This window comes from Syngnathoides biaculeatus, chromosome 12 (genome assembly GCF_019802595.1).
Source record: "Syngnathoides biaculeatus isolate LvHL_M chromosome 12, ASM1980259v1, whole genome shotgun sequence".
NCBI classification, from domain to species: Eukaryota; Metazoa; Chordata; class Actinopteri; order Syngnathiformes; family Syngnathidae; genus Syngnathoides; species Syngnathoides biaculeatus.
Window position 1 is genome coordinate 26,993,139 of NC_084651.1, and position 500,965 is coordinate 27,494,103.

Consider the following 500,965-nt stretch of genomic DNA (forward strand, 5'->3'; position numbering starts at 1 on the left):
TGCCTTGGAACACGTTGGGAACCCTTTGGAAGAGCTGGATGAGTGGCAAAGGGAAGTCTGGATATCCCTACTAAAGTTACTGATTCCACGACCCGACCTGGAAAAGTGGTACAAGATTGATGGATGGATGGATAATACTTTTCTGAAATGCTCGACAGTTCAGTTCAGTTTCAAAGGTATTTAAAAAAAATGAAGCGTGTTTTCTTTTGCCCTTCATGTTTTCTTTAAAGTGTACAATTCTTACAAATTCTTCCTAGGTAATCAAACATGAGAACAACTGTGTGTTTTCTGATTTAAAAGTTGGGCTGTGAATTTAAAAGTAAGAGCAAATAAATAAAGTATCACATGTTCAAATAAAGTCAGAATAATTATTTAAAAAAAATACATTGACAAAATACCCAAAATACTTCATGTTTTAATCATATGGGTAGAAGCAAAATTACAAAGAATGCATTATTCATAGGTAGAAGGATTTTCCAGAATGTCTTGGCACAGAGATTCTAAGTGAGGAAACACCATCTCGGGGAGCCGTCAGCACCAAGACCCGATCACAGATCGCAGCCACAGGACACTGACACAGACCTTAAGTGTGGTGAAGGGCATCATCCAAGGAAACACTGAATGATAATAAAATCATCTAAAACATTCACAAAACACATATTTCTAGTTCAATGATTATTAGATGATTGAAAACACACATAACAGACCTAAAACTATAAAATACCACAGAAATAAAATACAATAAAAAAACAATAAAACAATGAAAAATAAAATGTTAAAAGGAAATAAATTTTTATTTAAATGTTAGTTGAAAAGTATTTAAATATTCATTGATAGCTAAATTAAAAACTTGGGTTTTGAGACTATTCTTAAAAATATAATGTTCTTCGGAGCCCTGAGGTTGTCCAGCAGGCTGTTCCACAGATGAGGACACTGAAACTGCAAAAATGCCTGGGTGAGTGTCCTGACTTTTGGAATAACTTAAAGGCCTGCACCAGATGACCTCAGGATGCAACAGGTTTCATAGTTTAAAAGCAGTTAAGAAGGCCATAGCGCTTTAAGACACTAAAAAACAACAAACATTAAAATCGATCCTAAAACACATGGAGAGCCAATGCATTGTTTTTAAATTGGTGGAATGTGATTTTGTGGGTTTTATGAGATAGACTCTCCGAGTATATAAAAATAAAAAAATACTTCTTGTTTTTAAATTGTGAGACCTGCATCTATAATAACTGAAAAAAAACTTTTTGAATGACGTTATGGAAATATAACTATTATAGAATATATAATTTTATATATATATATATATATATATATATATATATATATATATATATGGTGGTGGGGAGGGTCATGTGTGTCAATATGAACGCTCCATAATGTAAGGGAATGAATTAATTTAAACTTACGTACATTTCAATTCCACCTTAAATTGGCATTACTGTGATATTAGTCCCTTGCACAAAATTCTGCATGCAGTCTCTGTTTCTAAATGCCCTTTAAATTTATTTTTTTGACATAAAATTTGCATGTTGTGATTAGAAAGAGTTGTAGCATTGTGTTTTTAGCTGCCATATATACATGCCATATATACAGTAAATTAGTATTAATGGCGGTTAAAGACGTTTCTCTCTACATGTGCAGTCTTGCCATTGTTTTTTGTTTTCATGATCTTGATTTTATCATGGTCTCAGCTTGGCTTGGTAATGGTGTTATCTCGGTCTTGTCTTGTCTGGGTCTTGGTCCTGACTCGGTCTCAGCTCCCCAAAAACTTTGTCGTTTTGGTCTCCCTGAGGTCTGGTCTAGCACAATTTTTGGCCTCGGATAGTTTGATCTTGAGTGCAACACTATAAATTGGTGCCAATAAAGTATGAATACAAATGACTTGACTGTATTTGACTGTACTACTAATCGAAGAGTGATGCCAAACTCCAAGAAACCATCATGTATATGCTGGCAGTGCCTACATTCAAGCTGGATATTTTTGCTCTGGTATTTGTACTTGGCAACCTTTTACATACCCATAAAGTCGATGCACACCATTTCCTATTCCTGTGAAAGCGTTTATTACCAACATTTATGGTATATGCAAATCTAACTTGCAACAAATAACATTTTTGTCACAATTTAAACCATGAAATGAACTGACCCATGCAATTTTCTAAGCTATTTATGCATTTGAATTTTTTTTGTAATTCACACAAATGCATCATTGTCAATTTAAACATGATAAATAATAATACAACTGTCTAACAAACCATCCATGCATCCATCCACCACCCTGGAATGGTCGCCAGCCAATTGTAGGATTTTCCTGTCAGGTTGGGGGAATAAATGGGCTGCAGCAAAAATATAAAAAAAAAAACTGTAAAAAAAAAGTTGCTGAAAAGTTACTATCAATTGTTGATTTATTGATAGAATCGTTACAGATGTCAGCATTTGTATTCAAACCAAAGCGAGAACACTTGCACAGTGTGGCCTGTGAGGTGAGCTGTTATTCATTCTCTTGAAATGAAACCCGAAGATGGAATGCAATGTCACCCAAATGAATGTCATCTCATGAATGTAACCCAACTCCCACGAGGGAGCCACACTGCTTTCATTCTCCTACCTGGGGAAAGAGACTCAGGGTTTGCCGTGTTTGCCCTGCTTCCTTGTTAGTGTTAGACAGGCCATATTTGGCACATAATCACCCACTTTCAGGGACTATTACTGAAGGACAAACAAGATATTGAATGACACCAGACACAAGAGTTTCAATAATATAGTACCCTGAAAACTATTTATCGGAGTGTTAATATGAAAGGTATTTCCTCACTTGTAAGATATCACATTATCAGTCTATATGCTGATGACATTTTTCTTTATGTACGGGAACCCAGTCGTTCTCTTCACGTCATCTTCAGCCTTCTTCAAACATTTTCACAAATATGGAACTTCTCTATGAAGTGGAAAAAAAATCAACAATACTCCCAATAACAATACTCCCAATAACAATAAAACTCACGGACTTCTGCAAATCAAATCTGAGACTACCCTAATCCTTTAGTAAATAACTATTTAGGGATCAATATCTCACCAAATCTCACAGACCTAACCAATATAAACTATGCACCACTTCTGGAAAAAAAATATTAGCTGACTTAAGATGCTGGAATAACTTGCATTTTTGTTACTTGGAAGAAAATCTGCAAAAAAAAAAAAAAAAAAAGAAAATCTGACCTCAAATAAATTATTTTTTTGTCATTGATTCGATTTAAAACCGCAATTAAATGGTTTCAAACCTTAGCTGTAATAATTTTAAAAAATGGGGAAAAAAGAAGTTTAGTTTAGTTTATCCATTCTTTAGAAAAGTAAACAGGAGCTCCAGTGGTGCAATTGGTTTGTGTGCGGTACTTACAAGATGCTGAGGTTGTGAGTTCAAGTCTCAAAGCAGTATTTTCAAGATGGTCCCTATCAGTCTGGCAGCTTCATGTATGTTCTACCTGGTACTGTTTATGTTTGTGTGTTTTTCGGTGACCTCGCGACTCAAGTGCGCAAGAAATGACAAGCTCAGTGATTCCCAAACAGCGTACCAGGGTACATTAGTGTGCCGTGGGAAGTTATCCAATTTTATGTAATTTCTAAAAGAAACAACTATTTCCAAGTAATAATGTATCTTTATTCATCGATTTATGCCAGTGAGCCACAATGACAGACAGAACAAAAAATCATCTTCTATTAAATGGCAGGAAGTACTTAGAGTAATCAATCTATCCATTTTTGGTGACATTTTGTTGGTGTGCTGTGGGATTTTTCAATTGTAAAATATCTGCCTTGGCTCTATAAAGGTTGGAAATCACTGGACTAGCTAACAATCACGGTTGTCTCTCGACTTTTTTTCGACAACTCTCACCAATTTGTTGTTGTTTGAGTTACTTGTCGCCGCTCGCTACAAAGCTTTGTGTCAATGGCTGCACAGAGGCTCGCAAGCCGGTACACAAGTTCAACTGAGAAAGAGACACCGACTGGTGCGTCCATCAATTCATCTTGTGAATCTATGCTCCCTTGCCAAAAAAATTGATGAACTTCACCTTCTGATCAAGACTTTGGATGTTCTGCCGCCCTATGCGTCACGGAGACTTGGCTCTGTTAACACGTCCCTGACGGTGCCGTTAAGCTACCCAGCTTTCATCTGTATCGAGCGGACCGCATTGCGGAGCTAGCACAGAAATCGAAAGGCAGTATATCAATGCTTGTATATCAATGAGAAATGGTGCAGGGCCATAACACAGCTCAGAACACACAGCAGCCTGCTTTTGGAGTTGTTGTTCTTGAACTGTAAGCCGCTTTACTCGCCGTGTGAATTCCCCTCTTTCATTCTCATAGGTGTTTACATGCAAGGTAGCATGAAGGCATCACCGGTAATGCTCGTCGAGCAGGCAAACAAGATTGAGAAAAAAACACCCAAATTCACCACTCATTATCATGGAAGATTTTAACACTGCTAAACTTAACCACAAACACCCTGAATATAAACAGCATGTAAAATGTAAAAAAAAAAAAGTAACACTTTAGACCACTGTTATACTTCCATTTAAAACGCATATTGTGCAATTCCCTGCACTCCCCAAAAGGCTCCTCTGATCACTGCTTACGCTACTTAATACCTACATACAGGCAAGCACTTAAGTGCGCGAAGCATTCGGTAAAATCAATTAAAAAGTGGACCAACGAGGCAAAACTTGAACTTCAAAGCTTCTTTGACTGCACAGACTGGAGTGTCATTTTTTCAAAATTCAGCAAGTAGCCAAGATGAATTCACTGGTATTGTTACCACGTATGTCAATTTCTGTGAGGAGGTGTGTGTACCAACAAAAACATTTTGCATGTTCAATAACAACAAGGGCAACACGGTGTTTTGCATCTGGTAAAGCGTTGGCTCAAAGTTCTGAGGACCCAGGTTCAATCCCGGCCCTGCCTGTATGGAGTTTGCATGTTCTCCCCATTCCTACGTGGGTTTTCTCCGAGCACTCCGGTTTCCTCCCACATCCTAAAAACATGCAACATTAATTGGACACTCTAAAGTGTCCCGTGGTGTGATTTTGAGCATGCACAGTATGTGCCTTGCGATTGGCTGGCAACCAGTTCAGGGTGTACCCCGCCTCCTGCCCGTTGACAGCTAGGATAGGCTCCAGCACTCTCCGCGACCCATGTGAGGATAAGCGGCAAAGAAAATGGATGAATAGATGGAATAACAACTAGCCATGGTTTACTGCCAGACTTAGGCAACTCTGCCAGGCTAAAGAGGTCGCATATTCCAGTGGGGATAGGCCCTCTACACTCGCACTAGAAATGAAATTAACATTGCAAAGAGGGACCATGCAGTTAAACTGGAAAAACATTTTGGTGCTCAAATCAGTCTGGCACGGATTACAATCGCTCACTAAATACAAGTGACATTCCCCCCAAGTAGAAAACAAGAGCGGGCTAACCGATGACCTGAATAGCTTTTACTACAGATTTGAAAAGGACACTTTCACACCACGCTCCCACCAAGCCGCACTACAAGCCGCAGCACCGGGGCCAGACCTTGTGTTCCTATACTGCCTCAAAGTCTGTGCAGACCAACTTGCTCCTGTCTTCACAAAGATCTTCAACAGAGCTCTAGAATTGTGTGAAGTACCAACCTCCTTCAAACGCTCCACCATCATATCGGTCCCCAAAAAAGCAGCAGTCTCAGGTCCTTAATGACTACAGCCCTGTTACCTTGACATCTGTAGTCATGAAGTCCTTTGAATGCCTTGTGCTGGACCACCTCAAGAGCTTCACAGGTTCCCAGCTGGACCCACTGCAGTTTGCCTATCGAGCTAACAGGTCTGTGGATGACGAACAACATCTCTTTCCTCAAAAAAGCCCAGCAAAGGATGTACTTCTTGCAGCTTCTGAGAAAGCTGCTGAAACAGTTCTACACACCGGTCATCCAATCAGTGCTGTGTCCCTCCATCACAGTCTGGTTTGGGGCTACCACAAAAAAGGACAAACTACGACTGCAACGGACAATCAAAACTGCTGAATGGATTATCGGCACCACCCTTTCCACTCTTGAAGATTTTCACACCATTCAAACTATTTCCACAGCAAGCAGGATCCTTCAGATCCTCCACTTTCTGGCCACCAAGTCTTCCAGCTCCTTCTGTCTGGTAATCAATGCAAGTCAAATCAAGCAGGCATTCAAACAGTTTTTCGCTCTGGCAATTAAGTCATTAAATTCTTCATCAACAGTCTCTGATGGTGTAGTGGTACACACGCCTGCCTTTGGTGCGGGCAGCGTGGGATCGATTCCTGCTTAGTGAAGGTGTCGATATCTGCCCTGCGACTGATTGGCAACCAGTTCAGGGTGCAGTCCTCCTTTCGCCCGATGCTAGCTGGGATAGGCTGCAGCTTTCTCGCAACCCTCGTGAGGATAAGCGGCTTGGATAATGACATGACATGACAATTCTTCATTAGTGAACCAACTATTTTCCGCCTTGTGCCGTTGTTAGGACACACCCTCATATCCTACTGGTTCCAATCAGTATTAGTATTATATTCTGAAGAGTACTGCATGATTTGTCACTAGAAAGTGCTCCTTTTGAACAATTGTCATTGTTCTGTTGTATAATGGGAACCGCGAACGGGTAAGGACACTCTGTACAAGCTTAACATAATATGGGGGATTGACACCCTCTTAACTGTTCTAAATGAAGAAGACTCTTTATCTTTCACATTGGTGACTCTGATAAGGAATAGTTCATGTTAACTGAATGTCTCTTGTTCTTTGTTCTTGTTAGTTTGTTTGTCCTTTATTCTGAATATCGTACCAGGGCGGCACCGACTGCCAGAGACAAATACCTTGTGTGTTGTTACACACTTGGCAAATAAAGCTGATTCTGATTCTGAGGAGGGAGGGCTTAATGTTCCCAATTTTAAACAATTATTTGGTGAAAGAATTACATTATCTTATCAAACGTTTGTATCTCACTAAGCAGTGTGATCTTTGGGGAGAATTGGAGGAAATAGACTGCAATAACATTGAACTATTAAAAAACTACCACTTATTTCTATTTGCCTGAAGCGCCATAATTGTATTAAGAATCCAATAATTGCATCTATCTTAACAGCTTGGTGGCAAAGAAACTACAGGATCTCAATTGGCTCCCAGTACGTAATCACCAATCTGCCATAAACTAGATTTTGAAATAGTAATAACACCCTTTTATTTTGGCAACTGGAAACAACAACAAACAATGGAGCACCTTTGGGCAAAATCTTTTTCTGACACCATCAGCAAGAAGAAAATTTGGCTTGTAGGTTTTTTATTACAAAAAGAAAGGAAAGGGTGGCATGGTGAAGCAGCTGGAGAACATTGGCCTCACACTTCGGAAGACCAGGGTTCACATCCCGGCCCCGCCTGTGTGGAGTTTGCATGTTCTCCCCGTGCCTGTGTGGGTTTTCTCCGGACACTCTGGTTTCCTCCCACATCTTAAAAACATGCATTCATTGGACTCTCTAAATTGCCCCTAGGTGTGATTGTGAGTGCAACTGTTGTCTGTCTCCATGTGCCCTGTGATTGGTTGGCAACCAGTTCAGGGTGTACCCTGCCTCCTGGCCGATGACACCTGGGATTGGCTCCAGCACTCCCGCGCCCCTCGTGAGGATAAGCGGCTTAGAAAATGGATGGATGAATGGAAAGGAAGTCATTGTAAAGAAGAATAGGTAAGTCTTATGAGTTGTCAACCCTTAGTCAAGATCAGACTAAAAGTCCTTTCATTCAATTAAAGTTAGAGAGACAGAGAAAGACATAATAAGACAGTGTCTATGTCCAGCTGTACTGTATATGCATGGAGCCAAGAGGAACAACATCACATGCGGAACAGCCCGAAAAAAAGCATTCAACAGCAGCAGCTCGTCCAGAATGCTGCATCTCGGGTTGTGACCAGATCAAAGCATTCACAACATATAACCCCAATTCTAAAGTCCTTACTCCTGGTCTATAAATCACTAAATGGTTTAGGTCCTGAATACATGAAAGGAATAAAGAAAGAATATAAACCTGGTAGGACTCTGAGATCTTCAGTATGGAGTGCCGAACCCCCTGATACAAGCAGTTCGGTCCATGTACAACCGCTGTCACAGTTTGGTCCACATTGCCAGCAATAAGTCAGACTCAATTCTGGTGAGAGTTGGACTCCGCCAAGGCTGCCCTTCTTCACCGATTTTGTTCATAACTTTGATAGTGCAGCCAAGGTGTAGAGTGTGTCCCGTTTGGTGGCCTCAGCATTGCATCTCTGCTCTTTGCAGATGATGTGGTTCTGTTGGCTTCATCAAGCCGTGAACTCCAACTCTCACTGGAGGGGTTCACAGCTGAGTGTTAAGCGGCTGGGATGAGAATCAGCACCTCCATATCTGAGACCATGGTCCTCAGTCGGAAAAGGGTGGCATGCCCCCTCTGGGACGGGGATGAGACCCTGCCCCAAGTGAAAGAGTTCAAGTATCTTGGGGTCTTGTTCACGAGTGAGGGAAGAAGAGAGCGGTGCAGTGTCTGCAGTGATGCATACTTTGTATGGGTCCATTGTGATAAAGAGGGAGCTAAGTTGAAAGGCCAAACTCTCAATTTACCAGTTGATCTACGTTCCTATCTTCACCTATGGGCACGAGCTTTGGATCGTGACCAAAAGAACAAGATCCCGGACACAACCGGCTGAAATGAGTTTCCTCCACAGGGCTCTCCCTAAGAGATAGGGTGAGAAGCTCGGTCATCTGGGAGGACCTCAATGTTGCGTCGCTGCTCGTCCACATTGAGAGGAGCCAGATGAGGTGGCTGGGGCATCTGATTCGGATGCCTCGCAAACGTCTCCCTGGTGAGGCATGAACCACCGGAAAGAGACCCTGAGATGACCCAGGACACGCTGGACAGACTATGTCTCTCGGTTGACTTGGGAACACCTCAGGATCCCTCTGGAACAGCAGGAAGAAGTGGCTGGGGAAAGGGAAGTCTGGGTATCCCTGCTGAAGCCACCCCCCCCCGACCCAACCTGGAAAAAGTGGCACAAAATGGATGGATGGATGGATGGATGGATGGATACATGGAAAAAAACAATACCAACACTTCAGAGTGCTCTTAAACAGCCAGTTTGTCCGGCAAATAATAAAGCTGCTCCCACAAAGTAAAATAAATCTTTCAAGAAATTATAAATTAACGCATGGGTTTTCTCCAGGTAATCAGGTTTCCTCCCACATCCCAAAAACATGCAACATTAATTGGACACTCTAAATTGCCTCTGGGTGTGATTGTCAGTGCAACTGTTGTCTCTCTCCATGTGCCCTGCAATTGGCTGGCAACCAGTTCAGTTTAGGGTGTACCCTGCCTGCTGCCCGTTGACAGCTGGGATAGGCTCCAGCGCTCAGGTGACCCTTGTGAGGATAAGAAAATGGATGGATGGACAAATCTACTTCTCATACAGTATACACCATGAAGTACATTTTACTCAGTACACTGCAAAAAATGGGCTTTTCTCCATCGAATATTTGTGCGCGATGCGCCCAAAATACCCTAGATATTTTCATGCTCTATGGTAATGCATACCAATTTCGATTACTCAAAAACTATCTCATATTTTGGACTTTAGGATTCCACTTTCCCCTCGAATGTGTACTTGGCAATTCAAGATTTATCGACGTTCCTAATATATCACACAATCCTTACTTGTTGTGTTAACTATTACAAAGAAAACCCATTAAACTGGAAAAACAAAGAAGCCATTATCTCATTATAGAATATTTTGAGTTGGTAAAAATAGCAAATTGAAAAAAACAATTACATATTTTGATAGACAATGGTTAGCTTTTCTTAACATGATAAATCTAGACTCTCCATTTCTTTGCTTTGCTAGGGTGCCTTCGGAATCTACCAAAAATATATTCCTTAGCATGGAAATAGACTTTTGACTTTTGGATTCTTTGTTGTGAAGGTTGTCGTTGTTGTAAGTATATGGCTTTTATCATTCTTCTTCTTATTATTATTATCTCATTTTAAATTGTATTTTCCCCGATACTTTAGATCAGTTTGCATCGTGGGACAACACATGTATGGAGTGGGTATTTTTTTTCTCTTGTCCCTGTGTTTGCTATTCCATCTTCTGTGGGGGTGGGTAGTCGGTGCCGGGGGTGGGTGGGGGGTGGGGGTGGGGGTCCTGGGGGTGGTGTTGTGAGTCAGGAAGTGGTGGCCTTCTTCATTCGTGGTTACGCTTCACCTGCAGGAGCCATTTCTCTTAAGTACTCACTTAACACACACCCACACTTTTTTCTGTACATGTTTTTTCACTTTTAAAATCTGGGCACATCACAATGTCAAAGCGATCCTGAGGGGTTGTGGGGCCTGTGGGTATCGGGCCGGGTTCCAGCACATTTGTGCTGTTTACTGGTCTGAGTGCCCTACCCCTCTACTCTCCCTGCCCCCCTGGATTTTAAATGGAATACACATTAATCCTTTTTTTATTTCTTAATGCATCACCTACATCCATCTCTGGGGGGTTGTGGGGTTCGGTTGTTAGGCAGTACTGCCTGGCAGCTCTGTCATCCACCTTCTCGGGTCTCTGGCCCTCCAGATTTTAAATGCACCACACAATTTGTGGTAATGGTTGTTTGGCTACCCTCTCGTGGCCCTTGGCTGCTCCCTAGGTTCCCGCCCTCATCATTCTCTTCTCAGGTGCACCTATCTGGCCCCCTTTTCCAACAAATAAGGGACTTTCTCCCGTTCTTGGGCCCTGCGGGTTGGGGTGTGGGGTCCTGTTCTCCTAGGGGTTGGGTGGGGGAAGTAGCGGGCATGTGGAGTGGTGATGGAGGGGGATGGCATCCCTGCGTCCACTGCCTGGTGGCCAGTTGTCAGGGCACCTTGAGGATTAGGATTAGGCTCTCGTTCTACCGATTTAAAATTCACTTAGCCAGTTGATGTTGATATAGAATGATTTAGTTTTCTCATTTTGTTTAACGATGATGCTTTGTTTTGCTGATTTTTGTCTCTCTCACCCCTCTAGAAGTTCTGTTCTGTTCAACTGATTGACTCTGATCCTCAATAAAACTAAAATTAATATATGAAGAAAGCACAAAGTAAGTTAAAAAACTCCACTGTGACAGTAAAAGTGTTCTGGGAAGGGAATACAGATTTTCCATTCTGGTTGATCTAACAGCCAAACAGCACACACACACACGAATCCACACGTGCACACACACACGTCCACAAACACACAAACAAAACAAAAAGACTGAAACACAAGCAAGCACGAAAACTAACAATGTGATGTGCATGTTTTCAGTTGTACTTCAGTGGAATTAGTCACACAACAACACTTGCAGATTTTTGAACTTGGTGTGTACACAAGGTACACATTATAAGCTGCCCGTCTATTGAGCAAAAAATGTAAGACTTTCAAGTGCAATTTATATTTCTTTGGGCTTGTCCAGTTAGGGGTCGCCACAGCTTATTGTGAAAATATGGTAAATTATGGGAAAAAAAAAACATTGATAGCAAAATCCGCAAATATGCTGTGTCTCGGAAAGTGGACCACGATTGGTTAAGGGCATACTGTATATATATAAAGTGGATTGAATTGATTCGATTCTTGCAAACAACCTTGATGCATTTTTATTACTACAGTATAGTGTAGGCCAGACAAATTAAAGGTGGCATGGCCCCCTAAATAGACTTCAGATGCCGCAGATCTAAGTTTTATTTGCAAGCACCCAAACCAGCTTTACAACAAAAACAAACAAATGAAACTCATATGAAAAAGAAGTAAGAAAAGAAAGACAGAAAAATAAATGGATGTCCGTGTCTACGCTCACTGATTTTGATCTTCATTTTTGATAATCCTGTTAAGTCATATGAATAGGAGTCCAACTTCCAAAGTAATTTGGAGTTTCCATCTGGCTCACTGTGGTTTTGAGCTTCATACAAGCTTTGTCTCACATGGGAGCAATGGACTTTCCATGCTACAGATCCCAAAGCAAAGCTTAATCTTTAAAAGTAGTCCTGTAGTTGTAGTAGTAGTTGTTGTAGTACTTGAAGTAGTCTCAGTCTTGATTTCAAAACACAAATACACTTTAGTTAATTTGAAATAATAAATCAAACCATCTATCCATTTATTTTCTGCTTATTGTCACCATGGTCACATCACACATCTGCTGAAGCCTGTTATCTCATCCATCCATCCATCCATCCATCCATCCATCCATCCATCCATCCATTTTCTGAGCACCTTATCCTCACAAAGTTCATGGGAGTGCTGCAGCCAATCCCAGCTGGCACAGCCAGGGGCAATTTATACTCTCCAATTAACGTATGTTTTTGGGGATGTGGCAGGAAACCAGAGTGGCCGAAAAAAAAACCCACGCAGGAAAGGGGAAAAGATATAAACTCCACACAGGATATATATAGTATGACATAAAGACATTGGGGTAACAGTCACTGTCATGGCCCTGCCGTTCCAGCCCTGGCTGGGCGTGTCCCAGCTGACCAACGATGATAAGGAGGGGCACACCTGCGCCTCATCTCTGATGAGTAACCCTGGTACTTATAGGACGCCGGGGACAACTGGTCTTTGCCACATCGTCGCCTCGCATGCCTCGTTCCCGCACTTCCCAAGTCCTGACTCCAACCTCCTGTGTACTGACCAACGCCGGTCTCCCGACCCACCCTTTAAGCCTGTCGCTACTGATCCTGCTGCTTGTGTGGACTGACTCCCCGGTGACTGACTCTGGAACAAATAAAGAGTTTCTCCTTACTGCTTGCCTGTCACCCGAATCGTGCATTTGTGTCCGCCCTTGAGTCTCGTTCATGACAGTCACACAGCAATAAGGGCGACTTAGTTAACTGCCAATGATGGAACATTTTTAATTTATTTATTTTTTGACATGTGGCACAGTGGGTCACCTGGTAAAGCATTGGCCTCACAGTTGTGATGACCTGGGTTCGATCCTGGCCCCGCCTGTGTGGAGTTTGCATGTTCTCCCCGTGTCTGCGTGGTTTTTCTCTGGGCACTCCAGTTTCCTCCCACATCCCAAAAACATGCAACATTAATTGGACACTCTAAAGTGTCCCGTGGTGTGATTTTGAGTATGCACAGTATGTGCTTTGCGATTGGCTGGCAACCAGTTCAGGGTGTACCCCGCCTCCTGCCCGTTGACAGCTGGGATAGGCTCAAGCACTCTCCGCGACCCTTGAGAGGATAAGCGGCAAAGAAAATGGATGAATGGATGGATGAATGGATTTATTTTTTGACAATTGTGAAATTAATGCAAAGTCCGATGGTATATTGTGCAGTTGGAGTGCCAAAACACTAACTGTGAACAAGATGAGGAAAGCAAATCATTATGCATCTGGAATGCATCAGCAACCCGCGGCTCTGGACCCGGAGGATCTTTCATCCTTATGTTGTGCATCTGCGTGGCTTGGAAAACTAAATTTTAAGGTTCCGATTGAAGTGTACGTTATTTGTCACAAAAGCATGTGTCATGTCTTCTTTCTTCAAACCTCATGCAATTTCGGTAATCACCATTCGCCTTCTTCAGAGACGTTTGACAGCACATTTAACGGGTCAGGATGCAGATTTGACAGATGACATGTGCGGAAAACTCAGCGACCCCAAAACTGTACAATATCTGACCAAAGTATTTTATTTGTTTTTGTTCATTTATTTAATTATAGTTGTAAATTCCAAGATTATTGTGATCTGGAAATGTTAAAATTATATATATGTAATTACCAGATCTTACAATATTTTGCAATTCACGTCAAGGCTTCCAGCTACAAAAGCCTAAAGGATGAGTGCTTGATGCTAGATTAATAATTTAAAGTGCCACTGTCATGAAATGCATGATTTTTAGTATGTTATTAATGAAAAAACGACAGCCGACATGGACCCATGCGTTTTTTCACCACAAAACATGATTTTGACATTTACAACTTTTTGTAACTCCAGGCATGAAAATCCTCTTGAGGGATTTGTTTTAGAGAAGAAGCAGGAAGGGATGTAGATGGCAGAACTTCCCTCAAGTGGACTCGTTAGTTTCTATTAGTTTAACCTCTGGAAAGGTAGCTCGCTGTTCCTTGGTGTTAGCCAAAATGCCGGCTCGTTGCATTGCTGGACATTGCGTGAACACTTGGGAGGATGGATTTCCCCTTCATAAGTTTGCAAGAGAACCAGTTCTTCATGAAAAATGGATTGCACGGGGGCAAAGCACAGAACTTCGTGGGTTCCAAATGACAGCTAGGTGTGTATACACCTACTAAAAAAAAAAACAATAGTTGGACGTAATCCATAAATCAGGGTTGCTAAATGTGTCGATGTGCACATCGGAAGGCTTCCATGCAGCAGCCGCTGAACGACAGCCTCCGCAGGCCTTGTGGATCGCTACCGGCCTTGTCAACAAGGCCGAGCCGGCCGCGGCCTTGCTGACAAGGCCAAGCCTGCCGTCGGCCGGGGTGGTTTGTTGCCGCGGTGGCTCATGTCCGCAGCGGAAGTGGCCGTTTATCACCGCTGTGCGGAGGTTGATAGAGCGTTGAGGTGGTTTGGCCCGTGATCTGCATGTCATCTAAATATGGCTCAAACAATAGATTAATATTGCTCCGGACACGACACTCGGTTGTGAAATGTTTTCTACGAAAAGGGCTTCCGTGTCTGAAGGGGTATGTCCTACAGTAGGGGCCACAACGTATTTTCAATGGTGAATGTCCGGGGTGACCACTTGGATGTGGAATGAGACTTCCGCAACTTTGCACATGGATGACGCGCTCTTCGCTCATATTTATTTTTTTTTACATTGAATAATCGTATATGTATTTTTCATTTTAACATCTATTTTAGAATGTTTATATGGATGACACTAGACCTTTAAAGGGCTACTGTCATGAAATGGATGATTTTTAGTATGTTATTAATGAAAAAACGTCAGCCAATATGGGCCCATGCGTTTTTTCACCACAAAACCTAATTTTCACGTATACAACTTTTTGTAACTCCCGCCATGAAAATCCTCTCAAGGGATTTGTTTTTGAGAAGAAGCAAGAAGTGACGTAAAGGACAGCGGTGCCCCCAAATGGACTCCTTTGTTTCAATTAGTTTTACCTCCGGGAAGGTAGCTCGTTGTTCCTTGTGTTAGCCAAAATGCCGGCTCATTGCATTGCCAAACATTGCTTGAACACTCGGGAGAATGGATTTACCCTTCATAAGTTTGCAAGAGACCCGATTCATTGTGAAATATTTATTACACGGGTGCAGAGGACGAGAGCTTGTGGGTTCCGAATAACAAGTAGGTGTATGTAAAGCCACTAAAAACAAAAAAAAAATAGTTTGGGGCGGACCACGTAATCGGTCTCTCATAACGTAACAAAAGATGCGCGTACGAATATATGTCGATGTGCGCGTCGGACGGGATCGGGCTGCTGTGCGGACGGCGGCAAATCTGAAGAACCCAGCCAAAAATGCCTCACTCAGCCGCATGCGCACAGTAAAGCGCCCCGGCTCAACGGTGTTCATCGCGTACTGCGGCGGCTATGGACAACCCCCTAAAAGCAGCACAACTCAGAGCCATTATATGCCACCACGGCGCCCAAAATCAGCCACACCGGCTGAGGTGCTGCATTCGGTGGTCACGGTTTCTGCGAAGGCTGCGCGTCGGGCTTTGCGGACGGGGGCAGCTCTGAAGAACCCAGCCGAGAATGCCTCACTCAGCTCCGATTGCGCAGTAAAGCGCCACGGCTCGACTGTGTCGTTCATCGCGTACTGCGGCGTCTATGAACAACCCCCTAAAGCAGCACCACTCGGCTCCGTCATAAGCCACACCGGCTGGCTACGATGAGCTTTGATGGCTCATCTCCGCCGCGGAAGTGGATCAGACGGGGATGCGGTTTGGCAAACGAAACAATAGTGTAATATTGCCCCGAGGGCTCGAAAATATAGGGTAACATTGCCCCGGTAACTTCACTTAGTTGTGTGGTGTTCTCCTTTTCAAAAAGAGCTTCCGTGTCAGAAGGGGCGTGTTTGTCTCCCATAGTTAGGTTGCACCGTCTGTTTTCATTGACGATTGTCTGGGTGACATCACGGACGGAGGATGCAGCCAATACGGCGACCACTTAGATATTGAAGAATGACACGTCTGCAACTTTGCGCATGGATGACGCCCTCTCCGCTCACATACATTTTTTCGTATAGACATTGAAGTGAATAATGTTATATGTATTTTTCATTACAATATCTATTTTAGAATGTTTATAGGGATGACACTTGGGCTTTCAGTTCAGCTTTTTAATTCATTTGAACGAAACCTTCAACTCTGTAAAAAAAAAAAAAGTTATTTTCTGAACCATGGACAACTACATGGTTTTCATAGGCAAGACACTTTAGAAGTATAAAGATATAATATATATACAGTGGCTTGTGAAAGTATTCGGCCCCCTTGAGCTTTTCAAACCTTCCCACATTTCAGCCTTCAAACATAGAGATATAAAATTGAAATGTTTTGTCAATAGTCAACAGCAAGTGGGATACAATTGTGAAGTGTAATGAAATTTATTGGATATTTTATACTTTTTTTTACAAATAAAAACCTGAAAAGTGGGGCGTGCAATATTATTTGGCCCCCTTGCATGAATACTTTATAGCGCCATCTTTTGCTGCAATTACAGCTGCAAGTCGCTTGGGGTATGTCTGTATCAGTTTTGCACATGTAGAGACTGAAATACTTGCCCATTCTTCCTTGCAAAACAACTTGAGCTCAGTAAGGTTGAATGAGAGCGTTTGTGAGCAGCAATCTTCAGCTTTGCCCACAGATTCTCGATTGGATTCAGGTCTGGACTTTGACTTGGCCATTCTACCACCTGGATCCATTTATTTGTGAACCATTCCATTGTAGATTTGCCTTTCTGTTTTGGACCGTTGTCCTGTTGGAAGATAAATCTCCGTCCCAGTCTCAGGTCTTTTGCAGACTCTGGCTCCATTCATCTTCCCATCAATTTTAACCATCTTTCCTGTGCCTGCTGAAGAAAACCATGAGGCTGCCACCACCATGTGTGACAGTGGGGATGGTGTGTTCAGGGTGATGAGCTGTGTTGCTGTTACACCAAACATATCGTTTTGCATTGTGGCCAAAACGTTCGATTTTGGTTTCATCTGACCAGAGCACCTTCTTCCACATGTTTGGTGTGTCTCCCAGGTAGGTTGTGGCAAGCTTTAAACGAGACTTTTTATGGATATCTTGGAGAAATCTCTTTCTTCTTGCCACTATTCCATAAAGGCCAGATTTGTGCAGTGTACGACTGATTGTTGTCCTATGGACATACTCTCCCACCTCAGCTGTAGATCACTGCAGTTCATCCAGAGTGATCATGTGCCTCTTGGCTGCATCTCTGATCAGTGTTCTCCTTGTTCGAGGTGAAGGTTTAGAGGGACAGCCAGGTTTTAGTAGCAGTGGTCTGATACTCCTTCCATTTCAATATGATTGCTTGCACACTGCTCCTTGAGATATTTAAAGGTTGGGAAATCATTTTGTATCCAAATCCGGCTTTAAACTTCTCCACAACAATATATTTGACCTGCCTCATGTTTTCCTCTGTCTTAATGATGCTCTCTGCACTTTAAACAGAACCCCGAGACTATCACAGAGCAGGTGCATTTATACGGACACTTGATTACACAGAGCTGGATTCTATTTATCATTATCAGGCAACATTGGGTCATTCAGAGATCCTCACTGAACTTCTGGACTGAGTTTGCTGCACTGAAAGTAAAGGGGCGGAATAATATTGCTTTAAGGTTTGAAATAGCTGACAATCTTTATTCATTTTTTCCCCATATTTCTTCTCATTGGTTTTATATGGTTCTGAGTCTAGAGTGCTCCAGTTATTACACAGAATTTTAAAAGACGGCTGAGCCTTGCAAGTGCATCACTTTAAACATTAGCACGTTCTCATTACATTGTCAGGAATGGCAAGGTGGGTTTCAGTCTGCACCAGGTCAGAACTGCAGTTGCATGGAGGCAGACAACAGTCGCACTTATCAGACCTAGGGGCAATTTAGTCAGTCCAATGATTGCATGTTAAGAAGATGTGTGAGGAAACTGGAGTAAATCCACGCAGGCACAGGGAGAACATGCAAACTCCACACAGGCAGAGCCAGGATTGAACCCTGGACCTCAGAACTGTGAGGCCAATGCTTAACAGCTACACCACCGTGCCACCATTTAAATTATGTCCTATTATTTAATTATGCATTACATCTGTTGTGTCTATGCATGTCCATGTCTATGTTTATAATCTATAGTAGACTTTGACAGCAACATTTTTTAAGTCCTCTAAAATTAAAGTTGAGTTGAGTTTTGCCCTGTTCCTCTGTGTAAATTTATTGTGACCATTCTGTACAACTATCTTGGCATATCCATTTTCGGAGGCTTTTCCGATTAAGGGTTGGAGGAAGCTAGAGCCGATTCCAGATGACTGTGGGTGAAAGGCAGACTGTATCCCGTTTTACTCTCTAGTCAATTACTGGGCACAGTAATTCAGTATCTACAGTACAGGTACTTCTAAATCTTATTGCAGTTTGTGGAGTAAGTATGTGAGTGAAAGATTTCCCATCATTTCATTATTTTTTTCCTTCCTGTGTGATTTGTTTATGAGTGTCAGGATGATGGACAGTTGCCCCACCGTTCCAAAGCAGTGTTTTGTTTCAAAGCCCCTGTCAGTATGCCAGCCTCTTATGTGGGCATCCCTTTGAAGTCCATACAGTATCTGGTGTACTGGGTATCAAAACAGTACTTGGTAAATATAGAGACCCTGCAACATAATCACATCCTGAGTCAGGGATTTTATAATTATAAGTACATGTAAATGATATTATAAGTAAATGTTTTAGATATTTACATCTGACTTTTCACCAAGCAACAACTAAAAGTGGGGAGGAAGGGCTTGTGTTGTGTAGATGATTTGAAACCACTTTTAAAATATGATCTTAATGTATCACAAAGGACCAGAAGATAACACAAGACACTCCCTGATATAGACAAATGTTTTGGGATATCTGGGTCACGCCTACAGGAAGTATGAGCACAAGGGCTGTTCAACACCCCCAAAATATCAAAATTTGTTTCAAAATCAGTCCACCTACAATAAATATTATGATCCATAGCTAGATAAAAATCACTATCAGAAACTCATTCAAATTAATTGACCTTTTGATTGGGTCAAAATAAGCCACCTGTGATCCTTGTGAGGGTAAGCGGCGTGGAAAAATATTAACCCACTTTCTCCAGGCCTGTGATGAAGTCCCTGGAGTTGTGGTTTTGTATAATGTGCTAGTACATTTCGTGTAGGCCCCTGCCACACGCATAAGCCACAGTCTTAGAAACATTTGCAATTTAGTTGTGCATTGTAAACAGTCCATCTCATCGAGAACTGGGTTGCTAAGGGCTTTATTAGGTCTTGATTTATGGATACACCTGTCCTGTCGTCCATTGGCACTACCTTCCTACAATAACAAGCCCTTGTGCTAACCTTGATTTGAATGTAAACAGTGCAATGTTGGGGTCAATACTGTCGTGTGTTTTAGTGCCACCTCACATCCTCTGCAGTCACTTTTCTCCTTTGACAATGTTGACAAAATACCGAATGAGGATGTATGACTTTCAGCAAAAAATATGACAAAGACCTGATCTTGAAAACACAAGTGAGAGTGCCTATGTTGTACTCTGGTTTCCTCCCACATTTCAAAAGCATGCATATTAGGTGAATTGAAGACTCTAAATAGTCCATAGTGTGAACAGTTGTTTGTTTATATGTGGCCTGCGATTGGCTGGTGACCACTTCAGGGTGTACCCCGCCTCTTGCCCAGAGTGAGCTGGAATAGGCTCCAACCCAAGTGAGGATGAGGGGTGGAGAAAAGGGATGGATGGATGTTGCATGAATCATGGAAGATCCATCAACTAAAATGTGTTTTGGAAAAAACAAACCCATTTCCTGAGATAGAAAAGATCCTAAAATCATTTTTGAAGATTATTATCTGAGTCATTTCAATTTTTTTTTAGCCACTGAGTGACCACATTAATCATTGTATTTGTTTCATTTCAGATTTTTTATCCTTTTTACCAGTTTACCAGATTCTTTGTGTCTTCACTCGATCTCTACTGTATCCTCATTTGCACATAGTGCAGCAGTGCTTAATGCAGCTTTTGCTATTTTCAGTTATGTACACTCACTGTCACAGTGAAAAGGTTATAACCTTTGGTTTTTAATTTAAAAAAAAGTTTTCTTTTGATCTTCTTTGCCTCATTTTCTTGACGGTGTATCGACACCTTTATTTGCGACGCTCTTCCTCATTCAAGTCTGTACATGGACAGTAAGTATTATAGGATACTCTATTGCATGAGAAGCCAAGGGGAACAATAAAAAATATAAAGATTTAACCTTCTGTATGCCATGGTTTCAAAAAGTCAAAAAGTTTCATGAACTTTCCACCAGCTGTTTTTTGTGGGGGTTATCTGTCCAAGCAAAGTGACACGACCCTCCCACATTCCATTGTTGATGTGAACAGTCAGTGAGCCCAACAACTTTTCCCCTTGTCAAAAAAGTCTCGGTGGAGGTCTCATTTACAAAATGTGCGTACAGAGAAAGCCTACTATATTAGCCATACTTCCAAAACAATATCACATTTACAAGAGCAGCACCAATCAGTCATTGATCAATTCAGAGCAACGTTAATATTAATGAAATAATGCTTGCAACCAGCTTTAAGTCATGTCTACAACTGGTAAATAAATATAGACTTCCTACTGTGGCAGATAACATTGCTAAATACCTTGGCTAGCGTCAGCTCATTTTGGATTTGACGTGACTTCACAGTGGGTCTTGACAATATCTTATAGTGTTTTGCACTTCCAGGCATAGATTATAGTGTGTGTGTGTGTGTGTGTGAGCTACGGGGCCTCCCCCCTAGATTATAGATTATATAGATTATAGTAAAAGATCAAAGTGAAATCAAGAGGGAAATGTGTTGAGTGAAATGCCGTTAAATTTGCCATTATTATTGTTGTGTCACAGATGTTTTTACGTTGTATGTACAAATACAAGTTGTTCTGTGGCTTATAGTGTTCGATACACTAGTTACAAAAAAAAACAACATTACATTTTAAATGTTTGGTTCGAATCCTGCAAATAAAATATTTACATTATTTGCTTTCGGGAGAGTTTTTGGAAAGGACAAGACACTCAAGGTAGGAAGAATAATCATGAGCAAAAGGCATGCGGGAGGATCCAAATTCAGGACTCTGAGGAATTGACATGGTTTTTGAGGTGGTTAAATTCTAGGCCTCGGTCATAAGTAGTTCAAAAGGCGGAAGCACAAAAACAAGTGGAAGAAAGCAAGGTCCAAAAAATTGAAAATGAGGTGGGATAACTACAAGGCAAAAGCAAGTCTACACTAGACTTGGCTGTGGTGGCACAGGAACACTGGGACGTGTATTAACGAAGCAAAGACTCACTGGAACCTTAGAAACTCATGCTAGATTCACACAACGAACTGGCAAACTAAGACATGACACACAAGACTTAAATACATGGCACAATTATCCTCAATGAGGCACAGGTGATGACCTGCTGCAAGGAACAGCCGCGCACACAGCAGTGGCACGAGGCAGGCAGAGGGGCCCCAGAGAATGGCACAGAACCCCACCCTGGTCAGTCCGTAACCTTCCTGGCAGATGCTGTTGGTTGAGCAACGCCGAGCCATGACTGAGAGGCAGAGGCTGATGCTGGTCGAGCAACATCAAGGCAAGGGCGAGAGGTGGCCACTGCTGCTTGTCGAGCATCACCGTGGCATGGGGGAGAGGTGGTGGCTGATCCTGGTTGAGCGCCACCGAGGCATTGAGGAGAGGTGGCAGCTGCTGCTGGTCCAGCACTGCTGAGTTATGGGCAAAAGGTGGTGGCTGCTGCTGGTCGTGCACCGCCAAGGCATAGGCGACGGGCTGCGTCTGGTGGTTCTGGTTGACCACCACCGAGGCATGGGCGAGGGGCGGCGCCTGGTGCTGCTGGTTGACCACCACCGAGGCATGGGCGAGCGGCGGCGCCTGGTGCTGCTGGTTGACCACCACCGAGGCATGGGCGAGGGGCGGCGCCTGGTGCTGCTGGTTGACCACCACCGAGGCATGGGCGAGGTGCGGCGCCTGGTGCTGCTGGTTGACCACCACCGAGGCATGGGCGAGGGGCGGCACCTGGTGTTGCTGGTTGACCACCACCGAGGCTTGGGCATGAGGCGGTGGCTGCTGCTGGTCGAGCACCACTGAGGCATGTGGGAGAGGTGGCAGCTGCTGGCTGAGCACCACCAAGCGTGGGTTTAGAGGCAGAGGTGGTGGGTGGTCGAGCACCACTGAGGCATGGGTGAGGGGTGCGTTTGGTGCTGGTGGTCGACCACCACCCAGGCTTGGGCACGAGGCGGTGGCTGCTGCTTGTCGAGCACAGCTGAGGCATGGGTCAGAGGCAGCGGCTGCTGCTTGTCGAGCACCGCCGAACCATTTGCAGTCATTTGTGAACTTCAGGAGTTTGACAGCCAGGTGCACTGGGGTGCAGTCATGAGTGTAGAGCGAGAAGAGCAGCAGGGAGAGGTGCCCTGGTGCTGATGATCCGTGTGTATGAGGTGGTATCCCCAAGGCTCATCTGTTGTGTCCTGCCCATTACGGAGTTGTAGATGTAATGGCAGATGGCAGGCAAGATGTTGAGCTGGAGGAGTTTGAGGATGATGGTGTTGAATGTAGACCACAAACAGGTTCCTCGCATAGGTTTCTACGCTGTTGAGGTGTTCACCGATGAAGTGCAGACCCATGTTGACTGCACCATCTGCAGTGTAGTCGGACCAGCTGGGCACCTGTGACGCTCTTGAGGTGATCCAGCACGAGGCGTTCAAACTTTATGGCCACAGATGTCAGGGCAACAGACCAGTGGACATCTAGACCTGAGATTGCATGTTTTTTGGGGTCAGGGATGATGATGGAGTGTTTGAAGCAGGATGGTACTTTACACACTTCTCGACACCTGCGTAATAATTTCAAGGAATTTACTAGTTCCAGAAAAAAAATCTCAAAATTGTCCTCTCTCTCTCTCTCTCTCTCTCTCTCTCTCTCTCTCTGCTCTCCCATTGGCTATTGCCGTAGCATCTTCCTGGCATCCCATTGACTAGGAGGGACGTTGCTCTTTACCCATGATGGTTTTTGATTCCCTTGGACACTCTACTGACATTGGAAAAGTACAACTTTTTTGGTGTTTTTTTAGCAAGTTTATTCATCTTTCTTCAGCATGGACCCCAAGAAAATTTACTGAAATTAAGTTATGTGCATGCGTACTTTCGTACATAAATATTCTCTTGGCTGTCAAAGTTTGCATCCTCCTCCATCTTCCGTGATCCCTTTTACTAGTCACTCACCGTTCTCTTCGCATAGTTGCCCAACGCCAAAGGTAAATGAACAGATTTTTTTTAAATTATTCTTTACATTATGTACTTTGAATGCTTATTTTTGGCAGTGTATGTGGAGGTTGGGGAAGGCGTTGGTGGTTTGGAATGGATTAGGCTATTTACATGTAAAATGCGCTTCTACTTGGAAAAAAATTCACATTACTTCCAAACGATTTTGTAAGTAGAGGTACCAGTGTATTTCCCTTTTTGCATTGCTACTACTTCTTCTTCTTTTTTAAATCATGATTAGTTTTATTTTCTTTCTTTAGTTATATCCCTTTGTGTGTTTCTCTCTAGATCTGTGGCAGACATTAAATATTGTATAATATAGAGATCCAATTGTTCTTGGCAATAAAGAGGACTGCTGTTAGTAATTTACCTGGATTAACTTTCTTTAAACACAAGTCTGAAAAATAGTTCTTGTGATATGATCTGACCTAACTTTTAACAGTCGTATCAAATCAATCACAAAAATTGCCTTTTACCATCTGAAGAACATATCCAGAGGGAAGGCTTCTTCAGTGAAAAAAATAAGTATTTGAACACCCTGCTCTATTGCAAGTTTTCCCACTTAGAAATCATGGAGGGGTCTGACATTTTCATCGTGGGTGCATGTCCACTGTGAGAGAGATAATCTAGAAAGAAAAATCCAGAAATCACAATGTATGATATTTTAAAGATTTATTTGTGTGATACAGCTGCAAATAAGTATATGAACACCTGAGAAAACCAATGTGAATATTTGGTACAGTAGCCTTTGTTTGCAATTATAGAGGTCAAACGTTTCCTGTAGTTGTTCACCAGGTTTGCACACACTGCAGGAGGGATTTTGGTTTCCGGGCTGTCACTGAGAAACACGGAGTTTCAGCTCCCTCCAAAGATTTTCTATTGGGTTTAGGTCTGGAGACTGGCTAGGCCATGCCAGAACCTTGACACGCTTCTTACGGAGCCAATCCTTGGCTTTCCTGGCTGTATGCTTCAGGTAATTGTCATGTTGAAAGACCCAGCCACAGCCAATCGTCAATGCTCTGACTGAGAGAAAGAGCTTGTTCCCCAAAATCTCACAATACATGGCCGCGGTCATCCTCTCATTAATACACCGCAGTTGTCCTGTCCCATGTCCAGAAAAACACCCTCAAAGCATGATGCTACTACCCCCATGCTTCACAGTAGGGATGGTGTTTTTGGGATGGAACTCATCATTCGTCTTCCTCCAAACATGGTTAGTGGAATTATGACCAAAAAGTTGGTCACATCTGACCACAAAATTTTCACTCATGACTCCTCTGTATCATCCAAATGGTCATTGGCAAACTTAAGACAGCCCCTGACATGTGCTGGTTTAAGCAGGGGAACCTTCCGTGCCATGCATGATTTCAAACCATGGGGTCTTAGTGTATTACCAACAGCCACCTTGGAAATGGTGGTCCCAGCTCTTTCCCGGTCATTGACCAAGTCCTGTCGTGTAGTCCTGGGCTGTTTCCTCACCTTTCTAAGGATCAGTGAGACCCCACGAGGTGATATCTTGCATGGAGACCGTCATATTTAGCTTCTTCTGTTTTCTAATAACTGCTCCAACAGTGGACCTTTTTTTCACCAAGTTGCTTGTCAATTTCTCCATAGCCCTTTCCAGCCGTGTGCAGTTGTACAATTTTGTCTCTGGTGTCTTTGACACCTCTTTGGTCCTGGCCATGTTACAAGTTTGAGTCTTACTGATTGTATGGGGTGGACAGGTGTCATTATGCAGCTAACGACCTCACACAGGTGCATCTGATTCAGGATTATACATAGAGTGGAGGTGGACTTTTAAAGGTGGACTAACAGGTCTTTGAGGGTCAGAATTCTAGCTGATAGACAGGAGTTCAAATACAGCTGCTGTTAAGCCTCTTCTAAAAACAGCGCACTGGATGATTCCATGTTAGCAATTTATAGACCCATCTCAGATCTCCTGTTCATAGCCAAGAACTTGGGAACGTTATTTTTAATCAATTCAGCAATTTCTTGAATTTAAATTATCTTTTTGACAAATTTCAATCAGGTTTCCGAACCCATCACAGTACAGAATCTGCTCTTATCAATGATATTGAATACTGACTCAGGAAAGGTGTCAATTTTGGTCTTGTTGGATCTCAGCGTGGCTTTTGATATGGTAGATCACAATATACTGCTAAACAGGTTGGAACGTGGGTAGTACTAAATGGAATGGTCCTTAAATGGTTTAGGTCCTACCTGGAGGAAAGGAGCCACTTTGTGACCAATGAAGGTGCTCAGTCTCAGCAAATGGTAATGACCAATAGGGTCCCTCATGGGTCAGTTCCTGGACCTCTCCTGTTCAGCCTGTATATGCTACCCTTGGGTCCAATTCTTCAGAACTTTAATTTTGACTATATATTATTATTATATTTAGCAGTGTCTCCAGATAACTACAGTTTAATGGAGGTGTTGTGCCACTGTCTAAATCAGATAAATAACTGGATGAGCAAAAAATTTCTTCAACTAAATCACAACAAAACTGAGACATTTGTTTTTGGCAATAAAGAAAAGAGAATTGCTGTTAATAAACACCTGGACTCTCTATCTTTAAAAACCAAAGACCAAGTCCAAAACCTTAGTGTTCTGATTCTGACCTGACTTTCAACAATCATATCAAGTCAATCACAAAAACCACCTTCTACCACCTGAAAAGAGAATAAAGTCTTGTGTGTTTGAAGTAGACCAGGAAAAGCTCATCCGTGCTTTTATCTCAAGTAGACTTGACTACTGTAATGGTCTTTTGACTGGACTCCCCAAAAAGAGTATTAAACAGCTGCAGCTCATTCAGAATTCTGCAGCTTGCATTCTGACCAAAACAAAGCGTTCAGAGCATATAACTCCAATCCTTGCACTGGCTTCCAGTCATTTTGAGAATATATTTTAAAGTTCTGGTCTATAAATTACTAAATGATTTAGGTCCTGAATACATGAAAGAAATGCTTACGGATTACAAACCCAGTAGAGCTCTGAGATCGACTGACTCAGGTCAAATAGTGGAGTGCAGAGACCAAATCCAACATGGTGAAGCAGCATTTAGCTATTATGCTGCACACAAATGGAATAAGTTGCCAATAGAGGTGAGTTCAGCCCCAAGTGTGAATGTTTTTTAAAACTCTTTTTTCTCATGCTTTTTAGAATAGATCCATTTCATATTACTTGCACTGTATGCAGTTTTGATTGTCTTTTTTAAAATATTTTGTTTGTCATTTTTATTGTTTTATCGCATATTAAATGTTTTATCTCTTTGTTTTAAAATGCCTTTAATCATGTAAAGTACATTGAGTTACCTTGTGTATGAAATGCGCTATACAAATAAATTTCCTTTGCTTTGCTTTACTTTTTTGCAGCTATATCACACAAATAAATCTTTAAAAAATCATACATTGTGATTTCTGGATTTTTCTTTTTAGATTATCTCTCTCACAGTGGACATGCGCCTACGATGAAAATTTCAGACCCCTCCATGATTTCTAAGTGGGAGAACTTGCAATATTGCAGGGTATTCAAATACTTATTTTCTTCACTCTAAAACTTACCACAGTCACACCTCTGACTGCACCTCCTCCATTGACCATCCATCAACAGGATGTCAGCCAAATCTTCAAACAACAAAAGATCAATTTTCATCGTAGGTGCATGTCCACCGTGAGAGAGATAATCTGAAAAGAAAAATCCAGAAAACACGATGTATGATTTTTAAAAATGATTTATTTGTGTAATACAGCTGCAAATAAGTATTTGAACACCTATATATCTACTAGAATTCTAACCCTCAAAGACCTGGTAGTCCGCCTTTAAAAGTCCACCTGTGTTGGGTCGTTAGCTGCATAAAGACACCTGTCCACCCATACAATCAATAAGACTCAAACTTGTAACATGGCCGAGACCAAAGAGCTGTCCACAGAAACCAGAGGCAAAATTGTACAACTCCGCACGGCTGGAAAGGGCTACAGAGAAATTGTCAAGCAGTTTGGTGAAAAAAGGTCCTCTTTTGGAGCAATCATTAGAACATGGAAGAAGCTAAAGATGACGGTCAATCTCAATTGGAGTGGAGCCCCATGCAAGATATCACCTCGTGGGGTCTCAATGATCCTTAGAAAGGTGAAGAATCAGCTCAGGACAACACAGCAGGACTTGGTCAATGACCTGAAAAGAGCTGGGACCACTGTTTCCAAGGTGACTGTTGGTAATTCAATAAGACGTCATGGTTTGAAATTATGCATGCCACGGAAGGTTCTCCTGTCAAGGCCCACCTTCAGTTTGCCAATGACCATTTGGATGATACAGAGGAGTCATGGGAGAAGGTTTTGTGGTCAGACGAGACCAAAATTGAACTTTTTGGTCATAATTCCACTAACCGTGTTTGGAGGAAGAGAAATGATGAGTTCCATCCCAAAAACACCATCCCTACTGTGAAGCATGGGGGTGGTAGCATCATGCTTTGGGGTGGTTTTCTGCACATGGGACAGGACGACTGCACTGTATTGAGGAGAGGTTGACCTCAGCCATGTATTGTGAGATTTTGGGGAACAATCTCTTTCCCTCAGTCGAAGCATTTAAGGTGGGTTTTGGCTGTGGTCTTTTAACATGACAATGACTGAAGCATACTGCCAGGAAAACCAAGGAGTGGCTCCGTAAGAACCATTTCAAGGTTCTGGGGTGGCGTCTCCAGACCTAAACCTGCTTATCCTTACTAGGGTTGCAGGAGTGGTGGAGCGTATCCCAGGTGTCAACGGACAGGAGCCAGGGTACACCCTGAACTGGTTGCTAGTCAATCGCAGGGGTACATAGAGACAAACAACTGCACTAACAATCACACCGAGGGGCAATTTAGAGTGTCCAATTAATGTTGCATGTTTTTGGGATGTAGGGGGAAACCGGAGTGCTCGGAGAAAACCCACGCAGGAACGGGAAGAACATGCAAACTCCACACAGGCGGGTCCGGGATGGAACCCTGGACCTCAGAACTGTGAGGCCAACAATTTACAGTTCATCCACTGTGCCGCCAACATTCTTTATATTGCTGAAATGTTGACTTTGATTGATTATGATGCCCACTTTTAATTATTCTCCTGTTACAGTACTTATGTGTCCTCCACTGCAACATTTTGTGCTCAGGACAGTCACCCATGCCCCGAACCCAACAGTAAAGTCTTTCGTGAATCCCACTTAAATATTTGAACTAGCTGACAATCTTTATTCATTTTTCCCCCATATTTCCTCTCATTGATTTTATGTGGTTCTGAGTCTAGACTGCTCCAGTGATTACACAGAATTTTAAAAGAAGACTGAGCCTTGCAAGCACATCGCTTTAAACATTAGCACATCCTAATTACATTGTCAGGGATGGAAAGGTGGGTTTGAGTCTGCACCAGGTCAGAACTGCAGTTGACTTGTTTTGGTCTCAAGAGAGGCACGGAAAGCAATAGAAAGAAGGCAGAAACCCACAGGAAGAAGAGAAAAGAGAACATTTGTTTCTTGTGTTTTAGGTCAACCTCAGAGACTGTTTTTTTCATTTTCAATTTAATGACTTCCTCACGCCTCCTGGCTGACATAATATGGTTTTTGCAAAGGTCGGTAAGGGTAGGTTATTCATAACGGGAGCTGTTGTGAAGGATTGCAAGATGACAAAAGCATGCAGTGCAAGACACACACATACAAAAACATTCACACACACACACACGCACACAAACACACACACACACACACACACACAAACAAATATTCCTTTCTCTAGCTCTCTTGAGAACAGTGAGACAAATTAGTCATCTGTATAGATTCGGCAAACCACTGTGGTTGTGATGAATGCATACAACATCTGTGACCACTGAGCTCCCTTCTTAGTAGCACGCAAGCATTTCAAATCGTGTGTCTGCTGGAGTCATTTGACTGAGAGGAAGGAGACAAATTCGGCCAAATCAAGTTAAATGTCATGAAGAATGACAGGTTGAGCTTACAGTTATACATGACACCAGGAAGCTATTCATATAAATTCATCCATCCATTCATTTTCTTTGCCGCTTATCCCCACGAGGGCTGCGGGGAGTGCTGGAGCCCTTTCCAGCTGTCAACGGCAGGAGGCAGGGTACACCCTGTACTGGTTGCCAGCCAATCGCAGGGCACATAGAGACAAACAGCCACACTCGCAATCACACCTAGGGGCGATTTAGAGTGTCCAAATAATGTTGCATGTTTTTGGGATGTGGGAGGAAACTAGAGTACCCGGACAAAACCCACACAGGCACAGGTAGAACATGCAATCTCCACACAGGCGGGGCCGGGATTGAACCCGGGTCCTCAGAACTTTGAGGCCAACGCTTTACCAGCTCACCCACCGTGCTGCCCTCATATGAATTGGTTTTCTTAAATTGTAGTTTGTCTTCGTTCACCGCTTTTTTTTTTGGACACTGACTAGGAAAACGCGAAAGCAGAAAGTTTCGTTTTTCTATTTGCATGATGCACTCTCTCTCTCACAAACACACACACACACACACACACCACACACACACACACACGCACGCACGCACACCCACACACACAAACACACACATGCTTTAAAGTCTTTGCCAGGATGACAATACAGAGTAGGGATGCGCCATTTTTCACGCACCCACTCAGTTTGCCTCCTGCTCATTCGAAATCCATCCGGATGACCGAGCTTCTCACCTGTCTCAAAGGGAGAGCCTTGAAACCCTCCAGAGGAAACACATTGCAGCAGCTTGAAAACATGATCTTTTTCTTTCAGTCACAACTCCCAGTTTATGATCAGATTGACTGATAAATTGAGAGCTTTCACTTTTAGTTCAGCTCCTTCTTAAACACAACAGATGAATACAGAGTTCGCATCACTCATAACCTTGCACCGATCACCTCTCGCTCTATTCACTCACTTGTGAACAAAATCCAAAGATAGTTAAACTCGTCCACTTCAGGCAGGATCTCTTCGTCGACTCTTAGAGGGCACTCCCTTCTCTTTTGACTGAGAATTATGGGCTCAGATTTGGAGGATTTGCTCTTATTTTACGATGCAATGACTGTCAGAGTATGTGCAAATAGAAAAAGAAGGAATGAAACTGGATGAGATTTTCTTATTTAAGCGAGAAAGGTTTGGTCTCAAAAATGTGTTGTGAAGCCACAATAGAAAGTGAAACGTGGATAAAATGGAAGCTGGATAACCTCAAGCGTCACATTCCACACAAGTCATTTGAAAGCAATTTCAATTATACACAAATGTAAATTGGGAATGCCAAAGAGAAAAGGAACGGGCTAACACTGGTAAACAAAGCACCAATTGTTCAGGGACTGAAGAGACCGAATAGTGGGGTTTGGTACAGCATACTACCGAAGAAACCCCCCAGAGGACTGTCCGAGGAAAAAGCTTGAATGCCTTCTCCAAGTTCACAACAAACATGTAGACTGGTTGGGCGAACTCCCATGCACCTCGAGGATCCAAGTGTGTAGAGCTGGTCCACTGTTCCATGGCCAGGATGAAAAATTGCTCCTCATGAATCTGAGATTCGACTACCTGTCGGACCATCTGTTCCAGCATCACTGAATAGACCTTAACATGGAGGCTGAGGAGTGTGATCCCCCTATAGTTGGAACACATTCTCTGGTCACCATTCTTGAAAAAAACTACCAGCTGCCTCAGAAGCCTCAGAAGCAAAAAATGGCCTGACCTGTTTTCTCACAATACATACATTTACTACTACTACTACTACTACTACTACTACTACTACTACTACTACTACTACTACTTCTACTACTGCCACTACTACTACTTTTTGGTTACAGAACTTAAAACCTTAAACCTAATCCTTTACCTGTGGTCATCTATAGAGTTTTAAGAGACATCTTAAACAAGCAACAGCAACGTTTGTACAGAGCACTTGTGTTAGGAAGAAGTGAAGGTTCAGAATTAAGCACTATTGTGAGGATTGGACAACACACCAAAATCTCTTACAGATATCTGCTGTTTGGACAGGGGCAATTTTTCTAATGGTTAGGGTTAGGGTTACCAAAGGCTCGATTACATGGGAGACCATTTATGCCCAGGGCTGATTTCTCAGATTTATCCTCATCTGGAAGGAATAGCAGTATCGGTTGATCGGGAAAATGGAGGAATTCTTCCAGACAGATTTGAACCTATGGCTGTAAATGATGTTGAATATTTGGATGGTTCTTCGGGTGGAATGATGTCGGAGTCTGACCACTCGGAGGCCTACGCGCGGAATGTAAGTGCGTAAATAAAGGCCCCCGGAGCTCCGGAAGCCCCGGATGGTTCTTTGGACGGGAATGACGCGGAGTCTGACGAGCGAGCTCCAGTGGCCGGCCGCGAGCCGAGCTTCAGCGGCGGAGGCCGTTAGCCGAGCTTCGGCGTCTGGTAGAGGCTGCAAGCCAAGCTTTACCCGAGCTTTGGAACACTTACATCCCACGCGTAGGCCTCCGAGTAGTCAGACTCCGGCTACATTCTGCCCGAAGAACCATCCGAATATTCAACATTATTTACAGCCACAGGTTCAAATCTGTCAGGAAGAATTCCTCCTAATTTCCCGATCAACCGATACTGCTATTTCTTCATCGGATGAGGATAAATCCGAGAAATCACCGCTGGGCATAAATGGTGTCCCACGTAATCGAGCCTTTGGTGCGGCACATTACACGTCACATCTGCACACTTAAGTCATGTGACTTGCGAAAATGGCGGCGCCCCTGAAAATTAGTAATTGTCGATAAAAATCTTCTCAAAACACTATACTATACAATAAATGAGAGGATTTAACATCACATTGTCAAAATAGGGTACATATTACATGACCTATTGATACACTAATCAAGCAAACCACTGGATTTCCCCTTAAAAAAAAAAACAGCAATAGTGTTTTCTGCATTTCAAGTATTTCGCGGTTTAGGTTGTTCACCATCACTTTTCCCCTCCATTTATTTTGGACACGCTTGCGGATAAATGATCTGTCCAAATGTTTGTCTGGTCCCGTAGTAATAAAATGCAAATACAGATTGTCATCCACTGAATATGTGTAAAACAAATAAAGCAATTACTGGATATGTTCCAGAGATCACTCTAGGCACCCAACGCATCCTAAACAAAGTTGAAGTGAATTGCTTTCATGAGAGTAAGTCCAATGAATCAATGAATGCCATTATAGTCTTCATCCAAAACTGTACAATGAAATTGAAGAGCCTCTCCTGCATAAGTGCAGACATAATCATTATCACTATTAGGATACAATGACTGCCCACCACTTTAAGAAATTGTCTTTTCAATAATCATGATTCCTTGATGCCAAAAAAAAAAGAAATAATACATACTTCAATCCAACCAAGATGGGTTGATTCGCGCTACATGACCAATTCCATCTTCAGGAATTAGATGGAACATTAAAACCTCTTTCTCACTCTCTTACCTGTGATATCATTTTAGATCCATCCATCCATCCATCCATTTTCTTAGTCGCTTATCCTCAGAAGGGTTGCGGGAGTGCAGGAGCCTATCTCAGCTATCAACGGGCAGGTCCCAGGGTACACCCTGAACTGGTTGCCAGCCAATCACCGGCCTGCACTCACAATTACAGGTGTAATTTAGAGTGTCCAATTAATGCATGTTTTTGGGATGTGGCCCAGCACTTCTGTGACCCTTTCGAGGGTAAGCGGCTAAGAAAATGGATGGATGGATGTTTGTAAAGTTTAAGGAGTTTTGTCGTATTGGAAGTTTGGTGCGAACAAGCCATGTAGCCCTTCATTCGATCAGTGCTCATGAAGTAGCCCTCAGCCTCAAAAAGGTTGGTGACCCCTGTCTTAGACATTCAAAATCTTACCAGCTTGCATTTTCTAATAGTGTTGGGAACAGGACCTATTTTAAGTGGACCCTGTATGTTGCAGTGCTGAGGGTCCACTGGATTATAGACGTCTGCTGCTACCACTACTATATTTTGTATTAGAGACAATTGATGGATGGATGTATGAAAGCTTGATGGGCAAGTGTCAGTCACCATGCGCTGCATATACCACAGGAAGCACTCCCCCAGGCTCCTATCATGTATGGTGGCCACAATGCTCACTCACAAATAGCTGATTATTTTTACAGGGTATGTGGTTTGTGCATGATTCCCTTCTGTCAGGGTATGATGGACATTACAGATTGACAATTCAGCCCGAGAAACTAACTGGTGGGAAAAAGAGATCAGAAGAGGCCAAGAAACATGAACCACTGTGACTGAATCTTAAATTATGCTGTAAGTTTTACTGGACATATTGTATGTATATTTTTTTGTATTTCCTTTCAGATGCTTTTACACTTACTGTCTGTAGTTCTGTCAAGATATAATGAATTGGTTGACTTCTTATATCAGACTGTTTTTTTTCCATGTCATTTCTTATATGATAAAAATTTTGGTTAAAAATACCACATTGATAGAGAAAATTAAAAAAATATATATAGTGGCGGTCACGGCGGCACGGTGACGCAACAGGTTAGAGCGTTGGCCTCACAGTTCTGGGGATTTGAACCCCGGCCCCGCCTGTGTGGAGTTTGCATGTTCTCCCTGTGCCTGAGTGGGTTTTCTCCGGACACTCCACTTTCCTCCCATATCTCAAAGACATGCATTAATAGGACACACTAAATTGCTCGTACGTGTGATTGAGAATGTGACCGTTATCTATCTCTTATGCGCCCTGCGATTGGCTGGCAACCAGTTCAGTCTGTATATCACTTCCTGGCTCCAGCATTCACCCAACCCCCGTGAGGATAAGCGGCTCGGAAAATGAATGAATGAATATATTGGTCACTACTTGAAATGGCCAGAAATGACTGCCATGTTAATTTCAAAGTTGAAGAGGTTTAGTATATTCTCTGTAGTATTCAGGATAGCAGAAGAACAATTGTTAATCGGCCAGGTGTTAATAAAGAAAGTGAGGAATCCAACCACCAAATTAGTCTTCATTGAAAGCGGAAAAAGATATAATTTAATGATGTTTTGAGAAGATGTTTATCGGCAATTACAAATTTTCATGGGTGCTGCCATTTTGGCGAGTCACATGACCTACTTGTCTGGATGTGATGTATTCTGTGCGTAAACCAAGAAATCATGGCTGATTTGTAATGTAATCACATGCAGTACCACTATTGGACATGTGAAAATGCCCTACTGTATCACAAAATTTTGCCATAATTCAGCATAAGCATAAACATTAAAGGACCCAGTGGCTAGTGAAGTGTGGTCACCCTGAGCCGTATGACATATGTACAGGTACAGGTATTTAATTAAGACCAACACTTTTAGAGTACAATAAGTCTCTGAATTCTGTTAAACAAAATTTTTATGATGTTGCTAACCAATGATGACAAAAGTACTTTTTTTCATTAATGCGACTTCTTGAGCTTTCATACATCATGCAGGTTTTGAGACTTCCATCCGTTCATTGTGAGTGTAATTCAATTTGATTTGCCATCATGATGGTATGATGGTGAACAGCTCTTCCCGACAAAGGCATGTCTTTTATTCGTTTGATTATCTTGTCTTTATGCGAAGATGGCAAAATGTTGATTGGCAACGTCGAGTACGAATGCTTTGGCATACCTACCCATCTGTGAATTTAAACACATAGCAGAACCCTCCCTCTCCACAAAGGCTGCCCCTTCTTGTTGAAAACTTTGGTATTCCTCATATTTTTTTCTTTGAGAGACCATTTTCAAAGTTTCCATAATTATTGTTCCGACACCATCAGCGTTCAACCGTTCTGCACCTGTGGTTAGTTAGCTTGTCAGACTCCGCGTCATTCCCGTCCAAAAATCCATCCACATATTCACCATTATTTACAAACCAAGGTTCAAATCTGAGTGGACGTATTCCTCCGTCTTCCCAATCAACAGATACTGCTATTTCGTCATCAAATGAGGATAAATCCGATGTATCAATGCTTTGCGTGATGTTTTTGTTTGCGCACAGGAGACATCGCTTTCTGTTTTATAAGTCATGTGACTCGCCAAAATGGTGTATCCGATTAAGGCTTTTCATTGTTCAGCGGAGTATTCCTTTAAGCAAAGTCTGCACTGCACTATCTGTAAGTTTCATGGACAATTTCTGCCTTTTTTGGGAGCATAAAAACCTTTACAAAGCAGATGATTTCTGTCTAAATAGACAAGGGGTTACGTTATTGGCTGCCAAAATTTTCTACTGTGTGATTCATTCACCACCCTGTAAAGAAAATGTTTACAAAAATCAAGGACAAAAGGATCTAGTTGTTCCCAATCAATTGGGGGAACAAGAGATAAGGCGACACAAGGTGCACACAGATTCATTTGCATCATTCAAACAATCAGATGAGCAAGTGACAAATGAAATGTGCCAACACTTTAAATCCCCCACACCTCTTCCTGCCCCATTGGAGCCATTCACACCTCAGAATTTCACCTCTATGACTATGACATCCAAACAATCTGCAGTAGATGTTGGCTCCCCCTCTCTCACCCTGAATGCAATGTTGGTTCTGATGGATAGGATGAAGACTATTGTCAACAATGGAGTCCACCCGATACCACGCCAAGATCTTCCTCCCATTCCCTCTCGCCTGAAACCACCGTCCATTAAAATGCGGAAGGCCCCGCCTCCACCCATGAAGACACATATCTGTAAATCTGTCTGATATTTACCGTGTCTTTTCCAGAATAACTCAGACCCCTGTGGAGATCAGGCATTTTTCATCCCTGTAATTACAACAAACAGAAAGTTGGTCAAAGAGTTATGGCACAAAAAAAGAAGAACTTCCAACTTAGTGAGGATAAAATGTGAGTCTATTAAACCATTGTCTACAACTATCTCTGCGAGACTACGTCTTTTTAATATCAGGTCACTGGGTAACAAATCAATGTTGATTAATGACATCATTACAACCTATGATCTAGACTTTTTGTGATTAAATGAAACGTGGTTAACAGAAAGTAGCTGCAAATTTTAATTTTATGAACAAGTGTCAAACAGGGTGGTGGTATTGGTGGTATTTTCAAATTATTATTTCAATGAAAAGAAATGATACTGGATGATTTAACGTTTTTGAATATCTGTGTTTTTTAGTTAAAGGTGACCCAAAGGTTATCGTTTTAATAATCTATAGATCTCCAAGATACAATGGAAAATTTATGGAGGATTTTTAAAAACTGCTGTCAGTTATTTGTACTGAGTACAGCTATTTAGCCATAGCAGGGGACTTTAACGTTCATGTTGACAATAACATGGACAAAACATCCCAAAAACGTTCTGCAATACTAGACACATTTGACCTCTCTCAACATATTAAGAGTCCAACTCACACTCAAGGTCATATCTTAAACATCATCGCTAAGGATGTTGAAATTATATCGATTCACATTAAAGATATGGCTATTTTGTCCATTTTTGTGTATTTTATGAATTACAGATTCTTCCAAAAGTTCAGAAAACCTGTCTCTTTTAGGAAAAAGGTAAATAAATGAGAGTACTGCCTCTAAGTTTATGAAGACTGTGGATGTGCCACAAATTGTGAATGCTGAGACATTTGATGAACTTTGGGGTATTTTCACCTCGTAAATCATATATGCCATGAATGCCGTCGCTCCCGTTAAAATTAAGACCATCCTGAGGCAACCTAGAACACTGTGGAGGAGCAAAATGATAGTCAAGCGCTCTAAATCAGAGTGTGGGAAAGCAGAACGCAAGTGGGGAAAAACTAAACTCCAAATTGACTATGACCTCTACAGATAGTGTTTTAGTAATTTTAACCAAGAGTTAGTTAGGGCTAGACAGCAACACCTTTCTGAAATCATCAGTAAGAACCTGTGTAATATTGCCCCGCGCATTTTCAACGGCGGAAGTGACGATGACGTCCAGGACAGAGGACGCGACCAATATGGCGACCACTTGGATGTCGAGGGACACACAGTTGCGCACCTTTGCGCATGGATGACGCACGATCAGCTCACATTTATTTTTTCGGATAGAAATTGAAGTGAATACTGTTATATGTATTTTTCATTACAATATCTATTTTAGAATGTTTACAGGGATGACAGTCCCACTTTAAAAACCAAAGACCAAGTCCAAAACCTTGCTGTTCTAAATGATTCCGACCTGACTATATATCACATCAAATCAATCACAAAAACTGCCTGACGGTATGATCTGAAGAACATATCCAGAGTGAAGGCTTGTATGCGTCAAGCAGACCAGGAAAAGCTCATCCATGCTTTTATCTCAAGTAGACTTGACTACATTAATGGCCTTCTGACTGGACTTCCCCAAAAGAGTATTAAACAGCTGAAGCTCGTTCAGAATGGTGCAGCTCGCATTCTGACCAGAACAAAGTGGTCAGAGCATATAACTCCAAACCTTGCACTGGCTTCCAGTCATCTTGAGAATATATTTTAAAGTTCTGCTACTGGTCTATAAATCACTAAATGATTTTGGTCCTGAATACATGAAAAAAATTCTTATGGAATACAAACCCAGCTGACCTCTGAGATCGACCGACTCAGGTCAAATAGTAGAGTGCATAGTACAAAGCAAACATGGTGAAGCAGCATTTAGCTATTATGCTGCACACAAATGGAATAAATTGCCAACAGAGGTGAGGTAAGCCCCAAGTGTGAATGTTTATAAATCCAGGTTGAAAACATCTTTTTTTTCATGCTTTTTAGAGTATTTCCACTTTTAACTGGACAAGCCAAAAGAAATTCATATAATCATATTACTTGCACTGTATGTGGTTTTAATTGTCTTTTTTAAATATATTTTGTTGTTATTTTTGTTTTTATCCCATTTTAAATGTTGTATCTGTTTTCAAATGGTTTTAATCATGTAAAGCACATTGAGTTACCTCGTATATGAAATGCGCTATACAAATATTTGCTTTGCTTTCCTTGAACATGAATAAAAATGCATGCAATTTGCATATTATATTCAGCCTATATTTAATTCAATGCACTACAAAGACAAGATATTTAATGTTCAAACTGCTAAACTTTTTTTGAGCAAATCATTAACTTGGAATTTTATGGCTGCAACACATTCCCAAAAATCTGGGACAGGTGGGAAAAAGACTGAGAAAGTGGGAACAGGTGGGTGCCATGATTGGGGAAAAAAAAAGCTTCCTTGAATTGCTCAGTCATTCACAAGCAAAGATGCGGCGAGGTTCATCACTTTGTGAATAAGTGTCTGAGAAAATAGTTGAAAAGTTTAAGGGCAATGTTCCTCAGGTTACAATTACAAGTGTTACCCTCCTCAGACCCAGGCGAATCTGAATTAGCACAAGCGATCCACAGGTGGTTAGTATCTGTGAACAATGAGAAACGGACACATTAGCTTGGTTGTCTTGCTCAACCAGTAGCGTTTTTTTTAACTGCGCATTATCAAAAATATTCATGTATACTGTACATCATATCACCAAAACAATATAACACAGTCCAATTACTTTTAATAATTTAGTACTTTTAGTTCAGATGGGTAAAAAATACATGAATCATTTAACTCAAAATCATCCCAAAATAGTCTTGAGCAAAACAAAAATACAATGAACTTCCAAATAATAACACTTATGTAGATGTATGTGTGTATGTATGTGTTAGTGTGTGTGACTCATTACACAAAAAACATGTACATTTGTTTATTTTTTTTTAACCCCCCACAATTGGCCGGAATGGAATCATCTGTTTGTTCACAGCACGTCAGAATGTTGCCGTATATATATATTTTTAATCTCGCGCCATGAAAAATCTGCTGAAAGTGACATATTATGCAGGCAACATCCGCTGCAGAATTGAGTGTATTTACCTCTTGTACAGGCGTGAAATTAGCTGTTTTTCTGCATTTCTACCAAAATGCAGGCTCATTGTGTTGCTGGATTTTTCTCGAATACTCGGGAGGATGGATTCACTCTTCACACGTTTCCAAAAGATCCGATTCGTTGTGAAAAATGGATTGCATAGGTGCAAAGGACAAGAGGTTTGTGGGTTCCAAATGACAGGTGTGTATAGAGCTAGTAAATAAAAAATAGGTGAGGGGACTAATTTGTCTCACAGTTTATAGCGTAGCTCTAGATTAATTTCGATAACATTCATGATATTTACTTCGCCCGGCATGGGTCCTTCTGAGTATGCTACATACACAAGACTTGTGAAAGATACATTAATTGGTAAAATGATGTGTTAAAAAGACATAATCATGTACAAGTCCACCAAACCATACATCACATACAAACAGTTCACTTTTCAAGCACAGTTAGGAAACTCATTTTATAAATCCCCAGATCTGTCTTGTGCTCGGCCCACTTTGAGGAGTCACGCTTTGACTCACATCCTGCTTTGAAGGCAAGTTTGGGAGTTGCGGTCCATTGCTCAAGGGTTCTGCCCGACACAGCTGTACCGACTATCTTCCCTCAACCTGAACATGGACAGCGTGCATCTTGTATGAAAGACGCCCCATCAAGAAAAAGGCCTGGGTCTAAGGCTATCGAGAAGTGAGAGTAACTTGTCAAATACCTGTAATAAGTTGTCATCACATGGTTTACATTCAGACAATAGTTCAAAACCTCCATTTTGTTAATCTTAAGGTTTTAGCTAAAGCACTGGGCAGTGACTCTGTGACCACAGCTGCCACTAAAGCAGAGGCTTCATTCCCTGATCGAGGTGTACAGTGGAGAAAAGAAGTATTTGAACACCCTGCTATATTGCAAGTTCTCCCACTTAGAAATCATGGAGGGGTCTGAAATTTTCATTGTAGGTGCATGTGCACTGTGAGAGAGATAATCTAAAAATAAAAATGCAGAAATCACAATGTATGATTTTTTTTAAACGATTTATTTGTGTGCTACAGCTACAAATAAGTATTTGAACGCCTGAGAAAACCAATGTTAATATTTGGTACAGTAGCCTTTGTTTGAATTACAGAGGTCAAATGTTTCCTGTAGTTGTTCACCAGGTGTGCACACACTATAGGAGGGATTTTGATCCACTCCTCCACACAGATCTTCTCTTCATCAGAAAGGTTTCTGGACTGTCTCTGAAAAGCATCGAGTTTCAGCTCCCTCCAAAGATTTTCTATTGGGTTTAGGTCTGGAAACTGGGTAGGCCATGCCAAAACCTTGACATGCTTCTTACTCTCCACTCTTTGGTTTTCCTGGCTGTGTGCTTCGAGTCATTGTCATGTTGAAACACCTAGCCACGACCAATCTTAAATCCTCTGCCTGAGGGAAAGATGTTGTTCCCCAAAATCTCTCAATACATGGCCACGGTCATCCTCTCCTTAATACAGTGCAGTCGTCCTGTGTCATGTGCAGAAAAACACCCCCAAGGCATGATGGTACCACCCCCATGCTTTACAGTGGGCATGGTGTTATTGGGATGGAACACATCATTTTCTTCCTCCAAACACGGTGAGTGGAATTATGACCAAAAAGTTCCATTCCTCTGTATCATCCAAATGGTCATTGGCAAACTGAAGGCGGGCCTTGACATGAGAACCTTCCGTGCCATGCATGATTTCAAACCATGACGTGTTATTGTATTACCAACAGTCACATTGGAAACAGTGGTCCCAGCTCTTTTCAGGTCATTGACCAAGTCCTGTCTTGTGTCCTGGGCTGATTCCGCACCTTTCTAAGGATCATTGAGACCCCATATCTTATCTTGTTTGGGGCTCCACTCCGATTGAGGTTGACCGTCATGTTTAGCTTCTTCCATTTTCTAATGATTGTTCCAACAGTGGACCTTTTTTTCACCAAGCTGCTTGGCAATTTCTCTGTAGTCCTTTCCAGCCGTGTGGAGTTGTACAATTTTGTCTGTGGTGTCTTTAGACACCTTTTTGGTCTTGGCCATGTTACAAGTTTGAGTCTTACTGATTGTATGGGGTGGACAGGTGTCTTTATGGAGCTAACAACCTCACACAGGTACATCTGATTCAGGATAATACATGGAGTGGAGGTGGACTTTTAAAGGCGGACTAACAGGTCTTTGAGGGTCAGAATTCTATCTGATAGACACGTGTTGAAATACTTATTTGCAGCTGTATCACACAAATAAATCGTTAAAAAATTATACATTATGATTTCTGGATTTTTCTTTTTAGATTATCTCTCTCACAGTGGACATGCACCTATGATGAAAATTTCAGACCCCTCCATGATTTCTAAGTGGGAGAACTTGCAATACAGCAGGGTGTTCAAATACTTATTTTCTTCACTGTAAGTAGCTCAGAAGATGGATAGATGGGTATTTTTAAATTGATAATTTCTCTCAAGTGCTCTTTAGTGAGGCAATTAGAAGAGTTTTTCTACTTCTCAGAAATCATAAACTCAATAAGGACTACTGTAATGGGTCTGCATTTACCTCATCCATTTTAATCTACTGAGCAGTTTGTAGAGGTCTTAAATACAAGTTTGGATGCAGAGTGAATGCTGCTTAAGGTATTGATATCATCAGAATATTCCCAGCATAATCACAAGTACTGAGGAAATCAAATGTTTGTTCACTGCATAGGAAAAAAAAAAAACAAGATTTTATTGTCTCTCAGTGTGTTATGGGCAGTTCACAGAGTCTTTTCTGGTACGAAGTTATCAGCTTGTAGACTATTGATATCATGACAATTTACAGGCTACTTTTTTGTGACCGTAAAGTAGCAGTCGCACTCACATGCATGGACAATAAGATGATTATTTTGCATGGTCATTTCAAGGACAGTATCAAAGGCATTGTTTTCCTTTAAGATTGTATCCTTCTTTGCTCCATTATTTCCCATGTCCATGGCTATTTTTATGTCTAGTGTGGAAGTGTGGGTCTTTTTTTTTTGTTCTGTTGTTTCAGGTTTCTGAAACCCGAAATAATGTTACTGTCCGAGGTTCAAACCTAAACAAAATTAAAGCGTGTGATCGTCCAAAGGAATATTTTACTCAACCATTTGATTAGATTTTGTCAGAACCATTGCATTCTTTGAGTTTGCAGTATTTGTTCCCTGGTCCCTACCCAAAATTAGACAGTAATACAATATTGAATTTTGATGTAAATGTATTACTGTAAGTGCAAGTGCATTTATCAAATATCACAGTTGCTGTTTTGTATGACAAAAGAAACATCTGTCATGTGCAAGGGTGGACCACGGCCAAGAAGGGCCGAGCCAAACCCACGTCGCAGTCGCAACTGATCCACTACCGAGCTGCGCCCACATTGCGGTACCCACAGACTCGCTGTTGATCCAGGCTCATGTCACGGTGGCGACAGATTTCCTGGTGGACCACGCTCATGCCGCAGTAGCAACTGACCCGCTGCCACTCCACATCCATGTTGCAGTGGCCACCCCACATTCCTGTCTTGATGGTGACCTGTCCATGGCCGCCCCATGTTACTGGCTTGACGGCGACTGGTCAACAGTCATCTCACATCCCTGTCTCAGTGACAACCCATCCACGGCCGCTGGCAAATATACAACCGGCTCCCGCTCCTGTCTCAATTGTGATGGGCCCGCAGCCACCTCACGCTCCTGTCTCGACGGTGTCAGGCCCACAGCTGCGTCACGCTCCTGTCTCAACCGAGACCAAGCTGCTGCCAATCCACATCCACGCCTCGACGGAAACTGAGCTGCTGCCGATCCATGTCTATGCCTCAACGGCGACTGGTCCGCAACCGCCTCACGCCCCTGTCTCAACGGCGGCTGCCTTCTCCTGCTTTGATGGCGACTGGTCCGCGGCTGAACACGCTTCAAGGGCGATTCCCAGCTGTCTGACGGCTACGCCACGGCGGCAACCAATCCTCGGCTGCCTCCTGACCAAGCCTTGGCTGTGAACAATCGGTCACCGCTTCACGACCAAGCTTCAGCGGTGACCGATCCCCGACCACCTCACGAAAAAGCCTCGGCGGCGAACAATCAACGGCTGCATCACAACCATGCTTCGGCGGAGACCGATCCCCGGCCGCCTCATGACAACTTCCTGGGAGGTCTTTGTCCAGAATCGTTGCCTGCTTCCGTCTGGTTCCTGCTTCGCCTTTGGGTTCCTGCTCGAGGACACCCACAGGAATCCCCGCGTAGGGACCCTTGTGCTTGCCGTCCTGGCCGACCTCCTGACCTGCTCGGCCGGATGTCCCGCTTTGGGTGGCCTGGATGGGCAGCAGACTGACTGGGGTTGGGGAGTTTGGTGCCCTCCCCTGCATTCCCTTCCACCCTCCCCTGGAAAACAACGCCACCCGCGAATGACAACAATGCTGCGGCCAAACCGCCTCCCTGTCTGAACCACCTCCGCGGCGGAGATGAGCCACCGTGCCCGGCCCTGCGATGAGCCACCCTGGCCGCGCCGCGTCCGCCGATCACGGCTTCAGTCTGGGTGGCACATCGACACATTTAGCACCCCTGACTTACAGATTACGTCCCCCCCCCCAACTATTATGTTTTTAATAGCTGTATACACATCTACCTGTCATTTGGAGCCCACAAAGCTCTCGTCTTTTGCACCTGTGAAATCCATTTTTCACAACGAACCGGGTCTTTTGGAAAAGTATGGAGAGTGAATCCCTCCTCCCGAGTGTTCGAGCAATATCCGGCAATACAACGAGGCAGCATTTGGGCTAACACAAAGGAATAACGAGCTACCTTCCAGCAGGTAAAACTAGTATAAACAGACGAGACCGCATGAGTGCGCTACTGCCCTGTACGTCACTTCCTCCTTCTTCTTGAAAACAAATCCCTCGAGAGGATGTTCATGACGGGTGTTATGACAAGCCATATACGTCAAAATCATGTTCTGTCATGAAAAATGAATGGGTCCATACCGGCTGCCGTATTTTTATTAATAACATACTAAAAATCATGCATTTCATAACAGTGGACCTTTAATGGCCAGTTCTGAAGTAGACTTCTGAATCGTAATGCACATCAAATTGATTGCAATAGAAATGTAACTATCCAAAAAAGTCAATTAACATATTTTTTATTCCCTTCTAGAATAGCATCTGAAACCACGACAGCTTGTTTGCATAAAAAATGACCAAATTTCAAATCAAACAGAAATTTTGTTTTGCTTATATTAAAACGTATTTGAATGTCACTAAGAAAATATCATTTAAAATAAAGACCCTTGGTTAATGCCACTCCTGCACACAAATGAACCAAGTTGCCCCAGGCCAAAAAATGCTGACCAGAAACTCCTGATTTATGAGATGAAGGAGCACCTGAATATACAGAATAAGTGGATGGCTACAGTGAGAGGCTTTCAGAGTATCCACTCGCATGGTCGTAATCATTTGCCACGAACATTAATTTAACACGTCCCTGTAGAGCCTCGGGAACTTATCAGCCATGCTTCTGGGAGGTCCACTCTGGTACCCTGTTTCAATGTTCATTTTCTTTGCCTTTATTGAGGGAAGACCACAAACAACACTTGCAAGTTATAGTATATTTAAGGCATGAATCGAATCAATGGAATATCTGCCTTAAAATAAAAATGAAAAATATACTGAAATGTAGAAATTCTTCATCAAAAGTTTGTCTACACATTTAGGATGGAATAGGACCTCTGACAAAATGAAACACCTATACTACAAGAATTTATTGTTATTCTTTTGCATGGCAAAGTAATTGATTGGTTGATTGATTTGAAAACACTTAACTGATCCCCATGAATATTAATATTTATGAATCAAGATTTCCAGAGAAATTAGGTCTGGCTCAGAGCACTCATAATGCTTCAGTAATAGAAACAATGATGCATCAGATAATAATCTTGTGACTAGGTTACATACAGGGTTGGCAAACATTTAGGCTTAATTTAGAATGACTGAATGCATGAATTAATTAATTAATTGATAAATTACGGATCATCTGTAATATTCCACAGGGGCTATTTTACTGTAAATTAATAACTCTAAGTTGGAAAGAGTATATGATTTTTTTTTTTTTTACAGTTTAATCACAAAGAGTTTGTTAAGCTGAACAAAATTTGAGCTCGTGAAAGGCAGTTTGTTTATATGTGCCCTGAAATTGGCTGGCAACCAGTTGACGGTGTACCCCACCCTCTTCCAGAATCAGCTGAGATGGATTGGCTCCGACTCTAGTGACGATAAGCGGTGTGGAAGATAAAAGTATAAACTTACACCTCAATTCCACTCAATTTATATACCCACAGTGCTCATCATGTAAGATGACGTTATGAGCTGTCTCCATCGTGAAACGTTTAATAAGAGCTTAGTGGTTTGCCTTTGCCTCATTGCGCTACGTTACCACCGGCAAAATGAATATAGTTCAGTTATAACCTCTATTACTCATGATGCCAAAGTAGTTTATTAGGGTTGAATTCTCCTCTTGACTCATTTTCTATAAATAACACCAGTATCCTGTTCTCAATAATTATTTCTGGAAAGGGAGGAGAGGATGTCCAGATAACTCAAAGAATACATTTCAAGGAAGCAGAAAGATGGAGCAGTAGCTCCTGAATCAAGGTACTGATGAATTTTTTCCTATCACATTGTTGGCTCACAGTCAGAAGGCGTTGTGTTAAAATGCTACCACTTGTTGTGCTGTTTAGTAACAAATTTTTTTGGTTATTTCTGGCGTCTGTGGCTTCTTTATTTTCATTACTTTCATTACATGAATTAATTAAATTTCATTAATTAATTAAATAATTAATTAGTTTCATTTATGGCGGAACTGTAGCTGACTGGTTAGGTGTCTGCCTCACAGTTCTGAGTACCGGCGTTCAAATCCCAGCTCCGCCTGTGTGGAGTTTGCATGCTCACCCTGTGATGGTGTGTTTTTTTTCTGGGTACTCCGGTTTCCTCCCACATCCCAAACGTATGCATTAATTGGAGACACTTAATTGCCCGTCGGTATGATTGTGAGTGCGAATGGTTGTTGTCTCTATGTTCCTTGCAATTGGGTCACCCCCACTTCAGTATGTACCCAGCCTCCTGCCTGAAGATAGCCTGGATAAGCTACAGCTTTCCTGCAACTCTTGTGAGGATAAGTGGCTTAGATAATGGATGGATGGAATTTAATTTATTTAAGTAAATTTTTTTAACGTGTTCCCGTTCAGTTGCGTGCCCATTCGGGATCTTACATGTGTGTGCCTTTTTTGCTGGAACAGTTTTGCTGTGCAACAACGTCTTCTCCTTATTTTAATTTTTCCAATCATTCTGTTGATTGAAAAGGGACAAGACGGACAGACGGACAGGACGGACTTTGGGGCCGGCAGTGTGAACTATGGCAGATCAATAGTTCTACAGTCTTGATAATTGCCCACAAGTAACGTTACAAAAGTCATTGTGTTCTTATTTGTGGATGGGGAGAGATCTGGTGCGGACATGCAACAACCAACCAAGATGAGAGAGGAAAGAAAAGGGCAAGGCAAGACAGAATGTGGGAAATGAGCAAGGCTGATGAGGATGCTTTTATAGTGTCTCAAAACATATCAGAACCTATGAGTTGATATCTTAAATGTCTTCTCTTCTTCAAAGTCTTCAAAGCACATTTTGCTTATATTATTCATTTTTTTGTGCTGAATTTAAATCTGAATTCCATTAAGAAGAAAAGTTTGTTTTCTTCGATTATCGGCAAAAATTGATCGCACATTGTTGAATTCGCCGGAAATAGCCGAGCACACAGCGGAAAATCACGAAAAGGGATGTGACAAGACATAAATTTGGCTGCTGCTCAATTCCCATGTGAGAAGGATGATGAATTTCATGGTAATTCGAGCGATGAAAAGTAGATCAAAAGTCTGGGCACCCCTGCCATAGGTCATTGCCATTTTTTGAGATTGAGCACTTGTAATGGTTACAAAGTAACACCTTTCCTCAAGGTAGGACCTGAACCATTTAAGGACTGGTCCATTTAGTTCTACCCACGTTTCCAACCTTGTCAGCAGTGTATTGTCGTCTACCAGATGAAGAGCTGCACTGAGATCCAACAAGACCAAATTTGACTCCTTTCCCAAGTTAGTATTCAATCTTCAATCATTTAGCACTTTGATAAGAGAAGATTGCATTCTGTGCTGAGTTTGGAAACCTGATTGAAATTTGTCAAAAGTACATTTAAACTCAAGACAATGCTGATGTTATAAAAACTATTCCTCAACAATCTTGGCTATGAAGGGGTGATTCGAGATGAGCCTATAGCTCGCTAACATGGAGTCTTCCAGTTCACTCTGTTTTTTAGAAGAGGCTTAGCAGCAACTACTTTATGAGCTTTAGGAAAATTTAATTTCTGAAGAATACAAGAATTCAGAAAAAAAGTTCAGGGAAGCAAACACAGGTTGAACAGGAGGGGTCCAAGAACTGACTCCTGAGGGACTCCATATGTCATAACCCCCCCCCCCCTTCCCCCCACTCCCAACCCCAGTCTGGTGGCCATCCAGGCCACGAAATGCGAGGCATCGAGGTGGACAGGTCAGGAGGACGACCCGGACGCCAAGCTCCATGATCACCACGGGGTAATTCGGGTGGACGACCGCGGTGAGGAACCAAACGGCGAAGCAGGAACCAGACAAAGCCAAGCAACTGCTCCGAACGAGGACCACTCACGCTGTGGTTGCGAGACAACCAGGGCTTGGTCGCCACCGAGGCTTGGTCAGGAGGCGACGCTGGGTCTTTCCTGCTGGGTCCTGTTTTGGCCAGATCATTCTGTCACGACCCATCGGAAGGGAGGTAGGACCCAAATGCAGGAGGACACGGAAGATGCAAGGTAGTTCGGGCAAAAACGTTTATTATTAGAAACTCGGGGATCGGGCAGGCAGTCAGGTGCACAAGCAGTAATTGGGACGTTGGAGAGCGGGCAGGCAGGCGTCGAGAGAGCAGGTGAGTGGGCAGGCAGGAGTCCTTACACGGGAGATTGATCAAGGAAGGCAGAAGTGTCAAAGGAGTCAGGCTTACGGGTTCAGTCGGAGAACAGGCGGAGGTCGGCACACACGGGTTGGCGATCAGGGATACAGGAGTACTCGAATGGGGCATGAAGCTCAACGATCTGGCGGAGGACCAGTCGTCATCAGGGTCCTATATATACGTGGGATAATCAGTCCGCATGAAGTGCAGTTGTGTGCCTCCCAATTAGTCCGACCGCGCGGGCACCCGCACACCCCGGGCTGGAGCAGCAGGATCATGACATTAACATTCATGAGATTGAACACTTCCAATGGTTACGGAATAACCCTTTTCCTCCAGCCTTTTTTTTTTTTTTTTTTTTTTTTTCCCAGCAGAGGCTTAATTGCAGCTTCAAGAGCTTTAGGAAACTTTCCTCAATGAAGCAGGCAACTGATTATTTGCTGCAAATCATCAAGCAGAGACTATGCAATAGCTTTGAAAAAGTCATGTCATTGAGTCAATATAGCTTGCTGATGGTTTCCGCAGCAGAACAGTTTCCTTTACAGTTTTTTGGTCAACTGTTTCAAATTTTGGCAGTAATACCGATTTTCCTGGGTGGATGTAATACAGTATAATTTTATCATTTTGCTGATTCATGCTAATATTTTACCTAATGGACTGTATTTTTTCACAAAAAAGGACAAATTAATTGCATTTATCTGCTGTTTGGAGTCCTGGAGCTATCTGATTGGCGAGGTTGGGGGAGGCGCACAAAAGTGTGAGTTTGCTTGAGTTCTTGGTGATGAGTTCAGAAAGTCTTTCTGTCCAGCATGAACTAACACTTGGTTAAGAATACATAGACTTCGTCTTGTCGAGGTTATAGTCAATTTGGAGTTTAGTTTTTCACCTCTTATGTTCTGCTTTCCTGCACTTTGATTTTAAGATCTCTACCATTATTGTGCTCCTCCATGGTGTTCTATTTCACCTCAAAATTGTATTAGTTTTGACAGGAGTGACATGCGTTACATTTTAGATTTTACAGGTAAAATTATTCAAAAGTTCAACTGTATCGACACTCACAGTTTGTGGCAAAGCATTGGTCTCCATAAACATAGTGGCAGTACTCTCATTATAAGTATTTAAACACCCCGTTATATTGCAAGTTCTCCCACTTAGAAATCATGGGGGTCTGAAATTTTCATCGTAGGTGCATGTCCACTGTGAGAGATAATCTAAAAAGGAAAATCCAGAAATCACAATATATTGTGTTTTTAAACAATTTATTTGTGTGATACAGCTGCAAATGAGTATTTGAATACTTGTCTATCAGCTAGAATTCTGACCCTCAAAGACCTGTAAGTCTGCCTTTAAAAGTCCACCTACACTCCATGTATTATCCTGAATCAGATGCACCTGTGTGAGGTCGTTAGCTGCATAAAGATGCCTGTCCGCCCCATACAGTAAGACTCAAACTTGTAACATGGCCGGGACCAAAGAGCTGTCCAAATACACCAGAGACAAAATTGTACAACTCCACATGGCTCAAAGGGCTACAGAAAAATTTGCCAAGCATCTTGGTGAAAACACAACCTTGGGGCTGCAGGTGTGCACGTAGATAATCTTATGTCATCCTCTGACTCGATGCTCACCTGCTATGTCCTCCCCATCAGGAAGCTTTAAATCCACTGGAATCCAGGGGAGATGCTGAACTGGTGAAGTTCGGAGCAGAGGAGTTTGAGGATCATGGTGTTGAACACAGAGATGAAGTCCACGAACAGGATGCTCGCATATGTCTCCGTGCTGTCAACGTGTTTTAGGATGAACTGCAGTTGCATGTTGACTGCATCAGCCACAGACCTGTTTGCTCGGTAGGCAAAACTACAAAGGGTCCAGCAGGGGACCTGTGACGCTTTTGAGATGGTTCAGCATGGGACGTTCAAAGGACTTTATGATCACAGATGTCAAGGCAACAGGCCTGCAGTCATTTAGACCTGAGATTCCATGTTTCCCAGGGACTGGACTGATGGTGGAGTGTTTGAAACAGGATGCTACTTCACACAGATGCAGACATCTATTGATAATCTGTGTGAAGATTGGAATGAGCTGCTCCACACAGACTTTTAGGCAGGATTTCGAGAGAAGGTGTGGTCCTGCTGCTTTGTTGATCTTTTGTTGTTTGAAGATTTGGCTGACATCCTGTTGATGGACGGTCAATGGAGGAGGTGCAGTCAGAGGTGTGACTGTGGTAAGTTTTAGAGTGAAGAAAATAAGTATTTGAATACCCTGCTATATTGCAAGTTCTCCCGCTTAGAAATCATGGAGGGGTCTGAAATTTTCATCATAGGTGCATGTCCACCATGAGAGAGATAATCTAAAAAGAAAAATCCAGAAAACACGATGTATAATTTTTAAAAATGATTTATTTGTGTGATACAGCTGCAAATAAGTATTTGAACACCTATCTATCTACTAGAATTCTAACCCTCAAAGACCTGGTAGTCCGCCTTTAAAAGTCCACCTGTGTTGGGTCGTTAGCTGCATAAAGACACCTGTCCACCCATACAATCAATAAGACTCAAACTTGTAACATGGCCGAGACCAAAGAGCTGTCCACAGAAACCAGAGGCAAAATTGTACAACTCCGCACGGCTGGAAAGGGCTACAGAGAAATTTCTAAGCAACTTGGTGAAAAAAGGTCCACTTTTGGAGCAATCATTAGAAAATGGAAGAAGCTAATCATGACGGCCAATCTCAGTCGGAGTGGACCTCCGTACAAGATATCATCTCTTGGAGTCTAAGTGATCCTTAGAAAGGTGAAGAATCAGCCCAGGACACAAGGCAGGACTTGGTCAATGACCTGAAAAGAGCTGGGACCACCGTTTCCAAGGTGACTGTTGGTAATACACTAAGACGTCATGGTTTGAAATCATCCATGGCATGGAAGGCGCTGCTGAACCAGCACATGTCAAGGCCCGTCTTAAAGGTCAAGTGTCGTCAAATGGATGATTTTTGGTATATGATTAATGAAAAACCCACAGCCAATATGGTCCCATGTGTTTTTTCACCACAAAACATGATTTTGACGTATACAGCTTTTTGTAACTCCCGCCATGGAAATCCTCTCGAGGGATTTGTTTTCAAGAAGAAGCAGGAAGTGACGTACAGGACGGAGACGCCCCCTGTGGACTCGTTTGTTTCTATTAGTTTTACCTCCGGGAAGGTAGCTCGTTGTTCCTTCGTGTTCTCCAAAATGTCGGTTCATTGCACTGCTGGACATTGCTTGAACACTCAGGAGAATGGAATTACCCTTCATAAGTTTGAAAGAGACCCTGTTTGTTGTGAAAAATGGATTGCACTTGTGCAGAGGACAAGAGCTTCGTGGGTTCCAAATAATATAGGTGTTTATACAGCTCCAAAAAAAAAAAATAGTTTGGGGCGGACCACGTAATCGGTCTCTCTCATAACGTAGCAAAAGATCTTCGTATGAAATGTGTTAAAATGCGCATACAGCTACTAAAAAAAATAATAGTGTGGGGCGGACCACGTAATCGGTCTCTCTCATAACGTAACAAAAGATCCGTGTATGAAATGTGTCGATGTGTGCGTCACCCAGCCAACAATGTCTCTATAGTGTTCACTGAGTACTGCGGCGACTTTGAACATACCCCTTAAAGCAACTTAGCTAGGCTCCACCTCCTCCTTATATGCCACCACGGGCGCCGAAACTCAGCCACACCGGCTGAGGCGCCGCGTTTGCCGAACACAGCTTCTGCGAAGGCTGCGTGTCGGGCTTTGCGACGGGGGCGGCTCTGAAGAACCCAGCTGAAAGGTCAACATCTCAAAGCCACTTTGTGCCAGATGGTATTTGCCAACACACCAGTATCTTGTTTTTTTAAGTCATGACCCACAGCTTGTGATTATAGGTGAGGGTAGGAATGTAAATTAACTGGTAAATTGAGAGTTCAACCTTTCGACTTAGCTCTTTCTTTATTACAATGGACAGATACAAAGTCCACATCACTGCAGACACTGCACTGAGCTGCCTGTCAATCTTGCTTTCCATTCTTCCCGCACTTGTGAACAAGACCCCAAGATATTTGAACTCCATCTGGGACAGGATCTCATCTCTGACCTGGAGAGGGCACTCCACCCTTTTCTGACTGAGGGCAATGGTCTCAGGTTTGTACGTGCTGATTCTCATCCCAAGCGCTTCAAACTCAGCTGCGAACTGCTCCAATGGGAGTTGGAGATCACGGCTTGATGAACCTAACAGAACCTCATAATGTGCAAAAAGTAGATATGCAATACTGAGGCCGCCAAACTGAACCCCCTCTATACTTCAGCTGTGCCTAGAAATTTGGTCCATAAGAATAATGAACATAATCTGTGAATATGGGGAGCCTTGGCGAAGTCCAACTCTCACCAGAAATTAGTCCAAATTACAATGCAGACCAAACTCTGATACAAGTCGTACAGGGATGAAAGACACAAATCAGTGGTTTCTGTACCCCATACTCACAAAGGACCCACCACAGGACTCCCCGAGAGACATCATTGAACACCTTCTACAAGACCACCAAACACATGTAGACTGGTTGGGTGAACTCCCATCCACCCACAAGGATCCTGACATACAGTAGGTTTTGAGTGTTGGGTTCTGACTTGAAGTAACCCTGCCTTCTTGAAACAGCCAATCCAGTTACGCTTTCTTAGTATGTGACGTCACGTGATACTGAGGGGTTATTTAGAGTGTCCAATTAATGTTGCATGTTTTTGTGATGTGGGAGGAAATTGGAGTGCCTGGAGGAAACCCACGCAGGCACAGGGAGAACATGCAAACTCCTCACGTATTGAACCCGGGTCCTAAGAATTGTGAGGCCAACGCTTTCCAGCTGAGCCACCATGATGCCCGGTAAATGACCCTATTTTTAAATGACAGTATGTACGATGCTTACTTTCGGCAAGGGGTGGGGTTTGGCTTGGAAAGGATTACGCTATTTACATGTAAATTGTGCTTCTACTTACAAAAATTCACATTACGAAACGACTTCAGGAACGGATTAATTTCATAAGGAGAGCCACCACTGTGGATGAGATGCTGCTGTGAAGTTTTGCTGCAATATAAATTCCTCAGACTCCATTTAAAGTCTTTTTTTCTCTTATTCGTACATCATGGCCGGCCTCACCACTGTTTTATAAACTTTGCCCTTCATCCTAGTGGAGACTCTTCTGTCACATAGAACATCAGACACCTTCCGCCAACTGTTCCACCCCGCTTGGACCCGTTTCTTACCTTCCTTACCACATAGGTGCTCCATTGCTCTGTATTGTTGACCCCAATTATTTGAAGTCGTCCACCTTCTCTATATCTTCTCCCTGGAGCTTCACTCTTCCTCCTACACCCCTCATATTCATGCAGATATATTCTGTTTGACTTCAGTTCATCTTCATTCCTCTCCTTTCCAGTGCGTGCCTCCATCTTTCATTGCAGACCACAATATCATCTGCGGACATCATAGTCCAACGGGATTCAAGTCTAACCTCATCTGTCAGCCGATCCATTACGACCCCAAACAAGAAGGGGGGCGGCGCGGATCCCTGATGCAGTCCCACCTCCACCTTAAATGCTTGTGACAAACTTACGACACATCTCACTGCTGTTCTGCTGACATCATACAAGTCCTGTATTATTCTAACATATTTCTCTGCCACACTAGACCAGACCAGACTTGCGCATGCAGTATCACAATTCCTCTCTTGGTACTCCGTCATAGGCTTTGTCTAGGTCTACAAAGGCACAATGTAGCTCCTTCTGACCTCTGTACTTTTCCACGAACATCCTCAAGGCAAATAATCCATCTGTGGTACTCTTTCTAGGCATGAAATCATACTGTTGCTCGCAGATACTTACCTCTGTCCTGAGTCGAGCCTCCACTGCTCTTTCCCATAACTTCATTATGTGGCTCATCATCTTTATTCCTCTATAGTTTCCACAGTTCTGAACATCGCCTTTGTTCTTAAAAATGGGGATTAGCACACTTTTCCTCCATTCTTCTGGTATCTTCTCTCCCTCTTGTATTCTATTGAATAAGTTGGTCAAAAACTCCACAGCCACCTCTCCAAATTGCTTCCATACCTCCACTGGTATGTTATCAGGACCAACTGTCTTTCCATTTTTCATTCTGTTCAGTGCCTTTCTTGGTCATTCATGCTTGCCTCTTCGACTCTACCTTCTCTCCCATTTTCTTCATTAATTAATTTCTCAAAGTACTCTTTCCATCTACTTACCACACAACTGGCACCAGTCAAGATATTTCCATCGCTATCCTTAATCACCTTTACTTGCTGCACATCTCTCTCCCTCTGTCTGGCCACCCTGTAGAGATCCTTTTCTCCTTCTTTTGTATCCAACCTGGTGAACATTTCATCATATGGCTCTTGTTTAGCCTTCGCCATCTCTACCGCTGCCCTACGTTGCATCTCAATGTACTCCTTTTGCCTTTCCTCAGTACTCTCCTTGTCCCACTTCTTCGCTAATCTCTTGGATAATTTCCTGTATTTTGGGGTTCCATCACCAAGTCTCCTTCTCCCCTTTCCTACTAGAAGGCACCCCAAGTACTCTCCTGCCTGCCTCTTCGAGTACCTTAGCAGTAGTATTCCGGTATTCTGGGAGCTCTTCCTGTCCCTCTTGAGCCTGTCCCATCTCTTTCCGAAAGGCCACACAGCATTCTTCCTTTCTCAACTTCCACCACCTGATTCTTTGCTCTACCTTTGTCTTCTTAATCTTCCTACCCGGTACCAGTGTCATCCGACACACCACCATCCTATGCTGTCGAGCTACACTCTCCCCCATCACTACCTTAAAATAAGTAACCTCCTTCAGATTATATCGTCTTCACAAAATATAATCCACCTTCGTACATTTACCTCTGCTCTTTAGGTCACACTCTGTTCCTGTCTCTTCTGGAAATAAGTGTTGACCACTGCCAATTCCATCCTTTTTGCAAAAAACCACCATCTGACCCTCAAAGCTCCTTTGCTGAATGCCATACTTGCCCATCACTTCTTCATCGCCCCTGTTTGTAACATTGAAATCTGCACCAGTCACAACTCTCTCTCTCTCTCTCTCTGTCTGGGATGCTCAGGACTATTTCGTTTAGTTCCTTCCAGAATTTCTCTTTCAACCTGAGGTCAGATCCTACCTTTGGCATAGCCACTAATCACATTATACACAATCCCCCTCAATTTTAAATGTCAGCCTCATCTCTCGATTTAATATTATTTCACCTCCAAGACATTCTTAGCCAGCTCTTCCTTTAAAATACACCATTTCTCTTCCCATCTACTCCATGGTAAAATAATCAAAACCCTGCTCCAGGGGTTCTATTCTTACTCCTTTTCCACTTGCTCTCTTGGATGCACAATATATAAACCTTTCTCCTAATCATCATGTCAACTAATTCCTGAGCTTTTCCTGTCATAGTCCCAACATTCAAAGTCTCTGCACACAGCTGTAGGGTCTGTGCATGCCTCTTCTTCTTTTCCCGACTCAGACGCTTTCCTCCTCTTTTTTGTCTTCGACCTACATTATCTGAATTTGTACTTAGGCCTTGCAGATTAACAGTGCTGGGGGCGTGCGTAGGTAGCTCGGGCCACGACCTATTCGTTATGGAATTCATTTGATGAACGCTCATATATGTTTACCACAGTTTTACGCTGGATGCCCAACCCTCTGCATTTATCCGGGGTTGGGACCGGCCTACAGGAAGCACAGGAATTGTGCGCCCCTTTGGGCTGCAGATAGTCAAAACAAGATATCAAATAAACAAAGTCAGCACATAAAATACACAATTCACATACTACCTAATCTATGTTAAAGTTAAAGTCAGATAAAAGCAATCAAATAAACACAGTCAGCACATAAGGTACACAAATCACATACTACTGTGAAAATATAAAGGATATGGCGATGGAAGGGAGTCAAACCACAATGGCCCTCACTCTAGTAGTTGAAGGTTGACTCCACATTTAATGTTTGGTCCTTATTGTAAACTCTACGTAGGTAATATTATTAGCGCGCTAGGCTAACTTGGGCCGAGCAGCTTCAACACGAATGATACGACATCAATTTGGATACTCAAATGTACCAAGAAAATTTCCCATCAGTCCTGATGGCCTTTGTCGTACAAGTTATGAAGTTACTCCCGTTCGATGTTTCTTCAACAGCACGGTTTGATCACAAACGCGTCTCCTTGTTAGCCAGCTAAGCTAAGATGGTATGGCCCTATAAGTACATTTAAGTTGACCTTTCTACTTGCCCAACTTCCTTCTAAGTACTTATGGTCCTTGTTGTAAACGAAATGTAGGTTTTGCCGGTTGTTTAAGTACTAGCATTTAATGATTACCTCCTCAGTAAGTATTTGATGACATATGTTGCTTGATGTTATTGAGCTAGGCTAGGCTATGCTAGGCCGCGCAGCTTCAATGCGAACAAATACGGCTCCAATTTGGGTACTAAGTACTAGATAGTGACTACACAGATTGTTTAAGTCCACTGAAGTCATCACCAGGGGCGTCCCACGTTGAGTATTCACAACATTCGGTCCAAATTCAGCGGGATTTATTTACTGTACGGTCTTGCAGGTCGGAGCCTCCTCGATTTGTTGTCACCAGTTCGGCAACCGGAAGCCAACCCCGTGATCACTTTGAAATAACAATGTGAATTTTATAACATAACATTTTCAATGGAAATCAATCAATTCAAATCCTGGTGGCACATATTTACTTCCATAGGGTACACTCTGAAGTGGTTGCCAGCCAATCGCACGGCACATAGAGACAGACAACAGCCGCACTCGCAATCACACCTTGGGGCAATTTAGAGTGTCCAACTAATGTTGCATGTTTTTGTGATGTGGGAGGAAACCGGAGTGCCCGGAGGAAACCCACGGAAGCACAGGGAGAACTTGCAAACTCCACACAGGGGGCGCTGGGATTGAACCCGGATCCTACGAACTGTGAGGCCAACACTTTCCAGCTGCCCACCATGCCACCTGGTATACATAATTTTTAAATCATTCTTTACATTATGTGCTACGCTTATTTTTAGTGAGGGGTGGGGTTGGACTTAGAAAGAATTACACTATTTACATGGAAAATGTGCTTCTACTTACGAAACGACTTCAGGAACGGATTAATTTCATAAGTAGAGGTACCACTGTCAATGAGATTTTGCCGTTAAGTTTTGCTGCAATATAAACTCCTCAGACTCTATTTAAAATCTTTTTTGTTGTTGTTTTTGATACAGAGTTTCACTCAACTGCTCTTTGAGCCATCACCTTATCGGGTTTGTGCATCCCAATGATCCTCGGCTCTAACTTTGGGGCTTTGTGCACTGGCAAGATCACCTTTTACAAACAAGTCCTAGGTGAGGGACTAGACAAAGCACAGCTCAAAAAGTGGCACCCATGGGGCCTAGCCAACGTGGGTCCCCTTTACCACGGGCTCACCATGTACACCGGTGTAGCGTGAGGTGGGTGGTGGCCAAAGGCAGGGACTTTGGCAGTCCGATCACCAATTACAGAAGCTACCGTAGCTCTAGTGACATGGAAAGTCACACACAAAAACAGTTTTGAAGTTTTTTTCATGTTAGTGTTTAGACCCTTTATAGTTACTATAGTGTCCCTTCACATTCTTTAATAGGTTCATTGTGTTCAGAGAAGTAACATAGAATGCATGTCCTGTTGTTTTCATACTGTAATTGTTGTTGTTTTCTGATGGAAATTTTTGTCTGAGAAAATGCCTGTGCACTTGCCTGGTGAAGCGTATCTTTACTTCCCGTCACTTTTCTATGATGGCACTGTAGAGGTGTAAGCAGACCAAAATGCCTCCCTCCAAACTTGTCCCACTTATGAAAATGATAAAAGAACCACAGCACTTTAGTTGGACATAAGCATCATGTCCCTTGCAACACTCCTGAATGCCAGATTTAAGGTTATCGGATTTTTCAGCAAAACAAAAGTGACTTACCTCTTGAGTGGGATAGTATAGACAGCAATGACTGACCTTTATCATGAACTCACATCACAATACAAAATACAGGGATCTCTCACAACCATTTATCTCCTGGTGCAACACAACAATGTGTCATGGGTCAACAAACAAGCCTCAATGAATAATACATAAACCTTGAGGCTTGTGCAACATCCTGGGAAACACAAGTGAAACAAAACGTTTTGAATACTGCTTTGTTTAGAAAGGCTCTGGGCTCAATGAGCTATTTTTGGCAAAAACAATCCAGACTCATGAAACTAAACACTTAAGGCAATTTTTATTTAAAACAAATCCCCATCCACCTATAACATTATTCTCATTCAAAAGACGTTACTACAGATGATATTTTAGGAGAAGTCAAAGTCAGATCTGCAAATAATCCATGGCTGGATGGTTTAATTAGGTAAACCACAAGGTGAGTGAGCTCATTGGATGTGGAGGTTTATTTTAGGAGCTAAATGAGAAGTGCTGCTTCAGCACCAGGTTTTCCTGACTGGGCTTTCCAACCACTCTTGTTTGGTCATGCCCGCTGGCTACAGAATATAAGTGTAGCAGACTGATTTAGATTTTGGGTTTGGCCTACACTGAACCTGGGCCTTGAACCAGCAGCGCTAGGATGATCAACATCCAGTCACATGCAGTCAGTAAGCAATCAGGTCAGCTGTTGAAACAGACTAGACGGCAGGGTTGGTGTGCAAATACCTTTTATTTATTGTGTATTAATCTATTTGTTAGCAAGTGGGTCATTTTAGAGTAGAATTATTATAGACAGAAATATTGCGAAATAACTAAATAAATAAATAAATATGCCGGTATTGTGGTGCAGCTGGAAAGCATTGGCCTCACAGTTGTCCTGAGCACAGAATCTTGCGGTGGAGGATACAGAAATACTGTTACAGGAGAAGAATCAAATTTGGGCATTATAATCAATAAAAGTCAAAATTTCAGCAATATAAAGAATGTCGGTGGCACTGTGGGTCAGCTGTAAAGGTTTGGCCTCACAATTCTGAGGATCCAGGTTCAATCTCAGCCCTCCCTGTGTAGAGTTTGCATGTTCTCCCCGTGCCTGTGTGGTTTCCCTCCGGGCACGCTGGTTTCCTCCCAGACCACAAAATCATGCAAGATTAATTAGACACTCTAAATTGCCCATAGGTGTGATCGTGAGTGTAACTGTTTTCTGTCTCCATGTGCCCTGGCAACCAGTGTTGGTAGTACCCTGCCTTCTGCCCATTGATAGCTTGGATAGGCTCCAGCGCTCCCGTGACCCTGATGAGGATACACGGCTAAAAAAATGGATGGATAGATGGATGAATAAATATTTGAAGAGAACTCCTATGATATGTAGATTTTCTCTCTTTCTTTTCATCCTGTTAGGCTTTTAGATCAAACAGAAAGGAAAATGTGTATGCCCTTTGTCCTCAAATAGTTTTACTGTATCACAGTGGACCCTTTCAGATGTCAATGTGGTTTCTTTGTATTCTGATGGATGCTGATTAAGAATGACAGCACGGTGAAAAACAGCATAGCACATGTGCCTCACAGTTCTGAGGACCTGGGTCCAAATCTGGCCATGGCTGTGTGAAGTATGCATGTTCTCCTCATTCCTACGTGGGTTTTTGCCAGGGACTTCAGTCTCCTCCCACACCCCCTAAAACATACATGGTAAGTTCATTAAAGACTCTCAATTGCCTGTGGGTGTGAATGAAAGTGCAAACAGTTATTTGATTATACATAAAATGAATAAATTAATTGAGAATTGTTCATTTGAACAGAACAAAAGATTTTAAGAAGATATTGAAAGGGAGTGACAAAGAAAAGAAAAAAAATGAGAGCATGAATAGTTAACTTATAGGCAAAGACGAAAACAAGAGCACTAGCACAAGCTGTACACAAGATGAGGAAAGTAAAGCATTGTATACCTAGTACTATGACATCAGATTTGAGTGTTCTTTGGGTCGGTGGTGCGACAAGTGTGAGAGTAGGATAGGACCAGGTAAGATAGGACATGGATAGGAGAGGATGCATGCAAGACAAGGGTCGTGAACCCGGCTGTACATGGCTATGTAAATTATCTGTAGGATCAAAAAGTAAGTGGGGGGATAGGTGGGGCAGTTGTAGAGCGTTTGCCTCACAGTTCTGAGGACCGGGTTAAAATCCCGGCCCCGCCTGTGTGGAGTTTGGATGTTCTCCCCTTGTTTGCGTAGGTTTTTATAGGGCACTCCAGTTTCCTCCCACATCCCAAAAACATGCATTAATTGGAGACTCTAAATTGCCCCTTAGTGTGATTGTGAGTGCGACTGTTGTCTCCATCCATGTGTCCTGTGATTGCCTGGCAACCGGCTAAGGGTGTACCATGCCTCCTGCCCAATGACAGCTGGGGTTGGCTCCAGCACTACCGTGGCCCACGTGAGGATAACCTGCTCAGTAAATGAAAATAATAAAAAATAAGATGATGCACTTTTTGCCTTTGGCCTTTTGCAACACTTTCTTACAGGGCAGGATGTGTGACAAGAAGAGATGCTGTTTTGCTGCCATTTAGCTTGAAAAGAGGAAATCACCACTATCAATTACATTTTTGCAATTTGGATCTTCTATACTGGTACTGTGCTTCTAAAAGTCTGATATTTTTGGTATTTAGATCTTCATAGATTGAATGTCTAACATGGACTTTTGAATCAGAATTCTTATTTATTTTCAGAAACAATATTTTCAGAAACACACAAGAAAATTGTCTCCAGTAGTTGGAGAAGCTCTTGTATGGCAATAGACAGCAATTTTGAGAATAAATTAAACCAAAAACACAGTCAGCCTTTGCAGAAGCCGTGACCGCCGAGCACGGCCCCTCAGCCCGTGTGGCTGATTTTCGGCGCCGTCTTGGCATATAATGGAGCCGAGCTGTGCTGCTTTTACGGGGATGTTCATAGCTGCCGCAGTACGCGATGAACACGGTCGAGCTGGGGGGGCATTACTGCGCGCACGCGGCTGAGTGAAACTTTCTCGTCTGGGTTCTTCAGATTCGCCGCCGTCCGACGCGCACATCGACGTATTTCATACGCGGATCTTTTTTTACGTTATGTGAGACTGATTACGTCCTCCGCCCCAAACTATTATTTTTTTAGTAGTTGTATACACACCTACTTTTTATTTGGAACCCACAAAGCTCTCGTCCTCTGTACCCGTGCAATCCATTTTTCACAACGAACCGGGTCTCTTTCAAACTTATGAAGGGTAAATCCATTCCCCCGAGTCTTCAAGCAATGTCCAGCAATGCAATGAGTCCACATTTTGGCTAACACGAAGGAACAACGAGCTACCTTCCCGAAGGTAAAACTAATGGAAACAAACGACTCCACTTGGGGGCGCCCATGTCCTTTACGTCACTTCCTGCTTCTTCTTGAAAACAAATCCCTCGAGGGGATTTTCATGGCGGGAGTTACAAAAAGCTGTACACGTCAAAATTATGTTTTGTGGTGAAAAAACGTATGGGCACATATTGGCTGACGTTTTTTCATTAATAACATTCTAAAAATCATCCATTTCATGACAGGAGCCCTTTAAATTAAATATAATTTAATATATATATTTATATTAAATGAATATATAAATTTAGACAATATATAAATCAAAGAATCTACAGAATCAACAAAAATTGATATATCTGCTTTTGCGTCTGAACTCTTTATATACTGAATACCCCGCGACTCTTGTGGGGATAAGCGACTAAGAAAATGGATGGATAGATATGCACAGCCGAACCATGGTCAAGATGCGGTTGCTGCTCCTGCTACTGGTCAAGCACTGCAGAGGCACGGACGATTGGTTGTGGTTGTTGGTGCTTGCTGAAAACCGACAAAGGTGATTAACACTAAGTTTTACGAGTGCTTCCTCAAGCATCTTGATAGGAAATTAGATTATGGTCTGTAATTCGCATCTAGATAAAGCTTATCTTTAAAAAAAACTGATTTAAGCATTTTCTGTCTTTCATTCATTGTGGTAGATAGAACAAATTAATTGAGGACATAGAAGATTACAATGTAGAGGTCTAAATCAATATAATCAGGGAAAAAAAAAAACAACCTGTCCAATAATGCATTTGGTCATTTTTAATTTCTTTTGAAGGTCCCGGTGCTAAAGGAAATTGATAGCTGGAAAATAGCATAATGGAAGTTAATTGGCTGAGAGCTTCTCGACTTATTTCTTACATCTTGTCTTTTTGAAGAGGGATTTTCTGCAATGATAGTGAGTAAAACAAATTTACGGAGTAGACTGGACATAAGGAATTCTCTACTGGGACATCGATTTTTAAAGAACAGCAGAAAGTCAGCTTTTGTCTCTGGCCCAATTTCATTGCTTTCCAATGCTTCATCTGGATCCGTAGTCTCAATAACTGGTATTGTGTGTATTTTGTAGAAAAAGAACAGTTTTTTTTTTTTTATACTAGCCCTGGGTCTTTGGTTTTGTAGAGACATGCGGCAGAAATTCTGTTTTGTTTTCAAAATAAACACATCAATCAACCTTTGCCATCTTCGTACTTTTCCTATTTTAGAGTACTGGTGGTCTTAGGCTTAGCTGGCAGTGACATTCACTCCATTGTCTATCTTTGAGCTGTTGTTGGATGTGGCTGATTTCAAAAGCTAACTGCAAATTCAGAAAAATCTTCCGATACTATTTAAAGCTATTCAACGTACTCAACAAGGCTTCAGATAAAATCAAAATAATTTCTTAATATTTTTGCTCACTGATATCACAAGAGCTGAAGGCTGTCAGTTACTAAGTTCATTCTTTTGTCCCTCTTAAATTTGACTGCGTTTTGTCCATGTTTCTTAGTTTTCCTCATAATCATCAGACCTTCTGCACATTTTTGGATCACGCCTGTTGCCTACTGTTTTTGTGCTTTCACTTGTTTTGGACTGCCTTTTCGTGTTTGACCTCCTTCTGGAATAAAACCACACTTAAAGGAAGACTTTGTCGAAAGTAATAAGAATGAGAGCACACATTAAAAGTTAGTAGATGAGGGTTCAGTGTTTCTTTTAATGCCAGAGTTATCTGCAGATTTCACCAAAAAACATCTCTAAATTAGAAAAGTATTATCGCAATTCCTCTCTCGCTCAGACATTCCAATGAGCCCGGCTGGAAAACTAACAGTCAATCAGCGTTTGCCATGCCTGCAGTGCTTCCTGTTCTGACCCCCCATTGCTTTGATACATTTCACCGAGCAGAGAACGTTCACTATCTGGCATTTTGTGGCCGATTTTTGTGAAAAAATAATTACAAACAAACAAAACAAAAGTAGCATGATGTACAATGTTCAAGCCTGGGCACTTGAGCCAGAATAGACACAGCTGCCAGTTGACTTGTTGGAGATGGGGCGTGGCACTAATGACGAACAATAATCCTATTATATGGACCGCGGAGATTTGTTGGTTTAGATGTAGAGAATATACAGCCGGCGTGGCCTGACTTTTTTTTTTTTTTTTTTACCCCAAGCAGCAAGCCTCTCTCAAGCAACCGGCAGCGGCGGTGGGGCTGGGGGGTTGGGGTGGTGGGGGCTTGCACAAATTGCCGTAAATAGTAACCGGGAAGTGTTGTGTTCTGAGAGCCAGCAAAGCGAGTATCAAAGAGAGTTGATGAGCCGTGTTATTACTATACCGAGCATTGAGCAAACTAAATAAAAATAACAATGTACAATGTTCAAGCATTTGAGCCAGAACACACACAGGCAGAATTCGACGTGTTGGGAGGGACGTGGCGCTGACGACGAACAATACGAGTCCCATGAAATGGACCGTGGAGATTAGATGCTTTTCTGAGGACTTGTTTTAGATGTAGAGAATATATTGCAGGTTGGCAGACTTTTTTTTTTTTAACACCAAGTTGTACTTTTCAAGCAGCAAAGCTTCTCGCGATCCACCGGCGGTGGGGGTGGGGGGTGGTCTGTTGCACGCGCGGATCGCCATAAATAGTAACAGGGAAGTGTTACACGTATATATCCATCCATCCATTTTCTTAGCTGGACGATGGTTGAAGGTGTGCTGGAACCTATCCCAGCTGTCAATCGGCAGGAGGCAGGTTACACACATGCAGGCACAGGGAGAACACGTTGCTTTACCGTACCAGAACAAGAGGCTGAAACTGAAATGGCTCAAAACCAGTAATGATTAAATGCGTGCAAATTTCCTCGCTGATGAATGAGCCTCAACTGTGACAGCCACAGCTTTATCCTATACAAAATATATGCAATAATAATACTACTTCACATTGGAGGGTTTATTGTACATATAAATTCTGAGGAGAGTCTTCCTTTTAGATCATGCCCTTGCCTTAATAAATTCCAAAGTAAAACCTGAAGGTTTCCATAGCCCTTTCCAGCTGTGTGGAGTTGTACAATTTTGTCTCTTGTGTCTTTGGACAGCTCTTTGCTCTTGGCCTTGTTACAAGTATGCGTCTTACTGATTGTATGGCATGGACAGGTGTCTCTATGCAGCTAATGACCTCACTGGTCTGATTCAGGATAATACATGGAGTGGAGGTGGACTTTTAAAGGCGGAGTAACGGGTCTTTGAGGGTCAAATTCATACATCGTGATTTCTGGATTTTTCTTTTTAGATTATTTCTTTCACAGTGGACATGCACCTACGATGAAAATTTCAGACCCCTCCATTATTTCTAAGTGGGGGAACTTGCAATATAGCAGGGTCTTCAAACATTTATTGTCACGACCCATCGGTGCGGGGGAGGACCCAAATCCAGGACTCCGGAGGCGCAAAGGCATTTCAGGAAAAGTGTTTATTCATTCCAAGGTTCAGGATCAGGTCGCTGTCGAAGCAGGAGCGTGGGGTGGCTGTGGGCTGGTCACAGTCTAGACAGGAATGAGAGACTTATGGATACCTGTCGCCACTGGTGCCGGAACGAAGGGGACCATGATGTCGCTGGACAAGAACATAAGGCACCCCACAAGCCGTTTCCGCCTGCTGGACAGGAACATGAGACGGCGGACGCGCCATCACCGCCGCCTGAACAGGAGCGTGGGATTTGGAGAGTGGCTCCTGAAAAACCGCAGGCCACAGAACGCTGCATTGTTGCTCTTTCCGTGTTTGACTTGGCACACCTGAACTGGGCACATGCCTATGAATGAGTGTCGACGGGTTCAGACGGAATCCGACTGACTCAGAGTCAGGGTTTCTGGAGGAGAACTGGCAGAAACTGGGAGGCATGAATAGATCATTCTTGGGAACAGCATGGAGCGACAGGAATGATTTACTGGTGGAAAATAGATTGTCTCGTCTAAATCTGAATTCACTTCAGTTCATCCTCTGAACTTAAGCCCTCTGTTATTCGTTTCTGAATTTTGTCTTTTGGGAAAACACACATTGGAGGCGCTCTGGCAGGGTTATCTTCGATCGTTAATTCCGTCCTTTTACTTCGATGCTCACACGGAAGTCTGTCGCCACCACGACATGGGTGTGACACAGCAGCAGATCTGTTGCCACCAGCGACATGAGCTAAGTTCGGAAACGGGTCGATGGATACTGTTAGTGGCTAGTTGAGTAAATTGAATGAAACATTCATGTTCTGGGGTGATCTACAAGCTGATTACCTGTGCTGATTGCCACACCTGTGTTGATTTGCCATACTTACCTGGGTGATCACACAGAGAGGAGGTTAGGTGGAGCAGAGCAGAGAAGCAGAGTAAGTCTAAATGTTTGACAATGTTTGACATTTTTTTTGGTCCATTTATATGCATATAAGCATGACATTGATGTGAAATGGTTTTTTTTTTTGTTATTCAAATGCAGTTTGGGCCAGGCGCTTGTGGCCTTCATTATGTCATTTGAAGAGTTTGCACCCTTGGTAGGCGGAGCAAGGTTGGCTCATTCTCTTGATATTTGTGGCGTGAGCATGGGTCAGCAGCACATCTGTTGTAACCGTGACGATTTTCTTCACTGTATAAATATATCATAGTATATGAAGAGTTCAGACACAAAGTAGATATCTTTGATATATATATATATATATATATATATATATATATATATATATATATATATATATATATATATATATATATACATACCCGCCTGTGTGGAGTTTGCATGTTTTCCCCGTGCCTGCTCTTGTTTCCTCCCACATCCCAAAAACATGCAACATTAATTGCACACTCTCAATTGCCCCAAGGTGTGATTGTGGGTGCGGCTGTTTATCCCGATGTGCAACCAGTTCAGGGTGTACACTGCCTCCTGCCCATTGATAGCTGGGATAGGCTCTGGCACTCTCCACGACCCTCGTGAGGATAAGCAGCAAAGAAAATGGATGGATGGATATATAAATCTACAGAAACAAACATGGATGTATCTGCTTTTGGGTCTGAACTCATACATATACAGTGAAAAACACCCTGCTATATTGCATGTTCTCCCACTTAGAAATAATGGAGTGGTCTGAAATTTTCATCGTAGGTGCATGTCCACTGTGAGAGGGGCAATCTAAAAGAAAAATCCAGAAATCACAATGTATGATTTTTTTTAACGATTTATTTGTGTGCTGCAGCTAAAAATAAGTATTTGAACACCTGAAAAAACCAATGTTAATATTTTGTTTGACATTTCAGAGGTCAAACATTTCCTGTAGTTGTTCACCAGGTTTGCACACACTGCAGGAGGGATTTTGGCCCACTCCTGCACACAGACCTTCTCGAGATCAGACTGGTTTCTGGGCTGTCGCTGAGAAACACGGAGTTTCAGCTCCCTCCAAGGATTTTCTTTTGAGTTTAGGTCTGGAGACTGGCTAGGGCATGCCAGGATCTTGATATGCTTCTTACGGAACTACTCCCAAGTTTTCATGGCTGCGTGCTTCGGGTCATTGTCATGTTGAAAGACCCAACCACGACCCATCGTCAATGCTCTGACTGAGGGAAAGAGATTGTTGCCCAAAATCTCACAATACAACGATACATTTGCTGCGTTCATACTCTCCTCTCCTTAATACAGCGTCGTCATGTCCTGTGTGTGTGTGTGTGTGTGTGTGTGTGTGTATATATATATTTGACGGTGAGGAGAGTCCCTTCGAGTCCGGATGTGTTCAGGAGTTGTGCTATTGACTGGTGATACACAAACAGACTTGCATACAACACTCGCTCTCTGCTAAGAATAAACGTTTGCAACTGATACATAGCATGCTGAGATTCAATGTAAGATTATTGCTTTTATAGAAAGAAATTGCAGCTCAACCACTACATATTCACACACTTTTGAAAACTGCTGCCTCCATGAACTTTCCCACAGTTACAGTTGCAGGTGCTGCCCTGGTACAACATTCATGTTAAGTACTAAGAGGAACAAACTGACAAGAACAAAGAACAATAGACATTCAATGAATAGGAACTATTCCATCCATCCATTTTCTTCGCCACTTATCCTCATGAGGGTCACAGGGAGTGCTGGAACCTATCCCAGCTGTCAACGGGCAGGAGGCGGGGTACACCCTGAACTGGTTGCCAGCCAATTGCAGGGCACATCGAGACATACAACCGCACTCACAATAATACCTAGGGGCAATTTTGAGTGTCCAATTAATGTTGCACGTCTTTGGAATGTGGGAGGAAATCGGAGTGCCCGGAGGAAACCCACCCAGGCACGAAGAGAACATGCAAACTCCACACAGGCGGAAACCTGGAACCTCAGAACTGTGAGGCCAGTGCTTTACAAGCTGAGCCACCGTGCCTCCGAACTATTCCTTCATTGTGAAAATACTAATATTGTTCCGGCATAAAAAGGATACATAGACAAAGCGATCCACCTACAAATCCAGTGACATGTGCACCACAGCCAAGGTAAAAAAACTAAGGCAAAAAAAAACATTGGATGACAAAACACTAATGATGCTAATGTGGCAGGTGCAACCCTAAGTCTGGTCTGTGTGTGTGTGAGTTTATTTTTAAAAAGGAACACTTAGAAACATGAAGCTCAGCATGGGATGGTAAAATGACAAACAAAGAAGGTATTAAAAATTGATAATCCCCAAGCCTACTTTTACCTCTCTTTAGAATGATCAAAAATTTCACTATGTGACCAAAAAAAAAATATGTGAACAATGAACAGTCCCGACTTCCAGCCTGGATTTGTTTGAACAATTTTCATTGGTCAGATCTAATTAACCTATGGTCTTTCAGCCATTGGAGTAACTTTTTCAGAATCACATCACTGATGCTGACTCAGAGGATGTGCTGGTGGTGTTAAATATACCCCTTGGCCCCTGTTCCACCATAATTTTCAGGTTTTTCATGAATTTTTAAATTACAATTCATTCACTTTGTCTGAACAGGAACCCTAAATTCTGATACCTGATCTTCTGCAAAGAAAGTGAAGTGAAAATCAAATGTGAAGATTGAAGAACTGAAAAATGTTATAGATTTTTCAGGAGGCATTTGTGTACATACATGATCTGGGATTTAGTTTCAAGTAGTAGAACATTTCAAGATTTTCTTTCAATGTAATTTTTCCATAGCTAATTAGATAATTAGATGCCTATTCTGTACGCGTTTTGATAAGTTGAGTGATGCTAATACATGAGCAATGTATACTTTTTCATTAAAATTGACAATGGTGTGTGTATTTCCTTGTCTGAGTTGGTGTCTAGGCTGTCATATTATGTGCAGCTTGAGATGAACATGCAGTGTATCCATCCAACTATCCATTTTCCTAGCTGCTTATCCTCATCTGGATCATGGAAGTGCTATAGCCTATCCCAGCTAACGTTAGAGAGGAGGCTGGGTACACCCTGAAGTGGTAGCCAGGCCATCGTACGGCACATGTAAACAAACAACCATTCGCACTCACCTTCACATCTATGGCAATTTAGAGTCTTTAATCAACCTACCACATATTCTTTATGGACATGGGTGGAAAAGGAGTACTCAGAAAAATCCACACAGGTACAGGGAGAACATGCAAACGGTACTGTATATGGCTGCATGGTGACTGACTCATCACATCTGCCTTAGTTCTGTTTTCTATAAGTAGAAGATACCGCTGCAAGCACCAATATGGTGACCACACTCAACCATAGCATTTAGTATGAACAATACTTATATTTCTAATGAAAGACAATTTGAGGGAAATATACATTCCATGAATTTTATTGGACCATTTAGACAATTTTTTTTATCTGTGTATTTCAGTAGAGAACATGAGTTTCTTCCGACATTCTAAAAACATGTATGGTCAGTTACTTGAAGATTAAATTGTGCATTTGTCTGAATGGTTATTTGTTTTTATGTCCCTGTGATTGGCGACTAGTTTAGGGTGCCTCTCGCCCAGTGATAGCTGGGATAGGCTCCAAAACACCTGTGACTTGAGTGAGAATAATTGGTACAGAAAATGAATAAATAAATACATATTATATTAATTAATAAATAAATTAGATAACACAATGTATTATGTTACTGTTACATTCATGGTCAAAGTAGGAATTTATTCTAAAAGTTTTTGTTGGTTTGCATTTAGAAGGTGCTGGTGTTCCTGTCCAGTTAACCACTGATTCACATTGAATGTATCTCAATCCTCACCTTTTCCATCTGGGGAAATTACAAATTTTGGTTCAGATTTACTTTTCTTGCTATCATGAACTTGTGACACCGCATCAGGTTTGCTTGTATCCCAGGCGAAAGGACAATACAAACAACATCGCGTGAAGAAGAGGGCCTACCTAGTTTGCCTGGCAAGTATTTTGGCGGATTTAAGGTATTTGAGGTTTTTGTGATTGGTAAACACCACGAATGGAACCTGAGCCCCCTCCAACCAGTGTCTCCATTCCGTCAGCACTGTTTTGACTGCTTAAAGCTCATGGTCTCCAATGTCATAATTATGTTCCACAGCGGTCAGTTTCTTTGATAGAAATGCGCAGGGGTGTAACCTTTCGTCTTTGGGACTCCTCTGTGAGAGGACCGCCCCTATGTCAGAATCTGATGCATCAACTTCAACAATGAATTGCCGGTCAGGATCGGGCAAGATGAGGATAGGGGCGAAGGACGATCCGGGCGGAGTCTGCCGACGTGGAACGTAGGGTGCACCCTCATGGACCTGGGCAGTCTGAGTGATACGGCGACCGGGTTAATGATTTTGGTGATTGGGAATGGACCAACGAACCTGGGAGCAAGTTTGCGGGATTGCATCCGCAGCGGGAGATCCTTGGTGGAGAGCCACACTCGCTGCCCCACCCTGAGTTCTGGTGCGGCTCTCCTCTTGCGGTCCGCTGCGGACTTGTAGATGTTGCCCATGTGCAGCAGCGTCCTCCGGGCTGCCTCCCAGGTCCGTTTGCAGCGCCATACCACTGCCAGGGCCGACGTCACCACGGAGTCTGTGGCCAAGGAGGGAAACAGAGTGGGAGGATAGCCGTGCACAACGTAGAGTGGAGCCATACCTGTTGAGGCGGAGGGTAGGGAGTTGTGGGCGTACTCAACCCATTTTGAGGTGCTGGCTCCTCGTGCTCTGGTTCCGAGAAGCTAAGCATCAAAGTCCTGTCTCTAATTCCTGATTTACCCTCTGTGTTTGGCTGTTAGACTCCGGATGATGGCTAGATTAGCCGAAGCGCCGATGAGGGTGCAGAATTCCTTCCAGAAGCGGGCGCTGAATTGCGGACCTCAGTCCGAAACGATGTCCCGGGGGAACCCGTGGTAGCGGACGACCTCGTCCAACACCAGTTGGGCTGTCTGCTTGTCCGACGGGATCTTCGGAAGTGGCACGAAGTGAACCACCTTGGAGAATCGGTCCACCACAGACAGCACAACTGTGGTTCCCTGAGAGGGCGGTAGGCCGGTGACAAAGTCCAATGTGATGTGTGACCACGGGCGGAAAGGGATGGACAGAGGCCGCAACTCACCCATTGGTCATAAACGGGACGTCTTATTGGCCGCACAGGCATTGACGAATTCCTTCACGTCTTTGCTGAGGTTAGGCCACCAGAATCTCTGTTGGACCACAGAATGAGTTTTTGCCATACCCGGGTGGCAGACCGTCTTGTTCGAATGGGCCCAGTTGACGACATCTCCCCGAAGTGATGGAACGAAGAACAGGCGATCAGACGGACAATCTGCAGGCAGTGGCGTCTCTCCCAGGGCCTCCTTCACCCATGACTCGACCGCCCAGGTGAAGCCGGACACAAAACCACACATTTTATTGAGCTTCACACATAGGGTGGGGGAGAGCAGGTTTCACAAGACAAGTAAAGTTGTTTTGCAGAGACAGTTAATCTTCTCAAGGCCGGGTGTCCTCTGATTAGACACAGTTCTTCCTGTTACAAAAACCCACAAGAATGCAGCTATCATAAATTTCCAGTCACTTTGAGCTCTTGAACTTCCCATAGACAAACAGTACACACACGCATCTTTGCACAGTAACAGAGTTATTAAAAGAGATTTATGACACATGAGGTGATACATTTCACAGGCCTCTGTGAAATGTGTAAGCTTATCTTACATTTCCCCCCTGTTGTGGATTTTTGGAACATCAATTGAGCTCAGTCCTATAACAGGTTTTAGAGCACAACATCATAATAATGCACAACATAGGTACCCAGTCAGGGGGAGGCGAAAACCCTCTTAATAGGGAAAAATTCCTCCCCTGCCCTCCGCTTGGAGCGACAGCCTCATGGCCTGGCTGAGAAGGGAATCAAATAAAAAATGGCAGAGAACACAGTAAACCTAAATAAAGAGGGAAAGAAAGCGGAGGACAGAGGTTACTAGCACATGTCCTCACCGGTGGGGTTTGGTTCTCAGTACCGCACCCGTAGACAGTAGGAAATCAGTCAGTATTTATACCGGGTCGTCACCATAGTCCGGGTCAGGGAAAAGATCAGGAAAGTGCACATCATCCTTCTGCTGCAGCTGATGATACTGAACCTGGACCACGCCTATCACCGCTCGTTCCACACCCCGACGAACCAGTGGTACGACGCACATACAGAAACAGCAGAACGTGATCAGTATGACAAGTATTGGGAGCAGAGCTTTGAGCAACACAGAGGTAGATTGATGTGGAGGGCGTGGGCTCGGCCTCCATGGTGTGTGGTTGACACTGGCATATGCGCACACACATAGCAGTTAGTCATGTTCTTCTCATGTGCTGTGAAGTTACTGTACCTCCACCATGAGTTCTGTTGGAACATGTGAGTTGGGTCGTCAGGTTCGTGGAGAGCCCTCCTCTCCAGGGCCGTCAGGGCCATGGTAGTCTCGTCATGCGATGCTTCGGGGGCTTCCCCACTAAACCAGATCAGTGTCCCTACACTGATCAGGAGGACGGTTGCTACAGCTGCAACTGTAACTCTCACACTGGAACCCATAGTAGCTCCTTTAAGTGACAGGATGGACCTTTTTGGTGTGGGACTGGTGAATCCACGTGTCTCTCTCCGCGATTTTGACAGCTGTGGGTGTGATCAGGAGCACTGTGAATGGGCCTTCCCACCTCGGGCTGGACCAGCACTTCCTCTTGATGACCTTTATCAGCACCTGGTCTCCTGGAGTCAGCGATTCCTGTGTGGAAGAGAGAGAAGGACCTGGCAGATCATTTGCTCTTTTCACATTGTCATTTTGGAAAAGTCTAAGCAGCCACTCTGTCATGGGGTCAAGTTCCCCTTTTTCCTCCTGTACTCCTGACGCTTCCCATAATGGAAGATAAAAAGGTCTTCCTTTTACTGCTTCAAAAGGTGTGATGCCTGTTACTGTTGGAACTATTCTCATGTATGTTTTGACTAAGGGCAAACACTCTGGCCATGGTTTCCCTGTTTCTTCCATGGTCTTTTTGAGTCCAAGTTTGATAGTGCCATTACTTCTCTCCACTAGTCCTGCACTCTGTGGATGATAAGCACAGTGATGTCTTAGGCTGATCCCTAGATGTTGGGCCATTTCTCCAATAATTTGGTTAACAAAATGTGGCCCATTGTCACTCCAAATAACTCTTGGAATACCGTGATCTGGGATGATGTTTTTACATATAGCTTTTGCTACTGTCAGTGCATCTGGCTTTTTTGCTGGGAAGATTTCTACCCATTTTGAGAATGAGTCCACTATTACTAAGCAGTATTTGTGTGGACCGGATCTGTTCAGTTCTATGAAATCCATGTGGATGATTTCAAATGGGTAAGACCCTTGTGGGCACTTCCCTCTTGTAGGTCTGACATTTCCCTGAGCATTGTGTTTGCAGCATGTGAGGCACGATCTGCAAAAATTTTTAAAATAGGTAATGAGGCCTTTGGTACAGTAGAAGTTATTTTCTACTATCCCCACCATCCCCCCTGTTGAGACATGGCTTGGCCCATGACTCAATTTAGCCACTGCTTGAAAAAGACTCCGAGGGAGGCAGGGTTTGTCCAAAACTCTGTAAATGCCCAGGCCGTCCATTTTTGCTCCTGCTGCAGTCCACTGTTGCTTTTCATTTGGCGGGGCATTGTCCTGCATGTCCTTCAGAACTTGGAGAGGGATGATGTCTTGCTTCTGCGAAGGATGTGTCGTTCGTTCACACTTATCTTCATCTGTGCTGTCTGCTTCTTCTTGAACATGGGTGTGGCTGGTTCCCATCGCTGCTTGTTTTGCTGCTTGGTCAGCTTTAGCATTCCCTTGGGAGACTGGATCTGTGGCTTTCATGTGGGCTTTGCACTTACAGACAGCAATTCTCCTTGGGAGTAGAACTGCTTGGAGTAGGGCTTTGAGCAGGTAAGCATGCTGGACTGGTTTTCCACTTGATGTTTGCATGCCTCTCCTGGCCCATCGTGCAGCAAAGACGTGGCGCGTTGAATAGGCATATTGGCTGTCCGTATATATTGTGACCTCTTGACCTTGGAAGAGTTTGCATGCTTCTGTGAGTGCCACGATTTCTGCTGCCTGCGCTGACCAGTTGCCAGGGAGCTTTCCCGCTTTGAGTATTGCCTCTTCTGTTACCACTGCATAGCCTGTATTGTTCTTTCCATCAGGTGTCCTGGATGAGGACCCATCAACATAGACGACGTGACCTACTCCCAATGGAGTGTCTCTGAGATCTGGGCGTGGCTTGCAGCAGACTTCAGTTCTGTCTGTGCGGGTCTCCATCTTCTGGAGTTGGCAACAGGGTTGCAGGGTTGAGAGTGTTGCATCGCTGTATGGTCAGATGTGGTTGTGAGAGTAATGTAGCAGTAATGCTGAGGTGTCTAGCTGGTGACAGAAATGACATCTTGGACTGAGTGAGCAGGATGTCCACCGCGTGGCTGACTTTCAAAGTGAGTGGATGAAACAGGACTATTTCCGCTGAAGCTTGTACTGCCATTGCTGCTACACAAACTGCTTGAACACATGGTTGCAGTGCAGAAGCGACGGGGTCTAGTCTCTTGGAATAGAATCCCACAGGGCGTGCTTTCCCACCATGATCTTGTAGCAGCACGGAGGTCATGAATCCTTCTCTGCAGTCTGCGGTTTGGATAAATGGTTTGTCATAGTTTGGGAGGGCTAACACCCCGGAACTGGTGATGTGCTGTTTGAGTTCACTGAAAGCTTCTTCTGCTTGTGGTGTCCACGTTATTGGAGCTTTGAGTTCCATCTCGTGAGCATAGATGAGGTCCTGAAGTGGTTGAGTCATTGATGCATAGTTTGGAATCCAACTTCGACAGTAATTGGTCAAACCGAGGAACATCATCATTTGTCTCTTTGTGGTTGGTTTTGGAGCCTTTTGAACTGTTCTTCGTCTGTCATCTGTGAGTCTCTTGCCATGTTTAGAAAGTCTGTGTCCCAGGAATGTGACTTCCTTGAGACAGAATTGGAATTTTGGGAGCGATGCTTTGTTTCCAGTAGTTGCTAAATGTTTGAACAATGCCAGTGATTGCTGCTGGTTCTCTTCCGCTGTGGGGCTAGCAATGAGGATGTCATCCACATAGATAAGGATTTGAGTAGTTGGTGCGTGTGGATGCAAATTGACACATCTGGTGATTTCGGTGGAGAAGATCGTGGGGCTGTCGCAAAATCCTTGTGGCAACCTGGTGTAAGTGTACTTCACCCCATCGAAAGTGAAGCCAAACCAGCCTCTAGCAGATGGATGCAGTGGGATTGAGAAGAATGCATTGCTGAGGTCAATAACTGTGAAGAACTCTTGATTTGGCTTTAGTTCCTTTAACAGGCTGTGTGGATCTGGCACACAAGGAGCCCTTGACTTGACAGCCGCATTCACTTGTCTTAGATCTTGGACCAGTCTCCATGATTTTGAGTCAGCCTTTTTCACAGGGAATATTGGTGTGTTGCACTCTGCTGTCGTCTTCAATCAAGATCCCTGCTGTCAACATATTCTGAATGACTGGTCTGATTCCTTCTTTAGCATCTGGTTTCAATGGATATTGTCTCACCCGTGGTCTGTAGGTCGTTTTTGGTTCTATCTTTGCTGGTATGGCAGTTGTCATCAAGCCAACATCAGTTTTGGATGAGGCCCACAATTGGGATGGCACTCCTGGGAAGTCCGTTGCGGCATAATTAGCCATCACTGCCTCCTGTCATGCATTGAGATGTTTGGTTGGAGTGGCTGTGGTTTGCCAGTAGAGCTTTCTTAGTCTCACTTCTCCCATGGGATAAGTCGTGCAAGTGAAATACCCTCCTCCATGATCCTTCCAATTCTGAAGGCCTGGGTATTGGAACGTGAGGGCCAGTCCCGCCATGCTTTTCCAGCTCATTCCTGGACTCCGAGATAGGGAGACATGGTACAACTTTGTGGGATTCAGGCTTTCGGCTTTTGGAGGAATTGAGACTACTGCCCATGCTTGTCCTTCATCCGTGGCTACTATGTGATTTATGATGATCTTGGTGGGTCCAAGTTGGTTGAACCTCTTGACCCAATCTGCACTTGTTTTTTTTCTCTTGAAATACTTGAGAGTAACATGGAGTGGCCATTTCACTTGTGGAATTCCCAGTTTTGACGTGAGCATCTGTGTTGCAGTTCTTTCTGGGTCACGGACAACAGAGGTTGGACCAACGTTGTCAAGGTCCAGTGAATAAAATTCATCCGGTGGTCCGTTTCCTTGGCTGACACAGGCGTCCATCTGTTCCATAGTTTTGATTGGTTTAATCCCATCTTCCGTGGCAATCCGGTTTATTCTCAGTGCTGTCAGTAGGTCTCTGCCCATTAGATTCACAGGGCAGGTGTTGCTCATAACAAACTTGGTTTCAATTTGTTGGCCATCTTCATCCTCTACCAACACCGGGTGAGACCATAGTTCGCGTTGTGCTAGGCCTCCAGCTCCTATCACTATGATTTGTCTTCTGGAAGCTTTTACTCCCTTAACTGGATCTATCAGGACTGAATGGTCTGCTCCAGTGTCACATAAAAATTTTATTGGTCTTTTAAATGGCCCAACTTTGAGCCACCGAAATGGTTTGGGTCTTAAGCGGTCTTCCAGATTTAAGATGGAGAGGTCAAAAACTTGGATCCCTCTTTCTGGCAGTTGAAACACTTCTTGGGACTCCTGCATTCTCTAGTCAGGTGTCCTGGTTTCCCACAGTTGTAGCACTTCAGGCTTGGTCCCCCTTTTTGTTGACCTTGACCTCTTCTTTGACCTCTCCCTTCTCCTCCTCTTTGCATAGCGTACACCTCAGAGGACTCGTGTGTCTCAGTAGACGTCGCCATTCCTCTTATGGCTGCAGTCAGCGCTGCCATGGCTGTTGTGCTGTCCATTCCCTTCTTTCTTCTATGGTTCTCCTCTGCATGACTGGCCCAGTCCATCAATTGGTTGGTGTTCAAAGTTCTGTGAGTCACACAGTGTTTTTGGATGAACCTGCTGATGTGTGGTTGGAAACCGTCCATAAGGCATTGTCTGAGCTGGCTGTGGTAGGGACCATTGTCGTTAGCATCTTCAGGCAGCCCACTGTTGGTTTTGAATATTCCTTCCAGTTTGATCTTGAAATCATGGACTGATTCTTCTGGTTTCTGGCGGCACTGTCTGATTTTGCTGTAATCTGGTGGCTTCTGGTAAGCTGTCATTACTCGCTCCAGTACTTCATTCATCCTGGTAGTCAGGAGGGGGTCATCTGGGCATAGGATTGGTCCATTGTTTCCTCCACGGGGGTTAAAATTTCCTCTCCCTCTTCCCCAACGATGTTTCAGCGCTGTCTTGAATGCTGTCTCCACTTCAGTCTCATTAAGGTGAAAAGAGCTTTTTAGTTCTCTGAAATTAGAACACCAAGAAACTGGGTCTGTCTCTGGATCCCCCAGGCCTGTACAGGCTTCAGAACATTCAGTTGCTGTCCATGGCTTTGGCACTAGGATGGTGGGTTCGTTATCTCCATCCATCCCATAATGAGGATTGGCAACAGCATATAGTGGGTACATCTCTGCAGCTCCACTTGTAGTTCCACTTGGCCCCGCTGGGTGGCGTTGTGTCCTTGCTGGGGTCTGCTCCTGCCAATCAAATAAGCTGGGGTAGATCTTCACTTTTCGGCAAGAATGCAGGGGCTGCAGGATCTGTTGCTTCTCTCCAATCTTCTTTTTCCTCTTCAGCCCCGCCTTCTGCTGGGCTCTGGCCCACTGCTCGGGTGGTTTCACTTCCTCTTGCGCTTGCAGCTTCCTGGTGTGCGTTTCCTGTTGCTGATCTTCTCTGTGGCGCGGTTGTTTCTTCATCTGGCTTGATGCCAAGGGTGGCAATCAACCCCCCTGTTTGTCTTTCTCGTCTCTCTTTTTTTCTCTGTTCTTTTTTTTATATCGCTCTGCCTTTTAACACACTGGTCTTCCCAAATGTTCAACTTACTTAATTCCATCTCAACTTTCCCTGTCTCCTTTCCCTTTCTCACCTTCTCTTCCCATCGACTTTTCATGCATGCTTTTAACCTCTTAATTTCCTCCGGATCTTTAAGATCGGGTCGGAAATCATATTTATTAACCAATTTTCTCAAATACTCACAACTACCCGGATGATGTCTCTGCATAAATTTCACATCAGGAGGTTCAGCCACCTCTTTTGTCTCTGCTTGTCCCATTTTTTGTCCTTTGTTGCTCCTACGGCGAGATTTATTTTAGAAAATTCTGAATTTTGACGGGTGTGGTTGGGGCTCACGAACCTCCTCCTCCTCTGCTCACTTGTGCAGCGTCCTGCAGCATTTACGCCATTTTAGTTTCACCTAGAAACTTCGCGTATGCAGAAACCTATTCTGCTTGGTCTCACCTAGAGACTTACACGTATTTTACTCTTTACAGAAACCTATTCTGTCTGTGTCTCACCTAGAGACAAGTTTTAAAAGGCAGGAAGTATCGGAGCGGTCCTCACACACCACTTTTAGTCTCCTATTTTAACGTAATTTTACTACTTGTTAAATCTGGGTTTATTTCCGCTCTATTTTATTTTTAGATGTTAAGTTATACCATATAACCATCCTATGAGACCAAATAAGTTTTATCCTACCTCAGTGCCGTGGCCCTGGTCTGTTGGGACCCGTCACCCGACAGTCCGGTCCGGCGCTGGATCAGCGATGCGACCGATCCTTCAATGGAGGACACTGGTACCAGATTCTTGGTCTCGTTGATCCCGCGTCGTTCCAGGCGTCAAGCTGTTGGGTTCCCGGGTTTCGGCACCAGAGAAATGTTAGGTCCAAAGCACGGACTTCTCGCTCAATGTGGACCCAGAGGCTCCGGCACCAGGATAAAATGATGAGACAGAGGCAGAGTTGTTTTTTACCAAACTGCAGTTTGGGGAAAGCTCGGGGGAAGAAGAACATATCCTCCACGCCCACCCGTAAGACTCTCTCCGAGCTTTTCCAAAACCACACATTTTATTGAGCTTCACACATAGGGTGGGGAGAGCAGGTTTCACAAGACAAGTAAAGTTGTTTTGCAGAGACAGTTAATCTTCTCAAGGCCGGGTGTCCTCTGATTAGACACAGTTCTTCCTGTTACAAAAACCCACAAGAATGCAGCTATCATAAATTTGCAGTCACTTTGAGCTCTTAAGCTTACAAGAATGCAGCTATCATAAATTTGCAGTCACTTTGAGCTCTTAAACTTCCCATAGACAAACAGTACACACGCACAGTAACAGAGTTATTAAAAGAGATTTATGACACATGAGGTGATACATTTCACAGGCCTCTGTGAAATGTGTAAACTTATCTTACAGACAATATATACGGAACGTAATTACTGAGACGCAGGTGAGCGCATCTGCCCATTGGAGCAGGTGTGCGCCGGGTCGAGGACAGACACACCCATGACAGTGAGTTGTTTTGTCTATCAAAACAAAACAACAAATCGTTGAGAATTATGAAAAGGGCATGCGTGCATGTGGTTTCATGATGGTGCCTCATGGGATTATAAGAGGACTGAAGTGGAAGTTCAATCTAAATTTGAGGAAATTGTTTTCCTGGGAAAGGCTGAGGAGGACATCGAGTTGGTTCAGGAGCCCCTTGAGGACCTTCCGATGGAGGAGCTAAAGGATGCAGGAGCAGTTTGTGGTTTAGAGAAGGAGGCAGCTACAATTCTGTCAGCCCAAATAAAAGAAGTGTTGACAAAATTCCATGACATTTCCAAATGTATTCAAAAGAATCATCCAGAAAATGTGTTATCTAGTCGGGCTATCGCTCACTTTCATGACGTTTCCCTTGCACATTTCCGCAAGATTATTAAAAGCCGTCAAAGGCAAACATCCTGAGATTGGTATTTCACAAAACATTGAAAGTTAATGTTGTCCATCCATCCATCCATCCATTTTCTTTGCCGCTTATCCTCACGAGGGTCGCGGGGAGTGCTGGAGCCCATCCCAACTGTCACCGGGCAGGAGGCAGGGGACACCCTGAACTGGTTGCCAGCCAATCGCAGGGCACATGGAGACAAACAGCCGCACTCACAATCAGACCAAGGGGCAATTTAGAGTGTCTAATTAATTTTGAATGTTTTTGGGATGTGGGAGGAAACCGGAGTGTCCAGAGAAAACCCCATGCAATCACGCGGAAAACATGTAAACTCCACACAGGTGAGGCCGGGAATGAACCCGGGTCCTCTGAACTGTGAGGCCAATGCTTTACCAGCTCCGCCACTGTGCCGCTAATGTTAATTTTTTGTTTTGAATTCATAATGTGTGTAATTTATTAATTCTAGTGGAATTAAGTTATGTGTGGTCATCCTCCTACATCCCCCACGATGCCTCATTACGCACCCTTCTCTTCGCATCATTGCTCATTGCCATCCATCCATCCATCCATTTTCTTTGCCGCTTATCCTCGCCCAGGCTGGCTCATACATACTGTCTGGGAGTCTGTTGTTCGTTAGAAGTGATCCATATATCATCTAAATATGGCTCAAAACAATAGGGTAAGATTGCCCTGGACACTTCACTCGATTCTGAGATGTTCTCTTCTTCGAAAACAGCTTCCATGTCTGAAGGGACATGACCCATAGTAGGAGTGACAAAATGTTTTCAATGGCGAATGTCTGGGGTGATGTCACGGACAGTAGCTACAGCCAATACGGCGACCACTTGGATGTCGAATGACATTTCCACAACTTTGTACGTGGATGACACGATCTTTATTTTTTCATATGGACATTGAAGTGAATAATGTTAAATGTGTTTTTTATTTCAATATCTATTTTAGAATGTTTATAAGGATGACACTTGACCTTTAAGTAGAGGTACCACCGTATATCATCATCACAAGCAAAAACCGTTTCATTGCAATAAATTTATCTTTTTTCACTTGCGATATATTGTATATCTCAATATCTTACTTTCTGCTTGCAAATCAAGAATTTTGTTTGATAGTCTTCTTTTTTGTTTGCGATTTTAACAGTTTGGTGTAATTCTTTTTGGTTCAAATCTGATTCGATACTCTTTGAACGTATTCTTCCTAATCAATATAACTTTACAATGAGATTGAATTTTGATTCAGGTGCTTTTTCAAAGCAAGCTGAATCAGTTGGGCCTTTCTTCTGGGCAAAATGCTGTGCAAAGTAACCAGTGCGGCAATAAGCTCATACTGCGCTCCTCAAAATGAGTATCCATTTCTCGTTGCACAGCAACGATCTCTTCAACTCGAGCTTTTCATCTATGTTATGTCACTTTGAGGTTGCCCAATCATTTCTTCAACTGTAAATCCACAAAATTTTTCTTGTTAACTGTGTGTCTGATCTTGCTTGGATCTGGGCTGATAACTGGTGCAGCCTTGGTGCCTGTGGTTGGAGAATCACAGATGTTCCACAATGTAGACAATGCATTTTTTGTGCAGCATTTTTAGGCAGTTGGAAGCACAGTTCACGTGTCTCTGCGGTGAACAAGTCAGTATCTTCTGCTTTTAGAAAGCTGACAGGTCAAAATGTGACAATAGTTTAATTACTACATACACAATTAAAAGGAAAATGTGCGTTGCCTGCACAACAGAAATCATATGTAGAGTGTGTCCTCATGAGGGCTCTGCAAGCCATATGCAATCATCAAAAGAGCCAGGTGTGACTCGCTCGCCATGAGTTGTAAATGAGGTTCCAATCAACCCCCCCAAAAAAAAAATCACAGCATTGTTTCTTTATTTTTGTATCTCATTTTTATGATTGATGATAAAGAAAATATTTATTTCTGACAAAATAACTACTTTCTTACTTTCACCGCACATAGAATAAGAAGAACATCCCTCAATTGGATGGAAAAGAAGAGGAACCTTTCTCAATTGCTCATAGAAGAAGAAGAATCTACCTCAATTGCACATTAGAAGAAGATGAAGCTACTTCTAGTGTGTATGGAAGAAGACAAAGCTACTTTTTGGTGCCTTCATAGCATAAAGCAGCGCGGCATGCACAATACATTTATAGATCTGATATACAGTGACGAAAATAAGTATTTGAACACCCTGCTATATTGCAAGTTCTCCCACTTAGAAAACATGGAGAGGTCTGAAATTTTCATCGTATGTGCATCTCACAAGTCTGGCTTGACCTTGTCGAAAAGGCCATTGGCGATTCACAAGGTCATCTTGGCCTTGTTGACAAGGCACGTGACGATCCAAAAGACCTGCGAAGGCAGTCCTTCAGCGGCTGCTGCATGGAAGCCTTCCGATGTGCACATCGACAAATTTAGCACCCTTACTTCCGGACTAGGCCCCCCCCTCCCAAGTATTGGTTTTTTTTAGTAGCTGTATACACACCTACCTGTCATTTGGAATCCACAAAGCTCTCATCCTTTGCACTTGTGTAATCCATTTTTCACGACGAACTGGATCTTTTGGAAAAGTATGAAAATCGAATCCTTCCTCCCAAGAGTTTGAGCAATATCCACCAATACAACAAGCTGGCATTTTGGCTAACACGAAGGAACAACGAGCTACCTTCCAGCAGGTAAAACTGATATAAATAGACGAGACCGCTTGAGTGCGCTACTGCCCTGTACGTCACTTCCTGCTTCTTTTCAAAAACAAATCCCTCAAGAGGACTTACATGGCGGGAGTTACAAAAAGCCATATACGTCAAAATCATATTTTGTGGTGAAAAAATGGCTGGGTTCATACCGACTGCTATTTTTCATTAATAACATACTAAAAATCATGCATTTCATGACAGTGGACCTTTAAAAACAGAAGAATAACGCATTTTGTGGAGGTCAATCAGTATACTGTATAGGTAGCAGGTAAAGAACAAAAATGTGGAAATTGAGGATACACAAAGAGAGATGTTTGAGATTTTGAACCTCTCATCTTTTGTCTGAAGTATGAAATTTTGTAGTTCTCACCATTTGTCTCTTGCCTAAACTACACATTGCCACGTTAATAATGCTCCACTTTCCACAGTAAAACCTCAAAATGCATGCTTCTAATTTGTCATCCCGAGTCTGGCACTAACCTGACCAACCACCGAGTACATCTGGTACATCACTGGGGGTGGGCAGTGGTTAGAAGAGAAGGGAGTGGGAAATGTGTGATTACTGGGAGGAGGATGAGACCTAAGGCTTTTAATAAGCACTTGTGTATCTGTTTGCATGTGGTAGTACTTTGCGTGAGGTCAACATGTTTGATGAGTCATCCTTAGCCAAGGCAGATGGAAGTAACAGAATCCATCAGTCTTGTAGAATTCAATGACAAACAGGAAGTGTAATAACCCTAGTCCAGTCACCCATTTGACATTACTCCTAAAGCAAAGCAAATCTAATTTATTTACATAGCATATTTTGTAAACAAGGTAACTCATTGTGCTTTACATGATTATAAGCATCTAAAACAATGCAAAAAAACAACAACTTATAAACATTAAAAACAGAGAGAAAAAAGTACAATTAAAGCAGCATACAGTGGACCCAAATGCATGACTCCAGAACAAGATGCAGTTCAAGAAGAGGGTTTCCTGGCAGGCAAAGGTCGATACACAGGCAGGCAGTCCGGAAGCAACTGTATCCAAATTGTGAAGCAATAGGCTAGGTCAAAAACAAAAGGATCAGATTACTATGAGTCAAAAATGTGGAACAAGGAATGTGGGAATGTGACAATGAGTTACGATGAACCAGCAATGAACAACACCAAGTATGTATGGCATAATTAACACAGATGAGGAACAGGTGGGGAGGCTGGTGCCAGGAGCAGGTGCATGTGGGGTAGCGGGAATGACCCAGCTCATGACAGCACCACCCCCGAAAACCTACCCCAGGATGGTCCTGGAGTCTCAGGATGCATAGTGTAGAAGTCCGTAATGAGTGTGGGGTTGACAATAAATCTAGATTCAGTCCAAGACCGCTCCTCAATCCACTAGATAGTGCACTCCCATCCTCCTACGGCGCGAGGACAGCAGCTGCTTCACCAAGAAGACCAGACCCCTGTCCACAAACGGGGGTCGGGATGGGGGGCCCTAGAAGGTAGAACCAATGAGGGCAGGATTTTGCAAGCTGATGTGAAAAGCGGGGTGGACTCACATCGACCTCGGGAGCTTCAGCTTCATGGTGACCGGGTTGATGACTTTAGTGATGGGGAAGAGCCTGACAAATCTGGGAGCAAGCTTCTGGGACTCCAACCGAAGTGGAAGATGCTTGGTCCAGAGCCAAACTCGCTGACCCATTCTGTAGTTCGACGCCAGGGTCTGCTAATGGTCCACTGCAGTCTTTTAGGAGCAACAACATCTGCCAGGCTTGCTCCCAGGAAACAATATTGGTTGAAAAACGTACACGACATGAAATGGAGACAGACCCATGGATGCAGAGAGGAGTGAATTGTGCGAGAACTTGACCAAAATCAGCTTTTGACTCGAGGAGTGTGGTTCCTGTGAGGCGAGCCAATGGAACCCAGTCTCCAGGTTCTGATCCACTCTCTCTGCTTGTTCATTGGTCTACTGATGGAACCTAGACAATAAACTGGTGGTGGCACATATCAGAGAACAATCCTCCTTCAAAAAATATGAAACAAATTGGAATCCATGACATTTAAAAATTTGACTATTCATTGGCTCTGCAGTTTGATTTGCATTGGGAAATTTCGGTAGCACAATGAAATGTGCCATCTTAGAGAACTGGTCTACAACAGTGACAATTTTGGGCTGGTAGTCCAGTGACAAAGTACAAAGAAAGAGGATGAAGAAATGTCCGACCATGGTTGTCATGGTATGAACAGGGGTCGCAACGTCTCTGGTGGATGTTAGTGAGAGGACTTGTTATCCGCACACACCAAACAAGCGCTAATATAGTGACTTAAGTCTTTTATCATGTTGGGCCACCAAAAATGCTGTTCCACTACTGACTGCTTCTTGGTTATGCCCGGGTGACAGTATCCACCCAAAGAATAACCCTCCCCCTGAAGGATGGGACCACGTAAACCCTGCCCGCCGGGCACGCTTTGGGGTGACAGGTATTCTTCAAAGCGTACTTGCCCAATGTTTGAATTTCCCAAACAACAAACAACTAACCCTAGTATGGCACTATGCAGCGATGGTACTGCAGTTTCTCTTGAATTTTTGACATAAGTTATCGAATCCTAGGAATCTTTGAACGTACTTCCATGTTTTATGAGTAAGCCAATTGGCAACTGCCTTTATTTTACTGGGGGTCCATATGGATCTCTGTCTCAGGTAGCACAAAACCAAGAAAGGAGACGGAAGTGTGGTGGAATTCAAACATTTCAGCCTTTACATAAAGCCCACTCTGCAGCAGCCGCTGAAACATGGAACAGATATGGACTACATGGGTCTCTTTATCAGGCAAAAAAATCAAAATATCATCCAAATACACAAAATGTACACATTAACCATGTCATCGTTTACAAAAAACTGCCATTGGAAGCTAAGGCAGTGTGATGACGTTTGACCTCAAAAATTCTTCAACGCATATGACTGATGAGGAGTGCATTTAGTAAGTTAGTGTCGGCCCCAGTCATTGAACATAGTAATACAAACACTTATATTCTTGCAACCATAATGTTTCATGGGGATGAGGATGGGCAGGATCTTTTTCATTTAAATTCAAACTCTCCAGCAGCTTTGAGATAACAGTTCCCAATGACATGAGCAAACTGGTCGCAGTAGAAGCACTCTCCCTCCCTCCCTCCCTCACCCAACGATGACGTTCCTCAGGAGAGAGGCGGAACCTTCCATTGGTCCATCTGGGTGGCATTGGCAAGTAGGTTGTGGCTGATGACTGGTGTCTTGCCCTTGTTCGGTTGATCCTTGAATCTCATTTTCCTGTCACGTGCTGAGGTGTCCCACCATTGCTCTCGGTCCAAATAAAGTAAATTTAGAGCTTTGCTTTTCGACTTAGCTCCCTCTTTACCACAATGGACTGATACAAAGTCCGCATCACTGCAGACGCTGCACCTATCTGTCTGTCGATCTCCTGCTCCATTCTTTCCTCACTCGTGAACAAGACCCCAAGATAGTCAAGCTCCTCCACTTGGGGCAGGATCTCATCCCTGACACTGAGAAATCCATATGAAGTACGGGTAAACCGTACGAGTTGACAGGTATTCACATATAAACACTCACTATAAAAGTACAAAACCACTGAATAAAATAATCCAACCATCTTCTGTGCAGCTTATCCCCACAAGGGTCGTGTACATACTGGAGGATATCCAGCTATCCTCAGGTGAGACCCTCGGTACACCCTGAATTGGTTGGCAATATATCACAAGGCAAATACATTATAAACAAGCAACCATTCACACACACACATACGGGCAATCCAAATTTCCTGCAACAAAGTTCCCAAAACAAAAACAAATCTATGAACTGGATATCTGGCTGGAATTAGATCAACTCTGCTGATTTTTCCTTTTTTGTCTGCAGCATAATAAATACAAAATATAACCCTCCAAAAGAACATTATGCTTGTTCAGCCATTAACATTCAAAATCCAAAGAGAGCAAACACATCCATCCATATCTGAGCCACTTATCCTCCCAAGGATATGGCCGGTCAATTAATCGCCTCTTATGGGCGCGGTCCATAAGAACTACAACCAGCGAGGCCAAATGATTTATCGTGGAACTCCGCCACTCCAAGTGATCCTTGAAACGGAAGTAGAAGTCAACAAATTCTTGATCCCTGTGCGTTCGAAGTTTAGCTTTTGTCAGGTCTGCGTTCGCTGGTTCAGTGACTGGCCAGTTCGTTCTGTGACGAGTTTGGAACATGGGATCGAACCCAAATGTAGGACTTTGAGGCAGTGACATGATGTCGAGACTAGCTTTATTCCAGGCAGAAATCATACACAGGTAAGCAGTCCAATAGGGGCAAAGGCACAATGTCCAAAAACATTAAAACGAGGTCAGATAAAAACAAGACTTGACTTATACTTGGCTATAGTTACACAGGTGGGCGGTGGAAATGAGGAAAACAGACTACAAGAAGCTCATATACTCACGCGGATTAATGCAGTCTCAAAGAAAGAAATGACAATTAGCAATACAACACAGAAGACTTAAATCCATGCCATCACTAGAGACAGAGTAGTGTGGCAGTGTTGATGGATGGGCAGTTTAGCCCAGAATTGACGGATTGCTCCAGATTAATGCTATATTTGCTGGGAGCCCAAACAATGGCATTTGACTTGGTAAATCTCCAAGACATGGAAAAGAACATTGCGCATGAAGTTCAAATTGTAATAAAGACGTAACGCAAAGCATGTATGCATGTTGTGAAAATCTGTGTCCTTTGACATAGTAAAACAAAAAACATACCCAATTAGTCAAGTCCCTACAGATATGCAAAATGCTCATATTCTTGTACTCGGGATAAACGTTTCAATGTACACTCAGCCGCACATAAACAGACATTCCATCCATCCATCCATCCATCCATTCATCCATCCATCCATCCATCCTCCATCCATCCATCCATCCATCCATCCATCCATTTTCTTAGCCGCTTATTCTGGAATGCTGGAGCCAATCCCAGCTGTCATCGGGCGGGAGGCAGGGTACACCCTGAACTGATTGCAAGCCAATAGTAGGGCATATGGAGACAGATAACAGTCGCACTGACAATCACACCTAGGAGCAATTTAGAGTGTCCAATTAATGTTTTTGGGATGTGGGAAGAAACTGAAGTGCCCAGCGAAAACCCACGCAGGCACGGCAACAACATGCAAACTTCACACAGGCAGGGCCGGGATTCAACCCTGGATTTCAGAACGCTTTACAGCTGTGCCACCATGCCGCCAGACATTACACTACTGTAAACCCCCCCCCCAAAAAAAAAAAAAAAAAAACACAGCTTCACACACAGACAATTATAACATTAAAACCACAAAAAACAGAAAAGACACAAAACCCATAAACACACAAACACACAGCACTCCAGTACTAACTCCATAACAATGCTTTTTAAAATTAAAAAAGTAATTCAATATCTGTTTGGTGTTGAATTTAAGACTATACAAGTTACAGTTATGTTTGAATGCACACTGATAACTATTCCAATCTAATTTCATCTTGAACCCTCTCGAGAGTGTCGTGGGCCTATCAGCAAAACACTTGATGACGGAAGGAAGCCCACTTGATAACCCCTAGGGTGCCATTACTTATTTGAACATCCCACAGAGCCTCATCGGAGCCAAAATATGCATAAATAGAGGGATATTAACATCTAGTCCTACATAATACATCTGATAATCTGGGGAACCAATGACTTCTGTGAAAGGGCATCTGACAACAAGGGAAAGACCTTGTAACAGCCTGGAAAGAAAGCTGGTAGGAGGGAATAAACCTCAACAGGGCCGCCTCGGGCTAGCTACCCATGGCGGTGGGGCCCAGGAGAATTGCTCTATGGGTTCCACCCAACATTGGTACAGAAAACACCCCCTGAGCCTGCGAGAGCGGGGGCGGAAGATGGCTCATCGGCAGACAACATGGTAACTAACACAAGAACGGAAAAGACTACGAGAAGGAGTGTAACCTGGACCCAAGACACCACTACAACCAACCGCAGGGAGGAAGATCCAGGGGCATAGGCCATTGATCAAATGGCCAAAGGCTTGCAACAAGGCTTTGCGGAAGAAGGTCAACATGGCTCTCTGTAGCATTTTGGAAGGGATCAGAGGCACCAGTACAAAGAAGCTGGAAAGGATGGGTGACCTCACTTATACGTATGAAGCGGAACAATTTGGAGTTGTGGAAGGCAAACAGACTGCCTCAAAAGTCCAGAAGGCAGAAAGAGATAGATCGCCTGATCAAGGAGAGGAGGCAGCTGAAGAAGTTGTTGAGAGGCTGGCACCACTGATGAGTAGGAGGAAAGAGCATGCAAGATCACGCTTCTATAAAGATCCCTTCAGATTTGCAAAGAGTCTCTTTGCAAAGGAGAAAAACGAAATTCTCTTTGTGACGAAAGCCATCCTGGAAGAACACCTGAAAAATTCCTGCGCAGATGACAGCTGTCACGAAGAAGTTATGCTCCCACTGGATATGCCACCAATCGATTCACCAGAACACGAGCTGGACGTCAGTCCACCCAGGTGGGTGAGGTAATCCATATTCTGCGGAGAGCAAGGACTGCATCAGCTCATGGTCCCAATGGAGTTCCATACAGGGTCTACAAAGACACACCAGATGTCCTGCAATTCCTCTGGATGCTGATGAGGGTCGTATGGCTGAAGAGGGAGTTACCCACTGCCTGGTGTAGATCTGGAGGAATTTTTATCCCAAAGAAGAAGGACACTTCCGAGATCGTGGAGTTCTGACAGATCAGCCTCCTAAATCTCGAAGGGACATTTTTTTTAGCGTGCTTGCTCATAGGCTAGTAGAATACTTGCAAGGTAACAACCTGATTGACCCGTCAATCCAGAAAGCAGGAATACCTGGCTTCCCGGCGGATGCATAGAACACACTAGCTTCATCTGGCATCAGATCCAAGTCGCCAAAAATGAGGGAAAGGATCTTCTTGTGGTGTTCCTGGACCTAGCAAGCGCCTTTGGCTCAGTCCCTCATAATCTTCTGTGGACAGTGCTTGACTATTTCAAGGTCCCAGCGGTGCTTACAACCTTGGTTAGAGCCTACTTCAAGGATATCCAGCTCTGTGTTTCAACAGCATGGTACACCACTGGTTGGGAGCACCTGGAAGTGGGAATCATGGCTGGGTGTACCATCTCCCCCTGCTATTCACCCTGACCATGGAGGTCATCCTCTGAGCCTCTCGCTGGGAGGTTGGTGGGCAGTGAATAAAACCTGGCGTGAGGCTGCCTCCAGTCAGAGCCTACATGGATGACCTCACCACACTTACCACAACTCAGGCCTGCACTGCATGGTTGTTAAAAAAGCTCAAGGAAAACATCGAGCTGGCTCACGTGAAGATCAAGCCTAGTAAATCCAGAAACATCTCCTTTGTCAAGGGTAAACTGTCAAATCACTGCTTTCATATTGGTGAGGAACCAATTCCAACTGTCTCCGAGAAGCCTGTGAAGAGCTGAGGCCAGTGGTACGATGCCTCTCTTACGGACATAGAGCAAGTAGAGCAGCTCAGAAAGGATCTGGGCTGTGGCCAGGAAAGAATTGACAGAACTCTGCTTCCTGGGAAGTTGAAGCTCTGGTGCTTTCAGTATGGGTTACTTCCTTGACTCCTTTGGCCACTCACGGTCTATGACATCCCACTCTCAAAGGTAGAAAAGCTGGAGAGACTGATCAACTCATTTATGAGGAAGTGGCTTGGCCTTCCCAGGTGCCTCAGCAGCATTGGGCTCCACAGTAAAGGGATGCTGCACCTGCCCATGTGCAGCCTAGCAGAGAAGTACAAATGCGCCAAAGTAAGACTGGAAATGATGCTACTGGATTCCACTGATCTGATGGTAGCCCAGACTGCCCCCATCATAGCCACTGGGAGGAAGTGGACACCCGTGGCTGCAACTAAGCAGGCAAAGCCAGCGCTCAGACACAAGGACGTCATTGGCCGAGTGCAGGAGGGGAGGAGTGGCCTTGGTCTCGTGGCCAGGAGACTAGTATGCATTAAAGCCAATACTGCGGAGCGGCGCAAGCTGGTGGTACAGGAGGTAGATCGAGAAGAGGAAGCCCAAAGGTGCGCCTAAGCTGTGTCGCAGGCCAAGCAAGGGCAGTGGTTGGCCTAGGAAGGAGTGCAGGCAAGGAAGATCACCTGGAAAGAGCTTTGGAAGATGGAGGCATTCAGGACAAGCTTTACCATATGATGTCTTCCCTTGTCCCATGAACGTAAATGAGTGGTATGCCAAAGATCCCTATTGCTTGTTATGCCCAAGTCCTGCAACACTGAAGCACATCCTGGTTGGTTGCAACACCAGCCTTACTCAAGGCCCTTCTACCTGGTAGCACAACCAAGTGCTGAAGTGTCTCACTGGTGTTCTGGAGGACGAGGGGTTTTTGGATAAAGGTGAACGCGCTCCCACCCTTGTCAGCCAACTGGCAACCAACGCCGTCTGTTCAGGAGGGGAGATTCAAACCCGCCACACCAAAAATGCACCAGATAGCGGACAGCTGGCCAGTGCACAAGACTGGAAACTGCTGGCAGACCTGGACAAGAAGCTCTGCTTTCCAGTTGAGATTGCAACTACTACCCTACGACCACATCTAGTGATTTGGTCTACCTCTCTCGAGCTCGTCTACATCATTGAGCTCACAGTGCCCTGTAAGGAGGCAGTCGGGGAGGCGTATGAGCGGAAGCGGCTGAGGTATGCAGGACTTGTGGCTGAAGTGCAACAGCAAGGCTGGAGGGCAAAAGTACACCTGGTGGAAGTTGGCTGCAGAGGGTTTATAGCCTCCTCAAAAACCAGGCAACCCAGATAGATGGGAGTCTGAGGGAAGGCCTATCAGCAGGCAGTCAGAGATCTCTCCAAGGCAGTGGAAAAGGCCAGCCGGTGGCTGTGGATAAAGAGGAAAGACCGCAATTGGGCCTTTAGGAGAATTGATGGCACCTAGGGGGTGAACCTGGGATGCTGGGATTCACTGCTGAACCCTCTCGAGAGTTTCTTGGGCCTATCAGCGAAACACTTGATGGCGGAAGGAAGTCCAACAAAATACATCTTTATGGCACGGTTGTTCAGCTGTTAAGTGTTGGCCTCAGTGTTCTGAGTTGCAGGGTTCGATCCCGGCCCTGCCTGTATGGAGTTTGCATGTCCTCCCCGTGCCTGCGTTGGTTTTCTCCCGGCACTCCGGTTTCTTCCCACATCCAAAAACATGCAACATTAATTGGACACTCAAAATTGCTCCTCGGTGTGATTTTGAGTGTGGTTGTTTGTCTTTATGTGCCCTGCGATTGGCTGGCAACCAGTTCAGGGTTTTACCTCCCTCTTACCTGTTGACAGCGACCCTTCTGAGGATAAGTGGATAGGAAAATGGATGAATGAATAATTTTATCTTGTCTGAACATTCAATTGGTCCATTTCTAAGATTTTGAGCACCTGCCTTTTCTCCTTTTTTCCCTGAATGAAATCTGTTTCTGTGATGAAATAGCTTTTCTTGTCCATGTCTCAGGAACAGCGCACTTTCACCAAACACCTGGCCAAAATTCCAGTATTCTATTCTCAAACACCACACACAGACATAAACATATACATTACATCAGCAGACTGCAAAAACACCCACACAAAGTGTGCCAAGTGGAACACACCTCGCGGCGCTTACAACCTTGGTTAGAGCCTACTTCAAGGAATGCCAAGTGGAACACACCTCGCGGCACTGACAACCTTGGTTAGACCCGACTTCAAGGATATCCAGCTCTGTGTTTCAACAGCATGGTACACCACTGACTTGACTTGTCAGTCAGATACCAGTGTCAAATACCTTTAAATCTTTTGTTGTCATTCAATTGCTGTAAATCAATTCCTACCTTTTTAATTTATTAAACCTGCTATATAAAGACCTTAGCTTTAATCATGCAAGTATTGAAAAAAAACATTATTTGAAAAAAAAAAACTGTTAACTCTGTGAGTGCAAACAAATCGCAGATCTGAACTCAGAGTTGTGAATTGTGTATTTTCACAAAACCAAAAATGTCACCCCTCACAGTAAGTAAACATTTTGCTTTTCCCAATTGTATCACTTTATTTATATCAGTGGAATTAACTACGGGCTTAACCAGACCTTACTATTACTACTGCTAATAATATCTATCCATCTGTTTTCTGAGCGGCTTATCCTTACAAGGGTCGCAGGAGTGCTGGAGCCTATCCCAGCTGTTATTGGGCAGGAGGCAGGGTACATCGTGAACTGGTTGCAAGCCAATTGCAGGGCACATACAAACAAAAAAAAAAAAAAACATTCGCATGCACAATCACATCCATTTAAAGTCTCCAATTAATGCATGTTTTGGGGATGTAGGAGGAAACTGAAGTGCCCGAGGTAAAGCAATGCAGGATTTGAATCCTGGTCCTCAGAACTGTGGGACCAACACAAGACAGCTGTTCCACCATGCTGCCATGCCAATAATAATAAACCATTATTTAAAATTTTAATCGTGATGCAGCCCAAAGCGAGCAGAAGCCAGTGCAATCTCTATGCCGGTCCTAAACCCAGACAAATGCAAGGGTTGTGTCTCAGGAAAGGCATCGGTCTTAAACTTGACAAACAACTATGAGCGTTCACCTAAAGAATCCCAAACTGGATCAGTCGTGGCCCGGGTTAACAACGTCCGCCCCCAGTAGTGTTAATCTGCAGGAGATCAGTGGAAAATCAGCCACTGTGGGTCAAAGAGAAGGAAGAGGAGGAAAGTGGATTCTTCGGCAGAAGAAGAAGAAGAGGAATGCACAGAGCCTTCAACAGCGTGTTGGTACTTTAAATGCTGGGACTATGACAAGAAAAGCTCAGGAGTTGGTTGATATGATTAGGAGAAAGGTTAATATATTGTGCATCCAAGAGATCAGGGGGAATGGTAGTAAGGCTAGAGGTTTAAGAGCAGGGTTTTAATTATTCTGCAACGGAGTAGATAAGAAGAGAAATTGAGTAGGGATTATTTTAAAGGAAGAGCTGGCTAAGAATGTCTCAGAGATGAAAAGATAATCAGATGAGTGATGAGGCTGAAACTCAAAATTGAGGGTGTTATGTATAATGGGATTAGCAACTATGACCCACAGGTGAAATGTGACCAAGAGTTGAAAGAGAAATTCTGGAAGGAACTTGATGAAGTAGTTCTGAGCATTCCAGACAGAGAAAGAGTTGTGATTGGTGCAGATTGTAATGGACATGTTGGTGAAGGAAACAGGGGGGATGAAGAAGTGATGGCTAAGTGCAGCTTCCAGGAAAGGAACTTTGAGGGACAGATGGTGGTGGGCTTTGCAAAAAGGATTAAAATGACTGTAGGGATCACTTATTTCCAGAAAACAGAGTCGATGAAGTGAACTGTAAGTGTGGCGTCCAGGAAATGATGGTGGATTTTGCAAAAAGAATGGAAGTGAGAGTCTTCTTCTTCTTTTCCTTTCGGCTTGTCCCGTTAGGGGTGGCCACAGTGTGTCATCTTTTTCCATCGTAGCCTATCTCCTGCATCTTCTTCTCTAACCCCTTCCCTCACCACATCCATAAACCTTCACTTTGGTCTTCCTCTCGCTCTTTTGCCTGGCAGCTCCATCCTCAGCACCCTTCTACCAAAATACCCACTCTCTCACCTCTGAACATGTCCAAACCATCGAAGTCTGCTCTCTCGAACCTTGTCTCCAAAACATCCAACTTTGACTGTCCCTCCAATGAGCTCATTTCTAATACTATCCAACCTGCTCACTCCGAGCAAGAACCTCAACATCTTCATTTTTGCTACCTCCAGTTCTGCTTCCTGTTGTTTCTTCAACTGCCACCGTCTCTAATCCGTACATCATGGCCGGCCTCACCACTGTTTTGTAAACTTTGCCCTTCATCCTAGCAGAGACTCTTCTGTCACATAACACACCAGACACGTTCCGAGAGCTGTTCCAACCTGCTTGGACCCGTTTCCTCACTTCCTTACCACGCTCACCATTGCTCTGGATTGTTGATCCTAAATATTTGAAGTCCTCCACCCTCGCTATCTCTTCTCCCTGTAGCCTCACTCTTCCCCCTCCACCTTTCTTTCCACATATTCTGTTTTACTTCGGCTAACCTTCATTCCTCTCCTTTCCAGTGCATGTCTCCATCTTTCTAATTGTTCCTCTGCATGCTCCCTGCTTTCACTGCATATCACAATATCATCTGCGAACATCATGGTCCAAGGGGATTCCAGTCTTACCTCATCTGTCAGCCTATCCATTACCACTGCAAACAGGATTGGGATCAGAGCTGATCCCTGATGCAGTCCCACCTCCACCATAAATTCTTCTGTCACACCAAAGGGACACCTCACCATTGTTCTGCTGCCATTATACATGTCCTGTACTATTTTAACATACTTCTCTGCCACACCAGACTTAGGCATGCAGTACCACAGTTCTTCTCTTGGTACTCTGTCATAGGCTTTCTCTAGATCCACAAAGACACAATGTAGCTCCTTCTGACCTTCTCTGCACTTTTCCACTAGCATCCTCAAGGGATGAAACCATACTGTTCCTCGCAGATACTTACTTTTGTCCCGAGTCTAGCCTCCACTACTCTTTACCATAACTTAATTGTGTGGCTCATCAACTTTATTCCTCTATAATTCCAACAGCTCTGAACATCGCATTTGTTCTTAAAAATGGGAACTGGAACACTTTCCCTCCATTCTTCAGGCATCTTTTCGCTCGCTAGTATTCTGTTGAATAAGTTGGTCAAAAAATCCACAGCCATCATTCCAAATTGCTTCCATACCTCCACTGGTATGTCATCAGGACCAACTGCCTTTCCATTTTTCATCCTTTGTAGTGCCTTTCTGACTTCCCCCTAACTCATCATTGCCACTTCCTGGTCCTTCACACTTGCTTCTTCAACTCTTCCTTCTCTCTCATTTTCTTCATTTATCAACTTCTCAAAGTATTCTTTCCATCTATTTAGCACACTACTGGCACCAGTCAACACATTTCCATCTCTATCCTTAATCACCTTTACCTGCTGCACATCCTTCCCATCTCTATCCCTCTGCCTGGCCAACCTGTAGAGATCCTTTTCTCCTTCTTTCGTGTCCAACCTGGTGTACATGTCTTCATATGCCTCTTGTTTAGCCTTTGCCACCTCTACGTTTTCCCTACGTCGCATCTCGATGTACTCCTTTCGCCTCTCCTCAGTCCTCTCATTGTCCCACTTCTTCTCCGCTAATCTCTTTCCTTGAATGACTCCCTGTATTTTGAGGTTCCACCACCAAGTCTCCTTCTCCCCTTTCCAACCAGAAGACACACCAAGTACTCTTCTGCCTGTCTCTCTGATTACCTTGGTTGTCGTATTCCAGTCTTCCGGGAGCTTCTGCTGTCCATCGAGAGCCTGTCTCACCTCTTTCCGAAAGGCCGCAAAACATTCTTCCTTTCTCAGCTTCCACCACATGGTTCTCTGCTCTACCTTTGTCTTCGTAATCTTCCTACACACCACCATCCTATGCTGTTGAGCTACAGTCTCCCCTACCACTACCTTACAGTCAGTAACTTCCTCCAGATTACATCTTCTGAACAAGATATAATATACCTGCATGCTTCAACCTCCGCTCTTGTAAGTTACTATATGTTCCTCCCTCTTTTGGAAATAAGTGTTCACTGCAGCCATCTCCATCCTTTTTGCAAAGTCCACCACCATCTGTCCCTCAAAGTTCCTTTCCTGGATGCCGTACTTACCCGTCACTTCTTCATCGCCCCTGTTTCCTTTACCAATATGTCCATTACAATCTGCACTCATCACAACTCTCTCGCTGTCTGGGATGCTCAGAACTACTTCATCTAGTTCCTTCCAGAATTTCTCTTTCAACTGTAGGTCACATCCTACCTGTGGGGCATAGCCGCTAACCACATTATACATCACACTCTCAATGTCAAATTTTAGTGTCATACCTCGATCTGATACTCTTTTCACCTCCAAGACATTCTTAGCCAGCTATTCCTTTAAAATAACCCCTACACCATTTCTCTTCCCATCTACTCCGTGGTAGAATTATTTAAACCCTGCTCCTAAACCTCTGGCCTTACTACCTTTCCACCTGCTCTCTTGGATGCACAGTATATCAACCTTTCTCCTTATCATCATGTCAAACAACTCCTGAGCTTTTCCTGTCATAGTCCCAACATTCAAAGTCCCTACACTCAGTTGTAGGCTCTGTGCATTCCTCTTTTTCTTCTGACGATGGATCCGGTTTCCTCCTCTTCTTTCTCTTCAACCCACAGTAGGTGAATTTCCACCGACACCCTCCAGGTTAGCGGCGCCGGGGGTGGGCGTTGTTAACCTGGACCACGACCAATCCGGTATAGGATTCTTTGGATGAACGCTCAGATTTGTTTGGCACAGTTTTTATGCTGGATCCCCTTCCTGATGCAACCGTCTCCATTTATCCGGATTTGGGACCGGCCTACAGATTGCACTGGCTTGGTTCCATGTAGGGCTGCATTGAAGATGAGGTGAAATAAAACAGAATATATGTGCATGAATGTTAAGGGCAGAGGAGGAGTAAAGCTGCAGGGAGAAGAGATAGCAATGGTAGATGTCTTCAAATACTTGGGGTCAACAATAGAGAGCAATGGAGAGAGTGGTAAAGAAGTGAAGAAACGGGTCCAAGCGGGGTGGAACAGTTGGCGGAAGGTGTCTGGTGTTCTATACGACAGAAGAGTCTCCGCTAGGATGAAGGGCAAAGTTGATAAAACAGTGGTGATGCCGGCCATGATGTACTGATTAAAGATGGTGGCACTGAAGAAACAACAGGAAGCAGAACTGGAGGTAGCAGAAATGAAGATGCTGAGGTTCTTGGTTGGAGTGAACAGGTTGGATAGGATTAGAAACGAGCTCATTTGAGGGACAGCCAAAGTTGGATGTTTTGGAGACACGTTTAGAGAAAGCAGACTTAGATGGTTTGGACATGTTCAGAGACGAGAGAGTGAGTATATTGATAGAAGGGTGCTGAGGATGGAGCTGCCAGGCAAAAGAGCTAGAGGAAGATCAAAGAAAAGGTTGATGGATGTTGTGAGGGAGGACATGAGGAAAGTGGGTGTTCGAGAAGAATATGGACGAGATAAGCTTGGATGGAAAAATGTGATACGCTGTGGCAACCCCTAACGGTACAAGCCGAAAGCAAAAGAAGAAGTCTTTTCTGTTCACTTGACAAAGTTTGTCAGAAACAGAATCAGAATCTTTATTGGCCAAGTGTGTAAAAACACACAAGGAATATTTCTTCAGCAGTCGGTGCTGTCCTGGTATGACATTCAGAACAGAGAACAACAAAGCAACAAGAACGAAGAAAAGGAGACATTTCTGTTGATTGGAACTATTCCTTATAAGAGTCGCAGAAGATTTAAAATCTTCATTTAGAACAGGTGAGCGATAAGTCCCACATTGTGTTAATCTTGAACAGAGTGCCTGGTAGCCAGGATGTGGAGGGTCCAAAAGGATCCTGTCTGCTCTGGACCTAATTCCCGTTGCTTGCAAGTCCTCAATAGTGGGTAGAGTGGTGCCGACAATCCATTTAGCGGTTTTGATTGTCTGTTGCAGTCGGAGTTTTTCCTTTTTTTGTGGAGGCCCTAAACCAGACAGTGATGGAGATATACTATTTATTGGATGACCACTGTCGCGAACTGTCTCACCAGCTCTTGTGACAGGCTGTTCTTCCTCAGAAGCCACAGAGGTATATCCTTTGCTGGGCTTTTTTTTTTTTTTTTTTTAGGATGGAGTTGATGTGCGTCTCCAGCTTCAGGTCTCTGAGACTGTAATTCCCAAGAACCTGTAGACCAGGGGCAGCTGTGGTGAAGGATGCCTCCTGAAGTCCACAATCATCTCTACAGTCTTTAGAGTGTTCAACGCCAGGTTGTGTTGATCACAATAAAGCTTCAGTCTCTTCCTGTCGATACACAGACTTGTCGCCGTCTTTGATGAGGCCGATTACTGTGGTGTCATCTGCGAACTTCAGAAGTTTAATCGTCGGATGCCACGAGGTGCAGTTGTTCGTGTAGAATGAGAAGAGCAGATGGGAGAGGACACAATTTTGGGGTACCCCGGTGCTGGTAATACGCATAGATGAGGTGGTATCCCCCAGCCTCACCTGCAATGTCCTGCGCATCAGGAAGTTGTAGATCCACCGGGAGATGCCAGGTTAGACACTGAGCTGGAGAGGTTTGGAGGAGAGGAGTCCAGGGATGATGGTGTTAAACACAGAGCTGTCATCCACGAACAGGAATCTCGCAGAAGTACCCTCGCTGTCAAGATGTTCAAGGTAGAAATGCAAACCCATGTTGACGGCATCATCCACTGACCTGTTAGCTCGATAGGCACACAACAGTGAGTCCAGCTGGGGACCTGTGACACTCTTGAGGTGGTCCAACACAAGGCGTTCAAAGGACTTCATGACCACAGATGTCAAGGCAACAGGCTTGTAGTCATTAAGACCTGAGACTGCTGCTTTTTTGGGGACCGGTACAATGGTAGAACGTTTGAATCAGGTTGGTACTTCACACAGTTGTTGAAGATCTTTGTGAAGACAGGAGCAAGTTGGTCTGCGCAGACTTTGAGGGAGGATGGGGCCACAAGGTCTGGGCCCGGCACTTTGTTGATCTTTTGTTGTTTGAAGATCTAACGTCCCTTTCATGGATGTTAAACGGTGGAGTGGAGGTGGATGTGTCTATTTCGAATCAACAGTAAAAGCTATTTAGATCGTCGGCTAGCCCCCTCTTGTTTTCTACCGGTGGGGAACGTCGCTCGTAATTAGTGAGCGATTGTAATCCGTGCCAAATTAATTTGGATTAATTAGTGGCCAGATGTTTTTCCAGTTTAACTGCATAGTCCCTCTTTGCAATGTTAATTTCTTTAGTCAGCTGGTTTCTAGTGTGATTGTAGAGGGCTCGGTCCCCACTACGCAATCTCTTTAGCCTGACGGAGTTGCCTACGTCTGGCTGAAAACCACGGCTTGTTGTTATTGAACGTGCAAAAAGTTTTTGTTGGTACACACACCTTACAGAAACTGACATACGTGGTTATAATATCCATGAATTCATCGAGGCTGCGCGCCGAATTTTCATAGACACTCCAGTCTGTGCAGTCAAAGCAGCTTTGAAGTTCTAATCTTGCATCGTTGGTCCACTTTTTAACTGATTTTACTAAAGGCTTTGCACATTTAAGTGCTTGCCTTAAGGTAGGTATTAAGTTCAGCAAGCAGTGATCAGAGGAGCCAATGGGTGCGCGGGGATTGCACAACACGCGTTTCGTTGGACATCTCACGTGCTGCTTATATTTAGGGAGTTCGAAGTTAAGTTTAGCTGTGTTAAAATCTCCAAGGATAATGAGCGGTGAATCTGGGTGTTTTTTCTCTTGTGGGTTGTCAGTCTACATTTGGACAAATTACAGTTTCAGCAGTTTTATCTTAGTGACCATTGTGAGTATATATCCTTTCTTTTTTTTCACATGACAGACTTTCTACCTTGATACAGAAAAAGGTGACAAATAATTAATCAGACAAGCATTAAAAAGTAATGAATACTTTTTCTATCACAGCTGTTATAAGAGCAAATATAAGATAAAACTTGAAATTATTCAGTGATTGCAAGAAATGTTTGTTCAATTTTTAAGATCATTTTCAGAGTTCATAATCCAATTGAAAAGTGAGCTGCCTACATTGAGCCACACTGTGATTACCATGGTCTGCAGTCATTCAGTCGTCATTATGCCAAGTGATTTTGGACCGCCAAGCTGCTGTCATAAGCTTTTGCAGGCACAGGGTATCCTAAGATGTGGCTGTCACTGGAAGAACATCCTACGATCTGCCTAAAATTACAGTGCAAGAAAAAAAAAATATTTATTAGCTATTTATACTGCAAATCCTTCAGGACCATAGTGGAAGCTGACAATGAGAAATTACGTAAGGCACACTTTAATATGGGTGACTGCTCAATATTGCCATTTATACATTTGGCAGAGGAGCTTTTCAAAAGGCAGTGTTATTTGACAGTCCAGCTAATAAATAAATAGGTCTTTTTAAAGATATTTCCATTGTGTTATCAGAGGAAGAAATCTATGCTGCCCATTTATGAGATTGGATTCCTATTGTAATTTCTCTCATACTGTATGACAATAAAACGTACTCAAAACGTGTGTAGGTTCATCCTACACACGTTTTCCCCCCACCCCCTGCCCCCGCCGCCACCACACACATGCACACACACACACACACACACCACACACACACACACACACACACACACACACACACACACACAGAAACATAAATAGACGAAGCTCATGTGAGGTAACAGAGTTGTGCAAACATAGTACAGTCTAAATGACCACTATTTATTTAGTAGTTGGTAAAACAGCGGCACAGTGGAGCAACTGGTTAGAGCATCGTTCTCACAATTCTGAGGACCGGATTTCAAATCTCGGCCCCGCCTGTGTGGAGTTTGCATGTTCTCCCCCTGCCTACATGGGTTTTCTCTGAGCAGTCCGGTTTCCTCCCTCATCCCAAAAACATGCATTAATTGGAGACTCTACATTGCCCTTAGGTGTGACTGTAAGCGTGACTGTTGTTTGTCTGTATGTGCCATGCGATTGGGGGGTTTCTCCTCATCTTATCCTTGTCACTGGTTTGTACTCTCTCAAGTATCCAGAGTCCTGACACAACAGAATATTTAGCAGTTCTTTCTCATAACTATTATGAGTCCTTTATGAACCAGTCCATGGTTTAATATTGTCTTGTGCTTGCATCTAAAAGTCAGTTAGGATACTAGTACAATCTTTAAATAGCATTTTTGGGGGTTCAGTTTGTCAAAGAGTGATTAATAAATTACCTTCCTTTAATGGCAAATTATAGTGTTCTCATTCACACAAATGTATCACTTTTTGCAGTAACAAAGTAGTTATATCAACAATTGTTATGAAACATTTGGTAAGGTTAGGTAGGTAGGTTTGGTAAGGTCTACAATACGGCTGCAAATCAAAATCTAATATAAAAATGATTACTATCAATCATTCAAAATTAAATTAATCCCAATTTTTGAGAATTATAGTAATCATTATTAATAAAAAATAATTTGAAACACTATTTTTGACCTACATATTTGAGCAAAGATAAAATTATATGAGTGGCACAGAACTCTATAAAGATCCACCTATAGGGTTAGGGTTTTCTATGAGGTGGAGCCTGTTGCAGCTAACTTTGAGCGAGAGGTGGGGTAAACACTTGCTATTGGCTGGTAACTAGTTCATGGTGTACCCTGTCTCTTGCCCAATGACAACTGGGATTGAGTCCAGCACTCCTGCGACGCTCATAAGGATAAGGATAAGCGGCTCAGAAAATGGATGGATGGGTGACTGGAGGAAACACTACACAGGGCGCATGTCCATCGCAGGGTAGACACAGGAAAAAAAATCACACTCCTGGGCAATTTACAGGGCTCAAGTGAGCTAACATCCACATGAAAGCCAAAGTACCCAGGTAAACCCGTGCAAACAAGGGGAGAAGATGCAGTGAGATTTTCTCATTATTAGTGTATCAATGTGTATGTGAATGAATGGCTGAATGTGAGGCTTTGTAAAGTGCTGTGGGCACTGTGATAGTGTAGATAAAGTATTATAGTCCAGTTACCATTTTACCATTTACCACAACCACATTGCAGAAGTGCTAACGACTAGCCTGCTGCTTTACCAGAACATAAACATTGGACTCATTTGTGTATAGAGGGGTGCCAAATTCATTTATGTCACAGGCCATGTTGTAGTTACGATTTCCCTAAGAGGGCTGTTATGACTGTGAGACCATAGAAATTGTTAATCATTTCATATTATTGTATAGACACAACAAATACTGTAGATGAATAAGTAAATCTGAAATCAGAAGTCAAAGATCCAGTTACTGTAACAAAAAATGGTGACTGGTAACAAAAAAAAAAGCCTTTTGCAATAGTTTAACATTATTTATTTCAGATGACAACTTAAAATTTTGGTACAGATTTAACCAAGGAACCCCGGAGTTCATGCACATGATTTACTTCCGAGGGCCACATAAAACGATATGTCAGGCCGGATTTTGCCCCTGGCCCTTGAGTTTGACACTCGTGTATATAGCCAAAGGGTTGGTAACTTTACAAGCTTATAGCCTACAAGCCCTCTTAACACCTCACTTGGAAATAACACAAGAAACTGATTCCTCAAAACACTGCACACAATCAATCTATTTAGAAAGTTTTGGTTATACCATACTCTACTTTTCAATATAGATATATATATCTATATATATGCATATATAGATATATAGATATATATTTCAATATTGCTCCTTACTCTTCCCGGATGTTGTGAGAAAAATTACAAAATGAAATGTGGTGAATGTGGACGAGATGTGTAACAGGTTGTTGAATCCCACAAGATTTAGTCTCTGAAGTCTTGTTAGGGCATTAGAATGCTGAAATTGCAATTTCGCAATCATGACATGTATGCCATAACTCGTATTAGCTGCAGCAAATAATGGGTGAATGTAAACAAACAGTAGCAGTTTTGTAATAGTTTTTGGATTGGCGAGTAACTTCAGATTTGTTGTAATTTGATTCAGAAGGTACCCAAAAGTAGGCGCAGGCACTGAATACTGAATAGGAAGTGATGGAACTAGCGCTTTGAATAAGTGTAAGGAGGTGCCAGATTTTTTTTTTTAAGTTTGGTGGAAAATTAATTAAATGACTGGACTACCAGGGAGGAGTTGTGCCATAAGGTGGTGGACAATTTAGCTACTTTGCCATGGAAGAGGTTAGTGACAAAGGTGACATTGGCTTGTTCGGACGGATAACTGTAGGGTTGAAGATTGAAAACGGGTAAGCAATGAAATAGAAACTGGCTACATGCACCTGGGTCCAAAGAGTAGTACAAGAAAAAACAAGAGCAAAAATTAGAAGGCAATTTGGAGAAAAAAATCAAACAACTCACACAGGGATATGTAACGAATCTGACAGGCCTACATGGGAATCTACTTTATTATGATGAAAAACAAGTAGATTGCATATCGTCGAAAAAAAAAAAGGAGTTCCTGCTCGAACAGCTGAAATACACTAATTTCGATCGCAATAATAAATCAGCAAAAAAAACCTTCAACGTAACAAAGACAAGTAAAAAACACTAATTACATCTGTCCAAGATTAAAATGGCAAATTTATTCACTCGCTGGGGCATCTGATTTGGACACCTCCAAGATGCCTCCCTGGTGAGATGTTCCGAGCACATACCACCGGAAAGAGATCCCAGGGACAATCCAGGACACACTGGAGAGACTATGTCTCTTGGCTCGCCTGGGAATGCCTCGGGATCCCTCTGGAACAGCTGGATGAAGTGACTGGGTAAAGGGAAGTCTGGGCATCCTTCCTAAAGCTTCTGCCCCTACCTACCCGGAATATAGATATATTACCTTCAATTCATCCCATAATAAGATGAATAAAGACAACATTTAAACTTGTTTCAATCATCTAAACAGCCCTCAATTAACTTCACAAAGTAAAGTTTTTAGATGCCCATAAACACTTGCAGTTACAAAAGGTTTTAAAGGATATGCCAACAAGTAGAGAGCTTCAGTCAATGATGGGATTTACTCTCAGTTCTCTCAACACTTCTGGTGTGTACTACAACCCCTATTTTTCAGAATGGCAATAGAGATAAATCATAAAGCTCTATAAATATAGAAGCCATCAGAATCCAGCCATCCATCCATTCATTTTCTTTGCCGCTTGTCATCACAAGAGTCGCGGGAGCACTGGAGACAATCCCAGCTGTCATCAGGCTGGAGGCAAGGTACACCATGAACTGGTTGCCAGCCGATCGCATGGCACATAGAGACAGACAACAGTCTCACTCACAATCATACCTAGGGGTATTTTAGAGTCTTCAATGAGTGCATGTTTTTGGGATGTGGGAGTAAACTGGAGTGCATGGAAAAAAACTTACAAAGGTACAGGTACATGCAAACTCTATACAGGCGGGGCTGGGATTTAAACCCCGGTCTTCAGAACTGTGGGGCCGACACTCTACAGCTTCTCCACTGTGCTGCTAGGGGCAATTTAGAGTGTCCAATTAATGTTTCATGTTTTTGGAATGTGAGAGGAGACCAGAGTGCCCGGAGAAAACCCACGCAGGCACGGGAAGAACATACAAACTCCACATGGGATTGAACCCAGGTCCTCAGAAACTGCGAGCCCAACACGCCGCCAAGACATCAGAATACAGCCCCAACAAAAATAAATACTGAAACGATAAACTGAAACCACACCATGAAATTATGGGATAGAGTAGTGGAGGCTAGACTCGGGACAGAAGTAAGTATCTGCGAGCAACAGTATGGTTTCATGCCTAGAAAGTGTACCACAGATGCATTAGTTACCTTGAGGATGCTAGTGGTAAAGTAAAGAGAAGGTCAGAAGGAGCTACATTGTGTCTTTGTCGATTTCGAGAAAGTCTATGACAGAGTACCAAGAGAGCAACTGTGGTACTGCATGCTTAAATCTGGTGTGGTGGAGAAATATGTTGGAATAGTACAGGACATGTTTGATGGCAGCAGAACAGTGGTGAGGTGTGCCGTAGGTGTGACAGAAGAATCTAAGGTGGAGGTGGGACTGCATCAGGGATCCGTGCTGGGCCCCTTCCTGTTTGCGGTAGTAATGGATAGGCTGACAGATGAGGTTAGACTGGAATCCTCTTGGACCATGATGTTCGCAGATGATATCGTGATATGCAGTGAAAGCAGGGACCAGGTGGAGGAACAATTAGATAGATGGAAGCATGCACTAGAAAGTAGAGGAACAAGATTAGCTGAAGTAAAACAGAATATATGTGCGTGAATGAGAGGGGTGGCGGGGGAATAGTGAGGCTCCAGGGAGAAGAGATAGCGAGGGTGGACGACTTCAAATACTTAGGGTCAACAATCCAGAGCAATGGTAAGTGTGGTAAGGAGGTGAAGAAACGGGTCCAAGCAGGTTGGAACAGCTGGCGGAAGGTGTCTGGTGTGTTAAGTGACAGAAGAGTTGCTGCTAGGATGAAGGGTAAAGTTTATTAAACAGTGGTGAGGCCAGCCATTATGTACGGATTAGAGCCACTGAAGAGATAACAGGAAGCAGAACTGAAGATGGCAGAAATGAAGATGTTGAGGTTCTCTCTAGGAGTGGGCAGGATGGAAAGGATTAGAAATGAGCTCATCAGACGGACAGCCAAAGTTGGATGTTTTGAAGACAAGGTGAGAGTGAGCCGACTTCGATGGTTTGGTCATGTCCAGAGGCAAGAGAGTGAGTATATTGGTGGAAGGGTTATGAGGATGGAGCTGCCAGGCAAAAGAGCGAGAGGAAGACCAAAGAGAAGGTTGATGGATGTTGTGAGGGAAGACATGAGGGCAGTTGGGGCTAGAGAGGAAGATGCAGGAGATAGGCTAAGATAGAAAAAGATGACAATCTGTGGCGACCCCTTCACAGGACAAGCCGAAAGGAAAAGAAGAAGACTGAAACCAGAGAATGACAGCCTCTCATCCAGCTAAGTACCAACAACTTTCAACTGTTAATAAAGGTATCAAAATCATATTTCAGGCTTTAGCCAACAGAAAAGAAAAACATTCTCCATCATTAATGCAAACTGAACAAACCGGTTTCCTTAACATGGAGCGCCACACCAACAATGTCAGGCAACTGATAAACCTCAAACTACTGTCTTGTAACAAGATCCCAAAAAAGCTTTTGACAGTTCTTTTCCTTTTGCTCCACTTCGGAAATTTGACTTCAATGACTCATACAGTGAAGAAAATAAGTATTTGAACACCCTCCTATATTGCAAGTTCTCCCACTTAGAAATCATCGAGAGGTCTAAAATTTTCATTGTAGGTGCATGTCCACTGTGGAAGAGTTAATCTAAAAAGAAAAATCCAGAAATCACAATGTATGATTTTTTAACAATTTATTTGTGTGATACAGCTGCACAATCAGCTAGAATTCTGACCCTCAAAGACCTGTTAGTCCACCTTTAAAAGTCCACCTCCACTCCATGTATTATCCTGAATCAGATGCACCTGTGTGAGGTCGTTAGCAGCATAAAGACAACTGTCCACCCCATACAATCACTAAGACTCAAACTTATACCATGGCCAAGACCAAAGAGCTGTCCAAAGACAACATGGCTGGAAAGGGCTACGGAGAAATTGCCAACCAACTTGGTGAAAAAAGGTCCACTATTGGAGCAATCATTAGAAAATGGAAGAGCTAAACATGACGGTCAATCTCAATTGGAGCAGAGCCCCATGCAAGATATTACCTCGTGGAGTCTCAATGATCCTTAGAAAGGTAGAAAGGAATCAGCAAAGGACTACGCGACAGGACTTGGTCAATGACCTGATAAGAGCTGGGACCACCGTTTCCAAGGTGACTGTTGGTAATACACTAAGACGTAATGGTTTGAAATCATGCATGGCTCTTTGGTCGACCAGTCCAGGGTGTAGTCCGCCTTTCGGCCAAAGCTAGCTGGGATAGGCTCCAGCTTTCCCAACCCAGGATGGATGGATTGATATATTTAAGGTTATATATATGAGGTTCGATGTACACATCTGCACAGAAACAGACAGATATTACATCCATCCATCCAAGAAAGCCAGACTCACCATTGGCCCACCAATATATGACTCAGGATCCACTTTATCTCTTGAAATAGGCTGATTGCAGCAAAACAATTAATATGGTGCATAAAATATTTCATGATATTTAAAAATATTGATATTATTTTGTTCATTTATTTATTTAACAAAACCATATCAAAGACAGACACCTGCAATCTATTTTAAATTGTAACTTCAGCCAATGCAGTTCTGGCTGGATTTTGACACAAATTTAGTTAAACTATAACTGAATTCAGTGGGAAATACTGTAATGTCAACTTCCAGTTATAATTATTGAAAACGGATTCCAAATTAAACACTAACAATTTACACACGACTCTATTCGACTGATCTATCTGGGCGATTTGGTTGTTGTTCTGGTTCAATGAGAGTAGTACAGTCAGCAGACCAGTGGTACAGCAGTTGCTGGTTTTGAGTCCCCTAAAAATACCCCTCGGCAAGTGCGCACATCAAAGGAGGCTACAGCATTGCCACAAATCCCGCCCTGGCTTTTAAGCTAAAGCCAGCCACGAAGGAGGAGTGTGCAGCGTGTGCAAAATGGGCCGCGGTATCTAAGAGGGAGGGAGAAGTGAAGGGAGAGAGAAACGGTGGCTAACGTTTCAGTAAGGCGCACTGGCGGCAGACCTGCAGCACACACTGCGACCACTTCGGAGAGAGGAGCAACCAATTTACGGGACAAGAGTGGAATTGAGATGACAACCTGTCCATCTCGATGCATCAATATCATCAGGAACATTTTAGACTGATGGGATGTTCCAAAATGCATTTATTTCCAAGTCTACTCAAGTTGCTCACGTCTCAGTAAGAACATTTATTTCAAACACGTTGAAAACTTGCGACAAAGCCCAATTTTGCAAGCTGCCAAGATTTTCCAACTAGTTTTCTTCTTCCAGATGAGTTTAGTGATTTTAAAGTGGATAAAAAGATAATTTGAGGTCTAAAATGGAGATAGAGCAGAAATGGACAGAGGCTAGAAAAATGAGCCAAAAGCTACAGAAGAACCCTTCTAAAAAGCTGATGTGGGACAACTGGAGAGATTTTTCTTCTGTTACACTTTGCATTGCATTAGGTCTGCTAAGTGTTGGAGTAGTTTTTGTACGAATGACAGCCTTGCAGTCAAGGATAGTAAGTCTTGAGCAGCAACACTTATCTCCCTGGATGATGTCCCTGGAGCAGTTGGAACCCGTTATTTTGGACAGACTGGACCAAATACTGGAGAAGGTTTGTGTTTCGTTTACATTGTTTCACTACGTAATGGTTAATCCGATCACAAATACTGGTCATGATGTTCTTTCCAGGCCAATGCCAAGGTAGAAATGTGTATGTTAAAATTTGTTCTCCCATTTCACTATCAAATGCAATTTTCTTTATGACCACAAATGTATTTCATAACCTAACATAATTTACGAGATGTACATTTACATTTTACATTGTATGCATTTCAAAGATTTGGAATTTGGTTCACAGGTGAGAGTCACTAATTTGCTATACTCACAAAAGGAAATTGGAAATTAGAATAAACTGTCAGTTCATGGCAAATAAAAACAAATATTTGGGTGGCAACTATTTAGCCTAACTTCATATAGCCTTTTATATATTATTTGTTCGTAATACAGTTTAGCATTCAATAAAATATCATGATTAATTTGTTTGTGGTCTAATTATTGGAGGATAAGATGCTTATTAATATAAGCTCCAGCACTCCTGCGACGCCCATGAGGATAAGCAGATAAGAAAATGGATGGATGGAAGGGTGGAAGTCTTTTTTAACTCATGACTGTTATATTAATTCATATAAAGCAGAAAGGGGATTTTTACTCTAGTAAAATACTGTATTTATTAAATACACATTATATGTTCCCTCATTGATTGATAACTGAGAAAAATGAAAGGATATTTACTATTTTTAATAGAATGAGGAAGGAGAACAATCAATCTTAAACCCAATTCATGTGACTTTCCGAATGAATGGATTGTCTGATTTGTAAATAGGAGTATCGTAATGCTGTCAAACATAGAAACTACAATTGTGAATCTGCCTGGGTTTAGTACAAAGTACTCTTCCCAGCCTTTCGTATATGTTGCTCCTACAAACACCCGCTGTGTCACCCTTTCATTGACAACTTGCGCAGCTAAACTAACAAGCTTTTCCCAAGTGATTGAAGTCTTCTAAAGGCCTGTTTTGTCTACCTGTTGTTTTCTTTTTTAGGGGGGGGGCAACCCTTTCTCATCCCCCACTTCACTGCAATACTTTCTCAGAACCAGGCATTTGCTTTTACTAGGCGCACAAAGAACCCACTGCCGACTCACATGTAGAGAGGTTCACAGGCTGTTGTAATAATACAAAAACACATGGATAATAAATGAAAATATAATTAAAAATTAGAATTTTCAAATATGTTCATTGGTTAAGCACATAAAAGGCCCAAAAGATTTTTCTCACGACTCAACAATATACTTAGACTGTAAAAGAAAACTACATTGCATGTGTTTATTTCTTTTATTCCTAATGAACCCAATTTGATGGCTGACAGAAGAATACAAATTTGATTGGTGATGTTATATCTCTTTTTGTAGTTTTCTTTTAATTTTTCAACACTAAATTGAAAATATACCTTCAATTTTGTTTTGTTAAATTTGTCTTGCTGAAATATATCCATTACTAACCTACTCCATCCATTTCCATTCCTAAAGTGCAATAGAAGGTTGATAGATAAGTATTCCTTTTGGTCTGTTTTCAGTCTCTTGATTTTATCGTCAATAAGATTTTTCCATTTCAATAAACTTGATTTTATTAGTGTAATTTTTCCTCATTTCAGCTATTTCCTAAGTGCTGTACTTGAGAGAACCAGTCACATTCTGTGTTGTATATATTAGATACAATGAAAATACTGTTTTTTTTTTCTTGGTGTCACGACCCATTGGAATGGAGGTAGGACCCAAATGCAGGACTCGTGAGATGCAAGGTAATTCGGGGAAAAACGTTTATTATTAGAAGGTCGGGGATTGGGCAGGCAGTTAGGTGCAGCAGCGGTAGTTGGGATGTCGGGCGTAGAGAGCAGGTTAGCGGGCAGGCAGGAGTCGGTATGCGCATGAGGCGCAGGTGTGTGCCTCCCAATTAGCGTGGCCACGCGGGCACCCGCACAGCCTGGGCTGGAGCAGCAGGATCATGATAGTACCCCCCCTCTAAGGCACGGCTCCCAGACGTGCCTAAACGAAGGAAACACAGAGACAATAATTAACACATACAGGGGCGGATGGAAGGGGGTCCGGAGAAGGGCGAAACCCCAGTCTGGTGGCCATCCAGGCCACCAAACCCGAGGCATCCGGGTGGACAGGTCAGGAGGATGACCCAGACGCCAAGCACCATAATCCCCACGGGGCGATTCGGGTGGACGACCGCCGTGAGAAACCAAACGGCGAAGCAGGAACCAGACCAAGGATGATGGAGAGAAGGACCAGATCCATGACCGCAACAACCATCCCGAAGTCTCTCCAGCTCCGGGGTGGCTCAACAGAACTCCCCAGCTACTGTTGCCGTCGAGACAGGGTCGTGGGACGGCCGCGGACCGGTCGCCGCTGGTACTCCTGGACAGGAACGTGTGAAGGCGGTGGCGCCATCGCCACCTCTTCCTGGACACCAACGTGAGAAGGCGGCGGCATTGCCACCTCCTCCTGGACAACAACATGAGAAGGCGGCGGCATCACCACCTCCTCCTGGACAGCAACGTGAGACGGCGGCGGCATCGCCACCTCCTCCTGAACAGCAACGTGAGTAGGCGGCGGCGGCGTCCTCACCACCTCCTCCTGAACGGGAACATGAGAAGGTGGTGGCGGTCTCCACTGCCACGTGAGCTCTGCTCGGCAGCGGATCAGTGGCCACCGCCGCATGAGTATAAGTCAGTAACGAGTCCGTCGAAACTGCAACGTGGGCGTGGCGAGGTGGCGGATCCGTTGCCACTGCCACGTGAGCAAGAGTCAATGACAAGTCCGTTGCAGTCGCGACGTCAGCGTAGCTCGGCTGGTTCTCTAATCCTTGCTGGACCTGGGCCGTGAGAGCCGCCAATTTGGTGCTCTGCCGCTCTATCTCCGCCCGCATTTCGCAGCAGAACACCTCGTGATTTGGCGGCCCTCCTCCCTCTGGGCTGGAAGCTTCACCCACCAGCTGCGGATCTGCCGGTTTCACTGTTGCTGGCGAGGAGTGAGAGAACGAGGACGGCGTCTTTGTTGCCGCGCAGCGGGAGGCACAAGGGAGCCCCTGGCCTGGGTGTCTCCTCTGGCCGCCACGCGGAGGTCCCGGGTAGATGGCCAACCGGCTCCCACAAACGTGTTGGTATACTCGGACCTACCGGGCGAAGACGGTCGGGTGCTGGAAACACGGGGAGGTGAAGCGAAGTGACTGGGATGAAAGATCGGGCGAAGAGATTCATAATCGAAATAATCTGAGTCGTACTCAGGCAGCTGGTCATATAAATCAAGGTACTCCTCATAGACGAAAAAATCAGAGTCCGAAAGAATATGATGTGGTGGACGGGTCGTGGTCGGGACGTATTCATAGCTCGCCGGCGGAGGATATGACACGGAAGCGGAGGACGTCATGGAGCCTACCCGGATCGGACAGGCTTGGTCCTCCGGTAGTCGCTCAACCTTGCGTCAGTCCAGGTGACGCCGGGTCTTTCCTGCTGGATCCTGTTTTGGCCAGATCGTTCTGTCACGACCCATCGGAACAGAGGTAGGACCCAAATGCAGGATTCGGGAGATGCAAGGTAGTTCAGGGAAAAACGTTTATTATTAGAAGGTCGGGATCGGGCAGGCAGTCAGGTGCAGCAGCGGTAGTTGGGACGTTGGGGGTAGAGAGCAGGTCAGTGGCAGGCAGGAGTTGGTACACGGGAGAATGAGCAAAGCAGGCAGGAGTATCAAGGGAGTCAGGCTTACGGGGTCGGTCGGTTGGAGAACAGGCGAAGGTCGGTACACACGGGTTGACAATCAGGGATACTAGAGTGCCGGAACGGGACATGAACCTCAACGATCTGGCGGAGAACCAGTTGTCATCGGGGTCCTATATATACACAGGGGATAATGAGCCCGCATGAGGCGCAGGTCTGGGCCACGCAGGCACCCGCACAGCCCGGGCTGGAGTGACAGGATCATGACACTTGGATTGAAATGTCACAATTTGAAAATGTTATAATTTAAAAGCTTTGGAGATGTGTTTGTGCCGTTGACCATGGATCGGCCCCCACAGTAATGATCTCCTTCATCTGCAGCATCACGTGCCCAAGGCAATGCAGTGGACCTTTTTGTTTATCTCTGTGCGTATACATATACATAGTTATTAATGGAGCACAACCAGATGTCACCTTTTAAAAAGAGACTTCGCTGTTACATTCCCGCAAACAAGCGAGGTTCTGTCTTTTGAAAACATTTGCAAATGGTGTGTTTGCCACACAGCTCAGAGGTGTCCATTTTTCTCCAAAGGATCTCAATCAATTTTTAAAATCAGTTAACAACATAATATTTAAATATAAGAACGAAGTATGTCATGAATAACAAGGACTGAATGCTCAGGGGGATTTTTTTTGCAAGTCTGTTTCATCTAATCTTACATAATTACTTGTAATTAAGTAAATATTGCCAAGTTATGACTCTTACACTTTAGTTATTAAGGAGGCCCCGTCGCTCAGTGGTTAGAGCACTAGTTTGGTAAACCAGGGGTTGTGGGTTCATATCCCACTGGGGCCTCCACTCCCTGAGAAGGGTTGCGTCAGGAAGGGCATCCGGCGTAAAAATTGTACCAAACATATATGTGCGTTCATCTGAGATGACACGCTGTGGCGACCCCGAAAGGGACAAGCCGAAAGAAACGTACGAAACGTACGTACTTCAGTTATTAAGCCTGTACTCCCCCAAATTAATGACTATTAGTTGTACATAGTAATTATAATTCATATTAAGATACTGTAACAAAAAGTTGGAAAGGTGAATGTTTGGGCGAGAGGACAGGATTTGGACCAATGTTCACCCTCTATTGCCAGATTAAGTTTGTTAGATTCTGTTTTGCTAGACTTTGCACTCTTTCCATAGCCTTGTGCAACCTCGGGAAAAATTGTAAAAGTGAAAACCCAAAATATATACACTATGTTACACAACTCTTGTTTATCACTGTATCATTTATTGTTGCCTCTGATTTGTATTAGAAGGTACAGTGATGATGACCATGTTATCGTAAAGGTTGGATCCATTAATATATATTGAATATTTGGGTGACTTAGTTTCTTTTAGTTTTTGGTATCTTTACCTATTTTTAAAAACTTAGAGGCCCCATCCCATACTTGGTGAGGGATAAAAAAAAATCAATGTCCGAACTGATTGTCTCTCACGCCAAACTACGTCTGTTATAGTACTAAAACTGACCTGATAGGCAACATAGGATCACAGGGCATCCAAACTGCTAAAAAAAATGCATACATCTTAAAAATTGTTCATTTAAATGAGTCTTTTGTGAAAGAAACGTTACTGATTTAGTGAGCTCCCACTGACATTAACCCATTCATGGGTAGGGTGGCAATTTTTTGCCTTATTGAGATAAAGGTCTCCGAACAGGCCACAATCAAGGAAATAACACTTCTTTTTTATTTATGGTTAAGTCATGTGATAACTTTACTAATTTATAATCTTGTCCCAAAAATTTAACTGCTAACTTTGACCGATAAGTTATCCTCTCTTGACACCAAATTATGGCTTCAGATTAAAACACTTAAATATTTTGATATTCTGTAGGATATAATGCGTGAAAATCATGATGTCCCAAAAATGGGAGGCTGCCCACGAATAGGTTAACTTGGTGTATACTAATATCACACAAAAATAGAACAACTTGATAACCAGTTTATTAGCAGCAGGTACAAAATAACTCAAAACAGTTCTTGGTTTTGTTTCATATCGGCCTTTTTCATGCAATGGGTATGAGCCTTGGTATGGAAATAAATATTCTAATGTAATCTAGTTATTTGCATTTATGTTGACCCACCGCTTACATCCTTTTAGCTTGTCTCAATTTTTCCATTAGGATATATTTTATTGTTTCACTAATCTGAACTACCTTACTGTGGTTCAAAGGACTGCAAGATGATGTTCGGAGTGGCAGGGGGCATGTCATAGGTGACATCTCGTTTCATCTACACATCGTGAAACCTCCTCTGCATAGCATAATCTTATTGGGATACGCTCCAGCGCTCCCGTGACCCTCGTGAGGATAAGTGGCTCAGAAAATGGATGGATGGATGGATGGATGGATGGAGACTCTTAATTTCCCCTAGGTGTGAACTTGAGTGGGACTATATGTGCCTTGTAATTGGCTGGCATCCAGTTCAGGGTGTACCTTTCCTCCTGCCAGATGATAGCTGGGATTGGCACTCCCGCGACCCTTGTGAGGATAAGCGGCTCAGAAAATGGTTAGATGAATCAAGTTAAAACACACTTCAAAATGCCCCTGCCACCATTGGTTACATCTTTGTGCGCACACTTCTTCATTAGTTTTCAGTACTTCATTGTTGGTTTTGGGTATATTCTTCTTCAGGTCAGCGGATGTAAAAGTACATTTTTTTGCGGGGGCATCACAATGTTCTGCTTCAAATCGATTGTCTATCCTCGTTGGCTAGCCCTAATCCATGATGAAAAATTTGGCATTGGGAAAATCCCTATGATGACAAAATGTCAAGTATAGTATGCTTGCTTTTTTTTGATATCTTCTGTGGTGTGTGACACATCATCAAGAATCCTGTTGTATTGCGACATACATTAGCCCCTTGATAATGTCTAAAAGTATTGCATCTTGCAATAACACATCAACTCCCTTGTTTTCCATTTTCAACATTTATTTGCATGCATTATCGTGAAGAGAAAGATTGGAGATATCTGTGGAACAACAAAACTAACTGGCTTTTTAAAGCTAATATGTCATTCACAGTAACCGTGAACTGTGTATATGTAATTCCATCAGAAAGCAAGTAAACTTTGACCTATAACCCCATCATTTTTGTCATTAGGCATTTACCTGCTGACTGGAAGTTTAAAACAAACATGGAAGAGCTTTGTGCATAGAGTCCATTCTTAACTCATCTAGTAACTATATTGCAGTTGCAAACTCTTCTATTTTTTTTTTAGTGAATGTGACTTGAGGGTAGTAACATTATACATGTACAAACCAGTTCACTTTGGCTATGGTTCCATTTGACATCACGTTCACAGAGTCCCTGGCTAAACTCAGAGTTGACCACATACCAAGATAGATAGATATAAAGTTTAACATTTATAATTGTAAGTCCTGTTTCCTGAACAGGTTGTTTAGGGGAAAAAAACACTCCTCACACACCACACTATAGTCAGTCACTAAAATTTTCCATGAACTGAGCCTTTGGTGACTTTGATTGTAAGTTGCTCATGTTTCATGAGCTGTTTGTTTCTTTTCAAATTTTGAAACAATAGATGCAGTGAAGAAAATAAGTAGTTGAACACCTTGCTATATTGCAAGTTCTCCCACTTAGAAATCATGGAGGGCTCTGAAATCTTCGTCGTAGGTGCATGTCCACTGTGAGAGAGATAATCTAAAAAGAAAAATCCAGAAATCACAATGCGTGCTTTTTTAACGATTTATTTCTGTGAAGCAGCTGCAAATAAGTATTTGAACACTTGAGAAAACCAATGTTAATATTTTGTTTGACATTTCAGAGGTCACACGTTTCCTGTATTTGTTCACCAGGTTTGCACACACTGCAGGAGGGATTTTGGCCCACTACTCCACACAGACCTTCTCGAGATCAGACAGGTTTCTGGGTTGTCGCTGAGAAACACAGAGTTTCAGCTCCCTCCAAAGATTTTCTTTTGGGTCTAGGTCTGGAGACTGGGTAGGCCACGCCAGAAAGAGGTTGTTCCCCAAAATCTCACAATTCATGGCCGCAGCCATCCTGTCCTTAATACAGTGCAGTCTTCTTGTCCCATGTGCAGAAAAACACCCCAAAGTATGATGCTACCACCCCCATGCTTCAAAGTAGGAATGATGTTGTTGGGATGGACCTCATCATTTGTCCTCCTCCAAACACGGGTACTGGAATTATAACCAAAAGTTCCATTTTGATCTCATCTGACCACAAAACTTTCTCCCATGACTCCTCTGTATCATCCAAATGGTCATTGGCAAACTTAAGATGGGCCTTGAGATGTGCTGGTTTAAGCAGATTTCAAATTATGACGTCTTAGTGTATTACCAACAGTCACCTTGGAAACGGTGGTCCCAGCTCTTTTCAGGTCATTGACCAAGTCCTGGGCTGATTCCTTTCTACCTTTCTAAGATCATTGAGACACCACGAGGTAATATCTTGCATGGGCTCCTCGCCGAGTGAGATTGTCTGTCATGTTTAAGCTTCTTCCATTTTCTAATGATTGATTCCTCCAACAGTGGACCTTATTTCACCAAGCTGCTTGGCATTTTATCTATAGCCCTTTACAGCCATGTGGAGTTGTACAATTTTGTCTCTGGTGTCTTTGGACAGCTCTTTGGTTTTGGCCATGTTACAAGTTTAAGTCTTACTGATTGTATGGGGTGGACAGATGTCTTTATGCCGCTAATGACCTCACACAGGTGCATTTGATTTAGGATAATACTTGGAGTGGAGGTGGCCCTTTAAAGGCGGACTAACAGGTCTTTGAGGGTCAGAATTCTAGCTGAGAGATAGGTGTTGAAATACTTATTTGCAGCTGTATCACTCAAATAAATCGTTAAAAAATCATACATTGTGATTTCTGGATTTTTATTTTTTAGATTATCTTTTTCACATTGGACATGCACCTACGATGAAAATTTCAGACCCCTCCATTTTTTCTGAGTGGGAGAACTTGCAATATAACAGGGTGTTCAAATACTCATTTTCTTAATTGGAAATGAGAAAAACATGATTAAATATGTTCAGGACATTTTTTTTTTCATTTTGTAAAGAGTAATGTAAAATATTTCCCCCAAACCAAAGCCTTTATGATGAATTAGTCTAGCAACTTGGAGACCTAAAAATTTTAATGTAGTAATTTTTTTTGTTTGTCTCGTAGAACTCGAGGTCACATCATTCACAGAATCTTGAAAAACTGCATTCGTGATTGCAAACTTGATCTTATCCAGACTTTTCCAAAAAAATATAATATAATTGAAAAGTTTTATTACAGTATTTCCATAATTCCATTCAAAAAGTAAACATTTCATAATTATAGATCCATCCATCCCTTTTCTTCGCCGCTTATCCTCACTAGGGTTGTGGGAGTGCTGGAGCCAATGCCAGCTGTTATCAGGCAGGGGGCACAGTACATCCTGAATTGGTTGCCAGGCAATTGCAGGGAACATGGAGACAGACAGCAGTTGCGCTAATGATCACAGCTCAGGGGAATTTAGAGTGTCCAATTCATGTTGCATGATGGAGTGCCCGGAGAAAACCCACACAGGCACGGCGAGAACATGCAAACTCCACACAGGTGGGGCCGGGCTTGAACTCAGAACTGCATGGCCAACGTTTTACAACTGTTCCACCGTGCAGCATTATAGATTCTTGGCCCACAATTTAAACAATTTATAGTATTTATTTGTTTATTTTTACATAATTTGGGTTTCCACCTCATAAAACGCATCTGCTTCTTCTTCAAAAGCTACAATACTGTGAGGAAATTCACAAAGAAACCATTTGCTCTTTGTCTTTGTAGAAAAAAAAAAACAAAAATTAAGGCTGCATTTAACAATCAAAATATGTTACTTTGAAAAAGATGTTACTCCTCAATAATTGGTTGTGAATCACTTTACTGCCTCGATGCATCACAGCATTGTGGCAATCAGTCTGTGGTATTGCACGTTTGCTACAGAAGCCCAGATTTCATTGATCTTTCTCATTTTCCTCTTAATAATACCTCATAATTTGTCAATGGGATTTAGGTCCTAAGAGTTGGCTGGCCAATAAAGCTCTGTGATAGCATGGTCATCAAAACAGTTTTTTTTTTTTTGCTTCTGGAGGTATGGGCAGGGTCTAGGTCCTGGTAGAAAATGAAATCTGAAACTCCATCAAAATCATCTGCTGTAGGAATCATGAAGTCCTCTAAAACATTCAGGTAGACTTTTGCAGTGAACTTTGATTAAAAAAAAAACATTTACCAATGCCTGCCCTGGACATTGAACCCCAAATCATAACGAACTGTGTATATTCAACAGTGGACCTCAAGCAACTTGGGTTCTGTTCTTCACCATTCTTAGTCCAAACCCTTGGAGCTTGATTCCTAAATAAAAAGGTACATTTTACTTTCATCAGAAAAGAAAACTTTGGACCACTGAACAACAGTGGAGTCCTTCAAGTTTGAGTAACTTTATTGTCAGGTGTTATACAAACATGACATACAACAAACCTGAAATAGCACTCCTCTCAGATATGCAGTGCTATAATAGACTAAAGAGTTAAAAAGAAACCAATCAATAGAAATAATGTGACCTGTCTGAAATATGTACTTTCTGCCTTATGCTATAGATCAGTGGTTCTTAACCTTGTTGGAGCTGCTGAACCCCACCAGTTTCAAATGCGCATTCAGCGAACCCTACGTCAGTGTAAAATAAAATGTGATTTTTTTTTTTTCAAATTCAAGATATATAGTTTTTCTACAGGCGCTCAAAATGAACTATGCAGAACAAAACCAATATAGTGAACGAACTCACAGCAAATTAGAAACCTGCCAATCAGGTATCTAAATACATCCCACGAAAGATTATTGGCTCTGAAGAAGTCATCCACAAGCTTCTTCACATTGGCTGCATTAGTTGTTTTTGTAAGAGGCTTATAAAATAAAAACTCAATTTATCATGTCTTTCACAATCTTCTTCTTTTCCTTTCGGCTTGTCCCGTTAGGGGTCACCACACCGTGTCATCTTTTTCCATCTAAGCCTATCTCTTGCATCTTCTTTTCTAACACCCACTGTCCTCATGTCCTCCCTCACAATATCCATCAACCTTTTCTTTGGTCTTCCTCTCACTCTTTTGCCTGGGAGCTCCATCCTCAGCACCCTTCTACCAATATACTTACTCTCTCGCCTCTGCACATGTCCAAACCATCGAAGTCTGCTCTCTCTAACCTTGTCTCCAAAACATCCAGTTTTCGCTGTCCCTCTATTGAGCTAATTTCTAATCATATCCAACCTGCTCACTCTGAGCGAAAACCTCAACATCTTCATTTCTGCTACCTCCAGTTCTGCTTCCAGTTGTTTCTTCAGTGCCACCGTCTCTAATCCGAACATCATGGCCAGCCTCACCACTGTTTTATAAACTTTGCCTTCATCCTTGCGGAGACTCTCTGTCACATAACATAATAACATTTACATAATTGAACATCCCTCCATCATTTTTTCATAATATACAGAGGTGGCAGAGGCTAAAGAAGAAAAATATGACATGTAAACCAGGTTGGATACAAAACAAGGAGAAAAGGATCTCTACAGGTTGGTCAGACAGAGGGATAAAGATGGGAAGGATGTGCAGCAAGTAAAGGTGATTAAGGATACCAGATACCTTCTGCCAGCTGTGCCAACCTGCTTGGACCACTTTCTTCACTTCTTGACCACACTCACTATTGCTCTGGAGTCTTGACCCCAAATATTTGAAGTAGTCCATCCTTGCTATCTCTTCTCCCTGTAGCCTCACTCTTCCCTCTCTACCCCTCTCATTCATGCACATATGATATGTTTTAGTTCGGCTAATCTTCATTCCTCTCCTTTCCAGTGCATGTCTCCATCTTTCTAATCATTCCTCTGCCTGCTCCCTGCTTTCACTGCATATCACAATATTATCTGCGAACATCATCGTCCAAGGGGATTCCAGTTTAACCTCATCCGTCAGCCTATCCATTACCACTGCAAACAGGAAGGGGCTCAGAGCTGATCCTGTATATGTTGTCATATATCTCTTGTTAAGCCTTTGCCACCTTTACCTTTGCCCTACGTCGCATCTCAATGTATTCCTTCCACCTCTCCTCAGTCATCTCCATGTCCCACTTCTTCTTCGATAATCTCTTTCCTTGGATGACTTCCTGTATTTTGGGGTTCCACCACGAAGTCTCCTTCTCCCCTTTCCTATCAGGAGCCACCCAAAGTACTCTCCTGCCTCTCTGAGTACTTTGGCAGTATTATTCCAGTCTTCCGGGAGCTCTTCCTGTCCATCTCGAGCCTGTCTCACCTCTTTCTGAAAGGCCACACGACATTATTCCTTCCTCACCTTCCACCACTTGATTCTCTGCTCTACCTTTGTCTTCTTAATATTCCTCCCTGCTCCCAGAGTCATCCTACACACAACCATCCTATGCTGTTGAGCTACATTCTCTTCCACCATAACCTTACAATTAGTAACCTCCTTCAGATTACATCGTCTGCACAAAATATAATCTACCTGCGTGCTCCTAACTCTGTCTTGTAGGTGACTCGATGTTCCCGTCTCTTCTGGAAATAAATGCTCAGCAATTCCATTCTTTCTGCGAAGTCCACCACCAATATGACCTTCAAAGTTCCTTTGCTGAATACCGTACTTACCCATCACTTCTTCATCGCCCCTGTTTCCTTCGCCAACATGTCCATTGAAATATGAAACAATCACAACTCTCTCTCTCTCTGTGATACTCAGGACTACTTTGTCTAGTTCCTTCCAAAATTTCTCTTTCAACTCGAGGTCACATCCTACCTGTGGGGCATAGCCGGTAATCAAATTATACACAATACCCTCAATTTCAAATTTCAGACTCATCCCTCAATCTGATACCTTTAAAATGACCCCTACTCAATTTTTCTTCCCATCTACTCCATCGTAAAAATAATTTAAACCCTGCTCCTAAACTTCTTACCTTACTACCTTTCCACCTGGTCTCTTGGATGCACAATTTATCACCCTTTCTCCTAATCATCATGTCAACTAACTCCCTAGCTTTTCCAGTCATAGTCCCAAGATTCAAAGTCCTCACACACAGTTGCAGGGACTGTGCATGCCTCTTCTTCTTCTACCGACTAAGTCGCTCTCCTCCTCTTTTTTGTCTTTGACCTACATTACCTGAATTTCTCCCTATGCCTTGCAGATTAACAGTGTCGGGGGCGGGGGGTAGTTAGCCCGGGCCACGACCTATCCGTTGTGGAAGTCATTCGATGAACGCTCATATTTGTTTGGCACAGTTTTACACCGGATGCCCTTCCTGTGCCCTTCTGCATTTATCCGGGCTTTGGACCGGCCTACAGCACGCATGGGAATTGTGAACCCCTTCGGGCTGCAGATGGACAAAAACAAGCAATCAAATATACAAAGTCAGCACATAAGATATACAATTCACACACTACCTCGTCTATGTTAAAGTTAAAGTCAGATAAAAGCAATCAAATAAACACAGTCACATAAGCCACATAAGGTACACAAATCACATACAACCTCTGTGAAAATATAAGGGATATGACAATTCAAAAGATATGTGGATGTTAGGGATTAGGTAAGGTTTTTCGCGTGCTAGGCTAGGCTAACTTGGGCTGAGCAGCTTCAACGTGAATGATACGGCTCATATTTGGGAACTAACATAAGACTTGTTAAATTTCCTATAAATCCTCACATCCCTCGTTGTACCTGTTGTTTAAATTGTACATGTTATGAAGTTACACACGTTCGATGTTTCGTCAACACAACGGTTTGATCGCAAACGCTACTCGTTTTTAGCCAGCTAAGCTAAGGTGGTGTGGGCCTATAAGCAAGTTTAAATTGGTATAATTAAGTAATACTTAACCTTTACCAAATATTTGATTACATACGTTACTTGAGCTCGGCTACGCTGCGCAGCTTCAACGCAAATGAATACGGCTCCAATTTGGGTACTAAGATTATACAGATGATGATTTTAGTCCATTGAAGTCGTCACCAAGGGCATCCCACGTCGAGTACTCACAACATTCGATCCAAATTCAGGAGGATTTAGTTATTGAACGGTCGTGCAGGTTGGAGCTTCGTGGATTTGTTGTCACCAGTTCAGGAACCGGAAGCCAATTTATCATGTCTTTCACATACCGCAAAAGAACAGAAAGCCTGCTTAGATTAGTAATGTCTGTGGTCTCGTCGAGTTGAAGGCTGAATTTTTTCCAGGCCTGAAATCAGATCTGCGACTACTTGAGGCAAGATGTCATTACTCATGTCCTCTATTCTGTCGCTAATGGTGTCATTTGAAAGAGGAATTTGGGATAATCTACCTTCGGCCACTGTTCCGAGTATCAGACTCGCCATCTTTAACCCAGCTGGTTTTACAAGTGTTTCACCAATGGTGTGTGGCTTGCCCTGCTTTGAAATCAGGTACACAACGTCATATGATGCTGTGAGGATTGGTTTGTTAATTATTTGTTATTGGTTTGTTACAAATCCAAGAGCAGGTAGAGTGGCCTTATCATTGAATCTGGCTCTCTTCACCTTGAATTCAGAAAGCGTTGTGTTCTTATATTCCCCATCTCCATGCAGCTTTTCAAAGTGTTCCTTTAGTTTTGCCCGTGCAACTTGGCATTGCAAATAATGCAGATAGGACGCTGACTCCCATCACGTTTCGTGATACATGAGAATCCATATTGTACATATTCGTCCGACCACTTTCTTTTTTTGGTCGACATAGTATGGATTAAAATATGAAGAAAGTAATTACACGATACTACGATGGCATTCACACATTGGATCACTCCTGAGTGCACTAAATTCCTCACAGCACTGATTGGCCAAGCAATGTCACGTGATCATCTGCAGCCAGTGATGACATCACGTATAGAGATGAGTCGGTGTGTCTCGATCTCCATGGCAGAGGCTCCACCGAACCCCTGAGACCAACTCACCGAACCCCTATGGTTCGATCGAACCCAGGTTCGGAACCACTGCTATAGACAATATAACCAATATGGTCAATCTGGAAAATTTAACAACTGCAATTCCTATATTCAGTCTACAAAGAAGTGTGGTATTGACATTATGAGCATTAATGTACATTGTTGCATATTATGGACAGTGTATAATTGACATTTATCAACAGTGTGGCAGACTAATCAGTTGGGTAATGTACAAACTGCTGGCAAGGCGAATACTGTGCTTAAAGTGCGGTTTGTGCATGTGCTGAATTTCTGGTCTCAAGTCAATGTTGGCGGGTGCCAGGGAGGGATAATGATAATGGAGGCAAAACAAAGAGGGACTTGAGCATCCTAACTGCCTGTGGATGAAACTGTCTATGAGCCTGCTAGTTTTGGTCCGAAGGCTCCGCAGCCTCCTCCCTGATGGCAGCAATTTGAAGAAGCAGTGGGATGGGTGAGTTGGGTCACCTGTGATGCCGGTGGCCTTGCGGGTGAGGCAGGTATGATAAATGTCCAGAAGTGAGGGGAGAGAGACACCGAAGATCTTCTCAGCTGCTCTCACAGTGGTGTTCCTGGATCTTGCAGCAGGAAATAGTGGACTTGCCATAATACATGATGATGCTGCTCCACAGGATGCTCTGGAGCATCCCTCTGTAAAAGAAGCTCATGATGGGGTATATTTTCAAGTTCAGCGGTAGTAAGCAAAGCAAAGCAAATTTATTTGTATCGTGCATTTCATAAACGAGGTAACTCAATGTGCTTTACATGATTAAAGGCATTTGAAAACAAAGATATATAACATTTAAAATGGGATAAAAATAAAAATTACAAAATATCTTAAATAAGACAGTTAAAACCCCACACAGTGCAACTAATATGATCAAAAAGTAGATATATTCTAAAAGCATGAGAAAAAAGAAGAGTTTTTAACCTGGATTTATAAACATTTACACTTGGGGCTGACCTCACCTCTGTTGGCAACTTATTCAATTTCTGTGCATGGATTGAGGACCTAAATCATTTAGTGATTTATAGACCAGTAGCAGAACTTTAAAATCTATTCTAAAACTGACTGGAAGCCAGTGCAAGAACTTCGGGATTGGATTTTTATGCTCTGACCGCTTTGTTTTGGTCAGAACGCGAGCTGCAGCCTTCTGAATGAGCTGCAGCTGTTTAATACTCTTTTTTGCGGGAGTCCAGTCAGGAGACCATTACAGTAGTCAAGTTTACTTGAGATAAAAGCATGGACTAGCTTTTCCTGGTCTGCTTGACACATACAAAACTTCACTCTAGATATGTTCTTCCGATGGTAGAAGGCAGTTTTTGTGATTTATTTGATATGATTATTTAAAGTCAGGTTGAAATCAATCAGAACACCAAGGTTTCGGACTTGGTCTTTGGTTTTTAAAGCTAAAGAGTCCAGGTGTTTACTAACAGCAATTCTCTTTTCTTTATTGACGAAAACAATTGTCTCAGTTTTGTTGTGATTTAGTTGAAGAATATTTTGGCTCATCCAATTATTTATCTGATTTAGACAGTGGCACAATACCTCAATTGAACTGTAGTCATCTGGAGACACTGCTAAATATAACTGTGTGTCATCTCCATAGCATTGGTAGTCAAAATTAAAGTTTTAAAGAGTTTGACCCAAGGGTAGCATATACAGGCTGAACCAGAGAGGTCCAAGAAATGACCCTTGAGGGACCCCATAGGTCATTGCCATTCATGGGGACCGAGCACTTCCAATGGTCACAAAGTAGGTCCTTTCCTCCAGGTGGGACCTATACCATTTAAGGTCCATTCCATTTAGTCCTACCCATGTTTCCAACCTGTTTAGCAGTATATTTTGATCTACCATATCAAAAGCAGAGTAGTAGAGCAGTATGTTGAGCCTTTTTAGCCCATGCTATGGTGTTAGTGGAACAGGACAAAGTCTTCGGAGATGTGTACACCCAGGAATTCGGCTCTGCTCACATGCACTACTGAAGCAACCATCGATGGTTAGTGGGGGATCCACAATGATCTCCTTGGTCTTCTACAGGTTCAGGTACACATTGTTGATGGGGGCCACCACAGTCCTGTCATCTGCAAACTTGATGATGAGGTTGGAGTTGGATGTTAGTGCGCATTGTGGGTCAGCAGAGATGCCAGCTGCTCACTGCTGAGATGGTTGAGTTCATACAGTGCCTCACTCCTGTTGTTAATTCAGCTGGGAGAGATGTAAATGGATGCCAGCAGAACAGCAGTAATTTCCCTCGCCAGGTGGAAGGTCCGCGACTTTCCATTCATCAATTCCATCAGCAAACAGTGCTTACAAACCACTGCAGCGTTGCGGCACCAGGCATCGCCGGTATAAACAAACTCCCGCGCTTCGAGTCTTTCCTCTTTCGCCCTGTCTGCCTGGTAGTAGCTGGCCTAGCTGAACGGCATGGCCCAGGACACTATTGTTGAGCCATGTTTCCATGAAAGCAGACACAGCACGCACTCACACTTTTTGTTGAAGTGGAGAGTAAACGTATTTACAGTAGTCTATTTTTTTGTCCAGCGAGCGTATGTTGGTCAGGGTGATGGAAGGGAGAGCTGGCCAGTGCGGTCTATCTGCTGACCTAGCTCGGACACCTTGAGGATGTCACTGGATGAGAATTTCAGAGGGGCTGGTTTCGTTTTTGCTGGCTCTGAGAACCTGCTTGATGCCATCATACATCCCTTTGATTTTGCCAGTGTCAGATGCAGTCTGGTCCCACTCATCATTGGCATACCACCGTGCAATCTGCTGGACTTTGCTGGGGCCTTCCTGTAGGGTCAGCAGGTTCTGTTTACTTGGGCTACTTTTATTGGCAGACATTGCAGCCCTCTTTGCTTTGACTGCATGTCTTATTGCCACAGCATAAGTTTCAAACCAGTCTGCTGATTTGTTTACTTGCTTTCTGAACATCAAAATTGCTGAGGTGTACACGACGTCCCTCAGGTATTCCATCATTCCTGGGCTTTGTTGCTCTGAGCGTCTGGGGCATTAGCACTGATGAGAGTGACTGGTCTGGTTGCAGTGTGGTTGCTGTAGGTACAGGATTCTCTCTGTTCCCTCTGTCGATGGGATGATGGATCCTAGCAGTTTCTGACTGCAAAGCCAACACCCTGGTCTTGACTGGTGACTTGCCCTGCCATAAGAAAGTGAAGTCCTTTTCTCTCACAGAGCCTGATTCAGGAAGTCTGGTTTCTTGGAGGGAAACAATATCCATCTGCAGTCTGCTTAGCTCCCAGTTGATGACAGCTGCTTTGCAGGTGTCACTCATGTCTTGGAGATTGTTTGAGAAACCTGATGTCATTGTTAAAATGTCCCATGTGCCTAGTTTTGGGTTAGAAAATGTCTTTGCTTTTCTCTTCTGTTAGTCTTCTTGTTGCTTGGTACATAGATGACAATCCGCTTTTAGATTTCCACCTTAAACCCCATGCACCCAGTTAGGTTAATGGACCATGGAAAGGCAGCACCTTACTGGCAGGCAGTAGCTACCCAATGAGGTGCAATGACCTTTCCTACTGTCGGAAGCAACCCCTGCCATCCAACTCTACACCAATCGAGAAGAGGACATAATTGGCAGATTCCTGCTTCCCCTATTTTGGTTAATGCTGTACAGCAAACCTGGAATGTCTTCGACAGTGTGGAAGTGCCTGGGTCGATCTGTATGGAAAACAGACTTTTACCCACGCAGAAGGTCTCCGCCCCCACCAATGTTCCCTCTAATTCTTTACTTGTCCGAGCAAACACACTAAGGCCGTGAGTGCTCCTTTTGACCACCGTAAGCAACAGCACCGTATGCACTGTGGTCAATCAGTGCCATCCATTGAAGTTACATGGCTCATTAAAAGGTTCAGATTACATTCCGATCAGCACATTTTAAAGAACAATTTTGTGATTTTGCCAACGTACACTATAAATGTCTACAAATAAAAAAATACATTACAATACAAAATTGTTAAAATTCCACCTTGGCACAGCCTGATCAAGGATGAAAGCTTTGACAATACAGTGCACAAAAAGCTAATACTATTTTTTAAGTATAGGAGACAACATAACATTAACCTTAAAATGGTTTGGGAGAATCATTCATCTTTCAACATGCATTGCTAAAGATATTCTGCATCTGCAAAAAATAATTCAGTTTCACACCAAGAAAAACAGACAGGGATATCGTTGTGGATTAAAAAATATCAATTAAACAGAGCTGTAAGCGACGTTTCAAATTTATAGTTCATAGGTTTGTTTTGGCTGGCAATGTGTTTTTTTGTTTGTTGACATTTTCATTGTGAGGTTGCAACAACACAAATAAAACTGTTCTTAAAAATGTTCTAATGGAAATGTAAATGCTGCAATCTGAATTTTTTAATGAGCCATGTTACTTTAATGAATGACACTAATCTGACCACATTGCATACCTCTGATATTTTTCTCATAGTGGTCAAAGGGCGCGCTCACGGGCTTAGTGTGTTGGCTCAGACGTATAGAAAAATTAGAGGCAATGTTGACGTCAGCCTATCATCCATCTCGTCACTTGATTCAGGTGTGGGAGATATGTCAATTGGACTCACATAAAGGCATGTTCTAGTAAGGTGGCCTCCCATTTACGGTCTCCCTTTTGATTTCTCTTACTCCCCCCTCCGCTCCCCCCGGTAGATCAGGAGAGACTGGCTGCTTGAAAAGTAGATCTTGGGGTAAAAAAGTCTGGGCACCCTTGCTCAATATCACCATAACAAAAACACCATGTCTTCATGACTCTACTGCTATCCTGGCTTAAACATGGCCCCTATAACATTTATAAACAACCAAAAAGCGCTCTCTGCATGCATTGAAAAAGACCGTCACCCACTACAATGAGATGCCTGTATGTATGAATATACGACAATTCTGTTTTACATAAACCTCACAAATATAAATACTTAGTGTATGTGTGCCTCCTTAGCAGTAAACATGACACCTGTGATAATAAAAAAAACGTATTGCAAAGGGTACACTCAAGCAAAAGGGCTCCAAATTCATACCTCTGCACTTCAAAAGCAGCTACATATATGCACACATAAAAAAACAACACAAAAACCTGTACATAGACATGCACAGACACAATTACACAATAGTAGTCACTACTTTTAACACACTGACTGTGGATCTTGAAAGTAACCAGGCATGCTGACAGTTGAGGTTATTATAAAGCTTTAAAACACAGCAAGGACAAGAAAAAAAAAGAGCTAACATGATCATATAATTGCTATCCAGCCACTTATCCTCATGAGGGTTGCGGGATTGCTGAACCCAATCTCAGTTGTCATCGGCAGGAGGCGGAGTACACCCTGGATTGGTTGCCAGCCAATCACAAGGCACTTTGAGACAGACAACATTCACACTCACAATCACACCTAGGGGCAATTTCTCCAATGAATGCTTGTTTTTGGGATGTGGAAGGAAACTAGAGTGCCTAGAGAAAAGAAAACCCATGCAGGCACAGGAAGAACTTGGAAACTCCATTCAGTCAGAGCCAGGATTTGAACCCGGTTCCTCAGAACTTTAAGGCCAATGTTCATAAAATTGCCATTATGATGAATACTCTCGATGCTGAGGAAGTTGAACAATTACATAAAGTTCTGACAATGGTAAACTGAGTAGCCTGAATTGCTTAAAATAAAAAATATGGAGGAAGTGAGACAATGTAAACAATATTAAATTTGATGAACATTAGAAAAAAAGGTTTGAGAATTGTGTTTTTATGGGAAGAATAATGAAAATATAATCAATTAATCAGGTTTTTCATATGTTTTTTTAATAGAATGAGAAAATCTTGCTCTGAATGTTGAATTTTGCGGTTTCATTGTCAGCTTTATACCGAGTAGAATGTTGAGCTACAGTACAGGTCTGTATTGATGTACTGGTAGCTTAATTTCCACATCTAATTTTATGTTATCAATCTGTTATCATCTTTTATACAGATAAAATTAGCAAAACACAAGTATTATCCCTCCTATCTAAGAATAACAACTGAAGCTTTTTAGGAGACCTTATGTGCCTCTTCTTATCTACTCTTAAAATCCAGTTCCAATGTTTTGGGCAAATTGTGTAAAATATAAATTAAATGCAGAACAAAGCAAAGCAAATCATTTTCAAACTATATTCAATTGAATACATGACAAAGAATATACTTAATGATTAAACTGATTTTTTTGGGGGGGGTATTCCCTCTCATTTTGAATTTGATGCTTGCAACATGTAAAAAAAAAAACAGGGACAGGGGCAACAAAAACTGGGAAAGTTAAGAAATGCTAAAAAAAAAATCCAAACTAACTTTCCACAGGTGAACAGATTAATTGGAAACAGGTGAGTGTCATGGTTGGGTGTAAAAAGATCAAGTGATTATATAACTCAACAGATTAAGAATGATTCTCAACATTCAGGGAATTTAGGTACCATGTTTAATAAAGTTTGGTGCATAATAACATCCAAAAATTCTGAGAATCTGAAAACATTTCTGCACGTAAGCAGCAAGAATGAAAACCAATATTGGATGCGTTGGCGCATTGGAACATTTGATCCCTCAGAGAGCACACCTTTATAAACAGGCATAATTGTGTAAAGGATATTGCCACATGAGCGCAGGAATATTTCTAGAAAACCAGTGTCAGTTCACATACTTCATAGCTACAGCTACAAATGAAAGTTAAAAGTACTATCCAAAGCGAAATCCATATACTTGTATCAACAACGCCCAGAAACTCTGGTGTCTTCTCAGGGCACAAGCTCATCTGACAAAGACTGATGGAAAATGAAAAAGTGTTCTGTGGTCTGATGAGTCTACATTTGAAATTGTTTCTCAAATTCATGGACATCATGTCCTCCAGGTCAAAGATGAGAAGGACCATCTTTTTTTTTTCAATTGCTGTGACGTTCAAAAGCTGGTATCTATGATGATATAGGGGTGATCTAGTGTCCATGGCATGGGTAACTGGCACATCTGTGAAGGCATCATTAATGCTGAAAGGTGCACATAGTTTTGCAGTCTTTTCCAGGGACGTCCCTGCTTATTTCAATGAAACAATCCCAAACCATATTCTGCACATACAGTGAAGAAAAGAATTATTTGAACACCCTGCTGTATTGCAAATTCTCCCACTGAGAAATCATAGAGGGGTCTGAAAATTTCATTGTAGGTGCATGTCCACTGTGAGAGAGATAATCTAAAAAAAAGAAATCCAGAAATCACAATGTATGTTTTTAACGATTTATTTGTGTGATACAGCTGCAAAGTATTTGAACACCTGAGGAAAACAATGTTAATATTTGGTACAGTAGTCTTTGTTTGCAATTACAGAGGTCAAAAATTTCCTGTAGTTGTTCACCAGGTTTGCATACACTGGAGGAGGAATTTTGGCCCACTCCTCCACACAGACCTTCTCGAGATAAGACAGGTTTCTATCTAATCTAGAAAGAAAAATCCAGAAATCACAATGCATGATTTTTTCAACGATTTATTTGTGTGAAGCAGCTGAAAATAAGTATTTGAACACCTGAGAAAACCAATGTTAATATTTTGTTTGACATTTCAGAGGTCACACGTTTCCTGTATTTGTTCACCAGATTTGCACACACTGCAGGGGGGATTTTGGCCCACTCCTCCACACAGATCTTCTCTAGATCAGATAGGTTTCTGGGCTGTCGCTGAGAAACATGGAGTTTCAGCTCCCTCCAAAGATTTTCTATTGGGTTTTGGTATGAAGACTGGCTAGGCCACACCATAACCTTGATATGCTTCTTACGGAGCCACTCCTTGGTTTTCCTGGTTGTGTGCTTCACGTCATTGTCATGTTGAAAGACCCAGCCAAGACCCATCTTCAATGCTCTGACTGAAGGAAAGAGGTTGTTCCCCAAAATCTCACACTACATGGCTGCGCTCATCCTCTCCTTTATAGAGTGCAGTTGTCCAGTCTCATGAGCAGAAAAAACACCCCCAAAGCATGATGCTACCACCCCATGGTTCACAATTGGAATGGTGTTCTTGTGATGGAATTCATCATTCATCTTCCTCCAAACATAGTTAGTGGAATTATGACCAAAAAGTTCCATTTTGGTCTCATCTGACCACAAAACCTTCTCCCATGAGTCCTCTGTATCATCCAAATGGTCATTGGCAAACTTAAGACGGGCCTTGACATGTGCTGGTTTAAGCAGGGGAACCTTGCATGCCATGCATGATTTCAAACCATGACGTCTTAGTGTATTACCAACACTCACCTTGGAAAAGGTGGTCCCAGCTCTTTTCAGGTCATTAACAAAGTCCTGTCGTGTTGTCCTGGGCTGATTCCTCACCTTTCTAAGGATCATTGAGACCCCATGAGCTGGTATCTTGCATGGGACTCCACTCCGATTGAGATTGACCATCATGTTTGGCTTCTTCCATTTTCTAATGATTGCTCCAACAGGGGACCTTTTTTTCACCAAACTGCTTGGCAATTTCTCCGTAGCCCTTTCCAGCCGTGTGGAGTTGTAAAATTTTGTCTCTGGTGTCTTTGGACAGCTCTTTGGTTTTGGCCATGTTACAAGTTCGAGTCTTACTGCTTGTAAGGGGTGGACAGGTGTCTTTATGCAGCTAACGACCTCACAAAGGTGGATCTGATTCAGGATAATACATGGAGTGGAGGTGGACTTTTAAAGGCGGACTAATAGGTCTTTGAAGGTCAGAATTCTAGCTGATGGACAGGTGTTCAATTACTTATTTGTAGCTGTATCACACAACTAAATCGTTAAAAAAATCATAGATTGTGATTTCTGGATTTTTCTTAGATTATTTAGATTTAGATTAGATTATCTCTCTCACAGTGGACATCCTCCTACGATGAAAATTTCAGACCCCTCAGTGATTTCTTGGTGGGAGAACGTGCAAAATAGCACAGGTGTTCAAATACTTATTTTCTTCACTGTATTAAAACAGTGTGGCTTTGTTGTACAAGAGTGCAAGTACGACTGTAAACAGATCTGCCTACAGTCAAAATCTTTCTGTAATTGAAAATGTGTGTATCATGAAGCACAAAATATGACAACAAAGACTCCAGACTGTTGAGCAACTGAAGTTGTTTATAAAGCAAGAATGGGAAATAATTCCACTTACAGCGATTCAACAATTATTCTTCAGAGTTCCCAAATGCTCATTGACTGTTGTAAAAAAACAAATGTGGTAATAGCAGTAAATATGGATTTGTCCGAACTTTTTGAGCATCAAATTCAAAATCAGTGAACATTTGCAAATAACCATTGGAGATTATAGGTCATCGGTTGAAAAAGATTTGCAGATCACTAGACTCTATTTTTATCAACATTTTACAGAACATCCCGACTTCAATGAAATTATAGTTTGTACATCCAATAGAATTCAATGGTGCCTGGCATGTTCGGCACAATGAGGTAGTACATGGAAGTGTCATGATCCTGCCGCTCCAGCACGAGCTGTGCGGGTGTCCGCGCAGGTGCTCTGATTGGAAGGTGCACACCTGCGCCTCATGCAGACTGATGATGCTGTGGATTTATATGACCGCGATGACAACTGGCCGGGCCAGTTCGCATGATCTTCATGTCCCATTCGTGTGCTCCGGTATCCCTAATTGAACCTGTGTGTACCGACCTTCGTCCGTTCTCCGACTAACCTTGTAAGCCTGACTCCTTTGATACTTCTGCCTGCGTTGATTGTTCTCCCGTGTACCGACTCCTGCTGCACCGGACTGCCTGCTCGATCCCCTACCTCTGCATATAATAAACGTGTCTCTTCTTGAACTACCTTGCGTCTTCCGAGTTCCTGCATTTGGGTCCTACTCTCGTTTCTGATGGGACGTGACAGGAAGGTGCACAACTATAAATTCCAAAATGCCTGTATGGCGTTGTGTAAAGTCAGTTTTTCAAATTTGCGTTGCTCTTGAATTTTTGAATCATATCAAGGAGAAATTTCCGATTCTTCTAGAGTTTTTGGGCTGTAAAAAAACAACAACTTTTATTTAAACAAATCCTCATTGAGTTTTTAATATTCAACACAGTCCTCCAAATACACTGTAGTTTCTTCCTGTTACATACTTTGATCTGTTTTTTTTAACATCTGCAAACTACTTTAACATTCCATTACCTTCAACATTTGAACCCACACATTAAGTTTTCATCTGTTTGTATGTGAGTTAAACGCATTATCGGCCTTGAGTGAAGTAATCTTGCTTCATCTAGCGGCCAAGTATATTTTAGTTTTGGTCAGACAGGAATATTTCAAATTCTGAAGCTCTTGGATCTTTTTTCCTTTAATAATATTTTGACCAGACTATCATGTCACAGACTGAGATAACAGACAGTGATGCACTGTCACAGACAGTGCCCAGAAAACTACAAGGCATTTGTGACATACAGTTTGTGCACAAAAATAATACAAATTTTAGGTTTAAAGGTCATTATCCCAGGGTGGCACACTGGACTACCGGTTGGCATAGTTGCCTTACAGTTCTGAGAAGTTGTATTCAAATTTGGGCTCACCTGCGTGGTCTTTGTATGTTTTCCCCATGTCTACATGGGTTTTCTCCAAGGGGTCTGGTTTCTTCTACGTTCCAAAAATATGCATGATAGATTAATTGAAGACTCTAAATTGCCCATACGTGTGAATAATTGTCTATACTTGCCTTGTAATTGGCTGGTGACCAGTTTAGCATGTACCGTGCCTTTTTGCTCAGAATCAAAATGTGACTGAATTCATTCTTTTTCCAAATGCAGAAGCTTGCAGCGCAATTACCAAAGATGCGAGAAGTGAGGGAGGCACCTTCCAGCTGCTTGTGTCCACCAGGTATGTTTCCCATTCTTTGGCGTGGTCTGAAGAAACTGTAACAGTGTAAATCAAAGTTGGATGCAACGGGGGTATTGGAGGGTATCGGAGTTGACATCGGGTGGTCTTGGAGGCTATCGGAGTTGACATCGGGTGGTCCCTGATATCGACATTTAAACGCTCACCTAAGTCTGGAGGTTATATAGGCCGTCCAAAGCAAGAAGCTTGGCTGAACAGATCAGAAGGTCACAAGGAAGACCAACCAAAGAACACAATATTCCTGAAATTGTGATTATACAAATGCAAATGGTTATGCAAGAAATCATGCAGACTCAGGGGATAAAAGGTTTTGCAGCAATTACCTTCTAGATCTCACAAATTTGCTATTTTACCTCCCAGTCCTCCTTGAGATCCAATCATTTTGCTGTATTAATAAACAAGGATCTGGTACAGGCCACACATACAGCAATAATCTTTTTGAGAATACATGTCTGAACAAATTACAGAAACGTGTTGACTAAATGCACTCTGCTTGACAATTGTTTCCAATTTGTATCTAATATGTTACACAACAGAATTACAGAAACTGAGAAATAACCTCTGTTTTAAAATAGCAGTTTTCACCCAGATGTAAGCCATTCAGTAATTAGATACAAAAGGTATTTTTAAATCTGTGTCGTGAATGACATTTTACAGAAAGCTTCAGTCAGTTTCCACTACTGTGTATTGAAAAACTGTGCATGTTTGTGCTCATGTATGAGTCCCGCAACAGGATGGGAACAGCAGCATTTAGTCATCCTAACACATTAGTGCAAATTCTTGTAAATAGGTTGTGAGTGTTTCAACATGATGCGAAGTGGCTGTGGGTCAGCCTGTGAACTCCCATTAATTTAGTGATCAGTTTGTAGCTTCAGAAAAGATTGACCAATAGCTCCAGGTGTGGCAGACTTTCAACGCCAAGACTCCAAGATGGTCTCACACTTTTATGTCTGCTTGTGACTTTTGGTGCCTTCCCAGATATACAATAACAACTGTGGGGGTTGTTGTGTCTCAAAAGGTTTAATAGGGCTATCTATCTATCTACATGCACACATAGTCACTGATGATATTGTGGTACACACGCCTGATTGTGGTGCGGGCAGCGTGGGATCGATTCCCGCTCATTGATCGTGTCGATATCTGCCCTGCAGATGACTGGTGACCAGTTCAGGGTGCAGTCTGTCCCTTTCACCCGAAGCTAATTCGGATAGGCTACAGCTCTCCTGTGACGCTTGTGAGGATAAGCTTCTTGGATAATATATATATATATATATATATGTATATATATATATATATATATATTTCATCAATAGTATGGCATCGTTGGGTCTGTCTATACCTTAAGTCCACCATTTAGAGTTAAAGAGAGTTTGTTAAGTAAAAATAATTACTAATTATTCATAGTGGTTTGCAAACTATAAATTAGTCACAACTATGACTGTCAAATAATTTTTAAAAAGTGAAAAGTGAAGTGCTTTGCAATAAGTCATCCTAAAGTACCTTGATTGAAAAAATAAACTAAAAGACTAAATATACTAAACAGTTCTTATGTGATACAATGAACTGTAGGAAGTGCTACCCACCTGGCCCCTGTCAGTCTTTGCCAAGCACACACTCTGTTCACATGGATGCCATACTTTTGATTCTTGGCATTGCCTGGTGACTGAGAGGGCAGAACTGCGGTGCCTTGATGGAGACAGGATCCTCAATGAATAAATTGAGTGTAAAGGGAAGAAGTAGTCCCAGTGACAGATGATCAAAACTTGTAACATCATCTAGGACTATAAATATAGTTGCATGAAAAAACACACCAGTTGTGGGTACAATACCACACATTCAATATTCCTCAAGACATATTGTAATACATATTGATGTGGTATTTTACTTGGGAGAAAAATACTCATTTGGATCATCACCAAACTTAAATTTCCTAATTTTGTCTACAAGATGAGTATATTTTTCACAGACAAATTGAGGACAAGTGGAAATCGAAACCGGTGGCACGGTGGTGCAGCTGTAGAGCGTTATCCCCACAGTTCAAATCCCGGCCTTCCCATGTGTGGCATTTGCTAGTCCTCCCCATGCTTGTGCGGATTTCTCCGGGCACTCCAGTTTCCTCCCACGTCCCCAAAACAGGCATTATTTGGAGACTAAATTGCCCCAAGGTGTGATTATGAGTGCGACTGTTGTTTGTCTCCATGGGCCCTGAAATTGGATGGCAACCAGTTCAGGATGTAGCCTACCTCCTGCCCTTGATAGTCAAATGTTTACCATAACCATAAAACACAACTATGGGCAACATATAGTACATGACGCTTTAAAAGGATGCATAGGACTTACCAAGCCCATTGCTTAGAGCTGAGTGGGCCTCATACTGATATCAACAGTATGAGTGTGCTGTCTATGTCGGTCTCCAAATGGTTTTGGGTGGCAGTGATTGCATTGTCTTTATTCAGCTGTCAGTTCCCATCTTTTTTAACCAGCTAGCTGTACAGACAGAAAAATTACCGGTAGATAGATTTGACTTTTGTTTGACATTAGGACAGATTATTGTCGGACAAGATTGATCACAATGATCATATGACTGGATTACTAAAACTGTGCTGTGTATTTGTCACCCCACACTGGCATTCCAGCTATTGGCGCCATAATGTCAGTCCCTGACTATAATATAGTATATAAATTAGATGGTATCCCATCTGGCCATCTATCCATTTTCTGCACCACTTCTCTCGATGAGGGTTGAGGGAAGCTGGAATGAATATGAATATTAATACGTATACTGTATATTTGCTGGAGACCAAGTAGTGTAGTGGTTAATTTGACTGTACATTCGGTAGTTCGTCATCAGTTTAAGCACAATGTGTGAATGTGAGTGTCAATAATTGAGCAGTCCTTGGTGTGATCTTCTTTTCGTCAACTGTCAAGTGGGAGAGACTCCAGCTACCCTCAACCCTCAGTATAAGTCATATAGGTAATTTATGGTAGTATGAAGTGGGGGCTAAAGAACAATATGAACTACATTCAACATGCTATTATTATTATTATTATTATTATTTTATGCTAAGAGAGGTAAGCAATAGTAAATGAATATATTAAATATTATAAACCTGGATAGACCCTTCCATAAGTCTGTAGGTTAAAATCCACCAGGTAGTCATTTTCCTTATTTAATGATTTGTGCCTCAAATATACCATATTTATCCATCCATCCATCCATCCATCCATCCATCCATCCATCCATCCATCCTCTTCACCACTTATCCTCATGAGGGTCGCGGGAGTGCTGGAGCCCCTCCCAGCTGTCAACGGGCAGGACGCAGGGTATACCCTGAACTCTTTGCCAGCAAATCTCAGGGCACATAGAGACAGAAAACAGTCGCGCTCACAATCACACCTAGGGGCAATTTAGAGTTTCCAACGAATACATGTTTTTTGGATGTGCCAGGATATCGGAGTGCCCAAAGTAAAGCCATGCAGGCAAGGGGAGGACATGCAGTCCTCAGAAGTGCGAGGCCAAAGCTCTACGGATGCTCCCCCGTGCCCCCATAGGATATTTATATTTAAAGTGCCACTGACACCTAAAACAGGAAAATTAGTATGTTGTTAACAAAAAAAAAAAAACACACCCAAAAAAAAGTAAACAAAAAAAAAAAAACAGCCGGAAAGGACTCATCCATTTGTTCACAGCATGTCAGAATGTTGCCGTATAAGGATTTTTTTCATCTCCCGCCACGAAAAACCTCTCGAGGGCATCGGGTTGAAGAAGATGAAGCTGGAAGTTACGTATTTTGCAGGCACCTACAGCAGCGAAGTCAAGTGTCTTTACCTCTTGTACCGGTGGGAAATTACCTGTTTTATCTGCGTTTTAGCCAAAATGCTGGCTCATTGTGTTGCTGGATTTTGCTCGAACACTCAGGAGGAGGGATTTACTCGTTTCTAAAAGACCCGATTCATTGTGAAAGATGGATTGCACATGTGCAAAGGATAAGAGCTTTGTGGGTTCCAAATGACAGGTAGGTGTGTATAGAGCTATTTAAAAAAAATGCATGCAGTCATACCTGGGGGCAGGGAGGAGAAAAGGAGCTTTCTCCTCACCAGCCACCAGTTGTGTGGGTACCGCTGACATATTTACTTCGCCAGGCACGGGTCCTCCTGACTACGCTACATACACAAGACTTTTAAAAGGGTTAGGAAATCGAACAAGTATGGGCCACTCATTTTGGACATTTAATCGGGTTCCTCGTCTGTCTTTCAGAGAGTCTGTTTTTAGTGAGAAGTGATCCACATATTGTCTCAATATGGCTCAAAATGATACAGTAAAATGGCCCAGGTCGCTTCACTCGCTTCTGAGAAATTGCTCTTGTTCATCTGCCATACCATTTGGCACAGTGTGTTATCTATGGTGACTGCCCAAGTGTGAAATCTGCAAATGAGGTCACAGACAATATGGCTGCCACTGGGATATCGAGTCAAACTTTCGCAAATTTGCGCTTTAATAAAATGCTCCCAGCTCACTTTTTCCGACTCGTATTATCAGCAAAGTGATTAATATTATATGTAGGTTTGATTACAATACCTATTTTAAAATGTATATTTTAGTGTCAGTGGCACTTTAAATATATGAACATATACAGTACATATTAGATCAATTGTCTATGGTTTCACTGTAGATTTACAGCAGGTGTTCGTTTTATTCACCGTGTGATGCTATTTTTATCCACATTCAGAAGAACCCTGAGGAAATCTGATTCTATGTTGTATGTTTGTCTGCAATGAAGAAATGTGCTTGTGTCAGCCATTGCCCTGTATTATTGTGAGTGCTGGTGGTCAATAGGCAAGAATGAGGGGTAGGAACTAATTGTAATTTTATTCCTGACGAACAGGAAGTTGACTTCCAAAGTTTACCTGAGGGATGTTCAGAGATGTCGGAAAGAGAAAATAAAGACCAAAAATGCATGGTATCTGATTTTTCATCCTACATTTCCTCCTGTCTGGGCAGGATGGCATAGTGCAGATTAGGTTACCTATACTCACGTTCCATTCACAGTCACATAAACCAACATAATCATGTTGTATATATACATATGATATATATTAGTATTACGAGCCAGGAGGATTATGTAATGCATTGTTTACTGCCGTTGCAATACGTAGCAGAAATCCTCTTGATATTAACTCATTCATTACAGCTCCATATAGTTCCACCAAATAAAATACATATCCATCCATTATTTCTATTTAATATCAAAAATGGAAACTGTCTGAACTTTAGAGGACATCAGCTCTCGCTCCTCAAAGTTAACATTATCTGCAAAACTCATCTTGTGAGGGAATAATTAATAAATAAATTAACATTAATAAATGTTCTAAGTCTCACTTACACCGTGAGTTATGTAGATGTTTCATGCACATCAAATGATAAACATTTTTATACCTATCGCTGTATTTCTTTGCCAGATACATGCTGATCATCTTTAAATGAAAGGTGAGAGAAGTTTATTTATTGATGAAGAAATGCAGATTGGAAAGTACATTTTAATTCATGCAATGCTAATAAAGATTACAGCAGTTGTTTTTTCCAAATAGTAGTCAGAATACGTATACTGTATTCTAAAACAATCACATCCACACCCTAGTATGAATGTTAAATTACAATGAAAACTGGATGTAATGTATTTAAAAAGACACTTTGATAATATATTGATTATTGGTTTAATAATAGGCTCGCATCACCGATGGTGTAGTAATACACAAGCCTGGCTTTGATGAAGAGGATAAATAGTATAAAATGAATGTTGAGTAAAATTGATTAGTTGATCCCTGGTTGTCTCATTTCATGACGCAACTCCCAGTTTAGGGCATTGCAAGATTTTCACAATTAATTAATTTTTTGACATGCACAGACAGCCCTCATGAAATACAAACAACATTGCCGCATTTGATTCCATTATCCCTTCACCATTTTAGTTACTGTTAAATCCTCTCACTCCCATCAAGTTACTGTAAAAAGGGTTTTGGAAACAACAAAAAAAAAATGATTGGACTAACTCAACATTATTAATTATGGATGAAGATTTTAAATTTTGATCCAAATTTTAGAAAAATACCTCCTGGATCGGTCACATTACCATAGTAGAGATGTACGTCCCAATAATCCACAGGTGTCAAACTTAAGGCCCAGGGGCATGATCCAGCCCGCCACATGATTTAATGTGGCCTGCGAAAGTAAATCATGCGTGTTAACTTCTGTGATTCTTGTTCAAATCTGTACAGAAATTTTTAACTGTCATATGATAAATGACACACATTGAGATACAGAAAGCATTTTTTTTTATCTCACCAAACATCAATAATAGTTGAAAACATAATTATACTTGATTTCTGACATCAAAACTAGTTCATAAATTTGATTTGTAAATATGATGAGGCAGAATTTTCTTTTATATATTTTCACTCATATTGGCACTCACAGGGAAACCCGAACTAGAATGTGGTTTGTGATGAAAAAAAGAGTTTGACACGCCTGCAAGGAGCTAAATTGTGTGGCGCGTCACGCCCCTGGTAGGATCACCCTCGGCAAAGAGATTCTTGCCACCCGTACAATGGGGTTTACCCAGAAGACAAAAGCGCAAAAAATTCCCTCTAACACCATAACAATCATGGAGATTCGGGTGAAGACTGGGGCCAAGCTGTCAACCAGTCACCTGGTAGTGAGTTGACTCTGATGGTGGGGGAAGATATTGGTCTAACCTGGCAGGCCCAAATGTATTGCGAAGGTGTGCTGGTAATATCTGGCGGAGTCCTCTTTCAGAAGGAGTTTAAAGAATTTTGCTCATATATGGGAGGACTTGAGTCAGAGTGATGTATGTTTCATGCTCCCATTGCTGAGATGGCCGGCAGGAGCTGTGGCTGTTAGGTGGTCATTGCCTGTCATGGGGCCAATCTTCTGACCCGATATTAGACACCAATGGTATAAGGTATGCTGTCAAGGTGAAGAAGGGCCTTTTGTGCATGTGGAGCTCCCAGTGGATCTGTCAGGTACTGGAATTGAGTACTGCTGAAACAAATACTCAGGCGTGGAAGAAGTTTGTTGAGGCCATGTAGAAAGACTTGAGGATGGCTTAAAAATAATTGTGGACCACCATCCGTAGTCTCAGAAGGGGGAAGCACTCCCACATCAACACAGTGTATAGTGAGAATGTGTTGAAGATGGATATAAGGCGAAGCCCTCAATTTACCCGTTGAGCTATGTTCCTTCTCAATTTATCTGTTGAGCTATGTTCCTTTCCTCACCTGTGGTCACGAGCTCTGGGCCATGACTGAAAGACCAAGATCCCGGACACAAGCAGCCAAAATGAGTTTCCTCCATAGGGTGTCCGTCCTTTCCCTTAGGGATAGGGTGAGAAGCGCAGTCATCTGGGAGGGGCTCAGATTAGAGCCGCTGCTCCTCCGCATTGAGAGGAGCCACATGTGGTGGCTCAGGCATCTCATTGGGAGGCCTCCTGGGCACCTGCCTATCTGGTGAGGTGTTCTAGGCACACCCCACTGGGAAGAGGTCCCGAGGAAGACCCAGGACAAGCTGGAGAGACTGTCTCCAGGATGGCCTTGGAATACCTCAGGATCCCCCCGAAACAGCTGGACAAAGTGGCTGGGAGAAGAAACTCTGGGGGTCCCTGCGAAAGCTTCTGCCACTACCACCCAACCTCGGATAAAGGGATGGGTTGATGGATTTCAGCAAGAATCATGAAAGTTGTTGCAAATGATTTGCTTTTTCGGGCCACATACATTTCTGTGGCGGGCCACATTTGCCACCTGGGCCTGGAGATTGACAGCTTTTATATAGGATAAGAAATCTGGAAATCCAGGAGGGTCTCAAAGTTAATGCATCCTGGATATATCCCTGGTGACGTCTTTCAGACATGTAGAAATGGAGGAAAGTCCGAGTACACTTTGGATTGACTAGATCAGCTGTCCTGAGAACGTCTTGGGATCTTCCGGTAGAGTTGGATGAATTGACTTGGGAGGTTGAAGTTAGGGCTTCTCTGTGTAAGTTGTTACCCCAGTGACCTGACCCTTGATAAGATGATGAAGATGGATGGATCCACAAATATTCAGGAATAATGACATAGTTGTAGGAATAGTTGAAGCTAAAACTGAACAGCAATGACAGACTTCTATACAAGAGGCTTCCTCTAACCTATGCAGCTGACACAGGGCCAGGGTTCCCAGGGTCATCGTGTTGGTTATTTAAGGGGTCCACCAAGTTCACCTTGCCATGTGTGCTGACAGGAAGAGAGAACAGCAGATCCCCTTTCTTTACTCATGATAGGTTTACAGTGCAGCTGCCAGTGTGTGGCCGTAATTGGAGGAATGCGGCAGCCAAAGATGGGGAGAAGCGACAGGACAGTTATGAGTTACGGAGACAAAGAAGGTCATTGAAGAACTAAAAATGATAAAGAAAATTTAAGCCTGACTTCCATCAATGAATACACTACACTATATAATACAACGCAGATTTAATTGCATCAAAATTTGTGTAGGGTTTTCGAATATTTAAAAATAATTGGAGAAAAATTGATAAATTCATCCGTACTGTACCCTGTTTTGGTTTTACTCTGCTGGAAGTGGCAATTATAATGGGCAGACACTTTGCTTGTCAATGATCGGTTGACAGAAAATGGAGTTTTTTAGAGTCAGAAATTGAAATCTTCAAGTTTCCAAAAATCTCCAAACATGAGCCCAATCTGTTGTGACCTAAAATTTGTTCAAATTAGCAAACCGAGTTTCCATTGAAATTAATTGTACAGTACTTGGAAACAACTCCCCCCCCCCACACAAACGATTAGCATGATGAAACACGCATTACTGTCCTTACAAAAATTTAACAATCTTAACTGTGATACATCTCCAAGCAGATGTTAATCACTGTAAAATTGATTCATCCATACATTTTCTTCGCCGCTTATCCCAACTAGGGTCGCAGGGAGTGCTGGAGCCTATCCCAGCTGTCAATGGGCAGGAGGCAGGGTACACTCTGAACTGGTTGCCAGCCAATCGCAGGGCACATAGAGACAAACAGCTGCACTCACAATCACACCTAGGGGCAATTTAGAGTGCCCAATTAATGTTGCATGTTTTTGGAATATGGGATGAAACCGGAGTGCCCGGAGGAAACCCACGCAGGCACGGGGAGAACATGCAATCTCCACACAGGCGGATCCAGGATTGAACCTGGGATCTCAGAACTGTGAGGCCAACGCTTTACCAACTGAGCCACCGTGCCACACTGTATTTTTTATGTGGTTAAAAAAAATACCAAAAAAAAAAACCAAGAAAACATCTTTTAAAACACTCCAAACTTTAGTCTAGTTGGAATAAACCTCACAGATGCTCATTCCACACTTTTTTTTTTTTGCTGTTGTTCATTAAGTCACATAAGTATAAAATTAACTCAACCACTAATGGTAAATCTTAACACACATACAACTTGAGCTTGACTTGCTGCTGGCTAACTCGCGAACCGTAGCCAATGTTACTACCTCTTCATTCACTGGTCTTTAAGATGTAAAGTTATTGTTGTTTTCGGCAAAGTGTACTTTTGCTGGTATTTTCAGGTTTTTGGTCATTTTTGGCACAGTGAAATAGGTTGAGGATCACTAAAAGTATATGTGCTGTAAATACTGTAATAATCAGCAATATTGGGCACTTTTAAAGTGGATGTATGGATGGAGGGACAAAAATCAGTTTCTTTGATCACACTTTTATGAGGAATTCAGAATTTAATCCAAAATCTGATCAGGACATGTTTCACATGTAGACTGGACGATGTTCGAGGAGGTGAATTGCAGTAGATTGATGAGGAAAATACACCATCTGTTTTCTTCATAAAAAAAATTTGTTGTGAGTGTTCCGTCACCCAGTCTCTTGCTTACACTATTGGAGCACTCTTAAACATGGCACACCATTAAATTAGTTTTAATCTTGTTTGGAGTGTGTTCACAGCCAACTTAATTTCCTTTTTCACACAGTTATGGGCACTGTCTCAAATAAAAATGTGAGGAAAAGCTAATTAAGAGTTAAGACACACAAAGTTTGTCTTACAAAGAGCACAAATCTGAATCAGAAATTAGTCATGCAAATATTTGTCCTCTGTCTCACTCATCTGATGGGTGGATGTTTAGACAACTATAATTCAGAATAAAAACAAAGTTTTTGAGCTGACCAGAAGCATTTTTGCTGTACCTAAAAAGCATAATTGTGAATCCTTTAAGGTAAAATTAAACAAAATTGAATCTGATATTCCTTAGTCCACACCACTTACCATAGTCCAATTAGTGACCTTATGAGCTAAAGCGTTCCAAATGGAGACCAGCTGTCTTCGCTCACTGGGCTGCAGCCCTGCAAACTTTCAAACTTAGTGACAGAACCATTCTGTTTTGTTGGGTTTTAAAAAGGACCACAGCAGGTCGCTGTCATGGGCATGGGGCTGGATCCAAATGCAGGACGCTGATGTTTAGGGTGGTTTTATTCCAGGCAGAGGTCATACACAGATAAGCAGTCCGAAAAAGGCAGAGGTCCAAAAACACGTGGCAACAGGGAAGGTCCAAAAACATGAAAACAAGGTTGGATTACTACTAGGCAAAAAACAAGACTTGACTTAGCTCTGGTGGCTCAGGAACGCTGGCCGTGACAATGAGGCTAATACATAAGAGCATTGTATACTCACACAGACGACTACAGTCTCAAACACAACGAACCGGCAAATGAGAGTGACAAACTCAAGGCTTATATGCCTGGCCTAATTAGTGTCTATACAGTGCAGGTGTAGGGGTGCTACCGGAGGCTTGGCCATGCCCCTGACAGTCACAAAGGATGAGTAGAATGGAGAGAAACTGTAATTTCTTGAGTATAATGTGTCCTGTAGTATAATTCCCGCCCCCAAAGTTGACCTAAAAAACCCTATTACCAATGTACAATGTGTACCACCAATTTGCTGCTACCCAAATGCTCAGAATATCAGGAATGAGTTGTATTTGTATTTTGTTAGGTTTTTACTTGTATTGTTTTTTTAAAAAAAACTGTCCGTACAACAATCCTTAATAATAATCATTGTGCATGTGTTCATATAGCAGTAATATAATCTCGGGACAGGCCACAGGACATGCTTGTCCTGGTCCCTGTAATTGACTCCTCTGTACAGGGCACTTAACCACGCGTCCTGAAGTCACGTCACCCCACTGTTGCTAACCTCAGACAAACATTAGACAAAATGGCGTCGCAGGAAGAAAAGTCGAGAGCGAAATTGTCCGATTTACCATCTGATTTTTCACTCGAATCCTTACCGAATAGTGAAATATCATTGAAGAGCAGACAGCAGGGCTTCATGTATTTCAGCGAGGGGTATTTCAATGGTATTTCCATGTATATCGACGGAGAAACCATTGATATTAGCGGGAGATCTTTCCGGAGTCAGAGGAAGACCGAGAAGCCACATAATATAATATACTATAACCCAAAGACGAATTCGTCATTGACAGTTTCCTATTTTCGTGTTACCTATCACACTTGTGTGCAGAATCTGTATGTGTATCTGTATAGCCGTTTGTGAACCGCCGTATGAAGGAAAAGAAGAAGGCGAGGCTTGATTTACGAGTTGTTTCTCTCGTTTTCTTTGTGTAACGTCACGCGCTCCCCTCAATAATTACTTTTGAATTAGTGCCGAACCTACGTAAGTCCCGACCGAGTACGACAATCACTACTTTAGTGTCCTCAAACATCCTTCCTTCAGTCTTGGTGTCTCGGTGCACGTCAAAGGCTTTTAGGACTCGCTAGTCCGGTTTAGCTTAGCTCGCTAGCCGCACGTTTGTGCAGTCAGGTCCTCGCAAAGTATCGCTCAACACAGATCAAGTGTGTCAATCATTCATACGTAGCTATGTTATGGAAGCGAAGAACTGCTAATTCATTTATATGAGACGTATTGAAAATCAAAAATAGGGCTTACCTTCGTGCAAACATATATGTTCCGGTTGATTTTAGATGGATTCAGTTGATCATGCGGTCTTCCACAAAGTTTGATCCATCGAAGACATTTTTCGTACTCGGTCTTCGGTTTTGGAAAGGGTACAAATTGAACTCCACCAACGAGCCTATCAGGATACCTGTCGTCACTATTACAAAGTCCGTGACTACACCTCTTAACCATATCTATTGTTAAGGATCCCTAAGACGTGATAAAACGCAAACAAAAGCTATACTAGACCATGCGACTTTGTCTGAGGTAATGGCGGACGCCAAATATGGTTTAGGCAGATTTCTGGCCTCTGACTGGTCAGCGACGCGGCTTACGCAATTTCTACGGAGGGGTCAATTGTCAGAACAGAATCCCTCAACCAAGCAAAATAAATGCCCAATGATGGCACAAAATTTTATTAATACTGTTGATAACACATTTTACAGTCTTAAAAATATAAACTGTTTAACTTCAATATTTTTAGCATTAAATAGCATAAAACGGTTGTGCATAGTGCAGTTTATCTACTACATTACACATCACTGGCCAAGACTTCAAAAGAAACATCTGATTCATCTCGAATCGGAAAAAGATCCATAGAAGCTACCTTTGGTGGATCGCTGTGAAGCAGCAACTTTTCTGTCACATAACACACCAGACACCTTTGCCAGCTGTTCCAATCTTCTTGGACCCGTTTCTTCACTTGCTTACCGCACTCAACATTGCTCTGGATTGCTGGCCCAAGTATTTGAAGTCATCCACCCTCACTATCTCTTCTCCTTGTAGCCTCACTCTTCCCCTCCACCCCTCTCATTCATGCACTTATATTCTGTTTTTCTTCAGCTAATCTTCATTCGTCTCCTTTCCAATGCATGCCTCCATCTTTCTAATTGTTCCTCCACCTGCTCCCTGCCTTCACTGGATATCACAATATCATCTGCAAACATCATGATCCAATGAGACTCCAGTCTCACCTCATCTGTTAGCCTATCCATTACCATAGCGAACAGGAAGGTGCTCAGACCCGTATCCCTGATGGAATCCCACCTTCACCTTAAATTCTTCTGTTACGCCTACAACACACCTCACCACTGTTCTGCTGGCCTCATACATATGCTGTACTATTCCAACATATTTCTCTGCCACACCAGACTTCCGCATGCAGTACCACTCTTCTGTTTCTCTAGATTCACAAAGACACAATGTAGCGCTTTATGACCTCTGTACTTTTCAGTTAGCGTTCTCAAGGCAAATAATGCATCTGTGGTACTCTTTCTAGCTATGAAATCATACTGTTGCTCGCAAATACTGACTTCTGTCCCAAGTCTACCCTCTACTACTCTTTCCCATAACTTAATTGTTGTGTGGCTCATCACCTTTATTCCTCTATAGTTGCCATAGCTCTGAAAGTAACCTTTGTTCTTAAAAATGGGAACTAGCACAGTTTTCCTCCATTTGTCAGGCATCTTTTCGCCAACTAATATCCTATTGAATAAGTTGGTCAAAAACTCCACAGCCGACTCTCCAAATTGCTTCCATACCTCCACCGGTATGTTATCAGGACCAACTGCCTTTCCATTTTTCATACTTTGTAGTGCCTTTCAAACTTCCCCCTTGTTAATCTTTCCACTTCCTGGTCCTTCGCACGTGTCCCTTCTACTTTTCCTTCTCTATTATTTTCTTCATTCATCAACTTCTCTAAGTATTCTTTACATCTATTCAGCACACTAGTCAACAGATTTCTATGTCTATCCGTAATCACCCTTACCTGCTGCACAACCTTCCCATTTACATCCCTCTGTCTGGCCAACCTGTAGAGATCCTTTTCTCCTTCTTTTGTTTCCAACCTGGTGTATATGTCGTCATATGCCTCTTGTTTAGCCTTCGCTCCCTCTACCTTTGGCCTACGTCGCATTTCAATACATTCCTTTCATCTCTCCTCAGTCCTCTCACTTCTTCTTTGCTAATCTCTTACCTACTATCACTTCCTGTATTTTGGGGTTCCACTACCAGGTCTCCTTCTCCCCTTCCCTCCCAGAAGACACACCAAGTACTCTCCTGCCTTTTTCTCTGATCACCTTGTCTGTAGTAGTCCAGTCTTCCAGGAGCTCCTCCTGTCCATTGAGAGCCTGACTCACCCCTTTCCTGAAGGCCGCACAACATTCTTCCTTTCTCATCTTCCACCACCTGGTTCTCTGCTCTACCTTCGTCTTTTTAATTTTCCTACCAACCACCAGAGTCGTCGTAAACACCACCATCCTGTGTTGTCGAGCTAAACTTTCCCTACCCCTACTTTACAGTCAGTAACCTCTTTCAGATTACATCGTCTGCACAGAATATAATCCACCTGCGTGCTTCTCCCGCCGCTCTTGTAGGTCACTATATGTTCCTACCTCTTCTGGAAAAAAGTGTTCACTCCTGCCATTTCCATCCTTTTTGCAAAGTCCACCACCATCTGTCCCTCAAAGTTCCTTCCCTGAATGCCATACCTACCCATCACTTCTTCATCCCCCCTGTTTCCTTCACCATCATGTCCATTACAATCTACACCAATCACAACTCTTTCTCTGTCTAGAATGCTCAGAACTACTTTGTCTAGTTCCTCCCAAAATTTCTCTTTCAACTCTCGGTCACATCCTACCTTTGGGGTTTAGCCGCGGATCACATTATACATAACACCCTCAATTTCACATTTCAGCCTCATCACTCTATCTGATACTCCTTTCACCTCCAAGACATTCTTAGCCAGCTCTTCCTTTAAAATGACCACTACTCAATTTTTCTTCCCATCTACTCCATGGTAAAAATTATTTAAACCCTGCTCCTAAACTTCTTGCCTTACTACCTTTCCACCTGGTCTCTTAGATGCACAATTTATCACCCTTTCTCCTAATCATCATGTCAACCAACTCCTGAACTTTTCCTGTCATAGTCTCAACATTCAAAGTCCCTACATTCAGTTGTAGGCTCTGTGCCTTCCTCTTCTTCTTCTGCTGAATAAGATGCTTTCCTCCTCTACTTTGTCTCTGACCCACAGTAGCTGAATTTCCACTGACACCCTGCAGTGCTGGGGGTGGGCATTTCTAACCCAGGCCATGATTTGTTTAATGAACGCTCATATGTTTTTGGGACAGTTTTACGATGAATGCTCTTCCTGACGCAATTCTCTGCATTTATCCAGGCTCTGGACCAGCCTACACATTGCACTGGCTTGTAACACCCCCCCCCCCCCCCACAGGGCTGCAGATAGTCAAATAAAGACAATCAATTAACAAACTCAACACACGAGGTACACAATTCACATACTCCCTACGCTAAGTTAAAGTGAAGGTCCAAACACATATGAAGATAGAAGAAAAAGAGAGATAAAAGAGATTCAAACCACAATGTCCCTGCAGTGTATCACACAGCAAGAGTGAAGAAAGATGAAGTTGAGGTTTGTGTCCACTTGTCCAGCATCCTCTAAGTCCTCACAGTCCTCATTGAGGTCTTCCTTGTTGTAGTCCAATGTAGGCATGCTCCACACAGGGAGGGCTGGGAATTAACCCGGGTCATCAGAACTGTGAGGTCAACACTTTCTAGCTGCTCCACCATGCCACCCAAGATATTAAATTAAAAATTTAATTTAAAAAAAATGTAAAATTATTTTCACCCCTGCTAATTTCCATTTTTTTTTGCATATCAATTACACCCAAAGGTATCAAAATCCATCCATTCATCCATCCATTTTCTTGGCCGCTTATCCTCACAAGTGTCTCAGGGAGTACTGGAAACTATCCCAGATGTAAACGGGCAGGGTACACCCTGAACTGGTTGCCAAACAATTGCAGAGCACATAGAGACAAACAGCCGCACTCACAATCACAAATAGGGGCAATTTAGAGTGTCCAATTAATGTTGCATGTGTTTGAGATGTGGGAGGAAACAGAGAGCAAGTGTTGTGTTCACGTGATTGCGGCCCATGGCACAATGCAAGAAAAAAAAATGTGAAGTTGAATGAGCACAAGGCATAGTCCCAAAAGTGGGGACGGATACACAAAGATTCATGTCGGGGGATAAACGCTGACCCTCAAAGCCTAAAAAACAAAGCTGTTAAAAATGTAAAATAGTCCCACAAAATAAAAATAAAGACAAAAGTAAGAGATAAATATGTAAGTCGAGGAAGAATAGCAGTAAGAGTTCATCATTCGGACTCAGGTTTTTTTTTTATGTTTCAATTAGACAACGAATAGTATGATGTACAAACAATGAAACAATCCAATTCACTTGTAACAAATACATTTAAATACGAGAAAGTAAATAAAATTAAAATTAAAAACTATAAAGACAAAAATTCTTGTTGCTCAATTTAAATTAGTTCAGATGGATAAGTAAATTGTCTGATTATTAATAAATTTGAGACTTTAGTCATCGACTTCAATTAAGAATAATTTTTTTTACTTACGGTTGAGCATCCATTCTATAACAGCAAAATAACAGAACTCCTCGTCCTGATAGAGTTTTGGTTTTTTTTCCCCACACGTGAATTAAAGAAGACAGGATGTGGCGATATATTAACCTCCACGAAACTGGGCTGACCTGATGTGGAGCAGACCTCGAATCCCGAAAAGGGGTGCTCAAGCCGGGGAAGTCACGGGAAGGCTTTAAAAAGAAATTAGACACCTTCAGAAGACTGACAGGTAAATTTATTTTGTCGGGAAAAAGAATTGTTTATGGTAAAGAGGCAAGGTGATGGCGATTGGTGGAAAAATATAAAATGGGGAAAAAAAAAAAAAAAAAAAAAAAAAAAAAAAATCACAATCACTATAACATTTGGGTTATTTCTACGACATTATCAGCAAAGTATAAAGGATTGGGGGAAAATGTGAGTAAATATTGTCACGACCCATCGGAACGAAGGTAGGACCCAAATGCAGAATTCGGCAGATGCAAGGTAGTTCGGGGAAAAACGTTTATTATTAAATGGTCGAGGATCGGCAGGCAGTCAGGTGCAGCAGCGGTATTTGGGACGTCGGGCGTAGAGAGCAGGTGAGCGAGCAGGCAGGAGTCGGTACACGGGAGATCGATCAAGGAAGGCAGAAGCGTCAAAGGATTCAGGCTTACGGGGTTGGTCGGAGAACAGGCGAAGGTCGGTACACACGGATTGTCAATCAGGGATACGAGAGTGCTGGAACACGACATGAAGCTCAACGATCTGGCGGAGCACCAGTTGTCATTGGGGTCCTATATATACACGGGATAATCAGCCTGCATGAGGCGCAGGTGTGTGCCTCCCAATTAGCCCTAGCGCGCGGGCACCCGCACAGCCCGGGCTCGAGCGGCAGGATGATTACAAATATAAATAATAGACTGTTCAGAATATTTAAATGAGGGCCCTCTACAGTCAGCGACTTGCAGTCTTCACTTCTTAGCCGATTAAACATCACGGCTTCTATTGGGTCATAAACGTGACCTCAAAACAGGAAGTTCAAGCTGAGACACTGGTGAAATATTTACAATTTACAGTGTTCTGGTTGTGTTCATGTTTTGTTTCCTTTGTTTCTTTTTTTGTTTCTTTCTTTTCATTTTCTCTCTCTCCTTTTTTCCATTTATTCATGCTGTTACTGCGTTTGAATGGAGGGGTAATAACTTTGGAAGTGATATTTAAATCATGATGGAATACCAAGTCTCTCCAATAAGGATAGCGTCTTAAAATGTAAAGGGTGTATTTAATTCAATATAAATGAGTAAAATACTGAGCAAAATGAAAAAAGATAGGATTGATGTACTACTCTTGCAGGATACCCATTCAATCGATACAGAGCACCCTAAACTTAATTGACAGGGCTTTAATCAGGTTTATTCATCATCATATAAAACAGGACACAGACGTGGGGTCGCTACACTTACAGTGTATAATGAATTGTGATTATTGAAAACATATCAGAAATCATAGATAAAGAAGGAAGAAGATATAATGTGGTTGTGGGGAGGTTGAAAGGGGCAGAAATTACTTTTATAAATATGTTTGCACCTCCAGGTGCAACATGGGAATTTTATAGACAAATCTTTGATTTAATGATTACAAAAGCCCAAGGAATTGTGATTTGTGGTGGCAATTTTAACCTGAGATTTAATCAAAAATGGGATGTATCAAGATTAAGTCAACCACAAAACAACATCATATCCAAAAAAAAGTGGAAAAGATTGCAAGAGATTGGCATTTGTGATGTATGGAGGGAGTTAAACCCCACGGCCAGAGAATACACCTTTTATTCTGCACCACATAAAACAAATAACGAGAATTGATTATTTCTTTATGTATTGTAAAGATATTGGTTTTGTAAAGTCCTGTAAAATTGGGTTATTGGATCTCTCAGACCACACACCAGTTTATTTGGACTTAAATTGAAAAAAAAAAATCATTAAAAACCTGTTTTATTGGAAGCTTAATTTAAATATTCCTAAAGGTAAAATGAAAGAAGAACTCCAAGAAGACATCAAATTATACCTGTCAGAGAATGATAATGGGGAAGTCTCCCCTCTCATGATTTAGGATGCACGTAAAGCTGTCTTGAGAGGGAAGATCATTGCTAACCTGGCACTTCACAAAAAGTTAAAACAACAAAAATTGAATAAACTAGTAAAAGAATTGGAAGACCTGGGAAAAAAAACATAAAAAAGACATCTCAGACAAGACAATGTAAATTAGTCAGAGAATGAAGGAAATAAAAAAACAGGAGGCGGGGTCGCCAGCCAATTGCAGGGCACATAGAGACAAACAACCGCACTCACAATCACACCTAGGGGCAATTTAGAGGGTCCAATTACTGTTGCATGTTTTTGGGGTGTGGGAGGAAACCGCAGTGCACAGAGAAAACCCACGCAGGCACAGGGAGAACATGCAAACTCCACACAGGCAGCGGCGCGGTTGAACCCGGGTCCTCAGTACTGTGAGGCCAACGCTTTCCAGCTGAACCACCGTGCCGCCCCTCGCATTCATGATGCTACTAAAGGTTGCAATCCAAAGCCGTGTAAGTTGTTAAAGAAACAAACCACATGATGATGGTATGAATGAAACCCGGTGACACCTTGGCCACCTTCTATAAGGGGTTGAAGGGTTTGCAAAAAAATGTCATCCTCCCAGCCCCCAATTTGAGGTACTCCTACTTGGTCTGCAGGGCAAATGAGTTATCTGCTTCCAGGTGATCTAGTGGGAGTTCACTCATTTGATGATTCCAAATCCCAGTTATTGAAATCCTGGTCGACAGATGATCAGATGGGAAGCGTCTGAGGGCATCTTGCGATGTTGTCCTGGAGATAGGATTAGGAGATAGCTTTGCTGCAAAGGGATAGGCTCATATCATCGTGTCATTCTTTATTCCCCTGCATGATCAAAGGCAGGGGTGTTAAACTTATTTTTGTTGCAGGCCATAATGTAGTTACAGTTTACCTCAGAGGGCCGTAATGATCTTATAATCGCCTAATTTTTATTCGCCTGATCATATTTACAGACAAAATTTATGAACTAGTTTTGGAATCAGAAATCACGGGTGATGGGTTTTTAAACCATTGTTAATGTTTGGTAACACTAAATGGCTTATAATATTGTGTTATTTAAATGACAATTAGAAATGTTGGGACAGATTTTCACTAGAATCATTAAGTTCACAGAAGTTTTGCCTTTGAGAGCCACATAAAATCATGTGGTGGACCGGATCTGGCCACCGAGCCTTGAGTTTGACACCAGTGATCTAAGGCATCATGCCTGTCAGCCATAAGAATAATTTTTTTGCCTTGGCGTAATAAATCTCTACTACCAAAAGCTTTTTACAAATGTTTTTTCATCTAGTCTTCTCGCTTATCTGCCATTATGCTTGCCTCTTCTCATTACCTCCTTCTCTCACCTCCTTTTTCTTCCTCTTTTTCAATCTGACAGATTGATGTTCACCTTACTTTATTGACTTTGTTTTTTAACGGTTATAACAGCTGCACGGTATCCTTATTGTAGCATTTTTCATTGCCCTAATACCTGTAAAGTTTCACAATAAATACGTTCAATAGTCAATGGTAATTAAACCACTTTCTCAGTAAAATCAAAGAGGCCAACAGAACACAAAACTAACAGATGTCCAGGCATCATTGGTTGGTCATTGTGGATTATCATTTAAATACCTAGATAAGTGATGACTTTAATCTTCCACAAGCAAGTCCAAAATTACAAAGACAAAACTGTTTATAAATCAATGGACTTATAACTGTTCAAATGTTCATTCGTTATGAGTCCATCCCTTCAAAATCTCATACAATCTCACAGATTTCATCACACGGGGGCATTTTGAGTTCATAAATAAGGAAAAACTCATACTTGAGAGCTACTATCTTCATAGTAATGTTCTTGCATCAGAAATGATGTCAAACCTAAGCTAACGTTATCATCATCATTTAACTTTTAAGGCATAAAAAGATGCACAGAAGGTTGACACTTCTTCCCCATTTTGTTTCGAGTTACTGCTCGCCAGTAAGCACAGTTACATAAATGTGTGGACTGTTCCAACTCCAAGCACTCTTTGGACTATGCTAATATGTTTGGGCCCTTAACTTTTGTCTGTATGAAGTATCTACTCTATTTGCAACTCATTAAAGTCTTGTGCACCAGCGAAACTTTTGCAAACTTGCGGACTACCACACAGTGTAATTATTAAGAAGCTGATTAAGGTGCATGGCAGAAAGCCATGTGATGAGAGAGCCATTCATAAACCAGCCGAATGGCATATGACCAGACTGAGCCAATCATACTGTAAGCGTCTGTTTGAGAAGGGAGAAAGACACAGCTACTTGATCAAACTGAGCAAATTCTGAAGTGTAAGGAAAAACATTTTCATGAAATGTTCTCAAACAATTGGAATTTAATTACATAGTTTCTGACAGTAATATAAAGGGTTATGATTTCTTACATTTTGTAATTAAACTACATAATCTTATTACATGTCATTTGTTAATCCACAAAATTATCCGAATTAATATGACACTTGTGACTGTGAGAAATAACCTTTTCACTAATACTGAAGGTAATATTACGACTTTCAACAAATTCAATCCTCTTGAGAGTCAGTGGATTTATAATTGTCTGAAAGGGAAGTCTCCACTGCGTTAGGCTTAACGACAGCAAAATTAATTTATGTCCAAACAAAGTGGCTTCTCTCATTACCTTTAAATGGTAAAAAGTAATGGAAACTCACAGTCTCACATGGAGACCTTTGTGTGGGTGATGTGTTATCACAGTGATCTGTGCATGAACGGGACATTGTCACTGCACTTGGCACCAGACAGTGTCTGTGGGGACCTCTGTCGAATAAAAAGTGACTTGAGCAGTGGGATCATTTCATTTATTAATTTTCATACCACTTATCGTCATGCAGGTAATGGGCGTGCTGGAGCCTTTCCCAGCTATCTTTGATCAAGAGGTGAGGTACACCCTGAACTGGTTGACAGCCGATCGGATGGGACTATAGAGAAACCAGAATTTGCACTCACATTCACATCTATGGACAATTTAGTGTCCTCAATCAACCTACCATGCTTGTTTTTGGGATATTGGAGAAAATTGTGGTATCCAGAGAAAACCCACGCCGACATGGGGAGAAAATGTACATTCCACACAGATGAGGCTGGATTTGAACCCGGGTCCTCAGAACTGGGAGGAAGTTGTTCAGTTAGACACCATGCCATGGGATTATTTAAAAAATATTGATATTAATTAATAGTAATAAAGTGTTCAATGGATCGATTTCTGCAATTATTCAGAGGGTTTGATGCCCACTGTTCAGATTATGAATAGAATACATCTGACATTGACCACACGTCAACGGAGCTCAGTATTTTTTTTTTGAGGGGGGCTCTGTTCAGCTGTTAGGTCAAGGACAATGCAGTATCTTTATCCTTTTTATAACAAAAATGTTTAAAAGTGTCACAGTGGAGTTTTTAAGATTCTGCTGTGGTGTCTTAACATTATAATGGGTGTTGTGAAATAAAGTCGATCAGTCGAAGAGAACAAGGTTTACAGAGGAGACATAGAAAAGAAGACAACAAAAGACAAAGCACTAATTATAGACAACAGGAGAAAAGTAAATATTTATATATCTAGAATTATGACTCATCAGACGTGTGTTATACGTGAGAGTAGTGCGACACCCTCTCAGGGAAGGACAGTACAAGGTCGGACAAAACAAGGACAGGAGAGAATGCATGCAGGACAAGGGTTGTGAGCCCAGCTGTACAACTGAGGAGTAGCTATGTAAATCATAAACATCTATCGGACGAGAGTGTGACTGAGGGGATACCCAGGTAATAGCCCCACACCCAGCAAAAAAGTTATTTCCAATTACCTGCAGATTGATGGACATGAACTGACACTGTTTCGCGTGCACAATGACTGACAGAAGTGTCCTGTAAGTGCTGTGACTGCACTACATAGGCTGAGGACCTCAACCAATAAATCGAGGATCGTACATGTGCCCCGATCAAATATACCATAATTGTATGAGACCAAAGTCACTGATGGAGTTGTGGTACACACGCCTGACTTTGTTGCAGGCAGCATGGAATCAATTCCCACTTAGTGATGGTGTTGATATTTGCCCTGAGATGGACTAGTGACCAGTTCAAGGTGTAGTCCACCTTTCGCCAGAGGCTAGCAAAGATTGGCTCCAGTTCTCCCGTGACCCTTGTGAGAATAAACAGATTGGATAATGGATAGATGCAAGTTTTAGAGCATCTACTCCACTAACTGGACATGATCTCAGTCGGCATAAGTTTAAACTGATTTGCTGAATTGCAACAAATTGTCACTCTGTTTAATCTGTTTCTAAGGGGTCAGCCTCACTGCGCCAATAGAGCCTTCTTGGTGCTAGATTGGGAAATGTGCAGTAATAGTAATATTTGGACCACACAACCAGATTAATGTAAACTAAAATGATCAGCAATGATGGCTGTTTTCCTTGCAAATTTGAGTGTGAAATTAAGTGATCTGTGAAGCATTCAAGACATTGTAATGCAAAATGTTAAATAATTTCATTAGTGGAAAATTGAATTGCTGAATGTTAAATACTGTAAGGGCTGATGCATCTGCTCTCAGTCACTCTTGAGCTGGCCAGAAAACTAAGACTCCAGGTAATATTATGTCTGCCTGTTAAAACGTCATCCTCTCCAGTAACTAGGAAATGGTCTCATCTCTTTTGCCCACATTTAACATCAACGCTGGGATAAGGAGGGAAACATTGATTTGCCGTCTCCATTCTACATTGGACAGCAAAGCTGTTTTTTGGACATCTGACACAACTTAACTATTGGAAACAGAAATATAATGAAACATTTGTAGATTTGAGTAAAAGCTGACTTTGTGCTATGCATCCATCCGATGCAGTACTACTGTACGTAGTATATTGGCAGTTGGGGAACTCCGAAGTGTGGCTATCCCACTGTTATTGAATTTCTGCAGAAACTAGTCCATGGATATATTTGGTTGCTGGAAGAGCGCTCCACATATTTGGCTATACCCACAACCTGGAATATGGGGGAAGAATTGTGCCGAAAATTGCTTCAATGTTGATCTTTAAGTGTTGTATTCTTGTGAGATGAAGTGTTATGAAACAGAAATTGTTAGTCTTTTTGTATGACTGGATATAATGTAGTTATACAAAGCTGTAAACTTAACGGATTCATTTATATTAAACAGATTTATTAGCCTACCTCTTATAATAACGAGAAGGGAGCATCAAGTGCTAGTGTGCCTCTAAATGATAAGAACAATATCATCAATTAAAAGTAATAATAATAAATTACACATTTTTATTTTACATTAGAAGTCCAATCACTCAACATTAGACTCAGAAATTATATGCACTGAAGATTTTTTTTTGCCCAGGGTGAATGGACTGATCCCAGACTGTCAAAGGGTCATATGAACCTCTGAATCTGTCCATAAAATGGCCACTGATGTCAGGTTTAAGAGTCTAACTCTATGCTAAAAAAGAGGCGACCAGACAAGTCTTCAAGTTTTACTTGCTGCAAGGCGAACGACCAGAGCCTCTCCCTGCTACCAATCAACTCCAACTCAGGTCCCAGTGCATTTTTTTTTTAATACACATAGGTCACATGATGTGTGTGTGTGTTGTGGCCACATTAAGGTATCATAAATAAATGATAAAGTCTTGTATAAACCACACCTCTACTTTGCCACTATGCGATGGGGTTTGAAGATTGTGTAATAGGTTGCTCCTCCACAAATGCTCAGACCTCCATCATTGCATTTGCCACTGGATTTCGACAGGTGCTCATTAGCTCTGAGACCTGACGATCAAATTCTTGCTTTCCAAATCTAACTGTGCTGGCTGGAACTTGGTAGCTGCCTTGCTGCTCCCACTTCTCCGTCAGCCTGCTGGTGGGGGAGGTTCATCTTTGCAGCAGCATTGTTGAGATGGTGACAGGTCTTATCTGCATCATCATCCCTCCTGAAGAGTTTTCATTTGAACCTCTGGTCAACTGCTTCCACAAAGCAAAATGTCTGTGTGATATCTGTGTACAAATGGTGTACGTCCATGAGTTTCACAGGCTCCATCAAGTTCACATCACTTTGTACATTTGCAATGACCTTCTGGAACTATCATGCCAAAAGAATCACCTTTGATTCAGTAACATATCTGAGACAAAGAAAAAAAGGTTTTGCAAGATTAATAACAAAAATGTAAATTGTTATTGTAAAGATATTTCATAATATTACTAATAGTAGTAACACTTGCAAGTAATGATCATTTGTTTGATAACTAAACTATAGGCTAGAATTAGTTAGTGACACTGAAGAAGCCAAACAGGAGCATAAAAACACTATAAAAATCAAACCATATACTGTCCATACTTTTCACAACTCATCTCTGTCGTGACTTCCTCAAAGGGCTTCAAAATATCACAGAGCTGGGCTGGGCAACCCTGAACTGGTTGCTAGCCAATCACCGGGCACATGGAGACAGACAAGTTGCACTTACAATCGCCCCTGGGGACAATTTCCCTCCATCCATCCATCCATCAATCCATCCATCCATCCATCCATCCATCCATCCATCCATCCATCCATCCATCCATCCATCCAATTTTCTTAGCCGCTTATCCTCAAGAGGGTTGTGGGAATGCTAGACCCTATCCCAGCTGTCAATGGGCAGGAGGCAGAGTACCCCTGAATTGGTTTCCTGCCAATCGCAGGGCACATAGAGACAAACAACTGCACTCACAATCAGACCTGTGTGCAATTTAGTGTTCAATTAATGCATGTTTTTGGGATGTGGGAGGAAACCGGAGTGCCCAGAGAAAACCCACGCAGGCATGGGGAGAACATGCAAACTCTGCACAGGCGGGGCTGGGATTTGAACCCTGGTCCTAAGAACTGTGAGGCCAATGCTCTCCAGCTGCACCACCATGCTGCCCCCAAGTTTAATATTTAGGAATTACATGCGCATAACCATGCCCACATCCTCAACACAGCTCTGACTTGCCAAAATTACCAGCGAGCCAGCAGTGCAGTCAGGAGACACACAAAACAGCCTATGTAATAGCAATAAAAGTGGTCCAAATTCACTAATCGTTCCTCCTTCAATGGCGCGAGTTTCGTAAATCTGAAAAAATGCCTATGTCTCGTTTTGAAAACAAACTCTTCAAATGTAAGTCACTCGTGTCTCCTACTCCTTCTGAAACAATAAATAAATAACCCTTTCTAATCAGGGGCTCTAAGAAACCTCGCCGTGGAATGTCATTGATGTCTGCTAAGTATTAGGCACACCCTTTTAACAGATACGATGTTCCCTCGTTTAACGCTGGGGGTACGTTCCAATAAATATACCACCTTCAGTAAAGTCTGTGGATCGGAAGTGGATTTTTTTTCTCTTTTTTTTTTAATTCTGTTTTTTTTCATTGACAGGATTTTTTTTTTTTTCATTTACAGTCCACTACTGTATTCTAGAATGAAACTAAAGAGCAAAACCCGTATCAGGCCAAAACATTTATTTGAGAAATAAATATTTGAACATCCCTCTATTCATTTCTTCCCGCTTTATCCAGCAGCGGGTATAAGTGTTTTTCTATTAAAAGAAAACTATTATAGTTTTTAGAAATAAGAAAATACATTTAATCAAATAATCAATTAATCAAAATATGGTGGCACAGTAGTTCAACTGGAAAGCATTGGCCTCACAGTTCTGAGGTTCTGGGTTCGATCCCGACCCCAAAATGTGTGGAGTTCGCACGTTCTCCCCGTGCCTGCATGGGTTTTCTTCGGCACTCCAGTTTCCTCCCACATCCCAAAAACATGCAACATCAATTGGACACTCTAAATTCGCCCTAGGTGTGATTGTGAGTGCAGCTGTTTGTCTCTCTGTGCCCTGCGATTGGCTGGCAACCAGTATATGGTGTACCCTGCCTCCTCCTGCCCGTTGACAGCTGGGATAGGCTCCAGCACTCCCGTGACCCTTGTGATGATAAGCGGCAAAGAAAATGGATGGCTGGATGATCAATATATGAGATTGAAGAGACAAGAAATTATTTAAAGCGACTCAGGCATATTTTGCAGTTCCTATTATTGCTATTGCTATATATATATACATATACACACACACACACCCATACTGTATTGAAAAGCAGTCCTGAGTGAAATGTGTCATGCAAAGTACGTGGTAGGATGTTGGCTCCCACTTGTCCCACATTCCCTGGACTTGTCTGGTCCATTCCATCTTCAGTCTTTTGGGAATTTAAACAGACTAACGCTCTCTCCAGTCACAATGGAACCTCCTGGAGCTGCACACCGTTCTGGCCACTAATCTTGTCTTGAAAAAAATGACATGCTTTGCTGGATTACTATTGGATGAGCTAGTTAACAAAGCTTCAATCATCAAAACAAAACATCTTAGCATCTGCTGATGTCACACGTCAAACCGGAAGGGTCAGCATTGTTGTTTAAGTCAACAGGTTTGAAAGTGAAAAGTGTGATGTAATTGTGTCTGATGACTATGGTAGTTTTAATGTCAAAATAACGTATATTTTTTTAAAATTCATGACAGATCCATATTTCAGCCAATCCTTCTCATGTTCACTGATGCCCCTCAGTCAATTCTTCACATCTAATTTTATAATGCAGTCTTTAGGTCTCTAATAACGTGGTTTATGCAAATACCCCATAACTGTTTAAGGATCCCACTTTCAATGATTGTGTTTCTCTTTAAATGTTGTGTTAGATTTTTGGTAGAGCAAGACTGCGTTGGATTACAGTTGGTGTATTTCCACATAGTATTTGACTTCTTTGCTTTATGTTGTCTTATAAAGAAGTTAGCATGTCAGGTCTCTGATGTGAGTAGAAGAATGTAGCAGGAGCTCTATGGCTTTTCCAGAAATCCTCAAAGTGATGCTAAAAGTTGAAGAAGTGAGACATTAAAGTTACTCGATTGAAGCTCTCAGGTTGCGTTGTTATTTGATACCCCAGTAGCTGCCTCTTTGGACTCAACTAAAAATGGAAAGTTGAGTTCTCTTATGGCCCCGTCACACCATGACGTTCTGGCCAGCGTCCTATAGCGTTTGAGGAAATGTTGGTAGTCGCCCATGGTCGCCGGGATAGCTCCAGAGTAGCGTTGTTTCCACGCCAGTGAACGTCAATGAAAAAAAGTTTTGAACATGCACAAAAGTTCTCATCGAGACCAGCGTTCATCAACGTTTAATTTTATACGCTGCAGAACGTTCAAGAACATCCGTGGAACATTTTACTAAGGTTCGCCGAGCGTTCCACGCGTTTGTCTATCGTTAGTCAGTTGTAACTTTAGCTTTACTTGTTTGTTACTTAATCGTTTGCTTTGCAGTGAACGACTCACTGGCAACGTGTCAACGCCCACTGAACAATCCCCCAGCTCACACAGCGTGTAACCAAAGTGAAACAAACGTCGTTTGGTGTCCATTGAGTGTCATTCGAGCGTTTCCCGAACTGCCATGCATATGGGTATATAAACCGATGGTTTGTAAAAGCAAGGTCCATTTAATATTAAGTTGCAGTAGAGAGCACCTAATATGGAAGATCCAGAAAGCAGCAGTTCGTTTTCACGGAAAAACTCCACCAGACTATCCTCAACAGCCCGGTCCAGGATCCTGCAATCCTTTCTCTGCTTCTTTTGTCTCTTTGTCGGACCGTCCTCACTGGGGTTTGCAAGGTGTTTAGGGTACGCAGGGGGTGTCACATTGTGCGTGACTTCGCGGACATGCTCTTCCTCCTGCTGTTGTAATTCATCCAAACACATTGCTCGTGATGAAAGATGCTTAGCTTTCTCATTAGCATCGCTAGTTGCTGAAGTCCGCGCCCTAACTTTTTTTCTTCTCGGCGGCATAATGCTCACTGTTATAACTCACGACAACAACTGAAGTGACTATGAACTTTCCAATGTTTTAGTGCCACTGTAAAAATTACACGCCAGCAAAACGATTTTCTGTCGTTATTCACCCATTGGTCACATGCTCAACACACTCGTCTTACGTTGACAAATCGCTTGTCATGCCCCAATGACACGTTTGCATACGCTAATGGTTTTTATTTGGTCGCTGTTACACGATTTTCGTGCGTTAGACACGCTTTTCGTGCGTTAGACACTCGTTAATCACACGCCACATGTGTCATCCGCGTTTGAGAACACTGAAAAATAGAATGATTGAAATGTTCAGAGGACGTTGACCAGAACGTCATGGTGTGACGGAGCCTTTACACAACACAATTCCTCACTGTGGTCTTTGAGAAGATATTTGTGCTGTGGTCATTTGCAAGGCACGTCATACATCTGTGTCAGCCCTGACCACTAATCCGAGTGAAAAGATAAAAATGTTTGCTGCTCAGCTGTCTGTGTACCAATCCCCATTCTTACCTTTACACTTATCAGTTGTGTTCATAATGGAACACAATCTTCTAAGAATAGTTTAATGATTGCTTCACAGAACTTTGAGTTCTCCCTGTTATGCCATGTGAAAAGGTGGACAAATGCCTGCTTTACTTGGGTCAGTTTTTAAAAGCAATGCTAGGGAGAACCTGTAAACAAATCTGTGACATACTTCTGTTTAAAAATAACTTTGAGTAAGTTAATTTTTCACCTATATGTCCATGCTGCCAAACTGTTGCTTTCAAATTGGTAGATTGGTGGTGCTAAAATACAAGATGTCCATTCAAAAATGTGCACAATAATCAAATGAATGTGGGGTTAAGTTTGGATTGGATGTGGTGTTACTGTTCTGCACTTTGATCATACATAAGTAAGACAAGTCAAACAAAGATGGGGGATGACTTAATCATTTTCAGAGACCTGACTCAGAGACCACAAACCCCAACAATTATCTGTGCTCAAAGATATAGGTGGATGGTCCCTGGAAAGTAATAAATCCAAACCAGTCAACAACAGTACAATACAGTATATTTGGACCGTTGGCCGATATCTATGCAATTTATTCATTTTATTTTATTTTTTAAATGACAAACATTACCATTAATACTATTTCTACAACTTAATCAGGAAAAAAATGCTGGCAATTAACGCTAACTACCGCTGAAGACTGTTTATAAGTCATAAGGGATGTGTTATATTTCATGCCATGAGAGAAATACAATGTGCACACACTACAAGTCCAATTTATTTGTCTCAAACTATACAGACTAATGTAGACTTACTGTGGCAACATTTTGTACCAGGGCCACAGATACAGGCTTTTACAAGTCAAAGCCCAAAAGATTTTAAGGCTTGAAGCTTAGTGAAAAGCAGTTGTGCCAAAAATAGTACAATGCTGTATTTAATGAAAGAACAAGTAGTTTTCCCAAAATAAACCCACAACGCTGCACATTGGATTGGATGAAGGGACTAGTATTTCAGGACAGGGGTCAAACCTGTTGCTGGCTCACCTCTGAGTTGTCTGTGTGTGTTTTTATGAAAAGGCAGATGATGACAAAGAGCATCTGTGCAAAATTACTTTCCCAGCTGGGAAGGAAAGTGCACTTCACTAGTTAAGGAGGAGGAAAGGGAAGGGAAACAAGTAAAAACAGATGAGCGATCCCCTTGTGAACGAGGGAGACAGTTGGTTTGTTCATGAGCTATTACCCAGGCATTTGATGTCCTTTACATAATGAGGGTTAGTTATTTATGGTGCAGGAGGAGGTAGTGATGCTTTTTACTGAACGGCCTCCTCAGCAGGTCAGTGGTCTAATGTTTGTTTAAGCAGTCTGGTGGTTTATTTGCCCGAAGAAAGTTGACAGTTTGACATGATGTTCTCCCAGCATGCATCTCATATTTACATGGGGCACTTCCCACTACAACCACGCCATGAGACTATTTGCTTTACAGATGAGGGTGTTTTTCTTTCTATAGTGCCACTTTCCCTGTTTACATTGTGCACTGTATTATAAATGCAGAGTGACTCAAGTCTCAAGGCGTTTGTGATTTGATCATCTTAAATACAGAATAACTTCTGAGAAAGGGATCATGGTTATTGTGTCAATTTAGGCTACAATACTTACATAAATCTCTACTTGATTAGTTAGGTTTAGTTTAATCATTGCATTTGGAGTCTGTTTGATCTAAGGCTCTGCTTATATAATATTGTGAGACACGTTCTACAGTGACGGCACGGTGGAGCGTCTGCCTCACAGTTCTGGGTACCGGGGCAAAAAATGCCGGGCCCACCTATGTGGAGTTTGCGTGTACTCCCCGTGCCTGTGCGAGTTTTCTCCAGGCACTCAAGTTTTCTCCCATGTCCCAAAAAGATGCATTAATTGGAGACTCTAAATTGCCCTTATCTGAGATTGTGAGTGTACTGTTTTTTGTCTCCATGCTCCCTGCAGTTGGCTGGCAACCAGTTCAGGGTGTGCCCCGTCTCCTGCCTGAAGTTAGCTGGGATGGCCCCAGCGCTCTGGCAACACTTGTGAGGATAAGCCGTTCACAAAATGGATGGATGGAGGTTCTACTGTGAATTTTCTGTTTTTCCATGTAGTACCAGAAACATGTAAAAGGTCGAAAGCCAGCAGCATGTAGTGTGTGCAACACTTCAGCACAAGATCAACTCTCCATGCCCCTTCGTGATGCATGCATTTGTTATGACATTAGCACACACCAAATTATGAAACGCAGCACCACAAAAGTTCCGTGAAAGCTCATTGCGGACATGGCAATATCCCACAGCATTAAATACTGCCTGAAAGGATGGGCCAACAAACTCCAGGATAAGATGTCAATTATCCGTGAAGGGAGTGAGACAGCGGTGACTGACTTCTACAAAAATAATAAATTTGGTTCTTCCTCTGCCTGTGCTTCAGTCATTTTAAATTGAATGTGTGAGAATTGTTGTCAGATTACATTTACCTTAGCATGGATAGCAAAGCAAAGCAAATGTATTTACATTGCGCATTTCATACACAGGCGGCATGGTGGTACCTCTAATAATAGAAGGGTTTGTGCGTTCCAATGATCCTCGGATCCTTTTCAGCGGCATTATGACCCTGGCAGAGTCACCCAAGGAAAACAGACACTAGGTGATAGACCGGACAAAGTACGGCTCCGAAAACCTCTTTGCAGATTACAATGATTGGACAATGTTTTAACGTCACGCTAACATTAGTCACTGGGTGGGGGTCCATAGAGAATGCCTGCTGGCCGGACCTGCACTCATGGGGACTGGCAGAATAGCCCAAAAAAGTAAAGTAGGTCCCCCTTCCCATGGGCATGGGTGAGGCCAAGGCGGCCGGGTACATAGTGAATTCAGTGGCAGCCAAATGCCAAGATTTTGGTGGTCTGATTCCCAGCTAAAAAACCTGGCTCTGTGGACATGGAATGTCACCTTTCATGCAGGAAAGAAGCCTGAGCTGGTGTCCAAGGTCAAGAAGTTTTAGTTATATATAGTCTGACTCGCCACACACACAGCCTGGGTCTGGCACCAGTGACAGTGTAGACAACCTCATGTTGTTTACTTGATAGAAATATTAGCAGGGTTCAACCACCATCAAAAAACTTTGTACATTGCATTTGCATCCCATTTGCTTGTACTCATCGATTACAATGAGTGGTGAAAGATTTCAACGGCTAATATTAGTTGCTCCGATTGTGAGTCAGTTGTTCAGTGGCCAAAATGGCCACCACAACACCCCTTCCCGCAGAGCTGTGTCCAACAAGGAACTGACTAGGTGAAAGGCCTTGCATTTGTTCCCAAGGTTCTACGCTGGTGAGCTGAAGTACAACAATATGCAAACACTGCCTTTGAAGTTTAACATTTTTTGTGTGTTTTATGATAAGTGATCGAAAATTTATAAAATGTTACAAAGACAGTGTATCCCTCTTTTTTTTTTTTTTTAAAGAGACTTAGAACAGTTGCCATGGCCAGAACACGCCGCTGAACCCAAATGCACGACTCATGAGGCTTAGGAGCAGTTTGGGAAGTGTCTTTATTCAGTCCAAAGTCAAAACACCAGTAGACATTCCACAGAGGCAGCAGTAGCAGATTTGGCAGGCTTAAGAGGTAGGTCAAGAACGAGGCGGGGTTTGGTACAGGGAATAGCAAGAGCAAAGACAAGGAGTTGTGGGAACGTGACATGGGATCAAGGACCTGGAAAAGACCAGACCGTACCCGTGGCCATATAAATATGTGAGACTTAATTACGGAGACGAGGTGCCGATGCGCGCATCTGCTGTTTGGAGCAAGTGCACGCCGCTCAGGGACCGGCACAGCCATAATAGGACCGGCACAGCCATGACAATAGTCTTCTAAACCTTTTCATTTAAAGCATATATTGTTTATACCCTCATAATGACATCTGAGACTTTTACTTTGTCTTAGTGAGACTTGCTATTTACGTCTATTTAAAAAAATATATATTTTTAATCATATTAATTTTAACATGTATAGGGTACTAGACTTTTACATTAACATAAAATAAATAGAAATAGTTAATTCACTGTTAATAATTTCTTTGTAGTCATGCCCTCCATGTAAGAGAAAGTAAGCATTTTAGGTCCAAGCAGAGCAAAAACTGTCACACATCCTGTAGTCATCTGTGTACAGCAAAAATTTTGAGATCAATATACGCTCAATTTGATTTCAAGAAGTCATAACTTAAATTTTCTACAGATGTGCATTGTGTGTGTGTTCGTGTGTGTGTGTTGGGTCTGGCTTTGCAGCACTTGATCTAACAGGCAGATGTCCAGAAAGATTGCATGCAAAGAGAGAGAACAATTTCATGGTAGAAAGGAGAGGGAAAAATACTGACGAGAGCATTAGAAATGAAAGTATATTTTAAGGAGGAAGAGAACATTACTTTTGAACAGGATGCAAATCATAATCTCTATTCATAAATTCCATATGCATACACAGTAGCGGTTTTGCTTAAATTAAGATATTTTGTTATCATATTGCTATGGGGTGGGAGAAGGGGGGTCATAATGAGGTTAGAGCTGAGGGAAGTCTAGAAATGGCCACTGGTGTTGAGATGAAGAAATCTGAGAAAGTCTTGTCAATCATGACTCTGCCAAGATGGAAAAAAAATGAAATTTTTGTGGCTACGTCTGGTTTCCTCATTTAAGGTTCCTACAAATGAAGCCTGACTACATTGTGTGATTGAACCTTTCATTTTGTTTGTCTTTGCTGTGAACATACTATCCTTCATCAGACATTACTGTTTATTTTGCTTGGTTGTTTTGGGAGAGGAATGAGACACTCCACAGGCTCACAGAGTATTGGACCAGAGGGTTTACCAGATTAATTACAATGTTCATCTTTGTGCCTCAATTACTCATTTACCATAACGGTGATATAAAAGGGTCTAGCTAAATGCATTACTGTGGGACAGGCAAAAGATTTATGATGTCATATACTGTAGCTTTAATTCATTTCAGGCTCATTTTTTTATGAACTATTATTTGCTTATTCAGTTTGCTTCAGGCAGCACGGTGCATCAGCTGGAAAGCGTTGGCCTCACATTTCTGAGGTCGGGTTCAATCCCCGGACCAACTGTGTGGAGTTTGCATGTTCTCCCGTGCCTGCATGAGTTTTCTCCAGGCACTCCCGAGTTTCCTCCTACAACCCAAAAACACGCAACATTAATTGGACACTCTGAATTACCCCTCGGTGTGATTGTGAGTGTGGCTGCTTGTTTCGATGTACCCTGCGATTGGCTGGCAACAAGTTCAGGGTGTCCCTTGCCTCCTGCCCATTGACAGCTGGGATAGTCTCCAACACTCCCCGTGACCCTTGTGACCATAAGCGGCTCAGAAAATGGATGTAAGGATGGATGATATTTGCTTCAATTTCCATCCTTTAATGTTCTTCTTGTTATCCATCCATCTAGAGATCCATCCATTTTCTTCTTCTGATTATTATTATTTAGTTTTGTGGTTTTAAGACAATTCTTTTTAATAATTTTCATCACGTTTTCTCCGATGTGCTGCTCCCCACTCTATTTTAGATTTAGCTGTCTGAAATTATGGTGCAATCCACAAAATGTAACTCATAAACTGTTTCAGACACTCAGACGTTCAAATACACAGCTTTATTGAATTTATTCCTGCCATTTATATTCACTTCTCTCTGCGGTCCCATTTTACAGAGTGTACGCGTAAATTCAATCTATGATCTCAGTATGCGCTCTTCTCTAACCCAAGGTGGTGATTATGTCCACTTATTCGAAATCAAACAAGGAAGTTCCAGTTCGTAAGTTACCAGTTTGCATAAAGCGGTTACGGGGATAACTTTACTTCTCTCATAACGCCATGTAATTTAGATTTGCCTATAATCTCATGGTTATAGTAGGTTTCAAAGAAATACAAAATGGCAAATGTTTCTAGAGTATGACAACAATACTATACTTTGTTGGATATGTTAAATCAGGGTTTCTCACCTTGTCATAAATTTGGACCCAGATTCTCCCAAGGTTAAGGTTATTCAAATCAATCTGTGAGCCACTCACAAGAGCAACTGAAAACAGAAGATAATAATCATTTTAAACATGAATCCAAATACAGTACTCCTATCCAAAATATGCAAAAAACTTTTTCAATGTATGTTTTATGGCTCCAACTCACAATTATTTTATTAATTGGTTGATAATTGAATTTGTCAATGTTTTAATTAATCTAATAATTGGATACAAAATGCCCACCACTTTCTTCAAAATTACAACATTATTTCAAATTGACAAATCAGAAAATACACAAAATGATTATGATTCACTTCATGGTTTGATCAGTAACATGTTAGAAATGGTAAAAAATGTTGATCATTGAAGAAAATGTTTGCCAATGTCTTCTTTTGAGAAATCACAATTGTAGTTACAGTATTCGCTTTCATAGAGGACGTCAGATATCTGAGAATATTTACTGATGAGTAGCTGAAAGTCTGAGGATTTGGAAAATTTTAAGTCTCAAAACAATTAAGTGACAATTAAAATAGTTGATAATTGGTTACTTGTCAAAAAATTCCTGAAGTGTTACAGCTCTAGCTTTTTTTACTTGCTGCCCACAAACCTCAGAGAACTGTGTTCTTGTGTCATAAAATGGATCTTAAAATGAACTTTGGCGGTACTAATTTGTCAAAACAAGATTATCCTAGTAAACAATGCTCAACGCTTGTCACGTCCTTCAGAGGACCCTACACTAGAATTAAGGGCTACTGACACGTAAAGCATGATTTTTAGTATGTTTTTAATGAAAAAAAAAGGCAGCCGGAATGGACCCATCTGTTTTTTCACCACACGACATGATGTTGTCGTTTATGGATTTTTACATCTCTTGCCATCTCGAGGCATTTGTGTTGGAGGACAACCAGGAAGTGACATTTTTTACAGTAGCGGGGTCAAGTGTTTATATTGCTTTATACCTATTGTACCAGTGAAAAATTACTTGTTTTTTTTCATCGTGTTAGCCAAAATGCCGGCTCATCGAATTGCTGGATTTTGCTCGAACACTCAGGAGGATGCGTTCACGCTTTACACTTTTCCAAAACACCCGGTTCGTCGTGAAAAATGGATTGCATGGGTGCAAAGGACAAGAGCTTTTTGGGTTCTAAATGACAGGTAGGTGTGTACAGAGTAATTAAAAAAAATAATAGTTGGCGGGGACTAATTTGTCTCACAGTTTATAGCATATGTTTCATGTGAATTTAGAATAAATCCTCCTGGTAAAACCGGCAACATGTATTGCATTTAACACAGTTTAATCACACACACAATACAATACAATACAAAACAACAAAAATAGAAGTACAAAGACAGTTTAATCGCATGGACACCAAGCTAACTAGGCGTATAGTCATCAAAGACGAACAACTTCTCTGAAAGCACCAATAATAAAAATCTCTGTCCGCGTCTGACAACGTAATCCTTCCCTCTTAACATAACAAAAGATCCGCGTCATATCAGTTGTGTCCCTTTACTTCTTCGATAGCAGCCAAATGAATAAAAAGCGCAGTCTGTGTCCAACAACGTAATCCTTCTCTCAGAACGTAACATCCATCCATGTCCCGCCGGGGTCGGCATTGTTCATTGCCGCCAGGGTGGGGGTTAGCCCTGACGCTGAGGTGGATAGGTGGGAAGGTGGTTTGGCTGCATGCAGGAGGATAAAAGAGCCCCCCCCCACGGGCCACCAGTGTCTGGTCACCCGCGAAGTACTTACTTCAACCAGCATGGGTCGTCCTGAGTATGCGACATACACAAGACTTGTAAAAGAGTTAGGAAATCGAAAAATTACACGCCCATAATTTTGAATATTTCATCGGGTTCGTCATTCGTCTGTCGGCGAGTCTGTTGTTAGCTAAAAGTGATCTGCATATCATCTAAATGTAGCTCAAAACGATAAGGTGAAAGTGCCCAGGTCACTTCACTCGATTCTGAGATGTTCTCTTTGTCAAAATGAGCTTCAGTCTCAGAAGGGGCGTCATAAATATCTGAAATCCCATAGCATGTGGCACAGCGTCTTCTCAATGGGGACTGTCCCAGTGTGACATCTGCAAATGACGTTGCAGGCAATATGGCTGCCACTGGGTTGTCAAGTGAGACTTCCGCAACTTTGTATATGAATGACACGCTCTCCGCTCATTTTTTTTTTTTTGTATAGTCATTGACGTGAATAATATTATATATAGTTTTCATATCAATATCTATTTCAAAAAATATATATATGGATGTCAGTAGCCCTTGAACCAATGTACACCACTGTAAGTTAAGATTGCAGTTTGCATCTCAACATAAATTCTGTGTTTTTTTAGATATTGTTTTTATCAATCATGTCTGTGTGTCTATGTGAGATTCATTTGTTATGGGCAGTGGGGGGTTTGCTCCCAGCTAACTAATGTCTACAATGACAGCACCCATTGTAAGCCTGGCCATATGACATTTTAGTGTGTCAAACTATTTCCTGCTGAATACAAGCAAACTTAGATTTGATGGTGTTCTCCCTGTCCCCGCGGGGGTTTTCTCAGGACACTCCTGTTTCCCAAAAACATGCAACATTAATTGCACACTCTAAATTTCCCCTAGGTGTGATTGTGAGTGCGACTGTTTGTCTCTATGTGCCCTGCGATTGGTTGGCAACCAGTTCAGGGTGTACCCTGCCTCCTGCGCGTTGACAACTGGGATAGGCTCCAGCATTCCTTGCCAAACCTTGTGAGAACAAGCGGCTACGTAAATGGATGGATCTCTCTCTCTCTCTCTCTGTCTCTCTCGATATATATATATATATATATATATATATATACTTGCAGCAAGCAAAAAATGTGATGTGCATGCCTTTCCACTCCTCTTACTGAACTCACCTGAGAGTACATCTAGCTACTACAGTCATACCAACACAGCCATGTAAGCCATACTTCATGCACGTCACTCTGTTTGCTTCCTTCAAAAAAGCTGTCTGTCTTGTGAAAGGTCACCTGATCCAACCAGGCATTTTGAATAGTAAAAACTCTGTGCTGTTGGATCGTGCAATGTCATAATACTATGTTTCATCACAGTGGCTGTCTGTCATGGTACTAGAGTGGTCTCAAGTAAATAAATAAAGAAGATTCTGATTATGATGCCCCCGTGACTGTAGGCTTAATTACACTTTATAAAAAACTATTTCAATTACTTTTTGATATTTACGCAGTATTTCATAATCAATCAAAAACAAGTAACAAAACATATGATGTTTTGGGGGTGCTGGAATGGATGAATGGCATTTCAATTAATTTAAATGGGGAAAATGTATTTGGTGTACAAGCAAATTACAAGCTTGGTCACAGAAATAATTAAACTCACAAGTCATGGTACCAATATTCTGAAACTTTTATTTACACTAAAACCTTCAATATTAATTCCACATAAAACTCTTTTTTTTTTGTGGTCAAGCGGTGCTTTCCCAAATGTTGCAAGCTACCTAAAATGTAAAACCCTGTTTAAAAGTAGTAGTTTACAGTAGTCTGCACCAATTTTACAGATGTTACCAACAGTGCATGCAGTCTGCAAGCGTAAACATCTTTTTTTTTAGTGACCGCTTTTTGGGTATCTCGGTAAATCAGGCCCCGAGATTTAGCAACAACTTATTCATCAAGTTATGGAAACAACAATACTGTTTAGATGAAGTGAATTGTCAAAAGCATGGAAACATCCATGTACATGACATGAACAAAAGGTGGCATAAGGGCAAGTGTGCAATGAGAACAATGCAAATGCTATTGTTTTAACTCCTGCAAAAAAACAGAAAAAAAAACAGCGTGGGTTCAGCTTGGTGAATTTGTTATTTTAACCTTGGCTGGGCGGCTATTTTTCATGGCAAATTAAGTGTTCTGGGCAGGGGGTTCAAATAGAGGTAGGTTTTTCCTCTCGTGATGCTCAGTCTGCAGCTAAAGGGTGGCTGATGGGAGCGCCTGGATAGGGCCCCCACCTTTGGAGGTGTCACACGCTCACCCATTTTTATGAGTTCACGACATTGTTGATTGATTGAGCAAGGGCTAGGATTGCAAATGTTTTGTATCATACATGTTTTGTATCTCTTGTCTTGACTTAGATAAATAAATCTTACACCAATACAGTGGTGTTGGCTGTCTAAAAATGCATATTGCCAACATCAAGATGTACCAATATCACCATATTAGAGCATCACTTACTGTAACAATGGCAGTGGGAGGGAGGTTCTTTTAAAGATGCAGTCAATGGTGCCATTTTACTTTCTTTATGTTTTATATTTCATTCTGACGAGTGAGTCTGGTATTTGTAAAAATGTACACCACAGTCCTTTAAAAAAATGAGTTTACATTTCAAATAATCCAATGAGTGTGTTTTAAAAATGAGAGGGCCATTCCAGGATATGAAAGTTTTGGAAATAAGCCCCCAATAACCATTTTAACCAAACGCCACTTTACATTGCATTATTGTTTTAAGAATAAATCCAATCTGTCCATCACAAACTGATAGTAATTGATAATGGAAGACTTCATAAAATTATTACCATTTTAAGTTAGAGCATTCAGTTAATGAAACACGAAGCATGTTATTTTTATTTACTTTTGTGCTAGGATCAATTGTGGAAAAATTAGGGATTTATTCTTGCTGGTTTATTGTTCTTTGTTCTATATGTTGTACCAGGGCAGCACCATCTGCCAGAGAAAAATTCCTTTGGTATTTTTTTTGACACTTGGGAAAATAAAGCTGATTCTGATTCTGAAAAAAATAATCAGAATAATTTACATTATAAAAATAATGATTAATAAACATTTATTGATTTCAAAACTTTGTATTTATTACTCTACAAAAACATAACTATTAATGAACAACCAGAAATTAAATTGGGAACAAATAAAATAATAATATAGTTGAACAACTGTAATTTAATAAAAACACCAGGTGTTGCTGCTCTGTGTGGCTGGACTTCCTAGGGCAGTGTCGTACATGCATGGAGATACACACCTGAAAGCTCAAGTGTCATCAAACGGATGATTTTTGGTATATTATTAATGAAAAACCCACAGCCAATATGGTCCCATGTGTTTTTCCACAAAACATGATTTTGACGTGTACAGCTTTTTATAACTCCCGCCATGGAAATCCTCTCGAGGGATTTGTTTTCGAGAAGAAGCAGGAAGTGACATACAGGACAGAGGCACCTCCGAGTGAACTCGTTTGTTTCCATTAGTTTTACCTCCGGGAAGGTTCCTCGTTGTTCCTTCGTGTTAGCCAAAATGCCGGCTCTTTGCATTGCTGGACATTGCTTGAACACTCGGGAGAATGGAATTACCCTTGATAAGTTTGAAAGAGACCCTGTTTGTTGTGAAAAATGGATTGCAGCTTCGTGGGTTCCAAATAATATAGGTGTTTATACAGCTCCAAAAAAAAAAAAAATAGTTTGGGGCGGACCACGTAATCGGTCTCTCTCATAACGTAGCAAAAGATCCGCAAATGAAATGTGTTGATGTGCGCGTCGCCCAGCCAACAAAGTCTCGATAGTGTTCATCGAGTACTGCGGCGACTTTGAACATGCCCCAAAAACAACATAGCGAGGGTCCACCTCCTCCTTATATGCCACCACGGGCACCGAAACTCAGCCACACCGGCTGAGGCGACGCTTTCGGTGGTCACAGCTTCTGCGAAGGCTGCGCGTCGGGCTTTGCAACGGAGGCGGGTCTGAAGAACCCAGCCAAGAATGCGTTATTAAGTCGCGTGCACGCATAAAGCGCCCTGGCTCGACTCTGACTAAAGCAGCACCACTCGGCTCTGTCATAAGCCACACCGGCCGGCTGTGATGAGCCGCGATGGCTCATCTCCGCCACGGGAGTGGATCGGACGGGATATGGTTTGGCCGTGATCGGATATCATTTGAATATGGACCGAAACAATAGTGTAATATTGCCCTGAGGGCTCAAAACAATCGTGTAATATTGCCCCGGTAACTTCACTCGGTTGTGTGGTGTTGTCCTTTTCGAAAAGAACTTCGGTGTCAGAAGGGGCGTCGGAAAAATACGAATATCTCTGTTGTTCAGCTTCCGTAATAGCAGGCACTGCGCGTTTTCAACGCCGGAAGTGACGATGACTTCAAGGACAGATGACGCGACTAATATGCCGACCACTTGGATGTCGAGGGACACTCAGTTGCGCAACTTTGTGCTCTCCGGTCACTTTTTTTTTTCCGTATAGACATTGAAGTGAATACTGTTATATGTATTTTTAATGCAGCCCTATGGGGGCACAAACCAGTGCAATCTCCAAAGCCCGGATAAATGTAGAGGGTTGCATCAGGAAGGGCATCCGGCGTAAAAACTGTGCCAAACAAATATGAGCGTTCATCTAAAGAATCCCATACCGGATCGGTCGTTAACAACACCTGCCCCCGGCACTGCTAACCTGCAGGGCGTCGGTGGAAATTCAGCTACTGTGGGTCGAAGACAAAGAAGAGGAGGAAACCAGATCCATCGTCAGAATAAAAAGAGGAATGCGCAGAGCCTACAACTGAGTGTAGGGACTTTGAATGTTGGGACTATGACAGGAAAAGCTCAGGAGTTGGTCGACATGATGATTAGGAGAAAGGTTGATATTCTGTGCATCCAAGAGAGCAGGTGGAAAGGTAGTAAGGCAAGAAGTTTAGGAGCAGGGTTTAAATTATTCTACCACGGAGTAGATGGGAAGAGAAATGGAGTAGCGGTTATTTTAAAGGAAGAGCTGGCTAAGAATGTCTTGGAGGTGAAAAGAGTATTAGATCGAGTGATGAGACTAAAATTTGAAATTGAGGGTGTTATGTATAATGTGGTTAGCGGCTATGCCCGACAGGTAGGATGTGACCGAGAGTTGAAAGAGAAATTCTGGAAGGAACTAGATGAAGTAGTTCTGAGCAGATTGTAATGGACATATTGGTTAAGGAAATAGGGGCGATAAAGAAGTGATGGGTAAGTACAGCATCCAGGAAAGGAACTTTGAGGGACAGATGGTGGTGGACTTTGCGAAAAGGATGGAGATGGCTGTAGTGAACACTTATTTCCAGAAGAGGGAGGAACATAAAGTGACCTGCAAGAGCGGAGGTAGAAGCACACAGGTGGATTATATTTTGTGCAGATGATGTAATCTGAAGGATATTACTGACTGTAAAGTAGTGGTAGAGGAGACTGTAGCTCAACAGCATAGGATGGTAGTGTGTAGGATGACTCTGGTGGTGGGTAGGAAGATTAAGAAGACAAAGGTAGAGCAGGTGGTAGGGTGCTGAGGATGGAGCTGCCAGGCAAAAGAGCGAGAGGAAGACCAAAGAGAAGGTTTATGGATGTGGTGAGGGAAGACATGAGGGGAGTTTACCAACGGGACAAGCCGAAAGGAAAAGAAGAAGAAGAAGAAGACAGCTTCAAATAAGTATTTGAACACCTGAGAAAACCAATGTTAATGATTGGTACAGTAGCCCTTGTTTGCAATCACAGAGGTCAAACATTTCCTGTAGTTGTTCACAAGGTTTGCACACACTGCAGGAGGGATTTTAGCCCACTCCTCTACACAGATCTGCTCTAGATCAAACAGGGTTCTGGGCTGGCTGAGAAACACAGAGTTTCAGCTCCCTCCAAAGATTTTCTATTCGGTTTGGTTCTGGAGAAAGGGGAGGCCATGCCAGAACATTGACATGTTTCTATCGGAGCCACTCCTTAGTTTTCTTGGCTGTGTGGTTCGGGTCATTGTCATGTTGAAAGACCCAGGCATGACCCATCGTCAATGGTCTGACTGAGGGAAAGATGTTATCCCCCAAAATCTCACAATACATGGTCGCGATCATCCTCTCCTTTATATAGTGCACTCGTCCTGTCCCATGTGCAGAAAAACACCCACAAAGCATGATGCTACCATCCCCATGCTTCACAGTAGGGATGGTGTTCTTGGGATGGAACTCACAATTCGTCTTCCTCCAAACATGGTTCGTGGAATTATGACCAAAAAGTTCCATTTTGGTTTCATCTGACCACAAAACCTTCTCCCATGACTCCTCTGTATCATCCAAATTGTCATTGGCATACTTAAGACGGGCCTTGACATGTGCTGGTTTAAGCAGTGGAACCTTCCATGCCATGCATGATTTCAAACCATGACATGGTGAACTGCCAACAATCACCTTGGAAACGCTGGTACTAGCTCTTTACAGGTCATTGACCAAGTCTTGTCATGTCGTCCTGGGCTGATTCCTCACCGTTCTAAGGCTCATTGAGACTCCATGAGGTGATATCTTGCATGGGGCTCCACTCCAATTGAAATTGACCATCATGTTTAGCTTCTTCCATTTTGTAATAATTGCTCCAACAGTGGACCTTTTTTCACCAAGCTGCTTGGCAATTTCTCCGTAGCCCTTTTCAGCCGTGTGGAGTCGTACCATGTTGTCTCTGGTGTCTTTGGACAGGTCTATGATCTTGGCCATGTTATAAGTTTGAGTCTTACTGATTGTATGGGGTGGACCGGTGTCTTTATGCAGCTAATGACCTCACACAGTTGCATCTGATTCAGGATCATACATGGAGTGGAGGTGGACTTTTAAAGGCGGATTCACGGGTCTTTGAGGGTCAGAATTCAAGCTGATAGGTGTTCAAATACGTATTTGCAGCTGTATCACACAAATAAATCGTTAAAAAAAATCATACATTGTGATTTCTGGATTTTCTTTTTAGATTAGGTGGCATGGTGGATCAGTTGGCCTCACAGTTCTGAGGTCCCGGTTGAATCCCGGACTGGCCTGTGTGGAGTTTGCATGTTCTCCCGTGCCTGGGTGGGTTTGCTCTGGGCACTCCGGGGTCCTCCCACATTCCAAAAACATGTAACATTCATTGGACACTCTAAATTGCCCCTAGGTGTGATTGTGAGTATGTCTGTTTGTCTCAATGTACCCTGCGATTGGCTGGCAACCAGTTCAGGTTGTACCCCGCCTCCTGCCCGTTGACAGCTGGGATAGGCTCTAGCACTCCCAGCGACCCTTGTGAGGATAAGCGGTGATGTAATGAAAATTAGTTAAAGTAAAACAGAATATATGTGCGTGAATGACCAAGGTGGAGGGGGAAGAGTGAGCCTACAGGGAGAAGAGATAGCGAGGGGGGAGGACTTCAAATATTTAGGGTCAACAATCCAGAGCAATGGTGAGTGTGGTAAGGAAGTGAAGAAACGGGTCCAAGCAGGTTGGAACAGGTAAAGAGTAGTGGAGGCAGTATGGTTTCATGTCTAGAAAAAGTACCACAGATGCATTATTTGCCTTGAGGATGCTTGTGGAAAAGTACAGAGAAAGTCAGAAGGAGCTACATTGTGTCTTTGTGGATCTAGAGAAAGCCTATGACAGACTACCAAGAGAGGACGTGAAGAAACAGGTACAAGTGGGGTGGAACAGTTGGTGGAAGGTGTCTGGTGTGTTATGTGACAGAAGAGTCTCTGCTAGGATGAAGGGCAAACTTTAAAAAACAGTGGTGAGGCCGGCCATGATGTACGGATTAGAGACACTGGCACTGAAGAAACAACAGGAAGCAGAACTGGAGGTATCAGAAATGAAGATGTTGAGGTTCTCACTCAGAGTGAGCATGTTGGACAGGATTAGAAATGAGCTCATGAGAAGGACAGCCAAAGTTCGATGTTTTGCTGACAAAACCTACATTTTGATGCATCACTCAATCCTACTCTGTAGTCAATTAATGTTCCAGTTCAAATGTACATTGTAGTCACTACTCAATAAATCGAGTAATTTAATGAGGTTTTGTCCCTGAAAAGGCCTGAAATGCATTGGGCAGATATTTTGGTCCTGTACCTAACCCTGTCCTCCCATGAAGCACTCACTTTCAACTCCCACCTCAGACGTCCACTACCCCACCCACAATTTTAGAGGAATTGTTCCAAAACCCACCGGATGCGCTTGATTCAATCTTGATGATTTTACAAGATGGAGCAGATGAATTGCAAATGCTGTCTCTCTGTTTCCACTGCTCTCTCATTGACTTCACATAATTCTGCTACTTCCTTTTGTTGATGACATCAAGCAAAGGAAGTTCAACCTGGATGACATAGAGCTTTTTGCCACAGAAGACTTTTGAAGGTTATTTAACAGTGTAGGGGCCCCTCTTGGATTACAGTGTGGGAGGTGGGTGCATCCTTGCCAAAGAAGCCAAGAAGAGGTCTTTTCCAGGTCCATTGTTGTGACAGTCTTTTTCTTTATTTTCCTTCCCCATTGTTATGATTTCCATATAGTGTAGTTCTTTTGTGTATTAGACTCTCTCGCATACTCCTGACACATATATGTTTTCTTTTTTTTCCACCAGAAATGTTTTCTTCTTTGCATGTAACCCTACCTTCTGATAGTTTCTGGTCACTGAGTTCTGTACCTGTAAAGCAAAAAGACCTTTTGTGTTCAACTAATCCTTGCCCATGACAGTTCACAGTGTATAAAAGTAAAACCTGAATAACTCACTGTGGATGAATGCAACCCCACCATTAAGTCATTGAAAGAGTGGCCTGCGCGACAGGCTCAAAGACCTTTCAAAAAGACCTGACTTTATATTTGTAGGGGTTAGGGGAAGGAGTGAGTCAGGAAAATGTACCTTAGCATCTTGTAACACTTATGGTTTGGCCAAATTATTTAATCATGGTGAGGACTCGTGGCTTTCCGACCTATAATGAAGTCATTTGTGTATGAGAACTAAAGTATTACCATGGAGATCGAGGTCAGGTGGTGGGATTTGTGTGGGGTGGGATGGAGGGAGAGGTGGAGGGTGGCGACGATAGGTATACATTTTGTAACACCAAAGTAATAGCTAAGACTCACCAAACGTATAAAAAAAAAGACAGAAGTGAGTGATGAAGTTTATATTGGGCTCGAAAGGGGTCTTTTGGAAAAAGGTTGATACTGCATCCCATAATATTCACAAGGATTCAACGTGCATACTGTATAGAGGGTTCATTCTTTAGTATATTATTGGTTTTCGTTTACTACACAGAAATTATTGGTGTTATTTCTGCTTAATAACGTGGAATTTGGCAGGTGTAGTATAGTAAAGATGAAAACAGAAATAGATGCAGGGATAATCCCATGGTGCGATTCCGCAATATTCGTGCATTGAAATTCAGAAAGTCGCATAAAAATTTGATTTACGCGAAAAATTATCACATTGACATATCTCATTTAATAGAGAGGTTAAAATAATCTGACATGTTGCATGTTTTTGGGATGTGGGAGGAAACTGGAGTGGCTGGAGAAAACCTACGCAGACACAGAGAGAACGTGCAAACTTCGCACAGGCGGGGCCGGGATCGAACCTAGGACCTCAGAACTGTGAGGCCAACGCTTTCCAGTAGATCCACCGTGCCATCACAATGTATACCCTGTCTCAAAAATACTTTGCAAATGAATGTGTCTCATCCTTAAGCACCGTATAATATTCCTTAAAGTATGGAGGAAATTAACAGAGACCTTCAAATTTGACAGCATTGATAATGTGAGAATGGAAACTATCATGACAGATTTGCTGTTCAAGTTTACAATGTGAAGTCCCACTAATTACCATGGATCATTTATGGAAGCTTGTTCTCTGTCCAGACTAAAAAGTTTTATTTTTATCAATGCTTTTACCTTCTCCTGTGAATGGATTAAGAGATTAATGATTTAGTCAGACTAATAGTGCCTTTTCTGGCAAATTTACAATGTCATCCTTTAAGTGTTACAGAAAAGGTAAGGTATTTCTATTTATCAAGAATGATTTTTGTGGTCTGAACCCTGCTGGGGAAAACAATCAATTACAAGTATTTGTAATCACCAGAAAAACTGTGTTTATATTGTGTTTATTTTCTAAAAAGTTTTTTTGACGTTTGAGTCATAATTTGGATGCGCTAGTTTGTTGAGTGCCTGTGCCCTACGTATATACCCATAATAAAATGTTGAAAAAATCAAATGGGCTGGGTGACATAGGTCTGTGGGTGCAAATTTGATTCATAATGCAAACAGATATGAAAGGTAATTTACCAAGTGGGTGCACCCAGGAACGCGTCTATCCAATTTTGAAAATTGTGCATTTTTTCTTTTCCTTTCAGTTTGTGATTTCATTTTGTACATTCTGGGAGTGATATAATGACACCTTTACATATGAATGAGAAGATTGTCGCTTTACCGACTTTTTGCTTTGACTTGAGGTATTAGCGCTTTATAGAGGCAATGAGCTCAACTCGAGACACTTTACAATAAGCTGTATTTTGGCAAATAGTGAACAAATAATCAAAAAAGATGCGTCAAACTGTTTAATGGCACTCCTAGTTGAATTTTACTAAGCAAAAAACATAATTACACCATGTGCATTTAAACAACGTAAAAGCCTGAAGAAAGGCTATAGTAGCTTTATGGTAATTCTTATTAGCATCTAAAGTTTTGCGCTTTAACCCTTTAAGCTTAGATAAGCTAAGATTGACCAAAAACGATTCGGCAACAAGCTGTAGGCAAAAATATGATAGTACTCACTGTGACTTATCCTCTGCGTAGGACAACTAGAATTGGTGTCATACTGATGAGGTCGGAGAAGAATTAGACGTGTTTATGAATCACACTTGAGTTCAAGGAACGACACACTGAGCTGTAACATGACTGAGAAAGGCAAGGACTGACTGCCCTGACCTAAATTGAAATTCATATTAATGGGTCAATGAGCAGAATACGTCTTTCTCAACTCAACTGGAAACTGCTGGATTTATGATGTAATTCTGTATGCAATATAGTAAATGCATACTATTCAATGGAAAAACTGTTCTAAGCACTTCCTCCTGATTCGGCTAAATGGCGCAGGGCATCAGAAACATAGCAACTATATGGTCTGTAATGCATCTCCAAAACCTTCACTTTTCTGGAAACCAAAAAAATGACATATTTTTTTCAAAGAAGGCAAGACCTTTTCAGATAATGGATGGATGGAAATGCAATATCTGCCAAATTTGGACATGGGAAGTTAAGTTGAGAGAAATTGCCACAAAAGTGGAGAAATGTAACGCAGAAGTTCACACCATTTTTTCAAAACTGTTTCAAAGTAAATGACAAAATGTAGTCTTTATTTTAGTTTGAGCCGCTTTATAAGCAACACTTGACCTTTATACTAGCTTGCAAAAGTATTGGTGACAATAACAGGATTAAAACAGAATTGTTCACATGGAAAAAAAAAACTTTCAAAGAATGAAAAGAGAGCTGAGAGAGCAGATCAGCGGGGGGCAGGAGTCGGGAGACGTGAGCTCGATCAAGGAAGGCAGAAGTGTCAAAGGAGTCAGGCTTACGGGGTCGGTCGGAGAACAGGTGGAGGACGGTACACACAGGAATACGATCAGAGATACGGGAGTGCTGGAACGGGAAATGAACTTCAACGATCTGGCCGAGGACCAGTCGTCATCGGGGTCCTATATATACAGGGGATAATCAGCTCGCATGAGGCGCAGGTGTGTGCCTCCCAATTAGCGCGACCGCTCGGGCACCCGCACAGCCCGGGCTGGAGCGGCAGGATCATGACACCCAATGTCTTAAAGACCAAGTGCCATCCCTATAAACATTCTAAAATAGATATTGTAATGAAAAATACATATAACATTATTCACTTCAATGTCTATCCAAAAAAATAAATGTGAGTGGAGAGCACGTCATCCATGCGCAAAGTTGCAGAAGTGTCATTCTACGATATCCAAGTGGTCGCCATATTGGCTGTCTCTTCTGTCCGTGATGTCATCTGGACATTCTGAGTGAAGTTACCAGGGCAATATTATACTATTGTTTCGAGCCCTTGGAACAATATTACACTATTGTTTCGAGCCATATTCAGATGATATGTAATCACGGCCAAACCAGATCCCCGTCCGATCTTCTTCCACGCAGGAGATGAGCTCTTGCGGATGAGCCGGCCAGTGTGTCTTATGACAGAGCCGAGCCGTCCTGCTTTATGGGGCTGTTCACAGACGCCGCAGTACTGAGCAACACAGTCGAGCCAGGACACATTCTTGGCTGCGTTCTTCAGAGCCGCCCCCGTACCCAAAGCCCGATGCGCAGCCTTCGCAGAAGCAGTGACCGCCGAACGCGACGCCTCAACCGGTGTGGCTGATTTTCTGCGCCATGGTGGCATATAATGGAGCCAAGCTGTGCTGCTTTTAGGGGGATGTTCAAAGCCGCCGCAGTACTTGTTGAACACCCGTGCAATCCATTTTTCACAACAAACCGGGTCTCTTGCAAACTTATGAAGGGTAAATCCATTCTCCCGAGTGTTCAAGCAATGTCCAGCAATGCAATGAGCCGGCATTTTGGCTAACACGAAGGAACAACGACCTACCTTCCCAGAGGTAAAACTAATGGAAACAAACAAGTCCACTAGGAGGCACCTCTGTCCTATACGTCACTTCCTGCTTCTTCTCGAAAACAAATCCCTGAAAGAATTTTCATGGCGGGAGTTACAAAAAGCTGTATACGTCAAAATCATGTTTTGTGGTGAAAAGAACGCATAGGCTCATATTGAGTGACGTTTTTTTTTAATAACATACTAAAAATCATCAATTTCATGACAGGAGGCCTTTAAGTATGTGATGCTGATAAGAGGCATTACATTCTTGGATGCAGATATAATTCAGCCTTTTTTATCCTTGACAGTTTGATTCATACATTTACATTTGGAGCAATAGTATTGTTCCCGTCACTACAGTATGTAAGTTCTTTCTGAAAATTACATTGATTTATTTAAAATGTATAGGTATAGTTGCACTGAACATTATCTGCCGAGTTGGGCACACCGCAAGCAGCTGCTCTATGCACAAACTTTATCTTTCATTTTTTGCACTTTATTTGATAATTACTGAATGTTTATTTTCCTGATTAAAACCAAAATATCTTTTTGAGGTGGCTGAAACCCTTCCCCGCCCCGCCTATGTGGAGTTTGGATGTTCTCCCCATGCCTGCATGGGATTTCTCCGGGCACTCTGGTTTCCTCCCACATCCCAAAAGCATGCAACATTAATTGGAGACTTTAAATTGCCCTTAGGTATGATGGTGAGTGCGACTGGTGTCCGTCTCCGTGTGCCCTGCGATTGGTTGTGTGTAGCGCCTCTTGCGTGAAGATAGCTGAGATTGGCTAAAGCCCTCTGGCGACTCTTATGAAGATAAGTGGCTCAGAAAATCGATGGAATTGCTCAGTACCATTTTTATCCATTTCAACAGACAGACAAACTAGAACCGCCCAAAAATAACAGTTAAAAGAAACTCTGAAATACACTGGGGGAGTTAAAATGGTGCTGAATACACTTAGGTTTTGGAAAAGATGCGTACCTTTTTAAAATTGATGATGCCACATATGCTGATGACCATTTTCATATGACTTGAGGCATGGGTTAGCATGCATATTTTGTATGGAACAACAAAACTTCTTGTAGTATGATATAATCCACAGCCAATGTTTTGGGTTTATGATAGCAGTATGACACCAAAATTAAGTCTAGCATATTTGATTTTTTTTTCCATGTACAGTAGTTTGACATTTATGACAACTCTCTGACGGTGCACCTCAATGTCGACCAATAGGATTGCATATTGTAAGTAACACTTTGCTTTCCATGCTTGCAGTTGTCAATATATATGTTCATGACCATGAACTAATGGTTACCAAAGCTTTAGAGCATGATTTGAAAGAACACTTGCCAGTTTACATGCCAGTTTTAGTGGCAGCACTAACTTGCTATGCTTCATAACTTTATGTTGAGTGGCTGCAAGTCTTATTATATTAAACGTACGGGAACATACTTCACATCCTTTTTGGATTCACAGCCCATTCCGAGCATGGTGAGAACACCACATTTTTCCTCTTTTTGACCTTTTTTCCCTGACCCTGTTCTTCTTGTTGCTGTGCTAATGGGTGCGTTAAACATTTTCTGGTTCCCACCTCTGACAGTGTTTGATTTGACGAGACAAATCTCAGTGATCGAAAGAGACAGGATGTGGTGCTCCCGAACGTGGTGATGCGGGGTATTGCCAATGTTTGCCCGACATATGTCAAGATTTTATACCAGTAGTCGTGACAAAGTGCAATCATGAAAGTCCAAATCTGTCTTGATGTCAGACCCAGGTGTTAGTCACATACTTCTTTTCCTATCTGGAACCAATACGATGTGTTCTCCAGGATACACCAGCCAATCATATTTCAGTGGCGTGTGTCCTCCAGCCAGTAATATTGGAGCAGGCGTATCCTACCAAGAAACCCTGAGATGGATGTAATTGATGTCATCTATTTACTTCTTAATGCACATGTGCAATATGAATCAGAATACCAGCACATACAACATACTTCAATTTTTGGCCTTTAGCATCAGCATTTAGTGATATTGCGTTCATTTTGTCACTAGATTTTGCTCCCTTTCGGGCTCTTGTTGTGACTAAAAAAGCAATTAGCAGCAAAGACAGCAAATTGTTCTGATTTTATTGGACAATTTGGGAGACTATAAAACTCCCAGTTGTAGTCATAATATGAAATATTCACGACCTTCACATCAAGAGTGCATATGAATTCCGCTAGCAGAAGTCTGTCACTGACTGGTTGGAATGTCATGTCATACAAGTCTAACTGTGTTTGTGTATAATACATGTAAACAGTAAAGAAAGTGAATGAACCAAGAAATCCACAACCAGGGTTATTTTTACAGATTCCTAAAATGTAGGGAAAATGGGTAACTAGCTCTCAAGCTAAGGTTAACACTTCACCCCTCAGCCCCAGACAAAGCTAAAGTTCAAGCAAGCTAAAGTCATTTAATAACTAAATACAGCCAACAATGACTGATGACTGTCTGAGACTGTCCAATGTCTCTGATTTATTTTGTTTTTCATTTTCTATGACACCATAAGCCCAATAACTTGACATACATATTTCAATAATCATAACATGAAATTTTCATGTTTAATTAAGAGATGCCTGTAGTGACAGCACAAAGGAGGCAAGATTTTGGATGCTGGCGTGCTAGATTTGGTTTCCATTTCCCGACACATCCAAAGTGGTGCCTTTACGTAAGTGGAGACAACAGGTGTTAGCAATAGTTAGACAGCATTAATCCTTGGAGAGGGCAAACTTGGCATACATGATATGAGTGCAGTCAAACAACATCCTCCAGTGTTGTGTGTTTATGGCTTTGCATTTTGTTTCATGTTGTGCCCAATCCTTGTTGCACACAGAGCTAGTCATCAGGCGCCACGTTCTATACTATATTTGAACTGTGTTGACTTTGGCCTCCCCACGTTCCTTTGGATCAAGATTCTCTGGGTTTACTCTACTGGGTGAACAGCTCCAGCCAAGAGGATGTGAAGGCCGGTCCAGAATGTAGCAGGAATCTTGTGTTGATGTTTGTTTTTACCAGTCTCTCTTTTAGGAAAAGCTGCATCTTAACTTTTTTCATTTATTAACTTTGGGATTGACTCAACAACCCTCCCCTCTCCAAAATGTAGAGGAAATAGTTACTCACACAACTTTAAAAAATGCACATCTGCACAAGGCTGAAGCTGCCGACAACAGTTCCTTACCTATATGGAAGAACCCCTGAGGTTGAATGCAATCCGTTACGGGATGCTGGTTGCCCTCACATTTAGTTGCAACACCATTTTTTTTATTGGAAATCATGTGAATAGATTAAATTCCTCATCAGCTCTCATTGAGGGAGGGTGTGAAATAATACAAACTCAAGGCCTAGGGCAGGGGTGTTCAATGTGTAAATCCAGTCAATCGCAAGGCAGTTTTGGTCGATCGTGTGATGGTGTGCCCAAAAAAAAAAAGACGTCACCCAATGTTCCATTTGAACTGCAATTGTGTGCAATTGCATACCGCTGATGTGGTCTCTGCACACAGATATTTTGCATTGCTCGCAAAAGATAACATAAAATACAACGTGAATTGAAATTATAACATACAGCTATTCAGTTTGTGGTATTTTGCAAAATGATTCAATTTGTGAGGGATGACTGGTTGCTATATCCAATGGCACAATTCACATACGTATTGTAAAAAATGAAAGGGAGTAGTCACTGGGTTCTTTTAGGCGATGTTTTTCATTTCGGTAGCACACGGAAGTTTCTCTAACAACGACCTGCTGCTCGGCCACACACTTTCCTGCCTAGTTTACTTTACACTGCCCCCTTCCACTCTTAAAGGGGTACACTCAGAATTACAAATGTAAAAGTACTTACACAGTCCATCAATGTGGTTTATAACGACAGCGTCCTTATGCGCCGCCCATTACATTGTTTTAGTTAGCAACACAGTCTGGGCAATGTAGCGCAAAGATGAGCTAGACATGCTGCTGATGTTTACTTTCTATAATAATGGCAAAATTTTAAAAAGAAATTCTGTTACTATAAGATGCCATGAATGTCGGAGTATGTGAATAATAGGAGAAAAAGTGGTGAAATGGGAAGAGATTTTCTCTTTTTCAAGTGAGAAAGGTCTAGTCTGAAGCCAAAGTAGAAAGTGCAGGATGAGATGGTGTGTAATGTTAAAATTCCACCTTGGCACAGCCTGATCCAGGATGAAAGCACAGTCAATACAGTGCACAAAAAGCTAATTCTGTATTTCAAATATACGAGGCAACATAACATTAACACGGATCTGACCACAGTGCATACAACTGATGTTGCTCACAATGGTCAAAAAGCATTCACTGGCTTAGTGGGTTTGCTCACACACGTAAAAAATTAGAGGGAACGTTTCCGTCAGCATATCATCCATCTCGTCACTTGATTCAGGTGTGGCAGATACATCGATCGCACGCACAAAGAGGCGCATTCTAGTTAAATGGCCTCTTATTTTTGGTCTCTCTTTTGCTCCCCCCCATCAGTAGATCGTGAGAGTGAGGCTGCTTGAAAAGTAGATCTTAAAAAAATCTGGGAACCCCTGGCCTCGGGGGTCAGAGCTGGCCAACTACATCATTTAATGTGGTCTGTAAGCACAAATCATTTGCGACAAACATCTTGATAAAAAATCTGTGCAAAATGTAAAATTCTCAATTGTAATAATTTTTTTTTTTTTTTGTTACCAAACCCCATTTTGCAGAAACTTCAGTAACAGACAACACAAACAAAACATAAACAAAACAAACGATTGACCTTGAATTTTGATTTCAAAAGTAGATATCCATCAATTTGTTGTACACCCTTTATGTAATGGACAATGAAACATTTATATGGTTTCACTATGATAATGGCTCTGAGAAAACTGTCCCAACATTGTGTCCAGTGACAACTCTGTCACGACGAGGCTCGAGGGCGGACCCAAATGCACGACTCCAGAGGCAAGCTGGTAGAGTACAAAAGCCTTTATTCAGTCCAAGGTCTATAATCAGCAAGTCAGTCCGTAAGAGCAGCAGTAGCTGAAGAGGCAGGCTTACTTGGATGGTCCGGGGACAGGCGAGGGTCGGTACACGGCAGGTCAGGTATACAGGAGAACGTTTGAACCAGGCAGAAGTATCAAGGGAGTCAGGCTTACGGTGTGAGTCGGAGAACAGGCGAAGGTCGGTACACACAGGTTGTCGATCAGGGATACGAGAGAGTTGGAACGGGATATGAAGCTCAACGATCTGGCGGCAGACTAGTTGTCTCCCGTGTCCTATAAGTACCGGGTGTACTCAGCCCAAACCAGGATGCAGGTGTGTGCCGACTAATTGGCTGACTACACCCAGCCTGGGGAGGACGCCAGGAGCATGACAAACTCTGACATATTATTGATGTCATTATCATTATACATATTATTATATAATGCCATTTTACAAGCGACTTCACAGTCCTCACAGCAAATTCCACACAGTTCCTCTGTCTGGAGTTTGCATGTTTTCCCTATGTATGTGGGAGTTTTCTCCGGGGACACGGGTTTCCTTCCACATTCCAAAAACATGCATGGTCTGTTAACTGAAGACTGTAAATTACCCTTCCTTGTGTGTGTGAATGGTTGTTTGTGCCCTTTTGTGCCCCAGTTCAGGGTGTAACCCACCTCTCATCCAGAGTCAGATGTGATAAGTGCCAGTGCACAGGATAACTTATGGAAAATTGATTGATTATACAAAATATATTTTTGCCTAGTGCTCTGTGATATGGGTGAAATGTAATCCTGATGTAGTATTTTTTGCTAGAATTACATGAAATTAATGGCAGTTTTCTTTTGAAATTTCTAATTTTTTATTTAAAAAAAATATTGAAAAAGCATTAATAAAAATACAAGAAAACCTCACCTCCTAAATACTCTGCGTAAGAATACCGTTACCTAATATCTGGTAGTGCAACCAGTTTTTAAGGAATGTTCACTGTTGTGGTGTACATTGTACAGTAATGTTTTTTAGATGCATGTCATTTAGCGATACTGTTAAAGAGTATTTGCACATGATGAAGTTGGTTCATTAGTGCAGTTACATACAGTGAAGAAAATGCGTATTTGAACACCCTGTTATATTGCAAGTTCTCCCACTTAGAAATCGTGGAGGGATCTGAATTTTTATCGTAGGTGCACGTCCACTGCGAGAGAGATAATCTATAAAGAAAAATCCCAAAATCACAATGTATGTTTTTTTTAACAATTTATTTGTGTGATACAGCTCCAAATAAGTATTTGAATACCTGACTATCAGCTAGAATTACCCTCAAAGACCTGTTAGTCCGTCTTTAAAAGTCCACCTCCACTCCATGTATTATCCTGAATCAGATGCACCTGTGGCTTATGGCCATGCTACCCTGAGAACGCCCGCTCTCGTCAGATCTCGGAAGCTAAGGGGGTTTGCCCCTGGTCAGTAATTTGATAGGAGACATCCTGGGAATACCAAGTGCTGTAAGCTTCTCTCCCTGGCTAAATGCAGAAGGGTTGCGTCTGGAAGGGCATCCGGTGTAAAACAAATATGCGTTCATCTAAGATGACACGCTGTGGCGACACCAAACAGGACAGGCCGAAAAGAAAAAAAGAAGAAGAAGATACACCTGTGTGAGGTCGTTAGCTGCATAAAGACACCTGTGCACCCAATACAATCAGTAACACTCAAACTTGTAATATGGCCAAGACCAAAGAGCTGTCCAAAGACACCAGAGACAAAATTGTACAACTCCACACGGCTGGAAAGGGCTATGAAGAAATTGCCACGCAGCTTGGTGAAAAAAAGTCCACTGTTGGAGCAATCATTAGAAAATGGAAGAAGCTAAACATGACGGTCAATCTCAATCGGAGTGGAGCCCCATGCAAGATATCACCTCTTGGGATCTCAGTGATCCTTAGAAAGTTGAGTAATCAGCCCAGGACTTGGTCAATGACCTGAAAAGAGCTGGGACCACTGTTTCCAAGGTGACTGTTGCTAATACACTAAAATGTAATGGTTTGAAATCATGGAAGGCACGGAAGTTTCCCCTGTTTAAACCAGCACATCTCAAGGCCCGTCTTAAGTTTGTAAATGACCATTTAGATGATACAGAGGAATAATGGGAAAAAACTTTGTGGTCAGATGAGACCAAAATGGAACTTTTTGGTCATAATTCCACTAACCGTTTTTGAAGGAAGACAGATGATGAGTTCCATCCCAACAACACAATCCCTACTGTGATGTATGGGAGTGGTAGCATCATGCTTTGGGGGTGTTTTTCTGCACATGGGACAGGACGACTGCACTATATTCAGGACAGGATAACTGCGGCCATGAATTGTGAGATTTTGGGGAACAACCTCTTTCCCTCAGTCACAGTAATGAAGAATGGTTTGGCTGGGTCATGACAATGACCCGAAGCACACAGCCAGGAAAACCAAGGAGAGGCCCCGTAAGAAGCATATTAAGGTTCTGGCGTCGCCTAGCCAGTCTCCAGACCTAAACCCAATAGAAAATCTTTGGAGGGAGCTGAAAATCCGTGTTTCTCAGCAACAGTCCAGAAACCTGTCTGATCTAGGGATGATCTGTGTTGAGGAATGGGGCAAAATCCCTCCTGCACTTTGTGGAAACCTGGTGAACAACTTCAGTAAATATTTGACCTCTGTAATTGCAAACAAAGGTTACTGTACCAAGTATTAACATTGGTTTTCTCAGGTGTTCAAATACTTATTTGCAGCTGTATCACACAAATAAATCATTAAAAACATACATTGTGATTTCTGAATTTTTCTTTTTAGATTATCTCTCTCACAGTGGACATGCACCTACGATGAAAATTTCCGAGCCCTGCATGATTTCTAAGTGGGAGAATTTGCAATAAAGCAGGGTGTTCAAATACTTATTTTCTTCACTGTAACCCTTTACTCATACATTTTATTTTCCTACAATGTTAATGTATGGGCCGTGAAAAAAACACAAAAATTGGGCTGCTTACTCTCCAATTGACACGATTCTTAAATCTCCCTAGGAGTGAGATTTGACGTAATTTGCACAGAGCGAGATGGTGTCTGTCATATACAGATGCTGCACAGACTTTGTTTATTGAACTCAGCTCACAAGTGATCACCATAAGACTAACAGTCCCGTCTTAGAAATCACAGTCATGTTCTAGACAGGACACAGCCCTCTGTTCTATGATTGGCTCTTGCAATGCGAAAGAACATGTTACGCATTTGTAACATGGTTGGGGTTGGGCTGGGTGAAGATGGGGTATGACTATTTAATTTACACTCAATCCGATTGTTACACTAAAGTAACAGTTGGATTAAGTATTTGTTGATTGATCATGACAGGATTGGGATGGTTAGATTGTTTCAGTTTTTTTAACCCAAAACCCAAGATGTCAAAACTTTGCTTTTTGAAAGTGCCTTTTCCTTAAAGCTATGAAGTAATCAATAAAAAAAATAATTAACACATACAGTATGTTTACATTGCTTCTACTCGCCTACAGGGAATGTACATTTATACATCTTTTCACTCTCACCGTGTATAAATTTGCGAGAATCAACAAAGAAAACCACAACCAGGGTTCATTTTCCACATACCTGCGAAGAAGGGAAAATGGGGAAACAGCTCTGAAGTCGAGGTATTTCATCACTTCACCCCTCTGTCCCAGACAAAGCTTGAGTTTCAGCAAGCTAAAGTTATTTAAAAACTTGAAAACAACCAACAATAATTGATGACTTAAGCATCAAAATGCAACTTGAAAATTTATCAATAGCAAGCTGAACATTGGTCAGATTCCTCTTCTGTATCTAGCCCGCTACATGACATTGGCACAATTTGGCTGCTTTGCAACAATTGTTCTGGCTTCGTTCAAGTTGGTATCCCACTTTTTATTGTTATCACATACTCTTGTCACAACTGTCAACACAACACCATCCTGAAATAACGTTCGATCACACCTAGTACTCCTGCCTGTCTCTCTGATCACCTTGGCTGTTATGGTTCAGTCTTCTGCAAGTGCCTCCTGTCCACTGAGACCCAGTCTCACCTCGTCCCGAAAAGCAACACAACATTCTTCCTTTCTCAGCTTTCACAAAATGGTTCTCTGATTTGTCTTTGTCTTCTTCCTCTTCCTCCCCACCAACCGTCATCTGCACAAGACGCAATTCACCTGCATGCGTAGGTCACACTATATTCCTGCCTCTTCTCAAAGAAAATGTTTACTACAGCCATGTCTAGACTTATTGCAAAGTCTACGACCATTTCTCCCTCCAAGTTCGTTTCTTTGAAACCAAACATACCCATCACGTCTTCATTACCCCGTTTCCTTCACCAACATGTTCACGACCGTACCGTATAGACTATAGATTTTCTGCATTCATTCCATACTCACAATGTCAAAGGTTTTTTGATTCATGCTTCAATGATTGAAACCCAAAATCTTCAGTACTTCGAAGAATATTTTTTTTTCCCTCTGACTCAGTTTATGATGAGATCACCAAAATTCTAAATGCTGCTTCCCCTCTCTCTCTTCTTTACAGGACCTCCAGTAAGTAGACAAGACACCTTGTGTGATCCATGTGGGGTAAAGTAACTGAATATCTGTCTGTGTGGTTGGGTGCGAAATGGGTGAACTTACTACTCAATCTCATAATAAGCCTGTAATAAATATCTATCATACATATATATACTGTCTCATTGCCGTTGACCCTTTTATGAGATTTCATTGCTAATGTGAAAATTTATGTAATTGTTTATCTCCCATCTTCTACCTTCTCGCTTACGGAGATAGCTGTTGCTTATGCCCATTGAGGAAGATCAACAATCTTGTATGAGTGAGCAGAAAAATGTTTTCCAGCAGAGTCAGTGATTGTGTTTACACAGATCAAGAGTAAAATTATAAAACTATACAGTAATGCAGTAACTTATGAGTTTAATTTGTTCCATGACTTCTTTCACATAACACAATCACTATTACAAATAGTGATTGTAATAGTGAAAATAGTGTAGTATTATTACACATTACTACTACATTAGTATTATTGTAGTAGTAATAGTGTGAAAATAGTGGAAAGAGTGAAATGGTGATAATGCATGGGGCTCCACTCTGATCGTGATTGACCATCATGTTTAGCTTCTTCCATTTTCTAATTATTGCGCCAACAGTCGACGTTTTTTCACCAAGCTGCTTGGCAATTTTTCGAGAGCCCTTTGAGCCATGTGGAGTTGTACAATTTTGTCTCTGGTGTCTTTGGACAGCTCTTTGGTCTCGGCCATGTTACAAGTTTGAGTCTTACTGTATGGGGCGGACAGTTGTCTTTATGCAGCTAACGACCTCACACAGGTGCATCTGATTCAGGATAATACATGGAGTGTAGGTGGACTTTTAAAGGCAGACTATCAGGTCTTTGAGGGTCTGAATTCTAGCTGATAGACAAGTATTCAAATACTCATTTGCAGTTGTATCATACAAATAAATTGTTAAAAAAATCATACATTGTGATTTCTGGATTTCTCTTTTTAGATTATCTCTCTCACCGTGGACATGCACCTACGATGAAAATTTCAGACCCCTACATGATTTCTAAGTGAGAGAACTTGCAATATAGCAGGGTGTTCAAATACTTATGTTGTTTACTGTAAGTGTGTTAACATCCCACATTGTGTAAAGTTTGTACAGAGTGCCTCTACCCGCTCGCGGTTCCGGTTATAGACCAGTGCAATGTCAATGTCAATGTGCAAAGGGAGCTGTTTAAAGTGATGAATCGTGCAGTCTATAAAACATAAAAAAATACATGTGAAAAAAATATATTACTAATAATACTATTGATTGGATCAGCAGGACGTGAGTGAGTGTCCTAACATGGGACATGGCAGAAAAATAGAAGGTTCGCTGATCAAGAATTTAATGACTTAATTGCCAGAGGGAGAAAAAAACTGTTCGAATGCTTGCTACTTTTGACTTGCATTGATCTGTAAGCGCTTTCCCAATGGAAAGCGCTGGAAGAACTGGTGGCCAAGATGTGGAGGATCCGAAAGGATTCTACCTGCTCTGGACCTAGTTCGCGTTGCGTGCAAGTCCTCAATAGTGTGTAGCGTGGTGCCGACAATCCGTTCAGCGGTTTTGATTGTCCGGTACCATCTGGGTTTGTTCTTTTTTGTGGCGGCGCCAAACCAGAGTGTGATGGAGGTACACAGTACTGACTGGATGACCAATGTGTAGAACTATATCAGCAATTCTTATGACAGGCTGTGCTTCCTCAGAAGCTGCAAGAAGTACATCTTTTGCTGGGCTTTTTTGAGGATGGAGTTGGTATTTGTCCCCCACTTCACGTCCTCTGAGACTGTAATTCCCAAGAACTTCAAGGTCTCGACGGTTGACACAAGACAGTTAGACAGTGTTAGGAGCAGCTGCAGTGAAGGATGCCTCCTGAAGTCCACAATGATGTCCACAATCTTTAGAGTGTTCAACGCCAAAAGATCCAGGCTCACCACTTCCTGTTGATACGCAGACTCGTTGCCGTCTTTGATGAGGCTGATGACATCTGTGTCATCTGTGAACTTCAGGAGTTTGACCGTCGGTTGGCACGAGGTGCAGTCGTTCGTGTAGCGCGTGAAAAGCAGAGGGGAGAGGATACTGCTGAGCGCGGCTGTTTGTCTCTATGTGCCCTGCGATTGGCTGGCAACCAGTTCAGGGTGTACCCTGCCTCCTACACTTCACAACTGGGATAGGCTCCGGCGAAGTTGTAGGGGGTTGGCCTCAAAGTTCTGAGGTCCGGAGATTCGAATCAAGACCACCGCCTGTGCGGAGTTTGCATGTTCTCCCTGTGCCCGTGTGGGTTTTTTTTTCCTGGAACTCGGGTTTCCTCCTACTTCCCCAAAACATGCATTAGTTGGAGACTCTAAATTGCCCCAGGTGTGATGGTGAGTGTGACTGTTGTCTGTCTCCATGTCCCCTCCAACTGGCTGGCAACCAGTTCAGGGTGTACCCTGCCTCCTGCCCGATGACAGCTGGGATTGGCTCCAGCACTTCCGCGACCCTCGTGAGGATAAGCAATGCAGAAAATGGATTCATGGATATATATACTTCTTATATGACCTTCTGAAATTTCAATAGACATCGATGATATATCTGTTTACGCAACTGTAAACAGTAAATGTTGTCGCAGACCTTTATTTTGAGACACAGTATGGGTAAAGCAAGCTCCACCGGGCGAGCACCAGTGAGCGACGGGTCCACAAGCAAACTCTGGCCGAGCTCTGGCGAGCACGCTCCGGGGAGTGGTGGGGCGGTGAGCGAGCTCCCCGAGCCCTGGCGCCGGAGCTCGCTTGTCAGATTCCACGTCATTCTGCCCGAAGAACCATCCGAATAGTCAATATTATTTACAGCAGGAACTTGCTCACGGCCCCCCCACTCACCGGAGCTCACTCGCAGCCCCGCTGCTCGGCGAAGCTGGCTCGTCAGACTCTTCATTCCCGTCCGAAGAACCATCCAAATATTCAACATTATTTACAGCCACAGGTCCTAATCTGTATGGAGGTATTCCGGCGAGCGACCTCCGGTGAGTGGCTGGGCTGTGACCGAGCTCCCTGAGCCCCGGCGACACAGGTTGAAATCTGTATGGACGTATTCCTCCGTCTTCCTGATCAACCAACACTGCTATTTCTTCATCAGATGAGGATAAATCTCAGAAATCAGCGCTGGCCATAATGGTGTCCCACGTAATCGAGCCTTTGGTGCAAAACCTCATATCACGTCATCATCATGTGGCTCGCCAAAATGCCAACGCCCCTGAAAATTCGTAATTGTTGATAAAAAATCTTATCAAACAGCATTAAATTAGAGAGAATTGATATTACATTGTCAAGATACAGTACATGTTACATGACCTATTGGAAACATTGTGGATTCAGACCACCAGAATTTCCCTATAAAGACATGTTTGATGGAACATGTTGAGAGTTCACAGGTGTGTATCACTTTCCTTCGTGAACCAGCATTGCTTTAATCCAGGGATGCTTAATGCGTCGATCGCGATTTACCGGACGATTGCGAGGCAGTCTTGGTCGATCACGGGACCGTGTGCCAAAAAAAAAAAAAAAAAAAAAACATCAGCCAATGTTCCCTTTAAATTGCGTGCCTTCACAAATCCAATGCATTACAATACAATACAATACAATACAATTGAGATTATAACATACACCTATTCAGTTTGTGGCATTTTGCAATGAGTGAGAGATGACTGGTTGTTACATCCAATGGCACAATTCACGTAAGTATTGTAATAAATGAAAAGAAGAAGCAACTGGTTTCTTTTAGGCAGCAGACGGAACTTTCTCTAACAACTACCGGTGCTCCGCTACACTCTATTTTCCTTGTTTACCGTACACCCGACCCCACACTCCTCCGCGCTCTTAAAGACGTACACTCATAATTGCAAATGTTACAGTACTTACGCAGCCCATCAATGTGTTTTGTAATGACAGCAGCCACAGCCTGGGCAACGTACAGCAAAAGACGAGGTAGACGTACTGCTTATGTTTACTTTCGATGTGAATGGAGAAAGTTAAAAAATAAATACTATAACTATAAGATGCCATGAATGTCGGAGAATGTCAATAATCAGGGAAAAAATGGTTAAACTGGACGGGATTTTCTCTTTTCCGAGTGGGAAAGGTCTGGGCTGAAGCCAAAATAGAAAGTGCAGGATGATATGGTGTGTAATTTTAAAATTCCACCTTGGCACAGCCTGATCCAGGATGAAAGCACAGACAATACAGTGCAAAAAAAGCCAATTCTGTATTTTAAATATAGGAGGCAACATAACATTAAGCTTAAAACGGTTTGGGAACAGCATCTCCCCCCATCAGTAGCTCGCGAAAGGCTGTCTGCATGAAATGTAGATCATGGGGTAAAAAAGTCTGGGCACCCCTGCTTTAGTTGCTTGTTGGTAATTTTCAAGAGATCCTGTTTTGAATTCCCTCCAATTAGTATTAAATCCTCCCCTCGACCTCTTTGTAAAGACAGCATTGATTTGTGTTCCACTGGCAAAGAATAGCCACTTTTCTGTTCACAATGTGGAAACCGTTGAAAGCAATTGTATTCCAGCTCCTTTTGTTGTTTTAAATGGAAGCTCCTTTGCTCACTTGGGATGTATCCACAGTAGGAATATATTCAAGTGAGCTGGCGTCTGTTAGTTTAAATGAGTTAAGGGCTCATTGTGCGGGAACATTTGGGCATTTAGAAAAATAGAAAAAACACACACACAAAAAAAACAATCTCTGGATGCATAATAATTGTTCTTGAAACAAATTTTTGATGAACAAAGTAGTGGACTGCAAGTAACTCTGAGCCAGAATATGTTTTATTGTGATTTTAACATTATGCACTTCTTTACATTAGTTAATTTGATCTAGCTCAGAATGTTTACTTCATTTGTTTGATTCACTCCTTTTTTTGTACCATTATTTCTTTCACTCCCTTCTCAGGGTCCTCCTGGAAGAGCAGGCTTTCCGGTAACTTATCTTTTTTTAACATTTCTTTGTGTGTCTTTACCTTTGCATGACTGGGTAGCAATCACTTCTGATCCCTCCAGTCACTCTCTGCTTAGTAGCATAGATTCTATTTTAAAAATATATTTTCTTGGCGTAACACATAGCGAATGCTGGTTAGACCTGGTGTTGGTGTTTTGGTGGACCAACACACCCAGTCAATCTAAAAGAGGGCCGCTTGGTCTGTTGGGGGCATGATCACAGCCAGGTCCAATCAAAGTGCTTCCTCTCATCCCCTTTAAATGTAGCACCCTAGAAATAGTACATTCGTGGTCTTTGACATAGCAGAAGAAGAAACTGAGTTGCTTGAGCCTGGGAGGTTGAAACACACAGAGTGCATTTATTCAAAATTGCAAGCAGACTTCTGCAGATGGAGGGTGGAAGGAGATCACAAATATCGGGACTCTGAGTTATGCTCCTGTACACTATCCTCCATCTCTGTGCAAGCCAGGGGGCTGGTTTAAAAAATAAATTAATAAATGAAAACAAATAATGATGAGGGGCTTTAGAGCATTGGCCTCATAGTTCTGGGCACCAGGGTTCAATTCCTGGCCCCACCTGTGTGGAGTTAAGATATTCTCCGCAGGCCTGCATGGGTTTTCTCTGGACTCTAAATTGCACCTAGTTGTGATTGTGAGTGCTGTTTGACTCAATGTGCCCTGCAATTGCCTGGCAACCAGTTCAGGGTCCTGCTGCCCATTGACAGTTGGGATAGGCTTCAGCACTCCCCATGACCCTTGTGAGGATAAGCGCAGAAGAAAATGGATGAATGGATGTTTAAGAGTATCTGCTGCCCACTGTTCACATATTTATGAATTAATTATAACACACTTGACACCATCAAATTCACCCAAATAACAATAGACCAGCAGTCTAATTTCTGTACTGGGCTTACAGGAGATGTGGTCCAAGCAGGCCTAGGTTTGACTTTCTGCCACCAAAATGTTACACAGCATGTCAAGGACACACCCTCGCTACATTGAAATGCCAAGTTTGGTGCAGATCGGTCTGCCAAATTTACAAACACGTGTAGCGAACCTTGCACTTGCTCGAAAATCCAGATACATCTTTTTTCCACACATTTGCAGTCTTGAAAATAGAGTCCAAAGCACACGTTGTTGCAACCGTACTTGTGCTAATAAGACTGGAGGTTTATGAATAATGTGCACAAATATCATGCAGCATTAATATAAAAGGCTCTTTTCTTTTTTAAACATGACAAACACTACATTAAAATAATTTTTTGTCATGCCATTCTATAGTGTAAAAACTGCATCTGTCAGATTAATGTTATGTGTTGAGGAGCAATTTATAGTATTTCTTTTAAAAAGATGTGCATCAAATTCCGCCTCTACCTCTGAGTGCAGTGCCGTTTTTTCATGCACCCTTCTTAATAAAAAGAAGATGATGGCGCTCTGAGTCACCAAGTATTGTTTCATTAACCTTCTAAAAAAATATATAATTTCAAATGATCAGTACGTTTGGCACTGTTGAGGTACTTGCCAATATATTCAGCAACAGAGGTGGAATGAAGAGACCTAGAAATGTGAGAAAATAAATAAAATTTGGCATCCATACAGCAGCAGTCATTGGGTGTGTTGATATGTGATGAATCCAATTTGCTCTGAAATTAAAAAAAAACAATAAATCCACCCATCCATTTTCAGAGCCAATTATGCTCACAAGGGTCACGAGAGTGCTGAACCCTATCCCAGCTATCATCAGGCCACAGCTGGGGTAATCCTTGAACTGGTTTCCGGTCAATCACAACGCACATACAAACAAACAAGCAGTCACACACATTCACACTTACAAGCAATTTAGTGTCTTCAGTCAACCTACCACGCATGTTTTGGGGATTTGGGAGGAAACCAGAGCACCTGAAGAAAATCTACGCAGGCACGGGGAGAACATGCAAACTCCACATGGTCAAGGCCGGGATTTGAACCCTGACTGTTTTGACTGGTGCAGTTGACGTAATTACAAACACATGGAAAATGTTACACTGTTGCAGGCGCATAGGTTTTGTTATTTTATCCCGCAGTGATAAAGTAAATATGAGCTATTTGTCGTAAAATTCAGATGGAAATTTTTGACAGTCAAAAAAAGATGAATCGGAGCAGTTGCTGATTTGAGCACACGTATACTTCTTCTTTTTTTTTCAGTTTGTCCCTTTAGGGGTTGCCGCAGCGTGTCATCTTTTTCCATCAAAGCCTGCCTCGTGCATCCTCCTCTCTAACACCTCATGATCATCAATCATCATCAATCGACCTTTTCTTTAGTCTTCCTCTCATGCTTACCTCTTCTACTCTACCTTCCCTCCCATTTTCTTCATTCATTAACTTCTCAAAGTACTATTTCCATCTACTTAGCACACTACTACTACACTAGTCAACATATTTCCATCACTATCCTTAATCACCTTCACTTGCTGCATATCCTTCCCATCTCTATCCCTCTGTCTGGCCAACCTGTCGATATCCTTTTCTCCTTCTTTCGTATCCAACCTGAGTACATGTTGTGATATGCCACTTGTTTACCCTTTGCCACCTCTACCTTTGCCCTACGACACGTCAATGTAATCCATACACCTCTCCTCAGTCCTCTCTGTGTCCCAGTTCTTCTTCGCTAATCTCTGTCATTGGATGACTTCCTGTAATTTGGGGTTCCACCACCAAGTCTCCTTCTCCCTTTTCCTACCAGAAGACAACCCAAGTACTCTCTTGCCTACCTCTCTGAATACCTTGGTAGTAGTATTCCAGTCTTCTGGGAGCTCTTTTTGACAATCTAGAGCCTGTCTCACCTCTTTCCGAAAGGCCAAACAACATTGTTCCTTTCTCAACTTCCACCACCTGATTCTCTGCTCTACCTTAGTCTTATTAATCTTCCTACACACTACCAGAGTCATCCTACACACAACCATCCAATGCTGTCAAGCCACACACTCCCCCACCACTACTTTACAGTCAGTATCCTCCTTCAGATTACATTGTCTGAAATATAATCCACCTGCATGCTTCTACCTCTGCCCTTGTAGATCACTATATGTTCCTGTCTCTTCTGGAAATAAGTGTTCACCACTGCCAATTCCATCCTTTTTGCGAAGTCCACAACCATCTGTCCCTCAAATTTCTTTTGCTGAATGCCATACTTACCCATCACTTCTTCATCACCCCTTTTTCCTTCGCCAACATGTCCATTGAAATCTGCACCAATCACATCTCTCTCTCTGTCTGGGACGCTCAGGACTACTTCGTCTAGTTCCTTCCAAAATTTCTCATTCAACTCGAGGTCACATCCTACCTGTGGGGCATAGCCGCGAATCAAATTATACACAATACCCTCAATTTCAAGTTTTATCACTCGATCTGATACTCTTTTCACCTCCTAGACATTCTTAGCCAGCTCTTCCTTTAAAATAACCCCTACTCCATTTTGCTTCCCATCTAGTCCAATATAAAATAATTTAAACACTGGACCTAAACTTTTAGCCTTACTCCCGTTCCAGTTGCTCTCTTGGATGCACAATATATCAACCTTTCTCCTAATCATCATGTCAACTAACTCCTGAGCTTTTCCTGTCATAGTCCCAACATTCAAAGTCCCTACACACAGGTGTATGGTCTGTGCATTTCTCTTTTTCTTCTCCCAACTAAGCTGCTTTCCTCCTCTTTTTTGTCTTCAACCTACATAATCTGAATTTCTCCCTACGCCTTGCAGATTAACATTTCCAGGTGCAGGTGTAGGTAGCCTGGGCCACGACCTAACCATTATGGAATTTGTATGATAAATGTTCATATATGTTTGGCACAGTTTTATGCCGGATGCCCTTCCTGACGCAACACTCTGCATTTATTTGGGCTTGGGACCAGCCGACAGGTAGCAAAATATTGTGCTACCCAAAGGGCTGTAGATAGTCAAAAAGAATAAGCAATCAAATAAACAAAGTCAGCAAACAAGATACACAAAGTCACACACTCCCTAATCTATGTTAATGTTAAGGTCAAATGAAAGTTATCCCATAAAAACTGTCAGCACATAATGTACACAAATCACATACTATCTGTGTGAAAATATAAAGAATATGGCGATTTAAAGGATATGTGGATGGAAGGGATTCAAACCACGATGCCCATCACTCTAGTTGTTGAAGGTTTAGTCAATGTTCAATGTTTGGTCCTTGTTGTATACTCTACAAAGGTAATGTTGTTAGCGCGCTAGGCAAACTTGGGCCGAACAGCTTCAACATGAACAATACAGCACCAATATGGGTTCTAAGATGTACTAAGACTTGTTAAATTTCCTATAAGTCCTCACAGCTCTCATCATACAAGTTCTGAAATTACTCACGTTCAATGTTTCTTCAACATCCACGAATTGATCACAAATGCGTTTCGTTGTTAGCAAGCTAAGCTCAGGAATACTAGGCCGATAAGCAAGTTTAAGTTGACGTTTCAACTCGCCCAACTTCTTAAGAGTACTCACTATCCTCGTTGTATACGATATATAGGTTTTGCAGGACGTGTACATACTAGCGTTTGATGTTTTCATCCTCAGTAAATATTAGAAAATAAACGTGTTTTGTTGTTAGCGGTCAAAGCAAGGGTAATTTAGGCCGAGCAGCTTTGACACGAATGATACGGCTCCGATTTGGATACTAAGATTTTAGTCCACTGAAATCGTCGCCAGGAGCGTCCTACGTCGAGTTTTCACAACATTCGGTCCAGATTCTATAATAATACTGTAATATGAAAACATTTTTGGGACATTATCACCCAGCTTCAATCTGAATAGAACTTACTTAATATCTAATCCATTGAAGATTTACTGGTTGAGAATAAAATATAATAATCTAAGTTTGCCTGTAGTTTAATATATGTTATTTGTTGTTTGTGTGTCAAAAAGAAACTGGTACAGCAATCAATACAGATGTTTTTAAAGTGTCATTGAAGAATTGTAGAGTTATATTACTATTATGTTTCAGTTTTCAGTGGAACAATTAATGATCATCAAAATCTATTCCAAGATGTTGGTCAACTTCCTCATTTTCTGGATGCTTGAAGTTGCATCCAACCATCCATTTTCTACTGTCAATCCTGCCTTATCCAACTGTCATTTTGGCCAAAAAATTGGGGTTATTCCCTGGACTGGCTAGACCGATCGCCCATCCATAAGAATAATGGATGAACAATTAAACTTTATTACATTATATAATGTCTCAAGGGGAAATTGAATTTACACTCTGCTGCATATTACTCATACCACATGAGAACCAGATCACACACATGAAGGCTTACAAGTCCAGCTTCACAAACATTAAGGAGCTCACAAACAGCACAAACACCCTTTTGAGCGAGAGTCACATTTCTGAAGGAAACCTGTTTTGACAAAGTCTAGTCCACCAAAGGCTTTTCTAAAAATAACAAAAACATTTTATATGATTAAACTTAACTTCAGCTGAAGGGCTTGGTAGTTATAGCCATACCGATACTTTTATAGTGTTTCACTGTGTACCGGTCATTGAAAAGTACTACGATACCTCAATGTCAAAAATAACACAATGTCAGATGTTTTCAGATCGTGTACTTAAAGAGTGAGACAGACAAAGCGTAGTGCCGGCATCAGTCTATTAGCCTGTACAACACTCGGTGCCTTTTGATCCAGTGTGTGACATGTAGAGAAAGACCAAAAAAAAAAAACGAAATGGGAACAAAAGATGAGGCATGGAATTAAATCTACAAGCATTTGTGTTAACAGAGCCGAAAGAGAGGTTTAAACCTGTGTCTGAAGCTTGCTATAAAATAATTCATCCTTGAGGAGTGATAAATGAGACATATTTAAACAACTAGCCTTCAAATACTGTATACGTCAAATGAGTGTGAATTATTTTGTGACAAATAAACTTGTTTCAGCAAAGTAATTAATTTCTGACACAAATTCAAATACTAAATATCATATGCCGAAGGATATACTACACAGTACTAGGCATTAAATAATACATATGTGGGCAGATTTCACACAAACGACACCTCTGTGCTTTACTGAGCACACTTTTGACTTTTTTTCAATTAGGCACATGATGAACTGTAGAAACAATAAGAGAGGAAATGAGAAATGTGTGCTTACTGTACTTTATTGTTTTTTTTTTAAGTGACTAGTTCCAGTGACTATGTATTTCAGTGAGGATGAGATTTCTTCAAGGAAAAATGATTGGTTACACGTTACTTGGAAAGACATTAAATCAGTTTTTTGGGGAATTTTAAAAACAGAAACCCAGAACTTTTTTGTTATTTTGGAATGCTACTTTTTTTTTTTTTTTTACTCACAAAACGTGCTGCCTGCTCATATGAAAATGTTCCACATACATTTTCACATTCAGAAACACAGACAAATCCAAAAAGAAAAGAAACGGATCCAATTAACAATTTCTCACAATAATTATTAATAATGACTTAACAAGTAGTGGCATAGTGGGTCCCACTGAAGGCCCTGGAGCTCAATGGTTAGAGCACTGGTTTGATAAACCAGCAGTTGTGGGTTCGTATCCCACTGGGGCCTCCACTCCCTCAGAAGGCTTGCCTTCAGGAAGGGCATTTGGCATAAAAATTGTGTCAAACGTGTGTGCGTTCATCTGAGATGACACGCTGAAAGAAAGTTACTTTTTACTCATAGTTCTGAGGACCGGGGTTTTCAATCCTGGACCCATCTGTGTGGATTTTGCATGTTCTCTCCGTGCCTACGTGGGTATTCTCCAGGCATTCCAGTTTCCTCCCACATCCCCAAAACATGCATTTAGGGTGAATGTTATCCTTAAATTCCCCATAGGTGTACATGTGAGTGTGAATAATTGATTATGTATATGTGCCCTCTGATTGGCTGGCAACCACTGTATGGCATAGAGACCCGAGTGAGCAATAAGAGGTATGGAAAATGGATGAATGGATGGACGCACACAGACACACTCATAGACACGCATATGTGTGGCCCAATGGTCATGAATTCCACGACTCCAAAAAGTCTGAGCACAATCAGCTGCCATGTGCGTATGTCACAATCCAAGTTTATTTATAGAGGAATAAATCATAACGGAGCCCTCTCTATATATTTTTCTTATCGCATTGGCACTGTTTTTATAGACCCAATATCTGTAATATTGCTTACTGACTTGGATAATATTTGGAAGTGTAAGTTAAAATGCTAATTGTAATTATAAATAAAATGCTAGTCATTAAGAATATTTGATAATTTATATTTCCCTGCATTTTAGTGTGGTCTGGTGACAATACCTTTTTTCTGAGACTATTTCTTGAAAAATTACTTAGATAACTTGTATCACAAAGCCATGATAAACAATTTGTACAGTGATGCACGTTTTACCCAATGTTATGGATTAAATTTTCACCTTTTGAATGGATTGCTTTATTTTTCATTTGATTGATATTCAAAATAAGACTCAGCTTTGATTTAACAGTGCTTTGGATGTTTACCTTCTCATTCTCAAGTTAGTTGACTAAATTAATGTAAGATTCTTTGTAAATATTTTTGTTCTATAAACATTTGTCTAGCTCGCAACCCACAAGCTACATCTGGGATAGCATTCAAATAGCCTACATTTGATGTGCAGAAACATTTGATTAATTTCAATCAGATTGGCCCCCAGAGTAAGCATAAATAATCGTTAAGATAAGGTTCACAGTGTTTGCCATTCTGAGAGAGAGAGAGAGAGAGAGAGAGAATGTGAGTGCAAATTGTTATTTCTACGTGCTCAATGATTGGCTGACAACCAGTTCAGGGGGTACCACACCTACTGCCTACAGTTAGCTGGGATAGGTTCCGGCATACCCGTGACCCAAGGGAGGACAAGCAGTGTAGAAAATGTACAGATGGAGAAACACTATGTGAAACATTACAGTAAAATTCATCCATCCATCCCTTATCTGAGCTGCTCATTCTCACAAGGAACACGCCAGTCCTGGAGCCTAACCCAGCTATCTTCGTGCAGGAAGCAGGGTACACCCTGAACTGGTTGTCAGCCAAATTGCAGGGCACATAGAGACAAACAACTTGTCACACTCACAATATTGGGGCAAGTCAGAGTCTCCAATTGATGCATGTTTCTCCTCAAATCTGTCGGCAACCGTGCCCGTCAGTAAAATTAATTCACTGCTAATTCAAAGTTCCTTGGATTTCTTTGTATGAAGTTTACAGTAGCAGAAAGATCTATCGTGACAGCTCTCTCAGTTAACTAAATGGCTTGTGGCTCTGCCTTTCGTGGCTCATGTAAAGCCCTATCGTCTATTAATATACAACTTTTTTTAATCTGAGACATATTGTCTTTGATTAAAAAAAAACAACATGTAGAACCGTGAGGCCTGAAATCAGTTCATGTTGACGTTTTTGGAACATTATAAAAAAAAAAAAAAAAAACTTTAAACAACTTGCGACCGTTGTCTGTCTCTATGTGCCCTGCGATTGGCTGGCAACAAGTTCAGTGTGTACCCCACCTCCTGCTCGATGATGCCTGGGATAGGCTACGGCACTCCAGCAACCCTCATGAGAATAACTGGCTCAGAAAATGTATGGATGCTATTACATTTTTTTTCGGGTTTATACACTCGGCGGACCGGTGGTGCCACTGTAGAGCGTTGGCCTCACAGTTTTGAGGACCGCTGTTCAAATCCCCATCCTCACGTGTGGAGTTTGCATGTTCCCCCCCTGCCTGTGTGGGTTTTCTCCAGGCACTCCGGTTTCCTCACACATGCCAAAATCAAGCACTAATTGGAGACTCTATATTGCCCTTGGTTGTGATTGTGAGTGCAAATGGTTGTTTGTTTATATATGTGATTGCCGGCAACCAGTTTAGTTTGTATCTTACCTCCTGCCCAAATTTAGATAGCTGGGATAAGCTCCAGGACTCATGTAACCCTTGTGAGGATAAGCAGCTAATAAAACCCTAACCCCCCAATGGCTTTGTCTTCCATTACTAGTCCTATTTTTATTCATTCATTCTATTTTCTTTTTTTTTTTTTGCATACCCGAAACCATGTCCATGTCTCTAACACTAGCTCCTCTGTCTTCTGTGTCTCTCTTCACAACATTTTGCATGTGATTGCTGTGTTTGATCCCAGAGCTTTAAAGGAGAAGCAGGGGAGATAGTATGCTTCGGGCACTAGATTTTTTTGTGGCTGTCAGATTTTAATGTCATTTGCTAGCTTTCCTCCTGTCTTTAGTTCACAAAAACTTAAATAGTTAAAATAATGAATGAGCAAATGGGCTATGGCGGCCTTATTGTTGGTGATGCTGGTGAGAAGTGTGTAGGTGAATTCTGTGAAGAGCTAGCACCTGATTTGTACTCGAGACTGATGTCTGAAGATAAAAGGCGAACAAATAAATCATGGAGTAGATATTCAGTAAATAGTTTTCCTCCCCTGGTAGAATAATCTCAACTATTTACAGCATGAAATACTATAGTAACTAGCCACGAAAGGGTCTCGGAGTTTTTATTTAAACATCCGCGTGCTGCATGTAAAGACTAGATACTTTCAGTTTAATATTGTAAAATAAATACACTCATCCATCCATCTTCTGAGCCGCTTATCCTCACGAGGGTTGTGGGAGTGCTGAAGCCTATCCCAGCTGTCATCGGGCAGGAGGTGGGGTACACCCTTAACTGGTCACCAGCCAATCGCAGGGCACATAAAAACAAACAACCATAAGCACTCGCAATCACACCTAGGGGTAATTTAAAGTCTCCAATTAATGCATGTTTTTGGGATGTGGGAGGAAACCTGAGAGCCTGGAGAAAACCCACAAAGCTATGGGGAGAACATGCAAAGCCAAGAGGGAGGCTGAGATTTGATCCACGGTCCTCAGAACTGTGAGGCCAACACTCTACAGCAGTGTCACTGTGCGGCCAAAATGGATATAAGAATTGAGACTAAATAATAAATTTTTACTTGAGGATTACAGAACAAGGTACGATTATTTTACATCAGTGTTCAAGAAAATAAGTATTTGAACACACTGCTATATTGCAAGTTCTCTAGGTGGGAGAAAATGCAAAATAGCATGGTGTTCAAATACTTATTTTCTTCACTGTAGTTGCGGTTGAGTGTCAAGACTGTTGTGCTTAATAATTAAAATACTGTCGGCAGAGCTTGGTAAACTGCAACACAATGTTTACAGCACAGGTTGTGTAATTTATTAAAAACTGTGAACTCATATATACCTACTCCTGCATTTGAGATGTTCGGAAAAAAATAAAAATTCTGCTACTATTGTCTACTATTTGAAAGGTATAAATCAGGGGCTCAACCTCTGTTTAACTAGGGGCAAAGCCTGGCTGAGGATGGGAGTAGCCTCAGTGCACATGTACGTGCGTGCAATTTTAATTGGAAATTAAGGAAAAAAAAGCCCTCCACTCTCCTCAAATATCTTTTTTATCTTTTCACAGAAAATAAGAGGATAACAAGGATGCTGGCGTAAACAAGTTGTGTGCAAAACATTGAAAAATGTTTCTCTGCTTGCATCAAGCTTTGTTTATGTCACACCGCAAAAGGCACTCTGATTGTCAAGCACACAAGTACCCAAAAGTGCCATTCAGAGGGCCGCGCTAACATTAAACTTTGATTTTAAGGTGAGGGCCACAAAATATCATCTCACGGGCTGCTAACAGCTCATGGGCCACCAGTTTGTGACCACTGCCTTTAAGTGCTGGACACAAATGTTTCCACATGAATAACTGTGGGTTTTTGCCTCCTAGATGACAGTTGACTCCCTTGCAGGTTGGTAATTATAATTATCAGACAAAGCTGGAATGAAACGAGACAGCTATTTGAGCCGTATTTTATTATTGAGTGACACTGAAGACAAGATTTGCATAGTAAACAGCTTGTATTTTAAAGTATATTAAAAACAAAATACACCTAAATGTCTTCTTCTTCTTTTCCTTTCGGCTTGTCCCGTTAGGGGTCGCTACAGCGTGTCATCTTTTGCCATCTTAGCCTATCTCCTGCATCTTCCTCTCTAACCCCAACTGCCCTCATGTCTTCCCTCACCACATCCATAAACCTTCTCTTTGGTCTTCCTCTCGCTCTTTTGCCTGGGAGCTCCATCCTCAGCATCCTTCTACCAATATACTCACTCTCTCGCCTCTGAACATGTCCAAACCATCGAAGTCTGCTCTCTCGAATCTTGTCTCCAAAACATCCAGCTTTGGCTGTCCCTCTAATGAGCTCATTTCTAATCCTATCCAACCTGGTCACTCCGAGCGAGAACCTCAACATCTTCATTTCTGCCACCTCCAGTTCAGCTTCCTGTTGTTTCTTCAGTGCCACTGTCTCTAATCCGTACATCATGGCCGGCCTCACCACTGTTTTGTAAACTTTGCCCTTCATCCTAGCAGACACTCTTCTGTCACATAACACACCAGACACCTTTCGCCAGCTGTTCCAACCTGCTTGGACCCGTTTCTTCACTTTCTGACCACACTCTCCATTGCTCTGTATTGTTGACCCCAAGTATTTGAAGTCGTCGACCCTCGCTATCTCTTCTCCCTGTAGCCTCACTCTTCCTCCTCCACTTTTCTCATTCACGCACATATATTCTGTTTTACTTCGGCTAATCTTCATTCCTCTCCTTTCCAGTGCATGTCTCCATCTTTCCAATTGTTCCTCTGCATGCTCCCTGCTTTCACTGCATATGACAATATCATCTGCGAACATCATGGTCCAAGGGGATTCCAGTCTAACCTCATCTGTCAGCCTATCCATTACCACTGCAAATAGGAAGGGGCTCAGAGCTGATCCCTGATGCAGTCCCACCTCCACCTTAAATTCCTCTCTCACACCTAAGGCACACCTCACCATTGTTCTGCTGCCATCATACATATCCTGTACTATTTTAACATACTTCTCTGCCACACCAGACTTACGCATGCAGTACCACAGTTCCTCTCTTGGTACTCTGTCATAGGCTTTCTCTAGGTCCACAAAGACGCAATGTAGCTCCTTCTGACCTTCTCTGTACTTTTCCACGAGCATCCTCAAGGCAAATAATGCATCTGTGGTACTCTTTCTAGGCATGAAACCATACTGTTGCTCGCAGATACTTACTTCTGTCCTGAGTCTAGCCTCCACTACTCTTTCCCATAACTTCATTGTGTGGCTCATCAACTTTATTCCTCTATAGTTCCCACAGCTCTGAACATCCCCTTTGTTCTTAAAAATGGGAACTACAACACTTTTCCTCCATTCTTCAGGCATCTTTTCGCCCGCTAGTATTCTGTTGAATAAGTTGGTCAAAAACTCCACAGCCATCTCTCCAAATTGCTTCCATACCTCTACCGGTATGTCATCAGGACCAACTGCCTTTCCAGTTTTCATCCTTTGTAGTGCCTTTCTGACTTCCCCCTTAGTAATCATTTCCACTTCCTGGTCCTTCACTCTTGCCTCTTCAACTCTTCCTTCTCTCTCATTTTCTTCATTCATCAACTTCTCAAAGTATTCTTTCCATCTATTTAGTACACTACCGGCACCAGTCAACATATTTCCATCTCTATCCTTAATCACCCTGACCTGCTGCACATCCTTCCCATCTCTATCCCTCTGTCTGGCCAACCTGTAGAGATCCTTTTCTCCTTCTTTCGTGTCCAACCTGGTGTACATGTCTTCATATGCCTCTTGTTTAGCCTTTGCCACCTCTACCTTTGCCCTACGTCGCATCTCGATGTACTCCTTTCGCCTCTCCTCAGTCCTCTCAGTATCCCACTTCTTCTTCGCTAATCTCTTTCCTTGTATGACTCCCTGTATTATGGGGTTCCACCACCAAGTCTCCTTCTCCCCTTTCCTACCAGATGACACACCAAGTACTCTCCTGCCTGTCTCTCTGATCACCTTGGCTGTCGTCGTCCAGTCTTCCGGGAGCTTCGGTTGTCCATCGAGAGCCTGTCTCACCTCTTTCCGGAAGGCCGCACAACATTCTTCCTTTCTCAGCTTCCACCACATGGTTCTCTGCTCTACCTTTGTCTTCTTAATCTTCCTACCCACCACCAGAGTCATCCTACACACTACCATCCTATGCTGTCGAGCTACACTCTCCCCTACCACTACTTTACAGTCAGTAACCTCCTTCAGATTACATCGTCTGCACAAAATATAATCTACCTGCGTGGTTCTACCTCCGCTCTTGTAGGTCACTATGTGTTCCTCCCTCTTCTGGAAATAAGTGTTCACTACAGCCATCTCCATCCTTTTTGCAAAGTCCACCACCATCTGCCCTTCAAAGTTCCTTTCCTGGATGCCGTACTTACCCATCACTTCTTCATCGCCCCTGTTTCCTTTACCAATATGTCCATTACAATCTGCACCAATCACAACTCTCTCGCTGTCTGGGATGCTCAGAACTACTTCATCTAGTTCCTTCCAGAATTTCTCTTTCAACTCAAGGTCACATCCTACCTGTGGTGCATAGCCGCTAACCACATTATACATAACACCCTCAATTTCAAATTTTAGTCTCATCACTCGATCTGATACTCTTTTCACCTCCAAGACATTCTTAGCCAGCTCTTCCTTTAAAATAACCCCTACTCCATTTCTCTTCCCATCTACTCCGTGGTAGAATAATTTAAACCCTGCTCCCAAACTTCTAGCCTTACTACCTTTCCACCTGCTCTCTTGGATGCACAGAATATCAACCTTTCTCCTAATCATCATGTCAACCAACTCCTGTGCTTTTCCTGTCATAGTCCCAACATTCAAAGTCCCTACACTCAGTTGTAGGCTCTGTGCATTCCTCTTTTTCTTCTGACGCTGGATCCGGTTTCCTCCTCTTCTTTGTCTTCGACCCACAGTAGCTGAATTTCCACCGACGCCCTGCAGGTTAGCAGTGCCGGGGGCGGGCATTGTTAACCCGGGCCACGACCGATCCGGTATGGGATTCTTTAGATGAACGCTCATATTTGTTTGGCACAGTTTTTACGCCGGATGCCCTTCCTGACGGAACCCTCTGCATTTATCCGGGCTTGGGACCGGCCTACAGATTGCACTGGTTTGTGCCCCCATAGGGCTGCATTAAATACACCTAAATGTATACCTTAGATATTGCATAATTTACCATATATAGTGTGTTCTTGCTGCAAGGTGGCTCACATCCCATGGCCTCACTATTACATGGATTTTTTTTTTTTTTTGTGTATATATTTTTTGTTTTTACAGTGCAGCAGTCTTTTTAATTTATTTATTTTTTTACAGTGTATGTTCGCTATGATGATTCACTGAGGGAAAACCCATATTGCGTGCTGCATCCTGATTGGTTAAGGGACTGTAGACCATCGTCAACCACCCCAAGTACCAGACCGCCACCCATGGGTAGTCAGCAGCCCCCGCGGTGTTTCAGCATACCCTGGATTGTGCCTAGGTTGTGCTGTGGTGGTGGTCCCAGTACTTAGGGTCCCCCTAGTCATTGGGGAAAAAAAATCTTCCACAACATTAAAACACATATGAAACCCATCATGGTCTCTAAGCCAAGAAGAGATACTGAAGTGCAGGGACCCTTTATCCGATTGATCAGTGTACCTATATGCGCCCCAGAGTGTGCACTTTTGCACAAAGCTAAGTGAGCCAGTTGCACAGTCACAGAAAATTGAGTGATATTAATGAAATTTGTTCCAAAGCCAATTCCACCACAATGATGTGGGAACATTTTGGATTAAAGCCTGATAAACGCAGCCATCCTCCTCACAGAAATAAGATGATAAATCAAATTTGTATTAAGTCACAACAAAGACGTGTTGTCTTAAAAGCTCAACGTGACGAAATCCATCTTCAACACAATCATTCCAGACAGTTTCCTCAATTGAGACCAAAAATAACACGGTACGATATTTTCCATTTCACGTCCTTTTACAAATATGGAACACTTTGCCCAACAATCCAAATACAAATGTGATAGCATACTATATTTGATGGATGTGTGCATAAATTCTATCAAAAATAGCATTACTTACTATTGTAATAGATGTGGCCATTGAACATGTTGATAATGGCTGCAGAATTTTGAAAAGTAGTACAACTGTTGAATCAAAACAGGTTGCTTTGATTTACTTATTGTAGTTACCAAGGCGACCCGATCCCCCACCCTTAGTACCAGGGACGGCTTTCGGTCGCCACAGCATTTCATCGCAGCTTCAGTTCTCAAACATAATTGAAGGTGGCTTGTGTATTTATAAGAATATTGTGGCCCAGAAGTAAAAAAGAGCGCCAACAACAATCCGTAGCTATGTTTTTCACCTGGAAACACACACCTGCAACAAGATGCTTCAGCGGAAAAAGACATTACAAGAGAACCACGCCAGGAAGAAAAGCCACGCCCATAGGAACTGTAAAATATGCCTGAGTCACTATTAATAATTTCTAGTGTGTCCAACCTCATAGATTGATCATTAAATTGGAATTACTTTTTTTCTAAAAACTACGCAGGGAGTCCTCTGGTTACGAACACATCCCGTTCCTATGCTGAAATCTAACTCGAATTTCGCTGCAAGTCGGATTTCACCATTAAAGACATAATTACGTCAAAACACTTGGCATAAAAAAAAAACAAATACATTGAAATAAAAAAAAAAAAAAACAAGATGCTGCACTTACCATTACTGCTGAAAGGTGGATGGAGCAGTAGAAGGGGAGGCTCTGCTTTGGTATTACGAATGAACCTGGTCCTGAATCCATAACATAAATAGCCTCTCCATCACAGCAAGTATCAAAGAACATTGTTTTGTGATCATAGTAACCGACATAGGGACGGAACCCTTTCTCATGCGCTAAAATACTGGCTTTGTCTTTAATAATTGTCACCACGGTCGACCAACTGAAGCCTTGGTCTTTACCGATGTTCGCCGGTGTCTGTAATTTCTCTGATCTTTCTCTGATCTTGTTTTCCATGGTGGGAGATTTTCTTTTGCATGCAGAACCATTGCTAAAAGACACAGCTTTCTTCTTTGGGGCCATAATTTCTAAAAGAAGAGGGTAAAAAATGTGAAGATACTCCCAGAGCACAAACACAGACAAGCACTTTGCACATTAGCGAGAAAAAATGGCGGATGGGGGACCGGTGTTGTAAAGTTGAAACATTTTAGGTCGAGACTGTTTTAATTGAGGACTACCTGTATTTTTTCTTTATCTAGAACAATGCTTATAAAGCGTAACAAAATGGATGGTGTGGTGGTTTACATAATTCACCTACAGGACTGCGAGTTAGGTTACGAGGTTCCGCACGGGCTTTATTGATGGTTACACTTCCGGTGTTAGTGCGGGTAGAGGGTTCCCGCCGTAATGGGTTCACTCTGTTGATGTCTGCATTAAAACGAGGTTTGCTCCTGTGTTCAACACTCTACCTCCGACTCCTTTTCTTCTGCGCTACACTGAACCAAACATGGCAACCGCCTTCCTCAAATTGCCGGGGTTTGGGGAGAAGTCTGCGACAGCGTGATTCGCGCAAACGGAGGCTCAATTCGCCCTCCACGGGATCTCGGATGATACCGCGCGCTATTACCATGTTGTCTCAGCCTTCGGGAGCTTAAAGGCATGGCAAAATCCTGTTCTCCAAGGTCGACCTGGTGCGCGGTTTTCAGCAGGTCCCCGTGCACCCCTCAGACATTCCCAAGACAGCTGTAGTCACACTGTTTGGCCTGTTTGAGTTTCTGAGGATGCCGTTTGGACTCACAAACGCGGGCCACTCTTTCCAACGGTTAATAGATTCAGTCCTCAGAGACTTGCCCTTTGTGTTCGTCTATTTGGACGATATCCTCCTCGCCAGCTCCTCGGAGGAAGAACATCTGAAGCACCTCCGGGACCTCTTTGTGAGACTCAAGCGGCATGGCCTGATCATCAACTGGGCGAAGTGTGTTTTCAGGGTGCCCTCCATCCAGTTCCTCGGGCACCTCATCGACAAAAACGATGCCGCCCCCTTCCGTCAAAGGTGGAGGCCGTCTCCGCTTTTTCCCAAGCTCGCTCGGCTTGGGGGCTCCGGGATTATCTGGGAATGGTGACTTTTTTATCACTGGTTCATCCGCCGGGCGGCCCACACCATGCGTCCGCTATATGAGGCTCTTTAAGGGCAAGGCCCCCAACCAGGGGCCATGAAGGCCGCACTGAGCTGTGCCCCTATGCTGGCCCACCTGTTCCCCTAGCCCCCGTCGCTCTCACTACAGATGCGTCGGACTACGCCGTTGGGGCCGTATTTGAACAGTGGGTTGGTGATGCCTGGCAACCGCTTGCCTTTTTCAGCCATCAACTGGTCCCTAGGGAACGTATATGCAGCATATTCGATAGGGAGCTCCTCGGCCTCTGGCTGGCGATCCGCCACTTCCGTTCCCTACTGGAAGGCTGTGAGTTCACGGCATATGTAGACCACGAACCCCTCATTTTCGCCATGTCCAAGGTGGCCCAGCCGTGGTCCGCCCGTCAGCAACGCCAACTGTCATTCATCTCGGAGTACACTACGGACATCCAACACATCGGTGGCAAATCCATCATGGTCGCGGACTGCATCTCCAGGGCAGTCGTCGGGACTGTGCATCTGGGTCTTGACTACTCCCGTATGAGCGCTAACCAGGCCTCGGACCACGGGGTGCAGACCTGGATCACCTCATGTGTGGCCTGTCAGCGTGCTAAGGTGCATCACCACGCAAAACCCCCTGGAGTCCTTTGCTGTCCCCGAGAGGAGGTTTGACCACGTCAACGTCGACTTGGTGGGTCCGCTTCCTCGCTCCCACGGTTTCACCTACTTGCTCACCATGGTGGAAAGGCCGACCCGCTCGGCCGAAGTCGTTCCCCTCACCTCAATGACGTCGTCAGACGTGGCCCGGGCATTCATCGGGACGTGGATTGTGTGCTTCGGGACCCTGTCCGACCTCTGGAACGCACTCGCTGAGAGTTTTGGTGTCAAGCTGCACCACACTACCGCCTATCCCCCCGGGCGAACAGCCTCTGCGAGCGGTTCTACCGCTCCATGACAGCAGCCCTGCGAGCCAGCTTGACGGACGGCAAATGGTTGGAGAAGCTTCCGTGGGTCATGCTCGGCCTCAAGGAAGGACTGATGTCCTCGTCGTTTGGGGTTGGCCTTCCCCCCGTGCTGGCGGCGGCCCCCTTTGCCCTGCCTCCCTCACCTGCCGGGGTGACCTCAACCCCGTCAGGGCCCTGGCCCCTTGACTCAATGGACTGTGTGGCCCCGCTCCCCCTTGGCCCCTGCAGTGCACACCCGCTGGGGTCGGGCCATCGTCCCTCCACGGCACAGGGATTTTGACTATGGGTGAATTCTGGGGGGGCTTGTGTGGTGGTTTACATAATACACCTACGGGACCTCAAGTTAGGTTACGAGGTTCTGCACGGACGTTATTGGTGGTTACACTTCCGATGTTAGTGTGGGTAGAGAGTTCCCGCCATAATGGGTTCACTCTGTTGATTTCTGCATTAAAATGAGGTTTGCTCCTGTGTTAAACACTCCGCCTCCGACTCCTTTTCTTCGAAGCTCCAATAGGACATTTATTTATTTATTCCTTGAATAAATGTTTTGGCATCAAAAAGGTTTTGATTTTTGGTTTCATTCTCAAATAAAATAGTGTATTGTACAAAGGTTTGAACTTTGAAAATGTTTAAATGAGCAATGTGATCAAATGTTCATGTTAAAGTTTATAGACTGTGTGGTTAGGGCCTTAAAGTCTTAAAACATATTTAAGAAATGAAAAAAATACAGTAAATAAAAAAACATTGTAAACAAATAATACTGTAAATTAAAAAACAACCTGTAAACCATAAAAAACTTTAAATGAAAAAAAAAGTCCTGAAAACAAAAAAATAAATCCATCTGAGCCGCTTATCCTCCCAAGGGTCATGAGAGTGCTGGAGCCTATCCCAGCTGTCACCGGGCAGGAGGCAGGGTGCACTCTGAACTGGTTTCCAGCCAATCATAGGCCACACAGAGACAGACAACAGTCACACTCAAAGTCACATCTAGAGGCAATTTTGAGCTTCCAATTAATGTTGCATGTTTTGGGGATGTGGGAGGAAACTGGAGTGCCTGGAAAAAACCCTCGTAGGCATGGGAAAAACATGCAAACTCCACACAGGCGGAGCCGGAATTTGAACCCCAGTCCTCAGATATGTGAGGCCAATGCTGTACAGCTGCATCACCATGCCGCAAAAAAATATATATATATCATGAACCAAAAACATAAAAGTATATAAAATATATTTTTTAAATCCTAATACAGGGATTTCACTTAGTGTGGGTAGTTTTTGGAAGGTAACCCTTGTGTTAAACAAGGGAACATTGTCATAGAAATGGAAGGAAGAAACCAATCTGATATTTCCACTGTAAACAATGCACTGTCTAGGTAATAGCTAGAATTGCCCACTTGTGGCAAATAAATATGTATGACCAGCTCTGGAAAATAGTAATATTAAAGGCTTCACTCTTTTCTGTGACTCCCTGTCCACAATTTGATACACCATCAATTTGACACATGGTATATTTGCCAAAGAAACTGTCACGTTCCCATTACCCTCAGAAAGTTATTTACATACGAGTCAAGACTCGACTATGCACCAAGAAATTCCTGTAGATTGTTTGAGCGCATAAACGGAGAATGCAATATGTATGATTCCATCAACTGTATCTTCCTTTGAGGAGCACTGGCATTCCAAAAGTTCTTATATGCGATCCATCCATCCATCCATTTTCTGAGCCGCTTATCAACACGAGAGTCGCAGGACTGCTGGATCCTATCCCAACTGTCATCGGGCAGGTGTCGTGGTTGACCCTGAATTGGTTGCCAGCCAGTCGCATCTTATGTCTTCATAAATCACTAAATGTTTTTGCAATCTAATCTAATCTGGCATTGATCTTTTTTTTTTTTTAAAGAAGGAATATTACGGCAGTCCCCACCTAACATTTTGTCCCCAACAGACCATTTCCATACAAAACAATATTTCGACAGACAAGAGAAAAAACTAATGATTGAGATTCGATTTACTATTACATTCAGTATACATTAGTTGTTTAAATCAGTTGGAGCTTGTGCTTGTTTCTCTTCACCGAGCCAGTCCTGTCTTGGAGTAATGGGAGACAATTATACCTGAAGTACTTATAGTATATCCTGTCGACTCCATAATTCACTTTTGGTTGGTCATTGCAGAAAATCCTACTTCACAAAGATAGGATGTTGGAAACGGAAGCAAGGTAGTCAATTTTTTGTCAATTTAAAAGACTCATTTGAGAGCTTGTCTGCATACAGCACATAGAGCAGGCTTGGGTAAGTGAGATAACCTCCTGTAGCAATGCAGATTTCCCCCGACTCTTGTGAGTATAAGCGGCTCAAATAAAAGATGGGTATAATTTTTTTTAGCAGGATGGGGGAGTATGGGGCAGAAAAAGTTAACATAATCTCCAAAAACTCAGTATTGTCAAAAATATTACATTTATAGTCAAAACTAATTCAAATTAAATTCGCAAAAATCTAAATTTGCCACTGGAGGACAAAATAATGTACTGCCCTGGCAAACATTTTACTTATTTCAAGGGAAAAATTAGCTTGAAACAAATGAAATTGTTTAAAAACAAGGTAATGAGTAGAAAGGTGGACAACTAGTCAGCACATCTGCCTCACAGTTCTGAGGACCCAGGTTCAATCCCGGACCTGCTTGTGTGGAGTTTGCATGTTCTCCCCGTGCCTGCATGGGTTTTCTCTGGGCACTCCGGTTTCCTCCCACATCAAAAAAAAAACATGCAACATTAATTGGACACTCTAATTTACCCCTAGGTGTGATTGTGAATGCGGCTGTTTGTCTCAATGTGCCTTGCGACTAGCTGGCAACTAGTTCAGGGTGTACCCCACCTCCTGCCCGTTGACAGCTGGGTTAGGCTCTAGCACTCCCCGCAACCCTAGTGAGGATAAACGGCAAAGATGGATATATGTATATATATATATATATATATATATATATATATATATATATATATATATATATACTCATATTGTATTCATACTTTTATAAAAAGGTCTGCGCTTTTGTGACAATAAACCAGACTTTTATAATTTATGGAAAAAAGACAAGACGAGTGGTTTGTCAGGTGTAGGCACAGGTACCCCAGTTTCAAAATAATACTTCTTTCAAACTCTGATGATTAATCAAATATTTTTTGTTCTTTGTCTCTGTGCGTCCTGGTACCAAATATCCCATGGACACTGTGTGTCCTCAGCCCAGTGACTGCCGCAATAATGGGTAGAGCTTGGTTCGGGTTTGAAGTATTTTTCTGTCAAATGCACAGTAACAGGTCTGATTATTCACCTCAGTCATGTTAAAGGAAGACCCTCCCCAAATTTCATATGTACAATAAACCCTCCAATGTGAACTAATATTATTATTACATATATTTTGGACATTAATTGAAAAAAAAATTGAAAATAAAGAACATTTTTTAAATCCAAGCAAAATCTGGATATGTGCCAGCTTTCACCGCCAAACGCAAAAGAAACATCCTTGACTCCGCCCCTGATGTCGCCAGTGCTTAGCATTACAGACCATTCGTTCTAGCTAAGCCAAGATGCCGATGTGTTGTGCAACAAAACTGAGAAAACACACCCAAATTTCTCCTTCTTTAACCTCCCATGGGGTTAACCTGACAGGATAAAGCTGTGGCTGTCACAGTTGAGGCTCGTTCACCAGTAGGGGAAATTTGCACGCATCTAATCATTACTGGTTATTAGCTGCTTAGTTATAGCCTCTCATGCTGGTACTGTATAAGCAACAACATATTTTATGAGGCTGTACGGTGGCGCAGCTTTTCAATCCGCGTGTGGAGTTTGCATGTTCTCCCCGTGTCTACGTCTGTGTAAACTTGCCTCCTGCCCGTTGACAGTTGGGATAGGCTCCAGCATTCCTGCGACAATCGGGCAGCTAAGAAAATGGATGGATGGAAATATACGTGTAAGCACACACCTCTTCCCGATTACGATTTATGATGATGCGCGCATGCAAACCTCACTACCCCCACCCCTCCTGCCATCCCCGCCGCCGGTCAAACGTGAGAAGCTGAGTGCTTAAAAAGTACAACTTGGGGAAGGAAAAAAAAATGTCTGGCCACGCCTGCCGTATAATCTCTACATCAAAACCAACTCCTCAGAACAGCATCAAATCACCACAGTCCATATGATGGGACTGTTATGGTTTGTCGTCAACACCACGCTCCTCCCAACATGTCGACCTCAACCTGTGTGCATTCTGGCTGAAACGCTTGAACATTGTACGTTGTTATTTTTGTTTTGTTTGCTCAATGGTGGGAGTAGTAATAGCACGGTGCATCGACTCATTGTTATACTAGCTTTGTTGGCTCTGAGCACACAACACTTCCTGGTTACTATTTACAGCCATCCGCGCGTGCAACCACCGTTTGTTCGCGAGAAGCTGACTGCTTGAAAAGTACAATTTGGGGGGAAAAAAAGTCTGGCCACGCTTGCTGTATAATCTCTACATCTAAGCCAACTCCTCAGAAAAGGATCAAATCTCCGCGGACCATATGATAGGAGTGTTATTGTTCCTAATTAGTGCCACGCCCCCTCTATAACACGTCAAATGCTGGATGTGTGTATTCTGCCTCAAGCGCATAGACTTGAACATTGTACGTCATGCTATTTTTGTTTTATTTTTTTGTAATTATTTGTCACAAAAATCGGCCACAAAATGCCAGACACTAGACATTCTCTGTGCGGTGAAACGTATCCATTAGGGGGTCAGAACAGGAAGCACTGCAGGCATGGCAAACGCTGAGTGGGTGTCAATTTTCCACCCAGGGTCATTGGAATGTGAGCGAGAGAGGAATTTCGATAATACTTTTCCAATTTAGAGATGTTTCTTGGTGAAATCTGCAGATAACTCTGGCATTCATCTACTAACTTTTAATGTGTGCTCCCATTCCTATTAGTTTCGACAAAGTCTTCCTTTAAACTGCACTTAAGATGCTGATCAAATATCCTTTGGTGCATGCGGCACCTTGAGCTTGAATTTGGAGATGTAGAAATATGGCAAAACAAGTTTGAGATGCAGTTACTGAATTCACTGTTTTAGCCAGCAGGCTTGCAAAGCAGTGTTCAATTTGGTTCAGCCACATTTTTTTGCGATAAACCAGGTTTGCTAGTAAAAAAAAAATAAAGAATGCCCCACAATCAAGACTGACAGTAGAAAGCAATCGCAGATCATGTAGACCTAAAGCATTTTTCTCATTTGCTGCAGTAAGAAATGATGACTGGATAAAAAGTAGACCGGGAGAAAAATTATGACCAAATATAAAGGATTTTTTCAAAGCATTATACACTGACATTCACTTTTTTATGGTGACATTTTCATTTTCACGGAAAAAAAAAGTATAGTTTTGCGCACTTGCATTTTCAGCTAGTAAAACTTGTGTGTGATATATTTGCTCTAAGTGGTCTCTTTTGGTGGTCTTTTTTTTAAATGTGTTTCTGACTTTGATCTTAATTTCACTCCACACATCAAAGAGTGAAACAGCAATTCAAGTGACCTAAGATTTTTTATGTGTGCCTGTACAGTACATATTCACTTGTCTCATCTGCTGGAAGTTGTGTAAATTTAAAGTGGTCAAAGAAAAGTGTTTGGACTTTTCCAAAATATATCTGAGCATGACAAAGAGATTTGCATTTGATAGATGTTTATCAAACCTTACCTTGTAATAGGGTTGCCTTTGGGATGAAATATATTAATTAGGGAAAGTGCTGTTTACCCAAGTTTATCCAGAAGGATCCATTTTAAGAAACAGCTAGTACAGCTGGGATTTGTGAAGGTGTAAATACATGAGCTCCTCTAATCTCAAATATTGTGATAGTAGAACGATATCATAATCAACAGAGAAAAATAACCGAGATACAGCTTTTAATCAATGGATTAATCATCTGCCACCGTATGAATGTGCATTGTGTTCTGTATTCTGATTTGCTAAGGGAAACCCCACATTGTGTTCTGCATCCACATTGGCTAATGAACAGCAGACCATTGTCAACTGCTCTTAGTACCAGGACTGCTGCTGCAGGAGTGGCTGACACGCCCCACGGCGTTTCAGTGCACAATGCGGGGGCTCAGTGCCTGCGTTTTGCCTGCATTGTGCTGCAGAGGCTGTCCCGGCACATGGGGTGGGCAATCGAGGTGCTCCTGTGGCGGTACTCAAGCCCCGCTGCCAGCCGAGCAAACTCGAGGTCAGTGCAGTTTGCTGAAGTTTATTGGCCGTGGTTGTCAAGCAATCCAATGTTAGTCGAGCCTCCTTATCTTTCTCAACACTGACTTCTGGTTCTTCCTCTTCAGCACTAAAGAGCCACACTATTAGGATCGAACAATTATGAAAATTAGGCAAACTGAACACATTCTGTACTGTACTGTACAGGACATTTCAGATGGAGGAGATTGACTTTCATCGAATAGACCTGCCCTGCTATGCACCCCAAGCTACCGATCAAAATGGCGGACGCAGTACGGCCAAAGCATGTTATGAGCGATTCATTTGAGAAAATTCCCAATAGTATTTATGTTTCCTTTCTGCCCATGGGATCAGAAATATCGACGAAGAGTATACAGGAAGGCCTGAATTACTTTCAACAGGGATATATTCATAATGTCAAGGTTTCCCAAATGGGAACGGCAGTTAGTTTCTGCAATGTGTTGCCCATCCATGTGAAAGAATCAACCACCTCATAAAGTCATTGATGAAAGTCCTCCGGATTTTCCAGGAATTCCAGATTTTCACATTTTCATGAAAATAGCTACGGAACATTGAGGAAGAATTGCCCAAAATTAATCCGGATATTAGTTGACAACAGTGAACGAACATGCTTTTGAGTTCGTTGTTTTGCTTTCACGAGCGTAGCCATGTTGAGGCACTAACACTAGTAACAGTAATGCCCCTCCCCTCGCATTCTCTGAAGACGTCGCTTTTGTGTCGTCTTGACATTAATTTACGTGTTTATTTCATAAACGTTAACTAAACAAGCCTTCTACAAAACAACCGGTATTCACTCGGAAACAGGAAATGCAAGTTAACCGTACTGAGCATATACGGATGTTAGGCCGAAAGCGCATGTTCAGAGCTGCTTCACGCTAGCGCTTTTACGTCGAAAGTCATCAACATCATGAGCCATGCCAAAGGAAGTTCAGTGACACCAGGGGTGCTCATTGCGTCAATTGCGAGGTAGTGTGACGGCGTAAAAAAAAAAAAAGACGTTAGACTATCATCCACCTCCTTGCTTGATTCAGGTGTGGCCAATACTTCGAGCGCATCCACATAAAGGCGCGTTCTAGCAAGCCGGCCTCCTATTTACGACAATCGCGGCGATGCGTGCTCCCCCCCCCCTCACAACAACACATCATGATTGGCGACAGGAATGTTTGTTAAAATGTATCGCCAGCTTGTTTTCAAAACATTGCGGGTATGGAACGTTCGTGTTTATTCCTTGACAGGCCAGTGTCTTTAACTTTTCTTCAGATAAAGTTTGTCAGATCAAGAATTTTTATTGATGAAAAATTTGAAATACCGTTTTATATCATGTTCTAAAAAGATCAGTTGAAATTGGAAATGATCATTTCTACGTTTGAAATTTTAGTTTTATTTTTACGTTATGTATTTGTTTTGTATTTGTATTTTATTTTTAATTTACAGTTATGTTATATTAATCCAGTTATTTTCAGGCCATCCCTAATCACACCCGCAACTTTATCTGCGAGCATGACTGACCACACCTGTATATTTTTCAAATGTGAGTGACTGTATATATATATATATATATATATATATATATATTATATATTACTAGATCTATATCTAAGTGAGCAATCTGATGGAGTGTATCAGTACAACCCTAACCCGTTTGCATTTATCTAAATTCCACTTTGGGGTGGGAAAGCACTCCAGATATCCTCCCTGTAATCTCTGTGGATAGCGCTCGTCTCCATTACATGATCCCCAGCCACATCGAAGCACCATATTTCCGATTTAGATATAAGCAGGACTATACACTCGAAATTCAGAGGCTTAAAGTAAACACACGCGCTATTTGTTTGTGGGTAAAGAATCGCGCACTCGCACAAAGTGTCACGGCGTCAGTTCTCAAACATAATCGAAGGTTTGATGTCTGGTTATAAAGATATTATTGCCCAGAAGAGCGCACCAACAATGACCCACAGCTATGTTTTTCACTCGCAAAAAAGACACCCGCACTAAGGTGCTTCAGTGGAAAAAGACGCAACACCAGAGGCAAGCCAGCCGGCCAGAGAAAATCGTTGAACTTGGAGACAAATGGGGGGCTGTGGTTCAATAGCTAGATTGGGTTATCCAGTTTCCAATGGGTCTCTGGTATGAGTGTGGCTGTGACTGTCCACGTGTTGAAGTGTCCTTGGACAAGACATTGAACCCTAATTTGCTCCCTGTAGACCTGGCAGCACCTGCATGGCAGTCGCCGCCCATTAGTGTATGAATGTGTGTGCATGGGTGAATGTGACGCTTTTTAAACCTCTATGGGCACTGTGATATTGTAGATAAACTGCTGTATTATGGTAAATGCAGTCCATTTACCATTACAAAATCTGAACAGGTGAAAGAAGAATACAATGAAAGTGCCAGTCTTTTAGCTGCAATGATAAAGGCACTTACAGTATATTTTCATACATTTTGAGCAGGGGTCAGACATTATAAAAAACATACATATATTTTGTCCTTCAGGGAGCACCAGGAGAACCAGGTCTGTCTATCATTGGACCAAGAGGACCTCCGGTACGTCTCTTATCTCACACTACTGTGGTACACATTTGTATTTTCTTAAAAAATATATATAGGTTATGCTGCATAGCTTCAGTTTCAGAAAAAAAAATTAAGCACATATTGAGAAGAGTGGTCTCTTAATAAATTGTGATTGGACAGATCCGATGTTGCTTAGGCTGCCATCCAAAGAACGCAAATGTATATTTTGTTGTTTGCTGTAACTGAGTGGCCTTGCAATCACTTGACCAGAATGTATGGATTGACTTACCTGTTTAAGTGTAAACAAACTTGCAACCAGAATGTGGACATGCAGTGGATGACACACAAGATTGCCAAGTGGAGTATACTTTGTTGGGGAAATAGAAGTGGAGCAATTCTGTGCCATGCAAGGCTGGAGTGATGAGGGTAACAGTCTGCAGATGCCAGCCTTCTACCACAGGGTATTTGACCAAATCCAGAGCATCGCCAAGAGGAAGCCTGGGTAACTTTGCTTAGTCTAGTGTAGTGTTTTCTTTGAAATTGAGTCATGTTAGTGAAAAAGTCTGTGTAGATTCCTAGTCATCTATGTCATGGTAATCCGCAAAGGTTGTATCAAGGCAAGGGTTTCACACCTTTAATGCAAAAGGCTTCTTCAGTCCCAAATCTAAACGGGGAAAAAAATGTTAGCAGATTTCCTGTGTATACTCTGCTAATGAGCTCATCTATGGGTTTATGACATACTGGTAAGATCCCGAACTTGCTGAAATTGTTTTCTTTTTGGGTGGGGTCTTCAGACAAAAGTTGTATATATTAATATAAAGATGATATTATTTACATCAACATGAATAAAGCCTAAAGACCATCTATTGTCATGTTTGGTGGCTCTTGTGGTGACGTCTCGTGTTAAACAAAAGATATTATAGACATTTAAAGTTTTGTCACAATCTCGTGCTTTGGTTCCATCATTTTTCTGTTTGGACTAAAAATGCATTAATGTATCTTGTTAAAGTTGTTCAAGTATATTGCAGAATTTCGGTGTGGAGTCAACTCCCTCCCCATCCATCCTCCACAAGGGATCTGGTTGCCATCAGGCGCTGGTGGATTGAAGTGCTGGAGTGGCACAAGGAAGGGACTGCTAGTATAGGAGTGGTAAAAGATGATATTTTAAATCCAGTCTGATCCAATCTGATCCTTGTTTTTGTTTGTTGCTGAGGTCGGACCGATTTCCAATCTCAATGGCTCGGGTCACCGCAACAAAATATTTAAAGAAATAATTTTATTGATTCTTGAATGGCGGCACGGTGAAGCAGCTGCAAGCGTTGGGCTCACAGTTCTGAGGACCGCAGTTGAACTCCCGTGCTACTGTTGTCTGTCTCCATGTGCCCTGCGATTGGCTGGCAACCAGTTCAGGGTGTACCCCGCCTCTTGCCCGATGACAGCTGGGATGGGCTCCACCCTTGTGGGGATAAGCGGCTGAAGAAATAGATTGATGGATGGATGATTCTTGAATGGGTGGCATGGTGAATGACTGGTTAGCACATCAGGGTCACAGTTCTGAGGACCTGGGTTCAAATCCATCCTAGCGTGTGTGGAGTTTGCATGATGCCTGTTTGGATTTTCATGGGGCACTCTGGTTTCCCTGCCCTGCTGGCAACCAGCTCAGGGTGTACCCTGCCTCCTGCCTGCCGTTAGCTGGGATAGGCTCCATCATATGGATGAGCACTGTGGACAGATGGACAAATGGAGAGATGGATGATTCTTGATTGACTTACAGTCAAGCCAGTATAAGTGCACATATCACATCTGACGCAAGGAGTAACAGCCTTGGACAGTTGTATTGCTTTTCCTTGACAATCTAAGGCATATGGGATGCCTCTGGGTTATGGAACCCTGGTTTATGGTTTATGTTGGCTGGGTTCCTTATTCAAAACTAAGTGAATGGCTTACTAATGATAAAATGATTGTATGTAATTGTGTGGAAACAGAAAAAAATATATATTTAGGAGGGTTGAATTTTTAATTTGGCCAAGTTTCAAAAGAGGCAAAGCGGCAGTGAAACCAATCAGGGGTCAATGTCAGTTTTCCAGACCTCTGCTCAAATTTACCATTACTGTTAAAGACATTCAACTATTTTACAATGAACTTTATGTTCATTTTTACATGTTGTATATGGAAATGATGACATTAACGTTTTCTCTACTCTGGAGCAAAACCAAAAGGAAAAGCCACCTTAAGTAGAACAGCCATCTGTTTTTGTCATTACAGTCTATATAGGAGTATTTGTGTCCCCACTCTTCCTGGATGGTAATAGGCATCCCTAATGAATAATAGTCCATGCAGGGAGTTCCTCACTGTAGGAGCCAAGTCCAGAACATAGAGGGCCAGACATCTAGTAACACTTGGGAAGTAGTTTAGCACAGGGATGAGGATAACATGAGTGACTGAGAACTAAGGCAAGTGCACAGTTTAAATGCTAAATTGTCTTTCCATGGTAATTTGATATGTATCTGACTGACAAGTTCAGGGTGTACCCAGCCTCCCGCCCGTTGACAGCTGGGATAGGCTCCAGGACTCCCCGTGACCCTTGTGAGGATAAGCGGCAAATAAAATGGATGGATGGATATTTAATGGTGTTTTTCAGGACACTCGGGGTCACTGTGCCTACAGTCAAAATCAAAACACCCCAATATGCAATTAAAAAGAGTAAAAATATATAAAATTACACAAGAATAACTAATAACCATTACAGTGAATAGGGACTGCCTAAAAAGGAACATTTTCAAACTTGTTTTAAAAACTGATACAGTCTGTGTTCCTACTGTCAAGAGGGAGCAAGTTCCAGAGCAGAGGTGCTCAGCGACCGGAGACTCTGGACCTTATGTTGGACAGTCAGGATGGAGGAATGATGAGGATGATGGACGAAGCGCAACTAATACTTCCAGTGGTGCTGTCGGGGAGATCAGATAGATGCTGTATAAAGGAACAATATTATGGTTATGGCCTTGAATGAAAACATAGAAGAATTCTTATCGTCAATGCACTGTTTGATTGGTCGCCGTTGCTGGAGCGCAGGTAAGATGTGATTGGTGGACATTGTTCTGGGGTTCTGGTGATGATCTGGGCAGGAACGTTCAGGACCAGTGAGAGTTTATGAGGAAGAACAAAGAGGAGAAATTGCACTAATCCAGCCACAATATTGTCAGTGATTATTGTATGTTTAATCTGTTCATGTATGCAGGGAGTTTTACTTGATTTCGACCTTTTTCTTTTACTCAATATACATTCATAAGTTCCACTATTTAGTCATGGTTAGTACGTATTCCAAATCTTGATACAATGAGAATTGTCCACTAGAATGTCTTCAATTGTATAATTAGAAGGCTGCTCCTAGTTCCATTTTTATATTTCCATGGAAACAGCTTAGTTTAGAAAACCAACTTTTTGTTTTTCTCTTCAGGGTCAACCTGGGACAAGAGGATTTCCAGGCTTTCCAGTAAGTAAAACACTTTAAAGTAAAAGTAGTAATAATAATAATTATTATTTTTTTTTAAAGTTTTAATAGACCAAGATACATTTTCTGAAAGTGATTTGGAGACATTATACTCAGTTAACTGCTTCCACAATGCATGTCATGCATCAGTAATGTATCATCAGAAGGACCATGCAAAGACACGATCCACTTTTTTGCTTAACATACATTTTATCAATTTATTTTGTTATTGGGCGGCATGGTGGGGCAGCTGGAAAGCGTTGGCTTCTGGGTTCTGAGGACCCGGGTTCAATCCCAGCCCTCCCTGTGTGGAGTTTGCATGTTCTCCTCGTGTCTGCGTGGGTTTTCAGCTCAAAAATATGCAGCATTAATTGGACACTCTAATTTGGCCCTGGGTGTGTTTGTGAGTCCGGCTGTTTGTCTCTATGTGCCCTGCGATTGGCTGGCAACCAGTTCAAGGTGTACCCTGCCTCCTGCCCGTTGACAGCTGGGATAGACTCCAGCACTCCTGCAACCCTTGTGAGGTTACTGTAAGTGGCTTGGAAAATGGATGGATGGATGGATGGATGTGTCACGACCCATCGGAACGGAGGTAGGACCCAAATGCAGGAGTCGGGAGACGGAAGGTAGTTCGGGAAAAACGTTTATTCTTCAATGGTTGGGGATTGGGCAAGCAGTCAGGTGCAGCAGCGGTAGTTGGGAGATCAGGCGTAGAGAGCAGATCAGCGGGCAGGCAGGAGTCGGTACACGGGAGAACGATCAAAGCAGGGAGGAGTATCAAGGGAGTCAGGCTTACAGGGTTGGTCGGAGAACAGGCGAAGGTCGGTACACACAGGTTGACGATCAGGGTTACGGGAATGCTGGAACAGGACATGAACCTCAACGATCTGGCGCCAGACCAGTCGTTCCCCTGGACCTATATACACCGGGGCCAATCCGCCCGGATGAGGCGCAGGTGTGTGCCTCCCAATTAGCGCGACCGCGCGGGCACCCGCACAGCCCGGGTTGGAGCGGCAGGATCATGACAGGATGGATGGATGGATGGATGGATGGATGGATGGATGGATGGATGGATGGATATTTTGTTATTCACTTTTGCACTTTTATTTTTCTGATGAAACGTGTCTTCTTTTATTCCAGGGTCCAATTGGGCTGGATGGCAAGCATGTGCGTTTACCCAAGTCTCTTTTAAAACTCCCGTACACTAAGAAACCAAGGTTCTATAGTGAAAAATTATGTTGTTAAGACAAAAGATATAAATGCCATTTCTGTTCTGTGCATGGTTTGAAAAATGATGTTGAATTATGTTTTTTTGTTGTTTATTTGTTCTGCAAACCAAACTGGATTATCTGTTAAAATGTTATAAAGCAACAAGAACTGAATGTATTTATATCATGTACATGTTTCCAGCTTACAAGTTATACTGCTTTGAAAGGGTTTTAATTCTAATTTTACTGTTCCTGCAGGGACAGAATGGGGCCAAGGGAGACATGGTAAGCATTATTTACAACCATCCAGATAGCTGAAAAACTATTTCACTATAACAGGCGAATGCAAAACAGAATTGAGGCTATACAATTAAAACATCAACAAGGAAAGTTAACATAAGATTGCATTGGTCCTTTTTTTGTTGATTTGCAATTACACTGTTCCTTGTTTTAATAAGGTTGATTTAGCTCTGAAATTACTTTTTGAATGAAGTTTTTTGGAAGCGTAACACTCAAGTTACACACACTGGCATGCCAAAAGTTTTAATAAGGATGAAATCATTTCAAATGTTGATTATTATTATAAATCTCATCATGAGCACCTATTTAGTTGTCCTTTTCTTAAAATACGTCTGTGAGAAGTCAAAAGACATTTGATAGGCTGTCTGGTTAATATTAGACGTACTATTTCCTTCCAAAACTATATTTACTGCTGTTGAGCCTACGGGGTCACCCTTATGGATAACAGTAGGTGTGTCGGGCCCCGGAATTCGTCGCTGTATTCATTAATCAACATGTTGCTGCACACTGAAAGCTCACACCACAGGGCCTGATTCGAATCCAAAGTGAAGGATTTTCCTCATAACAAATTCTGTAATCAGAATGGATCATACAAGAAAGAATTTGTGTCAGGCTTTTTTTAACATTTTGCAATTATTCTTTAAATGTAAACGATACTCAATTTAAGATGATGATGTCTTTTAGGGTCAGCGTGGCCTTAAAGGACTTCCTGTAAGTAACAAAAGTGCAGAATATAAAGCACTTTTGTTCAGATCAACTAGAACAAACTAACCTGTGTTGTTTTCTCACTTAGGGAGAACCTGGACCTAAAGGAGAGAAGGTGAGTTTGTGTGTTCCATTAAGAATGTTGAACATGATCTGGTGTATTATTATTATTGTTGTTGTTGTTATATCACAATAGATTGATCAGGTATCTTTTGGGGGTAGGTTTTGTCTTTTTTTTTGTATGCATAACAGTTACACGTGGATCTATTGACACAAAAAAATAGTGGATTTTGCAAGATTGTAGACAAGACCAGGTGAACAAAAAATGTTTCTGCTCATCATGACATGATGTACTTCTGTGACATCTTCTGTCATGGAAGTACAGCTTACAACACATTCCCAAATGTGAAAAAAGATTGAATTTATCATTAGGTCTTTGCATTTAAGCATTAAGGCTGTCATGGTCCTATCTGTTTATATCGTTTCTGTTTCCTCCAGGGTGTTTGTGGCGACTACACACATCGGGTAAGACAGCACTGTGTTAAAATTTATGACATTAAAACCATCATAGAAATAAAATGATTTCCACATGTGGACTATTGCACAGCTAATAATGTAAGCACGCACACAAAAGCCAAAACAGAAAATGTACTTTGGAAGAGGAGAAACTGAACAGAAGCTGGATATGCGAATGACAAGTAGTTCAGTGATTGCTAACACATGCGAGGAGTTCTGGAGTTATGTGATTGCCATCTCGCGGGTTTGAGAGAAAACATGGCAATTACCACCAGTTTTCTGGAGCATGTGTACATGATAAGGACCTGTGTGAGGGTGTGCCAAGTAAAAAAAAAAAATAATAATGAGGGAGTGAGTTGAGACGGTTGAGTCTACATAAATAAGGGTGTCCAAATTAAATGTATGCAGTGTTTTACACCCAACTCTCCGTACACATGACTGCTGAGGTGCAAAACAGAAATAACGACAGAAATGTGAGCACAGGTAAACTTTCATGCTTTCTGTTGTTTTCATTATAAAAGCAGACAAAACACATTCATGAGGAAGAAACTGAACCTTTGACGGCAACTACAGCGGTAGTTAACTCGGTGTTACATAATGTCACCTAAGGCCTGTTTCCACCAACCAATGCAGATTGTCATGTTTTGTGAAGTGTGTAGGCAAGAGTCAACAAGGAAACATTATACTGCACTGCAAAAAAGCAGTATAACAATGGGCACTCAGCGCGCACCTCAGAAAAAAGGCTGGGCACCTCAGACTGCACCTTGGTCAGCCATGAATGTGCCGATAGGCCCCCAATGTTTACTTACTGAACATCTACTGTAAAAGGGCTGTTCTCATTAAATATAGTGGTACATGTAAACACCATAACGGATTATATCATGTCACCTAAACTGTTGACCTGAAATCTTCAATCGGAATTATTTAAACTGGAATGAAACAAGTCTGCATGCAAACTCGGCTATTAAAGTTCTCTGTTGACCATTCAGTTGAATACCTCTCGCTAAGTGATTCTCAACTCTTGTAACCCTAGGACCCGCATTTCCTACTGCTGTCATGTAGCGACACCCTTTTTTTTTGATTAATAAAGAATATTAGTTGCAGCATGATAGCATGACAACACATGGTTACATGTTCCAAATTCCTTTCCAAGAACCTTATGAAGGAAAAAAATGAAACAAGTAAAATAATCTATCACAATTGCACAAAATACAGCCACAAAATGTCACTTGTCTTGGCAAAAATTAGCTTCTTTTTGGGAAAGTCAACATGTTATTTTACAACTAAATCATACTCAAACTGCAATACACTGAATATTTCACTGGATTTGTTATCCTCATTTTTTTTCTTCTTTTATTTCAAACAGTTCACACTAGTTCATTGGAGGGCATTCATTACTTCAAAACATTCATTGTATGTTATTAACTTCATAGATCTGTAAAACATTTTTTACTTACTACTTTTTTTACTCCTGTACTCTTCCAGAGGTTCACGAGCTACACATTATGGGCCCACAACCCACTTTTGGGTCCTGACCCACTAGTTGAGAATCACTGCTCGAGCTCAACCCTTTAGGTACCATACGGTACCACTTAAATTGGTACCCACTTGAACTGGTAGTTAAGTATGCCAAAGTTAAAGGTCAATATTTGGGTACGCCAGTCGAGTCGGATGGGTGAGCAAAAGATATGTGTGATCTGCTTGGTATTGCTGGTAAGTCTGTTAACACAGTCCCAAACCCAAGCAAGAGAAGTGATTAAATAATTTACAAACACATTTCTTGAAAGGGTTTATCTGAATGTGTCATGCAGTTTGATAGCTAAAGGCACACTCCCTTCTTTACCTTTGGGAAATGGTGAGCTGTCCACATTGCTTTCACTGACTGAAGTGACCACTTCTCTGGCAGAGCCTATTTGTGCAGGATCTTCCCCTGAAAACCTTGGGTGCCTTGCGCTCCAGGCAACCACTGATGTTAAAGGTTTGTGGGTGGCCAAAAACACCGTGATGGATAACTCATTTGGAGGGGAAGTCACCAAGTCGAGCCGCAAAGAGAGGCAGTGCCCTGAAACCAAGGCACTCCTCAAACATTTAATGCTCTTTGCCAAAGACAAAATCAAGTTTATTTTTTTCATCTGTTTTAAATCTACGATATGTATAAGTATTATAAGGGAAATAATATTGATTTGATTGTGTTCCTGGTATATAATAAGCCAATTTTAAAACAAACCTGGACTTTTAAGCTTTTTAAATCCAAATGGTGGGATGGAAAGCAACAAATTGTGAGGGCCAAGAAAGCTTGCCTGCTGTTACACTGGTATGTATTTCCATAGAAACAGTTTTAATCATCAGAATCAGCTTTAATGGTCAAGTATGGAACAACACACAAGGAATTTGTCTCCGGCAGTCAGATTGGATATAAAAATCTACTTGATGGTTGTGTGACTAAGATCACACAAAAATATATGCAGGTTTTATCGCATTAATGCATTGGAAATATATACTGTGTGCGGTGAGAAATGTTTTACTCAAGTAGCTCTACTTTAGTGTTGGGGGAATAAAAAGTTAAAAGCGAGATTATCGCTTTACTGCCATGTCCTCCACTTGTATTTGATAATGCTGATAATCTCAACAGAAGCGACGTATTGTACAGCCCTGTGCTGGACAGTTGGCCACAGTAAGTAGAGATACAGTATACTCTAACTGTACTGATGTACTCTCTTTGTGGCAAGACTGGCGCTTGCCTGATCACTGCTAAACTGCAATCTAGGGGCCTGGCTATATTACATGGTGGCTTCCAAAAATAAGTACACGATTGGGGATGTTTGAGATTTTTAAACAACCCTCCTCTTAACTTTAGGGAGATGCTTTTAAAGTTGCATATACTGTATTAAACATGAGAGAATGCTGAATATTAACTGTCCCCATAGCCATTCCAGGCCTAGAGTTTGCTGTGCCTTTCTACTTTTGACTTTGTTTCTTTTGCCTCCCTTTTATTGTTTGCTTATCACTATCATGTTAGATTCTATCTCTCTTTCTTTCATTCCTCCCTTCAACCTTTCTCCCCTCTTTCCTTTCTGTGGCCTCCTGGTGACCTTTTCCCTGTGACCTTTTTTTTTCACCGTTGGCCACCCGTACATTGTGACTTCCCCTCAGCAGATGTTGCCTATCACCGTCCGCAACATGCCCTCAATAAGTCCTCTAATCCTAAAACGCCTCAAGGTACAATTCTCTCTTCCCCCTACTTCTTGCTTCCCTTGTGTTCTGTCGATGCAACTTGCCTTCAACTATCGCCAAACCTCCCCAATTTTGCTGAAATTAACCAACTGCTATAGTTGCTCCTGCTAAAAAAAATGTTGAAACGTTTTGGAGGCCAAAGGTCTTTTCTGTCCATGTGTTTTCTAATAATAAAAGTACAATATGTATAATATGAATACAATATGGATGTTTTCGAGACAACGTTAGAGAGAACAGACTTCGATGGTTTGGACATGTTCAGAGACGAGAGAGTGATTATATTGTTAGAAGGGTGTTGAGGATGGAGCTGCCAGACAAAAGAGAGCGAGGAATACCAAAGAAAAGGTTGATGGACGTTATGAGGGAGGACATGAGGACAGTGGGTGTTAGAGTAGAAGATGCACGAGATAGGCTTACATGGAAAAAGATGACACGCTGTGGCGACGCCTAACGGGACAAGTTGAAAGGAAAAGAAGAACACGGGTTAACTACCTAACTAGACGTAAAGTCACCAAACTCGAACAACTTCTCCAAAAGCAGCAATTATAAAAATCTCCGTCCATGTCCGAAGACGTAATCCTTCTTTCAGAACGTAACAAAGGATCTGCATCATATCGGTAGTGTCCGTGTTCTTGTCCAATAGCAGCAGGATGAATAAAAAGCTCCGCCAGCATCCAACGATGTAATCCTTCCCTCAGAATATATCATAAGATCCGTCATATCGGTACTGTCCGTGTACTTGTCTGATACCAGCAGGATGAATAAAAAGATCCGTTCGCGTCCGACGACGTAATCCTTCTCTCAGAATGAAATAAAAGATCCGCGTCATGTCGCCGCAGTTAGCAGCAGTTTCACCCGACCCTGGCCCATGCTGTCACACTGCTGGCGGGGAGGAGAGAGGAGTAAAACGTTGCACGAACATTCTTGAACGTTCTGCAGCATTTAAAATTAAACGTTGATGACCACTAGTCTCGGTGAGAACTTTTGTGCATGTTCAAAACTTTTTTCCCGGACCGGCGTTCTCCGCGATTCCCAGCGATCATTGACGTTCACTAGCGTTCAAACAACGCTCTTCTGGCGCTATCCCGGCGACCATGGCCGACTACCAACGTTTCCTCAAACACTATAGAACGCTGACCAGAACGTCATGGTGTGACGGGACCTTTAATGACATGCTCTCTGCTCATTTTTTTTTTCGTATAGACACTGAAGTGAATAATATCATATGTAGTTTTCATAACATCTATTTTAAAATGGATATATGGCTGTCAGTTGACCTTGAAATAAGATGTCCAAAACTGATAAGTGCGTCTTAAAATCTGAATATTTTAATGCAAATTATTCCTTAGGGTCAAGAATGGACCTTCAGCCTGGCTTTTTAAATGCTTGCTATGCCCCCGAGCTAACCTCCCATAATATGCAACCCCCTGCTGCAGGATTTGTGTTGCAGTGTGAAGTTGTTGTGTTGGCATGGGAATTGTGACGATTTCCATTCCATCAAGGCAGGTTGTAACTGAATGTCTCTCAGCAGGGTGACCCAGGAGCGCAGGGCCCCCCAGGACCACCAGGGCCACCTGGTCTTCCTGGGAGCCCAGGTCAGAACGGAGCCAATGGCTCACCGGTGAGTAGAGAATTACAAACCTCTGCTAAAAGTCATTTATTATTGTTGTATTGTTGTTCATTGTTATGTGTGCTTGCTTTTTTGTTTGTGGCATATGTGAGGACCCTAAAAGAACAACAATATCAACTGCCTAAATCCATGTTGCTATCTTGACAAAGTGAAGAAAATGGGCATTTGAACACTCTGCTATATTGCAAGTTCTCCCCCTGAGAAATCATGGAGGGGTCTGACATTTTCATCATAGGTGCATGTCCACTGTGAGAGAGATAATCGAAAACAAAAAATCCAGAAATCACAATGTATGATTTTTTTTAGTGATTTATTTGTGTGATACAGCTGCAAATAATTATTTGAACACCTGTCTATCAGCTATAATTCTGACACTCAAAGACCTGTTAGTCAGCCTTTAAAAGTCCAACTCCACTCCATGTGTTATCCTAAATCAAATGCACCTGTTTGAGGTCGTTAGCTGCATAAAGACACCTGTCCGCCCCATACAATCAGTACGACTCAAACTTGTAACATGGTCAAGACCAAAGAGCTGTTCAAAGACACCAGAGAAAAAATTGTACAACTCCACACTGTCACGACCCATCGGTACGGAGGAGGACCCAAATGCAGGACTCCGGAGACGCAGAGTTAGTATGGGAAAAGTGTTTATTTGTTTCCAAGTCGGTGATCAGGCAGACAGTCAAGTGGAACAGCGGTAGTTAGGACATCGGGCATAGAGAGCACGTCCGCGGGCAGGCAGGAGTCGGTACACGGGAGATCGATGAGAGAAGGCAGAAGTATCAAAGACGTCAAGCTTACGGGGTTGGTCGGAGGACAGGCGGAGGTTGGTACACCAGGGTTCATGATCAAGAACACAGGAGTGCAGGAATGGGGCATGAGTTGCGACGATCTGGCGAAGACCAGTCATCCCCTAGGTCCTATAAATACCGGGGTAAATCAGGGAGGATGAGGCGCAGGTGTGCGCCTCCTAATCAGCGCCGGTGTGCAGGGTCCCGCCCAGCCAGGGCTGGACCGGCAGGACTATGACACACACGGCTGGAAAGTGCTACGAAGAAATTGCCAAGCAGCTTGGTGAAAAAAAGGTCCACTGTTGGAGCAAACATGAGAAAATAGAAGAAGCTAAACATGATGGTCAATCTCAATCAGAGTAGAGTCCCATCCAAGATATTACCTCGTGGGGTCTCAATGATCCTTAGAAAGGTGAGGAATCAGCCCAGGACTACATGACAGGACTTGGTCAATGACCTGAAAAGAGCTGGGACCACCCTTTCCAAGGTGACTGTTGGTAATACACTCAGACATCATGGTTTGAAATCATGCATGGCACGGAAGGTTCCCCTGCTTAAACCAGCACATGTCAAGACAGGTCTTCAGTTTACCAATGACCATTTGGATGAAACAGAGGAGTCATGGGAGAAAGTTTTGTGGTCAGATGAGACCAAAATGGAACCTTTTTGGTCATAATTCCACTAACCGTGTTTGAAAGAAAACAAATAATGAGTTCCGTCCCAAGAAAACCATTCCTACTGTGAAGAATGAGAGTGGTAGCATCATGCTTTTGGGGGGGGTTTCTGCAAATGGACAGGACGCCTGCAGTGTATTAAGGAGACTATGACCACGGCCACATATTGTAAGATTTTGGGGAACAACCTCTTTCCCTCAGTTAGAGCACTGAAGATGGGTCGTTGCTGGGTCTTTCAACACGACAATGACCCGAAGCACACAGCCAGGAAAACCAAGGAGGGGCTCCGTAATAAGCATATTAATGTTCTGGTGTGGCTTAGCCAGTCTCCAGACCCAAACCCAATAGAATATCTTTGGAGGTAGCTAAATCTCCAAGAAACCTGTCTGATCTAGAGAAGATCTGTGTGGAGGAGTGGGCCAAAATCGCTCCTGTGCGCAGTGTGTGCAAACCTGGTGAACAACTACAGCAAACGTTTGACCTCTGTAATTGCAAACAAAGACTACTGTACCAAATATTAACATTGGTTTTCTCGGGTGTTCAAATACTTATTTGCAGCTGTATCACACAAATAAATTGTTAAAAAACTCATACATTGCGATTTCTGGATCTATCTCTCTGACAGTGGACATGCACCTACGATGAAAATTTCAGACGCTCCATGATTTCTAAGTTTATTGGAGAACTTGCAATATAGCAGGGTGTTAAAATACTTATTTTCTTCACTGTATTTGTCAAATAATTATTTGCATTCAGGGAAAGCCAGGGGAACCAGGAAAACCTGGAAAAGACCCAAGAGTGAGCTTTGATTCTTTCCACTGCTTCCCACAAGTTCATTTTTCGTAGAGATGGAATCGAGAGCTACACTAACTATGGAATGTTTGTATTTATTCTGCAGCTCTTACCAGGACTGAAGGTAAAAGATGAAAAAACATAAAAAAGCTCATCAGGTTACAGTAAAACAATTCAGCCACTTCTCTGTACAGCTGTTATTACTGCATTTGTTACAGTTGAGGTTTGTTTAAATGAATAAAATACATCAACATAATGGTGTTTTTAGGGCGAACAAGGTTTACCAGGACAGAAGGTGAGCTTCTTTGAGAATTTTCATCAAAAATACTCCGTGTGTACATTTGTATTGATAAAATTAAAACAAGAGTTGGTAACATATATCTATATATAATTCCACAGGGTGATCGAGGGGATGTTGGTCCAAAGGGTCCTGACGGCCTAAAGGTACATAGTTTACCTTATTTTTATCTTTGGGGTGGAATATTAAGCACCACTCAGAGAATGAATATTTAGATAATTGTCACTTAAAACTGGTGACTAATTAACTACAGCCTTCGCACCGAATACCAAAGGGATAATGTCTCATCTATACCCTGACTTTTTGTAATCAGAATCAAAATTGAATTAGACAAGTTTTTGATTTCAAATGGTAGAGGTGACAATCCCCCAAAAGTATACATAACCCTAGCCCTAAAACATGCACTAACTGGAGACTCTAAATTGCCCCTAGATGTGATTGTGAATCTGGCTGTTGTCTGTCTTTATGTGCCCTGTGATTGGCTGACAACCATTTCAGGGTGTAACCCGCCTCCTGCCCGATGACAGCTGGGATAGACTCTAGCACTTTTGTGAGGATAAGCGGCTCAGAAAATGGATGGATGGATGGATATATATTTATATACACTATATCATAAATGAACAAGAGCGGCACTACTGGAAAGCGTTGGGCTCACAGTTCTGAGGTCCCGGGTTCAATTCCGGACCCGCCTGTGTGGCGTTTGCATTTTCTCCGGGCACTCTGGTTTCCTCCCACAACCCAAAAACATGCAATATTAATTGGACACTCTAAATTGACCCTAGATGTGATTGTGATTGCGGCTGTTTGTCTTGATGTGCCCTGCGATTGGCTGGCAACCAGTTCAGGGGGTCCCTTGCCTCCTGCCTGTTCACAACTGCGATAGTCTCCAACACTCCCCGTGACCCTACCAACATACAAACAAAGCAATAATGCATTGGAATGTTTGATTAAAAAATAGTATGCTGCCATTGTCACAAGCTAAAGTCTAAGGCATTCTGACTTTGAAAAGCATGGGGCATCTGAATGATGAATTGTTACATTAATTAACTGTTCAAGAGTCAAAAACATGGAAGAGGGAAGTGGCTTTTCAAAACATAAACTTTGTTCCAACCTTGTTTTGGTCCGTAACCTTTCTAAAGTTCCTTGGTGTTCCTTGTCCTTTTTCTCAGATGTTCTGTTTGAAAGATTTCAGAGACATAAAAATGAAATTATTTAAGTCTCTCAAATGTTTTATGCAAGATTTTTCATGCATTTGTTTGCCTGACATAATATTACATACTGAAAGTATCTGGTGATGCTCAAGAATCTAATGAGTTCTTTTTAGCGATCATAATCACCAAAACCTTAAAATCATACTGTATCGCAGGTGGACCTGGAGCCAGTGCTCGTTCAACAGTATCGGGGTAATATGACCAACTTTCCAATATTAGTCACGGGTCTTCATTTTGTAACTGAAGGCTTGAAATGCTAGACATGGGAAGACCAGAAAGCAAGTTGTAAGTGAAAATAGTCAAGTTGGGATGTAATAAATTCATTAGCTATGGTGTCTCATTGATAAAATAAGCCGTATCTTAGCAATATTGCAATGATTCATTTGAAATTGTTTTTCAGTTAATTGTTTTCATTCTGTCATCATGACTGATGAAAAACAGATTCTATAGTAGTGTACAGTAGTGTACTGGTTTCAGTTTGAGTACAGAATACATTTAGGCTTCTGATGTGTGAGCCACTGAGTTCATTATGAGTGATCTGGTACTGACTTTGTTGTTCCATCCCCTCATCAGGGAGATGAAGGGAAGAGGGTTTTTGCAGCAGAGAAGGGGAAGTAGGTAACGTAGGAGCCAAGCATGTAGTTATGAGTGTTAGAGTATAATAGGCTGCAATGCTTTAATCACGCATGACTGGTTGACATGACATCTGTAAATGCATTACATAGATGTATATAAGAAATACTTGCCAAATTATCATCATAATCATAAAATGAAGGTATTCTTGCTTTTAGTTCTACATTTTAGTAAACAACAACAGAATAGACTTTAGTGTTTTAATCTCAAAGGAATTTCCAGTAGATTACCCATGGAACCAAATGACATTTTCCCTTGAAAATGAATAATCGAGCAATACTGTCTTGTCTACAGTGGGCATATATTGCACTGTATACAGGTGGCCTAGTGTAGCATCTACTCATTTTACGACTTACCGTTTTGTTGAGAGTTGTGTGATTGATTTTTATTCAAATTTTGTGTTTGTAATTGTCAGGTTCACCAATCAGACATTCATTAAACAGGACAAAAAAGGAAGCAAAGACACCAGTTCAAGTCTCGCGAGGAGAGAGGAGAGGAACTGTCTCGTACAATTCACCACTGCACTCTCTGATTATCCACTCCTCAGCACCTCTATTTATTTAGTTTTAAGACGCCTCTTATTTACATGGATGTTACAAAAAGGAGACGGAAAGCAAAACAGTTGTACTGGGATTTGAACCCTGGTCTTCAGAACTGTGAGGCAGACCCTTTAACCAGTTGACCATCATGCCATACTCTTTAAAACTGTAGTTGGCTATTTCGTAAACAGTATAAATGTGGCACACCAGGCACCACACTGTGTGCCAGAGGTGGATTAGATAGGTGTTCGTAATTTAGTTGTCTTCCACAGCCAGGCAGGTCTGCAGGTAGGTGAGCATTTTCAGTCGACTTCGGTTTCCGCCAATAAAAACAGCTGCTTTCATGGCCTTTAAATGTAGTACACAGTCTTGAACGCAAACGGACGAGGACGATGCATAATTGTACCAATCTGTGTGTGAATAGGTCATTTTCACTGCTCTAGCCATGGTGACACAATGTGAGTGAATATACAGACTGACCTGGTCTTAACCAGTGGTGACTGAAATACGTCAGTGGAGCTCACTATTTGTCTGCCTGTGCCGCGATCAAATTGATAAAAATTGCATTAGACCAGAGGTCAGCCTTTCATCAGTATTTAGACATGATCCAAGCAGATGTACACTTAGAAATTGTCACTCTGGACATGGCACTCTGCTGTGCCGCAATGTGCAGCTTGACACTGGATGATCTGTCAAATTGGACACACAGCAAGCCTTGCACTTGCAGGCAAATCAGGATTCACCTGTGCTTTTGTCCTACCAAAGCTGTGCATTCTACAAAAACTCTGTAGTGCCCCCTGTTGTAAACAGGGATCCCTCGGAAGGACTTCTAAATTGAACTAAAGTCTTAGTGATATAAATTGTGTAGGTGACAAGTGAGGACACTTTTCTGGATGTGATTTAACCTGCCAGACCCCACTTGCTGTGTCGGATCATAATAGAATGTAACTAGCCATATTGTATCAGGCTTGTACTTGTCATATGGCATAATGTGCTGTGATTTAACACAACAAAACGGCTACCCATCTTGCCTTTAGAATTGTTTCAAAATGAGGCAAAACACAACAAAATGCCCACTAAACAAGGCGGAATGCGATAAAACATAAAAGGACAGTGAAGTAGGAAGAAAATGCATGTGATTGCTTTCACTCTACTTGACAGTAGTTTCATACAATTACATACTGTCAGGTTTGGTGGATTCACCTTATTTTACTACCCCAACAAGGGGTAGTCATCCGCACTGATTGACAAAGCAATTTTTTTGACAGTTTAAAAATGTCTGTGCATCCCTGGTAACCACAGCCTGTCATGTTCACCTGTGTTGTCTTACGTACAAGTTGTTTTGTTAATGATTGCTTGAAACAGCACTACTGTATGTCACTGGGGACATAGTGTAAACACATCTTAACTGTGGGGGGAAAAGGGATACGATAGTTATTATATTTTTCCCAGAGATCAGAGTTTGCCCATAGATCATAATGATTAGAACCTGATTGTTTTGTTGAGCAACTTTTATGGTATACAGGTAGAGCATCATAAACAACTTGAGGATGTCTGGGGAAAAGACCAGATAATTGCCTTGGATTAAGTTTTGTTCTTTCACCACCTAACAATCATCCATCCATTTTACAAGCTGCATATCCTCACAAGGGTCAAGGGAGTGGTGTAGCCTCTCCCACCTAACTGCAGGCAAAAGGCAGACTACACCCTGAACTGGTCATCAGTCAGTCACAGGGAATCGACACCATCACTGAGCGGTAAAGGAAATGATCCCACCCTGGCCGCACCAAAGTCAGGCGTGTGCCCGACTACACCATCACTGTCTCTACCTTGTATCATATAAAATGATAATTTATTCATTTATTTCTACAGAGGATGAGGTGTGATTCTCAGTGTGCAAGGGAAACCTGTATCCATTATTTTTATTGGTCATAGGGTTTTATGGAGCCGTACTTTGTCTGGTCCCTCACCTAGACACTGTTTGCCATGGGTGACCCTATCAGGGGCGTGAAGCCCCAGACAACTTAAACCGTCATCACCACAAAAAGGAGATGGCTTGAGGAGGCAAGCATCACAGGTGTTTATCACAAAAGGGCCATTGCTAGGTAGTTCCACCACAAGTTAAGAAGAGTTGTCCTTTCAGCGGTTAGCTGTTGTTCTGAGCAGTTGATGTCGTTGCTCTTCAACCACAGCCAACGGCTCATCCTTTAGGCAGTGTTTGCTAATTCTTTGATAGTCTTGGTGCCCTGTCGCCTGATGGCAACTTCCCTTCATGTAATTTGCTGTTTTACACACACACTTTATCAATGGGGTCCTCCCTGGGAATGCTCAATTTAATTATGTAGGCTTGCAAATATGTATTAGACAAGAGGATGTGAGCTGGTCCCAGGGTGGTTGTTGTGATCTTCAGCGGGATGATGATCCTCTGGTATGATTTGGGTCAATTCAGTGGGCACAGAATAGGGGTTGAGGAACTCGTCCTGAGATTGTCCCATTCCTGTACAAACAATGGCAGGTGTCAATCCACGTCATGTTTGTTGAATGGTTGCGTATTGATGGACACCCTCTTGTTCTCAACTTCATCGGCTGGACACGCGAGGAACTGATTATGTCCATGTGTACAGTATTTACAGTCAGTGAAGCTGGTCCCACTACAAACTGGAATGATGAATGAATGTTGTGGGTGTTGTATCATCTCCAAAAGGGGGCCACTGCAAAAAAAGTTTTGGAACCATTCAGCTGTTTGAGTATCTTGATATTTACATTAGCCCCTCAAATTTGCATGAAGCTTTCTTATTTATACATATTAAACTGCATTTTTTTTTCATCTGACTTCATCCATCTTTGTTTTTGTAATGCATGACTTTTGTACCAGTTAAGATATCTTCTTTTTCTTCCTTTTCTGTCTTTTTAATGCTCCACGTTAATTACATCTCTGCTGTAAAGGGTGAACCAGGCTTCCCAGGCACCCCTGGGTCAAAGGTAATGTCGATATCAAACTGTTTTCAGTCGGAATTATACATTTTCATACACGCTGAGTAGGTCACAGCTATTTGCTATTTGTCTTTGACTGCAAAGGGCCAGACTGGTACCCCTGGTATCCCGGGAAAGAGGGGCTACAGGGTAGGCTTGGCATGGAAAAAGCATGTCTGTGGTTGTGTTTCAGTTATTTTTGTGCTGTAATGGCACATTTGTGTATATATACAGTAGTGTTCAAAATAATAGTAGTCCAGCGTGACTAACCAGATTAATCCATGTTTTCAGTATATATTTTATTTATTTATTTAGTGCTACATCATACAAGTTATCTGTAGTTGCAGTAGATTCTCTGAAAACCAACAGGTCCCAGCATTTATAATATACACACTCTGAAGGCTGTGCAATTGGGCAATTTGTTGAAAGGGGTGTGTTAAAAAACCAACAGTGTGCCATTCAGTGAGGTCATCAATTTTGTGAAAAACAGGTGTGAATCACGTGGCCCTTATTTAAGAATAAAGCCAGCACCTGCACAACATGCATTTCACCTTGAAAGCCTGCGGACAATGGGTCCATCAACACATTGTTCATGCCTAAAAATGGAGAGCAAAACTGGAGACACATGGGAGAAAATGGAAGACAATCATCATAAAGAATCGCAGAATAACCAGAATGACAAAGGCTCAGCAAATGATCAGCTCCAGGATGATGAAATACAGTCTGGAGTTACCCGTAAGTACTGTGGCAGTGAGAAGATGCCTGTGTGAAGATCATCTGTTTACAAGAATCCCCCACAAAGTTCCTCTATTTAAAAAAATGCATGTGCAAGAGAGGCTACAATTTGCCAAACAACACATCGACTAGCCTAAAGAGAAATGAAGGAACATTTTGTGGACTGATGAGACCAAAATAGTTATTTTTAGGTCCAGGGGCCACAGACAGTTTGTGAGATGACCCACAAAAGCCACTTCACACAAATTCATCCCACACTACCCACTGAAGACAGTGAAGCACGCCAGTGCAAGCATCATGATAAGGGCATGTTTCTCCTACTCTGGTCTTGAGCCTATTTATCACATATCAGGGATCATGGATGAGTTAGCACTTTTCAAAATACCTGAAGAGGTCATGTTGGCTTGAAATGGGTGTTTCAACTAGACAATGAAGCTAAACACACCAGTAAACATGCCAAGTATTGGTTCCAGGCCAACAAAGGTAATGTGAGGGAGTGGGTAGCCCAATCCCCGGACCTTAATCCAATCGAAAAGTTGTGGGGTGACATAAAAAATGCTGTTTCTGAAGCAAAACCATGATATGTAAATTAATTGTGTAATGTTGTTAAGGAATGTTGGAGTGGAATAACAGCTGAAAGATGTCACAAGTTCTTGGACTCTCTGCCACACAGATGTGAAGCAGTTATGAAAAAAACTGATTATCCAAGTAAATATTAGTTTAGTGAGTCAAAGGATTGATAAATCCTAGAAACAAAAAAAGTTTATGGAAAACAGTTCTGCGTTTGTAAAGTCAACAGCAGACTGCTATTTTTTTAACACACCCCTTTCAACATATTGCCCATTACACAGCCTTAAGAGCGTTTGTATCATGAATGCTGGGTCTTGTTGGTTTTCTGAGAATCTCCTGCACCAACTGGCAACTTGTCTGACATATAGCAATAACAAATACACTAAAAAATGCTGATTAATCTGATTAGTCATATAGGACTGCTATATAGTATTTAGAAAATTACATGTTTTTCTGTCTTTGACCGCCTAAAATCTTCATTTTAAAGGAGATCTATGACACTTTTTTTTCATAATACTAAATATTTGCAATGTGCCTTAACAAATATCTGACATTCCATGAAAATACACAAATGGTAAAGTATTAAATCCCACTTAATATCTGCTAACACTCAGTCTTGTACATATCGGGAGTTGAACTTCTATTATGCTGATAAGGAACCAACAGTGATGGGAATAACACCGTTTAAATAAACAGCATTACTAACACCTTTACTTTTTTTCAGTAATGGGTAATCTAACTCATTATTCTGACTGTCAGTATAATGCCGTTACCATTATCAAGACCCGTTACTGCACGTTATTGAAGACGGCCAATATAAAACATAAAAGCTATCATCAGACTTCGCGCACACAGACACAGGACTCAGGTGCAAGTGTGTGTCTTGTCGTGTGCAGAGTGTTGCAGAGTGACAAGGGAGGGGAGGGTGAGATAATTGCCTTAGCAATGATGATTGAGTAAGGGACAATAAGTTTACTTCTTCAGCCAATCAGAGAATTGAACGTTTCCAATGGCGATCTTAAGCTCTGCCCCCTTAGCCATGTCCCACAAGCTTCCAAAATGGTGATTGAACAGAACATGTTTGAAGTCGATTCTCTATCACGTATTCCAGATGATACTGGGGTATCTTTTTTGCCAAATGCATCAGACTTGTCCAAGAGAGTTCGACAGAGAGGTCTCAACTATTTCACGTAAGGATATGTACATGGACTGATAAGTCAATCAAACTCAGAGAAGATGGTTATCCCTCACTTACCTTCGAACATACAGCCTTGTGTTTGTTGATATTGTTCACATTTAGTTATAGGTGCGATCTTTTGCAAGCCTTAATCCATTGTAGGCACTTTTTTACTTTTGCTGGTAACTAGTTACTTTACTTTTTCTTATTCAAAGAAACGTGCCCAACACTGAGAACAAGCCAGGTCACCTGACAAAACAAGTGGCTGGCTAGTGTTGCCAACTCCAGACCCCGAACAACTTAAAAAATTATAATTAGCAACAAATCTTCAGACATTTTACTGTCATAGAAGAATTATGAATATGACAATAATATAATTTCTCTCGAGCACATTTTTATCCCTTTGCTGACAGATAAATGAGTGGTACTTGCACAAAGCCACCACTGACTATCCATACTTCCATTCATTTTCTTAGCCATTTATCTTCACAAGGGTCGAGGGGAGTGCTGGAGCCTATACCAGCTGTCAACAGCAGAAGGCGGGGAACACCCTGAACTGGTTTCCTGCCAATCGTAGGGCACATTGACACAAACAGCCGCACTCACAATCACACCTAGATTTAGAGTGTCCAATAAATGTTGCATGTATTTGGGATGTGGGAGGAAACCGGAGTGCCCGGAGAAAACCTACGCAGGCATGGGAGAACATACAAACTCCACACAGGCAGGTCTGGGATTGAACCCCAGGACCTAAGAACTGCGAGCCCAACCCTTTCCAGTTGATACACCGTGCCATCCACCAGTTACTAATTGAAACATATCCATCCAATGATGTGAGAACCAATTGAAATTCAATTGAGTTGTTCAGGCAGCCTTTCATTACAAAGTTTCCAAATTACTTGTCAATTATCGTTGTTGTGTGATGGATCTTCTTTTTCTTTCGACTTGTCCTGTTGGAGTCACCACAGCATGCCATCTTTTTCCATCTAAGCCTATCTCGTGCATCCTACTCTCGAACACCCACTGTCCTCATGTCGTCCCTCACAACATCCAACAACCTTTTCTTTGGTCTTCCTCTCCTGCCTGGCTCTCAGTCTTCTGGGAGCGCTTCCTGTCCATCTAGAGCCTGTCTCACCTCTTTCCAGAAGGCCACACAACGTTCTTCCTATCTCAACTTCCACCACTTGATTCTCTGCTCTACCTCTGTCTTCTTAGTCTTCCTACCCATTATCAGAGTCATCCTACACACCACCATCCTCTGCTGTCGAGCTACACTCTCCCCACCACAACTTTACAGTCGGTAACCTCCTTCAGATTACATGGTCTGCACAAAATGTAATACATCTGTGTGCTTCTTCCTCCACTCTTGTAGGTCACTCTATGCTCCACTCTCTTCTGGAAATAAGTGTTCACTACTGATAATTCCATCCTTTTTGAAAAGTCTACCACCATCTGATCCTCAAAGTTCCTTTGCTGAATGTCGTACTTACCCATCACTTCTTCATCGCCCCTGTTTACTTCGCCAAAATGACCTATCACAATTCTCTTTCTCTCTGGGATGCTCAGGACTACTTCGTGTAGTTCCTTCCAGAGTTTCTCTTTCAACTCAAGGTCACATCCTACCTGTGGGGCATAGCCGCTAATCACATTATAATACCCTCAATTTCAAATTTCAGCCTCATCACTCGATCTGATACTCTTTTCACCTCAAAGACATTCTTAGCCAACTCTTCTTTTAAAATAAAAATAATTTAAACCCTGCACATACACTTTGAGCCTTACACCCTTTCTACTTACTCTCTTGGATGCACACTATATCAACCTTTCTTGGAATCATCATGTCAATTAACTCCTGAGCTTTTCCTGTCATAGTCCCAACATTCAAAATCGCTATACACAGCTGTAGGGTTTGTGCATTCCTCTTCTTCTTCTTCCTCCGTCTAAGCCGCTTTCCTCTTTTTTGTTTTCAACCTACATTATCTGCATTTCTACCGACGCCTTGTAGATAAAAATTTGTGGGTACAGGTGTAGGAAGCCCGGGCCACGACCTCACTGTTGTAGAATTCGTGTTGTGTGATGGATAAGATCCATAAAAACAAAAAGTAACTACCCCCACATCTTCAGTTGACCCGAGCATTCAGGTATGCGCTGCTTATAAAAAGAGAATGCTGGTAACACTATTTGTTAATGCTGTTTTGCACTAACACAGCAACTCTTCTTAGATTTTCCTCGACATGATTGTGGCTCTCTCTTGTCTGATAGCTGGACTCTAGCCATGGTTTGCTCCTCCTCCTCTTCCTCTCCCTCTTCCTCCTCTTCCTCCTCTTCTTTCTTTTTTCTTCTTCTTTCTTTGTCTTTTTTTTCCTTTCTGCATGTCCCAATAGGGGTCGCCACAGCGTGTCATCTTTTTCGATCTGAGCCAATCTCCTGCATCTTTCTTTCTAACCCCAGCTGCCCTCATGTCTTCCCTTCACAACATACATCAACCTTCTCTTTGGTCTTCCTCTCACGCTTTTGCCCGGCAGCTCCATCCTCAGCACCCTTCTACCAATATACTTACTCTCTCGCCTCTGGACATGTCAATACCATCGAAGTCTGCTCTCTTGAACATTGTCTCCAAAACATCCAACTTTGGCTGTCCCTCAACTGAGCTCATTTCTAATCCTATTCATCCTGATCACTCCTAGAGAGAACCTCAACATCTTCATTTCTGCCACCTCCAGTTCTGCTTCCTGTTGTCTTTTCGGTGCCACCGTCTCTAATCCGTACATCATGGTTGGCCTCACCACTGTTTTGTAAACTTTGTCCTTCACCCTAGCGGAGACTTTTTGTCACATAACACACCAGACACCTTCCGCCAGGTGTTCCAACCTGCTTGGACCCGTTTCTTCAATTCCTTACCACACTCACCATTGCTCTGGATTGTTGACCCGAAGTATTTAGTCGTCCACCCTCGCTAGCTCTTCTGACTGGTGCCTCACTCTGCCCCCTCTGCCCCTCTCTTTCACACACATATATTCTGTTTTACTTTGGCTAATCTTCATTCCTCTCCTTGTCAGTGCATGCCTCCATCATTCTAATTGTTCCTCCGCTTGCTCCCTGCTTTCACTGCATATCATGATATCAACTTCGAACATTATGGTCTAAGGGGATTCCAGTCTAACCTCATCTGTCAGCCTATCCATTACCATAGCAAACAGGAAGGGATTCGGAGCTGATCCCTGATGCACTCCCACCTCCACCTTAAATTCTTCTGTCACCCCTACAGCACACCTCACCATTGTTCCGCTGTTGTCATAAATGCCGTGTACTAATTCCAGCATATTTCTCAAGATCCAAAAAACACAATATATCTCCTTCTGACCTTCTCTGTACTTTTCCTCTAGCATCCTCAATGCAAATAATGCATCTGTGATACTCTTTCTAGGCAGGAAGCCATACTGTTGCTCGCAGATACTTACTTCTGTCCTGAGTCTAGCCTCCACCACTGTTTCCCATAATTTCATTGTTCTTTTTTCTTAAAAATGGGAATGAGCACACTTTTCCTTCACTCTTCAGGCATCTTCTCACCCACTAGTATTCTGTTGAATAAGTTGGTAAAAAACTCCACAGTAACGTCTCCAAATTGCTTCCATACCTCCACAGGTATGTCATTAGGACCCACTGCCTTTCCATTTTTCATCCTTCGTAGTGCTTTTCCTGGTCCTTAACATTTGCCTCGTCTACTCTTCCTTCGCTCTCATTTTCTGCATTCAGCAACCTCTCAAAGTATTCTTTCCATCGATTTAGCACACTACTCGCACCAGTCAACACATTCCCATCTCTATCCGTAAACACCCTTACTGCTGCACATCCTTCCCATCCCTCTCTCTGGCCAACCTGTAGAGATCCTTTTCTCTTTCTTTCGTCTCCAACCTGGTGTACATGTCGTCATACATGTCAGTGCCTTTGCCACCTCTACCTTTGCCCTACATCGCATCTCAATGTATTCCTTTCATCTCAACTCAGTCCTCTCAGTGTCCCACTTCTTGTTTGCTAATCTCTTTCCTCGTATGACTTCCTGTATTTGGGGGTTACCCCACCAAGTCTCCTTCTCCTCTTTTCTACCAGAAGACACACCAAGTACTCTCCTGCCTGTCTCCCTGATCACCTTGGCTGTAGTAGTCCAGCCTTCCGAGAGCTCCTCCTGTCCATCGAGAGCCTGTCTCAACTCTTTCCGAAAGGCCGTGCAACATTCTTCCTTTCTCAACTTCCACCACATGGTTCTCTGCTCTACCTTTGTCTTAATCTTCCTACCCACCACCAAAGTCATCCTCCACACCACCATCTTATGCTGTCGAGCTACACTCTCCCCTACCACTACTTTACAGTCAGTAATCTCCTTCAGATTACATCGTCTGCACAAAATATAATCCACATGTGTGTTTCAATCTCTGCTCTTGTATGACACTCTATGTTCCTCCCACTTCTGTGTTCACTACAGCTATTCCCATCCTTTTTGTAAAGTCCACTACCAACTGTCCCTCAAAGTTCCTTTCCTGGGTGCCGTACTTACCCATCACTTCTTCATCACCCCAGTTTCACCAACATGTCCATAACACTCTGGACCACTCACAACTATATCTCTGTCTGGGATGCTCATAACTACTTCATTTAGTTTCTTCCAGAATTTCTCTTTCATCTCTAGGTCACATTCTACCTGTGGGGCATAGGCGTTAATCACATTATATATAACACCCTCTATTTTGAGTTTCAGCCTCATCACTCGATCTGATAGACTTTTCACCTCCAAGACATTCTTAGCTCACTCTTCCTATAAAATAACCCTACTCCATTTCTCTTCCCATGTACTCCATTGTAATTTAATTTAAACCGTGCTCCTAAACTTCAAGCCTTACTACCTTTCCACCTGCTCTCTTGGATGCCCAATATTGGGGCACAAGCCAGTGCAACCTGGACTTGTACCTGTGTCTTGGAGGTGAAAAGAGATCAAGTTACAAGCCTGAAACTTGAAATTGAGAGTGTTATGTATCATGGGTAGTATGTTACCTAGAGTTGAAAGAGAAATTCTGGAAGGAACTAGATGAAGTAGTTTTGAGCGTCCCAGTCACAGAGAGAGTTGTGATTGGTACAGACTTAAATGGATATGTTGGTGAAGGAAATGGGGGTGACGAAGAACTGATGGGTAAGTACAGCATCCAGGAATGGAACTTTGAGGGACAGATGTGGTGGGTGTTTCAAAAAGGATGGAAATGGCAGTAGTGAATATTTTTTCCAGAAGAGGCAGGAATATAGGGTGACCCACAAGAGCGGACGAAGAAGCACACAGATGCATTACATTTTGTGCAGACTATGTAATCTGACGGAGATTACTGACTTTAAGGTAGTGGTAGGGGAGAGTGTAGCTTGACAGCATAGGATGGTGGTGTGTAGGATGACTCTGATGGTGGGACAAGCCAAAAGGAAAGAAGAAGACACAATGCAAACTCTTCATGCATTTACAACTCAAAAAAATGACAGTTGTGAGACTATGCATAACCACAATGTTTGACAAATTTCTTATGCAAGATGAGAATCCTTGACTTTAAAATCTCACTTCTCCAAAACTTTCATCAATAATATTGTTTTGATCATTTGTCATCACTTGGTTCGCAGAACTGACAACACTAAACCCAACTAGTTACAAGCATGTAATGATAAGAATTCTCCTGAATTTATTTTGATAATAGATCAACAGATTGTTGGAAAACTCTCCACCCGACTTCATTTCATCCAGCCAATCTTAATATCATGAAGAAAGAAGTACTTTGGAACCTTGAAGACTCAACACAATCATTAATAACTAAAACTTTTTGTAGTGAATACCTTGAATACCCTAGAGAGGCCCCGTAGCTCAGTGGTTAGAGCACTTGTTTGGTAAACCAGGGGTTGTGGGTTTGTATCCCACTGGGCCTCCACTCCCTGAGAAGGGTTGCGCAAGGAAGGGCATCCGGCGTAAAAATTGTGCCAAACATATATGTCATCTGAGATGACACGCTGTGGCAACCCCGAAAGGGACAAGCCGAAAGAAGCCACCTTGAATACTGTAGACAATGCATATATGGAGATTTTACACTGATTAGAAGGCCAATTATTCTAAATGAAGTGGTCTTAATCCAGAATTTGATTTTTAACAGGGAGAAAAGGGAGAGGCTATTACTTCAACATTTGGAATTAAAGGAGAACCCGGTTCACCAGGAGTGCCAGGCCTAATGGGAACTAAGGTTGTATATTCCGGTAATTAATTAATTGGAAATTAAAATGGATTTAATATGATACATTGCTTACAGGGTGAAAAGGGTGATCAAGGAAAGCAGGTGAGATCATAAATCTTTCTGAAAGGGCTTGAAAAGGAATTTGTAGAGTAGATAAAGAACCAAAATGAATATTAACTGTTGTCTCTCTCGTTATCTTGTAGGGAGAAGCAGGCCCTGAAGGCCCAGCTGGACCAAGAGTGAGTCATGTTAGAATCACAACTTTGTGTACCAATCACCATTATGTCAGTGATGAAATGTATATATCTTTATCTCATTTGTAGGGCCCGCCAGGACCAACTGGGGAACCAGGAAAGGCTGAACTTCATAACAATGAAAATGTATGCTACTTTTATTGCATATTTGCGCAATCCAATTAATTAGTCTGTAACATTACATGTAATTTCACAGGATATTCGCAACATACATCTTATGGTAAGGGGCTTACTCATCAATCAATGCATATGTGAATAAACAGTCCAATGTAAAATGTATGTATAATGGCCTCTTCCATCCAACTCCTAGGGCCCCCCTGGATTACCTGGACCTCCAGGGCCTCCGGGATTCACTGGGGCAAAAGTAAGAAATGTTTTTAAAATAGAATTGGCAACAAAGGAAATCAAACAGACTCTTTCTCCATTCGGCAACTGTAATCATATTTAATGCCAATACAATGCGGCTCCTCAGGAAAAAGGTTATTGGTACAAATTTGTGTCCCATCAAACCATGGGAGTTGCATTTGTGTGCTCTTTATATACATCCATGGGTTCTTTCTGGGTATTCCCAGCTTCTCCCCACAGTTAAAAGCATGTTCAGAAGTATTAGGAATAAGATTTTGCCTTTCGACACAGTCGCAATGAAGAGGAATGAAAACAATCAATAAGTAATTGAATTAAAACTTAAAACTCTCTCCTTGTGTCACTTTTGTGATCTGGTCAAGGTATAGAATAACCTCAGTCACCTGGTTTAAGCTATTTGATATTTTGCTTAGTTGTCATCTACATTTTGTATCATTAGGGGGAAGTTGGCCTCCCAGGTCCCCCGGGGCTTGATGGAGAGAAGGTAAGACATTTATATAAATATTCCTGAACTGATATGCAACTGGGTGGACCCTGCAGCAGAGGCATAGCATAGAAACAGTTAACACTTAAAGTCTTTATTATTTAGAACAAAATGTGCAACTGACAAGTAAGCATATTATGCTCACACAAAGAACAAAAACTGGAGGCACAAAATGCTATTTACGTGTAGGAGAAATTACATTCACCATTCAGAAATGGATGGATGAAGTGAAAAAATAAAAATGAATAAACAAAACTCTCATGACCAATAAAAATAAAATGGTAATATACAAAGTACAACATTAAAAATAATGAACATAAAGTGGTAAACAGTGACTAAAGAAGGAAAGAGTATAGCAAGACAGAATACCAAAAAATACCAGAACATTTTGGGAGGAGCAAGATTGTGAAAAATGTCCTATGAGCAAGAACTTCAATTATGGGGGTGAGACATAATGACGTACAGCAAAGACAAAAAAACAATCTGGCGTCTTCCTTGTGTGGCTATTCAGAAGCAGATTTACAATAGCTCCCAAGTCCTCATCTGACGGATTGAATCCTCCCTACATCGCCAAGGGGAAACAAAGAAAATAACAGGAAAGAGCTGACTGACAGAAAAAATACGCACAACTCAGAGTGGGTCATGACAATTTTTTTTAACAGTACGGTAAATTTGTGTCGTGTAGAATGTCATGCATGTTTAATGCTTCATACATTCCTCACTAAGAATTGATGTATGGTAAAAGATTAAATAATCATTGTCCTGAATTCAACTCCAGGGGCCCAGAGGGATACCTGGAGAGCCTGGTCCTATGGGCCCAGTTGGTCCTGAAGGTCCCAAAGGAGAGGGTGGTATAATGGGTTTCCCAGGACTAAAGGGAGACAAGGGAGACATGGGTACAACTGGATCACCAGTGAGTGACAGTATTAAGCACAAACCAAACCTAGTCACTCAACTACCAACGGGTTCTTTGAGCTAAGCCTTGGAGTCACATCAATCATTAGAGGAGGTCTTCATTTTTCAACCTCTCCGTTATTTACCAAATTAAACACTCACTAGCTTGGAAGAAACCCCAGGATTCTTTGCAATTTTATGGCTATTTATTATGGCCTGAAATCAATGTATTCTCTACTTTTTCTCATTTTTTGAAACACAAATTAAGGAATTTGAAATGCATTGCATTTTACTGGTTTGTGGGCAGCATTGCGTCCATGAAAATTACATCCCTTTCCAGCTAAGAAAAGTGACACTTTTTAAAAATTTGTTGAAAAAATACTTCCATCAACTCAACTGAGCCAGCCATTCCAATTAGTAATGATGACATGTGCAAGTGTCTGACATCCTTTCATCATTAATGTGAGCTAGATCTAATAATTGCTGGCATGAAATGATAATGGATATCAGATAATTTACTGCAGTGCCATTGTCTTATTTCCCAATTCCTCGTGTCTAAGTGTACAGTACAGTGTATCGAAAAGAAAATCAAGATAATCTCATCAAATCTTGAATTGAAATGATCTGCCGCTGTCGTTATATCTATCTAACCTTCTTTACATTGAAGGGTTTAGATGGCCCTACTGGTGAAAAGGGTGCCATAGGGGCCCCTGGCCCAATTGGATTACCTGGCGCAATGGTACGCAATGGTGCCCGTTCCTTTGATTGCGATTTTATATATATATATATATATATATATATATATATATATATATATATATATATATATATATATATATAGTGAAGAAAATAAGTATTTGAACACCCTGCCTTATTGCAAGTTCTCCCACTTAGAAATCATGGAGGGGTCTGAATTTTTCATCGGAGGTGCATGTCCACTGTGAGAGAGATAATCTAAAAAGAAAAATCCAGAATTCACAACATATTTTTAACAATTTATTTGTGTGATACAGCTGAAAATAAGTATTTGAACACCTGAGAAAACATTTTTTAATTACAAAGGCGATGTTCAGAACTGTGGAAACTCCAGAGGAATAAAGGTGATGAGCCACACAATGAAGTTTTTTGAAAGATTAGTGGAGGCTAGACTCAGGACAGAAGTATCTGCGAGTAACAGTATGGTTTTATGCCAAGAAAGAGTACCACAGATGCACTATTTGCCTTGAGAATCCTCGTGGAAAAGTACAGAGGAGGTCAGAAGGAGCTACATTGTATCTTTCTAGACCTAGAGAAAGCCTATGACAGAGTACCCAAAGAGAAACTGTGGTACTGCATGCGCAAGTCTGATGTGGTGGAGAAATATGTTAGAATCATACAGGACATGTATAAGGGCAGCCAAACAGCGGTGAGATGTGCCGTTGGTGTGTCAGAGGAATTTAAGGTGGAGGTGTACTGCATCAGGGTTCCGGACTGAGCCCCTTCCTATTTGCGGTAGGAATAGATAGGCTGACCGATGAGGTTAGATTGGAATCCCACTTGGACCATGATGTTCGCGGATGATATTGTAATCTGAAGTGAAAGCAGGGAACAGGGGGAGGAACAGTTAGATAGATGGAGGTACGCACTGGAAAGGAGGGGAATTAAGATTAGCCAAAGTAAAACAGAATATACGTGCGTGAATGAGAGGGGCAGAGGAGGAAGAGTGAAGCTCCAGGGAGAAGAGATAGCCAAGGTGGACGACTTCAAATACTTGGGGTAAGAAATATAGAGCAATGGAGAGTGTGGTAAGGAAGTGAAGAAACGGGTCCAAGCGGCGTGGAACAGTTGGCAGAAGATGTCTGGTGTTCTATGCGACAGAAGAGTATCCGCTGATGATGTATGGATTAGAGATAGTGGCACTGAAGAGACAATTGGAAGCAAAGCTGGAGATGGCAGAAATGAAGATGTTGATGTTCTCTCTAGGAGTGAGCAGGTTGGATAGGATTAGAAATGAGCTCATTAGAGGGACAGCCAAAGTTGGATGTTTTAGAGACAAGGTTAGAGAGAACAGACTTCAATGGTTTGGACATGTTCAGAGGTGAGAGAATTAGTATGATGGTAGAAGAGTGATGAGGATGGAGCTACCAAGCAAAAGAGTGAGAGCCAGACCAAAGAAAAGGTTGATGGATGTTGTGAGGGAGGACATGAGGACAGTGGGTTTTAGAGAGGAAGCTGCATGAGATGGAAAAAGATGACACGCTGTGGCGACCCCTAACGGGACAAGCCAAAAGAAAAAGAAAAAAGGTGTTCAAGTACTTATTTGCAGCTGTATCATACAAATATATCATTAAAAAAATCATACATTGTGATTTTTCGATTTTTGTTTTTAGATTATCTCTCTCACGGTGGACATGCACCTACGGTGAAAATTTCAGACGCTCCATGATTTCTAAGTGGGAGAACTTGCAATATAGCAGGGTGTTCAGATATTTATTTTCTTCACTGATAAAAAGAGAAAGCAAGAGACAGAGAGAGAGAGATTGTGTGTGTGTGTGTGTGTGTGTGTGTGTGTGTGGTGGTGTGTGTGTGTGTGTGTGTGTGTGTGTGTGTGTCTAGATGTGTCATTTATTCTTTTTTTTTCTCAGGGCATGAAAGGTGAGCCTGCAGCAGGAGGAAGGTCAGAGCTGGTACGTTAGTTTTGACCACAGTATTGTATGAAAATACTTTTTTAAAGTAAGCTTTTATCGTAACCTCTAACTTAACTATTTTCTTTTTTTTTTGTTTTTTGTTTAGCTCTATGGTCCTCCAGGTCCCCCAGGACCATCAGGACCAGTTGGCCCAGCAGTGAGACAAAATTCTACTAAACCAAACTATAATTAAACAAGAAGCTTTAAACCAAGTAAAACAAAATTATTGTATGTGCAAATGCATAGGTCATTTTATTTTTTCTCATGACATTAAATTCATAAGGTTTTTTAATGATGGTTACCTGTAATACATATGGCAATGTCAATGCAACTTTGACTTTAGACTTTTGTAAAGATGATCACCATTAGATGAAATCAGATTTTTTTTTTCATCTTTTCTAGGGATTGCAAGGGCCTTCTGGGCCAAAGGTGAAGTACATATACTTTGTGTGTGTGTGTGTGAGCATATATATATATATGAATAAAATATGGACCAGCTGAAAAGCATTGCCCTCATAGTTCTGAGGACCTGGGTTCAATACCAGCCCCTCTCTGTGTGGGGTTTGCATGTTCTCCCTGTGCCTGTGTGAGTTCTTTCCGGGTTAAGGTTAGGGTTCTTTCCTCCCACATCCCAAAAACATGCAACAATAATTGGATACTCTAAGTTGTCCCTAGGTGTTATTGTGAGCGTGACTGTTTGTCTCTATGTTCCCTGTGATTGGCTGGAAGCCAGTTCAGGGTCTACCCCACCTCCTGCCCGTTGATAGCTGGGATAGGCTCCAACACTCCCACGACCCTTGTAAGGATGAGCGAAGAAGATGGATGGATGGATGGATGGATATATATATATATACACACACACATATAGGTGGTTTCGTGAAAGAGTCTGCCTCACTGTTATGAGTCAAATCCCGTCCCAGCCTGTGTGGCGTTTGCATGTTCTCCCGGCGCCTGCATGGTACTCCGCCTGGCAACTGGTTGAGGGTGTCCACTGATTCCCGCCCAAAGATAGCTCAGACAGGCTCCACCACTCCATTGTGAGATTGACCGGCTCAAAAAATGGATGGACAGATGGATACACACACACACACACATACAATTTGGACCTCAGAGTTTGAGCGACTCTTGAGTCACACAAATTGGACTTCAACCAAAACATCATTCTAAAAAATGCCTGTGTCTACGACGCAATTGTTGGAATCCGAACACCCGAGTAAAGCTGAAACCATGTTGACTGGATATCCGAGCATTGCCGAATGCACATGGTGAGATGCCGAAACAACCCACTTCCCACTTTGAGTCAAGCAGGCAGTCATAGTGTGACCAACCAAATTCTCGAGTGCTTCTCAAGATTTTTTTTTCCAGTTTTCTTTGGCACCATGCCAAAGAAAGTCAGTGGTGCTACCAGCAGCAAATGAAAAGGAGAAGTTGTGCGAACCACAGTGGATATAAGGAAGCTAATAAACGCCAAGTACAAAAATGGGGTGTGTTTTTCTTACGGCTGTTGCTATCGTATGGCTCAACTATTGCGACTATACTAAAGAATAAGCGTAATAAAAGGCAGCTAGTGTTGTCAAATAAAAGACTAGCATTACAAAGCAAAGGCCACAGATAATAGAAGAAGGGGAAAGCTACTCGAGAATTACTGAGTCAAATCATGGAGAATGTCTACGACTGAACACTTACTCTTTCCCCCTCGAGTCCCTCCAGTGCCATCACACCGCCACCAAAAAGGTAAATGATACACATTAAAGTTCCTTAAAGTTTGTGCAAGGGATTATTATTATTAATATTATTATTAAGTTATTTACATTATTTCCTATGCGAAAAAAAATTGGAGGTCAAACAAAGAACGAATCATGTTCAAATTTCAAGGTTCTACTGTGTACATATCCATGCATCCATTTTCTGAGCCTCTAATCCTCACAAAGGTTGCGAGAGTGCTGGAGCCTATCCTCGTTATCATCGGTCTACTGATACTGATGAGATGGGGTACATTCGGAATTGGTTGCCAGCCAATGTAAGGGTTTATAGAGAAAGACAACATTCACACTCACAATCATACCTAAGGGCAATTTAGAGCCTCCAATTAATGCATGTTTTTGGGATGTTGGAGGAAATCGCAGTACAAACCGGAGAAAACCCACTCAGGCACAGTGAGAACATACAAACTCCACACAGGCAGGGTCGGGATTTAAACCCCATTCCTCAGAACTGTGAAGCCAACACTCTTACCAGTTGTTCCACCATGCCGCCCTTTGTGTGTGGGTGTGAGAGAAACAGATGAAGGATAAATTTCTAAGATTGTTGTTTTTTTAACCTATCACAGGGAGAGCCAGGGCTCGGCCTCAGGGGAGAAAAGGGAGCAATAGGTCAGAAGGGTGACAAGGGAGACAGAGGTCATCTTGGACTGCCTGTAAGTGCCCAATGACTTTTGAAAGTTTTCACACATTTTTTGAATACATTAGTGTTGAAATTTCTTAACCTAACTTAACTATTAATTTGTCACTGAGGTTTTTGAATGATACTAAAATTACATTCAACACAATTTCATATTTATTTTAAATGTGGCATGGGAATAAAGGCTACGACTAGATAATGTAGTACTAAAATGAGAATGTGCTCGGACTTTGTTGTTATGGGCTGCCAAGTATTATGTTTTACAGTACCGTAATTTCTCGAGTATAATGTGTCCTGAATCCTGAATTATAACGCGTACCACCAAAGTTGACCTAAAAAATCAGGAAAACCCTTCTACCAATGTACAATGCACACCAGCTGTGACCCATATGCTCAAAATATTAGGAATTATCTGTATTTCTATTTTGTTAGGTTTGTACTTTTATTGTTTTTTTTTTAAACTTTCTGTACAACGATCATTAATAATAATCATTGTGCATGTGCTTATGTAACGGTAATATATAACGCAGGACAGGCCACAGGACACACTTGTCCTGGCCCCTGTAATCGTCAGAACAGAATCCCTCAACCAACTAAAATAAATGCTCAATGATGGCACAGCATTTTGATACTGCTGATAACACATATTACAGTCTTCAATAAATAAACTATTTCACACTGTTTAACTTAAACCTTTTCTTGCATTAAGTATTTGTGCATAAAACGTTTGTGCATGTTGCAGTTTATCCTCTACATAACACATCCTCGGCCAAGACTTCAAAAGAAGCATCTGACTCATCTCCAATCTGAAAAATGTCTATTGTGGCTAACTTTGGTGGATCACTGTCGAACTCATCATTGATGACTTGGTACAGTTCCGGTTCCTCTTGCATTGCATCATGAACATTCCATCTTGCTCCCACTGCATGTTATCCTCTGTGCCATCAATGGCGTTTGTGAGGAAACATTTTTCAGGGTTCTTACGGGTCAGGGAATTTCTGAAATATCATTGGAAGAAACGTTGACTTTTCCAGGTCTTGGAAAGTCCGATAAATAAAAAAATATTTGGCTTTGGTCAGGGAATGTCACGGGATTTCCAGTCAATGTGACTTGAGGGGCATGATCACACTTGGAAATCTCACAGTCGAGCACGAAAAATCACGCATGTAAAATTTAGAATAGAAATACATAGACATTCTCAGCGAACATGAAAACCAATCCAGGGCAGTGAACCACAGGCTGACTTTTTTTTTTCTCCTCAACATGGAAGCACAAGGTCTCCTGGTAGTTTACCTGACGCCGCCCCCCATCGGCTCTTAAAGGGGTACACTCATAATTACAAACACCGTCCACCCACACAGTCGGGATAACGTTGATCAAAGTGAGTTAAACACGCTGCTTTTGTTTACTCTCGATAATAATGGTAAAAGTAAAATAAAAAACAAGCGAGATTTAATGCCCTGATTTATGCAAGTTGGATTACACTGTGGTACAGTAAATATAGATTACAAGATCTAGTATTCCAAGTTACAACACGAAGAATTTGTATGCATCTAGACTTTTATACGCTTTCAAACTCTTCTGTGTAAATATTGTTGGAGGCCGCTTTTTTCTTCCGGGTGTTCGTTTAATTTCAGATAGTGAGAATGTTGGTTATCCAAATAAAATCTGGAGATGATGAACAGTTTCTTCGAAGAATTTACTGACAGAATATTCCGGGCACTTATGAGTTACAGACAATGGCTGTAGAAAGCAGATCAGAAGTGCGAAGATACAGAGAAAGCACACATCCTTTGTCTTGTCAGAAGGGCGGACTTATGGGTGGTATCAAACCTGCGGGATTGGGGCTTTCCACTTAGACAAAGGGTTCCTGTCTCAACCGGTTCTAGCTGGCAATGGATTATTACAACGTGTCCAGTATGCAATTCATCAAGGTTAGCCTACATGCAGAGATGTGCTCAAGGACACATCTGGCTACAGAGCTCCAGTGAGGACATGAGGAAATTCTGCTGTCATGACGAAATATGGGCATATCACAGACTTCAATATCAACGACTTATTCACCAGATACATATGTATATTCAGCTGTCCAAGATAGGGAAGCGAATTAACAGTCAATTGGAGAAAACTTCGACTTCGGCATTATAAAGGATCCTCTACGTCAAGTGTCTCTAAAATATTTCCGCGTACCTTTGTTTATTATCATCTTCTAAATTTTTCACGGTATCGGACAAAACTCTGTGTGTCATGCTATCAGACATATTTTCGTTTAGTCTTAACAGAATTAACATTCAACAATGCTTTGTTTGACTGGCAGTATGGCGGCATCAATGAAAATCACGTGATTTTATGACATAGGCGCATTCCCCCTATTTACGTAATATTTCACAAACAAACCAGAATGTGTAATAGTTACCACCTTGGGACAGACTTTCATATTTATCATTTTGAAAAGAAAGTGCAGGCTTTTAAGTAGAACAAAATATTTTCATCCGATTTTCAGTACAACTTTGTTAAGCTGCATACCATCTCAACAGAAACCTCAGAGAACATGATTCTTCAAGTACTTAATTCCCAAATGGAAAGACTAACACTGAGAAAATATAGACCATGAAAAAATTTGACACTTTTCAAATATTGCCATATTTTTTTTTATTTCATTATTTATACATACACATATTATATGGTCTGGGACGTAGGCAAGTTTGAAGCCCAAGGCCTGCTTGCATAAAGCCTTTGTAACTGAAGATTACTCTTACCTTACAACACAGCAGATAAGAAACCACTTACAAGTGTGCTTTACTGCCATGCTGTAGTGATAGGATAAGCAAACTCAAAGGCGAATGGCTTTGTAAAAGCATGCACATGTCCCTGTTGAATACACGCTAAGCCAATAAGCTTATCAACAATACTTTTACATGCTTCTAATTATAGTTTATGTTTTTAATAAGCATAAATTTCACAGTCATTATGATGCATCTTCTACATTGTTAAGCTTTACAACTTATTTAATTTGCAACACATGATCATATAGCTGAAATATTGCTGTCTGCCACAACCAGTCAGTCCAATATTAGTCATGGAATTTTGTATTGAGTAACTGGAAAGTCAAGGAAAATTCATGGAATTTTGATTCTCTTGAAGTGTACAAACCCTGATTTTTTTAATCCCAAGAGTTTTGGTTCAGCAGCGCACCCACTTACCCTCCATTCAACTACAATCTGTAGCAGCTTTCCTATGGTGTCTAGTGGCTATCAAAACAACGTGACCTCAAACTACGTAGAAAACGAGCTTAACGGGCACATTTAAAAAAAATAAGCAATCATTTCAATTGTGTGCGGTCTCTCGCTTTTTTTTTATGTACTCATTACAGCCTTACTACGAAGTTTGACCTCACATTGGTTTGATAACAACCTGAAGCCACTGAGCTCTTTGTTTTGACTGCCACACTGCAGCGATGACACATTTCTTTTAAAAGTGGCTGCACAACTAGTCGGTGTAGTCAACATTTTTTGTTTTAGTTTAAAGGTCAAGTGTCATCCCTATAAACATTCTAAAATAGATATTGAAATGAAAATGTCATGATCCTGCCGCTCCAGCCCGGGCTGTGTGGGTGTCCGCGGTTGCTCTGATTGGGAGGTGCACACCTGCGCCTCATGCAGCCTGATTATGCTATGTATTTATATGACCCCGATGACAACTGGCCTGCGCCAGTTCGTTGATCTTCATGTCCCGTTCGTGTGCTCCGGTATCCCTGATCGAACCTTTGTGTACCGACCTTCGCCTGTTCTCCGACCAACCTTGTAAGCCTGACTCCTTCGTTACTTCTGCCTGCTTTGATTGTTCTCCTGTGTACCGACTCCTGACTGTCCGCTCACCTGCTCTCTTCGCCCGACGTCCCAACTACCGCTGCTGCACCGGACTGCCTGCTCGAACCGCGACCTCGGCATATAATAAACGTTTCTCCTTGAACTACCTGGCATCGCCCGAGTCCTGCATTTGGGTTCTCTCACGTCCCATCGGAACGAGATGATTTTGTCCTGATTTTGACGTATACAGCTTTTTGTAACTCCCACTATGAATATCCTCTCGAGGGATTTGTTTTCGAGAAGAAGCAGGAAGTGACATACAGGACAGAGGCGCCCCCTAATGGACTCGTTTGTTTCCATTAGTTTTACCTCCGGGAAGGGAGCTCGTTGTTCCTTCGTGTTAGCCAAAATGCCGGCTCATTGCATTGCTGGATATTGCTTGAACACTCGGGAGAATGGAATTACCCTTCATAAGTTTTAAAGAGACCCTTGTTCGTTGTGAAAAATGGATTGTGCGGGTGCAGAGGACGAGAGCTTCGTGGCTTCCAAATAACAGCTAGGTGTGTATACAACTCCAAAAAAAAATTTGTTTGGGGCGGACCACGTAATCGGTCTCTCTCATAACGTCGTAAAAGATCCACGTATGAAATGTGTCGATGTTCGCGTCGCCCAGCCAACAATGTCTTGATAGTGTTCATCGAGTACTGCGGCGACTTTGAACATACCCCTAAAAGCAACATAGCTAGGCTCCACCTCCTCCTTTGTGTGGTCTTGTCCTTATCGAAAAAAGCTTCGGTGTCAGAAGTGGCGTCGGAAAAATGCGAATATCTCTGTTGTTCGGCTTCCATAGTAGCAGGAACTGCGCGTTTTCAACGGCGGAAGTGACGATGACGTCCAGGACAGAGGACGCGACCAATATGGCGACCACTTGGATATCGAGGGACACTCAGTTGCGCAATTTTGTGCATGGATGACGCGCTCTCCGCTCACTTTTTTTTTTCATATAGACATTGAAGTGAATACTGTTTTATGTATTTTTCATTACAATATCAATTTTAGAATGTTTATAGGGATGACACCTGGGCTTTAAGTTAAAACAAACTCAGGGACAGTCGTTTCTAATCTTTGGTGCAGTAGCAACAAATAGCCTATGCTAACGATCGTAAAATGTGAAGCCGAGGAGGTAAGACAGCTCAGGTTGGGGACACACATTACCATAACATATGTAAATGTGTAAAATAAGGCATCGAATATCATATCGAAATGTATATGTATAGCTTTTTTTAACCACTCTGTGTACTTGTATGCAACCATACAATGTGATTGTATTTTTTTATTTTTAATCCATACCTAAAAATAATGCACTCTCTTAACTTTTTGAAAATATTTTGGGAAAAAATTGCGCATTGTTTTGGAGAAATTATAGTAATTACTGTTGGACTGTCTCATAATGAGATGGAATAATCAATTGTTAATTTGGATATCCATTCTCAACTTTTGCTTCAAAACCTTACATTGCTATGTTGCATGCAGTTAATCTTGGGAAATAAAACCTCTGCAATATGTGTAAAACATTTCAATGAATGCGCATGATTTAGAAAATATCATGAGAGCCCCTTGCGAAAGTGTTTGACCCCCTTGAACTTTTCAAGCTTTCACACCATTTCAGGCTTCAAATATAAAAATATATATATATAAAATAATTTTTTTGTGTCAAGAGTCAACAACAAGTGGGACACAATCGTGAAGTGGATGTCGTATTACAGATTTATGTGCTGCTCTGTGATAGTCTCAGGGTTCTCTTTAAAGTGCAGAGAGCATCATGAAGACCAAGGAACACACCAGACAGGTCCGAGATACAGTTGTGGAGAAGTTTAAAGCCGGATTTGGATACAAAAAGATTTCCCAAGCTTTAAATATCTCAAGGGGCACTGTGCAAGAATATTGAAATGGAAGGAGTATCAGACCACTGCAAATCTACCAAAACCCGGCCGTTCCTCTAAACTTTTATCTTGAGCAAGGAGAAGACTGATCAGAGATGCAGCCAAGAGGCCCATGACCACTCTGGATGAACTGCAGATATCTACAGCTGAGGTGGTAGAGTCTGTCCATAGGACAACAATCAATTTTATATTCCACAAATCTGGCCTTTATGGAAGAGCGGCAAAAAGAAAGCCATTTTTCAAAGATATCCATAAAAAGTCTCATTTAAAGTTTGCCACAAGCCACCTGGGAGACACACCAAACGTGGAAGAAGGTGTTCTGATCAGATGAAACCAAAATTGAACTTTTTGGCCACAAAGCAAAATGATGTGTTTGGCGTAAAAGCACCACAGCTCATCAACCTGAACACAGCGTTCCCACTGTCATACATGGTGGTGGCAACCTCATGGTTTGGGCGTCCTTTTTTTCAGGAGGGACAGGGAACATGGTTAAAATTGATGGGAAGATGAATGGACCCAAATACAGGACCGTTCTAGAAGAAAACCTGTTGGAGTCTGCAAAAGACCTGAGACTGGAACGGAGATTTATTTTCCAACAGGACAATGATCCAAAACATGAAGCCAAATCTACAATGGAATTGTTCACAAATAAATGTATCCAGCTGTTAGAATGGCCAAGTCAAAGTCCAGACCTAATTCCAATTGAGAATCGGTGGGCAGAGCTGATGCCTGCTCTTCACAAATGCTCTCCATCCAACCTCACTGAGCTCAAGCTGTTGTGCAAGGAAGAATGGACAAGAATTTCAGTCTCTCGATGTGCAAAACTAATAGAGACATACCCCAAGCGACTTGCAGCTGTAATTGCAGCAAAAAGTGGCACTACCAAGTATTAATGCAAGGGGGCCGAATAATATTACATGTTCCACTTTTCAGGTTTTTAATTTTAAAAAAGTTTAATATATCCAATAAATTTAGTTCCACTTCATGATTGTATCCCACTTGTTGTTTATTCTTGACAAAAAACATTACATTTTATATCTTTATATTTGAAGCCTGGAATGTGGCATAAGGTTGAAAAGTTCAAGGGGGTTGAATACTTTCACAAGGCACTGTGCACTTACAGGTTTTATTTCTCTTATTTCACATGCATTAAATGACAGACTACAAAGTTTTTACGTACTGTTTACTGTCAGTGATATTTATCATAAATATAGCTACAACTCCCATTGTGAAACCTGTTTTGGGTATTATGTAATTTCAATTCTGGGAATTTTTTTGCCATGAATTTATTGTGAGGAAACACCTTATATTATTTTACTTTGAAGTTCAACTGCTGTATGACTGGTCACCCGAGTCACTCCTACTCACAGTCACTCTCTTATAAGCCCTATTGTCATACACATCACACATTCATTTATTTTTTTTGTCACCATCTGAATGTCTTGTTGAAGTCACTTAAGTCACAGCTTCACTCACCCCACCACCTCCCCAATTTCATTCCCCACCCCATTTTCTTCCCTCCATCTTCCCTATCACCTCTGCTCTTTAACTGTGTACAACACTATCCAGGGGGCTCATGGGTTAGACGGCAGACCTGGTCCAGTGGTGAGTGACGCAAAAGTCATATTCCCACCCCTTTCTCTCCTTCCTTCACCTTGTCTTCCTCTTCCACCCCTTGATAGCTCACTTGATGTCCGCTATGTCCGCTTGTCTTCTATGCTTGCTTTCTCGCTTATTGTATTTGTATTGTCTCAGGTATAGCTGCAGGAGGTTTAGTCAGGAGAAGACTGTTCAGGGTGCGGTTAGGAGGACTGAACTTGTGTTATTTAAATTTGGACTGCAACACAATGGCAATTATATAAATACCACATGCACACATACAGATATATATTATTGGGAAGACTAGGTTTCGTGGAGCGAAACACCAATGTTGTAACACAACCTAAGTCAAATCCTACGTTGATAATTTGCAACTCATTGCAGTATACGCGCCATTATTACACATCAAACTCATCCAATACCATATTGGACCCTCCTATGTGCACCTCACAAACAATTTGTCCACCTGCAATGAAATCTCATTTTGAACACAATCTGTGCATTCTTTTTGAGCTCAAATTGACAATCAGTTTATCCCACTGGAAATACTGGCAATATAATTTATCCATTAATGAATAACATAAAACTCAGAATAAAATATAAATCCTTCATCAAGTATCATTACCTAGGGCCCTCGCCCGAGCACTGTTGACTCCCAATACATGCACATGGCAGCGTGCTCAACTTCAGTGAAGCAGATAATTTGTATAACTCTAAGATATAACCAAGGATATTCTTCTACACATTAGTGACAATATGAATTTTACATCGTCAGGATGTTCACATTTTAGAGAATCCACTGTATACAGTATATCTTTTGCTACTTATAATGTTGCCGAGTGTTGCTTCAAAATTCTGATTTTGACAGTGTAACACCTTCAATGCCGACTCAACAGTCTTTTGCCTGATTTTTTTTTTTTTTTTTTAAACAGCCAGATTGTGAAGATGAGCATGTGGAGACGCCCATGCTGCATGCTAAGATATAACACAATTGTTTTTGGACACCTTTCATACAAGTGCCGACTGAATGACCCAATGTTTTCCTCTTGAATTCTGACTGCTTTAGATAGAACTGCAGCTGTTAACATGTGATTCTTTCCCCCAACTTTTTAACAGTCTGGACAGTAGTTCAACAAGCTTAATGTATTAATTATATTATATGTTTTGTGATGCAAAATTACTCTTCACTTCCTTATTGAATTTTTTTTCTAAATATGTTAGGTATATTACATTTCATAAAAGCTTGTTGATATGCTGATCAGAAATTTGTATTTAAATGCTATCTTCTCCCCTATAATGTCAGTCTTTTTCTGTTTTAAAGGGTCTGATAGGACCAGCAGGGATACCAGGACCAGCAGGACCAAAGGGAGAGAGAGTGAGTTTCGAGTATGACCTGAAATTTCTTTTCAGAGACATTAGACTGGAAATTCTGTCATTGTAGGGTGAGAGTGGAGACGGAGGACTACCAGGACCAATTGGCCCGCAAGGCATTCCTGTAAGTCCAGAAAATGTGTATTTTTTCCATCTAAAACAAAAACCCAATTTGAATTAAGTTGGGAGGTTGTGTGAAACAAAAACTGATGAACTTTTTTTTTTTTTTTAGCAAATAATCATTAACTTGGAATTTTATTTCTGCAATACATTCCAAAAAAAGATGGGACAGGTGGCATTAAAGACAAAGAAAGTTGAGGAATCCTCATCAAACACCTTTTTAGAACATCCCACAGGTGAAGAGGATATTTGGAAGCAGGTGGGTGCCATGATTGGTTAGAAAAGGAGTTTCCCTGAATTGCTTAGTCATTCACAAGCAAAGATGGGGTGAGGTTCACCTCATTGTGAACAAGTGCATGACAAAAGATTTGAACAGATGAAGAACAATGTACCTACATAGAATTGCAAGGAATTTAGGGATTTTATCATCTGCAGACCATAATATTACCAAAAGGTTCAGAGAATCTGGGCAAATCACTGCAATTAAGCGGTGAGGCCGAAAATCAACATTGAATGCCCATGACCTTCTATCATTCAGGTGGCAAAAAAATGGCATTAATCTGTAATCCTACATCCACAAGTGCATCTTAAAACCCTACTATGCAAACCAAAAGCCTTTAATCAACAACACCCTGAAACACTCCTGGCTTCCCTGGACCTGAGCTCATCTAAGATGGACTGATACAAAGTGAAAATGTTCTGTGGTCCAACTAGTCCACAATTTATTTTGCTTTTGGAAATTGTGGATGTCCTGTCCTCCCAAAAAAAAAATCTAGACTCTTTTGGAAGTAAAGTTCAAAAGCCAGCATCTGCGATGTTACAGGGCTGTGTTAGTACCAATGTCATTGGTAATTTACACATTGAAGTGAAAGCACCATTAATGCTGAAAGGTACATGCAGGTTTTGGAGAAACTTGCTGCTGCCATCCAAGCAACTTCTTTTTCATGGACACCACTGCTTATTTCATCAAGACAATGCCAAACCACATTCTGCACATGTCAGAACAGTATGGCTTTTTAGTACAAGAGTGCAGGTAAATATTCTGGCCGGGCTTCAATTCAAATGCCTCAACAATTGAAAATGGACTGCTGTCCATCAAACAAGAATGAGAAAGAATTCCACCCACAAAGCTTCAAGAATTAATGTCCTCAGATTCCAAATGGATTGTTGTTAAAAGAAAAGGTGATGTGAGACACTGGTAATAATGAGCCTGTCCCAGCTTTTGGGGAATGTGTTGCAGCCATAAAATTCTAGGTTATTGTTCATCGGCTAAAAAAAATAAAGTTTATCAGTTTGAACATTAAATATATTGTCTTTCAAGTGTATTCAATTAAATATCAGTTGAACATGACTCGTAAATCATTGTAGTCTTTTATTTGTTTAGCATATTGTCCCAACTTAATTGGAATTGGGTTTGTAAATCTTTATATCAACTGTTTGCATTTTCATGATGCAATGTATAGATTAATGAAACAGTGACTAAAGAATTCAAACTAATATGCAGTCAATACATAAAATCTCCCAAACACATGGGGAAATTGTCTCATGAATCAGTGAAACTATGACTGAACCATTTGGAAATGGTATTGTTACTGTCTGGGCTAGTTAAGGTAAAGGAAGGTAAGGCAAGGCATGGAGAACCCAAGTGGGGGAAAACAGGGATTCAAGGCAGGAAGTCGCAAAAAATATTTGATTTGAAAATAAAATGGCAAACAGTTCAGGGACCAAATAATCAAAGTAACAAAGTATTTGTTAAGTAAACCTAAACTAGACAAGACGTGGCACAGAGAGATTGACGAGACAAGAAACACAGAGACAAGACATGAGTAGGTGGAAGAAGCTGATCGGTCAACACAAGGGAGGAGATGGTCTGAGTGCTCCCGGTGCTGAAAAGTCTTCTTGTGATTAATGCGCATGTGCGTATATTTTGTAAACTTCCGGCCAGTCTGAAACATCCCCATCCATGCTTCAATGTGTGCCACTCGACAACTTGTCGCCGAGTGTTCATGTTCGCTATGGACATCTCAGAAAGACGAACACAGTGAACGTACGGATATGTGTATACTTTTGTTTTAAGGTTAGGTTAGGGTTAGGGTTAGGATATAACGTGTGTTAGCTCCCTCTATGTAGAAGAAGGGGACCTGTGAGAGTGGGGGATTTCCCAGTAAGCGTCTGCTAGGTACCCAGAATTCCCCTGTTAGTAACGCATGCGCATTAATCACAAGAGGACTTTTCAGCACGGGGGAGCGCTCAGACCACAACACCGGGAAGTCGACATGGGGGCCTGCAGTTGCCTCTTCAGCCTGGCACCATTGAGGCCCGGTAGGAGTGGGTACAAGAGGGGCAGAGTGCACAGGAACTCGGGAAGGTGAATTAGGAAACACGGATGGTAAAGAACGTGGTGATGACAATGGCAAAGAATGAGGTGATTCGGGGCTGGTTTGGATTGATGTGACTTAGGCGCGTAATTAGGTGAGGAAACTAGAGAAACTGACTTTGGTGGAATGAAACAGGAGGACAATAATTTACTTTTACTTGGAAGCCTCTGGTGGCCACCACACAGTGGTCACGGATAAATGGCCCAAACGGGTGCCCCAGAAAAGGTAAAAACTAAAGAGGACTTTGTCATGATCCTGGATTCCAGCCAGGGCTGGGCGTGGCCGTCTAATCGGAAGGGTCACACCTGCGCCTCATGACCTCCGATTAGACCCAGTACATATAGGACCCTGGGGACGACAGAGACTCTGCTAGATCGTTGCCTCTCATGCCTCGTTCCCGCACTACCGTACTCCTGACGTCTACCTCCCGTGTACCGACCAACGCCTGTCTCCCGACCTACCCCGTAAGTCTGCCGTTACTGATCTTGCTGCTTGTTTGGACTGACTCCCTGGGAACCGACATTGGAACGAATAAAGGCTTATTCCGCACTGCTTACCTCTCACCTGAGTCGTGCATTTGGGTCCACCCCCGAGTCTCGTCCGTGACAGAACGATCTAGCCAAGAACATGGACCCACCTGACTCTGAAGCCATTCGCCGTGCGCTGCAAGTGCAGGGCAAACGCCTGGGTGAGCAAGAGGCTGCTCTCCAGGGTATGACTCACCAGATCCAGGAGCTCTGCACCCAGCTGCAACCGTGGCTAGCCTCCCAAGCTAGCGCGGCCGCTCCTGTGCCTCCCCGTGCCACCATCACTCTGCTCTCTCGACCAGAGCGGTTCTCAGGCGACTCCGGTAACGTCAAGCCCTTCCTGGTGCAGTGCGATCTCCACTTTGAGCTGCAAGCTTCCGCTTTTCCCACGGACCGCTCCCGGATCGCCTTCGGCATTTCCCACATGACAGGGAGGGCGGAGGCATGGGCCACCGCCGAGTGGAGCCGTAACTCGGAGACCTGCCGCTCATGGGCGAGCTTCGTCTGCGCGCTCACCCAGGTGTTCCAGTATGCGGCTCCGGAACGCCAGGCGGCGTCGTCACTCATGACTATTCGCCAGGGGCGTCGCCGCGTGTCCGACTACGCCATTGAGTTCCGGATTCGGGCTGCCGAGAGCCGCTGGAATGAGGAAGCCCTCCATGACGCGTTTTACGAGGGACTGTCCCCACAGATCCGTGGTCACCTCGTGGCCATGGACCAGGGCATTCTGACATCAGGATCGCTACTCCGGTGAGTGTGCGGTACACCGCGACGGGGTCAGCGAGGTCCCTTCTTCACCTCACCTTGGGAACGGACTCCCGTTCATGCTCTGTGACGGCTTTCATAGATTCTGGGTCGGAAGCAAACTTGATAAATCCCCGCGTGGTCGAGGAGCTGGGGGCGGGGCAACCTTCCCCACGCAACGGTTTCGTCACGCCTATGCCGCTAACGGCAAGTTCCTTTGTCGGGTTACACATCGTACTCAGACGCTACGTATGAGCTTTCCGGACGCTCACTCGGAGCGAATTAGCTTTCATGTCTTCGACGCACGTAGTAGCGACATCATCTTGGGCAGTCCGTGGCTCAAAGAACATAATCCACACATAGATTGGACCACGGGTCAGATCAAGACTTGGGGTGAGGACTGTCTCAGTCGTTGTTTCGCTATCCGGAGAGACAGGGGTATTCAAGTCGCGCCGGTTCGGCGAACAGAACCTGGTACCGCCCTGGACCTGACCGCAGTGCCCTCCTGCTATCATGACCTACGGGAGGTCTTCTCTGAATCTAAGGCAAAGTCTCTACCGCCACATCGGTCATACGACTGCACGATTGAACTCCTGCCAGGCACCTTTCCTACCAGAGGGAAACTGTTCTCTTTAACTGGACCAGAGCATCAAGCCATGAGGGACTACATCGAGGACTCGCTGGCAGCCGGACTAATTCGCCCCTCATCTTCACCAGCCGGTGCGGGGTTTTTTTTTTTGTCAAGAAGAAGGACTCCACGCTGCGACCCTGCATCGACTACCGAGGACTGAACGACATCACAGTCAAGAACAGGTACCCTTTGCCGCTTATCTCTACAGCATTCGAACTCCTCCAGGGAGCCCAGATCTTCACCAAGCTCGACTTGCGCAGCGCTTACCATCTGGTGCGGATTCGGGAAGGGGATGAGTGGAAGACGGCGTTCAACACCCCCACAGGGCACTATGAGTATCTTGTGATGCCCTTTGGACTGACAAACGCTCCGGCCGTCTTTCAGAACTTCATTAACGATGTGCTCCGGGAGTTCCTGAACAGATCAGTCTTTGTTTACCTGGATGACATTCTCATCTTTTCAGCAGACCTAGCCTCTCACATTCAACAAGTCCGAGAGGTGCTCCGGCGTCTGCAGCAGCACCAATTATACGTGAATATGGATAAGTGTGAGTTCCATCAGGCATCCGTGTCCTTCCTGGGCTTCGTCCTGGCTGAGGGAGAGATACGGATGGATCCCGGGAAGGTCGACGCGGTGCTGCGGTGGCCTACCCCCACCAACAGGAGGGACGTGCAGAGGTTCTTGGGATTTGCCAATTTCTATAGGAAATTCATAAGGAACTTCAGTTCCGTGGCCGCTCCTCTGCATTCGCTCACTTCGCCAAATACCACCTTCGACTGGTCCGGGACCTGCCAGGAGGCCTTCGGCAGGCTCAAGGCAAGTTTCACTACTGCGCCTGTTCTCATTATTCCGGATCCCGATAACCAGTTTGTGGTGGAGGTGGATGCATTGAATTCAGGAATCGGAGCAGTCTTGTCGCAGAGGAGTCCCAGGGATGGAAGGATTCACCCGTGCGCGTTCCTGTCTAAAAAGTTGACCCCGGCAGAGAGGAACTACGACGTGGGAGATAAGGAACTGCTGGCGGTCAAGAGCGCGTTGGAGGAGTGGCGGCACTGGCTGGAGGGCTCGCAAGTACCGTTCGTTGTCTTCACGGACCATAAGAACCTTGAATACCTGAAGTCCGCGAAGAGGTTGAACGCCCGTCAGGCCAGGTGGGCTCTATTTTTCACCCGCTTCCACTTTAAGGTGTTTTACCGCCCAGGCTCCAAAAACGGCAAGCCGGATGCACTCTCGCGGATCCACGATGGAGGGCGCACCGATTCAGACGCCGCTACTATCCTGCCAGCGGGGTGCTTCGTGTCCGGGTTCACCTGGTCGATCGAGTCGCGGGTGAAGGAGGCCCTGGAAGAGACACCGCCACCCGCGGATTGTCCGTCGGGCCGTCTTTTCGTCATTCCATCTCTGCGGGGAGACGTCATCAACTGGGCCCATACCAACAAGACGGTCTGCCACCCGGGTATGGCGAAGACACGGTCAGTGGTCAAACAGAGGTTCTGGTGGCCTAACCTCAGCAAGGATGTAAGGGAGTTCGTCAACGCCTGCCCGGTGTGTGCTGCCAATAAAATTTCCCGCTTACGGCCCGTTGGTGAGTTGCAACCCCTGTCCATCCCCTTTCGTCCGTGGTCACACATCGCGATGGACTTCGTTACCGGCCTGCCGCCTTCACAAGGGAACACAGTGGTGCTGTCCATAGTGGATCGTTTCTCCAAGATGGTCCACTTCGTGCCGCTCCCGAAGATCCCGTCGGCCAAGCAGACAGCCCAGTTGGTATTAGACGAGGTCGTCCGTTACCACGGTCTACCCCAGGACATCGTTTCGGACAGGGGTCCGCAATTCAGCGCCCGTTTCTGGAAGGAGTTCTGCAACCTCATCGGCGCTTCAGCAAGTCGGACATCGAGTCATCACCCAGAGTCTAATGGCCAGACTGAGAGGATTAACCAGGAATTAGAGACCGGTCTTCGATGTCTGGTATCCAGGGACCAGAGAACGTGGAGCCAGCACATCAAGTGGGTGGAGTATGCCCACAATTCCCTACCCTCCGCTTCAACAGGTATGGCTCCACTCCATGTCGTGCATGGGTATCCTCCGTCCCTGTTTCCTCCACTGGTCACAGAATCCACAGTTCCGTCGGCCCTGGCCGTGGTGCGACGCTGCAAACGGACCTGGGAAGCAGCTCGGAGGACACTGCTGCGCATGAGCAGCGCCTACAAGGCCGCAGCAGACCGCAAGAGGAGGGCCGCACCAGAGCTCAGAGTGGGACAGCGAGTGTGGCTCTCCACCAAAGATCTCCCGCTGCGGACGGAATCCCGCAAACTTGCTCCCAGGTTCGTTGGCCCGTTCCCTGTTTCCAAGGTTATTAACCCGGTCGCCGTCTCGTTGAAACTGCCCAGGTCGATGAGGGTGCACCCTACGTTCCACGTCAGCAGACTTCGCCCGAATCGCACGTCGTCGCTGGCTCCTCCGCTCAAGTCCCCCCCGCCCCCTGCATGGTCGACGGTGGGTTGGTGTACACCGTGCGCCGGTTGCTGTCTTCCCGCCGCAGAAGGAGGGGGGTCCAGTACCTGGTGGACTGGGAGGGATATGGCCCGGAGGAGCGCTCATGGATCCCCTCCCGCTTCGTCGTGGACCGCTCCCTCATCAGGGACTTTCACGCGGCTCACCCTGATGCGCCTGGGCCGTCCAGAGCCGGCCGTTGAGGGGGGGGGGTGCTGTCATGATCCTGGATTCCAGCCAGGGCTGGGCGTGGCCGTCTAATCGGAAGGGTCACACCTGCGCCTCATGACTTCCGATTAGACCCAGTACATATAGGACCCGGGGGACGACAGAGACTCTGCTAGATCGTTGCCTCTCATGCCTCGTTCCCGCACTACCGTACTCCTGACGTCTACCTCCCGTGTACCGACCAAGGCCTGTCTCCCGACCTACCCCGTAAGCCTGCCGTTACTGCTCTTGCTGCTTGTTTGGACTGACTCCCTGGTAACCGACATTGGAACGAATACAGGCTTATTCCGCACTGCTTACCTCTCACCTGAGTCGTGCATTTGGGTCCACCCCCGAGTCTCGTCCGTGACAGACTTGGGCTTGGGCTTACACTCATTGGGGCTAGAGAAGGAGAGACATGACAAAAACTGACATGGACTTTTAAAACTTGGGGAGGAACCAAAAAACATATCTTCATAGGTTAGCTGGTTAACTAAATCAAGGTCATCTTCATAATCAGAAAAATCAGAATCTGCAAAAACACGTGGAGGTAAAATGGTCAGGTATGATGAATAACTACAAAAAGAGGACACAAGTGAAAAGGACAGAATGGCAGGGCTTAGTCGAGGAGGGCAGGTTTGGTTGGCAGGCTGAAAAGTTCTGGGAGTCATACTGGCGGCATGACAGGCAACGCCATGTTCTTCCCACTGGGTCATGTCTTGCTTGGTTCATTCTGTCATGGTCAGGGCTAGTGAAGTCGAGGAAGGCAAGGCAAGGTGTGGAGGACCCAAGTCCAGGGAACCAGGGACGCAAGGTCTGAATCCAAGAATCACAAAAAATATTTAATTTAAAAAGAATATGGTAAACTAAACAGTCCAACAACTAAATAAGCTAACAAAGTACAGTGGTGCCTTGAGATACGAGTTGAATTTGTCCTGTGATTGGGCTCTTATTTCAAGATGCTCTTTTGGCAAAGTGGATTTCCCCATTGAAATTAAAGTCATTGCCATTCATCTGTTCCAGGCCCCAAAATGCCATCCCATTTTTTATTTTCCACATCTTTACATAAGAAAAGTGCATTTTTAAATAAATGTTGTATTGTATAATAACAGAAAAGAACATGTAATGAAAGGAACTGCTTTTATAAAGTGTATTACGATGGAGATGAGACGACTTTTGGTAACAGAAGACACTGGTGGAGGTTGAGGGTGGAGAAAGCAGATGGAGAATGTTTGTGGAGGAGGTGGTTTCTCAGTCACTTTTGCTCAATCTCTTCTTTACACTATTTCTGAACTTAATTGCAACAAGTTTGTTTTTCTTTCACCTTTTGCTGAACTTAATTTGTATCGTTTCACTTAGCTACTGTTACTTCACCCTTAATGAACATAATTACTACTGTATTTTTGTACAGTTTTGCTTAATTATGTTTGGGTCTATTCTCTTGCATAACTTTGGCCTTTTTTGCGACGCATTCTTCTGTGTCAACAAATGGCCATTTAAAAAAATACCTGTCCAAGGAGGTTTGGTTGTGCCTCTTTTTCTGAAATGGGCACGTGTCATTACATACCACCAAAGCACGAGCAGTTGCAACATTTTCCGGATGTTTCTTCATCACAAAGTTTGAAACTTTCTCCCACATTGCCAACACTTTCTCCATTTCAGTGGTCGAGATAACTTCCTCCTCTCTCTCCTCGTCAAAACTCTCACTCTGCACCTCTTATGCTGCTCCATTTGTTGCTCCTTTAATTCCTCCATCATCAGCGCCTCCTCAGCTCTGTATCTTCAAAATAATTTTCATCCCCTTGGCTGGGGTTATCGACTTGTTGGATTCCTTCTGCTTAAGAATTGTACATATTGAAATACAGTATCTGTTATTCTGAGTGCACCTCTTTAAGAGTGGAGAGGGGTGCGGTGTAAAGTAAGCTAGGCGGGCGAGTGTGTGGCAGAACAGCAGCTAGTTCCTAGAGCGTTCGGTGTGTGCTGTCAAAGTGTTAAAAAAAGTAACTAATACCCAGTCGTGACTCCTTTTCCTCATTGCTCTTTATCGAGGGCTCATAACTCTTTGCGAAGTCGCTCATTCGTACACCCTGTTCGTGTTTTTCTATTATTTCACATTCATCGACATCATCTTCATCTTCTTTTCACCGCTTTCCTGAGCAATTGCTTTCTCTTCACTTGGACTAAATGCAAAATAACAAAATACAAGCACAGCTGCACAGAGATGCTACCGAGTTGAGGTGCACACACAGAAAGACTGAGTGAAGCTCGAAAACCTGAGTGGAACCTGTTCGTTTCAGCCTCCTAATGATCGCAGCCCAATCTACCGGCAGTTATTCATACGTCAATTCCTGGCTCTTATGACAAAGCAAAAAATTGTCTCGGCAGCAGGTCGTATCTTAAAAAACTCTTATGTCAAGTTAGTTTCATGTCAAGGTACCACTGTATACCTTACATAAACCTAAACTAAACAAGACATGGCACAGGGAGATAATGGCATGGGCATGGACAGACATGACTTATACAACACAAAGGACCGACAAGAACTGAATGAAACCAGGGAGCTAAATACATGTTGATAAGACAACGAGAAACACCAGGACAAGACACGAGTAGTTGGAGGAAGTTGATTGGTCAACACAAGGGAGGAGGGTGTACATGAACAGGTGGACATAGCAATTAAAATGAGGACACGAGACATGGAACATGAAACCAACCAAACCAAAATCGAGACCATGGCATGTATGTCTTGAGCAAACAATACAATGCTCATCACCAAAATCATATTTTGGGGCTCTTTTTCATTGAACTTGGGCCTTAGACAAGGTGGAAAGACGTATAGATGGTTTGAAATTGAAGTTATTGTTACCACAAAACCGTCAGCCTTCACCTAAAAAGCACAAAACAATGACAGGAAAAGCCTACTAATACATCCATCCATCTATTTTCTGAGCTGCTTATCCTCACAAGGGGAGTGCTGGAGCCGATCCCAGCTGACTTGGGGCATGGGGCCGGGTACATCCAGAACTGGAACAATCACAGGGCACATAGAAACAACCCTTTGTGTTCACAATCACACTGAAGGGCAATTTAGAGTCTCCAATTAATGCATGTTTTGGGGATGTGGGAGGAAACCGGAGTGCTTGGAAAAAAAAACACACAGGCACAGGGAGAACATACAAACTCCATACAGGGAGGGCTGGGATTGAACCTGCTTTGCAGCTGACCCACAGTACCGCCATATGTATATATATATATATATATATATATATATATATATATATATATATATATATACATATATGAAGAGAGAGAGACAGAATTATTTTTTTAGCTTTTCTTACCTTGTTCATGTCTCAGAACACCAGGTACTCCAACGTATTCCAACTAGGGTGTCAACCCCGGTCGGCAGAAATGTGAGCCTAACACTCTCACTTTGAGTCGTACCACCGTGCCACACCTACTAGAACATCTGAAATTTATTTGGCGTTAATTACACGCAAATTAAATAGTGGTAAGTGTGTACTGACTCCCATTTAACACGAGTTTAAAGGTCAAGTGTCATCCCTATAAACATTCTAAAACAGATATTGTAATGAAAAATACAGAAAACATTATTCACTTTAATGTCTATACAAAAAAAAAATTAATACGAGCGGAAAGCGCATCATCCATGCGCAAATTTGCGGAAGTGTCATTTGACAACATCCAAGTGGTCGCCATATTGGCTGCATCTCCTGTCCTTGACATCATCCCGGAGATTCGCCATTGAAGACACGGTATGGCCCCTACTGTGGGAGATGACACACCCCTTCTGTCACGGAAGCTCTTTTCGAAGAAGAGAAAATCACACAACCGAGTAAAGTTACCGGGGCAATATTACCCTATTGTTTCAAGCCATATTCAGATGATATGCAATCACGGCCAAACCCCTTCCCCATCCGATCCACTTCCACGGCGGAGATGAGACATCGCAGGCTGGTGCTGCGACGAGCCACCCCGGCCAGCCGGCTCCTTGTCGGCAAGGCTGAACCGGTCGCTGGCCTTGTCGTTCCTCGCGGCTGAGTGCGCCATAAACAATTGTTTATCACTGCTGCCACTGTTGCGGTGTTGTTCATCGCGGATGACGGCTACAGGTTATTGTCACATTAATGCTGGAAAGTATTGAGATCATTCATCGTGGTCTCATTTTTTTATATTACAAAGTTATTGTATATGAATGGGGGTGTGCAGATGTTTTATTTACACTGTATATGTGCCCTGCTGCTGACCAGTCCTCGGTTTAACCTGGTTTTTGACCTAAGTCAGAAAGAATAACCTCCAGCTCACCCTTGATCCGAAGATATACAGTATTGAAAATGGATGAATTTGGGGTTATTATTAGCTGTAAACCATAGCACTGGTCAACAACAAATTTAGTGTCTAAACTTTTACTCACCAGCCACACAAAGGAATACTTGGAGGCATATGATGGAGCATAAAAATTGTTGCATTTTTAAAAGATGGAGATTTCTTCCTGTACCATAGCCTAAAAACTAAAAGTACGTGCCTCGACTTTTTTGGCATCTGATTCAAAGTGGATCTCTGTCTCCATTCGGGATCTAAGTTTATCAAGAGTCACTCTCTTTTTATCAGGCCATGAAATATTTGAGAAATCTGTCTTTACATACACACACACGTCTGTATGTGTATATGTGTGTGTGTGTCATTATCAAAGCCGGTTATCCTCACAAGGGTTGCGGGAAAGCTGGAGGCTATCCCAGCTAGCTTTGGGTGATAGGTGGACTACACCGTGAACTGGTCGCCAGTCAGTCGCAGGGCAGGCAGATGAATAAAATGAATGAATGAATAGAAATTTTGAAAACTAAAAAAATCTTTATAAAATTAATTCGAATTTACAATTTTTTTACAACAAGGTTAAGAGAAAACATAGCACAATCCCTCTTAATTCCTAGTATGTAGATGACTCTAAACGTAATGAGATGGCAAGTCTTACTACAGCTCATCAGTGTAATTTTGCCTGCATGCAATTTCAGAACCAGCATGCCAATTTTAGGTTTAATCAGCGTAAAAACTTCATGGAACAGATTTTGCTTTTTTCAAATTATTCCCAGTGTCATATGTTGATGTAGGCTACAGGTTTGATTCTTTTCAAATCCTTTGCAGTTAAGGATTCAGGTTTATACATCTGGGAGTAAGGAAATATCCCAAAAAGTGACTATACAGTCAAATACAACTTTGCCTAATAATTCTACACGCGGTGTGCTGTATTTATTGCTGCCAGAATTGAATTAGAATTGAATTGAATTGCTTTTTGACTTTGAAACGGAAATTTACTTTGACAAATTTTCCTTTTCTTTATATATTTACTTATTTCAGAATTATTTTTTGTTTCCCTTTTCAGGGTTTCGCAGGACCACAAGGACTCAAAGGCAATCGGGTAAGAAATAATAATATACAACTTTGTAAATATTGTAGCCAGTGTGAATACTGTATTAAACTTACATAGACGAAAGTGGTAAAAACAGATTGGTCGGATACCAGAAATTTCCTTTTACTCTGTGATGATGAATAGTGAATGTTAACACAAGATGAACTTAAAATTAACTTGACTTGATCATATCTAAGACTGTGATGTAATGAGCCTGAAGAGTACTTCTCCTGTCACTGTGATCAATACAAATTGCAGTTTGGTCTTCCATTTTGGAGAGGAACATTCAGTCTTGTTGAGATAAAGTAAAGTATTTGCCCAATTCCTGATTTTATGCGTTTCTGTCACACTGAAATATTTTCGATCATCAAACCAATTTTAATACCTTGCAAACAGAAAAACAAGTTGATACAAAATCCAGCTTCCAAATTATCAATTTAATGATAAAGACAAAAAAATACAAACCTATCTGGCCACATATCTTAACGCTCAAAAGCATGTGGTCTGCGCATTCCACCCAATAATGTTGATATTACCAATAGTGCTCAGCCAATGATGAAAATTACTTCAAGACTACCACAACAACTTAGCTAGAAGGTCACAAAATAACCCACAATGACATATAAAAAAAAAAAGTGCACACCTCTGGGCACAGTTAAGGTTAATGTTCATGAGTCAAATTCCAAGGCAAAAAACAGGTCTGATGAAATAAACATAAAGGCATGTCTCACATTTTCTAAAGATGATCTGAATGAACCCCAATAACTGAGGAGTGATGAAACAAATGTCCAACTTTAGCCAAAAACCCTCCAGTATTAATTGCGCAAAGGAGAGCAGATGAAAATTCCTCCACAGCAATCCGAAAGACTTGTCACCAGATATTGTAAACATATTTTCAGCTGTTGTTGCCAAGGGTGGAACAACCTGTTAATAAGCTTCGGGGCATTTCATTTTTCAAAAAGGTATGGATTCACATTATCGTGACCATATAGTCGGACTCACCTCCACACACAGCCTGGGCTCTGGTACAAGTCCTCTTGAGAAATGTTGGATTCTTTTCCTCTCTGAAGTTGCCCCTGGTTCAGCATCTGTACATCGGGGTTCATCTCAGGGCACAAGAGGGTAGTCTCCCTCCACATTTGGGTGGTGATATGAGTCTTGTCTGTTGTTTGTGCCCATGCACCAAACAGAAGTTCAGAGTACCCACCATTTTTGAGTCTTTAAAGGGGATGTGAGAGATTGCTTCCACTGGGGACTCCATCGTTCTGCTGAGGGACTTCAATGCCCCTGTAGGCAATGATAATGAGACCTGGAAGGGCGGGATTGGGAGGAATGTTCCCCAATCAGAACCCAAGTGGCGTTCTGTTTTTGGACTGCTGTGCTCATCACGGATTGTCCATAACGAACACCATGTTCACGTATGAAGGTGTCCACACTTGTACTCATCGGACTTGTGATCGCATGTCTTGGACACTTGGGTGAAGATAGGGGCAGACCTGTCAACTAATCACCACCTGATGGTGAGTTGAATCCAATAGTGGGGGAAGATGCCGGTCCGACATGGCAGGCCCAAATGTATCGTGAGGGTCTGCTGTGAACCTTTGGCAGAAACGAGAAGAAATTTCAACTCACACTTCAGACCGAATTTTGCACATGTTCCGTTGGAGGAACATCAAGTGCAAGTGGACCACATTCCTTCCTCCATTACTGAGGCAGGTGACCAGAGCTGTGGAACTGTGGTGGCAGTATTCCTCAAAACTGTCGGTGGAAGAAACTAACAGTGATTAATGCAATCAGGCTGAAAAAGGAATCCCAAAAGGCATTTTTGGCCTGTGCGACTCCTGATGCAGCTAATGAGTTTTGTTAGGCCAAGCGGAATACAGTTTTGGTGTTTGCTGAATCAAAATCTCAGGCTTGGGGGGAGTTCGGTAAGGCCATGGAGAAAGACTTCTGGATGGCTTTGAGGAAATTCGGGTCAACTATTCGGTGTCTTGGTGGAAGCAGTGCACCATCAACATTGTGTTTAGTGGGGATAGGGTGCTGCTGACCTTGACTATGGATGTTGTAAGTCACTGGGGAGAATGCTTTGAAAATCTCCTCAATTCCACTAACACGCTTTCCCATGAGGAAAAATGGTCCGGGTTCTTCAAGGCGGGCTTTCCTATCCCTGAGGTTGAGGTCACTGAGGTGGTTAACAAGTTACTCAGTGGCAAGGCCCCAGGGATGGATGAGATTCGCTTGAATTCCGAAAGGCTCTGGATGTAGGGCTTTCCTGGTTTAGACGTCCATGCAAAATCATGTGGACATCAGGGAAAGGGCCTCTTGATTGACGGACTGGGATGGCGGTCCACCTTTTTAATAAGGGGACTGGAGTATGTGTTCGAACTGTAGGGTGTCTTCCCTGTACATTCTATGCGGTGGAGAGGAGGGTCTGTCAGGAAGTCGAATCTCAAATTCAAGAAGACCAGTGGAGCTTTCGTCCTGGGTCTGGAACAATGGAGAAAATCTATACCCTAGGTAGGGTCCTCGCGGGTGCATGCTAGTTTGCCCAACCAGTCTACATGTGTTTTGTGGACTTGGAGAATTCCTTTGACCGTGTCCCTCACAGATTCCAGTGGTGGGAGCTTCAGGAGTATGGGGTACCAAACCCCCTGATACGGGCTGTTTGGTTCCTGTACATAGGGTGTCAGACTTTGGTCTGCATTGCCAGCAGTAAGTCGGACTCATTTCTAGTGAGGGTTGGCCACCGCCAAGTCTACCCCTTTTCACCGATTCTATTCATCACCTTTATGTAGAGAATTTCTAGGTGCACCCAAGGCATAGAGGAGGTCCAGTTTAGTAGCCTCATTGTTGCATGCACGCTTTTTGCAGATTATGTGGTTCTGTTGTCTTCATCAAAATGTAATCTCCAGTGCTCACTGGAGTGGTTCGCAGCTGAGTGTGAAACGGCTGGGATGAAAATCAGCACCTCCAAATCTGAGATCATGGACCTCAGTCGGAAAAAGCTGGGATGCCGTGTCTAGGTCAGAGATGAGATCCTACCCCAAGTGGAGGAGTTAAAGTATTGGGGGGTCTTGTTCATGAGTGAGGGAAGAAAGCAACAAGAGATCGACAGGCGGATTGGTGAAGCATTTGCAGTGACGCGGACTTTGTGTTGGCCTGTTGTGGGGAAAAAAGGAGCTCAACTGATCAGTGGAGCTCTCAATTTGCCGGTTGATCTATGTTCCTACCCTCACCTATGGTCACGAGCTGTGGGTTGTGACCGGAAGAACAAGATCTGGATACAAGTGCCCGAAATGAGTTTGAGAAACTCAGTCATCCAAGAGGAGCTCAGAGAAGAGCCACTGCTCCTTGCATTGAGGGGAGCCAGATGAGGTGAATGGGGCATCTGATTCAGATGTCTCCCAAACCCCTCCCTGGTGAGGTGTTCCAGGCACATCCAACCAGGAGGAGACCCTGGGGATGACCCAAGACATGCTGAAGGGATTACATCTGTCATCTGACCTGGGAACTTCTCAGGATCCCCCCAGAAGAGCTGGATTAAGTGACTGGGTAGAAGAAACCTGGGCTTCCCTGCAAAATCTACTGCCTCCGCAACCTAACCTCAGATAAGCAGTAGTAATCAATACAAAATCCATGCATTCATCCATTTTCTTAGCTGCTTATCCTCGCAAGAGTCATGGGAGTGCTGGAGCCGATCCCAGCAGTCAACAGGCAGGAGACAGGGTACCACCTGAACTGGATGCCAGCCAAGACAAACAGCCACACTCACAATCACACCTAGTGGCAATTTAGAATGTTCAATCAATGTTGCATGTTTTTGGGATGTGAGAGGAAACCAAAGTGCCCAGACAGGGACAGGGAGAACATGCAAACTCCACACAGGGAGGGCTGGCATTGAACTCGGGTCCTCAGAACTGTGAGACCAACGCATTCCAGCTGCACCACCGTGCCGCCTAATCAATGCCTAATCAATACAAATGTAATTTAGAAACTATTTTATATTCAGTTGGGTTGTCAGTGAGATATTAGTTTTTCTGATGATTTGAACATGTACGTGTGCTCAGTATGCAAAAAAAAAAAAAAAAATCTGAATGGGTGCAAATACGTTTTCACAGCAGTGTTCAAACAATCCATGAAATTTTTTTAAACCACAACTCTTTGTCCAAATGCCTATTGAATAGGTGATGCTGCCCTCAGCAAACAGCAGTGGCAACTATAAAAATCATTTTTCATGTTTTACTTATGATTGATACACCAGAACGTAGAAGCTTTTGAACTGATAATTTTAATACTAAAATGTAAATAATATTGCTGTCCTTGAATTTTCAAATTTAATCTGTGACAAAGAATAAATGAATGTCAGGAAGATATGTATTTCTTGATTAAAATTCAAAATTACAATTCTTTACTGGTGGATTGTTAGAAGGATTGCATTCCGATTTATTTTAGAAGCCCAATAAGCGCACTTAAACTTGGGTATAAAAAAGCTTAATTGAGGTTGATATTCTTCATTCCTAGTGAAAATGGTAAGACGTCATTATTGACAGTCTCAAATGAGTACTTAACAATACTGGATGGACTCCTCTCATTCTTTTTTTTTTTTGGGTATCGGTGGTCTAATAAATGTTCAGCACTGAGTTTTGGACAGCACGATTAGCAATTTTAAAATCTTCAAATGAGAGATTTTTTTTCATTTTTTGCTGAATTATGCTTTTTAATTTACAGTGACTGAATTTGTACCATAAGACATCACTTGTTATGTTGTCCACCATGTGCAATAGAAGATGACTGTGATGCCCTTCCTCTAAAATAATGTTCCTGTTCCTTCCTATTAACATGTTCCTTGTTTAATATTTCCACTCCCATCAATCAAGTCTTCACATTTCATAGCCTTTTTCAACACATTTAACTGACTTCCATTGAATAAAAGAATATAATACAACAAATATGATTTTTCAAAATGGTGAATGAGGACCATTCTGGAAAAAATAGAAACAATTCTGAACGTGGCCATAAGTGACCAACTAGTTGAAAGTGTTGAAGATAAAGCTATGGGATAGTGTAGGTGTTTTTTTACTCTTGTGTTATCTTCCTTTGTATCCACAGGTCTTCCTATCCCCGTTTTGCTTCCCTCCACCTTGCCCATGGCTCTTTTGCTCGCAAGGATTGCCCTCTCTCCCTCTCACAAACCTTGGGCTCCTGCTCCTCCTGCTCCTGCATTCTAATTCACGTCCTGGGTTAATACTTCCTCCTTTTACACTTCCTTTTTGACTACTCCTATTCGTTCTTAACAGTACATTTACCATGCAAGTCTTCATAATTCCACCCCTGACTCTTTTCCCCATTCTCCTTAATGGCAAGCAATGCTCTCGGATCATTGCATGTTTCTGGTTGTATGTTTTTACATTCTTCTGGAACAAGTCAAATGTTACATGGTAAACATCTCAGCTTTAAATGTGATCTTAAAATTGTTGTCCGTGATTCCATTCCCACTTCTTTGTCTCATATTGTGTCCATTGAGATGCTAGAATTTGCATGCCAAAGGATAAAGCAGCAGGCTATAGGATGTTAAAGATGTCAAAACAAAACCTTGGGATACTGTGCACCCAAATTCCTCTTAGTATGTGTACTTACAGTATCGTCAACCTACAATTCTCTAAGTCAAAGCATACACACTAGGTTTGCTTGAAACCTTCTCATAACCCAATTCTTTTCCTACGCCAAGCACATAAATCATAGTGTGAGAGTGTCTTTCAGTAACCTGCGCAAATGCAGTAGTTAAAAGTCAGAGTTACAGTAAATATCCATCCATCCATTCTCAAAGGTGCTTATACTTATACTAGTCAAGAGGGCAGGAACCTATCCCCGCTAACTACGAGCAAACAGCAGATTACACCCTGAACTCATCGCCAGTCACTCAGTTGCACGGCACATATCGACATCATCACTGAGCAGGGATCGACCCCATGCTGTGCCACTACACTGTTAGTCACTTACAGTAAATATTTATATCAAAACATCTTCTCAGGCAGCAATATAAAACAATCTATTCTAAGCATAGTTAAGCAAAGATGCCCTAAACATGTTAGATATCCAGTAGTAATAATCTGATTAGGATTATTTGACTATTGATACAGGCAACTAATCCTATATGTCTCAATAGATATGACAAAAAGATAATAATTTATGAAATGCCACCTGATATTGAGGACCCCATGCATTGTTTTGCACAATACTGTAGGATGATCTTTTTATTGCATGGTCATAGTAGTAGCTACAATAAAAGAACAAACGAGTATCTTTTCCTTTGCTAATTAAAAATATTTTCAGCATTTTGCAGGTAATTCTCTCCACAATGCCTAACTGCCATTTACTATCAAGTGCCAGCTTTGATATGTCATCCATAACTCCCCAACTACCTCTCCACTAAATCACCAATACTATTATCTTCTGAAAATACTCAACAGCACACCAAACCCTTTACTCATTAATGTAAGGTATTTCTCATGTTAAATGTTTAACACCTAGGTCCATAAACCAGATTCTAAAATTTCACCAAAAAGGAGGGCTAAAGCTTATTTGTTTAATAAACTGTTGTTTGCAGGGAGAGAGGGGCAAGAAAGGCAACAGGGGGGCCAAAGGGGATAAGGGAGACCAAGGAGCACCTGGATTAGATGCCCCATGTCCGTTGGTATGTCAGTAATCTGTGTATAACAAAGAGCCAAAAAAAAAGGGTCACTGGTGACAAATCTTATTTTTGGCTCTGGTTTTAAGTGATTCTAATCAACATCAGCCCTCTTTTCTCTTCCTAGGAACAAGACTGACAGGAATAAATTAATGATATGAGCTCGATTTATTTTTTGGGGGGGGGGAGTGGGGGTTAAGACTCCCTTTTTTGTCTCAACAACACTAGCAGTTGAAGACAAACAAACTCAATTCATCTCAACATTTATCATGATTCCAAATTAAGTTATTCTGTTGTCATAATGGGGAACATTTTTTTTTTTTTTTGGTGACAGGATGTTGTATGAGCCCCCATTAGTCTTAGCATAGAATTTTGATGGATATTGTGGTCATGGAATATGAATTATATTGATCAATTCATCAATTTCGAGCCACCTCATGGGGTCGGCAAGTTTGGAAATATCGCCACCTGCGATCGACTGTACTTAATATCATAACATCTCAGGTTTGCACTGGAAAGGTCACGGGAATCACCCGTGTATGCAACAATAATTAGCAGAGCTATGGAGTTATGGCATGTAGTTTGAACTCAAACTTGCTAAAATTGGTCAAACCATCATGTCATTGGGCCCATTGTTAGGCTATTTATCCCGGCATCCACGGGTAGTTCACTGCCCGTTACTTTCCGCAAGAGACACACGAGAGACATTGTGGCGTCAATTTTGGTTGATGATCGTTGGTTAAATTGACACACCCTTTGGGCAAATTTGGCCCCCGTTGGAGATGGAAAATTGATTATTTAATCTGTTTGATTCTTATTCCATAAAAGCAATATCAATCACAATACCATGTTTAAACTAATGGTTGTACATACAATTAAATCTTCTCAAAATCAAATAAGGGTTTAGCAAAACATTTATCATCATGAACATTGACGCACTCATCTCAGTGAACTCTAATCCTGTCAGTCAGGGTTGCCTGCATGTTGAGGTAAACCTGCATCAACATGGCCAGTGGAGAGAAGCGCGAATCATCATGTCCCCAAACAGTAGAGGACAATCACTTAGCTACTGTGGCTTAGGCAACAAAGCTGCTTTTTTTTCAATGGATGATTTCACAAACAGGGTTTCCGAGGCTTTAAAGGAGAGAAAGGTGAACCGGGCTTGCCAGGCCTGGATGGGCTGGATGCCCCTTGTCCTGTGGTATGGTGCTCTCTCTTTCCTCCCCAGCATGCATTTTGCTAACATCAGAGTTGTACATAGCACCATGAACTAAATTCCCTTAGCTTTACTTAGTTATGTACTGTAAGTTTGCATGAAAAGATAAATCATTGTCAAGTAGCTTATCATTGTCTTAAATCACTTACTTCTTCCACTGACCCTCCTTGAAAGATCCATTTCATACAGTATTTCATTTATATTAATTCATATGAAGGAAGTACATTTTATCTACCTTATATCTCCATCACCATTTCATAACATACTAATTATGACTAACACACTACACACCAAATATTTATTCTAAATCAATGACACTCAGAACTTTCATAACAATAAACAGTGTTTTGTCTTTCATTTCTTGCATGGAGCACCAACTCTTTCATGCAACATTACCACAGGTTGTGCAAAGTGCAGTTAAAACTAGATGGAATTATTGGCTAAATGAAAGCAGATGGTTTCCCTCGTATTTTTCATGCATAGACTTGTTTTCACTGTTCAATCTTGTTGGAATGAAATTTTTGTGCAACACTCATAAACTTGACATTGCAGAACCTCCCCAAATTAATTACTGGATGACATCCTGTAGGTTTGGATGTAATGTATTTCATAGTTTTTTATGGCACACTCAGTCATTGACTTTGACTGCACACATCAAACAGACAGTGTACAATATTCCTTTTATTGCCAATTATTTGCTCATTATCTTCACAAGCAAACCTGTTTCTTTAAAAGAAAGGGATGGTAAGCAGCATTCCTCTTGAGCATACTGTGTGTTGTTGTCTGTCAACTGTACAAAGTGATTGGAGCTGGTGTCTAAATACATGAAGTGAAGGAAAAATTTAGCATTGATGGTTATGTGGATGATAGTTGAAGCTTCTCTTGCCTGTAATTTGTTGTTCGGAGTATCCCATCGAGGAGTGCACAAAAAGAAACATTATTAAAAAGTCAAAATTGTGAAGAGCATATACAAAGGATGTACATGGAGTCCTCGGGTTACGAACGAGTTCTGTTCCTATGCTGGTAATGTAACTCGAATTTTGTTATAAGTCAGATTTTACCCTTAAAGTCAGAATTTGAGTCAAAATAATTCGTATAAAATATTTTATGATCTTGGGCTTCGTTTTCATGGTAAAAGATTTTCTTTTGGCTCCAGAAGCATTGCTAAAAGACCCACCTTTCTTTTTGGGGGCCATAATGTCTAAAAAGGGGGACGCAAAATGCAAAGATACACCCGGCACACAAACACGGACAAGCACTATGCACATTAGCTGGACAAAATGTGGAGGGACGGGCGTTGTAAAGTCGAAACATTTTAGGCTTTGACCGTTTTCACCCTAAGACTCCCTGTACTGTAAAAAAATCTCCACTCCAATGTTAGAATGTTCAAAAAACATGTGATTTTTAACTTATCCCATTTAATTTGGGAAAAAAGAGGAAGGGGAAGTCAAATAAAATAACAGATAATGTGATTCTGGCTCTGTTCAGAATTAACCACAAGTCAGCACACATGATACCATTTTGGTTTTACTGGTTATATGTCATGTTTAAAAAAAAACTGAAATGATTTATCGTGGTCTCATTTTTTATTTCACAAAAAAACTTACATTTGGACAGGGGTGTGTCAACTTTATAGCCCCTATATGCGTTTTTCATTGCGCATCAGCCCTTTCACAATTATTTGTGTTGCATAGCATCTGAAAATATTTTTAGCATTGTTGTACAGAGCTAGTTTATAGTTTTTGCTTACTTTTCCAGATGATTGTTCTAAAGGTACATTCCCACTAGTGTTAAATTTCAGTTCAGCTCAGCAAGGTACAATTTGGAACAATAAAACCCTTGGCCCCAAAGATAAGATGTGATTCACCATTGAATTATCCTTCCATCTATTATCTGAGCCACTTATCCCAGAAGGGTCACGATAACCAAAGAATTAAACAAATAAAATGTATAACAAGGTGAAGTGCAGTGGTTTGACAGTACCTGTAGACAAGAACCACACCATTCATTCTATCATAATGCAATGGGTTTTTTTTGTCAGTTCCTGCTTTCTGTTTCATTCCCAACGTAAAAGAGTGCATACAATTCTCTGCTGATCAAGCAATTATGAATAGTGTCTCTAACCTACAACAGGCACAATAGGTAGGGTGTAGAACTGATCATGCCAGATATTAATCTTATCATAGGAAATGGCACATTTGCACCAAGTATTACTGTTCACTTTGATACTTTGTCATTTATTATTTTAAACTTAAATTTAACAAAGACGAATTGCTGTGGAATGACAGCCGCAATAAACTAGTAGCAAGTTTTCTTTCGGCCTGTTCTGTTATGGGACGCCACAGCGAAACGCTCATATTTGTTTGGTACAGTTTTTACGCCGGATGCCCTTCCTGACGTAACCCCTCTCGGGGAGTGGAGGCCTCAGTGGGATACGACAGGCTCAACAAAACTACACGGCCCAATTCCACTGAATTTGGGCTTTTGTTTGATATGTAAATTAATAAAAGAATGGCAGACAATCGAGGTTGCAAGTCCCTTTCAGCATATATTTTACTGAATATTCTACTATAACTAGATATTTAATGTTCAAACTGATGAACACTTTTTTGTTATTGTTATATTGTTAGCTTACAGCCATGCTACCCTGAGAACACCAGATCTCGGAAGCTAAGCGGGTTTGGCCCTGGTTGGATAGGAAACCGCCTGGGAATAGAGCTCATGCACCTATGTCATAAAATCACCTGACATCGCCATATTGCTTGTCAAGCAAAGCATTTTTGCAAGTTAATACTGTTGAGACAAAATGAAAATATGTCAGATAACACGACATCCAGAGTTTTGTCAGATACCGTTAAACATTTAGAAGGTGATAATAAACAAAGTATGTGGAATAATTAGAGACACTTGGCAGAGGACCTATATTTAATCCCGAAGTTGATGTTTTCGTCGCTAAGAAATTGGAATTCACTTCTGCTTGTCTTGGACAACTGGATATACACATCTATCTGGTGATTAAATTGTTGACATTTACACGGAAAAGTTTGAAATCATATAAAAGTCTGGACCCATACAAATACTTCATTGCTGGATCTGTTCTCAATCAGGAATAACTCCCACATAATGATGGACCCACTCAGAGTTTTCAAATAGAAATACCAATATTTCAAGAAATGACCCCTGGTTTTACACAATGATTGGGAAAAAAAAAAATTAGGACAAGGAGGAGTCGTCTCCTCTGTTCACAGAAGCATATTGCAGCCACACATTAACCTCCATAAACCTCTGCAAAAGACGTATTTTTTATAAAATATGCAGTGTTCTCAAATGAGTCAATTCAGCATTATAAATACTTCTTGGTAATTTAAGATTGAGAAGAATTATTCCTACCTGAAATGAAGTGATCGTGACACAGGCATGTTCATTTGGTTGGGCACCATCCATCACGTTTCATTGCTGAAATCCATCGATCTTTTCTGGTCTTTCCAGTTGGTATTCTATAGAATTATCTCTTTGAAGAACTGTCTCGTCTGTTGTGACAACTAACAGCACAACAGGTCTCGGGCATTGTGAATATTCTGCTCCGGTTTAATGTCTCCCACAATGTCGAGCGGCTCTGTTTGACCGGCAATATGGGGCCGTGAAAACGGTGACATCACGTGCACAAGCTTTATACCAGTTGGTGTAAGCTTCTCTCCCTGGCTAAAACGCAGAGGGGTTGCGTCAGGATGGGCATCCGCCGTAAAACTGTGCCAAACAAATATGCTTTTATCTGAGATGACATGCTGTGGCGACCCCTAATGGGACAAGCTGAAAGGTAAAGAAGAAGTTATATTATATTGTTATTGTCTTGTTTGGAATTTGATGACTGCAACACATTCCAAAAATCTGGGACAGGGGCAAAAAAGACTGGGGAAAATTAAGCAAAGATCAAAAACATCTGTTTGAAAAATTATACAGGTGAACACATTAATTGAAAGCAGGAGAGTATTGTGATTGACTATTAAAATAGCATTAACCGAAATGCTCAGCCGTTCCCCAGGAATGAATCTGAATTAAATACCTGTGACCTTCAATATCTCTCAGATGGTACTGCAATAAATACATCATAGTACAGTATATGGCCCTGTGGGCTCAGGAACACTTCAGAAAACTAGTGCGAGTTAACAGTCTGTTGCTCTCGCTACAGATGCAAGTTAAAACTCTACCCTAACCCTCACCCTAACCCTGGCCCTGTTCCTTGAGTAATGGAGATTGTAAATCATAGCAAGCTATGAATGGGGACATACCGGTAGAGGAGGAATGAACTCCAGGAAGGGGTCGTTGTTTGTAGCAACACATGGAGGGGCAATTCTCGGGACTGATTAGCCTGCTCCGTCTGGCTGTTGGTTTGTGTATAATAACCAGAAGACAAGTTAGCTGCTGCTCTCATCGCTTTACCGAATTCCTTCCAGTCAAGATAGAGAACTGGGGTCCTCAGTGAGAGATAATCTCAATGGGATTCCGTGGCGTTTACAACGTGTTAGACAAGGGGGTTAGGAGTTTCAAAGGCTGATGGAAGTTTGGGGAGGGGTACATGATTGATATATATGGACAAGCAATTGATAATAGTGAGTGATCCAGTTACCTTCAGAGGCGTGGTAACAAATTCCAAAGCAATGTGTGATCAAGGGTTGGTTGGGATAGGCAAGGGATACAGCAAACTGGCTGGGGTGGTGTGAAGACTTCCCTCAGGTACCAACGTAGCAGACTGGATTAACTCCTGGGTCTCTCGAATGAGGCTGGCTCACCAGAAGTGCTGCTGGGTGAATTGAATGGTGCACGTGATGTCGCCGGTGAGTTTGGAGTTGTGGGCCCACTGAAGGTCAGAGGATTCTGAATTGGGTACAAACAGCCAGTTCAGAGGCCCAGTCTTGGGGCTTGGGTGTGTCTTTTGAGCTTCCTTAACCACCTGTTCGATCTTCCAGGTGGCTGCGCCATTGAAACATGAGAAAGGGAGGATGGGTTCTGGTTCTGTGGGCAGGAGGGGGATGAGTAAATCCAAGAGTGGGTGTCTAGGTTTGTGATTGTGGGAATCAGAACAGAAGGAGGGATTGAAGTTAAATCTGCTCAGGAAGAGGGTCCAGCCAGCTTTTTGGGGATAAAGGCATTTGGCAGAACAAAAGTAAGATCAGTCCAAATGATAAACCATAATTAAGTCCCCACCAACCAGTGCTTCCGCTGTTCCAGAGCCCATAAAATGGCTAGCAGCTCTCAGCTAGTCCACAGTATTTTATACAGAGGAGGAGAGTGATGTATTTCTTATCAAAGAAAAAAAATCACCCTACTGGAAATGAGGATGGACAAATGACTCTAGAAGTCAGGGAAACGGTAATGTTATCCTCCATCACCTTTTTGTCTGGGTGGGAGAGATTGAAGAGACGGTTGGCGCCAGGCATGAGATTGATAGCACAGTCGTAAGAGAAGTAGGAAAGTAGAGAAACTGCTAGGTCTTTGCTGAACACCAGGGAGAGATGAAGATATTTTTGGGACTAGTGAGAGGTCAACCTTTGTGGCGGATGGTGGTGGGTTTCCAGAGGGTGAGATAGCAGAGACCAGTAGTGTAAATGGCAGTGATGGATATGTGTGTTCATTCTATGGTAGGGTTATTTTGTTTAAGCCAGGAAATTCTGAGGACTAATGGGGTGTCAGGGGAAGCGATGAAGAAAAGAGAAATGTTCTCACAGTGATTCCTGGAAAAAAGCAGGGTGAACGATAAAGTTTGTTGAATGACAGATGATGTTACTCAGCCATCCAGCGCTGTTTCTTTTTTAGAAGACGTAAATGGTTGGAGAGGGATTTGGAGCTGATGTGCTATATTTTCAAAAATAATGTTATAATCAGCCCCGGAATCTCTTTTGGCTACTACGAGTGTGTTACGAGCGGAATCTAGAATCCAGAATGGTCATATGGAAGGAAGAGCTAGAGGAAACTTATTGTTTGGCTCACCTTGGCTCTCTAGTATCGCAGTGAATGTGGTCTTTTGGTCCCAAGGGGCAAATGGCAATGAAATTACCCAATTGACTGCAATAAATGCAGAGCTGCTGGATAGCGTGACCCTGATGTTCCTGGGGTTATCAATTTGCATGGGCTCATCAGGTGGAGTGGGGTGGTGACGAGGGCCCAGTAGGTGGTGGAGAATTCCTTAGATTTAATTAAAAAAGCAGCTACTGGATTAGCGCCCTGAGTGAGCATAAGGCGGCTTCTTTGTCCTCACTGCATCAAAGACCTTTTTAAATTAGAGTGCAAAATAGTCAAACGACTGGACTACCAGGGAGGAGTTGGCCATAACAAGGTGGACTATTTGGCTGCCTTATTGCAGCAGAAATTTTTGGCAAATGTGTACTTGTATTGTTCTGTGATATAACTATGGTTGGAGGTTCAAAACTGGGGAACAAGTAAGACGGAACTGACTTCATGCATCTATGTCCCCAGAGTATGACTCAGGCGGGGTGACATTATCGTCTTTGTAGAGGAGGCGGGGTGGCTCGCAGTCTGCAGGCTTGGAAGGAATACTTATAGGGGGAATCTTGGTTTGCATTTTTAGAAGACCGGTGAGAGACTTGTTGAGTGAAGGGATGTCAGGATTCCATGATTTCTTGAAGCAATTTGCAGTCACTCACATTTGATATCACGCTTGCTCGCCATCGCACTCGCAAATCTGCACAGTCGAGCAAGAAAAATGACGCACATACAATTTGTTGCCAGTCGAAAAAAAATAGATATTGAAAGACGTTGCTTATTTTGTGTAGTCTTGACATTTACTTACGTATTTATTTCATAAACATTGGTCACAAAACAAGCCTGATTTTCAACAATCAGTATTCACCCAGAAACAAGAAATGTAAGTTAACCGTATTAAGCATGTTCAGAAGTGATCCCAAAAGCGCATGTTCCGAGCTGCTTCACATACTGCGAGCACATTTATGTCGAAAGTCATCAATATAATGAGCCATGTCAAAGGAAATTCAGTTACACCAGGGGTGCTCACTGCGTTGATCGTGAGGCAGTTTTGGTTGATCGTGTGACGGCGTGCCCAAAAAAAAAAAAAAAAAAAAAAAGATGTTAGACTATCATCCACCTCGTCGCTTGATTCAGGTGTGGCCAATACGTTGAGCGCACGCACATAAAGGGACATTCTAGCAAGCTGGCCTCATATTTACTGCAGGCATGACAATGCGCGCCTGCACCTGGCCACCCCTGCCCGCCAGTTGATCGCAAGAGGCTGGCTGCTTGAAAAGTAGATCTTGGGGCAAAAAAATTTGGGCACCCTTGAGTTACATTGAAAATATTTCTGGGATATAACACAGGTAATGTTTCAGTATCTAAATATAATAAGTATGACATTGTGATTTACATTGACTTGATCTAAGTTCTAATGTTAGACTAGTGAGTCCATATAATTTTCCCCCGTGGTATCGCGTTATCTTGAAGTTGAAAACATTTCCCCTCTCCATCCTTTAGGAAGATATAGATAATCTACTGCTATCTTTCATCGATGGATTGACAATAGATAGCGCCATTAATTACGCAAGATTACAACAATGTATCATGATGAAATAAAAGGATTTGATTATATGAATATTTAGTTTGGAAATTTAATGTCTATTGACCTCATTAAAAATGTCTGTCTCGCTCTGTGCAGTGTCAATAAATTATGATTACGGTATTAGGTAACAACTACATACTCTGGTATAACAACTCAGTAAATTATTTTAAGGTCTTGAGATTCCATCCCTAATCACACCCGCAACTTTTTATCCGCGGGAATGACTGGTGGATCACATCCGTAAGTTTATATCTGTGGGCACGACTGACCACACCTGTACATTTTTCAAATGTGAGTCACTGGATTTTTCCTCTCGACTGATGTGAGCATCTTGGAGGGTGAGTACATGTTTTAGCCTCGGGGTGGCTGGGTCCATTTGTGACCAGAGTATTCTGTCATGATCGGATAGAGACTGGACCCAAGAGCAGGCGGAGGGTGAGTGGTTGTGGTGAACAGTTTATTGACAGGAAAACGGGGGTGGCTCTTACGGTGTGCTGGCAGATTGTTAAGCCACAGAATATGTGGCAGTGATGAGGACACGTGGCTGGCTTTATGGTGGGGTGGCAGAGATCTACTTTACGAGGGACACAGGGGATACACAAGGAGAAACACAAAGGTCAGAATGATGCAAAGGAATAGACTGGCTTACTAGGAGACTGAGTTACCTTGGTACCCCTGTCGAAGCTGCAATCTGGTGACATTTTCATTTGGCAGGCTTAAATGCAGGTGATGATAGGTGCACAGCCCGGGTGGTGCTTATTACTGTGAAAAGGGAGAGGGAGGCGCAAAACACCACCCTGGCTCCAGCAAAAGCGCAGCAGTTAATGACACAAAAACTCCATTATCAGGGATGGTATGGGAGAGTGTTAGTGGCCATGGCACGGGCAACCCACATATATACGACAATACCATTAATGCTGAAAGCTACATAAATACATGATGTGGAGCAGCATATGTTGTGGTCCAAGCAGTCTTTTTAGCAATTTCTCTTCTGGTTTCAGCAAGACAATGCATAGCACATTCTCCAATTGTTACAACAGTGTAACTTCATTGTAAAAGAGTGCAAGTATTAGACTAGCCTAACAGGGGTCCGACGTTTCTCCCATTGAAAATAGGAGGCATTTCAAGCCCAATATATGACAAGGGAGTTGTTGAAAGGCAAGGGACAGAGGTAAACACGCTCCATGTCCCATCTTTTATTGGAATGTGTAGCAGTCATCAAACTCAAAATGAGTGAAGATTGATTCATCCATCCATTTTCTGAGATGCTTATCCTCACAAGGGTCACAGAAGTGCTGGAGCCTATTACAGCTGTCCTCAGGCTTGGGGTAGGGTACACCCTGAACTGGTTGCCAGCCAATTGCAGGGCACGTAGAGACAGACAACAGTCGCACTCCCAACCACACTTGGAAGGCAATTTAGAGTCTCCAATTAATGTATGTTTTTGGGATGTGGGAGGAAACCAGAGTGCCCGGAGAAAAGCATGGGAGAACATGCAAACTGCACACAGGTGGGACCTGGATTTGAACCTCGGTCCTCAGAACTCTGAGCCCAATATTCTACACCTATTCCACAGTGCCACATGAGTATGTAATATTAAAAAATTGTTCATCAGTTTGAACATTAGGTATCTTTTGAGTTTATGTTGAAACAGGTTTTCAAATTATTTTATTCTATTTTTATTTGCATTTTACACAACATCACAATTTTATTGGAATTGGAGTGGGTAGAAAAATTAATGGCCTTGAGTTCTGTGTTTTCTAAAATACAGGGCTCTATTTTCGTAGACAGACAAAATGCACTTTCACCTAAAAACAAAACTTGCTGTGCAGGTTTCCCAATTTGGCATAGACATCTGCACCAGGCTAGGTGCACTGGCGCAGGATGTATCATAAGAGATCCACTTGGCAGAGTGAAATTTTGATATAAGAAAGTCTGTCTAAAGTTAAAGCTACTGAGACCATGTCAAATTGTTGCCGTCTCAACATTTTACTGTGAGGCTACACACAGAGCCACTGATGTTTGATGTTCCGCTTATTGTCGTGAGCAAAATTATTTCAACAGAACGAAAATGTTTTAGGCATCGTTTGTCTTTCAAGGTGATGGGATAGAACAGCTTTATCCGTCACAGAATTACAGTATATAGACCATACCTGCTACTAGGTGTCTTCTTGTCAGAGATGTTCCTAGAAAAACAGCTAAGACAAGCCTGAGGACTGTAGAGAGTGAACTCAAACCAACCAAGATTGTCTTTTCGTGCACGGGACAGACGGAGGACACACTGTGAGAGTGCACTACCTCAGACTGCCAAAGTGGTAGTCCCTGTCTGCTCTTTTTTATTGCATTCTTGGGTCAAAGGGTTCCATGGTTACACAGTGAAAATGCTGACACAGATGGCTACACCAACAGCACACAAACACTAAGGTACATGTTTCTTCAAGGCCGCCAGAGTGTCCTGATAAACCCACAAGAGAAAAAGCATGTCAATGTATAAAGACAAGTTTATGGCATTTGTATCCTTCTGCGGTAGAAGGGCATTATCTCCTCCCAGTGTTGAGGAGTATCTGCTTAAGATCAGAAAGGAAACATGCTGAGCCCAGGATGGAGACATCGCTTCCCAGTGTTCAGGGGCATCAGCTTGAGGTCGGCAGGGGAGAATCGCCTCCCAGGTGTCACTGGGTCACACTTCAAGACACGCACGCTGCTCACAAAGAGAGCAATTCAGACTAAGACTAACAGAAACAAATGGATGAAACAATCCAAACAGCAACTATAGTAGTAATGATATACATTTATGATAACTACCATAGTAATAACTTCTTTATCACTTATCCATGATGATCTGCGTTAAATTTTCTCCAGGCAATCCGGTTTCCTCCCACATCCCAAAAACATGAATTAAATGTAGACTCTAAATTGCATCGAGGTGTGATTGCGAGTGCGACTGTTGTCTGTCTCCATGTGCCCTGTGGCAACCAGTTCAGGGTGTACCCTGCCTCCTGCCCAATGAGAGCTGGGATTGGGGCTCCAGCACTCCCGCAACCCTCGTGAGGATAAACGGATCAGAAAATGGTTGGATGGATACTATAGTATCTGTTTTAGAACCAGCTTCACATCATGGCTGGTCACATTTGTGAGCATAATTATTTTCTAATGAAGTGTTGATACAGTCTATAACTCAAAGCTATAATTGTAAGCATTGTCAACATAACAAAACAACTGTGTATGTGTGCATATATATATATATTGTACATTTTGCTGGGATTTCAGTTAAAGTCCACCTGCCTCCATTTGTGTACATGCAGATAATAATGTCATCCATATAAGAGACTGACACACACTTGAACGTGCAATGGTTTTGTTTCTTTGACAAACAAGTAGAGAAAAGCATTCCTTATGTCAATATTGACACCTCCCTTGTAAAATCGGCCAATAGTGTTTCAGTCTTCGTTGATCAAATATAGTCCCAGATTTTATTGGAATGTGTACCACTCAAATTCAAAATGAGTGACTATTATACAATATTTAAAAAATAGTTCACCAGTTTGAATATTAAGTATCTTATGAGTATAGTTTGAAATGGATTTTCAAATTATTTTGTCCTGTTTTTATTAATATTTTACACAAAATCTCAACTTTATTGGAAATCGAGTGGGTAGAAAAATTCATGGCTTTATATACTGTCTTTTATAAAATACAGGGCTCTATTTTCGTAGGCAGCCGAAATGCACTTTCACCTAAGACCTGGCGCATCTTGATTTTTATGCAAGTACAAGACTTGCTGTGCATGTTTCCCAATTTGGCATATTCGTCTGCACCAAGCTAGGTGCACTGGTGCAGTGAGGATGTGTCCTTAGAGATGCACTTGGGGAGTGAGATTTTAGTGTAAGAAAGTCCGTCTAAATTTAAGCAAGTTACGGAAACCGTGTCTAACTGTTGCCCCAGGTGATAATGCAATTTTCGTGACTTTGATCAGGGCAGATGAAGACAGACAAACATGTGAGGTCCTCGGATTTGTGTAGAGGATGACTGACTTACAATATTTCAACAGCGAGCATCCAACCCTTTTTAGCATTGTAGAAATAAATCAATTGATAACATTTTATTGTTATTATTAGTGTGATAATTTTGAAATCATTCCATGTACTGGCCGGTAGCTATAGGGGCCAGAGGCGGTTGTAAACAAACAATCGTTGACGGGGTATAGATGCATGAGGTCTGCGAGCATTTAGGATGCTAGTAGTTTTCACCATCTCATTCTACATTTAATAATAGCATCCACTACCCTTCAATGTTCCAGTCACACATGGATCACTGTGGTCTCATCCACATGTAAAGACAACCCCGCGCGAGACTATTGCACCACTTTTAACGGAATGAGACATGCCATTTTGACTGTGCAAAATTGAAGTCAGAAATTACCACGCCCGGATTCAGCCAGAAGTCCCACTTTTAAATGCACTAGGGGCACACTGGTTCACGAAATTACCAAAGGTGCATGTCTAGTTGATATGCTAAGGGTATTGGCACCAATCACAACTTTTAAAAATGTGACCGAACAATATGTAACTATACTGGTCATGAAAACAGTGTCAGAATAAAAGAAATTAGGTATGCCAAACATCCAGATAGAACAACATTATTTGCAACTCCACTCCAAGTTCACTCATTTTGCACATGTAATCTACTTTTCAGTCAAAATTGTTGTATTTCTTGACATTTTCATAAATTCTATGAGTGTTCACCACTTTGTTTTATTTGTTCCAGGGAGATGATGGCCTACCTGTACCAGGTTGTTGGAACAAAGTTAGTAAAAGCTTGACACTTACTTACACCATGTTTCTAACTTCCCTTATGCCATTGTTTGAACTAACATTATGCCTTTTGCTTTCTCCCTGCAGTGATAACGTTGGAATGGCTTGTTTAATTGTACATAGAATATTTATTTTTTTACTTTTACAACCTATTATTAAAAAAAGAAAATAAATGTTTCATACAGATGTTTTTATTTTAATAGATATGACAAAGTATTTGAGTTGATATCTATGCATTTACTTTTTATATATTTGAATAGGAAGAAATTAATTATTACAAGTTATATATGCATGATATTTGTGCATATTATGAGTTGGAAAATGTTTTTTTTTAACTTATTGTAGTGTTCTTTTATTGTAATGGACAAGACCATGCTACACTGACTTGTGTGGCTGGAAAGATTCTTGTAACTATTTGGCATTTGGAAAGTTTTTTTAAAGTCTCATCTTAAAGTCAACAAAATGTTCACGCAGGTTAGAAAGGTGTTTAAAGTCTGCACTCTTATTTAGCGTTGTCATTGTTTTTAATATTAATTTCTGTTCCAAATGTAATTGTACCTTAGAAAAGTTGAAGAGTGGAATTGGGTCAGAACCGGCTGAAACAGAACAAATGTGCCAAATATAAGTTATTAGATCAGATCCATACTAAAATCAAGAACAGTGCTTACAATTGCAAAAATATGGATACATTTGTTTTAATACTTTACCGTATATGCATTTCTATGGTTGTTTCTTCAACAGCATTACCCACATATTGCTCAAAATAATTGTCAATATTGCAGGGAAATTTGCTCAAAATAATAATGGCTATCTTAGTCATTTGCATTGAATGCTGTTATTTTTTTTATTTGTTGCACAATTTGTAGAAAAACCTAATGCACTCTTGTGTTTGATGAGGGTCTTAACTTAGATTTCCTGACCAGTCTGAAATGCATGAGATTTCCTGAATATGTTCTTTTGTAGCGCGAACATTAATGTTCCTGACTTTAACTCATTGTATGTTGTTTTTACCACTATTACATTTCACTTTGTGCTTCATAACTGTACAGCTCTTTATTAACTATAGTTTTTGCTTCTTGTCAGAATTAAACATTGTTTTTCAGAGATTAATACTAATGCACACCTTTAAAGCAAAATGCTGCACCCCATTGCTTCAATCATATGAAAGCCATAATTTGTCCAGGGCAATGGTTTTGTTTTTAATGGATGATTTGATCAACCAGTGTCGTTAAATGTCTGTGCTTACTGAGCTCACCTAATGAATATTACAAGTGACCTAATGTTGGGGGGAAAAATGATGCACTGATTGGTGTGTGCCTTGATCTGTTCTATGGTCTGTTTTGTTTGTGTTTTGCGCTCCCTGAGTAACCCTTTTTGGATCCTTGCCAGCAACTCGATATTCATTGTGTCCCAAGCCAAGTACCCCGCATGAACTCGTGCCTTACTTACAAGCAGGCTTAAATTTTTCTGTAATACTTGGATGTGTTCAAAATGTTATATTCTAAAATGACAATGATCTTTTCAGAAATAAAACCCAACATGTTTGATACTTGCATTTATTAATTACTGATTTGTAACAATATGCTTTTGAATATATTGTGTACGTTGCCAGCCTTAATCTATAACTTTATTTAAAGGAAGAAATGTCTTGCCCTTAATAACAACTGTTGGAATATTTGTGTAACAAAATATTAATCACTGAGCATCAGTTAGCCAGTCAATTGTGATAAGTTTAAGATCGAGTCACTATTCTTAATGTGTAAATAGAGTATACCTTATATACAAGTAGTGTTTGCACATTAATTCCTTGTTCACTAACCTCAAGCTTGTTTGCATTTGCTAATCCACTTTGATATGTAATTGTAGCTGTGAGCACTGCTTGCACTGAATGAGTTGTGTTTTTGAACTGGTTTCAAATAACATGGACAGCTTGCTGTGTGGTGTAATCCAGAGTTAAAAGTTATTTGAAATGATCAAAAACAAAGCAGACACAGCAATTAGTAGTTTAATACTTGTAAAATGTTTTGAAAGTTGTCCATCCATCTATTTTCTTAGCCGCTTATCCTCACAATCGGTCACGGGAGGGCTGGAGCCTATCCCAGCTGTCAACGGGCAGGAGGCAGGGTACACCCTGAACACTAGTTGCCAGCCAATCGCAGGGCACATACAGACAAATGGCCGCAATCACAGTCACACCGAGGGTCAATTTAGAGTGTCCAATTATTGTTGCATGTTTTTGGGATATGGGAGGAAACCGGAGTGCCTGGAGGAAACCCATGCACGGGGAGAACATCCCAACTCCATACAGGCAGGTCCAGGATCGAACCCAGGACCTCAGAACTGTGAGGCCAACGCTTTCCAGCTGATCCAACGTGCCACCTTTGATAGTTGTATACGTCTAAAATAATTAAAAATGTTTACAGTGAAGAAAATAAGTATTTGCACACCCTGGTATAGTGAAGTTTCTCCCACTTAGAAATCATGGAGGGGTCGGAAATTTTCATTGTAGGTGCATGTCCACTGTGAGAGAGATAATCTGAAAAGAAAAATCCAGAAATCACAATGTATGATTTTTTTTAATGATTTATTTGTGTGCTACAGCTGCAAATAAGTATTTGAACACCTGAGAAAACATTTTTTCATAACAAAGGCGATGTTCAGAACTGTGGAAACTCCAGAGGAATAAAGTTGATGAGCCACACAATGAAGTTTTTTGAAAGATTAGTGGAGGCTAGACTCAGGACAGAAGTATCTGCGAGTAACAGTATGGTTTTATGCCTAGAAAGAGTACCACAGATGCACTATTTGCCTTGAGAATGCTCGTGGAAAAGTACAGAGGAGGTCAGAAGGAGCTACATTGTATCTTTCTAGACCTAGAGAAAGCCTATGACAGAGTACCCAAAGAGAAACTGTGGTACTGCATGCGCAAGTCTGATGTCTATTAGCTAGAATTCTGACCCTTAAAGACCTATCAGTCCACCTTTAAAAGTCAACCTCCACTCCATGTATTATCCTGAATCAGATCCACCTGTGTGAGGTTGTTAGCTCCTTAAAGACACCTGTCCACCACATACAATCAGTACGACTCAAACTTGTAACATGGCCAAGACCAAAGAGCTGTCCAAAGACACCAGAGACAAAATTGTACGACTCCACGCGGCTGGAAAAGGCTACAGAGAAATTCCCAAGCAGCTTGGTGAAAAAAGGTCCACTGTTGGAGCAATCATTAGAAAAAGGAAGGAGCGAAACATGACGGTCAATCTCAATTGGAGTGGAGCCCCATGCAAAGATATCATCTCGTGGGGTCTCAATGATCCATAGAAAGGTGAGGAATCAGCCCAGGATGACACGACAGGACTTGGTCAATGACCTGAAAAGAGGTGGGACCACCGTTTCCAAGGTGACTGTTGGTAATTCACTAAAACGTCATGGTTTGAAATCATGCACGGCACGGAAGGTTCCCCTGTTTAAACCAGCACAGCCTGTCTTAAGTTTGCCAATGACCATTTGGATGATACAGAGGAGTCATGGGAGAAAGGTTTTGGTCAGATGAGACCAAAATGGAACTTTTTGGTCCTAATTCCACTAACCGTGTTTGGTGGAAGACGAATGATGAGTTCAATCCAAAGAACACCATCCCTACTGTGAAGCATGGGGGTGGTAGCATCGTGCTTTAGAGATGTGTTAAGGAGAGGATGACAACACCCATGTAAAAAAAACGTTAAAAAAATCACACATTGTGATTTCTGGATTTTTCTTTTTAGATTAACTCTCACAGTGGACATGCACCTACGATGAAAATTTCAGATTTCTCCATGATTTCTAAGTGGAAGAACTTGCAATCTGGTAGGGTGTTCAAATACTTATTTTCTTCACTGTAAAATGTATCCCAATATCCCATACATTGTTTGTTTCTTTCGGCTTGTCCCTTTCGGGGTCTCCACAGCGTGTCATCTCAGATGAACGCACATATGTTTGGCACAATTTTTACGCCGGATGCCCTTCCTGACGCAACCCTTCTTAGGGAGTGGAGGCCCCAGTGGGATATGAACCCACAACCCCTGGTTTTCCAAACCAGCGCCCTAACCACTGAGCTACGGGGCCTCCCAATATCCCATACATAACAGTTGGATTGTACTTTCAAACAGGTTGTATTTTTATATTTTTTTGGTGCTCAATGCAGAAATGTGCAGAGAATACATCTGCAGTCTGCAATTGTGCATGTGTGCAGTTTAGAGGCAACAATGATCCTGACCAATATTCAACATGACTGTGCGCACATTTGTTGTGTACCTGAAACAATCAAAGTTGACACATACACATGCACACACCCGCACACACACACACAACCTCATGCTGATACAGGTGAAACATCAGGCAGCGAAATGTAAGTGCAGTATAGTGTTCCCTCACTATTCACGGGGCTTATGTTCCTTACCCCGCCCCCTCTGCGAATAAAAAAAATCTGCAAATACTGTAATGGATGCAGTATTAAAATACCTATGTATGATATTTTATCATATTTTTGCAACCAAAAGGCGCTCTTAAAAGTCTTAAATTTTACCCAAAATGGACAGCATGCCTTATGTGCACAGTGTACTCCAATATCTATAAATATTGTGTGATTCATCCAATGAAGTACACTTAAAAACAGCAGTTACTTTGTTAGCATGGATTCTAGCATGTGTTTTTGCATGATTGTAAGCTACCATATGATGGTACTCACAAGGGAGTGAGAATAAATTACAGTTACTATCTCTGAACAGAAGAAACTAACATTGTCCCAAAATGGTCCTAAGAGTGTAGCCAGGTCTTTATTCAAGATGTTGTTCACACTCACGGTCTCGCATTAAAACTAAAATGATCACACCACAGCAAACAGAATAGCATAACTAGCAAATAATAAAACAAATTAAAGAATGACTGAAGAAATAATTGACACAGAACATGCACTTTACACACTATTAACATCCTCCTAGCATGTTGGGAGGATGTATAAAGTGTTTAAAGGGCATGTATTTAGGAGAGAATTTAAGCTCTCGAAGTGGAGTTCAAAATGCGGCATATTATGAAAAAAAATTGAGTGCAAAATCCACAAATATGTGGAGCCGCATACAGTGTACCGCAAATGGGAAAGACAAGGGTCACTGATGCTGTACTGGTCCACAAGACTGACTTTGATATGGGCACCGTGGGATCAATTACCGCTCAGGGGTGGTGTCGATTTTTGCGCCATGACTGACTGCTGTCCCCTTCAGGGTGTAGTCCGCCTTTCGCCCATTGTTAGCTGGGATAAGCTATGTGAAGATTGTGAGAATAAGCGGCTTGAAAGATGGAATATGAGATGAATGAAACTTTTCTCACAAATTCAGCAATCTCTCTGTATACCCAGAGGGAATTTGTAATTCCAGTAATTTCCTTTATTTGAATTGATGCCAAAATATGGCTGTCAAATATAAATTACTGTTTTTATTGTTACAAATCTTGCATATGCAAATACATGAGAGAAAGTTTAAGCAAATGTAGATGGTTGGAAATTTACAATGTAAAAGTATTTCTTTCTATATTAAAGACTAAATGAATACTTTCGACTCTATAGGTTTATAGGAAAACTTTACATTAGACACGGGTTGTAACCTTTATGCACCAAGAGTCTTATTGTTTGACTAATGTATTTTCAAAAATATTGTAGGGACAACACCCCTTCCAACTGGCTAAGAAGTAAGACCATCAGAGAGTATCCCATGGGGCCACCAGGAAGAACCTGAAGGTGTTCAGAGATATCTTTTGAGTTTTTTTGTATTAGAAATTGCCATGTCAACATTTTACTGTGAGGCAAGACACAGAGCAAGTGATATTTGATGCTCCACTCACTGTCGTGAGCAAAATTATTTCGAAAAAACTCAAATGTCAAAGGCATCATTTGTCTTTCAAGGTGATGGGATAGAACAGCCTTCACTGTCACACATATGACTAGACCATACCTGCTGCTGGTTTTCTTCTACTATCCATGATGATCTGCGTTACATCTAATCCAAATAAGGCATGCATACTTTAGCACATGCATGTTATCTTGTTTGGTGTGACATTATTACTGAACGGCAGGACAGGACAGATACAGTAAAATGCCATTAAAAAACAACAACACCATAGGAACAGGGGAGAACCTAATGATGATTCCATATGCATGTTATTTGACTCAATGCCTTCTAAAGAAAAATGCAGCTATAATAATATTTAGAAAATTGAATACTATAGGGTGGCATGGTTGTGTATCTGTAGAGCATTGGCTTCGGAGTTCTGAGGACTGAGGTTCAAATTCCGGACCTGCCTGTGTGGAGTTTGCATGTTCTTCTTGTGCCTGCGTGGGTTTTCTCCGGGCACTCCAGTTTCCTCCCACATCCCAAAAACATGCATTGGAGGCTCTAAATTGCTCCTCGGTGTAATTGTTAGTGTGACTGTTGTCTGTCTCCATGTGCCGTGCGATTGGCTGGCAACCAGTTCAGGGTGTTACCTGCCTTCTGCCCAATGAGAGCTGGAATTCGGCTCCAGTACTCCCACGACCCTCGTGAAGATAAGCAGCTCAGAAAGTTGTTGGATGGATCGATACTATAGTATCTGTTTTACAACCAGTTTCACATCATGGTTGGTCACATATGTGTTATTGGTTATTATTTTCTATTGAAGTGTTGACATATTCCATAACTCAAAGCTATAATTGTAAGTAATATAATATACAATATAAACAAAATGACTGTATGTATATAGAAATACATTGAAGCTCTGTATATAGATTGCAAAGTACAAACATACATTACAATGAATCTGATATTTACTTTTCAAATTAAGGAGCATTGTGTGCGGATTCAGTGCTTTTAGTTAGACATCCATCTAGCAGACATGAGTTCTGTTTGATAATTCCCTAATTGTACATTTTGGTGGGATTTGAGTTAAAATCCACCTGCCTTCATTCTTGTACATGCAGATAATCAAACAAAACCATGTCATGTCATCCAGACTGACACACACTTGTAGGTATAAAGGTTTTGTTTCTTTGACAAGGTAGTAGAGCAGGGGTGCCCAAAATTTTTTACCCCAAGATCTACTTTTCAAACAGACAGCCTCTCACGAGCTACCGATGCGGGTGATGATGGTCCCAAACCATTTTAAGGTTAATGTTGCCTCCTATAATTAAAATACAGAATTAACTTTTTGTGCACTCTGTTTTCATCCTGGATCAGGCCGTGCCAAGGTGGAATTTTAAAATTACACACGATCTCAAAACTCACTTTCTACTTTGGCTTCAGACCAGACCTGTCCCACTTGGAAAAGAGAAAATATTTTCCAGTTTAACTACTTTTTTTAATTATACACATACTCCGACAGTCATTGCATCTTAAAACAACAGCATTTCTTGAAAGTGAAACGTTAAAAAACATTATCCTTTAATATCGAAAGTAAACATAAGCAGCATTTCTAGCTCGTCTTTGCTCTACGTTGCCCAGACTGTGTTGCTAACTAAAGCAGTGGAGGTGGACGCTGTCATTTTAAAACACATTGATGGGCTGCGTAAGGACTGTAACATTTGTAATTATGAGTGTATGTCTTTAAGAGTGGGGGGGGGGGTGTAAGCTAAATCTTGGAAAAAGAGAGTGTGGTGGAGCAGCGTTCATTGTTAGACAATGTTCCGTGTGCTGCCTAAAAGAATCGATGCATTGAGCACCCCTGTCGTAGAGAAAAGCATTCCTTATGACAAGATTGACAGCTCCCTTGTAAAATAGGTCAATATTGTTTCAGTCTTCGTTGATCAAATATTAGTTATACCTACCAAAAAAAATTACGTATCCGTTTGAAATATTAAACTTAAGATAGGTTTGATTTTAAATTATTTAGTAACATGGGGCCTCATGTACAAAAGGTGCATCCGCAAAAAAACTTGGCATATATTTCTTTTCATGGCAGAATAATCAAGAATGAAAAAACCGAGGAAATGACCCCTGGCACTCGTGAACTTCGTGGCTGGCATACACACGTTCATGGCGTATGCACGTTTCTGTAGCTGTTGGTGCTTTGACATGATGCTCAGAAACTATTATAATGTATCTACATATCAGAGACACATGAACAATTAACACTGATGAGCTATTAACATCTGGCAACATTTGATTTCAACGATGTAAAAGAGGCAAGTACTCGGAATTTACTTATGAACTAGTATATTTTCTGAATCATTAATGTCGTTGAGGACACCTATTAATTGATCATTGTGATCATTTAAGCGATGATTGTCCTCACAATTGCTTCTTGTGAATCCATCAGTTGCATGGAAAACAAAGAGTCAGAATTTACTTCATTAAAAAATGTACATCGGTTGTACATGAGTTAAATGTGTCAATTTTTATGAGGAGGAGAAGAGGGATAAATTGGCATTTTAATCATGCGCAACTGATGTACATGTTCAAATTAAGGAACGAAAAATTTACTCTTTATCAGGGTACACAGGTGAGGAAAGGACAAGTCGGATGGGCAGCAACAACCGGTTCTTGTTCTTTTCCTTTCAGCATGTCCTGTTAGGGATAGCCACAGCACTTATTCTTTTTCCATGTCTCCTGCATCATCCTCTCTTACACCAACTGCCCTCATGTCTTCCCTCACAACATCCATCAACCTTCTCTTTGGTCTTCCTCTCGCTCTTTTGCCTGGAAGCTCCATCCTCAGCAGCCTTCCACCAATATACTCACTCCCTCACCATTGAACATCTCAAAACCATCGAAGTCTGCTCCCTCTAACCTTGTCTCCAAAACATCTAACAATGGCTGTCCCTGTAATGAGCTCATTTCTAATCCTATCCATCCTGCTTACTCTGAGCGAGGACCTCGACATCTTCATTTCTGCCACCTGCAGTTCTGCATCCTCTTGTTTCTTCAGAGCCACCGTCTGTAATCCATACATCATGGCCGGCCTCACCACTGTTTTATAAACTTTGCCCATCATCCAGTGGATACTCTTCTGTCATAAAGAACGCCAGACACCTTCAGCAAGTTGTTCGAACCTACTTGGACCCGTTTCTTCACTTCCTTACCACACTCACCATTGCTCTGGATTGTTGATCCCAAGTATTTGAAGTCGTCCTCACTATCTATTCTCCCTGGAGCCTCACCCTTCCCCCTCCATCCCTCTCATTCACACACATTTATTCTGTTTTACTTCGGCTAATCTTCATTCCTCTCCTTTCCTGTGCATGCCTCCATCTTTCTTATTGTTCCTCCACCTGCTTCCCACTTTCACTGCAGATCACAATATCATCTGCAAACATCATGGTCCTAGGGGATTTCAGTCTAACCTCATCTATTAGCCTATCCATTACCACAGCAATCAGGAAGGGGCTCAGAGCTGGTCTCTTATACAGTCCCACCTCCACCTTAAATTCTTCTGTAACACCGACAGCACAGCTCACTTCTGTTCTGCTGGCCTCATACATGTCCTGTACTCTTCCAACATATTTCTCCGCCACACCAGACTTCCGGATGCAGTACCACAGTTCCTGTCCTGGTACTCTGTCATGGGCTTTCTCTAGATACACAAAAACACAATGTAGCTCCTTCTGACCTTCTCTGTACTTTTCCACAAGCATCCTCAAGGGAAATAATCCATCTGTGGTAGTCTTTCTAGGCATGAAACCAAACTGTTGTTCGCAGATACTTACTTCTGTCCTGAGACTAGCCTCCACTACTTTTTTTCCAAAACGTCTTTGTGTGGCTCATGAACTTTATTCCTCTCTAGTTCCCTCAGCTCTCCACATCGCCTTTGTTCTTAAAACTGGGAACTACCATACGTTTCCTCTTTTTTGTCGCCCGCTAGTATTCTGTTAAATAAGTTGGTTAAAAACTCCAGTCACCTCTCCAAATTGCTTCCATACCTCCACACGTATGTCCTCAGGAAAAACTGCCTTTCCATTTTTCATCGTCTTTAGTGCCTTTCTAACTTTCCCCTTACTAATCATTGCCACATCCTGGTCCTTCACACTTGCCTCTTCTACTTTTCCTTCTCTCTCATTTTCTTCATTATCAACTTCTCAATGTATTCTTTCCATCTATTTAGCACACTACTGGCACCCGTCAACACATTTCCATCTCTATCGTGATTCGCCCTTACCTGCTGCACATCCTTCCCATCTCTATCCCTGTTTTTAACCAACCTGTACAGATCATTTTCTCCTTCTTTCATGTCCAACCTGGTGTGCATGTTTCTTGTTTAGCCTTCACCATCTCTATCTTTGTCCTACATTGCATCTCAATGTATTCCTTTCATCTCTACTGAGTCCTCTCAGTGTCCCACTTCTTCTTCGCTAACCTTTTTCCTTGTATGACTTCTTGTATTTTGGTGTTCCACCAACATCCTTCTCCCCTTTCCTACCATAAGACACATCAAGTACTCTCCTGCCTGTCTCTCTGATCACCTTGGTTGTTGTGGTCCAGTCTTCCGGGAGCTTCTCCTGTCCACAGAGAGCCTGTTTCACCTCTTTCCGAAAGGCTGCACATCCTTCTTCCTTTCTTAGCTTCAACCACTTGGTTTTCTACTCTACATTTGTCTTGTTAAATTTCCATCCCATCACCACAGTCATCCTACAGACCACCATCCTATGCTGTCGAGCTACACTCTCCCCTACCATGACCTTACAGTCAGTAACCTCCTTCAGATTACATCCTCAGCACATAATGTAATTCATCCGCGTGCTTCTACCCTTGCTCTTCTAGGTCACATAATGTTCCTGCCTCTTCTAGAAAAAGGTGATCACTAATGACATTTCCATCCTGTTTGCAACTTCCACCACCATCTGTCCCTCAAAGTTCCTTTTCTAGATGCCATACTTACCCATCACTTCTTGATTTCATTGGCTTTCTTCACCAAAATGTCCATTAAAATCTTTCTCTTTCAACTTTTGATCACATTACCTGGGGGCATAGCCACTAATCACATCATACATAACACTCTCAATTTGAAGTTTAAGCCTCATCTCTCGATCTGATTCTCTTTTCACCTCCGAGACATTCTTAGCCATCTACTCCTTGGTAAAATTATTTAAACACTGCCCCAAAACTTCTAGCCTTACCCTGTGTCACCCCTGTGGTTCTGTTAGCTTAATGAAGCCGTGATCTCCAGCTCTCACTAGAGCAGTTCACAGTCGAGTGTGAAGCGGCTGGGATGAGAATCAACACCTCCAAATCTGAGACCATGATCCTCAGTCAGAAAAGGGTTGCGTGGCCTCTCCGGGTTGGGGATGAGATCCTGCCACAAGTGGAGGAGTTCTAATACCTTGGGGTCTTGTTCAATAGTGAGGTAAGAATGGAGTGGAAGATTGACAGACGGATCGGTGCAGCTTTCCGTTGTGGTAAAGAGTGAGCTAAGTCGAAAGGCGAAGCTCTCAATTTACTAGTCGATCTACGTTCCTACCCTCACCTATGGGTACGAGCTGTGGGTCATGACTGAAAGAACAAGATACCGGATACAAGCGGCTGAAATGAGTTTCCTCCACAGGGTGTCCGGGCTCTCCCTTAGCGATTGGGTGAGAAGCTCCGTCATCCAGGAGGGGCTCAGTGTCAAGCCACTGCTCCTCAGCATTGAGATGGAGCCAGATGAGCTGGCTGGGGCATCTGATTCGGATGCCTCCCGGACGCCTCCCTGGTGAGGTGTTCCGGACATGTCCCACCGGAAAGAGACCCAAAGGACAACCCAAGACATGCTGGAGAGACTGTGTCTCTGGGCTGGCTTGGACACGCCTCGGGATCCCTCTGGAAGAGCTGGAAGAAGTCGGTGGGGAAAGGAAAGTCTGGGTACCCCTCCTGAAGCTACTACCCTCTTGACCCAACCCGTAAAAGCGGTAGAAAATGGATGGATGGATGGATGGATGGATGGATGGATGGATGGATGGATGGATGGATGATGGATGGATGGATGGATGGATGGATGGATATTTACTTTAAATGCAGTTGTGGACAGGGATGTGTCAGCTACTCTAAGGTGTGTTCATTTCCACTTTGATTGGGATGTACAAGGGAAATGTGCTTGGATTCATGCATATGCACAGATTCCTATATCTTTGTGTGGACAAAATGTTCTATTTTTGAGCATACGCCATCTTTCAGTAGAAAAATCCACGCAAGGCTTTGTACATGAGGCCACTGGTCTACCAAAACTGAAAATGGACAAAGTTTTTTTATTCATCCAGAAAAAAACCTTTGTGAGATCAGAGGGCACTAATATTGACTGAGAAGGTCTTCTTCACACCCTCACTTCTTGTCTATCCCAAATAAGTTTAATAACATTTAGGATGTGCTTGAGGTATCCATTTTAATTTTATCTTCCTTGGGTGTCATCCAGCCCAATGAAATTAATACTACCATTCATAATATGTAGTTCTACACAATAATAATGATTTACTTGTATTAGAAATATATAAATGGAGTATTTTCTGTGACTGATTGTAAAATATTAGCCTGGCTATACAGTATTTTGAGTTTGAGCTTGTATTGTGGCAACCTTAAATTGGTTTGAAACTAGTGAGAAGTTAAAAGATCAAACAAGATGAATTAAAGACAGACAAGTGTTTCAGTTTTCAAATCAGAAAAAATGGCTTGATAGGAAGACCATAGTATTTATATAAAGTGTTCCTACTTGTTTAATTGACAGAGGCCTTATGAAAAGTAATGCAAAATCTTTATAAAAAAAAAAATCAAAGGTGAAGGAACTTTTAAAGTTAAACATTTGACTATTTGAAAGAAATAAGACTTTGAGTTGCTTATTTTACTTTCAAGCGAATAACAAATAATTTAAACGTACACAGTGTAATAAAATTTATATTACAGTATTACAGTAGTTTCCTGATGGAACAAATATGTCAATGATATGTCTTGTTTCATTTTTTTGCTTGTCAGAGTCACATTTTACTCTTCACTATGCAGCCGGACCTTATTCCAACTGCAATATAGTGTAACATTAAAAACAATGACGATGACCCAAAATATTTATGGTGAAGATAACACACCGAAAAGTGCTCCTCAACAGATGTTTTCACAAGATTGAACTTACAAAACAATTTTTATATATTTTTTTCCAAAACTTGATGAATATAAAATTGACTAGGATCTACAGTATATAGATTGGTATTTATTCATTTGAAATTCTTTGGTTTTCAGATTATTACAATATTCAAATATGGACAAGAGGGCATTATAGACACTTTGCATGCAATTGGTAAGGTATGAGGAACTAACTGTATTTTTATTTACTTTTTCTTTATTGATATGTACAATTAAGCCTAAGCCTAACTCCAATGCAATTAGGAGATTGTGTCAAATGTAGATATAAAAAGAATACAATGATTTTCAATCTATGTAATACACTATAAAGACAAGTTATTTAATGTTCAAACTGTTGAATGTTTTTGTTTTGTTGCTAATATCGACTCATTTTTGATTTGATGCCTGCAACACATTCCAAAAATCTTGGGACAGGGGCAATGTAAAAATGTGAAAAGTGAGGAAGGCTCAAAAACATCTGCTTATCACATTCTACGAGTGAACAGGATAATTGGAAACACCTGAATGTCAAGAATGGGTATGAAAGGAACATCACCCAGAGGCTCATCTGTTTTTCAACAGGAAAGAGGAATGAAGTTTAATACTGCGAATAACCCCTTGATCAAATAGTCCAATAATTTAAGAACAAGATTTCTCAGTGTGCAATTGCAAGTAATTAGGGATTTCATTATCCACAGTCAGGAAAATTATCTAAAGATTCAGAGAATATCTGTGACCTTCGAGCCCTCAGGCAGCACTGCATTAAAAACCGTCATCATTGTATAAAGGATATTGTCATTAGGGGTCAGGAACACTTCAGAAAACCATTGTATGTTAACACAGTTGGTCGCTACATCTACAAATGGATGTTAAAACTCTACCATGCAAAGCGAATGCCATAGACAGGTATCAAGAACACCCAAAAAGTGCCATCTGCTTCTCTAGGTCCAAATTTATCTGAAATGGACTGACGCAAAGTGGGAAAGTGTGCTGTTGTCTGATGATTTCATATTTATAGTTGCTTTTGGAACTCATGGACTTCACGCTCATCATTCCAAAGAGGAAATGGATCATGCGGGTTGGTGTCAGTCCAAAGTTCAAAATCCAGCACCTGTGATGGTATGGGGTTGGCTTCGTGCTCATGCCATGGGTGACTTACACATCGCTGAAGGCTGAAATGTGCATACAGGTTTTGGAGCAAAATACTTTATGCTGCCATCCAAGCAATGTCTTTTTTTTTTTTTAGATCCCTTCTTATTCCTGCAACACAATACCTAGACACATTCTACATATATTACAATATCATGGCTTCATAGGAAAAGAGTGTGAGTACAGCACTTAGACTGGCCTGCCAACAGTCCATATCCGTCTAAATGAAAATGTGTGTCACATGATCCATCCATCCATCCATTTTCCATTCCGCTTGTCCTCATGAGAGTCACAGAGCTGCTGGCTCCTATCAGCTTACTCTGGGAGAGAGGGCGGAGTACACCATGAACTGGCTGCCAGCAGTCACAGGTCAAATATCTACAAAAAAAAAAAAAAGCAATTTTCCCTCACATTCATACCTATGGGCAATTTAAAATCTTCACTCAACTTACCATGCATGTTTTGGGGATGTTGGAGGAAACTGGAGGACACAGAGAAAACCCACGCAGGCAAGAGGAGAACATACAAAGGTTTTAGAAGTGAGGCTGGATTTTAACTCCTCAGAACAGTGAGGCAGATGTGCTGAGCAGTTAACCACCGTGCCACCTGTGTCACATTACTGTATAAAGCACAAAACATGACTAAGGAGACCATAGACCTGAATAAATTAAGTTGTACATCAAAGAAGATGAGAAAAACTTTCTCCCATGACACTTCAATAATTAGAGACCTCAGTTCCCAAACACCTTCACAAAATGAACGAATATCTGAAAATAAATAAATATTTGAAATAAATAAACTAGGGCCTCCACTCATCTGAGATGACATGCTGTGGCGACCCCGAAAGGGACAAGCCGAAAGAAACTTCAAACTAAATATATTCAGCAGTTTGAACATGGTTGAGAAGGATTTGCAGATCATTGTATTCTGTTTTCATTTACATTTTACACAGCAGCCCAATGTCATTAGAAATGGGATTTTTACATAGATGACAGTATTGGAGAAATTCTTTGGATTTATTGGATATCTGCCAAATCATTTAAGTTTGTGCAGCTATCAACAACATTGAATTGGTATGTACAGTATATTTCTTTCTGAGCTTCAACATGACCAGTTGTGGTGTTAACTGAGCTCAAATCCTTTATTGATCCATTTGAGAGTACACTTCAGATAAGTGTGGTATTTGTAATGTTTTAAAGAGTAAATATGTTGATTTTTATTTCCAATGTTATTTGTACTTTTTATTAATATGCACAAAGGCAGCTGTCATCACGCAATGCCAAAATTGATTTTCCTAATCTGTCACTGAATGAGAGTTAAAAAAAAAAGATAATGTTCACCAAATGGTTTATTTTGTGCTTGTGCTGTGTCTGTGTATACACTATCTCAGAGGTGATTTGTTTGAATACAGTATGCTAAAAAAACAATCAAACAGATGAGTGCAGGGGAGGGGAAAGGGCGGGGATAGCCATGCAAAAGCACCATACAATAGAACTTGGCCAGTGAGTTTACCCTCAGAGATTAAATTTATCAAGAACAAATAAATTGATGTAATCGTTTATGCGCTCAAATGATCATGTAGCAGGCCCGGGTGTCATGGTCCTGCCGTTCCAGCTCTGGCTGTGCGGGTCCCCGCACACCTGCACTGATTGGGAGGTGCACACCTGCGCCTCATCTGCAGTAATTAACCCAAGTATATATGGGACCCAGCGGACGTTCTGTCTTTGCCAGATCGTCGCCACCCATGCTTCATTCCCGCACTTCCGCATTCCTGACGCTGAATCCCCTTGTACCGATCTCTGCCTGTTTCCTGACCAACTCCGTAAGCCTGTCGCTCCTGTTTCTACTGCTTGCTCTGACTGACTCCCCAGCTTTCGACATGGGAACGAATAAAGACTTTCCTCCAACTGCCTTCCTGTCCACCGAGTCATGCATTTGGGTGCATCCTCATGTTCTGGTTATTACAGAATGATCTGGCCAAGACACGGACACAGTCGACTCAGAAGCCATCCTCCGCTCGTTACAGATCCATGGCAGACGCCTGGATGAGCAGGAGGTTGCTCTTCAGGTAACAAAGCAGAGGCTTCACAAGATCTGTGCCCGGCTGGAGCCATGGCTAGCTTCCCAGGCTAGCACCGCTACCACCACGCCGACGGCGGCTGCCCCGGCTCCTACCCCAGCCCAGTTTACTCCTATTACCCCCGCCAACCCCGGATATTCAGCGTACCGGAGCCACACCTCTCTCCCGACCCGAACGCTTTTCTGATGACTCTGGGAATGTCAGACCCTTCCTCACTCAGTGTGATCTTCACTTCGAGCTACAGGCCTCCGCCTTTCCGACGGACCGCTCAATGATTGCCTTCGTCATTTCCCACCCACATGACAGGAAGAGCAGAGGGCCACGGCGGAGTGGAGTCGCAACTCCGGAAGGTGCCACTCCTGAACGGCTTTCGTTTGCGCCATGATTCAGGTGTTCCAGTACGCCGCGCCGGAATGCAAAGCAGCAGCGACGCTGATTACGTTATGCCAGGGACAGGGTCACGTGGCTGATTACGCCATCGAGTTCCGCATCAGGGCAGACGAAAGTCGATGGAACGAGGACGCTCTTCTCGATGCCTTCTTCCAAGGGCTCTCTCCGCAGATTTGCAGCCTCCTCATCGCCGTGGACCTGCCTACCTCCCTGGATTCACTCATCGCCCTAGCTCTCAAGATCCATCAGAGGCTGGCGATCCAGGGACAAATGGACGCGCTTATCGGAGGAGAGCCGGGAGCGTCCGTCCCGCCGGCTTCCCTGCTATCGATGCCCACACCCGCGACAGAGCCCATGCAGGTGGAAGGACTCGATGGGCCGGCAGAGGAGCGTCCGCGACGGCGGCAGGGGGGACAATGCTTCTACTGTGGTCGCCTGGGCCACTTAGTAGCCCACTGTCCGGTCAAGCCCAAGCGTTGCGCTCTCAAGATCATGACGTGTGAAATACACCAAGGCGCAATCGAGCCGAGCGCTGCTTCGAGTCACCTTAAGCATGGAGGACTGTACTCATTCCGCGACAGCGTTTATTGACTCGGCCTCAGACGCTAATCTGATTAACCCTTGTGCAGTTGAGGCTTTGGGCGCTGCAAATTTTCAGACACAGCGGTTCCACAACGCATATGCAGCCAATGACAAATTCCGCTGCCGAGTGACTCACCATACACAAACCCTGTGGATGACATTTCCGGACGCTCACACCAAGAGAATATGTTTTCATATATTCAGTTCGCTGAACAGCGACGTCAAATTGGGCAGCCCGTGGCTTAAAGCTCAAGTGGCGTCAAACAGATGATTTTTGGTATATTATTAATGAAAACCCCACAGCCAATATGCTCCCATGTGTTTTTTTCACCACAAAACATGATTTTGACGTATACAGCTTTTTGTAACTCCCGCCATGAAAATCCTCTCGAGGGATTTGTTTTCGAGAAGAAGCAGGAAGTGACGTAAAGGACAGCGGCACCCCCTCGTGGACTTAGTCTTTACCTCCGGGAAGGTAGCCCGTTACTCCTTCGTGTTAGCCAAAATGCCGGCTCATTGCATTGCTGAACATTGCGGCTAGCGGCAGGACTCATCCGACCATCTTCCTCACCGACCAGAGCAGGATTCTTCTTTGTAAAGAAGAAGGACACCTCATTTCAGCCCTGCATTGATTATAGAGGACTCAATGACATCACCATTAAGAACAGGTACCCTCTTCCCCTAATCGCTTCCGCGTTGGAACTACTTCAAGGGGCCCGGATCTTTACGAAATTGGACTTACGGAATGTGTACCATCTCGTACGCATCCGAGAAGGGGATGATGGCATCCCACATCGGACACATCAGGGAGGTGGTACAGCAATTGGTACGACATCAGCTGTATGTCAAGATGGAGAAGTGCGACTTCCACCGATCTTCCTTCTCATTCCTGGGGTTCATCTTGGCCGAGGGATAGATTCGGATGGATCTCAGTAAGATCGACGCGGTCCTCCAATGGCCCACTCCCACCAGTCGTAGGGATGTGCAGAGGTTCATCGGATTCGGCAACTTTTACCGCAAGTTCATTCGGAACTTCAGCTCCATTGCTATCCCGTCGCACGCCCTCACTTCACCCCGCAACTTATTCGAGTGGGATGGGACCTGTCAGGAGGCCTTCGATAGTTTCAAGTCGAGCTTTACCACAGCGCCAATACTCATCATCCCAGACCCTGAGAGGCAGTTTGTGGTTGAAGTGGACGCATCAGACTTAGGAATGGGAGCAGTACTCTCCCAGAGGTGCGCTAAAGATGGAAGAATTCACCCGTGCGCCTTTTTGTCCAAAAAACTAACTCCGAACGAGTGGAATTACGATGTGGGCGACCACGAACTACTGGGGGTCAAGACAGCACTGGAGGAGTGGAGACACTGGGTGGAGGGATCACAAGTGCCGTTTCTGGTTCTTACAGACCACAAGAACCTGGAGTATTTGAGGACCACCAAGAGACTGAATGCTTCCCAAGCCAGGTGGGCACTCTTTTTTACGCGATTTCGGTTCACTCTGTCCTTCCGTCCAGGTTCGAAGAACGGCAAGCCAGATGCACTTTCTTGAATCCATGAAGGGGAGCGTACGGAGCCCGTGAGTGTCCCAATTCTTCCGTAGGCCTGCTTCGTGTCTGGGTTCACCTGGGAGATCGAGACACGAGTGAAGGAGGCCTTGAGGGACACTCTGGGTCCAGCCAAATGTCCTCCCAGTCCCCTGTTCCTTGTCCCTTCGCTACGAGGGGATGTCATTGATTCAGTTCACACCAACAAGACCGTCTGCCACCCGGGCATGGCAAAGACCCACTCAGTCATGGAACAACGGTTCTGGTGGCCAAACCTGGGGAAGGATGTAAGGGAGTACGGCAACGTGTGTCTGGTATGTATGGCCAATAAAACCTCTCGCCTGCAACCTATGGGGGAGTTACAGCCGATTCCCTCTCGTCCCTGGTCACACATCTCCCTGGACTTCGTCACTGGGCTACCCTCCTCCCAAGGAAACACGGTGGTACTTTCTGTTATTGACCGCTTTTCTAAAATGGTTCACTTTGTTCACTGAAAAAAGACGAATACGAAGCGGAAACAGCCGAGTAGGAATGTGACAGCATAGCATTGTAAGAACGATGATGAATTTTCCGAAGGTTTCCAGGAAGACGGTGAAGAATACAAGCTTTATAAAAGCATTAAAGCTTATCAATTTGAGCTAGTTAGACAGCACGCATGTTCGAATAAAGAAGAAAGAGTTCAGAAATTTTTGGACTTGTTTTAAATTATGTAAACGTCATGTATTTAGTAAGTAGGGACGCGACCACCCGGCCGTTCATTGTACAGCAGGATGGATCTGCCTGTGCTGGTATGAGAAACTATCTGCAGTACGATGTGCGTCACTAATTTGCGTGTACAAGGCTCGTTTATTATCGCACCAAAACAAACAAAAGATGATCATGTAGTCCACAGTCTAAGTTGGTATATTTTCACAAATAAGGATTTTAATGAACAAAATCTGTTTAAAGTGTTACCACGTTAATTTGAGAGCAATAGCTGGTAATATCTTGCTTCACCATAAATATAATTTCATGTGGTAAACTGATGCCATAACCAGACAGTAGCAGTCGCACAATAGCAGGTCCACCTGTAGTGGATTATGAATTTTATGGTACAGTTGAACATGTATTTTAATCTTGATAAGATAATTCACATTTGAAATTAGACATTACAAACACTATGTCTGTTTTTATTTGTATCATTCATTTGTTCAATGAGTCCCACTCTTTGAGGCTGGTAGGAGCAATGTCTTTTTAATCAATGTGAAACATTATTCCAATCTTTTTAATAATTTGATTTACAAAATGAGCTCCATGATGGGTATTAATTCTTTCCAGTATGCCATAATGAGGTATTATGTCTTGACAGAGTGCCTTCGCTACCGTCAAAGGATCTGGATGCTGTGTCGGAAAAAGTTCAATCCATTTTGAAAATGCATCTATTATGACCAATTAATACTTTTTCCCTTCACTTTGACTTAATTTGATAAAGTCCATGTGGACAATTTGGAGTGAATACTGTGGTTTGAGAAACCTTCCTCTATTTGATCTTAAATTACTTTGTGGGTTATGTCTAGTGCAAGTCAAGCATGCTCTACAAAAACATTTGAATAGAAATTGAGTGGCCTTCAGATCCCTCTTGACGACAACGCGGTAGTGCAGCTGCGGCCGTTCTGTATCTCGCCCCAGCAACCAGCTCGCTGTACAGGATGTTTTATTATGCAGTCAGTGGACATGGCCTGGCCATCTGAATCACCGCTAATGGAGCAGACTGTACCTGCTGGATAGAATGCTACATGACAGGACCTCGGTGTTGGTCACTTTCTTCTGCCAGGAAGCTGTGCATGTGAAACATGAGCAGTTTTATCTCTTGCCTGGCATACGGGGTCCATGCCCCGCTGCCGTAGAGCAGCGTGCTGATGACGCAGGCAATGTACACCGCCATCTTGGTCTTGACCTACAGCTTGTGGTTTTCCCACACAGCAAAGCACGAGTCATGGCTGCCTTCTGTGAAATCATTAGTTATCATGATAATCATGACATCATTACAACTATAGTTACTGTTAGACTTGTTTTATCATGCGTTTGTTTCTGTTAGTCTTAGTCTGAATTATTCTCTTTGTGAGCTGTGTGCATGTCTTGGAGTGTGACCCAGTGACACCTGGGAGGCAATTCCCCGCTGCCGACCTCAGGCAGATACTTCTGAACACTGGGAAGCGATGTCTCCATCCTGACCTCAGTATGTTTCCCTTCTGATATTAAGCAGATACTCCACAACACTGGGAGGAGACAACACCTTTTTACCACAAGATGGCATAAACATGTCTTTAAACACTGCCCTGCTTTTTCTCTTGTGGTTTATCTGGACACTCTTGCAGCCTTGAAGAAACATGTACTTTAGTGTTTGTGCTGTTGGTGTAGCCATCTGTGTCTGCATTTTCACTGTATAAGCTTATAACCCTTTAAGAAACCCTGAGAAAGCCAGAAAAAAGAGCAGACAGGGGCTACCATTTTGGCAGTCTGAGGGGGCGCACTAATGCAGTGTTTTTCCCGGCCTGTCCCTTGCAAGAAAGACAATCTTGGTTGACTTGTCTTAGCTGTTTTTCTATGAACTTCTCTGACACCTTCCTGATTCACTTGTCAATTAACACATCAGGGGAGAGGTTGTCGTTATGGTTGAGCCAAGGTAGATGAAGTTATGGACCACATCAAGCTTGTAGTCATCTATAATGATGGACGGTGGGATCTCAGTGCCTTTTCCAAGGACATTGGTTTTCTTTATGCTGGTTGTTAGTCCGAAGTCATTGCAGGCCTGGGAGAAACCATCTATAAGGGACTGGAGATTGTGCTGAGTGTAGGTTACTACACTAGGGTCATTGGTGAACAGCATATCTCACTTTGCGAACCTTGGTCTTGGATCTAAGACAGGCAAGATTGAAAAGCCTGCCATATGACCATCGGAACGAGAGTAGGACCCAAATGCAGGAACTCGGAAGACGCAAGGTAGTTCAAGAAGAGACACGTTCATTCCTCCAGGCCACCAAACACAAGGCGTCCGTGTGGACAGGTCAGGAGGACGACCCGGACGCCAAGCACCAGGGTCCACAAGGGGCGATTCGGGCGGACGACCTCTGTGAGGAACCAAACGGCGAAGCAGGAACCAGAACGAGGCAGGCCACTGCTCCGGACGAGAACCTCCCACGCCGTCGTTGCAAGACGACCAGGGATTGGTCGCCAACAAGGCCAGGTCATGAAGCGGCTGGGAGCCATCTGGAGTGAATAGGATGATGGAGAGAAGGACCAGAGCAATGACCACCACCATCCCGAAGTCTCTCCAGCTCCAGGGTGGCTCCACAGAACTCCCCAGCTCCTCCTGGACAGAAACGTGAGAAGGCGGCGACACCATCGCCCCCTCCTGGACAGGAACGTGAGAAGGCGGCGACCCCATCGCCATCGGCACCTCCTGGACAGCAACGTGAGAAGGCGGCGACCCCATCGCCATCGCCACCTCCTGGACAGCAACGTGAGAAGGCGGCGACCCCATCGCCATCGCCACCTCCTGGACAGCAACGTGAGAAGGCGGCGAACCCATCGCCATCGCCACCTCCTGGACAGCAACGTGAGAAGGCGGCGAACCCATCGCCATCGCCATCTCCTGGACAGCAACATGAGAAGGCGGCGACCCCATCGCCATCGCCACCTCCTGGACAGCAACGTGAGAAGGCGGCGACCCCATTGCCATCGCCACCTCCTTGGCAGCAACGTGAGAAGGCGGCGACCCCATCGCCATCGCCACCTCCACCTGGACAGGAACTTCAGAAGGTGGTGGCACCCTCGCCAACTCCTGGACGGGAACATATGGACTTGCCCGTCGCCGTCGGAACAGGGGATGACCGCGGACCGGTCGCCGCCAGAGCAAGATCGGGGAGCGACCGCGGACCGGTCGCCACTGGTACTCCAGGACACGGATCAGAAGCGGCTGTGGAGACGTCGCCACCTCCTGGACAGCAACGTGAGGCGGCATCGGGTCGGTCCCCACTGCCACGTGAGCTTGCCGTGCATTCGTTGAAACAGCAACGTGGGCGTGGCGCGGTGGCGAATCCGTTTCCAGGGTAACGTGAACGAGCGTCGCCAGAGAGTCAGTCGAAACTGACACGTAGGCGTGTCTCGGGAGCGGGTCAGTTCCAACTTCCGCGTCAGCTCTGCTTGGAACAGCCAAAACCTCGACGTGGGAATGGCGAGGAGGCGGGTCAGTTTCCACAGCTACGTGCGCTTGGCGAGGTGGCGAGTCCGTTCCCACTGCGACGTGCACTTGGCAAGGGGGCGGGTCGGTTTCCACGGCCACGTGAACCTGAGTAGGCGGAGAGTCCGTCGAAACTGACACGTGGGCGTGTCTCGGGAGCGGGTCAGTTCCAACTGCCACGTGAACCTGCCTCAGCAGCGAGTCCGTCGCCGTTGCGACGTCAGCGTAGCTCGGCTGGTTCGCTAATCCTTGCCGGACCTGGGCCGTGAGAGCCGCCAATTCGGCGCTCTGCCGCTCTATCTGCACCCGCAATTCACGACAGAATGCCTCGTGATTTGGCGGCTCCTCCTCCTTCTCGGCTGGAAGCTTCGCCACCAGCTGCGGGTCTTCCGGTCTCACCGTTGCCGGCGAGGAGTGGGAGGACGGTGTCTTCGTTGCCGCGCAGCGAGAGACACCAGGGAGCGCCCGGCCGGGGCGTCTCCTCTGGCCGCCACGCGGAGTTCACGGGTAGATGGCCAAGCGGGTTCCCTCAAACGGATTGGTGTATTTCAACCTACCGGGCGAAGACGCTCGGGTGCTGGAAACGCAGGGAGGCGGAGCAAACTGACTGGGATGAAAAGCCGGGCAAAGAGATTCAAAATCAAAGTCGTCGGAGTCGTACTCAGGCAGCCGGTCATACAAATCACGGTCCTCCTCATATTCCGAAAAGTCAGAGTCCAGAAGAATATGAGGAGCCGGACGGGTCGTGTTCGGGACGTATTCATACCTCGCTGGCGGAGCGTAAGACACGGAAGCAGAGGACGTCAGGGAGCCTACCCGGATTGGACAGGCTTGGTCCTCCGGCAGACGGTCTACCTTGCGTCGGTCCCGGCGACGCCGGGTCTTTCCTGCTGGATCCTGTATTGGCCAGTTCGTTCTGTCACGTCCCATCGGAACGAGAGTAGGACCCAAATGCAGGAACTCGGAAGACGCAAGGTAGTTCAAGAAGAGACACGTTTATTATATGCAGAGGTAGGGGATCGAGCAGGCACTTCGGTGCAGCAGCGGTCGTTGGGACGTCGGGCGAAGAGAGCAAGTGAGCGGACAGGCAGGAGTCGGTACACAGGGGAACAATCAACGCAGGCAGAAGTATCAAAGGATTCAGGCTTACAAGGTTGGTCGGAGAACATGCGAAGGTCGGTTCACACAGGTTCGATCAGGGATACCGGAGCACACGAACGGGACATGAAGATCAGACGAACTGGCGCCGGCCAGTTGTCATCACGGTCATATAAATCCACAGCATAATCAGACTCCATGAGGTGCAGGTGTGCACCTTCCAATCAGCGCACCTGCTCGTGCTGGAGCAGCAGGATCATGACACTGCCTCAAGCTAGAATGAACGGAGCACTGCTAACACTCACCGAGCAGGTAAATGAGGTTGAGAAAAAAAGATTCACCGCTCATTATCTTTAACACAGCTAAACGTAACCATGAACTAACTAAATAGAAGCAACACGTAAAATGTTTCATGAGGTCAAATAACACTCTCGACCACTCTTACACTTCCATTAAAATCGGATATCATGCAATTCTCTGCGCACCCATTGGCACCTCTGATCACTGCTTGGTCTGCGTAATCCCTGTATACAGGCAAGCACTTCACTGTGCAAAGACTTTGGTAAAATCAGTTAAAAAGTGGACCAATGAGGCAAAACTTGAACTTCAAAGCTTCTTTGACTGCACAGACTGGAGTGTCTTTGAAAATTCAGTGCACAGCATAGATGAATTCACAGATGTTGTTACCACGTATGTCAGTTTCTGTGAGGAGGTGTGTGTACCAACAAAACCTTTACGCCGGTTCAATAACAACAAGCCGTTGTTTGCAGCCAGACTTGGGCAACTCCGGCTAAAGAGATCACATATCGTAGTGGGGACAGGGCCCTCTACAATCGCACTAGAAACCAGCTGACTAAAGAAATTAACATTGCAAAGAGGGACTACGCAGTTAAACTGGAAAAACATCTCAGCGTTAATGACTCCAAATCAGTTTGGGATGGATTACAAGCAACGTTCCTCCCAGTAGAAAACAAGAGCCACTTGGCCACACTTGGCCAATAAAGCTGAATCTGATTCAGATTTTGATTCTGATCCAGGTAGATGCCTTCTGTTGGGGTGCTGAGGCACGCTTCGACATCAGTGTGAAGAAAATCCCCAAGAGGGTGGGACAATCCTGAAGGGGCCTTCCGTGCTGAAAAAGTTGAATGCCTTGGTAAGGTCTATTAAAGCAATGAACAGGGGTATCTGCTGTTGTCTGGATTTCTCCTGAAGTCAATGGAGGGAGAAGACCATGTTTACTGTTAACGGTTCAGCTCGAAAACCACTCTGTAACGCTGGATCGACACGATCTGTGAGTCTCTTTAGGCAGGCAAGGATAACCCAAGCAAAGACTTTACCTATAGTGATGAGTAGGGAGATGCCTCTGTAGTCATCAAAGTCACTGCGCTCCTCTTTGTTCTCATGGAGAGTAAGGATCTTGGCTTCCATCATTAGTACGTCCCCATCCTACCAGTATTGACAGAGTACATTGTACAGCAGGAGCAGTAAGGTGGTCTGCCAGTGCGTGAGCAAGTCGGGGGGATCACTGCCTGGGGCTTTGCCAGAAGCCAAGATGTCAATGGCCTTTTTCAGGTTCTCGATGGTGGGCTCTGCATCGAGTTCATTTATGATGGACAAACATTTAATGGCATAGAGGGTTGCAGGTGCGACAGTGTTCTGCACGGAGTAGAGGTCAGAGTAGTGTTCCACCTATCTCGCCATTTGCTGCCTTCTGTCTATGATGACATCCCCGGTGGAACGTTTGATGGGGGCTGTCTTGTTCTTCACTGGTCCTAGGAACTTCTTGATGCTATCAAACATCCCTCGGATATTCACTGTTAATGCTGGAGTCTGGATGGCTTCACTTCAGCTCTGTCCAATACTCATTTGTGCAACATATGGCGGTCTGTTGGACTTTATTTCTGGCAACCCTTAGAACTTGAAAGTTCTATCCACTGGGTGAATGGTTGTCGACCATGCAAATGTCACGCTTGGCTGCAATGACAGGAGTCGTTACAGCAGCCTTGTTCTCAAACCAATTGTGAGATTTTGAAGTCTTCTTCATGGAGGTGGCAAAGGCAGTGCATTGTATGGTGTCCCATAGGATCTCCTACCCCTCTCATGCATAAAATTAAGGATTTATGGAACCTAACTCAAAGCCCTTTATATGCAATGTCGTTGCATAACTATTCATTCGTTCCACAGTCACACCCTGGGAGTTGTATGACACTTGTGTAGCCACAATTGCCTTGGAGGGGGCAGTATGGTGGATCCATGCATGCTATTCTCCTCCTACTTTAGTTGTGACTTTCAAAACAATGACTTAGTCCCACCTCTACAAGTCATGCACACCTTTACTATTGAAACAACATATCCCCACTGCTATACCTGTCACCAGGGACAAAATATTTTCCACATCATGTATTGACTGTCAGGTATCATAATTAGGTGTGTGTGTGTGTGTGTGTGTGTGTGTGTGTGTGTGTGTGTGTGGTGTGTGTGTGTGTGTGTGGTGTGTGTGTGTGGTGTGTGTGTGTGTGTTTACATCTGTGCAAGTGCATCTGTAAACCTTAATGTGTCCTCTTTTTTTCTCTTTGACTCATTGAAAGAAACGGACTATTTAGCACATGTGGAAAGATTTTAAAATCTTTATGAAGCTAGCTAGTGGTAATTTCCTGTCAGGGGTATGGCCAAGCCACTGCCCTGGGCAATGCTGCCTGCCGGGGGCATGGCCAAGCCACTGCCCTGGGCGGTACCACCTCTGACAGCTTTCCCATAGCGGCTCCATATTTGACGCTGATGAGATCAGACATTTAAGCCTTGAAAGTGTCATCGGCATTTGCTAGTTAGTTTCATTTGCATTACTGCCTTTTGCCATAGACCGCTGTTGTGCGTAAATTTGGAAGTTTTGCATTCCTTTGTCACAGCGAGCCTGTGCCACTTAAGTTTTATTACGTCTTTTCCATGTTTCTACGTTTGCCTCGTGGTCGTTGGATCTTGTGCACTTTTTTGGATCTTGCCTGTAGCCTAGCGTTTTTGTGCCACCGCCTGTTTTGGACTGCTTATTATTATTTTTTTTTTTACCTTAATCTGGAATAAAACCACCCTTAATATCATGCCCTCACCTCAGAGTCCTGCAATTGGGTCCAGTCCTGTACGCCGTGATCATGACAGAACGAACTGGCCAAAACAGGACCCAGCACGGAAAGCACGGCGTTGCCAGTCACGCCTCCCAGCGCCCCCAGCCTGTGGACCAAGCATCCCCTATCCAAGTGGGCTCTATCTTGTTGTCCTCCCCTACTTTGCCATCTGCACCACCCGTGTGTCAGGATTATTCCCCATGCATGACCCGCTCACTGCCACACATTTTGCTGGACTCGGATTTTTCATATTTTGAGAAAGACCTAGACTTGTACGACCAGATGCCCGATTCTGACTCGGAGACTGATTTTGGGTTTTCCCTCACAGTGTTCAGTCCCAGTCAGTTTATTTTGCTGCCTCCCGTTTCCAGCCCCCAAGTGCCTTTGTCCCGTGTGCCCAAGTCCTCCTCATCTGATCCTTTATGGAGCACCCGTTTAGCAGTCTATTCGGGGCCTCTGAGTAGTGGCCGGAGGGGATGCCCTAGGAGGGTGCCGCTCCATGACTCCCGTGGCACACCAACCAAGCCTGACTGAGGCTCCGCCGATTATCGCCCACGCTGAGCCGATGACTGACCCACAGTGGACTCTCCCTTCCACCTTGGTGACGACCAAGCCACAGCAGACTGCCCCCACACCGCGCTGGCGATCTATCTATCTATCTATCTCTATCTATCTATCTATCTATCTATCTATCTATCTATCTATCTATCTATCTATCTATCTATCTATCTATCTCTATCTATCTATCTATCTATCTATCTATCTATCTATCTATCTATCTATCTATCTATCTATCTATCTATCTATCTATCTATCTATCTATGTTTCTCTCTCGCTTCTCATCCAGTGCAGGCACTTTCTTCCTTGGTCTTGCTCTTGCTTTTTCTTTTTTGTGCATAATCAGTTGTTTCATCATTACGTGAGCCTGGCCTGCTAATTAGCACAGACCTGGTGTTAGCAAAGGCACCAGCTGTCAAGATGCCTCCCTTCTCTACTCAGGACTATCATGGACAACTGCAGAAGGTGTCCATCCATCCATTATCTACCGCTTTTCTGGGTCGGGTCACGGGGGAAGTAGCTTCAGCAGGGATACCCAGACTTCCCTTTCCCAGCCACTTCTTCCAGCTCCTCACCAGCGAGGCGTCCAGGAGGCATCCGAATCAGATGCCCCAGCCACCTCATCTGGCTCCTCTCAATGTGGAGGCTCGACACTGAGCCCCTCCCAGATGACCAAGCTTCTCACCCTATCTCTAAGGGAGAGCCCAGACACCCTGCGGAGGAACCTCATTTCAGCTGCTTGCTTGGATCTTGTTTTTTCGGGCATGACCCACAGCTCACGCCCAAAGGGGAGGGTAAGAACATAGATCAACTGGTAAATTGAGAGCTTCGCCTTTCGACTTCGCTCCCTCTTGACCACAACGGACCGATACAAAGTCAGCATCACTGCAGACGCTGCACCAATCCATCTGTCAATATCCCGCTCCATTCTTCCCTCATTCATAAATGAGACCCCAAGATACTTGAACTCCTCCACTTGGGGAAGGATCCCATCTCCGACCTGGAGAGGGCCTGGCACCCTTTTCCGACTGAGGACCATAGTCTCGGATTTGGAGGTGCTGATTCTCAGCCACTTCACTCTCGGTGAATCGCTCCAGTGAGAGCTGGAGATCACGGGTTGATGAAGCCAACAGAACCACATCATCCGCAAAGAGCAGAGATGCGATGCTGAGGCCACCAAACCGGACACCCTCTACGCCTCGGCTACACTTCTTTACACCAATTCTGTCCATAAACGTTATAAACAAAATTGTGACAGAGGGCAGCCTTGGCAGAGTCCAACTCTCACTGGAAACGAGTCCGATTTGTTGCCGGTAATGCGGCCCAAACTCTGACAGTGATCGTGCAGGGACTACTCTCGAAGGGGCAAAAAGTATACGCACACCTGCTCAGCGTCTCTCCCCGTGGGCAACTCCAGAGTGGAACAGAGTCCAACCCCTCTCAAGAGGAGTGGTGCCAGAGCCCAAGTGGTACGTAGAGGTGAGTCCGACTATATCTAGTCGGAACTTCTCGACCTCATGCACCAACTCGGGCTCCTTCCCTGCCAAAGAGATGACATTCCATGTCAATAGAGCTAGTTTCTGTAGCCAGGGATCGGATCACCAAGATCCCCACCTTTGTTCACCGCCCAGCTCACGTTTCACCCGACCCCTACGGCCCCTCTCACAGGTGGTGAGCCCATGGGAAGGGGGACCCATGTTACCCTTTCGGGCTGTGCCCGGCCGAGCCCCATGGGTGCAAGCCTGGCCACCAGGCGCTTGCCTTCAAGCCCCACCTCTAGGCCTGGTTCTGGAGGGTGGCCCCAGTGACCCGCGTCTGGGCAAGGGAAACCAAAATCAAATTTTTGTAGTCATCATAGGGGTTTTTGAGTCGTACTTTGTCTGGTCCCTCGCCTAGGACCTGTTTGCCATGGGTGACCCTACCAGGGCCAGGAAGCCCCAGACAACTTAGCTCCTAGGATCATCAAGACACACAAACTCCTCCACCACAATAAGGTGATGGCTGGAGGAGGGGTGCAGAGGGTGTCAATTCTGGAATCTAAAATCTGCTGTCTTGAAGTCCACATGGATATAAATGGAGAGTCGGGGAATTAAACCACTCTACAGATGTCGCAAATTGATGAGCAGAGGTGTGCTTACAGACAGACACCTAGCGCAACAACGAGGACTGAAGTGAACTGTGGATAAAATAATGGACCCCCCAGCAGCTCTCCCTGGAATTTACTGGGAGCAAAGCCCAAAGACATTTAAACAGAAACATTTAAAAAGAAAGCAACAATAGCACCAGCAGATTACCGAGGAATCTGACTGGCCTGCGTTGCGTGCTGCCTCTACACTGAGTGAGTGGCCATGGACAGTCGTTACAGCGAAGAGAAAGAAAAAAGAATGTGAGTCAGTACAAAATGTTGACGTCGGGCTTACAAATATATTTGAGCCACTTTTACAAAACCCCGGCCAAGAATGCTCATCCTCCACCACCACTGAAAGGTATGAAATTAAAGTAATCCAAGAAAAAATTGTGACCCCAAAAATTAATAGTTTTACTAATGACACGGTGTCATCTCAAAAAATCCTGGAGATAACTGATCAGCACCTAACAGTGAAATCTGTCATTATACACACAGGGGCCCTGGGTATTCTCAAGCAGCCATCACAGGTACTGAAGCGAGATTTCATTGCTTTCCAAACAAAAATGCAAGTTTTGGACGCTGAGGTTTTTATAAATGGACCTCTGCCACTTGTAAAATTTGGAGATGAATGATTCTCGAGGCTTCGTCAATTGATTAAGTGCTTAAGTGAAATGTGTACTGCACAATCCATGAGTTTCATTGACAATTTCTACATTTTTTGGGAGCGTCGATATCTTTACAAAGCAGACGGTTTCTGTCTAAATAGAAAAGAGGTTAAGTTATTGGCTGCTAACATTTTCTACTGTGTGCGTCATTCACCGCCCTGTAAAAAACAAAAATCAAGGACAGTTGTTCCCAAATAATCAGAGGAACTAGAGCTAAGGCGAGACATAGTGCACACAGATTAATTTGCATCATCCAAACAATCAGATGAGCAAATGAAATATGGAATGTGCCAGCACTTTAAATCTCCCACACCTCTTCCTGCCACATTGGAGCTATCTAGACCTCAGAATTTCACCTCAATGACGATGCCATCCAAACAATCTGTAGTAGATGTTGGCTCCCCCTCTCCCAGCCTGAATGCAATGTTGGGTCTGATGGATAGGATGAAGACTATTGTCAACAATGGACTCCACCCGATACCACGGCAAGATCTTCCTCCCATTCTCGCGCGCCTGAAACCACCGTCCACTAAGAAGCGAAAGGCCCCTTCTCCACCCATGAAGACTATCTGTAAATCTGACTGATATTTACCGGGTCTTTCCCAGAATAACTCCGACCCCTATGGAGATCAAGCATTTTTTCATCCCTGTAATTGGAAGGGACAGAAAGTTGATTAAAGTGATGTAGCACCAAAAAAGTAGAACTTCCGACTTAGTGAGGATAAAATGTGAGCCTATCAAACCATTGTCTCCAGCTATCTCTGCGAGACGAGCGCTTTTTAATATCAGGCCACTGGGAAACATATCAACATTGATTGATGACATCATTACAACTTTTGATCTGGACTTTTGGTTATAAAATGTGATGTGGTTAATGGGAAGTAGCTTTAATACAATTTTAAATGAGGGTGGTGATATTGCAGTTATTTTTAAATCATTATTTCAATGTAAAGAAATCATACCGGGTGATTTGAGCTCTTTTGAATATCTGTGTTTTTTAGTTCAAAGTGACCCAAAGGTTATCATTTTAATAAATCATAGACCTCCAATATAAAACAGAAAATTTATGGAGGATTTTTCAGAACTGCTGTCAGTTATTTGTACTGAGTACAACTATTTTGTCATTACAGGGGATTTTCACATTCATGTTGTCAATAACATGGAAAAAACAGCCAAAGAACTTTCTGCCATACTAGACAAATTTGACCTCTCTCAACATATGAAGAGTCCAACTCACACTCAAGGTCACATCTTAGACCTGGTCATCTCTAAGAATGTAGAAATTCTATCAATTGACATTAACAATATGGCTATTCTGACCAGTTATGTGTATTTTTTGAATGACAGATTCTTCCAAAAGTTCAGATAACCTCTATCTCTATTAGGAAAAGGTACATCAATGAGACCCCTCCTCGAGCCGTCACCTTATTGTGGTGGAGGTGTTTGTTTGTTCCGGAGATCCTCGGAGCTAAGTTGTCTGGGGCTTCACGCTCGTGGTGGTGGGTAAATCATGGTAAAAACGTCCTAGGTGAGGGACCAGACAAAGTACGAGTACAAAACTCCTATGACGAGTGCAAGTATTGGATCTCGGTTTCCCTTGCCCAGACGCAGGTCACCGGGCACCCTCTGGAGCCAGGCCTGGATAGCGAGCACCTGGTGGCCCGACTTGCACCCTTGGGGCCCAGCCGGGCACAGCCTGAATGGGTAACATGGGTCCAATTTCCTATGGGCTCACCACCTATGAGAGGGGTCATAGGGGTCGGGTGCGATGTGAGATGGGCGGTTGCCAAAGGCGGGGAGCTTGGCCATCCGATCCCTGGCAACAGAAATATACTACATTTGATTAACTTTTGGACAATTTCACCTTGAAAATCACAAATGCCATGAACATTGTTGCTTCTGGTAATACTAAGACCATCCATCCTGAGGTGACCTAGAACCCAGTGGAGGAGCACAATGATGGTCAAGACCTTGACATTAAAGTGTAGGAAAGCAGAATGCAAGTGGTGAAAAAAAATAAACTCCAAATTTTCTATGACCTCTACAGTGTCTTTGTAATTTTAACCTAGAGTTACTAAGGGCTAGACAGAATCACTTCTCTCAAATCGTCAGCAAGAACCTCAACAATACTCACACTCTGTTTGCAGGTTGGAACTGTGGGTAGGACAAAATGGAATGGTCCTTAAATGGTTTCGGTCCTACCTGGAGGAAAAGAGCTACTTTGTAACCATTGGAAGTGCTCATTCTCAACAAAAAGGGTCAAGGGTCAGTTCTTGTACCCCTCCTGTTCATCTTATATATGCTACCCTTGGGTTAAACTCTTCAAAACTTTAATTCTGACTATCATAGCTATTCAGATGACACACATTTATATTTGGCAGTGTCTCCAGACGACTACAGTTCATTTGAGGTATTGTCCCACTGTCTAAACTAGATAAATAACTGGATGAGCCAAAAATGTGTTCAACTAGACCACAACAAATTTGAGACAATTGTTCTGGCAATAAAGAAAAGAGAATTGTGTTAGTAAACACCTGGACTTTCTATCTTTAAAAAACAAAGACCAAGTCTGAAACCTTGGTATTCTGATTGATTACAACCTGACTTTCAACAGTCATGTCAAATCAATTGCAAAAACTGCCTTTTACCATCTGAAGAACTACAGCCAAGGCTTGTATGTGTCAAGCACACCAGGAAAAGCTCATCCATGCGTTTATCTCAAATAGACTTGACTACTGTAATAATCTTCTGACTGGACTCCTAAAAAAGAGCATTAAACAGCTGTAGCTCATTCAGAATGCTGGAGCTCGGGTTCTGACCAGAACATAGCAGTCAGAGCATATCACTCCAATCCTTAAATTCCTACAATGGCTTTTACAACAGATTTTCAAGTTCTGCTTCTGGTCTATAAATCTCTAAATGATTTTGGTCCTGATTACATGAAAGAGATGCTTACGGAATACAAAGCCAGTAGAGCTCTGAGATCGACTGACTCAGGTGAAGTCGTAGAGTGCAGAGTCCACAGCAAACATGGTGAAGCAGTGTGGTGCACACAAATGGAATAATTTGCCAACAGAGGTGAGGTCACCCCCAAGTTTCATTTCATTCATTTCATTAATTTTTTTAAATCCTGGTTGAAAACTCTTATTTTGTTGTCATGCATTTTAGAGTATTTCCAGTTTTATAATCATCAGAGGCCCTGTAGCTCAGTGGTTAGAGCACTGGTTTGATAAACCAGGGGTTGTGGGTTCGTATCCCACTGTGGCCTCCACTCCCTGAGAAGGGTTGCGTCAGGAAGGGCATCCGGCGTAAAAATTGTGCCAAACATATGTGCGTTCATCTGAGATGACACGCTCTGGCGACCCCGAAAGGGACAAGCCGAAAGAAACTTACTTACTTTTCCAGTTTTATAATCATATTTCTTGCACTGTATGCGGTTTTAATTCTACTATATTTCTTTAATTAAATATATTTTGTTGTCATTTTTATTTTTGGTATTGTTTTCAAGCACTTTTAATCATGTAAAGCAGGTTGAGTTATGTATGAAATGCGCTATACAAAGTTGTTTTGCTTTTCTATCTATCTATCTATCTATATAAGAAGAGGGTGGGGCGAGGATGCAGCCTTGCTTTGACTACACTACAGATGCTGAAGGGCTCAGAGATGTTGCCTTTTATTTTGTACAACACCTTCCGTGTCCGTATGGAAGGACATTATTATGTTCTGCGGCCTAGGGGCGCAGCCGATCATTGGGACAATCCTGTACAACAAACACTAAATAAGACTATCTATCTATCTATCTATCTATCTATCTATCTATCTATCTATCTATCTATCTATCTATCTATCTATCTATCTATCTATCTATCTATCTATCTATCTATCTATCTATCTATCTATCTATCTATCTATCTATCTATCTATCTATCTATCTATCTATCTATCTATCTATCTATCTATTATAATAATAATAATAATCATAATACTAACCATCATCATCATCATCAACAAGTTTGAGTGAGTAGGTACTCATGGTATGACCCCAAAAAATAATAATTCAGGGGATATACAGGGGAAAAAAAGATCCGGAACCACTGATCTACAGTACAAGGCAGAAGTTTTATGAAGCTCGAGATGATCATCAACAAAGGGAGCGTCTTGGCGGGGGCAGGATGCGCCACCGTCCCATCTGCCCCATCCTTGCACGCCATTGAGAGCCAAAAAAAAGTTGATGCATTCCCACTCAATTGTGTCAATTGTAGACCATTTATTGGACTGTCCATTTCAGACAGAACTCACTGAAGCAGGTTAAGTAGCATATTGTTCACAATGGGTTTTGGAGGGGAAACAGTGTCAAGTGAAGTTATTGGTTGTGAAAACAGATGACCAGTTTACTCAACTGAAAAACGAAACAAAGAGTGACTGCTTTTACTGCCAACAAGTCGTATTTGTCTTGTGAGGGTTTGCCATTCCATTTCGCTACCTTGGAAAATCACAGTCCTCTCAATGGTTTGTGCTTCAAAGTAAACACAACACAACACAACACACACATGCACACAAAAGAAGCATATGCAATTGTCAAACAGCGAAAGACCACAAGGGGCTGCCAGATACTTCAATTTGATCAGAGACACTCTTAGTATCACATATAAAACGATACCTCCCACCAATCAGTGTCATTGAGCTTCAACACAAAGAGAAGATGCAGTTGTACGAGGTCTTGAGGGAACATGGATTACAAATGTGAGCTAGCTCCAAAGAAAATCTGAAGGTAAGTACTAAAATAGTTTGTCTAGTTATTAAATATGTGAATAAAATCAATCTATGAGTCAAATGTTGCAGAAATGGATTAATTGCTTTCAGAAAAAAATGTTATTATGCTATGTTGGATAATGGATAATAATAGATGGGATAAAATTTTCATTATTTGTATCTATTCATTTTCAATATACGGAATACTTTTTTTGGGATGCACTACCAATTGGTGTCTGTCCGAAACTTTCTCTGTCCAAATTTAATACATTTCTTTTTTCACAGATCTATACCAGTGGTATAGATGTGGTCTATATAGTATTTTAGTAGCATTTTTGACTAATTAATGACAAAGTTTTGCAAATGGCTTGCTGTTTTTGACAAAGCACTGTTAATGGCTCAACAAGCACGACATTTTTTGTTTTTCTGCAAGGGGATGTTTTTGGAGGTGAAAGGTTTCTACCTGACACCAGCATTGTTATATTACCGTAATTTCTCGAGTATAATGCGTCCTGAAGTATAATACGTACCCCCAAAGTTGACTTTTAAAAAAAATCTGGAAAACCCTTCTACCGATGTATAATGCGCACCACCAATTTGCTGCTATCCATATGCTCAAAATATTAGGAATTATCTGGATTCCTATTTTGCTAGGTTTGTACTTGTATTTAAAAGTGGAGGCCCCGGAGCTCAGTGGTTAGAGTACTGGTTTGGTAAACCAGGGGTAGTGGGTTCGTATCCCACTGGGGCCTCCACTCCCTGAGAAGGGTTCCGTCAGGAAGGGCATCCGGCGTAAAAATTGTGCCAAACATATATATGCATTCATCTGAGATGACACGCTGTGGCGACCCCGAAAGGGACAAGCCGAAAGAAACACACAGTACTTGTATTTAAAAAAAAACGTCTGGACAACAATCATTAATAATAATCCATGTGCATATACTGATGCAACAGTAATATTGTATATAGTGAAGAAAATAAGTATTTGAACACCCTGCTATATTGCAAGTTCTCCCACTTAGAAATCATGGAGGGGTCGGAAATTTTCATTGTAGGTGCATGTCCACTGTGAGAGAGATAATCTGAAAAGAAAAATCCAGAAATCACAATGTATGATTTTTTTTAATGATTTATTTGTGTGCTACAGCTGCAAATAAGTATTTGAACACCTGAGAAAACATTTTTTCATAACAAAGGCGATGTTCAGAACTGTGGAAACTCCAGAGGAATAAAGTTGATGAGCCACACAATGAAGTTTTTTGAAAGATTAGTGGAGGCTAGACTCAGGACAGAAGTATCTGCGAGTAACAGTATGGTTTTATGCCTAGAAATCATGGAGGGGTCTGAAATTTTCATCGTAGGTGAGATATATAATCCAAAAAGAAAAATCCAGAAATCACAATGTATGATTTTTTTAAATGATTTATTTGTGTGATACAACTGCAAATATGTATTTGAACACCTGAGAAATGTTAATATTTGGTACAGTAGCCTTTGTTTGAAATTAGAGGTCAAATGTTTCCTGCAGTTGTTCACCAGGTTTGCAGACACTGCAGGAGGGATTTTGGCCCATTCCTCTGCACAGATCTTCTCTAGATCAGACAGGTTTCTGGGATGTCGCTGAGAAACACAGAGTTTCAGCTCCCTCCAAAAATTTTCTATTGGGTTTAGGTCAGGAGACTGGCTAGGTCACGCCAGAACCTTGATATGCTTACGGAGCCACGCCTTTGTTTTCCTGGCTGTGTGCTTTGGGTCATTGTCATGTTGAAAGACCCAACCACGACCCATCTTCAATGCTCTGACTGAGGGAAAGAGGTTGTCCCCCAAAATCTTACAATACATAGCTCATTACATTACAATACAATACAATACATTGCTCTGCTCCAATTCAGTTACTGTTTCTGCCTGCAATGAAGAAATGCTTTGCTCTGCTCCAATTCAGTTACTGTCTCTGCCTGCAATGAAGAAATGCTTTGCTCTGCTCTAGAAAACGTGATAGCAAATGTAGGATAAATAGGGGGGAAATATAGGAATAATTGTGATCATAATTATCATACTTTGCTTCCAATAAAGAAATGCTTTGCTCTGCCCTAGATAACCTGGCAGCCTCCTAGCAGGAGATAGCAAGAACAAAAACATCTAATCATCAGAACTGTTAGAACTGCTGCCTGTTAAAGAAATGATGACCACACATGTATTCAGCAATCTTGCACACATGCACACGCACATGAACAAACATTTACACCTTGTTTCAAACTGTTTTGCTTGTCGTCTCCTTTTTGCAACATCCATGTAAATAAGGGGGGTCTCAAAACTAAATAAATAGAAGTGCCTTGGATAGGATAATCAGAGAGTGCAGTGTTCAATTGTACGAGACAGTTCCTCTCCTCTCTCCTCGCGAGACTTGAACTGGTGTCTTTGCTTCCTTTTTTGTCTTGTTTAATGAATGTCTGATTGGTGAACCTGACACGCAGTCATCCTCTCCTTAATGCAGTGTAGTCATCCTCTCCCATGTGCAGAAAAACACCCCAAAGCATGATGCTACCACCCCCATGCTTCACAGTAGGGATGGTGTTCTTGGGATGGAATTCATCATTCGTCTTCCTCCAAACACGGTTAGTGGAATTATGACCAAAACTTCCATTTTGGTCTCATCTGAACACAAAACTTTCTCCCGTGACTCTTCTATATCATCCAAATGGTCATTGGCAAACTTAAGACGGGCCTTGACATGTGCTGGTTTAAGCAGGGGAACCTTCCGTGCCATGCATGATTTCAAACCATAACGTCTTAGTGCATTACCAACAGTCACCTTGGAAACGGTGGTCCTAGCTCTTTAAAGGTCATTGACCAAGTCCTCTCGTGTAGTCACCTTTCTAAGCATCACTGAGACCCCACGTTGTGATATCTTTCAAGGGGCTCCACTCCGATTGAGATTGACCGTCATGTTTAGCTTCTTCCATTTTCTAATGATTGCTCCAACAGTGGACCTTTTTTCACCAAGCCGCTTGGCAATTTCGCCATAGCCCTTTTCAGCCATGTGAAGTTGTACAATTTTGTCTCTGGTGTCTTAGGAAAGCTCTTTGGTCCTGGCCATGTTATAAGTTTGAGTCTTACTGGTTGTATGGGGTGGACGGGTGTGTTTTTGCAGCTAACAAACCTCACACAGCTGCATCTGATTCAGGATAATACATGGAGTGGAGGTGGACTTTTAAAGGCGGACTAACAGGTCTTTGAGGGTCAGAATTCTAGCTGATGGACAGGTGTTCAAATACTTATTTGCAGCTTTAGCACACAAATAAATCTTTTTTAAAAATCACACATTGGGATTTCTGGATTTTTCTTTTTAGATTATCTCTCACAGTGGACATTCATCTACGATGAAAATTTCAGACCCCTCCATGATTTCTAAGTGGGAGAACTTGGAATATAGCAGCGTGTTCAAATACTTATTTTCTTCACTGTATGCCATTCCTATTACCTTACACCCTGTTGGTGTGATCACATGGATGCATGGAACAGGCCACAGGACACTCTTCTTCTGGTCCCTGCAATTGTCAGAAGATAATTTTTCAACCAACTCAAATAAATACTCAACGATGGCATAACATTTTATTAATACGGTTGATAACACATACTACAGTCTTAAATCAATGAACCATTTAACACTGTTTAACTTATTTTTTTTTTTGCATTAAATATTTGTGCAGAAAACATCCTTGACCAAGACTTTAAAAGAAGGATCTGACTCATCTCCAATCCAAATCCAAAAATATCCATTTTAGTTACCTTTGGTGTATCACTGTCAAACTCATCATTGATGAATTGCTTCAGTTCTGGTGCCTCGTGCAGCCATGAACAGTGATCCCATCTTGCTCCCACAGCATGTCATCCTCTGAGCCATTGATGGGGTTTGTGAGGAAACATTTTCTGAATCCCTAGAGTCTTGGTTCCCTTTATTTCTCATTATTGTCAGTGCTTTGACCGTGCTAACAGCCTCTTTCCCCCGTTCGGCTTCAATCTGTGCTCTACATCGCGTCAGATCGCGATCAAAACCAAAGCTCAAACTATGCAGAAATGAGCAGAATGGGCACTTTTTGAAAAAAGTGAGCATTTCAATTGCGTACACTCACCCTTTTTTTTTTAAATGATCGTACCATCGTACTACGTAGTTTCAGCTCACGTTGTTTTGCTTCCAGTTTGGCTGCGTCATTGGCCGGAGTGGTGAAACATTTGTTTTAAAAGTGGCTGTGGCCCTTGTAGTTGACATTTTTGTCTTTGTTTAGGTTAAAACAAACTCAGGGGCAATCGTTTATGATGTTTGGTGCAGTAACAATAAATATGCTACGCAAATGATTGTAAAATGCAAAGCTTCCCCCCCCCCCCCCCCCCAGGAGATCAGCGTTCAGAGTTCGGGTTGGTGGCGCACATTACCATAATATATAGAAATCTTTAACAGTAGACATTGAATATCATATTGAAATGTATATGTATACCTTTTTTTTACCACTCTTTGTACCTGTATACGACTATATAATGTGCTTGTCTTTTTTATTTTTCATCCATACCTAAATATAATGCGCTCTATTGACGTTTTGAAAATATTTTTGGTAAAAATTCCACATTATTTTCAAGAAATTACGGTACATTATTGTGCATGTGATCCTTTAATTGTAAACCCTTAATTGAAAACAATATTCTAGTACATTTTTAGCATAAAAAACAGACACATCAGGCTTATCCTGTTGCAGAGCATCTAAAAATACTTCATTTTCAAAATGCTCTGAGAGCAGCTCTTAAGGCAGAAGGCCTATGTCTGGACATGGGCAACGGTTCAATAAAGACCCCACGTCCTGAGGAGAAAACCTGTCTGGCATCCAACCACAAAGACCCCCCAGGCCTGCAATCAGACATCTTGAGGTAAGATAAATGCAGTATTATAGATTTTACCAGATATTGTAACTTTGTATATAGTAGCAATGAAAAGTAATTGCAATGAAATGAGTGACAGTGCATTCACGGCCTTGTAAAGTATGGTTTAAATCTTTTTCTTCTTTTTCCTTTTTTTTTGAATGGGTAAAATACCTACTAATTCAAAAGGAATCTCCAAACCACCATTGCTCCTGTGGCCAATTAGATTTTTATGGAAGTAACTATGTGCCACAAGGATTTGAATTTGAAATCCAAAGTGATCACATTTTCAGTAGTTGTATTTCAGTGTAACTTTTCAATGTTAACAATTCAACTGGCTACAATTCACTATCTGAAATTCAAATGGCTACAATTTGCTGTCAAAAATTCACCATCTGTACCACCAGGCAGGGTTACTTCAGGTCAGAACCGAAGACCGAACCAATCGCAATTACGTGAGGACCGGGGTTCAAATCCTGTGCCTCCGTGGGTTTTCGCTGGGCACTCCAGTTTCCTCCCACATCCCAAAAACATGCATTAATCAGACACTCTAAATTGTCCCTAGGTGTGATTGTGAGTGCAACTGTTGTCTGTCTCCATGTGTCCTGTGATTAGCTGGCAACCTGTTCAAGGTGAACCCCACCAGATGACAGCTGGCAAATCTGGCAAAATCTGCCAAAACTCAACTTTTAATAATTTAAAGTACAACAAACACTAAATAAGTATATGATAATAAGAAAATTAAATAAAAAGTTTCAAAGTTTTGAGGGTATTTTTTTCCCCTAAAATGAATAATTTTGATTGGCCTTGTGCCGTCTGATTTGTGAATTGGATTCCAATGGCATTGTATTGGTACAACGGCGCCTGATGAGGATGTTGATCATGTCTAAAAATAGAGTGCGGACGCAGAGTCTGCGTGTCATTTCCAGTCCGTTAAATTGTACTGGTACTAGATATACCCTGAAAAGCTACATTGTATAATATAAAACAAAGCCAGTACTGTTTCATTTAACAAATCTTTGTACCTTTGGATTATTTTGTCACTAGAGTTGACATCGAAAATGTTAGAAAATGAATAATACTGATCTTTTTCACCAGATCTCGACAGCTGAAAAGAACCTGATTGACCCTGCTAGCTTAATGTTAATGCTTCTATGTTGCGGTACTTTGACCTCTTAAGCAACGGGTTGAACACAAATGGTGCAATAACATATTTAGACGGACAATAGAACAAAACTCACGATCCAATAGTCTTTGTCTTCTGTGTGGAATGACAAGTATTAGTGCCTCACTAATGAGCTGAGACGAATTACACTTCTCATTTTGTCTGTCTTAAAGAGCCCCCATGTAGTGGGTGTGATTCTTTTTATTAATGTTATTACTGTACGTTTTAATTGAGTCCAATATTATTAATTGCTGTTGTTCATCACTGAAATGCAGGTTACAACAATTTGTGTTTTTTTTAGGGGTTTTTTTTTGGGGGGGGGGGCTTTCCATTCATTTAATTAGGAAAACAAAAGTTTTTTTTTGTTTTGCAAGCATGGTCACGGAACCAATTAGACTGGCATCTCAAAGTTCCACAGTGTTATAATACCTGCGTGCAATATAGCTAAAACATGTGCATTGCAACCAGTAATCGCAATTTCTCAACCTCAGGATGCGACTAGAATACTTGGAATTGGAGCTGGCACAGAGGGACCACGTGTTAGAAGCTCAAGAACTTCACTTGCAGCATCTGCAGAGGGAGCTAGATGCAAAGGTCTCCCAGATTGACAAACTCCAGGATGCTATAGGCTACAACAACAGCTTAGGATGTGGACCACCAGAACTGTGCCACCGGTGCTTCAGTGTCATCAATCAATGTCCCAGTCGTTTCCACAAGGTTGCTGTGGAGGTCCACCAAAGGCTAAAAGCAAAGGAAGGTGTCTCTGCTGAACCTACTTCAGAAAACTTCTGTGGGGGGCTTAGACCTATTCACATTTCCATAGTGAAGCCCATACGCAAAGATTCAGAGTAAGTTGAAAGATACAAAATGCACTGTTCAGTGTAAAACAGTCAGTAAAACTTGGATGAAAGAGGTTTAGATGAATATCTAAAGCCGGGAAACTTCTTGTGCTTTTCAATAGACATTTTAGAAGCTTGTAACCTTCCCCCAATAAACACAACTCTAATGGCATTTCATAACCTAGCATACATACAGGATTACTGATTTGAAAGGTTTGAGTTTTAATGCACAACGGCTCTCTAATCAGGATTCATCTCTTTCAATATGCTTTGTTTTGGGCCAGATCCTCATGTTGCCGGTGTGAACGTGAAGTGAAAGCACACGTGGAAGAGAGAACCATCAGCAAGTTGTCAATATAGAAATAGTAATGGGTCAGAGCAGGGCTCAATGCGTCGATCGCGACGGCGTGCCACGAGAAAGAAAGATAGTACAGGAACGACTGTACAGGAAAACACGTTAGTCGGCGAGTTCCCCCCTATTTTAACCACTCGCGTAAGAAATCTTATCAAACATGAGTATGGGTGCTGGAGTAAAGAAGACTAAAACGTATCACATTCATTCGGAATGTGAAGTGGACTTTTTTTTCCACGATGTCATTTTCGAAGCACGTTTGCCTCATCTGCCAGTGTAGTGAAATGTGGAGCGGCATTTTCAAACTGTTTATAGAAAATACGACACCGACATTCTGCCGAAAAGCAAGCTGAGACTGAGAAAAGTGAACAAACTAAAATCCCAATTGGCCGCACAGCAGTCACTTTTCACACAATCTAGTTCAACAGCAAAAGCCACCACCGAAGCATCGTTCCAGGTTTATCACATCATCGTTGATATTAAAAGGTCCTTCCAAGATGGATAGATGGTAAAAGAGGCATAGCTGACTCGTTACGGTCTTTTAAAAATACGGCAGAAATATTATATTCAATAAAATCTCTGCAGCTGTAAAGGAGTACAGTTACACAGCGCTGTGAAGCTATGGCTGATGTGTGGATGGACATCGGAAAATGTTTCTCACTGCAGTTGGATGAATCCACTGATGTGAGTGACACAGCCCAGGTGTGCATTTTCATTCATATGCTGTTTAGTCATCATCAACGTGAAATCAGATAATTACAAACATTTTTTATGGTTCACTATGTTGTGTTGTGCAATACTGGCTCACGTGGTTATGCAAGGCACACAAACATACATTTATACATAAAGAATCCTCAATATACTTCAAAATAAATATGTTTTGCATTTTTGTAGTGGGTAGATGTTTGTGGCTTGGTCATTTTATTTCATTATTGGTAATTCTAAAAAAAAAAAAAAAAAAGACATCAGCCTCCCACCCCGACCCCACCTCCGGTGGATTGCTGGCTGAAAGCCTGGCTGCTTGAAAAGCAGATCTTGTGGTAAAAAAGTCTGGGCACCCTTTGGTAAGAGTAATACACTCCCAAGATGCAACATACTTACATCATCAATAAAAAAGCAAGAATTACAAATATGCCTTATACTTTAAACTCCTTAAAAAGGATGTTTGATCATTGGATGCATTTGCCTTCTTTTTGCCCGTTTGCTGTTTTACTGAAGCAAAAAAACTGTTGAATGGAAGATTACACCTACATTACGACATTTCTCTCAATGCTAATCTTTTTCCTGCCTTAGACTAGTAATTTGACCTAAGATATGACAATGAATTTAATCAAAACCAACCCCTCCTGCTTTTGCGTTTCTCATAAATGGGTGCTCATGGAAATATATTCATACATTTATACTTGCGCTTCAATAACACAAATAGAATATCATTGCCAGTCTGATAAAAAAAAAGATCCAAGCACTCTCAGCCACTCTGCTTATCCAGATTTGAAAGGCAGCATTATTAAGGGTATATAATAGGGTGACACAGAGAGCAACAAGAAGCTACAGGATTTAAATACAGAGACAGTCATTTTGGGTTTCAATGACACGACCCGTTATTTTGTTCTCCCACAACCCCACGTTCTATTCAACAGCTTCTTTTTAATCTCACTGCATTCGCACATCATCTGTGTGATGTGGAAATGAACAAGTGCTCAGGTGTTGCCTTCATCATAAAGGCTTTTAATTTTTTGCGACTCCAGACAGATTTGTTTTAGTTTTTTTTGCCTAATGTGGCTCTTTCAACATTTTCGGTTGCCAACCCCGTCTTAGTGTCATGTTTTTGGCTTCGTGCCAAAGTGTCCTTTCCAACCTTAATAATTTTTTTCCTTTTCAGAATTAAAAAGCTAATGAATGACGCCATCACAAACAATGACTTCCTGAAGAGATTGGAGCCGCAGCACATGAGGGAGATGGTTGACTGTATGTATGAGAAGGTGTACACTAAAGGACAGCTCGTCATCCAAGAAGGGGAATCTGGAAACTACCTCTATGTTTTGGCAGGTCAGTTCCCATTATATCAATGTTCACTAAAAAAAGGTATCCACGGAACCAGGTGGCTCGCAAAGACCATATGAATACTTCAGCTTAGTTGTTCTCAAAAACAGTTCACCACTAATGAGACATTGTATAAGTGATCTTTTGAAAACACTTTCCAGGAATTGTTGTTTTTCCAACCTTTTTAAATCAGTGTTGATCATTATTGGGAGAAATCTTTAACATGATCAGTGTTATCATATAGAAGAATATGATTCATTATCAATAATAACGTAATTAAAGGTAATTTGACCAGATTTTACATTTTACAAGTGATTACAATCATAGCCCTTGACATTTATAAACACCCATGAAGTAGTTTCAAAAAGGCATGCTGGGGTCTTTATATGCTGTATTTACTCCCCCAGTCTTTTACCTCTATAAAGAACAAAGAATAAGCTTGGGAAGAAGTGCAGGTATCTTAACAGAAACAATACTTTGGTTAAATTAAATCCATCCATCCATCTAATTCCTTAGCCGCTTATTATCATAAGGGTCGCGGGAGTGCTGGAGCCGATCCCAGCTGTTAAGAGGCAAGAGGCAGGGTACACCCTGAACTTGTTGCCAGCCGATTGCAGGGCACATCGAAACAAAAAAACAGTCACACTCCCAATCACACTTGAGGCAATCTAGAGTCTCCACTGAATGCATGTTTTTGGGATGTGTGAGGAAACTGGAGTGCCCAGAGAAAACCCACACAGGCACAGAGAGAACATGCAAACACCACACAGGGGGAAGCCGGGATTTGAACCCCGGTCCATCGTGCTGCCATGAATTAAATCCATCCATTTTCTAAGCCGCTTATATTCACGAGGGTCGGAGGAATGCTGGAGCCTATCCCAGCTGTCAACGAGCAGAAGGCGGGGTACACCCTAAGTTGGTTGCCAGCCAATCACTGGGCACATCGAAACAAACAGCCGCACTCCCAATCACACCTTGGGGTAATTTAGAGTATCCAATTGATGTTGCAAGTTTTTGGGATGTGGGAGGAAACTGGAGTGCCCGGAGGAAACCCACGTAAGCACAGGGAGAACATGCAAACTCCACACAGGCAGGTCCAGGATCGAACCCGGGACCTCAGAACTGTGAGGCCAACACTTTGCAGCTGCTCCACCGTGCCGCCCTGAAATTAAATCCATCCATCCATTTTCTTAGCCACTTATCCTAACAAGGGTCGCGGGAAGTGCTGGAGCCTATCACAGCTGTGAACGGGCAGGAGGCAGGGTGCACCCTGAACTGGTTGCCAGCCAATCGCAGGGCAGATTGAGACAAACAGCCGCACTCACAATCACACCTCGGGGCAATTTAGAGTGTCCAATAAATGTTGCATGTTTTTGGAATGTGGGAGGAAACCAGAGTGCCTGGAGGAAACCCACGCAGGCACGGGGAGAACATGCAAACTCCTGAAATTAAATAATTTTGAGGGATATTACAAAGTAAAGTCAAAGTATCTGACATTTGCTTTCAATCAGTAATAAATGATCCATTCATCCATCACTTTTCTGAGCCGCCTATCCTCACAAGGGTCACAGGAGTGCTGGAGCCTATCCGAATTAACCACAGGTAAAAGGAGGACTATAACCTGAACTAGTCGCCAGTCACTTACAGCAGGATTTGAACCCACACTGCCTGCACCAAAGTCAGGTGCATGTACACTACACCATCAGTAATGCTGAGATGTCAAATATGTGTGCGGGTGTGCATGTATGTGCCCGCGTTTGTTTTCTCCGGCCACATAGGCTTCCTCCCACATTCTAAAACGTTGCATGAAGTGGAGACTCTTAATAGTTTTCAGATGTGATTTTGAGTGTGACTGTTGTCTGTCTCCTTGTGCCCTGTGACTGGCTGGCGTACCCTGCCCCCTGCCCGAAGACTCCTCTGACAGCACTCCTGCGACTCTTGTGAGGATAAGGAGCTTAGATAATGGATGGATAATTTTTAGGATTTAGGATCTGTCACGACCCATCGAGATGGAGGTAGGACCCAAATGCAGGAGTACATGGGAGACGCAGAGGTAATTCGGGAAAAACGTTTATTATTCCAAGGTTGGGGATCGGGCAGGCAGTCAGGTGCAGCAGCGGTAGTCGGGACGTCGGGTGTAGAGAGCAGGTCAGTGGGCAGGCAGGAGTCGGTACACGGGAGAACGATCAAAGCAGGCAGGCGTATCAAGGGAGTCAGGCTTACGGGGTCGTTCCGAGAAGGCGGTGGTCGGTACACACGGGTTGTCAATCAGAAATACGGGAGTGCAGGAACGGGGCATGAGTTGTGAAGATCTGGCGCTGGACCGGTCATCCCCATGGTCCTATATACACCGGGGCCAATCAGACAGGATGAGGCGCAGGTGTGCGCCTCCAAATCAGCATGGCCACCCGCACAGCCAGGGCTGGACCGGCAGGACCATGACACAATCGGCATTTTTGGGGCTGATCAACAATAAGCAAGTTTTCAACCGATCCAATCAAAAAAACTGTTTATTTAAAGGATCTGTTCATTCACTGTATATACTTGTGTTCTTAATATTTAAAAAATTATACATTTACAATAAATCATGTATCTCTGTTAATCTATTTATGCCAGTGAGGCATAGTGACAGGCAGAAAAAAATTTATTTTTCGGTGGGGTGGTGTGTCATGAGATTTTTCATTTTTAAAGTATGTGCCTTGGCTCCAAAAAGTTTTGAATTCAATGCTCTGGTCAGATCATATAAGCTAATCAGTCAGGACAAATTAACAATACAAGACAGAAATAATGGGTGCTAACTGAGTGTAACTAAATTACTGTATTGTAACTACATTTCTTCCCTACACCAAAACTTTAGAGCATGATTCAACAGAATGGCAGCATGTTTAAGTACAGCCACTTGCAAGACCACTAGCAATAGCTTACTAGATGATGTAGTGTTTTGTTGCCCGCTTGCAAACTGTATCAGATAAAAATTACGTGGAGATATCTCAAACAAGTGTTAAATGAACGTCCATTTGTTGTCCTGTGTAAAGGTGCAACAAGATATGATACAGTATACAAATACATATTCTGCATTTCAGCTGGGTTGCTGGAAGTCATTCAGAGTGGCAAGCTACTTAGTGAAATGCATCCTGGAACAGCATTTGGAGAACTGGCAATCCTGTATAATTGCAAAAGAACGGCCACCGTAAAAGGTATCAATGATAGTTTTGCTCACATACTGACTTGTCGTTAAATTTATCAACTTTTATGACCCCTCTAGTTTTTCACATAAGAAACTAGTGACAATACCAAAAGTAGTAATTAGGTTGGCAACATTTCTGCATGGTGGATGGAAGAAGACCTGGAGATTTAGGCTTATGTGGGTTTGTGGATGGTGCTCTTACATCAGCATGCTCTAAAAATACAGTAATTCTATTTTGCACAGTTCATGGGGACCAGAACTGACCGTGAATTGTGAAAAACCATGAAGAAGGACTGCCTCCCCCTTCCCCCCACCCACACACACACCCCAAGAACTTTCAAGTCTGTGAATCTGGGTACCAGAATGATCAAAATATGTAAACAGTATTTATACTTTTACACTTATATTTGAGACCTAGATCAGAACAGTACACATATTCATTTAAATCTTTTTTTTTTTTTAAATCTAGTTTTGTATTATAAGACCTTTGTTAATCTGTAATGCCGCAAACACCTGACCATAGTCGGGAAACTTGGTGGCGGGAACAATAATGGTACGAAGCACTGATTTGCTGCTCGGAAGTCTTTATTAGATCCTTTAAGCACATAGCATCAATGCATAGTATCCTCCGTCCGTGATGAAAACATGCGGTGCACCCTAACTATGGGAGACAAACGCACCCCTTCTGACACGGAAGCTCTTTTCGAAAAGGAGAACACCACACAACTGAGTGAAGTTACCAGGGTAATATTACACTATTGTTTCGAGCCCTCAGGGGAATATTACACTATTGTTTCGAGCCATATTCAGATGATATGTGATCATGGCCAAACTGCATCCCCGTCCGATCCACTTCCGTGGCAGAGATGAGCCATCGCGGCTCATTGCAGCCGGCCGGTGTGTCTTATGACGGAGCTGAGCCGTGCTGCTTAAGGGGGTTGTTCACAGATGCCACAGTACGCGATGAGAAACACAGTCGAGCCTGGGCGCTTTACTGCGGGCACGCGGTTGAGAGAGGCATTCTCGGCTGGGTTCTTAAGAGCCGCCCTCGTCCGCAAAGCCCGACGTGCAGCCTTCGCAGAAGCCGTGACCGCTGAACGCAGCACCTCAGCAAGTGTGGCTGATTTTCGGCGCTGTGGTGGAATATAATGGAGTCGAGTCGTGCTGCTTTTAGCGGGATGTTCATAGCAGTCCTCGATGAACACCATCGAGCCTGGGCGCATTACTGCGCGCACGCGGCTGAGTGAGGCATTCTTGCCTGGGTTCTTCAGATTCGCCGCCGTCCGTGCAGCAGCCCGACACCGTCCGATGCGCAAATCGACATATTTTGTACGCAAATCTTTTGTTATGTTATGAGAGACCGATTACGTGGTCCGCCCCAAACTATTGTTTTTTTTAGTAGCTGTATACACACCTACGTGTCATTCGGAACCCACGAAGTTCTCGTCATCTGCACCCGTGCAATCCATTTTTCACAACGAACTGGGTCTCTTGCAAATTTATGAAGGGTAATTCCATTCTCCCGAGTGTTAAAGCAATGTCCAGCAATGTAACGAGCCGGTATTTTGGCTAACACGAAGGAACAACGAGCTACCTTCCCGGAGGTAAAACTAATGGAAACAAACGAGTCCACTTGGGGGCGTCTCTGTCCTTTACGTCACTTCCTGCTTCTTCTCGAAAACAAATCCCTCGAGAGGATTTTCATGGCGGGAGTTACAAAATGCTGTTACGTCAAAATCATGTTTTGTGGTGAAAAAAACGCATGGGCCCATATTGGGTGTCATTTTTTCATAAATAACATACTAAAAATCATCCATTTCCTGACAGTAGCCCTTTAAAACCATTGAATTCATAAAAACTTGTATGATGAAGGCAGCGGAGATTGTGCACCATGAAAGGCACCAATCTTTTGCGATTGAGCCTGACAAGAAACATGTTTGCAGATGGATTTTACAATCTTTCAGTGGATTTGGACAGCAAGTTAGAGCACAAAGTAAAGTTGTTTATTGTGTTTTCAATAGCGATTGACGAAAGCACGGACATTACAGACGTTGCATAACTAGCCGTTTTAATCCATGGAGTTAATGACACGTTGGCTCTCACTGGAGACCGCGTGGACAGGGTGCCACTGAAAGATATGACCACAGCAGCTTATAATTTAACCATTAAATATGTCTGTCATACAGATCAAACCCTGTTTTTGATTGGTTATTGTGGGACATAAATCAGGTTGGGTGTCATTAGAAACGTGACTGGAGTCACATCGCAGAGGCCCACATCGATGGAATTAGTAGACCAAAAAGTGTCAGGCATATCAGCCAATGCCAGTGGAGCCAAATCTGTCAATTGTTTCTCGACCATGGTGTCTGTCCAATAGGAAATGCTCTGAAATGGAAAATGGGTCAAATGGGTTCGATTGAACCCAATATGCATTAAGCGATGGAGAACGTATTGATAATGTTGGTTGCCAATCGGTAGCCATTGTGCATTCTCTGACAAAAGGCCCAAGATCTCTGGCCGAATGTGTGGTAGACACCGTCAAAGAAATATGAGGGTGGCATGGTGGCATGGTGGGGTCAGGTGGATCAGCCATCATGACCATTTTAATTGTTTTCCAACATGTTCAATTGCCAAACATCAACGTCGATGTTTTGAAATGAATCAGCATAAACCTCGTTGCCGAGCCTGTCATAGTATAGAGTGCACTGCATACAATCACAATCCATAAGCGCAAAGGTGTCGAATCCTTGGCAGCCATAATGTCCAAAATTGTTCTGCCTCTTTCCATCCTTCAGATGCAATGTCCACGTGTGCCCAATAGATTTCAGCAGAGGCGGGGCCAATAATGGCAGATGTCAGGGTTTCTTGAATCAATTGTAGAAATCAGAATACTCATTTCTTCATAGCGCAGTGGAAAGTGTTTCCATCCGGAAACTTTAAGAAAAGTCCATCAGGACTTCATTTGATGTTGGGTGGCTGCATGTATTGGCCAGCAGGTGGCGGCAAATACTGCTGGTTTGGTGGTTGCATGTATTGGCCAGCAGGTAGCGCCAGCTGGATGGGTGGGGGAGCACGTGGTGGCTGTGGAGGTGGAGCCATGGGTGGAGTTCCAGATGGCCACCACTCCCCGTCCACCATGCTGTCCTCTGCCACTTCCTCTGTTGGCCCAGTGTCGAGGGAGCTGTGGTGCATGGCAGTCCCATTTTCCCACAGCTGAAGCACGCTCTCCTGGAGCGGGGTCGGTCTCCCTGGGTGGCAAGCCATTTAATGTAGCGCTGCTGTTCGTCGGTGGGGTTGCAAGAACAGAAATAGACACCCTGCGCAGTGATGGGGCCAGATTGATGCACACGACACTCACCATTATTAGGCGCGTGAGGATTTTGAAATTGGAACTCAGAATCATTTTGTTTCTGTAAAGTTTGCAATTGAACAATCGCCAATTGGGATTCAGGATTTTTATGTTTTTCTACTTTTTTTGTCAATTTCTTTGGTGTGTTTCCTCAAGTAAAATTTCAAATGAGTCAGTGGGCTGGTGCCCTGGTTGCTGAGCGAACTCAACCAAAGCACGGTCAATAAATGAATCAGCATTCTCATTGGATTTTGGAGCAAAGACCAGGTGGGACAGTACAATCTAAGGGAGGGGAAACAATGCATCCAAACCACCCAGTATGTTATCAAAATCAGCGACCGTGAGTGCCTTACTGTCAAGGAGGCTGCCGATAGTGGAGTCTCAAAACGCCGAGTTGGGAGAGGGGAGTCGCTTGCGTCATCAGATTTTTCAAATCACCAGGAGTCAAAATTTGCCCAGTTGTATTACGCTGAATAGCCCTCAGCCAACTCGCCCCTCCACTTTGAATCGGAGGGAGTTCCTGTAACAACATTCTCAAATCGGATGGAGTGAATGGATTGTGAGTAATAAATCATTAACAGTGTCTTGCAAGTGATTAATTGAGGTGGTGACACTAGCCCCAAGAGCCATGGCAACATTATTTTATGATGAGTCCGTGGCTGCTCATAATTGGGGGGTTGTGTCTCTAGTTTCGTCCCAATCACACAGAAAAGTCATTACGGGACATGTCAAATTGGATGTATTTTGCAACATATTGTTACATTCGGAATACGGCGATTCCACTGCGGTGGAATAAGGTGGCGGAATGTGTGTGACAGGTGGCTTGGGTTCTCCCAACACAGAGAGATTTGCTTTCTCGCAACCTTCACTGAAATTCGCATGCTCAACAATCTAGCCTTTTCCAGCATACATGACACCCTTTTCAATGACTCTCTTACTCTTCTCCCTCTAACAGACAATGTGTTGGGGGTTTTTTGTGGATCTTAAAATCAAGTGAATATTACAAGTAAATATACGTACTGCCAACAAAGTGCCATTTTTTTCAACTATAAGATTTAAAGTAGTAATTGAATCAACAGGTAAACCTCTCTCTCATAATTCCTCATCACAGACAGGAATATTGTTTTTATTGTAAAATCATTCACCCATGGCAAGTTCTGACATGCACAATTGCGATGTTACAAGAAAATAAAGGCACATCCAAAGGTGACAAATTGGCTCGACCATGATTTTTTTTTTAATGCATAAGTTAGACCTCTTCTGAGATGTGACAAATAAATATTGGTCTGAACAATATTTATTAAAGGCAGAAATTACTATGTGGAATGTTTTTCTTAGACAAAATGCTATTTTTGTGCATTGTAGTCTGTAATTGACTATGAGTCTTGTATTGATATTGGACTTGGAGTGCCCGCTGATTTTTTTTTTAACATCACTCTCAAGTTTCTCCTTTTTCACCACACAACACTTTTCCACTTCTTTCATCAACATGACCAATGACGGTACAGACATCAAGGTCGGAAGCCAGTCATTCATAAAATCATTGCTCAATCCACTCACACGCAGCTCTTTTTTCTTACTTTCTCTCTCATGCTCAGGAAGACCTTCCACACATACTTTGCATGCAATTTTTACTTGGTCACCAAGGGTAATTTTCTGATCGTCATCTGGGATCACGCGTAAATCAAACCATTCTTTTTCTATGTCAAATTCCCCGTCCATTCTGTAATTTTAGTGATCAATTGGTTGCGTAGAGTCGATTACTTTAACTGTTGTACTATTAGATTATTTCATTTATATCTATTATTTTATTATTTCTATATTTTATCTATATTATTATTTTAGAATGGATACAAATCTCTTTTTTTTTACAAAACACCAATACTCGAGCTTGCACGTTTTTCTTAAGTACATCACACCATAACGTGAGGAATTTTAAGACATCTAAGATGCTTCTGAAGAGTGATGTCGACTCTTAGACGCAAAATTAGGAATTACCGTTTCTATGATTCTCTAATAGAGCAAAACCACCTCTATTTGCAGTATAATGTATCCGCTGTGATTTCTCTCTGTCCCCAACAGGTTACTGTTTCTCTCTGTCCCCGAAAGGTTACTTTTTCTCTTTGTCCCCGACAGTTTACTCCACACACATTAAGTAGTTGTTGGTTTGAGGAAATTGTGGTATCTCAGATTCAATAAGGGAACGATACCGCCTCTTAACACAAAACAAGACTTATTGATTCTAAAACTCACTCGAAGAGCGAAACAGCCTTCTCTATGTGCTAATTACAACACTGAATGTATTGGTTATTTCTCTGTTTCTCTTTGTACTTATGCACTTTTATTTTCTTTACTTTCTGGCCATAACATCACATTTCACAGCCTTTTATTCAATTTAAAAAAAAAAAGGAAGGGAAACCTTACCACACACTGGCCGACAGACAGAAATTGGATGGAGAAGTTCTTCTCAATCTCTTCTTCTTCTTGCCTTGTCAATTGTAGCGCGCCAAAATTCCTCCCTATCGGTCCAATGGATGGTTCCGAATCACGTCGGGGTCACCAATTGTTGGAAGGAGATCCTTTTGGGGTCCTTCCATGTCTCCCTCCAATTCCAGGTTCGGTCAATAACCAAACTCCAATGGCGTGAAATGTGACAAACACTTCAAAGTTTAATGAACAGAGCGCTCTGAGACACACAATGTGACACAGACAAAGGCTGTGGTCCGACACCGAGTGTGTGTGTGTGAAAGCAGAACAAAGATTATATAGGCAATGTTGGAATGCTGCCGTTGGCGGACAAGTCTCAAAACAGAATCTAACTGATGTGATTAGACACCCAAGGGGGTTGAGTCTGCTGAGAAACACATCCATTGTGACTTGACACTTAAGGCAGGTGCCTGCCAAAAAAGAAGTCCCTTGTGGCTAGTCACACAAGGCCGGAGCATGCTAAAAAAACAACTCCATTTTAAGGCAGTTCCTGGAACCGGGTATTAGCGCAGGTTGCTGTCCTAAACACTGTATCAACCAATGAATTACATTTTTCAGAAATCAGCCATAACAGCTTAGACTATCTCACCATATACATATTTTTTTATGTCATCACTGTGATACAGCTGTGGTCAAGTCCCACATATGGGCCTTGGATCGTCAGACTTTCCAGGCGATCATGATGCGGACTGCACAAGCCCAACATGAAGAGTATTTCAGCTTTTTGCGCAGGTAAAGAAAGAACCTTGACATCATAGGAAGCACTTTAGATTAAGATCACCCATACAAAGTGTTTTAAGACATGGTATTAGTTAGTTTGTGACCATGTTATGAACCCTAAATAAACAGACACAAATCATAGATGTAAAACAGTTACATTTAGCAACTCTGCCAAATACTTGGATCACATTAATGGTTTTAAATGGTTATGTTTGGAGGTTTGTAGTGCTGGCATGGATACGCAGGTGGCAGGAATGCAGAATCTCAAATTGGACGCTTATTTACAAAAATATTTACAAATAATTGACAAATAAACATATGGATTAGAAGGATTAAAAAGATACTGTGTGAAGCAAAGTACAAAACAACTGAACAACTTGAATACAAGGAAATATGGGGAATTAGACTCACCAGCACAGGCGAGATGACATCCAACATTGGACCATGCAGTGAATGGAAACCAGGAACTAAATAGAAACATACCGATGAGACAACCAGGCGCAACTGGGCAAGACATGATGAGTGAAAGAGCTGACTGGTTGACATGCGGAAAAGTGCTGATGAGACAATAACTATAAGTAAGGGATGGCACAAACAGGAGACTCGGAAAAACAAACCAAAACTAAATAAATCACAACATTGGGAACTGAAATGATCTGTGCCAATGTCAAGCTAATAACAGAATGATGAAGAAAACACAGATAATTACATAATTCATTGAACAATATATAATATTATTATCACCCATCTTTGAGCCATTTGCAAGATTGCGTTCTTTGAAATATCCAAAAATATTTTAAAAATTTGCTATAATTACGACTCCTATATAATAATCATGTGAATTTGCAACAGGTAAATATGTGAATAGATATACATTTCACGACCTTAATACAGTTAGGTCTAGAAGTACAGTATTTGGACAAACAGACTATTACAATTTTGCCTTGAGGCCACCATATTTGAATGGATTTATTATGTGTACTCCAGTTTCCTCCCACTTCCTCCCCCCAATAAGGCTTGGTTAATTAAACACTTGAATTTACACAATTCAACACTTAAATTGGCTATAGGTGTAAATGTAAGGTTGAATAATTTATCTATGTGACTATATGACTGGTGACTTTTCTAGAAAGTGCCCTTCCACAGTCAACTGGAAGACACTCCAACACACCCAGAGAGCCTCAACAGAATAACATGTAAAGAATTAATGGGTCAATATATATTGTACAATGATCAGAATAATGTTGCCTATAGCGGTTTTTCCATTGTGGAAGTCAATGTGAATGTCCAACATCCCATAGCTTATATGTTTCCATCTTTCTTTCACAAACTATACATCCATCCATATTTTCTTCACCACTTATCCACACAAGGGCAACGGGAGTGCTGGAGCCTATCGCAGCTGTCAATGGGGAGCTCTGGATGCTGTCGAGGTGTCCTGGTTGACATGCCTTTGCAACATCACGTGGAAATTGGGGACAGTGTGTGTGGATTGGCAGACCGGGGTGATGATGGACCAGACAGTGTGTTCCAACTACAGGGGGATCACACTCCTCAGCCTCCTTGGTAAGGGCTAATCAGTGGTGCTGGAGAGGAGGGTCAGTCGTGAAGAGGAACATGATTTTTGTCCTGGCCATGGAACAGTGTACCAGCTCTAAACCCTTGGCAGGATTCTCGAGGGTGCATGGGTGTCACCCACCCAGTCTACATGTGATTCAGGGACTTGGAGAAGGTATTTGAACGTGTCCCTTGGGGAGTCCTGTGGCCAGTTCTTTGGGAATATATGGTACGAACACTGTGATTCAGGTTGTTCGGGCCCTGTATGACCAGTGTCAAAGTTTGGTCCACATTGTCGGCAGTAAGCCAGACTCGTTTCTGGTGACAGTTGGACCTTGCCAAGGCTGCCCTTTGTCACTAATTTTGTTCATAACTTTAATGGGCAGAGTTTCTAGCCACACCCAAGGCATTAAGGGTGTCTGGTTTGGTGTCCTCAGCATTGTATCTCTGCACTTTGCAGATGATTGGTTCTGTTGGCTTCATCAAGCCGTGATCTCCAACGCTCACTGGAGCAGTTTGCAGCCAAGTCTGAAGCAGCTAGAATGAGAATCAGGACCTCCAAATCCAAGCTCATGGTCGTCAGTCAGAAAAGGGTGGCATGTCCTCTCCAGGTTGGGAGATACTTCCCCAAGTGGAGGAGTTCAAGTATCTTGTTTGTTCACGAGTGAGGGAAAAATGGAGTAGGAGATAGACAGGTGAATCGGTGGAGCATCTGCAGTGATACAGACTTTGTATCAGTCCGTTGTGGTCAAGAGGGAACTAATTCAAAAGGCAAAGCCCTCAATTTACCGGTATATCTATGTTCCTACCCTCACCCATGGTCATGAGCTGTGGGTCCTGACCGGAAGAACAAGATTGCAGATATAAGCAGCCGAAATGAGTTCCCTCTGCAAGGTGTCCAGGCTCTCCCTTAGAGAGAGGGTGAGAAGCTTGGTCTTCCGGGAGGGGCTCAGTGTTGAGTCACTGCTCCTCTACATTGAGAGGACCCAGATGAGGTGGCTGGGGCATCTTATCCAGATGCCTCCCGGACGCTTCCCTGGTGATGAGTTCCGGGCTTGTCTCACTGGAAAGATGTCACAGGGATTACCCAGGATACACTGGCGAGACTATGTCGCTCGGCTGGCCTGGGAACATCTCGGTATCCCTATGGAAGAGCTGGATGCTGTGGCTGGGGAAAAGGAAGTGTGGGCATCCCTGCTCAAGCTACTACCCCCGCGATCCAAGCCAGAAAAGCAGTCAAAGATGGATAAATAAGAAATAAAGTAGGTAGAAAAATGGTGGAACAGTGGACAACTGGTTAGCACATATGCTTCACATTTCTGAGGACCAGGTTTCAAATCTTGGTCCTGCCTGTTTGGAGTTTGCATATTCTCCCTCGCCTGAGTGGATTTTCGCCAGGTACTCTGGTTTCCTCCCACATCCCGAAGATAGCTGGGATAGCCCCTCGCATGCCCGTGACCCTACTGAGGACAAGCAGAACGAAAGATTGATAAAAGAGAAAAAAAGAATGATAAAAAGAATCAAGTGTTCAGTTTTCTTGGAGTTTGCACACTTCAATGGAGCACTGCATTTTATATAGATTCCTAAAAATATTGCTTATTCTTTTATGAATTCAAGACTACAGGATCATGTCCATGAACAAATATTTTAAAGCAGATGGTCAGTTCTTCTCCATGTAAGTGATTACAGAGGTCTGTTTTCACCTAAGGATACAATAATTGTTGCAATAATTGTCAAAATTGCACCCATAAAAACAAGTTGGGTAGATGGTTTCAACTTCAGTAGATTGTGTCACTCATTGTTATTATACATTATAAAGGACCAATAGATAACATCAAAATCTACCTTGCCCTTTTTCCATTGTACTGGTTCTACCCCAACCTTTCTGTTTCCACCCTGTGTAGTCACTTCTCCATTTCAATTTTTGAGGCCAGGTAGTGACAATGGCAGAACCGCTAAATCAGTTCTAAAGTGAAGGGCAAGAAGGGCTGTTCATCTGATTGCCCACTAGACAGATGTAGGTGTTTCTTAAATTACTTGTCATTTTCACAATGTTTTCACACACACACCAAAAAAAAAAAAAAAAAACTAGCACAGAGGGACACCGCTGAACCTCACAGAACTGTCACACAATATGCGTGGTTTGGTGACTGTTTTCTCAATTGGCCAGTCAATCACTGCCAAACCTTTCTGACTCAGCCAAGCTAAAATGGTCGCCTATCATTGTTGAGAAAGAACCTGTAAAATCTGGTCTGAAACCAACTGATTAAACAACATCACAAAGAGTAATTATACAGAAAATTTGGGAAACTGGTTGGCTGCCTATGACTAAAGTTACTGACAATCGCCAACCAGCTCCAAGTGATTTTCCCCTATAAATGCAGATTAACAATGGACTGGCTGACGACATGAATACTTTCTACTGTAGGATTAAAAATTACATTTTCACACCCCAGACCTACGCTGCCGCACCACTGATGACCACCATCACACATCTGACCCAACTCCCCCTCGACTCCCCCTGCACTGACCATTTACAAACAAGACATAACAGATCATCAAAGCGAAAGAGGCTGGACAGTTTCCTGCCTGAAGGTCTGCATGAACCAGCTCCCTTGAGTTTTCACACAAATCTTCAATTGCTCTCCGAAACTCTATAAAGTCCTGCTTCCTGCCTCAAGCGCTTCACTATTCCAGTCCTCAAGAAACCTGCAATTTCAAGACTGCAAGTCTTGTTGCCCTGAAATCTGTGGTCATGAAGTCCTTTGAACGCCTCACGGTGGGCCACCTGAAAAGTGTCACAGGACCTGCTGGACATCTTGCAGTTTGCTTATCAAGCTGTCTGTGAATGATGCAGTCAACATGGTACTGCACTTCATCCTGGAACACTTTATGTGTGGATCCTGTCCATGGACTTCAGCTCTCCGTTCAACACCATCATCCCCAAATTCCTCTCATACAAGCTTCTCCAGCTCAGTGTCTTGCTTGCCATCTGACACTGGATTTATAGCTTCTGAACAGGCCGGACACAGCACTTGAGGGTGGAGGACACCACTTCATCTACATGCACCATGGATGTGTCCTCCCTCAGGTGTTCTTTTCTGTCTACATGGGCAACACAACCTAGAACAGAACATACTCAAGAAGTTAGAGATGATCATGGATCAGGAGGCATCCTCCTCTACAGCTGCCTCTAATGTTGTTCAACTATCCTATGATAACCGTCAAGACCTTCAAGTTTCCTGGGAAATTCCAATCACACAGGACCAGAAGTTGGGGACCAATATCAATGCCATTCTAAAAAAGGCCCACCGAGTAATGTCCTGTACTTACTGCAGTGTCTGTGGAACCACGGCAACCAGTTCAGGATGTACCCCACCTTTCACGTAAACATAGCTGTGATAGGCTCCAGCATGCCCACAACCCTAAAATGAGCAGAGAGGAAGATGAATGAATGAATAAATGAATAATTTATGGGAATCTATGTGCCACCATTTTAATCTGGGCAAATACCAACAACATGTGTGGAGCCCTACAGAAACATTATTTGCTTTATTTGCTTAAATTACTTCAAGAAGAACCCTTTTCCTTACCACTGACAGAGGGGGAGAGAGAGAGAGAGAGAAAGAGAGACAGAAAAAGTGAAAGAAAGAGTGAGAGAAAGAGAAAAGACATTTGCAATTTATGTTACAATGCTAAGCAACGCTCACCATCTATGACCAAAACAATGACAAAAATAAAAGACACGTGCTTACCTCACTCGTAACCCACCATAGGAGAAAAAGGATCTGAAGGAAAATGGTTTCTCCCTCTACCAATAAACCTTGGAACCCAGAGGTAGCAAATCAGTGGCTGGCCAGGTTGGAAAATGGAAGAGCAGGCCCCTATACTGAACACCTCTCCTGGTTAAAAGGACCTTGGGACCCTCCTCTCTCACCTGTGTCATGATTTGCCTGGCCACACTGACATGGTTAGTCATGATCTAGACGTAGGTGATGCTGTGCCTGTGAAACACCCAGATTGAGAATGAATCCTGCAAAAAGTGAAATTCTCCAGAAAGAGGTGAAGTACATGCTAGACATTGACAATGACATTATTGAACCCAGTGACAGTCAGTGGAGTTCACCTTGTGTTCTTGTCCTGAAGAGTGGTGGTGGTTGACGCTGCAGCGCTAACAGGAAAATTGTCAATGTACTCTCATGACCTGATTCCTACCCTCCACTGAGAGTGGATGATTGTATTGATCATGTCAGTCAAGCTAAGTACATGAGTAAGTGTGATCTTCTGAAGGGCTTCTGGCAGTGCCGCTCAGAGACCATGCTAAGAAGATTGCAGCATTCGCTACACCCGACGGACTATATCAGTACAAAATATGGTATGGAAGGTGTCAAAGCATACATGGATGACATTATCGTTTAAGCCATGCAATAGGATGATCACCTGAAGAGAATCCGGGAGTTCTTCGAGAGACTGTTGGCAGGGAAATTGTCTGTCAGTCTTTCAAAGTGCAAGTTTGGAAAGGCATAAATTGCATTTTTAGCGCATGATGTGGAGCGCAGCTTGGTACAACCAGTTAGTGCTGAAGTTGAGGCTATTGTACATTTCCCAGTTCAACAGTGTCAGAGAGAACCCAAGAGATTCCTGGGTATGGCAAGGTATTACAGTATATCAAAATTTGCCAAAATTTCTCTGATGTTGTATCTCCACTTCCTAACCTTTTAGGGAAAAGGGTTAGATTTCAGTAGCAGTTGTCAAGCTGCATTTGAAAAAGCCAAAGCCATGCTCGTGAATTTTCCAGTGTTGCAGGCGCCAAACTTTGAGAAAGCATTTAAATGAGGCAGGTCCAGGTGGTGTCCTGATGGTGTCCTGATGCAAGAAGATGACTCAGGTCTTGATCATCAGGTGTTACTTTTCAAAAAGTTTAATCAGCACCAAAGAAATTGGAAAGAAAACTGTGGGTCTTTTGTTGGCTTTGTAGCATTTTGAGATGTACTTGGGTACTACCATATTTCCTATTGAAGACTTTACTGATCACAATCCCATGACTTTTCTTCATAAAATGAAGAACAAAAATCAGAGACTTATGAGGTGGCGATTGAGTTTGCAAGGGTTCAATCTAGTGATCAAGCACATTAAAGGTAGAGACAATGTTTGTGCTGATGCAGTTTCCAGAATGGAAAAATTGCTGAGTGTTTGATGCTGCATCTGTGTAGTGTTGTATTTTTCTGTATTTCAACATGTTTAAAGTGTTGCTTATTTAGTTATAGTACAACAGAAATTTTCTTTGTAACTTTCTTTTCCTTAAGGGGGAAGAGTGTTATGAGTGTCTATATTTAGTTATTTATTCTCTATTTTTCTGTCTTACGTACTTTATTACGTCATCTGGCGCAGACCTTTTGTTGAACATTTTGAAAGAAGTCGACTCTATTACGTCGTTGGATGCGGATGTTTGTGGAAACTTCAAGAAGCTCCCCTGTCAGGACGGGATAGTTTTTGACAGAGCTTTTTACAAACACCCGCTTCTTCGGACAAGTAACTACTCACTTCCCGCCAACCTGCCTTCTGCCTCTCATCTTTTGGACATTTCTGGAACATTCGCTGGAAGTAACATTTCCCTGGTGGCAATCATGGTAATGCAGCCAATAAGCAGGTCCCCCCTGTTCACAAACTGGCCACACACACACATCTCTACACCTACTTCCACACAAAAGGGGACCAAAACAACACAAAACAACCAAGCATGTTCACAACACCAAGCGTTATCGAAAGAGTTACCCCAAGGTGTTTTCCCAATGGGTCTCTCTCTGTGGACTGTAATATCCATATTTGGGCACTCACAATTTTCAGACCATACCATATCACAAAAGTATGTAAAAGAGTATGTAAAATAAACACTAACGCGGCTGTTTCCCCCACCCCCAAAATTGTGTCACTTTGATTGGCCCAAGTGTTTGTGTACAGTCATGTGACTGCCTTGTGCCATTTGATTGTAAATTGTAGTCAATTTATAGTTTATTTATCACGTTGGATGGGCACTTGATGAAGTCTAAAAATAGTTCATGCATGAAATAGAGGATAAATGAAAGTAGCGAATGACGTGCTGGTTACTGTAAAGGAGTAAAAGTATTCATTCTTCTTCACATAAATACTCAAGTAAAAAGTATGGTTCATTCAAACTACTCTCAAAAGTGCAACTTATCCAAAATGTTACTTGAGCAAATGTAACTGGGTAAATGTAGCACATGAGTACCCACCTCTGCTACTGCCCACCAATGTTTGAGAACGCCACCATTTTCACATTCGTCACTGAACCAGATCATTCCATGATATGTCACTTTAAATTGGTCTACATTGCTTAAACTACATTGAGGAATCTGCATCATTTGCACAATGGCCACTATATCAATGTTACCACACTATTGGTACACTTACTGGCTTAATGCCACACGCTTTTATTGTTATTGTTGTTGTTTGTTTTTTCGTTTTGTTTTTGCTGTTTTTTATGTCTCTTATGTATATTTTTACATAGTCACTATGTAAAAATATACATTACAATATACACCCACTATGTCATAGTGGGTGGTTGTTGTCGAACAAGAATGGCTTCAACTACAGGAGACAAATTCCTTTGTCTTTTAACATACTTCTCATGACCTGCCTGCAATACAGTTGTTGGAGCTTGGGTGGTGCTTTGCACTCTCCCTCCCTCTCTCCCCCATCTCTCTTTTTCCAGCTCTTCTTCGGCTGCACACCTGTCACCAATCAGCCCTTCTTACCACCTGCGTTTAAGCTTGCCTGACCTCAGAAGTTCTCACCAGAGCATTGCGGTAAAACAGGTCCCCAGTTACCAAGTAAGCAACATTATTCCTACACTTTCTGACCTCTATGTTTCTCCTTGTCCACAGTGTTCTGTCCATGTTCCTCGCCAAGTGGATATCTGCCACCACGTGGTCAAGTCAGCCACCTGTCCTCATCACCGCCTGCCACACATTCTCTGCCTCAACAACCCGCCAGTACATCTAAATGACCATCTCCATTCCTCTTTTTTCAATAAACTTTTCATCACAACCATTCAGCCTCCGCCTGCTCTTGAGTCCAGACTAAATCCACTCGTGACAACTTATCCGATAAAGCTTACTCTGTTTCAGATTCTGATGGATGAAAAAGCCAAGCTTTTGACCACATCGATAGATAGATAATTTTTTGTCTTTTAATCATGGAGAGCACTTTGATTTACAATGTGCCGGAAATGCACCATACACTGTCAATAAATTTGGTTTGCTTTGGTTTTCAGTGTGTCTCTGCTTCAAGAACTGCCAGAAGAGAAACTTGCCAAGATCGTTGATTGTCTTGAAGTAGTGAGTCTTTCCAATTATTGAATTGAATAAAATTTTTATACAGAAACCAATCTATAGTGTATCCACTGTGCGATAAATCTATTTACTCTTTGCAGGACTATTTTCAAAAGGGAGAGTACATCATTCGTGAAGGTGAAGATGGAAACACCTTTTTTATCATAGCAAAGGGGGAAGTAAGATACACACCAACTGCCCAAACACACATACCCGTAGGAAAAATAGTCACACTTGTATTGTGAGGGAGTGTTGTTAAAATGGAAACAATATTATATCAAGTATAATTCTGGTAATTGATGTCCAAAATAGGGCTACTCAAAACAAAAAAGCTTAATATTGTCCAACTGTGGAAATTGTCATTATGGCAAGATCAAAATGTACTGTATGTTAATTACAATTTATTTCTTGATATTTTTTTCATTAGCAACCAAAGTGTAAAATTTACAAAATTCTCTTATATTGGACTTAAATGGTGGGACAGCTGTAAAGCATTGGCCTCATAGTTCTAAAGACCGGGGTTCAATCTCAGCCCTCCCTGTGTGGAGTTTGCTTGTTCTCCCTGTGCCTGTGTGGGTTTTTTCCGGGGACACCGGTTTCCTCCCACATCCCAAAAACATGCATTAATTGGACACTAAATTGCCCCTTGATGTGATTGCGAGTGTGAGCGTTTTCTGTCTTCATGTGCCCTGCAGTTGACTGGCAACCAGTTCAGGGTGTACCTTGCCTACTTACCATTGACAGCTGGGATAGGCTCCAGTACTCCCATGACCTTTGTGAGGATGAGTGGCTAAGAAAACGGATTGATGTACTAAAACAACAATAAGGGATGAATTCATGAACCTTCCATCCATCTTCTACCGCTCTTTCTGGGATGGGTTTCAGGGGCAATACCTTTGGCAGGGATGGCCAGATTTGCCTTTCCCCAGCCACTTCATCAATCTCTTCCAGGGGGATCCCAAGATTTTCCGCTGGGACTTGCCCAGAACACCTCAACAGAGAAGCTTCAAGGAGGCCTCCGAATCAAATGCTACAGCCACCTCATCTGGCTCACCTCATTCCGGGAGAAGGAGTGGCTAGACACTGACCGAGGTTTTCACCCTAAGTCGTAGGGAGAGCCAAGACAACCTGCAGAGGAAACTCATTTCTTGTATCCGGGATCTTGTTCTTTCAGTCAAGACCCACAGTTCGTGACCATAGGTGATGGTCAGCACGTAGATAGACTGGTAAATTGAGAGCTTCGCCTTTCCACTTAGACCCCAAAATAATTTAACTCCATTTGGCACAGGCTCTCATCGCCGACTCGGAGAAGACACGCCACCCTTTTCCGACTGAGGACCATGGTTTCAGCTGCTTATTCTCATTCCAGCTGCTTTACACTCGCCTGTGAACCGCTCTCGTGAGAGTTGGAGATCACAGCTTGAAGAAGGCAACATAACCACATGATCTGAAAAGAGCAGAGATGCAATACTGAGACCGCCAAACTCGTCCCCCTCTATGTCTCAGCTGTGCCTAGAGATTCTGTCCATCAATTTTATGAACAAAATTGGTGACAAATGGCAACCTTTGGGGAGTCAAATCCTCCCTGGAAACGAATTCAACTTACTGCCGGCAATGTGGACAAAGACAGCACTCATAAAGGGACCGAACAGCCTGTATCAGGGTGTCGGGTGCCCCATACTCCCAAAGGACACCCCACAGGACACCCCAAGGGACACAGTTGAATGACTTCGCCAAGTCCACAAAACACGTAGACTGGTTGTGTGAACTCCCATGCAGCCTCGAGAATCCTGCCGAGGGTGTCGAGCTGGTCCACTGTTCTACTGCCAAGACGAAAATCCACATTACTCCTAAATCTGAAATTCGATTTCCCGGTGGACCCTCCTCTCCAGCGCCCTTGAATAGACCTAACCAGGGAGGCTGAATGGTGTGGTCCCCTGTAGTTGGAACAAACTCTCTAGTCCCCCTTTTTAAAAAGGGAGACCACCAGCCCAGTCTTCCAGTCCAGAGGCACTGTCACTGATGTCCATGTGATGTTTCAGAGGCATGTCAACCAGGACAGCTGCACAGCATCCAGAGCCTTTAGGAACTCTGGGCGAATCTCATCCACCCCCTGGGGCCTTGCTACCGAGGAGTTTTTTTAATCACCTCGGTGACCTCAACCCCAGAGATAGGAGAGCCCGGCTCAGAGAACCCAGACCCTGCTTCCTCATGTCAGTGGAATTAAGGAGGTCTTTGAAGTATTCTCCCCACCTACACACAACATCCTCAATGCCCCCCATCCCTCCGGAACATGAGCAAAGTTCTGTTGGAGGTGGGAGTTGAAACTCCTTCTGACAGGGAAATTTGCCAGCTGTTTCCAGCAGACCCTCACAATATGTTTCCGCCAGGTGTGACAAGCATCTTCCCCAGCCATCAGAGCCAACTCACCACCAGGTGGTGATTAGTTGACAGCTCCGCCCCTCTCTTCACCCCAGTGTCCAAGACATGCGGCAGCAAGTCTGATGACACCGCCATAAAGTCGATCATCGTACGGCTACCTAGGGTGTCCTGGTGCCAATTGCACATGTGGACACCCTTATGCCTGAACACGGTGTTCCTTATGGACAATCAGTGACGAGTACAGATATCCAGTGACAGAACACCGCTCGGGTTCTGATTGAAGTGACGGGTTTGGTGTTCTTCCCAATAACACCCTTCAAGGTCTCAATGTCATTGGCTACGTGAGCATTGAAGTCCCCAAGAAGAACGATGGAATCCCCAGAGGGACCCCTATCCAGAACTCCCTCCAAGGACAAAAAAGGTGGTTTCTCTGAACTGTTGTTTGGTGCATAGGCACAAACAACAGTCAGAACCTGTCCCCCCACCCAAAGGCAGAAGGAAGGGCAGGACGCTACCAGCTCATCCACCGTGGCGAAGCATAATGTACAGGCCTGAGCTGGAGGGAATAAGTATACCCACAGCCACTCAACTCATCTCACCATGGGCAACTCCAGAGTGGAACAGAAAACAACTCTCAAGAGGACTGGTTCCAGAGCCCAAACAATGTGTAGAGGTGATTCCGACTATCTAGTCGGAACTTCTATACCCCACATCAGCTTGGGCTCCTTCCCTGTCTGACACATTCCATGTCCCAAGAGCCAGTTTCTTTAGCTGGGGATCGGATCGCCAGCTCACATTGCACCCGACCCCTATGGCCCCTCTCAAACTCACTGAATCAAAAGATCTGTTATGCCCATCATTCTTGGACTTATTTCTGTCCTCAACAGTGGCAAAGCTTTTCTGAACAACCAATTGATTGGATGAGTTTTATCATTGAAGGGTGGAGTCTTGTCAGGCCTTTTTGGCCTGTAGGACTGTCATTTTTTAGTTTTATTTGTTTTGTAATAATTCAGTGCAACTCAAGTTTGACCACATCATGTTGTCTGCAGAGGAGTCTTATGACGGTGGAATTACAAATGTTTACTTTAATAATTAATAATGGAAATACACTGTATAATATACGGTAACAGTAACCTCTCAATACAATGAGTTGGATTAGAAACACCACATCAAACATCTCCTGGTCTATTGCAAACAGAGAGGAGAAATTGCAGGAATCACTGGAAATGAAACCTGTGACACGCCAAGAGAACGCAAAGTATTTTCAGCACCTTCAAATAGATACAGTAAATATATTTTCTTAGCATATTCTATATTCCTGTTTGTAGTTTACTCATTTTGTCGATTGACTTCAACCTCACATCTATCGTTAAATTTTAATTGATGTACCCTGTGGCAAACACTGATTTAGAAAATGAATTGGCTATTTGCAGGTGATTGTGACACAAAGCACGGAGGGTTTTGCTGAGCCTCAACAAATCAAGACCCTTGGAGTTGGAGATTACTTTGGAGAGAAAGCGCTCATCAGGTATTTAAACATATATATTACTTATCTGTTCATATATGTTTCCCTTCATGAGCCAATGATCTGCCTCACAGCAAGAAGGTGCATGTACACTTTGTGCTTCCATTAATTTATTCTGGCTTCCTTGCATAAACTGTAGGTTAGGTTATTTGATGACTTGAAATTGCATTTGTTTTGTTATTATGTTGATATGTTTCTAGTGAAGAGCTTCGCTCGGCCAACATTGTCTGCAATGAGAATGACACGCACTGTCTGGTGGTGGACAGGGAGTGAGTAATTGCTTTAACCTCTACATTTCTTTTTAATCACGCCCAGCAATTTCACCAGCGTTAACAAGATGTTTACTCGCTAAAGCCAAATAAATAAATACATAAAAAGAAATAAAATATTGCTATATGTTCATATTAATTTAAAGCCAAAGTGACATGCTTATAAACATTGTAAAATAGATATTGTACTCAACAATACATATAACATTATTCACTTCAATGTCTATACAAAAAACTAAATATGAACGGAGAGCATGTCATCTATGCACAAAGTTGCGGAAGTCTCACTCGACATTGAAGTCATAGTCATATTGCCTGCAACGTCATCAGCAGATGTCACACTGGGACATTCACCATTGAAAACACACACCTGCTATGGGAGACGAAAAACAGAGATTTTCGGATTTGTCCGACGCCCCTTCTGACATGGATGCTCTTTTCGAAGAAGAGAACAGCAATATTACCCTATCGTTTCGAGTCATATTTACATGATATGCAGATAATTTCTAATTAGACTCCCCGACACTATGACAGTATGTAGCGTACTCAGCCACGAGGGACGACAACGGTGTGGCCCTGGCGCGACGAGGCGATCACGGCTTTGGCCGGGGTGGCTCGTCAGCACTCCGGTGGCTCATCACGGTGCCATCGTCGATGAACAACGCCACCAATGATGGCACACTCAGCTGCGAGTGATGATAACGCCGTAAAGCGCCAGGCCACGCCTGCCAGCACCACCACGATGAGCCACCTCAGCGCCAAGATGAGCTACTCCAGCCGAAGCCGTGATCGGCGGACGCAATGCTGAAGCCATGATCTGCGGACGCGGTGCCGACGTGCACATCAACACATTTAACACCCCTGACTTTTGTACGTGGATCTTTTGTTACGTTCTGAGAGGATTATGTCGCGCCCCCCCCCCCCCCAGCTATTGTTTTTTTCAGTAGCTCTATACACCCCTACCTGTTATTTGGACCCCACGAAGCTCTCATCCTTTGCACCTGTGCAATCCATTTTTCACAACAAACCGGGTCTTTTGGAAAAGTAGCAAGAGTAAATCCATCCTCCCGAGTGTTCGAACAGTATGCAGCAATACAACAAACCGGTATTTTGGCTAACACGAAGGAACAAAGACCTACCTTCCAGCAGGTAAAACTAGTATAAACACACGAGGCCGCCTGAGTGCGCTCCTGCTGATAACGTCACTTCATGCTTCTTCTACAAAACAAATCCCTTGAGAGGATTTTCATGGTGGGAGTTGCAAAAAGCCATATATGTCAAATCATGTTGTGTGGTAAAAAAACAGATGAGTCCATTCCAGCTGCCTTTCTTTTTTAAAAAGCATACTAAAAATCATGCTTTTCGTGTCAGTGGGGTTTTAAAAATACAATCCAACCTTCTTCCCTTAAATTCTCGTCAAAATCATGTGTCGTGAAAAAACGGATGGGTCCATTCCAGCTGCCTTTTTATTAATGAAAAACATACGAAAAATCATACATTTCATGTCAGTGGAGCTTTAAATACATGCATGTGTTACTTTCAATAAGACAATAATGCAAAGAGAATAAATTTCAATTAAGTTGAAATTTGTCATTATAATTTTTATGTATTTCCTTGGAAGTCTTGTAAAGTCCTCCTAAATCTTCCTTCATGCACAGGGGTAGAATCCCGGTAAGACAGCCATCAGAAACTGTTACTGTTGAGCATAGAATACATAGGGCAGTATTTGAATAAATTGAATGGTTTGAAATTTTACAGGTGCTCGACATGAAGTGATCTTTGACTCTATCACATGGAGTCCTGAGTCAAAAGTTTAATCTTCTCTCCAGCAACTTCAACCAGATGGTGGGGACCTACGAGGAACTTCAAGCTTACTTGAAAGAATATGTAGAAGAACTTTGCAGGAATGATGAGAGGAGGAATGCCCTGTGAGTGCAAGACGACAGACAAACTCGGAAAAGCAAATTATTCATCCAGCCACCCATCTTCTACTGCTTTTCCCGGTTGGGTCATGGGGGAATTAGCTTTAGCAGGGATGCCCAGACTTCCCTTTACCCAGCCACTTGATCGAGCTCTTCCAGGGGGATCCTTAGGGGTTCTCAGGCCAGCCAAGAGATGTGGTCTCTTCATTGTGTCCTGGGTCTATCTGGTAGGACATGCCTGGAACCCCTCACCAGGAAGCCGTTTGGTAAACATCTGAATTAGAGGCCCAAGCCACCTCATCTGGCTCCACAGCTCATGACCATAGGTGAGACTTGGGATGTGCGCCGTGGTAAATTGAGAGCTTCACCTTTCAGCTTAGCTCCCTCTTTACTGCAACGGATCAATACAAAGTCTGCAACACTGCAAATGCTGGACCGATTCGCCTGTCGATCTTCCCCTCTATTCTTCCGTCCCTCGTGAACAAGACCCCAAGATACTTGGGCCAGGATCTCATTGCCGACAAGGAGATGGCACACAACCCTTTTCCGATTGAGGAATGTGGTCTCAGATTTGGAGGTGCCAATTCTCCTCCCAGCTGCTTCACAGTTGGCAGCGATCCGCTCCAGGGAGCATTGGAGATCATGGCTTGATGAAGCCAACAGAACCACATCATCTGCGAAAAAAAGAGATGCAATACTGAGGCCACCAAACTAGACCCCCTCTATCTCTCAACTGCGCCCAGAAATTCTGTCCATAAAAGGTATGAACAGATTCGGTGACAAAGGGCAGGCATGGCAGTCCAACTCTCACCAGAAATGACTCCGACTTACTGCTAGCAATGCCGACCAAACTCTGACCCCAGTTGTACAGGGACCAAACAGCCTATATCAGGGGTTTGGTACCCCATAATTCAGAAGGACCCTCCACAGGATTCCCCAAGGGACATGGTAGAATGTCTTCTTCAAGTTCAAAAAACACATGAAGACTGGTTGTGTGAACTCCCATGCACCCTCGAGGACCCTGACATGGGTGTAGAACTGGTCCACTCTTCCACGGCTTGACAGCAATCTTCATTGTTGATATCCACCAATGTGTTGGGGGATTTCTGCCACGACAGGCACCAACCACCTTACGCCATCAGTTCCGATCGGCCATCTCCGCATTGGAGGCACAGAACACAGTCATCTCAGACTCAATGTCCTCTGCCTTGACAGGAACATGAACAAACTTCTGTCGACGGTAGGAGTTGAAGCTCCTTCTGACAGGAGAATCTGCCAGCTATTCCCAGTAGACCCTCACAATACGTTTGGGCCTGCCACGGTGGACCACCATCTTCCCCCATGATTGGAGCCAACTCACCACCAGGTTATGATCATTTGACAGCTCCACCCCTCTTTTCACCCAAGTGTCCAAAGACATGCAGGCGCAAGTCTGATGACATGGCCACAGAGTCAATCATCGAACTGCAACCTAGGGTGTTCTGGTGCCAAGTGAACAAAATGACAGCCTTAAGCCTGAACATGGTGTTCCTTATGGACATTTCGTGATGAGCACAGAAGTCCAGTAACAGAACACTGCTCGGGTTATGGTCGATGGGGGTGTTCTTCCCAACCACGCCCTTCCAGGTCTTACTGTCATTTCCCATGTGAGCATTGAAGTCCCCCAGCGGAATGATGGAGTCCCCAGATGGAGCACTCTAAAGCACTCCCTCTAAAGACTCAAAAAAGGGTGGGTACTCTGAACTGTTGTTTCGTGGTCCTCGTCTTTGGCTACCACCCAGCTCACATTGCACCCGACCCCTATGGCCCTTCTAACAGGTGGTGAGCCCACTGGAAGGGGGACCCACGTTACCCTTTCGGGTTGTGACCGGCCGAGCTCCATACGTGCAGGGCCAGCCACCAGCGCTCACCTTCGAGCCCCACTCCAGGCCTCGCTCCAGAACGGGGCCACAGTGACCCTTGTCCGGGCAAGTGAAGCCTAAATCCACTTTTCTTAATCATCATAGGGGTTTAACAAAAAAAGAAAAAGAAAAGCAAATTAACTGACAGTCCAGTGAATAAATATTACTGCTCCTGGACAGTGTAACACATTCAAATTCTTCCCTAGGATCCAATCAAAGCAATACCTACAGGAAAATATTCTAATATAACATACAATCTTGTTTCTGTCTCAGGCCACATTCACCACTGATGGAATCTACAGAGGTTCAAGAGCTGAGAAGGTTAAAGGAAAGGATTGTCCTACTACCACATAATCAGCCTTTCCAGCAGTTGGAGGTGGTAGCAACATTGGGCGTGGGAGGATTTGGACGAGTGGAGCTGGTAAAGTTATTTTAATGGCATTTCACATCAGTGTACTATTTATTTGAAATGTCTCATCAGGTTGAACAATTTTCTAACACATCACTCCCCATGACTTTCGTATGGGGGTCTGTCCATGGTTAATATGTTCTCCTGAAGTCAGGTTCTGTTTTCTAAGTATGAATAATTTCTGATCAGTAGCTTCTTCTTGGCAGCACGGTGGAACAGCTGGAAAGCTTGTCCTCACAGTTCTGAGGTCCCCGGTTCAATCCCGGAGTCGCCTGTGTGGAGTTTGCATGTTCTCCCTGTGCCTGCATGGGTTTTCTCTGGGCACTCCGGTTTCCTCCCACATACCAAAAACATGCAACATTAATTGGACACTCTAAATTGCCTCTAGGTGTGATTGTGTGTGTGGCTGTTTGTCTCGATGTGCCCTGCGATTGGCTGGCAACCAATTCAGGGTGTACCATTGACAGCTGGGATAGGCTCCAGCATTCCTGCAACACTAAGCTAAGAAAATGGATGGAGGGATGGCTTCTTCCTCATATTTTTGATTTTGCTGTCTCTCATCGAGGATTCTCATCACCTCCCTTCAATCCCCTCTTTCATGTATAGTGTTTTGTTGGGTCTCTCCAGTATTATTGCGTTGGTCCATGATATTTTGTTTAATCTGTCATGATCCTGCCGCTTCAGCACGAGCTGTGCGGGTGCCCGCGCGGCTGCGCTAATTGGGAGGCGCACACCTGCGCCTCATGCGGGCTGATCATCCCCTGTATATGAGTGACGACTGGTCCTCGGCCAGATCGTTGAGCTTTATGTCCCGTTCCAGGACTCTCGTATCCCTGATTGAACCTGTGTGTACCGACCTTCATCCGTTCTCCGACCAACCCCGTAAGCCTGACTCCTTCGATACTTCTGCCTGCGTTGATTGTTCTCCCGTGTACCGACTCCTGCCTGTCCGCTCATCTGCTCTCTTCGCCCGTCGTCCCAACTACCGCTGCTGCACCGACCTCGGCATATAATAAACGTTTCTCCTTGAACTACCTTGGGTCTTCCGAGTCCTGCATTTGGGTCCTACCCCCGTTCCGATCGGATGTGACAGAACGAACTGGCCATCACAGGACCCAGCAGGAAAGACCCGGCGTCGCCGGGACCGACGCAAGGTAGACCGTCTGCCGGAGGACCAAGCCTGTCCAATCCGGGTAGGCTCCCTGACGTCCTCCACTTCCGTGTCTTATGCTCCGCCAGCGAGGTATGAATACGTCCCGAACACGACCCGTCCGGCTCCTCATATTCTCCGGGACTCTGACTTTTCGGAATATGAGGAGGACCACGATTTGTTTGACCGGCTGCCTGAGTACAACTCTGACGACTTTGAGGTTTTCAACCCAGTCAGTTTGCTCTGCCTCCCCGCGTTTCCAGCACCCGAGCGACTCCGCCCTGTAGATCCAAGTACACCTATCGGCCGAATTGGCGGCTCTCACGGCCCAGGTCCGGCAAGGATTGGCGAACCAGCCGAGCTATGCTGACGTCGCAACAGCGACGGACTCGCTGCTGACTCAGGTTCACATTGCCGTGCAAACCGACCCGCCCCCTTGCCAAGTGCACGCCACAGTGGGAACAGACTCACCACCTCGCCAAGTGCACGTAGCTGTGGAGACTGACCCGCCTCCTCGCCATTCCCACGTCGAGGTTTTGGCGGTTCCGAGCAGAGCTCACGCGGCAGTTGGAACTGACCCACTCCCGAGACACGCCCACGTGTCAGTTTCGATTGACTCTCCGCCTACTCAGGTTCACGTTGCCCTGGAAACGGATTCGCCACCTCGCCACGCCCACGTTGCTGTTTCAACGGATGCACTGCAAGCTCACGTGGCAGTGGGGACCGACCAGATGCCGCCTCACGTTGCTGTCCAGGAGGGGGCGGTACTGGCACCGCCGCCTTCTCACGTTCCTGTCCAGGAGGCGGCGACAGGGTCGCTGCCTTCTCACGTTCCTGTCCAGGAGGCAGCGACCCCGTCGCCGCCTTCTCTTGTTGCTGTCCAGGAGGGGGCGGTACTGGCGCCGCCTTCTCACGTTGCTGTCCAGGAGGGGGCGGTACTGGCGCCGCCTTCTCAAGTTGCTGTCCAGGAGGGGGCGGTACTGGCGCCGCCTTCTCAAGTTGCTGTCCAGGAGGGGGCGGTACTGGCGCCGCCTTCTCACGTTGCTGTCCAGGAGGGGGCGGTACTGGCCCCGCCTTCTCACATTGCTGTCCAGGAGGGGGCGGTACTGGCGTCGCCTTCTCACGTTCCTGTCCAGGAGGAGCTGGGGAGTTCGGTGGAGCCACCCTGGAGCTGGAGAGACTACAGGATGGTGGTGGTCATTGCTCTGGTCCTTCTCTCCATCGTCCTATTCGCTTCAGATGGCTCCCAGCTGCTTCATGACCTGGCCTCGTTGGCGACCAATCCCTGGTCGTCTTGCAACAACGGCGTGGGAGGTTCTCGTCCGGAGCAGTGGCCTGCCGCGTTCTGGTTCCTGCTTCGCCGTTGGGTTCCTCACAGAGGTCGTCCGCCCGAATCGCCCCGTGGGGACCCTGGTGGTTGGCGTCCGGGTCGTCCTCCTGACCTGTCCACCCGGACGCCTTGCGTTTGGTGGCCGGGATTGCCACCAGACTGGGTTCGGGGGGCGGGGGCGTGCCCTCCTCCGGACCGCCCTTCTGCCCACCCCTGCTTGTGTTTATTATTGTCTTTTTTTCGTTTAGGCACGTCTGGGAGCCGTTCCTTTGAGAGGGGGGGTACTGTCATGATCCTGCCGCTTCAGCACGAGCCGTGCGGGTGCCCGCGCGGCTGCCCTAATTGGGAGGCGCACACCTGCTGTTCCTTAGTCTGTTGGTCTTTGCTTTTGCAGATCTGTACAGCCTTCCAGATGGCAGTAGCTCAAACAGTTGGTAACCGGCGGAGGACAATAAGGTTAGCTGTCTCAAAATCTGAAGGGAATTTGGGGAAGAGGTACACAATGAACAGATTTTGAGAACTGGTTCTAACAGTGAGGATGACTGTGTAACCTTCAGATGGGGGTAGGTTAATGACGAAATCCAGGGAAATGAGGGGCTAAGGGTAGCTCGGAATGGGTAAGCAGTGCAGAAGACCAGCTTGGGGTTACTGTGAAGTGCCTCGGCCATCCATCCGGAGAAGGGCATGCTAAAGTGCATTGGTTAATCTAAACGGCATGACCAGGTATTGGGAGTATCCAAGCTGGATATTAAAAGACATTTTCCATTCGTCTCCTTTCCTGATGCAGATGAGATGGTAATCTCAGAGGGGTTCAAAAGAGGCTCAATAAGGGTGAGCGAAGCTGTGTTCTTAACCGCAATGTTTTTGTGACCTTGGAAATCAGTGCAGGGCCGGAGATTAGTATCTTTCTTTACAATGAATATGAAACCCGCCCTTCACGGGGAAAGAAGAGGGTCGATGAGTCCCGAAACTAGGAGTCATGGATATATTTTCCATAGCCCCTTTTTCAGGACGTGACAAATTAAAGAGGCATCTAGAGGCAAGAGGTCAATGACAGAATTATGTATATATATATATTTATATATATATATATATATATATATATATATATATATATATATATATATATATATATAGAGAGAGAGAGAGAGAGAGAGAGGAGAGAGAGAGAGAGAGAGATTATATATATATAGGCTCTTTGTACAGGAGACGGGTTTGATTAGAGGATGCGAGCTTGGGAAGAATGCTCACAGGTGGATCGCTGGAGTAGTTTTGAGAAAACAGGAGGGATACTTGTTGTGTGAGTGTTTAACAAGTCCATGGTTTCACAGAGTCTTGTCTTGTCTGCCGATGTCGGTGCCTTGATTTTGTAACTAGGTCTGTCATTGCCAGAGAATTCTGTCACGATCTCAGTTGAATTGGACCCATGAGCAGACTGAGGGGGATGGAGTAGATTAAAAATGGTTTATTGCAAGTTTGCACACAGTAAGGAAATCCGAGATTGGATGTGGACCGGCAGGGCAAGGAGCAAGCATGGGGCGGGAACGTGAGCAGATCGTGTTGTTTGGTGGCGAGGCTGGAGCAGCCTGTTAGGGGTGCGGGGGGAGGGACGGGAGGAACAGTGGAGACAGGAAAGATCACAATTGGGTAAGTCCAATACCAAACAATACAAAGGCAAGATTGTTTTAAATACACTACACTATATGAAATGCTTCAATTTTAGAGGAATTAATTATTTTGTACCACAATTCTTTTTTTGGAAGACAACAGGTCCATTTGGAACCTGATATCATAGTTGACATCCAAAGCCCCAGCAGCCTCCCGGTAAGACTTGTGCGCTGGTCTTGGATGATGCACTCCTGGGGTTCCCTGGATTGGCGACCAATCCTGGGATCCCACTTCTGACACCAACTGTTTTGGAAAATCTTTTTTGTGACAGAATAAGTAACATAAGAAACAATTGTGTCCTTGTGGGTTTTTATTTTTAAAAAAAAAAGTCTTTGAAAAGCGAGGAAAAGATACAAGTCGTGCAAGTTGTCACCACTTCCTGAAGTCTAAGCAAAACAATGATCTCTGTTATACAGAAGTGAGAGCGACAAAGAAGCAAAGGGAAGTAAAAAAACTGTCATTATCCAGTTGCACATAATTTTTCTTTATTGAAAGACAGCTAATAGTCACAACATTTTCACAAAGTAGCAATAATGCTTGTGATGGTTGTATAAAACTAATTAATATTTGGTATACATAAAACATAAATTTTCCAAACCACGGGTCATGTATGAGAGCCGGCGATTGAGTCATTCACAATTGTCAATTCTAAGACGAAAGCTTGGTGGGCTTGACAGACTTTGAATACATAATCAGACCAGCTTGAAGACAGAGGTGCAGCACTGGCTGCTGATTGCTAGAAGTGCAAAAGAGAAAGCAAGAGAGATCGCAAAATACCACACATGTTCTAAGGAGGATTTGCCAGGCGTGAGTCATGACCAACACTTTAAAAGGACTTATGAAGCGGATGCAGTGAGTGATAAACTGGTTGGAACGAGTGGCTCACTCCACCGACACTTTGAAGGATAGCACGTTATTTTACCATTGTGTTTGAAATGAAACCAACGGGCAGGCAGGAGTCGGTACACAGGAGAACGATCAAGGCAGGCAGAAGTATCAAAGGAGTCAGGCTTACAAGGTTGGTCGGAGAACAGGCGAAGGTCGGTACACACGGGTTGTCAATCAGGGATATGAGTGCGGGAACGGGACATGAAGCTCAACGAACTGGCGGGGCCCAGTCATCATTGGGGTGATACAAATATACAGACTAATCAGCCCGCATGAGACGCAGGTGTGCGCCCCAATCAGCGCACCCGCGCGGGCACCCATGCGGGCACCCGCACAGCTCGTGCTGGAGCAGCAGGACCATGACAGTACCCCCCGAACCCCAGTCTGTTGGCCATCCAGGCCACCAAACACAAGGCGTCCGGGTGGGCAGGTCAGGAGGACGACCCGGACGCCAAGCACCAGGGTCCCCAAGGAGCGATTCGGGCGGACGACCTCTGTGAGGAACCAAACGACGAAGCAGGAACCAGGCCGAGGCAGGCAACTGCTCCGGATGAGAACCTCCCATGCCGTTGTTGCGAGACGACCAGGGACTGGTCGCCACCGAGGCTTGGTCAGGAGGCAGTCATGGATTGGTCACCAACGAGGCCAGGTCCTGAAGCAGCTGGGAGCCCTCAGGAGTGAAGAGGATGATGGAGAGAAGGACCAGATCATGACCACCACCATCACAGCCATCTCTCCAGCTCTAGGGTGGCTCCACAGAACTCCCCAGCTCCTCCTCCTCCTGGACAGCAATGTGAGATGGGGGCGACACCATCGCCATCGCCACCTCCTGGACGGGAACGTGAGGCGGCTGGGGAACCGTCGCCCCCTCATGGACAGCAACGTGAGGCGGCATCGGGTCGGTCCCCACTGCCACGTGAGCTTGCAGTGCATTAGTTGAAACAGCAACGTGGGCGTGGCACGGTGGCGAATCCGTCTCCAGGGCAACGTGAACGAGAGTCGGCAGAGAGTCAGTCGAAGCTGACACGTGGGCATGTCTCGGGAGCAGGTCAGTTCCTACTGCCGCGTGAGCTCTGCTCGGAACAGCCAAAACCTCGACGTGGGAATGGCGAGGAGGCGGGTCAGTTTCCACAGCTACGTACGCTTGGCGAGGTGGCGATTCCGTTCCCACTGTGACATGCACTTGGCAAGGTGGCGAGTCCGTTCCCACTGCGACGTGCACTTGGCAAGGTGGCGGCTCTGTTTCAACGGCGACGTGAACAAGAGTAGGCAAAGAGTCAGTCGAAACTGACATGTGGGCGTGTCTCGGGAGCGGGTCAGTTCCAAATGCCACGTGAACCTGCGTCAGCAGCGAGTCCGTCGCAGTTGCGACGTCAGCGTAGCTCGGCTGGTTCGCCAATCCTTGCCGGACCTGGGCCGTGAGAGCCGCCAATTCGGCGCTCTGCCGCTCTATCTGTGCCCGCACTTCGCGGCGGAACGCCTCGTGATTTGGCGGCTCCTCCTCCCTCTGGGCTGGAAGCTTCGCCACCAGCTGCGGGTCTGCCGGTTTCACCGTTGCCGGCGAGGAGTGGGAGGACGGTGTCTTAGTTGCCACGCAGCGGGAGGCACAAGGGAGCGCCCGGCCGGGGCGTCTCCTCTGGCCGCCACGTGGAGGTCCCGGGTAGATAGCCAAGCGGGTTCCCTCATACGGATTGGTGTACTTGGACCTACCGGGCGAAGATGCTTGGGTGCTGGAAACGCGGGGAGGTGAAACAAACTGACTGGGATGAAAGATCGGACGAGCAGATTCATAATCAGAATAATCGGAGTCATACTCCGGCAGCCGGTCATACAAATCACGGTCCTCCTCATATTCCGAAAAGTCAGAGTCCAGAAGAATATGAGGAGCCGGACGGGTCGTGTTCGGGACGTATTCATACCTCGCTGGCGGAGCGTAAGACAAGGAAGCGGAGGACGTCAGGGAGCCTACCCGGATCGGACAGGCTTGGTCCTCTGGCAGACGGGCTGCCTTCCGTCGGTCCCGGCGACGCTGGATCTTTCCTGCTGGGTCCTGTGTTGGCCAGTTCGTTCTGTCACATCCGATCGGAACGGGGGTAGGACCCAAATGCAGGACTCGGGCGATGCAAGGTAGTTCAAGGAGAAACGTTTATTATATGCCGAGGTCGGGGATAGAGCAGGCAGTCCGGTGCAGCAGCGGTAGTTGGGACGTCGGGCGAAGAGAGCAGGTGAGCGGGCAGGCAGGAGTCGGTACGCAGGAGAACAATCAAGGCAGGCAGAAGTATCAAAGGAGTCAGGCTTACAAGGTTGGTCGGAGAACATGCGAAGGTCGGTACACACGGGTTGTCGATCAGCGATACCGGAGCACTCGAACGGGACATGAAGCTCAACGAACTGGCGGGGCCCAGTCGTCATCGGGGTGATACAAATACACAGACTAATCAGCCCGCATGAGACGCAGGTGTGCGCCCCAATCAGTGCACCCGCGCGGGCACCCACGCGGGCACCCAGACAGCTCGTGCTGGAGCAGCAGGACCATGACAAGCTTAGAGTGTATATTGAGAGAGCTGGGTGAGCCTTTTCTCCTCTCATTGGTGTTTGTACGACAGGAAGGTGGAAGGTATCTTTGTTAATATCCAACATTTCCTATGCTGCTCCTAAGTCAAGCACAATGGAGGATCTGTATCCCTTCTATGTCAAAACAGCTTGACTGTACAACTGTTTTTTTTTAATTCTGTTTAAAAAAAAGAGAAGAAAAACACTAGCAGTAAGAAAAGTAAAAAAAAAAAAAAAAAAAAAGAAAAAAAAACATTGTACACATATTGTCATGATTCATGCCCATAGGTTTCTTTTTTGGAGCTTGGGTGACACCTTGTGCCTTGTCTCTCCCTCCACCCCTCTTTCAAACCTTCTCCTGAGTATTGACACTTGTCTGTAACTCACTGAGCAAATGCTCATACTTTCAAGCGTCTGTGGGGTGCAAGTAATTATCTGACGACCCGCATCTGTACTCACCCAATTTTGTACTCTCCCATCTCCTTCTGTGCCTTTCCAACTCAATGCCTGCACCAGACACGCCATCAAGCCCCACAACCTCCTCACATTGTCACTCCCTGGTCGCTCCTTGGCCCCAACGGCCCACCACTTCGCCTTGGGTTTCTTTACCTAGTGCCATTTTCTGATAAAATCCTTAAAAATCTTGTCCCTCGGTCTGCTCTTGTCAAATTGGTTCAAGTTTTTTCAAAACAGTGGTGCTACACTTATGAAGGGAAGAACAGGACAATGTAGGACAGGCAGGACATGAACAGGAATGGGAGGAGAAAGAAGCAGAAAAAGGGTAGTGGACCTGCCTGTGCAACTGGAGTGTGGTTGGAGTGGCTATGTACATTCTAAATATTTGTGGAAATGGAGTGCAAGTCATGGGACATTCCAGAAGTTTGCACGGTCATAAGTTGTTTTATAGCCATTAGAGAGTGGCCCCACATGCACTGTAGTCACATGCAAGGTAATTGACAGCATTTCACATGCACAAGAAACGTTGGAGGTGTACTTGAATTGCTGTGCTAAGACAATGGAGATTTAGGACCTCACCCCACTCCCCAAGAGCGGATTGTGGGCCCAGGGGCACACCTGACAACAGCCTGGGTGACAGGACACCACCAATAAAGCACTTTAATCAACTCATCACCGTGATTAAGCGATGGGCAGTGAATAGATTAATTGGTCAAAGTCTCATCATTTCTGTATTTCAGAGCAGTGATGTTAATTGAAAAGCAAATTGTTCAAAGCAGTATACAGTAGTTAGATGATGATATAAAAAAAAGATTAATAGGATAGGAGCTGGTTCTTTTGTGTCCATGTTTTTCTGTATATGACCCCCTGTTGCTGAGTTCATAGTTTTCTTGGACCCTGATTACTGTGTGTCAGGTGAAACTAAAGGATGAGGACACTACATTTGCTCTGAAATGCATTAAGAAGAAGCATGTCGTGGACACCAGACAGCAGGAACACATTTACTCAGAAAAGAGCATCCTTCACCAAACCAACTCGGCATTTATCATTAGGTGAGTACCTTTCACATTTGTATTGTTTTAATAAACCACAACTTTAAGAAAGGGACAGAATATGTACCTGTTTGTATACCATTCAAGTTCATTGGGCACTGATCTACAACTGAAAAACAGCATACACCCAGTAGAAAAAAAAAAGCACTTAAAGCAGAGGATAATATGTAAGCTGCTCTATAGGCTGGCTTCTCTATTGAGTTGCTAAGGAGTGTGCTGCAGAATGCTGCTCTTTGGAATCCCAGTGCTGCAGAAATTTATCTTGACTCAGACTTTACAGAACAAAAGCCTTGTGTAAGCAGTCTTTCAGATAGATAAGTTCAGCCAAAATGTGAAGTCTACCTTTCAACTTTCCCACAGTCCTCTCACTCACTCAGTTTGGTTTTGTTCAGCTTCTCGGTAAGCTTACTGTTTTAGTTTATCACACTTCAGAACATGAATTGGTGTAACTTAACAGAAGTCTATTATTGTATCAAATGAAGATATCAACCTTCTTTTCATCAACTTTAGGCTATTCCGAACATTTCGTGACACTAAATATGTCTACATGCTATTGGAGGTGTGTCTTGGAGGAGAGCTGTGGACTGTACTGCGCGACATGTGAGTCTAAGTACTATTATTTTTTCAGCCTGAGACAGTTAGGAACGACATTTTCATAAATCTACAAAACTGATACTCATGTTAACGACCTCAACCTAAAATTAATAGTACTTAGAATCCCTGTGTGTGAAAACTATTGTACTGACTGTCAAGCTCATTTAAAAGCAACAGGTGTGGCTTGAAAATGAAAGTTTTTTTCAATGTCATCAATCACAAGCTTAAAATCCTACCGGCCTGATCATGATGGGGATCCAATTACATATATAAAAGGGTTGAGACAGATTGACGTAAAGAGTCTGTCGCCCTTGTTCGTGCATGAGATGACTTCTATCACTCAAGGGGAAAACAGGGTCAACTGTTTACCCATGTTTTCTGAAGATGACAATTAAATTTTGGGATATTATTTCCCTCCTGTTGCTTAATTTGAGTGGCACGGTGGTGCAGCTGTAAAGCGTTGGCCTCACAGTTTTGAGGTTCAATCCCAGCCCTGCCTGTATGGAGTTTGTATGTTCTCTCCGTGCCTGTGTGGGCTTCCTTTGGGCACTCCAAATTGCCACTAGTTGTGATTGTGAGTGCGACTGGTTTCTGTTTCCATGTGCCCTGCAATTGGGTGGCAACTAGTTCAGGGTGTACCCTGCCTCCTGCCGGTTGACAGCTGGGATAGGCTCCAGCACTCCCATAACCCTTGTGAGGATAAGCGACTAAGAAGATGGATGGATGGATGGATGGATGGATGGATGGATGGATGGATGGATGGATGGATGGATGGATGGATGGATGGATGGATGGATTCTTTTATATGCAAATGAATACAAATGCATTTTAGTGCCTTCAACTTCCTTTTTTTTATTGGTGTTCTTTTACAAATGGTCCTTCATCATACAAAGTGTCTTTACCATTAACACAACTGGAGAGCCTGATTATGTTGTTGCAATAAATCAGAAAAATCTTTCAGATGAAGTGCCAGGATGATTCATCCATTTTACATTCACACCATAGCACATCGCAAAATAAATGGTTTTATTTCTGAGGTATTAATAAATTTGTATGTATATATGAAAGTAACAGAAGTATTGCATGTCTTTAGTGTCATTGCAAAAGTATAAAGAAAAAAGTATGATGAGTACTTGGGATCATTCATGCAACTGTACAGTATCTGCACTGTTTGAAGGGCAATCTTCTTCTTCTGTATTTATATTTTGTAAGGTTTGTACATGTCTTCTTCTTTTCCTTTCGGCTTGTCCTGTTAGGGGTAGCCACAGCGCATATTCTTTTTCCATGTCTCCTGCATATTCCTCTTGAACACCAACTGCCCTCACATCTTCCCTCACAACATCCATCAACCTTCTCTTTGGTATTCCTCTCGCTCTTTTGCTTGACAGATCCATTCTCAGCACCCTTCTACCAATATACGCATTCTCTCACCTGTGGACATGTCCAAACCATTGAAGTCTGCTCTCTCAAACCTTGTCTCCAAAACATCCAACTTTCGTTGTCGCTCTAATGAGGTAATTTCTAATCCTATTCAACCTGCTCACTGTTTTTTCTGTTCATTCCCACAGTCTCTAATCCATACATCATGGCTGGCCTCATCACTGCTTGATAAACTTTGCCCTTCATCCAAGCAAAAACTCTTCTGTCACATAACACACCAGACATCTTCCGCTGGCTGTTCCAACCTGCTTGGACCCGTTTCTTCAATTTTTTACCACATTCACCATTCCTCTGCATTGTTGACCCCAAGTATTTGAAGTCGTCCTTCCTCTCTATCCTTTCTCCCTGGAGCCTTACTTTCCCCACTCCACCTCTCTCATTCACGAGCATACATTCTGTTTTACTTCAGCTAATCTTCATCCCTCTCCTTTCAAGTGCTTGCCTCTATCTTTCTAATTGTTCTTTCCCCTGATCCCTGCTTTCGCTGCATATCACAATGTCATCTGCGAACATCGTGGTCCAAGGGGATTACAGTCTAACCTCATCTGTCAGGCTATCTATTACCACAGTAAAAGGCAAGGGCTCAGAGGTGATCCCTGATGCAGTCCCACCTCCACCTTAAATTCTTCTCTCACACCAACAGCATACCTCACCACTGTTCAGCTGCCCTCATACGCGTCCCTAACCCTATTCTGACATATTTGTCCATCACACCAGACTTACACAGTTCCTCTATTGGCATAAACTTTCTCTAGATCCACAAAGACACAATGTAGTTCTTTCTGACTTCTTTACTTTTCTACTAGTATCCTCAAGGCAAATAATGCATCTGTGGCACTTTTTCTAGGCATGAAACCATACTGTTGTGCGCAGATACTTACTTCTGTCCTGAGTCTAGCCTCCACTACTCTTTCCCATAACTTATTTCTGTGGTTCAAAAACTTTATTCTTCTATGAAGAAATGAACATTGCAAAGAGGGACTATTCAGAGGGACTTTGCTGTTAAATTGGAAAAACATCTCAGCGCTGATGACTCCAAATCAGTTTGGCATGGATAACAATCGCTCACAGGTGATGTTCTCCCCCAGTAGAAAAAAAGAGCAGGCTAGCCGACGACGTAAATAGCATTTACTGCAGATTTGAAGTCGACACTTCCATACCACGCATGCGCCAAGCCGCACCACAAGCTGCACAACCTTCCACTCCACCATTTAATGTCCATGAAAGCTACGTTAGACGGATCTTTAAACAACAAAAGATCAACAAAGTTCCATGCCCAGACCGTGTGTCCCCATCCTGCCTCAAAGTCTCCACAGATCAACTTGCTCCTGTCTTCATAAAGATCTTCAACAGGTCTCTACAATTGTGTGAAGTACCAACCTGCTTCAAATGTTCCACCATTATACCGGTCCCCAAAAAAAGCACAGTATCAGGTCTTAATGAATACAGGCCTGTTGCCTTGACATCTGTGGTAATGACTTCCTTTGAACGCCTTGTACTGGACCACCTCAAAGACCGTTACAGGTCCCCAGCTGGACCCACTGTAGTTTGCCTCTCGAGCGAACAGGTCTGTTGATGATGCCATCAACATGGGTCTGCATTTCATCCTTGAGCATCTTGAAAGCGAGGGTACCCATGCGAGGATCCTGTTCATCTACTTCAGCTCTGCGTTTAACATCATCATCTCTGAACTCCTCTCCTCCAAACTTCTCCAGCTCAGCATCTCACCTGCCATCGCTCAGTTGATTTTCAACTTCCTCCCGGAGGGACACAGCAGGTGAGGCTGGAGGACACCACCTCATCCACGCGCACTACCAACAACTACCAAGGTTGCGTCCTCTCCCCTTTGCTCTTCTCAATATACACGAACAACTGCACCTCGTGGAATCCGACTATCAGTCTTCTGACATTCGCAGATGACACCACGGTCATCGGCCTCATCAAAGATGGCGACAAATCTGTGTATCGACAGGAAATGGCGAGACTGAAGCTTTGGTGTGGTTCTTGAGAATTAAAGTTTCAGAGGACCTGAAGTGGGAGACAAACATGAACTCCATCCTCAAAAAAGCCCAGCAAAGGATGTACTCCTTGCGGCTTCTGAGGAAGCACGGCCTGTTACAAGAGCTGCTGACACTGTACTACACAGCAGTCATCCAATCAGTACTGTGTACCCCCATCACAGTCTGGTTTGGGGCCGCCACAAAAAAGGACAAACTCAGACTGCAACGGACAATATAACCGGTGAACAGATTGTCGGCTTCACTCTACCCACTATTGAAGACTTGCACGCAACGCGAACTCGGTCCAGAGCAGGCAGGATTTTTTCAGATCTTTCACATCCGGGCCACCAGCTCTTCCAGCTCCTTCCATTGGGAAAGTGCTACAGATCAATACAAGTCAAAACTAGCAAGCATTCGAACTTTTTTCCCCTCTACCAATTAACTCATTAAACTCTTGATCAGCAACCATACTATTTTTCTGCCTTGTGCCATTGTTAGGACACTCACTTACATCCTGCTGGTCCAATCAGTAGTAGAAATATATTTTGTAGACTATCATGTGATTCGTCACTTTAAACTGCAACCTTTGCACATTTATCATTGCAGTGGTCTATGATGGGAACCGCAAACAGGTAAAGGCACTCTGTACAATTTTAACACAATGTGGGACGTTAACACACTTATCTCCTACCTGTTCTAAATCAAGATTTTACATCTTGGACGACTCTTATCAGGAATAGTTCCTATAAACAAATGTCTCTTGTTCTTTGTTCTTGTTGCTTTGTTGTTCTTTGTTCACCAAGATCTTCCCCCATCCCCCCTCGCTTGAAGCCACCGTCCACTAAGAAGCGAAAGGCCCCTCCTCTACCCATGAAGACTATCTGTAAATATGACTAATATTTACTGGGTCTTTTCCAGAATAACTCAGACCCCTATGGAGATCAGGCATTTTTCATCCCTGTAATTACAAGGGACAGAAAGGTGGTCAAAAAGATGTGACACCAAAAAAGTAGAAATTCCAATTTAGTCAGAATAAAATGTGAGTCTATCGAACAATTCTCTCCAGCCATTGCTGCGAGATTAGCTCTTTTTAATGTCAGGTCAGTGAGTAACAAATGAATGTTGATCAATGACATCTTACAACCTATGGTCTGGACTTTTTGTTATTAAATGAAACGTGGTTAACAGAAAGTAGGTGCAATACCATTTTAAATGAGACAACACCAGCAGATTTCATGAACAAGTGTTGAACAGGGGGGAAAGGTGGTGGTATTCCTGTTATTTTTAAATCATTATTTCTTTTTAAAGAAATAATACTGGGTGATTTTAGCTCTTTTGAATATCTGTGTTTTTTAGTTAAGGGTGACCCAAAGGTTCTCATTTTAATAATTTATAGACCTCCAAGATACAATGGAAAATTTATGGAGGATTTTTCGGAACTGCTGTCAGTTATTTGTACTGAGTACAACTATTTTGTCATAACAGGGGACTTTAACATTCATTTTGACAATAACATGGAAAAAAACATCCAAAGAACTTTCTGCAATACTAGACGCATTTGACCTCTCTCAACATAGGTATAGTCCAACTCACACTCAAGGTTACATCTTAGACTTTGTCAACTCTAAGGATGTTGAAATTCTATCGATTGACATTAAGGATATGGCTATTTCAGACCATTTATGTGTATTTTTTCAATTCCAGATTCTTCCAAAGGTTCAGACAACCTCTATCTCTATTGGTACATAAATGAGAATACTGCCACTAAGTTTATGGAGACTGTGGCTGTGCCACAGACAGAGAATTCTGAGACAGTTGATGAACCTTTGGACAATTTCACCTCAAAAATCACAAATGCCATGAACGCTGTCGCTCCTGTTAAAACTAAGACCATCCTGAGGTGACCTAGGACACCGTGGAGGAGCACAATAATGGTCAAGTGATCTAAATCAGAGTGTAGGAAAGCGTAACGCAAGTGGAGAAAAACTAAACTCCAAATTGACTATGACCTCTACAGACAGGGTCTTTGTAATTTCAACCAAGAGTTAGTTAGAGCGAGACGGCAAAACTTTTCTGAAATCATCAGGAGGAACCCCAACAATACACAACCTCTATTTGCTGTGGTTGACAACCTTACAACCCCTCCAAATCAGATAGATCCAGAATTCGTAACAGCTGACAAATGCAATGAGTTTGCCTGTTATTTTAGTGAAAAAATACAATTACGTCAAATGTCAGCACAAATCATCAAAAAGATAGAATGATCTCACATCTGCAGCCACCTGGAAAAAACTCTAACTTGTCAGAATTTGATACAATTGACCAAAAAACAGTAGAGAAAACCGTTCATCAGTTGAAAGCACCAGCGAACGGTTTCGACTCCATACCATCTGACTTTAATAAAAATATTGTGAAGTCAATGCTACCTGATTTGCAGCAAATAATCAATTGTTCACTTCAGTCTGGCGAGTTTCCCAAAGCTCTTAAAGTAGTTGCTGTTAAGCCAATTTTAAAAAAAGAGAATTGCTGTTAGTAAACACCTGGACACTCTATCTTTAAAAACCAAAGACCGAGTCCAAAGCCTTGGTGTTCTGATAGATTCCGACCTGACTTTCAACAATCATATCAAATCAATCATAAAAACTGCCTTCTACCATCTGAAGAACAAATCTCGAGTGAAGTCAGGAAAAGTTCATCCATGCTTTAATCTCAAGTAGTCTTGATTACTGTAATGGTCTTCTGACTGGGCTCCCCAAAAAGAGTATTAAACAGCTGCAGCTCATTCAGAATGCTGCAGCTCGCATTCTGACCAAAACAAAGCGGGCAGAGCATATAACTCCATTCCTAAAGTCCTTGCACTGGCTTCCAGTCAGCTTTAGAATAGATTTTAAAGTTCTGCTACTGGTCTATAAATCACTAAATGATTTAGGTCCTGAATACATGAAAGAAAGGCTTACGGAATACAAACCCAGTCGAGCTCTGAGATCGACTGACTCAGGTCAAATAGTGGCGCGCAGAGTCCAGAGCAAACATGGTGAAGCAGCATTTAGCTATTATGCGGCACACAAATGGAATAAATTGCCAACAGAGGTGATGTCAGCCCCAAGTGTGAATGTTTTAAAATCCAGGTTAAAAACTCTTTTTTTTTTCTCTCACACTTTTTAGAATATATCCACTTTTTGATCATATTACGTGTACTGTATTCAGTTTTAACTGTCTTTTTAAAAAATATTTTGTCATTTTTATTGTTTTTATCCCCTTTTAAATGTTTTATCTCTTTTTCAAATGCCTTTAATCATGTAAAGCACATTGAGTTACCTCATGTATGAAATGCGCTACACAAATAAATTTGCTTTGCTTTGTTTTGTTCTTTGTTCTGAATGTTGTACAAGGACTGCACCGAATGCTGGAGAAAAATTCATTGGGTTTTATACACTTGGATAATCAAGCTGATTCTGATTCTGATTGTATAATTCCCACACACATTGGCTTTGTTCTTAAAAATACGAACGACCACACATTTACTCCATTCTTCAGGTATCTTCTGCTCACTAGTATTGAATAAGTTGGTCAAAAACTCTACAGCCACCTCTCCAAATTTCTTCCATAGCTCCAAAGGTATGTCATCAGCACCAACTCCCTTTCCATTTTTCATCCTTTTTTGTGCTTTTCTAACTTCCCCCTTACTAATAATTGGCACTTGCTGGTGCTTCACACTCGCCTCTCCGACTCTTTCTTCTCTCTCATTTTCTTCATTCATCAACTTCTCAAAATATTGTTTCCATCTATTTAGGACAGTACTGGCACCAGTCAACATATTTCCATCTTGATCCTTACGTGCTGCACATCTTTCCCATCTCTATCCCTCTGTCTGGCCAACCTGTAGAGATCCTTTTCTCCTTCTTTTGTGTCAAACCTGGTGTGCATATCATCATATGCCTCTTGTTTAGCCTTGGCCACCTCTACTTTTGCCCTACGTCACATATCAATGTACCATAGTTCCCGGCCTACAGAGCGCACCTGGTTATAAGCGTCACCCAATACATTTGTAAGGGAAATACCATTTGGTACATACATAAGCCGCACCCATGTAACAGCCGCCAGTGCCCACATTGAAACCCACATTGAAACAAGATATTTTCAAAGAAAGACGGTACACAGAGTTTTCAAAGTTTTAATACCTTAGCTTAACATAGCAACAACATGGTAGCACGAACAAGGCTGCTAATAAAAAAAAAAAAAACATACCAGTAAAAAAAAGACTGCCACGGCAGCTACGCAGTAGCAACACGGTAGCACAGCACTAACAGAGCTGTTAAAAATAAAACTTACCAGTAAATAAAACATACCGGTAAACTTGGCTGAGACTCAGCTGCAACAATGTAACATAGTAACACGGTAGCACAGCACAAAGAGGGCTGTTAAAACAAAAAACATACAGTTAAAAGTCATTTAGAGCTGTCTTCATCTTCCACCTGTGCACTGACACCCTGGAAGTCTTCCTCCTCAGTGTCTGATTGTAATAGCGTCATATATTCTCTACCTTTGCCCGACGTCACATCTCAATGTATTCCTTTTGCCTCTCCTCAGTCCTCTATGTCCCACTTCTTCTTTGCTAATCTCTTAACTTGTATGACTTTCTGTATTTTGGGGTTACACCACCAAGTCTCCTTCTCCCCTTTCCTATCAGAAGACACACCAAGTACTCTCCTGCCTGTCTCTCTGATCACCTTGGCTGCAGTAGTCCAGTTTTGTGGGAGCTCCTCCTGTCCATCGAGAGCCTGTCACCTAATTCCGAAAGGCCGCACAACATTCTTCCTTTTCTCAACTTCTAGCACATGTTTCTCTGCTCTACCTTTGTCTTCTTAATCTTCCTACCCAGCTCCAGAGTCATCCTACACACCACCATCCGATGCTGCCGAGCTACACTATCCCCTACCACTACCTTATAGTCAGTAACCTCCTTCAGATTACATCATCTGCACAAAATATAATCCACCTGCGTGCTTCTACCTCCACGCTTATAGGTCACTCTATGTTCCTGCCTCTTATGGAAAAAAAGTGTTCACTTCTGCCATTTCCATCCTTTTTTGCAAAGTCCACCACCATTTGTCCCTCAAAGTGCCTTTCCTGGATGCCATACTAACCCATCACTTCTTCATCGCCCCTGTTTCCTTCACTAACATGCCAAGTCCATAATTTTTGCGAAGTCCACCATCATCTGCCCCTCAAAGTTCCTTTGCTGAATGACGTACTTACCCATCACTATTTCATCGCCCTTGTTTCCTTCGCCAACATGTCCATCGAAATCTGCACCAATCACAACACTCTCCCTGTCTGGGATGCTCAGAACTACTTCATCTAGCTCCTTCCAGAATTTCTCTTTCAACTCTATTTCACGTCCTACCTGTGGGGCATAGCCGCTAATCACATTAAACGTAACACCCTCAATTTCAATTTCAAACGACCGACATGGTATGGGTTTCTTTAAATCAATGCTCAGATTTGTTTGGCACAGTTTTACACTGGATGCCCTTCCTGACGTAACCCACTGCATTTATCTGGACTTGGGACCAGCCTACAGTTGCACTGGCTTGTGACCCCATAGGGCTGCATTGTTTGAAGGGAAATAAAGTTCATGTAAAATGTGCAACTCACAATTTTTATGAAACTGTTCATGTCTTGAGGGCAGCACGGTGGAGCAACATGTTAGTGTGTTGGCCTCACAGTTCTGAGGACCAAAATCAAATCCCGGCCCCACTTGTGTGGTGTTAGCAGTTCCCCCCATCCCCAAGTGGGTTTTCTCCTGTTTCCTCACACATCCCAAAAACATGCATTAATTGGAGACTCTAAATTGCTCTTAGGTGCGAATGTGAGTGCGACTGTTGTCTGTATCTATGTGCCGTGCGATTGGCTGGCAACCAGTTCAGAGTGTACGCCACCTCCTTCCCGGTGATAGCTGGTACAGGCTCCAGTAGTCCGACGACACTTGTGAGGATAATCGGAGCAGATAGTGGATAAATTGATAGATGTTCATCTCTTTTAAGTTATGGACTTTTTTTGTTTGTTGTGCAAGAATTGTATTTAAGAGGCTCATCAGAATTTTCTCTGTCAGTAGGGTTAGTGTTATTTATAGTGTCAAATGAATGCATGTTTTTGGGATATGGGAGGAAAGCGTAGTGCCCGGAGAAAACCCACACAGGCACAGGGAAAACATGCAAACTCCACACAGGCGGGGCCGGGATTGAACCTGGGTCCTCAGAACTCTGAGGCCAATGCTTTAGAGCTGCTCTGCTGTTCCATCATGTTTGTATATATAAAATGTAATATACAATACAAAACAATAAAAAACATCCATCCATTTTCTGAGCCTCTTATCCTTACTAGGGTCGCGGGATTGTTGGAGTCAATCCCAGCTGTCATTGGGCAGGAAGCAGGGTACACCCTGAACTGGTTGATCGCCAATTGCAGGGCGTGTTAGTTCATGTGAACTGAAAAAAATATATGAAAAACAAGAAGTAACCAATGAAGCATTTCGTAAATAGGGTAATACAAGAGATTACAAAACAGTGGAACTGTTCTAATAAATGTAATGAGGCCATTATGATTTCCAGATAGCAACAATATACCTCTGTTCATGCATACCTGTATTCATTGCTCATTCTCACTTTCTTCTTTTCTTTTGAAAATGCTTACCTGATGGTTTTGACATTTTCCTCTCCAATTCTCATCTCTCCTCATGGCTTAAAGATAAAGACATACAATGCAACATACCTCCATGTTCACAATTATGTCAATTTTATTCCAATACTAAAATTAAGATAAATTTAAAATAATGGTACAGTGATTTGTGTCACAAATTACCGCTTCTTCCATCCTTTAGGAGAAGCCACATATTTCCATGTGGTAAGTGGTGATGGGCAGTTGGCATCACTCTTCATGATGATGAATTTGATTTTTATAGGTCTAAATATAGTGTAATCCAGGCAACGCAGAATTTTATGAACGTCCATACGGGGGTGTGACTCACGCCATAATGGTCCTGGAGCATTAAATTGTCTTGTAGCGCTTCGGCAGTTTACCAGAAACCTCAAAATGAGAAATTCCTGTTCCAAATCCAGTCACTCACGTTTGACGGGCGCGATCATGCCCGCACGCCATCACACTCGCAATTCTGCACGGTTGAGCACGAAAGATTACGCGCGTAAAATTTGTTACGAGCAGAAAAAAAATACATATTGAAAGACGTCACTTATTATGTTTAGTCTTATAATTTTCTAATTTACGTGTTTATTTCATAAAGGTTGGTAAAAAAAAAAACAAGCCTTATCCTAAACAATCAGTATTCACCCGGAAACAGGAAATGCAAGATAACCGTACAGAGCATGTTCAGAAGTGATGCCAAAAGCACATGTTCCGAGCTGCTTCACCTACTGCGAGCGCATTTACGTCGAAAGTCATCAACATAATGAGCCATGTCAAAGGAAATTCAGTTACACCAGGGGTGCTCAATGCATCCATCGTGAGGCAGTTTTGATTGATCGTGTGACAGCGTGCCCAAAAAAAAAGACGTGAGACTATAATCCACCTCGTCGCTTGATTTATGCATGGCCAATACGTTGAGCGAACGCACATAAAGGCGCGTTCTAGCAAGCCGGCCTCCTATTCACAGCAGCTACTAAGCAATCAGAAGAGGTGCAGTGTGGATGTTGATCGATAACTTCTGAGCAATTCACATTTAAACAGTCCATTGTCTACCATCAAAAACATTGTTCTTGTGGATGACAAAAGGAGTTTAAAAAAATAAAGTTTTGTCTGCATAATTGGATCGAAGAGGTTGAGCAGTTTGAGCTGGTGACCCACATTTGTGAAACAAGAAAAGTTGGTGGTTAATAAGACTGATTATCGGACTATTTTATGGCTGGGAAAGGTGTCAAAAAAGTTGAAGAATGCGCAAGTCTGATGTGGCGGAGTGAGAATGTACAGGAAGCTGTTATATATGTTTTATTACATAAGGGTTGAAACAGTCCTTGTCATCATCAGCAAGACTGGTCTTGTTTATTTTGTCTTGTTTTTTTCTTTCTGCACAGAACTTTTAAGGAAAATAGAATCTATAATTGCAATCCGTTACTCTTGTTGACAAGAAAAACTTGTTTTGATCACGTTGGTCATAAACCGTGGTACTAGAAATAGCAATGCAGAGTGTTGCGTCATGAAGGGCATCAGGCGTAAAACTGTGCCAAAGATATATGAGCGTTCATCATACGAAGTCCATAAGGTTAGGTCGTGCCCTGGGCTTCCTATGCCCGCCCACAGAAATGTTAATCTGCAAGGCGGAGGGAGAAATCCAGATAATGCAGGTTGAAGACAAAAGGCGTCTTAGTCGGCAGAAGAAGAAGAGAAATCCACAGACCATACAGCTATGTGTAGGGACTTTGAATGTTGGGACGATGACAGGAAAAGCTCAGGAGTAAGTTGACATGATGATTAGGAGAAAGGTTGATATATTGTGCATCCAAGAGAGCAAGTAGAAAGGGAGTAAGGCTAGAAGTCTATGTGCAGGGTTCAAATTATTTTATCATGAAGTAGATGGGAAGAGAAATGGAGTAGGGGTTATTTTATAGGAAGAGCTGGCTAAGAATGTCTTGGAGGTGAAAGGAGTATCAGATCGAGTGATGATGATGAAACTTGAAATCGACGGTGTTATGTAGAATGTGGTTAGCGGCTATGCCCCACAGGTAGGGTGTGACCACCAGTTGAAAGAGAAATTATGGAAGGAACTAGACGAAGTAGTCCTGAGCATCCCAGACAGAGAGAGAGTTATGATTGGTGCAGATTTCGATGGACATGTTGGTGAAGGAAACAAGGGCGATAAAATAGTGATGGGTAAGTACGACATTCAGCAAAGGAACTTTGAGGGGCAGATGATGGTGGACTTCGCAAAAATGATGGACTTGGCAGTGGTGAACACTTATTTTCAGAAAAGACAGGAACATAGAGTGACCTACAAGAGCAGAGGTAGAAGCACGCAGGTGGATTATATTTTGTGCAGACATTGTAATCTGAAGGAGGTTGATGATTGTCAGGTAGTGTTAGGGGATATTGTAGCTCGACAGCATCGGGTGGCGGTGTGTAGAATGACTCTGGAGGTGGGTAGGAAGATTAAGAAGACAAAGGTAGAGTAGAGAAGCATGTGCTGGAAGTTGAGAAAAAGAAGAATGTTGTGCAGCCTTTCGGAATGAGGTGACAGGCTCTCGATGGACAGGAGGAGCTCCCACAAGACTGGACTACTACAGCCAAGGTGATCAGAGAGACAGGCAGGAGAGTACTTGGTGTGTCTTCTGGTAGGAAAGGGGAGAAGGAGACTTGGTGGTGTAACCCCAAAATACAGAAAGTCATACAAGTTAAGAGATTAGCAAAGAAGAAGTGAGACATAGAGAACTGGGGAGAGTGTAGCTCAACAGCATCAGATGGTGGTTTGTCAGATGACTGGTAGCGGGTAGGAAGATTAAGAAGACAAAGGTAGAGCAGACAATCAGGTGGTGGAAGTTGAGAAAGGAAGAATGTTGTGTGGCCTTTCGAAAAGAGGTGAGACAGGCTCTAGATGGTCAGGAAGAGCTCCTAGAAGACTGGAATACTACTGCCAAGGTATTCAGAGAGGCAGGCAGGAGAGTACTTGGGGTGTCTTCTGTTGGGAAAGGGGAGGAGGAAACTTGGGGTGGAACCCCAAAATACAGGAAATACAAGGAAAGAGATTAGCGAAGAAGAAGTGGGAGACTGAGAGGACTGAGAAGAGGCGTAAGGAATACGTTGGGCAAAGGTAGAGGTGCCCAAGGCTAAAGAACAAACAAGGCATATGATGACTTGTATTCCAGGCTGGATAAGAAAGAAAGACAAAAGGATCTCTACAGGTTGGCCAGACAAAGGGATAGCGATGGGAATGATGTGCAGCAGGTTAGGGTGATTAAGGATAGCGATGGAAATATGTTGACTAGTGCAAGTAGTGTGCTTAGTAGATGGAAAGAGCACTTTGACAAGTTAATGAATGAAGAAAATGAGGGAGAATGAAGAGTAGAAGAGGCAAATGTGATGGACCAGGAAGTGGCAATGGTTAGCAAGGGGGAAGTTCGAAAGGCACGACAAAGGATGAAAAATGGAAAGGCAGTTGGTCCTGATGACATACCGGTGGCGGTATGGAAGCAATTTTGGAGAGGTAGCTGTGGAGTTTTTGACTAACTTATTCAACAGAATACTAGCAGGTGAAAAGATGGCTTAAGAATAGACGAAGAGTGTGCTGGTTCCCATTTTTAAGAACAAAGGGGACTTGGAGTGCTCTGGCAACTATAGGGGAATAAAGTTGATGAGCCACACAGTGAAGTTATTGGAAAGAGTAGTAGAATGAAAAGAAAAGAAGTAAGTATCTGCAAGCAACAGTATAGTTTCATGCCTAGAAAGAGTACCACAGATGCATTATTTGCCTTGAAGATGCTTGTGGAAAAGTGCAGCGAAGGTCAGACAGAGCTCCATTGTATCTTTGTAGACCTAGACAAAGCCTATGACAAAGTACCAAGACAGGAACTGTGGGACTGCATGCGCAAGTCTGATGTGGCGGAGTGAGAATGTACAGGACATGAGGGCAGCGGAACAGCGGTGAGATGTGCCGTAGGTGAGTCAGAAGAATTTAAAGTGGAGGTGGGACTGCATCAGGGTTCCGCGCTGAGCCCCTTCCTGTTTCCAGTAGTGATGGATGGGCTGACAGACGAAGTTAGACTGGAATCCCCTTGGACAAGGATGTTCGCAGATGATATTGTGATCTGCAGTGAAAGCAGGGAGCAGGCGGAGGAACAATTACAAAGATGGAGGTACGCACTGGAAAGGAGAGGAATGAAGATTAGCAGAAGTAAAACAGAATATATGTGCATGAATGAGGGGTGGAGGGAGAAGAGTGAAGCTCCAGGGAGAAAAGATAGCGAGGGTGGACGACTTCAAATACTTGGTGTCAACAATACAAAGCAATGCTGAGTGTGGTAAGGAAGTGAAGAAACGGGTCCAAGCGGGATGGAACAGTTGGTGGAAGGTGTCTGGTGTTCTATGTGACAGAAGAATATCCGCGAGGATGTAGGGCAAAGTTTATAGAACAGTTTTGAGTCCGGCCATGATGTACGGATTAGAGACGCTGGCTCTGAAGAAACAACAGGAAGCGGAACTGGAGGTCGTAGAAATGAAGATGCTGAGGTTCTCGCTTGGTGTGAACAGGCTGAATAGGATTAGAAATGAGCTCATTAGAGGGACAGCCAAAGTTGGATGTTTTGGAGACAAGGTTAGAGAGAGTAGACTTCCATGGTTTGGACATGTTCAGAGGCGAAAGAGTGAGTATATTGGTAGAAGGGTGCTGAGGATGGAGCTGCCAGACAAAAGAGTGAGAGGAAAACCAAACAAAAGGTTGATGGATGTTGTGAGGGAAAGGATGAGGACAGTGGGTGTTAGAGAGGAAGATGCACGAGATAAGCTTCAATGGAAAAAGATGACACACTATGGCGACCCCTCACGGGACAAGCCGAAAGAAAACAAAGAAGAAGACTAGAAACAGCAAGGCAAATATACAGGTCCAGACTGTAGTGCCATACTGAACCCAAAGACCCAAGTAGCAGAGATTAAGAACCAAGTGAAAAACGGTTTGTATTTACAAATATTTAATTCCTCTGATGTTTTTTTTCCTCATAGGAATTATTTTGATGAACCGACTGCCAGATTTTGCATAGGTTGTGTCTTAGAGGCTTTTGATTACCTTCACAAGATGGGTATCATTTATAGAGACCTCAAACCAGAAAACCTTCTCCTTGATGCAAAAGGTTATGTTAAAATGGTAAGTTATTAGTTTGAAATATAATGTAAATGATATTGTATTTTTTTCAGTATTGACGCATTTTCTGTTTTCTGTATTCACAGGCTGACTTTGGGTTTGCAAAAAAGATTGGTCTTGGTAAGAAGACCTGGACATTCTGTGGGACCCCGGAGTATGTGGCTCCAGAGGTCATTATGAACAAAGGCCATGACTTTGGGGCTGACTGCTGGTCTTTAGGAATCCTCATATTTGAACTTCTAACGGGCAAGTAAGCCAGTCGATGATCTAGTAAGATGCCTTTTGCACAATGTATTCGTATATAATCGGTGGAGTGGCTCAGGTCGTAGGGTGGTTGTCTCCCAACCTGAAAGGACTTGTAGTGTCCAGATGGCGCTAAAGCATTTTCCTTCTATACTGCATTTTGGTTCAAGAATATGAAACTGCAAGTAATTTTCAATCACATCATTACGTTTTGGAGTGATCATTGAATAACCAATTGACCAGGTAACACTCCTTTTACATTGCTCAATTGGGTACGCCACCATGTCTTGGTGTAATGTAATCGACAGAACTGGAGACCATTTCACCTCATTATCGGTGTGCTCAAAGGAATGTACTACAGTATACTATTAAGTGGTAGTACTTCCTCATATATTATGTTGTACATCATCGCTGTCAGACAAAAGCCTCGCACCTTCAAAATGACAACTTTTCAGGAACAAAAATAATAAATAAAAACGTATTCTTATTTGAGTTTCCAAATACCGTTTTGTTCAAGTTGGTACTACAGTATACCTTGTATTACTATCATCTAAAGTTGCATACTCACATTGACACAACAGCACCTCAAAATTATTTTGTGCTTTGTGCTTTGAAAAATTGTATTTTAATACTCAGTTAATGATTAAAATGGTGCAAACCTGCTAGCCAGCCATGTTCATCATCACAAAATACCACAGCATGTACAAATTTCCTTTAACTTAAAAAAATATGCTTGTGTCACATTTCCTAAAATTTTTAAACGGTATTAGAGTCATAAGCAATCCAATCAATACAACAATGACCCAACTATGTCCATGTATTGGACAGAAATGAATCTGCACGCATTTAACTTATATGGCTAATTGGGCTTCCTTCTGCAAAAAAAAAAATATTACAGCTATCAATTTTAACAAAACAAACCTACTTAAATACTGTATATGACCACTCACGATCTGTCATGGGCGTGTCCTTCCTCGACTCAGTTCACAGCTGCTCCATTGAGCAGACCCGCCCACCTGCTTCTTGTTCACGCTAATTACTGTCGATGTAGATTGCCACGTGTGTGATCTGGTCCTTCTCCAGATCATTCTACCTTGATGTCACATTCCCACAATTCCATATTCGTGTCTTTAATCCTTTGTGTACTGTGTGTTTGATCCCGGACTCCCCCACAGCCCTGTCAAAATATCCTTGTTGTTGCTTTGAGTGTGTGAATGACTTACGACTTTTACAATGTGGTGGCATTATTAGTCTTATCTATCAATTACCAACACATCTTAAAGTTCTTTGAGGAGAAACAACTCTATACTAACCAGAGATAATAAGTTAAATTTTGTTACACATGTAAAGAATTATTGTGAAATGTCTACAATGTGCACTGTTGCATAACCATTTAAATTTGGTTTTCCAGAGATGTTTTTACATGCTGTCTATCCTCTTTATTATTTATTCGATAAATCTTTCTTTATCTATACGATACATGAATGGCATGGCCAAGTATTCAAAGTGTCCGAGAGGGGTATTGAAAGCAGTTTTTCATTCATCACCCTCTCAGATATGGATGAGATTTTAGGCATTTCATGGGTCCAATTTCGTGAACATCTGAGTGTTACAGAAAGGTGATATCATTTAGTCCATAGTAAAAAATTAAAAAAAAGCAGGGGCTGAGAATAGTATCTCTTTTCTGGCGATGAGGAATGTCAAAAGAGTACAGAAGCCAGAGTCACAGATATAGTCCTCCATTGCCTTGTTTCTCAGGGTGGAAAAGGTTGAAAAGGCACCTGTAGGGAAGAAGGGCCCCCGGCAGCAAATTAATTGCAGTCATATCAACATTTGTGGGTCGCGAAATGGGCAGGTCTTTATTGGATACCGGCAAGTGATCAAGATAGTCTTTGTGGACTCAGGAGAGGTCTTTCTGGTGGTGGTGGGTTTTCAGAGGGCGGTATAGCAGGGAGCAGGAGGTGTGAGTTACAGTGTGGGCTCCATCCAGTTATTGGTAAGAACATCCAGTCTATGGTGCGGTTATGTTGTATGAGCCAGGTAATACTTTGGACAAATGAGGTCTCAGGGGAAGCGATCACAAATGGAGAGATGTTCTCATGGTGAGTTCCAGAAATCAGCACAGTGAATGGCACTGTTTGGTGGGTGACAGAGGAAAAGACTCGGCCATTAAAGGCTGTGACTTTCTTTGGAGATGTGAGTGGTTGGAGAGGAAGCTGGAGCTGGTGTGCTAATCCTTCATGAATAACGTTTTTATCTGCACCGAATCAAAAATGCCCATTATGGATCTGTTGTTAGCATAATCTAGAATGCAAGCAGGAAGAGTCATACAGGAAGGAAAGCGAGAGGAATTGATTGTTTGGTTCAGCGCTGTGCTGTCAGGACATGACATATCTGGTCATTTGGGTCGCAGGGGACAAGTTGCAATGAAATGTCCTGATTGACAGCAATAACTGCACAGCCACTGGATGATACGATGCTTACATTCCTGGGGAACTCTATGGATGTTACCAGTGTGGATGGGTGCATCAGGTGCAGTGGGGTGTGGCGAAGGGGCACTCAAAAATGCAGAAGGCGGATGAGATGCTCATAGTGGGAATGATCTCACATGCTTGGATGAGATCCTCATATTGTGATGAGATACTCAAGAGAGGAGGGCTCGCCCCAGGCAGTTAGCTCATGTTTGAGCTTCTCCGTAAGACCATTAAGAAAAAGTTCTGCGTATGTAAGTCAGGGGTGCTAAATGTGTCGATGTACCGGTCTGCGCCGCGTCCGCCGAGCATGGCTTCAGCCCGGGTGGCTCATTGCAGTGCTGCCTGGTTGGCTAATACATACTGTCGGGGAGTCTGTTGTTAGTTAGAAGTGATGGTTTGGGGTTAGGGTTTAGGGTTATTATCTAAATATGGCTCGAAACGGTAGGGTAATATTGCCCCGGTCACTTCACTCGGTTGTGAGATTCTTTTAAAAGAGCTTTGCCACTACGTGTTTTCAATGGAGAATGTCCCTGTGTAACATCTGTTGATGACATTGCAGGCAATATGGCTACCACTTGGATGTCGAATGAGACTTCTACAACTTTGCGCATAGATGACATGCTCTCCGCTCATATTTTTTTTTTTGTATAGACATTGAAGTTAATAATCTAATATGTATTTTATGTATATAGGAATGTCAGTGGGGCTTTTAAAGCCAGGAAGGAGATCCATATGAGGGAGTTTATGGATTGCATCATTTATGGGACCGTTTTGTCATGTCATCCTGTCCAAGTAAAATCCAAGTGAGAACCCGCAGGAAAGGACATAGATTGGCACTCTCATCAATTCACCTCACGGATGTACAACAAAACCAACCAACAAAATAGACGAGCTTTATCTCCTGACAAGGACTTAACTTTGGATGTTCTGCCACCCTGTGCTTCACAGAGACCTGGCTTTGCGAACGCATCCCTGATGGAGCTATTCCAGTACCCAGATTCAATATTCACCGACCAGTTCATATCACAGAGCGAGCAGGGAAAACAAAAGTCAGTGGGATATACTTCTATATTAATGAGAAATGGAGCATGGACGTCAAGCAACTTAGCACACACGAGAGTTGCTGTTCTTGAACTCTAAGCCATTTCACTCACCACGTGAGATCGCTTCTTTCATCCTTGTCAGGGTCTACATTCTGTCTCAAGATAGCATGAATGCAGCACTGCTAACACTTGCTGAACAAGTAAACAAGATGGGGAATAAACATCCAGACCCTCATTATCCTAGGACATTTTAAACTTTCCCAAATACAAGCAGCTTGTAAAATCTCCGTCGAAGGAAAATAACACTTTGGACCACTGCTTCTTCTTTTCCTTTCGGCTTGTCCCATTAGGGTTCGCCACAGTGTGCCACATTTTGCCATCTAAGCCTATCTCCTGCATCCTCCTCTCTAACACCAAGAGCCCTCATGTCCTCCCTCAAAACATCCATCAACCGTCTCTTTGGTCTTCCTCTCGATCTTTTGGCTGGCAGCTCCATCATCAGCACCCTTCTACCAATATAGTCACTCTCGCGTCTGGACATGTCGAAACCTTTGAAGTCTGCTCTCTTGACCCTTGTCTCCAAAACATCCAACTTTGGCTTTCCCGCTAATGAGCTCATTTCTAATCCTATCCAACCTGCTCACTCCTAGAGAGAACCTCAACATCTTCATTTCTGCCACCTCCAGCTCTGCTTCCTATTGTCTCTTCAGTGCCACCGTCTCTAATCTGTACATCATGGCCGGCCTTACCACTGTTTTATAAACTTTGCCTTTCTTCCGAGCAGAGACTCTTCTGTCACATAACACAAAGACACCTTCCACCAGCTGTTCCAACCTGCCTGGACCCATTTGTTCACTTCCTTACCACACTCACCATTGCTCTGGATTGTTGACCCTAAGTATTCGAAATCGTCTACCCTCACTATCTCTTCTCCCTGAGCCTCATTCTTCTCCCTCCACTCCTCTCATTCACGCACATATATTCTGTTCTACTTCACCTATTCTTCATTCCTCTCCTTTCCAGTGCATGTCTCCATCTTTCGAATTGTTCCTCCACATGTTCCCTGCTATCACGATATCATCTGTGAACATCATAGTCCAAGGGGATTCCAGTCTAACCTTATCCGTCAGCCTATCCATTACCACAGCAAACAGTCAGGGGCTAAGAGCTGAACCCTGATGCAGTCCCTACTCCATCTTAAATTCTTCTGTCACACCTATGGCACAGCTCACCATTGTTCTGCTGCCATCATACATGTCTGTCATGATCCTGCCGCTCCAGCCCGGGCTGTGCGGGTGTCCACGCGGTTGCGCTGATTGGGAGGTGCACACCTGCGCCTCATGCAGCCTGATTATGCTGTGTATTTATATGACCCCAATGACGACTGGCCGGCACCAGTTCGTTGAGCTTCATGTCCCGTTAGAGTACTCCCGTATCCCAGATCGACAACCCGTGTGTACCGACCTTCGCCTGTTCTCCGACCAACCCCGTAAGCCTGACTCCTTTGATACTTCTGTCTGCTTTGATCGTTCTCCCGTGGACCGACTCCTGCCTGCCCACTCACCTGCTCTCTTCGCCCGACGTCCCAACTACCGCTGCTGCACCTGACTGCCTGCCCGATCCCTGACCTCGGAATAATAAACGTTTCTCCCTGAACTACCTTGCATCGTCCGAGTCCTGCATTTGGGTCCTACTCCCGATCCGATGGGACGTGACAATGTCCTGCACTATTCTAAATATATTTCTCCGCCACACCAGACTTACGCAAGCAGTACCACAGTTCCTCGCTTGGTACTCTGTCACAAGCTTTCTCTAGTTCCACAAAGACACAATGTAGCTCCTTCTGACGTTCTCTGTATTTTTCCACTAGCATTATTAAGACAAGTAATGCATCTGTGATCTGTTCCGACAGCTCTGCACATCGCTTTTGTTCTTAAAAAAGGAACTACCACACTTGTCCTCTGTTTTATTGCCCGCTCGTATTCTGTTGAATAGGTTCATCAGAAATTCCACAGCCACCTCTCCAAATTGCTTCCATGCCTCCTTTGGTATGTCATCAGGACCAACTGTCTTCCATTTTTCATTCTGTTCAGTGTCTTTCTGACTTCCCCCTTACTAATATTTGCCACTTCCTGGTCCATCATAGTTGCCTCTTCTACGCTTCCTTCTCTCTCATTTTCTTCATTCATTAACTTCTCAAAGTATTCTTTCCATCTATTGAGCACACTACTGGCACCAGTCAACACATTTCCATCTCTATCCTTAATCACCCTTACCTGCTGCACATCCTTCCCATCTCCATCCCTCTGTCTGGCCAACCTTTAGAGATCCTTTTGTCCTTCTTTCATGTCCAACATGGTGTGCATATCATCATATGCCTCTTGTTTAGTCTTGGCCACCTCTACCTTTGCCCTACATCACATATCAATGTACCATAGTTCCCGGCCTACAGAGCACACCTGGTTATAAGAGTCACCCAATACATTTGTAAAGGAAATACCATTTGGTACATACATAAGCCGCACCTGTGTAACAGCCGCCAGTGCCAACATTGAAACGAGATATTTTCAAAGAAAGACGGTACACAGAGTTTTCAAAGTTTTAATACCTTAGCTTAACATAGCTAAGGTATGAGACTCACCAGCAACAATGTAACAGAGCAACACGGTAGCACAGCACAAACAGGCTTCTTTAAAAAAAAAAAAACATACAGTTAAAAGTCCCTGAGAGCTGTCTTCATCTTCCTCCTGTGCACTGAAACCCTGGAAGTCTCCATCCTCAGTGTCTGATTGGAATAGCGTTATATATTCTTCACCACACACTGTCTCACTCTCTCTTTCATTGTCGCTGTCAGTGTCAATCTCATCCCGAGGCAAATTCACTCTTGAGCTTTTGCTGTCCCCACCTTCATGCAACAGACCGACTTTTTTAAAACTCATTGGTGATGGTGGATTTTTTCACACTGCTCCACGCTGTCAGGATTCACTGGCAGACTTGTGTAAAGTTGCTCTTTGCATGCGGCCAGTTTTGGAAAATGATTTCTCGCTGCTGGTCATCCAAGCGTCCCATTCAACTTGAAGGGCCACTTTTAATGCACGATTCACACTGATTTCAAGTGGCTGCAAATACTTTGTTGTGCCCCCAGGAATCACAGCTGGAATTGAGTTCGTCATCTTGGTGGTTGCTTTCACAGAATCCGTTATATGGTTCCTGATGCTGTCCAAAACGAGCAATGCTTTATTGTTACGAAAAAATCCTCCCGTTTGCTTGCCATAACCGTCGGTCAACCATTCTATCATTAGCCTCTCTACTATCCACCCTTTCGTGTTAACTTTCATGACAATGTCTTTCGAGAAGTTTTCTTTTGGCACAGTAATCCGCTTAAAAATTACCATTGGTGGAAGCTTCACTCCAGAAGCAGTGCAGCTCAAAAACAGGTGAAATGCATCCTCTCATGGCTGGTTGTTTTCAGTGTGACCTTTCTTGTTGACAGTCCTGGTGAGGGGCAGGTCAAACGACAGCAGTATCTCATCCATATTTACGATGTCGTCTGGTCCGATAGAATTCTCTGTTATCTTAACTTGAATGAATTGTTGAAAAATTGCAACTTGTTCCTCGTAGTTGGATGGGAGTTGTTGACACAGAGTTGTCCATGTCCTGATGGACAAACCTTTTCGCTTCATAAATCGAAGACACCACGACGGTCCTCCTTTGAATTCATTTACAGTGAAGAAAAGAAGTATTTGAACACCGTGCTATATTGCAAGTTCTCCCCTTAGAAATCTTGGAGGGGTCTGAAATTTTCATCATAGGTGCATGTCCACTTTGTGAGAGATAATCTAAAAAGAAAAATCCAGAAATCACTATGTATGATTTTTTTAACGATTTATTTGTCTTACGCAGCTGCAAATAAGTATTTGAACACATGTCTATCAGCTTGAATTCTGACCCTCAAAGACCTTAGAAGGGTGAGGAATCAGCCCAGGACTACATGACAGGACTTGGTCAATGACCTGAAAAGAGCTGGGACCACCGTTTCCAAGGTGACTTTTGGTAATACACTAAGTTGTGATGGTTTGAAATTATGCATGACAAGGAAGGTTCCCCTGCTTAAAACGTCACGAATGATGAGTTCCAATCCAAGAACACTATCCCTAATGTGAAGCATGGGGGTGGTAGTGTGTTTTTCGGCACATGAGACAGGACGACTGCACTGTATTAAGGAGAGGTTGACCCCGGCCATGTATTGTGAGATTTGGGGAACAACCTCGTTCCTTCAGTCAGAGCATTGAAAATGGGTCGTGGCTGGGTCTTTCAATATGACGATGAGCCGAAGCACACAACCAGGAAAACCAAGGAGAGGCTCCGTAGGAAGCATATCAAGGTTGTGGCATGCCTTAGCCAGTCTCCAGATCTAAATCCAAAGGAAAATCTTTGGAGGGAGATGAAACTCCGTGTTTCTCAGCGACAGCCCAGAAACCTGTCTGATCTAGAGAAGATCTGTGTGGAGGAGTGGGCCAAAATCCCTCCTGGAGCATGTAGAAATCTGGTGAACAACTACAGGAAACGTTTGACCTCTGTATTTGCAAACCAAAACTACTGGACCAAAAATTAACATTGGTTTTCTCATGCATTCAAATACTTATTTGCAGCTGTAGCACACGAATAAATCATTGGTAAGAGGGCTGATTGATGACAGGTGCAGGTGACAGGTGCGCAGCAGAGGAAGGTGCTGGGAAGAGAGAGGTGGGGCGAGCAAATCCCTACCCAACCTCCAGTAGTTAGAACTGCAAGATGGGTCATAACACTGACCCTGCATTTGCACAATAAAGGTCAAATATTTTTCCCCCATTTTGTTCTGTTTATATTTGAGAGGGTAATGGTAATGACCACAATAGCAAGAGTGTGATAATACTGTAGGCTGGTAACAGAAATGTGACTTAGTTTGCATATTACTGTGTTATTGGCTCTTGCTCGACATAAACACCTAAAGAAGAAGTGCAAAGGAAAAATTACCAAAATTTCTTCATTTGATATGTCCAGGATTGTACATCATCTCAACAAATCCATCTTGTTCCCTCTCGTCGTGATGGCTTTGTCTGTATTAGTTTGTGTGCAGTTCTATTGCTTGAACATTAAAAGATGATAGTCTCTCAGGCTACAATGTGTTGATGAATTATTAAAGGCATACATGGACAAGGTTTTGAACATCAATTGCCAAATAGAATTGGACCTTTTTTCACTATATAAATAATAATAATAAAATTAAAAATGTATTTTCTTTCCAGTCCCCCATTTGGTGGATCAGACCCAATAAAGATCTACACAATGGTCCTTTATGGCATTGAGAAGGTGGACTTCCCAAAGAGAATAGGCAGGCGTCCAGATGACCTCATCAGGAGACTCTGCAAGTATGGACCCGGATAGGGTAATAATACTCAACGGCATTATCACAGTGAATAACTGTATAGTAGGGGTCGGCCGTTTTGAAACTGGGAGCTACTTCTTGAGTCTTAATTAATGTGAAGGCTACCATCTTGATACACTTAGCTTTTTATTAATAGTTAATCAACTAATTATTAATAAATTAATGACAGGACAGCACGTGATGCAATTGGCTAGACCGTTGGACCCACAGTTAGGATGACCGGTGTTCAAATCATGACCCTGCCTGCGTGGGTTTTCTCTGGGCACTGCAGTTTCCTCGCACATCACCCAAAAAAACTTGCATTAATTGGAGACTCTAAATTGCCCTTTGGATTTGATTGTGTGTGCAACTGTTGTCTGTCTCTCTGTGCCCTGCGATTGGCTAGCAACTGATTCAGGGTGTATCCCAGCTCATGCCCAATGATAGCTGGGATAGGCGCCAGCACTTCCGTGATCCTTGTGAACATAAGCGGCTCAGAAAATGGATGGATGGATGGATTAACAAGACAGAAAACAGATAAATATAATTATTCAACCTTTTCGAAGATTATTTCTACAACAGTCTGAGGAAGTCACAATTTACCATCATTGATGAGCTGTTTTAGAACAGGTTTGCGAGCTACTCATATGTCCTTAAAGGTCAAGTGTCATCCCTATGAACATTCTAAAATACATATTGAAATGAAAAATACATATGACATTATTCACTTCAATGTCCACACGAAAAAAATAAATGTGAGCGGAGAGCGCGTCATCCATGCGCAAAGTTGCGGAAGTCTCATTCGACATCCAAGTGATCGGCATATTGGCTGCATTTACTGTCCGTGATGCCACCCCAGACATTCGCCATTGAAAACACGCTGTGGCCCCGACTGTGGGACACGCCCCTTCAGACACGGAAGGTCTTTTCAAAGAAAACATCTCACAATCAAGTGAAGTGTCCGGGGCAATATTAAATTTTTGTTTCGAGCCATATTTAGATGACGCGCGCATCACGGCCAAACCACTTCCCTGCCTGATCCACCTCCGCGCGGCAGTGACAAACGCCCACTTCAATGGCGGAGATGAGCCACTGCGGCGATGAGCCGGCCGCCGGCCTTGTCGACAAGGCCTGCGAAGGCCGTCCTTCAGCCGCTGCTGCACGGAAGCTTTCCGATGCGCACATCGACACATTTAGCACCCCTGATTTAAGGATTACGCCCCCCCCAACTATTGTTTTTTTTTTTTTTTAGTAGTTATATACACACCTATGTGTCATTTGGACCCCACAAAGCTCTCATCCCTTGCACCTGTGTAATCAATTTTTCACTATGAACCGGTTCTCTTGGAAACTTATGAAGGAAAAATCCATCCTCCCAAGTTTTCGAGCAATATCCAGCAATGCAACAATCCAACATTTTAGCTAACACGAAGGAACAGTGAGCTCCCTTCCCGCAGAATAGAAATAGAAACAAACGCCACCGCGAGATGGCACTCCTGCTTCTTGTCGAAAACAAATCCCTCGAGAGGATTTTCATGGCGGGAATGACAAAAAGCCATATAAGTCAAAATCATGTTTTGTGGTGAAAAAAGGCATGAGTCCATACCGGCTGCCGTATTTTCATTAATACCATACTAATCATCATGCATTTAATGACAGTGGCCTTTGAAGGCTAAGTGTAACGGTGGTGCGTTGTTTTTATACAGTGGGGCCCTTAATTGCACTGGGTCATATGCAACCCCATGGGTTCTCTTGGGTTAATGTTGCATGTTTTTGGGATGTGGGGGGAAACCGGAGTGCCCAGAGAAAACCCACACAGCCACAGGGAGAACATGCAAACCCCACACAGGAAGGGCTGGGATTGAACCCGGGTCCTTATTATTATTATTATTCAATTTTCTTAGCCGCTTATCCTCACAAGGGTCATGGGAGTGCTAGAGCCAATCCCAGCTGTCAATGGGGAAGAGGCAGGGTATACCCTGTACTGGTTGCCAGCTAATCACAGGAGACATCGAGACAAACACCCGCACTCACAATCACACCAAGGGGCAATTTAGAGTGTCCAATTAATGTTGCATGTTTTTGGGATATGAGAGGAAACCTGAGTGCCCAGAGAAAAAAACACGCAGGCAGGGAGAGAACATGTTAACTCCACACAGGGAGGGCTGGGATTGAACACAGGTCCTCATCGCTGTGAGGCCAACGCTTTCCAGCTGCGACACCGTCTTGCCATTTGTACACGTTATTATCTTCTTTTTCTAGTTGAGAATGGTCAAATGATTTACGGTAATAAAATATTTTTCGCGAAGAACGCATGTGCTTATATAATTCAACCGTGTAAACAGTGTTAAAACTTTTCAGGAAAAAAATACATACCCCGCAACTTTAAACAAAAGCTCTTCGCAGTTTTGGTACTTTCTGGGGCCACCTGAGCTTGTCGAAGCATGTCCAACCCTATCATGACATAGGGTTAGGTTAGGCAAATTAGGTTGTTCATGTTCATCTTTCGGGTAGTTGGCTGTCCGTGAAGGTGCACTATTTCAGGTTCCAAAAATGTTTCTGTTTCTGACGACAATAGTCCAATTTGGTGCTGCATCCCATACAGCTATTTGAGGTACACAGTGTTTGGGGCACCTTTTCTTGCCCCCTCCCTTACTGGGTTGAGCAGTGTGTATCCCAGGTACAGTGAAGAAAATAAGTATTTGAACACCCAGCTATATTCCAAGTTGTCTCACTTATGGAGGGGTGTGAAATTTTCATCGTAGGTGCATGTCCACTGTGAGAGAGATATTCTAAAAAGAAAAATCCAGAAATCCCAATGTATGATTTTTTAACTATTTATTTGTGTGATACAGCTGGATATGATATTTATATTTTATATATATATATATATTTATATATTTGAACACCTGTCCATCAGCGAGAATTCTGGCCCTCAAAGACCTGTTAGTCAGCCTTTAAAAGTCAACCTCAACTCCATGTATTATCCTGAATCAGATGCACCTGTGTAAGGTCATTAGCTGCATAAAGACACCTGTCCACACCATACAATCAGTAAGACTCAAACTTATAACATGGCCAAGACCAAAGAGCTGTCCAAAGACACCAGTGACAAAATTGTTCAAATCCACACATCTGGAAAGAGCTACAGAGAAATTACCAAGCAGTTTGGTGAAAAAATGTCCACTGTTGGAGCAATCATTAGAAAATAGAGGAAGCTAAACATGACTGTCAATCTCAATCGGAGTGGAGCTCAATGCAAGATATCACCTCGTAGGGTCTCAATGATCCTTAAAAAGGTGAGGAATCAGCCCAGGACTACACGACAGAACTCAGTCAATGACCTGAAAAGAGCTGGGACCACCGTTTCCAAGGTGACTTTTGGTAATACACTAAGTTGTGATGGTTTGAAATCATGTATGGCACGAAAGGTTCCCCTGCTTAAACTAGCACATGTGAAGGCCCGTGTTAAGTTTGCCAATGACTATTTGGATGATACAGAGGAGTCATGGGAGAATTTTTTGTGGTCAGATGAGACCAAAATGGAACTTTTGGTAATAATTCCACTAACTGTGTTTGGACGAAGACGAATGATGAGTTCCATTCCAATAACACCATCCCTACTGTGAAGCATGGGAGTAGTAGCATCATGCTTTGAGGGTGTTTTTCTGCACATGGGACAGGACTTTGACAGATTTTGGGGAACAACCTCTTTCCTTCAGTCAGAGCATTGAGGATGGGTTGTGGCTGGGTCTTTCAACATGACAATGACCCGGAGCAAACAGTCAGGAAAATCAAGGTGTGGCTCCATAAGAAGCATATCAACGTGCTGGCATGGGCTAGCCAGTCTCCAGACCTAAATCCAAAGGAAAATCTTTGGAGGGAGATGAAACTTCGTGTTTCTCAGCGACAGCCCAGAAACCTGTCTGATCTAGAGAAGATCTGTGTGGAGGAGTGGGGCAAAATCCCTCCTGCAGTGTGTGCAAACCTGATGAACAACTACAGGAAACATTTGACCTCTGTAATCGCAAACAAAGACTACTGTACCAAATACTAACGTTGGTTTTCTCAGGTGTTCAAATACTTATTTGCAGCTGTATCACACATATAAATCGTTAAAACATCATACATTGTGATTTCTGGATTTTTCTTTTTAAATTACCTCTCTCACAGTGGACATGCACCTATGATGAAAAATTCAGACCCCTCCATGAGTTCAAAGTGGGAGAACTTGCAATATAGCAGGGTGTTCAAATACTTAGTTTATTCACTGTAGGACTGCTCAGACATGGGTGAAGCTTCTGAAAACCTCATTCTACCTCTGTCCAAGAGCTTAGCAACTGATACAGAGACCAATGGGACATGATTTGATGTCCTCCATGACATTTCCACACACCAGATTGCCTTCATTGGCAGTGAAGAGGCTGTGTAGCAGCAAGAAGCTTACGCACTCAGCTGCTTTTTTAACCCCTGCTAACATGGGGTTAGCCAGTGGCAGTAACTGAAAGCAACGATAGTAACCAGAAATGTGATACAACATGCACTGCCTACAAATGCGACTCCTCCAGCTTTATTGTACCAAATGTATCGCACAACCTGGCTGTAAGCACGCTACACATACTATAAATTCTACCAATCTATAACTTAAACATCTTACTTTATTATCATGCATCTCATCTAGACTGGGAAAACGTGAGGACTTGGCTCTGTTCGGCAGACCTCTTGCAAACTTGGCTCCCTCCTCTCACCATTCACACACTCCCTATTTCAAAAATCCTTAACCAGTTTAATTTTACATTTACATTTTATAACTTATAATACATTTTATTGTTGAAAGGTCACAGATGGGCTTTAAGGTAAACTCTCTCTCTCTCTCTCTCTTTCTCTCTCTCTCTCTCACACACACCCACACACACACATACACACACACATCCACACACTGAAATCCCAAACAAAACAAATAAGCACTGACATGACGTCTTCGTGGGGGAAATTGGCATGTGCTTCCATATCCACACCCTTGCCCACCTCTGGTGAGCCCCATGAGCCTAAGAAGGAAACCTACTGTACTGTAAAAATAATGTGTTTACAGTAATCCCTCATTTTTTGTGGTTAATTGGGACCAAGACCACTCATGAAAAGTGAAAAAATGCGAAGTAGTGGGGATGTATGCTTATTTTGATACAAGAACGTTTAAAATGTGTAAACAGTATTTTTAGTTTGCATATTTGAGACATAGAGGTATTTAGTTAAATCTTTAATTAGAAAACCTTATAAATATAATCTATACAGTATCATAAATTTAGAATGTAAATTATAAAGAGGGTACCAGAATGTTTGAAATATGTCAACAGTACAGTACAGTATTTATACTTTGCATACTTGAGACAAAAATTACAACAGTACAAGTGTCGACTTAAACAATAACAATGAAACCTTTTTATTGCAGTACGGAATTAATATTCTTCGCTCTGAGATTTTTCTGGGGGCGGCACTGATGGTTTTTATCTTTGAGGAAAACAAGGTGTCTTTTTTTTTTTCTTCAGCTTCAATATTCCCTTGTAGAAGGACACACGCCGCCAACACAATTGCTAAACTCGAGAGCTTGTACCATATTGTCTTTGATGTGCAAATTCTTCATCTACATAAAGATGAGCAGCATCGTTGTCGCCAAAGGAAGCCTCACCATACAGAGGCACGCTTCTGAGGTCGTAATGCTTTTGAAATTTTTCAAATCAACCTTTGATTGCCGCAAAGCCTCAGCCTCGAGGGGGTGAATCCCTCTTTACAGCTTGGGCTTCGTCAGCACTTTCTTCAGCCTCTTAATCATTGTTGCCGGGCTATTTTTCTGCAATCCGCTATCCACAAAGCTAACGCAGCTTCCATTCCAATAATCCTCTTATTTCACAGAGTCACCATACATTTTGTTTCCTTATTAAAAGATATTGAAGCGGTTTTACAGATTTTATGGAGCGCACCATGGACTCATTAATGGTGCGCAGTAGCATACCTTCTGCCATCTTTGGTCATTACCAAAAGTTTTACTTTTTCACTGATCATCATCATCTTTCTCTTCCTCTTTGCTGCTTTGGAAGAAGCTTTCAACTGAGCACAGCGCTTTAGCAGCATTGGGAACACGAGAGGTTATTGCACAGTGAACAGCATTGAAAATGGTGGAAAGGAAGGAAAAGGGTGGAATGGAAGTTGCTGGGTGAGGCTTCGATGATGCGTGATAAATCCACACATGCGCTCACTGGTCTATATCGCGGCGGTGATCAATCACACACCTTGTATCAATTAGTTTTCTTGCAATATATAATGTGATCTGGCTGGGGGTTTTTTTGGTGAGGGGTGAAAAAAATACTGCACTGAAGCCGCAAAAAGTGAAGCGTGAAGTAGCAAGGTAACCCTGTATTAGTTTTTGGTGACATCTTGTGATTACTTTTTTTAATAAATAATACACATTTTCATGTAAATATGCATGAAAATAAAAGATGTTCATCTTACTCTCTTACACAGGCAAAACCCAGTGGAGAGGGTGGGGAACAAAAAGAACGGGATCATCGACATCAAGAAGCACAAGTAAGTCCACTTAAAACATTCTTTCTGTCAGTTGTGATGATTTACCATAAACTCTTTATTTCTACTTCACTTTTCTGGTGAGATTCCTGAATAATATATTCCCTGTCATGAACTGAGAGAAGCTAGACCCAAGAGCAAGCGGAGGCAGGTGTGATATGATGAACAGTTTATTGATGAAAGGTAATGGAGGTAGTCCTGGATGTGTTGGCAGGTGCTGGCATGGATAGCTAGCAGACAGTGGACTGAACACGTTGTTGGCTCGGTAGCAGGAATGACGTGGGTCAGGAACACGTGGGAGCACTAGGAACACAAGAAGACACAAGCGTTACCAACAGAATGAAGAGTTGCAAGACTTACAGAGTATGTGGGCCCCTGTACCCCTAGTCTGCAATACTTTGGTGGGCATCTCGGGAAAGAGGCAGGCTGATCAGGGGATGAGCCTTCAGGGGAGCGAGGAAAAATGAGGACGTCATCAAGGTATACAAACATGAACCTGTTGAGCATGTTTTGGAGGACGTCAGTAATCAATGTTTAAAATATGGCAGGGACAATGGTTAACCCAAATGGCATCACGAGGTACTCTAAATGGCCAAGAGGGGTATTTTCTATTCATCCCCTTTAGGGTTAGCAGTGATTGTAGGAAAGGAGGAGCATAATTACCATTAGGTGGGGTACCAAATCGATGTCTCTGCCATCCAGCTCTGTGATACTTTTCGGTTAATGGGAGTGGTTGGAGGGGAATTTGGATTTGGAGTTTGTGTATGACCGTAATTTCTCATATATGATATGCAAAACTTTACAAAAATGTTTTCAAAAACTCTAGCACATTATATTTAGGTAGATATTTAAAAAATGTTAAAAATCACATTGTTTTGTCATATACAGGTTTGTTTGGAAAAAAAAAAGGTATACATTTACATTTCAAAATGACATTCGATGTCTTATGTAACACATTTATATTTATTACGGTAATGTCCACCACCAACCTGAGATTCCTGACCTGCTCGCAGGAGTTTGCCATTTTGCAATCATTAAAATAGCATATTTGTTGCTACTGCACCAAACATCAAAAATGGTTGCCTGTGAGTTTGTTTTAACTTAAACCAAGATCAGTTTTAAAAAAGTAAACTACAAGGTCTCGATATGCAGCCGCAAGTGTCATCACTCCTGCCGAAGAATTGGGAGACTGCAAAGCAGCGCAGCAGTTCAAAGTAGCTGAATCGATTGTAAGTTTGAGGAGGAAGACAAAAAAATAATCCATCAAAAATTGTTTGGAAGAGTTTTGAGATGTGGGAGAGTTACGCAGTTCCCAGAGAAGGAGGTTGGCCTCAGGTCACTATCAAAACAACAGGAGCACAAAATATGTATAAAATAGCATAATGGGCACATTAAAAAGAGCACGAGGTCACACACAATTAAAATGCTCGTTTTGATAGCGACTTGACGCCATGAAGGAGCTGCTACAGATTGTAGCCGAACAGAGGGCAGGAGACTTCACTATTAGCACAGTGGAGCTTTGACTCAAAGCGATGACAATAGTGAGGAATAAAGGAAACCAACACTCTTAGGATTCAAAAAATGGTCACTCACAAACGCCATGGATGGCACAGAGGATGACATGCTTTGGGAGGAAGATGGGATCACCGCTCATGATGCAATGCAGGAGGCACAGGAACCGGACCCAGTCATCAATGATGAGTTCCACAGAAACGCACCAAAGGTAGCTACTATGGATCGTTTTCAGATTAAAGATGAGTCAGATTCTTCCTTTGAAGTCTTTTCAAAGGATGTGTAACGTAGTGGATAAACTCCACTAAGTACAAATATTTTATGCGCAGATGTTTAATGCAAAAAAAAAGTGTATCCACAAAATTTAAGTTAAACAGTGTTTAATTATTTAAGACTAATATGTGTGATCAACAGTATTAATAAAATGTTATGCCATCATTGAGTATATATTTTACATGGTTGAGGGATTCTGTTCTGACAATTGCCAGGCGAGGCCTGTCCTGTGGCCCGTCCCGAGATATATATTACCGCTACATCAGCACATGCACAAAGATTATTATTAATGATTGTTGTACAGACAGTTTTTGAAAAATCAATAAAAACAATAAAAGTACAAACCCAGCAAAACAGAAATAGAGCTAATTCCTAATATTTTGAGCATTTGGATAGCATCAAATTGGTGGTGCACATCGTACATTGTTTTTCCAGATTTTTTTAGGTCAACATTTGGGGGTGTATTACACTTCAGAGCGCATTATATATGAAAAACGACGGTAATTGTTCATGAATGAAATTATCATCAGCACTGCAATCAGTGAGGGTAGTAATGGGGTGGATTTGAGTGGAAACTACAAGGCAAGCAGGAACGGTCATGCAGGAGGGAGAACTCGAAAGAACAGAAGTTTGGGTCACCACGTGGTGAGCCTGGCCTTTTGGTCGAAGAGGGCATAAAGAAATAAAATGATCAGGTTCACCACAATAAATGCACAGCCACTGGGTGACACGACGCTGACACTCATGGGGATCCAAACGTGGTTTTTAATTTGTATGGGCTCATCAGGTGCAACAGAGTGTGACGAAAGGGAGGAGGGCAACGTAGGAGGCAGGTGCAGCAGCGTGTGACTAAAGTGTGGGAAACGATGGAGGAAGTAGTACTTAGTGTGTAAGAGCATTTATGTAAGTGGACTTCCTGCTCACGGGCCCTCTCACATAGTCTAATACAGTGGTTCTTAACATTGTTGGAGCTACCGAACCCCACCAGTTTCAAATGCAGATTCCCCAAACCCTACTTTAGTGTAACATAAAATGTGATTTTTTTTTTTTTTTTTTTTTTCCAAATTCAAGACATGTAGTTTTTCTACTGGTGCTCAAAATAAACCATGCAGAACAAAACCAATATAGTGCATGAACTCACAATAAATTACATACCTGTAAATCAGTGTGACTTCTGCTGTTGCGTTTGAGAGACCATTTCAAATATGCATGGCTTCACATTGGCAAGTGCTACTCTCATGTCATTTTCACAGCAAAGTCTGTTCCTTTTCTTTGTTTTTATGTCCAGCATTCTCGAATAAGATTGCTAGCAAAGATAAGTTGAAACAAATGGTATACCAAAAAAAAACTCCAGGGCTTTCTTCGCAATACCTGCATACTTTTTCTTTTGTTGACACCAAAATGTTGAGAGCATTGTTATTCTGTTGAACCTGGCTCAGCAAGACACTAGTATCTACATGAATAGCAAGGACGATTACGAAAGGAAAGAAGAAAGCAGGGATACAGAAGTCGACAGAGTAATATGCAATGGTATTAGTGCCTTGAGAGAGTGAGGGGAAACAACAAATTGCTTCTTGCCCTGGACGGGGTGATCAAACACCTCGCAGATTTCAGCGAGAAAAGAGTTGAACGAATGTAGGACTGGGGAGGACCTATGCCCTAATGCAGAGGACCGTTTGCTGTTTTGCCCTGGAGAACATTAGTGACATATGCTACTTTGGAACGTTCGGTGGGATAACTGTATCTTTCGATGTCAAATATGAGTGAACATTTTAGCAAATACTAGCTACATAAACCAAAATCCCTGGAGTAGGGCTCAGAAAGGGCGACATGAGATTCTTTGTACAGAAGGTGAGGTGGCTCGGTGGCTACAGGCTCAGAAAAAGTTCATACCAGAGGTGGGTCGGTTTGCGAATAGGAAGAAAGAAGGGACAACTGTTGCCTGAGGGAGTGTAATCATTCCATGAGTTCCTGGAAGGTCTGCTCTTGTTTATTGATAAGGGAATCGAGTGTGATAGCGGTGAGTGCGATAATTATTGCCTCTGTGGTTGCTGAATTCATAATGGCCAAAGTATTCTGTCATGAACTGAGAAGAGCTGGATCCAAGAGCAGGCAGAGACAGATGTGATATGATGAACAGTTTATTGATGAAAAGTCATGGAGGTAGTCCTGGAAGTGTTGGCCCGAGGATAGGTGGCAGACAGTGGACTGAACAGGCAGCTGGGTTCGTGGCAGGAATAATGTGGGTCAGAAACACAGAGGAGCACGAGGAACAAGAGTTACAGAGGGAACAAGGAGTTGCGAAACTTACAGAGTATGGGCTGTGGTACCGCTGAGAGAGTCTGCAATAGTTTGTCGATCATCTCAGGAAACAGGCAGGCGCCGATACACCGAAGGTAATGAGTTAATCGATGACCTGTACTGTGAATAGAGAGGGGAGAGTGGGGACAGAGAAAGGATGGAGATGCACCCTCCATGCAGCAAACATGGAACTGCATGCAGAACATTTTTTTTTTGTTTCATTCTCATTTCTTTCTCATTGTTCATTTGTTGAAAAATGACAGTCATCCAGCCAATGATGAATCCTGTATGGAGTACAATATACAGTCAACATTTCTCATTTGGATCATGTCACCTATTCCTACAGATGGTTCCAGGGGTTCAACTGGGAGGGATTGAGGGGGCACAAGCTTCTGTCACCTTTGAAGAGAGAGGTGAGAACTTTTGCACAAACACAACTCTACAGAGAAAATATACCAGTCTAAATATACCAAGAGTTTAGGAAACTTTTTGAACCAAAGTTTTGAGCAATACAGTAGATCGTATGAATTGTGAATATAGGTCTGAGTGACCACATGTCAGCAAACCATTTGTTTCTACAGCTGAATGGCCCAATGGATCACAGTCACTTTGACATCTTTCCTCCTGACATGGAAATTACCCCTGATGAGTCTTCTGGATGGGATAAAGACTTCTGATTTCTCGCGCAAAAATGTAAATAGTAAATGGGATTTCACTTGTATTGTCCTTCCTACCGTCTGGGTGCTCACTGCATTTCAACATCGTCTCTCATTCACTGCAAGCTTCCATTTGGTAGATGGCCACACTACTACCTGAGCCATGCAACTGTTATATACTTAATGCTTTAAAAGTTTTTCACCAGCAAAAACAGGAATTCAAATGGGGTTTATTTGTTCATTAATTATGAACATATAATTTCATTAGACGGTCAACAACAAACTCAAGAAACTTTCCGAACCACAGTAGAAACAGTAGTAGGCAGGAGTGCCGTGAGATACAAATTCCTCATCCCTCAAATTATCTTTCCCGATTAGAATAAATGGAAATGCCTCTGATCTTTTTCAACCTCCCCCTCAAAAATACTTTTTTTTGCACAATGTGATATTATAGTATACTATATAAAAACATACAGTAGTGACAAAAACAGATTCTAAAAAACTAAACAATTTGTGGCACATATCTTGCTTCAATTCAATGGACAGCGTATTGCTCCATTGATGTGCACGCGTTGGCCACTGGAGCAATATAATGCAGGCATATTGAAAAAGATGGAGACGGTCACAACTCCTCCATAAGATTGAGTAATATAGTTCCTTCTTTCCAGAGGATAAAGAATGTATGCTTGTGAGTATGTCTGTCTACATGAGTTTCTCCACTGTTTGTTTTCTAATATCTGAGGTTTGAAGAGTTATACCGAGACACCAATTCTATGTAACATATGGTGTTGTGCACTGTTTTGTTAGCATCAATTTAACATTTTTTCCAAAACAAAAGTGATTGCTTCAAATGCACAATGTCCAATTTTCTTTGTTTTGTGCTTAGTTTTACAGTAAACCTGAAATGGAAGTTAGACTAAACAGCTTGTAGCTCTTCTTTGGAACAGTTGTTCAGTATCAAAAAACAGACCAGTGACATTTTGATGAAAAAAAGCAATTCATGTGGTAAGCCCTTTCTGTCCAGAGAAAATGATACCCACTTATGTGCAGGATGAATGTGGACAGTGCTGTCCATCACTGAATCAATCATTCAGAAACCGCAAGCAGATATCATATAAATGGTATTTTCTTCAACTTTTTGCGCACCCACTGCAACGTTCCCTCAAAAACTGCGCATTTACGGAGTTGTTGCACACTCAGCGCAGATGAAAACAGATCCAGCGCAGTGAACAACAACCTGACCGCCTTTTTTTTGTTGTTGTTAAACACTCAGCACAACTATCTCTCACAAGGAGCTGCTGCTCAGCCACACCGGGCCACACATTCTACTTCCTACTTTACCAGACTCCGCCACTCTCCGGCTCTTAAAGGGGTACACTCATAACTACAAACACCGTCCAACACCAAGTGCTTTAGTTAGCAACACAGTCTGGGCAACATAGAGCAAAGATGAGTTAGACATGCTGCTTATGTTTACTCTCGATAATAATGGCAAAAGAAAAAAAAAAGAAATGCTGTTGTTTTAATGAATGTCGGAGTATGTGAATAATGGAAGAAAAAAGTTGTGAAATTGGACGAGATTTTCTCTTTTTTCAGTGAGAAAGATAGAGTCTGAAGCCAAAGTAGAAAGTGCAGGATGAGATGGTGTGTAATGTTAAAATTCCACGTTGGCACACCCTGAGGATCAAAGCACAGACAATACAGTGCCCAAAGAGCTAATTCTGTATTTTGAATATAGGAGGCAACGTAACATTAACCCTAAAACTGTTTGGGAGCATCATTCAGCTTTCACCATGCATTGCTAAAGATATTCTTCAAGCAATAATTCACTTTTACACCATGAAAAACAGATGGCCATATCATTCTGGGTTAAAAAAAGAAGAGCTGAAAAAAGTTGAAAAGCGACATTTCAAATTTATGGTTCATAGTTGGCTTGGTTTGGTTGGGTTGGCAATGTATTTTTTTTTTTTTTTTGGTTTGTTGACATTTTCAGTGTAAATTTGCAAAAACACAAAATTGTTGGAAAAAATGTTCTGATGGGAATGTAAATGCTGTAATCTGAATCTTTGAATGAGCCATTTGACTTCAATGGATGACACTGATCTGACCACAGTGCATACGGCTGATGTTGCTCACAGGTAGTGCTCATGGCCTTAGTGTGTTTGCTCAGACACGTACAAAATTAGAGGGAACATTGATTCAGTGAGTCGGCACGGTGAAGCAGCTGGTAAAGCGTTGGCCTCACAGTTCTGAAGATCTGGGTTCGATCCCGGCCCCGCCTGTGTGGAGTCTGCATGTTCTCCCTGTGTGGGTTCTCTCCGGGCACTCCAGTTTCCTCCCACATCCCAAAAACATGCAACATTAATTTGAGACTTTAATTTGCCTGTAGGTGTGATTGTAAGTGCGACTGTTTGTCTCTATGTGCCCTGTAATTGGCTGGCAACCAGTTCAGGGTGTACCCTACCTCCTGCTCGTTGACAGCTGGGATAGGCTCCAGCACTCCCCCCAACCCTCATGAGGATAAGCGTCAAAGAAATTGGATGGATGGATCGACTGATCCTATGTCAGTGTCTTGAATCTCCTCTGCGGACCGTGGGTGGCACCCTCTTCTCTTTTTCCCTCCCTTCTAGCACTGATCACCTCTTCGCCTGCACACCTCTCTTCAATCAGCACTCGTCACAACCTGGATTTAAGCCTGGCAGTTCAAGTGTTACAGTGCCAGAGTATTGTTGCACATATGTTGCACACCGGCGGACTCCTTGATCCAAACTTGCATGTGTAAAAAGATTAGTAGTGCATGTCCATGCACAAGATGGCGCCTACCAGTGTGACAGCCTTTGGTACGTTCTCTCTGGTACTGTTTGTCTTTTTGTGTTTTTCAGGCATCTTGGGACTCAAGTAGACAAGAGAGGACTTGCTCACCATCAGAGAGTCTTCTCCTGACTTTTTTTTTTTTTTTGACAAGTCTAGCCAATTCACTAAATCTTTTACCAGAGTTGCCAGTCGAAGCTCTCTTCAAAGCCTCGCAACGTAGAGGGACGCGAGCTGGTACATAAGTTCACCTGCGAAAGAGGGGAGATCGTCTAATGCTTCCGACGATCCATCTTGCAAAGCTATGCTCCCGAGCCAGTAAAATGGATGGACTTCAGCTTCTGATTAAGACCTCCAAAGACTTTGGATGTTCTGCGGCTCTGTGCTTCACGGAGACTTGGGTTTGTGGTCGAGTACCCGATGCCGCCATCACGCTACTTGCTTCAACCTCGGACCGTGTCGCTGAGCTAACATGGAAAATGAAAGACTGTGGAATATGCTTTTATATATATGAGAAATGGTGCACAGACATTACACAGCTCAGCACACACTGCAGCCCGCATTTAGAGTCACTGGTTTTGAACTGTAAGCCGTTTAATTCCTCACGTGAGTTCACATCTTTCATTTTAGTTGGTGTTTACATTCCGCCTCAAGCTAGCATGAATGCAGCACTGCTAATGCTCGTCCAGATAAACGAGATTGAGAAAAAACACCCAGAGTCGCCGCTCATTATCCTAGGGGATTTTAACACAGCTGAACTTAACCACAAACTCCCTGAATATAAGCGGCACGTTGAATGTCCAACAAGGGCAAATAACACTGTAGATCATTGTTATACATCCATCAAGAACGCATATCGTGCAATTCCTCGCGCACCCATTGCCTCCTCTGATCACTGCTTGCTGTACTTAATACCTACATAGAGGCAAGCACTTAAATGTGCAAAGCCTTTAGTAATTTAGTAAATTAAAACTTCAAACCCGCTTTTACTGAACAGACTGGAGTATCTTTGAAAATTCATTACAGGTCCCCAAGTGGACCCTCTGCAGTTTTCCTATAGAGCTAACGGCTCTGTGAATGATGCCGTCAACATGGGTCTGCATCTCATCTTTGAACATCTTGATAGTGAGGGTACCGATGCAAGGATCCTGTTCGTGGACTTCAGCTCTGCGTTCAACACCATCATCCCTGAACTCCTTTCCTCCAAACCTCTCCAGCTCAGCCTCTTGCCTGTCATCTCCCGGAGAATTTACAACTTCCTGACAGGCATTGCAGCGGAGGCTGGAGGACACCGCCTCATCCACGCGCACTACCAACACTGGGGAAGCCCAAAGTTGCGTCCTCTCCCCTTTGCTCTTCTCGATATACACGAACAACTGCACCTCGTGGAATCCGACTGTCAATCTTCTGAAGTTCGCAGATGACACCACGGTCATCGACCTCATCAAAGACGGCGACGAATCTGTGTATCGAGATGAAATGGCGAGACTGAAGCTTTGGTGTGGTTCTTGAGAATTAAAGTTTCAGAGGACCTGAAGTGGGAGACAAACATTAACTCCATCCTCAAAAAAGCCCAGCAAAGGGTGTACTTCTTGCAGCTTCTGAGGAAGCATGGCCTGTTACAAGAGCTGCTGAGACTGTACTACACAGCAGTCATCCAATCAGTATTGTGTACCCCTATCACAGTCTGCTTTTAGCACCCTGGCACCCCATGGTTGTGTCCTCTCCCCTCTGCTCTTCTCGCTATACATGAACGACTGCACCTCACGTCATGCAAAGCTTCTGAAGAAACCAGATGATACCATGGTCATCGGCCTCATCAAAGACGGTGATGAGTCTGCGTATCAATGGGAAGTGGCGAGACTTGAGCTTTTAGGTGTGAACACAACCAACACAACACAACCTGGCGTTGAACATGACTGGCAGATGATTGCCATCCTTCACCACAGCTACCCGTGACTCTGTCCAACTCTTTTGTGTCCATCCCCAAAACCTTCAGGTTCTTGGGAATTACAGTGTCAGAGGACCTGAAGTGGGAGACGGACAAAAACTCCATCTTCAAAAAAGAACATCAAAGAATGTACTTCTTGCAGCTTCTGAGGAAGCACGGCCTCTCACAAGAGCTGCTGAGATAGTTCTACACAGCGTTCATCCAGTCAGTACTGTGTACCTCCATCACAGTCAGTTTTGAGGCCGCCACAAAAAAAGGACATGTACAGACTGCAACGGACAATCAAAACCGCTCAATGGCTTGTCGGCACCATGTTATCCATTATTGAGGAGTTGCATGCAATGCGAACTAGGTCCAGAGAAGGCAGGATCCTTTCGGATCCTCCACATCCTGGCCACCAGCTCTTCCGGTGTCCTTCTGTTGGGAAAACGCTACAGATTAATGAATGTCTGAAGAAGCAGGCATTTGAACATTTCTTCCCCTCTGGCAATTAAGTCATTAAATTCTTGATCAGCGAACCTACTATTTTTCTGCCTTGTGCCATGTTAGGACACTCACTCACATCCTGCTGGTCCAATCAGTCTTAGTATTAGTGATGTATTTTTTCATATTTATTTTTTTATTGTATTTAGTAGACCGCACGATTCGTCACTTTAAACTGCTCCCTTTGCACAATTGGAATTGCACTGGTCTATAACAGGAACCGCGAATAGGTAAAAGCACTCTGCACAAGCTTAACACAATGTGGGACGTTCAGGCACTTATCTCTTACTTGTTCTAAATGAAGTAGATTTTATATCTTGCACGACTTATAAGGAATCGTTCCTATAAACAGAAATGTCTTGTTCTTTGTTCTTGTTGCTTTGTTGTTCTTTGTTTTGAATGTCTGACTGCCGAAGAAAAATTTCTTGTGTTTTTCCACACTTGGCCAATAAAGTTGATTCTGAATCTGATTCTGAACTGTCCACTGATCACCACCTGGTGGTGAGTTGGCTCTGATGGTGGGGGAAGATGCTCGTCCATCCTGGCAGGCCCAAACATACTGTGAGTGTCTGCTGGGAACAGCTGGCAGATTTCTCTGTCAGAAGGAGTTTCAACTCCCACCTCCAACAGAACTTTGCCCATATTCCAGAGGAGGCGGGGGACATTGAGTCCAAGTGGATGATGTTCCATGCCTCCATTGCTGAGGTGGCCGACTGGAGCTATGGCCGTAAGGTGGTCAGGGCCTGTCGTGGAAGCAACCCCCAAACACATTGGTGGACACCAACAGTGAGCGATGGTGTCAAGCTGAAGAAGGAACTCTATCGGGCATTGTGGGACTTCCATGGCAGCTGGCCAGCTGGGCAAGCGGAATGCAGCTTTTATGTTTACTGAGGCAAAAACTCGGGCATGGGAGGAGTGTGGTGAGGCCATGGAGAACGACTTACTGGACAGCTTCGAGGAAATTCTGGTTCAGCGTCCGGCGTCTCAGGAGAACCGTCAACACTGTGTATAGTGCGAACGGGGCACTGCTGACCTCAACTCGGGATGTTGTAAGTCGGTGGGGAGAATACTTCGAAGACCTCCTCAATTCCACCAACACGCCTTCCCATGAGAAAGCCAAGTCTGGGTTCTCTGAGGCGGGCTCTTGTATCTCTGGGATTGAGGTCATTGGGGTGGTTAAAAAGCTCCTTGGTGGCATTGCCCCAGGGGTGGATGAGATCCAACCGGACTTCCTAAAGGCTCTGGATGCCCTGTTTGACACGCCTCTGCAACATCACATGGACATCGGGAACAGTGCCTCTGGATTGGCAGATTGGGGTGGTGGTCCACCTGTTTATAAAGGGTGTGTTCCAACAAGAGGGGATCACACTCCTCAGCCTCTCTGGTAAAGTCTATTCAGGGGTGCTGGAGAGAAGAGTTCGTCAGGAAGTCGAATCTCAGATCCAGGAGGAGCAATGTGATTTTCGTCCTGAACGTGGAACAGTGGACCAAATCTACACCCTCGGCAGGATCCACGAGGGAGCATTAGAGTTCACTCAACCAGTCTACCTGTGTTTTGTGGACTTGGAGAAAGCGTTCGAACGTGTCCCTCAGGGCGTCTCGTGGGGGGTTCTTCGGGAGTATGGGGTACCGAGCCCCCTGATACGGGCTGTTTGGTCCCTCTACGACCGATGTCAGTGTTTGGTCCACATTGGCAGCAATAAGTCGGACTCATTTCCAGTGAGAATTGGACTCCGCCAAGATTGCCCATTGTCACAAATTCTATTCACAACTTTTATGGACAGAATTTCGTGCCCAGCTGAGGCGAAGAGGATGAATGGCTCAGTTGCCTCAGCATCGCATCGCTGCTCTTTGCAGATGATGTGGTTCTGTTGGCTTAATCAAGCCGTGATCTCCAACGCTCACTGGAGCGGTTTGCAGCTGAGTGGGAAGCGGCTGGGATGAGAATCAGCACCTCCAAATCTGAGACCATGGTCCTCAGCCAGAAAAGGGTGGCGATGGCCATGTTACAAGTTTGAGTCTTACTGATTGTATGGGGTGGACATGTGTCTTTATGCAGATAAAGACCTCACACAGGTGCATCTGATTCAGGATAATACATGGAGTGGAGGTTGACTTTCAAAGGCGGACTAATGGGTCTTTGAGGGTCAGAATTCTATCTGATAGACAGGTGTTCAAATACTTATTTGCAGCTGGATCACTCAAATAAATCGTTAAAAAAAATCATACATTATTATGTCTGGATTTTTCTATTTAGATTATCTCTCTCACAGTGTACATGCACCTACGATGAAAATTACAGATCCTTCCATGATTTTTAAGTGGGAGAACTTGCAATATAGCAGGGTGTTCAAATATTTATTTTCTTCACTGTATATTAACCTTTCTTTCCCTCAATTTGACATATTTGACATATATTTGACATGACAGTACACGGGACATACTGTACAGCTATAGCATCCTCATTCTGGAAACGTCTCGTTAATTCCCAAATTAAATTAAATTATTTCTTCTTCATTGCTTCCATTTTCTGTTCCCAGTCCTTAATCATCTGCCATGCACTCCTCCTAATCCTGTGTGACGACATCTGGATCGGATTTGAAGATGGACAGAGATGGATGTAGTTAGTCACTTAATTTTATTTTCTTGACATACAATATACTGTCTAAACTTTAGGGATTGCCTCCATCCAAAAAAAAATATTTTCCAGTTTTCTTGTATAGATATGGTTGTCAAACTTGGGCTCTCAGATTTGCAAAAATAATTTCAATAAAGTGTCATATAATTTTAAAACTTGCATACCCAGATAGGAGGACTGGTGGAACAACCTTCACATGCTTTATTTTTCCATCGTGTGACTACTTTCTGTTTTGTTTTGCTTTTTTGGGGTTTTTTTTTTTGTTGTTGTTGTTTTTTGTTTTTTTATAAAGATGAGTTGAGTGCAGCTAGACAGATAATTGTTTGGCTTTTTTTTTCTCTGTCACTTCTGTACAATGTTTGTTTGGACTTCAGTAAGGGGTGACATCTAGTCAGACTTGTACCTTTTCCTGTCTCTGCAAAGACTTTTTTTCCTTGTAATAAAAATTCACAAAGACAAGATGACTTTCTTTCTTATTCTGTCAGAAAAAGATACGATAAAGACAAAATAGTTTCCATCCGAGGACCATTATTTACTGAAAACTGTAATATATAAATGTACAAATGCCTCTGCATATTATAGCATACTGTAATTAGTATTACTTAGGGGAATCATAAAAAGGGAGATTCTTAATGAACATCAATCATTCCCAGATTTTTGCTAATTACAATTGAGCCTAATCCTTGTCACTGGCACAGTACACAACAAGATTGATGGATATCTAGTTTTACAAATAACTTTGATGCTTTCTTCAAGTACATTTTTTTTTTAAGTTTGATATTTTTTTAAAGGCTGTAGTATCTCCTGATCAAAAGTGACTATAATTTTCAATAATGGTATAGATTTGTGAAGTAGAAAATGACTTGCTTTAGCAGGCCACAGATAATATTGCGGTGGGCTGCATTTGGCCCCCAGGACTTGCATTTGTACTAAAGGATTGCGTTTGCAAAAATGGTTGCAAACTTTATAGCTCACACAAACAGATGCTGAAGTTGATCCACAACTACTGGGGCACGCATCAATATATATTTTTTTTAAATACAAAACACAAGTTATCATGACAAAGTATTTTACTTGTACAATTAATACTGTATACGTGTATATGAGGTGCAGTTATGGTTGTTTTCTACTTGGGGTCGCTGCCCTCAGACGACAGTTTAGATGACAGATGACAATTTAGTTAAAGTTCTTCCACTTTGACAAAGGAAACCTCTTGTGTGTGTTTATTTCTCAGTCAGTATCATAATATAGGTGTACTTTTTTATCCTTGAGACAGAATTGCATAATACTGTATCTGTATGTTTAAAATTTTACAACCCCTGCTTTTTAGGTCACAATTCTCATTTGCCGTGTGTCACCGCAAACTCTTTTTGAGCGTGCGAGACCATCAGCAGTAGAATGAAGGATTCAAACAGCTTTTTCCTGAGGATTTCAAATATCTATTTCTATTACTTTTTCTAGAAAAAAAATCGGGTTGTAACCAGCATCTTGGAATGAACTGTATTCAACCTTGTACTGTAAATTGCGTAAAATATTGATGCTTCTAAAGACCTTTAAATATTTGGAGCTGGATATGAAGTTGTCAACAGTTTGCAATTTGTTTGTTAGGGTGTACCAAGACAATCATGGAGTTCCTGTTTCGGTCACCTCGTTCCTTTTGTCCGAGATCAGGCCTGCAAATATACAAGCAATCAAAAAAATTTATCCTGATAGCTCAAACGTTCACAGTAATTATTATCGATCCATTTTCTGTGCCACTCATCCTGTTGAGGATCTCTGCAGAGCTGGAGCCTCTTCCAGTTGACTTCAGGCAAAAGGAAAACCACACCCTGGACTGGTCTCCAGTCAATACTCTCTCTCTCTCTCTCTCTCTCTCTCTCTCTCTCTCTCTCTCTTGTTTTCTCTCTCTCTCTCTCTCTCTCTATCTATCTATCTATCTATCTATCTAGCTAGCTATCTATCCATTTTCTTAGCCACTTATCCTCACAAAGGTTCCAGGAATGCTGGGGCCAGCCAATCACAGGGCACATGGAGGCAGAACCCCATCGCACTCACAATCACAACTAGGGGCAATTTATAGTGTCCAGACACACAGTGCCCCTCCTTGAGTCTATGTCATCTTATCGTCGTGGAGGGGTTTGTGTGTCCCGATGATCTGAGGAGCCAAGTTGTCTAGGGGCTTCATGCCCCTGGTAGAGTCACCCAGGACAAAAACTTCCTAGGTGAGGGACCAGGCAAAATACGACTCCAAAACCCCTTTGACGAATACAAAAATTGGATCTTGGTTACCTTGCCCGGACGCCGGTCACCAGGGCCCCCCTCTGGAGCCAAGCCTGGAGGTGGGGCTAAATGGCGAGCACCTGGTGGCCGCGCCTACACGCATGGGGCTTGGCCGGGCACAGCCCAAAAGGGTAACATGGGTCGCCCTTCCCATTGGCTCCCACCTTTGAGAGGGGCCAAAGGGGTTGGGTGCAATGTGAGCTGGGTAGTGGCCAAAGGCTAAAGACCTTGCCAATCCAATTCCCGGCTACACAAACTAGCTTAAGGGACATGGAATGTCAACTCTTTGGCAGGGAAGGTGCTGAAGTTGGTGCGTGAAGTCGAGAAGTTCAAACTATATATAGTCGGACTCGCCTCTACATACCACTTGGGCTCTGGTACCACTCCTCTAGAGAGGGGTTAGACTCTGTTCCACTCTGGAGTTGCCCACAGTGAGAGACGCCGAGCAGGTGTGGGTATACTCATTGCCCCCCGACTCGGGGCCTGTACATTGGGATTTACCCCAGTGAATGAGAGGGTAGCCTCCCTCCGCCTTCAGGTAGGGGGACGGGTCCTGACTGTTTTTTGTGCTTATGCACCAAACAGCAGTTCAGATTACCCACCATTTTTCCTAAGAGGGATACGAGAGAGCGCTCCCCCTGGGGACTCCATCATTCTGCTGGGGGACTTCAATGCTCATGTGGGCATGACAGTGAGACCTGGAGGGGTATGAATGGGAAGAACGCACCCCCCAATCAGAACCCGAGTGGTGTCCTTCTGTACTTCTGTGCTCATTGTCCATAACGAACACCATGTTCAGGCATAGGGGTGTCCACATGAGCACCTGGCACCAGGACACCTGAGGCCGCAGTACGATGATCGACTTTGTAGTCGTGTCATCGGACTTGCGACCACATGTCTTGGACACTCGGGTGAAGAGAGGGGCGGAGCTGTCAAATGATCACCACCACCTTGGATGGAACTCATCATTTGTCTTCTTCCAAACACGGTTAGTGGGATTATGACCAAAAAGTTCAAATTTGGTCTCATCTGACAACAAAACTTTCTCCCATGACTCCTATGTATCATCCAAATGGTCATTGGCAAATTTAACACGGGCCTTGACATGTGCTGGTTAAGCAGGGGAACCTTCCTTGCCATGCATGATTTCAAACCATCACATCTTAATGTATTAACAACAGTCACCTTGGAAACGGCGGTCCCAGCTCTTTTCAGGTAATTGACCAAGTCCTGTCATGTAGTCCTGGGCTGATTCCTCACCTTTCTAAGAATCATTGAGACTCCGCGAGGTGATATCTTGCATGGGGCTCCACTCCGATTGAGATATACCGTCATGTTTAGCTTCTTCCATTTTCTAATGATTGCTCCAACGGTGGACCTTTATTCACCAAACTGCTTGGCAATTTCTCTGTAGTCCATTCCAGCCGTGTGGAGTTGTACAATTTTGTCTCTTGTGACTTTGGACATGTTACAAGTTTGAGTCTTACTGCTTGTATGGGGTGGACAGGTATCTTTATGTTGCTAACAACCTCACACAGGTCTATCTGATTCGGAATAACACATGGAGTGGAGGTGGACTTTTAAAGGCGGACTAACAGGTCTTGAGGGTTAGAATTCTAGCTGATAGACAAGTGTTCAAATACTTATTTGGAGCTGTATCACACAAATAAATCATGTAAGAAATTGTGATTTCTGGATTTTTCTTGTTAGCTTATCTCTTTCACAGTGGACATGCACCTACGATGAAAATTTCCATTCAATTTCTAAGTGCTCTGGTTTCCTCCCACATCCCCAAAACATGCATTCATTGGAGACTCTAAACTGCCCCTCGGTGTACTTGTGAGCGCAACTGTTGTTTGTCTCTATCTGCTCTGGGATTGGCTGGCGACCAGTTCAGGGTGTACCCCACCTCCTGCCCGATGATATCTGGGATTGGCTCGAGCACTCCCAAGACCCTTGTGTGGACAAGCGGCTCAAAATCAGATAGATAGATAGATAGATAGATAGATAGATAGATAGATAGATAGATAGATAGATAGATAGATAGATAGATAGATAGATAGATAGATAGATAGATAGATAGATAGATAGATAGATAGATAGATAGATAGATAGATAGATAGATAGATAGATAGATAGATAGATAGATAGATAGATAGATAGAGACAAGGGTGGTTCACCTGTAGAGTTGTGGACATGACATCTTCAGTGAGGATGTGCTTAATCCCAGTTTACTCTTGGTTCTCTTCATCAGGTCCTTGCTGCATGTGTCGTAATCACCCTGTAGATAGAAAGGAGCAAAACATTAAATACAAAAGAATAAGGTCGAAGGAACATATGGGCCAATCAATTTTATGGCCAATTTGAGTTGGAATACAGGTAATTATTTGTAACTACTTGGACAATTTTACTTCATCTTGAGTAAACTGACATAAATCCTGTTCAGTATTTGGGAAGCTGATGAAACATTTATCTCATTATAAGGCAGTAGAAACTTGGGGGGGAACGTCAGGGTCATTGGGAGAGACCAATAATTGAATTCCAGTGCTTTCAAAACACATTTTTGACTCAGATGTTTGAACTCTTAACACTGCAAAACTCTCACATAATAAAAATTCTAGACTTACAGGGACCTCAACATGTGCAGATGACTTACCAGCCCATGAGGGGTGGAAAGCCCTTCGGAGCTTTCACAGAGGAAGACATCAGCCTCGTTGTAACTCATTCGGTTGAGACGTCTTGGTTCTAAACTCTCGTAACACACATCTGGAATTGAGAGTAGAATCAAGAGGTTTGCTGATATCAGTCCTTCATGGAACACTGCTTATCCTCACAAGGGTAATGGGAGTGCTGGAGCTTATCCCAGCTGTCATTGGTACACCCTGAACTGGTTGCCAGCCAATCACAGGGCACATGGAGAAAGACAACAGTCGCACTCACAATCATACTACAGGGCATTTTAGAGTGTCCAATTAATATTGCATGTTTTGGGGGATTTTTGTTAGGAAACCCGAATTCCCAAAGAAACCCCACGCAGGCACGCGGAGAACATGTAAACTCCACAGAGGCGGGCACGGGATTTGAACCCCGGTCGTTAGAACTGTGAGGCCAATGATCCAACCAGATGCCTCATCGTGCCGCCCAAAAGCTTTTAAATGGCAGAAATTATAGATTTAAACAAGCCTATTGATGAGTTCTGGATAAAACTTTTTTTTTAAACTGCTGCCTTGAACAAAATTTAGGCAACTAATTAAGTGTCTTCTTGAAGAAAATTGTGTGATGGCTGAACCCACACCAGCTTGCATGAATCTCCTATCATTTTGAGGATTTATAATTGTACTTTTTCTTTTCCTTTTGGCTTGTCCCGTTAGGGGTTGCCATAGCTTGTCATCTTTTTTCATCTTAGCCTATCTCCTGCATCTTCCTCTCTAACCCCAGCTCCCCTCATGTCTTCCCTCACCACATCCATCAACCTTTTCTTTGGTCTGCATTTCGTTCTTTTGCCTGGCAGCTCCATCCTCAGCACCCTTCTACAAATATACTCACTCTCTCCCCTCTGGACATGTCCAAACCATCAAAGTCTGCCCTCTCGAACCTTGTCTCTAAAACATCCAACTTTGGCTGTCCCTCTAATGAGCTCATTTCTAATCGTATCCGAAATGCTCACTCCGAGCGAGAACCTCAACATCTTCATTTCTGCTACCTCCAGTTCTGCTTCCTGTTGTTTCTTCAGTGCCACCGTCTCTAATCCGTACATTATGGCCTGCCTCGCTACTGTTTTATAAACTCTTTTGTCAAATAACACACAAGACACCTTCCACCAGCTGTTCCAACCTGCTTGGACCCGTTTCTTCAATTCCTTAACACACTCACCATTGCTCTGGATTGTTGACCCTATTTTTGAAATTGTCCACCCTCATTATCTCTTCTCCCTGGAGCTTCATTCTTCCCCCTCCACTCCTCTCATTCACGCACACATATTCTGTTTTACTTTGGTTATTCTTCACTCCTCTCCTTTTCAGTGCATGTCTCCATCTTTCGAATTGTTCCTCCACCTGATCTCTGCTTTCACTGCATATCACAATATCATCTGCGAACATCATGTTCCAAGGGGATTCCAGTCTAACCTCATTCGTCAGCCTATCCATTACCACTGCAAACAGGAACGGGCTCAGAGCTGATCCGTGATGCAGTCCCACTTCCACCTTAAATTCTTCTGTCACACCTACGGCACACCTCACCATTGTTCTGCTGCCATCATACATGTCCTGTACTATTCTAACATTTCTCCACCACACCATACTTACATGTGGAGTACCATAGTTCCTGTCTTAGTACTCTCTCATAGGCTTTGTCTTGATCAGTGGTTCCTAAAGTGAACCTGGGCACGGACCTCCAGGGAGTCATTCAAAAAGCTCCCAGACCCCCAACCTCAACTTTCGCCAATAATGTCGTGCAGGACACAGCGATGCCATTCTGGTACAAAGAAATACTCAATTTTAGTCGTGCTCTTGCTTTTTATTATTATTATTTTTAATTTAAATTTTACTTTTGTTGACATTCATCTGGAATGTTGCCTAAATTTGGCTTTATTAAATTCATGAAGCTATTTGGTACCACTTATTCCATCTATTGGAATCGACATTTTTCAAGACATTACAATGTTTATTTCTTTAATCATCGTTTATTTAAATGTACATATACTGTACAAGCATACAAAACAGCAATAATACTGGACTAAAAAGTTGGGACCATTTATGAAGTTTCTACACACTTTCATTAAAAAAAAGAATATACAGGAAGTGTTGAAAAATCCATTTAGTAAGTCTATTCAACCAACTACCGGTACACGTAATTTGCAGTTTGCCTTTTATTTTTCTAATATTTTGCAGTTTGCCTTTTATTTTTCTAATATTTTTAATCATATCTGCAACACAATGTGAAATATTTTAATTAAATGAAAAATGTGGGCTCAGTGTAAAAGGGCAACAGTTAAATGTGTGTTCTTCCTCCTTCCTTAATTCTATGATTACTCATCTATTGTATGAATGATCACTGACACTGTAGTGGTAGACATGCCTCACTTTGTTGCGAGTAGAATGTGTTCACTTCCTGCTCATTGGCGGTGTGAATGTGAGTGCAAATGTTTGCTCGTGCCTATATGTGCCTTACAACAAACTGGTGACCAATCGCCCAAAATCACTTGGGATAGGCTCCAGCGCCTTGCGACCCTAACCAGGATGAGCAGTATTGAAAATGGATGGATGTATGAGTGATGAAAAAGATGGTTGACCTAAGACATGTGAGGTGTCTAATGTATTTGAATAGGTTGAACCACACCAGGCTCAAAGTAAGGTGTTGATAAAGATCAGTAGAAAACAAACACGTTACTAATGTTGTTCCACCACCCTGAGTTCTTTCTTCTTTATGCAGTCTGCACAGTCAAGGCTAGAAAATCGGTGGTGACTTGAATTGGGATTTGATTGTGCCTGAAAAGGAGAATTAATCTGAATATTCAGACTCCAGTCAGAGCAACTGTTAGATTATCATATTACTTCTTTTACTCTGATAAGAGCTCCAACTGCTGCCATGCTGCATTTCAATGTTTCTTGATGTGTAGCCTGTTTATGAGCAACGCCACTTTGAGTTACTCGGCATAGTTTGTGTCCATTCCTTCTTCAAAATGATGAGTGTCAAAGACGGAAGTGTCGGACAGCTGAGTTTGAGCAGGTGCACAAGGTTTTGAGGCAGCGCCACAACCAAAGGAAGCAACTGCGGCAGCGAAGGAGAAAGTTGTGCAGGATCCAGCAGCAGAACAAACAGCAGCAGGGTACAGGCAGCCCTGAGCCAGATCCAAAACCTACCTTGGCCATGGGTATTGCGATGGATCCTGGTTCAAAGAAGCTTTTTTGGATGGAAAAGAAGAAGCAGAAACGCTTTATCCAGGTTACTAGATGGTTTTCAAAAAACAAAATTTGATTTTTCTTTAATTAATTGGACTAGATTCTTGAATGCACAATAAATGTCAGAGGTGCCCTGGAATTGCTGTGACAGTGTGTTGAGGAAAGAGGACACCAAACCACCTGGCCAACAGAAGAGGGCAGCCCCCGGAGCCTATCTGAGAATGGCCCAGCCGAAAAGATGCCATCATCCGGGGCAGTAAACTAACACTACTAAAGCGCCACAAAAACAGCCACCAGAAGGAAAAGGTTGAGACCCATCCCTGCCTCCCTCAGCCTGGCACACCATGTGCACTACTGTCACTACCCCCACTACCACAACCTGTCACGACCCATCGAGATGGAGGTAGGACCCAAATGCAGGAGTCGGGAGATGCAGAGGTAATCCGGGAAAAATGTTTATTGTTCAACGGTCGGGGATCGGGCAGGCAGTCAGGTGCAGCAGCGGTAGTCAGGACGTCGGGCATAAAGAGCAGGTCAGCGGGCAGGCAGGAGTCGGTACACGGGAGATCGATCAAAGCAGGCAGGAGTATCAAAGGAGTCAGGCTTACGGCATTGGTCGGCGAACAGGCGGAGGTCGGTACACATCGGTTGACGATCAGGGATACGGGAGTGCTGGAACGGGGCATGAGTTGCAACGATCTGGCACCGGACCAGTCATCCACATGGTCCTCTATACACCGGGGCCAATCAGCCAGCATAAGGCGCAGGTGTGCACCTCCCAATCAGCGCGGCCGTGCGGGAACCATGACACAACCCTCCACTTTCAGGAGACCAGGGCATTCAGCAGAGACCCCGCCACAGTAGTCAAAATGTGTCCCAGGGGGAGGAGTAGCCGGGTAGATAGGGGGCAGATAGCCCCTCCTGCTGACTGCGAGACATTAGTCCTACCCTGTGTTCATGTGGCAGCCATGTGGTGCCATAATCCAAGCCCTTGTCAAGTCCAAATCATGGAAAATGTTCTGGCAGCAGAATACTAAAACATAACTAGTACAGTGGTATCTCTATTTACAAAAGTCTCTACCAACGAAAGATTCAGGTTATGAAAAGCCTCCCAGGAAATTTTTTGTCTAGTTACAAAAGAAATTCAGGATACAAAAGGGGAAAAAATGGCCCTGGATTCAACTGAATGTAAACATCCTGTCATGATCCTGCCGCTCCAGCACGAGCTGTGCGGGTGCCTGCGCGGGTGCGCTGATTGAGGCGCACACCTGCGTCTCATGCAGGCTGATTAGTCTGTGTATTTATATCACCCCGATGACGATTGGTCCCCGCCACTTCGTTGAGCTTCATGTCCCGTTCGAGTGCTCCGGTATCGCTGATCGACAACCCGTGTGTACTGACCTTCGCCTGTTCTCCGACCAACCTTGTAAGCCTGACTCCTTTGATACTTCTGTCTGCTTCAATCGTTCTCCTGTGTACCGACTCCTGCCAGCCCGCTCACCTGCTCTCTTCGCCCGACGTCCCAACTACCGCTGCTGCACCGGACTGCCTGCTCGATCCCCGACCCCGGCATATAATAAACGTTTCTCCTTGAACTACCTTGCATCGTCCGAGTACTGCATTTGGGTCCTACCCTCGTTTCGATGGGACGTGACACATCCTGTTCTGTATTTTGGTTTGAAAGCAGCGCAGTAGAGCTGCTTTCCCATTTGGCCACCACTGGAGCACTTTCCTGGCGTCACATTGGCTAGAAGGGATGTCAATATGTCAGTATGTGTGGTGCAATAGAGCAGCTTCCCCTACTGGCTCGCACGCAGCATCTTCCTGGCATCACATTATGAAATACATTTCTGCTTACGAAAGTTTCACGTTACCACTGTAGAGTTTTGTTCTTTAAAAACTAAGATAGATTAACGGTTCAAATACATAATGAAAATAACAAGTAAGGCTATGTAATTTACTGAACCTGAAATCAGTTTGATTACAAACTTGAAATGGTGTGGAAATGTGGTGCACACAATCCATTTCTCATTCTTCCAAAACTGTAAATGAATTCTGATTCCTTACTACTCTTGGATGTTCGGATCAGGTGTTGGGAGACCTCTTGGATGGTGGACGGATCAGAGAGTGTTCCACTACGTGACAAGATATCATCTATGTCTTCAAGGGCAAGGGTGGCTGCACCACAACTGCAATGATGTTGGAAGAAGTCCTGTGACGAAATATCAGAATTTACGTTTGTACAAGTAGTATGTTATTCTGGGTTAACATTGTGACTGTCGGGCAGAAACCTCAATGGACAAATTCATCCTATACTATTTATTAGTCGTTCCCCATGTGGTCTATTATCCATCCATCCAACCATTTTCTATGCCGCCTATCCTCACAATAGTCACGGGAGTACTGGAGCCGATCCCAGCTATCTTTGGGCAGAAGGCCACCTTGGGATAAGCTCCAGTACTTCCGTGACCTCTGTGAGGATGAGCTGATCAGAAAATAGTTGGATGGATAAGTTGACCATTATTCACAAATCATTGTAATGTGTTATTATTTATGTCTAAGACAATGTCCCAAAATCATTGGAATTGGGTTTGTACTTGGCAGAACACAAAACATTACTAGGAAATTTCAACTGCTACATTTACATTATATACATCAAGTTACGTCGTGATGCAGTGAACACAACCTGAATAACACTGCTTAACTCACAAGCCACAGTCAGAGTTTCATGGAATAAATGTTTGGACAGTGGCAAATGAAAGTGATCAGGAATGTTTAGCTTTTCAAGAACTGGACTGGGTTAGGTTAGGGTTAACCCTAAACAGAACCAGAATCAGAATCAGCTTTATTGGCTAAGTGTGTAAAAACACACAAGGAATTTGTGCAGAGCTCACTTGTCATGTAGAATGTGTTTATGGTGACACCAAGTGGACAAATACTATACCTGTACCAAATACAGCACCTACTACCGGCTTCTTGGCACATTTCATCTGTTGCTCTTTTTTTCTGTATTTCTGTATTTTTTTCCAAATTTCCACTTACATAAAAAAGCTATCATGGATTTTTAGTTACAGTCAGTGACAACCACTGAATAATTGCAAATAGTGTAGTAGATAATGCAATGTAACATTGGACTTCAAGCACTGCATAGCTTTTGATTTGGATTATCAGTTTTAAATAACCATAATCAGACATTGTTGATTTACTTGTAGGTGATTTAAAGGGTTGTGTTCAGTCTAATGCACTTTGGTTTCATTGTTTTCTGCTAATTCTTGCGGTGAAATTAAAGCCAACATCGAAGACAGGAGACCAAATTCTTGCAAGAAAAAAAAACTACAAAGTGAATAACCTCTTTAATCTTTGTCATCTTGCCATCCTTCTGCAGGCAACAGAACTGCCTCTGAAGACGAAGGTTGTCCTCCTGCAACTGGCCAATTTTTTCAATGAGTTGGCAGATGTGCTCCAAGTACCTAAGTCCTGACCCCAAAGTAGTGGAACTTGACTGCTGTGTCTGGATGAGCATAAGATAGTGACACAGAGTATGTCCAGAATTAACATTATCATTTTGATGGTTAACAAAAGCATTTTATAGTGGAACCATAACCAAGTGTTATGCAACTCTGGATGTATAAATGCAATATGGTATTGAATATATTAGCTCATAGGGGCTCCATTAGCTAGTAAAAAAGTATTTGAGCTACATTTAAAAACCCTTAGCCCTATAACTTCCCCAACAAAAGCAGAATATCAACTTCGCTTGGGGTGATTGCTGTACCACTTTCATGTTCCTTTCCCATGATGCTGACACTGACTATACTGTCCAGCTACTGGAAACAACAACAGAAACACTGCACAAACAATAGCCCAACTGTGATAACAGGTTTGGGTACTGACATCATGGATTTCATGTGATGGACAAACTCTTCTGATAATCACACAGACACATGTTCTCATGCAGCAGTGTGGTATAAAAGAACAATAATAATGCAATGTCATATTTCTGCTGTTTAATACAGTTGAGCTCCATTCTCAAAATTAAAATTAATTTGTCATTGTCCCTTACTAAATTTTGCAAGGGGTTAATCAGAGGCATTTTAAATGGCAGGTCATAGGTGTGTGCTGATAACAATCAAGATCATATGACATGAACAAATTCGTTGTATTTTTTTTTTTTTTTTTGCCATATTTCCCAACCCGAATTTATTGGCAACTATAAACCTTTTTATTTGCAGGTCCCTATACCCACGAAAGATAAAATGAAAGAAATCTTCCTGAACTTCTGGAAGTGCGGCATGGACCCAGTCCCACTGTTCATCAATGGGGAGTGTGCAGAGAGACTCCACTCCTTCAGATTTCTGGGAGTCTACATCACAGATAAAGTCACCTGGATTGGAAACAGCATGGGGGTGGTGAAAAAGGCCCAGCAGTGGCCACACTTCCCGAGAGTGCTCAGGAAGAACAATCTGAAATCTAAGCTGCTGCTGGATTTCTACAGACCCACCAAGGACAGCATCCTCCCATATTGCATCACAGTGTGGTATGCTGGATGTACAACAGTGGACAGGAAAGCTCTGCAAAGAGTGATCAACAGCGCCCAGAAGATCACTGGCTGCTCTCTGCTCTCCCTAGAGGACATTGCCAGTGCTCGCTATCACAGCAAAATGACTAATGGCCCCATCACACCATGACGTTCTGGTCAGCGTTCTATAGCGTTTGAGGAAACGTTGGTAGTCGCCCATGGTCGCCGGGATAGCGCCAGAAGAGCATTGTTTGAACGCTAGTGAACGTCAATGATCGCTGGGAATCGGCGGAGAACCCTGGTCCGGAAAAAAAGTTTTGAACATGTACAAAAGTTCTCACCGAGACCAGCGTTCATCAAAGTTTAATTTTAAACGCTGCAGAACGTTCAAGAACGTTCGTGGAACGTTTTACTAACGTTCGTCGAGCATTGCACGGGTTTGGCCATCGTTAGTCAGGCGTTATTGTAGCGTTACTTGGTTGTTACTTAATCGTTTGCTTTGCAGTGAACGACTCACTGACGACCTGTCACCGACCACTGAACAATCCCCTAGCGCACACAGCGTGTAACTAAAGTCAAACGAACGTCCATTGGCGTCCATTGAGCGTCAATTGAGCGTTTCTCGAACGTCCATGCGTATGGGTATATAAACTGATGCTTTGCATTCTTACTTGCAGCGCTAGTTGCTGAAGTCCGCACCAAACCTTTTTTACGTCTAGGCGGCATGATGATGACTGTTCAAACTCACGAGAACAACTGAAGTGAGTATGAAATTTCCAACGTTTTCGTTCCCATTCCACTGTAAAAATTACACGCCACAAAACCCTATTCTGTCGTTATTGACCCGTTTAGTCACACGCTCAACATCGTCTAACGTTGACAAACCGCTCGTCGCGCGCCAGTGACAGTTTAGCACACGCTAATGGTTTATAGGGGTATCTTATTTGGTCGCTGTTACACGCTTCTCGTGCATTAGACACATGTTGAGTCATGCGCTAGACACACGTTAATCACACGCCAGATGTGTCATCCGCGTTTGAGAAAGCTGAAAAATAGAACAAATGAAATGTTCAGTAAACATTGACCAGAACGTCATGATGTGACGGAGCCTTAACATTGTTAAGGACTCGTCCCACCCTGGTCACCCTCTGTTTAACCTGGTGCCCTCTGGCAGGCGTTACAGGTCCTACAAAACACCGACAAGCAGACTCAAAGACAGCTTTTTCCCCTGGCGCCTTAAGACCACTAAATATTAACAGTCCAGTAATCGAAAATGATACAACTGCACTTGTTTGCTTTTCTTAGTTCTCTGAGCAACACGGGACTACAAATAGGTAATAATCTTACCAATGCCTGGACATGGGGAATGAGATTGAAAAAGACGTTTTATTTATATATATATATTTATTTTATCTTTTAAAGTTCTTTTAGCAAAAATTGTGCCGTGATTGTAAATATTATTATTTGAGTTATTTTACCTCATATATTTAAGATGTTCTATTTAATTGGTTCAATAACTTATGGAGAAGGGCTTGTTATCTTGTTGCATGCACAGTCATATAATGATAATAAAGGCTTTTGATTGATTGATTGATTGATTGATTGATTGATTGATTGATTGATTGATTGATTGATTGATTGATTGATTGTGCTACATAATGTGATCTACAAGACTCATTTTGTTATATGGAAAGCCTGGGGACCAAAAAGCAAACGCTACAACCTATTTGGGGAACATGGTTGGAGGGTCAATTCTTTTATCAGAAAAGTCCCTTGATGGTGAATTTTCAGTCAATAATTTTAAAAAATTCTCTCTTTCTGGCCTGGACTACAGTCACATTCATGAAGAAGGAATTGTATTATTAGTGTATGACAGTGATGACGAGTCGACGAACAAGTTGATGCGTCCCAGTATCTTATTAGTTGTCAACAATTAGAATGTGTTCCAAATTATTAGGCTTTAACTATGTTCCAAATTATTAAGAAAATAATGCTTTTGCTCTTTTCCTTACTAGGCATTTACTGTGCCCACTGTTTCTATAATTAAACTGGCATTTACAGTATATTTTAAAAGCCAAGATTTTACTAAAACATTGTGAAAAAAATTTTTCTCCGTTTTTGCAAATTTATGTCATGATCCTGGATTCCAGCCAGGGCTGGGCGTGGCCGTCTAATCGGAAGGGTCACACCTGCGCCTCATGACCTCCGATTAGACCCAGTACATATAGGACCCGGGGGACGACAGAGACTCTGCTAGATCGTTGCCTTTCATGCCTCGTTCCGGCACTACTGTACTCCTGACGTCTACCTCCCGTGTACCGACCAACGCCTGTCTCCCGACCTACCCCGTAAGCCTGCTGTTACTGCTCTTGCTGCTTGTTTGGACTGACTCCCTGGTAACCGACATTGGAACGAATAAAGGCTTATTCCGCACTGCTTACCTCTCACCTGAGTCATGCATTTGGGTCCACCCCCGAGTCTCGTCCGTGACAGAACGATCTAGCCAAGAACATGGACCCAGCCGACTCTGAAGCCATTCGCCATGCGCTGCAAGTGCAGGGCAAACGCCTGGGTGAGCAAGAGGCTGCTCTCCAGGGTATGACTCACCAGATCCAGGAGCTCTGCACCCAGCTGCAACCGTGGCTAGCCTCCCAAGCTAGCTCGGCTGCTCCTGTGCCTCCCCGTACCACCATCACTCCGCTCTCTCGACCAGAGCGGTTCTCAGGCGACTCCGGTAACGTCAAGCCCTTCCTGGCGCAGTGCGATCTCCACTTTGAGCTGCAAGCTGCCGCTTTTCCCACGGACCGCTCCCAGATCGCCTTCGTCATTTCCCACATGACAGGGAGGGCGGAGGCATGGGCCACCGCCGAGTGGATCCGTAACTCGGAGACCTGCCGCTCATGGGCGAGCTTCGTCTGCGCGCTCACCCAGGTGTTCCAGTATGCGGCTCCGGAACGTCAGGCGGCGTCGTCACTCATGACAATTCGCCAGGGGCGTCGCCGCGTGTCCGACTACGCCATTGAGTTCCGGATTCGGGCTGCCGAGAGCCGCTGGAATGAGGAAGCCCTCCATGACGCGTTTTACGAGGGACTGTCCCCACAGATCCGTGGTCACCTCGTGGCCATGGATCTTCCGCCTTCGCTTAACTCCCTCATCGCATTGGCCCTCAAGGTGGACCAGCGCCTCACCGTGCAGAGACAGATGGAGGGCCTGAGGGAGGAGGAGAGGGAGAGTCGCAGTCCGTTTTTTTCCGCTTCCCGGCCACCCGTGTTGTCAGCTTCACCAGAAGCCATGCAAGTGGAGGGGCTTGGCAGCTCAGCGGAGGAGCGCTTACGTCGGCGACGAGAGGGACGCTGTTTTTACTGCGGGCGTTTGGGACACTTGATCGCCCGTTGCCCGACTCGACCAGGGCATTCTGACATCAGGATCGCTACTCCGGTGAGTGTGCGGTACACCGCGACGGGGTCAGGGAGGTCCCTTCTTCACCTCACCTTGGGAACGGACTCCCGTTCATTCTCTGTGACGGCTTTCATAGATTCTGGGTCGGAAGCAAACCTGATAAATCCCCGCGTGGTCGAGGAGCTGGGGGCGGCAACCTTCCCCACGCAACGGTTTCATCACGCCTATGCCGCCAACGGCAAGTTCCTTTGGACGCTCACTCGGAGCGAATTAGCTTTCATGTCTTCGACGCACGTAGTAGCGACATCATCTTGGGCAGTCCGTGGCTCAAAGAACATAATCCGCACATAGATTGGACCACGGGTCAGATCAAGACTTGGGGTGAGGACTGTCTCAGTCGTTGTTTCGCGGTCCGGAGAGACAGGGGTATTCAAGTCGCGCCGGTTCGGCTAACAGAACCTGGTACCGCCCTGGACCTGACCGCAGTGCCCTCCTGCTATCATGACCTACGGGAGGTCTTCTCTGAATCTAAGGCAAAGTCTCTACCGCCACATCGGTCATACGACTGCGCGATTGAACTCCTACCAGTCACCTTCCCTACTAGAGGGAAACTGTTCTCTTTAACAGGACCAGAGCATCAAGCCATGAGGGACTACATCGAGGACTCGCTGGCAGCCGGACTCATTCGCCCCTCATCTTCACCAGCTGGTGCGGGGGTTTTTTTTGTCAAGAAGAAGGACTCCACGCTGCGACCCTGCATCGACTACCGAGGACTGAACGACATCACAGTCAAGAACAGGTACCCTTTGCCGCTTATCTCTACAGCATTCGAACTCCTCCAGGGAGCCCGGATCTTCACCAAGCTCGACTTGCGCAGCGCTTACCATCTGGTGCGGATTCGGGAAGGGGATGAGTGGAAGACGGCGTTCAACACCCCCACAGGGCACTATGAGTATCTTGTGATGCCCTTTGGACTGACAAACGCTCCGGCCGTCTTTCAGAACTTCATTAACGACGTGCTCCGGGAGTTCCTGAACAGATCTGTCTTTGTTTACCTGGATGACATTCTCATCTTTTCAGCAGACCTAGCCTCTCACATTCAACAAGTCCGAGAGGTGCTCCGGCGTCTGCAGCTGCACCAATTATACGTGAATATGGATAAGAGTGAGTTCCATCAGGCATCCGTGTCCTTCCTGGGCTTCGTCCTGGCTGAGGGAGAGATACGGATGGATCCCGGGAAGGTCGACGCGGTGCTGCGGTGGCCTACCCCCACCAACAGGAGGGACGTGCAGAGGTTCTTGGGATTTGCCAATTTCTATAGGAAATTCATAAGGAACTTCAGTTCCGTGGCCGCTCCTCTGCATTCGCTCACTTCGCCAAATACCACCTTCGACTGGTCCGGGACCTGCCAGGAGGCCTTCGGCAGGCTCAAGGCAAGTTTCACTACTGCGCCCGTTCTCATTATTCCGGATCCCGATAACCAGTTTGTGGTGGAGGTGGATGCATTGAATTCAGGAATCGGAGCAGTCTTGTCGCAGAGGAGTCCCAGGGATGGAAGGATTCACCCGTGCACGTTCCTGTCTAGAAAGTTGACCCCGGCAGAGAGGAACTACGACGTGGGAGATAAGGAACTGCTGGCGGTCAAGAGCGCGTTGGAGGAGTGGCGGCACTGGCTGGAGGGCTTGCAAGTACCGTTCGTTGTCTTCACGGACCATAAGAACCTTGAATACCTGAAGTCCGCGAAGAGGTTGAACGCCCATCAGGCCAGGTGGGCTTTATTTTTCACCCGCTTCCACTTTAAGGTGTTTTACCGCCCAGGCTCCAAAAACGGCAAGCCGGATGCACTCTCTCGGATCCACGAGGAAGGGCGCACTGATCCAGACGCCGCTACTATCCTGCCAGCGGGGTGCTTCGTGTCCGGGTTCACCTGGTCGATCGAGTCGCGGGTGAAGGAGGCCCTGGAAGGGACACCGCCACCCGCGGATTGTCCGTCGGGCCGTCTTTTCGTCATCTCATCTCTGCGGGGAGACGTCATCAACTGGGCCCATACCAACAAGACGGTCTGCCACCCGGGTATGACGAAGACAAGGTCAGTGGTCGAACAAAGGTTCTGGTGGCCTAACCTCAGCAAGGATGTAAGGGAGTTCATCAACGCCTGCCCGGTGTGTGCTGCCAATAAAACTTCCAGCCTACGGCCCATTGGTGAGTTGCAACCCATGTCCATCCCCTTTCGTCCGTGGTCACACATCGCGATGGACTTCGTTACCGGCCTGCCGCCTTCACAAGGGAACACAGTGGTGCTGTCCATAGTGGACCGTTTCTCCAAGATGGTCCACTTCGTGCCGCTCCCGAAGATCCCGTCGGCCAAGCAGACAGCCCAGTTGGTATTAGACGAGGTCGTCCGTTACCACGGTCTACCCCAGGACATCGTTTCGGACAGGGGTCCGCAATTCAGCGCCCCGAGTCTCGTCCGTGACAATTTACACACTAACTGTTCTCATGTATTGCAACATTTAAAAATGGTTGTAAATACCTCTGAATCTGAACTATGTAAATTATACTGAAGGCAATTGTGAGCTATCAAAACAGTTTCAAATATTTGGCATATTTTGCACAATGTGTCTGCATTGACAAAGTAGTAAGTGCCTTGGTGGTAGTAATTATCAGCAGAAAACTCTGTAGTCTGCGGCCATAGTGGATGAATATTTGCTGCATGGCTAGAAAACTTACATGTGCATCTGCAGTCTCTCACCTCTCACCAGGGCTTTAAAATTGACATACTCACCCATACCGTACAGAAATAATAATAATAATAGGTGGAAAGGAGGAGCATCTGGTTAGCATCTGGTTGGATACTCCTCAATTTTAGGGTCCGAAACAAATCAGGGCAACAATTTTAAATCATGAACACTGTCAATATTTATATCAATGATGGATGGATTGATGGATGTTTGTGTGCTTTGTGATCTGCTGTAAACACGGCAATTATTCTAACCCAGTGATTCCCAAACAGTGTGCCGGGGTACATTAGTGTGCCGTGAGCGCTCTTCTGGTGTGCCATGGGAAGTTATCCAATTTTATGTAATTGCTAAAAAAACATTTATTTCCAAGAAATAATGTATCTTTATTCATCTATTTATGCCAGTGAGGTACAATGACAGACAGAACAAAAAATCATCTTCTATTAGATGGCAGGAAGTACATACAGTAATTAATCTATGCATTTTGGTGACATTTACTTTTGTTGGTGTGCCGTGGGATTTTTCAATTGTAAAATGTGTGCCTTGGCTCTATAAAGGTTGGAAATCCCTGTTCTAACCTACAAATGTGAATAACTATCATGTAACTGTATTGAACTTACCTCACTGAGTACGCAGCATTTTTCCATGTAATTGACAAATCCGTCATAAGTGCCACTTCCATTTAAAGGCTCAATGTCATTGTCTGCCTTGTTTTTATGGGTTTCTGATAATGACTGTTTCCCAGCCTTGAAGATGTCCTTGTTCTCGAGCTTTTCAATCATTTCCTCATCATTCTCAGGGTTCATTGGAGACATACTAGACTGACCTGTTTCCAGATCCTCACACATGTGCGGTTCATTTCTAGAGGCTGAAGATCTGATCTCAACCTCTGACTGTGAGATGTCGGTGCTCTGTTTTTTTTTACTATTCTCATCAGATTGTGTTGGTGGGGTGGGGTTTAAATCAGATGAGTCACAGGATGATTCACGACTGTGGACAGCAAAGTTCTGGTCAGAGCCCGATGGAGTAGATGAAAAGTTACCACTCGACAAATCCACTCCAGAGTCTTCTGATTCAAACTTGTAGAAGCTTGTCAGCTGAGAGCCTGAGAAAATGTCTGGCAGATAGTCTGCATTGGCATAAGTTTGATGCTGTCCTGACTTGTCTTCAGTATAGGAAACCGCCAAAGATTCTTGGGATTTTTTTGAGAGCTTCTGTTCCGAAGATGCTGGAAGGGTGGGAAAGAAGTGTTCCATCTCTGAAAGCCTCTCATTGAAGTTGCTGAATAACTTCATTTTTGTCAACACAACTGCACTGTCCAGTACTGTGTCTCGGGCTCCTTTGCCTGCAAAGACAGAGTAAAGAATAAAATATTTATTCAGATTGACAAAAGGAGATTTTATTTACAGTACTTGAATCTGATTTGCACTAGCACTGCGTACTTGGATGGAAGAAACAAGGTTAACATCGGTAAGAAAAATTAATGGACTTAGCATTTTGGTAATGTTATGATTAGTTTAAAATCATGTGTTTAAACATGTGGTAAAAGTCTGTGCCTTGTTTGAAGCTTGTATGAGTGTGTGTGTGTGTGTGTGTGTGTGTGTGTGTGGTGTGTGTGTGTGTGTGTGTGTGTGTGTGTGTGTGTGTGTGTGTGTGAGAGAGAGAGAGCACTGAACACCACTGCTGTGCTTTTGAAGTTTTGAAGAACTAAGTTGGCAAGTGCTAACAACGGTAGTGTTTGCGCCAACATTCAAATATGATTTACAAGAAAAAAAAATTTTCACATTAAAAAACAACTCAGGATCATTGAATCAAAGCTAAAATATTAAATATCACAAATAACTTCAATTCTTTAAGTAAATTGGGTCTTCATTTTTTTCACTGTATATACAACAATAACTTTTCATCCCAATTAAATAAAGAAGCTAATTGTGCAGCTGCTTTTAAAAGAAATGTGTCATCACTCATGACGATGATGCCGCCAACCTGGATGTCACACTGCAGTCTAAAACAACAATAGCTCGCCTCAATGGCTTCAAGTGGGAATCAAACAACGTGAGCTCTAATTACGTAATACGGGCGTCAGGGGGACATTAGCCCACACAATTGAAATGCTCACTTTTATAAAAAATGTGCCCATTACGCTCGCTTCTACATAGATTGAGCTCACATTGTTTTGATCGCCACCTGACACCAAAGTGAAATATCCTACAGATTGGAGCCGAACGGAGGAGGAGAGGTTGCGCTGCTACCCAAACTCCTGGTATTAATAAAAAATGTTTCAAGTCATCAATGATGAGTTCCACAGCAATGCACCAAAGGTAGTTTTTATGGATCTTTTTCGGATTGGAGATCCATCAGATGCTTCTTTTGAAGGCCTGGCCAAAGATGTGTAATGTAGTGGATAGACTGCTCTATGCACAAACATTTTATGCACAAATATTTAATGCAGTGTTTAATAAACAATGTTAAATGGTTTATATTTTTATGACTGTAGTATGTGTTAACAGTATAAAAATTTTGTGCCATTACTGAGCAATTATTTTAGCCGGTTGAGGGATTCTGTTCTGACAATTACATGGACCAGGACAAGCATGTCCTGTGGCCTGTCCCGAAATTACATTACCGCTACAGCACAATGATTATTATAAATGATTATTGTATTGACAGTTTTTTTTTAAAAACAATACAAGTACAAGTATAATTCAATACAATACAATACAAGTGTCCGGCTGGAGTCCCCTCGTCCACGTTGAAGCTTCTCGGCCCATCTTATCTTAGCTTATCTTGCAAACAAAGAAAGAGTGATCAACACTTCGCTGAGCAGAGCTCAAGATTGAGGGTGGATGCAGATCTCTTGAGCTGCTTTTACATCCCCAAAATCCAAATCCTCACCCCTACTATCCTCTAATCCTGCAACCAGGGAGTGGATTTGCCCATTTCTGAGGCCGGTAACAATTATTAGAGCGAAATTAAGCAACCGGTGAGCTAAGGCTAGTAATGAGCTAACGATAGCGATGAGCTAACGCTAGTGAGGCCTACCTTGGACCACAAAGAACTACAACGAGGAATATGAGGATTTAGAGGACGCTCTACAAGTGGAGACAACCTTCAACTTCAAGTTGCTTTGCTCCTGCCAGGTGAATCACTCCAGGGACACTGTGGTTTGAATCTCTTTTATCTTTCTTTTTCTAACCTCTTCACATGGGTTCGGACCCTTACTTTAACTTAGCCTAGGTAGTATGTGAATTGTGTACCTTGTGTGTTGACTTTGTTTAATTGATTTGTCTTTATTTGACTATCTGTAGCCCTATGGGTGGAACAAGCAAGTGCAATCTGTAGGCCAGTCCCAAGCCCGGATACATGCAGAGGGTTTGTCAGGAAGGGCATTCGGCGTAAAACTGTGAAGATGAGATGGGCTTAGATGGAAAAAGATGACACGCTGTGGTGACCCTTAACGGGACAAGCCGAAAGGAAAAGAAGAAAGAAGACAAGCACAAACCTTAATACAGATCATTCCCTATATCCTGAGCATATGGGTAGCGGAAAATTGGGGTTGCACATGGTACATTGGTAGAAGGCTTTTCCAGATTTTTTTCGTCAACTTTGGGGGTGCGCATTATACTTCAGGATGCATCATACTCGAGAAATTACGGTCGTATACGAAAGGAAAAAAAAAATCTGCGCTGGATTCGCAACCACCAAAATTTTTAAACATCAACAAAAATGCATTACAAAGGTCAATGTTTCCAATTTTAACACCATCACAGACGTTTACTGTCACATTGATGCAAACCCATACTAATATGAGCCCTTCGTATATTTTCTGTACCCTGGGTGAGAAGAAAACTAGCCGTACGATTTAAATGTGTGGTTAAAACAACCTGTAGCAGAATAAAGTTGGAGTTTATTTTAAGCAGGTTTTTTTTCCACCTGTGTGAACTCAAACTTAACTTTTTAAGGGTTGTGTATTATCAACAACACACTTCTCCTTGAGTCGTCACCTTGTCGTGGTAGAGGTGTTAGTATGTCCCAGTGATCCGAGAAGCTAAGTTGCCTGGGGCTTCACACCCCTGTCAGGGTCACTCAAGGCAAAGAGAGCCTTGGTGAGGGACCAGACAAAGCATGGCTTTAAGACCCCTATGACAAATACAATAATTGGATGTACAGTACCGTGAAAACATATTTGCCCCCTTCTGATTTCAGTTTTTTTTCCATCTCTCTCACACAAAGTTTCAACTCCATTCATCCATCCATCCAGCTTCTGACCCGCTTATCCTCACAAAGGTCGCGGGAGCGCTGAAGCCTATCCCAGCTGTCATCAGACAGGAGGCAGGGTACACCCTGAACTGGTCACCAGCCAATTGCATGGCACATGGAGACAGACAAGAGTTGGGCTCACAATCACACCTTGGGGAAATTTAGAGTCTCCAATGAAGACATGTTTTTGTGATGTGGGAGAAAACCAGAGTGCCCGAAGAAAACCCACTCAGGCATGGGGAGAACAGGCAAACTCCACATAGGCGGAGCCGGGATTTGAACCCCAGTCCTCAGAACTGTGAGGCCAACGCTCTACCGCTGCGACACCGTGCCGCTAGGTTTCAAATCATCAAACCCATTTTCATAACACTCAGAGACATCATAAGGAAATTCAAAATTCAGTTTACAGAATCAGAACCCACAATCCAAAGAAATTAAAGAAGAAATGAGGAAAAAAAGGGATTGAAATCCATCAGTCTGTAAAAGGTTAACAACCATTTCCAAGGCTTTGGGGCTCCCGTGAACCACGGTCAGAGCCATTATCCACAAATGGAGAAAACTTGGGACATTGGCAAACCTTACCAGCATTGGACAACCAACTAAAATTGTCTGCGATGTCATGTTATGTATCATGTCATATACTACTATTTCTTCATCAGATGCGGATAAATCCAAGAAATCAGCGCTGTCCATGATTGTGTAGGAATGTAACCGAGCCTTTGTTGACGCACTTAATCAAGCGCGTCGGCTTGTGAGTAGTCAAACTTCGTGTCACTCCCATCCAAAGAACAATCCGAATCTTCAACATTATTTACAGCCACAGGTTCAAATCTGTATGGACATATTCCTCCATTTTCCGAATCAACCGATACTGCTAATTCCTCATCAGATGAGGATAAAACTGAGAAATCAGCACTGGCCATTATTATTTCTCCACGTAACCGAGCCTTTGTTGCGGCACCTAATACGTCACATCTGCATGTCATGTGACATGCCAAAATGGCAGCGCCCATGAAAATTCGTCATTGCCAATAAAAATCTTCACAAACACCATTAAATGATAGAGGATTAATGTCAAATTTTCAAGGTACAGTACATATGACATGACCTATTGGATACGTTGTTAATCCAAACGACCGGACTGCTTTAAAATAAAAATTAAAAAACGCCAGCAGAGATTAGTACAGTACTGTAGCGGGAAGCCACACTGATAGGGTATAATGCGACTTCCCCAGCAAGACCAATGAAGCAAAAAAAATAATAATTATTATTATAATAATACTTTTAAAAAAAACAAACGCCAGCATACATTAGTACAGTACTGTACTGTATATTACTGGGGAGGGCAATGCACCATCCCCGCCACCACGACATTGATAAATGAAGGGGGAAAAAAACCGCCATTTACCATTTACCATTTACATACTTCTTGTTTTTCACTTTTCACAGGTGGGTCTGGCTTTTGTTGTTGTCACTCGCCGGTGGTGAATCAGGCGGGGAGGTGGTTTGGCCGCATCCGAGAGGAGAAAGGAGCTGCCCCCCCCTCCGTCCAGGTACTTCGCCCGGCATGGGTCCTCCTGAGAACGCTACATACTGTCATACATACTGTCGGGCAGTCTGTTGTTAGAAGTGATCGCATATCATCTAAATATGGCTCGAAACGATAGGGTAATATTGTCCCGGTCACGTCACTACATTGTTGTCAGGTTCACCAATCAGACATTCATTAAACAGGACAAAAAAGGAAGCAAAGACACCAGTTCAAGTCTCGCGAGGAGAGAGGAGAGGAACTGTCTCGTACAATTCACCACTGCACTCTCTGATTATCCTCTCCTCAGCACCTCTATTTATTTAGTTTTGAGACGCCCCTTATTTACATGGATGTTACAAAAAGGAGACGACAAGCAAAACAGTTTGAAACAAGGTGTAAATGTTTGTTCAAGTCCGTGTGCATGTGTGAAAGACTGCTGAATACATGTGTGGTCATCATTTCTTTAACAGGCAGCAGTTCTAACAGTTCTGATGATTCTGATGATTAGATGTTTTTGTTCTTGCTATCTCCTGCTAGGAGGCTGCCACGTTATCGAGGGCAGAGCAAAGCATTTCTTTATTGGAAGAAAATTTATGATAATTATGATCACAATTATTCCTACATTTCCCCCCGTTTATCCTACATTTGCTACCACGTTTTCTAGAGCAGAGGAAAGCATTCTTCATTGCAGACAGAGACAGTAACTGAATTGGAGCAGAGCAAAGCATTTCTTCATTGCAGGCAGAGACAGTAACTGAATTGGAGCAGAGCAAAGCATTTCTTCATTGCAGGCAGAAACAGTAACTGAATTGGACCAGAGCAAAGCATTTCTTCATTGCAGGCAGAAACAGTAACTGAATTGGAGCAGAACAAAGGATTTCTTCATTGCAGGCAGAAACAGTAACTGACTTGGAGCAGAGCAAGGCATTCCTACAATTGTGATATGTTCTCTTCTTCGAAAAGAGCTTCTAGGTCAGAAAGGGTGTTGAAAAAATCCGAAAATCTCTGCTGTTAGTCTCCCATAGCAGGTGGCACAGTGTCTTCTCAATGGCCACTGTCCCAGTGTGACAGCTGTAAATGACGTAGCAGGCAATATGGTTACCACTGGGTTGTCGAGAGACTTCCACAACTTTGCACATGAATCACATGCTCTCCACTCATTAAGACATTAAAGTGAATAATATTATATGTAATTTTCATAACATTAAAAATGTTACAATGTATATAGGGACGTTGGTAGACCTTTAAAGGGTGGCTATTTCAGCACAGTACCCAGAAAATAACAAAGCTGCATAATAGTTTCTAAATATTATGTTTTTTCTTCTTTTGAACAAGTGCCTTTACCAGTATCGATTGCATTATATGGAAATGACGAAAACCGAGCTGCCTATAATTATATTAGATAGCCACTGTAATCCAAACAGGTCCAGTCATCACTCCCACTCAATACAGATGGTTCTTGGACACTATCCTAATTGTCTGCAATGACTCACTTAGTCTATTGGCAGTTTTTATGTTTGCCTAGAACCCAGATTTTATAGTTACAAACAACTCATCTTTTCCCTACATATCGTTCCCTACTAATCCTTAGCTTCTTGTTGTCTAAAAAGGTCCTTATCATTTACCAGTATAAAGATGTCACATTCCATGCAACAACGGTATTCTGATTCACTTCCATGCCTGCCAAGATCCTCCGAACTACACCGGTGTTACATTTGAGTGCTTTGCCTGAAGCTGGAACAGTCAGAACAAAGCATTTTAGCTGGGGATAGCTAAGGGATGATGGCAAAAACTGTTCGCTGTTGAAGTAAAGAATCACATCGCTCCTTTTTGCTTTTACATGCACCATAACATACCAATATAATGTACAGTATGCCAGTGGAGAGTGTAACAAATTTGGGGGTATTTAATTTTTTTAAAAACACATGGGAGTTTTTTTTAACTACTATATCAACTTAATTTTGATAGACCCTCTCAATCTCACACTCATCCATCTTAACAATGTGTTGAAATTTACAGTGTAGGTATAAAGTTCGAGTGGAAATATTAGGGACTGACACAGGTTAATGCGCACACACTGTAATGTAACCAGCTCCGTGGTCAGTGACATGACAATCACATGCCCACAAATTTGCCAATACAAATGAATACAGTGCAATATTTGATAAGGGCAGTTACAGGACAAACAAACTAAAAAATAAATCAGTGTCCTACCTTATGAATTCCATCCTATGGGCCTTCTTGGTGAACTCGACGATAACTTTATCAGACTCTAAATTTCCCTTTGGTATGATTGCGAGTGTTACTGCTGTCTGTCTCCATGTGCCCTGCAATTGGCTGGCAACCAGTTGAGGGTGTACCCTTTGTAAGATACGCTTACACTTTTCACAGAGGCCTGTGAAATGTATCACCTCATGTGTCATAAATCTCTTTTAATAACTCTGTTATTATGCAAAGATGCCTGTGTGTACTGTTTGTCTATGGTAAGCTTAAGAGCTCAAGGTGACTGCAAATTTATGATAGCTGCATTCTTGTGGGTTTTTGTAACAGGAAGAACTGTGTCTAATCAGAGGACACCCGGCCTTGAGAAGATTAACTGTCTCTGCAAAACAACTTTACTTGTCTTGTGAAACCTGCTCTCGCCCACCCTATGTGTGAAGCTCAATAAAATGTGTGGTTTTGGAGAAGCTCGGAGAGAGTCTTACGGGCGGGCTGGAGGATATGTTCTTCTCCCCCCGAGCTTTCCCTAAACTGCAGTTTGGTAAAAAACAACTCTGCCTCTGTCTCATCATTTTATCCTGGTGCCGGAGCCTCTAGGTCCACATTGAGCGAGAAGTCCGTGCTTTGGACCTAACACCCTTCCTCCTGCCCGTTGACAGCTGGCACTTCCCGCGACCCTTGTGAGGATAAGCGGTAAAGAAAATGGATGGACATGCTTATATATATATATATATATATATATATATATATATATATATATATAAACATTGAGCACCCTGACTTACATACTTTATTAAGTTATTAAGACGCGGATCTTTTGTTACGTTTTGAGACAAGGACTCCATGTCAAAAATTCGCTGCAAATATTCGATACATTCGCCTATTTGGAACATTCGTTCAACTTTGGTAACAATACGTCATGTCCTTATTAGCTCATGTTACACGCTACTAAACTGTCTTTGTACTTCTATTTTGTTATTGTTGTCTTGTATTGTATTATGTGTGATTAAATTGTCTTAAACGCAGTACAAGTGCTTTGTTATATTTTGCTGGTTTAGCCAAGTGTATTTATTCCAAATTCACACGTAACATATGCTATAAACTGTGAGACAAATTAGTCCGCCCCCAAATTATTTTTTTTTACTAGCTCTATACATACCTACCTGTCATTTGGAACCCACAAAGCTCTTGTCTTTTGCACCTGTGCAATCCATTTTTCACAATTAATCAGGTCTTTTGGAAACGTGTGAAGAGTGAATCCATCCTTGCGAGTATTCCAGCAAAATGTAGCAACACAACGAGCTGGCATTTTGGCTCAGTGCAGAAAAAAACAGCTAATTTCGCGCCTGTACAAGAGGTAAATACACTTGACTCTGCAGCTGTAGGTGCCTGCAAAATTGGTCACTCCCAGCTTCTTCTTTAACCCAAAAAAGTCGACAGATTTTTCATGGCGGGAGATGAAATCGATATATGGAAACATCCTGACGTGCTGTGAACAAACGGACAATTCCATGCCGTCTGATTTAATTTTTTTTTTTTTGGTTAACAACTGTCAAGTAAGTTGCCATGCCACAAATAGCAATGGTGCGAATTAATAGCAATTGTCTTCTATGGCTTGGGTTCGTGTGTTGTGCTGAGCCCTAGAACCAACTCTCAAATTGAACACCAGATGTCGCCAAACAAAATTATACTTGACTGGGTAACCAGCACGGCAAAGATCTCTCTGATAAACGTAGCCTTCCTACTTAGCATCTCACTGCATCGCATACATATACCAAAGTCAGTAACCTTATTAACCTTATTATCTGATTATTTTTAATATCTTTGTATTACATGCATATATCACGGTTAGCATCCTTAAGAACCCAATTATTGTCATATCTTTGTATTCACGTCTTGTTTTTGACATAAAGACATCAACAGGATGCAGCTGCTCACACCCAACAGTTTTTCAACGGCGAAGCACACGGGCCTGCAAGATGTTTGCAGTATCACTGGGTTGCTGAACAGAAAGCCCGTCACACTCGAATCACCACACAGGATGTCTGCAAGCAATTGATTTTAACTATTTTTCCACTAAACCTTCAGCAGAAAATATGATGCATTGGAACGGCTTTGTGAAAAGAATATAACCTGTGTATGACTGTCTCTCTCAGCCAAGGCAACACATGATGAGCAAGCAACTAAAACAAGCCTGAGAATGCATGAGAGAATTGTATTCACAAGAATGTTGACACATTTATGCTATTGTTCAAAAACTAGGGTGAAACTGAACGCAAGTTTGTGGTTACATTTTTAAAGATGCACTTATTGATTAAAGGGAAAATGATAGTTGAGTTTGCGGGCGCCTGGCCCAAAATTGAGTGAAGCTAAGAGGGGCGTGACAACTCAAGCCAGGGATGGCGAAAGGGGCCCAATAGGATAACCAACTGAGCCCTTCCCACTGGGCATGGATTCAGCCAACATTTTCCAGAATGTTTTACCAAAAAGCTATAAAAACCTTGGATACGGAAGTCCGATGCTTTTTGTACGTTTCTCGCTGACAAAGAGACAAAGTCCTTCTATATGTGTAATAGTCGTGTGGCAAGCTGGCAGGGAGAAATCTTCGAGCAACTTGGGATGCTTATTTTTGACTACTCCATTTAAGATTGGGCAAAACTACTATATTAAGGTAATGGCAGGATAATACCAGCGATACCTATGAATGACAAATTGGCTTGACAATTTATCTTTATTCCCGAAAATCCTTATTGGGCTATGAGCTATGTAGGACTTGATCACCCCTAACGGGCTCACTCAAAAATGTCTATTTTCCCGAATTTCTGATGCTTTTGAATGCTTTGAATCTTACTTCATCTATATTACTTTTTACTATTTTTATCATTTATCTCATCCTACTTACCATCATTATTATCATTTTAATGATTTTTCCTTTTATTGATTTATGTTCAATTAACATCGAATTTTGCCTTAACATCGCAACCGTACCTAGCATCTGGCGGGAATGACTGTCGAGTAATGAATGTTATCTGAACAATTTTTATCATTTTATTAAATACTTAAAACTTCCATCTTCATCTATCTTTGTCATTCTTATATTGAGTTGTCTCATTATTACCATTCAACCTCATTAAAGATCGAGCGTCAACGACATTAACATCATTTAGTCGTAAAATTCCATGTTAATCAGTCATTCATTTATAATCGCTGGTTTAAGATGAAACAAATCTGTACGATCCTAACAAGGATTGTTAAATTTACTAGGTCAATGACAAGTGCAATCGATTCATAAGAGATGAAGCTGCTGTAAAAGCGGAGTGATCACTTTGTCACCCTCTTCCTCTGTAAGGTTACTCGACAAGGGCTAATAAGTGAGGGCAGACCGGATTGGCTCTGCAAAACTAAAGCCATTTAGTACACCTAGGCGAATTCATCTTGACACCAACTTAAGAAGCTCGTGTCCTCCTGCACGCACAGAGTTAGAGTCAGCTGGGGTAAAGGGGTACCTTAACCCTTTAACTGGAGAGTCAGTCAGGACATTTCTCCTGATTAGTCCTGCAGATAAGCGGAATCTGACATAAGATACTAAATTTCATGTTTTAGGTGTCAGTGACACTTTAAATATATCATACTTATCAACATTTTTTAATAAAGCCATCAACATAATACCCCAAAAAATGCTGCAAACTCTCTACAAAAACAAGAATGAATACAAAGAACCCAATCATTTAAAATTATGATACACGCTGCCATTATATTCCACTTTTGTTTCATGGAATGTCAATGGCATTCGATCACAGGCAAAGAGGACTAAAATTACGGATTTTATCACTAAATTTAAAGTACAGCTCCACCTATTACAATAATGACATACCGAATGACTTACCGAATCAGAAGAAAAATGCCTCATTGACTCTAGTCAGAAAGCTTGGCTTAGTTGGCCTGTCACATTCTGAGTGGTTGGCTTCATGGAAGGGCTGGAACAAGGTTAATCTGTTTGCATACAGGTGCGCAATACCTAGGTAGGTTTGTAACCTCGTTACTAATATTCTGGGTATTAAGCAGGAAAAACAGTTGATTAGAGCTGGAAAAGAACTCGAAGCTTCTATTTCAACTTCACTCTTTACTTATGCACTTATTCTCTCTCAAAAGGTCTCTGAAATAATATTTCCCCTAATGAATTAAGGTTATCCTAATTTAAACAACCAAGCTATCATATAAACTCCCCACTTTTTTTAATTGTTTTGCAGATAGTCAAATAATAGAGCTGGTTATGTAACAAAAAGTGTGAACATTTAATAACAAAATAAAGGATGGAAAATCAAATATGGAGACAAAACAAACACCCATTCAAATAAAGTCAACATAACAGCTATACAATGCACACAAGGTAATCGAAGATAACTAAAGGGCCCATACAAATATGAACATAGCTGGCAAAACAAAAGAAATTCAACCCCCAATGTCCCTGTAGTGTTTCAAACGGCAGGAGTGACGAACGTCGAGGGTTGTGTCCAATGGTCCAGCCTCATCCAAGTCCTCACGGTCCGATCCTTTGCGAAGCTTTTTCCTTGTGCTCCAATGCAGGCCTTGTTAGCGTTTGCTCGTCGCTAGCATCCTCGTCTTCTTGCTTGTTGCTAGCATCCTAGCAAAGTTTCATGCATCCACTTAGTCTCTGAATTAGCGGCTAACTCCACCATGTTACGGCGTGATTTGAGTAGTCACTCACATGACACACTAACACAATTGAACTGCCAACAGTTCTTGTCGAACACGATCAAGGTTGTTAAAAATGTCCGGCCTTAACTTTTCTTTTCCTCAAACATCCACTTGTAGTTCGCACTTCGTCCTGGTTTCTTCTTTCTCTCTCCTCTGTTTCTCCCGAAACACGTCACTTCCTGTCCTTCTCAAACTCTGGTTACAACACTAAAATTACAAACAAAAGTATTTCTTTTCACAAACTAATGAAACACATTTAAATACACATCCCTCCAAAAGAAAATAAATTCAGCACACACTTTAACAAATATTCCACCACCTTATATAAAAAAAAAACAATTGCTACGATATTTTTTCAACTTTTAACTACAGCAATTTTTTAACTGGGTTACACCCTCCCCCTCTTTTAAACGGTCTGTGTCCTCACCAGACACTAACATAAACGTTTTAAGGCTTAAATCTAGGGCAGGGGTGCTCAATGCGTAGATCGCAATTTTGGTCGATCACGGTGTGGTGTGCCAAAAAAAAAAAAAAAAGCCAATGTTCCCTCTAAGCTGCGCTGGTGCGCAATTGTGCAGCGCTGATGCAGTCTCTTTGCTGATATTCTGCGTTGCGCGGAAAAAAATAATCTAAAGCAAAATGAAAGTGAAACGTAACTATTCAGTTTGTGGCATTTTGCAAAGTGATTCAATGAGTGAGGGATGACTGGTTGTTACATCCAAAGGCACAATATACATACGTACTGTAAAAAAAATGAAAAGAAGCCAATGGTTTCTTTTAGGCAGCACGTGGAACTTTCTCTAACAACGACCGCTGCGCCCCCACACTTTCTTTTTTCCTAGTTCACCTTACACCCACCCCCCATCCCCGCTCTTAAAGACTTACATTCATAAATGACATATGTACTTACGCAACCCATCAATGTGTTGTATAATGACAGCATCCACCACCGCTACTAGTTTGCAGCACAGTCTGGGCAATGTAGGGCAAAGACGAGCTAGACATGATGCTTATGTTCACTTTCGATATTAATGGATAAAGTTAAAAAACAAATTGTTTTTTTTTTTAAGTGCAATGACTGTCGCAGTATGTGAATAATCGAACAAAAAGTGGTTAAACTGGACGAGATTTTCTCTTTTCGAGTGGGAGCAGTCTGGTCTGAAGCCAAAGTAGAATGTGCAGGATGAGATGGTGTGTAATTTAAAATTTCCACCTTGGCACAGCCTGATCCAGGATGAAAGCACAGAAAATACTGTGCAGAGGAACGTGGGTGGGTTTTCTTTGCGCTCTCGAAGACGAGGGTTGACTAGCATCATATCAGAGCCAATAGCACCATGCAACAGCTGCTCCAACTACACTTTGTCAGCACACTCAATAGGATTACCACCTTAGTTAACGACTGTCCTACACACCTGAGGAAGTCAGAGCTTCTCCGCTGTATGTTGTTGTAACAAACAAAAGGCACAACTCCTCTCCTGATTCAACTGAATCTCAAAAGCATGTTCAAGTGCTTCTAAGCAGTCTTCTGGGGTGACAGAAGCATCACTGCATCAGGCTGCTTGCACAACATCAAGTGCTGGTCCTCTTAAACCCTCCATTAATCTACACCTTTTCTCTTTTGTAGAGCATTCACACTCTTCCACCATGAGGGGTTACCTAATGTGCTTTACCTAACCAGTGATTAAAAGGTTCCTCTCCAGGTGGAGTGGGCAGCAATCCAGAAAAATTTATCAATTAGCGGTAGCTTCCATTATCATTTAAAGGTTTGGTTCTGTTGAGTAATTAGATGACTACGTGTAGTAGGGCTGCTGTAGATTTGGTCACATTCTCTTCCCGCGAAGATGATGCAGGTGTCTCATTTCTGTATGTGCCATTTTCTTGCTGTTGTCCGGCTAAGCTCTGACTTGTTGCACTGGTCTCCAGGCCTCTTTCTACTGTGACAACAGACCACGGTCCACCACCATCAATGGTGTACACACCAAAGGGAACCATGTCTCTCTTTTGGTTTTTTTTTTTTTTTATTTGTGCAGAAAGTACGTAACGCCAAAACAAATTAACTTGCAAGTAGATTTAGTGTTAATGGAACAAAAGAAAAAAGCAATGCAAAACAACAGTGTTTGTTGATGTCTTCGGTGGGGGCGACTCTACCGTTTTGATGAATGAATCTTTGTTTTTGCCATCTTTGAAGCACTTTTCTGAAGTTGCTCATAACATCATTAAAATTTTGTAGTGCTCTGCAACATTCAGCTTTATTCAGGTGATTAAGTTCTACAAAATTATGGATGTTGTTCCATTTAGCGCAGATAGCTTTAATATTGGCACTTCAGACAGCCTTCCTGCCTTGAGCCTGATCAGACGACATCTCCTCCCTTCCTCGCCAACACTAACTCCAGCTAACTGCTGCTCGTTCACCAAAATAAGAAGCAACTTTTCGACTTCCTCCAAGATCTGTGGCCTCTGCTTGGTCAATACGGTTGCTCCTTTAGCAACACCACTAGCTTTGAGGGCATTCTTGTGTTTCATAATGGTGCTGATCGTCATTTTCACCCTGCCAATTTTCTTCGATAGCTCAGAAACATGCAGACCAGATTCGTGCTCGGCTATCAGATCCTTGTTGAAGTCGACATTTACACACCACTTTCGTTTTTCAGCACCAGCAGTTCCACTTGCCTCCTTTTGGAGCCATGATCGGGGGTTAATGTTGCACAATTTGAAGAAAAAAAAAAGTCACTACCGTACTGGGAAATGTCCACGAGCAGAAGAGTGTGCGAGTCAACTGGTTGCGCTGCAGTAGCGCGCGATCGCGGTCGTTATGTCTTTTCCGTTTTTTTTTTCGGGGGTGCATTCGAAAGCACAATAAATTGTCGTGGGTCAGCTGATCGGGGTGTTCGAATACCAATTTTCGTTAGAAAACCGATTTCTACGAAAACCAAGGCGTTCGAAAACCGAGGCACCACTGTATCCGGAAATCACAATGTATGCTTTTTGAACAATCTATTTGTGTGATACAGCTGCAAATAAGTAATGTTAATATTTGGTACAGTTACCTTGTTGTTGTTTGCAATTACAGAGGTCAAACCTTTCCTGCAGTTGTTCACCAGGTTTGCACACACGACAGGAGGGATTTTGGACCACTCCTCCACACAGATCTCTAGATCAGACAGGTTTCTGGGCTGTCGCTGAGAAACACGGAGTTTCAGCTCCCTCTAAAGAATTTCTATCGGGTTTAGGTTTGGATACTGGCTAGGCCACGGCAGAACCTTGATGTGCTTCTTATGGAGCCACTCCTTCGTTTTCCTGGCTGTGTGCTACCCAGCCACAACCCATCTTCAATATTCAATGACTGAGGGAAAGAGGTTGTTCCCCAAAATGGCCACGGTCATCCTCTCTAATATATTGCATTCTTCCTGTCCCATGTGCAAAAACAAAACCCCAAACCATGATGCTACCACCCCCATGCTTCACAGTAGGGATGGTGTACTTGGGATGGAACTCATCATTTTTCTTCCTCCAAACACGTTTAGTGGAATTGTGACCAAAAAATTCCATTTTATTCTCATCTGACCACAAAACCTTCTCCCATGACTCCTCTGTATCATCCAAACAGTCATTGGCAAACTTAAGACAAGCATTGACGTGTTGCTTTGAGCAGGGGAACCTTACATGCCATGCATGATTTCGAACCATGACGTCTTAGTCTATTACCAACAGTCACCTTGGAAACGGTGGTCCCAGCTCTTTTCAGGTCATTGAACAAGTCCTGTCGTGTAGTCCTGGGCTGATTTCATTGCTGATCATTGAGACCCCGCGAGGTGATATCTTGCATGGGGCTCCACTCCGATTAAGGTTGGCTGTTATGTTTAGCTTCTTCCATTTTCTAATGATTGATCCAACAGTGGATCTTTTTTCACCAAGCTGCATGGCAATTTCTCCGTCGCCCTTTCCAGCCTTTTGGACTTGTACAATTTTGTCTCTGGTGTCTTTGTACAGCTCTTTGGTCTTGGCCATGTTACAAGTTTGAGTCTTACTGATTGTATGGGGTGGACAGGTGTCTTTATGGAGCTAACGACCTCACACAGGTGCATCTGATTCAGGATAATACACGGAGTGCGGGTGGACTTTTAAAGGTGGACTAACACGTCTTTGAGGGTCAGAATTCTATTTGATGGACAGGTGCTCAAATACTTACTTGCAGCTGTATCACACAAATAAATCGTTGAAAAAAATCATAGATTGTGATTTATGGATTTTTCTTTTTAGATTCTCTCTCTGTCACAGTGGACATGCACTTCCGATGAAAATTGCAGACCCCTCAATGATTTCTAAGTGGGGGAACTTGCAATATAGCAGAGTGTTCAAATACTTATTTTCTTCACTGTACCTCTTCATGCATGAGCACCAAGACAGCATGAGCATGATGTAATGATGATTTAGGAACTAATCAATTAACACAATGATAATTATTCTAAACTTCTATTTCAACTCCACTTACTTGTGCACTTATTCCCTCTCAAAAGGTCTCTGAAATTAACATTTCCCCTTATGTGTTAAGGTTATCCCTATTTAAACAACCAAGCTACCACAGTCATTCACATTTGAAAAATATACGGGTGTGGTCAGTCATGCTCGCAGATATAGTTACGGGTGTGGTCCACCAGGTATACTCGCAGATAAATCTGCGGGTGTGATTAGGGATGGAGTCTCAAGACCTTAAAATAACTTACTGGATTAATATAACTGTAAATTAAAAATAAAATAAACAAATCCATCCATCCATTATCTACCGCTTTTCCGGGTTGGGTCGCGGGGGAAGTAGCTTCAGCAGGGATACCCAGACTTCCCTTTCCCCAGCCACTTCTTCCAGCTCTTCCGGAGGGATCCCGAGGCGTTCCCAAGCCAGCCAAGAGACATAGTCTCTCCAGCCTGTCTTGGGTCATCCTCGGGGTCTCTTTCCGGTGGGACATGCCCGGAACACCTCACCAGGGAGGCCCATAGGTGAGGGTTGGAACGTAGATTGGCTGGTAAATTGAGAGCGTTGCCTTTTGACTTATCTCCCTCTTCACCACAACGGACCGATACAAAGTGCGCACCACTGCAGACGCTGCACCGAATCACTTGTCGATCTCCCGCTCCATTCTTCCCTCACTCATGAACAAGACGCCAAGATACTTGAACTCGTCCACTTGGGGAAGGATCTCATCCCCGACCTGGAGAGGGCACGCAACCCTTTTCCGACTGAGGACCATAGTCTTGGGTTTGGAGGTGCTGATTCTCATCCCAGCCGCTTCACAATTGGCTGCAAATTGCTCCTGTGAGATCTGGAGATCACGGCTTGATGAAGCCAACAGAACCACATCATCTGCAAAGAGCAGAGATGCGATGCTGAGGCCACCAAATTGGACACCCTCTACACCTCGGCTGCGCCTAGAAATTCTGTCCATAAAAATTATGAACAAAATCCGTGACAAAGGACAGCCTTGGCGGAGTCCAACTCTCACCGGAAATGAGTCCGACTTATTGCTGGGAATGCGGACCAAACTCTGTCAGTGGTTGTCCAGTGACAGAACAGGTCATATCAGGGGATTCGTACCGCATACTCACGAAGAACCCCCCACAGGACTCCCCGAGGGACACGGTCGAATGCCTTTTCCAAGTCCACAAAACACATGTAGACTGGTTGGGCGAACACTTACGCACCCTCGAGGATCCTGCCGAGGGTGTAGAGCTGTTCCACGGCCAGGACGAAAAAGACAGAAAAGACCGCCGAAAGTGAAGAAGCTCTGAACATGCGCTTTTGGCATAACTCAGGGCCCTGGCTACACTTTTTTTTAAACATTAGCCATTTTTTTAACCAAAATAAATTTTCATTAGCCACTTTTCTATAATCATAGCCAAAAAATAGCCAATACATGCCAGTCAAACTGCGGTACACTAACATGACGAATACGCTTTCTTGTTCTTCAAGTTACATGCATGCAAATAACTTTCAGACGTAAATGTGATACAAGGAATTGTATTTTTATTGGTAACTGAATCTCATAAACATTAAGAATGGCAGAGATGTGTCAAAAAAATTTTAAAAAAAGTTTCTCTATCCTCTTCTATACTTCTGACTGTAGAAAATAACATTACTGTTCAACACAAAGTTTTTGCATGATTCCTGCCAGAAAGATTCTGTTTTTACTGCTCACCCATTTAGAGAAACTTGTATCAAAATCAAACAATTCTTCTTCAGGGCCTTCAATTTTAACGATTAACAGTTCATTTACACTTTCTGTTTTGTGACAGTTCCTGAAAGACCTTTACAATATTATGCCTGCTGAACCCACGTTCTACATCAACTACGTCTTTGCAGTTGCAGCAAAGCCGTGATCAGCTGTCTGCTGATGCTTCACAAAATTATCCAACTTCGGCGGCACCAATTTATTTTCGGCGTGTCAAATTTTTTCTTTCACTGTCGATAACACCATTGGTAAAAAAAAAATTGACTCCCTCAATTTGAGCCACTTCAATTTAGAAAACCATTCCTGGTGAATCTTTTGCCTCTGCCCTGGACAGTGAATGGATTTTCCGACAGCAGACAAAGTTATGCCGAATTGACGATTGGGTAGTGAGGGTTTGTAACTTCCGAAAATGCTCAGTACGGTTAATTTGCACTTCATGTTTCCGGGTGAATACTGATTGTTTGTTTTTTGTACGTGTAATTTTTTTTTTCGTGCTCGACTGTGCAGATTTGCAAGCGTGATGACGCGATCGCGCTCGTCAAATCACAGTAACTGACATATATATATATATATATATATATATATATATATATATATATATATATATACACACACACACACACACACACACAACACACACACACACACACACACACCACACACACACACACAGAAAGTACATAACATGAACATTTTAACCTTTAGCCACATTTCAGGTTTCAAACATAAAGATAATACATTCTCATTTTTTGTCGAGAATCAGCAACAAGTGGGACACAATCGTGAAGTGGAACAAAATTTATTGGATATTTTGTACTTTTTTAACAAATATAAAACTGAAAAGTGGAGCATGCAATATTATTCGGCCCCTTTACTTTCAGTGCAGCAAACTCACTCCAGAAGTTCAGTGAGGACGTATGAATGATCCAATGTTGACAGATGATGATAAATAGAATCCACCTGTGTGTAATCAAGTCTCCGTACAAATGCACCTGCTCTGTGATAGTCTTGGGTTTCTGTTTAAAGTGCAGAGAGCATCATGAAGACCAAGGAACACACCAGGCAGGTCCGAGATAATGTTGTGGAGAAGTTTAAAGCTGGATTCCCAAGATTCCCAAGGAGGACTGTGGAAGCAATCGTACTGAAATGGAAGGAGTATCAGACCACTGCAAATCTACCAAAACCCGGCCGTCCCTCTAAACTTTCACCTTGAACAAGGAGAAAACTGATCAGAGATGCAGCCAAGAGGCCCATGATCACTCTGGATGAACTGCGGAGATCTACAGCTGAGGTGGGAGAGTCTGTCCATAGGAAAGCAATCAGTAAAGTGCACAAATCTGACCTTTTATGAAAGACTGCCAAGAAGAAAGCCATTTCTCAAAGATATCCATAAAATGTCTTGTTTAAAGTTTGCCGCAAGCGACCTGGGAGACACACCTAACATGTGGAAGATCATCATTTACACTTTCTGTTTTGGGACAGTTCCTTAAGTATGTCTTTACAATGTTATGCCTGCTGAAGCCACGTTCTACGTCAGCTGTCTACTGATCCTTCATGAAGTTATCCAACTTCAGCACCGATGATTTTCAGCATGTCAGGAGATTTTTTTCTTCCACTGTCAATACACCATTGGCAGAAAAAAAATTGAGGCACTTGAATTTAGAAAACCAGCCCTGCACAGGACGTAGATTTTCCGACAGCAGACAAAGTTGTGTTGGGCGTCTTTCCCGCGTAATGGACATCCGTTAAAATTGGCAGCTGACAAGCTGCACATGTACCACTGCCATCCTTTGGTTTTCGGAAAATAATCCTAAAGATTTAGACATTTTCCGTAGCATCCAATGGCGACAAAGCGTGGATTTGACACGAAACCCGGATGCAGTCGTCTCCGATGTAAACAATTATTCACTCAACTTCCGGTATAGCTTCCGACAAAACTTTTGTCACACTAAAGCCAGGAACCCAAATGAATTCTTGTAATATACATAAAAGTCTATAACAGTACAGAAACGTATGCGGGGATAAACAGCCAATTTTTTTTCCCCATTTTAAAACTTTACTCGCGAGACTGAGTATGTGTTTGCATATGGCAAGGGCCCTGTAACTTCCTAATGTATGGTTAACTTGCATTTCCTGTTTCCGGGTGAATACTGATTGTTTTGGAGCAGGCTTATTTAGTTAACATCGCTTATCAAATAAACACGTAAATGAATGTCAAGACTACACGAAATAAGCGACGTCTTTCAATATCTTTTTTTCTACTCGTAACAAATTTTACGTGCATGATTTTTCGTGCTCAACTGTGCAGATTTGCGAGCACGAAGGCACGGACCGTGGTCGTGCTTGTCAAACGTGAGTGACTGCTGCCATGTAAACTCTGTACTTTTTTAACTGTCTTGCAGATAGTCAAATAATAGAGCTGGTTATGTAACAAAAAGTGTGAACATTTAATAACAAAATAAAGGATGGTTAAACAAAATACATATACAAAACAAAAACTCATTCAAATAACAAATTCAACATAGGTACACAATACACACAAGGTAATCTAAGATAACTAAAGGGCTCCGACAAATATGAAAATAGCCGGCAAAGCAAAAGAAAATCAAACCCCAATGTCCCTGTAGTGTTTCAATCGGCAGGAGTGACGAACGTCGAGGGTTGTGTCCAATGGTCCAAACTCATCCATGTCCTTACAGTCTGATCTATTGCAAAGCTTTTTCCTAGTGCTCCAATGCAGGCCTCGCTAGTGTTTTCGTCACTAGCCAGGGTTCGCAGGCGGCCCAAAAAGTCCCTAAAAACCCCTAAATTTTTGAAGGTGCATTTAGGGGCTCCTAAAAGTCCTTAAAAATCCGCGAAAACCGGTCAAGCCCCTAAAAAGGCCTTAAGTTAAAATAAATCAAGGGGAGGACCTCTACTGCCAAAATTCTCCCCCCAAAAAATTTATCTTTTATTTTTAAAAAAATAGCGATCCGTCAGGCATCCAAAACAGCCGGAAATTGTCAAAGGAAGTGACCGTGTTGACAACTAGTCGCCATCTTGTCGATATTCCATTGTTTGTTTCCGTGAGTAGGCATTTCACTTCCTCTTCATTACGACGTAGCTTAGTTCTTTCATCGATCCAACTTGTATCACGGGGAAGTGCATTTTTCAAGAAGCTTGGGTTGAAAGTAAGGAGTTTGGGAGCTGGGTTCGTCGAGATCCAAAAGATCGGCACATGTTTTACTGCCATCTGTCCAACCAGAGTTACCAGCTTGAAAAGATGAAAACAGGAGACACGCTGATTTGGCGAAGACTCTCTCATCTTCCATTGGTATGAATCTGTTTCTAAAATATCAAGATAGTGAAGCATCAACTTCAGGCAGTGGTACTAGCAGTGCATGCGCACCGACAGTTGTCCAGCCATCGACTTCAACCAGCCGGAAGTCAGGCTTTATGAACGTAGTTCAATACACGAAGACAGACTCGTTAAAGGCAGAGATCGTGTGGACTTTGAAAGTGATCTGCAGCCATTACAGTTACAAATCTTGTGAAAATAATTCAAAAGTCTTTGCAGTCATGTTCCCAGACAGTGACATTGCTAAAAAAACTACCACTGTGGGGAAAGGAAGATTTCGTACCTTGCTACATTTGGCATCGCTGCCCACATTTCATCTCTCCTGCCTCAAAGCCAAAAAAGCCAGAATAGAGACTGACATATCTACGCTTATTGAGAAGGCTGACAGACTGTGTGAGGAGGGAGAAGAAAAGAGGAATCAGAGGTTTATCACCGAGGCCAATGCACTCAGAGGCAGAGCAAAGAACAAGAGAGCCACTTTGGCACCTCTGGAGCAACAAAAAGAGGAGGCACTGGGTAGGCTCAAGGAGCTAGAGTAGGGGTGCTGAAACAGACATCAATAGAAGACATTTGTGTATATAGTTGCAATTGTAGTTAGAATCTGTTTATCTGTATACTGTTATGTGAAGACGTCGACAATGGTCATATCAATGAGAACTACCACAAGGGGCGACAGGTGATCACTGTCACAGGTACTGAGGTACTGGAACATTTGATGAACCAAGAATGGTTGATGGCACCATTGGGTGAGTCTTTTTTCCTTACTCTTGATTCCCCACGAAGGCCCTAAATTTTTCGTGTCGGCCCTAAATTTTTCTTGTCAGCTCCTAAAAAGCCCTTAAAATTTTTTGGTCGGACTGAGTATGAACCTTGCTAGCGTCCTCGTCTTCTTCCACATGGTCCAACACAGGCTTCGCTAGCTGGCGTGAGCTTGTCGCTAGCATCTTAGCAAAGTTCCATGCATCCACTTAGCCTCTGTATGAGTGGCTAACTCCACCACGTTATGGTGTTATTTTGAGTAGTCCACTCAAATGACACACTATCACAAGTGAACTGCCAACAGTCCTTGTCGAAGACGTTGATCAATATTGATAAATGTCTGCCCTTTTTCTTTTCTTCAATCACTTGTAGTTGGCGCTTCGTCCAGCTTTTATCTTTTCTCTCCCGCATCTCTTCCTAAACACATCACTTCCTGTCCTTCTCAAACACTGGTTACAACAATAAAATGACAAACAAAACTTTTTCGCAAACTAATAAAACACGTTTAAACACAAATCCCTCCCAAAGAAAATAAATTCAGCACACACCTTGTATAAAAAAAATTAAAAAAAACCTATAACCTCATTGCTAGTATACTTATTTCAACTTTTAACTCTAGACTGTTTTTTGGCTGACGTCACACACCTACCGATTAAGAACGCGGGCACCATCTTGTTTTGGTGAATTCGTGTAAACACAGTACCTAAGCAGGAATCATTTCAGAAAGGTGTATGAATGGGGACAAATATGTTATCGGTTGCTCAAACGGCGATGTAAAGCATCTTTCTTTCTACTGCCAGCTGTGATCAAGAGCCAGTGCAAGAAAACTGAGCAGTTATCAACCAAACGGCGACAACTGTGGCTGTCTCGTATTAGCAGAGCCAGAGAATAAATGTTTGTAATATCTGTTACAAGTGAGCTTCCTTTAGTCTCATCCCCGTTTCCCATCACTTTCTTAACTATGGTGTCATCAAACCCAAAGATAAGACCCAGACTCACTTATCAAAACCCCCCCTCCTTGCTCCAACGCTGCTGTGGCTTACCAAAATCATTAGGATAAGAGAAGAATGTTCAAGAGTGTTGTAACTTTTTTTTTTAAATGCAAAGCTTGGCTCAACAGACATTTTAGAGGTTTGATGTCCAATGCCTCAGACCTACACAAGGTTGTACACACCTGGAATAAATATTCCAAAAATGAATCGCCTTACAACAAGACAAACTTAACTGAGAATCCAAATGTGTTACATCCATTCATCCAATTTCTGGATGAATGAGTGCTGGAGCTTATCCCTGCTGTCATCTGGCAGGAGGCAGAATACACCATGAACTGGTTGCCATCCAAATGCAGGCGACAAAGAGACAGGCAACAGTCGTACTCACAATCACACCTAGGGGCAATTTAGAGTGTCCAATTAATGTTGCACATTTTAGCGATATCGGAGGAAACCGGGGTGCCCAGAGGAAACCCACGCAGGCATGGGGAGAACATGCAAACCCCACACAGGCGGGGCTGGGATTTGAACCCCGGTCCTCACAACCTAGAGGCCAACACTCGACAGCTGGCCCACTGTTCCGCCTCCATATGTGTTTTCATATTTAAATTTGTACACTTACAATACATTAACAAAAGAGAATAGATTAATTATTGTTGTTGTTTAGGTAGGGTTGGCAACTCAACATCACATTGGGGATAACAACTGAACAACAGAATTACTCAGCACTCATACGCAAATTCTTCTTGTGAATTTAAGTTCAGACCGGAATACAGATGGGCAGTTAGTCCTTTCTAGCTATTCTAACCCTAAGTCTACGTCTGGTTTCAGTCCTTACTTCAGCAGCTTTTAAGTGATAACAAGGGCTCACAAGAAAGCTCCAGCGAAGAGGTTCTACCTCATGCACTGCACACAATGTAAGTAGTGTATTGCTCCTTCGTTGCTGCAAAGACACTTCATCTTCGCGCAACAAAATGGAGGTATTTTTGCATGGCAGGTGTGGGAGCTCAGGCTGTAAATGAGCAGCAAGCAATTTCCAAGTAAGGCATCTAAATGGAATGTGCAGCAACCAGACACTAGGTTTACAAATCCCCCCAAAAAATAGAACATCCTTATCACTGTCACCTTCTCAAATCATATAATACCTCATCACCCCATCCCCACACTTGGAAAGTTTAGTGAATTTTAAATTAAGAAAATGAAACTTGACAAAAACTAGGTTTTCTATTCTTCTAGTTTTGTGTCAATTGTTTGTCAAAACAGGCAACTATTTGCACTTTACAATGCAGAATACTTTACTCTTTGACAGAGTGATAACATAATAAATGATGAATGAAAAAATAATAAACATATTGCTTCTCCCTCCCTAATCTTAACTAAACTTGGATTTACAAACGTAACACCAAAATCGTGAAACAAGCTCATGACATCCAGTAACAACAAAAGTCCACATGCATAAAATATCTAAGAATACACTATTGGGAAATGATGAATTTGTGAAATTATTTTGAATGTTTGCAACTCATGTTAGCTGACTCACCCAAAATACTTTACTTCAAACTCTGATTTTGTATCATTACTTTACTTTGAATTTGTTTTCGTTAAAAAGTTATTTTCAAAATGCTCAGTCCGGCCCCAATACTTCAGTACAAAACTAAAGATTGACGGAAACATAACTGAGTTGCAGAAACCGAAGCAATACTAATGATAATTGTAGAATACAGGAAATTGTGAAGAGTCATGAACGACAAACAGTACAAATACATAGAGTATGCATCTATAGATTCATGTTTACATCTTAAAATGAAAATGTCAGTAAGGGATTGTGTAGTTTGGCAACATTGGGCAATTGTCAATTTGACACAGTCCGACAGTTGTCCCATGCAGATGGGAAAGAAATGAATAACAGAAATAAATTCAATTAGGACATGAGATGTGAATGTTCATGGGTTTAGCATGACACAATGCCCAACAATAACACCGAGAGGCATAACAAAATCCATCATATTAATACAAGATACAAAAGTAGACCTTACCTTTCCTCCAAGGAGCCAGAATGAAGAGTGACTTCTGCCAACTGATAAGACCACTCTTTTTTCTTTTGACACTCATACTGCCAATGTTCTTGAATTTACAGAAACTTCGCTTTATCACGTTATTTTAAAGTAGAAAAAAATGGTTCTTCAAGGATTTCTCATGCTGTAAAATTTCTACTGCCTCAAAATTGAAAAAAAAACCTCATTGGCTGCATTTACCAGCATATACCGTCTCCTTGTGTAGGGTCATGATGCCCGTGTCAGCGTGTGCAGGGATGTTTTCAGGTCCTTCAGTTGAGGGAAATAAAGGGGGCCATGCTGCAAGACCAGCAGCCAAATTCATGAGAGAAAAAGGAAGAGGAGGACTGGCAGCCTGCCCAAGGGAGTGAGATAGTGGAGAATGAGGAATGCGGCAACAAGCAAGTGACAAGAGGTGGAGGAGGAGTCACAGTAGAGGCTTTTAGGCCTAAAAGACATACGGTATATCTAAAATGAAGCAGCACATTAATACTGACTGCATTCACTCTTAACTTGGAGCTGTGGAAAATAACTTCCCATATAAATTTAGGACAGTGTGTGTGACACTCATGAAGCACCCGAAAGGTGTGTAGCAAATAGTTGCAGATGTAATGTTAGGGTTGGGGTTACCAGCTTTGGTTTTACAAAAAGATGAAAAGCATGCTGTGATTTAGTAGAACATTGTTTAGAAATGGTTGTTTCCAGTATTATTTTAAAATCAGAGAACAGGATGTTCCATTCACTCACTAATGCTACTGTCTGACATCTGAGCTGGAACTCAAAGAATATAACAGTGCCAGTCTAGGAGAACAAACGAATTTAAAAAAAAACGTATTTTCTTTATTCTACCCTTTTTATACACTCCAATTCAATATTGGTATTATTATTTTGGTATTATTTATAATAGTAGTATTAGACTCGGACTGGTGCAACATAAAAAATGACAGTTGGAGACTGGTGACAGAAGAATTTAAGGTGGAGGTGGGACTGCATCAGGGATAAGCTCTGAGCCCCTTCCTGTTTGCTGTGGGAATGGATATGCTGACAGATGAGGTTAGACTGGAATCCCCTTGGACCATGATGTTTGCAGATGCTATTGTGATATCCAGTGAAACTAGGGAGCAGGTGGAGGAACAATCAGAAAGATGGAGGCATGCACTGAAAAGGAGAGGAATGAAGATTAGCTGAAGTAAAACACATGTGTGTGTGATTGAGAGGTGTGGAGGGGGAAGTGTGAGGCTACAGGGTGAAGAGATAGCGAGGATGGACGACTTCAAATATTTGGGGTCAACAATCCATAGCAATGGTGAGTGTGGTAAAGAAGTGAAGAAATGGGTCCAAGCAGGTTGTAACAGGTGGCAGAAAGTTGGTGTGTTATGTGAAAGAAGAGTCTCTGCTAGGATGAAGGACAAAGTTTATAAAACAGTGGAGAGGCAGGCCATGATGTATGTATTAGAGACATTGGCACTGAGCAGGCACAGTCAAATTTGGATGTTTTGGAGACAAGGTTTGAGAGAGCAGACTTTGATGGCTTGGACATATCCTAAGGCGAGATAGTGAGTATTTTGGGATAAGGGTGCTGAGGATAGAGCTGCCAGGCAAAAGAGCGAGAGGAAAACCAAAAAAAGGTTGATAGATCTTGTGAGGGAAGACATGAGGACAGTGGGTGTTAGAGAGAAAGATGCACGAGATAGGTGTAGATGGGAAAAGATGACACGCTTTGGCCAGGAAAAGAGGAAAAGAATAAGATACTTGTGCAAAAAGCTTTTCTCCACCTTGAACTTCAATAAATCCAAGTACAGGTCTAGACGTGTTGATGAGCACCTTCAAGCCCTACTGAGGATCTCAACAACTTCCTTCCTCAAGCCAAATGTGGCTCAGCTCCAGTATGTGAGAAGAAGCGCTGCCAGGTTTCTAGCAGCAAGAAGTAGGCAAGAGAAGCTATGTTTAGAACAGTACAAGTTCAATGTTCATTCATGTTCGTAAAGTTAAAGGTTAAACAATTATTTGTATTTATTTACTTATTTTCATCTCATTTTATGATTTAAAAAAATTAAGATATTTGAGAACATCGGAATGTTTTTAATCAGAGCTTTTTTTGTAGAAATCCTGTGGCAGCCTAGCATCACCCAGACTCTGCCCCCAGCAGCTCCCAGTTAAATTGAGTTTGAGACCCCTGCTGTAGACTAATGCACAATTTTTCACTTTAAACTGCACCCTTTGCACATTTATCATTGCACTATAACAGTGAACCGCGAATAGGTAAGGGTACCCTGTATAATCTTAACATAATGTGGGGCGTTGACACACTCTTAACCGCTCGAAATGAAGACTGCATCTTGCAATACTGTGACTCTTATAAGGAACAGTTCCTATTAAATGAATGTCTATTATTATTTGTTCTTGTTAATTTGTTCTGAATGTCATACCAGGGCGGCACCAACTCCCAGAGACAAATTCCTTGTGTGTTGTTACATACTTGGCCATCAAAGGGTATGGAAAATCTTCAATGCACCTTTTGCTAATATTATAGTTTTTTATGTTGAATTTGAATCTGAAATCCGTTATGGAGGAAACATTTTTATTTTTCGATTATTGGCAAAAAAAATGATTGCACATTGTTGGACTCCCCGGGAAAACCAGAGTAGGGACGTGACGTCACACGTTGAGCCCAACATCAAGGGGTCCTTCAACTCCAATGTGAGAACGACGATGGATTTCCCGGTAATTCGGGTGATGAACATAATTCTGAAGGGTCCCACGAAGACGGTGAAGAATACGAGATTTATAAAGGTGTTAAAGGTTATCAATTTGAGCCAGTTAGGCAGCACACACGTTCAAAATAGCTGGAGATGAAGGTGCGACCCAGCGACGAGGACATGCTCGTTTTATAAACACGAGACCGGTAAGCATTTATGAAGTTGTCGTTTCGTATATTTAGCCATAAACTGATCAATAAGAATGGCTTCGATATCCTGAATGTACATATGAACTTTTTGGTCTTGTTTTAAAATTATGCAAACGCCGTGTATTTAGTAAATACAGTGAAGAAAATTAGTATTTGAACACTGCTATATTACAAGTTCTCCCACTTAGAAATCATGGAGGGGTCTGAAATTTTCATCGTAGATGCATGTTCACTGAGAGAGAGATAATCTAAAAAGAAAAATCCAGAAATCAAAATGTATAATTTAACAATTTATTTGTGTGATACAGCTGCAAATAAGTATTTGAGCACCTGTCTATCAACTAAAATTCTGACCCTCAAAGATCTATTAGTCCGCCTTTAAAAGTCCACCTCCACTCCATGTATTATCCTGAATCAGATGCACCTGTGTGAGGTTGTTAGCTGCATCCCATACAATCTGTAAGACTCAAACTTGTAACATGGCCAAGACCAAAGAGCTGTCCAAAGACACCAGAGACACAATTGTACAACGCCACATGGCTGGAAAGGGCTACAGAGAAATTGCCGAGCAGCTTGGTGAAAAAAGGTCCACTGATGGAGCAATCATTAGAAAATGGAAGAAGCTAAACATGATGGTCAACCTCAGAGTGGAGCCCCATGCAAGATATTACCTCGTGGGGTCTCAATGATCCTTAGAAAGGTGAGGAATCAGTCCAGGACTACACGACTGGACTTGGTCAATAACCCGACAAGAGCTGGGACCACCATTTCCAAGCTGACTATTGGTAATACACTAAGACGTCATGGTTTGAGATCATGCATGGCACAAAAGGTTCCCCTACTTAAACTAGCGCATGTCAAGACCCGTTTTGTGTTTCACCATTTGGATGATACAGAGGAGTCATGGGAGAAGGTTTTGTGGTCATATGAGACCAAATTGGAACTTTTTCGGTCATAATTCCAATAACCGTGTTTGGAGGAAGACGAATGATGAGTTCCATCCCAAGAACACCATACCTACTGTGAAGCATGGGGGTGTTTTCTCTGCGCATGGGACAGGACGACTGCACTGTATTAAGGAGAGGATGACTGCGGCCATGTATTATGAGATTTTGGAGAACAACCTCTTTCCCTCAGTCAGAGTATTGAAGGTGGGTCGTGGCCAGGTCTTTCAACATGACAATGACCCAAAGCACACAGCCAGGAAAACCAACAAGTGGCTCCGTAAGAAGCATATCAAGTCTCCAGACCTAAATCCAATAGAAAATCTTTGGAGGGAGATGAAACTCCGTGATTCCCAGCGACAGCCTAGAAACCTGTCTGGTCTAGAGAGGATCTATGTGGAGGAGTGGGCCAAAAATCAATTACATTTTGAATAGATTATCTCTCTCACAGTTGACATGCACCTACGATGAAAATTTCAGACCCCTCCATGATTTCGAGCTGGGAGAACTTGCAATATAGCAGGATGTTCAAATACTTGTTTTCTTTCCGGTAAATGGGGTGCATGCTTTTGTTTACTGGACTGATATGGGTCTTTGAGCTGTGAATGTAAACAGATTTTTATTGATGATTTTTTATTATATCCACAGTTGTGTGTGTGTGTGTGTGTGTGTGGTGTGTGTGTGTGTGTTGTGTGTGTGTGTGTGTGTGTGCTGACTGTTTATTTGATTGCTTCTTTTTGATGATCTGCAGCCTGTTCGGGAGCACATTATTGTGCTACCTGTTGGCCAGTCCCAAGCCCGGATAAATGCAGAGGGTTGCGTCAGGAAGGGCATCCGGTATAAAACTGTGCCAAACGTATATGAGCGTTGATTAGACAAATCCTATACCAGATCAGTCGTGGCCCATGCAGGCGATGTAATCTGGAGGAGGTCACGGACTGCAAAGTATTGGTAGGGGAGAGTGTAGATCAACAACACAGGATTGGTGGTGTGTAGGAGGACTCTGATGGTGGGTAGGAATATTAAGAAGACAAAGGTAGAGCAGAGAACTAGATGGTGGAAACTGAGAAAGGAAGAATGCTGTGCGGCCTTCCGGAAAGAGGTGAGACAGGCTCTCAATGGACAGGAGGTGCTCCCGGAAGACAAGACTACTACAGCCAAGGTGGTCAAAGAGACAGGCAGGAGATTACTTGGTGTCTCTTCAGTATGCTTATATTTTGAATAAATATGTTACATAACATTTGCACAGAATAATAATTTGGTCGTTCTATAAAAGTGATTTGAGAACACCTGAGGTTAAAATAATTGTAACAGTATACCATCTGCTGTCACCAAATCTTGACATATGTTATGCTTAAGCTTGGGCTTTGTCAAGAGGAACGAATTTTGCCGGCAGTGCTCTTGGTTGTTCATCTCTGAGCTCTGAGATGGAATTTCTAAGAGCATGAGGGCTCTCAGAGTAGGAGGTCAAAAATTTGCGCATGTCCCAAAAGGCATAATATATTGTGAGCTCTGTTTTCACTGCTCGTACTATGTGGTGCCCAGCTCTGTATTTTGGAAAGCCGACTCTGTATTGTGGGAGACCATCTCTTCTTATGGCCTGCATTCTACTGGCATTTTTGTTGTGGTGAAGAGCTGCCAGATATGTTCTTGCCGCTAGATCTGTAAATAATATAGAAAACTAAGGTTGGAAGTTTATAAAACAAGAACAAAAAATGTATGAATAAAGCACAGGTTTATTTCATTCTATTTCATGGTGCACAAATTATTTTTGATAAATTGAAAACAGATCTCCTATTCTGTGACAAGTACTGTATGTAATACTGGTTGTTTTAATGTGACATAATATTTTATTAAAATGAAATAAACCCTGCACAAACGAACAAAAGGTTCTTCTATCTGTCCACTCTATCCATTTTCTTAGCAGCTTATCGTCACAAGGGTCGCATGAGTGCTGGAGCCCTTCCCTGCTGTCAATGAGCAAGAGGGAGGGTACACAGTGAACTGGTTGCCAGCCAATCGCAGGGCACATCGGGACAAACGGCTGCACTCACAATCACACCTTGGGGCAATTTAGAGTGTCCAATTAATGTTGCATTTTTGGGGATGTGGGAGGAAACCGGAATGCCCGAAGAAAACCCATGCAGGCATGGGGAGAACATGCAAACTCCACAATATGTCTTTACCTCTTCACAGTTTCGGTACTTTCTGAGGGGGGCTGAGCTCGTCAAAGCGTGTCCAGGGTCAGCGGCCAATCCAAGTTTGTGTTTTGTGCCTTCAGCAGCAGTGATCTGCTCAGGTGTTGGAACTGACTGTGGTTGGCACTGATCCAGGTGTGAACAGCTTTTTACATTTAAAACCCATCTCAGACATGAATCCACCAGTAAAAGAGTCCAGGGTGAAATGTTCACTGCGTATGACAGAGTGCCGACCAAGTTTGGAAAAATTATTCCTCTTCATTTGTACAAACCTTACCCACTTTCTTCTGAGCCTTGGGTCTTTTGGCAAACAATGTGAACTATGACCAGAATAACTCGAATAGCTACAAAACAAACACACATTCATTTTTACAGATTGGTTTTAGTATACAATTACTGAGGAATTTCTCAAAATGAATGGGTTTTTCTTCGGCGTAAACAAGCGACCTGCCAGGCTAATGCTCGTCCCACAAAAGCAGGTCTCCTAGCTATGAGGTCAGCCACACGAAAGGAGGCATTTTTCAGACACGGGAAACAAGATCAAAGTTCATGGACTTAAATTCATAAACATTTTTCGGTAAAAACAAAAAGGTTATGCATTTTATTGAACACTTGATAATACATTTTCATCTAGATAAGATCATTTGTGTTAGAAATTAGACATTCCATACACTTTGAAGCTGATTCTTATTCATTATAAGAAAAAAGTTCCTTGTCAATTGACGGCTATTCTTCTATCTTATTAGTTATAATATAGTAGTTATAATACTAAGGCGCTACCAACTACCGGAGACAAATTCCTTGTGTGTTGTTCCATACTTGGCCAATAAAGCCTATTCAGCGGATACATTCCGAAGTGTCGACTTTATTTTATTTTATTTTTAACTTCACAGCCAGGGGTTTCATTGACGCACACGTTAGTATCGTTTAATTTCATGTGTAAACTTTACAACCGACCGCCAAAATAATAGGTACGTAGGGATTTGCGAGTTTGGACCCTACGCGTGTTCACGAGTCAAGGAAGATATGACCAATGATTAGGAAAAAGTTCGCAGCAAATGGATTTATTACAAAGGAATATGCAATACAGACATCTGGGTCTTATCTACGTATCAGACACACACGAGACGTGTGTCTTCTGGCAGGATAGCCCAAGAAGAAGACAAGAGCTGCCCGGTAAGACAAGGTTTTTATATGTATAGGTCCATGGTAAAAGTAGCTGCCCCCCTGCAGTCTGGTCCTGGGCCGAGATGGTAATTTTCCGCTCCTTATCTGGTGTCGTTTGTCTCCAAGGCAACGCCTGGAAGAGGAGGATGCCATCAGCCGGTTTTCTGCGTACAAAGATCAAAGACAGCCACCGCGCTCCACAACACATCCTTGTCTGATTAGCAAATGGACAACACTTGATCTGTTGATGAAATGTATAAGGTCATATTTAAGCAAATAATGAAAGTGCAATAAAAGTAAAATAGTCTATGAAATAGATCACAAAAATAAACACAAAAATCCCAAAAGTAACACTTCAAGAAATATGGAAAACATAAAACCCTCTCTAATCGTCCAAGCATACCTTTGAACAAGTGCATAGCCTCATGAATCAGAACACTGGTAACCTTTAAACCTGCAGGACAGTACTAGACAACTCAAATACAACAAAAAAAAATTCTAAAAAAAAAAAGTAATATCACGCAAAACGTATCAGTAGAACAGAAGCGCAAGGGCAATCTAATTACGGGGCATGTCGACATCATGACAATCAGGAAGCGGTGGAAGTTCAGCATAATTTTCAAGAGGAGCAATAGCGGCAATAAAATCATCTTGAGGAGTGTGTCGGGGCGGGAGTCTAATGAGGACATAATTACCGCGACCATCAGCTGCCTTCTCAATCAGACGGTTTAAAATAGAACGAATACAAGGAATGCAACGGCATCCACAGAGGGTGAGAATAGAGGTGAAGACAGCCAGAGAGATGAAGATTGATGAAATGCCACGCTTCCATTTACCAAACGCATTCATCCAGTTATCCCACATGGACATGTCAACACTAGAGTGTTTCTTCATTTCCTTAGTAAGGGTTCTAAGTCCATCATCGGCCTTACTGAGGCGTCCGCCAGGTTGTGTCTTATTTGGCAAACACCTTTCTCGGCCAACAGTGCATCTAATGCAATTCTATTTCGTGAAGCCATAATCGATGTAGCCTTAAGTTGCTCCTGTACTGCTTCAAGTCCTTCAAGGGTGAAATTACCCAAACGTTGCACATTATAATGTATGTAATTAATACGGTCAACATTTTCGTTAGGAGTGACGGGGAAAAGAGCGGAAATTACAGGTATATTTTCAAAACCGGCAACTACCTGATCAGCCAGTTTATACTCATCTGGGTCACTACAGGGGACGCCAATAGACCGACCCCGAGCCAGGTTGGTTTGGACCTACGTGAATAGTGTAATAGGCCAAGGGCTAAGTGTTCAGGATCAACTGCCAGATCATCTTGGGTGACAGGAACAACAGAAATGGGCAAAAGTAGTTACTAATGCACATCTGCCCGTACTGTTGTGCGGGACCACCACCACACATCAGCACAGCTGACAGGTTGGAAGAAAGGTGCTTCCTGGGTCTCCACACAGTGACAATCAAAGATATTGCCAATTGGGGCACCATTACCTTTAAGGAAAATACAGGTGAAGTTTTGGCGCGCTACAGCACGATTAAACACAGGTTTGTTCTTGTGGGCTGGTATTACCGGGTGGGCAGTGTCCCAAATTTTGCATTCATTTTTAGTCAGCACATAATTTTTCATTAGATCTAGAACACAGGTGGTGTTGGCAGAAGAGGATACAACATGGAACAAAGGTCTAGATCCTATGCATACAACCCAGTCACTCGGGGTTTTATTAGCCGCTTGTTCTGCCATGACTAACCAATTATTGTTTACTGCACCAACGCCTGTCAAAACCGTAAATCACTCATCAACAGATAGGGCTTTGTTTATAATACAACTCTTCTCTCTGATAAATACTTACCGAGTGGGTTGGGTCTAACAGCTGGCACTGATGTAGGTGAGGGTATGGGGTATTTTTGAGCAATTTCCCGGATCAAATGACCAAGAACAACAATAACACCAATAATAAGAATGCCATAGATTCCTGCTCTCCCTCTCTAGGTAGCTTGTTGTTCCTTCGTGTTAGCCAAAATGCCGGCTCATTGCATTGCTGGACATTACTTGAACACTCGGGAGAATGGAATTACCCTTCATAAGTTTGAAAGAGACCCTGTCGTTGTGAAAAATGGATTGCATGGGTCAGGGGATGAGAGCTTCGTGGGTTCCAAATAACAGGTAGGTGTGTATACAGGTCCTAAAAAAAAAAAAATAGTTTGGCATGGACCACGTAATCGGTTTCTCTCTTAACGTAGTAAAAGATCAGTGTATGTAATGTGTTGATGTGTACGTCGCCCAGCCAACAATGTCTCGATAGTGTTCACCTAATTACTGCGGCGAATTTGAACATACCCCTAAAAGCAACATAGCTAGGCTCCACCTCCTCCTTATATTCCACCACAGGCGCCGAAACTCAGCCACACGGGCTGAGGCGCCCCGTTCATCGGTCACAGCTTCTGCGAAGGCTGCGCGTCAGGCTTCGCGACAGGGGCGGCTCTGAAGAACCCAGCCGAGAATGCGTTACTCAGTCGGGTGCGCACATAAAGCGCCCCGGCTCGACTGTGACTAAAGCAGCACTGCTCGGCTCTATCATAAGCCACACCGGCCGGTTGCGATGGCTCATCTCCGCCGCGGGAGTGGATCGGACGGGATGCAGTTTGGCCGTGATCGGATATCATCTGAATATGGCTGGAAACAATAGTGTAATATTGCCCCGGTAACTTCACTCGGTTTTGTGGTGTTGTCCTTTTCGAAAAGAGCTTCGGTGTCAGAAGGGGCGTCAGAAAAATGCGAATATCTCTTGTTCAGGTTCCATAGTAGCAGGCACTACGTTTTCAACGGCGGAAGTGACGATGACGTCAAGGACAGAGGACACGACTAATATGGCGACCACTTGGATGTCGAGGGACACTCAATTGTGCAACTTTGTGCATGGATGACGCGCTCTCACTTTTTTCGTACAGACATTGAAGTGAATACTGTTATATGTATTTTTCATTACAATATCTATTTTAGAATGTTTATAGGGATGATACATGGCATGGGATTTTCAGTCACTGTGACTTAACGGGCACAATCGCACTCACAAATTTACAGTCAAGCACGAAAAATCACGCGTGTAACATTTGTTACGAGTAGAAATACAAAGACATTCTCAGCGCACATGAAAACCAATCCAGCGCAGTGAACCACGGCCTCACTTTTTTTTTTTTTTCAACACAGAAGCGCACAGTCTCCTGATAGTTTACCTGACTCCGCCCCACTTCGGCTCTTAAAGGGGTACACTCATAATTACAAACACCGTTAAACATCCTGCTTGTGTTTACTCTCGATTATAATGGTAAAAAAAAAAATGCTGTTGCTTTAATGAATGTCGGAGTATATGAATAATAGAAGAAAAAGTGGTGAAACTGGATGAGATTTTCTCTTTTTTTGAGTAAAAAGGTCTTGTCTGAAGCCAAAGTAGAAAGTACAGGATGTGATGGTGTATAATATTAAAATTCCACCTTGGCACAGCCTGATAGAGGATGCAAGCATAGACAATGCAGTGCACAAAAAGCAAATTCTCTCTTTTAAATATAGAAGACCTCAGAACATTAACCTTAAAACTGGTTGGTAGCATCATTCAGCTTTCAACATGCATTGCTAAAGATATTCTGCAAGCAATAATTCAGTTTTACACCAAGAAAAACAGACGGGGATATCATTGTGGGTTAAAAAAGAAAAAGAAAGTTGGATGAGACGTTTCAAATTTACAGTTCATAGTGGGCTTGGTTTGGTTAGCAATGTATTTTTATTGTTTGTTGACATTTTCATTGTAAGTTTGCAAAAACACAAAATTGTTCTTTAAAATGTTCTGATGGGAATATAAATGCTGTAATGTGAATCTTTGAATGAGGTATGTAACTTCAAAGGATGACACTGATGTTGCTCACGGTGGTCAAAGGGGGCGCTCACGGCCTTAGTGTGTTTGCTCAGACATGAAACATTAGAGGGAAAGTTGGTTGTAGGCAAATTTAAAGCCCAAGGCTTGCTTGCATGAAGCCTTCGTAACTGAAGAGTACTCTTACCACGCAAGACCGCAGATAAGAAACCACTTACAAGCGTGCTTTACTGCCATGTTGTAGTGATAGGATAAGCAAACTCAAAGGTGAATGGCTTTGTAAAAGCATGGACATGTCCCTGCTGATTACACGCAAAGCCAATGTGCTTCTTATCAACAATACTTTTATCCACTTGTAATTATAGTTTATATTTTTAATATCCATAAATTTCACAGTCATTATGATGCACCTACTACATTGTTAAGCATTGGCACTTATTTAATTGGCAACACACGAACATATAGCTGAAATCTTGCTGTCTACCACAACCAGTCAATCCAATATTAGTCATGGAATTTTGTATTGAGTAGCTTGAAAGTCATGGAAAATTCATGGGATTTTGATTCTCTGGAAGTGTATGAACCCTGAGGACAGATTGTGTCAGATCAATGTGGAGATGGTTCTAAACGTAAATTAGAGTTCTTTACATAGACAATCTCATTTATGTGGTCAAAGAAGGCAAAAGTGTTCTGAAGTGAGGTGAATATCTCGGAGACTTGCTAGATGAATTGAATGGCGACAGCATTCAGGGGTTTGTTTCTGCAGGTCCAAAAAGCTATGCTTATCCAGTCACTCAAATTGAAAAATAAACAGGTGTGGTCAGTCATGCTCCCAGGTAATGGTGCGGGTGTGATTTGGGATTGGAATCTCAAGACCTTAAAATAACTTACTAGATTAATGTAACATGACTGTAAATTAAACATAAAATAAACAAATACATAACTATAATAGAAAACAAAAATTTCAAACTCAGAATTGATCATTTCCAATTTCAACTGATATTAGTAGAACATCATATAAAATGGCATTTAAACTTTTTCATCAATAAAAATTCTTGATCTGATAAACTTTATCTGAAGAAAAGTTGAATGCACTGGCCTGTCAAGGAATTAAAAACAAGGTTTTTGGGGATGCTGTGTTCAAGGTGATGAGCTGCGTTGGTTTTACGCCAAACATTTAGTTCTGCATTGTGGCCAAAAAAATAAATTTTGGTTTCATCAGACCAGAGCCCCTTCTTCCACATGTTTGGTGTGTCTCCCAGGCGGCTTGTGGGAAACTTTAAACGAGACTTTTTATGAATATCTTTGAGAAATGGCTTTCTTCTTGCCACTCTTCCATATAGGCCAGATTTGTGCAGTGTAAGACTGATTGTTGTCCGATGGACAGACTCCCACCTCAGCTGTAGATCTCTGCAGTTCATCCAAAGTGATCATGGGCCTCTTGGCTGCATCTCTGATCAGTCTTCTCCTTGTTCGAGGTGAAGATTTAGAGAGACGGCCGGGTCTTGGTAAATTTTAGAGGTCTGATATTCCTTCCATTTCAATATGATTGCTTGCACAGTGCTCCTTTAGATGTTTAAAGCTTAGGAAATATTTTTATATCCAAAACAAGCTTTAAACCTCTCCACAACAGTATCTCGGACCTGCCTGATGTGTTCCTTGGTCTTCATGATGCTCTCTGTACTTTAAAAAGAACCCTGAGAGTATCACAGAGCAGGTCCATTTATACGGAGACTTGATTACACAGGTTGATTCTATTTATCACCATCAGTCAACATTGAATCATTCCGAGATCCTCACTGAACTTCTGGAGTGAGTTTGCTGCACTGAAAGTGCTGGGGCTGAATAATATTGCACACCCCACTTTTCAGTTTTTTATTTGTTAAAAATATAAAATATCCAATAAATTTTGTTACACTTCACGATTGTGTCCCTTTTGTATTTGATTCTTGACAAAAAATGATTCAAGTTGGTCAATGACATCCAACCTGTAACATTCTATATCTGACGATCTTTTTCTTCTTTTCCTTTTGGCTTGTACGTTAGGGGTGACCACACTTTGTCATCTTTTTCCATCTTAGCCTATCTCCTGCATCTGCCTCTCTAACCCCAACGGCCCTCATGTCTTCCCTCACAACATCCATCAACCTTCTCTTTGGTCTTCCTCTCCCTCTTTTGCCTGGCAGCTCCATCCTCAGCACTCTTCTATCAATATACTCACTCTCTCGCCTCTGGACATGTTCAAACCATCGAAGTCTGCTCTCTTAAATATCGTCTCCAAAACATCCAACTTTGGCTGTCCCTCCAATGAGCTCATTTGTAATCCTATCCATCCTGCTCACTCCGAGCGAGAGCCTCAACATCTTCATTTCTGCCACCTTTAGCTCTGCTTCCTGTCTCTTGACTGCCACCGTCTGGAATCCGTATATCATGGCCAGCCTCACCACTGTTTTATAAACTTTGCCCTTCATCCTAGCAGAGACTCTTTTATCACATAACACACCAGACACCTTCCGCCAGCTGTTCCAACCTGCTTGGACCCATTTCTTCACTTCCTTAGCACACTCACTGTTGCTCTGGATTGTTGACCCTAAATATTTGAAGTCCTCCACCCTCGCTATCTCGCTCTCTATCTCCCTGTAGCCTCACTCTCTCATTCACGCACATATATTCTGTTTTACTTCGGCTAATCTTCATTCCTCTCCTTTCCAGTGCATGTTTTCATCTTTCTAATTGTTCCTCCACCTGCTTCCTGCTTTCACTGTACATCACAATACCATCTGTGAACATCATGGTCCAAGGGGATTCCAATCTAAATCATCTGTCAGCCTATCCATTACCACTGCAAACAGGAAGGGGCTCAGAGCTGATCTCTGATGCAGTCCCACCTCAACTTTAAATTCTTCTGTCACACTTACGGCACACCTCACACCGTTGTTCTGCTGCCATCATACATGTCTTGTACTATTCTAACATATTTCTCCAGCACACCAAACTTACCCATGCAGGACCACAGTTCCTCTCTTGGTACTCTGTCATAGGCTTTCCCTAGATCCTCAAAGACACAATGTAGCTCTTTCTGACCTTCTCTGTACTATATCCACTAGCATCCTCAAGGCAAATAATACATCTCTGGTACTCTTTCAAGGCATGAAACCATACTGTGGCTCGTAGATACTTACTTCTATCCTGAGTCTACCATCCACTACTCTTTCCCATAAGTTCATTGTGTGGCTCATCAACTTTATTCCTCGATAGTTCCCACAGCTCTGAACATCGTCTTTGTTCTTAAAAATTGGAACTAGTAAACTTTTCCTACATTCTTCAGGCATTTTTTCACCCGCTAGTATTCTGTTCAATAAGGCGGTCAAAACCTCCACAGCCATCTCTCCAAATTGCTTCCATACCTCCACCGGTATGCCATCAGGACCAACTGACATTTTTCATCCTTTATAGTGCCTTTCTTACTTCCCCATTACTAATTATTGCCACTTCCTGGTACTTCACACTTTCCTTTTCTACTCTTCCTTCTCTCTCATTTTCTTCATTCATCAACTTCTCAAAGTATTCTTTCCATCTATTTAGCACACTACTGGCACCAGTCAACATATTACTCAGTGGTAGAATAATTTATTAATTTATAATTTAGGAGCAGGGTTTAAATTATTTTACCATGGAGTAGATGGGAAGAGAAATGTAGTATCAAGATGGCGCCTACCAGTTGGTAGCCTTCAGCAGGTTCTCCCTGGTACTGTTTGCATTTGTGTTTTTCGGGCGTCTCGTGACTCAAGTACACAAGAGAGGACTTGCTAACCATCAGAGAGCCTTCTGATTTTTTTTTTTTTTTTGCCTCATTTCTCCAGTCTTTCGGGTGTTCAACGGAAGGTTGTGTTAGCCACACCAAAGCTCCAGTCTGGCGACTTCCTGTCGATACACATACTCATAGGTGTCTTTGATGAGGCCGATGACTGGAGTGTCATCTGTGAACTTCAGCAGTTTGACAGCCAGGTGCCTTGAGGTGCAGTTCTTTCTGTTGAGTAAGAGGAGCAGAGGGGAGAGGACACAACCTTGAGGTCCCCCGGTTCTGATAGTGCGCATGGATGAGGTGGTAGCCCCCAGCCTCATCTCCTATGTCCTGCCTTTCAGGAAGTTGTACACCCATGAGGAGATGGCAGGTGAGACGCTGAGCTGGAGAAGTTTGGAGGAGAGGAATTAAGGGATGATGGTATTAAAGGCAGAGCTGAAGTCCATGAACAGGATCCTCGCATAGGTACCCTCGCTGTCGAGATGTTCAAGGATGAAGTGCAGACCCATGTTGAAGGCATCATCCGCAGACCTGTTAGCTCAATTGGCAAACTGCAGTGGGTCCAGGTGGGGACCTGTGAAGCTCTCGAGGTGGTCCAGCATAGGTTCCTGTAAACCCATGTTGAAGGCATCATTCGCATACCACAGATGTCAAGGCAACAGGCCTGTAGTCATTAAGACCTGAGACTGTTGCTATTTTTGGGACCGGTATGATGGTGGAGTGTTTGAAGCAGGCTGGTACTTCACACAGTTCTGGAGACCTGTTTAAGATCTTTGTGAAAGACATGAGCTTGTTGGTCTCCGCAGACTTTGAGGTGGCATGGGGACACAAGATCAAGGCATGGTACTTTCTTGATCTTATTTTGTTTGAAGATCTGTCTCACGTCCCTTTCATGGTTGTTAAACAGTGGACTTGGAGATGTTCAAGTTGTTGAAGCAGACTATCGTGCAACCTGTAGGGTGTGTGGAGTGAAAGTGTCCATTTTAAATCTGCAGTAAAAGCGGTTAAGGTCGTCACCTGGCCTGCTATTGTCGTCTACTGGCGGGATTCTAGCTTGCAATTAGTGACTGATTGCAATCTGCCAGATTTGTTTGGATTCATTAGCGCCAAGATGTTTTTCCAGTTTTACTGCATCCTTCTTTCCAGATATAGTTTCATTAGTGAGCTGATTTCTAGTGCGATTGTAGAGGGCCCAATTCCCACTACGAAGTTACCTCTTTAGCCTGTTTGAGTCTGTCTGGCTGTAAACCACATCTTGTTATTGAACGTGCGAAACGTTTTTGTGGCGACTCCCACACTGCCGAGCAGCTTCATTTGACAGGCAATATGATGTCGGAAACAAACTGAGATCACGTGCACAATCTCTAGTGCATTCTTTGACACTACCCAAAGGTAAAACTAATTAACAGGTAGCCTCGAAGTCTGTACTCCACAAAGGTGCCACCGATTCCGACCAAGAAAAAGGCTGAGAAGACATTAAATGGACCTTAAGCTAATTAGTAACTTCTCCTCAAATCTCGATTCCTGGAACATGGACGCAAGGCACCATCCACTAGTGATCAGAGGAAATGCAAGCGGCATCATCCATGTCGATGCAAGATAGTTTTGATTTCATGAACACTGTGGAAGTCTTCTCAATCTATGCCTTGATCTCTGTGTCAATCTCTTGGGAATTATTTGGTTTATGATCTTTACCTAGCAATAGTTAAAATGATAGACTTGAACTACAGATGGGAGTGGTCTTCCACCTACCAATTGCCCTTCCTCCACCACCTCACTTGTACCTTGGAAATCATTGTCTTGAAAACAGAGGTCATCAATCAGACAGATGTAGTCGATCAAACAAGTCACATACACTCATCATGTGATTTATGTGAATAAAAAGAAGATGCAAGGGGGACACGATCGGAGTTGGTTGTTAGCAGGGTGAGGCCCTGTTGCAGCAAGTAAAACTTTAAGTCTTGTCTGTTCACCTTTTTAATAGAAAGTCAGGCTCTTAAACCTGACAGTTTGGTCCTTTGAGCCGGATCCGAACACACCACTGCCCATCGAGGAGGGTGAGGACACACTGAAGTCTGTTGACAGTCAGGAGCAATTAGCTGTTCCTGAAGAAAACCTTGGTGGGACATGAATTCATGCCCAGGCCGGTACCAGGGTCCAATCTCCCCTCTGTGGATGAAGGTTGACGGGATCATGAACAACTGGCATCCAAACGCGTGAACCGGTAAGTAAGGCTACTCCACCAGAAGGAGGTTTCAAGGCTACTCCGCCTTTAAAGAGGGTATTTGTAAGGCTCCATAAATGTGTGAGTGAGTGAATGAGAACCTGAATGCCATTACTTATGGAAACATAGGCCATGGAAGGAAACTTAATTATGCTAACAGAACTCTGTTTTCTGGTGAACACAAGGTAGTGGATGTATGTATGGGACGAACGCAGAAAAGCATAATGGAGAGTAAGAACAGTAAGTCCGCCCAAGAGGGAATGTAAACTTTATGGAACAATGTTTACCAGGCAGCATGATGCTTCTTAATAAATGAAAATAATAATAACATGGCTTAAATGGCAAGTTAACAGTTGAAGGATGCATGTGCGCTGAGACTGCATCCGATCCTCAGCCAGAATGTGCCTTCAGCGGCCGTGAGGTGAATTGACTTTTGAGACCACTAATGTACATAATCAGTGGAAAATCTGTATTACAAAAAATGTTTAAAACAATGCCCCTTGCCATGTCTCAAGAGGAGGGATGGTAGCTATTACACACAAGCGTTAAGTGACGCCTTTATGCGGGGAATACAACAACATCCACACAATGCAAGAATAGCTGCAAACAGCGATAGAAACGAGGACAGAGAACACCAAATTTTTAGATTTGCCAAACTTTTTTTTTTTTCCCCCACCACTCAGACCTGGCTGATGTGTTTACACCAGAGTGCTCCTTCATCTTGTGGTTCAGGGTGCGGAGGCCTTGAATGGTCCTTGTGCGTGACCCATCAGGTGCTGTGATATTTGGAATAAACAACACTGGTCACCGAAAATTGAGCAGTCGCCACCCTTCTCGGCCTTAGGTTGCAGCTTGTTGTTCCCTTATGGCAATAAAGCCTGCTTCCGTATAATTACCTAGTTTCTGTACATTGTAATGTATGTAGTTGATTCTGTCAACGTTTTTATTCAGAGTTATCCATAACAAGATGGATTCCCATCCTGCAGCAATCTCGTTAACCAACTTATACTCATCTGGTAGGCAGTTGGGATGCCATTTGCATCAATGTATGGATGCGGCAAATTGTATATCCTCTGCTTTGGATGGAAACACAGTCACAGATAAGAGCAGTGATACCAGTGAACACGTTCCTGCTGCATTTATCAGTGTGTCATACAACTTTTGACCAACACACCACAACAACAAATCGCTGCATGGGAGCAGTGGGGCAGTTTGCAGATGCATATCATGACACCATGTTTTGTTGAGACTTCCCATCTTAAAATCTGTCTCTGTAAAGCTAACACAGGAGAAATCAGCCAATGCAACTTCTTTTTCTTCTTTTCCTTTCGGCTTGTCCCGTTAGGGGTCGCCACAGCGTGTCATCTTTTGCCATCTTAGCCTATCTCCTGCATCTTCCTCTCTAACCCCAACTGCCCTCATGTCTTCCCTCACCACATCCATAAACCTTCTCTTTGGTCTTCCTCTCGCTCTTTTGCCTGGGAGCTCCATCCTCAGCATCCTTCTACCAATATACTCACTCTCTCGCCTCTGAACATGTCCAAACCATCGAAGTCTGCTCTCTCGAACCTTGTCTCCAAAACATCCAGCTTTGGCTGTCCCTCTAATGAGCTCATTTCTAATCCTATCCAACCTGGTCACTCCGAGCGAGAACCTCAACATCTTCATTTCTGCCACCTCCTGTTCAGCTTCGTGTTGTTTCTTCAGTGCCACCGTCTCTAATCCGTACATCAAGGCCGGCCTCACCACTGTTTTGTAAACTTTGCCCTTCATCCTAGCAGACACTCTTCTGTCACATAACACACCAGACACCTTTCGCCAGCTGTTCCAACCTGCTTGGACCCGTTTCTTCACTTCCTGACCACACTCTCCATTGCTCTGTATTGTTGACCCCAAGTATTTGAAGTCGTCCACCCTCGCTATCTCTTCTCCCTGTAGCCTCACTCTTCCCCCTCTACTTTTCTCATTCACGCACATATATTCTGTTTTACTTCGGCTAATCTTCATTCCTCTCCTTTCCAGTGCATGTCTCCATCTTTCCAATTGTTCCTCTGCATGCTCCCTGCTTTCACTGCATATGACAATATCATCTGCGAACATCATGGTCCAAGGGGATTCCAGTCTTACCTCATCTGTCAGCCTATCCATTACCACTGCAAACAGGAAGGGGCTCAGAGCTGATCCCTGATGCAGTCCCACCTCCAGCTTAAATTCCTCTGTCACACCTAAGGCACACCTCACCATTGTTCTGCTGCCATCATACATGTCCTGTACTATTTTAACATACTTCTCTGCCACACCAGACTTACGCATGCAGTACCACAGTTCCTCTCTTGGTACTCTGTCATAGGCTTTCTCTAGATCCACATTAGTAGAAAATATCAGTTTATCATTTACTGCCTTAGTTGTTGGATAAACACTTTTCCATTTCTAACAAGTGGTGTTAGGAGTTGTTTTAGTCATTACCTCCACGGTACATTGTGTTGGGGTTTCTGTTGGAATGACACATTAGTGGCCCAGGGCCCATGCATGTAATGTAACTATAGTTTACCTTGTTAGCTGCTTTCTACATTAATAACAACCAGTTTTGTTTCCTATTTGTAAAAAATGATAATCATAATCATGAAAAAATGTTCCTCTGACTTTTTCGGTTAAAATACTCCCTCCATAGTATATGTACTCTTTTGTATGGCATTCGGGTTTAAGGTTGCATTAAATTGGCAAATGGTGAGAAGAAAGTGGGGTTTTTCATTGAGCATAAGCCTAAGGATGGAATCCCCAGCAATTAGACTCTGCCAAGGAATTGAAAAAGAACTGAACTGATTCACTGGGAGGCACACATGGAGTCGTCCTCTCATGCCTCGGTGACTCCCGCATAGTTGTTTACCAATGTTATTTGAAATGAGGTTGCGCCTCTTTATCTTATGTGTGGTAGGCATAGTTGACTGAGTATAATTATGTATTTTTGTCAGCTTTACAAGAGTCCAAAAGTAGCAAATGAACAAAAATATCATTACGGCTGTCAATGTTGCAGCCAAACATGCTATCATATTATTTAGCCATTTTGAAGTCATGTCGACCAAGTCACCCCTACATGAGTCAAGTGTCTTTTAAATCTTCACCAGCCTTCAGGTATTTTCAGATACTATAAATCTGCACCCACCGTATGCTGGTCTTTGCTCACCTTTCCCCTTGGGTGACTCAGCTGAGATGACCTTTTACAGTGTGTAAGGTGTATCCACGTGTTTCTTTCTGTTATTTTGTCCATGTCATTCAGCTCTTGCTCAGTCTACGCCAGTGTTCGGGGAAAACTGCATGTACAGTAGATATTAATTCATAAACAGACATGGGATGAATAGACAAATGGCAGTAATGAGGTTATTAAAGCACAGTAACTTGTTCCATTTTTTTTTTTTTTTTTTTTTTTTTTTGATGGTGTAGTGCAGGGATTTCAAGCTCATTTCTCTTGCGGGCCACGTTGTAGTTCGGGTTTCCCTCAGAAGGACATTTTGAGTGAAGGCAGCGTGGGATCGATTCCCGCTCAGTGATGGTGTCGACATCTGCACTGCGACTGGCTGGCGACCAGTTTAGGGTGTAGTCTGCCGCTGCCCGAAGTTAGCTGGGATTGGCTCCAGCGCTCTCTCCGAATAAATGCAGAAGGGTTGTATTAGGAAAGGGATCCGGCGTTAAAAAAAAATCAAAAAGACAGTTACTGCCGCACCACCATGACAGTGGCACAAAAATGGCTTCACACATCAATGCTGATAAAATTCCCAATTTGTTTCTAGTCCTAACCAATTGATGCATGTGAAATTTCCTAGTGACACACCATTAGAAAACAGTTTTTTGTTTTTCAAGAGAAGTTCATGGATACACAGAATCCCCCAACTTTTTTTTTTTTTTTTTTTTGCATTCATTATCAATTAATAGCATTGGGATTATCTCTGGATCTGTGCAAACAACAGAATCTTTTGGACACATTTTTTTTAACGTGGTTATGCAATTTATTTTGTTTTTATTTTATTTTATCTATTTATTGGGGTGGGACCCTGAGTGGTTCCCACAGGTACCACTCGAACAGAAAAATGAAAATAACTGGTAGCGTTTTCATCCAACACCCAACAGTAAAATATAACTGTTTAGTTGCCATTATGACAGCAGTCTCACTCCCATGTGTAACCGGACTACAGCGACCTTGGCAGTGGGAATGAGAACAGCTATTTTACAAGTGGCCAATACAAACAAATTAGTTTTGTTTGTGTTAACAATGGTTTCAAACGCAAAAACTTTCCTACAATGAACAAATGAACTCAAGTACCCCTTTTTGCATTTTTTTAAGCTGTTTGGGATTGTTAATAACTCCTGAAAGGGACCCACTTGTGTGTGTGTGTTTTTTTTTTCCTTCATTAGTCTCTCTCTCATTGTAGGAATAATTGTGATCATAATTATCATACATTTGCTTCCAATAAAGAAATGCTTTGCGCTGCCCTAGATAACGTGGCAGCCTCCTAGCAGGAGATAGCAAGAACAAAAACATCTAATCATCAGAACTGTTAGAACTGCTGCCTGTTAAAGAAATGATGACCACACATGTATTCAGCAATCTTCCACACATGCACACGCTCATGGACAAACATTTACACCTTGTTTCAAACTGTTTTGCTTGTCGTCTCTTTTTTGTAACATCCACGTAAATAAGGGGCGTCTCAAAACTAAAATAGAGGTGCCGAGGAGAGGATAATCAGAGAGTGCAGTGGTGAATTGCAGTTCCTCTCCTCTTTCCTCGTGAGACTTGAACTGGTGTCTTTGCTTCCTTTTTTGTCCTGTTTAATGAATGTCTGATTGGTGAACCTGACATTTACTTGGTCCTTCGAGCCGGATCTCAAGAAACCTGAGGTTTCCAGGGGCCGAATCGACGTCCAGGCAAAGAACGTGGCCATGGCACTTGAGACCCTTTCCGGGACTGAGCCTCGACTTTGCGTCTGGAGACTGAGGGTTGACGAGAAGCCGAAGGAAGTTAAGACATCTCTGGTGAGTAGGAAACTCACACACTCATGAGGAATGATTGAATGCGCGTCTGGGTGACTGCGGCAGAACCAAACCTCGAGAATACTAGTCACTATCGAGTAGACTAATTAGTCTATAAAACTGAGAAAAGGGCAAGGTGTGTCCTGTACGTGAGCTCCGTGAAATGTGTGCATGTGTAAAAGTGTGAGTGGAGGTTCACAACCTCATTTGAACAGGAAATTGAGTGACAATTGTTTGAGGATGCAGAGGTAAGAATTCTCCGCCACTTGTGGTAGAATCGTGAGAATTACCTTAAACGGAACGTAATTGTCACCCTGTTCAGGGGGAAGTTAGTATAGTCACCCTAGGTGAACCACTGACTCCAACAGGGGAAAAACAAATAGCAAAATAGTTGAAACACAACATCTGAAAAAATAAATAATAATAATGATGTGTGAGGACTAGAAGTTTGAAGAAAGCAAAATGTCCTACTAAAACAAAACATCTAAATTTGTGGATAACACAATATGACTTTGCTGGCCAGCTCAACATACACACAAAAAATATATATAGTCAACCTGCAGGATAAAATAAGAGAAACACACACACACACACACACACACACACCACACACACACACACACAAAACCCAGCAACAACAAAAGAAAAAAAAAGGCTGGAATCAAAATGAGGTGAAAACAGCCATAAAAGGTGTCCCATCTCATAAAGTTGATGAAACATAATTCGTCCAGGGAACGGAAGACTTGAGAAAATCTTACAACTTAAATGGTGTTGAAGTACAACAAATTTGGATGACAGCAAAGTACTTTCTTACAGCAGCAGGGAGTTCAAGGGTTAATATCGCACACCTCTGCTAGATTTAAAAAAAAAAAAAATCTGCCATTGGAAAAGAAAAACAATGAACCATTTGAAGAATACAGATTTGGAATAAATGCATGTTTAAAAAAAAAACAGTGGCATTCCTGAAGATCACACTACAGAGGGAGTGTGTATCAAGCGCAATTAAAAAAAATGCTCTTCATGTGAATTCAAACAATCCTATAAAACAATGGATTGAAAAACATTGGGTTGACAAACCGACTGGGAGCCTGTAACAATACGTTAACCAAGCACTACACGCAGAAAGAGTGCTACAAAATGAGAAAAAGAAAGTTGACACCTTTCTGACAGAGAAAGGAGAAATTTATGACGTTTTATGCGAAACATTTAATTATTGTGGCCGCAGTTGAGGAAGAGGGCACCCATCTTCCCATAAAAAATGTCACAACTAATGCTCCCAAACTGCAACTTTTGAATTTGCCCCATACGTTTGTTGGGAAGAGATGGCTTGCTGAAACTAGGACTGGGCTTAATTCCCTCTCTGACAGGAAATATAAAAGTAAAAAATAAAAAAAAGGAATTACTGGGAGGACAGTTAAATATCTTACAAAATAGGAACCCAGCGCTCTATTATTACACCTTACATATTCCAAACAAGCCTCCCACAAGAACAGGAGATTTCTTGCTGCAAACGTCCCAAGACGTGATTGAACAACCACAAAATGACGTAGGAAGTGACTCATTGCATGTGAATATGTAGTATAAAATGAACTTATATCAGCCCACACCAGACAAAATCATGATTATCTGTACTCAGATGGTATATCAGTCGTGGTGACAGGAACAAGACTGACTGACAAACTAAATGCACTATACAAGGAATGGACACTACCACACACGTCATTACAATGGGAGTGGAAGAGTTTGGGACAATTTGTTTTGGTAGTACGAAATGTTCCTGATTGGACAAAAAAAGAACCAGATTTGGATTAGGATGACTGAACTGTACAGACAATATTTTATTGGACAGTCTTAAACAATCCGAGACCAGATGCTGCTGTATTCACGGTGGTATCACAATCTACACAGACAATACTGGAAAAATAGAGGAATAGCGACAACTACAGGGAACACAGTGACAAATGCAGAGCTACTACAAAATTTGCTCATAGCAGTTCAATTACCAAAAGAAATAGCCATATGTAAATGTGCAGTACACACATCAAATACAGACAAAGAATCATGAGGAAATGGATTTACACATAAAATAGCAAAAGAAGCAGCAGCCAAAACCTTTATGGGACTAGCTGACCATGTAACAAATGAAGACATACTTGGAGATGATATGTTAAACAAAATGCAACAACAAAGCTTACCAGTAGAACTAAAAAATGTGGAAAAAATAAGGTACTACATTACAAAATGGGAATTATGTCAGCACAGATACAAAAAAAAAAATTCTACTAAAAACATTTTTTAAGTGGGCGGCAATCTTGAGCCATGGGAAGTCTCAGGTCTCAACAGGGGGAATGGTAACCCTGGTACAAAGGCATTACATGATCCATGGATTTAACTTGTATGCAAAAACACTTTTTTTGTTGGGCTTGTTTGATCCGCGTGCGACATAATCCACAAGGGAATGTGCATCCAAAACGTGGTCAGTTTCCTCAAGCTACACATCCATTCATCCCTCAATCCATTTTCTTAGCTGCTTATCCTCACAAGGGTCGTGGGGAGGGCTGGAGCCTATCCCAGCTGTCAACGGGCAGGAGGCAAGGTACACTCTGACCTGGTTGCCAGCCAATTCCAGGTCACATGGAGACAAACAGCCGCACTCACAATCACACGTAGGGGGAATTTGGACACAATGATAGATTTAGTCTAACTATACATACATAACAAGCACGTAAGGGTCTCATTTCATTCAAAACACTGTTTGGGAGACCATACAAATTCCCAATAATTTCCACACAATGAGAGATAGACGAATGATGAAGGAAAAAAAAACACACATAAGTGGGTCCCCTTTCAGGAGTGAAGAACCCCAAACATCTCAAATTGCAAAATGGTGTACTTGAATTCATTTGTTGATTGTAGAAAAGTTATTGCTTTTGAAACCATTGTTAACACAAACTAAACTAATTTGTTTGTATTGGCCACTTGTAAGATAGCTGTTCTCATTTCCACTGCCAAGGTCGCTGTAGTCCGGTTACACATGGGAGTGAGACTGCTGTCATAATGGCAACTAAACAGTTAAATTTTACTGTTGGGTGTTGGATGAAAACGCTACCAGTTATTTTCATTTTTCTGTTCGAGTGGTACCTGTGGGAACCACTCAAGGTCCAACCCCAAAAAAATGAATAAAATAAAATAAAAACAAAACAAATTGGATAACTACATACAAAAAACTTGTCCAAAAGATTGTGTTGTTTGCACAGATCGAGAGATAATACCAATGCTATTAATTGATAACGAATGGAAAAAAAAAAAAAAGTTGGGGGATTCTGTGTATCCATTAACTTCTCTTGAAAAACAAAACTTTTCTAATGGCGTGTCACTTGGAAATTTCACATGCATCAATTTCATAGGACTAGAAAGAAATTGGGAATTTTATCATTTTATCAGCATTGATGTGTAAAGCCATTTTTGTGCCATTGTCATGGTGGTGCGGCAGTAACTGTCTTTTTGATTTTTTTACGCCATATGCCTTTCCTGATGCAACTCTTCTGCATTTATTCGGAGAGAGAGCTGGAGCCAATCCCAGCTAACTTCGGGCAGCGGCAGACTACACCTCGAACTGGTAGCCAGCCAGTAGCAGTGCAGATGTCGACACCATCACTGAGCGGGAATCGATCTCACGCTGCCTTCACTCGAAATGTCCCTCTGAGGGAAACCCGAACTACAACGTGGCCCTCAAGAGAAATGAGTTCGACATCCCTGCACTACACCATCAAAAAAACAAAAACTGGAACAAGTTACTGTGCTTTAATAACCTCATTACTGCCATTTGTCTATTCATCCCATGTCTGTTTATGAATTAATATCTACTGCACATGCAGTTTTCCCCGAACACTGGCGTAGACTGAGCAAGAGCTGAATGACATGGACAAAATAACAGAAAGAAACACGTGGATACACCTTACACACTGTAAAAGGTCATCTCAGCTGAGTCACCCAAGGGGAAAGGTGAGCAAAGACCAGCATACGGTGGGTGCAGATTTATAGTATCTGAAAATACCTGAAGGCTGGTGAAGATTTAAAAGACACTTGACTCATTTAGGGGTGACTTGGTCGACATGACTTCAAAATGGCTAAATAATATGATAGCATGTTGGGCTGCAACATTGACAGCCGTAATGATATTTTTGTTCATTTGTTACTTTTGGACACTTGTAAAGCTGACAAAAATACATAATTATACTCAGTCAACTATGCCTACCACACATAAGATAAAGAGGCGCAACCTCATTTCAAATAACATTGGTAAACAACTATGCGGGAGTCACCGAGGCATGAGAGGACGACTCCATGTGTGCCTCCCAGTGAATCAGTTCAGTTCTTTTTCAATTCCTTGGCAGAGTCTAATTGCTGGGGATTCCATCCTTAGGCTTATGCTCAATGAAAAACCCCACTTTCTTCTCACCATTTGCCAATTTAATGCAACCTTAAACCCGAATGCCATACAAAAGAGTACATATACTATGGAGGGAGTATTTTAACCGAAAAAGTCCGAGGAACATTTTTTCATGATAATGATTATCATTTTTTACAAATAGGAAACAAAACTGGTTGTTATTAATGTAGAAAGCAGCTAACAAGGTAAACTATAGTTACATCACATGCATTGGCCCTGGGCCACTAATGTGTCATTCGAACAGAAATCCCAACACAATGTACCCTGGAGGTAATGACTAAAACAACTCCTAACACCACTTGTTAGAAATGTGTTTATCCAACAACTAAGGCAGTAAATGATAAACTGATATTTTCTACTAATGTTGCATTAGCTCATTTCTCCTGTGTTAGCTTTACAGGGACAGATTTTAAGGTGGGAAGTCTCAACAAAACATGGTGTCATGATATCCATCTACAAACTGCCCCACTGCTCCCATGCAGCGATTTGTTGTGGTGGTGTGTTGGTCAAAAGTTGTATGACAAACTGATAAATGCAGCAGGAACGTATACACTGGTATCACTGCTCTTATCTGTGACTGTGTCCAAAGCAGAGGATATACAATTGGCCAGATCCATCTTTGGACCTCCCCTTGTGTTCTCCCGAAGGCGAAGGTCCTCTTGGAAAGATGGAGATCTGACATACATTGATGCAAATGGCATCCCAACTGCATACCAGATGAGTATAAATTGGTTGACGAGATTGCTGCAGGATGGGAATCCATCTTGTTATGGATAATTAAACGGAAGCAGGCTTTATTGCCATAAGGGAAGAACCAGCTGCAACCTCACTCATGACGTTCTAGAACCGCATAGCGGTCGACATGCTCCCAGCCGAGAAGGGTGGCGACTGCTCAATGTTCGGTGACCAGTGTTTTTTATTCCAAATATCACAGCACCTGATGGGTCACGCAGAAGGGCCATTCAAGCCCTCCGCACCCTTAACCACAAGATGAAGGAGCACTCCGATGTAAACACATCAGCCAGGTCTGAGTGGTGAAAAAAAAAAAATTGGCAAATCTAAAAATTTGGTGTTCTCTGTCCTAGTTTCTATCGCTGTTTGCAGCTATTCTTGCATTGTGTGGATGTTGTTGTATTCCCTGCATAAAGGCATCACTTAACCAACTTATAACCACTGCTATTGCAACGACAAATTAAAAATTGGCAGAAATATATCCACTATTGGCACAACAGGGTAATGACAGTGATATTGTTGACCACAATGATGATGTTATGACTTCTCTTCCAGACCTGTTCTCTGATCCAGAAGATAAGTAATTAGTGCTATATTTTCCTCCGAGTGTAAGCCGAAAGGGTGATCAATTAGATGATTTAAGAATTTGAGCAAATTTAGGATAAACAGGAGGTTAATGTCGAAATAATTCTAAATAGTATTAAGTAACAACTTCTGACTGCAATGAAGAAATACTTTGCTCTGCTCCAATTCAGTTACTGCTCTGCCTGCAATGAAGAAATGCCTTGCTCTGCTCCAAATCAGTTACTGTTTCTGCCTGTAATGAAGAATGCTTTGCTCTGCTCTAGAAAACGTGGTAGCGAATGTAGGATAAATGGGGGGAAATGTAGGAATAATTGTGATCATAATTATCATACATTTGCTTCCAATAAAGAAATGCTTTGCTCTGCCCTAGATAACGTGGCAGCCTCCTAGCAGGAGATAGCAAGAACAAAAACATCTAATCATCAGAACTGTTAGAACTGCTGCCTGTTAAAGAAATGACGACCACACATGTATTCAGCAATCTTCCACCCATGCACACGCACATGAACAAACATTTACAGCTTGTTTCAAACTCACTCACCTCTGCCAAGACCTGAAGAGGGCGCGCAACCTGACCTGCATGGTGACCCGGCGGGAGAAGATGACACGTTCCATGTGGCGAGTTCAGAAGCAGATCTTCCAGCACCAAGTCCAGCTCGAGACCAAGAGTTCCTCAGCAGTAATCCGTCAGAGCAGGATCTGCAGAGTCTCTTTTTTTTTAGACAGCCTGAGCTCTCAGCGGTCCCAAACTTGGACACCATGGAACCACGGGGAACAGAAGACCAAACGACGATCCAAGCAGGACAAGGGGAAATCGCTTGAAAGGAAAGGACGCTCAGGCTCACCGCCGGTATCTAAGGACGACACCAGAACCCTTGAGGCCAAACCCTTGCAGGTCAATGATTGGATCAGGACTCCTGAGCCCCAAACCACCCTAACAACAACCTTGTGCTTCGCCACATGAAGTCCACGAAGCAGGAGGTGACCGCTCAGGAAGGCGTTGGAACTGCTCTGGAAAACCGTTCGGATTGAGGCCCTGCTGCCTGAACAGAGGTGAGAAAAACAGCCGGCGCATGTGGACTTAAAGCAGAAGTGTTGGACTGAAGTTTTCGAGCTCTCTAGTGGAGGCCTGAGGGGCCGCTTTGGCTCTAAGGCTGTGGAAAAAAAGATTTCCATCCGACTGGTAGACATTAGATTATTATACGCTGGAGAAACCAGAAGAAGGAGGAGATCGGTTGTGTTGAACCAAGTGATCATGCTGGATGGGACCACGGTCAGTGCTGCCTTTGACAACACAATGAACATGGACATTGTGGGCACCACCATGGGAACCTTGTGGTACATAGACTGGTCGGACAACAGCAACATCCGGCTGATCAGCGGCCACTCGAAAATGGTGAATGATTTGGCCTTTCAGACGGATGAGATCCACTTTGCCACCTGCAGTGACGATGGCAGTCTGAGGGTATGGTCCATCCCCAGGAAGGAAATGGTGGTGCAGTTCCATGTGCTCAACCAGTCATGCACCTGCGTGTGCTGGAGCCCTTTTCCGGGTCTGCAGCATGTGCGCGTGGCTGCGGGATACAGCGACGGGACCCTGCGTATCTTTCGGCTCGGCACCTCTGAAATAGAGAGGAAGATACATCCCCATCCCGTTGCTGTCACAGCCGTCCAGTACTC

At 42.8% G+C, this 500,965-nt stretch overlaps 3 protein-coding genes and 1 non-coding gene across 56 annotated transcripts; 2 read left to right on the plus strand and 2 right to left on the minus strand.

Moving 5' to 3' along the window:
• Nucleotides 1-108,043: 108,043 nt before the first annotated feature.
• On the plus strand, nucleotides 108,044-301,758 carry col13a1 (collagen, type XIII, alpha 1). 19 transcript variants are annotated; one of them, XM_061838102.1, is made up of 35 exons: nucleotides 108,049-108,713; nucleotides 134,183-134,252; nucleotides 193,174-193,217; nucleotides 224,963-225,013; nucleotides 228,438-228,473; nucleotides 229,611-229,637; nucleotides 229,937-229,963; nucleotides 230,663-230,689; nucleotides 230,772-230,798; nucleotides 231,182-231,208; nucleotides 233,106-233,177; nucleotides 235,962-236,054; nucleotides 238,285-238,326; nucleotides 238,427-238,444; nucleotides 238,589-238,615; nucleotides 238,720-238,764; nucleotides 252,633-252,719; nucleotides 252,786-252,812; nucleotides 252,914-252,949; nucleotides 253,034-253,090; nucleotides 253,161-253,184; nucleotides 253,275-253,328; nucleotides 253,767-253,811; nucleotides 257,330-257,371; nucleotides 257,478-257,528; nucleotides 257,774-257,800; nucleotides 259,701-259,787; nucleotides 267,093-267,128; nucleotides 268,444-268,497; nucleotides 268,564-268,617; nucleotides 268,777-268,872; nucleotides 280,995-281,030; nucleotides 287,629-287,715; nucleotides 301,281-301,319; nucleotides 301,415-301,758. In XM_061838102.1, exons 1-35 carry the CDS (start codon nucleotides 108,435-108,437, stop codon nucleotides 301,415-301,417), a joined length of 1,854 nt encoding a protein of 617 aa, XP_061694086.1. In that variant the 5' UTR covers nucleotides 108,049-108,434; the 3' UTR covers nucleotides 301,418-301,758. The 19 variants fall into 19 exon arrangements, with proteins under 19 accessions (XP_061694076.1, XP_061694081.1, XP_061694075.1 ...); XM_061838110.1 differs by lacking the exon at nucleotides 268,777-268,872 and adding an exon at nucleotides 198,122-198,148 and having other exon boundaries at nucleotides 108,052-108,713; nucleotides 193,174-193,181; XM_061838103.1 differs by lacking the exon at nucleotides 287,629-287,715 and having other exon boundaries at nucleotides 108,047-108,713.
• A 3,600-nt stretch (nucleotides 301,759-305,358) lies between these two features.
• Nucleotides 305,359-305,431, minus strand: trnas-gga (transfer RNA serine (anticodon GGA)). Its single transcript has one exon. It is a non-coding gene; the product is annotated as a tRNA-Ser (tRNA).
• Nucleotides 305,432-307,030: 1,599 nt separating this feature from the next.
• On the plus strand, nucleotides 307,031-427,973 carry LOC133509353 (cGMP-dependent protein kinase 2). Of its 18 annotated transcripts, none has more exons than XM_061836166.1 (20): nucleotides 326,613-326,624; nucleotides 341,487-341,613; nucleotides 343,261-343,617; nucleotides 345,843-346,009; nucleotides 349,087-349,200; nucleotides 355,653-355,758; nucleotides 364,598-364,661; nucleotides 364,757-364,834; nucleotides 368,471-368,565; nucleotides 368,763-368,831; nucleotides 370,661-370,759; nucleotides 372,928-373,075; nucleotides 382,024-382,160; nucleotides 382,671-382,760; nucleotides 397,919-398,060; nucleotides 398,144-398,307; nucleotides 407,106-407,228; nucleotides 413,744-413,806; nucleotides 418,236-418,302; nucleotides 418,471-418,582. In XM_061836166.1, exons 2-20 carry the CDS (start codon nucleotides 341,516-341,518, stop codon nucleotides 418,564-418,566), a joined length of 2,277 nt encoding a protein of 758 aa, XP_061692150.1. In that variant the 5' UTR covers nucleotides 326,613-326,624; nucleotides 341,487-341,515; the 3' UTR covers nucleotides 418,567-418,582. The 18 variants fall into 18 exon arrangements, 15 of the variants coding, with proteins under 15 accessions (XP_061692159.1, XP_061692160.1, XP_061692158.1 ...); XM_061836167.1 differs by lacking the exon at nucleotides 326,613-326,624 and adding an exon at nucleotides 426,331-427,973 and having other exon boundaries at nucleotides 340,148-341,613; XM_061836168.1 differs by lacking the exon at nucleotides 326,613-326,624 and adding an exon at nucleotides 421,428-421,535 and having other exon boundaries at nucleotides 340,148-341,613.
• On the minus strand, nucleotides 412,405-471,683 carry si:ch211-250c4.3 (uncharacterized protein LOC100535981 homolog). 18 transcript variants are annotated; one of them, XR_009797308.1, is made up of 10 exons: nucleotides 471,349-471,683; nucleotides 445,891-446,615; nucleotides 437,961-438,122; nucleotides 436,679-436,823; nucleotides 431,365-431,474; nucleotides 430,889-430,989; nucleotides 428,044-428,101; nucleotides 417,900-418,009; nucleotides 414,185-414,246; nucleotides 414,039-414,106 (listed from the first exon to the last, which is right to left on the minus strand). XR_009797308.1 is itself a non-coding variant. In XM_061836183.1 (9 exons), exons 1-9 carry the CDS (start codon nucleotides 471,422-471,424, stop codon nucleotides 413,912-413,914), a joined length of 1,686 nt encoding a protein of 561 aa, XP_061692167.1. In that variant the 5' UTR covers nucleotides 471,425-471,683; the 3' UTR covers nucleotides 412,408-413,911. The 18 variants fall into 18 exon arrangements, 7 of the variants coding, with proteins under 7 accessions (XP_061692171.1, XP_061692167.1, XP_061692168.1 ...); XR_009797304.1 differs by lacking the exon at nucleotides 428,044-428,101 and adding an exon at nucleotides 415,397-417,808 and having other exon boundaries at nucleotides 414,062-414,106; XM_061836183.1 differs by lacking the exon at nucleotides 428,044-428,101 and having other exon boundaries at nucleotides 412,408-414,106.
• Nucleotides 471,684-500,965: the final 29,282 nt, after the last annotated feature.

Bases quoted from the DNA above. Each gene is read 5' to 3' on its own strand.
- si:ch211-250c4.3 (XM_061836183.1), bottom strand. From the start codon at position 471,424: ATGAGTGTCAAAAGAAAAAAGAGTGGTCTTATCAGTTGGCAGAAGTCA. The intron at 446,616-471,348 runs GTAAGGTCTACT...CTGTCTTTGCAG, and splicing joins TCTGGCTCCTTGGAGGAAAG to GCAAAGGAGCCCGAGACACA. The intron at 414,107-414,184 runs GTACAGGGGCCC...TTGTGTTCCTAG, and splicing joins CAAAGTATTGCAGACTAGGG to TGCTCCCACGTGTTCCTGAC.
- LOC133509353 (XM_061836166.1), top strand. From the start codon at position 341,516: ATGGGCAACGGTTCAATAAAGACCCCACGTCCTGAGGAGAAAACCTGT. The intron at 346,010-349,086 runs GTCAGTTCCCAT...TCTGCATTTCAG, and splicing joins CTACCTCTATGTTTTGGCAG to CTGGGTTGCTGGAAGTCATT. The intron at 349,201-355,652 runs GTATCAATGATA...ACTGTGATACAG, and splicing joins AAGAACGGCCACCGTAAAAG to CTGTGGTCAAGTCCCACATA.
- col13a1 (XM_061838090.1), top strand. From the start codon at position 108,435: ATGGAGATAGAGCAGAAATGGACAGAGGCTAGAAAAATGAGCCAAAAG. The intron at 238,765-252,632 runs GTACATAGTTTA...GATTTTTAACAG, and splicing joins AGGGTCCTGACGGCCTAAAG to GGAGAAAAGGGAGAGGCTAT. The intron at 253,812-257,329 runs GTAAGACATTTA...TTTTTTTCTCAG, and splicing joins CGGGGCTTGATGGAGAGAAG to GGCATGAAAGGTGAGCCTGC.